This window comes from Mustela erminea, chromosome 2, assembly GCF_009829155.1.
Source record: "Mustela erminea isolate mMusErm1 chromosome 2, mMusErm1.Pri, whole genome shotgun sequence".
Taxonomy (NCBI): Eukaryota; Metazoa; Chordata; class Mammalia; order Carnivora; family Mustelidae; genus Mustela; species Mustela erminea.
This window is the reverse complement of record NC_045615.1, coordinates 54,031,906-54,608,621: the sequence shown is the minus strand read 5'-3', so window position 1 is coordinate 54,608,621 and position 576,716 is coordinate 54,031,906. Positions and strand designations below refer to the sequence as shown.

Genomic DNA, 576,716 nt, shown 5'->3' with positions numbered 1-576,716 from the left:
ATTAAAATACCTATATTATGTGGATATTGCAAACATTAAGTGAGATAATATATGTAAAACGCTAAGCATATTGTCTTGCACTCCAAAGCAGCCTAGCAAAAAAAAAAAAAAAAAAAGTAGCTCTGATCAATAGCTATGTGATCCTGAACTAGCAATCTAGTATTTCTGAGACTACTCTTCTATATATAAGTTTATATTATGTATAATTAAGAAAACTTTATTTTTTACTTATGGCTATTGTTTATGACAGTGAAAAGATACAAATCTAAATCACCAAAGGTAAAAGACACATGGAGAAAATTCTAAGAGAATCTAGGCATAAGCTTCCAGTTATCTCGTCTCAGTGGAATAACATGGGAACATATTATTAAGATAAACTTATCTGGACAAACTAGTACAGCATGGCCCAAGGTCTTAAGCATACAAAAACATTCTTATCAGGCAGAATATTCCAGGGGTTCAGAAGTTATCTCTCAGGAGTATGCACATCTTTCTCTGGGATGTGCAGGTTTTGAGACACTTAGGCCTACTGAAATAACCCTTTCTTTACCACATAGTATTAGGAGATGCTAGTAATAAGGGAAACTAGGTATAAGGCATATGGGAAATCGGTACATTGTTCTCGATTTTTCTGTAACTCTAAAATTGTTCTAAAAATTAAAGTCTATTAAATCAATATCTAATTAGAATAGATTATAGGGGCACCTGGGTGGCTCAGTGGGTTAAAGCCTCTGCCTTCAGCACAGGTCATGATCCCAGGGTCCTGGGATTGAGCCCCATATCGGGCTCTCTGCTCAGCAGGGAGCCTGCTTCCTCCTCTCTCTCTGCCTGCCTCTCTGTGATCTGTCTGTCAAATAAATAAATAAAATCTCAAAAAAAAAAGAATAGATTATAGAAGTTGATAAATATTCAAGCTGAAAATGTTATATGTCTTCAAATTATTTTCTCTAATTGAGATTATAGCATAAGAATTCTGTTGCCTTCGCCTAATGCGTTTAAAATTTCTGTTGTACTTGTCTTTATAAGGAAAGGACGGAACTTTTTCTCATCAACATGAGCTTTTATTATTCATAACAGAAAAGTGGAAAAAATCCAAATGTCCTTCAAATGATGAATGGATCGATAAAATGGAATGTTGTTCAGTCATAAAAAAGAGTATCAATGTATGCTATCGCAACAATTGGAAAACCTTAGGCTCAGTGAAAGCAGACACAAAAGAGCATGTATTTTATGACTTATATAAAACGTGAAGAATACCCAAGTCCAGACACCAAAAGTGGATTATTACTTTCTAATGGATGAAGAGATAGGGAATGAGGAGTAACTGATAATGGGTATGGGTTTTTTTCTTGGGACGATGAAAATATTCTGGAATTAGGTAGTGATAATGGTTACATAATTTTGTGAACATTCTAAAATCACTGGATTGTATACCTTTAAAAGATGGATGGTATGTAACTTATATTTCAATTTTTAAAAGCTACCTCTTTCCCACACATAAATTATCAGGCTGAGTTTCACTAATATCTTCTCTGTTTTTTTGTGCACTAGATTGGCAGGAATATCAAATGCTTAAGTAAATGCAGTTCTTATGTACTAAAGTATTCTCTTCATATATTTTCTTTTCTTTTCTTTTCTTTTTAAGATTTTTTATGTATTTATTTGACAGATCGAGAGAAAGCACAACCAGGGAGAAGGGCAGTGGGAGAGGCAGAAGCAGGCTGTGCTCTGACCAGGAAGCCTGACTCAGGGTTTGATTCCAGAACCCTGGTATTATGACCTGAGCTGAAGCCAGATGCTTAACCAACTAAGCCACCCAGACACCCCTTTATATGTTTTTCTTAACCTCCTTCCTTTCTCATTTTACTCCACAGATATTCACACAATCTTTACCTTTATAGAGTATAATAAAGATGAAGATATTATGAATTATTTCTTCTCCCAGGTATTCTAGTATTGTTGCCACAGTAAAATTTTTCTTATGATCATCATGGCTTATTAGGCCTTCTAATGGATGAAAAAAATAGACTAAGTTTTGTCATATTGTAGATAGGAAATGAAATCTAGCTGCTGCATTTCTACACCTCTCTGATTTATAGCTTGGTAAGTAATTACTATTATTTATTGTTTGACCTAACAGAAAACAAAAGGAATTTTTGTTTTTGTTCTTGGGTTTTTTGGGGGTTATTTTGGATTTTTTTTTTTACATCATTCCAAGATTGTGCACAATCGATGATAAGCTTATAGTTATTAAAAATACACACAAAAGCTTGGGATTTTTTATATAGAAAACATTGTAAATTCCCTGCTTTAATGGAATTTGATAATGTATATTGTGACAAATGTACTTTATAATTTTAGTATAGCAAGATTGGATTTTTTTCCTGAAATGAATTATCTGTGTATCTTGGTTTTGTGATGGATGCATCTCTAACCAATTATTTGCAGCTTAATTTTTACTGGTATTAAAATAATCCATAATATAAGCAAACTTTAAAAATTTCTATATAGTATATAGAGAGAATGTTTTGAAGAACTTATCTTCCACTTATAAGTTTATGGAAACAAATATGTTGAAATAAATAAAGAGTAGAAGAATGATTTGTCTTACAAAATATCTGATTATTTTGACGGTAATATGAGGCCAGCATCACCTTGATCCCAAAACCAGACAAGGATCCCACCAAAAAAGAGAGCTATAGACCGATATCCTTGATGAACACAGATGCGAAAATACTCAACAAAATACTAGCCAATAGGATTCAACAGTACATTAAAAAGATTATTCACCACGACCAAGTGGGATTTATTCCAGGGCTGCAAGGTTGGTTCAACATCCGCAAATCAGTCAATGTGATACAACACATCAATAAAAGAAAGAACAAGAACCATATGATACTCTCAATAGATGCTGAAAAAGCATTTGACAAAGTACAGCATCCCTTCCTGATCAAAACTCTTCAAAGTGTAGGGATAGAGGGCACATACCTCAATATCATCAAAGCCATCTATGAAAAACCCACCACAAATATCATTCTCAATGGAGAAAAACTGAAAGCTTTTCCGCTAAGGTCAGGAACACGGCAGGGATGTCCATTATCACCACTGCTATTCAACATAGTACTAGAGGTCCTAGCCTCAGCAATCAGACAACAAAAGGAAATTAAAGGCATCCAAATCGGCAAAGAAGAAGTCAAATTATCACTCTTCGCAGATGATATGATACTATATGTGGAAAACCCAAAAGACTCCACTCCAAAACTGCTAGAACTTATACAGGAATTCAGTAAAGTGTCAGGATATAAAATCAATGCACAGAAATCAGTTGCATTTCTCTACACCAACAGCAAGACAGAAGAAAGAGAAATTAAGGAGTCAATCCCATTTACAATTGCACCCAAAACCATAAGATACCTAGGAATAAACCTAACCAAAGAGACACAGAATCTATACTCAGAAAACTATAAAGTACTCATGAAAGAAATTGAGGAAGACACAACGAAATGGAAAAATGTTCCATGCTCCTGGATTGGAAGAATAAATATTGTGAAAATGTCTATGCTACCTAAAGCAATCTACACATTTAATGCAATTCCTATCAAAGTACCATCCATCTTTTTCAAAGAAATGGAACAAATAATGCTAAAATTTATATGGAACCAGAAAAGACCTCGAATAGCCAAAGGGATATTGAAAAAGAAAGCCAACGTTGGTGGCATCACAATTCCGGACTTCAAGCTCTATTACAAAGCTGTCGTCATCAAGACAGCATGGTACTGGCACAAAAACAGACACATAGATCAATGGAACAGAATAGAGAGCCCAGAAATAGACCTTCAACTCTATGGTCAACTAATCTTCGACAAAGCAGGAAAGAATGTCCAATGGCAAAAAGACAGCCTCTTCAATAAATGGTGCTGGGAAAATTGGACAGCCACATGCAGAAAAATAAAATTGGACCATTTCCTTACACCACACACAAAAATAGACTCAAAATGGATGAAATACTTGTTTTTAATGGAAAGGATCAAATCAAGATGCCTCTGAATTGAAGCAGCATACACAAAATATATTGGCTGGTAATATTCTTGATGTATAAACAACCAACACTCATCTCTGTTTTCTGAATTTAAAACATTGAGGTTGTCTTGTTTAAACATGGAGATTAAGCCTGCACACATGTGTACATATATTCATACATTCAAGGTCTCTAAGCTTTGATTTTCTTGTAGAGTTCTTAGAAAGTATTTAGCTTTTATTTGTAGAAGTAGGTGTTGTACAGTAAAAAAAAATTTTTTTTAACTTTTTTACAAATTGAGATATAATTGAAATATAGGATGATATTAGTTTCAGGTATACAATAAATGACTGGATATATGTATATAGGAGAGACAAGATGGCGGGGAAGTAGGAGGGGGTGTCGTTTCAACCTGTACCCCAAAGTGGATATATGTATATATTATGAAAGGATCACCACAATAAGTCTACTTAACACCTATCATGATGCATAGCTATTTTTTTTTCTTTGATGTGTTTTAACTTTGAATAGATTCTTTTGATGTTTTCTACAAACTATTTCTTAGATCACAGGCAGAGTCTGATATCTGATTTCAATAAGACTATCTCAGAGAAACAAGATACAGTGAACATCACATTCAATAGGACTTTTGGTCATTACTCAAATCAAACCAAGTAAAAATGCTTTCACATAATCATATCTTGCTAATTGACATGGTACTGGATTATAGAGAAAAGCAAACCTGGATGATCCAGATTAGATTTTCCTTTGAAAAAATGATCTGTGAATGTTCAGTTCTGGCCAAGGCAGCTTTTACTTTCAACTTTTTACTAATTTGAGTATATGTGCCACCAAAGCAAGCACTGAACTTTTTAGTCATATCACTTCTTTGGTTTATCCCTTTTGATATCACCATACCTCTTCATTTTCCAGTCTGAAATTCACCAAGTTCTTTAAAATATGGAGCACATGATAGTACGATTAAAAAATAAGTAGCTTTAACTTGAAGGGTAAAGCAAAATGCGTTTTCCCTTAGATTCTTTTTTTTTCTTTTGGTATGCTAAAAACATTGCACTAAAGTACAACATGAAGAAATCTCCACCCTGCACCTCACCTTGTTGTATATCATGTTTCATTGGGAAATAGTGTTTGCTGGCTTCAGTATCAATATTGAATATGCGTGCATATGTGTGTACAGGCACACTATCATAGTAGGCCACAGTAGGCTAATTCAAGCAAACTATAGTAAATTGCATAGCAGTAGGGAGCCTGATAGCTGGGTGTGGCTTGAAACTCTTTCTGCCTCTTATAGGTTATCTTGCGTAAATAAACCAAAACCTAAGCAAGAGTCAATGCACTCAAATTGAGAAAATGAAACATAAGAATAAAGCAATCACAAACAGGTAGTTAGGTTTTCTTGGCAACAGCTGAGAGTTATAGCCAACAAAATAATTTCCTGGCTTTGCTTCCCTATAAAAATGCCTTCCCTAGCTCCTGTTGCCAGAGCACTTCTAATCATCTTTGGTTTGGCATTGCCTGATTCCAATCCCTGCATGCTCAAACTCTTGAAAATTTTAATGTGCCTCAGTTTACCTTTTAGTAACAGTAAATGATTAACTGTTGAGTTCTTTAAACACAATACTGTACAAGTGAAATATCCCTTGTAATTGAATGTACATTTGTCAATGTTCTCTTTTAATCTCTTTTAATAACCTCTTACTGATCTCTATTTTAATAAAAGTTTACAGGACTTTTATTTAATGGGTTTTATTCCTGCTTAACAAAATTAGTCATGCAGTTTCCCAGAGTGGACCATGAACATTCCTTTGAAGGACTAAAAATAAATTTATAAAGTCTCCCTTTAAGGGAGAGACTTAAACTTGATCCACTGACTTGTACCACGAACTTCAAAAGGTGGATTATCGCAGTAGATGTGATGACCTAATTCCTCCAAAGCTGGTTCAGGATCAGTTGTAGCAAAGTGGACTGCATCGTCAATTTCTTTCCTCACTTCCACATCAATTTCCTTGAATTCTTCAATGGTGGCAAGCTTACTGTCTACCATTCTATTTTTGAGGAGCATAATAGGATCACTCTTACTTCTTACATTCTGAATTTCTTGTCGTGTACGATAACTCACTCCAGGGTCACTCATGCTGTGTCCATGATAACGGTATGTCAGCAGCTCCATCACTATGGGCCCCTTTTCAGATCTGCAGTAGTCAGCTGCAAACCTAGTTGCCTCCCGAACACATAGAACATCCATTCCATCCACCCTTAGTCCAGGGATAAAATTTCCTCTCTTGTAGTAATCAGTGCTGGCTGCTGCTCTCTCGGCAGAGGTGCCCATTCCATAAAGGTTATTCTCACAGATGAAAACACAAGGTAATTTCCACAAAGCGGCCATATTGTAAGCTTCGGCTATCTGGCCCTGATTCGCAGCACCATCCCCGTAGAGAGTCAAACAGACCTCATTTTTGCCCTTATATTTACAGGCCAGGGCGACACCAGCTCCTAGGGGTCCCTGGGCGCCAACGATGCCGTTGCCCCCATAGAAGTTCTTTGCATACATATGCATAGACCCTCCCTTTCCTTTAGCACAGCCTCCCTTCCGTCCTGTGAGCTCTGCGAGAATTGATCGGACAGAAAGTCCGCGAGTATAGCACAAGCCATGAGCCCTGTAGGATGTGATGACATGATCTGTGGGATTTATCCCAGCCTCCAGGCCCACGCAGCAAGCTTCCTGACCATCGCACAAGTGACAGAACCCACGAATGAACTTTTGTTTATACAGCTGATCGGCCTTCAATTCCATTCTGCGAATAGTCTGCATCATCCTGTAGTATTTAAGCCCATCCTCCCGGGTGAGCACTGTTGTGTCAGGGGGACCCTCTTCTAATCGATAAAGGTCACATTTCTTAATTTCAAATGTAGCATCTTTTGAAAAGTTACAGGATGCCACGAGCACTCTGCTAGCGGGCTTCTGGGCCACCCCAGACCACACGCGGGAGACCGCGGCGGTGAGCATCTTCTTCATGGAGTGTGGACCAGGGTGGTGGCTGCGCCTCTCAGCTGCCCAGACACCAAGCTGCGCACGTCCCCTCCGGAGCCTCCTTCTAAGCCAGAACGCTCTCCGCGACACAATGACCGCGCCGGTGACAAAGGCCACGTCACTCCAGGCCGAGTCACGGGGCGGCCAGCCCTGACGGAATGATTTTTACAGCGCCTTCCAACTGTAATTAAGAATAAGGTCGCTTCGTTTCCTGAAAGACTTGGCTGGACAACATCCCAATCCTAAGGAGTGCCATATTCATTGCTAAAACACAATACCCGGAGTCCCTTCTCCCCGCTAAACACTATAGCAATGGTCCTGACCCTGTTAACAATGGAACAGAGGAGCAAAGGCAGTCCCTAAGGCACACAAAGGTTCTGACAGGTTAGGTAAAAGATATTCTTAACAGTATTTGAAGTCTTTTAAATAGGATGCCTGCGTGGTTCAGCTGGTTAAGCGTCTGTAAGGTCCTGGGATCCAGTTGGAATCTGCCTCTGGCTTCCTGCTCTGCGGGGAGTCTGCTTCTCCTTCTTCTCCCCCTCCCCACCCCCACTTATGTTCTCTCTCACTCACTCTGCTCTCCCTCTCAAATAAATCATTTTTAAAAAGTCTTTTATCCTATTCCATAATATACCATCTTTATTTTTATGTAAAAATAAATTTATGCAAATTATTTGTAATTTACATATTTAACTTTTTCTAAGATTTTATTTATTTGAGAGAGAGAGAGAGAGCACAGGCACAAGCGATGAGGAGGGGCAGAGGGAGAGGGACAAGCAGGCTTCCCACTAAGCACCCAGCCTGGGCTGGGACTTAATACCAGGACCCTGAGATCATAACCTGAACCTAGACAGAAGCTTAACCCACTGAGCCACCCAGGCGCCCCCATATTTTTTAAAAACATACACACTTTTTATGGAAAAGCTGGTGCTCCAAAATAATGTGGCACATTTATTCTATGGCTTCTAGCACCTGTTTCACCTGCAGAGGGTAGGAGGAGGAGAAGCAGGTGATGATACATAAACCCCAGCCAGAGAATAACAGTCAAACCAATAAGTTTTGCTGATTATGGTAAGATTGGCGGCAGGGTTGAGATGCAGATGATGGTAACAATAAACAAGTAATTGATATAGTACCTTTCCTTGTTTTATAATCCTGAATCCTTCCCATTTTTTACCCCTATCTTCTAATTTACTTTTTTTTGTCTTTTCCTTGTAATGTCCTCAACAGGTTTCCATAAAAAACTTCAAGATGCAGGTGATTTGCATTTTGCTTTGCATTTTGCTAAATTGAGTTTTGGTCCAGGAAATTGAGAAGCATTTTCTTATAATACCTCATTATAGTAAATATTGGAAAGTGAAACTTCTTATAAAGTGATCCACTAAACAAAATACAGTTTGCCCTGAAAGAGAGCAATAGCATTTGCTTAAGTCACTGGTACCAGTTCAGAAGTCCAAGGCCTATGGTTACAAAGATCACATATCATTTTCCTCTTTCCTGCTTTTGCTGGGAAGGTGATTTTTGTATCCCAATAAGCCACCCATATCCAGGGATCTGGCAATTTACCTCAATGCATCCTCTGTTTTATATTCACTGCCTGTTTATAAATAAACATACAAATAAAATACAAAATCCCTGTTGGTAAATAAAAGCTTACCCAAATTTCCCTATGACATGTTCAAAGCAGCTGGCTTCTCTATGTCTGGTTGCAAGTGTTATTTTGAACACTTCATTTGACATTGGGGCAGGAAGTAGAAAATAGCTCGTTAAAAAGTTACAATCTCCCTTAAAACTTGATCCCCGCCTCCCACCTTCCCAACCCAGCCATTATAATGGGCCTCATCTTTCCGTTCAGCTTAAAATTCTGCTGTTGGAATTCATGGTCTTGCTGTGTTATTTGCTCACTCTTTGATAGTTAGCCTCTCTCTGCTGTTCTCTTTCATTCCTGCAGGTATGGGACATCTCCAGGGAACATTATCTCCATGAGAATGAGAAAAATGACACTGCAGGATGGAACAGTAGTGTTAATGGGTCACTGAGTGACAGCTGAGCCTTCTCTCAGAGGTATTCGCCCAGCTAGCACTGCCAGGAACACAAGAGCTATACCGTACAGTTTGCCAGTTTAATCTTGTCATATGTAGCCTGAGCTGCAAAGATAGAGCTCCCCTTAGAAGCCCAGTGTGACAAAGGCTAAACCTAAGTGATGCCAAAGGAGAACATGCAAAGATGTTAATTGGAAAATACCTATGCTACAGGTCGCCACAGAAGATAGCCACTTATTTATTTATTTATTTATTTGCAACAGGCTGTGGTTAGGATAATAAATAATAAAGTGCGAAACTTCCCAGGGCCTCTTGGACATCATATATAGTTAACCAATATTAACCTAGCTTCAACTTAGAGACAGGCAGATGTGATCATATTTATAGAATATGATATCAAAGTATTTCTGCTAAACCAATTAATCCTGATGATGTTTTGTTGTTGTTGTTGTTGTTCCTAACCTCATCCACTTTTTTAAAATAGAAGTGGTATTTCCAGATAGCAGTGTAAAAATGTAAAACTCACCAAGGAGATCCTGAGCTGCTGAGTTTCCCGAACGTCATCTGCTCCCACCTAGATGGGATTCAGACTACCCATGGACAACAGAACCCAGGGTGGTGTACTTTTCTTCCATAACTTATTTTCCATCCTGTCATTGTTCAATACCATGCTTATTACCAAATAGAACTAATAGTCATCTACACGCTCACCACTGAAATGCTGTTCGCAATTAAAATCCCCATAAATTCTAAGTTTTAATTAACACCAAATCTTACTTTTAATCTATTTGAAATTAAAGGAAAACAGATGAGCACTTTTATAAGGCCAATGGTAGACTTTACCTTTAATTAATAAAAAACCTAATAAAAGAGCAGCCAGTGATTATGGTAGCAGTCGTTCATATCAGGGTGACAGAATTTCACATTTCATGTCTAATGGTTGATACTCCAGGGGTATTTCTGAATTTATCTTAAAAGTGTCACCTTATTGCATCAATAGTATATAAAATATTTTTTAATAAGTAACAAGAAATGTAAAAAAAAGGAAGTATATCTGAAGGATATTTAAATTTCTCTAGCATAATTGCTCTCTTTTGCCAAATGTTAAGTGAAGAAAACTGTTAAAAAGTGAATATGTTCTAGATAAATAATATCAGATTTCATGATATTATTAGTGGCAATGTATTTTTTTTCATAGCTCTAAGATTTGGCAATTAAGAGTGATGAGTAAGAAGTTGGTTAAAAAAGTGTTATATGTTAACTCTGAGAAGAATTTTTCCCATTTGGACTATTACTTTATCTCCCTTGAAGAAAAGGGAAAATGTCAGTACCATATATTCTGCAAAATAATGACAATTAAGCAGTTCTTATTTAATGTTATAATAAGCGAAGTTATTTCAGATAGTATAGAGCCCTGGGCAACCAGTATTTTTTTTTTCTTCTCACCCCCATGATAATTCTGAAGTATTGTTAAATAAAAATTCAGGACAAATCATGAAGAGAACATTTGATTTAAAAGAGGATGTAAAGTGAGAGAGCTCTTCATTCCATCCAGATAATAATGATCTTAAAAAAGGAAATACATTGTAGGTTAATTTTTAATAGCTGATGAAGCCACCGTCTTTCTCCTGCTGGATGAGCAAAATCATCTGAATCGTCATGCCCTCAGTACATAACCCCCTATCCTAAAAGTTTGGGATCAGAGTCTAGAAGATAATGATAAAAGGGATCACAACACAAAACTATAAAAGAAAACTTTTCAAACTTTTAACAAGCTTCCTATAATTAGAGGTGTAATTGAATATGGCCCGGTGAGATAAGAAATAAAAATTCATGTACAACCTGGTGTTAAGATTTAGTATGGCTTAATGTCTAACCAGTAAAGGATTAGAAAATGTGCCCAAAGTTGTGAACTCACTTCTGCTCAGTACTTGGAGTTGTTTTAAAAATCATAGTCCCCATTCAGAATAAAAATCATTGGTTCAATACATATTTCTAACAAATAAAATTAATTCAAGAAGGCCTAAAAGTTAGGTCTATCTGAATTTCCCCCAAAAAGTATTATTTGCACTTTCTGGAGAAGTGTTTTGTTCAGAAAACGTTTATAAAGCCAGAAGATTTTAATTCTCACATAATTAAAAACTTATGTCCCCAATTTTTTTAACATTTAAATAGACAAAAATTTTCCCTAATAACCTTAATTTTAATAGCACTAAAGTATATATTAAGTTTGATAGAAAAAATAAACTCTGTGTTCAAGAATGAAATGAGTGATTATCTCCTATATATAGTTTTTTGTAATCTATTATCTCTTACTGTACCGTTTTTCATGTTTTCTTTATAAATGACCTCCGAGAACCCTTCCTCCCAACAACGTTGCATACACTTTTACCTTTTTCTAATATCAGTATGCAATAAGAAAATTAGCACATTTATTTCTTATCACGTTGCTCCTTTGAAGACTCTCTGAACTAAGTTTAGAGACAAAGGAATATTGGCAAAATTCCAAGGCACTGCTGCCCCCTAGAAGGAAGTTTAAGCAGCACATTTAACCATCACAGGCGAATCGTGGGAAAAAGAGCATTCTGAGGAAGAAGGCAAATCTATCACCCCACTTTAACAACCTCTTGTCGGCCACATCACTGGTTTTCTTTGCTGGGTTCCTATCTAATCTTGGACACAGTGCTGCCTATCACGCCCCCAACTTAGATCCCAACAGATTCCATGGCTCTCTCTCAGGAGATCCCCATGTATAGGTACAGATAAACAAGCAAAATTTCCTTGGCAAATAATATTTAAAAAAAAAAGGTGAAATTTTAAGCTATCATACGCATTAATTTGAGATTTAAGGCACTGTTGTAAATATTACATGGGTAGGTGATAGCTTTGCATATCTTTGCTGGGGATATAAAGTTTGCTTATGTGATCCTCATAGAGACAAGAAAGAGAGACAGTTTCTACCATTCTCAATTTCTGACACAGAGAGTTTAGGTGAAAGGGAAAAATTATAAAGCCAGTAAAAAAAGTGTAATATTCATTCCTCACTTAGTCATCACATAAAGTGCTCTCCTTATGTATGTTCCTTTTGTGTAGTAAGTTGTAGAAGTACAATAATGACATACAATTAGATTTCCCTCTACTTAACCCAGTTCGTATGAAAGTGTTGTGCTGTTAGCTTTCCCAGATTTTCTGGCACTGGGTACAGAAAAGGACACATCATCATTGAATGACAGAGGAAGCGACACATGAGCAGCTGTTAAAGAGGCAATAAAACTAATGTATTGCATTCCAGGCAATGGTTACAATGACAGTTTGTCTTTATTAGGATCAATGATGAACAAATTAAAAATAGAGTACTGTCAAACCGCAACATTCAAAACAGAACACTCTAATTTTGTAAAGTTGTGTTGTCTTCTTTAATTTGGTAATACAGCAGAGCTGAAAAGGCACACTGGGAAATATGAAAATCAGGATCTCATAATTATGCAATACATTATGAATATGAATGCAGTTTCTCCAAGCAACCTAAGACAATGCTGTAGATGTTTTATGGAGCTTTCTATGCGTGAGAATCTTTCTGTTCCCACGGACCCACTGTGCATCTAGATTCTAAGATATTTCCATAGTACCCAACACTGTAAATCTAACAGGCCACCACGGGAGAAGCCTCAGAAAAGTTTTTAAATAAGAAGCCCAATAAACATCATCCTTATTGGTAAACCAAGATAGGGTACAAGAGGAGATTTTAAGCTCAAACATGTGAGGCACTCATCAAAAGCACCATATTCAGAAAGCAAGATTGTTGCAGGATTGTAGAGGAATTTAATAAGCTCCCATCAGGGCCACCAGCTGGCTATGCTGCCTGCAGTCTCTTAGACATGAGCACCATATTGAAGTTTATGATGAGTCTCTCCAAAATCTCTTAACCTTTATCTGCCCTCATCTGGCCCTCTTCTCACTTTATTTTTCAATAAAATTATCATCTGTTTATAAGAATGCATTATGACTTTTAAAGGGATTTTCCATATTTTATATAGCATTTCCATAGAATATGGAAAATTTTATGGAATGCATCATATCCCTATTAACCTGAGGAAAAGCAGACCCAAGGAGGTTAATAAGTCTGGTAAACACTGGGCATGTCCTCAGGTCATACAACTCGCTCATGGAGAGCCCATCTCACTTCCTGATCCAGTGTTTCTTGCCTACACATACTATACCGCTCCCCCCAATGCAGCTGCCTGTCTTCTGGTGAAGTGTATTTATCAGAGAGCTTCCTTCCCACTCAACTCAGCAGAGGAGGAGTTCTCGTCTTATCTAGGAATCTAACTCCTCAGCCCTTTCCGCAGAGCCTGCTGTTCCCTCAAAATAAGACATCCCTCTCACTGTTACTCCCCACCCTGCTGCCCCCCACCAGAGAATCAGTAATTCTGTCTTCTCCTCTGGCCCTCTTTCATGCTCATATTTCCTCAACTCTGAAAGAAGATATCCAAGTGGCCATTGCCTCTTTCAGATCTCATCCTAGAGCCTTCCTTTTATCTAGTCAAGCTCCACAAACATGCATCCCGTCTCCACAGTCTCCATTTACTTTCCTCTAATTGCTTCCATATGCTTCTACAATCTGTGTCATCAACAATGAACTGAAATCTCTCACATCAAGGACTTGGCTAAATTTAATGACAACTTCAGCATTATCATTCTCTGGAACTCTCCACCACATAACATAAGTGTTTCTCCATGGATATTACTATACCATAACCTTAAGGGGAGGAAAAAAAAAAAAAAAAAGGTCATGTTCCTATGTTACTTATACCCCAAACTTCATTTCCTGATATGTCAACCTTGACCCAAAAAAGTAAATGTGGGTCTAAAGTTTAATACTATGAGCTCTATTCTTGCCAGCTTAAATGATTACCCACAGAGTCTCATGTTATTTATTGGCTTAATTCTCACCAGTAGGGAACTGCCAACTATATTTTCAACATTAACTTCCCTTCATTCTCTCTAATCTACCAAGAAAAAAAGTATATTTTTAAAGCTCTGTAGTTATTTAAGCCTGGAAAACTCTAAAAAGGAAGCATTCTTGCCACTAACCCCTTTGAATAAAAATATCTTCCCTTCCTAATTTTCTTCTTATCATTAGAAACCCATTTGGGTTTATAAACTCCACATATACTTTGATTTTAAAGTGATTTTAAAAATTCTATACTGCAAATGCAGAAAAGCACAAAAACAAAATACTTAAATCACCCCAAAATAATTGTTGTTCAGTTTTAATGTATTTCCCTTTCTTTTTTATTTCTAATATAATTAGGATGTGTTAAGCATTTTTATCTCTTGATATATTTCTTGATAATATAATTACTATCAAAATAATCAAAAAGCATTTAAAAGATAATTTCAATGCATACCAAAAAAACTGCCATTACATGGATGTGCCATAATTAAAATGTTTCCCTAAGACTTAACAGTTATTTTATTACTGAGTTCATATGATGTTCCATGCACTATGCGTAAGGGGAGTACTGCTTTTTAAAATTAATTTACAATGTTTTTAACACAAACAAATTTAATGTATTCAATATACCGGTCTCTTCTTTATGGTTCCATTCTTGGCACACAGTGATGTGTTTATATACTATGAATAACTACTTACTGTTTTATTTTAATGGTTTTATACTTTGATATTTAGTCTTTGAGAAATCCAGAAATTACTGGATCCTATAGACAGGTGATATTATAACTCTATTTTGTCCATTCAGTTCTTCCATTGTCATGAACTGTGTACTCCTTACTTTTACTATTTTGGGATGCTGACTTTGTATCTATCTTTCTATATTTGTTTATCTACTTATATTCACCTATATAGATAGATCTATAGATATCTATATAGATAGATATCTATCTATATAGATAGATATCTATATACAGATACCTCCATTAGCAAAAAATTTTGTTTCTAGGCTCTTTTGTTTTATTGTCAGTTGATTCTTATGCTAAGACTTCCCAGGTTTAATTATTAGAGCTTAAGAGAACTACATATTTGATAGACCAAGCCCTTTCTCATTACATTTTTTCCAAAATCCTTCTAGATTTTATAGTCTTCATACTCTTGCAAATGAAAATCAGAGTAATTATATAAAATTTAAAAATAATTTGTAATTAAGAAGTCCATTAACCATATAAGAAAAACTGGAGAGGATGCTGTTTTTACAATATTTAGTTTTGGCATCCAAAAACGTGCATCTCTCAACTTACTCTGAATTTGACACACTGACAATGTGTGTCTTTCTTTGTGAATTCTATCCATTGCTTGTAAGTTCTTTCTCAGCTTAGGTGATGGAGATTTTAGTGGACAATTATTTATTGACCTCTTGTTATGTTCCAGACACTTTGTTAAGTGTATTTCAAGCAATAATTACTTAACTAGCATATCAATTCAATAACAACAACAACAAAAAAATAAAATATCTCATTTTTACTGATAAGAAAACTAAAGTTTTAATAGTCAATGTTTTCAAGGTACCTGGGTGGTTCAGTTGGTTAAGTGTCTGCCTTTAGCTCAGGTCATGATCTCATAGTCTTGGGATCATCACAATGGGCTTCCTGCTCACAAGGAAGTCTGCTCCTCCCTCTCCCTCTGCCTCCCCACCCCCACTCATGCTTTCTCTCTCCCTCTCTCTCAAATAAATAAATGAAATCTTTAAAAAAAAAAAAAAAAAGTAGTAAATGTTTCCAGGAACCAAAAGTCAGAAAGTGATAGAAACTGAGCTCAAATCTAGATTTTTCTAACTCCAAAGCTTCTAATATTTTGTCAATGATTATGCAAACTCTGAAAGGATGATCTGTTGAGAACAAACAATCTGTTGTAAAGATAAACAAAAATGCATATGTTACACATGTCCCCAACTGGGTCAAAAGAATGAAAGTCAGTACTTTCATAGTTCAAGAAATAATTCTGCTAAAAAAAGACCCTTGTCTCTAATTTACTCCATGAAATTTGCCCTTTCTGTAAAATAATAATTAAAAAAAAGCAGAGCTAATAAATACTAGGGAGGAATGTAAGTGAAACAACAATTATTTACTTTTAAAAGAAGACAGTGAGATTCTAAATGGTACTTTGCATTATACTCAATGTCATTTAAACTCAACTCTTATTCGTTCCTGAAAGGTTACTACATTTATCTGCTATTACTAAAAGTTGTTCAAAGATAATAAGTCAACAACAGGCAGTCCATTATGAATGAAGAGGAAGCATTTATGATAAATTTTTAAGGGAAATTGTGTTTACATTTGCTTCAGCAATTCAATATTGTTAATTTCTGGTTGAACCAGAATACATAATTACCTCAAACCTAGATAACAGAAGATTTGAGGCCCAAAATGTGAAAATATAGATGGTTTTATGCCATTAACAATAATGTAAAACAACAACAGACAATAAGCAAAAAAGAGGATGATCGTAAAATAAGAGTAATTTGTAAATGAAAGGGAAGGATATCAAGTGCTGGACATTAGGCGTCTTTCAGACATTGTCAGTATGCTCCGTCAGGGTCTTTGGTAAGTTATGCACTGATTTTGGATTACGAATATAAAATTTTAGTAGCCACAAATATCTTAATCAGGAGGTTAGTAGTAAGCATTCCTTAATCACATGTAAAAATGTGTCTTTCAAACATTTCTCATTCCACTATATAATAGAATAAAAGATTTGTATCTTTGGATCAGTTCCTCCTCATGGTTTTTCAATGGGTAATTCAGTCAAAATTTAAGCATCTTGGATGAGGGGTAGGGGCTTCAGTAAAGAAAAAGAAACACTGCATTTGGGGGCTATTCTATCATTGCTGATCTACCTGGGTGGTGGAGATGGAATAACAAGTCTGGGTTAAGAAGTTCATTTCTTTTTCTCTCAAGCTAGCTTGGGAAGCAGCTCATGGGGGAAAAAGAAACAGAAAAGAGGGGAGAGGAGGGGGGGGAAGGGAAAGAGAAGGGAAGGGGAAGGGAAGGGGGAGGTGAAGGGAAGGAGGAAGGAAAGGAAAGGGGGAGGGGAAGGGAAGGGAAAGGGGAAGGGAAGGGGAAGGGAAGGGGAAGGAGGGGAAGGGAACTATATTAGGAAACACCACAAGAGCTACAAAGTCTTCATTCTGAGCAGAATACCCTATCCTTTGCCTCCCAGTCATTACTGTTTGCTAAAAGATGGAATGTTTGCTAAAACATGGACCATTAACATAAGCAGTTAACTGTGTCACTTAAGGTAAGAGAAGGAGTATATAACTAACGCAAACTAGAGAGACATGTATCATTACCATAAGACCTTACTTCTACTAATCTGCTCTCTTCAGTAGTTCTCAAGTAGGGGTTGCAGAGTTTTAGGTCTGGTTCTCAAGCCTTTGAACTCAGACTGAATTAATACATACTTTCCTGGTTTTTCAGTTCTCAGATGGCAGATGGTGGGACTTCTCAGCCTCCATAACTATGTGAGATATTCCTATAATAAATCTCTTCATTTATGTATCTTGTCTACATCTATACCTATATCCAAATCTATACCTGTACCCATACCAATATCTGTGCATTGATATCTCTATTCATAGCTATACCTATATCTATATCATCTATCCTATTGGTTCTATTTGTCTGGAGAACCCTACTACCCTTGTACATAAAAACTTCCATTTCCTTCACTAGAAGGCCCATCAGGAACCCAGGATTCTTCCAGTTCTCTGCTTCTCTCCCTAATCTTCATTTTTATACTCCTAGATGGCAGCTACATCTCCACCATCTCATCTGCTTTTCAGAGAGCAATATGGAGAAAGAACAAGGCAAACAAAAAAGGAAAAAAAAAAATAAATGAAGGGAACATGCCAAACATCTTCAAAGAAATTCTTCTTGAAATTACACATTTTTTCTGCTTTTATTTCATTGGCCATTAATTAGTGACAAGGCTACATATAATGAATGGTAAGAAAGCTAGGAAATATAGTCTTCCCATAATCATGAATAAAATAATGGGTGCAATTCCTAAAGAAGAGGAGGAGAATGGATTTTGGTATAGGTAATTATCAGTTTGTCACAGAATAAATTAAATAAACACTAAAGGTTACCTGTTACCAGGGCTAAAGTTTTATTCATCCCAAATGATGTCCAGTCACCTATCTCATGCACCTTATCAGATATTTTGCAATGAAATTGAAAGAAAGCAATGAGAAACTCTGATAATAAAAACTAAAATACATACGATGATAAAGCAAAAAACCTTTCCCTGCATTGTGGCCAAAAATACAGAAGCACTTCAAGAGCATCTAAGAAAGGGAGAGTAAGTCCAGAAAAGCCTTTGGGTATAGCCTCATCAGAATGCTAGCTCATAACTTCTATAAGACTCAAGACTTGTAAACTTGAACTAAATTAGGAGCAACCTCTAGCTAGAGCTGAACTTCAGCATGGCACATGTGGTCTCTGGGGTAAGTGGGTTGGTGGAGTCTCCCACATCTACTACAACCTTTCTGAGAGAATTGTTCTTGAGGTTTCAAAGTGGTACAAGACACAGTCACCGAGCCCAACTTTTTTTTTTTTTTTTTTTTTTTTTTTGCTTTTCTCTTAAAGTTAATATCTTCTAAAATCATTTAGTGTCGATTTTCTTTCAAAGTTGAGTCCCCAGCACTTTGTATAGCATTCATGGTGAGGTCTGTCTAATGATATAGTCACCACCATTTCTTGTGAATCAACAATTTAGCACAATGCCCAGTTCCTGCTGCCACTGATTCTCTTTCTGAACCGAAGCTGCTGTTGACACTCTGGGCCTCTGGGGCTGGAAAGAGCAGTTCCACAGGCTTATACTCTTGTTGGTTTTGCCATCTCTCCATTTTTGACCTTCATAAAGTTTGGGGGAATGTTCTATTAGAGCACAGGCAAAGCCAGCAGGCCAAGTTGTAATTGCCAAATCGTTTTGAACCACATCCAGGAATTATTTGAACAATTTCCATTCTTCATGCAATGGATTAAGTGATTTGAAATTAAGAACTGTTCCTCCAGATTTTCTTTCCTGGTCTTAATTAGGAATACAATGTTGGGCAGCTGACCTAATGCTACTTACCTAGGCCTGTCTCTAATAAATTAACCCTGAAGAGCTCTTCGGCACCCAAAGAGCCCAGTTATCTTTGAGATTAAAAATAGAAAGCATAGCTCTTTCCTTGGGGGTTTAAGAGACCTGTGACTGGACAGACTCACTTTCCAATAAATTCGGCTTTGCCTCACTTGTGCCTGCTCAAGAAAAGCTCTGCTTGTAACATCTTGAAGCCTGACGTCCCTTACATTATGAAGAGATAGCTGTTTTGCTGAGGCTCATGCTTTGCCGACTTTCTAAGTTGTGCTAGGGTCTGTGCCTTTGCTGAGTTCCACGTGACCTGAGTTCTACTAGCCAGGCTGTGTATGCCTGCCCTTTGGCCAGTGCCCAAGGATCCCTTTGCAAGATCATGTGGCTGACTGACCACATCTTGTCCAGGCTGCAGCAGTTGAAATCTAACTACATGACTGAAACAATCCAAATCAAAACACTGTTTGTTCATCCCCAAAGGTATGCCCACAACAGGAACCCGATGTTTACATTTGCTTGTATTTTCCTCCCTAAATGTTGACCACTCTGTCTTCTTTCTTAATAAGTAGTCTGGGCCTAAAAATGAAATGATGGGTTTTCATTGTGGGATTAACAAATTAAAAATTTGAAAAGGATACCAGATGGAGGCCGAATGTAATTTTTTTTATATTAAATGTAGAAGATGTAGTTTAGTGAAAAGTAAATGGGCTTGTTGACTGTGCTCTACCCTTAGGCAGACTTAGCCGCCAAGACACAAGCAACACTGTATATTTTCCCACAAGAAAAAGCAGAATTGTGGGCAGCTCATTCCCAAGGGAGGAAATAAACTGAACAGGATCCCTGAGTTATATTTTCCAAACTTCCAAATCTAATGAGCCCTTCCCCTCCTATGAGGTGAAAAGAATCAAGGAGCATTCCAAATGCTGAACGATAGGTCTAGAAGAACACATCAGGAATAAAGATCCTTGACGCTTGCCTAATAATTTTGCTGGGCCTGGCATTCAATAATTAATTCAATTATTTATTTAAAATGTTGATAAATATAGAGATCAGTAATCTAATAGAAATTAAAAAAAAAACTTAATCTACTCTCTAGGTCTGTATTTCTCAATAAGAACATTACTTGCATTTTGAGAGGAGCAATATTTCAAGGTACAAAATGGAACTCACACTGTGGATCCTTTAACATCCTAGTCCCGACCACTAAAAGGCAGCCCCCACTCCGTCTGGCAATTACCACTACACTAAAAAATGCTGCTACATGTTCTTAAATAGCTTCTAAGTGGTGACATCTCCTCCATTTGCTAATTACTGCTTCAGGTATTCCAGAAGAATTCTTAGAGGAGAAAAACTCCACTCTGAAATGTGAGTGAAAGTTGGATTCCTGGAGATGGGAAGATACTGTTTTCCAAGCAGAGGAAATAGCATGTCACATGGCCCCAAGGCCAGGAGCAACATGATATATCAAAGAACTCAAAGAACACCTTCAGGTTTAGAGTCCAGAAAGCGGGGGAAGTGTTGGCATAGTAGGCTGGTGATGCATGCAGGGACCCAAGTGGGCTTAGCGCAAAACTCTACAGTAGTTTAACTGTAGATAACATGTTGAGATTGTTGTTTTAAAGTCAATCATTTTATTGCAAGACTATGATCCGTAATCAGCTAATTTTCAGCTTCTACTCATTGTTTGCACTAACCAGAGCACTTTTCTAATTCCCATGGCTTTTGTCTTTTATGTATATGTATGGGTTTTTGCTTATGTGCTTGTTTTGGGAGTTGGTTTTTTATTTGTTTGTTTTTTCAAATAGAATAAAAGCATTTCATATAAGGGAAAACAAAGCATCTTTTAATTACCCATGCTTTCACTCCTCATTGATTTCCACACCATGTTATTGCATATAAGATGAAAATAAATTCAGTTCTTCCTTACCACACATACCGCATAAGAGTCTCACTCTCACATTGCTTAGTCTTTAAAACTTCAGGAAAGAAAGCTTGATAGATCTGCTGATGAAGGTGTTCAGTTAATTAACAAAGAATAAAGTAATAAAGACTTACTTTAATTGTGCATTTCCATACTCCCACCCTGAGGACAGGTCCTTTTTTATAAAAGAACACAAGTGCTGACAAAAGGGAGAAAAATCATAAAAAATATAATTACTCCCCAAAAATGTGAAGAAATAGACTGGATATTACACATTCCTTCCTTAAAACATTTAATGATGGAAAATCCATTTTATTTTTAAGACAAGAGATGGTGATTAGCAAAGTAACAATATACACCTTTATACAACGAATATAGAAAAGTCCTAGTTAATGCCACTAATAGAATGAAGTCATTATGTTCAATGGGGAGACTATAATTTCAGTCTATCTGGTATACCACAGAAAGCTCAAGGTTAATTTTTTCTCCTCCATTTAACTAAATCCATTCTAATTGTCTGTAATATTCCTCTCAGAGTTTCAGAATTCATCCTTTTAAGTGATTAGATAGAATAAAGAAATTTCCCAAAGCATATAAAACTACTTTCAAATAAATACCAGACACGGCCTTTAGTATTCATTATATCAGTTTCTAGAAAACCAAACATATAATTTTGCAGTAAATTTAGGGACTAAACTTAACATAAAATACTTTAATTCCTAACATATGCTTTCTCCATAGCAATTACATAGCACATAGGAACTTTACAAACCATGTATTTTGAAACTTTTATTTCTAGATAGTTTCTAAATTACAAAGGAAATACCTAAGACTGCTTCATGCTAACTAGATTTTTCAAACAAGCAGCAAATGAGACCCATGAAGAATATAAACTGTAATTGTTTTATCTAAGGAATGTTTCAGTTCGTTTCTATGATTTGCCTTCCTGAGAATGAAATAAGGTGAGTGAAGTTAAGGACTTGATTTTAGACCTGCTAAGTTTGAAATGTTGTGAAGCAGACTGTTCAGTGGGGTATCATGTCTCAGGAGAAAGATTTGAGCTGGAAATATCGATGTGAGTTTTAGTATCATGGGCATGGCAATGAGCTAAACTGGAAATATACATGAGATTAATTGCGTGGGCAATGAGGCTACAGGGAAAATGACGTTGCTTATTAAAAGTGTATGCCAGGGACGCCTGGGTGGCTCAGTGAGTTAAGCCTCTGCCTTCAGCTCAGGTCATGATACCAGGGTCCTGGGATTGAGCCCCGAACCCCACATCGGGCTCTCTGCTCAGCACAGAACCTGCTTCCCTCTCTCTCTCTCTGCCTGCCTCTCTGCCTACTGGTGATCTCTGTCAAATAAATACATGAAATATATATATATATATTTTAAAGTGTATGCCATAAGAAAGGGAAGAAAGTTGAAGCTAGATATCTGGGATAACTAATATTAAACAGACAGGAAAGGTAAGGGAATCCTGCAGAGAAGATAAACATAAATAAAAAGCAAAACATGAAGGGGGAAAACAACAGGAGAATATGTTGCTTTGCTTTACAAGGTAAAGAGACTATCGCTAAGGAGGACAAAGATGACCACAGTCACATGCTATAGGGAGAACAGGCAGGACAGGGTCGCTTTTTTTTTTTAAAGGAGAATCTTGTATTTACAACTAAAGTTATCATTCCAGGAGCCAGCAATCTTGTTTTTGCATTTTTTTTTATTCTACAGAATACCTAGTATATTATATATGTATTTAAAAGCATAAGTGTAATACAATCTGTACCTTTCCAAGGCAAATTTTTTAACACTTTAATTAATAATATATATTTTATATATATATATAGTTATATAAGGCATAAATACATTAATTTTTTTCTGACCCTTAAATCTGAAAATTACGTATTTGTATATACTTTAAAACATAATATTATAGAATATATGTGTATATCTATTTGTTCTTAAACATGGAAAACATGGAAAAAAATATATGTATATAGATATATTTATATTTATGACAAAGCTGGTTAGTTACATTTATCTCTATAATAATAACAAGCTTTCTTGGTAGTCACAGGTATCCTCATTAATATACTGAGGATGATTTATCATATTTACTCCTTATATTCATATAAGTCCAGCTAAAACTTCACTAGCATTTTTAAACTAAGTGCTAGTATTATGTTTATGAAATATGTAAACTTGCAAGGATTATTCCTGTTGGTAACTATTGTTAACAGGATTGAAAGTGACTGTCTCCCTTTCAGATTTGTTTTTTTCTCAACAGTGCTGCTCTTGATTAGGGTGAAGGAGATTCAGAAAACATTTCAAGTCAGAGGTTGCAATCAGGTTTTGTAGTCTCAAACGCTCAGAGGGGCTATTTATAAGAGCATAACTAGTGGGTGGTTAATGCTTGGATTAGACTAGTGTACCAGGAGCTTATGTCTAGCTGAAGAAGGTGCTTCTCAGCTGCAGGCAACATTTGTTTTTCCCATGCTAGGTTTTAAAAATGATGCATATAGAATACAGTCCTTATGGTCACCACGGAGAATAGGATTATGTCTTTGGGGTATAATTCATATTTATACACAACATCAAGTATTAGACATGCTGTTTTGTCTTTAGTACCATCTTCTACCTTTTGTACTTATGATAGGCTTGATTTTCCACATGGATTGTGGCACTTGGTATTTTAATTCAATAATGCCTTTCTTCATTCTGTTCTAACATGAGCAAAGTTTGACTGTAATTGCGGGGTTCCATTTTATTTTCATTGTTTAGATTACCGCTTCATTTTAATTGTATGTCTTCAGAAAGAATTCTAGGAAAAAGTCTGAGATGGTTATAATTATAGTGGCACTTAGGTTAAATAGTGGAGAACATAGTTTCCAAGTCTAAAGGCACATTCAGTTCTCTAAGGGCGGCAGATTCAGAGTATTGAGCTGAAATGGGTGTTGCGCTGTTTGATTTGTTTTTCCTTTATGTTTGCTCAACATTTTAACAAGGATCAAGTAAGTTGTATCACTGAAAGAAACTTTTTTGAAAATATAAGCTTAAGCATTTTAATATGGAAAGCTAGGATCTGGAATATAGGTAATCTCTAAGAGAATCCTCTGACCTCAAAATGTCTGGTACTTATCAGGAGTTCATTCCTGTAAGTATCCCTCAGCTGCCTGGTAAAGAATAAAGGGGGGGAAAAAAAAACCAAACTCTTGTCTATATTCTTCAGTCTGTTGCCGAGTCTAATGGGAGAAAGGTCTGCTTCTGAGTTCCCAAGATGGGTGTGGAATTGTCTGCTAGGAATGTGAAATGTGGGGAGAAGGATACTTGTTCTATCATCAAGCTCCTTTTCTGGATTGGAGTTAAAACTGAGAAGCTGTGCTTCCGTCAGAAAAAATGGTGCTTTTAGGGATTTCTTTCCCCCAGGGCATTTCAAAGTTCAGTGTTAAAGAACTTGGTTTGGGATTTGTGTGGACTGAGGTTCTTTTCCATACTTTTCATTATGAAATATAGCAAACGTGTCCTTGGGTCCCTCTTACTATTTTTTTTTTTACACTTTCCTGTGATATGTCCTGTCTCTTCCTGCTTTTCCATGACCTGCTTAACTCTAGGTATTAGAAAACTTCATTCACTCAATCTGTTTCAACTTCACCCTCTGTCCTTCTCAATTTTCGAAAATAATCCTATTCATGCTTAGGCACTAGAGTAATCTCACAAGCCCAGGCTGCTCCAAACCCCTCAACCGTCAGACTTTTCCTTATGCACTGTCTCCTCTCCCATCCTCTCGGTCATGAGGACTTGGCCAGAGAAGTGGGTTTCTTCCATTTACTTATTTGTATTTCAAGTCACCTGCTGGGATAAGAACCTTCTTATGAAGATTAGGCTTTGGCTTTGGGCTATCCTTTTCATAACTACTGCCCCACTTTTTCTATAGGGATTGTTTTTGAACCCATAGTCAAAGAATAAACCCATAGTTTATTCTTTGAACAAGAACAAACTTCCTGGGATTAAAAAAAAAAAAAAAAGAATGTACCTGCTGCTTGATGCTTAATTAAGTGTGAGATACTCTTGTTCCAGGACCTGCATCACAAAGTTCCACCCTCCATCTCTTGCCACCCCCCAGATTAGATACCATAGTTAATGACATAGCCTGGGTAATTTCCAGTCTGCTCGGCCTTACCAGCCATTATTTGGATTGCTAACACCCCCACCCCTATGCCAGAGCTAGGGTGGGGGTGTAGACCCTTCACCACTGACCCACCTGTGCTCCTAGTTAATTTTATGCATGTCTTCTCCTAAAAGTATACTACACTATTGGCTAAGGATTCACTGGCTATGTCCTTGTCAGCAACCTGAGTTTTTAATAAGAGATGAGAGACTAGCTAAAAGAGCAGAGTAACAGAACACATGAATAAGGGTTCCATCAATAGCCAGAAGTTGAAACTTCTGAAATATACATAATTTCAACTCCAGAGCTGGTCAGTGTTACATTAGAATAATAACTTATTTTAATGACTATAATAATAACTTATTATAATGAATAAATGAATATATTGGATATAAATAAATACGTATGTGTATATATATATATATACACACACACATATATACACATGCATACACACACATATGTTTATTTATTTGTATCCCTTATACAAATATATAAACTCCCAGAGGGTTCCTCGGAATCTCCTTCTGTCACTAATCTGAAGTCGTTCACTTCTTCACATGCCTCATACACATACTGCTGTTGTTTTTCTCCTATCACAAAGCTCAGCTGTCCAAACACTGGACGTGATAAAGCCTAGAATCTTCTTTAGAGGGTTTGTCTTTTATAAATAAGTATGTGTGCATAGAAACGGACTGGCCAGCTTAGCGATTGCAACCTTAGCTACTAAATTCTATTCAGGTATATTCCATTTCATATGGCAGCATGTTTACAAATGCAATGATGAACAGAACTGAAGGGAACCCTGCTTTATCTAGTAGAGAAAATATAAATAAAACAATGACAATATATGACTTGGAAATATCTATGTGTATATCCCCACCTGCATTTATATATCTCTACACCTATTTATATCTCTCTACTATATTTGTATATCTGCCTGTACGGATATAAATTTAGATTTCAGAAATTCCTAGAGGAATATAGAGCTTCTGCTCATTATTAGAAATAATGGTCTACCAGTCAATGATCCCTGCCAAACTCACAGAGTCCAGAGGATGGAATAAAGTAATTAGTTACTGATCCCAGTGGGTTATTAGTGTCTGGACTAAAGCCAACTTGAATGGGATCCTGAAAGCACTTTCTCCCTTGGTCTCCGTTCGCCTTCCTTTAACTACTCCTCTACTCTGGTTTCTGTGTCATAATTCCAGCACACTGCAGTCCTTTGAATCAAGGCTAAAATGATAAATTTATGGTTCTAACCTAATATAGCACAATGAATTCCTACATTCTTTAGATTGGAACAAATGCAAGAAAACTAATAAACCACTCCCTAGAAAACAAATGAACAAACAAAAACTCAACAAAAAAAAATTTTCTCCTAAGTTCTTATTTATCAACTACTTCAGACAGCATCACATCAACCATCTTTGTTCTAAAACACTCCCCCTTAGTGGAAGCAAGGGAGAGAAGATGCAAAAAGAGTGAATTGGACAAAGGATTCGGTCTTGTTCATTTATGCTCTCTCTCTCTCTGTCTCTGTATCTCTTATTACTCTTATCACTTTCTTTTTCTGTGTTTGTGTATGTAAACAATACATTTAGCATGAAACATGGATTCCGATAAAATTGCATTTCTTTTTTTGTTTTCTAGTATCCTTTTATATTCAGTGGTGGTAACCTTCCCCTACATTCTGATGAGAATTCCAGCATGTCAATTTACCTTTCTAGGCACTTACAGAGCATGCTCTAGTGGTAATTCAAGAACAGTGTCTCAATTTGGAAATTAATATGTCCATTTCAAGACATGAATCAAAAATCTGACCTTAGTTTATCATCAATCTTCTCTCCAAGCTCTCTGTTAGCCAATATCATGCCTGTGAAAATTAGAAAAAGGTGCCCCTTTCTTTGAGCATAAGGGGGAAGGCTGGATGGATAGAACACTGGTGGAATTTCAGCCCCATCTCACCTGTTCAGTGGATTCAGAATACGCTAAGATCAATGCTGAGGGTATACCTTCTATGATCATATAACCACAATTCATCTCTGCTCCTGTCCCAGAGTGAGAAGGTAAGGCACGGTTCTTTTGCTAGACCCTCTCTTCCTTGTTTCCTCTCCCCTCAACGAACTAGCCGCTGCCAACCCAAAATCATAAATGTGAAGGAAGGAGAAGAATAAAGGTGAAAACAGTTCTTATTGAACAGGACAACTCTGCTCTCTGACCACACTGATGGCTAAAAGCTGGCTCAGTTTTATAAGGTACATTCAAGGGATGTTAACAGGTATTATGTTGAGCCCCTTCTAAAGTTTCTTCAATCTTGGCAATGTCCTCTCAACACATTTTTTCTTCCTGGTGGCTCACTGTTGTGCCCCAAACATACAAATGCACTTCTTGCTCAGAGAAACTGTAGGACTTCAGACCAGCAGATCCCCTTAAAATGGTACTCTCTTCACTTAGCCATCGAAAAGTTTTTTCTTGTCCCTTTAATTTCAAGAGCAAAAGTCAGATGCCAATCCAACTGTCACAGATACGATTCAGGCTTCAAACTTTTGTGCCTCCCAAGTTCAAGGAATATATTTCAAGGTTCTCCAGTGTCCTGTCTTGAAGCTCTTTAATTAGAATTAACACTAGAAAGTTTCTATACTTCTACCTCCTCCTCCAAAACTGTGAGATCAAGTAAGAAATCATAGAAGGCAACTGCTGTCTCCAGTAAAACCCTTTACTGATCACAGAATCATCCTTCCATAAAAACAATCTTTTAGATTCTCCTATAGGAATCATGACGTAAAAGTATGAAGCAGATTCTAGCTAATGCCTTTGAGGTGCTGTACAAGTCACTTTGTTGCAATTGGTCTCAAATTGGCACTATGTTCAAAAATCAGACATGAAAATCTCATACATAAATACTGTTGAACATAGTCAGCATGTGTATCCATTAGGAAAGGTTAAAAAAATAATCCTCAAATCTCAGTGGCTTAAAGAAACAAAGGTTTATACCTTACTCCTGTTTTAGGATCATTGGCTGGGGCTTTACTCTGCATTGCCATTGTCTTCACTCTGTGAGTTGACAATTCAACCATTATCTAGAACACTGACAACTTCAGTGGCAGAGGGAACTAGGAAAGTAGCACAGCACCCACGAGTCTCATGTATCTGACCAAAAAAGAAAAGAAAAAAGAAGAAGAAGAAAAAGAAGAAGTTACAAAGAAGTAATGCATGTACTTAAATTTAACAGGTAGAGAAGCATAATTCTCTTGCAGGGAGAATATTAAATGTTTGGGTATACCTAATTATACACTCTATCACACCACATTCGCCACTCCTGTCTTGGAGGGAAAGTAGAAGGAAGGTATTGAGTGATCTAGTCACTGGTTACTTAAGAGATTGAATGTCAAACGTCAAATATGAATGAGGAAAGAAAATTCCATTTACCAGTACTGACTTGGGCCTTACCTATTTGATAGAGTGGACATTCTCGGTTCTTTTACAAAATTTTCCTTGTTTCATATATTGTATATATACTTCCTTCAGTGGTTATCACCTTCAGCACTTAATGAGATGAGGAAAGAACATACAGGCTAGGACATAAAAATATATAAATATAAAATGATATATAAAAATACAAGTACATAAAACACCTATTATGTGTTTAGTCATGGTCATAGTCACTTCACATAATAGAGTTAATTCTTCTGGTGAAGTAGTAATTATCATCCCTGTTTACATCTGAGGAAACTAAGGTTTAGAGAGATTAGCTAGTTGCTAAAGAGCAGCTGCTCGGTTAGGACAGAGCCAAGATTCAAACCCAGTTCTTAATCCAAAGCCTTTTGTCCCTCCATTAGACGATTCATGATTGTTTAACTGGGACATGCTTTCTTTTTCACTATTCTAATATTGTTCCTAGAGGATTCCTGATAAGAAGTCAATAAGTCAACTTAAATACAGCAGGGGAATTTTTGTTTTGGTGGGAGTGGTTGTTTTGTTTTTAAACATTGGTTCGGTCTAATTTATGAACTAGCTGATGAGCATTTTATTATTCAAAAAGCTACTTATTCCATTTCAGAATATGCAGGACCGTCATATACCCTACTTTCCAAAAAAGGAATTATTGAAGGGAATAGAAATTAGTAGGAGGCTGGGAAAGAGAAAATACCAGCTGACTCTACCCCTCCTTTCTCAGATGCTTACTTTGAGAGCCATATGTCCAGCTGAAGAATAAAATCATTAAATTTTAGAATTAGAAGGGAACTTGAGCTCATATGGTAAAATCTCTGTATTTGACAGGTGAGGATAATGAAAAGTTAAAAGCCCAAAGGCAGCCAACCTCCAGAATGACCAGCAATGATCCTCATCACCTGGTATTTATGTCCTTATGTAAACCCTGCCTCACACTGAATCAAGGCTAACCTGTGTAGTCAGTGAAATATAGTACATGTGACAGTAGTATTCAAAGCTAGGTCATAAAGGCATTGAACCTTTGGGTTGATACTTTAAATGACTTGCTCCAGGTGAATCCAGTCACCATGTGGTAGGGATACTCAAGAAGCCCCATGGAGAAGCCCACATGGAAAGGATTTATGTTTTCAGCATCAGCTTTTCAGCCATGTAAGTGAACATCCTTAGAAATGGATCCTAAAAACCCAGTCAAGACTTCAGATGACTAAAGACCCAGTTGACATTTGACTACATGTCATGAAGACCCTGAGCCAGAGCTGTCCAACCCAGCTTCTTGTACATTTCTGGACTGTATATCCCATCCTTGTGAAATAGTAGATAACCACTGTTGTTTTAATAGTAGATAACCACTGTTGTCATTAGGTTTGGGGTTGATTCATTAAGCAGCAGTAGATAACTAATATTGAAACTTGCTCTAGGGAAGAGGAGTCTTTGGGGGGAGGTACACAAATTGACTCCAATCAACTTCTGAACTCCAACACACTAGGATTTGATGTTAGAGTATTGTGCTTTTTCTATGGCCAATACCACCATTATCATGTACTTACATATGCTCTTTTTCATCCTAATATTTCCTTCTCTCCAGAATATTTCTCACAGCATAAAATTATCCAAACACCTTTTCCTACTTAAAAATGGAAACTATTTTTCCTTTTACCCAATATTTTTCTCCAGCTAGACACCCATTTCTAGGACCCACTTGACAGATACTGGTGAGGATGCAAAGAAAGGGGAATCCTCTTACACTATTGGGGGAAAGGCAAGCTCAAGTGACCACTCTGGAGAACAGCAAGGAAATTCCTCAAAAAGTTAAATATATACAGATAGATAGATATTTATCTATCTATATATAGATATACCCATGTAGATAATGGAATACTACATAACCACCAAAAAGAATGAAATCTTGCCGTTTTCAATGACATGGATAGAGCTAGAGTATTATGCTAAGTGAAATATATCAGTCAGAGAAAGAAAAATACCATACAGTCTCATTCATATGTGGAACTTAATGAAAACAGATGAGCATATGGGAAGGAGGAAAAGAAAAGAAGGATAGGGGGAAACAAAACATAGGAGACCCTTAATGACGAGAACAAACTGAGCGTTGATGGAGGGAGATGGGTGGGGGATGGGCTAGATAGCTATTAAAGAGAGCCCTTGCTATGATGAGCACTGGGTGTTGCCTGTAAGTGAATCACCGAATACTACTCCAGAAACCAATATTGCACTAGAAAAACACTTCAATAGAGTTACCTATATTAGCTGTGTCTGCTTTCTCATTCTAATTCTCTCTTAAACCCACCCCACTCCTTCGATTATCCATTCTTTCTGAAAACATTTACAACAAGATGACCAGTGACCTTCCACACTGCCAAACCCAAAGAACAATTCTCAAGACGTACTCAACTTTTCCACAGCCTTGACAGAGTTGATGATCAACTCCTCCTAGAACTACTTTCTAGGGGTCCGAGGCACCGTCTGTTCCTGAGTTTGTTTCTGCTTCATTATTTCATTTTATTTTCACTTTTCACATTTTATTTCACTTACTCTTCCTTTTATTGCTGACCTCTAAATGTCAGAAGGCCCAACACTCAATTTGAAATTTTCTCCTTTATGAACATTCACTCATTTGGTGATCTCAGCCAAGCTTGTAATGACTCTCAAAGGTAGATTTCTAGCACTCTGATGCTCCAGATCCAGATCCAACAACCCACCTGATAGCTGCACTGAGTGGTCTAGCAGGCCTCAAAAATTAAATGTGAACAAATCCAAACTCTCAATTTTCCTGCCGTAGCCTGTTTGCTCTGAATCTTTTTAACTTTGACAAGTACAGTCAGCAAATCTGGCCCATTACAGTGTTCTCCACTTGGAGAAGTCATAACTCTGTTACCTCTTTCATACATGATCCTACCCCTGAAATCACCACATATGTAATATCTGCCTTTTAAATATATCTTGAAAAAGACTTCTTGTAAATTTTAGCCACTGTCCTACCTAAGCCACCTTCATATCTTCCTTGGACCAGTCAGTGTATTAAATTCCCATTGGCCCTTATGCATCCTTTCTCATTTCACTATGGTTTATTTTCTGCATATCACTTAGAAATCCTTAAACTCTCCAGTGGCTTCCCATTATAATCAGAATAAAATTTGTGCCATGATCTACAGATTCCAAATACCCTGGTTTATCTGGCTCTAACTGTAATCTCATTTCTTCCATCAGTCCCCTCTGAGTTCACTGGCTTTCCTGAATGTGAAGCATACAAAACTAATCCCTACCCCACAACTTCACACTTCATATGCCCTCTGCTAGAAATGGTCTTCCTCATGTACTCACATGCTTCACTAAGCCATATCCATCAAATTCTTCTCAAAGAACACCTCCTCGAAACAGGTCTTCCCCAATCACCTTGATAAAAATCCATCCTTCTCTCACCCTCTTAACCTTATCCTCGTTTGATATTTTTCATCAAATTTATAACCTCTGTCATATTATAGCACTCATTTATTTTATTGTCTGTTTTTCCTGGCAGAATATATGTTCTGTGGGACAGGGACTTGTTTTTTTTCTTATTACCATATCACCAGTGCCTAAACAAGCTCCAGACACATAGTATATGTCTTATAAATTATATTTTTGAATGAATGACTGAGTTAATGATGACTTGAGTACTCAAGAATCCACTTCAGCAACTGGATTTTGAATGTCCATCACCGTGCTGCTAGCACTGAGTCCTTGACAGATAATGGGCACTCCATAAATACTTAACTAATAAGTACATGGAAATATGATCATGGAAGCAGTCATAAATCCAGAGTAACTGGGAAACCCATGCTTTGCCCGATGCTCCAATGCCATTGTTCTCTCTGGACACGATGCTTAATTCATAGCAATCCCTGGAGAGTACATGTTGAGGAAGTGAGTGCATGCCCTAATGAAATATGTTAATAAGAAAGAAGTGATTGTAACCAATCCCACATATAACATTATATTCAGAGTATAAAAAGTGAGGTAAAGGATTGGAATTGGTCATTAGAAAATGATTTTTCCAAAAGAAAAAATTAATAAAATGGTTAGGGCAGAAAACAGCTCACGTAAGATTAAATGAGTTAAAACATAGTAGTTTAAACATAGTGGTTTAAAATCAGACAAAATTTAAAAGAAGATGGAAGAAAATGAAGCATAAAAGGAGAGTAAGTTAAATGGGCAGAAGAGTCATTTAACCTTATTTTACAATCAGGATGGATAGTTTCTAGGCATGTTTCTATGCAAAAGTGATAATGCCAGTATTTTGAAATGACTATCTTTTCTTGTTTTCAGGGTCTTTGGCAACAGATTGAGGATATCTAACAAAAGCAAAATGCCTTTCTAGGGAAAAAGTGTGATCTAAAATCATCAGAGATTTGTCCTCTCTAATCTCTCTCAGGCTTTGTTATGTTTAAACCATAAATTAATTGTTGGTAATAATTAAGGATTACAACTTAAATAGAACATCCTAGTCTTTTTAGAAGTAACTGATGCTAAGCAACGTAAATTTAACATATAAGACATAATAGTTTGTGGTATGTAATTTATGTAACTTATATTTTCTGACCTATAGTGGTTTAAAAACGTTAACTTGCTAATTCTTATAATACCTCCTCAATATTAATTGTATCTCCCATGAAATAATTTAGTTTAAGATATTTTTCTTATGTTGTTCCTTGAACAATTTAAATTTTTAAAGCTCAGAGTAATGCAAAAAGTTGTCAGAAATCAGGTTGCATATCATGCCCAAGGTACAATATTTACTATGTGGTAGAAGGTGATTTTTATGATTATTTTTAATTTGGGGGAAAGGGCAATGTTCTTTCAAAATCTTCAGTTCTAATGTCTTCTTAGAAATAAATGATCAATTCAGTTAACAATGAAACATACGCTCTTTGTTATTATACACGTAAACTTTATTGAAATTTTTATTTAAAACAATTATTGATACATATGTATTATAAAATGATATTGACAAGTTGTGGGATACAACATCTAGATGTAGAAGCTAAGCACTGGGTAAAAATCAGTACGACCATAAGCATCTTAGTTTGTGTGTAACCCAAACTGTGAGTATTTTTTATATTTTTAATTTTAGTATTTTAGAACTTTATTTTTTAGGTACTTTAAGGGAATGCTATATTTGCCAGATATTTTAGGGTAGATAGATATATCTTGTATACATTTATTGAATAAATAATCAAAAGTTTCTATCAAATGTAGCTTCAGGATTATTATTAATTATGTATTATATACAATGAAATTACATCCTTACAGTAATATTCATATTGAATTATAGTGGCAAAACAAACCTCTTGCCTTTATTATTTTGAAATCTTAAATAAATCTATAAATTTTTGTGTTAGCAAAGAAAGATTAAATTAGAGTAGTTAGCTGAGCACAAGGCAAATTTAAATGATCAAAGAAACACATATTAATATTGAGGTCCTGAGAGATTAAGATTCTACCTAGAGCATGATTCTAAGAAAGTAGAAGATACACTAATTTTATTTCATAAAAAGCACACTGAAATCTGTTCATCTGAAATATTCAAATAAAATCCAAATCTGTTCTTTCTGAAATATTCAGATAAAACCCAAACTTTTTTTTCCCTTATTACATGTATAGTTAGATGTTTCAGTTATTGGTTTGTTTGCTAGTTGATATTTGATCATTTTGTGGAAATTCAGATTTGTTGATCCCATATATTTCCTATCTCGTTTGTTCCTTAGCCAGGTAGGAACTGCCTCCTCACTTTACACATGGAGCAACTAAAAAGTGAGTTCCTCAAAGATACATACTTGGCAATAGGCAGAGGCAGAATCACACTTCAGCTTGTGATTAGATCCAAAGCTCTTCACCCAGCCCTCCAGTTGTTTCTGATGATCCCACCACTAACCCAGCTGGAATTAACAGAAAAACGCAAAACAGTAATGGCTTAATCAAACAGAAATGTCTTTGTCTCTCTTCTGGAAGGTGCTCTGCTCTAGAATCTCTGAATGACAGGGTCACTGGTTTCAGTTCCAGAAGCAGCAATAATTTTGTAGCTCTGCCTGTGTGTGTAGACAAGTCATCTTATTTTGTGTGACCTTGTGTCAAGCTAAAGGTATATAAGCAAAGGTTACTAGGATGGGAAACCTGCAATCTCTGACATGTCTGACACAAAGAACTATAGACATATATACACACAGACATATACTTATATATATAAATGTATATACAGTTACATATGTATTTATAATTTTATATATATATAAAGTTTTTTTATTTGTGTTAGGGAATGCATCACTTATATTATGTTATATCCAATATAGATAGATAGATAGATAGATAGATAGATAGATTCCGTGTCATGTGTATCTACATATATGTATACGTAGCTACATGAATAACTTGGAAGTTCTCCACTTCCAAGCTTTAAAATTTGTTGTTAGGGCCCAGAGGAGCATGTAGGGATAAGAAATTAACAATCATCATACTTAAAAGACAGTATATCTTTCCAAGTCCACAATATGTTTTTCCTTCCCAGTACCATCTGCTTTTTCTTTCATTTATGCAGTGGAACTCAACAAGCCATTCCTGGTACAATTAGAGCAATTTCTAATTGTGGGATTGTGTTGCCTTTTTGCAACACTTAACCTTTTATCTTAAAAACCAGTCTTTATAACATTACTGACTGGCAGTGGGAAATAGATTAAAACAAAAGAAAGTAAGTAGCAATAACATTGATTATATTTAATACCTGATCATAGTCTCTGTTAGGCATCCTAACAAAGGATTCATTCTATGCAGCCATGAAAATAATGTGGTCAAACAAATTTTGTGCTAACTTCCATGTGTCACATGGAAGCTTTAATTAACCTGTCTTGTGAGTCACTGAGCTTTTATGAATTCCATTTATATTGCATTGTGGGAATATGACATTTACTTCTTCACACCATTTTGACTCTTTTCAATTATTGCCATGAAAAAATTTATTGAGCAAATGTCACTGCAAAAGAAGCCATGGTCTATCAGTGGCCATTCCTCCAGGTGGCTGGTATCGACTGCTAAAAAATAGCAATATAAAGAAAAGGCCTGGAGTTTCCCACCGTGACCTTTAATACCTGGAAACAGTATCCTGATCTTGTTCATTAAGTGGCTTGAAAACATACACAGCAAATGCAAAGGAAAAAGCCAGCTTGGTCATTTGTAAAAGTCTGAGAATTATTTTTGCCTTTGAATTCTCTATAGAACATAGAGTTATTTTCATCCATTAAAGACCAAATCTACACTTACTTGATTTTGATATTCAGAGCACAAAAGATGTCAAGCCTGCACTTGATCTCTCCTAGGTACAATAATGCATGTCAGTGACCAGTAAAGTTCCTGCGTCAAAGCCATCTGCACAGTTCCAATTCCCTTAGCACCTGATACAGAGCAGGTTATTCTTTGTATATCCAGAGCCTGACAATCTTTCAGTAATTAGGGCAACTTTTCACTGCTTTGCAGATGCAGAAAAAAGAAAAATGAGTGTTTAATGAAATGCACCATGATCTTGCACTAAAATGATCATATTTTCTTATCAGATAGAAAGAAAAGGCAAATAGATCTTAGAGATGTGATATAAGGGCAGATCTCAAAGCAATGCACAAAGTAAACATCAGGTGAAATACAAAAGCTGGAAGAATTGATTATGCCACTTGGTTGCTCTCCTGAGGAAGGTAAAAGAAGCAGGGACATGCTCTGTTACTCCTTGCATATAGAAGCCAGGCTTGGAAACAATATACTGACATCTCTGCCATGCAGCTAATGCCAAGAAGCTAATATGCTGAATCAGCTAGTATCATTTAGGAACTTTCTGGACCTACTGATTGACAGCTACAGAATGTATCTTAATGGTATTCTCTTTGCAAGCCAGTTTTAATGAATAGAAAGAAAATTACATGGGAAAGAAAGAAGATCAAAGGCAAAGAAGAAAACAGAGCAAAAAATGTTAAAATATCAAAATTGTTTCACCAAAGGTGCAAATAGCAAGTGAAATTACTCTAGTACTAGTTAGATAATGAAAGAAACCTATGACCACTATCCTTTGTTTAGACACTTCACCAGAAATACTGACAGAGTACTTGTAATATTAGGTGTTCACCAGTGTTTTTTGACAGCTTCAATTAATAGATTCTTATCACTGGATTCTGCCTTAATGATCACAACCATCCTCTTGGCCCTGATGTGAACACCATGCATTAGGTAACCAAGCTCTCCGACATCTGACTGAATAATTAGTAATTCTCAGCATACGTTATTGGAAGAGCACTGGTTAACAATTTTATTTGCATTTTACATCCACTATTGCTACAATTTCAAACTCATAATCTCTTTAACTCTGTAAGGAAAGCAAATATTCTGTCAAGCATATTCTTCTCTAGACTCCAAAGACATTTTGTACCCCAACCCGTAATAAGCACTAATATCTTTATAAAAACTCTGTTAAAGGTTATCCATATTTATGCATTTTAAGGAAAGTTCCAAGCACAGCAGAATCTCCAATTTTCTGGAGACTTTTAACTTGTTAATACTTTTCTTTGAGTAATTTCAACTATTAATTTTAATCACAACATAGAGCATTTGGGGAGTCTTGATGAAAGAGGAGTTGATGGATTTACTTTAATGTTGGTCTATCAAGAAGACAAATATAAGAAGTAATATTGATAATATTATTAATTTATAATTTATGTCCCACCTACTTTGTTTTTCTTGAGATTTCATTCATTTATTTGAGAGACAGAGAGATTGAGAGAACAAGTGCGAGGAGGGGCAAAGGGAGAAACAGGCTCCCCAGTGAGTGGGGAGCCGGATGTGGGACTTAATCCCAGGACCCTGGCATCATGACCTGAGTCAAAAGCAGACATTTAACCGACTGAGCCACCCAGGCACCCTGCCCCATCTACTTCCATTAATAATTTAAGGTGATCTCAAGAAGTAAGGTCAGTGGCACTATCTATAGGAGCAAAATATACTTTCAGAAGTCCACAGAAGACAACTAAGGATATGGATACCTGACGAAGGTTAATAATTTGACATGCCTTGAGAGTGGTGGTATGTTGTTGTGTTTTTTTTTTTTAATATTTATTAAACATTTACTAAGAACCAAGGCTCAGCACTTTGTGAGAAAAAAAGGTTTTAGTTGCAGTGGTTCTATCTCTATTGTTGTCCTTAAAAATTAAATTCGGGTACAAATTCACATGTCCCCTGCAAGCCAAGCAAAGATCAGCAGTTAACAGGACCTACGCACCTTAGAAGACAGTTCACCATCTGTGAGGTAATAAAAATATGTGTGTTGTGTGTGTGTGTGTGTGTGTGAGAGAGAGAGAGAGTGTGTGTGTGTGTGTGTGTTCCAGGTTCCTGTCACAGAACTCCTAAGACCCTTGTAAATTTCCAAGTGGTAAGAGGACTAAGATCATCTTTTGTTTTAATGAGTGACTCTGATTGGGTTTCTGGATGGCTTCGGGGTGGGGGCAGGTCACCAGAAAGACTAAGCCATGATTAGAAGCTTGAAATTTTCAGCTCTACCTCCTCCAAGCCCCATTTTTTCAGAGGAGGGAGAGGAGCTGGACATGGAGTTAATAATCTCAATAATATGGAGTTTGGAGGGTTTCCAGACTGCTGAACACATCCACACTGGGAGGGTGATACACCCCAAACTGCACAGGGACAGAAGATCCTACACTCAGGGCCCTTGCAGAACTTAATCTGTGTATCTCTTTACCTAGGTCTCCATCTGGATCCTTTATCATATGCTTTAAAAACCTACTAAATATAAGTAACTGTTTTCTTGAATTCTGTGAGGAGGTCTAGCAAATTAATTAAACCCAAATCAGGGGTCATGGGAAACTTTCAAAGCAGTAGATGTTCAGGTGAGAACCCAGGGTTTTGATTAGCATCTGAAGTTGGAAGGACAGTCTTGAGGGACTGAACTCTTACCCTGTGAGATTTGGTGCTGTCTCCAGGTAGATAGTGTCAGAATTGAGTTAAACTGTAGGACACCCAACTGCTGTTGCAGAAAATTGCTTGGTAGAGGAAACCACCCTCCACCCTGCCCACCACACAAAGACATGTTTGGTAATGAGAATTATCAGAAGTGTTGAAAGTATGACAGCTGTGTTAAAGGAGAGACACAACAGGAAAACTGAAGTTTGTTTGTTTGTTTGTTTGTTTTGTAACACAATGTCTATTGTTGACAGTCTTCTTTGGTTATCTCATTCACTCAAACCCCAGACCCCTTATTCTTACAAACATATATTCAACTCATCTGATTCACCATGAGTTGAATTATTGTTAATATTACTTTTGTACCCAAGTGATACTTTGGCATTTAGATTGTCTCCTTTGCAATTGGTCTGTGCCAACTTCTTTAATATAGTTCTATGGTCCAAACTACAAGACTGGCCACCCACAGAGAGAGCCCTGGTCCTCAAAAGAAATGCCAGGCAAAATCTTTACTGATGACTTTACTCTTCAGTGAATTCTTAACCCAGGCTCTCCAACATTTACATATACGATATGGGTAAATTTCTTTGTCCTATCCGGCATTCCATTACTTTTTAAAATTTTATTTCACTTTTTGCCTTGAACAACCTTTAGCCAGTAGTTTATAATTCCTATTGGTTGTATCCACAATGGTCTCTAAGAAGGAGCAAATACTGAGATGAGAAGAGATGACACAGAGCTAAATTTATATGAGGGTACTACCATGTCCCTCAAGACAAACACTCAGAAGCAGCATGAGCCTCCTGAGATGTGTGGGGAAAGAAAAAGATAGAAGCATTTATTTCCCACAGCGCATAAGGCCAGGCAGCAGGGATGGTAGTGGGCCAAGAAAGATATTCAACGATAGCATGATCTTTGTATCACCTTTAGGGTGGGTACATTTTTCAAAGCTGCTTTTAGCCTGAATAAAAAAATAAAAATAGAAAGACGTTCAACTCAGATATTCTATCAAAACAAAATACATTTGAAGAAGAATACTTATTAAAAAAGAAATTATACACGACGATGGATAGGAAGACATTACCCAAGGAAAAACCAAAACCACAACAAAAACAATCTGCAAAGAAAGGAGCACAGAAGAAACATGCATTTTAAAATGCCAGTAAAGAAAAATAATTATAATGTGTAAAGTTAAAAGAAGAGGAATAAATGTGACTTAGCTTATTGTCTAGAAAAATGAAAAAGTTATTAAAATAATACATGTGTTAAAATATAAATTAGGTAGAGAAATTAAATAAGTACATTGAAATTAACCCCAGACTAGTAGAATGACTGAAGTTTTGATTCAACTTTTTCCAAAAGCAGACCCTGAGCCGAGGATTCAGGGCCAGTGGTTCACTGGAAGGCTTAAAGGAACACCCAGAGGAGAATGAGGAGGGGAAACAAAGATGAGAAAACAAACAGTGAATGGCTCTATTATCCAGCCAGCCAGGAATACCAGTAACTGAAGTTAAATCCTCATAATGACATTTGGGAGTGAAGGCATACACATAACCTCAGAGCTCATCTCTCCAAGAAGCAGGGGAGGAAGGGTAATTGTGTATTAGTGCTAGTTGGTCCCTGGAGTCTAGTCTTCATTGGAGCACTACTCCTAGGGTGGTGGGTTGCTCTGCAAAAACAGCATGCCAAACAAGAAACAATGTCGGCTATAGATGCAAGAAAGAGCCATCAGCAAAGCAATGTTGCCTGACTAAGTGGTAAGGGCATAGGAAATTGAGAGACTGAAGTCATCCTCCACAAAGGCCTTATGGGGCCTAATCAACACATACAAAAAGTCTATGAAATGTTGGAAGAGTATTAATGTATTAAACCCTGGAATTTGTATGTATTAAATGTGTTAAATGCTGGAATTTAAATCTATAAAATGGAAAGATTAATTAGTCACACCCCCACCAGGGATGTTACTACTCTATACCACCAAAACCACATTCTTTATTTTTAATATAATTATATTAAAACATAATTTAATATATAATAATAAAATATAATTGAATATATAATAAAATAATTTACTATAATTATATTAAATACATATTTAATAAAACATCTTTAATATTCAGTGGAATAAAAATATATGCCTCATCAGAAAACATATAACATGTTTCATGCCCCATAATAAAGGACAGGAGGACTTCATAAGGTTGAGATAAGAGACCCTTTAACTCAAATTCCCCATCACAATTGGGGAAGGAAAATGCATATAGGTAAACTAGCCCTTTATTCCTCAGCCCTTAAGCAGATAAACGTGTTGAAAATTAATCAGGGGCCTAATGTTAGTACCTGGGGGATCAGAAGTCCTTAAATGCTCACATAAATGTCTATTCTGGAAGCCCCAGTGGAAAGCCACAGTGGGGGAATCCCCCAGAGAAGAACAGTTGCACAAGATGTTCAGAGACAGGACGGTGTGGAGGAGAGTGATTCACACCCCCAGTGTGACATCTGTTCTCAGCCTAAAAACAGAACTGTACCTACCACTTCTGTCCATCTGGTACCTGCAACAGGATTTAATTCATCTCAAAATGAGATGCACGGACTCACATTATGGAAACAATTAGAAAAATAATTAGAGAAAAACAAGTTTGTTCAATATGATTACATATTTCTAAAAGAGATTTTTGGAGGCTAATACATATAAACGTATCAAAGTAAAAGATCAGATGATGAGCTCAGTGAAATTATTGAACTTAAAGGAAAATCTTATGTAGAATATATGATGAGATCTGACATTTTGTCAAAACATTCACTGTAGTTCATAATAATAATAACCTCAAAATCATTTCAGTTGTAGTAAATTTTGCATGTACTTTAAGCAAACTAAAGAATACCTGGCTTGGTTTCTTTGTTTGCTTGTTTGTTCAAGAAGCTACATCTTTTAGAAAATCCATTGTTTGGACACTATCAGAACAGAGTTATCAATGCCATTCTAAAGCCACATAAAAATCAAAGTGTCCTCAAAATCTATTTGTAGCCATGGCTGGGAGTCATGGCTGCCCGGTTACCACATGTATTACCTATTATCTATTGCCACTTACCGAATTACTCCAAACTTTCAATGGTTTGCAACAATAGTAATCAGTTACTACCCCTCATGATTTCTTTTGATTAGATGGAAGTTAGGGAAAACATGATGCCTGGGGCTGAAATATTCAAAGTCGGGAGAGTGGAGTCATCAAAAACTTTTATTCACTCATTTGTCTGATAGTCGCTGTTAGGTCTCAGCTGGAGACCAATTTGGTGTGGTCAGCCAGAACACCCACATGTGGACTGTCCATGTGGCCTGGGCTGTTTCACAACATAGTATCAAGTGTCTCAAGAAGGAGGCCAAGCCAAGTCGGAGCTGTGTTGCTTTTTAAGATATAGCCTTAGAAGTTGGTAGCATCATTTCTGCTTCAGTTCTATTTATTTATTGCGGAAGTTAGAAAGGCCTGCTTCATTTCAAGAGAGAGAACAGAGACTCTGCCTCTGAGTAAAGGAGCATCTAGGCCACACTGAAAAAAATAGGATGTGGGATGGGTTATATATTGATGTAGCCATTTTTGGAAAAGGGAATGTGCTACCCCACAACATATGGTCCATCGATCCTATCTATACCAGAGGGATCTTTTCCCCCATAGGCAGACTGTGCCTAGAATCTATCTTTTATAATGACTAGTTATTATGTTAAATAAGTGGGGAAGACTTTGGAGGATTTTCATTGGAATTCATTCCTTTTAAATATTTGAGGGCTAAAGAAAGCAAAGAAACAAAGCAAATGGAAGGTAGTAATTTTAATTAAATTATGTCTTCTACCATATTTACCTCTCCAGAGTATTATAGTTTCTAATAACATCTCATCATCCCTTCAAAAATATTGCGAAATCCAAATAACTGTGAATTACTGTTTTTCATATATGTTTTATTTAAGCTATAAAGGAAACAATATAGAGAATCACATCAGAAATCTTTAAGAAGAGGTCAATATTTATTTTTATTATTTGTTTATTTATTTATTTATTTATTTCCTATACACCAAAAAAAAGAAAAAAAGAAAAAAATCTTTCAGAAGAAAAATTTCTTTCTGTGAATTTCTATTAATGAGTAAATTTTTTCTCCTTAGGCAGTGGACAGTCCACCTATACCTTTCTAGTATGATCTGTGGTTCATTATAGCAATTCGATCTTTTTTTTTTTTCCTTTTCATGATTTCCTTTCCTACAAAAGCTAGTTTTAAGATATTTTACAGTTAAACTCCAGCCATGTTTTTGATTCTTAAGTGAATTTAATGGTGTTGCTATAGGTCTAGAAAACTCAAAATTAAAATTTAGTTTATGATTATCACTGATTGTAAATGATACTAAATATGGTTGTTTTATTTTTAATATTTTCTTATTTGATATTTCAAAATAGTAAATCTCCCTCAAATATAATCAATTTTAATGGAACAGAGTTACATTTTAAAGACAATAAAATGCTAAATATTGAAGAAAGTTTCATTAAAAATATAATAGTTTTAAACTATTGAAAACACTGGGCGCCTGGGTGGCTCAGTGGGTTAAGCCGCTGCCTTCGACTCAGGTCATGATCTCAGGGTCCTGGGATCGAGTCCCGCATCGGGCTCTCTGCTCCGCAGGGAGCCTGTTTCCTCCTCTCTCTCTCTCTGCCTGCCTCTCTGCCTATTTGTGATCTCTCTCTGTCAAATAAATAAATAAAATCTTAAAAAAAAACAACTGCATCTATAAACTATTGAAAACAGGGCAGTCGTTAATATTCATGTTAAAAGGAATAGTTAACCAAATTATTAATAGGTAAGAAAATAAAGAACAATTTAGTCAGTAGGTTCATTAAAAATTTACTATATCTAAATGGAATACAAAGAAATTGTATTTGTGACAGACCCAGAAGCAATGTACCCGACTCAGAGAAAAGGTGCTGTATAGAAATTTGCTGATTTTTCACACCTAATTTCATTTCTGAAACTACATTCTGACTATTCCCAATTGCTTCTGATTCTCCAGGCAGATTGTCCCCAGTCTCTTCATTCTCTATATTTCACTCTCATTCCTTGAATCAAAATTGCTTTGGATATTTCATATTGCTTCTTAAACCCTTCCTCACCCATTGAAATTAAAACTGCTAGTACCACCCTAAAAGCCATTATTCTTGGTAATCATGAATGTCCCCAAGTCTGGGTTTCTTTTCTTCATTTTCTCATTGCATAAAATTACCCAAACATGCTCAAACCATTCTGTGATCCCCTAGAGGTGATTACTAAATGCTTTCTGTTTCATACTTCCTTTCTTACTTTCTGAGTGAATGAGTCTTAGAGCATGGGCCTCTGTGTTATTCTGGATAAATGTTGGGTTGCAGTAAGAGACCCCAAAATAAAGAGTTCATAAATCTAGGTGAGTGGTCTAACACTTCCCTGGCATCCTGATGGTTCTGAAGATACAGTGATCTTCCAACTTAGTGCTCTGCATCCTTAACCTACCACCTTTGATCTTGAGGCCAAGTGGGCTGTGAAGGCTCCCTCCTCCATAACCACATTCCAGACAGGGGAAAGAGAGAAGAAACTTGTGGAGAGCACTTTTCTTTTTACAGCTATGACACAGAAGTTGTGCTGCTATGTCCACTAAGTAGCAGTAAGTCTATGACTTGTTTTTGTAGCAAAGAAAGTTGTCATATAGCCACTCATATAACTCTTCCACCAATAGAAGAGGAGGTCAGATAATGGGAAGCAATCAATATTCTCTGCAAGAAATTTACAATCAGCTGGATTTGAGCCTTCATCCCTGCTCTGTACTTTGTTAGCTACTAGGTGATATGAAGGTCTAAAAGCTTAAGTATCCTGGTTTCATCTGACTTATTTTAAAGAAATATTGAGAAAATGGCATCCAAAATGACTATAAAGGGTTTCACCTTATTTTGAGAATATAATATGTTCTCAATAAGTGAGAGCTAGTAGAGACAGAAAAGCAGTAGTAACAAAAAGATATAATACAGAAGACTTTAAGTTGGGTAGGAATTATGCTCACTGGATACTTGCAGGCAGGAACTCTGGTTGGTTGGCAGCCTAGGATGGAGGGATAAAGGCAGATAAGAAAGATCTTAATTGTTTACAGTATACATGAATATGCCAAGAACATAGAATAAAGCAGAGTGAAATATTAGAAACAAACTCAAGATTGAAATATATCCCTCCTTTCTTCATTGATTTTTGTTTCTTCTAGTCATTTGTAAATGGTCATAAGAGGTCAACATTTTTTCCACTTACATATATATTAAATCCAACACTCCACATTAATCATGATTTTCTTATTCTGATAATGTGGTATTTGCCAACCAAGTTCACCAAGCTCAAAGAAGAATCAAACCTCAGAATTGTTATTCTCTTCCTTTCTTAGCTACTAACTTTTGTTGAAAACTGATCTAAACCTTCATCAACAGGGATATTAAAGAATATATAGAGGGCGACTGAGTGGCTCAGTGGGTTAAGCCACTGCCTTTGGCTCAGGTCATGATCTCAGGGTCCTGGGATTGAGCCCTGCATCGGGCTCTCTGCTCAGCAGGGGGCCTGCTTCCCTTCCTCTCTCTCTGCCTGCTTCTCTGCCAACTTGTGATCTCTCTCTGTCAAATAAATAAATAAAATCTTTAAAAAAATAAAAAATAAATTTAAAAAATAAAAAATATATAGAGATATATAGAAACACATCATATATGCAGGATTGGTGGCAAGTAGGAGTTTTCTCTAGAGTTCTTAGCATGAGGCCCAGGGAAAATTTTAGGAAAAGGGGAAAAGCCAAGTAGTCATGACTGTCTCATCCCTTCAAGAAGAACAATTTTGTTTTAACATATTGGAGTCCTCTTTTGCTTTTGTTTGTTTTGAGTTAAAGGCCTATTCTCCTTTTAGAAAATAATGTGAAAATTTATCTGTCACAAAACTCCAGTTTTAAATGCAACATGGATTCACATCAGTTATTTCTTAGCTCTTTATTTGTAAATTATTTGTTGGCATTAGCTACGAGTATTTTCTTCTACCAGAAACTTTTTCATCCACTGTTCACTCATTTCTTCCCAAATTATCAATTCCTCTTTTGTTAGAACTAACACTCTACTTGGTATATAAAAATCTCAATACGTTTTGCTGAACAATTAAATTCAAGAATGAATGAACATTAACTTTCACTGACCAAACAAACCACTCTCAGAGGAATCTCATTACAGATTATGTCATCACTAAAATAATTTAGCATTATGGAGTAGAGAGAACGCTGTGTTTGAAGTTAAACATAAAAAAAGTGTTGGTTAAATCTCTCATTTCTAAAACTCATGAGTTCTGCCACTAAAGACAAATTCTTGTCAAACTTTTAACAACACTGAGGCTCACTGTCTTTTCTGTAAAATGGAAATGACATTGCCTAGAAAAACCCAAGTGAGATAATATACATAAGAACACTTAGTAAGTTGTAAATTGCAAAGCAAAACTAAGACATTGTTATTAATCCAAATTGGAATCAATTTCTATTGGGTTTGCACAGATCTTATGCTGACGCAATGTAATGAAATGAATTTTCCTTTACAAAAAGCCCATTTGTAGTTCTCAGCACTGGGACAAGATTGTGATAATATTTCCAACCACAATTAATTTTTAATTTCCACACTGATTTTTATTTGTGAGAAACTGGTGCTTATACAATTAGACACATGAGTATTGACCCAATACAGCCAGTTGAAGAATTGGGGAAGAAGGGATTATTTTACACTTTAAGTCATTGTTTCACATTTCTGAAGCTCCCAGTGGGCTCTAAACAGAGATGTTCTTCCTTCTCTGTATTGCCCATTGTTCTTTTCCATAATGAGTTCCTTTGGTTATCAACGTGGCGTATATGAAGTTCTCTGGGGTAAAGTTGATCTTCATAGTAAATTTTTATTTATCCGGTTCAGTTCTAAGCAAAATTTCTTTTTTTTAAAGATTGTATTTATTTGAGAGAAAATGAGCAGGAGTGGGTAGAGAAGTGGAGAGAGAGGGAGGAACAGACTCCCTGTTGAGCAAGAAGCCTGAGGTGGGGCTCGATTCCAGGACCCTGACCTGAGCCTAAGTCAGATGCTTAGCCTACTGAATCACCTAGGCGGCCCCTAAGCAAAAATCTCTATTGCTAAAATAAGATCAGTAGGGGCATAAACAAAAATTTTAAAAAATTCTTCCATTAAGATCTCAATTATGGTTTGCTTATGGGATGTGATAAAACACTTAATGTTTTCCTAATACATTCCTACTGCAACCTCTTTCTCTTCCTGATTGTAATGAGAATCCCTGTGACTTCGGCATCAAATGGATATGTTGATTCTATCAAATACCAGTTTCAGAATCTTGAATGTGTCGGTTACATTTCAGAAATTATGTTTCTTCATCTGTGAAATGATTATCATCCCTATGCCATGATATCTTAGTAAAGATTAAGCAAAATAATTAGTACTTAAAAATCAATCAATATAAAGTAGCAATTACAATTATGCTCTGTAATAGTGGAACAAAGCCAAAGTAAAAGCTGTATGGTAACAAAACTATGGCATTACAGTAAAAAGTGGTAAATCCCCAAAACACGGTTTTAACGACTTTATCAGAATGATGATACCACCAGACCAGAAGGAAATTGAATTGATTATCTTTGGTTATAATATAGATGCTTTTGCTCAGGATATGATATTATTTTATCCCCAAAGAAACCTCCTATGATCCATAAAATGGATATCATAGATCATCAGTGTACTTATCCATACTTTAGTTAGCTTAATTTGGGCAGAGCCTTTGTATTAAATCCCTCATTAAGTTTCTCTTCTTTGACCTAAAGGCAATAGTTGCCTATTGATAAATAATTTTATGACTATTAAAAGTTATGAGACATAGATACGGCAATTTTAAAAATTTTAAAACACAACTTCAAATGGATAAATATAACTAGTTAATCTAAATTAGTTCACCTCAAGTGTCAGATTAATTCCCACTTTTATAAACTCAGACTGGCAGAGCCATCACATGTCTTACCTTCTCTATCAACAAATAATTCGGTTTATTTATATATTTATATATTAGAGCCTGTAGTGATCCCCCAATTTTCACAGATTTAAGCAGCTCATTGCTGTTACCGTAATTTCTACTTCCAGGTTTATTATTAATTAAAATTAATGTTATTTTTAAATTTTTAAATTTTTTATTATGTTGTTAGTCACCATATAGCACATCATAAGTTTTTGATAGTGTTCCATGATTCATTGTTTGCGTATAACACCCAGTGCTCCATGCAATTCGTGCCCTCCTTAATACCTTTAAATACCACATCTAGGAATGGCATGTCCAAAATGCAAGAAGTCGTTCAGATTTCATACGAAAATATTTGTACCTCATAACAGTACTCTTTTTTCTTCTTCTTCTTCTAAACTTTAGGACAACTTCTTCAATAAGAAACCTCAACATTTTATAAGTTTGTATCTGCACAGATCAAAATTCTTTCCTAGCATAGAGATATATGTTACTTTTAAAGTCAGGATATTCTGTGCTGATGAAAATTTTACTCCCGACTACTAGTCTCAAGTTTGGGCTAGACACATTTCTGCATTAGTCAGAAGAAATATCAGACTATCCGCCTCAAACTCAGAATTTAGCTGACATATACTATGTGTGTTCCATTACAAACGTATGAGTAAATCTGTAAGGATGAATAATTTCGTATGCAAAATACAAAGTGAAGACCTTTGTATCTCCACTAAATAAACATACCAGATGTTTTTCTTCATATCAGGTCCTCTCCATTGAGGAGTGGGTGGGGTGAAATAAAATGGAGGCATAAAATGCATGAAATAAGATTTCTTTTCTCATGTAGAAGAAAACAGACTCTCTTTGAAGTATTTACTGTCATCAGCAAGTTTGGTAGCAACTCCTCAAATATTTAATATTAAATCAATGTTCAAAGACAGTATAAGCAGAAGATACCCTACTTTTAAAGGCAAAACTAAATGCTAATCTACACATTGGGAAAGAAGTTATATCGTTTGAAGATTTCACTTATTAAAGAAAGAGGATTTAGTTTGTTGGTCTAGGAATTCTCTTTGCTTAAAATAGCTGCTAAAATCTCTTTGTATTTATATCACATTAAATTTACTTCCTTGGTGTAAGCCAAACAAACATCAGGTCTTCATAAAATACATTATCTGAAAGATTGTTAGAAGGAGCAGAAAAGTAGAGATTTTCAGATAAGAATGGACAACAGGGCATGTTGAAAACTGCTGAACTTGTCTCTACTCAGGACTCACATAACATCTCTGCTCCACAAAAGCCATTAACCACCGTGTGTTCATTGATTTTTCAGCTAAAGAAGAAATAGCCATATGACAATTTGGACCAGAGGAAAACAGCTAATTCTTTATATTTTTATCCATCTTATGACTGGTCAGTTTTCAAAGAAATATTACCAAAGCTTTGTTTTTCACGTAGTAGCTACACTAATTTTTTTTTTTTTTTAAGTAAGACAAATTGACATAGTCTAAATGAGTTCTTTGATTTGAAATATGACTCTGAGGAATTAGGCAATTCTCCCCAACCCACAACCCCCAACCCTTACTGGGTGGTTTTGACTAAGGAGAAAGAAATGCTTGTAAACTGTTCTGAGCTTTGTTTCCAGAACAATGGGACAGCTTATTACTACATTTTCCACAAAGAGTGCTTTGTGGTCATAGAGCACAATAGATACTATATTTTTGTTAGCTAAGTAGATATCTAAAGCCAAATTGCACAAACCACTTCACCCAGTGAGAAAAGTGAGGCCAACTAATGTCTTTTCCTTTCTCCTTCTTCTGTGACCACAAGGCAATAGGCCTCTTTCCTGTTTCTCCCCATTCTCTTCTACCCACTCCTTTAAGCAGAGCAGCTTCCGCAAGTCCAGGTTATTGCCTAGTCTCACAACTGGGCCAATTTTCTTAAAAATTCAATGACAGAAATCTGCTTTGTAGGTTACTAGAAACTAGAAATGTCCTATTTTTCTTGAGATTGAGGGCATCCTGCAGACTTGATACAGGAGAATGAGGGGAAAGAGAGAAACTGGTAAAGTTCTTTTTGGGCTTGGTGACTGCAATTTTGCCTTTTCTAAAGATCTTTTCAGAGATTAATATCTATTCATCTATTCAACAGCTAGATACTGCCTTCCTAGGGTATGAAATATATAAATTATATTCATATGATTTAAAAAGTGACATATAAATTCTCTGCTTTCTTAAATCATATTAAATTTACACAGACAACACACACAAACATATGGAAACTTATGTCAAGAATTAACTTATATTGTTAATTTCATTTTGCACATAAAATAAGCTATATTTCAATAAATAAATAAATAAATAAAATAAGCTATATTTCTAACATGATAAACCTTAACCATATGCGTATTTTGTCATATGCAATATTTTTAAAGTTAAACATATTATGAATTTTCTCCTTGTTTGCTATGTTAAATGATAGAAAAATTGAGTGGGCTCTCCAGGAAGTTCTTTCAAGAATATTGATAATATAAAACAAACAGAAAAGGCAAATCAATAGTGAGATAACATACAACATAGATATTGATTAGAACTAAGAATTCTAATAATGGAAAATTATCAGTCTTTGCAGGTGGCCTCTAGTCTCATTTTTCAATCTGTGGACTAATATATAAATATTAAAAGTCATAAATATTTTATCATGGCTTTTAAGAAGAAACCAACCACATGCTGTAGTAAAATGCATATATAAGATCATTATATTCACAGTTTAGGGTCATTTAGAAAGTTTTAAATAGAACTAAGACTCTTCTGGTTCTCAACAAGCATTTCTAAATTCCTGTGTTCCTAGCAAGATTAAAAGCTCTTAGGATGAAAGAGTCTGTTCTGTGCTAATTCTATTCTCCCACTCTGCCTTGCACTGTTCTCACTACGCTCAAGAAATGACATCAACATGTATTTGTCAAGCACCTCTTACCTCTCTTCTCAGTTCATAGGAGGCACTGAATAAAATAGTATTTTGTCTGCCAGAAATTTACAGTATTTCAGGGATATTAGTTGTTTCCTTACTTCTTCTGAGCTGATCAGTTCACAGAAAACCAGGGACAGACCTGTCCAAAAAGAGATGAATTGAAGCAAGCTCAAGTTTTATGTTGTCATTATTTTGCCTGGCTTAGGACATCCAAGCTGTACTTCCTGCAACTCATCAATCAAAGAATAGTCTTTTGTTTCACAAAATTGCAAAAATATGTAACATACATTGTATCGTAAATATGACAGTTCTCATTCCCTAGGACTTTAAGTGTAGAATTGTGCTCCTACTTGCTAAATTACACTACTTTGGGATGCCACTCAAATAAAATGTCAGTATCCTTCCTTTAATAGTAATGAAAATTATTGCCCTTGATTTGTAAAAGACTGTATAACTTAAATTTTGGGACCTCCTTTCCCAGATCCTGCCCCTAGTTCCCAAAATTCTAGACATTCAGAAGAGTTACCAGTGCCTTAACCTAGGATCTTTCCCTTTTTAAATTCTGATGAAAAATTATTCCAAGAACTTCTAAGAATTCGTCTTTCGTGTGGCTGTATGTAGATGCTAGGTTCTGGAGATGCAAAATCAAATAAAATGGGACTTCTACTCTGATTTAGAATAAACTTGGCTTGATATCAAATTACAAGAGGATAAAGGGTTAGCTGTGAATCCTAGAGTCTATGCCACATAAATACGCAAATGCAGAAGTGAGCCAAGGATAAGACTTGGGCTCAGGAGTCTGACTATAGAGCCTGTGCTCATGAGAGCACTGGGAACATCAAAATAAAAGAACTAGAAAGAGAGATGTTTTTTATCATTGTGAAATGCTGAACTTTTTTTAAATTTCAAAGCTAAAAAAATTCAAAGTATGACAACATATTAATTATGAAGATTAATATGGTACAAAGAAGATTCATTTATTTGGAACGTTGAATTGACTCATAAATCTCACTGTCCAAATTCACCCAATTTCCACATACCCAGAATGTAGACAGGTTATGGCTTTGTTCCAGATGTCTGTCTTCTGATACGCTTTCTGGTATTTTATGCCAAATTTGCTGATTGGGAGTAATCCTTAGTATTTTCTTTCCTATTTCTCCCAATTACCTCTCTCAAAACCTCATTAAATTATGTGACCTCAATATACTTGGAATCACTCCTGTTACCCTCCAAACCTCATTATCTAGTTTTTGAGGCTGGTTGGCTTCATTCTAGGTAACTCCCACACAAACACACATTAGCCTGTCTTTCTGCCTATAAACTTCTGTTCAGGTTGTGATTTTTATTATAGTTCAAAAATTTTAAGTAATTTTCCTTACAGTTACAAATCACAGTCCATATTTGTTGAGGAAAGAAAGAGAGAAGAAATCACTTTCTTAGGCATGACCAAGGGTCGGAAAATGTATAATAATATCTCACCAATCTCTACCCTAGCATGTATCAATATACAGCTGTGTCAGTGACTAATGATGAAATGAAATAATCACAAGCACACTTTCTCTTTTTGGCCATTCATACACTTTAGAAAAGCAAATAAACAAAAGTGGATTATGGAAAATTATCTTGGGAAAGAAAAATAAAAAATGAATAGTGGTCAGAGTAGAGGTTTGGATATCCTGTAAAATAACAAATGTAATATATCAGGGCAGGCTAGACTAAGCCACAGTAAGAAAAACCCTGAATATCAATGACCTATATAATAAAAATTAAAATTTCTTACTTATGTGTATACATTTATACAAGTTACACGCTCTCAGATTTGTGACTCTTCTCATTGTATGTCTTTACCATGTCAAAGTCACTTATTTCTAACCATAATGATCAGGTCAAGAAGATAGCGCTGAAAGCTTATGTCCAAGCCAGAAAATGGAATATGTATCTACTATCTAAAGTCCATTGGCCAGAACTGATCACATGCGAAACTGAGAAAGATAGTTGTTTATTTTTTTTCTTTCGTATGAGAAGGAAGAGAAAACAGATTATAGAAAATTTTTACAGTCTCCACCACATGTAACATTTTTTTAAAAAATCACTGAATGTTACAAAAACTTAGAAGTTCAAGACTTTATACAGACACTCTGAGCTACTATGCAGTATCTGTGCTTTTATTTTTAATAGCTTCACTGAAGTATCATTTACATACTATACAATTTTCCCTCTTTAAGTGTCCAGTACAATGGGGTTTTTTGAAACTTAGAGTTGTACATTCATGACCATGATTCATATTACTACATTTCCATCAACCCAATAAGATCCCTAATGCCCATTTGGAATTAACCCCATTCCCAATCCTGGTCACAAACAACAATTAATTTTTTTCTCTCTTTATAGATTTTCCCTTTATTAGACAGTTCTTATAAGTGTATTCATATATGTGAGCTTTTAGCTCTTGCTTCATTTAATTAGCACCATGTATATGAGATTTACCCTTGTGGCAGCATGTGTCAGTAGTCAACTCCTTTTTATTGCTGAACAGTATTCGTTTGCATGGATATGCTACTTTTATCTATTCACTTTTTTTTTTAAGATTTTATTTATTTATTTGACAGAGAGATAGAGAGCAGAAGTAGGCAGAGTAGCAGGAAGAGGGAGAGGGAGAAGTGGGCCCCCGCTGAGCAGGGAGCCCCATGCGGGGCTCAATCCCAGGACCCTGGGATCATGACCTGAGCTGAAGGCCACTGCTTAATCCACTGAGCCGCCCAGGCGCCCCTATTCACATTTTGATGGACATTGGATTCTTTCTACTTTGGGCTATGACTGATCATGTTATCAGGAAATATTGCATACAGGCATTCAGTAACTATAGATTTCCTTTCATTCAGGTAGATACTTACAAATGGAATTGACAGGTCAGGTCATATGATAAATCTATGGTTCACCTCTTCATTTCATGTATACCAGGGCTCTGTTGATAGATATGAATGTGTTTGAAATTGTTGTGTACTTTTTATGATCCTTTTTGTCTCTAGAAATGATTTTTCTTTAAAGTCTATTTTGTGTGATGCTTCCCTAGCCACTCCAGTTTTCATATTGTTATAATTTAAATGGCTTATCATTCTCCATCATTTTCATTCAGCCTATTTGTGTCTTCTGATTTAAATTATGCCTCTTGTAGACAGCATACACTGGGATCCCTTTTTCCTATCCAAAATTACAATCACTGCCTTTTGGTGGAGATGTTTAATCTGTTTGCTTTAATGTAATTATTGATAGGTTTGGATATACGTCTTCTATTCTACAATTTGATTTTAGTATATGCTACTTGTTACTCTGTTTCTTTTCATGCCTTCTAAAAATACCTTTAAAATTACAGTAAAATACAAAAACTTTGCTCTAATATGGTTCCAGTCCCTTCCCCTTCTCTTTGGAGAGTCATTGTCATATACATTCCATCTTCATATGTTATAATACAAGCCCAGCAATACAGTTTTATAACCATTATTTTAGGCAGCTATCTTTTAATTCAGTAAAGAGAAAAGGAGAAAGTACAAATTATTACATTCTTTTTTATACTCACCAACATACAAAACTATAGAAGTGCTCTTTATTTCTTTCGTTGGATTGAAGTCACCATTTAAAGCCATTTCTTTTCACCTAAAAACAAACAAACAAACAAACAAACAAAAAAACAACCAACCTGTAAAGCAGGTCTGCTAGCAACAAATTCTCTCAGTCTATTTATCTGGAAATGTTTTTATCTTACTCTCAGCTTTTGTAGGATAGTTTTTGCTGAATGTAGAATTCTTGGTTGATAGTTTTTTCTTTAGCCCTTTGAATTGTCATCCCATTTCTTTCTAGCATCTATTATTTCTGATAAGAAGTCAGCAATAGTCTCATTACAATTTCCTCGTGTGTAAAATGTCATTTTTCTCTTGCTGATTTCCAGAATTTAATTTTGTCTTTGTCTTTCAACAGTGTGACTGTGATATGTCTAGGTATGGATCTCTTTGTGTTATTTTGTGTAGAGTTTCACTGAGTTTCTTGGATATGTCAATTAATATTTTTCATCAAATTTGGAATAGTTTCAGCTAATATTTCTTCAATATTTAGTGACTTCTTTCTGTTTCCTCATTCTGGGACTCTCATTACATGTGCATTGGTATAGTTAGTGGTTTCCAATATCTCTGAGAATTTGATTTTATTTATTTTTCTATTACTCAGATTTAATAACCTCAGTTAGTTTACCTTTAAGTGTGCCAATTTTGATCTCTCCTGAGCATGTGTGTAGCCTTCCTGAAAACCAAGGATATACAAGATTATATCAAGTCCTTCTACAGCTGTTTTATTCTAAGCATCCCCCTGTTAAATTTCTGGATTATATGCTGACATATTACATGCTCCAGGAGTATCATGATCAAGTATCTGCAGTGTTAGTCTTCCCTGAGTTTTGCCACCAAGATAAAAGTTTTTTTTGACAGAGGCACCTGGGTGGCTCATTTGGTTAAGCATCTGCCTTCTGCTCAGGTCATGATCCCAGGGTTTTGGGATTGAGCCTGGCATCGGGCTCTCTGTTCGGTGAGAAATCTGCTTCTCCCACTCTCCCTGATTGTGCATGCTCTCAATCTGTCAAATAAACAAATAAAATCTTTTTAAAAAAATGTTTTTGACAACATTACAAGAGTTAGTTTTTTCTGTTCTGCTCCCAATCAAGTCATCCTTCTCTAGCATTAAGGATACTGATCGTCATTGTGTTTCCTGTCCTGTTAGAACCAGAATCCACAGATCTCAAATGGGAAGTGGCCATCCTCAAGCTAAAGTGCCACAGATTCATTGTGCTTAACTGTGAGTTAGTTATTTATCTTTAATGCTTCTTCACTTACCTTGGTATGCATTTGGTCAATATTCAGAATCTTGAAGTGGTTTGTTTTTAAAACCTTTATCAAATTTAACATTGTTTTTCACGAAAAAACTTTGTGGAGCTCCTCACACAGACATAATGGAGGTTCCCATCCTGACTACCAAGCTTTAATAAAAACTTTGAACATGGAGGTTCCAATCCTGACTACCAAGCTTTAATAAAAACTTTGAACATGGGAGTTGGTCTTTTTTCAATGTCTCATCAGTGAGGTAAACTTTCCATCCAGTTTTCTCACTGACATTTATGATTATCACTTCTAGGAATGTGTAAAGTTCTCTCTGGGTTGTTTATTCTCTCTAGATCTTCCATTAAAGATCTACATTGTAGATCTATGAGGTTTCACTGGGACTTCTGGAGAATTAGTTTTCCTACCTTGTGGGGAAGTGGCTGTCTAAAAATGAACTAACATTAGAGAAATTAGGACCTAGGAATGGAGACTGAGGAGCCAACACATAACACACTGTTTAAGGCTAGATCTAAACACATCTGAAGCCAGACATAATGCAGACTTTTTATGTAACTTAACTGATGAACTTCTTTATGTCATGAACTAGGATGATCTGGATTTCTGTCACTTGAAAAAATATCCTGAAAAATTGTGTGTGTGTGTGTGTGTGTGTGTGTGTGTGTGTTTATTTTACCATGCTCTCATGTACTCATGAGAGTTTTAGTACTGGATGTATACAGATTATAGCTTTTCTTCTTCCAAATAGTAAGCTATAAGAAAAAAATGATTATTTGTTTTGTTGAACATTTCTATTTCTATAGGATATGGTCATGTCTTGTCTTTCAGTAACCCCTAGTCCAGAGAATGCCCCACTGCTCCACTGCAGGAGTCTTATGGGACTCCTGGTGCTCTTCAGAAACTAGATAGGGCCAAGGCAAAGTCTCCTACCTGCTGTTCTTTGAATATCAAGGTGAAATGTGTAACCTAGATTTGTCCAACAAGATGCTTATATTCTCATCTTTGAATGTTGATTTGGTGACACAGAGGCAAAGGGAGAATTAGAATCTATTTTATACCATCAGCAATGATATCCTTACGGAGTTTTAACACCACCATGGCCAAAATTTTATTGTGTCTATGTAACTTATCGAGCAACATTGGATATTAATTATCTTTGAGTCCCAGTTCTGCAACTCCAAGGTTTATTTTTTGTTATCTTGATACAGTTCTAGAAAAAAATTTTTTTTGCCTGAGACAAACAAAATTTTCTCCAAATAATTCTCACTGGCATATCAGTGAAACTTTCATGATTAATATAGAATAGATGATCAATAATTATTGAAAAAATAAATTTCTAGAGTTAAAGATTTGGAGAAGAAGATATTGTTTCTGTTTGGATAGGTTTTCTTCTTTTAATTGTCTTAAGCTCATAAATATGTATGGAAATCCACTATAATAAGCTATCTCATGACAATAGTCATCATAAGGTCAGAGTTAACTTTCCCTAGAATTCCATTTTTGCCAGAATTATTAATAACTAAACATCTTAAACTTGAAAGTATTCATTCACTTAAAAATATTTACCAAGGGGCACCTGGATGGCTTAGTGGGTTTAAACCTCTCCCTTCAGCTCAGGTCATGATCTCAGGGTCCTGGGATCGAGACCCACATCAGGATCTCTGCTCAGCGGGGAGCCTGCTTCCCCCCAACTGCCTGTCTCTCTGCCTACTTGTGATCTCTATCAAATAAATAAATAAAATCTTAAAAAATATATATTTACCAAAATTTCCTACATGTGTTAAAGATGAGGCACAATATAAGACACATCTGTGTGCTAATAGGACATAAGTTCTATTCAAATAGTTCACTTATTTACCAGAGAGAACATTTAAATATATTTAAAAATTTCACTTTTATATGTTAAAGTATCAAAAGTACTTTAAGTGACAAATGACAAACTTGAGAAAACATTTGCAATAGTTTTGAGTGATAAAAATTAAACTTTATAAAGAGAACTTACAGAGATTCACAAAAATAGACGCAAATTTTCAAACTTTTTAAAAATGAACATTGCTCATAAATAATTCACAGAACAGCAAATTACAAAGATATACATGAAATTTTACTAGTAATCAAATAAACATAGCAAAAAAAGAGGTGATTTTTGCTTACCTAATTTGCAATAACTTTTAGGTAGCGATGCTAAATACTAATTAATGAGTGTATACTTAGGCACTCTCAGATACTATGTTGGCAAGAACTGTGTTGTTAAGAAAAACGTTCTATATGTTGCATAGAAAATTGTTGTCTAAGTTCCAGAATATTTTCTTTTCTCAGATTCCCACAGGTTCAGTTCCTTTCTTCTGTCCTCATTTTATCTAACATTATGGGCCCATATTTCGGTATGGGTCAACAAGCATTCTTACACTGAAAATGACTTACATTCTAACTTATATGTTAGTTATCAAATCAAAGGCCTTCTTCCTTTTTCTAAAATGTTAAAATTCTTTCCAAACACTGCACACTCCTTTTGAATGGATTTTCTAATATCTTGTTATTCGAATCCAAAGTAAAGAGAGTACACAGATATTTTCAAAAAGTATTGTAAAAGACACCAGAGTTCAATGTCATGAATACATTACCCTTCACTTATCCTTATTTGGCAACAATCAAAGTCATCAATTAAGTTTTATTAACATATCTCATTAGTGAACTGTTACCACTATGTAATCAGAAAAAAAGGTTAAAAGGCCCTTTCCCTTAAAATGGACTATTTCTGAGAAAGCACAGTAATGATTCTAATAGTTATAAAGATTTGTAAGGCATAAAAATCCTTATTTCTTCCTTTTCTTCATGGAAAATGGCATTTTGTTCTCTTTATGTGAAAATAAAATGTTAATAAGAAATAATTATGTGCACAATAATATAAAATGTAGGAACATTTTTTATTCATTATGTATAAAGGGAGAGACAGGAAATGTAAAGTCAGGGAATAAAAAAGTAACAGGAAATCTAAGGTCAGCTGCATCAAGGGATATTTCTCACAGTAAAGTGCCTTTATTAAGAATTCTTGATCCATTCAACCATGGTACAATGGAAAGGTTGCTTGAAGTAAATAACATTCTTATTCACTTTACAATTCAAAAGTCACAAAATTACTCAGAGTTCTAGCTGTGCCACAAAACAAAGGCTTTTATTCCTTTCTTCTTATTTTTTATAATGTAGTGGTACCAGTACTCACGAGGAGTCTGGCTGTCCAATGTTCAGATGAGGAGTACTGGGGTGTGTGCGTGAAGCAAAGTCCCAGAAGTTGCAGCCCATCCCCCCATCAATCTCCTATGATTTATTCTGGATCCCTTTTTCTTTTCCTTTTGGCTACTGTCCTTTTAGCATGTGATGGGCCAGGCAGTTTACAAATATTGTTATCTTCTTTGATTGACTCACCTTAGAGGAATGGCTATTGGATAAAGTATATCCAAAATCATATAGGTAATAATACATAGGTTTCTCCAATTCAAATTTCTACCCCTTCAGTGTCACCAGAAGGAAATCATTTTCATGCTTGTTTCCGTTGGCTTATTTGGGGGCTTAGTTCCACTGAATTGACGTTAGAATGAACTTTTAATTGCAAATAAACCAGTCTGGTATATTTTTCCTTAGATTATGTTTTGTGGACTTTGAAAGCACAAACACATATCAGGATTCAGAGAAATATCACACGGATTGCAAATACTGGACACTGAATAAAGCAAATCTGTTGTCGAGTTCAGGCCTGAGGAAATTAATATCCACTTAAGATCTCTATTAATGAGATTAAGCTGGATAGAGCTTGATTCTAATATGTATTCAGTAGAATGTTTATTCAAAGAAAAACCACCTCAAATACAGAAGGATTCTGACAATGATGAACAGAGAATAATCAGGCTTGGGAGAATTGCTCTGCATCTGGAAACACACCTTGCTTAGTTGTTTGTTTGCAAATAGAATAAACTTTCTGAACTAAAGGCTTCTGTAATTAAAACACTTGTTATTTAAAATATATTATTTTTAATTTACAAAACACATCTAAAATATTTGACTATAAATATGGATTAACAAGGCACAATATTTGAACATCATATTGTCCCCCTTTTCACCTAAGTTTTAAATTCAGGACTTGCTGGAAAGGCATGTAGAGGGGGGCATAAAATCTGTCCCACACTGGTAACAAAGTGTTCTTTCTCGATGTGTGAAGCAAAACCAGGTTCTCAGACTGTGTTGTATAAGACTTACCTATAAACCTTACAAAAGGCAATAAGCCGCAAATTCCTGGATTCCCCCTAGGGAGATTCAGATCCACTAGAACTTCGAGGCCAATGAGGCTGCAGTCTAACAAATGTCCTGGGTGATTCTGTTGAAAATGGTACTAGAACATATTTTCTAGAACTCCCCTTTATAAAACACTGACTGCTTCATGAAATATTAACCTATGTGGCTTTCTTATTCTTGGCACCCTTGGCAGCCCTTCAATGTCATACTAATCTTTTTAGTGGAAGTTTCATGTAGTGGCCAAATTTTCAATTAAACACAATTCTACTCAAATTTAAATCACACACACCATTTATCACAGCTGCTAAACCTGCTGGCTAACTATCTTTTATGTTCCACTCCAGAGGTGCCTCATTTCAATGATGAATTAACAGATCCCTCCAAAGTCGCCTATCTACCTATTCCTAGCTTTAGAGTGTGTAAGGAGTATCCAATTCTCAGGTGCTGGTGTTGGAAGAGAAAGCACAGACAGAGGTGCCAGGGAAGGCCAACCAGCTGGATAGGTAGGCCAAGCAAGGCTGCATTCCATCGGAAGGTAGTCACTTGATGTCTGGTTCTCATATTTTCAGGTTAAAGAGTTCAACTTTGTCAGACTGGCCCAAATTCAGGATGGAGATAGGAAATGATCCAGTAACAGCAATGGCAATGCTAATATCAACAACACATCTCTAAAATGAATGACTACTTATACAGGCATTTTGCTAATTTGCAGCCTATGCATTTTATCACTTATTTGAATTCCAAGACTATCGTATGAGGTAGGTAAAAATATCACACATATTTGTCAAAAAAGAAAACTAGGTTAACTCAATGCCCAAGAAACTAGTGAGTAGACCAGAATGCAAATCTGCAAGTGTACCATGAGAACTATAACCAGCAAAGCACCCTGGAGTATTCTCTTTCCACTAAAAAATCTACGTGGGAAATAAAATTAATCAGAGCAAGGAGAGTTAGTTGAATGAACCTAATAGTTAATGACATCAAGCCGTAATAGCCTGAGGCATCCATGGAAAGTGCTAGGGAAATGCTGACAAATTACTCTTCTCAGAGTCTCCTCTCTTCATGCTTTGGCTGATTACGCTATCTTCAAGAATATTAATGTCATTGATCCACCTGTTTTTCCTTCCATATCAATCCCATTCCAGTTATGTACTCCTGAATTTACTCTCCAAACACATGGATTAGGTGGAACTCTCTCAAATCTCCTCCAGGATAAACTAAGAGACCATTTCACAGGATGAGTTACTTCCTTGGATGACTAACCTATTACATTACTTAATGATTCATACTAGTAAGGTTTTTTGGAGATTAGTATTTCCGTATTTTAAAAGGTGTCTTATTTATGCCCATCTACTTATTACACAAGAAACAGAACAAAGTAATAAGTACCTTAAGTCAAGGTGAAAAATAATTTGCAATCTTATTCAGTCAATTGATAAATATTTATTGAGGACTTACTTTATACAAGGCAATGTGCTGAGTGCTCTCTCACTCACTCCATGCTATAACATTCCTTTCTAATTCTAGAATGTGCTGAACAATGGAAACTGGAAATTGTAAAGAGTTTATGCTGTAAAAATTTAAAGAAAAAAAAGCAAAAACCTTTTATCTTATAAAAAAAGGTTTGGTTTGGACTGCAAAGACCTTTACTAATCTCCTTGATATTTTTTCTGATTTTTCTCATAAACTCTTTACTTTAGATTAGTTTCATTTTTAGAGAAAAGTTTCAAAGGTAGCACAGAGAGTTCCCATGTTCTCCTCACTCAGTTAACTCTATGGTTAACATCCTTTACAAATATGAAACATTTGTTTTAACTAAGAGCCTTGAGCCAATCTTGGTAAATAATTATTACCTAAACTCCACACTTTATTTGGAATTTACTGGGTTTTTTGTCTCTTCTTTTTTCTATTCCAGGACCCCATTCAGGATACCACATTTAGTCATCGTTTTTTTTCTGGTGTGTGACAGTTCGCCGTATTTTCCTTGCCTTTGATGATCTTGACAGTTTTGAGTAGTATAGGTCGGATACTTTGAAGAATTCCTCAACTGGGGTTTGTCTGGTATTTTTCTTATTTTTAGAATAGGATTATATATTTTTGAGGGGAAAACCACATATGTGAAGTGCTACTCTTACAATACCCTATCAAGGACACATAACTTATCACTCGTGGCATTCACCTTGATCAACCTGTGCAAGGTAGTATTTGCTCGCTTACTCCATGTAAAATTATTCTGTTTCCCAATGCTTTCAGACAGTTCTCTTTGGAAGGAAGTTGCTAACTAGAGTCCATTCTGGAGCAGGAAAAGGAGGGACGGAATGTCAAGTCTCATCTCTTGGAAAGGGATGGGTAATCAATCTGGTTAAATTATTTGGAATTCTTCTGTACAGATCTGTCTCTTCTCCATTTCTTTGTTTAATCACTGATTAGTATAGATATTGTTTTTATGGATGTTTATTCTTTATGTTGGGCATAACAATAGTATGTTTTTTGTTTGTTTATTTGTTTGTTTGCTGTTGTTTTTGCTGGAGTTATTCCACCTTGGCCATTAGAAGTTCTTTTACATCAGCTCCCTCATCCCTTCAACATGACATTAACTTTTTGTTTTCTGCAATCTCCATGTTTTTGTTTCTGAATTGTTCTCTAAACTTAAACAAGTCACTTTATTCCTGCATTCATTGACATTACTCTATTAAATTAAATTCTTATTTGTTGTATTAATGGAAATTACAATACAGTATATCTTTAAAAAAAAAAAAAAAAAGCTAAATGATTCATTTAAAATTTTTTGCTCATGCAAGGAAAACACTGCCCATGGGAAAGGAGCTTCTTTCCTGAAAAATAAAGTTGCAAGATTATATAAAATGAAAAAAGCATAGAATTTAGATTAAATTTAAATGTAGCAAAGCATGGCTATTTGCTCATTGAATGGGTCCTCTGATCAAATAAGCTAGCTGATTGCGGGGCACTCAGTGCAAAACTGAATATTTTTGCAGCTTCTTACATAGATGTGATTCATGTCCTTCAGGCTATACTTCATCTACATCCCCCTGCCCCCAGTAAAAGCATGGGTCATGATTTCTGGAAACATTGATGTTTTACTGGCAGTTTCCCTGTTTGGCCTTCTTTGGTAGATATAAAAAAGAAAAAAAAAAGCTACAAGATATGGACCTGATCCCTATACTGTCTGTCTTATTTCCTTTTAGGAAATGAGATAATGTTTTGATGCTTTTATTCCATTTCCATTCATGACCATCTATTGTATCATGTGACAAGACAAGAGCTATGTAACAGCTTATATTACTGTAATATAAGTAAGTGTTAACAGTCGATAGGAGACGCCTGGAAAGTTTCTGGAGTCATAATACCAGATTTCTCACATAAAAACAGAAAAAATAGGTCTGATTCTTCATCAGATTCTTTGTAGCCAAGTGGAGTACCAACAATAACACCAGGTTTTAAAAATCATGTTGGCTCTTTCTCTGTTTTTAGTGTGATATTAAAACTTCTAAGAGATCTCTAAAGAAATAGGTAGAATATATTTCTTTTAATATAGAACATATTCCTGTTGTGAGGCAAGTATACTAGAGAAGTGAGTGATGCCAAACGCTACTTGTTCAATCTCAGTGAATTAGTGGTGCTAACATGGGGACAATCTGTCAAATCTTGTGAACAGCATGATACGTAGCAAGATAGAAGCAAAAGATAGATGATGTGTTTTTTAAAAGAATAATGGAATTAGAGTTCCTTGCATACCTGTTGAGTTTGTCATGCAAGAAATAATGGAATTTTTTGTTTATTTATATTCACCTCAAAATTAAAATCAAGAAAATGAATGAGTTTTTGTTTATTACGTATGGTAACATAATGTAATAGACAGATCTAAGTACAGATTCTGATGCCACCATTTACTAGTTGTTTCATCTCATGCAAGTAACCTCTTTCACTCTCTCTTTACTTGGCTGTAAAATGATTTTCGGGTTAATACAAGGACTAAAGTGAAATACATGTAAAATACCCAGCATAATTTCTGCTGGATAACTGAAGTTCAATCAATGGTGATCATTATAACAATTATCAGTCAATAAATATTCACTGGTTACCTTGCAAATACCCCTTTCAGTATTAGGTCTGGCTGAGACAAAGATCTATAAATATATACTCGCTGGACCTGAGAGTGTTATCAGTATGGGTCTTACAGGAAACAGATTTTCACCCGGATGATTTAACTAGAAAACACTTAAGTAAAGCAATATTTAAAAGAATAGACTGAAAGGAATTAACAAAAAATGACTAGGCATTTAGGTGAGTCAATTCCTTAAAATCTCTCTCTCTTCTCTCTCTCTCTCTCTTTCTGTATGTATTCTACCGGTTCTGTTGCTCTGGAGACCCATGACTGACACCAAGCTCAAATTGTATGGGAATTTATTTTTCACCCCCTGGCATGCATGAATCCTTCTAAGGTATCTAGGTTACTTAATAATATCTGGTGCAATTAGCACAATGTCATTAATGTCATAATGTAAAGATATTCCATGTTGCCATCATCGAGATTCCTGCAGACTCCATAGCAACAGATTTCAGGATATTGCTGCCACTTCTGGGTTAATTCACAATAGTTTTTGTTTTTATAAGATGGAATTGAGAAAAAGCATGTGCCCTGCCATTACACACCAGGTGTCAGGAACAGAGGTAAGCTTCTCTGAAAGACAGACACCTTATAGTTGAGATCACTATCAATAGCATCTGATTAAGTTTATGATTATTCAGTCTTTCTAGAAAACTCAGATAGCTTTTTCATAGGTCAGATGCATTAAGAGGTAATATTGTAGGAATCGCCATATCTGTATCTTCGAAGTTTTTATGGTGAAACTAATGTCTAAAATCCCCCCCTAAGAAACAGGACTAAGACCGGTTCACTAATTTGATGTGTTGGTGAGAGGAGGTAGCTCCAGGAACTCATACTTGGCTCTTCCTTCCATTATAATCACTACTTCTTATGTAGGAGATCACTGTGGAGATCTTGTTAAATTATCTGTTCTGAATATTATACATAAGGAACTAGAAAAAAAAAACAGGATAAAATATTTTTAGGTCTGCTGTACCCATTTTACAACAAAAGTGGGTCAAGATTCCATTTGTCACCATATTACCATAATTCACCATAGATTATGGTAGAATTTTGAAACTGCAGAAAATAGCATCACCTCAGAACTGTGTTTCTACTAAATCCTGAAAGGTCTGGGTGTTTCCCTTCCTCCAATATACTGTTACCTTAATCAGTGGCCTTTCTCGTGAAGGTCTGGAGGAATTTACAAAATGCACTTGGCAAAATTATGGGATTCTTCTGCAAAGGGATTCAATCCCTCCTTAATTGAGGGCTTCAGTGTCTGTAAATAGGCTTAATTCTATGACTTTGGGGAAAGGCCTTAAATTTCTACACTAGTGACGCTAGTCAGGGTTGCTAGCCACCAGACCTCAGACCTAGATTTTCTTCCATTATAAAAAAGTCCAAGCAATACTGTGATGGTTAGTTTTCTGTTAACTTATCTAAGCTATAGTACTCAGTTATTGAAATAAATACCAAGCTAAGTGTTGCTGTGAAGGTATTTTGTACATGTGGTTAATGTCTGCATAATGTTAATCATTTACAATCCTTTAAATGAAGATTACCCTTGATGATGTGGGTGGGCTTTATCTAATCAGTTGAGAGCCTTTAGAGTAAAAACTTAAATTATTCTGAGAAAAGGAAATTCTACCTTAATACTATAGCATCATCTCCTATCTGACTTTCTAGCCTGCCAACCTGCCCTACAGATTTTGAATTTGCCATCCTACAATTACATAAGCCAATTCCTTGAATCTCTCTCTCTCTCACTCTGTGCCTCTCTCTTTATGTCTGTCTCTCTGTTTCTGTCTTTCTCTCTGTATATGCATCTCATTGACTGAATTCCCAACCCTAAGCTAGGCAAGGGATTCATCTCTTCTTCCCTGAGATACCTGATAGATGCCTGGAAAAAAAAGAAAATTGAAGTTCTGCTAGTAAGGAGAAAGTGGGAATGGCCTTTGCAAGCAGCCAATGGTGTCTTGTAAAAGTACCATAAGATACACAGTTCACAATTTTATCACATGATAATATCAATAAACACAAAAGACATTAATTATTAAAACCTGCTAAATATCCTCTCTATTCCTATAACAAAATGATTTTTTAAAGTTTAATGTATGTGCTTTAGAATACTCTAGTGGTAGAGAGGAAGATTTTGGAATTGGTGTTTTATATTGAAAATATAAATAAATAAAAGCCAGTAAAAAAATACCCAAAAGGCTTTCTCAGGCTTTATCTAACAACAAAGGTTATAAGTATATACACACATACACACACACACACACACACGTTTACATATACATACATATGTAAACTGAAGATCAAAATTTGACTTCATAACAGTAGTAAATATGATATATTCATTTATAAAAAAGCACTGACTTGTTTTTCCAGGCCTCTGAAAGGAACAAATTCAAGTTTTGAAAATAAAAGTAAGAAAAGCAAGTGTTTTAAGGGATATATTTGTTAGAATTTTAGACTATTTTAAGAATGCTTAAAGTTTCCTGGAAAAAATCTCTCTGAAATAAGAACTTTCTCACATATGTTTGGGGGGAAAATTTGGGGGGAAAGTATTATCCTTCTATAAACACCAATTCACATGATTTGTTCCCGGAATAAATATGAAATCCTTTCATAAGTTGTTCTATCTAAAGTGAAATATGCAGATCGTCTTAGAGTCTCACATAACGAAGAGCTCTGTTGTATAACAGAGAGCCTTCTTAAACATCTCTTGACACTTAGCAGACCCTCATTAGTGGCCTTATCACCATGACCATCATTTACATCTTTCTGGTCAATTCTTTATCTCCTCTCTTCAATGCTTGGCTCATGGAGTACTCAGTAAGTCTTTAGGGATGGAGAAGAAAAGGAAGGGAAGGAATGTTACAATATTTAGCCACATTTCTAAGAATGCTAACCAGCCCACACACTTGATGGGACTAAGCTGTTGTACTCCTTCTCTTCATTTTTTTCTCCCTCACAGGGATGTGGTTTGGGGAAGACATATTTACAAACACCTACACATACTTAAGTACATATTTCTTTTCCTCATGAATTACAATGAGCGGTTGGAACAGTTGGGGTCCATCAATATTAGAAGCATTCATTAATTCATCACTGATAGTTTCCACAAAGAAATGTGACATTCTTTACAAGGCAAAATTGAGCAATACTTTAAGGAGATACCCTTGTAAGATGTTTTGTTCAAGACATGAAAATCTGGCAGCTACTATTGAGCAACTTGGTGAAGGAGGGAGACATTGCTTAAATGTCCCCATCAGTTCTCATAGGCCTTCTCGACCCAGTCTAATAGTTCCCTAATGAGACTACTGATAACATTGCAGTTTGTTTTCAAATGTGCCAAAGCGCCTAGTAGCCCCCTCAGCTCCAAAACGCATGATTCTCTAGTTTGTCTTCTTGAGTCTCTTCACTCCAGCTTCTGTTCCCCCAAACAACCCTGCCTAATTAACCTTGAAAGAAGTAATTATGTCCTCACTATTGATTAGGAAAGATCTATATTTAATTATGTGTAACATGTTCCACTATCAAACTTTCAGCTTGGTTCACCAACGCCTAGTGAGTCCTGCTGCTATGTGCTTATCTGAGCATTTGGTTATGAGCTTCTGTATAAGATGTTGAATTTTCCCCAGTCCCTGTATTTCATGAATAATGGTTTCATATCTTAAAGTCATGGTTGGACCCTTTCATGAAGCCAGCCTCGAAGAACGTTTCCTTAATGCAAAAGGAATCATTACTGTGCACAATTTGCATGTTTTTGCAGCAGCCGAGTCATTCATATGTACCATCAGGTAAAATCCTGAGATCACAGTGCTTAAAGTTCAAATACGCGCTGGAGTCAGAGTCAATTGCAAAGTAACTGATTCTGCCAAATCATGAATACAGTTAGTTTATTCAGAAGAAAACTGCTTCCTGCCCACTACCTTTTAAATGAAAATAATATGTCTGCTAATGCTTCCAACAACTGAATTAAATTTCAGTTTTCTTTACCTCGAGAATTTTAATTCTAAATGTTACCAGTCTCTTTTGATAAAAGCTTGCTATGAACTACTCATAGTGGCTGAGCTATAATTAATACATAAAAATGTTCAAACAATATAAGATGTCCTGCATTTACAGAGTTTCTATGGTATCGACAGCATCATATAACTCTATTCCTGCCAAATAATGATTTTCCTCTGATGTTGATTAAATTATTTTTCAATGCAATGGACATTGAAGATGTCCAAAATATTGTATGGGTGGGTTAATATACAGGAAATCATAATGCTTATAAACAAGTGATCTCATCAGATCATCTCAGATATTTAAATATCATTAATTAAATTTAAATAACATTAAATATCATCTCAGATATTTAAAATTCTGAGAGTAAGTTTCAAACTAATCAGTCCAATAAGATCAGTTGTTATTTAAGACTAACATAAACACAGGAAAGAAATAATAAAAAAAAATAGGCAAAACTTTGATAAAAATTCTATGCTCTATCAGTATAATCATTAAAGATATACCATTACCCATAAAAACTCATTATGAAACTATTCAATATTGTGATTGTATTAATCAAAGCTAATTATCCACAGAGACCCCTTAAAGGCTACTTTATACTTACACTAATGTTACAGAGTCCAGGCTCACAATGGATTATATTCCTAACTTTTTCTGAGAATTCATTGTGAACCATTTGACTACAGATTAGGCTGGAAAAATTAATTCACCTTGAAGAGATGAGCTCTTCACACAAGTTGTGTTTTTATATAATATAAACTGCAAATATGCTAATATTCCAACTAATTTGATCAATTTGGACAATCAAAATTTTGTTATAGATCCATGCTGTTTAACTGTCTATACTCTCCTGATCCGATAAACATTTGTCAAATAAGAGTTGACCACCATGAATATAATAAAATTTCGTGTTCAAATTTAGGAAGTTCAATTGCTGAAACCACTTGGATAACATTTAACATCACCTTTCCATATCATCAATTTTCATAAAAGTTTAAATCTTTATTAGCAAGTTTTACAAAATGTTCAAGCTTCACAAAAATTATCTTTGATCTTTAGAACATCATAAATTTCCTTCCCTAATGCTCTTTCAGTATGGATCTATCTATGAATTTTATAGTTCTGAAACCTGAAACATTCTCCTCTTTATCTCTCTCCTTTCTTCTCTATACATAAATCTCAAAAAGTCTTCCAAAGCTCAAAAAAATAATAGTACTGTGGTCAGTGCACCAAGCAGATCTTGTAATCCCCAGACACTAGCCACCATTACTGTGGACTCTTGATTTTTCTACCACCACTGTGAATAACATCTGAATGTCCCTCAGGAATCAAAATCCCTGGTAGAAATATCCAGTTGGCTGAGCCACATGTCCTTACCTTGAATGCCAGACAGCAAGGAGAGGTATTATCTGTTCCATTTCAGCCAGCATGGCTGGAGATGAGATACTGCTTATATTACTTGTGACTCTACATTAAACTATTTAGCTCTGCATTGACAAAAGCAACAAACAACCCTTCTCTGCTAAAATGCTCAGTCCCCCTATTCCTTACTTAAAATTAATCCCCAAGTTATATATGGTGTTCAAAGTTACAAATCACCTGTGAGAAGATCATTTTTCTACCTTTATTTTTTACCTTCCAATTTTCCCTAATCCTCTACCTCATGGTGTAGTCTGATTAATTATTTGCACTTTTCCCACTTCCCTATGATCTTTAATGTGAATCACTATGCCCAAAGCATCTGGGCAATTCATCCCTGTCCACTTTATTCCTGTTTTCCATACCAACTTCAACTGTGAGTATCCTTCAAACCCAGAACTGTTGATTACATCCCATTCTTTTATGTAGATTAACCCTTTTATTCTTTTTCTTGTCATTTTTATAATAGAATTGTTGGCTTTTTTCATATGCTTTCTAGTTCCTTTCTAGTTCATATTATACTCTAACGTTAGTCAGAATGACTTCTTCTTTGATAAAGCAAAATCATCCTTCTATCTTTTCTCACCATCCTTGTTTACAATGCCATTGCTAAGGCTTCAAGATTTCACATATGAAGGATTCACTCAGTAAACAAATATTCTTTGTCTGCTTCTTTGTGCTAAGCTGTTCCAAGCACAGGGGATTGAAAAAATGAACAAGATAACGTACTTATGCCGAAGGAATCTATATTCCTATGTGAAAGAGAAGAAGAAAACAAAACTAGCAAATAACAATATGACACAATGCTAAAGAGTGAGAATACTACGAATAAAAGTAAGTATGGTAGGGGAACATAGACTGACATGGAAAGAGACCTGAGTAAATAAGGTGGTCATGAGAGAATATGCAAAGGGTGTTATATATAAACAGAGACAGAATAAAATGAGCAAGAAAAACATGCTGACATCTGGGAGAAGAGCATCCTAGTTAGAGGAAACCATAAATGCCAGCTTCTGAAGAAAAGCAAACTTGATCTATTAAACATCAAGAAGATCCCTGTGGTTAAAGCAATAGAAGTATAAGTATAGAGCATATTGCTATGAGATATAGGAGACCCTGAAAGCCTTAGTAAATCTTTGGGTTTTATTTTAAGTATGATAGCTGCTGGAGGATTTTGAACACCAGAGTTGCATTTTCTGCTCTATATTCCTAGAGATCACTAAGGATAGCAATGGAAAATTTATTGTATGGGGCAAGATTAGAGGGAGGAAGATCAGTTAGGAGACTACTGTGACTGTTTAGGCAATAGGTGATGTTAACAACATGAACTAGAATGACAGCCATGGAATTGGTGAAAAGATGCCAGATTCTGGATGTACCTTAAGAAAAGTTCCAGTGGGTTGGTGATGGATCAACCATGAAATATTGGTCCCTTTCTAAACATAAACATTTAAAATTCCCTCTAGATATAAAATGAGAAATTTTGAGAGGCTACTTCAACACACAGGTGTAAAGTAAAAGGAAAAGAAAGGGGTCTGAAGATAGATATATGTCTAATATTATTAATGATTATTTAAAGCTACACAGACTAAGTATAGAAAGAGAAGAAAGGTAAAAAAGAAAAGGTTAAGGTTCTGGAGGATTCAGTTAAGTAGAAGAAAGAACAACATACAGAGCACAAAAAAAATATATAGTTTCTTTCTTTATTTTTTAACTTATTATCTTTATTTGCACATCTATTTCTTTTTAATTTTTAATTCACACCACTAATCTAATAGGAAAAATAGGTACTTGAGGCCTTCCGTTTCCTTTTAAATAGATAATTTCATAAAAACATGGTATTTCAGTGGTAGTTTTTATTTTCCACCTTTTTTTAAGTTTTTTAAATTTATTTTGGGGTTCCTGGATGCCATAGTCAGTTAAGCATGTGACTCTTGGTTTCGGCTTAGGTTGTGATCTCAGGGTCGTGAAATCCAGCCCTTCATGAGCTCTTTGCTCAGCAGGGAGTCTGCTTAAGAATCTCTCTCCCTCTACTTCTGCTTCTCTCCTCCACTCCCCTGCCGCCACACAAAAGCTCACATGCTTTCTCCCTTTCAAATAGATAAATAAATAAATCTTTTTAAATGTTTTCTTTATTTTATCACAGTAAATATATTTAACATCCATCACCATACACAATTATAGAATTTTATTTTCTTGTGACAAGAACTTTTAAGATTTACTTTCTTGGAAACTTTGAAATATGCAATACAGTGTTATTAACTATAGTTGCCTTGCTGTACATTCCATTCCTAGGATTTTATTTATTTTATAACTGGAAATTTATACCTTTTGACTCCCTTTACCTTTTTAACCCACCTCCAGCCCCATGCTTCTGACAATCACCAATCTTTTCTCTGTATCTATGAGCGTGTTTTTTGTTTTAGATTCAGCATATAAGTGACATCATATGTTATTTACCTTTTCTTGTCTGATTTATTTCACTCAGTGCCCTCAAGAGCCATTCATGTTGTCACAAATGGCAAGATTTCATTATTTTTATGGTTGAATAGTATTCCATTGTATATATTTACCATATTTTGTATCTATTCATTTGTTGATGGACACTTAGTTTGTTTCCATATACTGGTTATTGTAAATAATGCTGTAGTGAATACAGGGTGCTTGTATCTTTTCAAATAGTATTTTTGCGTTCTTTGGGTAAATACCCTAAAGTGGAATTACACAATCATATGGTAATTCTATTTTTAATTTTTTGAAGAGCCTCCATAATGTTTTCCATAGTGGTTGCCCCAATTTATATTCCCACCAACAGTGTACAAGGATTCCCTTTCCTCTACATCCTCGCCAATTCTGGTCTTTTAGGTAATAGCCAATCTGACATTTGTAATGTGATATTGTGGTTTTGATTTGTAATTCCCTGACCGGTAGTGATGTTGATTATCTTCTCATAACTCTATTGGCCATCTGTATGTCTTCTTTGAAAAAACATCTATTCATATCCTTTGCTCATTATTTAGTTGGATTGCTTGGAATTTTATTTAATTGTATCTGTTCTTCATATATCTTAGATATTAATTCCTTAGATAATATAATTTGCAAATATTTTCCCCCATTTTATACATTGCCTTTTCTCTTTGTTGATGGTTTCTTTTGTTGTGTGGAAGATTTTAGTTTGATGTCCCACTTGCTTATTTTTGGTTTTGTTGCTTTTTCTTTTCGTGTCAAGTCCAAAAAAATCATCACCAAAACTGACATCAAGGAGCTTAGTGCTCATGTCTTCTTCTAAGACTTTTATAGCTACAGGCCTTACATTCGATTCCTTAATCTATTTTGAGTTACTTTGATCATGTGGTGTAAGATAGTAGTCCATTGTCATTATTTTACATGTAACTCTCCAGTTTTCCCAGCCCCATTTATTGAAAAGACTGTCTTTTCCCCATCATGTGTTCTTGCCTCCTCTATCATAAATTAATTAACATTATATGAATGAATTTATTTCTGAGCTCTTTATTCTGTTCCATTAATTCTTTTGTTTGATTTTATGCCAGTACTATACTGCTTTGATTACTATAGCTTTGTGATATAGTTTGAAGTCAAAATGAGTGATGTCTCTGGGCTTTTTCTTTCTCTCTCAAGATTTTTTTGACTCTTCAGTGTCTTTTGTGGTTCCATACAAATTTTAAGTTATTTTTTTTCTATGAAAAAGTTCATTGGAATTTTGATAGGGATTGCATTGAATTTTTAAACTGGGTTGGATAGTATCCTATCATCTGCAAATAGTGACTTTTCTTTTTTTCTAATTTGAATGCCTTTTACTTATTTTTCTTACTTAATTGTTCTGGCTAGGACTCCTAATACCGTGTTGAATAAAAGTGGTGAGAATAGGCGTCTTTGTCTGATTACTGGTCTTAAAGGCAAAGCTTTCCCCTTTTAACCACTGAGTATGATGTTAGCTATGGGCTTATCAGATATGGCTTTTGTTATGCTGAGGTCCATTCTCTCTATTCCCACTTTGTTGAGAGTTTTTATCATGAGTAGATGTTGAATTTTGTCACATGCTTTTTCTGCATGCATTGAGATGATTTTATGATTTTTATCCTTCATTATATTAATGGAGTATAAATGGAAGAAAAAATTGGAGGACTCAAATAAATAAAATCAGAAGTGAAAGAAGAGACATTATAAGTGATAGGACAGAAATGCAATGGATCCTCAGAGACTACTATGAACAATTACATATCAACGAATTGCACAACCTGAAGAAATCAATTATTTACCAAAAACATACAACCTCTTAAGACTGAATCATAAAGTAATAGAAAATGTAAATAGCCCAATTACTAGAGGATAGAATTTGTAATCAAAAACCTCCCAACAAACAAAAGTTCAGGACCAGATGCTTCACTGGTGAACTCTATCAAGTATTTAAAGAAGAATTAATAGCCATACTTATCAAACTTTTCCAAAAACCAGATAGGAGGAATCACTTCCAAGCTCATTTTATAAGGCCAGCATTACCAAAACCAGACAGGATATAATGAGAAAAGAAAAGAAAAGAAAATATGACCGATGAACAAAGACACAAAATTTTCAACAAAATATTAGCAAACGGAATTCAATAATGTATTGAAAGGATTATATATACCATAACCAGGGTGGATTTATTCCAAGTTTGCAAGGATGGTTCTCGTCATCCACAAATCAATCAATGTGCTATATCACATTAATAAAATGAAAGGTGGTTTCTTAAAAACCACGAATATTCAGTGTTTCAGAATGGGTGATCATTTTTTTCACATGCTGCTGAGATGTACTTTGAGCAATAGCAATTTGGAAAGCCAAAGATCCTTGGTAACCTTGACATGAGGCTTTAGGAACAAAGACTGTTAGAAGTAGACTGAAAAGAGAAAGAGAGGTTAAGATCAATGCATCAGTCTTTAACAGGTCTCTTTTCTTCAATTTCAATTCTTAATATTCATAGGCCATCAGCATATTCTTTGTATATGTAAAATAGATTGTGCGGTTCTGTTGCTTGAGGCTAGATACTTCTTTTATCTATAGCAACAATTTTCAAATCTTAATGTTTATAAAAACAGCCTAAGTGTGCCTATTAAAAATGCAAATTCTTGCTTTCTGCTATCACCGATTGTGATTGACTTGGCATGGGACAAGGCACAGATACTTCATTTTAAACAAACTCTCCAAATGATTATATTGTGATTATACAAGATTCTCATGTAATGGTTGAACTCTGTATTACTTCTTTACCCTCCTTCCCTCCTCTTTCCTTTGTCCCAAATTCTGATATGTATTAGTATTTCTTTCTTTTTCTTTTTTTTAAGATTTTATTTATTTCTTTTAGAAAGAGAGAGCCCACGCACTGCGAGAGAGAGAATGAAAGAATCTCAAGGACACTCTGCACTAAAACAGAGCTCAATGTGGTGGTTCAATCTCATAACCCAGAGGTCATTATCTAACCCAAAATTGTGAGAGGAGTGCTTAATCAACTGAGCCATCCAGGCACCCCAATGATATAGCCTCATACTTCTAGAAAACTCCTATCTATTCTTCAAAACTCTGGGTTTACTTCCTCTTTTAAGCCACACTTGCCAACCATAGAGGTCAGCAAATATTTACTGAGTAAATGGAGTAGCTATAATTATTTTTCTTTTACTATTTTGTTAAATCCCCAGATGGTTTATAAGTTTTTGCATCTCTCAAGTGTCTACATAATTCATTAAACTTAATTTGATTTATATGTATCATATTAGCACATTTCCCCAAATGAGTGTGATTAACTTTCTTCACCCAACCAAGACAAACCCAAGACTGTTAAATGAGGCTGTTTTTAAATAATTCTAAACATCTCTCTGTATTTCTGAAGGAAATGTCAAAAAGTTTGCCCTGGGTTGCATTAATGAACAGAGCATCCGATCAGACTGGTATCATGAGTGCATCAAGGGACACTTCCCTTAATACTGGCCTATTTGAAAAATGGCTTCCTTCCATTCTCATTTAAGAATGTAGAAGTCCTGTTGTTTAACTGTGCTCCAGCCTGAAGTCGGCTTCTTTGAGATGATTAAAAAAAGATGAAATTACCTAACTTAGATTTAGTTACACTTTTGTGGAGCAAGTTTATTTTTTTCTTCCTCAGCTTCTTTTTGTTGTTCTTCTTTTAGATCAAAACTTCAAAGGAAAGGACTGTTGGATCAGCCATTCACTTACTGGAGCTGAATTTTTGCTTGCCACTAGCTTTTCTACCCCAATGCTCCTTTGATTTCTATTCTATCTGCCTCTTTTATGTCTTTAGTTCATGCATGTGGAGAAAATTATACTGTAGTCTTGCTCAAAAAAAAATCATGTTTCATCATATCCCAAAATGTTAGAAAATTTAAAATATTTTCCAAGTCTGCAAGTGTTTTAGACAGAAGCCTCAGATGCAGAAATTAATAAATAAGTCTTTATAGTATTCTAAATAGTGGAACTTTTCAGTAGCTAAGCTTCAGAACAAACAGGAGTCAACTTCACAAGAGATATCTCAGACAAAACATCAACTGTGATGTACAGTTCCATTTTCTTACTGTCTGACTTACACAAATACTCAAAAATAATAAGAACAGTAATAATAATAATAATAGTAAGTTAAGGCAGATTGGGCAAGAAGCAGTACAGTTCAAGATCTTGGATGTGGTAATAGATAAACAAAACCCTATTTTTGCCAATTCTAGCTATAGACTTTTTGTCAGTCTCCTTATTCTTTTGTCAAATGGAATAATAATATGGCTTATATCTTGTATTTATATTGAAGTATATAAGACAGTTTGCTAATTTACCACAGTCTTTCCTCATAATATTTAACAAATAGTAAGTATTATTGTTGCTATTAGGCTTTTGCTGAAACTGTGCATGGTCATGTTGGATTGCTATAGCAAGGGCTACAACAAAATCGGTAGCTGCTGCCAAGGCCATCAAGAATGTCTACCGTGCTGCCATTAGACCTCAAGATATGAGTCACAGAAGGACTGAGGAAAAGCTATACTACCTTTATCATGCCTTTGCAGAGGCAGTAGATGACAAAATACCCAGCACTGATGTTCTCCAGATGCCATAATATGTTGCATATGTCTATGGTACACATCATATATGTTATTAGATTCTAGAGCTACTGTTGTGAATTCCACTTGACAAACTGATTAAGTCTCTTTGAGCTAGAAACCAGCCCAGCAAGGCAGCTATCAGGGTGTGATTATCCTCATATTTCCTTTATGGCATCTTTTCTCATACCTTATATTTAGAAGTAATAAAGTAGAATTTATACAGAACTCCAGGATATGAGTTAGCTCCCAAGTTAGTTCTTTCATGCTCAATAGTTATTACTATTATTAATAATAATACATAACAGTAATCATATTCAAAATCAAGAGTTTCGGTCTTGTTTATAGATTATGTGGTTCTAATGGGGGCAATGATCATGAATAGACATGGGTCTTAGCAGCTGTTACCAAAGAAATTTAAACCATGAGTACACACAGTTCCAGCTCATGCATACACTCTACATGTATTATCAATAATGGCAAAACAAAGATGCAATGAGGGGGTGCCACCAAAATTTGGGAAAAATTAGAAATGTAAATGTCAACATGATCTCTGAGGTAGATATAGAAGACGAGAGTAATACAACATATGTTTAAAAAATAATTCAGGAGGGGCGCCTGGGTGACTCAGTGGATTAAGCCACTGCCTTCAGCTCAGGTCATGATCTCAGGGTCCTGGGATCGAGCCCCGCGTCTGGCTCTCTGCTCGGCAGGGAGCCTGCTTCCCCCTCTGTCTCTGCCTACCTCTCTGCCTATTTGTGATCTCGCTCTCTGTCAAATAAAAAATAAATAAAATCTTAAAAAAAAATAATAATTCAGGAAAGGTAACTTCTATATCTTATGATCTTCTTTCTCTATCCTTATTCAAATAGTAGATTTTGCTAGATTATCAATTATTGAGCCATAACTATGAATCTGGCACTGCTAGCACTTTGCTTCCCAATTTCTAATTCTCACATGCCCAGTGATCCTCATTATACATAAATCATATATTTAATATATGAAGTATTTGGAATGTCAGGCTCTTGCCCAAGACTTAATAGCTTGATGAGCAGAGACTGAAAGTGAACCATTTTGATCTAGATCTAAAAATCATTATAAGAAGTTTCAATAGCCTGTAACTATAAGAATTAATTTCATTATGACAGGTGATTTGCATGGCTGACCTGGTCTATATTCGTTGATAAAAATAGACTTCCGGTCTGTATACTAAATGTTACTGGAAAAGCCATTTGGTCCCTCTTCATTTCAGTTTTGGGTGTTTTTCCCACTTGTTCAATAAAGAGGTTAGATTCAACTCGAGTTTTTTTCCTGTTAGTTTAAAAGTGATTTCATCATTGATTGGTGGCCTCTTCAGATATAATGATTGGTATAAGGAAAGCAGGAGGGGAATGTCTGTTGGTTTATATCACATAAAGAATTAAGGTTTGTCATAAACTTACACTGATTTCAATTAGGCTGTCATTAGGTTAACCCATGCAAGTGATGAATGAAAATATTTGCACAAAATACTTATGTGTTATTTTGAATTATTGAAGAGTAGTTCTTTCCTTTGTAAATTTCAAATTTTGAAGAAAATGATGTTCTTTTAAAATGTTTCCTTCAACCCTCCCTGTCCTCATAAATTTCATCCTTAGAAATCCTCAGTGTATGTTTAGCCAACATCTTTCTACTCCACTATAAATCATGTTTGCTTGCACATTTAGTTTAAAAGCCTGGGATATGTGAAGGTTAGGTGAGCATTATAATTAGATGAGCATTATATTTCTTTTCAAAGAAACTAACTTTAAAACCTAGGCTTAATTTGAAATTGACGTTAAATTTGCATATCCCTTTGACTATCAGCATCATAAAAAGACTGGATATTATACATTTTTATAAAAGATTATCACTAATAAAGAAGTTTCCTGGATTTAAATGACATCAGTAAACAGTTCCGTCTTCCCATAACTGCTTGAGCAAAAACATACATAGGAACAACCATTATGGCCCAAGTGTTTTCAATGAAACTTTAGTCATTTGCAAAAATAACAAAAAGAAAAGAACTATACCTATCCATTTATATGCAATGATTCAACAAGAAACCAAAATATCATAATCCAAAAATGCCACACATATACTCACAAATTTAAAATTAATGTCCAGTGGTAATGTGGCACCCAGTTGCCAAGTTAATTTCAAAATCTTCTAAATATTTATTCAATAGTCAAAATAACCAAGATTCTCATAGGTTAGATTTATAGCCATGTAAGAGATATAGAGTGGAAGAGATCAGTGGAAATTTCTGTAGAAAACAATTAGATTTTTGCAGATGGTAAAAGCATAAGAGTATTAAAGTAAATAACAAAGAGTACTATTTGGTACATTTATCCATAGACCTACACAGATTAATTATTTCACCCACACTTATTTATGTATTGCTTAGAGATACATTCATGCTTCAAAAACATTATAAAATACACAATTGTAATGCTAATTAGCAGAAAATTCTTGTTTACAAAATATGCATTTGCTTGTTTTTTCTTTCATGATTGCAAATAGAGTAATTTAACTTACTCATATAATTTGTATACTGTTGACAATGTTACCAAGAACAAATACTCAGTATAAAAAATGTGCTAATAATATTATATATAAGATATTAATATATGACCATGGTAGTCTGAGGCTACAGTGTGTTCTGTATGGTTATTTCAGTGGTGAAAGTATTGTTTCTATCAGCAAATGATGGTTACAATAGCTAGCATTTTTCATTTAAATATACTCTGAACTGCCAATTTTCAAATTATAAAAAGAATCTCGAATGTCAGGCTCAATGCAATGAAGAATAGTTTTCTCCTATAAAACAGCTTAATGGCACAGAGCTAGCATGAGTCATACATATCCAGACCTTGAACTCACTGGTGCATTCAGAAGAAGCCAAAGATTAATGTTTAATAAAGAGCAGGTCAGCTCTGGCCATTTTAATTGCAGGATGATGGTTTGCGATCATTTGGTACCTTAGGCCACTGTGGAATTCTTGACTATTCCACAAAAGAAATCAATCTTGCTTTTCTAAACTGCTCTTATAATCAGGGGTAGAGGACTAGATTTTTGACTAAATTAGAAATTATCATTCAATATGATGTCATGTCATGCATTTGCAAATGTTTCTTTTCAACCGTAAACACTGAGCGATAAATCCTAGGAATAAATCATTGTTAACTTGTTCTGTGTTTTCAAAGTAATTAAAAATGATACTGAAGCCACATGGCTAATAATTATAGTAGCTTTTACTGAGCATGTATTATATGCCAGTAACTCCTGTAGCAACTTTAACATTTATTCATTTACTTAATCTTAATGACATTTTTTTAGATAAGTATGACTATGTAACACAGGTTGGTTAAATAATTTCCTGACTTAATAGGACATGAAATCAAGATTCCAATCAGGTTGTCGGACTTTAGAAACCCCATTCTTCATGTAAGCTATGCATTTGATATATGATCATAGCAAAACATGTCCTTGCTAAGCATACTTTTCTTTTCTAGAAAATGTGGATCATTACATCGCACTGGGTTATTTTGAGGACTCATTATTTTTCCCTTAATGGTAAAAAGGCCTTTTGTATTTGTCTGGGATTTTTTTTATTGCAAACAACAGGCATGTATAGCTCAGGTAGTTGTGGCCATCTAGGTGCAAACATAAATCATTTTATATATTCAAATCAGATGGAAATTAAGTCAACTTTCCTGCCCAGGAGTAGAAAAGGCTGAAAAGGTGAAGTGCATGGTGAAGCAAACCAAGTATATGCAACAGTAGAGAACAGCTGTCACGGCCAGGCTGGAGGGCCAGAAGAGGCTGGCAGGGCTGCCTGACCTCAGCCAGGAGGAAAAGGAAGTAAGAGCTGGAGCCACACTACAGCTGCTGCTGAGGGCTCCACCAATGCAAAGAGAGAAGGAAAGAGCTCCCAGGTTTCCCCTCTTCTCGGCCTCCTTCAGTCTCTCCCTACAAGTCAGTTGACACGGAGCACTGGAGAACACAACATTCAGAGGCCAGCCCTTGCCCCCAGAGATCAGAGTGAAGTGGCTGAAGGGTACAGAAATGGATGTGAACAGGAAGTCCAGGGGAAATTCATAATAAAATTTTCAATCTTAATATTTACCATATTGTAAGTCTAATTTTTTTGCATTATGTTTTAATCTTGATTCTGGACACTTTCTTAGTATTAAGGACACTCTTCTATCTCTAGTCATCTAAATTGCCACATTTTACACTAAATTTGTGTGAATTCCATCTTAATAAAGTAGGGAAATTATGGTATAGAGTAACCATATTTTGAAGGTTATTGTAATTGGTATATAATGTGATAGCTTTAACTTTATATGCAAACAAACTTCATATTTAGTATTAAGGATTCGGTGTTTTGTGTTTTGGTTTGGCTTTTTTCCTGATGATCCCCCCGCCCCCCAGAAAACAGCAAATTTGCCCCATGATCTGGATTAGAAGTGTGAACCAAATCAATATATAAGTAAATAAACTTATTCACTTCTAATTCTGGATAAAGATTTTGTGATCAAAATTTTATTTATATGGGACAGAAAGAATATAATGAACTAGATCTATAATAACAGCTTTTGTAGTAAGTGAAAAAGGCTGTATGTTACATCAATTGTTGGTGAAAATCAAGAGCATGATCTTAAACTCTATTTAAATTCCTAAGTCTTCAACTGAAGCCAATTTCTAAGGACACAATTGAGAGATGACAGCCAACCCTCGCAGCAGATGAAGGAATGAGAACCTTAGTCCTTAATATGAGGAAACGTGGTAACTTAGGCATCCATATTGCAACAACAATATTCAGTATTCAGTAGGTACTAAATACTATAAGGAAGATGATAAGCTAAACTCATTAATTATGATAAATAGTGATTTACATTTTATATCAGGTCTTTGGCTGCTATTTTCTCAATATTGGTAGACAGTCTTCTAAGGTGCTCCCACATTCTGATACTCATACTCTTACGTAATCTCCTTTAGAGCTTGGACTGGATCTCACCGAGCAAATACCACAAAAATATGGGATGTCTTTTTCAAGATTAGGTTATAAAAGGCTATGACTTCCTAAAGGCCCTCTCTGACTTTGTCTTGATCACTGCAATGCAGTCTGTTCCCATATTGTGAGCTGCCCTATGGGAAGGCTCACTAAGCCAAGACTGGAGAAGAGAATAGACTGTAGCCAGTGATCATCAGGAAAACTAAAGACTTCAGTCCAAAACCTCTCAAGGAACTAAATCCCACCAAGAGGTACTGGGGAGCTTGGAAGCATGTTCTGCCTTAGTTGAACCTTGAGATAACTGCAAACTTAGTCAACACCTTGAGCATAGCTTTATCAGAAACCCTGAATGGAGGACACAGCTACCCCATGCTTGGAATCCTGAACCACAGAAACTCATAGATAATAAAAGTCTTCTCAAGCCAGTATGTTTGGGAGTCATTTTTTTTTTAAGGTTTTATTTATTTGAGAGACAGAGATCACAAGTAGGCAGAGAGGCAGGCAGAGAGAGGAAGAAGCAGGCCCCCGCGGAGCAGAGAGCCCGATGCGGGGCTCCATCCCAGGACCCTGAGATCATGACCTGAGCTGAAGGCAGAGGCTTTAACCCACTGAGCCACCAAGGTGCCCCTGGGAGTCATTTCTTAATGCATTCACAGATAACAGTCAAGAATCATACTCCTTTAATCATTCTCCTTTCTAATTTCTCCTAAGAAATTAGAAACCTAATTTCTTTCAGTGTCTTGCATGGTATTGTATCAAAGCCTTGTTAAAGTGAATGTCATTCTTACCTCAGATTTTACTTATTTTATGTGTAGTGATATTGAGAAAATAAAATTCAAGAAATTCCTTTCTGGGAATAATTTCCTGGGGAAAAACACCAAGTTAAATACTCATGGTGGAAGGGTACTATCCCAAGGGCTCACTCAAATGGTAGAATAATCAAAACATTGTCCTGTGTGACAGAGAGAAGAGAAATTTGAAATCCTGAAGAAAGCCTGTAAGAAGAAAAATAGTTAAGACTTGATGTTATTTGAGGAACAGAAAACCCTTGTCATGGCCAAAAACAGATAATGTTAGTGGAATTCTGTGTACAGCATTATCTTATCCCTTCAGCAACTTCACACATTTTTAGTTAAGACTACAAAAATCAAAAAATGCTTGGTGGAAAAACATTTCTTGAAAGCTGTTAAAAGGGCCTGGTCTTGCATCAGAATCATGGAGAGTTTAAACCACAAGTAAAGACAAGGCTGCATGAGTCCCATGCATATTTATTATTTAGTGCTACCATGGATCTTCATAGTGTGGTGTCATGTCAGTATCTACTTTATGAAGGACTTTATGAAAGTTATTGTCCAGGATTTTGTAAGTTTTGTGAGTCTGCAAGCTGGAGATTTACCCAAATGATACAATAAAGTTGTAATCAAAATTCATTATTTAGTATACTAATGGCCCTAATAGTAACAATAGCCTGTGTCAGTATCCACAAATGACTTGTCACTATGCCCAGATAGATGATGAAGACTTCTCCCAGAACAGGGAAGAAAATCACAGTATTAAAAAAAAAAAAACAACAACAACAACAACTCTAAGAACCTCAGCTAATGCAGCTGGGGCACACATTTCAATTGTAAACAGAGATATTTTCTGAAAATTGTATAGCTCTATTCCATTTTACATGAAACTTGAAGTATAATATTTAGTTCAACTAAATATATACTCCCAACATAATTTGTCACTTATGAACTGAAAAGAAGAAAAAATTAGAAAGCTAACCCATATGATGTACTGGTTCTTTCCATTCCCAGTGGGCCTCTATTGTATTTTCCTATGACCCGCAATTTTATCCTTGACTCCGTTTTTTTATGTGCACTGTTGAAGATTGTATCAAAACCTTTCAATGTGCATTGATGTAGGAAAAAAAGAATTCTGAAATAGTGAACATAAACATAAATTATTAAGGTAATATCTTATACAGCAAGCCATGAAATCATACCTGATGTGGGAGACAATCTAACTGGAATATAACAGAAGGGCCAATTTTTCAGGAATGAACACATTGGATCTCTGAAATTCTGACTACAAGTGTTATATCTTCAATAGAAGCTCAACCTGAAAAGTCAAGGTTTTGATTTAATTCAATAACTATCTCACAAAGTACCTTTTGTCCACACTTGCTACATATGGTAAGGGATAGAGATCTTGAGAAGAGTTGGCTCTCGCCCTCAGGAACCCCGAACCACAGAACTATATGGGGATTTCTGAATGTCAAGAGCTGAGAGATTTCCAAAATAAGACTTTTTTTTAAATTGCAATGAGAACAATTTATTTGACAAATAATTGTTTTTAGTAATGAGAATAGCTTACCCAAATCACAGAGCACGACCTAACAGGAAGCAGGGTGTTGTAAAGTGAAACCATGCAAACAATTTGGTAGAGACAACAAGCTGAATATGATGTACTAGGATGCTCTTATAATTACAGACTCTCCTGATAGATATGAAGGTAACGATCATCTTAAATGACTTTAACGTAGTAGAAATAAGGCAGAACTTGAAACAGCAACATAAAATGGAGTTAAAGAAAACTTGGGTTGACAATCTTGGAAATCTCTGTACATCGACATGTCAGCCTCTGGAATGCTCTTTCAAAGGCTGGGAAGTCCTTGTGACTAAGGGATTTAACCATGAAGTGGCAAAAGATTGGAAAATACACTGTAGGGACCAATTTCTCTTCAGCAAGGGAATACATTTGAGGACTTAATTATCTCTGTGCTACTGCTGCTGTTACAATCTCAGTATAGTAGCGTAATGAAACACAAAGAAAATTGTGACAAATCCAAGGATGTATGAAAGTATGTACTTCTGTGACTGCATACATATGTATATAATAACCACCCCTTCTCTACCATTTCACTTGCTTCAGATACCTGAGGTCAATCACCAGACTGCAATAGATGATCCTTCTTTGGATGTACAGTGAGAAGGTCACTTGTAGCCTAAGATAACATGACAATGCCTATGTTGTCTGCCACAGTTGCTCTCATCACAGAGGCATTTTATCACTTCACATCATCACAAAAAGAAGGGTGACTGAAGTACAACAAGATTTTTTTTTCAACATTTTTAAAAAATTTTACGTATTTATTTGACAGAGAGAAATCACAAGTAGGCAGAGAAGCAGGCAGAGAGAGAGAGGAGTAAGCAGGCTCCCCGCCAAGCAGAGAGCCCAATGCGGGACTCCATCCCAGGACCCTGAGATCATGACCTGAACCGAAGGCAGAGAGGCCTAACCTACTGAGCCACCCAGGCGCCCCTACAACAAGATATTTTGAGAGAGAGAGAGAAACTGTAGTCACATGACCTTTATTATGGTATATTATATTTGTTCTATTTTATTATTAGTCATCATTGTAAATCTCTTACTGTGTCTAACTTATAACTGAAACTTTAGCGTAAGTATATATGTATGTATGTACAGGAAAAAACAAAGCATTATAAGGTTCAGTACTATCTGTAGTTTAGATACCCAGTGTAGATCTTGGAACATATCCCTCACAGATAAGGGGAGGACTACTATACATGTCTATATGGCATATATATAATTAAGTGTATATGTATGTATGCATATAATTTTCTCTTTCTTAACTCATTTTATAATTGGAAAATGAATAGCTCAGGGAAGAAGTGCTTTTCTTGTGATTAGTGTTTCCAGAAAAACATATTATGAATGTAGTATTTTGATGGTTTTTTTCTGCTGAATTTAAAGAGAAATGTAATCCCTTTCCTCGTCTATTTTTCTGAATATCACTAAGGTCTGTCCAGCAGAGTTAATTTAAGTCAGTGCCTTAAAGAGTTTTGTTGCCTTCCATTTGTTACTCTTCAAGCAGTGATAAAAAGAAGAATGGTACTTTTTTGTGATTTCCCTTTAAAAAGTCTTAAAAGCAGCAGTAGCTGTTCATTTTAAGTTAAAGGAAAGGATTCATAGAGACAAGGAGTCAGATAACACCCTACTGTACATGTAGTCTAGGGAGCAGCCTATACAGAAGCTAATGGGACCATTTTTCTGTTAAGTGCTACACTCAGCCTTTCTTTAGGGCTTAATCTGAATTATTTCTTTCCTCTCTTCTTCACATACTTCAAGCTGAAAGCTGTTTCCTATGGTAGAAACACAGCATAAGAGATGACATCTTTAATAGAGATATAATGTCACTCACACTTCAAATCTGTGTCAGTGATGAGGTCCAGCTTTCATCTTGATCTAACAATGAGTTGTAACTTATAAATTAAAAAGATAGAACCAAAAGGTCATCCTTATTTAATCTTATATATTTTTAATAAATATTATTAGAGAACAATTATAATGTGTGAGAAGAGTTGGCTGCCACCTCCAAGAAAGGAAGGAAGGAATGAAGGAAGAAAGGAAAGAGCGAGGGAGGGAGGAAGGAAGGAAAGAAAAAAAGAGGGAAGAGAAAAAGATAAAAAAGGAAGGGAGGGAGGGAAGGAAGGAAGGAAGGAAGGAAGGCAGGCAGGGAAATGGGAGGACAGAGCCTGAGGGAGATTCTATATCACTTATGTCATTGAATCTGCTGCACTTAAATTTGCAGTCAAATATATGCATAATAATTTTATTATTGGTATAAAAATGTACATCCTTAATTGTAGTGAGACCAGAGCTGGAAAAAATAATATAGCATTCCTATGTCAGGATCTAACATGTCACTAATGGTCAAGTTCATTTAAAACATAACTTAATTTTCCAAGGATGAAATTTGAGCACCCTCCCCCCGCAAAAAAAATCAGCAAATGTTAGGATTTTGCTGTTTTTCTCCTTTGTGAATTTTATAGAAAATTAATGTGATAAGTTGAGAATTCAATTTATTTGTTAGCTAAAATATAAACTTTCACAGATTTGGAGTTATACAGACAAATGCTTCCAGTTATGAAAAAAGTTTTTAAACAGTTGGAGCTGTGTCTCTTAGTCCTTGACACCATTATTAAGTTCTAATAATACACTATTCTCCATTTGTATGATTCTGCACTGATCCTTTTAAAACAAAGTCCATTTTAAGAGCATCTAGATCTGATGTCAGGGTGTCAACACACCCTAAACAATTCTTACAAAAATTGAGATTAGTGTTATAATCTTTGAGAGTAGTTATGATCTTAGAGATGAGTGTTCCCACTTACTCAAGTATAATGATTCACCTAGGATTACATAATAATCAGGGGCACTTAATTTTTTTATATATTCTTAATACTTAGCAGTTCAAAAAGAGGTTATCATCACCTCATACGTTCATAATGATAATCCAGGAGATGAGGTGTTTTTCTAGACACTGGCAGGACTTTCATTAAAGTTTTTTCTGTGCTAGGATAACATTTCCAGGAGAAGAAGAAGCAGGCATTTGCTTCTCTGAGTTCATTGCTCCACTATACCAAAATGGCTAGAGAGGAACGGAGTCTGGGATAGAACCTGATTTTGACATTTCATCCTATATCCCAGGAATGGGGGAATGGTGATGATAAGGAGGAAGGAGAGTACAGAGTACACTGTAGTGGCAAAGTCGGTGGAGGACCCATCCTGCTGCCATCTTTCTAATGCCTCATTTCTGTAAGAGCTGATGTTGTATATTGTAAATTCCACTGCATAGAGGAGAACAGTTGTAATTTGTCTAGGGTGGGTTTAAAAATGGTAATAATTTGTTTTCTTATTGGTTGTGCTATTCTACCAACCCAGAAAATAGTGTATAGAGCCTAGTTGATGTTCAATAATGACTCAATAAAGGAATGAATGATCTCACAAATGAAGTATGTTCCACTTAAAGATAATTATTTTAGCTTCATGGGCTGCAAGAGTGTATGCTCTTTGAAACTATGGACAATTTCTGTTATTCTTTTTTGAAAAACTAATGCCTAATATAGTATCTTGGCATAGTGAAATGAGAAAATGAAGGGTTGGATGAAAATTAATACTCATGTGATGCAAAATAATATATATATATATATATATTATTTTCATGAGTCAGCATTATTTCCCTCACATTAAAATGTGAATAGTTTCAAAATGCTGTTAAAATAATTTTAGTATATAAAAGAACAGATGTGTTCTTATTTTAAAGTTATGTGTGTGTGTGTGTGTGTGTGTGTGTGTGTGTGTGAAATTTGTGTGTATAAAATATTGCATGTCATTCTGGTTTTTCTTACTCAAATGTTCATAAAAAATTATATCAAAATTAGAATATAATTTCACTATTTACTATAACCATTAAAACATGTGGTAAAAATGGTATGAATTTGTCATCATTTATCTTATGAATTTACTCTTACACATGAGATATGACTAAATCTGATATAACAGATTTTAAACACAATACATAAAAATTATCTCAGAAAAAATAATGATCATGTGAATAAAATAATATCAGTTATAACAGATATAAATAATTGACTTTGAAACTGTCTTATCACAAAAAAGTGAAAGAAAACTGAGTTGTGTGGGAGAGAACCAGATGATGACAGGGCACACTAAGGGCAGGGCAAGCAAGCCAGAGGAGGATCTAAAATCAAAGAGCAAGGCTGCCTGGGTGGCTCAGTGGGTAAAGCAGTTGACTTCATCTCAGGTCATAATCCCTGGGTCCTGTGCTCAAGCCCCACCTTGGGCTGCCTGCTAATGGTGGAGCCTGCTTCTCCCTCTCCTCCCCACTTGTGCACTCTTGCTATCTCTGTCTCTCTCTCTCTTTCTCTCTCTCTCAAATAAATAAAAATAAATAAATAAATAAAATCAAAGAACAGATTCAGAAGTTGGGCTTTAGTAAATGGGTCATTGGCTAATGGAGCCTGCTTGGAGCCTGCTTCTCCCTCTCCTCCCCACTTGTGCACTCTTGCTATCTCTGTCTTTCTCTGTCTCTCCCTCTCAAATAAATAAAAAAAATCAAAGAACAGATTCAGAAGTTGGGCTTTAGTAAATGGGTCATTGGCAGCCCTCACTGAGATGCAAATTTGGCTGATACAATGGTTCCAATGCATTACTGAAACCATTGGTGAAATCAGCAGGAAAGGAGCACAGACTCAGTCCAACCTCCAGAAACAGTTTCACAAAAATGAAGCTGGAGAATAGGGAACAAGTTGGTTTCAAAAACCAAGGATGCCCCTGTGAAATCTAAGCATCCCCCCCCGCCAAACTAAACAGGGGAATCAACCTCCTATAGTTATTTAGGGATCTGCATTTGATAATGTAGATGAAACACTAAGTGGTCAAGTAAATTTTCAAACATTTCAGCTTAAACTAAGAATTGTTTTCTAGACACCACTAACTAGTGGAGTGAAGGTGTGTATGTATGTGTGTGTGTGTGTGTGCACATAAATAATAGTGAAAACTTATAACATGATGGACCAGTAATCGCATATCAGGTGTGTCATAACCTCTATGTAGAAATAACCTCACTTATTCCCTACAGCAAATGTATTAGGAGACATCATCATTACCATTTTATTAATAAAGAAACCGAGGTTTAGAGAGTTTGAGGAAACTGTAAATTTTCCAAGGGCATACATCTAATTAGTAGCACAATTGGCCTTCCAATCTAGGTCTGCCTGACAACATGGGTTACACTAATAATTGTCAGGCTTTATTTCAGCCTGTGTTCAGGACACTCCAGGGGAAGGTGGGGCTGTCTACTGGTGGCAGAATAATCACTGTACACAGTGGGAACTTGGGAGAAGTAGATAGCAAGTCACACTGTGAACTCTGATATTATCTACATTTAGTTAATATTGTTTTTTACAAAGATTAATATTACTGATGATTAGTCCTTATATATTCTTATTTTTTTACTGGTTTGCTACTAAAAATATAACTTGTACTCCTTTAGTTTCCTAAACTTTATTACAAGCCCATGAATGCATACACACCCAGAATACAGATCATCCAAAAAAAGATGAGCCTGAAAGTACGCTCTTAGAAACCTGTAACACAGAACTGAAGAGGAATTTATTTATAGGACTGATTCAACATGTCGGAATTTTCCACCTCCGTACATTTTCATTTGGACCATCTGTAAGTCTATTTCTAGAACACTTAATTGCATTTTTTTGTTTGTACAAACTGAGAGGAAATTATTCATTTATGAAACATGAAATTGTAATAATCCCTTTAGTGTATGTTTATTTTATTTACTTTAGGTTATAGTAGTGTGTATCCAAATATTGTAGGTACCTTTAATCCTAAAAGCATTAGTAAATGACTATCTTCTCTTACTTGAATAATGTCAAAAAGCTGGATAAAAACTGAGAATTACAGATAATCCTTTAGAATTCTTTGTACTTGATGCCAAAATACATCCTTGGATGTATACGTACCAGGAAATTTGATAATTTCCAACTATAGTAGAGATGGCTGGATATACACCAGGACCCATTCTCCTCTTTTCCTGGGCACATAGCTCAAGTATATTTGCCAGCCTACTTTGCAATTGGATTGAGTCAAGTGACTGAGTTTTAGCCAATGGAAAGCGATTTCAAGGCCTTGGCTATTTCAAGGCCTTGGCCATGAAAATCTCCCATATACACATGTCTCCATATTTTCCTCTTCTAGCTAACTAGGCTGGTGACCTCAACCCCTACCTAGGGAAAATTTGGAAGCCACATATTTAGGATTGTAGGGTTACTGTCACTCTATTTCTCATTATCTATGTGGAGCAGAGGACAGCAATCTCTTCATCCATTCTCCCATTTCTTATCACTAAACTGCCTCTTGAGCAATAAAAGCTTCGCTTGTGCCCAGCCTTTACATGGCAAGTTTGATTCATCTTCACAGCCTAGTCTGCCCTAACCTATATTCTAGGTGACTGGATTTTTTTCTATTCTTATACAGATATTTACATTTGATTTTCTTTCAAGGATTGAATTCTGTATCTGTTCTTGGGTCACTTGAACATCTCTGGGGTCCATGAGAATGTGCCTCCCAGATTTCCCCCTTCACAGAGTGGCATTATTCAGGACCTCAGACTGTATTTGGAAGTCCATCACCACATTTAAGCTGAGTACATGCCTCTCTCAGCTGCTCACGATTAGTAGAAGAATATGATAGAGATACTAAAGCTAACCTTTCCATCTTCCTTTCACTCAGATTCAGACTTACATGGTGATCAGATGGCTCTCCTAGCCTTACACAGCTATCCCAGCTTACCTAGCTCCTTCCCTTTTTTTTCTTTCATGGAAGCAATTCTCCCACTAAAACATCTTGCACATTTAAGCCCTTCTTGACACTTGTTTCTCAGAGGTCCTCAACTAATGCAGACTCTATCTACAATACTTGGTACTTAGTTTTTACTCATTTCCAAGGGCTACTATATCTAAGTATCACCAACTATGTGCCCTAAACAATAGAAATTTATTATCTCACAGTTATGGAAGCTAGAAACCCAAGATCAGAGTGTTGGCAGGGTTGATGACTTCTGAGGACTGATGCTTCTGGGGGTTGGCTGGCAATCTTTGGTATTGCTTGGATTACAGATACATCACCCCATTCTGTCTTCATCTTCACATGGCATTCTCCTGTGCACATCTCTCTCCCAATTTGTCCTTTTTAAAGGATACTAGTCATATTGGACTAGATCCCACCCTATTGATCTCAATAAGGTCACATGCCGAGGTGTTGCATGATAGTATTACAACATATCTTTTGGTGGGGGAAGGCAATTCAACCTATGGCACAAGTAATTATCAATCACAGGATTATATTTCTCATATGCTTAAGAAATAGCAGGCGACACACTGATGGAACTACCTTTTTGTAGCAGATATCTCAACATGATAAACTATAGATTACATTAGAGATTACTCCATAGAAATTACTCTATAGAAACATTGTCTTATTTCTTTCAAAGTATTAAAATCCTGTGGAAATATCTCTAAACAGTTCACCAGCCTAATAAAATTCTTTTCATAATACAATTTTCACAACACAATCCAAATGTCAACCTAAGAGCCAAAATCTCACAAGTAGATCGATTTGATGAAGAACTATTTAGGGGCTAACAATTTTTAATTTGATAGAAATTTTGATGGAATTTTTATTATATACAATAACTTGGATGTTTAGTGGAAATTTAATATGCTAAAAGTGATTTGTGCCTCACTTTTTAAAATGAATACATATCATTTAACAAGACCATCCTGGGAACACTTGGGTGGCTCAGTCAGTTAAGCATCTGCCTTTGGCTCAGGTCATGATCCCAGGGACCTGGGATCAAGCCCCATGTTGTGCACCCTGCTCAGCCGGGGTCTGCTTCTCCCTCTCCTCCCACATCATGCTCTCTCTTGCTATCTCTTGTCTCTCTTTCGAATCAAGAAATCAATCAATCAATCTTTAAAACAAAAACAAAAACAAGCAACCCTGTTTAGTGGGAGCTACAGGTGACCTGCTATATGTAAAAGGCTGACTCATCCCTGTCCTTTTTCCTCAGGACTTAATCATCTGAAACGGACAAAACAGAACAAATGGCTGTGTGTATTGTCTTTTTTTTTTTTTAATTTCCATAATCAAAGTTTATAAGCATACTATAAATCATCACATTATTCCAGGCAAACTAGAAATTCCATGCATTCACTCAAAACACCTTGGAATAGCTTGTAAACCCCTGTCTCTGGGCCAGACACAAAAGATAAAGAGATTACTGAAACAGGTTCTCTCAATGAGCTCACAGTTTCAATGGAGAAGAAAAGCATTAACTGTATTATCTGGTAAATGTCATGTTCTTGAATTACACATGGACCCATGGGGACAATTAAACAAAAAGAAGAAAACAGTATCAGCTCCTGCTATTTTAAAATTGCATTTGGTTGCTGTCTCTCTCCAAACTTTGCGCTAAAAGAACAAATGAAAGCACACACAAAAAGCTCACATGAATAGTGAAGACTAAGACCAATGGTTAATATTCCACCAGAAATAATGGAGAACTTTTATAACCTTCAAAGTCATTGAAGGCCCATCAGAATTCTGTACCTACAAACATAGACTACTTACTACACATAGCTAAAAGTCAAACTTCAGTAATTTGTTAATTTTTTTGTCATTTCATAATTTTTAATAAAATATGTTTTCCACCTTGAAAAGTAAACATTCTTCTGAGAATTGAAATATTTTGCAGAAAATAGTTACTTTTCTTTTTTTAATCTAGAACTTCTACTAACATTCTCAAATATCCATAAGTATTTGTTGCCTTATTTCAGTCATGTTTTCCACACTTGTGTGTGTATATGTTTTATTTATGGGGGCTTTATGTCAATATTATTAATTTCTATATACTTATTTTTATTGATATTTTTTTTTGTGATTTCTTCAAAAACCCGTGATTACTTCTGAAAGAGTTAACTTCTTTTTATTTTTTTTCCAACAGTAAAATATATTAAAAAGTATCATGTTTGGGTGGCTCATTTAAGTTAGTTAAGCGTTTGCCTTCAGTTCAGGTCATAATCCAGGTATCCTGGGATCAAGCCCCACAGTGGATTCCCTGCTCAGCAGGGAGTCTGCTTCTCCCTCTCTCTCTACTGCTCCCCCTTCTTGTGCTATCTCTCCCTCTCTCTGACAAATAAATTAATTAATTAATTAATTAAATCTTTTTTTAAAAAAAGAACCATGCTTCTTAACCATGTATTGTGCCCCAACTATATTTCAGGTATTGAATTAGAAAGAATGATGATAACATTTGCAAAATATAATCCTAGCCCTGAAGAAGTTTAAAGTCATGTGTCTGAAACAGACAAGACCAGCATTAATAACAGTCATTAAACCTTCAAAAATAATAAACTTACAGAAGTCTACCTTAATTTAGAAGTGATCCTGTAATTTTAGGGAATGATGTTAGTGTTTCAGAAATGCCACTTCAGGTATGGAGGGTAAAATACTTTAGTGAAAGCTGGTGGGATAAGTGTCAATCTAGGAATTAGGCAGATGAAGATTGAGAACAAAGGCCATTATTTCAGAGAAGATATAACTTTCACAAGGGAGGAAGAAAGGAAAGAGACAGAGACAGAAATGGAGAGGGGAGGAGGGAAGAGGGAGGAGAGGTAAGCAGGAAAGGAAAGAGAAGAAAAGAAAAATATGGTGAAACCAGAAAGCTGGAAACGTTTCCTGGACTGAAGAATGATACATAGAGAGGTGAGAAGGGCCTATGATGAAACTAGAAAGAAAGAATGAGTCTGGGTGGTGATGGGCCTTGCATGCCATGCTAAGGAAGGATGTGTTAATCATGAAGGTAGTGGGGAACTATGGACTGCTCTAATGCCAGAAAATGATATGGATGATTTATAAATGTCCTCCAGCAAATGAATCATGTGGAGAATCCAGAAGCAGGTAGATCAAGAAGGGACCATTATGATAAGCTAGGTGAGAAACAGTAATGCCTGAGCCAATGCAACAAGAGCAGAGAAAGAAGATATAGATTCAAGAGTATTAAAAACATAAAACTGACAGCTTTACTAACTGATTAAATACATGTGGGGGTAAGAGAAAAGTGCGAACGATATTTAGAATCCTAACATGGGCAGATTGTGGAAGTGTTTAGTACAACAAGAAAGAAAAACAGATCTCTGTGAGGAAATAATTTATTTTGTTGGTTCTTACTCAACTACATTAGTTTTTCTGAAAATAAAAAGGTTTCTTTGCTTTATTATTTTATTTATCATAGTGGTCTTGTTTATTTTCATTACCATTAGAATAGGGAAGTATTTATGCTTTTATTGTTGTGAGTGTTCATACCTAAGTAGGAAAAAAGGTTTTTGTGTAAAGAACAACAAAATTTTACTAACAGACCTCAGAAGTCCTTGTTACATTTTAAACAAATTCTCAATGCTAATTTGACATAGGTGGTTCCATAGTATGCTTTTTCCAGAATATATACCAACATACCTCAGACTACTTATTACAGAAGCCAAATGCCAAATTTCATTAATTTGATAATTTTTTGTCATTTCATAATTTTTAATAAAATATGTTTTTCTCCTCAAAAAGTAAAAATTCTTCTGATAATGAAAATGTTTTGCAGAAAACAGATACTTTTTTTTTTTTAAGCTAGAACGTCTACTAGCACATTCAGACTGGTTCGTTTAATGCTCAACAAAGAGCAAGAGTGTTTTCAAGGCTGTTAATATAATAATGATAAACAGGTTATACGTCAGAATAAAATAACTACCTATACAGTGGGGAACACATGAAATGCATATAATATGCCATATGCTTAGGGTTTATTCATCTATAATCTTGAAGCAGGAGAACTTAAAACATCTAAAGTATTATTTTCCACCTGTAACAGAAAAAGTTCAACAAAAAAACTGGTAATTATGTAGGACAATAAAACATTCTTGAGAGGAAAAAAGACAAACTTCAAACTCTGTCATACAGAGAGAGGGACTGGGTGCATTGCAATCATTACTTTACATTAATCTTGAATGAGTGCACAGTGTACCTTTTAAAAACATTAGGTATTTAGTACAGGTAAAACGGCAAATTTTTCTCCAGAGAATACTTCTTCAGCAGACCAAGTGGTGCTTATAGGAACTTAGAGCTAAAATGACGTTTCCTTAGCTGTTATCAAATTGCACTTCTATGACTAAAATGTGTTCCTCTAAAGACCAGGTACAACTAGTAGAGTTTCTAATATATATACTTGAAAGTTTCTGTATTGGAAAGCAAAATTGCCTCAGTTTATGTGGAAAGTCTCTCCTTATTGAATCTTAAACTTTCAGAAGAACAGTCAATAAGTTTTAAAAATAAATAAATATACCATGAAATGAAAGCTTAGAAGTAAAAGCTTCCCTATTGCTCCTAGTGCCAGAAAAAATTGTTAAGTCACTGTGAGTCCTGGTCTATGCAGAAGAAGAAGAATGGGCATGCAGTCAGCAATTATCATTGTCATCACCATCAGACTAACAACCAGGTGCGGTATCAACAGAGGCAGACAGATTGACAGAGAGGTCAGAGAAAGCGATAGTCAAAGAGAGCCTTGGAAACCACTGTCATCACAAAGACATTGCTCACAAGCCCAGCACTGTTCCTTCTGAGGGGTAACATCAAAGGCTACACACTACAGGGAGAATAGACTTCATCTAATAATCCAACCAAATCACTAAATAAATAAAAAATGGAAACAAATCCCTGAAAGGGGAGGGTGATAATTATCTACAGTTACTACAATATAGTATATTAAAAAGCCCAGTTTACAAAAAAGGCAATTACAAGATAGACAAAGAACAATGTAAGACTCATACAAAGCGAAGAATTAGCAAACAATAGAAACTACCTCTTGGGGGCGCCTGGGTGGCTCAGTGGGTTAAGCCTCCACCTTCCCCTCAGGTCATGATCTCAGGGTCCTGGGATTGAGCCCGGCATCTCATAGGCTCTCTGCTCAGCGGGGAGCCTGCTTCCCTTTCTCTTTCTGCCTGCTTTCACCCACCTCACTCTGCCTGCCTCTCTGCCTACTTGTGGTCTCTCTCTCTGTGTCATATAAATAAATAAAATCTTAAAAGAAAAAGAAAAAACTACCTCTGAAGAGGCCCATTGGTGGACTTAGCAGACAAAGACTTCAAAGCAATTACACATAGGTTCAAAAACTAAAGGAAACCATGTTTAAAGATGTTATGGAAGTCTGATGACAATGTTTCATCAAGTAAGGAGTACTAGTGAAAAGATAGAAATTATTTTAAAAAGGAACAAATGGGAATTCTGGAATTTGAAAATTATAATAACAGAAATAAAAATTCATTACAAGAATTCAAAAGTATATCGGATCTGGAAGAAGAAAGAATCACTGAATTTAAAGATATATCAATAGAGGGCGCCTGGGTGGCTCAGTGGGTTAAGCCGCTGCCTTCGGCTCAGGTCATGATCTCAGAGTCCTGGGATCGAGTCCCGCATCGGGCTCTCTGCTCAGCGGAGAGCCTGCTTCCCTCTCTCTCTCTCTCTGGCTGCCTCTCCGTCTACTTGTGATTTCTCTCTGTCAAATTAATAAATAAAATCTTTAAAAAAAAAAAAAAAAAGATATATCAATAGAAATTATGCAATTTGAAGAACAGAGAGAATACGAAACTAAAGAAAAGTGAACAGAGCTTCAGAAAATGTGAGACACCATTAAGTATGCTCACATATGTATAATGAGAGTACCAGGAGGGGAAGAGAAGGAGAAAGAAGAAAAATACTTAAAGAATTGCTAAAAATTTCCCAGATTAGATTAAAAACAATCCACACATCCAAGAAGCTCAATGAATTCCAAATAACATGAATTGATTTACGCCCAGATATATCAAGGTAAAATTGCTGAAGTCCAAAGACTAAGAGAAAATCTTGAAAGCAGCAAGATTGTTCACTGCCTCCCAAAGAAACCCAATGCTATCAGGAACAGTGAGACCACAAGGTTGTAGGATGATGTATTCAAAAAGCGTGAAGGGAGGGAAGCATCTGTGAATTGGAGACCTTATACCTAGAAAACTATCTTTCGAAATAGGAGACAAAATAAAGACTTTTTCAGATAAACAAAAATGAAGAGAATGTTTTGCTAGTAGACGTTCCTTAAAGAAAAATTAAAAGTATACTGCAGTCTGAAAGAAAGCAATTTCAGATATTAATTCAAATCTGCATGAAAAATTAAAGGTGCTAATAAAGGTAATTATGTAATTATAAAAGACAGTGTACACACATCTTCTCCTTGCTTCTTTTAACTGATTTGAAAAGTAATTGTATAAAACAATATTCATACAATTTTTGTGGGACCTATAAATATAGAAATATAATCCTTGACAAAAATAGGATAAAAATGGAGGTAGAAAGAAATACTATTGTAGTAAAGAAATGCCACCAGATGGCCATTTAAATCCACAGGAAAATAAGAACGAAGATTGGTAAATAATAAAGTAAATGCAACAAAATCTTTAAATACATGTTTATTCTCCTTTCTTCTATCAGCTTCTGTGAAAGACATGCAATTATACATATAAATAATTATATCAATGCATTTAGGGGCTTGTGACATATATAATTATTATATAGATATTAAGTTATTATATGTACATTAAACAGATATCATATATTACACATATATAGCAATCATAACACAAAAGGGAAAGGAGAAGTAAAACCATATAAGAGTAATATTTCTCTATCTCACTGGAATCAAGTTAGGGTAAATCTAAAGTAGATTCTGATGAGTGAAGATACATACAATAAGCCTTAGTTCAACCACTAAGAAAATAACTCCCAGCAATGCAGGTAAAAAAGAAATCATTAAAGGAATTAAAATACTATACTATAAAATACTTAATGCAAAGCAAAGCAATAAAGTTGAAACAGAGGAGCAAAAAATACACAAGACATAGAAAAAAGTAAAATGGCAAACATGAATTCAATTTTATCAATGATAACACTAATGCAAATGAATTAATCCAGCCAAAAAAACAATTGTCAGACAATAAAAAAAAAAATAATCAAGATCCAACTATGTGTCATATAGGAAACACACTTTAGATTTAAAGTTACAAATGGGCTAGAAATAACAGATAGAAAAATTATATCATGAAAACAGCAATCATAGGAAAGCCAAAGTAGCTAAAAAAATTAATAGAAGTAAACACGGATCATAGATCTATATGTAAGAGGTAAAAAATGAGTCTATAATAATAGATATTAATACCTGTTACCTTGTACAAGACAACGCCTTCTTAGATATGACAACAAAAGAATAAGTAATGAAATAAAAAATAAACTAGACTTAATTAAAATTAAAACTTTGGGGCTCCTAAGAAAATAATCAAGAGAGTGAAAAGACAATCTATAGAATGGGAGAAAATATTTGCAAATTATCTAGCTTATGACAACTGAGAACTGGAAATATAGATATAATTTAATAACAAAAGGCAAGTAAGCCAATTAAAAATGGACAAAGGTTTTGAATAGACAGTTCTCCAAAGATATTAAAATGGCCAGTAAGAACATGAAAAGATGTTCAATTTCATTAGCCATCAGGGAAAAGTAAATCAAAACCACAATGCCATTTCACACCCAAGAAGACTACATATATATAGTTTTAAAAGTATATATAGACTTTTTAAATTAAAATTTAATTGAAATCAAAAGTATATAAAAGTATATATATAGTTTTTGAATTGAAATTAACAAGTGTTGGAGAGAATATGGAGAAATTTGATCCCTCATATCTTGCTGGTGGAAATGCAAAGTCGTGCAGCTCTTTCCAAAAATTTGCCCACAGTTCCTCAAAATGTTAATCCTAGAGTTACCATAAGGCACAGCAATTCCACGCCTAGGTATATTCCCAAGGGAAATGAAAGTGTATTTTCATGCAAAACTTTGTACATAAATGTTCAACATTATTAACAGTAGCAAAAAAAGGAAACAATTCAAACATCCATCAACTAGAGAATAAATAAATAAAGTTGGTATATCCATAAAACAGAATATTATTTGGTAAAATAAGGGAATAAAGTATTGATAAATGCCACAACACGCATGAATCTTAAAAACATATATACATTCATATTTATATGTATTTAGAATTCAATTTATAATATTTATATGCATATAGGGGTAGACTTTATATTAAATGTCCACAATAGAAAAACATGTAGTGACAAAAATTAGATTGGAGTGAGGGGATAAGAAGATTGCCTGGTGATAGCTAAAGGACATAGAATTTCCTACTGAGGTGATAAAAATAGTCTAAAATTAGATGGTGTTGATGGTTGTATAACTCTATTAATACAATAAAAACTTTGAGTTGTACACTCTATAAAATGGTGAATTATGCCTCAGTAAAACTGTTAAAATAAAGATGAAGACAGGAAAAAAAGCAATGAACAGTTTGAGCTTTGATATTACTTGCAAGCTAAAACATAAGCCTGTCAATCTCAAGGATGCTGGAAAAGATGGGAACTTCCTGGGTCAAAGAACTGTACTATTCACAGTGAAATATCATATTTACCTGGATTCTTTTTGCCCCTGAGTGCCATGAGGCGACACAGAAAGGCCTAGATGGGTACCTTTGAATGTGAATTGCCTTACATGAGTGGAATCCTGAGCTCAGGAAACCTGAATTTTTTCTGGTGGATACTAAACCTGTCTGCTTTGCTCTTTGCTTTGAAAGAAGACACTATCTCTGTATCCCCAGGCAGTAAGCAAACTTGCCCTCTGTTTTGAAGGAAGACACTATAGCTTCCGAGGAGATTTACTGTATAAACCTAGGTAGAAAGACAGTCCAAAACACAAAGTAATCGGTGCAACGTTCACAAGACATACAGAAACATAAAAGACCTATGGGAAATTGTTGCTAAATAGATGGTTACTCCAGAATTCTCCTTGTCAAGAGAGTAAGTTAAACTTTGAATCTGTAGGGATACCTAGAGCAAAAACCCAAGAGAGCCTTAGTGTTTCATTAAACTGATCCATAAGGAAGAGGAATGGCTGAGTGGTAAGAAGCGGGACACAGTGAAGAACTGTGAGAGCAGGAGAGAAGAATAAAGAGAGAGAATCAAGCAGAAAACAGAGTGGGTCAGGTGTCGCGGCCAGCACGACCAATCAACCAAAAAACGTGAGGGTAAGAGGATGGTGAAAAGAAATTAAGAGACAAAGAGATGGGGGCAGGAGGAGCACTGAGGATGTCCAACAGTGCCGATATTATTCCACATCTTACAAGCATTTATAAGTCAGACCAAAATAGGAGGAGTAATACATCAGTATCTAGTCAGATGACCGCAAGTTCCTATAACAAGTTTATATTAACTACAAGCAAATCTCGTGATGCCAGGTAGTCACGGCTAATGCCATTAGCAAGACAATCAACCAGGGAGTGGGTTATGGGAGGTACAGGAACAACAAGGACCAACTAAGAATTCATGACCCTGAACACATTGTTCCTTTCTGTAGGGAGAGGGTGTGGGAAGTCACGTAGGTGAGCGCAGGACACATAGCACAGACCCTTTCTCAGTGTTACTCAACTTTCCCATCCTTAACCCCTTGTCAAGGTGTCCTGACTTTAGAGGAGACACAAGTCAGGGCCTGGTTTGGTCCTTGACTCCAACTGTGCCGTGGCCTCCAACAGTCAGGATATCGGTTTGTTTGTCATTCTTTACATCATCCACTGTATTCTTTGGAAAACTCAGAGCATAGCCCTGGGCAGTGCTTTTTGGGAACCAAAGCCCAAGTAACTGGTTACTCAGGGTGCAGTCACTTCTCTCTTGCTCCTAAGCTGTAGTTCTGACCTTATCATTCCCTGCATCATTAATCTCAAACTTCTTATTAACCCTTAAGGTCTTTCCTTATTTCATGGAGCACCTTCTTAAAATAAAGGCCATCCTTCATATCATAAAGCCATCACTCACTCATGCAGAGAAGAAATTTATATTTAGTGTCAAATTTATTTGTCCAAAGTTGTCAATATATTCTGAAGTTTCTGAGGCCTAATCAACATTCAGCTAACAAAGATTACAAAAGCAGGAATGAATTAAGTGAAATTCTAGTGTTACACTTCCTTTGAACACATTAAACGTGGCCTAATCTTGGCCAGTCTGCCAACTAGTTACACTGTCAAGACAAAAGAATATTGAGGACAAATGAGAAAAGGTAGTAGGGGAAATAGTTGAATAGAATTATTTTGGTTTACTTCTGTTTTACTCCTGTACTCATAAATTACAAATGTAGTTTGTAATTCCTGTGGGTAGAATTTACATTTCTATGTGCAGAATATTGTTAGGCTATCTAGCCACATTTCTGGTTTCCCTCCACCTATAATGAAGGCCTAAATCAATTTATCATCAGCCTGATTTCTATTAGTCCAAGGGCTTCACTCCTCTTATATTACAGCCTAAAAGCTCTTCTTTAAAAACAGAAAAAAATCTAATGATGAAATTAAGCCTCTGTCCAATCAGTTATATGCATTGAGCTTAGTTTCATCTTCATAAGGGGGGAGGAAGAAGTTTTGATTCAGAAAAATTGAAAGTCTAAAAAATTGGCCATAACCAGTGAAAGTATCCAACAAGAACTTGTTCTTCAATTTCACTAAATCCTACTCCTATATATTCTCTGAAAGCAATTCGGGTCTCCTTCACAATATTGACAACAGGGAAGACATTCTCCACTTATAATGAACCAAAGAGCTAAAGAAAGTTTCTTTAATTTAGATTGCTTCCTAACCAAGTCTTATGTTCTATTTCACTATTCCCCACATGCTGGATGTCATATTTCCTCTGAATATACGTTAGAAACAAGAGTACAATAAACATTGTCCCCATTATCAGAAATTATTTTTCATCTAATGGTCAATCACCATGCATTCCAAGTAGCTTCTAATATACAGTGGCAGTATAGTTTAAAACAGCATTTCCCATTCTCCCTTGTGTTAGGAACCTCAATATAATTTGGGTACTGCCAGTCAAATCATATACAGATTTTAACTCAAATTGACAAAGATAGAATTATGGTTCACTGACAACAAGGAGCTTCTAACTTCAGTATCTTCTGTCTGAAGGAATGGAGGAGTGAAAGTAGCAAGGCTCTAAGCAGCCATGTGTAGTGGAAGCTTCTGTTTTTAAACTTACTGAAGGTGACCAAAGCAATTGCAACTTCAGTGGCTTAATTCTGTGGTATGGTTTTGGTTTTTGTTTTTCTTTTAAAGACTTTATTTATTTATTTGACAGACAGAGATCACAAGTAGGCAGAGAGCAGGCAGAGAGAGAGAGTGGGAAGCAGGCTCCCTGCTGAGCAGAGAGCCCAATGTGGGGCTCGATCCCAGGACCCTGGGATCATGACCTGAGCTGAAGGCAGAGGCTTTAACCCACTGAGCCACCCAGGCACCCCCTGTGGTATGGTTTTGAGCGTTTATCACTGGCATTCTCAGAATGCCACTCCTGGATTCTTTCTTGATATGCAAAGTCATGGGCAGCCATTAGGTTAATTGAAGTAAATAAAAGCATTTTTTAGGGGCACCTGGGTGCTCATTTAAATGTCTGACTCTTGATTTCAGTTCTAGTCATGATCCCGAGGTCCTGGGCTCTGCTTAGAGCCCAGTGCCAGGTTCCACACTCAGCTGGGAGTCTGCTTCTCTCTCTCTCTCTCTCCCCCCCTATTTCTCTCCCTCTGCCCTTCCCCCACTCTCTTTCTGTTTAAATAAATAAAATATTTTTTTAAAAAGGATTTTTAAATATCAATTATAATTGCTAAATCTCATAACATACAGTAGTTCTGGAATAATAAAATAAAAACAAAATAATCAAGGGTGTCATCAAATAAAAACACCATCCTTAAACATTTAGAATACTTCCTCTAGTCTATTCTTTATTCAAAAGTGTCTATTTTACAGTTCTGATTATATTGTAAAAACTATTTTATAAACTGCATTTTTCATAGGACAGTAAGACTTTTTCATGTCATTGAAATGCTTCAAAACTTACATTTAATTGCTGTGTAATATTTTATAAGAGGAAACACTTCATTCCACTTGTAATATTTTATGCATTAAGTGGAACAATTTTCCAAAAGACTCATGTCATTTTGAAACACACCTTGGCTTCCCCATGGAGACAAAACAAATTACCTGGCTCATTCCCTCATTTATTCATATCATCATTGCTTTGGTCATGAGATTTTTTTAAGGATCTGTACAAGAACTATTTCAAGTGCTGAGGAGAGAGCAATGAAGAAAACAAGAAAAACTCCTAGCCTGATGTTTGCAGGCATTTGGAGTAGGGTTTGTGGGTAGCAGGGCAAATATACACACACACACACACACACACAATAAATAAGTAGAATACGGTAAGTTAGATTATGTCAAGTGCTAAGGTGAAAAAAGCCCATTAAGGCGACAGAGAATTCCAACAATTGTAATTTCAAAGAGGGCAGCTTTATTTGTTTCCTAGGGCTGCTGTAACAAAACGCCACAAACCAGATGGCTTAAAACAACAGAAATTGTCTCACAGTTAATGAAACTAGAAGTCTAAATCAGGGTGTCAGCCGGGTCATGTTCCTTCTGAAACCTCTAAGGGAAACCTTCCTTGCCTCCTCTTTAGCTTCTGGTGGGTTGGCAGCCATCTTTGGCATTCCTTTGCTTGTACCTGCGAAGCTCCAGCCATGTCTTCATGGTTGTATGCTGTTGTCTCTCTGTCTCTCTGTGTTACATGGTCTCCTTATGAGGACACCAGTCATATTGGATTAGGTACCCAGTCTACTCCAGTATGAGCTCACCTCAATTAATTCCATCTATAATGATCCTATTTCCAAATTAGATTGCCGTCTGAGGTCCTAGATATTAGGACGTCCACTCCTCCCCCCACCCCCAGAGGACACCCTTCAACCCACAACAGCAGCGTGAGAGGTCATGTAGAAAACTGGCATTTGAATAATGGTCAGAAAAAAAAAAGTAAGAGGATAAGCCATTGGGGATATCTTGGAGAAGAGCATTTCAGGCAGAGAAAACAGGAAATGCCAAAGTCCTAAAGCAAAAGTGTTCTAGCATGTTCAGAAAGCAACAAGGTAGTCCAGAATGACTGAAGAAGAATGAGAAAGAAGGAGAGTAGTAGGATACAGAGTCCGGGAGCTAACCAGGACGCAGAACTCCGATGGTCTGCCTTGCAGATTCTAACAGAACCACTATGGTGGGAAGGGACTGAAAAGGGCAGGAGGGATGAAGAGAACCCGGTTAGGAAGTAATAGCAATATGGGAGGTGAGACATGATTGTGCCCAGATCAGGACACTTGCTGGGGAGGAGACGTTTAATCCATTTCCTGACATTACACCATCCTGACATTCCTGAGATTCTCCCAGATCACACATGATAATGAGCAAAGTTAAAAAAGCACAAAGTTCATGTAATCAGACTTCTATGAAAAGCTGCTTCCACACTTAGGCACTGCACTATTTTCAGAAACAGCTTAACGGGTATTTGCAATTCTATGTTCATGAATACTGTTTCACAGGTTGGGTGTGTAAGCACAAAATTTTAAAAGTGTACTAAGGAGTTACATTGAAAAGGCTTGTCACAAAAATGGAGGGGTTACATGCTCTTAACATCATTTTTAGGCATGGTTTTTTGACAAACATCTAAAAGTTATCTATTTACAACAATAAGGGAAATCAAAGTAGTAAACAGAATGGGTCAAATAAATGCTGTGAACAAAACAACTGAATGACTCATTTATTCATTTTCTTATTCTGTTTAAATTCTTCTATAAGAAAATGCATGTGAATGTGTTTTTTTAAAAATGAGGGTTTCTTTTTATTTCAGCATTCTCTAACATACGTAAAGAAAAACTTTTCTTGTTCTAAATTACATAGATACAATGATTACTCCCTTTAATATTTTTTCATCTACATAATTTAAGAAGGCTAATTGTAATTCCTCAAAGATGAGTAAACAAAATGATCATGAACAAAAACAACTAATGTCATTGAGTCCTATTTCATGAGAAATTTGGGTTTCTTCTCAGAAAATAGTTGCCACGTTGATTTATCTAATTTTTCTATACTGTTCAAATAACAGAGTTTAATAATACTGGGGGTAAGGGGGGATTTAGATTTTTCTTAGTGTGTACCTAGTCAGCAGGCCCCAAATATACTTATCTCTAACTTAAAAAGCCATATGTCATGCCAGCATTTCCAATTTTTTATTTTGAAGTTACTAAATCCAGCAAATTTAAAATATTAATATAATTAACACTTACATGCAGATACATTAATCAAACTGTGAACATTTTGCCATGTTTACTTATCTCTCCTTTTTTTTTTCTTTTTTCCTGGTGATGAACCATTTGATGGGAAGTTGCAAACATTGTGACATTCAAGTCCTAATTCAACATACATATCCTAAGAATAAGATAATCACCTATATTATCGCAATACCATTATTATACTGGAAAAGTCAATATCCGTGCACTACTACACAAAATTCTCCATACTTTTGTATTTTCCTCAAAAGAAGTATTTTATCATCTCTTTTTTTTTCCCCTACCCAAGAAGAATCAGTCATTGCCTTTGTTATTATTTCTTTCAAGTGAGAACTGTGCTTTCTACTTCTAGTTTTGGATTTTTTTTTTTTAAGATTTTATTTATTTGGCAGAAAAAGAGAGACAGCAAGAGAGGGAACACAAGCAGGGGAAGTGGGAGAGGGACCTCAAAGCAGACCTCCCACTGGGCAGGAAGCCCAACGTGGGGCTCTATCCCAGGACCCTAGGATCATGACTTGAGCTACCCAGGCGCCCAAGTTTTTGGAATTTTTGTTTTGTTTAGGTTTTCATGACATTGTGGATTTTTTTGTTTCACTTTGTTTTTTGGTTTCGGGTTTTGTGCAACATTCAGGCCCAATTGTTTGTAAAGTGCTCTAAATTCTGGATTTGTCTCCTTGCATCTTCATGACTAAATTTGGTTTAAGTATTTTGGCATAAATATTACATTAGTGATGCTTTATACTCGTTATTGTACCATATTAAGAAGCATTATCAGTTACGATGCTAAGTTTAATTACTATTTGGGGCTCTGATCTATAGATATATTCAACAAAACACTGTACCTTGTATTTAGTAAATTACCTCCTGGAAGATACTTTGGCATTTCACCCCATGGTTTCAGCACCCACTGGTCTCCTTTACCTGAGTCAGTTATTATAGACATGACTATGTTAGTACAATAAAAATAATTTTTTTAATATCTAGGAACAACCTCTGTACTGTAATTATAGCTTTCTTTATAGTGCCCCTTTACTCATCACAAAGCTAATTACATGGTGACCCACAAACTGATTCACATCAGTACCATAAACAAACAGATGTTTTGAAGTATTTTTTTTAATATTTTGCTATTCTTTTAATTGTGAATTTTCTTATGGGTTTCTCTGAGCATAGTGAACTTTGTATGAACAGCTATGACATGCTAATAATGATTTTCCCTCAAACTATGGCAAAGACGAGTAAATAAAATGGTATATACTCTTTTCCTTCCAAGTTCTTCTCCTACCTTAGAGAAAACATTTCTCCCTTCCTATCTGAGGGTCTTCATCCAGGCCACCATTGTTTACATGACTCTTTCATTACACCAATTACCGCAAAGTGATCCCAATTTCTTCGTTATTATCCTTTACTTGGTGGTGCTCAGAATTTACATCCACTTGACAATTAAAGCTCCAAAACAGTTACTAAAGTCTTTTATATCTGGTTTTCATTAGTTCATATTAAACGATTCATTGGCTTGATTTTCACTTCAGTGAGCCCTCTCGTAAAATCTGGTTAGACATGATGGTGATAGAGCACGTGGAAGGAAATGAATTAATACATCAGCAAAAACACTGCCAAGCAGACTATTTTAACACATTTTATTATCTCATGTACATACTTGTCATTCATAGAAGAGATATATCAAAATGAGAAGAGTCAGGTCTCTAAGCAGTTTTCAGGTTGAAGGGATGAAATGAAGCACAAGTTCTGCTTTCACTGACTGAAGCAGGTGTGTAGTCAGCAAGTCTCTCTGGAGAGGCATTATTCAGTGGACAGTTTCCTCGCATTATAGAAGTGCCCATTAATGCCCCTGCAATTAAGGTTTTTATAGCATTTACTATTTGAAGCCATAATTTCAGAATGGTACATAAGGCATGTATGTGTGTGTGTGTGTGTGTGATTTATTTTAACTAACAGAAAATACTGATTGCTAACTCAGCTTTCTTGTGGAATAGGAATATGCCTGTATGCACAACACATGAATGTGTGTATACATGAATGTGTGTATACATGTATGTGTGTTACCCAGTTACGTGCCTTTTTATATTTGAAATCATAAACATAAATAATTTGGAAACTCAGTAATCTTAAGGAATATTAAACAAGAGTTAAACAAGAGTATTCTTGTTTAATTCACAAGAGTCTAGAGAGCATATCCAAAACTGTATTTGTTCAAAGAAATTGTAAAGGAGAAAATAGAGTATCTTGATTATTTAAATCTAAGTAAATCATTTCTCATAAATAAAGATAGTTAATCATGAAGATGGTTTAAATACTTTTGCTCATATTTATTTCTATCTGAAAATATGGATAAGATGGAAAGCAGTTCGAACACAGAAACACAAGTCCAAAAAACAGCATTCTATAATATACAGCAACAACATTCATTATACTCTAATTAAAAAAAAAAAAATTCTGCTTTAGGATTGCAGGTCTTCATGTCATCAAAAATGCACCAAGGCAAATTCCATATATCCTAATAGATACGGTTTTTTGTAAACCCCCAAAGCTGTGAACTTTTATAAGAATATAGATACCCCGGGCTGTACATTAACTCATCAAAGGTAAATTGCTTTCACATTTTCCAATCAAGAACACAAGAGTGGTTTTTATGCCTGTAAATTGAATTCAGCATTACAGCAAAAATAAGAGATGCAACTCTATTTTATAGTGAAGTAAAGGCATGTCTCCCTCCCTGTAACTATATGTAGTGTGTGGTCATAAGTACTAGGAAATCAAACCAGTCCCCTCATTAATGACTGTTTAAAATCTTCAGCCTGTTTCTTTAACATCTCTGGAACATAAGCTTCTTGATGGAGACCATTTTGCCTATTTTTCATACTCTTTATCCCAGGGTGGTAAATGGTGGGTATTCAATAAATAGCTGTTAAATGAACATTTGTTGCTTTATCCCTGTTATAGATCCTCCTCTGGTTGCTTAAAGCATTGAAAGAGAATGTTCATGTGAACTTTCTGGCTTCTCTTCTCTCTCTAATATCTCTTCATTAATATTCCTATCAACTCCTACAACTTCCCCCAGTTTCTCTTTAGACACAGGTCCAAAAGACCCATCTCCCACCTTAACTTCTCCCATAAGTTCTAATTTCTCTACTTATTAGCTAACTCATTTTACCTCCATACCTTTCATGGATTTAAAACTTGGGATGACCATAAAGAGCCCTAGGCCTGGAATTGGAAAATTTGGTGCTAATTTGTGGCCTTGCTAGCTACAAACTCTGTGCTGTGACTAAATTACATTATCCATCCTAGTCTTTGAGGTTTAGTTTCCTCTTCTACAAAACAGAGATAAAAAGTAACTCCTTAAACTTATGATAACAAAATTAAATCTGTATAAAATGCTTTTTATCGACTTCAGAGCGTTGTACCCAAACAAGGGTATTATCACTGTTATCATTGTTCCTTATGCCAAGGCTGCACCAATTTTTCCATTGGTTAACAAGACCAGGCCTCTTATCTGACTCCCTCCTTGACCGGAAGAAATAGGAGACTGCAATCATCTAATTCATACTCTGTGCCTGCTGTCTTTCTAATTTCAGCTGCTGCAGATTACTGTCCCTCAGGTACAACTCAGGTCACATCACTCCTTTATGGAAAATCCTTTCATGGCTGCCCTTTATCTATTCCAAAGTCCAACCTGTTTCACTTTGCATTTAAGACCACAACCTACTTTCCTTGTCTTACTCCTTTGCTCCTGCTTTCCTATTCATTTTGTTCTTGTCAGATTTTGTTCTGCATGTGAGTCATCAAGCTTTCCCTCTTTCACAGTTCTTTTCATTCTATCACTTTGAATGCCATTCCTCTTCAAGGTGTTCCAATTCTCTTTTCTAAGGCCCAATACATGTGCTGTGTTGTGTCTGTTCTATCCCTCCAAGAAACACACTAGAAGATGCAATTAGATATGCAAGGTTTCTTTTTTTCAGGAAGGCCTGTGAAAGCTAAAGATGAGATAGAAGAAGACAAACACATGCAAGTCCGAAACACATGAAGACAAGGTAAAAGGAATCACATTGGAAGAGAATCTAACTACAACACAGTTCAGTGAAAAGTTTCAGCCAAACCAGTATGAAATACTCAATACAGAATCTTCCTGTCGAGGATTTGAACATCTCAAAAGAAAGGGCTAGAATAAGTACCTCTATCATGCTCAGTCATTGGCTGGTGAGAGCCAATGAAAACACTAGTCTGGCTCCAACACAGCTAGGGGTTCTAAGGGTCAACTGCTAGAACTCAGGCTCAACCATTCTCTCCACAGCAGGAAATCTGAGTGGTGCATTTTCATGACCATCTCACATGGCAACCTGTGACGTTTTCACTCTTCTTTCAAACTTCTTTGTACTTTACCTTTCAAGCTCTCAGGAAATTTCACTTTCAACCTCAAATTTAGTTATGTAGCCATAGGTTTCTTACTAGATTATAAGTCTACCTTTAGGAAATAAGTCATTTCTTTTGCATTTGTGCTTTTTTTTTTCCCCCTAAAGCACAGATTACATTTTGAAATACAGCTGTAAACATGGTAACCAGGGCATAGATACTCTGAGGAACTAAAATCAAGCTATGGGGAAAACAACAACAACTAGGAACTACCATGTTTTGCTTATCTATTCATGTGTAACAAACTGTTCTAAAACTCAGTGGGCTGAAATAACAGAAATTCATCATTAGTCATGATTCTAGGGATTGATGGGTTGACCGTGAATTGCCACTGCTTCATGTTGAAGGAGATCAAGACACACCACCCTGAAATATGCCACTTTGGCATACTGATCATTTTGAGCTGAGGGAACTTTGAATAAACAGCAGCTGAGCTCCCACTTTGCTGGCTCAAACAGGCCATAAAGTTTCTCACTGAAAAGTCCCCTTTCTGTACCAGGAAGACAAGAACATCCTTATCACTAGGAACTTGGAATTGACATTGAAATGGGTCTATACAAACAAACTTGCTAAAATATCTCTGATCTTCCACTAATTTTACTCCACAACCATACCATATATCCCCCTCATATATTATCGCAGAATTTACTGTCCCTAACCCAAAATGCTTTGTCTTTTTATTCTTTCACAAATGTTTTGTTTCTTTGCCTAAAAGGTATAAAAGTTTTCTGCTCCAGTCACTTGTTCAGGAGAGAATTTTTCCTCCCCTACAAAGTGGTATCAGGTAGGCCCCTGGGTAAAATAAGAGATCCAAATGGTTTCATTTGCATAACTGACAGCTGAGACTGCCAGCCAGGGGCTCCTGTTCTCCATGTGGATCACCCCATATGGCTACTTGACATTCCTCATATATCTTGGTATCTGGAATCCAATAAAAATATTCCAAGAGGAGAGATTAATGCCTAATGTTAGTGTTGCATTGACCAAAGATAGTCACATGTCCATCCCTGGAGTTATTATGGGGGGAACTCACAAGGGTCATGTGAGGGTCACTCACGAGGGTCATGTGTTCTGGGGCCTCCCAAAATTCAACATCCTACATACCACTAAAATAATATATGGGAAGTGGTTCATCAAAATATTGCAAAGGTACAATAAAGTGATAGGTGAATTAGGAATACAGATACAAGATTTTGAAAAAAATTTGAAAATAGAGGATGAGTAAATGATTTTGAAGGTTACTATATTTTATTATATATAACACTTTTTTATTAATGAATTTTGCATTACAGTGACATAAATCTCAGTAAAGAGGCTTAAACAAACAATTTTTAAGGAAATGTTCAGAATAAAGATAGAGTTTTGTCAAATACCTTTAACACACACAGCCCACATATAGTCTGATCCTTGACAATCTCATATTATAATAATATCATGCACACAATCCCTATGTAGATTAGATTTTTTTTTAAAGTAAGAAATAGGAATTGTATTTAAAAATCTATAGTACAGAGACACCTGAGTGTCTCAGTTGGTTAAGCATCTGCCTTCAGCTCAGGTGATGATTCCAGAGTCTTGGGATCGAGTCCTGCATCATGTTCTCAGGTCAGGAGGGAGCCTGCTTTTCCCTCTGCCTGCTACTCCTCCCACTGTGCTTGCTCTCTCTGACAAATAAATAAAATCTTAATTAATTAATTAATTAATATTATAGAATGAAATGAAAACCTGAATCCACAATACAATGAAAAATAGGAAGGGAAAATATAAGACCGTTATTAACAGAAGGAATTTTAGAGTCGTCATGCCTTTGTCCAGTTACATTCCCAGGAGGCCTTAGCCAAATACAGCAATGAAACAGCTAACAAAATAGAGTAAAAAACAGATCAGGATAAACTTTTGTCAAACGATAAAAATGTTTAAAATCAACAGAGTTCCAAGCTACAAAGCAATTGACTCAAAGGGATACTCTGTTACCTTAGGTGCCTGGAGTGACTAATGAAAGGCCATTGGGCTATTTTCAAAATTTAGAAACATAAGTATACAAGATAAGGAATTAAGCCAAATCATCAAGATATTTTGCTTTTGTTTAGTGTTATATAAAATCAGTATACTAAGCATGATTTTTATTCAGTAATCAGAAACTCAGAAATTTGCTTTGTCTTCCATTACCATGAAATGGGGAAATATTTTTAGCTTTAGGAAAAGAAATGTGTCTACAGGACCCAGAAAAGTGCTTGATTTATGGCAGATAATCAACATTATTTGTTTAATAAATAAATGTCTGCAAATTAATCTGGCAATTTGCTAGAGAAAAATCTTCAAACACAGGATTCATGAGAAAAAAATACGAATGAAGTCTCTATTGTTTCTAAAGGAGTTTTATATCATCTAGATACTGAAATACCCCATGCACTGTCAATAGATATGTGACTAAATATGTATCAAAGGTAAAATTAAATGGCATTCTTCAATAGTTCTAAAAGGATGACCCACTATACACTCCCAAACAAATGACTTAGTGTCTGGTGATAGACTCCACATGTTCATTTGGGTATCCCTGGACAGTGAACAGCTGTAGCTCTTATATGAGACAAGACTTTAGGAAACATTTTTGATGGACTGATGTCTTGTAAGTTGAGGCAGATGCTCCCTGCACTGCAACTTCTGCATTAACCAAGGCCTGGGACTGACCTATGCCCCACCTCATTATTGCTACACACATAGAGTTGCACAGTTCCTGCTCCATACATGGTCACTGAATCACTGAAGAGTATTTTAGGTGTGAGAGTATATATTTCCATTTCCTCCAAGAATTCCAAATTACTTAAGAAACTAAATCCTTGTATTTTAAAATACCTATTTTTAAGGCATTCATAATGTATCTGAGGCAACAATATCTCCTAATATCTTTGGAAGTGAGAAGTCACATACTAGTGTCCTCCTATAGCTCTAAAGAACCATCTAATGACTTCACAGTAAGTCAGTCATGGAACTGAGTTGAGAACATAGCTTGCAAGTCACAATTCTGAACCACCTCTTCTAGCACAACTATCAAAACCTCAGAGTATTTCAAGTACTGAAAAGCATGGCATATATATACATATGTATGTATATATATATACACACATACATACATATATATATACACATACATACATATATATATAAATTTTTTACTCATTTTAACTAGTGTTATGAATTGAAAATGTATGCATTTGAAATATTACATCAGACAATTTGTGTAGGCAAGCAAAATGTAACCAAAATATTTCTTCTGATACCTAATATGATTATAAAGGATATAATTGCTTAAGTACATTTTGATATTTATCCTATATTTACATGAAGACCTGGAACAGCTCTCTCAGGCATATAATAGTACCTATACTATATAATACAATAAATTAAAAATATATATTTATATACATTACCAGAGGGAAAATGCTATGCATAGAATACCTTTCAAAAGTCTACCTTATAATGTATTAGTCTGTGTCTTAAGTATGTGAAAACATATTACACCTTTTTTAATTTTATGTGCAATTTTTAAAAGATATGTAAAAATCATAAAAATATATAAGTGCTTCATAGACATATGCTCAAAACATCTTTAACATCTTTGTAACAGTGTGAAAATGCTTACAGGATCAGGCATAAACTCTTCTGATAAACAAATCCATTCATTCAACATGTAATAATAACTCTAGTAAAACATGATTAAACATCATTAGATCCTCTTAACCACATAATCCCTGAATAATCCCTGTCACATCTTTCAAATTGTTAAAGTATTCGAAAGATTAAATATTGTAATGAATTGCTTTCAAGTTTTGAATCTTATTTTTAGTATTAAGACTTTAAATATTATTGAGTAGGAAAACTAATTAAATGAAAATCACTCCTTATCTGGGAAAAATAGTTACCAAATTGATAAAACTGAGTTTTACTGTGAAGGATAATTATTCTATGTCAACTAAGATTCTTTAACTTGATTAGATATTAGAGTACAAATTTTTTTAAATAAATATGTATACTTACTGAAAATACAACATTTGCAAACATTAATATATTTGTAAATTATTTTGAAATCAGTTATTAAAGGCTCTGATAACATCATTGAAGTTAAATGTGGTTTCTACAAAAAGAGTTCCAGTTCCAGAGAAAATGGAATAGACTTCTTTCATCACATTTCTTCCCCTAAGTTCAAGTAAAACTCTGGACATAATGCAACAAATATTATAAGAAAGGATAAAAGGTGAAAAGAAGAAGACATGTCTTGGAATTTGAGGAATGGCAGGGTTCTCTGGGTCATCTTTTTGCTTTTCCTATATTCCAGACTAGAGGCTAGAGAAGCTGTCAACCCAGAAATGTCAATAGACATAGACAAAACAAAAAACAGCCCAAGAAAAGACTGGTCTCTCCAGCCAAAGAACCAGTAACTTTCCTCAGCCAACACCACAAAAAAAAACATGCTCTAACCACTTCACCATCACCACCTCCCCCTTCTCTTTTTCCTCTTTCCCCTTCCCTGGCAATGTCATCAGAAGCCAAGTGGAGAGCCTGGGCTTGCATGGAAGCCAAAGGGTAAACCACCATCTTGCACCAGCAGGAGGAACTCCCTCCCATCCTAACTAGAGTGCTGAGAGAGAGAGAGCTAGTGAAAGGGATTCCTTAAACCTGTATGAGATGTCCTAGGCTGACTTCTGAGTAACCCATATGAAAAACTGACCAGATGTGGCATTACAAAATATTTGAGAGCTGGACAATTGTTCGGAAAAGCACTGACATTTTCTGACTAGCCTCTAAGTACCTCACAAAGCAGATCAGAGTAGCACTGCAAAGATGGAAAATTAAATCACCATTGAACCACAAAGGTAGGCCAGAACTTGTACACTGAGCCTAGATGAGGTTACTGCCTGATAAAATAGAAGTTTTAAATATGACCCAGAGTCTAATACCATAATACCCCAAATCTCCAGGGTATAATAGAAAATCACTTGTCATTATAATAACCAGGAAAATCACAACTGGAATATTAAAAATACAATTAACAGATAACAACTCCAAGGCAAATTAGTTATCAGAATTACCTGACACGAATTTCAATGCAACCACCTAAAAATATTTCAGTGAACAATTACAAATACTATTGAAATAGGGTGAAAAGATAGAAAATTTCAACAAAACAGTAGAAGGTTAGGAGAAGAATAAATGAAACAAGATGGGATTGGGAGGGAGACAAACCATAAGTGACTTTTAATCTCACAAAACAAACTGAGGGTTGCTGGGGGGAGGGGGTTTGGGAGAAGGAGGTGGGATTATGGACATTGGGGAGGGTATGTGCTTTGGTGAGTGCTGTGAAGTGTGTAAACCTGGTGATTCACAGACCTGTACCCCTGGGGATAGAGTATTATGCCTCCATCAGAAAGGATGAATACCCAACTTTTGTAGCAACATGGACGGGACTGGAAGAGATTATGCTGAGTGAAATAAGTCAAGCAGAGAGAGTCAATTATCATATGGTTTCACTTATTTGTGGAGCATAACAAATAGCATGGAGGACATGGGGACTTAGATTGGAGAAGGGAGTTGGGGGAAATTGGAAGGGGAGGTGAACCATGAGAGACTATGGACTCTGAAAAACAATCAGGGTTTTGAAGGGACGGGGGGTGGGAGGTTGGGGTACCAGGTGGTGGGTATTATAGAGGGCACGGATTGCATGGAGCACGGGGTGTGGTGCAAAAATAATGAATACTGTTATGCTGGAAATAAAAAAAAAAAATTTTATTTAATAAAATATTTATTAAATTAAAAAAAATAATAAAAATTAAAAAAAATAAAAAACAAGAACAAAATGAAAATTATGGATTAAGGTTGAAAAAAACCCACAAAAACCAATATAAAAATTTCACTGGATATGGTCTCTAGCAGAACAGAGATGACAAAAGAAAGAATCAATAAATTTGAAGACCAATCAATAAAAGTCACCCAATCTGAGCAACAGAAAGAAAATACATTGAAAATAAAAAATGAACAAAGCTTCAGGGACATTTATACAATAAAGAAGATCTAAAACTTATGTTGTTGAAGTTTCAGAAGAAGAGAAAAATGTCAGCCTCAAAAAATATTTGAAGTAGTAACTAAAAATTTCCCAAATTTGGCAAGAGGTACAAGCTTTCATATTCAAGAAGATTAATAAATTTTAAGAACTAGAAAACCACACCAAAAGACATCATAATCTGATTTCTGAAAACTAAAAATAAAGAAAAATAATCTTGAAAACAGCTAGTACAATATGACACATTACCTGCAAAGGAACAACGAATCAGATGATAATGAACTTCTCATCTGAAACCATGAAGGCCAGAAGGAATTGGCAAAACATTTTTCAAGTGCTGAAAGGAAAGAACTTCAACCCAGAAAAAATTTCTATATACTTCAGGAATGAATGGGAAGTAAAGACATTTTTCAGATGAAGATAAATAAGAGAATTTATTGCCAACACACCAGACTAACCATATAGCTCTTGGAAGTTCTTTGGTCAGAAAGGAAATGACAAAGGGAAACATAATATCAGGGAAGGCAACAGGGCTATAGAATGTTCTTTGTTTAATAGAATGTAAAAATAGGTGTATGTGTAAGAGACTATTCTCATTTTGAGTATTTAAAATTAAAGTCTTTTAAAGACTTAGAACGGCTCTGTCCAGTATACACACTGGTCATATGTTTCTATCAAGCTCTTGAACTACTCACTTCTGAGTGGAAATGTGCTACATATATAAAATATACCTTAAATTTCAAAGGTCTAGTACAAAAAGTATAAAATATTCAATTAATGCTTTTGTTAGTTATATGTTGAAATGATAATTTTTTGGATATATAGGGTTAAATAAAATAAGTTATTAAAATCAAAATTAATTTTCTTTCTTTCTTTTTTTTTTTTTAGTGTGGATACTACAAAATTTCAAACTACATGTGTGGGTTCCATTGGAGATTTGTGTTGTATTTTTTTATTGGACATTGCTAATCTAAAGGGCTTGACAGTCATATTCTTTCATGAATAACTACTAGAAAATGCCCTTCAGTGACACAAATTTTAGACTAGCAGAAACCAATAAACCACAATCCTTTGTTCAAACATATTGATTTATTTAAATAACGTTTGGTACAAAATCTTGGAAGAGTGTAATTTCAGTCCTTTATAAAAGGACTATTCACTAGGCATGTAAATTATCTTTTTTATTTAAATTCAATTAACATACAGTGTATTATTAGTTTCAGAGGTAGAGTTCAGTGATCCATCAGTCTTATATAATACCCAGTACTGATTACAATCATATGCCTTCCTTAATGTCCATCACCCAGCTCCCCAACCTCCCATACCTCTCCCCTCCAGTATCCCTCAGTTGTTTCCTATGATTAAGAGTCTCTCATGGTTTGTCTCCCTCTCTGATTTCATCTTTTTTTTTCCCTTTCTTCCCCCATGATCCTCTGTTTTATTTCTTAAATTCCACATACTAGTGGGATCACATGATAATTGTATTTCTCTGATTGACTTGTTTCATTTAGCATAGTACCCTCTAGTTCCATCCACATCATTATGAAAGGAAAGATTTCATTTTTTTGATGGCTGAGTAGTATTTCATTGTGTACATATACAACATTTTCCTTATCCAATCATCTGTCAGTGGGCATCTGGGCTCTTTCCATACTTTGGCTATTGTAGACATTGCTGCTATAAACTTTGGGGTGTGGATGCTCCTCCAGATCAGTTATTTGTATCTTTGGGATAATACCTATTAGTGCAATTGCTAGGTTTAGGGTAGCTCTATTTTCAACTTTTTGAGGAATGTCCATACTGTTTTCCAGAGTAGCTGCAGCAGCTTGCATTCATACCAACAGTGTAAGAGGGCTCCTCTTTCTCACATCCTTGCCAACATCTTTTTTTTTTTTCCTGACTTGTTAATTTTAGCTATTCTGACTGATGAGTGGTATATCATTGTGGTTTTCATTTGTATTTCTCTGATGTCAAGTGATATAGAGCATGTGTCTTTTTGCGATTCACGTATCTTCTTTGGAGAAATGTCTGTTCATGTCTTCTGACCCTTTTTTGATTGGATTATTTGTTCTTTGGGTGTTGAGTTTGATAACTTCTTTATAGATTTTGGATATTAGCCCTTTATCTAATAAGACATTTGAAAGTATTTTTTCCCATTCTGTCTGTTATCTTGTGGTTTTGTTGACTGTTTCCTTTGCTGTGCAAAAGCTTTTTATCTTGATGAAGTCCCAACAGTTTGTTTATGCCTTTGTTTCCCTCGCCTTAGGAGAAATGTTTAGCAAGAAGATGCTGTGGCTAAGATCGAAGAGCTAACTGCCTGTGCTCTCCTCCAGGATTTCGATGGATTCCTGTCTCACATTTTGGTCTTTCATCCATTTTGAATCTATTTTTCTGTATGGTATAAAGAAATGGTCCAGTTTCATTCTTTTACATGTAGCTGTCCAATTTTCCCAACACCATTTGTTGAAGAGACTGTCTTTTCTCCATTGGATATTCTTTCCCACTTTGCTGAAGATTTGTGTGTTTACATGTATAATTTTTAATCCTCTAGTAACTACAGTAAAAACATTAAAAAGAAACAGTTGAAATTAATTGTAATAATATATTTTATTTAACTCAAAACATTCAAAATATTACAATTTAAATATGCAATCTGTTAGGGCCTACTTAGCCAGAGCGAGCTATTTTGTTGTTTATGCAGTAAACGTAGATTGATCCTGCCCCTTCCCCCCAAGAGGAAAGCGCTTAGAAACAGAACTGGTGAAATACTGCCAAATAGCCCCAATAACAAAGCACAGACACCAAGACATGTCAGGCTGGGCAAAAATAATAGAGCCTAGATACAAGGACATGTCCGGCCAGGTGGAAATGTCCAATCAGTAAAAGCGCATGTAGTACCTCCCTACCGGCCAAGGATGTGTTCGGTCAGGTGGAGATGTCCAATCAAGTAAAAGTGCACGTGTTACCTGCCAGGGAGTGTGAGCCCCCGCCTTTTGGGTGCAAGACAAAGGCGCCAATTCTAGCCAAGGTCATAGGCTGAATTAGATGACTATCATGGGGTAGAATGTAATTCAGTTGGCCACCTGTGTGAGACCAGGCTCAACCACATGGCCTTTACTCTATAAAAGTTAGTCTGTGAGGCTGGGAGGGGTCGCCTCTTTGCAAGAGACGGCCCTGGCCGGTCAGTTTGATTCTGGATGCTTGGTGTGAAATAAAATTTTGCTTGACCTTTGCTTTGTATCAGTCTCGTCCTTTTATCTACGGACCCTTTCAGAATCAATATAAAAAATATTTTTTTCCTGCTTCATCAAAGATTAGTTGACCATAGAGTTGAAGGTCCATTTCTGGATTCTCTGTTGTGTTCCAATGACCTATGTGTTTACTTTTGTGCCAGGACCATACTATCTTGATTATTACAGCATTGTATTATAGCTTGAAAGCCAGAATGTGTGACATCACCAGCTTTGGTTTTCTTTTTCCACATTCCTTGGGCTATTTGGGGTCTTTTCTGGTTCCATACAAGTTTTTGGATGGTGTGTTCCAGCTGTGTGAAAAATGCTGATGGTATTTTAGTAAGGATTATATCGAATGTGTAGATCGCTTTGGGTAGCAGAGACATTCTAACAATATATGAGCAATCCATGAGCATAGAATGTTTTTCCATTTCTTTGTGGAATATTTTTCCATTTATTTGTGGAATTTCTTTTATAAGCGTTTTATAATTTTCCGAGTACAGATCCTTTGCCTCTTTAGTTAGTTTTATTCCTAGGTATCTTATGGTTTTGGGTGCAAATGTAAATGAGGTCAACTCCTTAATTTCTCTTTCTTCTATTTCATTTCTAGTGTATAGCAATGTAACTGATTTCTGTGCATTGGCTTTACATCCTGCCACTATATCCTGCTGAATTCATGTGTGAGTTCTAGTTGTTTGGGGTGTAGTCTTCTGGGTTTTCCATATAAAGTATCATGTCATCTGCAAAGAGTGAATCTTCTTTGCCAATGCAGATGCCTTTTATTTCTTTTTGTTGTCTAATTGCTGATTGCTGAGGCTAGGACTTCTAGAACTATGTTGAACAAGATAGTGAGAGTGGACATCCCAACTATATTCCTGACCTTAGGAGAAAATTTCTCAGCTTTTCCCCATTGAGAATGATATATGCTGTGGGTTTTTTGTAGTTGGCTTTTATGATATTGAGGTTTGTTCCTTCTATCCCTACACTGTGAAGAGTTTTAATCAAGAAAGGATGTTCTACTTTGTCAAATGCTTTTTCTGCATCTAACAAGAGGATTACATGGTTCTTGTCCTTTCTTTTATTAATGTAGAGTATCACATTGATTGATTTGTAGATGTTGAACCACCTTTGCAGCCCAGGAATAAATCCCACTTTGTCAGGGTGAAAAATAATTTTAATGTTCTATTGGCTGATATCTTGGTGAGAATTTTTGCGACCATGTTTATCCGGGATATTGGTCTATAATTCTACATTTGGGTGGGGTCTTTGTCTAGTTTTGTGACCAAGTAAATGCTGACCTCATAGAAAGAGATCGGAAGTTTTTCTTCCATTTCTATTTCTTGAAACAACTTCAGAGAATAGGTAATTCTTCTTTAAATGTTTGGTAGAATTCCCCTGGGAAGCCACTCAGTCCTGGACTCTTGTTTATTGGGAGATTTTTTATTACCGCTTCAATTTCCTTGCTGGTTATGTGTCTGTTCAGGTTTTCTATTTCTTTCTGTTTCAGCTTTGGTAGTTTATACATTTCTAGGATTGCATCCATTTCTTTTAGGTTGCCTATTTGCTGGCATATAGTTGCTCATTTGCTTACAAATGTTTATATTTCATTAGTGTTGGTTGTGAGCTCTCCTCTTTTATTCATGATTTTATTTATTGGGGTCCTTTCCCTTTCCTTTTTGATAAATCTGCCAGGGGGCAATCAATCATATTAATTCATTCAAAGAACTAGGTCCTAGTTTCATTGATCTGTTCTACTGTTCTTTTGGTTTCTATTTCAATGATTTCTGATCTAATCGTCATTTCTCTTCTCCTGCTGGGATTAGGCTTTATTTGCTGTTCTTTCTTTAACTACTTTAGGTGTAAGATTAAGTTGTGTATTTGAGATCTTTCTTGTTTCTTGAGGAAGGTTTGTATCGCTATACACTTCCCGCTTAGGTCCATCATTTCTGCATCCCAAAGATTTTGAACAGTTACGCTTCATTTTCATTTGTTTCCATGATTTTTTTAAAAATTCTTCTTTAATTTCTTGGTCGACCCACTTATTCTTTAATAGGATGCTGTCTAACCTCAATGTTTTTGAGTTCCTACCAAATTTCCTCTTGTGCTTGAGTTCAAGTTTCAAAACATTGTAGTCTGAAAATATGCAAGGAATGATCTCAGTCTTTTGATACCAATTGAGACCGGATTTGTGACTCAGTATGTGTTCTATTCTGGAGAATGTTCCATGTGCACTAGAGAAGAATGTGTATCCCATTGCTTTGGGATGAAGTACTCTGAATATATCTGTAAAGTCCATCTGGTCCAGTGTGTCATTCAAAGCCCTTGTTTCCTTATTGATCTTCTACTTAGATGATTTGTCCATTGCTGTGAGGGGGGTGTGTTAAAGTCTCCTACTAGTATTGTATTATTATCAATGTATTTCTTTAATTTTCTTCTTAATTGGCTTATATAATTGTCTAGTCCCTTGTTAGGGGCATAAATATTTACAACTGTTAGAACTTCTTATTAGATAGACCCTTTAATTAATTAACCTTGATCTTTTATTACAGTCTTTGGTTTAAATTCTGATTTGTCTGATATATGGATTGATACCCCAACTTTCTTTTGATGTCTATTATCATGGTAAATGGACATTTTCTATCTGGAGGGGACTTTGGATATAAAATGAAATTCTTGCAGACAGCACAGCAATGGGTCTTCCTTTTTATCCAATCTAATACCTTGTGCCTTTTGATTAGAGCACTTAGCTCATTTATATTCAGAGCAACTATTGAAAGATTCGACCTTAGTGCCATTGAAAAAATATGGAACACTTCACAAATTTGTGTGTCATCCTTGCACAGGGACCTTGCTAATAATCTTCTCTGTATTGTTCCAATTTTAGTATATGTGTGGCTGAAGTGAGCACTAGGCATGTAAATCATCTTAAGTTAGGTGTCTTACACAGGAGAAAGAGTTGCTGACTAAATACAGGCCTTGTTTTAAAAAACTTTTTGGTCAAGATTTTATATTGGGATAACCTCTAAAAGCACCATTGCAGTCTATAGCTTAAAACTGTCAAGGAGAAAAACTTTTTTCTCCTGAAAAGTTTTCAGGAGAAAACTGTCAAGGGGAAATACAGAGAGCTTTCTCAAACCAAAAGAAGTAAAAGATAAATAGAAAATAAAGGAAAAGGATTACGAACAAATTGCAGAATGACATGATGAAAGTGAATATAATTATAAAAGTGACAGAAAAATGAACCCACCTACTAAGAGACAGAGCATATCAAATAGGGGGAAAAAACCAATAATCACGCAAAAGCATTTCAAATTCACTTAAATAAATGCAAATGGAAAAATCAATGAAATACCATTTTTACATATTAAATTGAAAAAATGTGGTCAGGGTTATCAAGGTTATCAAAAGTGAACTTGCTTAAACAGTACTGGTGAGAATTGAAATCGTTATACCCTTTTAGAAGGGAAATTTGATAAAAGCCTGTCATTACAATGTAATATATAATACTAAAAATCAGATTTTACATGAATGTCCAACAATGGAAAATTATTGAATAATTGATTGTACATCTGTGCTGTTAAATATTAGACAGCCATTAAAATCAAGTTTTCAAATAACATGTACTAAGATGAAAAGTGCTTAGAACTTAAGAGAATAAAGTATGATCTGCAATTGAATCACAAGACTGTTAAGAAAACAATATATTTAGGAGCACCTGGGTGGCTCAGTTAGTTTAGTGTCTGCCTTCAGCTCAGGTCATGATCTCAGGGTCCTGAGATCAAGCCCCACATCAGGCTCCACGCTCAGCGGGAACTCTGCTTCTTCTTCTGCTTCTCCCCCAACTCATGTGAATACTCTTTCTTTCTCTCTCTCTCAAACAAATAAATAAAATCTTTTAGAAAAAAGAAAACTATGCATTTAATTAATATACATAAGTGTGTTCACCTTTTAAAGCTAGTGTAATACAATATTAAAATAAAAATATCTTAATTTATTTTCTGCCAACAATCAAGAAAAGAGATATTTACATTCTAAAATGAAATGTAAGACCATCGTGTGGAACTTACAAAAGGAAGCTGTGGAAAACCATTTGTTTTCAACCCTCTCATTCACAACAAGAAGGGAAGTAGAAGATTGAAAGTGTTGGCTAGAGTGTTTGGTGTGCTGCTATGCATGGCATCCATTCACTCACCACCCCAAGGAGGGAGAATGGGTGAAATTCTCCCTTCACCTGAACTAAAGAGAGAGGACAATGAGAAAACAAGTCATTAAGGTTAGTATTTGTTGCCTGCCGTTGGTGTACATGGTGGACAAATGTCTGAATGAGCTTGACAAATTTAAGGATTAGTAATTCCCTGACAGTTTCATCTCCTATGGGAAAAAGAGGTGTTTTTGCACTGGGATCTGCTTCTTTCCCAAGGTCCTCTTGACAAAATATACCTGGGGAACCAGATGTGGGTATCATTTGATAGATAGCCTAGTGGGCTTGCACTGATGTTACCTGGGATTGCCCACCAGAGGGGCAATGTAATACCAACAGTGAGGGAGATCTTATGCAGCAGTAAAACACTAAAAACCAGGGAGAAAAAGAAAACAAGGAGAGGTCATTCACTTGCATGTGAAGACTCCCTTTGGGCAAAAGGGGCATGAAAAACAGTCTCCAAAGAACTATCTGAAGTATCTGATGATACTTTAGAAAGTATCTGATGAAGGAATACTTTTAAACATTTCCATACCCAATGAACACATCTAGTTCAGAACAGTATTAGTCAAATAAAAGAGTGTCTGATTCCATATGAGAATAAATGTACTTTATGATTATATCCCACAAGACATACTTTATCCACATGGCAGTTACATTGGAAAGAAAGAAGAAAGACAAGAAAGATACCTATCTCTATTAGAAGTAGTATTTGGGGATATAACAATGAGATTACTAATGGCTTTTCTTTTAATAAAAAGATTTTTGTAAAATCAACAGATGTTTCTTATCCTGTAACCAAATAGGATTTGTAGTGCAAGGTTCCCTGTTCCCAGATCATAATGAAATTTCTCTGTTTAGCTACTACTTAAGTTTCTCTTTAAAAAGATAGGATGGTGGGGCTTCTGGGTGGCTCAATTGATTAAGCATCAGACTCTTGCTCTTGCCTTAGGTCAAGATCTCCCAGTTGTGAGTTTGAGCTCTGCATTAGGCTCTGCACTTGGCACAGAATCTGCTTGATATTCTCTCTCTCTCCCTCTCTATCTGCCCCTCCCCTTCTCACCCTCTCACTCTTTCAATATCTCTCTCAAATAAATAAGTAAATAAAATTTTTAAAAAGAGAGAGAGAGAGAGGGAATGGTTTTCTCTGAAGACCTACTGTAGTCTTTCTACAATAATACTAATGTGTATTCAAACTATGGTTTATTCCTTAATATCTCAATGTAATACATTAAACAATTTTTGCTCCTATATATTATTTTAAATTTTAAGTTACACTAACCAAAAAAACAGTGTATTAAAGAGGTTTATCTTTTTTTCATCTGTAGTTAATATAGTTGGGTCAGAAAACAGGGTTAGGCACTGGGGAGGGGAGTCTATCATATATGCACAGAACTATTGCTGCATAGGGTTCATTTAGATTCTCTAAATACACTTAAAATTATGAGCACATGAACATTTAGACACAATATTTTATATATTCTGTAACTTCTTTTTACTCATAAAATTATCAAGTATTTTTAGAAATTTACTATAAAAATGTATTTTATAATATTATTGTTATCCTTTAGTGAAAAAATTTTGGCAATTTTTCCTGTAAGAAATCTTCAATTTGGGAGGCATGCATTCCTGGACAATAATAAAGACTTGTTTTAAGACTTTTGCTGTAATTTTTCTAATTTATAAAAGTGCCCAATCTCCTTCATAAGAGTATTAGAATGTAATTAATTATTTGACTCATTGAGAATATAAAGTGCTAGATCAATGTGAAAATTTTTCAGTCATAGTTTTTTCTTTCACCAGAAACGTGGATCTATGCATTAAATTTTACTTAACTCTCATAGATTAAAGAGATTTTTATATAAATATTAAAAACTATGATCTGAATTGCTAGTGTCACCAGTGGTGTCATTTTGGTGATGGGGAGTATATAATTGACTGTCATAAGAGAAGGGATGCACAGAGAAATTCTCTTTAAATTCTTCATAGTGTTTTCATAAATCAGATGAGATCCAGTAGTTAAAATATAAATATTATGACTGACCTAGTAAAAAAACAATTAAAAAAACAAATATAAGAAGATGAGATGTTCAAGATGACATATGTTGATAATATAAAACAAGTGTATGTGTCTGAGTGTGTTTGTGCTTGTGTGTCTGTGGGGAGAAAGAGAGATACCTAAAGTGTGGTAGACAAAATTCCAAAATGGCCCCCAAGATTCCTGTCCCATGGTGTATTTACCCTGTATATGTAATTCCTGAGTGTAGGTAGAACTTATGAGTATGAGGGGATAATCACTTCCATGATTTGGTTACATTATATAAGGCATTTATAAAGCCCACTTGAAAGATTCTCATGCTGACTTTGAAGGGTTAAGTTGTCAAGGCTCTGAGGAGAATCAGTCTCCTACCTTTTCCCAGTTTTTAGAGGCCACCTAATTCTTTAGCTTGTGACCCTTTTCTCCACCTTCAAAAGCAGAGTGAGTCAAGTCCTTCTTACATAGAATCACTCTTACCTCCTATTTTCACTCTTACTCCACATTTAAAAACCTTGTGATTACTAGACACAGTCAAATAATCCATAAAAGCTCTCTATTTTAAGGTCAGCTGATTAACAACTTTAATTCTATTTGTGACTACTTTTCCTTCACCAAGTTATGTAACACACTCGAAAATTCCAATGATTAAGGTGTGGATATCCCCAGGAATTATTGTTTTGGTTATCTAATATCTCAACAACAACAACAAAAAAACGGGTATTAAGATCATGAAAGAATGATAACACAAACACTTCAAATTGGGGGATTTATTCTAAAATCTTAATCACACTGCTAGGATAAACTGTTTTAAGATTTTATTTATTCATTTGAGAGAAAGAGAGAGCATAAGCAGGGGGAAGAAGAGTGGCAGAGGCAGACTCCCCACGGAGCAGGGAGCCTGACTTGATATGGGGCTTGATCCCAAGACCCTGGGATCATGACCTGAGCTGAAGTCAGATGCTTGACTGACTGAGCCACCCGGGTGCCCCTAGGATAAATGTGAAGAAAATTTGTAAGTTACTGAAACATCAAAACTAAACTTCCTTTTTTCCTTTTTTTTTTTTTTTAAGTATTCTTACAAGGTTTCTTTCTTTTTTTTTTTTTTTATATTTTATTTATTTATTTGACAGACAGAAATCACAAGTAGGCAGGGAGGCAGGCACAGAGAGAAGAGGAAGCAGGATCCCTGCCAAGCAGAGAGTCTGATGTGGGGCTCGAGTTTAGGACCCCAGGATCATGACCTGAGCCGAAGGCAGAGGTTTTAACCCACTGAGTCAACCAGGGGCCCCAAAACTAAACTTTTTTTAAATCTATATTGATTCTCCTACAATGTACAGTTTTTAATAAGTTAAATCAATATTATAGGTAAAAAATGTTAATGTAAACTTTAATAGAGATGAAATATATTTAAAATTCAACTACTATTTATTCAATTTTATTATCTTCCAGTTGATTGTATACGTTAGTAATATAACCAAAGGCTCTCTTTATTGCTCAGGATAATCAGGAATATTGACAGGGTCATGTTTTATTAAAATCTTCCCTTTTTTCATTGAAAATGTTACTAAGATATAACAAAATTATCACTAAGCTATCTAAATGAAAAGCCAAATAAACCATTAATCTTCATTCTTTAAAATAAAGATAAAATACTGATAGTAAAAGAGTAGGAATAAAATATATAGTGTCACTTTATTATCCCAAAAAACCCTCTCCAATAAAAAAGTCAATTCTGCTTTAAATTACCATTAATGATATTCATCATTTTGTAAAACTATCAATCTATAATTTGCAGGACCTGGTAGAAAATTTTTGTTTAGTCAACTTTATCAAATACATATTCATGATCTCTTAAAACTTGGTTTGTATATCTCTGTCCACTAATTTAACTATATTCATCATACATCACGGGCAACAACAGATCTAGTTCAAAGAATATTCCATGATAAACATGCCCATGAAATAAGCAAACAAATCCCTTGGTGAAAACAAATTGTACAATGGGATTTCTGCTCTAGAAAGGGTAAAGTATGTGTTATCTAAAGGAAAGAAATGCATACAATCAACTCAAGAAATCCCAGTGGTCCTAGCCATAGGCCAGTAAGAATTATCTATCAATCTTTGGATATATCTAGCCATAGGCAAATAAGAATTATCTATCAACCTTTGGATATATATAATATCTAAAATATTACCTAACAAATGAAACTTAATTCAGATTGTACACTCCAGACTAGGTGGGGGGAGAGAAGAAATGTTATGAGATCATTATAACTTAAAATATACAAGTACTATCTCAGAGGAAAACAGATCTATACACTAAGACTGAGATCATTATAATGAATGCTCTTCGTTTATAATTTCTGATGAATGTAGCATGGATTTTTGTTTGTATGTTTGTTTGCCTTTTTATTTTCAATATTGCATTATGCCTCTTTGCTGTATTAATGCAGATTTGTAATTTTAAAATAACTTTAGACATTACATCAAAGGCACTTTAAATCTACAGCTTGGCCAGACTAAACAATTGTGTAGAGTTACAGTTCTCAGAGCAATTACTACTATAGCCTCTTCTGTGTTCAACAAGTATCAGGTTTTGAGCAATGTACTGATGATTGCAGGATTAGCAAGCAAGTTTCCCTGCTGCTACTCCCTTTTCAGAATGAATGGGTTTATCATGGCAATTATATATATATTTTTTCTCTTAAGATCTTCCTGTGTATAAATAGGTATGCAGTTCTGTAAATTAAAGATAGTTGGCAAATCCTGAATCAGGTAATCCTTTCCAGAGCTTCTAAGAAATTGAATTATCCAGAAATTCAAAGTGTTATTCTAGTCCTCTGTAAGTCCCAAACTAATATAATAGCATCCCAACAAACAAGTAAGTTCCTTGGTTTAGAGTTTTCAATAAACCCCTGGGATAAAATAAAATAAAATAAAATGCTTTATTACATTTTACTTATTGTGTTCCCACAAGTAGAAGTGATTTCCTAAGGACAATTTTTAATCCCACTTAAATTTATAGAGTAATACTAGTTTATTATGTGCATTAAATGAGAGTGTACACCAAAAAACACCTAGCTTGTAGCTGTTATAAATAATAGATACTGAATAAATGCTGTGAATTTAAACCAAATCTACCACATATCTGATGATGTATGTTAAATAAATATGTACATCTTAGGCAACACCAGATCTAATTCAAAGAATGTTCCAAAATAAACATGTCCATGAAATAAGCAAAGAATTTAGCATATTTCACAATGACATGTGTTTGGGTTAAAAATGTTTAGCCACAGAATCCTTGACATAAAATATCAACACTATTACATAAAATATGCTTAATGTTTGCTGTGGATTGAACTATGTTCTCTCAAAATTCAAATATTGAAGCCTTAACTGCCATTGTTACTGTATTTAGAAACTGGACCTGGAAGGAGTTAAGTGAGATTAAATCAGTCATAGGGGTAGAGGTCCTGATCCAATGGTATTAGTGTCCTGATAGGAAGATACTCCAGAACACTCTCTCTCTTTCAGTCTCTCTCTCATATTGTGCACACTTAGAGGAATGACCATGTGAAGATCCAGCAAGAAGGCAGCTATCTGCAAGCCAAGAAAAGAGCTCTCACCAGAAACTGAGGCCTGCTAAACCTTAAACTAGGACATCTAGTCTCCAGAAACAGTAGAAATAAATTTCTGTTGTTTAAGCCACACGGTCTGTGCTATCTTGTTATGGCAGCTCAAGATAACTAATCCAGATTGCAAGTCACTACTTGATTCTTGAAATCACACACACACACACACACACAACTATCTCAAATTTTGCCTCATTTATAATCTTTCTATATGGCTTAAGTCATTTTTAATTCCATTTAAAACACAATTTTCTTAGTAATATTTTATGGGCTTTTTCTTACCTTCATCTTGGGATTTCCCATTTTCTGTTCAAGCTCTGTGGGTGGTATTACTGTGTTGTTGTTGTTGTTGTTGTTGTTGTTGTTGTTGTTGTTTTCCCTCTACCCAAAGCAGCCCTACAGCTTATTCCAACAATGTCAAATGCTTTTAGAGAAAATTCTTTTTGTTTTTTAAGATTTTATTTATTTATTTGAGAGAGAAAGACACAGAAAGAGAAAAAACACAAGCAGGGGGTGGGAGTGGAGAAGACTACTCCTCCCACTGAGCCAGTAGCCTGATGTGGGGATCCATCCCAGGACCTTGGGATCACAGCCTGAGCTGAAGGCAGACGCTTAACAACTGAACCATCCAGGCGCTCCTCTAGAGAAAATTCTTATAAAATTTCTTTGACTTAGCCACAGACATCTTCAGTCTTCTCAGAAACTAAGTCACATCCACGAACTATTTCTTTGTGATATTCCCTATAATTTCCCAGTGCCTACTAAGCATAGCAGATCTTACATGTTTTTGGTTAAATCAGTGAACAAAGAAGTATACTTCTTCAGCTTCTTTTGCTATCTCACCACCAATGTGCTAAGCCTGATTGACTGTGACCATGTACTTTCCTGGCCCATTATGCTTAAGCCCTGAGACCTCAAAACTTCATGGCACAGGTAATATCAACTGGATATGGTTTCCAAAGACAGCAAAAGTCAAGTTTCCTGCATAGCCTTCAGTGTTGGATATAGAATCTCTAGATGGACAACAATGTTCTGTGGTGTGTCCTACAGATGTAGGTGTGTCCACTAGATGTCCTAGTGGTGTGTGGGGGGCATTGTTCTGGATTTCATAGCCTCCAACTGTAATTCTCTCACCCCCACCCAAAGTTTCAGAGAATTACTTCAATCCTTTGGTAAATCATATTTCTGTGTGAGCCACCCAGAGTTGATTTTAGTTACTTTCAGTGAAGACCACTGATTGACATTCAGCTTTACCTAAGCAGAGTTGTCACCACTTTCAATAGATACTAGACAGGATCCAATAACGGGTAAGAACTACAATTTACAGGAAAATAACTCTCTTGAGAAAATTGTGGTTGAAATTTCTTCCAATTAAATTGGGCTTTAAAATTCTAAATGTGAAACATTTAAGAAAAGAGCCTATAGAGACATAATGTCAGCCTATAGTAAAAAGATTAATACTGATATATCGTTTTTTTTTTAATTTTTACCAAATGCTTTATTCTTTTAAACATGTAGAATTAAAAGTGTGAATAATTTTGTTTTACGTTAACTTTCTTATTCACCATGGAACTTTTGCCTCTGCTGTATAATGAATGCCTTGATTTCATTTGAACCTGAGTGGAGTTTAGAGTCCTATGTATAATGCAAACAAAAAATGCCAATACACTTGAAGTGTTGAATTTATAATATAATATAAATATATATTTATAATATAAATTACAGAATGAAATAAATTCTTGATTTTTACATTTTTGGTCATTTACAAATGAGTTAAACCAAGTGATAATATCTTTCTCTGAAGAACTTTGGAAACTTGACAGGCATTATCTAGTTTATGTACTAACTAATCTTGGTATGATATTATCATCTCATTTTAATGTTGGTGTAACTGAGGGACAAAAAGTTAAACATTAGTCCAAAGGCACACACACACCAAATTTTAGTCCAAATGAACACACACGTGCCAAAAATTATGTCTACTGCTTGGGCTGCCTGGGTGGCTCAGTCGGTTAAGTATCTGACTCTTGATTTTGGCTCAAGTCATGATCTCAGGGTTTTGGTATCTAGCCCTGCCTTGGGCTCCACACTGGGCATGAAGCCTGTGTAAGACTCTCTCACTTCTTCTTCCTCTCTCCCTCTCCTACCCAATGTGTACCTGTGCTCTGACACTTTTCCCTCAAAAAAATAATTATGTCTATTTCTCTTAAATCCAACCTCGTGAGGAAGAAAAAACATGTAAAAAATGAATCCTTTCTTCAACATCTTCACTTAGTATGAGTATACATACTGTAGAAGTGAAAATTATCTACTCTAAAGACCTAAATTTTATTCTGTTAAAGTTTCATCTTTCTGACTAAATTACGAAATTACTCAGAACATGTCTACCTTGCAGCTATTTTTAAGCTTCTTTAAAGCTTTAAAGTTTGTTCTTGTTAAAGAACAAAACTTAATGGGTTTTCTTATCAGCTTGTTCCATAATATCTCTTCCATTCATCCAAGAATAGAAATTAACAGATAGACTAATAGCATTCAGAGATTCTGATCTGATCTTCTTGATTATCCTAAAGCATGTGACAGCCAGCCCACATGGCTAAGTCTGCTTTAAGCATATATAAATGTGTATGGCACAGTGATTTGCATGCAGTTAGATTTTCTTTCTTTTCTTTAAATCGACAACCACATCTAGCAATTAGCTCTTCTTTTTGTCCTAATTTGGTCTATCCCAAATAAAAAGATCAAAGTATCCCATCTTGCACTACATAAGAATAAAAATAAGAGAAGAAAATACATGTTTGTTTTTTAAAGTCCTGATGCTTTAATTAATAACTGAAGCAAACTCGGGAAGTTCAGAAGGAAATCTCAGGAGGGTCCTGTGTGGTTGAAGGAGTTGGGCTGCAGGATGAAAAGTGAAAAGGAGAGAAAAGGAAAGGCAATGATGGGAGGAATGTTTTAAGGCTTAGATCTCTTCTGACAGTTTTCATTCCACTCAGAAGTCAAAAGGAAGTTCTGGATAAGGAGGACAAGGTCATTTCAACAATTTTAGCTTAAACTTCAAGAAGGAGTAAAGGGAGCTGCCTTGGTTCCAGAATTGGACAGAGTCCCCCCTTGTCTGCTAAATGTGACAGATGAGCAAACCTCTTGCAGCAGAGGGAATCAGAAAGAACAAACCAGGAATAATTACCTGCACCCCAGGTCTGAGGATCATGGGCGGTAGCAGGGCAGCAGGGAGTGTGGAAGAGGGCAGGACATGACAGTAGTTTCCATATTTAACAAATTTTAAAAGCAGAAACCAAAAGAAGTCATCATTCCATTCAAGGAAGCTCTCTGCAGTAAGTGGACCTGGTAAATTTTACAACATTTACACTATAATAATACAAATATAGGTATGAATTAATCTTTCCCAATTTCACATAGTTAATTTTTGAATTATTAGTGTTTATTTCTTCTTCAGAAATAGTCAACATACAATCCTGCGAGAAGGAATTCAGGACAGATTGAAAGAACAAAATTGTGATATGCAGATGACAGCAGGACTTTAGGAAATTGTAGTCAATGTTCTATTCCTAAGGAGGTATGGAAAAGTCATGTCAACTAACGTATTGTAAAAACCTAATTTACCACAGCTCTCTATCTCCTGAAGCAGTTACATTCCCTAACTATCTCAAAGAGCCACTGGCTTCCACTGATATCAACAGAAGGATCTCATTTATCATTTCCTAATCCAAACCATAATTCATCTTTTCAGTGCTATACCCTCTTCCTAGACTCATCCTCTTGGACAAAAGACTTCTTTCCTTGAGGCTATTCCATTTAGTGATCACTCCCACATCACTTGTGACTCCCATAATCAATCATATCAGGAATGGAGAAGTCACTCATCACTAAGCTCTTTATGTTTCTGCTCATGATTGCATGTGGAAGTTTTATGCATGGTGCAAGGCTTTGCAAGTCAACATCAATTACTTGGTCTTTGAAAGGCCCTGTAGCCATTTTGGCATGGTGTAATCTGGCAACCTTTGACCAGAGAATCACATATTAATAATTAGAAAGGGGTATAAGCATACCAACCACTTAAACCTACAGAAATGCAAAGTCAGTTCTCTGCTTTTACCACATTTTTTTATTCACTCCTTTTCTTTTTCACACACAGGTGCCTGGATTTCTCCACGCAGACAGAATGAGCTGAGTCCAGTCCAGTCACTTCAGATGTTCCTCAATTTACTCTCATTAAAATGGGAGATATGTGGGTTCTTCACATGGGATGATAAATGTAGTTGAAAATACTTGATGTCTAATCCTGAAGTGAGACACAGAGCTACACAGAACAAAGAAACAGAGCTTTGAAATGTTATAAACCTAGCTTGAATCTTTGCTCTGCCCTTTTTTTCCTCCATGACTATGGACAAGCTCTTCAGCTCTCTGAGCCTCACACTCTTTAATTTGGAGATTATAATACTGAGATTAATTTAGGGATTATAGTACTGATAATCCTGTGAGACAATATATATGAAGTATCTGTCCTATATTTTTTAGTTTTAAAGTTGCATATTTCAGAGTTCATTGATTCTTAATGTGACATTCTAAAACTTCAGGGTTCCCAGGCCCAGTGTCTCATTAAAAGGATAGTAGTTAGGGGCGCCTGGGTGGCTCAGTGGGTTAAAGCCTCTGCCTTCAGCTCAGGTCATGGTCTCAGGGTCCTGGGATCGAGCCCCGCATCAGACTCTCTGCTCAGCGGGGAGCCTGCTTCCTCCTCTCTCTCTGCCTACCTCTCTGCCTACTTGTGATCTCTCTCTCTGTCAAATAAATAAATAAAATCTTTAAAAAAAAAAAAAAAAAAAAAAAAAGGATAGTAGTTATATCACAAGAGAACTTATTTTTATATATACATAACACATACATGAATGAATGAGTAAATGTATATGATATATATAAATATAAATTCTATACATGTGTAAATATGTATAGAATATTTTATATAAGTATATCGATAGGCATACATGTACATGCTCATGTATATATATATATATAGAGAGAGAGAGAGAGACCTAATGGAATCACTCATTCCTTACAGCCACAAAACCAAACCTGAATATAAGACCCAACATTTAATTGTTCAGTGGAAAAAGTATAGTATAAATTGAACTTACAGATTTCTAACTAAAAGTTAGAGCTCTGATTGGGAAAGATTGGAACACTGTGATTTGGAATAGAAACACATGAGTGAACTGAATAATGCTGAGCATCCTGAACCCCCCAGTTTTTCTAAGTCTTTTTTACCAGTGAGTGTTTCCCATGTTTAAGGAACTAGCCTTGCTTGAAGACCATTTAATAAACTTACTGAAGCAGTAACATGTAAAAAAAAATACTGTGTACTGCAAGACCCACCCAAACTACCCTTTATTGCCTCTAGATTTATACATCATGTCAGATTTAGTAGGCTTGAAGGAAATAAGAGTTGTCTAACTAAAAAGAAGATAGTTTATACTTATAATGATTGCAATGTTTTGTTAATTTATATCACCTAAAACTTTAGGAAATATATGTAGGTGGTAATGAATTCTAAGAGTGTTAAACCACAGAGAACAAAATGTAACTTTGATCATACCAAGTGAATGATACGGATGCACATCTTATCACAGATTGGATTTAATATGGTGGTTCCAGCGATAAAAGCAGCTCTAGCAAACTGCTTTAAACTAAAACATGGATTTGAGAGTAGCCTATATTCAACAAAGTTGATTTTCTTTGGTATAATGTGAAGGGAGGAATCAGAAGGCTTAAGAAGACACATGTGGAAGTAGATCTATTATGTGTAACTGCACACTAAACACTCCATTCTTTAAGAGGACCCAAAGGATGTACCCTTTAAGAAACTATTGAGAAATACATTAGACATGGTAGTTGGTTTCTCCCCATCAGTGATTCAAAAGATGAAGGTGGAAGCCACAATGTCTTTTATGACCTATCCTTAGAAGTCACACATCATCACTTTCTACGTATGTTATTGGTCATACTGATTAGCCTTAGGGAACTATGCAAGGGCATCAATACCAGGAGGCAAAGATGTTTGAGGGCCATTTTGGAGATTAATTACTACATTTTGTTTGTAAATTTGACCTTAAAATAATGAAAATAATTTAAATAATTGTGATGGAAAGTTTAAATAACATAGAAAAATGTCTTGAAATATAAGGCTATATTTTAAATATTTATATATTCTAAATATTTAGTCTGCTCTTGGCATAACCAAAGAGGGGAACTATTTCAAATGATTCAATACACAATTTGCCTGCATATTCCTAAGTGACAAATATCCTAAACACACACACACAAAAAACTGAAAACAGTAATTTCAAACTTTTTTGTGTGATCAAATTATTGGTGGCACTGTTGACAGTGTTTTTTCTGATAATACTGATAGTGTTGTACACTTATTGTAGAATAAAGTCAAAGAGTAATTATATTGGAGTCATTGAGAAAGTGGATTTCTAGAACTGGTTGATAAGAGATGTAGACCCAAAATCAATGAAGTTACACATATAATTCTAATTCAGTTGGCCCTAAATTTGTATTAAAAGAGTCTGAATGAAGTCATTAAGTATTATCTGTTAGCTCTCCCACTGAAAAGGCCTAGAAACTATGATGAACTTACTTGCATGATGTTACCAGTGCTAGGACTATAGCATCTAATATAATTTCCCATACAAAAATGCCTATTCCAGTTCTAGGGAAGAATATGTATGAGTCTGTCATATTTTGCCAACCAGAAAGCAAAAGAAAGCATCGATGGCTACTGGTATTTAAATAAAAGGACTAAAAAGCCAATTTGAAGGATCTTCCACTGACCAATGAATTAAATACAACAAATATGATTAAACCCATGGGTCATTAAGGTTCTTTAAAAAAAAAAAAAAAAAGTAGAAGAAGAAGAAACAATAGAAAGGTGGGAGAGAAAGAAAAGTTATTGTTCACTAAGGGAAGACCCAACATCTCCAATTCAATATTTCGAAAGCTATCTAATACAGAATGATAAATTTATCCACCTTTCCTATACCAACTGAATCCCAGGGTAACCAAATATGTGTTGAGAAGTTTCTCTTTATAATTATGTTCTAGCTTGTTAACAAGTGAAAGAGATATAATTAGAATATCACCATTTTGCAGTCCTTAATGAATTGGTGGATTTAGATAATTAATACATTTTAGGGAGACATCAGTGCTTCCTGATGGAAATAGGCAAAACTATCTCTGAAGTATTTTTGCAAGAAAATCTAACCTAAATATGATCAAGTCCATAGATCTAACTTCCAAGTTTCAGGAAATACAAGACTCAGAGAAATGTGTTATATGGTTCCACATCAATATTCAAGCTGTCATGAATTCAAATAAATTACTGTTTCTTCAAAATATAAATTGCAAAGGGAAAACAAGAATTAATCATTAAAAATTGAGACACACAAAAATATATCCACCAATTACAGTGTTGGAACTTTTTTTTTGGCTCTTGCTTTGAACACTTATGAGTTTATTGGCTATATTTAAACACAGACTGTGGAGTTTGCTGATATAAAGAAGTATTATTTTTTTAGTGTGGTAATGGTATTACTGATTTTTTAAGACTTTATCTTTTAGGTATATGTACTGACTATTTGTAGATAAAATTATATGCTGACCAGAATTTGCTTCAAAATGAAATCTAAAAAGAAAAGTATGGATATAAATGAAACAAAATTGTCCTTAAATACATAATTGTTGAGTCTGGGCTAATAGGCATATGGCACTAAATGATATACTTCTCTTTTATATATATAAATGTATTATATATAAAAGAATATATATAATAAGAATATAATATATATATGGGACACCTGGGTGGCTCAGTGGGTTAAAGCCTCTGCCTTCAGCTCAGGTCATGATCCCAGGGTCCTGGGATCAAGCCCCACATTGGGCTCTCTGCTTAGCAGGGAGCCTGCTACCTCCTCTCTCTCTCTGCCTGCTTCTCTACCTACTTGTGATCTCTGTCAAATAAATAAATGAAATCTTTAAAAACAAAAAAGAATATAACATATATAAAAGAAATGTAGTATATATATTCTTATAATCAGTAATATATCATTATAATTTTATATATAACATATTTGTATTATATAGAAAATCTTTATAATAAAAAAGTTTAATTAAAATATGAATCTATGTGTTTTAGATCTTTTTCTACAAGGTCATTAAATGTATGACATTTAGTATAGATAGTTATACAATCATATCTCATGGAGTCCCATATTTGTATATATTTTCTTTCTGGCAATTCCTATGATTAAAGTATCTTCCATTTGATCTGTTTTCTTCCCACACATTTCAGACACCAACAATCTTACAGATATGCACATGGCTTTGTGCCCAGGCTTTAGGACATGAGGCTAGAGCCAACAATAAAAGTAATGACTAAGCACTGTCTATTATTATTTAGATGCTCTAAGAGCTTTGAATTCAACAATTAACAAAATTATACTTGGCTGCAGATAGTCACTTAATTTTATAACCTATTGACTTTGATAGTCATAAGAGAGCATAGATTGTAAAGAGAAAATTGACAAGGATTGTACACATAAAGATAAAGTGATTGAGTTAATGCCTTATTATCCTTGCATCTCCAGTTCTCTGCATAGTGCTTAGCACACAGCATATGACAAATAAATTTTGATTTATTACTGAAGGAAGGAAGAATGAATGAAGGACAGAGAAAGGGAGGAAGACAGAATGGAAAGAGGCTATACGATTTCTCTATTGCTGCTATAATGCCATATAAAAAGAACAGCAAGGGGCGCCTGGGTAGCTTACAGGCTTGAGCTTTGGACTCTTGATTTAGGCTCAGATCATGATTTCAGGGCTGGGATGGAGTCCTGAATCCGGCTCTGCACTCAGCAAGGAGTCCGCGTGGGATTTTCTCCTCTCCCTCTGCCCCTCCCCGCCCTCACCTCTCTCTCTCTCTCTGTTTCTCAAGTAAATAAGTAAATTTTTAAAAAAGATTTTATCTATGTATTTGACAGAGAGAGAGACAGTGAGAGAGGGAATACAAGCAGGGGAAGCGCGAGAGGTAGAAGCAGGCTTTCTGCCAAGCAGGGAGCCCCATGTGGGCTCGATCCCATGACGCGGGGATCATGACCCAAGCCAAGATAGATGCTCAACCACTAAGCCACCCAGGCACCCCTAAATAAGTAAATCTCAAAAAAAAAAAAAATAAAACAACACACACACACACACACATCCTTAGTAGCAAACAACAATGAACTTTCAATGCCTAGGTTCCAGGGTTGCTTTCTGGTTGGATCTGCTGAATTTTGTTGCACTCACTTTATTGACATTGCACTTACTTAGGCGGCCTCTGGTGGGACAATTGGAATATTTGACTCTACTACATATTTCTTAGACTCTAGCATGTTCTAGACGAGGCATGGTGATGGCAGCAATGCAAGAGACATCAAGCTTGTTCATTCAAGCACTTTTCCAGCTTCTGTTTCATCATGTTTCTATAACCTACTGACCGAAAAAGCCATATCATCAACTCCAGAACACTGTAAAATTAGATGACAAAGACTGCATACATAAAGCAGGGAAGAACTGAGCCCATTTTTTTGCCCTCTACCACAAAAGAAACAAAGATATTAAACACATGATAGGGCAAATTGGAGCTCTAAATAGTGCTTGTTTTCTTTTTCTCTTTCCAACACCTAAACAAAGATAATTGGAATCAGTACCAATTAGCTCAATTAACTTTTGACTTTGATTTTTATACTCACTTGGAACTTTTATTTCATTCTTTTATTAATTAAATAATTACTACTTGAGCTCAACCTCTTTGCAAATATCTATATAAAGCATTATTCTTTGCTCAAGACAAGTACTTGATAAACATTGATTAAAATAGCAATTTTGGTCACAGAGTCATTGTTTACCTTGTACCATTCTTTATTTGGCTCCGTTATCCCATATCCAAGAGGTGTTTTAGGGGGAGCAAGGGTTAGCCTGTTTATCCACTAATGGTGTTTCCTTGCATGTAGAAGGAGTCTTCACTGGCTAATATTCTCACGCTCTCTATCCATATTCTGACTCCGTCTCAGGTGGAATAATTTTCTAACATGTAAGCATGGAAGGTGAAACTGAGTACTTACAATTCCATCCGTCTGTTTCTCCTTCTCATAGGGGTACAAATGCATATCAAAAATATTTTCACTCCACTCAGCTTCTCTAAGAAGTTTCTATGGGAAGAATCCCATTTACTTTGGGGTTAAATATTAAGAAGTCCTCTTGCCTTCAAATATAAGCCAAGTCTTCCTATATTCACTGTATCAATAAATGATGTATTTTGGTTTTTATCTGCCCGATTCTGGTTCAGAAATTGTATGTGGAAAATGTGTGCTATGTAGGCTCTCTGCCTCCAAAAACACCTCCAACAAGTTATATTACATTATTCTCCATTGATACGTTGTATTTGTTATTAGAAGGTTGGTAGTTATGTGGATTTGATGTAATTCAATTGAAAACATGGCCAAACCACATAGTTAGTGGCCTCAGCACAGGATTATCCAGGATAGCAAGCCATGCACAAACCAATCATTTGACAGCAAGTGAAAAGTATAATTAGTTATCTGATCCATAAAATGCTTAGTTTCCAGAACTTGAAAATATTAAAATGACTCCCTTCTTTGTGTTTCTTACAATGTCAAGTTTTATCTGTAGAGCTTAATTCAGTCACATTCAGATGGAAAATTTCAATAACCTCCATTTCTAATAACATGTTTCTTTTTATTTCCCAAGTGATCAACTAACTTTAGTTTTGTATAATGTATTTTTACAAGTATTTTCCCAAGCCAGTTGTATAATATATATTAAAAAAAAATCAAAGATGGCTAGTTAATGTTGCAAATAAAGATGCTGGATATAAAGTGACATTAAGTGACATTAGCTCTGCACCATGCTTAAAAACAAATAGTTCATTTCTGTTGTTCAATATGATTTACATTTGTTTGCTAACAACTGCTATTAAAGCTTGTTTTTAACTGTCAAAAAAGTATTTCCCAGTATATAATACAATGGTTTGTTTAAGGTTAATAAAATTATCATGATTGGCTTCAAGGATTATTTTTTTGGTGCCACACAGAATGTTGAGTACCAGTAAAGTGAATTAAACATTATCAGTTGTGCTATGTGTTTTCATGACCTAGGGCACCTTCAAGTGGTAAGCAAGGTCATAAGAAAGATAAGATCTATCGTATGTTATGCTTCACAAACTATGTCCATAGAAATACAGAGTTCATTTTCTTTCCTGGTCAAAAAGTGTTTGGTTAAGGTTCACTTCTGATTTGAAATTTAAATAAAACTTTTCTCATGAATGAGAGGATTTTGTTAGTCATGCATGTACTGTCTTTTTTTTCAGATATGACCTCTGTTTTCAAATGAACGATTTACTCCTCTTCAAAAGCTGATGGATTTTGTTAGGAGGAAAAAAGCTACTACGGCTTGAAAGACAACTATTTGCCTTAAGTGCTTATTTCAGTATTTTTTGATGCAAAAGCTAAGATGCATCAAAAACAATTTTCCTGCCTTTATTTGTATCCAGTTTACCATTTTGGAAATGCACTAGGTATAGAAATGTAATGGTAGAATTGTAGCTTTTTATGCAATCCTAAACCTGGCTCTTAATTTATTTTAAATATACTAAAAGATGTGAGAGTGTGAGATAAAAAGTAACATCATTTTGCCTGTCTAATACTATATAGTAGCACACATTTGTCCTACATGGCTGAGTAGGAAAATAAATATATAGAGTACTTATCTTGTATTCTTTTCATACAACCTCTTTTACAGAATAAAATTGATCAATGTATTTGATTAAGACAAGGCTTATTTTACTCTATTTAAAAATGCTTTGAATTGCAAATTCCAATCCAATATGTAAATAGCTGTTACCTAGGTACTAGGGATGCCTTTCATTGTCATCAGAATTAAAACCTTCCTGCAGCACAAGGAAATAGACTCTTTTATTTTGTAAAATAATGCTCTTTCTCACCACCTAGGGAGGCTTGAGGTTAACAAAAATAACTGTAGATTTAATGTTAACATTTATTTTCGTTCATAGAAACTTTACTGAGTTAAAGATTTAACATTTTAATCAGTGTTGTTAATAAGATTGGTTTTGTTTTCAATTCACGGTTGCTACTGTGCTCAGATTATTTTATAGCTCAGATATTTCAAAAAAGAAGCATAAATTTAAAAGGCTTAACAAAGGTTTACCATGAAAAAGTTCTGTTTATGTGCAATGGGTAAGACTGTAAAACAAAAGCCAATTCTTAGAAAATTATTTATTGCTCTTTATGTAATTATTGAACACAACTAAGCACCAACTCATCATATGTTGGCTGCTACGTTGTCATAAGAGACAAACAAACAAACAAATGTATAAGCACATTTAGCCTTTATACTTATTTGAGGACACAGGTGTGGGTTATAATCTCAATTTTATAGATGAACACATTCAAGTTTAACAATGGTAAGTAATTTTCCCGGACTACAAAACCAGAAAGTATAGACAATGAATCTGGACTCATACTTTTGGCATTACATCATAGACACCTCTTTTATTTACTGCCTGCTTTTTTGTTCATCTCCTCTACTTGACTCCAGTCTTGAATTTTGAGTCTATGTTTCTACATTTTTCCTTCTCTTGTAAATGCCTTCTGGTGACATTTTCTGACACTCATGAAACATGGTACTCACAATAAATGCTTGGCCACTCTCGTTTACAAAATCATTTTAGCAGTGGGACTTTCCTGATCATCCTATTTAAAATTACACCTCTACCTCCCACCCGGTTTTCCCTAAATTTCGACCCTGATTATTTTCCTCATTCTGCTTGTGACTATTCAACACGTGTATATTTTACTGGTTTATTATTGTCTTTCTTTCTTCACTAGAATGAAACTTCCATGAAGTAAAGTGTTTTCCACTGCTTTGTTCATTTCTGTATCTGCTGAGACAAAATAGTGCTTGGAACAGACACTCTAGATATTTAATAAATATTTGTTGAATGAATGAATGAATGAACAAATGAGCAACCTATTCTTGGAATACAGAATAGACACCACAAATGCCAACCGAAGCCAATTCAAAAGTCTAGGTGCTTAGTTTCACAAATAAAGTGGCGGTAATGAAAAGAAAAGAATAAATAATTAATCTAAGAAATATTTAATTGGATAGGAAAGGTTGGTCTTGTTTACCTAGCAGATTATATATTAGACATCTTTCTTTTAAATGTGCAAATTTAATGTGACTTTAGATGAATGCATGGGATCTTAAAGTCAGGGAAGCTTAGAAGGCAAAGTCATCTCATTTATCCCTTTAATGTACAGAAGAAGAAGCTGAGGGTTTCGTTGGTTAAGTAACATATACAGGGTATACCAGTCCAAGAATTCTCCCTATATGACCTGGTTCTATGGTAGACAGCAGCAAATAGATTTTTAACATACCTACTATAATTTTTATAATATAACTACTTAATATATTTACTTTAATTTTTAATTTAATGTAATCTACTGTAATGTAATAGATTTATAATATATCTACTATAATATTTACTTGTAAAATTTAATTGGAAGCTTTGGTTAATTTTGGAGTACATCAAAATCAGCTGTGAACTAATGACTCTTGATTAAATCTTATGTTACTAACCATTCAACAATGCCTCCCTAATCCAAATATCAATATGTTGAAAATGGAACCATGGAATAACAAAGTCTAACCTTGAACAACATTCTTACTGGGTAATGAGAAAATAAAACTATAGGCTATAAAATGCAGGGAAATTCTACATCCAGATTTTGATGAGAATATGCCTTTTATACTTGAAATACATCTATTAAATATTACAGATTGATCTTTAAAGCCCACTGAGTATGAAGATTTTTCTAATACTTACAAATGTTATAAGAGGAAAAAGTCTCATTTTAACATGAGTGCAAATGAAATGCAAAGGTCATAAAGAGTACAAATTTAAAACATAATACAGTAGAAACTCTAGCATTTTTAAAAATTCCTTCTTGTTCATAAAATTTACTTGAAGAAATGATTGTAACACCATGGTCTTCCAATTCTCAAGTCATTTCACTTTAAATATAAAGCCACAGTGAAGATAAGTAAGTCTCTACAAAATATTTGCAGATAAAAATAAGCATACATTTAATTTCTATATCCATATCTTAAGAAAATAAAGTAACAATGAAATGGTGAGTTTAACTAGGATTCATTTTATGTATTTTCCAAAATATAATCTTGGAAATTGTTTGGAAATATAATTTAGAAATTAATTTTGCAAATCATTGGGCAAACTATTAACTTGAGTTCCAGAGAGATGATTGGACTGGGTCTGGAGAGATTAACTGTAAAAACCAATTAAAGGAAGATGATTCATGGAAATGCTAAAATCTCACTCTGTCACCCCAAATTCTTTTACTTTACAGGATTTGTTACTCCATTAAAATAATACAGGAAATGCAAGGCATGAAAAGTAATCAATTGCTCACCACTTTCATATTTTTCCCAATTCTCTTCACACTGCTGCCTTGCCCTCATGTTCATTCCCCTTATAGAAAAAAGACACTAAATTTGAGTGACTTCCAAGTTTTGGGAGGGTTAGAGAATCAACAACCATTCCAGGACTAGAGATGTCACCCTGAGGCCTTTCAAAATTGGCATAGGGTTATTTTCTATTAAATGGAGAAATAAAATTACATCTAAGTGCTCTTTTTTGCCCAGCCTAGTTCATTCTGTAACATTATCTGCACCTGAAACTTAATGGTGGTCTGATCCTTTATGATAGGTGTAACACCTTTGGGCTTCTGCTCTATCTACACTACTTGTCAAAATATAGCCCCATAAGCACCTACCATGGCCTCGCTCCTGACCTGGTTCCAGTTCCCAACCTGGACTTTACCTAGCTCACATTCATTCCACAATCACTCTTTGAGCCTGCAGTATTTTCTCTCCTATCCTCTCTTGGTTGATGACCTCGGTTCCTATTTCACTGAGAAAACAGAAGCACTCAGAAGAGTTTCCACCCACTCTTACCAGTGCATTTCATAGTCTAGCTACATTTCTCCTATTATTATGGAGATGCTCTCCATGCACCTCTCAAAAGCCATTCCCTCCTGTTTCTGGGCACCACACATTCAAAGACATCTTTCCAGTCACTGTCCCCTTTCTCTTCCACTTTTTAAGATATTTCCTTTACTATTCATTCCCATCAGCATCCAAATACTAAAATACCTTTCTTTAAAAGTGTTTCCCTTGAAGATATTTTCCTTCTAGCTGTTATCCATGTTCTCTTACTTTCTCATAAAATTCCTTTAAAGAGTAATTTACTCAGGAGAGTAATTGGCACCATATTCTCTTTTCCAACTCTCCATTAAACCCACTACATCTGCCCCCCAACTCCCACCAAAGCTTAACATTGGCCACTACATTGCTAAATGCAATTTTCATTTTATTCCATATTAATAGAACTTGACAGAATTGACCATAGCTGTTCTCTTCACATAGGTTCTTCACCCACATCTCTCTTAGTGTCCCCTTTACCGGCTGCTCCTTCTCAGTCTCTCCTGCTTCTTCCTCTACATCCTGAACATATGCAACCCAGAGGTTGTTTCTCAGACATATGTTTGTCTCTAAAGATGCTGAGTCACTGGGGGAACTCATTCCATGCCATGCTATTAAGTATAAACTATAAAATGACAACCCCTAAATAGATATCTCTATCCCAGACCTTGTACATCCATCTGTGTCCTCCACAACTCCACTTACATGTCCAATAGGTATTGCAAACTTTTTATTTACCCCACCCAACCTGTTTCTTCCACATTTTTCCTCATCTCAGCAAATGTCAACTTCATCATTCCGTTTGTTCTGGACAAAATCTTTGATGTCATTGTTGACCCTTTCTTTCTCTCATAACTTGCATCCAATCCATCAAAAAAACATTTAAATTATGACTTCAAAATATGGTCCATTCCTAATCATTCCTTACTAGCTTGACTGCCACCATGCTGGGTCAGAATTTCATCATTTCTGGTATTACCGGAAATTTAACTAAAATCCCAGTGGCCCAGATCTATTCTCCACAGAGATAAGTCTCCACCATCCTTTTCAGGTCTAAATTAGATCATTTCATTCTCATGCTAAAAGCCCCCAATCACTTCCTTTGTCATTCAGAATAAAAGGCCATAAGGTCCTTCAGATCTGGTTTCCTGCCTCCTCTCTGACCTTGTCTTCTCCACTTACCTCTTCTCCCTCTACTCAGTGGCACTGACCTCCTTTCTATTCTTTGAAGAGACCAACCTTACCACTTCTGTGTCTTGGCTTTTGCATTTTCTTCTGCATGAAATCTTTGTCCCATTATCAACTCTCACACTTCCTTCTCTCTGCTCTCCTGTCATCTCATTAGCCAGGCTTTTCTTAAACTGTCTCGGTAAAAAAGCAACACTTCCTTTTTGACTCCTCTGATCTCCCTTAGCCTGTTTTGTTTACCTTCACAACATTTTCTGCCACCTGACACATGCCAGTCTCCCATGCTAAAAGAACCCGACAAGATGAAAGCATTATTTTATTCTCTGTTTCATTTCCATTATCTAGAACAGTGCCTGGTCAACAGTAGATGTTCAATAAATATTTGTTAAATGGGTGGAGGTGACTGACTACTCTTCGCAGCCAGAAGGATACTTCTATACTAATCAAAAGGCAGTCAACTCCTTTTTCAGGCATTTTTAGCAAAACATCTGAAAATTAAGTGGAGTTCTACACAGTTTTGTATTTCTGATGAATGTGCCATGGGAAATTGGCTTTCTTGGTTTTATAATCCTCTTGGCGTTCCACCTGGGCCCACTCTTCTCCTATTTGCTAACATGAATTTAGAAACTCAGCTTACTATTATATTATTAATTATCTTTTATAAACTCCCTAGTAATCTGTGAATAATTGCCACTAGCGTCTAAGAGGCAGAGAGCTTGTGACCAAGCACTGTACTATCAAGTCCAAAGAAGGCCTCAAATGGTTTGCTCTGACTAGAAGAACAGAAAAAATGCAGAGTAGGGTTTGCTTACTCTTTGTGAAGTGGCAAGTAAAACTTAGTCCCCAGATTTATTTAAGGAAGCCACTTTGAAAGATGAAATTCCTGTAACAGAAGCCAGAATGGTAGTGCTACTTCCTCCTATAATTAAGGAAATGAGTTTCTTTGAAGGTTAGCTGCCTATATCAGTGCAGCGTTTTGGCTGATAGCAAGCAGATCGGTACATGTCAGCACCCCTGGAGTTGGCTGGATGTATTCTAAAGCATGGTTCAGTGATCTTTGCCTGCCAAGGGCCAGACAGCAAATATTTTAGGCTGGCCATATGCCCTATCTATTCTATATTCCTTTTTAAAAAACCAATCCTTTTTAAAAGTGTGAAATCCAGGGGTCCTTGGGTGGATCAGTTGGTCAAGCATCCAACTCTTGACTTTAGCTCAGGGTATGATATCAGGGTAAAGAGATGGAGAGTTATATTGGGCTCCACCCTAGGCTTGGAGCCTGCTTAAGATTCTCTCTCCTCTCCCTCTGCCCCTCCTCCTTCTCTCAGGGGCTCCCTTCTCTCAAAAAAAAAAAAAAAAAAAAAAAGTGAAATCCAATCTTAGCCCCAGAAGTATACAAAATAGGCCACATGCTGATTTAATCCATTGCCCATAATTTGCTGACTCTGTTTTAGAGTTTAACATCCTTTTCTAACAAGTGAAATGAGTCCAGTATAGCATACCCAGAGAGAGGGAAGTCCTACACAGATAGTGTATTTAATAAGGGACACAATTAATAAGCAACTGGAGGAATGCCCTAACCAACTAACAATCATAAGCATACAAGGCAATAGAAATTATAAGTGTAGACCATAAGATGTTATAGGAAATGTTATTTCAAGTGGTCTTATCAGAGGCAGTGGATGAAGATCTAGGTAGGTAGAATATGGATATACAATTTCTTTTTAAGATTTTATTTATTCATTTGACAGAGAGAGAGCACAAGCAGGGGCAGCAGCAGAGAGAGAGAGAGAAGCAGTAGGGAGTCTGAGGTGGGTCCCAGGACCCTAGGATCATGACCCAAGCCGAAGGCAGATGCTTAACCAACTGAGCCATGCAGGCACCCATGGATACTTCTGATGTAAGATATACATCAGAAAAATGAAGAAGACTTAAGAACTGGTTTTGAAGGTTTGAATCTCATTTCTCCCCTTATGAAAAGCACGGTGCACACAAATTTGCCTACTGAGAAGAGCCCAGATGAAGCAGTTGCCATTCATGCAGGATGTAGCTGCCATTCATTCAGTGTTCATATTTTTATTCAAGATCTAGTGTACGCCAGATACTTTCCTAGCTACTGCAGGTATAGCAGTAGATAGAGCAGGCAAGGTCATGTAGCTTGAATGAAGTAGCTTGCATTCAAATCAGAAATAGAGGCAGTAAACAAGACCACCAAACAAATAAGATAATTTCAAATAGTGGTTAAGTTCTTAGGGTCCAATAATCAAGTATGGAGTTGGTCAACTAGGACAATGAGCCAAAATGAGAATAACAGTCAGATCTTTATTCACTTACTGTAATAGTGTAAGCAAAAGGCAAAAAGAAGTACCAGTTTGCCACTGTTGTACTTTCCCCCATAGAACTATATAAGGCAGATGGATAAAGCATAGATGGGGTAACCATCTTCACTCAAAAGGCACCCCTTTTTGAGGAGGGAGAAGGGGAAGGACTGGGAGGACAAAGGTGTTGAGTGAAAGTATATGTGCTTCAGTCAAGGTCCCCAGTGAAGAAGTTTCCAAATGGAGGAGACTGAACTAGGGATGCAGAGGTCTGTAGGAGAGCATGAGCGTGGTTGGCCCTGGAGCCAGAACGGGAACTAAGTCTTGACTGCAACTCCCTCTAGAAGACTGCAGTGTATTGGGTGTAGTATGCAGAAGGCAATCCTCTGCCTCTACTTTGTGAAGCCTGACAGATAATGTATTATAATTTTTTATAAAAAGTATAAAAAAAAATTATGTTTGGGCCTGAAGGATCATGCAGAGGGTTTGGGCCTAGAGCAGACTCCTCACTGAGAAGGAAGCTATTTATATATAAAGATAACTGAGAAGGCTTCATCAAAGAGGTTGACTGTGAAGCTGGTACTCAAATAACAAGAAGGCCACCATATGAAGAGCTGTGGGCCCAGCATTCTAGAAAAGAAAAGAGCCCGTGTAAAATGATGCAGGAAGGAGCTTGAAAGAAGCCAGGGAAAGGGGGAAGGACTTGGGGGGGGGGGGGGGCGGCGCTGTGAACAAGAAAGGTGAGCACATGCCAGATTCTAGGCATTTTGCTGGGAGCAGCAGATACTGCCTGAAAGAAGTCAGGGCCTCTGCCACCAGCACGCACACATCTGGACTCAGGTACAGTCATTGCCAATGAAAAGAGAAGGTCACAAACAACAAACGTTTAGTGAGCTTCAGTCTGTCAGGGACTGTGTCAGGAGCACTGTCATGTCAGGTCCTCAAAGCAAGTTTGTACACCAGGTTTTATAAAACGTGTTTTCACCTACAAAACAAGTAAGTCTCAGAGAGATTAGGACAATTGTCAAGTACTGAATCTCTAACCCCTTTTCTTCCTTCTATACCACAAGTGACTGGAAGTTTTTGAGACTGATCACTGTGAGCAAGGACTCAAAGCCAGAGAAGCCCCCAGGTTTCAAACAGCTTGCTGTTGAGCACGTACTGCTTCCCTTGGGACTCTTTATTTACTTCTGTCTAAGGAGTGATTTATGTGAGAGTCTTAGGTGACGCTGAACGTATAGCTACAGTCTAAGTGGCAGATATTACAAATGCCAGAAGCCTCTGGCACAAGTTGGTAAACAGATCATAATGGCAATGAAACTTCACAGGACCCCACCAACAGCCCACTTGCTTTGCCCCAGGATACCCTGGGACCAAATGCCTCTCATGGTACCACAAACAACTTGACGTCCCAGAAACACTGCTCTAGCTAACATACTGAACTGGAACACAGTCCTTTTACAAGAATTCCTGGGTTATTAAAAAAAAACAAAGCAGTAGGATAATGACAGTTAAAATAAAAACCTGAGCCTGAAGGGCTCAAAAATATAAGCCGGGCTCAGAAATTAATTCCTTCTGTGTATTCCTTGATGATTTGTTTCATTATCTCTTTAATTTTAGTTCTATTTTACTATGATTATTAATGCATCAAGTTATAATAAAGAGAAATGCGGGTCTCAGTGTTTTTATCTTTGAAATGGGAATACTATATACTTACATTAGAGAATCTGAAACAAAGGAGATGTGTGTTGCGTAAGAATGGAGGAGTCTGACTATACATTTATTAAAGGCCTTTTCTGATTCCAGTATTTTTCCCCATTGCTTAGAACATTTCCCAAGGCTCTAGTGGAATATCCCGATTATCACCTGCATTCGTGTTAATGTGTCTTCACTTGCATCCCAGCATCCAGGTCTATAAAGAGAATGATTAAAATTTGAAAGCAGAGGCAGAGTGTTGTCATGGACTGTCATCCTAACCAGGGCATTTTAATGCAATTGTGCAATGAGACTGGAGTGGAGACCTCAGGTTAATGTCTACTGTCTTTCACTTTCAATTTAAACAGTAGATTAAAGATGATTTGCTCTTTTTGAACATGACAGAGACCTTTAGAGATGAAATGTCTTTAAGCCAATTTGGTTGCTGAAGTTGTTGGGCCCAAATCCCCGAGGGTAAATATTATGGAGACTGCTGAGAAATAGCTCTCAGGTTCTTAGCAATGACTGCTTTTCAACTGCACCAAAGACAGGAGCACCAGACAGCACTCAGTATCAGTTCTTCCTTCACCAATTTATCTGTTCATATCCAGAGAACATTTTCCATAGTAAAAAATAATAATAATAATAAGAGTTGCTCTCCATGTCTTTTTTCCCCCTTTTCTTGGTTGGTGCACCAATGATTCCTTTTTCTTTCCTGAGAATATGATACACACCCTTATCCACCATGGTTTTTAAAGTCTGTATCCCCCAACTCTTAGTGTGTTTTCTATTCAATTCAGCACTACCACATGCTGTCAAGCATTTCTGATTCAAATGTAAGCAATTAACCCCTCTTTTGTGCTGTGTTTTTCCCAGTTCTTTCAGTTAAATGAACCAACAGAAACTTAAAAAAAAAAAAAAAAAAAGTATACTGTGAAGTGGATACATTTTGTCCTGGAAAACTATAGAAAAAAATCATTATTCTAGCTATTCATATGTAGATTGCTTTTTTCCCCTACTGTTGCAGATATTTGTACATACTAAGTGCTCAAAAATTATTACATTTTGCTTTATTTCATTTGTTTTGAAGGAGCAGGAATGAATGATGCTTTTTATCATAATATTTCTCTGGCCTCATTTTAATAAATCTAAGTATACATATTTGCCAGAAAGAAATGTGAGGTTTTAGTTATTATAAATACAACCCATTCATTGACTAAGTCAGTTACATTTCATGATTTTAAATCCTTTTAGGAGTCTAAAGTTTTATGACATTCTCATTACAAATCAGCCTTCAAACACAAATATTGACAGTGTTTAAAACAGCAGAAAAGAGAGTACAACATTAGAGAAAGTACTCTAAAGAATCAGAGGAGGGAAAAACTAAATCCACCTAATATCTAAGACTAAGATAATCTCTTCTAATCTTCTCCAATTTGCAGAGTAAGAAATGAGAAAGTTCAGCAGAACTTGAAGAAACAAAACAGAAGAACAATAGGAAAGAGAAGGGAAGGAAAAATAAAATAAGATGAAGACAGAGAGGGAGGCAAAACATAGGACACTCTTAATTCTAGGAAACAAACTGAGGGTTGCTGGAGAGGAGGTGAGTAGGGGGATGGGCATCAAGAAAGGGTGTGGGGTATTAGGGATGGAATAAATGGGTGATGGGTATTAAGGAGGGCACGTGATATAATGAGCACTGGGTGTTTTATACAACTGATCAATCACTCAATTCTACCCCTGAAGCTAATAATTATATGTTAACTAAATTGAATTAAAATAAAAAATTTTAAAAAACACTTGATTACAAAAGATTCGGTAAGAACAGGAAAATTGTAGTATGCATTTGCATTCTTTCTTAATTTCCTTCTTGTAATAAGTTTAACAGATTGCTAATTGAATTGTAAACGCATCAGATAAAGTAAATTTTATAATTGTTTTTATACTTTTTGAATTTTAATTTTTAAAGATGATTTATTTTAGAGAAAGAAGCATGGATTAAGAGCTTGTTTTAGAGGAAAGCTAGACAAATTACAAAAGGTTAAGGCTTAAATAAGGTCCTGGTCTTTTTAAAGCAATAGATGACATCATTTCTCTGAAGTCCTTCACATAGTCAATCGGATGTCCATCCTTTTCTCCTCCTGCTTCTAGTTCCAGAAGCGTTAACTTATAACTCTACAAAGGATGCTTTGTAGTGCAGCTTTCATCAGGAGAGGGAACCTGGGCTTCTCCTTGACCACCTCTGCTGGACATACCTCTCCTGGCGCTTGACTCTATCCCAGTGACAGAAATGTCACTGTGACCTTTGTCATCCAGTCTCTTTGTGACTGGAAAAGTAGGAAGTTCAGAGAAACAATCTCTGGACCTCAAAATCCCATACTTCAACTTGATCTGGAAGGGTTGTTTATTTGAAAAGAAGCTGATAGAGACTGGTATGGCCTTGCAATATACAGTATTGTACAGAACAATACTTAAGGGCAGAAAAAAAAGTCTGAATTATCTATGCTGAGACTATTTCTTCTCCATTCATTCTCTTTCCCCCTCCCTTTTTTCCTCCTCCAGTCACCTCTCCTGATCTCTTGATGATTGAATTCCTGAAGGATGCAGAAGATACACACAGCTGGGCCTAAGAAAGTTGTATGCATATATGGGTTCTGAGTGTTAAACTGTTTACACTGGTGTGTAGGAGGAAGGGGAAGATTTTGTTGCCTGATAAAGAGCAAGGATAGCACAGGAATGGGAATTGAGAATAATAAACATTAAGTGCCTCACCAGCTGACGTTTAAAATGTTTACAAACCACAAAATTTCCATTAACATAAGCAGTGTTATTATAAAGCAATAAGACACAGCATAAAGAGACACACACACACAAAATAATCTCTGCATTTCCTGCATTAGAACAAATGATACTAGATGACCTCTAAGTTTATGGGATGACACTACCTCTAGGCCTGGTTCATATGTAGTGTAGATACAGGAAGAGTTCAGAAAAAACATAAAGTATGAGGATATTTTTTAAATTACAACTAATTTCTTCCCCAGAACATTACGCTCCAGTGTTCCTTAATGGCACAGTCAACCCCTATAAAGTATCTATTTATATTAAAAAATTAAGCTCTAATAACGTGTTTCATATTTTTTTCTTAGTTCTCAACAAAGTATATTAGTTCAATGCAGACTCCTTGATTTTTCTAATCATGTTTGCTAATCTCCAAAACTCAGTAATTTGCAATGGATCTCCCAGTCATTAGTGTCAATTAGCGAGGCCCTCCCTTGTACCAGATGGTACTGAGGGAACAGAACAAGAGTGGGAATAAAATGTGTTTTCTAAAACCCTCCTACACACCACTTTAAACAAAAACTGTGATTTTTAAGAAAAAATATAGTGAGAGTTGTGAACATAACGCCTTGTACTTATGGAGCATCTTAAACCCAGGGAATCCACCAAAAAAAAAAAAAAAAAAAAAAAAAAAGGAGGAAAAGAAAGAAAGAAAGAAAAAAGAATTCTCTAATGACAGCCTTATGAGCTGGGTGTAGAACGTCCGTCTGGCAATGATTTCCCTTTGCATTTGAAACAAAAATGGTAATCCCTGCAGCTCGGGCCCTGTTTTAGCTCTGCCCTGGTCTTATTTTTAAAAACTTTACTCACTTATATATGAGGAATGAGCAAATCTTCCTTATTCTATCCTGTCAATTAAGGGTGTGGTTCCTAGGACAGGAAGAAAAAAATTTGGATATAGCCTCAGCCTTTAAAAGGCCTGATCTTTCATTAACTGTACACTCCCCACAAATGGAAGCCAACTATTATTCATCATTACAAGTCTACCTTCATTAGGGGCACACTGCAGGCTCTCCCCAAGTAGATGATGAGTGAATGAATAAGTGAATGGATGAAAAAGTGAACAAATGAATATGGTTTACATTTAACCATAACTTACTCTCTGATCATCCATTATGGTCTCTCTGATCATCCAGTAACAACAATGCTTCTGCATCCTTCCATTACTCCCTGACTTGGGTTCAAGTCCCTCCAGTAGTAGAACAAAAAATAATTATTTGAGTAGAATAGTTCACTTGGGAAGTGATCCCAGGAAGCATGAGAAATGAGATGAAGGCATGAGGCAGGAAAGGAGGTTTGTACAGAGTGTGTCAATGAGTAGATTATCACAGGGTGATGCACAGCTAGGCCTCAGTCCTGTCATAGACTTCTCATAAGATTAAGTAAAGGAAGCTTCACAGTCCTCCCACCCAAGAGGCAAGGACACTGGGGTTTTGATCCATCAATTCTTGTCCATCATTGGTTAAGGTCTACTCCTAGAAATGTTAACAACCAGGCACTTCCATCGAGCCCCACAAAAAGCCGAGAAACCAAAGCCACCAGTGCTTAGGGTCAGAATCCTTTAGCAAAATACAACTGGTGAGTGCTGAGGAAATATGGCAAGGTATCCATAGTAACTGGTAAACTCCCACAGGTCAACAGATTTTGCAGTCTTTTCCCACTGCTCTGTCACAAAAATGGCATAGACCTACATTGTGGAAATGCAAACCAATTGCAATTTTACTGTCATTTTGAGACAAATTACTTACACAGGTACAAATATGCATGCAAGTAAATGCAGCGTTCTTTTTTTTGCCTTAGCAAGCAAACAGCTTAAATTTATAACTCTCTTAATTTGTTTTTCATGAAGATAAACTGAACCAAGACCCATGGGTACATGTCAAGATGTGTTCATATCAAAACAAGTCAAAAATAAAAAGGAAAGGTCATTCATTTTTGCCATCAGTCCTGTTAAAATCTGTAGAGTCTATGATAAAATGGGTTTCATGTTACAACTCATGCAGGAAGACCACAATCCTAGAATCATCCAATACCAGTAACAATTTCCCAACTCTTTTTAATTCTACCATTCCAGACACCCCCAGCCAGGATTTAGGACCCATCATCCTGAAAGACCTCCATAAAATGTTTAATTAGTATTCAAAAGTGAGAAGTTAACTCCACCTTGGCATACAACTGACCAGGGCTTTCTGTCCCCATCAGAGTTGTTTACTAGAATAGCATCTGTAATAACTTGATTTCCTCCCAAATTATCCCACATATCCTCATATTTTACCTTCCTATTGAGAAAGTTAGAGCACTCAGCATGAAATGACTTATGTGCTGTGGTTTGAAGGAGGAATATGCACCAAGTAGGAGTTTTTGGATGGAAGAAATACTCCGAGAAGGTTCCTTAGGATGCTACTCTACTTAAAGTCCACAGGCCCATATGGCCCCAACAATCTGTGTCTCTGCCCACATAAGAGCTCCTGATGTGCTTCTGAATGTAGTCAAATGTTCCCCCAAAACACACACATATTTAGGGCATTCGTTAAAGTCTAAATAGTAAGAACAACCACAGAAGGGGTAATTAGTGTAGTCACTGATGGATATAACAGCTTTTTTCAGTTACAAAAGCTGCTGCTGAATCTTAAATCTCACCAAAATCCATGTCACTACTTCAAAACCCACTCCTTTTGCTAATTTTCATTGAGGTTATTGCTATGGTCACTTTTCTTTTAAAGATTTTTCTAGTCCCCACTGTCCAGTCAAGATATAGTTGATGATTCCCTGTTTCTTATTTTTCTTTATCTCTTGCCCTATTCAAAATTCAAAACTGTATTTTACAGATTAGAAAATGCTAAGACTTAAAAACAGTCATCAAGTTTTCCCAGGACACACATCTAGGAAATGACAAAATCAGGATGTTCATCTATGACTGACTGCCAGAGCTCAAGGTATTGTCACCACGCAGTTCTGGCTCCTGTGTCATGTTTGCAGCAGTGACATGACCATGCCCAACAGAGATGAAGGAGAAGATTTGTGAGTGGAAGTAATAAGAAAGTAAGAGGGCACTCATCAAGAACTGGGAGTAAAGGAAAGAATCACAAAGAAAAAGATAATAAAGAAAAAAGGGAGTTGTAGTAATATTTTGCATGTAAACAGTAGTATTTTTGCCTATGTCTTCAAAGCATTTTGTACATGTAAATTATCCAACACTCATACCATATTTATTAGCACCTATTATATTACTGGCACTATTGTGCGTACTACAAATACCAGAACAAAGTCCAAGGCTCCATAGCTTGTCCATTGTACTGCAGCTGGGAAAAAAACAGACAAACAAATGGATAAGTTACATAACATCAGGTAGTGAAGGACGGATGGTGGAGAAGAAGAAACTTTTGAATCATGCAAACTGTTGAATTAATTATTTATTTGGTGTTGAATTAAATAACTCAATTCATGCATCTAGCTCTCTATTTTAATTCCATTTCCAGTTTAAGCATCTAGTTCATGTATCCAGTCCAGCAATCTAGTTTAAGCATCTGGATCTTTGTTGAATTAATGAAATTGACACTACTTCAGATAGGCAGTCTTCACTGAAGAAATAACCTTTGAGTATCACTTGGTTGTTACTGTTATCTGCTTCTGGGAGCCAGGGTATTTTCACTTTCCTAGAAGGAATTGAAGTCCCAGATGGCTAAAATGACTTGCCTCCTCTGTCATTATAAATCCTGGAATGAAATAAAGAAGTTCAGAGCTTCAATTCACTGTTAAAAATTATTGTGTTTGCTCTTAGTATTATTTCATGTGCCCCACTGGCTAGATGAGGTTTATATTATCATTGCAATTTCTTTTTTAGCTCAGGATGAGAAAACTGAGGGAAAGGGTTATTATTAGAACTTACCTCAAAGTCAGAGATAGAAAAGTCTGAGTCCAAGTAGAATTTAGTCTTCACATCTCTGTTCCTGTATTCTTACAACATGTCCCGTAACTTCCAACAGAGCAGTAAGTTTCTAGTGAATATTGACTCCAATTTTCTCCTATAGTAATTTAAAGTAGTGCATATATTTCGACACGTCTCACCCTCTCACCCACTCAGGCTTCTTAAAAAGAGTAGTGCTATATTTAAAAGAAATATATATGAGCACATTTCTTACTAGTTTGTCATGTTTGTCATTCATGAATATTTATTGATTTTTCAAGAGTTTTAGATGTTTAGAAATCACAGATCCTTGTAAAAATCTAATAAAAGCTATGAACACTTCCTCTAAATAAATGCATAAAATTTTAAGGTGATCACAAACACTTTGAAGCACATTCATGAACTCACTGGGGTCAATGGACCAACAGACACCAAGTGAAGAAGCTTTGATAAGGACTAATGTTATTATGCACCCATGCCACCCATACAAGCAAACGAATTAGCCAGATCTTTTCAGTTATATCTCCCAGGTTTTTAAATAAATGTGATGCTCATCAAGACAAACGTCCATCAGTATTAAGAGGACTGCAGGCAGACATGTACATAATCCAGAGCAGGGTAACAGAGGACCTGAGCCACACAGACTTGACATGATTCTGTGAGCTTTATTTTTTGGAAATGATGCTTAATATCTTTGAACTTAGCTTCTCCATCAATGAAATGTGAAAATAATCACATTTAAAATCATTTTAAATTAAATAATATGTGTCAGGTACCCAGATCTCTGCCTGCTCTTCTATAAATACTACATAATTGATCATTATTTAGTTTACTGCTATTGTTACCATGGTGTTAGAACTGTGAGTGGGTATCACATCAAGCTGTTACTGTACTTCAATGTGATAGAATTTTGGATACAAAAGCTCTTATCTGAGATGAGACGTTATTACTAAACAGAAAGTTCCAAATCTGGCCAAAAGGAAAAACAATAGACATTTTCAAAAGATTAACTTCTATACATTGCACAAATATTTTGTAAGTATAGAATGCTATTTAATTGGAACATGGTATAATGAAACATAAAGCTGATATATTTGTATTTCCTCTTTTTAAAAATATTTTCAAAATGTGATTTGTGAGTAAAGCACATTTCTATAGATGAGATTCAACTTGGACACATTTTCCATTAGCAGGATTGTATCTCCAAATTTTGAAACATTATACAATGATAAAAAGGATTAGCAAAAAGGAAAAAAAAAAACCCAAAGTGCTTTCCACTGCATCTAGGGATATGCTAAATAACATCTGAACAAAGTTAGCTGACTTTTCACCGCCCCCATTGATACATTTGGATTTATCTACAAGAAAGATGAGACAGCCAGTATTTGTGTATTTGGTTATATTTGTCTTAAATATTTACACTGCACAAACTGCTTAAGCATTTTAAGGATGTTTTGTGAATTCCTCACAAAGTTTCAGTTGAAATGAAGTTTGTTGAAAATGTCAGCATAAGTGAAACCATTTGTTGACCAGAATGAGTCTTGTGTTATCCGGGTGATGGGAAGTAAAAAACCATGTAGACACAGATAGTCATTTTACTGACCTCTTTTTTATTTTCACTCATGAAATGAGACATAGCAGAGCTCATCTAATCAGAACTGAGTGCTCAGGACTTCTAAAAGGTGGTTCAGATTTGTCCCACTGGAACCACAATGCAGAGACTGCTAATCGTCTAAACCCAAACACAACCTCATTCTATCCTTCTTTCTTGAGAACAGAACCCCAATTTCCAGGGGGAAACCATAGTGTTAGCCCCTTGGAAACTAGCTATGACCACTTAATGTATGGCCAACAAGATGTACAAAGCAATATTTTGTGGAATTTCTGGAAAATCTTTTTCAAGAGAGGGAATGTGCCCTTTTCCTCCCATTCTATTTCTCTACCTCCTGGAGGTGCAGACCTATTGGCAGAATTTGTGTGGCTATCTTAGTTCAGACAGTACCATTCGTAAGAAAGTGGGGCATTAAAATATATGGCATCTAGGAATCTGATGAGTGTGGAAATGGTATACTAGTCTAGGGCCACCTACCTCGAGATGTGAAGGTAACAAATTTTGATCTTTTATTTTTCTTTCATTTACAACTGTGTTAATTTCCAACTTTCATTATTTTTCATTACTAAGTTTTTAAACAGAGTCTCTTTCTTCAAACTTGATATCTGGCTTTTCTATCATTGACTGTCATTCTTTTATTCACTTATCCAACACCTTTAAGAAGAATCTACTGTGTGCCAGTCACTGGGCTAGCAGCTGGTGATTGATCAAAGGACAGAACAGGTATGATAATGGGGCTTATAGTCTAGCAGGGGATCCAATTAGTAAACATATAAGCAAATAAATAAATATATAATTTAAAATTGTAGTAAAAAAAAGGAAATGATGTGATGAGAGTTAAAACAAGGTCTTGATTCAGATTGAGATTCAAAGCAGAATTCTTCAGAAATGATATTCACTGAAACCAAAGGAGGTGCAAGATTACTAGAAAGAGTTGGGGGAGAAATGAAAATACCATTATCAAGGAAAGAGTATAATTCATTTTAGGAACTGGAAGAAAGTCAGTATGACTGAAGACTAAAAATAAGGAGAGGCATGTGCTGCCACTGGAAAGGCATGCAAAGGAGCATATAACAGTTTGTTGTTAATATTGATTTGAGATTTTGTTCTAAGGACAATGAAGAGTTATTGAAGGAATAAAGTGGAACATGAACTTCCTTTTGTTTTAGAAATATTATTTTTGCTGTAATGGAAAGGGTGTGTTGGAAGAGATAAGAATGGAAGATGAAAAGTTTAGGGTCAATTGCAGGGATCAGAGGAGCAGGGTCGGTGATGACTTGGACTACAAGTGATGACAGGTGAGACAAAAAGAAGTATGCATAATTCAAATCTGTTTCACTAGAAGTATTGGCAAAATAGAAAAAAAAAGATTAAATATAAAGGGATAATTAGAACAAGGGAATCATGGCAAGACCACTTAGGGGACAAGAAAGCACCACTTCAGGGAATAGAGAAGACAAGAAGAAAGTATCTGAAAGTAAGTCCAAATTTTACCCTTAAACTGGTTTTACATGTCTGTGAGACATGCAAGGGAGAATGTCAGGTAGGAAGTTGGATAAATAAGCATGGAGACTTGTAAGAGTAACTTATAAAAATGCCGGTATGGGCAGGCTGAGATGACATAAGGTCCTAGGAGTTCAGTTAGTTGTCAAACCATTCCAAACACCTACAAATCCAATAGGAGATTGAAGAGAAGAGAAGAAATTCTAGAAACAGAAAATTGATCACTTTCTGAAAGGTAGGAAGTGTGGAGAAGTGAATCTGAAGCCACAGGAAGACAGACCACAGGGGGAGGGGCCAACTTCCAGCAAGCAGTGGAGCATGGAGCACAAAATCAGAACTTTTAAAAGTCTACTCCACTGGGGGACATTAGTCTAGAGGCTAAGCAGGGGTGCACCCCTCATGGGGACAGTGTGATCTCAGGTCCCTCAGGATCACAGAAGGACCGGGGGTGCCTGAGTGTAGCAGAGCTCACAGGTGTTAGAGCAGGGAAGTCAGCTACAGAGAGAACAAAGGAGTGAGGTCTCAGCTCGGGGTTACCTTATACTGTGATCCATGGCAGAGTGGGGCCACTGTTCTTTGAGCAGGGACCCCACATGTGGCAGATCCACGTAAACCCCCCCAGAAGAGCAGAGGAGCAGGGATCTGCTGGGTTTGGAGACTCTAAGCAGGGCTGTGTGCCAGAGATAGAAACCTTCAGTCACAGGCTTGGTGAGCTCAGAGCGTGACTGGGGACCAGGGAGATGGGAGTGATTGAGCACATTTCTCCGAGGGCACACTAAGGAGTGGGGCCCTGAGCTCTTGGGTCTTCCGGGCTAGAGATTGGTAGGCCATCATTTGCATTCCCATCCTCCAGAACTCTACGGAAAATGTTCAGGGAACAAAAGCTCCTGAGAGTGGACCCGAGCAGATTTCTTAGCCCAGCCCCTGGCAAGGGCAGTGCAATTCAGTCTTGGGCAAAGACACTTGAGAAACACTACAACAGGACCCTTCCCCTGAAGATCAGGAAGAACATCCAACCAAGACCAAGCTCATTGATCAAGGAGAATAGCAGAATTCCAGAGGAGGGGAAAGCAAAGCATGGAATTTGTGGTTTTCTCCCCATGATTCTTTAGTCTTGCAAAGTTAATTAATTAATTTTATTTTTTTCTATCCTAATTTTTTAAACTTTTACTCCTTCCTTTTTAAAAAATTTTTAACTAGTTTATCTTAAGAATACCTTCCTTTAAAAAAAATCTTTTTGAACCTTCATTATTATAGTCATATTTTATCCTTCATTGTATCTAACTTTATTTTTTGTATAAATATACGGATTTTTATTCTAAAATATTTTGGGATACAACTTCTTCTAATAGATCAAAATATACCCTAAATATAGCACAGGGCTTTGTTCTAGTCTCCAGCCTGAGCAAATTCTCTCCAGTTTCTTTTTCTTTTTTCTCCCAACCAATTTATCAAGTACTTTTTTAGAATTTTTTAATAATTTTCATCTTTACAGACATATTCCATCTCTTCATCGTGTTTACCATTATTTTTGTGTATATATATATATGCATATATTTATACATATTTATGCATATTACATATATATATATATATATGTTTTTCTTTCTTTAAAATTTAGGGAGGTAGTTTCTTCTAAGAGACCAAAATACACCCAAAATCAAGTGGGCGGCTCTGTTATATTCACCAGTCAAATTTATATGTATATATTTGCATTTATTTAATTTAAAAACATTTATTTATTTATTTATTTATTGAACTTCTTTTTACCCCCCTTTCTTCTCCCCATGATTTGGGGTCTCTTCTGCTTTGGTCAATACACACTTTTCTGGGGTCTTTGCCACCCTTTTAGTATTTTATTCTCTCATTCATATATTCTTATCTGGATAAATTGACAAGGCAGGAAAACTCACCACAAAAAAAAGGAACAAGAGGCAATAACAAAGGCTAGGGACCTAATCAATACAGACATTGGTAATATTTCAGAACTAGAGTTCAGAATGATGATTCTCAAGGTGCTATCCAGGCTCAAAAAAGGCATGGAAGATATTAGAGAAATGCTGTCTGGATAAATAAAAGCCCATTTCAGAGAAATAAAAGAACTAAAATCTAACCAAGCTGAAATTTTAAAAAGCTATAAATGAGGTGCAATAAAATATTGAGGCTCTTAGTGCTACGATAAATGAGGCAGAAGAGAGAACTAGTAATATGAAAGACCAAATGATGGAGAATAAAGAAGCTGAGCAAAAGAGAGACAAACAACTACTGGAACACAAGGGGAGAATTCGAGAGTTAAATGATACCATAAGATGAAACAATATTAGAATAATTGGGATTCCAGAAGAAGAGAGAGAAGAAGGTATATTGGAGCTAAGTATTGTAGAGAATTTCCCTTATATGGCAATGGGAACAAACATAAAAATCCAGAAGGTGCAGAGAGCTCCCCTCAAAATCAATAAGAATAGGTCCACACCTGGTCATCTAATAGTAAAACTTACAAATCTTAGTGACAAAGAGAAAATCCTGAAAGCTGCCTGGGACAAAAAGTCTGTAACATACAATGGTAAAAATATTAGATTGGCAGCAGACTTATCCACAGAGACCTGGCAGGCCAGAAAGAACTAGCATGATATATTCAGAGCACTAAATGAGATAAACATGCAGCCAAGAATACTATATCCAGCTAGGCTATCACTGAAAATAGAAGAGATAAAAAGCTTCCAGGACAAACAAAAGCTGAAAGAATTTGTAAACACCAAACTAGTTCTACAGGAAATATTGAAAGCGGTCCTCTAAGCAAAGAGAGAGCCTAAAAGTAGTAGATCAGAAAGGAACAGAGACAATATACAGTAACAGTCACTTTATATTATGGGCAACACAATGGCACTAAATTCATATCTCTCAATAGTTACCCTGAATGTAAATGGGCTAAATGCCCCAATCAAAAAACACAGGGTATCAGAATGGATTAAAAAAAATAATAATAAAAATGGTGTATACAAGAAACTCATTCTAGACCTAAAGACACCTCCACATTTAAAGTGAAGGGGTGAAAAACAATTTACCATGCTAATGGACATGAAAAGAAAGCTGGAGTGACAAACTTAATGTTAGATAAATTAGATTTTAAGCCAAAGACTATAATAAGAATGAACAAGGACACTATATCATACTCAAAGGGTCTGTCCAACAAGAAGATCTAACAATTTTAAATATATATGCCCTAACATGGGAGTAGCCAACTATATAGACTAATTAATAACAAAATCAAAGAAGCACATAGACAATAATACAATAATAGTAGGGGACTTTAACAACCCCCTCACTGAAATGGACAGATCATCCAAGCAAAACATCAACAAGGAAATAAAGGCTTTAAATGACACACTGGACCAGATGGACATCACAGATATATTCAGAACATTCCATCCCAAAGCAACAGAATAACATTCTTCTCTAGTGCACATAGAACAGTCTTCAGAATAGACCACATCCTGGGTCACAAATCAGGTCTCAACGAGTACCAAAATATTGGGATCATTCCCTGCATATTTTCAAACCACAATGCTCTGATGCTAGAACTCAATCACAAGAGGAAAATTGGAAAGAACCCAAATACATGGAGGCTACTGAAGAATGAATGGGTCAATTAAGAAATTAAAGAAGAATTGAAAAAAATTCATGGAAACAAATGAAAATGAAAATACAACTGTTCAATATCTGTGGGTCACAGCAAAGGCAGTCCTGAGAGGAAAATATAAAGCGATACAATCCTTTCTCAAGAAACAAGAAAGGTCTCCAGTACACAACCTAACCCTATCCCTAAAGGAGCTGGAGAAAGAACAGCAAAAAAGAAAAAGCCTAAACCCAGCAGAAGAGAACTCATAAAGATCAGAGCAGAGGGGCGCCTGGGTGGCTCAGTGGGTTAAAGCCTCTGCCTTCAGCTCAGGTCATGATCCCAGGGGCCTGTGATCGAGCTCCACGTCAGGCTCTCTGCTCAGCAGGGAGCCTGCTTCCTTTCCTCTCTCTCTTCCTACCTCTCTGCCTACTTGTGGTCTCTGTCTGTCAAATAAATAAATAAAATCTTTTTTAAAAAAAAGATCAGAGCAGAAATCAATGAAATAGAAACAAAAAACAAACAAACAAACAGAACAAAAACAACCAAACAAACAATAGAACAAATCAATGAAACTAGGAGGTGGTTCTTCAAAAGAATTAATAAGAGTGATAAACCCCTGGCCAGACTTATCAAAAAGAAAAGAGAAAGGACCTAAATAAGTAAAATCATAAATTTAAGAGGAGAGATCAAAACCACCAACAAAGAAATAAAAACAATTATAAGAACATATTATGAGCATTATACACCAGCAAATTTGACAATCTGGAAGAAATTAATACATGCCTAGAGATGTAAAAACTACCAGAACTGAACCAAGAAATAGAAAACCTGAACAGACCCATTACCAGTAAGGAGACTGAAACAGTCATCAAAAATCTCCCAACAAACAAGAGCCCAGGGCCAGATGGCTTCCTGGGGGAATTCTACTAAACATTTAAAGAAGAATTAATTCATATTCTCCTGAAACTGTTTCAAAAAATTGAAATGGAAGGAAAACTTCCAAACTCATATTATGAGGCCAGCATTACCTTGATCTCAAAACCAGACAAAGACCCCATCAAAAAGGAGAATTACAGACCAATATCCTTGATGAACACAGATGTGAAAATTCTCACCAAAATTCTAGCCAATAGAATCCCACAGTACATTAAAAGGATTATTCACCGTGACCAAGTGGGATTTATTCCTCGGCTGCAAGTTTGGTTCAACATCCGTAAATCAATCAGTATGATCCAATATATTAATAAAAGAAAGAATAAGAACCATGTGATACCCTCAATAGATGCTGAAAAGGCATTTGACAACATACAGCATCATTTCTTGATCAAAAATTTTCAAAGTGTAGGGATAGAGGGTACATACCTCAATATCATCAAAGCCATCTATGAAAAAACCCAACTGAGATGTTTTCCATTAAGATCAGGAACACAGCAGGGATGTCCATTATCACCACTGCTATTCAACACAGTACTAGAAGTCCTAGCCTCAGCAATCAGACAACAAAAAGAAATTAAAGGCATCCAGAATGGCAAAGAAGTCAAACTATCACTCTTTGCAGATGATATGATACTTAATGTGGAAAAAACAAAAGACTGCACTCCAAATCTGCTAGAACTTGTACAGGAATTTGGTAAAGTGTCAGGATATAAAATCAATGCAAAGAAATCAGTTGCATTTCTATATGCCAACAACAAGAAGAAGAAAGAGAAATTAAGGAGTCAATCCCATTTACAATTGCACCCCAAACCATAAGATACCTAGGAATAAACCTAACCAAAGAGGTAAGGAATCTGTACTCAGAAAACTATAGAGTACTCATGAAAGAAATTGAGGAAGACACAAAGAAATGGAAAAATGCTCATGGATTGGAAGAACAAATATTGTGAAAATGTCTATGCTCCCTAAAGCAATCTATACACTTAATGCAATCCCTATCAAATACCATCCATTTTTTTTTCAAAGAAATGGAATAAATAATCCTAAAATTTTATGGAATTGCAAAAGACCTCAAATAGCCAGAGGAATGTTGACAAATCCAAAGTTGGTGGCATCACATTTCTAGACTTCAAGCTCTATTACAAAGCTGTCATCATCAAGACAGTATGGTACTGGCACAAAAACAGACACATAGATCAATGGAACAGAACAGAGAGCCCAGAAATAGACCCTCAACTCTATAGTCAACTAATCTTCAACAAAGCAGGAAAGAATGCCCAATGGAAAAAAAGACGTCTCTTCAACAAATGGTGTTAGGAAAATTGGATAGTCACATGCAGAAGAATGAAACTGGACCATTTCCTTACACCACACACAAAAATAGACTCAAAATGGATGAAGGACCTCAATGTGAGACAGGAATCCATCAAAATCCTTGAGAAGAACACAGGAATCAACCTCTTTGACCTCAGCTGCAGCAACTTCTTCCTAGAAGCATCACCAAAGGCAAGGGAAGCAAGGGCAAAAATGAACTATTGGGACTTCATCAAGATCAAAAGCTTTTGCACAACAAACAAACAGCAAGAAAACCAAAAGACAACTGACAGAATGGGAGAATGTATTTGCAAACGACATATCAGGTAAAGGGCTAGTATCCAAAATCTATAAAGAGCTTAGCAAACTCAACATCCAAAGAATAAATAATCCAATCAAGAAATGGGCAGAGGACATGAACAGACATTTCTGCAAACAAGACATCCAGATGGCCAATAAACACATGAAAAATTGCTCATTCAGCATCAGGGTAATACAAATCAAAACCACAATGAGATACCACCTCACACCAGTTAGAGTGACTAAAACTAACAAGTCAGAAAATGACAGATACTGGCAAGGATGCAAAGAAAGGGAAAACCTCTTACACCATTGGTGGGAATCCAAGCTGGTGGAACCACTCTGGAAAACAGCATGGAGTTTCCTCAAAAAGTTGAAAAAAGAGCTACCCTATGATCCAGCAAACCCACCACTGGGTATTTAAACTAAAGATAAAAATGTAGTGATCTGAAAGGGCATGTGTGTCCAAATGTTTATGGCAGCAATGTCCACATTACATAGCCAAACTATGGAAAGAACTTAGATGTCCATCAACAGATGAATGGATAAAGAAGATGTGGTATGTATATACAATGAAATACTATGTAGCCAACAAAAGAAATGAAATCTTGCCTTTTGCAATCACAAGGATGAAACTAGAGGGTATTATGCTGAGTGAAATAAGTGAATCAGAGAAAGACAATTATCATATGATCTCCATGATATGAAGAATTTGAGAGGCAATGTGGGGGGATTGGAGGGTAGGGAAGGAAAAAATGAACCAAGATGGGATCAGGAGGAAGACAAACCATAAGAAACACTTAATCTCACAAAACAAACTGAGGGTTGCTGGGGGGAAGGGGGAAGGAGAGGGTGGTTGGGTTATGGACATTGGGGAAGGTATGTGCTATGGTGAGTGCTGTGAAGTGTGTAAACCTGGTGATTTATAGACCTGTACCCCTGGGGCTAATCATACATTATAAGTTAATAAAAAATAATTTTTTAAAAAAATGCCAATATGTATATCTCTTTCCTACTCAAAACTCTTCAATAACCTCTTACCTGTCTCTTACCTCATACCTGTCTACAGGTATGAAAACATCCAAACTCATAAGAATGGCATTCTTTTTCATTTATAATTAACCACTGATCTACTTTTCTCATTATATGTTCTGCTATACCTTCCAAAACTCAGATGCTCCAGTCACAACAGTCCCCTGAATACACCAGTGAATTTCACAACCATGTGACTTCTTTGTTCATATTGTCTGCAGCAGGTGTATGGTTTTCACCCCTACCTCTCTCCCGTATTTTTAGTTTAATGATACTCATGTTTCAAGGTTCAACTCAGAACCCAAGTCCTCTGAAAAGTTTTCCCTAATTTCTCAATATAGTCTTCCTTCTTTACTATGATTTTGTTAGTCTACTTACCTGGATGTTCAAGAGCTATTTAACTGTTTTATATTTTCCAAACTGAACTTGTTTCTATTTCAAGCCTCTCTTCTCCATAATGACAGATTAATTTAGTCAACTCTGGTTTTTTCCAAGCAGTTTCTCAAACTTAATAGATTTAACTCAATTACCAAGATGTTCTCAGTCAGTTCAAGATTCTACACCTTTTCCTTTTTTCTCTAAAGGGAAATACTTCATTTCCTAAGATATTTACATGTAATTCACAAGTTATTTACATGTACTTGTTATCCTGTGATCTGCACCATACTGACTGTTATTTTTTTTTACTTCTTCTGACATCCGTTATCACCACCTATCTTTCATGGTCCCTCTAGCTGATGCCCGTTCATTCTGAATTCTCTTTATCCTTGAGTCTATTCCAGAGTTAAATTCCTAACTTCAACAGACTCTGTGACAGCACCGGAAATAATAGTGTTCCTTCCCATTGACACAGGCTTAGAAAATGTGTTAACATTTGCCTCAGACCCTCTAGGTTTCTATGGAGCCATATTCACTCTAGATACCCATTTCATATATACTCCCATTCTATGAGGATCTTCCGAGAAGCTGACAACACCTAGAGTTCCACCCCTTCCCCCCACCAAAAAAAATTAACTCCCATTTCCACTATTCTCCAGTTCTGTAGAAGAATTATCTGGAACTTAGTTCTTCCCTCCCACAAGATTTTCTGACCCAGGAGAATACGTCATAGATCCCTTTTCTAACTCTCTTGCTTTCCATCAGACTCTTCTTCCCTGTCAAGACTAACTCCTGAGTAAAGGATAAACTTGTTCTTTATATCTGCCCTTTAAAATCTAGTAGGAACATGAACTCCATTTCAATATTCTCAGGAGCTTAACCATTTGAAATTCAAAACCTTGCTTCTTACATACTAAATATCTCCAGTTCAAAAGTCTAATTACCGTGTTATGAGTTTTCAAAGTCAATTTAGATATTCAACAGCCAAAGATGTAACTCATTGTTCTTTGTATTCTGTGTAATTGTTGCCTTGAAGCAATGTTTTCCTCTTAGGAGTGAAGGGGTAGAGAGTGAAGAAATTACCAGGTTAGTTAAATTTCAAAACTTACACTTCATTATACTTATAAATTGCTATATAAATTTGCCCACTCTTTGAGAGAGGTAGTCTTATGAGGTAGTTAAGAGCTCCTCAGCTTTTGTGTCAAATGGCCTGGGTTTAAATCTCAGGTCCACCAATTACCAATAAAAGCCTTTGGGCACTTTAATTAGCCTTTGAAGTGTCAGTGTCTTAATCTGTGATAGTAAGGGGACAAAAATTCAAAAGGTTATTGTGAGGATTAAATTTCATTATCTATGTGAAGAATTTATAATAGTCCATTGAAATGTAACTGGGAAGAGCTCAAAAAAGGTTAGTTTTAATTATTTTTGGCCCCCCCCAAAAGTATCCCCTTGAGTTTCGGAGCCAAAGCAACCATTTAGATCATTTAATCCACTACTATCATTCTTCAGAGGAGGAAAACAAGTTTGCAAAGGACACAAGGCCTGGATGCACTCAGTCTCCTGACGTGGTACCTCTACTTTGTTTTCCGCTTTATCTATTACACCTTACTAATCCCTGCACTTAGTTGAGTGATCATAAAGTTGATTCTATTTGAAAGATTATATTCTATTTTTAGTGACAATCACAACCTAAGATATACTAAAAGGTCATTTTCATACTGAACATGATAATAGAAACATATAAAAAACACTTAACTAGATCCTAAATATGCAAATCCATGATCATTCCTCTTTCTCTATATCCAAGAGGAAGAGAAACTCAAAGGACACCCAGGGCAAATAGATGCAAATTTATTACTGACCAAGCTTCGGAGTTAATCCCCCACCCTCTCTTTACGTAGAAATGTTTCCAAAACTCTAGTTTTAGATTCAAGAATCTTTAAATTTTAAATATATTTTCTTTTGATGATAATCTAAGAATTAATGTAAATGTGTTTTGGGTCAATCTGATATCTTCCTTATAACAGAGCAAAGCTTCCATTTACAATTTGTGTATCTGGTGCATAGAAAAAAGTTGGTTCCGTGAGATTACATCAAGTGACTTTGTTAATGCATATGTGTTGGTAATATGTTTAATTTTAATGCGTCTGAAGTAAAATTCAAATTATTGAAAATAGCAAGTAATCATCCATCTATCATCATGTGTATGTTGTTTGTTTAAGATTAAAATATTATATTATGTTTGCATGCTAATGGGCATAATTCCTTAATAGGAAATATTTGATGATGCAAGAAAGAGGTAGTATATTTATAGGAGCCAAAGTCCTTAAATAGAAGAAAATGAATGGGATCAAACACATGAGTATAGTGCCCTCAAAAAGAGTCAAGCTCCTGGATAGCCTGTAGCAGGAAGAAGACAGATGATATAGATACACATGTCTATGGCTGGTCAATTTGGTGGTAGAAAGATAAATATATTTTCTTCTCACCGCTTGCTTATAATCAGTGAAATAAAAAACAAAGTCATCAGCTCCGTAAGAGTGAATTGACTGAGAAATACAGTAGATTTTGCCTGGGAGTGCTGAGAACACATTTGGAAATTTATCCTGATCCACAGAAACGTTCCTATAATAAATGGAAGTACTCATTGAAGGAAAAGAGAGAATATGGATAAAAATGGAAATGGCCTGTTGGCACTAACATATACAATGTTGGGAGAAATAATTTTCATATTTTTATATAATAATGTCATAAAGAATGGCTGCAGAACAGCAAAAACACCCAGAATGACACTAGCCCTGCAAAGGTTGTCTGTTGCAAGTTGATGATGTACTTGAGAAAAATGGGGACAGTAAAGTAATCCACGAAATGGCTCAGACAGCTGACAAGTATAGGAAGTGGCAGAAATGCCAAACCAGAAAATACAGACAAATGCTTCTAGACATATACTGGAGGCATAAAAGCAAAATCAATGTTTGAAATAGTTGGCAGCAAGTGAAGATCTTGATGTAATTGATACCTGTGACGTTTACTCTATTTCAGAAAAGAGAATTAAAAAAAAAACCTGTTAAGCATTTATTAGGAGAAAAATAGTCGTTCTAAAGAAAATTTTACAAAAAATAAAGAATAGCAAGATGGGAGTGAACATTTGGACGCCTGTAGTTTCTACTTACCATGTGGTTCATGAGAAAAATATTCTCCAAATAAATATAAAGCTGGGATCACTGGGGCCATTTCATCTTTATGGTACCAAATTTATGCTCAAGAATGACAAGGAAATAGCAGAGTTTATAAACTCTGTTTTGGTATTTATTGAAAAGAATTTACAGAGCACTCCAATCTCAAATAATCTTTTAACAGACAAGAAGTTAAGGAAAATGGATAGAGACACTGGTTCTTTAACAGTTGACGAACTAGATATAAGTAAAGCATAAAAACTGCATCTCCACCTAAAATTTTGGAAAAACCATAAGTAAATGTTATTTAAAACAAGATTGACTTTCAAAAAAAAAAGAAAAAAAAACAGGATTGATATTCATAACTTTGATCGTATAAGTAACAGTTTTCAAAGAAACAGAGGCTTGCCAAGATTTGCCCCAACTCTCAGAAAGCTTCCAGAAAAAGCGACAGATCACATGCAATTAAATTAAGTTTTATCTCTATGTCAAGGAAGTTACAGACATAGTGTTATTGTCAGAAATGCAATCTATTGAGATCAAGGCGACATTAGTTCTCACTAATCTATCAGAGTTCTTTGGGAAGGACAAATAAACATTTGAAAAAAGGGAAACTTGCTGAAAGTCATTTTTGGCAGGAAAAATTTTCAAGATGTTATTAAGCCTATAATAGAATAGATTATATAATTGAATCAAATTTTGTTGCCAAGGCAAGAAAGAGATTTTTAAAAAATATTCTGTGAAATATCCAGTTGAACCCAGAATTCTAATTTACCTTAACTCCAGCACATTTTAGCTCCCAAAGGAAATTATCAATAAAGTAAAAAATCAGGACTCAGCACTTGAAAATGTCACCCATATCCCCTCTCTACAAAAAGAAAATAATGAGAAATAACTATAATATATAGTGCATTTGGGTCCCAAATTTGTCCTTTGCTGGAGAACACAAGGAAGCAAGTAGAGATTTTTGATTCTTATAATTTGAAAATATAAGAGCTGGAGTTGAGAGAAGGCTCTAATGCAAATTGGATGCCCTCTTCTTGGCTCATTCTCCCTGCTGAAATTCCACAGCAGTGTGCTGGACAGACAAGTTCTCTACCACCTCAACAAGTGGAAGGACAGCAGAGCAATAAATGTGAGGACAGTTAACTTGTGTCTGACATGAGAGTGAAAAAAACATCAGCAAGGAGACCCAGATATCATCGTGCCATACATTTGTAAAAAAGGACAGGCCAGATGGAAAACAAGTAGACATATTTTGTCTTTCAGGTAAAAATTTATCAAACATGAAGTCTCTTGGAATTACACACCCAGACAATGTTCCCATCCCAATGCATTCTGGCTCTAGGATCTCTCAATAATGACTAGTATATAAGCTTACATAGACTAGCCCTTCAGATAATATTAATAGTAATAATAATTTTTTAAAAACTTGCATAAACACGCATTCAGAACACACGCACACACACAGAAACTGCATAAATGACAGTATCTTATCCTTATTCAAGAGAGATCACAGAAGGGGAAGCAGGTTTGGGTGCAATGTCAGTGGAGTTAGTTCTGCATGGACTGAGTTTCAAGTGCCTTGGAAACACTGGAGGAAAGTTTTCAGTTGGTACATATGGTAAGCTACCTCTGAAACGGCCCAGGGCTTCACTTCCTGGTATTTTCAGGGCCTTCAGCAATCCCCTCACTGGAGGGGAACTGGACCAAATGACTCACTTCTAATGAAGAGAATATGGCAAAAGTGACGAGTTGACATTTCTAAGATTAGAAATGCCTGGCTTCTTGCCCGCCCTCCTTTCACTCCCCCACTCTGAGGGAAGCCAGCTGCCAAATAGTGAGCTGCCCAGTGGAGAGGCTTATGGGGCAAGAAACTGAGAGAGGCCTCAGACCAACAGCTTGCAAGGAAGTGAACCATACAAATAACCATGACAGCGCTCTTGCAAACAAATCCTCCTCCTTTAGATGAGACCATCGCCAAGGCTTACACCTGGATCGCAACCCTGCGAGAGACCTTGGACCACAAGACCCAGCAATGCTGGGCCCAGATTCCTGACCTACAGAAAATATGAGGTAAAATATATCTGCCGTTCTATGTTGTTAAGTTTGGATGTAATATGTTACAAACAGTAGATAAGTAATATAGTAAAGTAATTAGATAGGGCAGTTTGGAGCTGAAGATAGAGCATGATTTAAAAACTTGATTGGAATTTTAAGAATATCAGTATGTAGTCAAAGCCATGGTTAACAATGGAATAACCCAGGAACAAACTCAAGAGTGGGAAGAGGACCAATGATAGAAATTTCCTTGCTAAAGCTTGTCAACACACCTCCTAATTGACTCAAAAAAGGTCTTTGACTTTCTGTGAGATTTTCTTGTTTTAAAACCAATTTGCCCCATATGTGAATACTGTGATAAATCATCTCATTCAAATTCCACATGATTAGTGACTTTCTGTTTTCTCGAGGGCAAACTTTAAGAAAAAAATTTCATATGTGTGTCAAGAACACAAATATCATCCTGGCTGTTTTTTCTTAGGGCCAATTATAAAATACAAAATTATTAACTTACTGACATATATTTATTCTAGGTCAGAGTGCTCACCAAAAATTTCTTTCAGTTAGCTCTAGTCAAGGCTGCTTTCTGAGAAAAGGCAAATGTCAGTCACAGCCAGTTAAACAGAATTTCTAGTTTTATTTTGTGGTTTTAGACCATATATTACATCGTTTAGGGAAAACAATGAAGATTAGCTGGGGAAACCATTACAGTTAAAAGTAAATCATTTAACTTTTCCTCAATGGTAATAGGAAAAATAAACCTTCTACTGCGATGAGACTTTATCAGCATCTCCATGCCAGCACCAGCAGCCCATGCCTGCTTAAGCCTGCCATAACTATTGACATTTAACTTCCAAAAATAGCATAGAAATGATCTGTATGTGATAGACAAAAGCCATTTGTATAATGTATTTGTCACTACCATGTCAACAAACTGATTATATTGTGATCATAATTTGAGGAAAATCGTAAGCCATGCTAAACATCTAAATGTTTGTTGCAAAAACTTAATTTTTCCAAATTTGTTGTTTTTTCTAGATTATGAAATAGACTGATATAATATACTTTCAACATGTTCACATCTGCAATGAATACCTCTGTTCTACACAATTTACCAAGATTTATAGAAATTGATATTTCCCAGGAGTTTCTATTTTGATTCCTACCCATTGTCTAATGCTTCAGGTGATCATGTAAATAGAATATAAAGGAAGTGCAGAGCCAGCCCTCCTTATCTTATTCAGATGTTATCCTATCCTTTCTCCTGTGAACCAATACATAAATAAGTCAGAGTTCTGTGTTTTCTCATCAAATACCATTTTCACTCTTCATAGCAACCCCCAAAAGTTCTGCACATTTCTCAATGTTGAATTTAAAACTTGGTGCTTTCAGTGTCTCTAGCTGGCATTTAGAAACCTCAAACTGTGCTATGAACTGCAATGTAAAAATCTCTCTCATACAAAATGTAAAATGCCAAAGTGATATTTACAGAACTGTAAATATCTTCCTCATTGAATTTAGAGCTGTTATATGTAAGGGCAAGAAGTTGACTCCTTAGTAGTACTGAGAAAAATTAAAACAAAGTCTAATAGGTAAATTTTCAGTCACAGGTCAATCTCACCACTGCAAATGTCTCTGTGGTAAAAAGACAAATAAGAAACAAGTGTCATGTCAAGACCTAAGATTTTGCTTTTGGTATATGGAAACTTGGCCTTGAGATTTACCAGAATTTACCAGAATTTTGTCAAAGTGGAATTCAGAACACCAGTGGCTTTTAGACATTCTGGTCCTCTTTATCTGTAAATGAAATTAATGCTACCACCCATACTCTCAAGAAGATACGATGCCTGTTTCATGGGAGTCCTCATTAAGTGTTCTTTTCTCTATCACCACTTAACACCATTAATACCAGATAAGACATGTCCACACAAAACAAATTAAGTAGACTGTATTATATTTCATAAAGGACATGTTAGAAAGGAGATAATGGTGTCAGATACTGTACTTCAGTCGGACTAGGTCATGGAGAAAGGCATCGAGACAGGGAGTAGAATTCAAAATCATGTGACATTTTTAAAAGAACAAGGTATGTTTAAGAAATAAGAATAGTTCAGCTTACCAACAGAGTAGTCTACTTTTTAAAAAAAAAGAAAAAAGAAAAGGGACGCCTGGGTGGCTCAGTTGGTTGGATGACTGCCTTCGGCTCAGGTCATGATCCCGGAGTCCCGGGATCGAGTCCCGGGATCGAGTTCCGCATCGGGCTCCCAGCTCCACGGGGAGTCTGCTTCTCTCTCTGACCTTCTCCTCGCTCATGTTCTCTCTCACTGTCTCTCTCTCAAGTAAATAAATAAAATCTTTAAAAAAAAAAAAAGAAAGAAAGAAAGAAAAAGAAACTTATGGAAGACTAGCCTGAAAGGGAAAGAGTAGCCTGCATGGAATTATGAATGATCTTGACCATTAAGAAGAGGCCTCTTAAAATATTGATCTAAAGTTAGCAAGTAACAGAACTTGATAGTTCTAGTAGATTGCTTTTGTTGTTTTGTAATTTTATCTGAATGATTAGAGATTGACTTTAGGAAAATCCATCTGGAAGTTTTCTATAGAAGCCAGCAGGTAAGGGAAATCAGTCAAGAGCTGCCGAGGATACCCTAGGTAATGATGTTATGAGCCCAAACAGATAGGACTAAAAAGTGGAGGAGAAGTAGGAAATGTAATGGGGCAGCTATAAAGGAGGGTTCACAACTGGCTGAATATTAGCCTTAAAGAAGAACAAGTAAAAAACATTTCTTAGGCTTCAAATTCAAGTTGTTTGGAAAATAACAGTATCCTAACCAGAAGAAGGAGTCATTTATAAGGAAAGATAAGTAGTTTAGGTTCTGATATAATGAATTTGAAGTCTGAAGACATTAAGATGATTCTATTCAGTAGGTATTTGAAAATAAAATTAAACCTAATTACAAGGAGCGCCCTCAAGACCAGAGATCGAAATTTAATAATCAATAAAGATGAACCTGAAGACATAGATGTAGATGAGATCACAAGACAGAAGTGAAAGGATTAAGGGCAGGGATTTTAGGAAATGTCTATCATTAGCAGGTAAAAGAAAAGCTATTTGAAGAGTTTATGGGAGCAGGAAGAAAACCAGAATATAATCTCATATTATGAGATAACACTGCATAACACTGAAGAAATGAGAGAGATTAGCGTTCCTGTCCCTGCTGTTTCCTGATCTGGATCACAGCAATAGTAATGCTACATACACACAAATTTGTATGAGATTGAATCCAGTAACTCAAGATAAGCATTTAGTGGCACAGTTAATATTCAATAAATGTATAAACAAAGCAATAATTAAAGAATAGATTTTCAAAAAATAAAAATACAAAACTAGTAAGTGTCGTTACAGTCCCCATTTTACAGACTTGAAAAAGAAGGCAGCGATGCTCAAAAAGCCATAAAGGGTCCCTCCAGGCTCTAACCTAGATCTGTCTTGCTCCAGAATACTTTTTTACCTGTACTAATTGTTCTTCAGTAAAACAATTTGGATTCAAATTCCTTGGAAAATTATTCTTAATTAAATCTATTGAAGAATGTATATTCCAGCTTGCTTTCTGAAACTTCCATTTTTGTTTACACAAACTGAATTTTACTCAGAAGTCTGTAAACAGAAACTTAAATTAGTATTTATAGTCAAACATAAGTGTTTGTATTATTAATACATACACTTGGCTTCTAGCGCTCACACATTTTGCCTCTAAATGTTGCTAAGATAGCTTAAATTTGTTTCATTATACTGTTCCAGGAGTTACAGGAAAGCACTAGAAATTGTGTTGCTTCAAGTTTGTGAAACATTTCTATTCAGGACTTACATTTTGAGATTAAATTGGGAAGTGAATTAACTAAATTAATACCATTAAGTCTCCGGTGATTAGATACCTGCTTTGCTGAAATATAAAAGTTTTCTCAGCAAAGGCTACTACATCAACCTCCAAGAGTAAAGAATAAAGAACAACCAAATGAATAAGGCCTTTTTATCATGTTGTCTAGTGACCACTTAAGCTAACATAGGCCTGAGTAGAAAACCAAAGATAAATATATGTAAATCAACACACAGTCATATCTATACATCAATATATTGATTAAACCTCTATTCTGATATTCTTTAAAAGAGAAAAATATCTTTTTCAAAATCTAATAAATACCAGCCAATATGTTCTTCATAAGAAACACACCAAGGTCATAAGTAAAAGTACAGAAAAAGATATATATATATATGCAAACACTAGTCAGAAAGAAGTTGATATATCTCTATTAATATCAAATAAAAGAGAGTTTAAGGTAAAAAATGCTTCAGGAGATATTGATCACTATATGAAAATAAAACTTTCAAATCAGTAGGACTATAATTCTAAATGTATATGTCTTTAATAACACGGCTTCCAAAATTAAAAATCAACCATTATAAGAAGAGATTTAAATATGCTGCTCCCAGTGGCTGAAAGATGAGGCAAACAAAAAGAAAATCAGCAATAACTATAAAGTAATGTTATTTGCATGAAAATGTATAGATTTCACAACCACAATGATGGGTAAAAAGCAAGTCACACAGAATGTGGACTAGTGACTGCATAGGGCTAAGGGCTCTGAGGAGGTACAAGGAGTTCCTGCTTGTGGGTACAGGTTTCTTGGGGGAGTGATTAAAATGTTGTAAAATTAGATTGTGTTCATGGTTGCACAATTCCAACTCCACTAAAAATCATTGAATTGTATAATTTAAATAGATGAATTTCATAGTATGGAAATTATATCATAATAAAGTCATTTTTTTAAGTCACTGAAGATTGTTCATAGGGTGGTATCATTTCTATACATTTAAAAAATATATTATTTATGGCAATAAATACATACACAAAATGATGCTAAGCATTAAATCAAAATTGTGCTACCTCGTCCTCCAGCTATAAGCCTGCAGAGTGAAGATGGGGACACAGGAAGCTGCAGGAGTAACGTTCTATTTTGGGGGTTGAGTGCTCACATAATTTTATTATGATTATTTAAAACTTTATATGTGGTTATATTATGCCCTTCTGTGTCTGTACACTATAATCTTAAAAAATAACTGGTTTCATATCATTTCCAGTAGTTTTTCTACTTGAGATGAAATATGACGGATGTTGATATTTTCATCACACACATTACCTGACTATCCTCACAACTAACTGAACTGAGGACTCAAGCATCAGTCCATTTTACAAACGAGGAAACAAAATAAAAACTCACTTTGATTGATTGATTTTTTAGAGTCATTAAATGAACCTGTAAATTCTTGCTGGCGTCAAAACTAGCACTCATGTCTTTTGACTTTAGTTCAGTACATTTTCAAATACAGCTGACATTATGTTGGTGTTGTTTGCTTTTCTTTCATTTTCCTACCCAGAAAAACTCTGTAGAGACAGCAAAAATAATTACAGTGATAGTAACTACCACTCATTGAGTCATTACTCTGCACCAGGACCTCTGCTCACATTATTGTATTTAATCCTTAACCAACCCTGTGATGATGGTCCTGGTTCCTGAATTTAAAAGTGAGGAAATGAAAAAATAAAGAAATTTTTATTTACTCAAGATTATAAAAGGAGTAATTAGTAAAGATGCTATTCTAAAACCCAGGTTTTCATTGCATTAAAAACAAAATTTTTAATCACTTTAATGTATCATCTGTTAAAATTCAATGTTGAAGTCTTTACTACAACTTAAAAGGGGGCAGAGAAGTTATATGATTTCTTTAAAGAATACATGATATGGGGTGCCTGGGTGGCTCAGTGCGTTAAAGCCTCCTGGGATCGAGCCCCACATCTGGCTTTCTGCTCAGCAGGGAGCCTGCTTCCCCTCCTCAATCTCTGCCTACCTCTCTGCCTACTTGTGATCTCTGTCTGTTAAATAAATAAATAAAATCTTTAAAAAAATACATGATATGCACATAGTTGATAATACATAATGATAATAGAGGAATTGTTATACTAGAATCTGAAAGTTTTAACTGTATTCTGTTTACCTGTTTTTAAGTGAATAATTTAGGCCTTAAATAGAACACTACCTATAGTCATACCTGATACAAATAAGTGCAGTTCCCAATGTTGAATTTTACGTATCTTTTTTAACAGATCAACTTCCTAAACATCCGTCACAGTCATGTCATCTCCAATGTCTGGAATAAATTAATGCTTCAGTTTGAGGTTTAAAGTGATTAATTTTTAAGTTGTAGATTAATTATTGTCCTCAAAGACGAGTCATGAGTTAAAGCCTATGGGAGTGGACAAAGGACAGATGACAGCTTCCAAGATGAGATGGAACCATTGGCTGAAGATCGCAAGTGTGAAGCAAGGAGACCTTGAGGGGTTAAGCAGAGGAGACCTCTGCTTAAGCCACAGAATTTGTAAAACACATTTAAAAAATAATGTGTTTGATTTTGAGCCATGAAAGCATTCTTTTTGATGTATAGGTTATTTGGATATAATAGGCAACTTCTCCTTAGGGTTTACTATCAATGAAAGAATGTATTACCTGTTATTTCCAAGGTGTAGGCACTATTATCCTTGTCAGATGCCTGAGTATCAAGTCCAAACTCAGGCAAATTTTACTTGAATATTTGAGACTTTTTTTTTTAAGATTTTATTTATTTATTTGACAGACAGAACACAAGTAGGCAGAGAGGCAGGCAGAGAGAGAGGAGGAAGCAGGCTCCCCGCTGAGCAGAAAGCCCCATGCAGGGCTTGATCCAGGACCCTGTAAATCAGTGATTTACAACTGTAATGAGAGATATTGATGAAAGGGAAAATTCCATTTTCAAGTGATGTGTATTCCATGCCCCTTAAATTCCTGCACAAGGAATTTGACTGCTGCATCCACCTTGAAAATAGAGCGACACACGACAGTCTGTTACACATGTGAGTGGTATTTTATCAACAAAATATTAAAAAAAAAATACTTCACAATTATTCTGTGAAGATTTTAAGCTGGCTTCAAAATAGTCAGGCTTATTTAACCATTTGACTTACTCAAACAAGGAAGAGAATATATGACTACACAAAAATTCAAGGGAAACAAAAGCTCAAATATTGTGTGTGTTTTTAAAGATATTTATTTATTCATTCATTCATTCATTAATTTATTCATATTATTTTTCTTAGAGAGACTGCACACACACACAAATGGTCCTGGGAAGAGAGGCAAATGGAGAGGGAGAGGGAGAGAATCCCAGACTCTACACTGAGTGCGGGGTCCAGCTCAGGGATCCATCTCACAACTCTGAGATCGTGACTCAAGGCTGGAAATCAAGAGTTGGTCACTTAACTGACTGAGTCACCCAGACACCCTATCAAATATTGTTTGTTTGTTTGTTTGTTTTTAATAAAAACTGTTGGAAATATCATTACATTCTATTCCAGTGGCCTATTACATAAATAAAGATGCTAAATTTTCCTTTGGATTTTATTTTATTAAGATCTGCATCACTCCAAAAAACAATGACTTTGGTAAAATGCCTGGAAAGTATGGGTGTTTGCTTTGTCTAATGTGTGTGCTCAGCTTTGTATTATTGTTTTCTAATATATTTAACCTAGTATGATCTTCTTATTAATTAATGCATCTTAATTCTATTTGATTAGCCCAGAATATGAAATGTAGACATATCAGAGGATTCATGATGAATAGGTATTAATCCTGGAGTTAGTACACAATAAGAAAGAGGATAATATATTAAAGTTTGAAAATAGAAATTATATTATGTTATTTTAAATATTTTAACGTAAGATAAACATTTTTATGGAAAATAATTCTAGGACTGCAAAAATGTAGGAGCCGGAGAGCTCTGGCATGAAGTCTTACTTCACAACAAACACATGGGAATGCCTAAAACAGAAAGCACTGTAACACAACAAGATTTTACTAATCAGGCCATACTCTCTGCCAGGATGTTTTGCCTGAGGAATGGAGAAGAAACTCAGTTATGCAGAAAAACTCCAGAATTATATTTTGGCCCATATATATATATATATATATATATATATATATATTTAAGTATTTAAGTATATTTAAGATATTTAAGTATCAGGGAATCCTGTGTGGTTTTTGTTGCAAAAGGCCTCCATAATGTGGAATAAAGAGAATAGAAGCCTTCTGTACTGATTCACGTTATCTTCAGAGGCCACATGGCACAGAAAGCTTGAACTGTGGAGGACAGATTCAGAAGCAAGCAACTATGGCAGAAGCAAGCAACTATGATGTGATGACAGCTATGAATTCCAGTTTTCATAACTTTAGGAGTAGTCTTTGAATTCTTTGGCACAGGCAAAAGGACCTTGGGGGCTCCTGGTGAATCCTTAAAATTATCTACTCTACTTAAGGTCAATATCAAAAAGAATATAATTATACTTGAGGTTTTCAAGTTTGTGACTCATGGAGCAAACTGACCAATTGAAATAGAGACCCTGGAGGAAGAAATAGATTCCAGTAAATATATACCAAGTGTATTGCAAAGTGAGCTTTGGAATTGTGAAAATTGCAAATAAGTCATATGCTCGCTTGAAAAAAATGGGTCGGCAAAAGCTGACTGGAAGACTGGAATGAAGGGGACCTCAAAAGACACCTAGCGGTAGTAATGTCATGGGAATGTGAAAAAAATAAAACCCTCTGGAAAAGAGAAAGAGTTAAATTCAAAAAGAAAAAAGAGTTTGGAAAAGAGAATTGATGTTTGGCAAATAAAAGGGAAAAATCAAATCAAGTCCAAGAAAAGATTTTTAAAAAGATTATGAAGTCTTAAAAATAATATCTAGTAAACACTGAAGTATCTCTTTACACTAAAGGTGACCTGTAATGTCTTTGGGTCCCAGGCAAACACCACATACTGCAATGATGAGTTTATTGCAAGATTTTCAGTGTAAGCTTGGTAACTCAGGACTATGGAAGCAATGAGTTCCAAGTTGCTCACAGATTTTTTATGGGATAAATATGGAAGGTACTGGGCTTTTTTTTTTTTTTTTTTTTAAGGTAATGGGCTGCCTAGGCATCTTTTTGTATCAGGGTAGCTAAGTCAGGAAAATAAAGGTGTTCAAAGATGGCTTGAACAGACTTCGCATTTGGGGATTGCCTTGTGTCCTCTTCTGACTTTTTAGAAAACCTATACATTACTGTAAGTTTGGATTAAATTTCCCTTATGTGTCTGCGTTGACTAGCTCCATTTTGTCACTGGTGTAAGAAAATTTATTTTAGTTTGGGTCTACAGATTGATTCTGGAATGTGAAATAAACAACAATAACAACAACAAAGAGGAAATTGAAATCAATGGCCACTGCCAAGATGCAAAACCATTGCCAGAGAGATGGTGACAGGAGGAGGAAGTAAAACCATAAGGGAATCTAACCCTTCTGCTTTTCTTGCTTTCCAGTCTTCCTCTAGTTCCCCCAGTTGGAAGAGACTAACAGGGAACCAGCTGGAAAGAAGTAATTGGGTTTGCCAAGTCCTACTCCCAGTATAACACTGTAGTGTAGACCAGGGTGTTTTTGAAACAGAGAACCAAAAACTTAGTAACCTACATAGTATTTGCCCTCTGGCTACTCCATATCTATCTTCTGCATAGATTTGAACTCCCATGCAACAATAAGAGAATTTCCGACCAATATCCCTGCAAAATACATCTCTTTCTTAAACAAAATCTCACTTTCCTCTAAATGGTGAGACATATATGCGAACAGTCATTGTTTCTCTGTGTATGTACTATGGTGTGCTCTGTGACAATTATAATATCCATTTCTGGGAACTATGAATACCTCCTTGAAAACCAGTCACATTTCTACCTGAATATTCTCTATCTTAAAGACTAGGCTGCAAAATTAAACACCAACCAACTTTATATAAAACAATAAAGTGACAACCACACATAAAAATTGAGGGATAATATGCCTAGAGTTTAAATCCCTCATTTCAGTAATTAGGCTACAGTTATCCTTCTTTCACTATCCATTGTATATTACCTTTGTTCCAAGCCAAAATCTGAATACTCAGTATTTCTACCTCTTTTTTTCCCTTCGCGTAATTTTTCATTGATTTTACTATTTGATATGGAAATAAAAAAAGATATTTCAGGGAATTCACAGGGTTCCTGACATAGTCCACCATGCCCTCTTTAAAGAAGAATATCAATTTCTTCTTGATCATTACCACATCCACATCCATTAGAGTGACAGCCATCCAAGTTTTCTTTTCCTTTGTTTCAAAGCCATGAAAAGTCCAGAATAGATACATAATAGTCAATTCAATAGACCTCTCCTTATGGCCCCTGGTGGAGGCATCCCTCTTTTGGAAACTAAGAGCTCCAAGTTGCAGGGAATAAAAGTAAAGAAATTCTGAGTGGGTTGTAAGATTTAATAATGAGAAGAGCCATTTTCATATATACCTTTGATTCCAAGATTCATTATTCTCGATAGAGGAGTAAATAGCATAATAAATCACTGGTTCAAGCATAAACTGAACCCTCTAGGATAGAACTTCATCGTTTCAGGGTACTGTCTCCCAATTGCTACAATCAAGTACTATTGAGAAAGCAACTAAATAACCAACAAATATATGGGGTGTAAATTCACTTTATTGACATTTTATGTTTAATATACATTTTTGCAAAATATATTTGACTTTGAACTCTTTAAATGCAATTATGCTTTATTTTTTAAACCCGTAGATCATTGTGATTTGATTACACATCAGGATCATGATAAAAATAGAGGATATGTAGATAGAGCTCCGCAAATAAAGATGTTAAAAAGAGAAAAACAGGAAATTTTCAGAGTTAGGTAGCTTAAATTTTTTTTAATTGCTAACAATAAAAATGAATATACTACTGTCAAATATGATGTATGAAATCCACAAATGGAATATTACTAAATATTTAAAGATGGCTTAGTTACTAATCAAAATAATAAAAATAAGCATTATTAAATTATAAAAACTTATTACTAATCATCTAACTTTCAATCTGAATAGGTCAAATGAAATCAGATATATTATTTACTGGATGATGTAATTAATGGTTAAAACAATGAGAAAGAAAAAGAGAATTACTCATACCAAATTTATGATTCAGAACCTACAAATGCAGCTCTGGATTGCCAGTTAGAATATGAAAAAAAAATTATAATGAAGATGGTAATTAGGCAAGAAAAAAAACAAAGCTTTTTTTTTTTTTTTTAATCATTTGCTATGGTTATTGGATGATAATTCTGGAAAAGAGTAATCACATTCATTCTGAGAACATGATAATATTTCTAACAAAACATAGTCCTTTTTGAATTTATTATCACAATTTTCCTTTTTCTTATGTTAGCAGAACACTTTTTAAAAATTTTTTATTATGTTACGTTAGTCATCCTACAGTACATCATTATTTTTGTTGTAGTGTTCCATGATTCATTGTTTGTGTATAACACCCAGTGCTCCATGCAATATGTGCCCTCCTTAATACCCATCACTGGGCTACCCCATCCCTCCACCCCTCTAAGTTTGTTTCCTAGAATCCATAGTCTCTCATGGTTTGTCTTCCCTTCCCTTCCAACTCCCCCCTTTCATTTTTCCCTTCATTCTCCTAATGTCCTCCATGCTATTCCTTACGCTCTACAAATAAGTGAAATCATATGATAATTGACTTTCCCCACTCGACCTATTTCACATATACTTCAGTCCCACCATGTTTATGCAAAAGTTGGGTATTCATCCTATCTGATCGCTGAGTAATATTCCATTGTGTATATGGACCACATCTTTATCCATTCATCTGTTGAAGGGCACAACAGATGAATGGCTCTGTACTGGCAGAGTACTTAGATTTAACTTTACAGAAAAATTATTTCAAGTGAAAAAAGAAACTGAAGAAATTAGATTTTAAACATTGCGGTAAAATACATATAACATAAAGTTTACCATTTTAGTGTATTTTGAAATGGATAGCTCATTGGCATTAAAAATGCTTACATCATTGCGCAACCATCATCACTATCCATCTCCAAAACTTTTTAATCACCCCAAACTGAAACTCTGCACCTAATAAACAATAGCCCCCATTTCTCTCTCTTTCCAGAGAAATAGGTTTTCTTAGAATAAGAAGTTTAGAATAAATTCCAAGTCAAAATATTTTGTTTGTACTACAAACTTTTTCACAGTCATTTGGAAGATCATCTTTGGAATTCATCTATGATTAGAAACATTTAAATCGACAAAAGATTATAACAGGAAATCTCACTTGCACAGAAATACACGAATACAAGCAATTACCAGAATCCAGGGGGGAAAAGGGTGAATAACCAGTAAGAAATCAATAGCATTCAACACAAACCAGTAATGGCTGATATAGAACATGGCAATGTTGTTCTTAAAAGATTAATAACATTTCTACAAGATTTAGCTAAGCGCAATAATCCTTTTGTGGTGATAGCAGTACAGTATTTTTAGAAAACACTGGAAAACAACTAACTTTAATAGAAATGATTGAGAAATACAGTAGAAGAATGACCAAATATGAAGAAAGCTGAAAATATTAAAACAGATGATTATTATCTAGAAGAAATAATTCAGAATGTTATTATTACTAAAAAGGGCATGAAGATGAGAGAATGTATTATACCTAAAATAGAAAAGTAGTAGTACACAGTTCAATTAGTTGGTAAAGAAAAAAAAATGTTGAACTATTTGTATTTACCAATAGATAGTACAGTGCCAGATAAAAATAGAGAAGTAAAAATTAAAGAGATTCCCACTGGTTTTCTAACTGATGAAAGAGGATATGTTTTGGATGAAATAAACTGAGGACACATCTTTTAGTTTTAGGCTTTGATTTTAACGATAATTGCACAACCATTCAAAAGAAAGGAACAATAAACCAGAATAGATACTGTCTCTATGCCAAACATGGTTTATAGTTGAAATTGTCACAGGGAAACACAGTCTTAATTGTGCCAATAGTAATAATCCTGTTTGGAACAATTCAAGATTATATATTTTCCAGATCTGCCTAAAGGTGGAAGAACTTAATGAAACATGTATCTTATTTGATCTCACAGTGACTCTCAGACACATTAGGGAATGCTGACTAAATTTTATTACTACCATTAGAATTAATTCAGAAGAGATAAAATATATTAACAAAATAAAGGAAATATACTGATAATCTCAAATCAAGATTAAATCATATTTTCTGATAGAAATGAAATTTTAATTTGAGTTGCATGCAGTTATTTAGTATGAACTACTAATAATGTAAATCAGTAGTAATAGCTTACATAAGCTAATTTAAACTTGATTTTACTTTTTAAATTTTATTAAGATAAAGGCAAGAGCATAAATTTTTGGAATAAATATATAAAATATATGAAATTTGCCAAACTTCTTGCTTTTCCAGACTTTGCCAGCCTATCAACAGCCACCAAATAATCAATAAGTAAAATGCAATTGTCTTTGTGATTTTACTAACTTCTCATTATTTTTTTAATAGCTCTACATTTGTTAACAATTTTGTCATTTTGAATTTATGTTTGCCAAAGCTGAGGGAAAAACAGAAGCCACTCCAAAAATCTTCAGATAACATTGGAAAATAATTACAACAAATTTGCTAGAACCTCAGATTTCCTCCATCTCACTCACCACACTCTTTTATCACTCAGGGAACAGGTAGTGGACCAATGCCATTGGACCACATATAAAACACACAGGCCATTGAGTCTGATTTAAGGGCATGGAGCATTCTCACAGCTTTCAGATTATTAAAAGCACTGAAGCCAGCAGATACACATGGAATGGCTGATGCTAGTCCCTTTCCAGAACTCCACCAGGAAGCAAACTCATTTGGCCCAGGAAAAGCCCAAGGCCAGGAGCTGGGAAACACTCAGAACACATCCCTAGAAGAATACTGCAGTAAGTAATTGATGGAGATAATTAAAATTTTAAATTACTAAGAAGTGTAAGAAAGAAAAATGAAAGAAGCAATGTTACATTGTCATAGGTAAGGTTAATTTGATATAGTTCAGTCTGTGTAATGGTCACAGCTCCATAAAGAAGTGCAAAATGGGGTCACCATCCTCTTAGCTCTTAGTAGAAATCAGGGAGTCTTTAACCCACAAGGCCATAAATTTGTCTCCTGAGGCCAGAATACATTGGCGAAATAAACACATACCTGGGCTTCTGGGCTTCACTTCTGTACTAGAAGTACTGTACTCACATCCAGGTATCAACATCCATTCCTAAATGTTTCCCTAAATCATGTCCTAGAAAAATTTCATGTGTTTAATCTCTTTTGTAAAAGCTGTTTCTTCAAGTTAAAATAAACTCCCATTTAGAGTCTCAGTGGTTTGCCTAAGAAACTATTAAGGAAATCAGCCAGTATTCAGAAACTGCAGAGTTAACAAAATAAAAAGAAGCTTTCTTTCTGAAACAGAGAGTTCCACTGTTAAATTTGTGAAAGCCTTTGTCCTATGAGCGTGTGGTTTGTAACAATTATGTGTTCTGGCTGGCCCTCCAAGTGCTCACCCATGTTTATTCTCCATTTCTCCCTTTTGCTAGGACCAAGGATATACATTCAACAATGAAATAGTCCAAATGCAACTTGAGGATGCTTGGTATTCAGATTTGCTGGAGAAATATCTGATCTTCGCATCACTAAACCAAAGCTAGTTAACTCACATGCTTTTTTTCCTACATAAAGTATAATTTTCTGTCTGGTTGGAGAATTTTTTTTTTTTTTTAACATTAACACATGTGTTCTCTTTTGTTAATACTGGGGGAAATAAACCTTTTAACATGTCAGTAAAAAAAATTTTCCTTGTATTTTTTAGGAGGATGGGGCATTCTTTTTGCTTTTGAGGAATAATTTCTGCTTCCATTTCATGGAAGAAGGCTGTTAGCATCAAAAGCAGGCCCTGGTGACCCAGGGGGGTGGATGTCAACCACAGATAAAAAGACAAGTATATTTAAAAGGCCATGAGCCTTCATTGAGTTATTAGGTGAAAGATTTTTGCCTTTGGATTTTTTCCCTGAAGACATTATCTCCTAATCTGAGAGATAAAAAAGAGAGAGAGAGCGCGAGAAAGGAACATCAATTCTCCTGTTTTAGAGAATGCTAAATATAAAGCAATTTTTAGAATTTATTATATTCTTAAAGGTTGCAGAGCTATATAGCATAAAGAACTGAGAAATGTACCACTCCTTAGTTCAAAGTTTCTCACATGATTCTACCTAAGGTAAACTTTTCTTTTTTTTTTTTTTAAAAGATTTTATTTATTTATTTGACAGAGAGAGATCACAGGTAGGTAGAGAGGCTGGCAGAGAGAGAGAGAGAGAGGGAAGCATGTGGGACTCAATTCCAGGACCCTGAGATCATGACCTGAGCCAAAGGCAGCAGCTTAACCCACTGAGCCACCCAGGCACCCCGAGGTAAACTTTTCTGAGGTGAGAATGTGATTCAGCTCTGTGTACTGTGTAACTAATACCAAACTCAAAGTCTCAAGTAGTAATGTGGCTTTTTCCCTAGGTGAAAAAGAAAAGCTGGATGGTCCCACTGAAATACACAGTGCCTGTCATATAATTTGCTTTGAACACCTAGGAAAGATGAGAGGGAGGAAGGCAGGCAGGCAGGCAGGCAAGCCGGAAGGAAGAAAGGGAGAGAGGGAGGGAGGGAGGAATTATATGTAAGAACCGGAGTTGGAGTTCTTTGTAATGGGATTACAATACTGTAGTACAAAGAAAGGTATAACATAATTAGGAATCTGGCAATTTGATTTTTTTGTGGCACTAGGTGACATTTAAAACCTTATAGGACTGTTGCTTCATGTGAATATTTTGGATGAGTGTTTCTATTTTCTAACTTCGGACACATTCCTTTCCCAGAAATTCCTAATGTGCCTTTAATTTTGTCCTCTACATGTCTCTAAGCAACTGAGGTTCAATGCAAGTGTCATTGGGAAAAATCTCAATAACTCAAATACTTTGGTCACTCACCTGGAAAAATTAGCTTAACTTTGTATGAAACAAAGTTTGCTTAGGATCTGCTTTGCCTAATAAGATTTGATGCTTTAGACAGGAGCAGAAAACCTTTTAATTTTTTTTGACTCCATAAGCAAACTATACACCTTTATACTATTTGGGAAAAAATGGCACAGACACAGGCATAAGAAAAATTGAAAGGATCTTACCAGGAAAAAGCATGGGAAGAGAGTGGTTTCATAGCAATGCTAAAAGATAAAAGGTTTTTAAGATAGAGAAATAAGCATCTCTAAACAACCCATGAAAAAAGGAAGAAAGACAATCTTAACACAGATGATAAAATAACACAAGTGCAAAAAGTAGGGGCTCTTTCATCACTCTGGGGACTTAGGTCCTATAGTCGAGGATCAAGTTGGGAGTTTCTTCCTTTTTTCAGAGAGCTTGAACTTGACTCCGGTAGGGCTGACAGGAAAGATCATGAAAACCTTCTGGGCTATCTTCCAGATATATAACTGAAGGTCAAGAAAAAGAGAAGAAGGAACAAGAAAAAGGAGAAAGCGCTTTTTCCACATTATTCCCATGAAGGCTCTAGTCATGATTTGTAAATCATATTAATCCTCAAAAAGTCAATAATAGGATGACTAATACAAAAGAGATGGTCCTTTAGGCATAAGTGAGTGATACCTAAAACTCTGGACAGCACCATAATTTAAATATATGGACTGAAAAGTAGCTTCTAGCATTAAAATGTTTAATTTGCAGGATAATTTATATATGTGTGGTACTTTAATCGATCAATCATTTTGAAACAACAGTAAAACAGAAAGTACAGAGTTTTGTGCAGGTAATTTGGAAACATCAACTCGAGTTCATCTTATTAAGTAATTTTCATTTCTTTTCTTCCCTGTCTACCAACACAGCCAGACTGCTCTGTGTGATCTCACCCAATCACCGATATGTTGTGTCTCAAGTGGCTAGCTATGCCCAGATTTTGTTTCACCTATACCCTGCTCTTCCTTCTCTGCACTATTCTCCATTACAATTAATCAGGTCTTCCAGGAGAGTTTTTGAAATCAGATTTGGAGGCAGTAAATAAGCAAGAAAAGAGCAGAACATTCTTCTTGCTTTCGGACATATGAAGAAAAAAAAATAAATAAATAAATAAACATGGATCCCAGCTAGTATAAGTCTCCTGGCAAGACGGTGATATATTAGGAATTAAAATAATAATAATACAGTTATTTTAAATCTGTAATTAGCTGAAATTGAAACATAATCATTATTGCAGTGTTTAGGAATACATTGAGTCTATCAGAAGAGATATGTGCATGCACTCACACATACACACACTCTCACACACTTGTGTATAGGTTTTCTGGTATATACATGATTTTCAGTGTTTTTATTCAAAAGTTTGTATTTTGATCAAAGCAATATTGTTTTTCTGTTAAGTGCCAAGCAATGTTCTCCTGGCAATACAACAATAGACAAGCAGCCCTAAAATCCCAGCCCTTATCAAGCCAATACTTCATTGTGCATTTTAGCATTGATCTGGTCAACAGTTATCATCCAAATTAAGGTTGATAAATAAAGAGAAATAAAGTTAAGAAGTCATCCTTAAAACTCATATGGATATAATATAGTCTAGTCATTTTAAGTTGAGGACATGGTGCATAAATAGCAGGATACATGAGGATCATTTGATATTGACACCACCGAGCTTCAGTCTCTGACGCCATCAGAATGGTTCCAAGCAGTAATAACTTGCAGATAACTGGCAATGTCAAAATCTCTTATGTTAAGAGTTTTGAAGAGAATAGCCTTGGTAGAGCTGACCAGAAAGCTCAGGGGTTGTACAAGTTGACTTTTGCTCTATGCACAAGTTCACCTCACTCCAATGCCCAAAGGTTCACTGCCAACCTAACTACAGCTCTCACCTTTAGAACCAGTTCACTTAACATTATGTGTACAGGAAGACAATAATCAAAGGAAGAAATCCAATCCTATAACCTAAATACAAACTAAATCTTGAGTTGGAAAACTAAATAAGATTCAGCACAAATCAATTTTTGATTGTTGACCAGAGAGAAAAAACCTAAACAACTCACTTAGCTGTCTGCCTGCCTTGATTCTACGAAAGCATGGATGGGACTTGGTGGTACCATTTAAGGATGGGGTGATATAAAAAGAGGAGGCAACAAGACATGAATTTTATGGCAACCTTTTGATTCATAAGTAGGAATTGGGCACCGATCACAGATGTGAATCCGAAGAAGTAATTCCATGAGGATTTCTACACTGGATTTTGTGAGCTTCAACTCTTTCTTCACTTGTCTACCTTCTGTCAAGCAAGGCCACCATGGAGTACACATAGAGAACCTCAGACTTCCCAAAGGTCAAAGGCTTAGATAACTCATTAACACAAAGTTAGGAAACCTCTGGATTCTCCAAACTCAAGCCCCGTGGGGCAATTACTTAATGCTGTGGATATAAGGCAGTGAGAAAAGGAAAGTCAGTGAAACCAGAGCTGCAAAATTTAACAAAAAGAATATGACAAATCACTTCCCCCAAAATGTATTAAAATATTCCAGCCAGATAATAAATTCCATTTCTAATAATATACATATAGAGAAGCAAATTTTTATAACATTCAGATTTTGTCTTTAATACTTCTCTTATAATTTTTCTCCTTCTACTTTCATTGGAGATGATAAGTTGGTTACTGTACTATATATAATGAATACATATTTTATAGCATAATATATATATACACATACATTTCCATACAAAACTTGTATGTAATGATTATTGTCATTATTGAGCTTTATTTTTTTTTTCACTTCAAATAAACTCAGTTTCTCTTTCTTATACTCTTTGAAGCATTTTTATGACTCACCTTATCAACAAGTAAGTCATTAAAATTTGTTGGACAATACTTAATTCTGATACAAAAATTCTCCAAAGAGAAAATGCATTTCATAAATGAGTTAAAATATGCCCTAAGCTCAATGTCACAAAAAATAAATCTGTTCCATTTCACCTTAATTTTTTCATCTTTTTTATTTGCTTAATATTGATTGCACTTCAATCCCACCTGCTACTCAAACTGAAAACCTCAGGGTTTTCAAGATGGCACCTTGCTTCTGTATCTTCCTACCTTTCCATTCTATTGTGCCCAAACCTCCATCTGTATTTATTAAATTTTAGGGGAAATCTTCCTCCCCTCTAAATTCCTCCCCAAACTTTATTCTGATTCCTGTCAATTGGGACTTTTGTAATGTGATTTGCATGTCTTGCTAGTCCCCTTATCTCTGCACTGTTCTATGACATTGCTTGTTTCTGAGGCAGGATTTAGTTTTTTAATTCAATTTGCATATCCTTTCCTGCAGCAAAATTCCCAAGCCATCCCTACATACTTTACATCTCAAAGGTAGGTTTCAGATCCTCTGATAAGAATTAAACAGGAAACATTTGAGCTTGACCCTCAAGTAACATAACAAGTCCTACCAGTTTCTTCTGTTTAATGTTCAGTCATGTTCCCCAGTACACCCTTCCAATGGTTATACCCCCAGCATGTGCTGACCGCACCTTTAGAAGCTCGTTTGGCTCTGGAATGAGATTGTCTGGGTTGGAAATCCTGGATTTGGTATCCCAGGTCTGATGCTTACTAGATGCATAACCCTGGGCGAGGCAGTCAGCCTCAGTTCCTGTGCCTCAGTTCCCTCACCTGCGAAAAGGAACCAAGAGCAGCACCTCCCTTGTATAGTTGCTGTGAGGACAGAGTTAGTACGAAGTTCTTAGAACAGTGTCTGGCATCTAGAAAGCACTAAACAAATATTAGCCCTTATTTCATTTGGAGGATAGATGAAATAGAAACACCTCCATGTTATATTTCAGTGAGGACTTCAGTTCCTCTTTAGTGCCCCGTGTGCCTCTCCTTTCCCTCTCATACTCTTAATCTCAAGTACTACTTATCGCTTTGACATATTGCAACACAATTTCTCCCAGAAATCTTTCTGTACATGTCTAGTCTTCCTCTTACTACTTTGTTATTCTTAGTCATTTCAAAATATGGATACATTTCATTGCAGAATTTTGAACATGCATTGAAACTGTCCTGAAATCAGTTTTATATCGGTATTTGTGTCTCCTCAATTAGATTTTAAATTCTATCCACTTTTCTTTTGTATGCAGTGCAGGATTCTGTCCCTGGTAATAGCATAAGAATCCATTCTAAAACCTTGTCCTTATATGTGCCAGATACTATCACATGGGATACCACTCAATCTTTCCGATGACCCAAAAGGTGAATATAATTATCCCCATCTTGATGAGCAAGTGGAAACACAGAGACTTAAAGTAACTTGCACAGGCAGGACTTAAACCTGAGATCTCCACGTCCTTAATCATTTCATCTTCTGTAGAGAGTTTACTCCAGGCACTTATAAAGCACTTCCAGACTAAACGAGTGACTAATCTGAACACTGCCACGAAGTAACATGAATTTCTCTTGGATGAAGTCTGGAGAATTAAATTTAGAAGTGTGTGTACTGGTAGCGAGGCAGGCAGGCTGAGTCTGAGAACCCAGGGGAGGGTTCCACAGGACCAGCCAAGAGGGTCCTTGGTCTCAGGCTGGAGAAAGTTATAAACAAGGTTATTGACTCTGGTAAGTAACAGACAGAGAATAGCATATAGAGTGTCTGGGAGACTCAGAAAGGAAAGAAGAATGAATGAGTGTCATTGTTTGTAGCTGGGAGTTTATATTGGGAAACGGTCTGGGTACATGTTTCTTCAGGACTCCATAGCAGGGTCCACATAAAGGCAAGTATCAGGTGAACAATAGGGGTCATTACATAAATTATTGAAGGTAGGGGTGTTGAAGCTAGCGTTAGCCGAGGTATGTTTGAACCAAATGTCCTGGAGCATATTTTGGAACTGGCTCTGCTTAGGTGTTAGGGCCTAGGACAAAACTCAGAGAATGATTAACTTTCTTCCTTCCCCCTTGAAGTGGGGACATAGCTTCTTTGGCATATTAAGAGCCAAAATATGGAACATGAGTAAATTGGGGCCTAGCCAAAAATCAGCAGAGATTGAGCTTTTATAAAATGGAGCCCTTCCAGCTTTCCTACTTCAGTAGAAGTTTTAGAGTCTGATTGACTTGAGGTCAGGCTGGCTTCAACAACTTCTGATGCTTGGGTTTGGGCAAGTCATCTAATCTCACTAAGTCCCAATTTCCCCATTTACAAAACAGGATATTATCAACCTCCCAGTGTTTTTGAGGCAGTAAATAGATTAACTTTTATAAAACATATAGCATGGTGCTTGGTTCTTAAAGAGGGCTCAAAGCATGTGTGGAAAAGAAATTCCATGAAAGACCTAAAGGTGAATTGATGTTTGTAATGAACAATAAAAACAAGCAGCATTTGGAGGGGTGGAAGAGTAAAGTCTAGGAGTCTAGGGAATGGCTGTGGAGGATGACTAGGGGACATGGGAGAATTTAACAAAATTAAGTCTCTACCTCAAAAGTCCATTTTTACTTCTGTATTTAAAAAAAAAAAGGACACTAACATAATCTAGCATTTGTTTAGATATCCTCAAGGAAACCTAATGATTCGTCATGTAATTTTGGTCCTGTAGAGTTGTCATAGAAATGATCTGTTTGGTTTTTGTTCCTTATTTATATATTCTTCCTCTCAATATTCACAGATCACTGTACTTACATCTAGAAGGCAACCAGCTTTACAAGTCAGACCCATAGATCTCTCACTTCCTGGAATTACATATTACTGAGCTTTGATTGCAATACGATGGGTCTTACTATAGTAAGAAGACCAAAATACCAAATTTAAACTCATCGGGGAAGCAAAGAAATCTGAGCTTCTAAGCAAGTATAAGCTTACTTCTGGATTTCCTCCAATGAAGTTTTTTTTACTGAATTCATTCTATGAGTCACTGATGTGGTAAAATACAAACAAATTTCATAACCACGTACTCATGATCGTTCTCTGCCAGACTTGTTTTCTGTTTCTTAATTGTTTCTCTATACAATATACACTGCAGAGGGATGACATGATTTGATAATCCAAAGATGGCATCACGCCAGGGCGTTCCCACAGAATTAGGGAAGTGAACATCCCCTTGTTCCTATTTGTCAGGAAAAGAACTTTATGTATGAGTGAAGGTAACAGTAAACTGGCTGACACTGATAACTTTTAATGTGTTTATTTCAATCAAGAACAAAATGGTTACATAGTTTTCTGTCACAGTGGAGAGCTTGGGCCTCCTAGAATAGGGTCCTAGGTTCTATGCATCTTCACTTTTGCAAGAGTCTTGAGCATCTCCAAATAGAAAAAGAAATTACTTTTGGTAGGTGTAATACGTAATATTCAAAAAAAGCATGTTGGAAACAAGTTGTTCGTTACTTAAAATTACATATTAAATCTGGCTCTCATCAAAATAAATATTAATACTGTGTCACCAAACAAAATGGTCTTTAAGTCCCACAAAGGGAAATTCCTTGTTTCCTTTGTTTTTCAACCCACAGTAGCAACACTGCTATTCTTAAAAATGTTGTTAAGTTTGTAATATAATATTCTTATCTCCTTTTATTATATTGCAATATACTTTTTTCATGTGGATAAGACTTGCAGGATTATAACTTCTCTCTCTTTGTTGTGCTATTTAGGAAAAGGGCATTTTGATAGATGTCAATACTCTAAAATTTAGTGCAGTTGTCAAATTTAATTAAAAAAAAACATAAAAATAAAAGTTGTAGAAAATAGGCCTGAATATATATATATGTATACATATATATGTATGTATATTGACCTTGGATCTCATTTTAGAAATATTGTTTTTAACTTAAAATAGGGGTGCAGGTATCTAATTTTCTCATATCTATCCATTTTTCTGTGATTTTTCTCCTGAAAAATCAACATTCATAAAAATCTGATCAATTGAGTCTATTTTCATTGAATGTATTCATGTGTGTATATATATATGCATGTATTTGACATATGTCATGCAGGTAGGTTAGGACAGTATCTGACATATAGGAATGGCTTAGTAATTTTAAATAATTTGAATTTGACTTTTTAGAATATGTGGAGGGGCATTAATAATGTTTTTATATAATAAGAATATTTGATAATACAGCTAAATTAGGTCATTAAAGAGCTATTAAAATTTCTACCTGATTGGCAAGACATATTTTTTCAATATTATTTAAGTAAAAAAATTTGGGAAAAAAGTTTTATGCAACTCAAATATTTAGACAAATTTATGGAATGAAGTCTAATTAAATATAGCCTAGTGAATATTTTTATATAAAGCCTGGTACAATACATGTGTGTGTGTGTGTTTGTTGCTTTTATTTTTCCATGGCTTGCTAACCGAGCTCATGCTCTTATTAGATAAACATTAGTAATCCAGGACATCCTGTGTTATAAATAGATTTTATAAAGCCTAATATTCAGGTGATACATATTTTATCCTTTAGGCATTTGGGATTATTTAAACATGACTTTAATGGTCAAGGCAAAAAATACACATTTGTCTAGCACATGGTTTCATCTCACAAATTAATGCTCTTTGGGTTCTCACCTAACTTAACCCCTGTAAGACAATAGTGGTACTAGACAGGTTTCACAACTCATACTACCCCTTTAACCCTCAAATCTTCTTTATTAATATCACCTCATTACCAACAACTGACGTATGACCTGTTTCACAAAAGATTGGGAATTGTCAGGAATTAACTACTTCAAATCAATATATTTCCTAAAGCCTCCTTCTGTAAGTCTTTTATTCTCCCTCTCCCCATCCCCCCCCCTTTTTAAAGTTAAATAGATCAGGATATCCCACTTAATTGAAGTTTTTGTATGGTCAGTGATTCTTCTAAAGTACTTGTATTATTTGGTAGAACATTCTTTGAAATTCGATTTGCATTTTAAGTAATATTTTTATTGGCTTCTTTTCTTTGCATGGTCATTGGAACAACCAGAACAAAAATAATACAATTTGACTTATTGGTTCACTGCAGATTTAATTTTCTTTGGGTCCCTGCTTTTACATTTGGTTAAGGTTTAAGAGCTCAAAGTATTATTCCTGACGACATGTTAAATGTTTGAGGTATGGGGTGCATAATGAAATAATGCAACAAATGTGTCTCTATTGGTTTTGTAGATGAATCTGCTTGGAAGAATCTAGCACCCAGGCTTAGTATCACTTAACTATGGTAACTTTTCAGTTTTTTAAAAGAGTTGGCACCTCCATACTGAGATATAGTCCCTAGCAGAGGGAGAATTGATCCCCATCTTCCCATGCTGTAGTCATTTCAAGGAATCAGGCTTTCAAGGGTGTGCTTCCAGGAAAGCTAGCCAGTGCCAACAAGCTGAGACGCAAGCTGACGTTTTCTACAGTGTCTGGCATTATTTTCTAGAAGAAAGTGTTCCTCATGAATTAAGGAATTACTGGTGCACGTGATTCTGAGACATGTGACAAACAGGAAGCAGTATTTCATAACTTAACATTAGTCTTATTAATATGATATTTTTGGTGATACTCTGATACCCTTTGGAGATGTGGATAAACTATTGTAATCCATTGATTCTGTATTCAATGAAGGTAGCTGAAAGACCAAGAAAATGTGGAAAACCAAGGAAGGTATTTAGCATGCACGATTGATGCTTCGGGAATAGTGTGACTAGAGAGAAAGACTTTGAAGGGAACGAGAGAGTAAAGGAAGACAGGGGAATGGTATCTTTCAGGGTCCTCTTTATTTCTCCCATCCAAGTACTAACCAGGCCCGACCCTGCTTAGCTTCCGAGATCAGACGAGATCGGGCGCGTTCAGGGTGGTATGGCCGTAGACGGGTCCTCTTTATTTCTAAATCCCTGTATTTAAGCCTGTATTCTTAACATCTATTAAAGTGAGTAGCTCCCCAAAAGGTCCTTTACGCCTGTTCAAATCTCAAAACAGATGTTCGAGTCCTTTTATGTATCTTCCATTTACCTACGTTTTGACAGAAAGGAAAGAAAGGAAGAAGAGAGGAAAGAAAAAAGGAGGAAGGAGGGAGAAGGGGAAAAAAGGAAGGGAGGGCGGAGGAGGGGAGGGAGGGAGGAGAAACCAGTCTTCAGTGAGAAATTCTGATGAAAACTTTAAAACCTCCAATTACGTTTTGTGGTGGTTTTGCTGTGGATTCCCTACCTTTTCATTTCTGTCTTTTCCTGGCCCCTTTTCTGATCGAGGAGCAATTTTCCAGAATAAAACAAGCAAAAATAACAAACAGCAGAGGTGTACTCTTTTTATTTTGAATGTATTTCCCTTTATCTAATTCCTTCATTGAGGATACGTACGTGATTTTAAGTTCGTCGGTCAAGAGACGATGGTAGAAATTATTTGGGAGAATTGTAACATCTTCTACTCATGTTGCATGCTCAATTTAGCAAAACTGCTTTCATCATCCTGAGCTCGAGTTCCCTGACTTCTATCCCTGTGTAGAGCCATATTTTGCTTTTCTGTGCTCATTTTCTTGTTAACACCTTTATTCCTTTATCCATACATTCAACAAAATTGTCTTGAGGGTCTGTTGTTTGTTGTGTGCCCACACTTGTCCAGCCCCTGAGACTTTAGCAGTGAACTTAAGAGACTGATCCACTGGCATGGAGTCATTTAAGACATAAATACCCAATTTACATGAAATCTTTTCAATAACTTGCCTAAATCATTGGGCAGTTAATCACATATACTGTGCTCTCCTTAAAGAACCATTAAGTAAGCAATTTAGAAAAATAATCCTGTCACTCTCACGAAATAGAAAAAAACCTGATTTTTACAAATTTCTAAACTTCACTTTTAATCCAAATAAATTTTTGTTTGTTTGCTTTTCATTTTTCTACTTGGTAAAATGTCTGTAATGTTAATTGGGCCATTTGTCAATTGTCAGTGTATTAGTTTTTGCAAATTTAAATTCTGTTCTCAGCATTCATTTTTCATATCATTTAATATTACAGAGTGCACCCTTTTAAACTGTGTGCCCTACATACAAAGCCATCTAGCATAAATAATACCTGAAATCTGGAGTAACATTAAATTCTCTAATAGGATTGAGCCCTCTGAAAACAAATAAGCCAGGGCAAACAAGTTTGTTTGGGCCAATCCTGAATCAAATAAAAAACTTCTTATGCTACAAAAATTATCCATATCATCTGCAGTGGAAAATGACAAAAACTTTTTAAAATTAGTATGTCCCCTTGGTCTAAATGTTATTGGGTTAAGTGGCATTTAAGGAAAAAAAAAAAAATATATATATATATATATATATATATATATAATATCCCTTTCATACTATCTCACAACTGATAACAGGTTTTAAACTATCAAGTGACCCAAAGAAAAAGCATTACAACTATGAAGGACTCAAAAGCAATTTGGTAAAATGTTATTTGAAGTCTCTGAGGCTGCTAAAGGCCAAATACATGGAAGTTTATTTTCCATTTTTACTGACTGTAGTTTTATCCAGACCAATGGTCCTTTCATTTCATGGTATTTTCTCAATCCATTGCTCTAAATTCTCAGCTCTCACCACAATCAGGTTGACGGAAGAAATCAGAGCTACAGTTTCCACTGTGAGATCCTATCTGGCAGTAGCCTCAACTGACACAGCGACATTCCACCCAGCTATAAATGCATTCAGCTGCCTTTGCCCTTTTTCCTAATCTCAGTGAGCTACAAAGGAGAAACTCTCACCGAGCTGTTATTTTTCCCCTAAGATCCATAACTTGGAAAGCTTTCAAACTGAGATATCCTGATCATAAGATTATAATCGCAATCTAGCGCCCCCAGAAATTTCCTAGAGATTTTCAGGTTGCTACTTCTACATTTTTTTTTGAGTAGTTACAAAACACTAGTTAGCAGTTATTTCTTAGCAGAAATCATATTCTAGCTAGTGAAGTTTATCTGATGTAACATAAATCCGTGGTTGTACTGCTTATATTTGCTGAATAAGGAAGTATATTGAAAATAATTGGGGTGAGGAAAAGTTTCTGTGTTTTCCTTTTTATGTTCAATTTTTACTATACTTTGTTGCACTTTGTGGATATACTACCTCATATTGTTTCATTTATGTTGTCTCTCTAGGTGGACTATGAATTCCTCAGACTAGTGAAGAGGTTTCCTAATTTGTAAAAACCTTTCATGCCTGACACTGAGTAAAATGTGATGAATAAAGGCTTTCTGAAATTACCAATTGGTTAATGAATGACCACTGCTTGGAAAAAAGTAAATTTTATTGCAGTTTTCTATAAAATCTTAACTTTAGCTTCCAAAATATTGAAACTAATTTTGAACAGATTCATTAATAATTTCAAGATAAAATATTAGTTTATATCCTTCCATGGAGTACAGTGTACGGTCTACTGATGTTACCACATATAACACCCATGCACACTATACATACGTAATAGCTATGTGTATAAAATATACGTGTATAAATATATATGTACGAGTATACTGTGAGCTAAGTTATGAAATCATAGGACATGAAATGAACCAAGACCACTATAAACTGTAAATATAAAATAGTACATGTTTTTGTGAAAGGGCCATGTTTTATATGCTCTTCTATCTAATCTTACATTTCTAGGAATTATTAGAAACAACACTGAAAAATCTGTAAGAATACAGTTGTGTATCCAGTGAAATAATGACTTCATCAAAGCCTCTAAATAATGGCTTAATTTTTTAGGTAGAGTACAAATTAGCAGGAATCATTGTTTATTCTCCCTTGAGGGCAAGTCTCTTTGACTGTTTTGTTTGCTTGTGTAATCCAAATACCTAGAATAATACTTGGTGCATAATAAGGGTTTAATAAATATTTGTTGAGTAGATGACTTATGATTATGTATTAAGAAGGCAACATATGAGTTTCTGTTTGATGGATTAATCTAGGTGAAGAATCAATGAAGAACTTAGTAGGGAGAAAGAATAGCAAGTACCAAGACCCTGTGGCAGAAAATAATGAGTCATGGTCTGAAAATCCTCAGAGTGGCTGCAATATAGAAAATGGGGAAAATAATTTCATATAGCCTTAGAGATAGAAATGGGCCATAGTATAAAATCTTTTTCAGGCTAGGTTAAGAATGGTGGTGTTTATCTTTATAGCAATCAGAAGCATCACAGGGATTCGGGCAGGGTGGAGGCATGATCTGATTTGCATTTTGAGGAAATGATTGTTATTGTTATTGTTATTGTTGCATTTTGAGGAAATTGTACTTGTGGTCTGAATAAGATTTAGAGGGCAGCACTAGTGGGGGCATGGGACCCAGTTAGTAGTCTGTGTGGTACTCCAGGTAAAAAAAAATTACATAGACTATATTAGATAGTAATGGTGAAATGGAAAGAAGCTTACAGCTTTTTTTATATAAGGTCACAAAGTACTGGACACTTTCTTCACACCACTTATCAAAGTTTGTAATTGCCATTGGTTTAATCTGACTATAGAGCAATGTCTGCCCCTACTAATCTCTGACCTCTGTAAGACTGACACCGTCTAGTTTGGCTCTTCACTCTACCTCTGGACTTAACACCACATCTGGCACAAAGTAACTGTTTCCTAAGCATTTGTTGATTGAATGAATGAAAGTGCCTTCAAAATTAAAACTGTCTTGTAACCATATAAAAGCAAAGAGAGATTTGCTAATCCATGAATGGATAATAATCCATGTGTGAAACACTGAATTTTAAATTTTTTAAAGAAATTTCAAAATACTATGCAAACCCTAAATACACAGACATTCTAGTTTACAATGTTTGTATGATATGATGGTTTACAATGTTTCTATGAGATGATGGTTTTAGGAAGCTCCACCATGAGTAACCCACTATCACATAAGGTAGTTTATTCCATTCCAAAGAAAAGACTCTTTTCTTTTCCATGATGAATCCTAGTTCTGAATCATGGAGAAATATAGGAAAAAAAAACAAAACAAACAAACAAAAAAGACCTAACCCCTTCGTTATTTCGAAGTCGTTTAAATATTTAAAGATGGCTCTGTTGAGTCTACTCTCAAGTACTCTCAGTTGCTTTCACATGACACACTCTGTAGACTTTTTACAATCCTAAATGTCTTCTCTTGGAGGCATTCTAGCTTGCTAATGTTCATAAAATATATGCCTACATTTGGGGAGCACCACATTGTATAGATACACAAACATACTTTTTTTTTTTAATGTATGAGGCAAAGGGTCAACACAATGTCAGAGTTGTGATTTTACCACAATTATGTGCAGTGGATTTATTGTTTCCCATGATCTGAGCATCACCTTTAAACAATTTAAAAAACTAAAACTGACTGGGATAAGTGACATGTCTAAATTGGTTCTCCTCATTTACAACATGTGCTTCTACCTGCATGAATGTTTCCCACCCGGTGTGAACCTCAAGATTTTCACACTAAAAAAAAATGATGAAGGGAAAAATAAAGGACCTTGCCATATTATAATCCCATTGATAAAAACCAACAATTATAAATTTCTAATTTCCAGGCAGGATCACAAAGCATTTAATTTAAATTCAAATACTTTTAGTCTGGTTTTCATATGGAAGCATAGACAATGTTGTAATTGAACGTCAAGTCCTCTTTATAGAAAATATGGCCCAGCCAACAAATGCACATCTGTTTTCTGAAAAATAATTTTAAATTGAGAACTTTGTCAATTTTAATTAGGATAATAATACAAACCACACTAGTATGGCTATTTTTTCTCACTTCATAAGCACTTCAGTAAAAAAATCTAAAAATGTATTTAAAACAAATAAACCAAAATCACATCCAATTATTAAGGGCAGCTGCTATTTTCATCTGCTTATATTTTTTCAACCCTGATATAAATAATTTGCTTTAGCCATTATATCTGATGTACTAAAGTCTAATTACTATGGGATAATTGAGTAGGTTGTTAATTATAGAATCTAAATGAATCAGAACCATTATAAACTATAATATCTATTATTAAATGATAATTAGTGCTACAAATATTAACTCTGGCATAATAAATATAATTTGAGAAAATGTTAGGAAATTTTTAATTTTGAGGTGTATTACTTTACATCTTCTCTTATTGGATCGTCTAATGATAGATGAAATGAATTTTCAAAAGGGAGTGATAGGGATAAACAGAGAAACTATACCTGCATAGGGAGAATATACATCATATCATGAAACTAACATTTATTTTACATCATTAATTTTTACTGAGTACCTACTATATAAAAGTAATATATTATGCTAGCAAGAAATTTAACATCAATTGTATATATGTATTGTATAATTTAATAACTAACAGTAAAGTTTAAAAATATGCATGTACTATAATAATAGCATGCAATAATACACAAATGCCAGATACAAATATATAATATATGTATGTTTTCATAGATGTATATTTTTTTGAATTGGAACACTTGTGGATAATTATATTTATTCTTTATTCATTTTCCTATAGGATGAGCAGTTATTAGGTTTTCAATAGATAAATACTGAATGTAATTAAATTCAGATTCATATGCACAGCAGGTTCTTTCCACATCACAAGTCCATGTGGTAGAACAATTATTAGTTTGTACAATAAATAAGTCTCAGCTCATAAAATTCAAGAAAAAGCATACCATCTGCACAGCCACCTAAAAACTGGACCAGATGATGATTTGATGTTATATCCATTTATATTAATCTTCATTTCTGGGTTATAATTTTTATTAGTTGAGTAAATTTTCCTTTTATTGTGGATAAGAAGCATCCTATAAATACACCGGAACTAGTATAACAGCATTCAAACTTGTGCTTTAATACTTAAGTAGTAGGAACACTGAAAGCTTAGATACTCCTTCACACAATTTTTACTTGATGTTTAATTTCTTCCTAAAAGCTTAACTAGTTGCAATTTGTATATTTTCTAACATGTTGCAACTACTGAAATTAAAGGAAAGTCTTTTGTCATTTTAAAATGGAACAAGTGGAACCCAAGTATCATAGCAATTTTACACTTGCTTTTATTCACGATTAAAAAATATTTGGAAGGTTTTTCAACGGTCAGAAACTTAACATCATGATTTTTCTCTTGAATTCATATATCCCTTCCATTTACCCAGAAAATATTATTAAGATGTAATAAATTATTAGGTTTAGTTTTTTACTGATCCCACATCATACTTCTTTATGATAAAATAGTATATAAATTAAAATTAAATTTTAAAAAATTTTCTGTGACTATAAGGCTTTCAAGTGTTAAAAATTTTATTTTTGAGTTACAATTATTCATAGTACAAACATGAGTAATAAAACATGAATATATTACATGTTTTATAACAATTATTATACATAAAGAGCAAATTTCCATTAGAAATGCATCTCTTAATGAGATGAATCCAGTTTTATTCCTTAATTAATATGTGTATCCAGGAATAAACATTATTTATTGGTAGAATAGATAGGGTTCACTATCAATTCTAATCTACTTGATCTATCATCAAATAGCAAATCAATTAGGTACTCTTTCAATTTTGTTGAAAGCAAAGAATTAGAAACCATATGGTTTGCAAATGGATTTGGTACTGTTATTAGATTCATTTATTTCCTCTGTATTTGTCAGTGTCATTTTATTTAGTGCTGGGAGTGACGCTTCTACGCTAAGATGATTCGAAAGTGGCTGCAACACAGAATGGAAGAGAAGTTTAACTTTCTTTTGTGAAGTAAAACGACATTTGTTTAAAAAAGGGGTGGGGTTGGGAGAGTGTTGTAAAGAACCAGATTAGATACAAGTATGCTTACTCGAGCTAATCTTTATTTTTGGTACTTATGAAAAATTTGAAGACCTTGATATAGTCCAGTTCCACCAGCAAAATAAACCATTCTAAAACAATCTTGAGAAATACTAGTAGCTATTTCTATTAATGTCTTCCATGTCTTAGACACTCAATCAATGTTTTAATGTCCAAGATACTCTCATGCTGAGAGTGTAATGTCCAAGATACTTTATGTTGAGAGGCAGGAGTGTGGGGAAAGAGATTCTTATGCCGCTCGCTGGTACCCAAACTTTCCCCTCAGCTGTTCTACATTTCCAGGTCCTCTGTTCTGGAGAGCAATTGTTCTGGAGTAGTGTAATTAAGCACAATGATAACATGTGCCACACCATTCTGAGGACTCTCTGCCTCAATTGATTTTAACCAGAATCTAACATTCTGGAGTAGTCTATAATTTTTTTAAAATATTTTATTTATTTATATGACAGAGAGAGATCACAAGTAGGCAGAGAGGCAGACAGATAGAGCGGGAAGCTGGCTCCCTTGCTGAGTAGAGAGCCCAATGCGGGGCTTGATCCCAGGAGCCAAAGGCAGAGGCTTAACCTACTGAGCCACCCAGGTGCCCCGGAGTAGTCTGTAATTTTAAGGCAAGACTCCACCTCTCCCATCCCTGAACACAGACCCTTATCATTCCGTGTCAGAAGGATCCAATTCTTCAATCACTGGAGATTAAACATTGGTTGAATTGATTTTGTTTTACTAATAACATGGATCATAGTTATTCCATTTAGTTACTGTATGAGTCAGCATTTTAACATCTTGTCCAAACCCATATCAGAGAAAAATAGATCCTTGAGCTAATCCAGAAAACAACTGTCCAAAAAGAAAAAGGTGTTGATTAAATGTAAAGTTTTCTTAAAGTCTCATATTAGTTACTAGTGAAACTTAACTTATGAAAAAGCTCACAAATTATTTGACCTAGAATTTTTCCATGGGTTTATATAAGTTTATTAAAACAAAATATATAGAATATATCCATTTTGTTTTCTGGAAAGTACTGTTTTCTTCCAGCCTTATGCCATCTAATCATCATGAGAGTTTATGGATTTTTATGTGTATATACATTGTTCTCTGCCTTAGGATTTAATTTGTCTTCACATAGGCATTGCTATTGTAAGGCATCTAGATGATTTATCATCTGTCTTGATTTTAATTTCTTTTAAAATATATACTTTTCTATTATCTCTCCTTTGAAGATATCTTTATTACAGAAAATAAGGAAGCAAAATATTAATTTTATTAAATAAATGAGAATGTCTTATCTCCTGATACTGATTACAATATTAGAACTTTCTTATTTTTATCAATTTGAACAACAATATATTTGAATATGGCATTTTAAATATTGGGCAACATCCACTTAAGCAGACACTCAAGCATGGATGATTAATGTGTGGAGTGCAACACTCCATTTATATCAGCATTTAAGCCACTGGTATGTATTCTGCTAAATGTATTCCACTGAGCCTGCTATTGTCCATGTACATAATTTCCCTGAGGGCAGTTCTCACTCTAATATGGTCCTTATCACAACAATTACAGTCGAATTTTTTTTCCTTCTGCTTATCTTTGCTTGATATCTGTTATCAAAACTCAGTCACATCTTAAAATATCTTCAATGAGATCTTTTTAAAAATAGTATTCACCAAGGGAAGCTGCTATTTGACTCTAATAATTTTTGTATTGAAAGGAAATATAAAATTATTATCAATATCCTGATATTTAGTAATTCTAAATATTTCATAATTCAGGATAGATGAGAAAATGGGAATTTTAAATTCCAGATTCTTAAGAAGTAACATTTCTTTCATTTAGTTATTTAGGTATTGAGTATCTATTATGTGTCAGGCACTGTGAGAGGCCCTATGAAGTCAGTGGAGAGGAAGATAAAGATTCTTGCCTTCATGGAGTTTTCATTTGGAGAAGAGAGAGAAATCTGGTGGTGAGGAGTGAGGTAAAGAGTAGAGATGGTGGCAGGGCCTCTCTTCAGGTAGCGGATTATGGAACACTTCTGAGACTAGGAGCAAGAAGTTGTGGTGAAATGAAAGGTACCCGCCAAGCCTTTGATATCTTTGATCTACAAGGCTATTACCCTTTTCATTGACTTGGTCTATTTTTATAAATTGTCCTGCCTCGCCCTTTTTAAGGAAGAGGCAAACCATTTCTTCTCAATGTCCTCCTGTGTTATCTGTTCTTTCTTCAGCCAGATCCTCCATTTTATCCCTGAGTAATATGGAGAAATACAGTCTTGTAACTCAAGATTTATCTTGGAAGATTATAGAAATGGGAAGTCTGGCAAAAATCAGAACTGATAAAATATAGGTAGCATTGACTAGTACGTCTGATATGAAAAATTTCCATGGTTGAGGAAAAGCTCCCATAACAGAACTGCAGGTTTTATAAGGAAAGTGCCTGACAGTTGAAAGGCTAGAGTGAACACCAGATCCAGGTGATCTAAAAAAGCAAAACTACACAAGAAGAGAGGAGGAGTTGGAGCATGTGATCCTTCTGTTGCTATATGTGTGCAGGTCTCAAATGACTGGATGTCAAGATTGGTAGATGTGTAGGCCACTGTATAAACCCAGTACTATAGTATTTTGGGGGATCCTACTCTGGCAAGAACTGTGTTATCATCTGGGGTACAAAGGTCAAAATCAAGAAAGCTGTCCTCAGGGTCTTCACACTAATGAAGTGGGCATAGATATGCAAATAAAAAATATGCCCAGGGAAGGGAGTGACTCTCTCTTTCTCTCCTTCCCCCACACTCTAGCCCAGGGGCTGATAATTATTTCAGAGATGATAACTAAGCTGATTTAGCAGATGAATAGTAATTGAACAAGAAACTCCACAACAAATGGACATTAACAATTTCACTTCTGCTCACATTAAGTTAAATGACCGGTATCTTAAGAAGTAAATCAGAAAAGGATGCAGGGTGAGGCCAAACAGACCATCTGAAAAAGGAGATGAGGTCATACATTGCTTCCCCCTCCACAGTCTAGCCAGTAACTGCAGGAGGCATAGTTTGGGGACTGGAGGTTTGTATGGAGTTAGATGGTATAAAGCCGTTGGGTTGCAGTATTCTATATTTCACCTTGAAGGGAAAGAGATGTCTGGGTGTCCTCATACACAGCAGGAGGAAAGATGGCATCCAGTGACTACATCAGAGACCTGGGAGGGCATGGAGTCAAAGTCAAAGCAGCACTATCCAGAAGGGATAGAAACCTGTAATTTTGCAACATGACTATTTATCTGCTCTTTATATTATATTTTGTACTTCCTTATAGAGTAAGCAAAGCTGCTTTTGAAATGTCATCTGGTCTCAACTGTTTTGAGGGAAATAGGCTGCCGTCTATGCTTAGGTCAAAATGTTAAGCCTAGGAGAGGATATAGATGGTAGCCTGAGGGAGAAACTCCAAGATGAAGTGGTCTCAAGCTCTGCGTGGAGGCTGGGAGTGTGGAGAGGAAGACTCAGGAGTAAGTGGTTAGAAATGTCCCCCAAATGTCTTCCTTCCTCTGCTTTTAAATTTAAAAGAGTCCTTATAGAGAACTGACTAGACCTTAGTAACTTGGCCTTTCTCTGAGGTAAACAAAATGAGGAGGGGTTGGAGAGGGAGCTGGTTCTAAGATATTCGGAGAACCTGCTCTTTCAGAGTTTTATGCAGAAAGGCCAAGAAGTGGATCACCAGCTGTAGGATGCTGATTCTTGCACAGAAACCCTTGCTCTCCACCCTGCTCAGACAGGGAAGTGAGGACTTGTATTTTCATGCAATCATGCATGCCTCTCTACATTTTATGAATATTCACTCGCTACCACTTGAGCTCTTTGCTGTCTGCCAACGGCCAGAGAATGGCAGAACTGTGGGGATGGTGCTAGAGGTGAAGGTCAAGTACTGTAGGGGCTTTCAAGACTCCCAGCCCTTGGAGAAGGGTGAGCTGCTGCAGCTCGGGGTTACTTCAGCATCCGGTGGGCAGAAGAACCCTACAAGGCAGGCTGGTCTACGACATTCCATCTGCCAAACTTCAGACAACCAGGGCGGGTAGGAAGGAAACTGCTCTCTCATTCAACATGTCACTAACAGATTTGGAAAATTTTCTCCAGCTTCTGAATTCTGAGCATATACGTTAGAATGAGAGAAAAACCAGTGAAACAATGCCAAAACAGAGTACTTTTGCAGAAGAGAAAAGAGTGAAGTAAAGCGATTTTGCAAGATCATGTGACATAAAAGAAAAACATTCAACTTGGTAGGAAAATAAGATTTATTGGGCACTGACCTATATATCATATAGGTCATCTTATATCCATTCACATAATGATGCTTCATTACAACTCTATTCAGGTTTTATCATTCCTTATTGAAAGATGAGTAAACTAAAGTTTACTTACTAGGATTAGGCAACTTGCCCCAAATCCTACAGCTAGTAAATATCAAAAGTAGAAGTTATATCACAATATTTCCTATTCCAGATTTTTTCCAATATGACCAGAAATTAGAAGACATGGTTATTGGTATTGAGCCCATTATTAAACTGTCTCTATCTGGACAGGTTAGTTTGACATTCTGGAACTTAGTTTTCTTATTTGTAAAATTATATTCCTGAAGGTATAGTTCTAATCACTATTGGAAACTCAGTCATGCTTTGGCTCTTTGAAAAAGATAGTTGAAAAAGATGGAGGGGAGGTGGATGTGGAAATAAGAAGACTGAACTAGTAAGAAAAATGGGCAGTAGAAGGACCCAGTATAAGAGATTAAAAATGTGAGAAGGGAATTGAAATTGGGAGTCCCAGGCTGCAAGGAGGAAGGAGGTGTGTGTGTGTGTGTTCATGCGTGCATGCATGCATGTGCTAAACTAACAACAAAGAAATAAGTGACTGAATCCCAGAAGAATGAGCTGGTTGACATACCCTCTACATACACATACACCCCCCCCCCCCACAACTCACCACCACTTCCCACAATCACCGCACACCAACTACTAACCTTGAAAATCAGGACAAGTTGTCTCAGAAGGCAAACACAAAATGCAGAGATCATTGCGAGCCAAGTGGCACTTGACCTCTTGGCAGGCCTGCCCTCGGAGATAAGCTAGATTTTCTATGGCCCAGGACTCTCATGGATTCTGGCACTGTTCTCAGTTTCTTCAACTTTTTCGCTCTTTACATATACAGTCCCCATCCAGAGAATAGACAGAACTGGTAAGACGGGATCTAGGATCCATTGCCTTATCAAAACACAATTCAAACACAACTTTTTCTCTAGGCGACTCATCCAGTTCTGAGAGTTTCGTTTCTTTAGGTCTTCCAACTTCGTCTGATTTTGACATGATCTGAACAAAGGAAATGGAGTTATCTTTCCACCCTCCCAAGAATAGGAAACGTTAGGGTTTCTGGGGCCCACAGGCAACTCCTTTTGGCTGTAGTAAAGATGGAAATCAAGGCAACTTTCAGGCACTTCTCTTTCGCATTTATCGTTACTTTGGATTCAATAACTACCTGAAGGTCATAATAGTTTAAATGCTGAGACTAAATGTAGACTTTTTCCTCCTTTCCCTTAGGAGTTTAACCAGAAAATCTTAAATTTTAGCAAGCATAAGAATTACTGAGCAAATTTGTATACATAAAACATATAGTATTCTTCATGATTGACTTAAGGTTTTTTCTTTTTCTTTTTCTTTTTATTTTTTTTTTTAAAGATTTTATTTATTTATTTGACACAGAGAGATTACAAGTAGGCAGAGAGGCAGGCAGAGAGAGAGAGGAGGAAGCAGACTCCCTGCTGAGCAGAGAGCCCGATGTGGGACTCGATCCCAGGACCCTGAGATCATGACCTGAGCCGAAGGCAGCGGCTTAACCCACTGAGCCACCCAGGCGCCCAACTTAAGGTTTTTTCAAAGGTAATTTTAGCTACAATTATTTTAATTATTCTAAATCTCAAACTTTACTTAAATTTACTTAAATTACTTCCAGTAATAATACTCCTGAATGTCATTGCTTACATTATAATGCCAAAGATGTGTGATGTGTTTTTATTGTGACCTATATATATATATATATATATATATATATATACACACACACACACACATATATATATATCCATATATATACACATACACTCACACACACACACACACACACACACACATAGAAACCTACCCAAAATAGAAATGGTCTTTGAATGACCATGTGGGACTTGCTATTTAGCACCATCATACAAATGGAAATAATGTGGTATTTGCACTAATCAGAAGTTTTAAAATGATTCAATCTTAAGATATTGTTGGGAGGTTCAGGCTTTGAAAATTATGACATAAAACGCAAAGAAATGCAATCAGACAAGTTTCTACCAGAAAATGAAAAGAGTTCATTTTTTACTCTGCAGCTCAAATCAGCGTTAACATGACATTTATGTATCTTTAAGCTTTAAATCAGTGCTGCACAGTGGGGGCGAGGTGGGAGGCTATCAGAATCACCCAGGAAGCCTTTTCAAACTATACCAGTCCTCCTCCCCCCGCAGCCCCTCCTCCCCCTGAGATTCTGTCTAAGATGTGTCTCTGAACTTGAGCAACACCATCTGTTCACTTCCAAATAGGCATTTTTATCTCCAAAAGGGCAGGTTTCTGCACATGAGCCTCTAACATGTATAGAAGGGTGGGGTTGGGGGGGGGGAGTCTGAAACATACATCAGTGACAATCTTTCAACTGAATGCTGACATGTTAAAAAATGGATATGTCTATATTTCCTGAGTGATATATTCACTCGGTTAGTCCCTTGTACTAATGAGATGAAAATTACTGCTTTAAATACTCATATAGGTCAGTAAGCTCTGTTACAGGAGTTTTTCGTAAACTTGAGCTTCACACAGTGAGATTTTCATAGATGCATGCATTCATAGAAGTAAAAGGGGAGCCGACTCAGTTCAAATCAACTACTCTATTAGAAAAGCATGGTGGGTGAGTAACAACCACTTTATATCATAAGGAAAACTAAAAGCCATTTTTATGATACGCACGTTTCCCATTCCTTAAATTCCTATGACAACTGTGTCACATTCCCCAGAGTGTATTTTTTCCCTTTAAAAAACATTGTGAAAATTTGTAGATATTGTTCTATTCTCTACAGAACTGACCTTTGAGGACTCTTTTGCTGCAAGCGTTATCTTGACTTTGTGAACATAAGGTACAAACATAAACACATACGCTGCTCACATTTTTATGTTATAATCACATAATTGAAACATTTTATTCTAGTATGCTTTTGCCAAATTTCTGGAATCTGGAAGATGTTGAGCTTTTAAACTAAATATTCATAAATTACATTGTTTCATTTTTGAAAGTAAAAATATGCGTATGAATGGAGATAACACATTACAGTATTTATGGAATTAAAATATTCAAAATGTTGGAAAGATTTTTGATACACAAGTGTTATTTCTGTGAAATGACAACACTGAAGCTTCTTTGACAGAAATAAATGTTTATTTACTGAAATGTAATTATAATAATTATTAATGTAGCTAACATTAATGTTTCCATCCTATACATGATTATTAATGCTCTACGTGAATTAACTGGTTCACTCCTTTCAACATTATAAGATAGGTACTACTAATATCCCAATTCACAGGTAAGAGTGCCGATGAAATTATTAGGCAAGTTTCCAGGGTCACAAAGTTAGTGAGAGGCAGTGCAGGAATCAGAACCCAGCACTTTCGTGATAGAGCATGTGCCTGAAACATCTGATGACTGTCACCAGGATGCTTGGTGGCTCATCCCCCTGCCGTCATGCTAGCCCTGCAGAACACTGATGACTCTCACCAAGATGCTTGGTGGCTCATTCCCCTGCTGTCATACTAGCCCTGCAGAACACTGATTTCCACCCTTGCCTGGGGCCTCCCAGAGTGGTATCACTGAATCCATTGTATCTCTCAAATCAGTGCTACCCTGTGTGTCTTTTTTCATTAAAGATATCCCGAATGTCTCCCTCATACAAAAGTGCCTTCAGAATGCAGTTTTTCTTTTTTACATCCTTTTCCACTGAGTCACACTACGTTGACAGAAGATGATCGTGCCTTCTCCTCCTCTCAGCCCGTCGGGTTTCTATACTCTCCTCCTTCGTATGTAGACTGCATGGAAAGTGAAAGAACAAAACAATACCAAACAAAACACCTGACTTCCTTCCTCTTCATTTCTGTTTTTTGCTGCAATACGTGGAGACAGACAAAGTGAGAGTCGGTCTTCTGGGTTTTTCACTTCCCCATGTTGAATCTTCTAAATCAAGTTTAATAGCCTCTGTCTTGATTAGAAGTGACATCTTCTTGGGCCTCCTGGGTGGCTCAGTCAGTTAAGCATCTGCCTTTGGCTCAGGTCACGATCCTAGGATCATGTCCTGCATCAGGATCTCTGCTGAGCAGGGAGCTCCTTCCCCTTCTCTCTCTGCCTGCTTCTCTGCCTACTTGTGCTTTTTATCTCTCCTGTTGAATAAATAATAAAAAATAAAATAAAATAAAAATTAATAAAAAAAAAGAAGTGACATCTTCTCTATACTACAGAAGCTACTTTTTAAATTCATTGTTTGGCCTCAGACATAGAAATTCTATCTGGAGTTCAAAAAATAAACATGAACTCTTTTTCATATGTACTTTCTGCTTTAACTGTTGGTGTTCCCACTTCCTTCACCTTTCCTTCCTTCCCTTGTTAGGTGAATGCCTTGAGATGACTAGAAATCTCTTTGTTCTTTGAAAGGCAAAAGAAAAGAGTTTAAAAATATTCTAAAAATTTAAATATATTTAAATATTTAATTAATTAGTTAAATTTAATTAAATATCTAATATTTAAATATTTAAATATTAAATATTTTAAAAATATTCAAATTTTTAAAATATTATCCACTTAACTACATGTGGACTAAAAGATTAGCTGTTGTTAAAGAATCCAAGGTGTCCCAGATCCAAATTCAAATCATATGCTCCATATAAATTAATAGAAAGAAACTATACATTTATAGAGATATCACTAGAAGGTTACATACAACATGTGGACATTAGAGAAGGGCTGAGCACTTCCAGCTATAGGGTTCAGGGAAACTTTATACCTGGATTAGCATTTGGATTGGGCTTTAAAGAATGGTTAGTTTACTCGTAAGAAAGGATATTGCAGGTAAAGATCATGAGCAATGCCAAGAGACTTGTTGAAGATAACAATTTCCCAGGTAATGGGCTGTGACCAGGCAAAAGATTAAATTCTTGGGAGAAAGAAGTTGGCTATGCCAAGGGCATGGAGGCAGAGGTGAAGTTCCAACAGGAGTCTCTACACGTCAACGCCCCTCTTCAGATAACTTACTTTACATATTCTTGGGAGATTTCAGCTTTCTCAGGTATTCAAGTAAATTCTCCTCAAGTTATTTGGCCCTCTTTCCTATAATCACAAATTTCTTCAATAGGCTCCTCCTATACGATAAACAGTGTAGTTTTTAGCCTTTGAATGGAGTGGTCAATAAAATGAAAAGTAAACCATCACCTGTAAATGTGTCCTTGTATTTTTAAAAAGCAACATGTGTGCAGACAAAACAAAAACAAACAAGCAAACAAATAATAATGGTACCTGAAGGATGAGGTCCTCTTTGACCTCACTAGTGTCAGAAATCTAAGGGAAAATTTATCTTGAAACTAGTGATTGTCAAGTGGTTTTCCTGGTCTTGACAAGAAATAAAATAGCAAAATACAATAAAAAACAACATTGATTAAATTTAAATACAGGGCGCCTGGGTGGCTCAGTGGGTTAAGTCTCTGCTTTTGGCTCAGGTCATGATCTCAGGGTCCAGGGATGGAGCCCCATATCCGGCTCTATGCTCAGCGGGGAGCCTTCTTTCCCCCACCTCTCTTCCGGCTACTCTGCCTACTTGTGATCTCTCCCTCTCTCTCTGTGTCAAATAAATAAATAAATCTTTAAAAAAATAATTTAAAATACATTTTTATTACATACATTTATTATATCATTTACTCATTTGTTGTTCATTTTTTCATTATGCAGTCACTCTCAGGGTCCTCTATAAGTTAGGCATTGGGGTCAGTCATGCTGATGATTCAAATGCTACAGTGGAGTAAAACCTGAGAAGTTCAAAGTCTAGACAAGGAACACACGTGAACAAGGAGGAAAATAATTTTAAACTCTTTGTTCTTAAGCGTACCTGACTTGTAATATTCCCATAAATCTTAATGCTTGGTTGTCCACTGATATTACTGTATAATACAAAGCTGTTCTAGCCCATGGGGCCATCTGGTGGACCACATGGGAGATAATCTTAGCCATTATTACTTCCTCACTATTAACTTCATCTCTTTCTTGTTAATTTTTGTTTCACAAGGTTCGGTTTAAAATATTCCTGGGATATACTCACTTAAATTGCTTTATTCCTTTCATTGCCTATATTTTTCATTTATTTTTCTCAATTTTATCAGAAAAAAAAAAAGGATTTCCTTTTCTGTCTGTCTTCTTTCTTCCCTTCAGTTCAATACATTAATAAAACAAACCAAACAAAAAACAATCACAATCAAAATAAGATGAGTTAGCACTAGTACAAATATTTGTTAAAGAAAATAAAATCTTCCTGTTTCCGATTGAAACTAGACATGAAGTAGAAGGAATGGTTTCGTTGCTGAAAATTGTTGGAAACATCATGAGAATAACTTAGAAAATCTCAATAATATTTTATATTTTCCTTCTTTTTCTCCATTATTTATACCATAAGTACAAATGTCATGTTTTTCTTGATTTAATTATAAATTGATTTTTTTATTGAATCATATGTATTCTGTAATATTGTTTTCCTTATACTTATATGTGATTAATAGGATTTTATAGGTTGAATCCTATACCATAATTATGACATGTTTTTATAAAATAAAGCACTACACATTTCTAACAATGACCTTAAGCTAAATTCAGGAAAAAACAGAAAGTAAAAGATTTCTAACAGGTAATAACTAATTTAGGTTACATATTATGAGAGTTTATTAAACGTTATTTGTTTGTTTTTAAAATGTTTGTTAACAACCCTTCCTATGCCAGACACAGTGTTAGGGACTATGGAAAATATAAATATGGATCTATAATCAATATGTTGGTGAATCATTACAATATTGATTGAACAAACCATTTCAAGTTCTAATGAACACAAGTAATCCTAAGAAATTAATGGGTCCCTCTCATGCTTTAAATCTTATTTCTAATTCATTAATGCCTTTAATTAAGTTGAAGGTAGTTTACTACTGCAAGTAGCTTTGCAGGGTTATGTAGTTTATTCTTAATCATGTTATGAATATTTAATGATACAAATTTTTCTTTCTGTGTTTTGGAATTAGGAACCATCATCCTACCTAAACATTGTGTATATATCCTCTTCATTTGCTATCTGTCTACTACTAGTTACATTCAGGTTCTCAGTGTTTCTCATCTTGATTATTGGAATAAATTTTGTGATTTTTCTTCCTACTTTAATCCTTTTTACACATTCATTCAAGATATTGTCATTATATCATATCATTGCCTAAAGTCCTTTGGTAGATTTCTGGTATACGCATAATGTAGGCTAGTCCACATAACAAACTATGGCCTTTCCAAATTTACCCCTACCTTCCTTTTGAAATTTACCCCATGGTATTTGTCTGCATCTACATAAATTTGAATTCAGATCCCAATCTGACACTAATTTAGCTAGCAAGTTACTTAACTCAGCCTTGATTTCCTTACTTGTGCTTAAAATGAGTTAATAAAAATACCTACTTCATGTATAGTATTATTATATTAACCTGACCAGTGAGTGTTCAAAATGTTGACAGAATTTTTAAAAATTATAATTAGTAACAGCATAAGTATAATGCTATAATGCTGTCTGTGCTCCAAAATAAGTCACTCATTACATATTCTATACTTCCCTGCTTTTGCCCCAGTTGTTTCTTCTTCCTGGAATGCCATCCTCTCCAACTCAGCAAACATAAATTCTGTTTCCCCTTCCAGGTCCAGGCCTAATGTAATACCATTTAAGACTTCATCTATCATTTCAATTTGAAGGAAGTACCCTTTCCTCTTAGCTCCAACATCCACGTAGCCGCACCTCTCTGGCTGCACTTCTCAGACACATTCTGTAGTTCTCTGGTCTGTCTTATTTTCTACTAGCTCATTAGCACTATGGGGGAGATTATCATCTGATTTATCTTGAACTTCATCTGAGGACATGATTTCTTACACTATGCGTATCAGACACTTCTTGCTGTGATAATGCAGCATAAAAAAATCTCCCCAGATCTCAGCAGCTGAAGAAACAAGCTTTTTTTTTTTTTTTTTTTTTTTACTCTCTCATGTGTCATTGGGTCTGCTATAACTTCGTTAAGCAGGCACCAGGCTCCAAGCTGTACATCTCTCTAAGAGTCTCATAGCCACCTTGAATGGATGGCTGCCTAGGAAATGTTCTTCTCGAGACTAGAGGCAGGAACACATGAAAACAAGTAGAAGTATGCAGTGGAAGGTGCTGGCACACTGTAACTTCTGCCCACATTCGCGGGCAAAAATCAGTCATGGCTAAGCCACCACTGGTGAAGCAGGCAAATCCATCCCACTTACGGTAAGAAGGAGAGCAAAGGCAAAAGCTAATTGTATTGTTTTATTTTTTCCCTCGGTTCTCCTGGAGGGAGAAAAATAATGAGAGACTCTTAATCTCAGGAAACAAACTGAGGGTTGCGGGGAGGGGTGGGCGGGTAGGGAGGTATGGATAGGGTGGCTGGGTTATGGACATTGGGGAGGGTATGTGCTATGGTGAGTGCTGTGAATTGTTGATTCACAGACCTGTACCCCTGAAGCAAATAATACATTATAAGTTAATTTTAAAAAGTTAATTGTATTAGGGGCGCCTAGGTGGCTCAGTGGTTTAAGCCTCTGCCTTCAGCCTTGGTCATGATCTCAGGGTCCTGGGATCGAGCCCTGCATCAGGCTCTCTGCTCGGCAGGGAGCCTGCTTCCCCCCCTCTCTCTGCCTGCCTCTCTGCCTACTTGTGATCTCTCTCTCTCTCTCTCTGTCAAATAAATAAAATAAAAAATAAATAAAAATAAAAATAAAAAGTTAATTGTATTAATAGGAAAAGAGTAAAGAAATTATGCAATCTAGCAACTATGTTTACTCCAGAACTCCTTTTTTTAAGGACAGAAGTGGACTTTGTCAGAAATAGACATTAAAGTCCATAATGGACTTTGGGAAAGAGGGCCAAAGACAATAAGGAATTCATGAACAGGTTTTTAGGACAGTAAGATGACAGTATGTGCAATTTAGAAGGTCATCTGGTGGTGTGTGGAGAACATGGATTGAATGTGAGGGCAGAACTACTAAGGAAGTAATTACCAGAGACCATGGGAACATGCCAATACATTGTGTGTCTGTGGGGCTGGAGGTAATGGAATAGATTCTGGAGACCTTTAAACAGTAAAATTGGATGGATTTTGTAATTGAATAGGTAATGTGGGCAAAAGGGAGTGAGATACTGAAAACAACTCTGACTTTACACTAGGGTGATATAACTCATTACAGAGACCAACATCACTAATGCCATTCTTTAGATGATTATGCAAATTAAGTATAATGGACAATGCCAAACATATTTTATCACAGTAATGTCCACAGACACATTACAAAGTACTTTTACATGCATTTCATCTTTGGGGCAAATTTATGTATTTCATGTTGTTCCCATTTTATATAACAAAGAAACTAAAGTAGAAAGAAGTTACAGGACTATTGGAGCAAATATGTTAGCTAAATAGAGACTTAAATGGATGCTTCCTGATTCAGAATCTTCCCACCATTCCATAAAGTATCTTTTTTCTTCAACCTGTAACACAAAAGAAACCACCATGGTCCAATTTGGCAGATAAATTTAAATAAAATGAGGTATTTGAAAGGCTCTAGCAAGCAATGATTAAAATCTCTATCCTTACCAATCTCCCTTCTAAATTAAGTATCCTATTATTTTCCATATAATTTTTATTGAGCCATTCATTGTTTTCTCCTTCTTATAGCAACTACAGTATGCTATGCAAAGGCAGAAATCACACTGGACTTTCTTTTCTTCTCTTCCTTTATTTCTTCTTTGCTCCTCTTTCTTCTTTTCCTTTTCCCTTCCTTCTTTCTTTTGTTCTTTGTGTCCTTATTCCTTCCTCCCTCTTTCTTTTATCCCTTCTTTGTCTTTCATTTCTTTATTTTGGGGGGGGGCTTTATTCTTTTCTTATAAATGTTATCTCTATACACAAACTAAAAGCTCCTTGAGGAGAAGATGCTATCTCAGAGCTACACACTTCTCAAAGTTCAGCAAATATACTCTAGTGGACTGAAAATAGTCTGCTAGGCACAATTACATAAACACTCTGTTTCCTCGTATATAAATTGGAGATAGTGATACAAGTATACACAGTGTTATTGTGCTTCACTTTATTGTGCTTTGCAGGTATTGCATTTTTTCTTTTACAAATTGAAGATTTGTGGCAATCCTCTATCAAGCAAGTCTACTGGCACCATTTTTCTAACAGCATTTGCTCATTTCATGTCTCTGCGTCACATTTATGTACTTATAGTTCAAATTTTTCATTATTATTATACTTGCTATGATGATCTGTGATCAGTGATTATGACTCACTAAAGGCTCAGATGATGGTTAACATTTCTTGGCAATAAAGTATTTTTTAAATTAAGGTATGTGCATTTTTTTGGACATAATACTATTGCACACATAAGATAGAGTAGAACATAACGTAACTTTTATATGCTCTAGGAAACCAAAAACTTCATTCAACTCCCTTTATTTCTTTTTGTTTTTTAAAGAATTTATTTATTTAAGAGAGAGAGCACATGTGAGCATGAGCGAGGGAGGGACAGAAGGAGAGGGAGAAGCAGACTTCCCCCTGAGCAGAGAGCCTGACAGGGGGCCCCGATCCCAGGACCTCGATCCAAGGACCATGGAATCATGACATGAGCTGAAGGAAGATGCTTAACCAACTGCACCCCCCAGGCACCCCCCAACTCACTTTATTTCAATATTTACTTTATTGCAGTGGTCTGGAACCAAACCCACAATATCTCCAAGATATTCCTGTATTACTTTTTAAATTTAATTTAAGTTAATTTTTATTTTTAAAAATTTTTTATGATTTATTTATTTATAAGAGGAGGGGAGCTGAGGGAGAGGGGAGAGAGAATCCCAAGCAGACTCCACGCTGAGTATAGAACTTAATGTGGGGCTCTTTCCACAACCCAGAGATCAGGACCCCAAGATAATGACCTGGGCCAAAACCAAGAATCTGTTGCTCAACAGACTGGGCCACCCAGGTGCCCCTGCCTATCTTACTTTAATTTAATCCTCGTCTTGAGGGTTAAACTAGATAGCATATATAAAAAGCTTAGAAATGAATCAGATACACTGTGTGATCATTAAGTGTTAGTCACTATTAATATTATCCATGGCTTTTAAATTATATAAAGTAATGACTTCTCCTTTTTGCTTAAGTTGGTTTAAATTGGGTTTCTATCACTCAAAACCAAAAGGGTCTTATCTAATACAATTAACATAAAGTATAAAGTCCCAGAATATATGGTTTATGGCAGGCCAAATTCTTTTCTGTAGGCTGAGGCAGAGAAGGATTGAATCAACTGAATCTGGGCCATCTGGTTCCTTTTAGTTATGTCATCAGTAATTTTACCTGAGTAATTTTTCTGACTCATAGTTAGGAAAAGTTTTCTTATCACCACCTTATTTATATTCACTAAAATCCTCCTCCTTCTATATTGACAGTTAATAATATCCCTGGTACAACTGTTTTTAAAAATATATAAAAATACAGAAAGTGGGGAACCACACATTAAAGAGAGAAAATGAAAGAAATATTTCTATAATTAAAATACATTTTCTATTGATTTTTAGGTCCTAAGCCTTAAGCTGGAAACTTTTTACATAGTAGTTTAGAGTAAATAATATTATAACTAAGCAGTCTACATGCTAAATAGCATACTTTCTTGGTGTAGATTTCTGGAGGGATATGCAAGGGATTTGCATGTTTAATTCCCATTAGCACCTGTCACTGGGATTTATTATCCCAGAGTTAATTCTCCACTCATTGCAGCCAAGAAAAAGGAAGCCCTTGTACATGGATTTAAATGAAGCTTTTTATTTTTCAAAATGAAATGAATTTCCTGTTTGTTCCTCAAACACCTGCAGTATTCCAACCCTGAAAAAGTCATATTTAAATTCATTTTTGGTGAAAATTTGCCCAAGCTTGACTTTATTCAATAACTAGAAAAGCCTGTTCATAATGTGAAATTTTGTGTTTGAGAAAATAAAGAAGTTTCAGTCAAGGACTTCACTCAGTTTTAAAGTTCATTCTTCCATTCAGTATTCAATAAACGTTTATTGACCACTTACTATGTGCCAGGCCGTTTTCTAGGTTCTGGATACAGAGTGGTGAAAGCACTAGGAAAAAAAAATTCCTCCCATTGAGGAACCTCCATTCTATTGGAGAGTATATATTCATACATACACATTAACACATAGATACACATACACACACACACACACACACACATACACATGCACATGAATATGCATACAGATACATATACACATACATATATGTAGACATATGTGTGTGTGTGTATAATAACATTTATATAAAAGAAGTGCTATATGGAAAAAGCAAATGAATGTTATTGAGGGCTAGGTATATTCTATTTTGGGTTGTTGGTCAGAGAAGGTCTCTCTAAGCAAGGACATTTGAGTCCAGATCTAAGCGAAGTCAGTTAAAATCCTATGCTCGGAAGCCTATGCAGCACTTCACTATTTCATAAAAAAAAAAAAAAAAAAAAATAGAGGCAGAATGTTGGTACACAAGGCAAGTTTCATCTGCAACCATGGATTGTAGGAAACTCTCCTGCTTAAAAAAGCCGGTCCATTTGCTGGTACTTTTCCTGTCCTTGTTCTTGTGCTCTCACTCTTCCCTCTGTTTTCTACCTAATTTCTACATGTCATTTCTCAAACCATTCTCCTGCCCTCTTTAGGCTGAATTTCAGTATTGTACTACTTTTTCCTTCTTGTCTCCTCCTCTTTCTTTCAAAGGATTAATTTCATGCAATATCTACCTTTGAGCACTTCAATGTCCCAAACAAGATTATGTAACAATTTGATTGTATTTAACTAACTAGACTTTGAGGATTCTTTCCTATTGAGAATTTCTGACAATCAACCAACATTGATTGAGCACTGACTATATATTGAGCTCTGTCTTTAAGAGCTGGGATGAAATGAGTAACAAGGCAAAGTCTCTGCCCTAAGAAGAGCAAAATTCTGGCTAGAGAAGATAAGGAGTAAAATTGTAAATGAGTAAACAAAAAACTTTTAGATGTTGCTACTATGATAGTGAATATATGTGAGGATTTCTTAGTAATTAAGCTGCTGTCCTTCCTGGAAAAATTTTAAAAACAGATACGAAATATAATCATAACTCCTTCTGGTGGTATAAGCCTCAGAATAAATGTCGGGTATGAGCCGCCTAGCTGCACTCTCCATCATAGTGACCATTAGCTGTCTGTCTATTAAAATTAAATTAATTAATTACATTAAAATACTCATTTCATACTAGCCACATTGCAAGTGTTCGGTAGCCACACGTGTCTGATGACTACCATTTTGGAGAGCATATGAACATGTTCCTCATTGCAGAAAGTTCTGTTGAGCAGCACTAGTCTAGATAGCATGCAGAGGATGAAATGACAAGAACAGCAGCAAACAGTTTTGTGTCAGGCACTTCTCACATCTTTAACTCATTTCTTACAGAGTCCTATAAGATAATTACTGGTACTAGACCTATCTTACAGATTAAGAAACTGAGACACCTAGCTTTACTGTTCAATATCTGTCAGCTAGTCGTAAGACATGCTGAGACCTGAACCCAGACCGTCTGGAGCCAGAAGCCACAGTTTTACCAAAAGATTGTGATACCTGTATATGGGTAGGGGAAAGTGAAGAGAGAAAAGAAGAGACTTTAACATGACAGGCAGCACCTCCACAGGAAAAAGAAATGGTCAGATTTGCCAATGTCTTCACCAAGTATGACCTTTTCAGATCTACTAGACTCATCCAAGATAGGTCTTATTGGCTAGAGGTTCAGATGGAGCTTGGAAGGAAGAATCGTGGAATGCTAGCACTGAAAAGAGCTTTAAAGCCATCTAGTGAAATATTTCACAAATGAAGAAACTGAGACATGTAGTGTACCTGACCTGTCTGGGATAACAGAGTGAGATCACAAGCCTCCCGCGCGTGTGTGTGTTTGACATTGTCCCCTTGGCACCAAGAGCTTAAAATTTCCCTGGTACATTATTTATTATTATTATTATTATTAATTTAGAAATGTACTAATCTCAGGAAGTGGTTTTCTTCTTCCCAGAATGTTGGACTGCCGATGTGTATCGACCTTTTTAATCCATCCACTTTTCCTTTTGTCTAGACTGTCATTTTATCCACCCATTCTTACATTACGCCTTCATCATTACAACAGAGATCCACAACCTAGCCACTCAGACTAAGTATGCTTTCCTTAAAAAAAAAAAAAAAAAAAACGTAAAAAATTCTTGGCAGTTTGAGTCCCTACTTACACTGTTAGGAATTTGGAAAGCATGTCACAGGTTCTACCGTCACTTTAAATGAATGTCTACAAATTTTGTTTTTGTTGTGCATTGTTTCTGGGAGTTCCCTTACCAGGTATCATCATCTCACCACCCTTTACATACTCAACATTGCCAGCCACCAGGATGCACGCAAATAAAGCTCTTTTGAAGAATGAGTTTTCCTTTAGCTTTTAGTTTCTGTTCCACTACGGAGGAGGGAGAAGTCAGGCGCACCCAGAACACAGAGCAGTTTGAGCGGCGCTGACAATCCCGAGATTGCAGCGGGTTGGGGACACTGCAAAAGCTTCTTGCCTTCATCCCCACCACGCCGGACTTCATCTCGAGTCCGCACCCAGTTTAATCAATCGCAAGACCCCAAGTCGTAGAGCGAGTCCAGTCCTGGGGAGTCTGGCTCAGGCTTTGCTGGCGCCGTGGAGAAGCTGGCAGGCGGCAGGCTGAGCTCCAGTGGATTCAGCCAAGAGGCTCGGGGCGCGCCCGCTGCGCTCTTGGAGTCCGAGTCTGGCGCACCGCGGGAGGCAGGCGCGCTCCCACTCTCCGCAGCCGCCTCTGCCCTCAGGTTTCTTTCGCCCAGGCTTCCGCTGGTAAACCAACAGCCCGTCTCCACCTCCGGCGCTGGGCGCGCATCTCCCTCCAATCCTTGCTTACATAACGCGGGCGGGCGCGCTCCCGCCGCCGCTTACCCCCCAGCAGAGTTGGGCTGCGCCCTCCACGCCTCCACCGCGAGTGTCTCCGCGCACCCGTGCGCCCCAATGCTAGGAGGTGACCCTTTTTGGCCACCCAGCAGCGGCAGCCTGGACGTCTCTCCGCTGGCGTGAGCACACTGAGATTGGAGACCAGAGAGCCCCACTGTGCCCAACTCCCTCCCTCTGCTTCCACCTCCTCCCACTTCTCGCTTCCTCTCCCTCCACCGCCTCACCGCCCCCCCCCCCACTCCCCTTGCCTGTGTGTGTTCCGCACAGAAGAGGGGACCAGGAGAGCAGTCCAGGCTCGGCGCGCGGCGGAGCTGCGGCTCTTCCTGTGGCTGGGGGGAGCGCCGAGGTGGCCGCCTTGCGCCTCCTCGGACTTCCCAAGTGGGGGCAGAGCAACCGCTCACCGAGCCGCCAGTTAGAAGGCACAGGGAAAGAGGGACGGCCAAACTCCTCCTCAGCATCTCCTCTCCACCCCCTTTTGGCTCCTGCCCTTCGAGAAAGTGGAGTGTGGCTCTTGGTTATCCTTATTTCTTCGGACTGCTTCGTGGTGCACGGATTCAGCGGCTTCCCAGTGGGGTTTTCCGCTGTTGGCGCGTCTCTCTGTGTGGTTCCGCCCGGCACACCTCTGTCGACGATGAGGAAAGGTCTACGGGCGACAGCGGCCCGCTGCGGACTGGGACTGGGATACGTGTTGCAAATGCTCGTGCTACCTGCCCTGGCCCTCCTCAGTGCCAGCGGTACCGGCTCGGCCGCTCAAGGTAAGAGAGTCCGCCAAGCTCCGCGGCCACCTCCCTTCGCTTCTCTCTCCCCTCCTCCTTCCTCTCCTCCTGCCCAGTTCTGGCTTCCTTAATTCGCCTCGTTGCTTTTAACTGGAAATCAGTTCACGTTCCACTTTCCCAACTAGTCAAGAAGCTCTGGTGGTTATTTTTAATCCATCTTCCGAGATGGGCACGGATGGTCAAGGGACGCACGGGGTGTGGACCGACATCTATCTGTCTCCGGGCATCTGAGCGCCTTGGGTGTCTTTTGCACTTTCTGCTCCACACTCATGTTGTTGCGCATTGTACACACAGAGGTTTGCAGAGTCTCTCGGTGCGGGTGGCTGTGTGGCGTACCATAGGTACCCCCTGATACGCAGAGGCTCCCCGCGCTGAGCCACATCTGGGGTTGCGGGATCTTCAGGGCGTCTCTGAGCACGTTAGACGCCGAAGGGCTCTCAGCTAAGGAAATGTGTCCATTACTGCCGAGGACCCACCAGCGCCGGTGCCACTCTGCTGCTTGGGGCGCTGTGGAGATGCACAGCCCACCCGGACCCGCCACCCAGCCTGCGGCAGGCCCCGCGGTGTGCACGCCTCCACACTCTTACCCTTTCCGAGTCTTCCTCCCAGTAAGCCACGGAGAAACTTAAAACCCCAGAGCTCTGGGGAAACGGACTGGTTGTTCAAACCAAATACGAAACTCCCCCGCGTAATGGGCCAGTTGATAACTCTGACATTTTAATTTAACGCGTCTGAGCTTTAAAATAAGTGACCGGGGCCGTGGGCAAAACAGGGGTGTGGAGAGGAGCGGTCCGGAGTTGAGGACAGATAAGGAGCGAGGGGAAGCACGGGGACTGCCTGCCTTCTTGTCCTCCGAGTTTGAAGTGGCAACGGCAGCTTTCAGTCTTCTGAGCCCAGGAAGCTGAGCGGAAGGGAGAAGGACAGGAAAGAGCCAACGCTGCCCCACTGGGGTCTGTTTCGGGTCACCTGGGCCCCCAACCTTTTGGTCCACCTCGGTCTTTTCGACCAGTTCTGTGGTGTCGCTGGCTTAGGGGAAGCAGCCGTTTTTCATAGGGCGGGGGGTGAAGGAAGCTTATGCAGCATTCGGAGGTAATTCAGGGATCCCATCATCATCCCGGTTACACTTCTTTCCAAATTTGGAGAGCAGAGGAGGTGCGGCGATGGCCTCGAACTCCCCAGGCGTTGCTCGGACACTCTGGAGGTACCCGACTGCATTCCCTCGGATCTGCGAAGGCTCTAGGAAGAGAGGGTATTATTGAAGGTGGAGGGGAGCGCTGAGCGTTAGCTAGTGTGGTCCGAATGAGGGGGGAAGTGATTAGCAAGGCTTTGTGAATTAGCGATTGCTACTTCGGGAGTAAATTTTCCTGCTGCCTAGCTAAGTAGCCACGCTCATAAATCCTTCCTTCCCCTCTTACCAGATGCCTCCCATCCTCGAAGTTCTGCCCTGATTTTCTTAGGCGTCCTTCCAGAACTCATCTGTCCATTTTGCAAAGGATCATATGCACTTGTAGATTTCTCGAAATTGCTAAGAAGTTCTCTGAGTAGCAGCCACGGGTGTTTAGAGAGAAGTGTTTGGAAGTTTAAGCGAACAACCTGATGAATAGTCGTGAAATCAATCGCGTGAGTCCCGGTGGGATTCGTCTACCGTTACTGGGCGCACAAAGGACCCAGCCCTGGGGTGGGCTTCAGGTGGGGGTGGGTCAGGGGAGGACTGGGCGGTGATAGGACTGTTTGGGAAAAGGACAAGGTAAAGTCCCCAAAGATGCCAAACAGGAGCTACAGGATTCTTGCCGAGAGCTTACTTACAGCCACGTTAAAAAGACTGGAGTCAGGGGAAAAAAAAAAAAAATCAATAAAGACAATCAAACAAGAGGTTGTAAGTGGATTAATATTGAAAGAAGGGAGGAGAGATTAAAAGAAAAAGACGCTGAAGACTGAGTGAGCGAGCTGTGCCACTTGCACTTTTCTTATACACCAGGCAGTCCAAATATTGGGGATTGAACCTGCTCCTCTGGTCTTAAATGGAAAAATAAAATGTATCCTGTAGGTTATATGCATTTCAGTGGTGTTCCTCTCCAAATCGTTTGTTTAGTTATTTCAGTTTCTGAAGAATAAACTATGTTTGAATCTTGTAGTCTTGAAAGACACTATAATACCACTTTTATCTTTGTTAGTCTCCATGATTCAGGACACCAGCTCTTCCGGTGTTGCCTGTTAGGTATTAAAAATGTAGAAAGCACCAAACTCAGCCCCTATCACCATCACTCTAACCCATTTTCTGGCCTGTTTACTACTGAGCCACTAATACACTTTCTTATCAGAATCACACTTTTATATCAGTCTGGCATTCAGACCTCCTTTTCCTTTAAATTTCTTCTCCTTTCTCCTCTCTCTTTAAACTAGAACACTAGGGAAACCAAAGATACTATTGCTCCCTCAAGGTATGATTTCCAAGTGTTGAACATTTAAAGATGGAAATGAACTATTTTTATGAATGGAACTACATATGCAATTAAGATGAGAAAGTTAATTTGAGTACTTGACAATATGGATGCGATTTATTTATTCTGTTGTTAGAGAAGTACTAGAAAAATTAGCAGATTTAGAAAATATGTATGTCTTCAGAAGTAGCAAAAAAAACAACAGATGTTTAAGATGAAAAAAGAAGCATAATAGGTCTTATTTGTGAGTGTACTATATTTTGTAACTGTAGTTTAAATGAAGACAGCAGTCATTTTATTCAGGTCCTTGGGAGATTCTCCAGGCTTTAGGCAACAACTTTCTCCTTTCTGGCTATGCATTAATTGTTTTATTCAGTATTGCCTGAAACTCCTAGCTCCGGGGGAAAAAAAATAGTGTTGCTTCTGACTTCTAAGAATGAAAGATTTTACTAGGTAAAGAGAGAGAGAAAGAGAGTATTTGATCAGTGTGCCTCAGAGTTAGTACCTCCTGTTTTAGAAATGCTTTCATTTCTGGATTACGCAGCATTGATATTCTGCTTATCTAGCACCAACTAGTGTTCTGAGTGTTAACATCACCGAAGTCAGAAGAGAAAATAAGTGAAAACCCTAGTCATATTGGGACTATTTGCTACTACCATAAGTTAATGTATAATGTATTTTTTAAACAAATAGTATACATCCTACAAAAGAGTCAAATTACTTTCATGCATTTGTGCATATTGCTGTGGTACAAATAGACAGTTGGCATGAAGGATTACTGAATTTCATTACATCACATACTTTCTCCATTTTAGGAGCAGAGTAAATTTATAAAATCACATTTGGCATTTGCAGTCAGGAAAAGTAGGTTAGTTTCCTTTTGTTTAGAAAAAATAATTCCATGTAATCTAGCTTAAGGAATGCTTAAAATGCCTTAAGAGGACAAACTTTTGAAATACTTGCAAAGAAGGAAGAACTATTGGATTGTTAACATGCACTGATTTCTTAGTCTTCTGTACTCTGGATAGTGGGGATTCAGCATTCAGCAATGCAAGTTCTTAGACTATCCCATTTTAGTCTGGGACCTGGATGTCCTGATCAGAATTCATACTGATCTTTTTTAAGCAACCTCCCCAAAGACATAAAGGAGGCATGAGCTCTCCCAAAGCAAGCCCTCCTAGCCTATTTAGAATTATTGTTGAGACTTAAAAATAACTGTTTTTCTAATGTATGCTACTTTCTCCAATTAGTGCCAATAGCCAGGGTGTGCTCTATTAGGCCTGAACTGCATTTAGCACTTTTCTGATTTAGGTCATGGCTTTGCTGGAGCAGCAGAGGGAGTCACTCTCAGAAGAAACATTAAAATTACAGGCTGCAACCACTTCAGGAAGATAATAAGGGAGAGGAGTGGGGGTGGGGATTGAGCTAGAGTCCTTGCCTTGTGATTTTTAATCCACTTTTTTTTTTTTTTTTTGGCTTTTGTATTTGTGGCAGTTAAAAACAAACCTGTTCACATTCCCCACAGATTAGAAACCCATTAGCTCATCTGGATAGTGAATGATATTAGAAGTAAAATTCTAAACAAACAATTGCCATGCACTTATTATGTCTCAGACTGCTCGCTATTTGTCAGGGACACAAAGTTAAAAGGGGCAGTTTCAGCCCTCAAGGAAGACAGACTTAGAAGCATATAATTATAACTCACTTTCTGAAAAATGACAATCAGCATAGGTATAGTACTTTCTGAATTCAAGTATGAAAGATAGTGAACATAGGTCAAGCTAAGGTTCTATTGGGAATGGTGGTGGGGTTTCCAGAATTTCTACACTGAAGAACTTAAGGATGGCAATTTGATTTGAAGTGGGGTGTTCCAATGCCAAATTTGCATTGCAACTGTCTAACTTACATTAAATCTTAATTAAATTTAATGTATATTTACTCTGGCTTTGAGGAGGCACAAGCTAAATGTAGTTGTGGTATGTGCCCATTCTGCCCATTGGCTTAGTATTTATCAGTGTCTCCTAATCTTGCTTCTGCCATCTCCTAATGTGTGGCCATGGGTGAGTTATTAAGCTTCAGTTTCCACAGAGGTAAAGTGAAGATCCTTTCAGTCCTGTTATGCTTGAATGAATACATGTAAAATGTTTACGGCCATACCTGGCCCATAGGAAGTAAACATTATTCTTTGGCTTCTAACTCTGTAAACCACTGGCAAAGAATCTAGAAGTTAAAGAAACTAAAGGTCAATAACTATGAACTCAGGCTGGGAATTACTGCAGACTCTCCTTCCCCAAAAGCACCAAATGAAGCTATCTGAGGAGATGTTCCGAAATAGATCACTGCAGACTCCTGGACAGTGACCTGCATGGTTCCTTGAAGAGTCAGTCTGGGGGAAGCTCTCTCCCTTCATAACCCCATTTCTTCCTTTCTGCTCACTCTGGGAAAATAAACCTAATGCCAGTTCTAAAAATGCCATGTTGAGTCACTGCTGGTTAAGTCCTGGCTGCAAGCTCTACCCTTGACTTTCTATCTTTACAATGAGTATTGAAAGGAAACTTTCCGTAAATCCATAAACTTTTTTGAGTGGGGCAGGAACATGCCAAGTGCCAGGCTTTCAGGCAAAATTTTAAGGAAAAATAACCCTTTATGTAAATGTCAATAGTTTTCCTTTAAAAAAATGGCAAAGATGTATTGTCTAATACATCTAAACATAATTGTGTGAGGCGAACGTGATAACCGCTACACTACGGAAACTAAAGAACATAATTGTGAATGGCATGTTGAAACAACACGGAGAAACATAGAAAAATAGGTGGATTTGAAGGCAAAGCAGATTCACCAGGACTTTTCATATATTTGAATTAAATTTCCAATAAAGAGTTTTAGTATCATAATTTAGAACAATGTGGATAATCTAGATAACATATTTTGACACTTTCACATTTAATTGGTTCTTGTTGTTTAATGGTTATTTCTATTTTGGTTCATGATCAGTGGGAATGTTGTTTTCTAGCTAACCTGTATGATAACACTAGGGATTTGTGGAGTATTTTATGTTACTTAGAGTTAAGACAGATCTTTTTCTTACAGTATTTTCATTCTGGCTTTAATTTTTGATTGCTTGTTCTACTCTCACAGATGCCCAGTTTTCTCACTTGCTTTCTTTGTTATCCTAACTTCGGAAAGTTATTTATGCACTTTTCATTGATTTCACATTCTGTTTGGATTTGGTATTGCTTATGTATTCGTGGAGGAGGGCTACATGAAACTGAGACCTTGGGCATTGTCCCAGTATTGCTTAGTCCAAGGATATTTAAACTAGAATGAGACTCACTGAAACTCAGTGCTATTTTTTATGTGACTTTTTTAAAGTGAAGTAAGTTTGCCTTGAGTAATACTAAAATACTACTGTCTCCTTTTTTCTAGATCTTAAAAATAAATCCAATAATTGAAAAATTTATAGTTTTTCTTATTTTAAATATTTGTCTTCTCCACATTTATGGAGATTTTAATAAAAGATTTTAATATAATAGTTTTATGAGCTAACAAGACCAGAGATAGTAAACTTTTTTATTCTCTCTACCTGATTAGAGCTCTCAGAAGAATTTTTGCCTTTTCATGAAAACCTGATACATATATTATGTTGACAATATTTTGATTCTTCAGAAGCAAAATGTTAGAAAATACTGTTCTATAATTTCAGGTTTTAAAGAAGAGTTTGTGTTTAAGTTGTAATGTGTTTTCTCGTCTTGAGCGTTCCTGCCTCCACAAAAGTTGCTACTTTGGGATTATATAGTGAGGTATTGAAATACACAAAGAATATTTCCACATTTTCAAGGTACCAAAAACATATCTAGCTTTTTACGTGGAGTTTTTAGTGTTAAAGTTATGGTAACATCGATTAAATCGAAGTTATAATTTGGAAAACGAGCTATAGCTTTGAAAGTGCCAAATACGCAGATAATTGTCCTTAATGTCATTATACTTTTTATTAGCAGAGAGCAAAAATGCTTTGTGTGGCAAAAGTGAAGTCTAATATCTGAAAACTCCAATGTTTGGGGAATACCCTCTTTTAATTAAATAACAAACCCTATCTCCATGCAGCCTGGTAGGAGAATGTGAGAGCCAGGGGAACCAGGTGAGACTTCATTATATTGGTATGCGGTGTTAGAGTTCTCTTTCTAAATATGGAGGCTCAAAATAATCATGTTAACAGATGATATTGACTAATCAAATTTAATGCCACAGTAACCACCCTTATTTATTTTAAAATGTGTGAAGATAGGACTTTTATCTTCATTAATCATTGTCATTTGGGTCCTGTGGCTAGTTTCATCTCTCAGCAATTATGAAAGCCATAAAAATGGTTCATGTAGATAAACATGTATTCTCTTCTCTCCCAACTAAGGAGATTAAACAACGGAAACTCCCTCAGCACATTTAACAAGTTTATTGATGAATGCTAACATCTCTCAGTTTTAGTCAATGTCTTAATTGATTATTTAATCATGAACTGCCTGAACTCAACTATATTTTTGGTCTTTTCTGTTTTTTGTTTGTTTTTGTTTGTTTGTTTTGTTTAGTTTTCCTGTTCAGAAGAAAACCCTTATATATGAACATTCCTTTTCAACAACAACAACAACAAAAACAGATTAGCACTGGCATATCAGTGCCTGTTTCAAGATACTTGTATCAAAATACTTTTGCAGCCCAGTTATAAGGGCAGATATGTTCATGAATGGAAATGCAGGTGTTTCTAAAACTCCAAGAATATTAGTGTGTATAAATTATAAAAGAGTAGCATAGAAACAAAGTAAGCTGTTTGCATAGAAATGTAATCACTTTAAATTAATTCATAATGTGTTTTCTGTTAGACCATGGAAGTTTTGTGCAACATGATAAGGGGTGTGGTGTGATGATATCCATCCTTATATACTTACATAAGTATATAAGTATACTTATATACATACTTATGTAAGTATATATATAAGATATAAGTATATATAAGTATATACTTATATTCATCCTTATATACTTATATCCTTATATACTTTCATCCTTATATACTTTAAGCACAATGAATTACATTTATGTATAAAAGTAAAGAGAGCAATTTTGAACAATTCTAATCTCTGAATTTGCAAGTTTGTTCCTTGTAATCAAATTGCATATTTTAAATCATTCTCCTATCTTTCTAGATTTCAGAAATCTAAAAAAGTCCTTTCTACAACCAGATCAAAGAGTACTCTCTTTAGCAAGTGGTATTCTCTAACTTTTGCAGGAACTGAAAATCATCATCAGTGAAAAAAGCTCTGCTGTTTTATTACATGTTATTTCCAGAGTCCTGTATTATATCTAACCCAAACCAGGCAAATAACCAAAATTACCAACACAACAGAAACTTTATGATTGGGAAGATAGAGTAAATAGTGGTCATTTCACTTTGAGCATTATGTCTGTGTGAAATATGTTGACATTTAAATTTCACTTTTGATAAGGGGAAAATGATATATTTTCTCTTCCCCTGAATAAAGAATTTGCCAAATATACACATTGTAGCCACCCAGTGGAAATGCTCCAGTTTAGCAAGCAGCAATCTTGAAGTCATCCTAAATAAAACAGTAATTATGCCTGTCGTTTTCTTTAGCAACTTTTCCTTCTTCCTCTGGATCTTCATAAGATGACGAAAGAATATAAGCTTTAAAAATGTATTAGGGATCACTTTCAAGGTTTGGAAGAGCCTAAGACATTTCCCTCCCAGGCTGCCACCCCCATCACCAACCGAGCATGCAGCTTGGTGGAAAACAGAAGCCCATTTCAGTAACTGCTCTCAGAAGCTGAGGAAAAACAGGCATGTTCAAATGATTTATTATTTTTGGTATCCAGAATAGAGACCTCAGATCAGCATTTCATCATAATATTATTCAACAAGCTCTCTGACTTGCAACTTTTATCTAAATAATGGTGTTGGTCTGCGCCAATTTAAGTTTACACAGCAGAAGAACTTGGAAAGTACTTAAAAGGTGTATACTTGAAAAAAATTATGTTTGGATTTTATTTGGACCTGTTTGAGCAGGATGTGCTTGTTTGAGAAATCTAGACTTAATTAGTGGGATCCTGATATATGGTGTCTGAGTCTATTTCACTAGTAATAGAATATATAATTAATCCTCCAGTGGTCATTATAAAATGCACTCTCATTTCCTGAACTACTCTGTTAAATATTGTCATTAATAAGAATATGAACATCGTAGTTTAAATCTCATGTACATAAGAAATCCAGTCGCATTTTTAGAATTATGTAGGTGGGGTTTTTTTAATTTAAATTCAATTAATTAACATATAATGTATTATTACTTTCAGAGGTAGAGGTCAGTGTCATCAGTCTTATGTAACACCCAGGGCTCATTACATCATGTGCCCTCCTTAATGTCCATCAACCAGTTTATGTAGGCGTTCTTAAGGTCGGTTCTTCAACAGAAATATTGCCTAAATGGAATTTTATCTTTATGAAAGTATCATCGATGTCTTTATATCTTGACCTCTATATATTGATCAAAATATTTATTTTTGTTTAGATTTACATACACATGCATATATTTATGTAGAATTAGAAGGACCACAGTGAAGAGACGTATAGTTTATTTACTATAACATAATAAAAAAATAAAAAGGATGGCTAGGAAAAGTTTTAACAATAGATAATATTTTCCCATAGGAGTGGGAGTAATCAGTTTATTGGATTTATTAGAAATGATGATAACGTGAAGGGTACATGTCATTTTTTATTGAATTAAATAACTATAGAATTATTTCCTATGGGGTATTTCCAGGCAGAGTCTTAATGAAATGAAGACTTACAAGGAATAGACAAATATAGTTCATAATTCCCTGGGAGCATATATATGCTGGCACAAATTGTGTCTGTGTGTGTGTGCTTGTATGTAACTATTTTTGCTTTAGGAGAGTTTTTTCGAAGCACCTTGGCAACATACTTAGAAAAAAAAAAACACCTATCAAAAAATGAAAATAAAACTTACTTATAAAACAAATTCATAAAGGTAGTCATTGAAAGAGGAAGCAGATTTCATCACTGCTTTCTAACTGAAAAATTATACTCTACATTTCTGCAAAATGTGCCTCGGTCTCCTCCAGGTGCTAAGTCATTTGCATAATATGACACCAGTAGAAACACCTCTGTCCCTTGGCAAAATGGCTTATCTATAGAAACAAGTTTTATCTTCCATGTGAGAGAAACTAAGGGACCCCCACTTTTACTGGCTTATTTCAACATGTGGAGAAATTCCCGTTGTTTCCTACTTGGTCAACTATAATTTGTTGGCCAAGGGAGAATAACTTCCATGCGTGGAGAGGCAAAATCTTCAATCACATGCACGAGTCCCTCGCCAGGTACTCTCTGGAAGAAAGATTTCCCTGGTAAACACCCTGCCTGATGTGATCTCTTTTGTGCCCTGATGGAAGGAGAGGTCAGTTGTGTGGTTCTTCCCTGAATTCTGTGATGATTTGTTTCAATTTCTTAATCAAGTATGGAGTTATGTTTCCAGACTGCAGAATATTTGGTTTTCTTGGACTCCCTTAGATCCTGTATCTCTATCACATCCATTGAAAGCTTTATTTAAACAAACAAAGATACAAAGTTAACTGAGGAGGGGAAAAGGTTATTACTAATGAAAGAAGATTCAGAATTTCATTCCAGATAGAGGAGTAATATACTTCCTTGCTTATGTTCAAAATTGTGTTAAATGCAGGTTAATATATAAATATTTATATGATACATCAATATGTGATGTATCATATAATTCTTGTATCATGTGTATCATATTAATTAACATTAATTATGTATACATATTAGTATGTATCATATTAATTCTTACCTTACATTGTCACATCACTTGGCGTTTCTGAACTAGAATTTTAAAAGGTGCAAAGAAATGCTAGTGTTCAGAATACTGTCATGTATGTTCTCTTATCATACGTGCCATACATTCTTGGATGATATGGGGTTCTCCTAACAAAATGTGTAGGACTCTGTTAAGAATGGCAAAATAAATAATAGTGCCTCACAAAGTTTTGTGATTACAAGCCTAAATGCTAATGAGGGTGGTTGCCTGTTTAATGCTGAATTGCAAGGTTAAAAAGAGGGTCTTAAAGATAACAACCCATTCCAGAGTCCTTGAGTTTGTTTTGCATTCAGTGACAGTCACTAAATTAGGGAAAGGAATGTTCAAACAACACACTTGAGGAAAAGTGATTTTTTTCTAGAAAGGAGCCATTTCTGCTAATAGCCAGTAACTGCATGTAACCCCTCTGACATTAAAAGTCCATTAGCTAAGCCCAGTTTAAATAGCAGCTGATGCGGTGTCAGCTAAATGTACATTGGAATTTTTTCATATAATGCAGTAAGAGCAGTTCTATAATTTTTCTCTAAAACTACATACATTAAGTAAAACAAATGCCATCTGATCGTAGTGGCAGGGCTGCTAATAAACAGGCAAAGATTTGTGATGAAGCAAAAGTAACAGTCTATATAACAAGAAGATAATAAATGGCAGTGATGGTTTTAAAAGGAAGTCTGAGAAAAATCATATGGAGAAGCTTAAGCTGACATCCTGAAAGAGTTGTTTCCTTCGAAGCACATAATAAAGTGCACTGCTTTGAGATACTCATTTTAAGTGATGTGATTTTTTTTTTTCTTCTGTAAGCCTCAATGTTCAGTTTGCCAGTGCACTTTGAAACAACAGGAAGGCCCTGGGATGTGTGTAAATGAGGGTAAATGAGGGTAAATGTGTGTAAATGAGGGGGACACAAGGTGACTGAGAAAAGAGAACAAGGGAGAAAGTGAAAACAGAGGTATGATTTCATATATGTTAATATTTTAAGATAATGACTATGGTACTATTTTTAAAAGCAATATGATGTTGCCTGCAATGAAATAAAAAATTAAAATGTTCATTTTATACCCTCCCCTCCCCTTTCTTTCCCATCTTTTGGATATTTTCTAATCTCCATTTAATCATCTGAAAGATAACCTGTTTTACTACAAATTGTATTAGAATCCAAGAGTCTTTAATAAGTCTCATCTTAAAGAATTCTCAAAGACAGCATTCTGTAACTATAGGCCATTGTGGAAACAAAATGTGAGGGTTACTTAGTAATCTCGTGTGTGAGCTGAGAACAGGGCAGTAATTATCAGTGGCTGTCGTGCTTAGACAACGATAAAAGTATTACAAGAACCTCCGTGCCGACCCCCCATTATCAGACCATTAGTGAAACGCTGTACAAGGCAACAGTGGGGAGCCCTGCTAAAGCTTATAACTTCAATCATTTGGGCATAAGCTTTGCGTATGTTTTCACATGGCCATTTGGACTCTCATCACGCTTTTAAGCATGCAGAATTATTTATCAATTCATTTCTAAATTTGAGAATTTATTCATAAATTTAAATCTACCCCAAGATATTTATTTATAAATTTAGTCAAACCTGAGACATCATTTTTTTTCTTATTTTTTAATGTCAATTTTTTATATGATTAAAAAAAATAAAAACACCTCACATAAACCTGCCTTGCTTGACAATGAAAAGAAAAGAAACAAATGAAAAGAAAAGACAAAAAAGGAAGAGAAGAACTATTATTTAATCCTAATGAGGTGGCAGGGATCTCCTTTTTATTCAGATTTTCATGCAAGCATTTCTTAATAAAATCAAGAAGTATTTTTTTGGTGTTGTTAACTGTTTTAATTCAGTTCTAGCCATGGTAAATGCTTGTTTTGAAAGAATTGGAGGTTACATGGGCAGAGCTTATGCAATTAAATGACTAACCAAAATCCCATTTACTACCATACTTCATGCGGGCTTGATAACTATTCTCATTGTTAGTGTGTAACTCAGACATTAATAACAAATGGAAATGTGCCTCATTTCAACCAATGGGCTTTGGCTTTTAATTCTAAACCCACTTTATTTTTTTCAGATTACATCTGCTAAAAGTGACAATTTTCCATATGTTTTTCTTTTGCTATTGCATAAAACTTAATTCTGTTGCAAGATGATAAAGAATATCAGGATACTTGGCCACACAAAAAGTTTGTACACATCTGTGAACCAGTATTATGAAATTGAATTATGTTGGACAGAAGGTGAATCTGGATGATTGAAATAGGACAATTATTATATTAGAATTTGGGATAGATTTTAGAAAAAATTACCCTTCAATCCCTCAATGTCAATGCACCATTGCTTTCTTGGGTATTTGTACAAATGTATCTTTTTTTTTGGCATGAAAAATTACATTAAAAACATTTTGAGTGTATATAATAAATAGTATAACTTGGTGCTCAATTGAATTTATTTATGCTTAGAAAATAAAAATAATCTTTGGGGCGCTTGGGTGGCTCAGTCAGTTAAGCGTCTGCCTTGGGCTCAGGTCATGATCCCAGGGTCCTGGGATCCAGTCCCATATAGGGCTCCCTGCTCAGTGGGGAATCTGCTTCTCCCTCTCCCACTGCCCTCCCCCCTGGTCATGCTCTCTTTCTCTTTATCAAACAAATAAATAAAATCTCAAAAAAAATCTTTGATGATGCCTATTCTTCAGTGTGATTATCATGACTATTTAGAATGGTGAATGATGGGGGTCCCTGGATGGCTTAGTCAAGCTCTCTGCTTAGCAGGGAGCCTGCTTCTCCCTCCCCTTCTGTCTGCCACTCGCCCTGCTTGTGCTCTCTCTCTGTCAAAATAAGATAAAATAAAATAAAATAAATCTTTAAAAAAAAAAAAAAGAATGGTGAATGGTTTCAGCTTTCTCTCTTTTTTCCGTTTTGTAGTTTTACATTTCCTTTTCTTAACTATCAGGGACTTAAACATACTCAATCTATGCATATGTGTGGACTCAGTAATCTCCTGACATAGGAAATTAATCCGAATTCATTGAAAAAATATGGATGCCCACTTCCAAGAGTGTTCATGTGGTAACTGGGCTAGGGCAATACTAATAGCAGCTTTTAAGTCCATCTTGTGGTGAAGGGAAATAAACTGCAAAACTTAAATAAAAGCTTGAAAATTGCATCCAAGTTAAAAATCTCTTAGTTTCACTCCACATTTGCAAGTAGAATATCAGAATAGTAATAGTATTTTCACTGTAGAGTTGTGAGGATGAACAGTTACCAACAGTGAGTAACCAAGAACAGCACCTGGGACCAGATAAGCATCTAATATGCATTAGCATTTGCTGTTGCTGCTTCTCTCGCATTCTCATTACATAGGTCTATGCTATACAACGATTGTCATTTGGCACAGCTATGAAAATAATTAAATATATCACAGGAAAGAGAGGATTGCACTCATCTGGTGGAAAAATGCCAGATGAAGGGACGAAAACATACTTTGTTGCAGGTAAAATTCCTACAAGAAGTTGGTAGATTTTAAAATCACATTTTTATCCTTGGTTATGAAAAGTTAATGGTACAAGTAAAAAAAATTTGGAAAGTCAGCACGTTTGTTTCAGTTTTATGGACAATCAAGTTAGCGTATTTTTTGTGTGTGTGTTCCAAATTCTGACTCTAGAATATATTCTATTAAGACTAGGATCAAGAGGTGCCTAGGTGGCTCAGTAGGTTAGGCACCGGACTCTTGATTTCAGCTCAGATCTCAGGGTCATGGGAGGGACCCTGTCTCAGGCCCTGGCTCCTCGCACTCAGTGTGGAGACTCCTTGTCCCTTTCCCTCTGCTTCTGCCTCCACCCCGCCTACAGCATGCCCTCTCTTTCTCCCAAATAAATAAATAAAACCTAAAAAAAAAAAAAAGCTAGTATTAAACAAACTTCAAAGAAAAAAGCCAGTTCATATTTTCCTCCACTATAATTAACTTTATTTGTAAAGACAAATATAGGTAAAAAGGCTAGGAAAAAGAAGAAAAAAAGCAAATTCTTTACTTTTTGCTAACACTTAAATTCTTTCTGGAGGCAGAGAAACAATTAAATTTCTTCACTTATATCAGAAAATTGTACACACCAAAGCATTTACTGATATTAAGGTAGAAGCAAAATTTGTTAAACAAATTTCTGAGCAAGGCCAAAGGTTTTACGTGTGCAAGTGTCTTATTATAATACAGGCCAAAAAGAGAAAGTAATTAGATACCAAACTATTAAATATATATATTATGACTGACATTTACTAATTATGTTAAATGCTGCTTTTAATAAGGTATTTTTCTAATGGATTAGTTCATGAACAAACTGTAGCTGAATTCTATAGTTTCTCAATGGTATACATGTATTATTTATGATTTATAAAGAGGCAGAGGGGACAGAATTCACAAAACAGTTCTGTTTGAAAAAAGCTTTCCAGCATCTATTAAAAGAATGAAAGTTGCTTAAGTAACAACCCTATTTTGAAAAAAGTACCGATGTAGAAAATGCTTTTAACTACAAACAAATTCAGTATTACATTTTTTAGTTCACAGACATTAAACAATCCCTTTTGTTCTTTTGTTTTATAGTGTCTAAAATGCTTCATTGTAAGATTAAAATAAGACAAAACATAAAAACCTTCTTTATCAAGATGTGTCAAATTTGATAGGAAGAACAGAACCCAAACATTAATAACCCAAAACAATGCAGCCGTATACCCTTAACAAGTAGAATGTAATACAAGCATTATTAACTAAATAAACAAATAGGGTAACTCATTCACGGCACCAAAATGGTATGCACACAGGAAACACTAAATAGCCATGTAGAACACTGATTCCTTTGTCATTTTCTCTGACCGAAAGGCAGAGTTTAACATTTTTATTTTTAACACTAACCTTCCTTTCTCACTTTCGCAAGTGCAATGTTGTAGGAAACATCCAGGTTCTTCCAGGGAGAAATAATGAGAATTCTGGGAGCAAAGTGTGGTTTAGTCCCAACATAATTATAAAAATCTCTTGTATTTATAGGTTCTTATTCCATTTGAAGAACCCAACAGAAGCAGCCTAGAAAGTTTTTAATGATTGATTATTTGATGTTGTTTGGTTTTGCTGTATTAAACATTTGGTTTGTAGTATTTTCTTTTAAAGATTTCCGGGGGCGGGGGGTGGATTGCAACCACTAAAAAGGTGAGACCGTTTTTTATAACCCTTCTTCTAGGCTATACCTGTTTTGTTGTTGTTTGTTTTTTAATAAACACAAGCTTCTCAAAACTCTAATTTTCTGAACATTAAACTATCTTAGGAAGTTCTGTTGTGTGATTAATGAGGGTTGTTTAAAAAAAATATGATATGAACAATATCTGTTTTGTGCCAGAATGTGTATTCATTTGCTACTGTTTTGTTGCAGGGTGGTGGGGAAGGGAGCAATTCAGAAAACCAAGGTTGGTTTTTTTTGTTTTTGTTTTTGTTATTTTTTAAGATTTTATTTATTTATTTGTCAGAAAGAGAGAAAGAAAGCACACAAGCAGGCAGAGGGGCAGGCAGAGGCGGAGAGAGAGGCAGGCTCCCCGCCGAGCAAGGAGCCTGATGTGGGACTCAATCCCAGGACCCCGGGATCATGACCTGAGCCGAAGGCAGAGGCTTAACCCACTGAGCCACCCAGGCATCCCAAAAACCAAGTTGTTTTAGCAAACAAATAAAAATTAAATTATTTCATAGAGTCAAATATATTTAGGGATTTTATATATTTATATTTGCAATCATTTAAACATGTCCAACCCCCTTCCTTTTTTAAAAAAGATTACTTATTTATTTGAGAGTGAGAAAATGTGTGCATGCTCATGCCTTCGCAAGTGGGGTGAGAAGCAGAGGGAGAGGGGGAGAGAGAATCCTCAAGCAGAATCCCTGCCGAACTCAGAGCTGGAGGCAGGGTTTGATCCCATGACCTCGAGATCATGACCTGAGCCAAAATCAAGAGTGAGAGGCTTAAAGGGTTGAGCCACCCCCAAACATGCTCAACCCTTTAATGATGTTTTATTACAAAAGATGATATATATTACCTAAACGTGCTTCACATATGTCCGTTTCTCCTAGCTGGATCACTGAAGAAGGTTCTTCCTGCTTCTTGTCCTGCCCTGCTCTCATCTGTCCTCCTCACACGTGTCAGGCACATTCTGACCAGTGTCATCAGTAGAGCAACCTTTCGGTGGCTTTCCACTGTATCTAGAATCAGATCTGGAGTCAGATCTGAAGTTCTTAATGCTGCTGACAGAGATATTTGTTCTTACCCTTCTAACTTTGTTACTGGAGCTGTGTTAGAGCCTCCTGAGACCATTCACCTCCCCCAGATCTGGCACAGGGTGTTCCAGTGCAGCTCTAGGAGGGAACATCCTTCAGAGATTTTTTAGCAAGCTGGCAGTGAGTGAGCATGGTGGCTTATCCTCTTTGCTGTGAACAAGTGTTCACGCCTCATGTTCCATCCCTTCCTCTTGGCTGACTTCTATTCCATCTTCTTGCCTTAGTTTAGATTTTTATTCCCTCATGAAGCTACCTTTCACATGCAATTATAGCAATCTTCTTTCCCCTTCATCCCAGCTAGCTTGACAGCATGAGGAGGACAGGAGCCATGTTCTTCATGGAATCTCCAGCATGCGACATGGTGCTCAACACAGACAGGGGGCATGCGATGTAGATCTTTTGGATGATGTTGGATGAATACATATTTTGTTTCTGCATAAATGGTACACCTTGGAGGGGCTTTGGTGACCACTTATGGTGGTGGAGTTAGTGGGGAACTTTCCAGGTTTTCTTCATCATCCACTTTTGAAAGCTACTGGATAGTGAGCTGAATACGCAGTTGTTAGGTAGAAAGTGAAGATAGTCTAAAGACTATCTATCACTCTATCTGAAGATAGAGTGAAAGTTCACCGTCCCTTAGAGCCTACCTGAAGGGCCAAACTCCTTACCCTTCCTTCAGAAATTCATTCCTAACTTCGTATGGTCTGCCCTGTAATTCAGGGCTGTTAAGTAGTGAAGAACTTGGTTGAAGAAAATAAACCTCAGACATTTGATGAGTAAGCAGTGTGACTACAGTTGGACTCTAACTGGTCTGATCAAGTTGCCAAAACACAGAATGGGGAGTTAAAAAAGGTTTACAAGTCAGATAGCAACCCAGAATCCCTGAGAAGCTTTCTGATTAATTACAGAATTTTGTCATATGGAATACTGCTAAATAAATTCATTTTTGTATCATGTGATAAAATGGTGTTATGTTCAGATTGTTGTTGTTTGGAAAATTGCCTTATAGAGTATTTCTTCTTATTTCTTTCCACTATAAAGTAAACAAGCCTCTCGCATGTATCCTAGTCTCTTAAGGCTGTTACAAGAAAATACGACAGACTGGGTGATTTAAACAAAACAGAAATTTATTTATCACCATTGTGGGGGCTGGCAGTCCATGATCAAGGCACCATCATGGTCATGTGGGTAAGGATCTACTTCCTGGTTCACAGATGGCCGTCTTCTCTGTGTCCTCTCATGGTGGAAGGGGTGAAGGATCTCTGAGGGATCTCTTTTATAAGAACACTAATCCTGGGGTGCCTGGGAGGCTCAGTTGGCTAAGCATCTGACTTTGTCTCAGGTCATGATTTCAGGGTCCTGGGATAGAACTGCCTCTACCCCTCCTTCCCCCTCCCTTGCCTCTGAGCCCAGCAGGAAGTCTGCTTGTCATTTTCTTCTCCCTCTGCCTCTCGCCTGCTCCTGCGTGCTCCAGAGTGTGGTGTCTCTCTCAAATAAATAAATAAAAATATTTTTTAAAAAGAACACTATTCCCATTCATGAACACACCACTCCCATAACCTAAGTATCTCTCCGAGCCCTACCTCTGAATACCATCATCTTTGAGAGTTAGGATTTCAACATAAGAATTTGAGGTGGGAGACGCGAATATTCAGACAAAGCTGTACGATAGTGTGGGTATGAGGTGGTGGGGAGGCGTTTTTGTGTGGGGGGAGTCCAGTGGCCCAGACTCAAGAAAATTAAGGCTGTTTTGGAGTACATATTAAACCTAGCTGTTTCCCTGTAGTTGACTATGATCTCACAGTTCTTTGGGTGGGACCACAAGCTATTATCTTTGGCTTTTTATTTTGGTTTTTAGACTAGAAAATAGTATAGTGAAATGTATGATTATATAAAGCATTATCGAATCAGATATTCTCGTAGACACTTTTAGGGTGACCAAAATATGTTATGGATTATGCTACATTGCCAGCAAAGAGGAAATTGTAACAAGTAACTGCTTCTTTTTCGTTAAGACTTCGGTAAACACAGACCAAACTTGTCCTGAATAATTACCACAGAGAGCTGTGCAGTGGTCTTTAACTGATAGTTGTTTGCAATCAAGCAGCCTGAGCCTTGCCTTGACATAAAGCAGAGGAAGTGGCTAGAAGACAGACCTGTAATTACCAGCAGCAGGTGCCCATAATGGAATGCCACGGAGATGTTTAAAGAGGCAAATATGGCTTTAGGAAAGACTTCAAGACTGTCGATTTAGACCAAACAACATCTAAATAAAAAACGGCTCAAAACCAGTATGAAAAGAATATTATTTTGGAAACAAAAGGAAAATGAAATAAATTCTTTTCCTGAAGAATATCCTCTTCTTTCATATGCCTAAATACTATTAAAATATGAATCTAAACAAAACTTGGTGACATCTTCAGAAAAGGGATGATTTAACAACAGTAGACATTTTTCAGTTATTTAAAGGTTTATTTAAGATATAAAAAAAGCTTTGCTCTTGTTCTCTATTTTAATTTTTAAAGATTTACTTATTTGACAGAGAGAGACACAGCGAGAGAGAGAGAACAGAAGCAGGGGGAGTGGGAGAGGGAGAAGCAGACTTCCCGCTGAGCAGGGAGCCCTATGGGGGCTCATTCTCAGGACCTTGGGATCATGACCTAAACTGAAGGCAGACATTTAATCAACTGAGCCACCCAGGTGCCCCCTTGTTTTCTGTTTTAATAAGTAGCACATACGTATTATAATTTGTCACATAATAAATTAAATGAATAAAAAATGAGATTCTTTTTAAAATAAATTTTTATGACTTCAAAGGACATCAAATCATTAATTTCATAAAAACATATAACCAATGATTTTTATTTCAGTTACATAAGTTAACGATCTTCTCCATTGTCATTTGTAAGTTGGAGAATTAAATCCAAAGAAACTTTACGTAATGGATCCCAAACTTTCAAATACATTTAAAATTTTACTAGTTTACTATATATTAATTTATTAGACATTTGTTAATTGATACACAAAATTTCACCTTTCAATGATAACATTTTTTAATTTACACCTTTTTCTAAAAGAAATAAAATATCCTCATCTTTTCTAAGTGGGACTTAGACTAATGACCTATGCAATAAAGTATATACAATAAAAACTTCAAATCAAGCTATGAAAAAATATTAAATGTAGATTTAGAAAGCCAGCTTCCCTTCAAGACATGCTGTAACTAAGCTGCTTTGATAGTGCACAGTATATTCTTCCATCTAAAACTATGGCGTATATTGACTTACAGGAATTCTATTACGGAAGGCATGGATAGACTAAAGAAACCCCCGATAAATATAATTGCCATGGTAGAGCTTTACATTTTTAAGTATAGAATTTTCTTTCCAAGTAAGCATATACTTGCTGGGTTTTTTTGTTGTTGTTGTAGTGGGAGTGAACCAAACACCTTCTGATGAAAAAAGGAATCATGATATATCTTAGGGGCCCCATTCATTCTCACGTGTGCTTAGCACATATTTCTGGGAATATTTGTTTTCCTGCCCAGTGTCACCATATATTCATCACTATAAAAGCAAGTGGGTAAGTCCGTCATTCACTGCTCTTGCCTGAAATGCCTTCAACTTTCCGCAATAGTTGTATGTCAAGATCCTGGCCTACTTAAAAGTAAGGTATAAGATGTATTCTTGAAATTTACCAGGACAGACCAGTCCTCAAAAAATGTGAAGGAAAAGATCTCTGTAGCTAAATTGAAATAAACTTAAGTCACATTTGATGCATTATGCTTAAGATAGCTCCATCTAAAAATATGTATGCGAGTTCTGAGGGTCTTAGTTCGTCTTCAGAATGGACACCAAATATGGAAGAGAGATTCAAGAATTACCAAGAAACAGATGGATTAAAAGAAAGGGGACAATATTTTTATGATTTGAAATTTATCCACATATTTAGACTTATTTGGAGTTTTCTTCAGATTGTCAAGTAAATTAAACTGGGCCTGACATGGGACCTACACATGCCATAGGTGTAATGATGCATCCAAATATTTGCCTATGTTCTCACTAGTGAAATTTAAAATTGACATGGAGAGAAACATGTGACAAGAACTGGTAGAGTGGGAAGTTAGAATATACTTCTATTTTAACATGTAGTGTATTCTCTCATATCACAGTTGAGTTTAGATTTTTTATGGAGAAAAAAATGCAGTACAGCTGAGAATAATTCAGTTTAGGGAACAATAATTGCTCTATCCCATAGAGATAAATGGGTCAGACTAATATAACATATGGTACCTGTCTTTAAGAAACTTAGACTCCTGTTAAGAAGATAAAATGCTGCAGATAAAATATATAAAACTGCAAGTTGGAAAACTGATGTAACAATATTTTGATAGAAAAGGAGATAAATGTGATTTGGTGCTAGAACTTTCTGCCGGGATAAACGTAGCTAATTTTGAGATAGGAATAAAGCAATGTCTCTTAATCCCTTTAAAGTGCTGCTCTCACTTAACTTAGAGGCCACTGAAAATGCTTTGTTACAGCTGTGCAAGATCCTATTTTCTCTTCCCCTCTTCCAGTTTTCTTCCCCTTTCAATTTTGAGAGCTCTTCCCTCCGGCTGCTCCTGTTAATAGCACTTGTCTTTGTCTTGAAGTGAGGAGCTACGGAGGCCTGGACTTTGATTTCTCTGGTTCCTCTCTGCCTTTGCTCTCTCAGGCTGCATTACATTTTTATAGTGCAAAATGGCTCTCCAATCCAAATTTAGCTGTTTTATTACATACTCTGTAGCTAAGCTACTTTAGGCCAGACATTACCGCATCTCTCAGCTACAGAGTTTGAGTTTGTCCAGTTGTGCAGGTTTGTTGTCTCCTTTTCAATACGGTTTTACATGTTTCCAAACTTGTTTGGATATTGAGTAATGGTCTCCTTGGTGCCCTGATGTTTATGAAATGATGTCACTGCTTGAACGTAGAGGTAGAGGATTGCTGTGTTAGATCTTTCCCCTTCTCTGTACGCGCTATGTGAAGGGGAGGGGGACCTGCCGCATGGATCTCTCTGGGTGAGCCAATGGGTAGAAGGCAGCAGAAGCAACCTGTAGAACTACTTCAGAGATAGTTGTAGACACGTCTGTGATTAACTAAAATCCGTCGGGTAGCTTTAAATTGAAAGGACCGGAGGGATTTATATGAATGATAAGGAGACTTAAATTTGAAATTCAAGACATCAGAATGCTTTGCTTAATTAACATCTTTCACAAATAAGTTTAAAACTATAATTGGATAATTGATAGATATTGATTTAAACTTTGATAGTGTCATAAGTTTTAGAGTTGCAGTGTTCTTACTTTGTCATTCTCCCTTTGACACAGGCTTTTTAACTTTTTCTTATGCCTGCCGTCCTTTGGAGAGATGAGGAGCATGACTAGGGTCAACCGTATATGCAATGCCAGTGAATATTTCTGAAGCTCTGGTATTTTCCAGTTTTAGATATGTGAAAACAAAAAGGTGGGAAGAATGTGTGAGAAGAGTATAAATTGATTCTGTAGGATAGTATCACAGCCATGTGTGTGGTAGGATCTTATTAAAGTTTCTGAAATGGTTGAACTAAAATACATATAAGGAAGCATCAGATTAGATTGTGGGAAAATCACTCCATATTTTCTCAAATAAAGTCTTCTTAATATTTAGCAAATGGCTCTTCTTCTTATTTGACATACTGATTTTAAGTCTATGAAAATAATTCATTTTCCTAAAATATATGAAAATAATGTTCACTATAATAATCTAATGTATGTTTTACTTTATTAGGTGTATATACATAAAATATATATTAAAATTGATATCTCTATAGAATGCCTTGAAGACCATGAAAAAAAAAAGAATTAAAGGGTGAGAGGTACTCCAATGTTTTAAAAAATCTAAGGTTGTACAGCTTAAGAGATAAAAATCAAGGGTCCTTCTTTGATTTAAATTTATTAACTCAATTTGGTAACACTGATCAGAAGCTCTATGTGCAATTATTATCTTGGTGATTAAAAATCAGTTATTATTTCTCAATATATACAATTTATTAAGCAGAATAAAACAATGCAAAGACAGGGAAAAATATGAAAAGCCCTAAGTGGTGTAAAATTTCAAAAATACTGTTATATTTTATATATTAATGTGAGTGTGATCTGTGTTTGTCTCTAGTTATTAAAATATTTGCAGTTGAAATTTTTCAAAATTGCTAGAGTTGAGTTCAGTCAGTTTTTGCCATTTGGTTTTATTTATTTGAGTTTGTAATTTTAATTGATTTTTTTAACGTTGTCATTTGATTTAAAATTTTATCCTAAAAAGCTATGATTTTATGTCTATATTAAAGATATGTTATGGTTCCTATTATTGGTTTTATGTCAGTAGTATGTTTTCTTAAAAACAAACAAAAAACCCTCAGAAACTTTTATTCATGAAGGAATTAAAGCAAAAATTTATTTTTTTGTGTTTTATTGTGAGTTTGTAATGTTGGTAATATAACTAACTTATCTCATTTTCCAATTCCTATTGGAAGTTTAAGAGAAGCTAACGCAATGCAAAATTGACATATTGTGACAATATTCACTTTTGGAAAATGAGAGGCCTAGCTGGGCTCAGTGATGTTTTTTTCGTTAGTGGTGATTATTTACATAGTTCGGGCTTTAATTTTGATTTCAGCCCACAAATTTAAAACATCATAGATAGTGTAACACATTGGTTCTAGTATCACTTACTAGTTTTTTTTTTAGCTGTTTCTCACCATTCTTCATTAAAATTTTTTTCATTATTTAACAAGCCCAAATTTAAAGTGTATCTTGACTAACATTTGTATACAATTGTATCTATTTATATTTAGTAGTAGAAACTCTTTTGTTTGAGCATTTTCTTAATTAGATTCAGTCTTCTCATTGAACCTACTTGTGTGTTGAATAGAAGATTAGATGCATTACAACCCAGAGATAGGGAGGCCACATAATTATTGCCTAAATTGGGTCCTTTTTGTGAGTGAATGGGAAAGCTATTAAGAAGTGTGCCTGGACAGCAAGCATAAACGGTGTTTGTGCTGAGGAAGAGGGATGAATAATCACCCTACCAGGAGGATGGCAAGATCCTGCAATACCTTTTAATCACTAGAGGAAAATGTTAGTTCATATTCACAGTGGTTTTAGAATTAAGTATACTTTTCTTTATGTCTTTGGAACATTATAACCCTCTGGTGAAGTTGAATACTTGAGTAGCCAGAAGAGCTCCTTTGTTGCCCTGTTGAATAACAGGATGTCCCTTCCCTGTGCACTTTTTTCATGAAACCTATTTGTATTTTTAATTAAAGGTACTGTAGAAAGTGAAATGGTTAGCTTCCAATAGAACATTAATTCTTTTTCAAGGTGGAAGTCAAGATTTGTTTTCAAAATCCTAGAATACATTTTCCCAGGTTGATTTCGCCCTGTTTTCTCCCATTCTCACTCCTTGTCATTTTTCCTACTGGGAATTGCCGCCAACTGGTCATCCCCTTCGAGAGGCTCTGTCCACAGGTTCATTTGGGGAAGCTCTATAGTTACACAACAAAGAACAAGAACACCTTGACAGTAACCTTCTGTAAGTTGATTTGCTTATCTCGGTTGGTTTCTACTTCAGAGCATATAGAAATTCAACTGGACGGACTGAAATGGAATTTTGGACTGAAAAGGAATCATCTTTCCAAACAAGTATTTTGGACATTGGCAAGATGCATTTGCCACATATGTCTTTGTCATTGTAAGTGGTCTTAGCTCACTGATAGGATCATTACATAAGGTTATTATTTTTTTTTAAAGTGCTTATTTTGGGTGATAATTTTGGTGAAACCCTTTGAGCTCCAGGTATTTCACAAGTTTTTATCTTGGGGAATTTACAGAGGTCATTTTATTAAAATTTTCCAGGACAAAAAACACAAAAAGGAATGAATGATTGAAGACTCGTAGCTATTGAGTTTCAAAGTGTAGTTCTGCAAAATCACAAGAGAATAAGGTTGGAAATTTGCCTAAGAAGAATAAAGTAGCTCGAATTTACTATAGTACTCAAACCTGCATTAGTATTTTAGCTGGAATAAACTTGGGGAAACAATTAGTTATATTTACTCAGTTAGAACTAATGCACAAGGCCAGCAACACAGGGGAGGGCATTCTCAAAATTTGCTGCTATTATGTATATTATACTTCCTTTTGGCATTTGAGCTTCCAAATGTATTCCATCAACTCTGTGTGCAGTGTTTCTCTTTTTGACAGGGGCATGTGGAGAGAGGGCTTTCTCTAATTCCGCCAGGCTTCAGTGACCCACTAATTTGGCATCATTTTTTAAAAAGAACACATGAGAAGCTGAAACCCAGATGGGGAACTGCCTTGCCTTGTGTTTAGAAACTTGACCTACCCAGAACATATATTTTACAGATGAGGAAACAGACCCCTATAGAGCCCGGAGTTCACACAGGTGTTAATGCAGAACTGGGACTACAGCTCATGTCCCCTGGCTCCCAGATCCAGCTGCTTTCCACCACACAGTCCTGCGTCTTCAGCTGCCCCCATGCAGATTTATATTTCATGCCTCTGAGTCTTATCCTTCCTTGGCAGACCCAACAGTCACTAGCCCCAGCGCCTAATGGGATCAGTGAGGTTATGTAAGTATGGGGGCTGAGTGGAGAGTGACACAGACTGTTGGGGACTGTGGCAAACCAACAGCAGGCATTCTGCCTCACATAGAAGGCTCCAGGTCCTGACTGCAGGAGGATGGGCTTGGTATGGTAAAGAACTTTCAACGTGTCAAGAAAAGCCGGAACACACACACACACACTCTCTCTCTCTCTCTCTTTTTAAGATTTCTCAGGCAGGGCAGGCCAAAGAAAACTTAAGCACAGGTGAACATTTACTAGCTGCCTACTAGAGTGCAACCTCCACTCAATTGTTATCCCCTCTAATCTTCCAAACTGTAGCAGGAAAAACAGGCCTGTTGCTTAAAGCATGCAAGGCATCAGTTGTGCTTTCTCTTCTTTTGTCCTCTCAACAAGCCAGAGAAGTACCTAAGATAAGCAAACTGAGTCTCTGCTTGTTTGAAATAATTTGCCAAAGCCCAACAGCTAAATGCAGAGCTAGGGTCGAAGCCTAGACCCTTCTGATCTGTAGCTTTTCACTCTCTTCGGCCTCTGTGGTCATCCAGCCATCCCTGGTTCAAGTAAAGCTACTGGTGAATCTTTAGTAAGAGTTCGCCAAAGTCCATGGCAATTCAGCTTTTAAATGTGTATTGAATTCCCCTATGTGAAAAGCAGCGTGTACTCTGAAGATGTGAGGTTAACATTGGATGAAGCTTGATAAAGCCAAGAATATAAACTAACAATTATTTTAAACATGGAGTGTGATAATTTCTAGAATTTAAGTCAGATCTGTGGTATAATGATTTCTTTCTTTCTTCTTTCTTTTTTTTTTTTTTTAAGATTTTATTTATTAGAGAGAGAGGGAGCACAAGCAGGGCAGGTAGAGGGAGAGGGAGAAGCAGGTTCCCAGCTGAGCAGGAACCCCCATGCTGGACTGGATTCCAGGACCCTGAGATAATGACCTGAGCCAAAGGCAGCCGCTTAACTGACTGAGCCACCCAAGTGTCCCTGTGGTATATTGAATTTTTTTAAAAGCTTTTATTTATTTATTTGACACCGAGAAAGCGAGCCAGAGAGACAGAGAGCAAGCACAAACAGGGGAATAGTAGGCAGGGGAGCAAGGAGACTGATGTGGGGCTGGATCCCAGAACCCCGGGATCATGACCTGAGCTGAAGGCAGCTGCTTAACTGACTGAGACACCCAGGCACCCCAAGTGGTACAATGAATTTTTAACTACTTATTTATTTGGCTCCTAGCTGGGTTGACATATATTTCTTCTTATTTTTCTTCTGGAAATAAAAATCATTAATTATTTGCATACCTGCTATAGAGATTATATGAAGGCTTAAAAAAAAAAAACTTATTAGGGGACTGACACTTTTAGACAGTTATTCCTAAAGGTAGCATTGTTTCAATCTGATATATTATGTATTTGGAATTGGAACTCTAATTGACTATAGGTGTCCACTTGTTTTTTATTTAAACTACATCCTTTTAACTGCAATTATTAAATTTAATTATTTTGTGGGGTGTCTAGGTGGCTTAGTTGGTTAAGCAACTGCCTTCGGCTCAGGCCATGATCCAGGGATCCTGGGATCGAGCCCTGCTCCTTAGGGAGCCTGCTTCTCCCTCTCCCTTTGCCTGCTGTTCCCCCTGCTTGTGCTCTCTCATTCTGTCTCTCTCTATCAACTAAATAAATAAATAATCTTTAAAATAAATAAATAATCTTTAAAATAATCTTTAAAAGTAATCTTTGTTACTATTTTGTTCCTTTAAATTTGAATACAGGACCATCTTTGTCAGTTTAGTGAAACTAAGTGGGATCATCTTTAACAATTAATTTCTTAGGGGTGCCTGGGTGTCTCAGTGGGTTAAAGCCTCTGCCATTGGCTCAGGTCAGGATCCCAGGGTCCTGGGGTTGAGCCCTGCATAGGGCTCTCTGCTCAGCAGGGAGCCTGCTTCCTCCTCTCTCTCTGCCTGCTTCTCTGTCTACTTGTGATCTCTGTCAAATAAATAAATAAAAATCTTTAAAAAAATTAATTTCTTAGGTTTTTATTATTATTCTCTGCCTCTCTCTCTACAGTGTAGCTAAGCATTCTTTCACAAGGTATACCCCAATCCATTGCACATGCATACTCAGTTCCAACTACAATCACAGCTATTGGTCTTTCCTAACATCTCTTTCTGCTACATGTGGAGAGAATCAGTTATGTCAAGTGAGAGGGTGTAGGGATCTCTAAGGAAGGGGCACCACAGTGGATGCTCTTGGGTCTCTGTCTTGATCTCCTTTACTGACCCAGTATAGGCATCCTCCAACTGCTGTGATGTTGGTGCTTAAAGGCTCAAAGATTCCCCCTAGAATTGCCTTTGGTAGAACCAGGAGCTGCCTTGCCTGGTAGGTTTCCTTGAGGTGGGAACAGAACTGTGGGGTAGTTCATCCCTGTCTAAGAGGCTGCAACCTGACGACAGCTGAGAGCACATTTTTTTGCTTAGCTCCTCCTCTGCCCTGTTCTGCTCCTGTCACTTGCATAGGATCCTAATCTGGGTATTGAGCTCATCTTTGAAGGAATCCAGGCAAAGACAGATATTGGAGTACCCGTCAGTGTTGTTGAAATACTGTAATTTGCTAGAAAATTAGCCTACAAGTCAGGAAGCCCTTTTATTTCTTGCTGCTTGCTTTCGTTCCTGGGGGTTTTCAAAACCAGAAACTATAGAAGACTTTGGGGTCTTTGAATAGAGCAGTTATGAGAACATAGAGCTAAGAATACAGGATATTCTCCCCAGAAGTCTCTAATGTAGATACAGATTCACTATTAAGAGAAAAAGAAAGAAGAGGTTAAGATGAAAACACCGTAGTGATTTTAAGAATCCTGCTGGGGATGGTAATAACCCTTTGTATTGAAGGTTAATGGTGATAACAGGGTCCACTGAGATTTTGGAGGTTGACTCAACTCTGAACTTTAAAAAAAACTAATTGAAAATGCAGGACACTTTCTATTCTCCATGGGCTGAAAAAAATTATTTTTTTAGTGTGTGGTTTTTCATGTTAATAACTTCTTCATAAGGATTAAATTGTTAGAATTTTAATAAAGCCTCCCTTTCTCTTCCTTCTCCCTTATCCTCATTTGGTCTCTCTCACACTCCCTTTCTCCCTCCCTCATACATATATAACGATGCTTTTGCTCTCACTCTCTTACCTTCATTCAGAGTGGCTTTCATCCAGCCTTTTTTATTGAAAGAAATATTAGCAGTGTACTTTAAAAATGATTATTTAAAGCCCTTGGCCATTTGTAGGGTACCAATATAAAACAATTGAGATTTGGGGGATGTTTTTGGTTTTAATTCTTTTATAGAAAAGATATTTTCCAAATATTGTTTTACAAATTACTTAGAATCTGGAAATCAAAAATGAAAACTATACTTTTATAAAATGATTAAATACTATCTTTTTTCATGTGAAACTGCTCAGCTACAAATAGACATATTTGTAGATGATCTGGCAAAATTGAATATGATATAGTATATAATATTAAATTAATCCAGAAACAAATTACTGGAAAGAATTTGGTCATTTTTTTCCTGAGGAAAAAAATGCACATTTTTGACATTTATTTTCAGTTTGAGATTCATTAAGTTGAATTACACAATTTGTAACTGCCAGTTTTCTTATTCACCACACCAAGACCAACTTGAATGATAAAATTAAATAGAGAACTATGTTTGCTTTTTCATAATTTTACTCATTTTGTTTTCTCTTATATTTTGGGAAAAAATGGATAGGAACTTTAAAAATATATCTGACTGTTTCTGGGGCATCTAGGTGGTTCAGCTGGTTAAGCATCTGCTTTCAGCTCAGGTCATGATCCCAGGGTCCCGGGATAGATCCCTCCATGGGGCTTCCTGCTCAACCAGGAGTTCACTTCTCCCTCTCCCTCTGCTCCTGCCCTCCGCTAGTGCTCTCTTTTGCTCTCTCTCTCTCTCTCACTCACTTTCTCTCAAAGAAATAAGTAAAATATTTAAAAAATATGACTATTTCTTTCTAGAGTCCATGTTTTTTATGAAGTATTTTGGAAAATTTATGATGATCTCAGTACCTTTCCTCACATTTTCCCCCCGATGTTTCTACTAGGGGTACAAAGATGGAGGGTGGAATCATTAATTTATAAGGCTACATAGTTGCATGAGGTACCCAAATTACCAAAAAGGAGCATATACTTCAAAATCGTCCTGAAAAAGTGTGTTAAATGCAGCTTCCATGTTGACTCCAGAAATCTGTTTCATGTTGTTCCATTTTTAGTCATTTATCCAAAGAGACAATGAATATCCCTTCAAATAAAATATAACAAAGTTTGGGTATGAACTTCTACCATCTTTTCACCATTCTGGATTTTGGAGTTTGTTAGAGTAACTAATATAACTTCCATGAATATAGTGAGTCAATCATAAGAAATGAAAAAGGTAAGACTTAAATTTTACTCTTGGTTCAGTTTTAAATCTTGAGATAACTCCCATAACTCTTTTTGTCTTATATTAAGGCAAGTATCTTAGAAAAGTGGTATAACAAAACAGTGTTACATCTATACATGAGCTTCTCATTTTGTATGTGGTTGTGGTGTGATATGAAAAGAGTTCTAAACATCTCTTTTTAGTTTGGGTTATCTAGAGACCTAAGAAGCTCTGTGACTTTGGGAAAGTCATTTTCCCTTTCTGGGGCTTCAGTTTCTTTATCAGTCTCAACAATTTGGGAGTTGATAGAGATCTCTGTATACTTCAGCTTATTTGAAAGGCTAAGAATCCATCTTGGCATTGCTCAAAGAACAGTTATGTGTGATTCCCAGTGGTCTGGGCACCAGTGATGTCTGGGTTAATGAGTCCTCTGGGAGTAGAGTTTCTTCATTATGAAGTCAGCATTTTCCAAAACCTCTTTATAAATCATTTCTATTAAAGATGCAGGCATCCACAGCTATGCAAGACAAAAATACCTTCAGCTATGTTTGCAATTTAGGTTTGAAGGTAAGTAGGGCAGACAGTGGAATAAATGGGAATTCATAAAAAGTCTCCTCTTTCTGTTCCCTTAAGCAGTTTCTTTCTGTTCCCTATACATTACAGACAATTAAAATATTTAATGAATGTTCACACAGCTAATTCTATCACTCGTATTGACGTTGGAAAACATTTGGTGTGTAGTTAGGTCGGTAAGTTGATTGTATTTCATTCCTGTGAATTTCAGTCAACACATAAAGGAGGAAAGCCTCAAAAAAAAAAAAAAAAAAAAAAAAAAAGGAAGTTGTCAGGGGAAAGTATTTATGTTTGCTTTGCTGTTGAAGTTTCCTGAATTAGTAAGTGCAGCAATATTTTGGGTCATCGGGTCTAAGTAGTGATGATGAAATAATGTTAAGTCTATTCTATGGTCTATAAAGGAAGGGAATCATTTAATCACCCTGGAATAATAGGGTGGTGTGATAGCCTGAAGGGAGATCTCTGATTTCTGGCTCCAAATGGATTCTTACTCCTCTGGGGGATTCAAACCCATGCTGTCCTTGCTCTAAATCCAAAAGCCCAGTTCCACTTGTGAGTGGGTTCAGGTGTCAATTACCACTCTCCGAGAATTTTTTTTCTTAACCAGCTGCTTGCAGCTTAACAATGAACACAAGCATCATCATAAAATTTTCTTTAACTCCTTTTCCTCTGTGTCCTGAAGCAACATTTCCCAAATGTCGATTTAACTTCGAAGCGATGTTTCCTGAAGTGCAATCCCTGGAAAATAGGAACTGTTTCTCTAATCAAATTCTTTCTCTCTGCCTATTTCTCCCTCTCATCTTCAAAATGAATTTCAAATAAGAAACTTCTGAAAATAATGCTATCAACCAGTCTCTAATTCTTTAGCACTAAGCCACTCAAACCATTATTTTTTTGTTGCAAATATATTTTTAAATATTAAATTATATTTCTCACTAGCGCCTCATTCTTGCCTTCTTTAAGAAATCACAGAAGTTGGGAGCCTGGGTGGCTCAGTTATTAAGCATCTGCCTTTGGCTCAGGTCATGATCCCAGGACCCTGGGATCTAGACCCACATCGGACTCCCTGCTGGGCAGGAAGCCTCCAAACCTCTCCTGCTCCCACCCTCCCTGCTGTGTTCCCTCTCTCACTGTGTCTCTTTCTGTTAAATAAATAAAATCTCTTTAAAAAAAAAAAAGAAATCATGAAAGTTTACTTGTAAGAACTTCTATCTTAGGCAAACAGCCTTTTTATCAAAGAGATAGTCATACTTTACTCAATTATTCTTAACTCAGTTACCAAGTAAACACTACACACAAAAATTAGATATTTGACTACTTTCTTATAAATGAAATAGAAATATAATTCTTAAAGACTGAATGGCCAAAAAGACATTTGAAAGTGAACTGATCATGCTGCATATTGAATATGACAAAACAAAGCTCTTCCAAGGTGAACTACTGTTGTTGGAATTCATTTCCTAGGCCTTTCCCCATATTTATATACCTGATATTGGACATTCATATAGTTTTCTCTATAAATATGCATATTTTAAGATATTTTAATTATATTTTGTAGCATACGTACCAAACCGGGTTTTCCCATGTATGTTACAGTTTGCAGAGTTTAAATCTTATCACTGTATATGAAGTCTTGTCTTCTGTCTTCTTCAGGTTAGTCAATTAACAAATAAATGGTGTGCTGCTGGAAGAAAGGGGAAAGGATCCTCTTCTTGTTCAATGTAAATATTGGGGGCTGGATAGCCTGTGATTTATTTGGAGTGAGAAAACGGGCCTTGTTTTTCCAGACACTGTCACCAGTGACACATAAGCCAAACATAAAGGAGATTGTGTAGACTTCGTTCTGGAAATCTGGAGGGGCAAGGCCTTCTCTCCGGTACTTTATCAGTTCTGGGACAAGGACTTCAGGGTTATGTTGAGTAACACATTCACTATCTCAGTCTCTTCTCCTCATTAGGGGGAAAAAATTCTGCCATAATGTGATCCATGATTAGAGTTAATGCAGTCTCTAACGTCTCCCAGATGTTTTAACGTCACTCACGTCACTTGCAGAGTTTATAAATGTGATTTGCCTACTGGTTTATTCTTTTTTGGAGCAGACATTATCTTTCTGCTTGAGGAAAAAAAGCTAAATCAGAGACTCAATGACTTACTTAACATAATTTACAGTATGTTTAGAAACAGTGCTAAAATGCTGAGTATGTAATCAATGGCACATTCTCATAAAGAATGTATTTGCACTCTGTAACAGAAATATGATCATGCCAAAATGACCAGATGTCTCTTCTTAATGGTATCCCTTTTTTTTTTCCCTCCTGTGCCTCAATTCCAACTTCTCATGACCATAAAATATTTTCCTTTTCATGGATGGAACATGGACGGTAAAGCGATGGAAATAGAATAATCCCAACCTGGGAGAGTGTATCTTCGTAGTATTGAGTTAATAGTTTCATTCTCAAAATTGTTGTCTTTATCCTGAGATTTTTAGGAGCACTTTGTCATGGCTCTCCTTTTTTTTTTTTTTGTTTTATTTCATGTGTCTGCATCATTTCAGTATTTTAGATGTGTGTGTGCGTGAGTGTGTTCTAGCCCCCCTCCCTCAGGCAAACAAACATTTATATGGAGTATGTGTGACTTCAACAGAAGGTCATAAAGGACGTAGAAACCCTCTAATTCATAGGTTAAAACGTAAAGGAACAACAGCTTTCAAAGAAGTAAGCATTATATTTGGTGGAAGGAAGAACTGTCTGAGTTAGGTATACGGAAGAAGATAAATAGTACCTTGCGTTTGAATAATAGTTTTTGTATTTTTATTATTAATCTTTGTTTGTATCTAGCTCCCCAGTATATAAAGACATTTATTTGTTATTGTATTTAACCTTCATAATGAGTCCTTGAGTAAGGAGAAGTGGCTCTTATCCCCCAATTTGCAGAAGAGAGAGCTGAGCAGTGAGTGACTGAGCTGTGAATACACCCTCCCCCTTCTTAGGCTCTTCGGTGACTTCACGCTGCCTCCAAACCTCTACCCTGGGCACTTCAGTTCTTGGTTCGTAGCACTCTCCATGTGTATGTTCCGCGGGGAACACAGTAACTTGGCATGCACTGAGGTCCTTCAGGGCGTACAGGGAGTGTCATTCCAAGAAGAGATTTTTAAAATGCATGGCTGAAATGAAGCCTTCTGTTGCTTGGCTCTCCAAGATGATAAACACCAGATGCAGCCACTGAAGTAACAACGATTATCCAGGCTGATGAGCGTGTTACTTTGATTACGGGGGCATAGGACTCAGACGCAGTACTTGGGACGGTCTGGGGACAGGGAGGGATCCTGCAAATCCAATACTCTCGGCACTCCAAGGGTCCACGTGCCTGCTCTGAACAGGGTAGCTGACCACCACCGGGTGTTCATACATATTTGTCTCCAGACTTTCACTACCCACCAGCCAGTGGTCTTGGAAAAAAAGGCATATGATCTCCATAATCTGAAATATTGGCCCAAGTTCCAGCAGTCTCACTAAAACCGAGGGCCATGTGTGTCTTTACTCTTTATCACATACTCAGCACTCCGTATGTTTTGGTTGAATGAATGAAGGATAGAATTTTCTGATCCCGTTAGTATTTGTTTTCATTTGCTTCACATTTAGAACATGCAGTCCAGGATTCACATTTGAGAATTTTCTGTGAGGAGCTCTGTTTTGGGGTCAATTCAAGAAGTCATATCTTAGTCAAGGATCAAATATGTCTCATTTTAATTATATTTTTATTCTAATTCTAAATTAAAGGACTGTAATGGAATTACTTTTAAGGATTTGGTTTGAAAATATAAGTAAACGTTACCACTATAGTACTGGAAGAAAATAAGGATGATTTTCCTGCATGGCTGAGCCAGCAAAAGCATATGTATAGTTACAGTTACCTCATTTTTCATTTGAGTTGTCCTATGTAGACACAGTTTACAAATTGTAACATAAAATGTAACATGTGCATACACACATGTACTTTCAGAATTAATATGGATACATGCACAAAACCACATCATTTACAGATTGTTTGGTTAATGTTTATAAAAATTTTGCAACATCTATATATACTGTTTAGGCTGCCAAGTTTTACTTGGCTGAAGTCACCATATAGCAGTAGAACACGAAAATGTGATCTTTAAAAGTAAGAATTGCTGAAATTGATTTTTTTGAGTGAAAATTGACCTTCATTTCAAGGTGCATTATTTAAAAAAAAAAATCCTATTAGATGTGTTAGTTTTTTTTTTTTCTCCTTAGATCTATGTCAAACATCTGTTGACTATTGGCTATGCATAGTAGATGATTAGAGCTACTTAACTACATTATTCATGCTTAACATTCATTTATTTCTCTATCATAAAGGAAAATTGTAGATGCTTTCAATTATTCCTTTTATTAGGCTAACAAAAACTTTGGCTCACCAAGGAAAACCTAAAGACACTAAGCTCAAATATCTTATTTTAAGAGGCAAGCTATAGAATACCCTTAAAATTCTGTCATCGGGATTTTGTTCAGAATATACGTCTGTGCAATTTCCATTCTGTCAGTGTCACCTACCAAATGTTTAAATTTGGACAGGACCCTTAACCTTAATGTACTGAGACGATGTATGTGGAAGCAGTGTGTTCTATGAACACCTTATAATTAAGGGTTGAATTACAGTTAGTAAATTAATTGCATGTATACTAGAATACAGATTGCACAAGAAGTGAGATTTTTGATGCTATTTTTAAATCATTGTTAGTTTTCCATTTTACTTATGTAAAGCATTTGGCTTCTTTTTGTCTATATATTATAAATTATCTTTAGTCTTTCTATGCAAATTGAAGGAATACTGCAAATTGTTAGAACCATACGGTTTTTATGTATGAATTGTTTGCTTCAGAAATAAGAAATTAGATACATTTCAAAATTCTGTGTTATTAAAATGGGGAAATATTAATGAATAAATCACCATTCATATATTTATTCATTTTATAAATATTTATTAAATCCTTACTGTTTTCCTGGCACCTTTTTTTAAACTACATTTTTTAAAGATTTTATTTATTAGAGAGAGAGAGAGCACGAGCAGGGGGAGCAGCAGTGGGAGAGGGAGAAGCAGACTCCTGGCTGAGCAGGGAACCCCATGTGGGGCTCCATTCCAGGACCCTGGGATCATGACTGCGCCACCCAGACACCTCATCCTGGCACCTTTCTTCTCTCTGAAGGTATAGTGTAAGTAAAACTGCTGCATGATTCTTGCCCTCATGGAACACACAGGCTAGTGTAAGAGATAAACGGAGAAGAATGATATAGAAAACTATTTGATTGCAATTGTGGTGAGTGCCATGAAGAAAAGGTAAAGTTAATTATAGACCTATTTCAACTTGTGGAGACTCTCAAGGAAGACTTCTTAGAGGAAGTTATTCGACACCTAGAAGACTCTCTAAGAATTAACTTAGCATAAAAAGAATTCCCATCCACTGCAAGGACCAATAGAACTAAAACTTCAGGAATTTGGTCAAAGCATGTTAAGGTCACACATATTTTTTTAAGTGTCTGGGTTTAATCTCTGTTTGTACTTAATTAAGAATACAGATTTTTTCTCTTCTTCCCTTAATATAAATTTCCTTTAAATATAAATTCATATTTTGTTAGCTGAATTACTTCTTAACTAATCAAACTTATCTGTAACAGATTTGATCTTGAGTTATTGAACAATTATATAATACTCTCCTGAGGAAGAAACCACAGAAAAATGAGGGAAAATGTATTGAGCCTGCCAAAAGCAGTTCCTCTCATAAGACTGCTTTGAGAAACAGGGAGGAACAAGTTAAGTGGTTTGTGATGATGACTGGCAATACGTGAGCATTCAAGAAGAACATATTAGGCTTGGATTTTTCAAACTCCCAGAATATTCCAAAGGGATTTGCTGACCCATTCTAAAGCTGTTGCCTTAGTACCCCTCACCCAACATTGCCTGTTCTTGTTCTAAATTTTGTGTGATCTAATATATTCAGCTATAAAAATAAAGAATTTTAGGGGCACCTGGGTGGCTCAGTGGGTTAAGCCGCTGCCTTCGGCTCAGGTCATGATCTCAGGGTCCTGGGATCGAGTCCCGCATCGGGCTCTCTGCTCAGCAGGGGGCCTGCTTCCCTCTCTCTCTGCCTGCCTCTCCATCTACTTGTGATCTCTGTCTGTCAAATAAATAAATAAATAATCTTAAAAAAAAAATAAAAATAAAGAATTTTAGGAGGTGTACATTTTCATAATTTTAGTTCATGTGTCTCGACAATATATATGAAGTTTGAACTTTGTGAGGAAGTTAACATGAATTACTATTAAAATTCAACATAATTTGTCTACTTGTGAGGGAAAAGAAAAACTGGTGTTTACACTGAGTGCTGGCAGATCTCGCAATATCTAAAAGATGTCTATAGCCTCAGATGGTGTACCAGCCAGGGGAGTTTATGAGCAAAAACACCCCCCCGACTCAGTGGATCACAGTGTATTTGTTGCACTGACGGTTGCCTTCTTATCACATTATGAATGGAGGCACCACTTAGCACACCAGACCTGCGTGCGCCTGGCATTCTGAACCTTAATCTGACTAATGCCCCCATTGCAAGATGTAAATAGATTACAGAGAGAAATTCAATATTTTCGCCCTTCTCCCACCAGAGGCAGCCCACATTAGTTGTTTCCTGCCATATAATTGCATTACATGCCAGGATGTGATCCATGGTTAATGGCAGTCACAGTCAACTGTCACTTTGCTTTTAGCCTCGGTCATTCAGCGTGATTTACATATTTACACCATGACAAGAACTAGGTTTGTCAAACCACTTGTGGAGGAATGGTGCTAACCTCTATCAAGAAAATAGTTTGTTTTTCTTTCTTTCTTTTTTTTTTTTCCCCTTCTTTTTTTCTGGAGAGACACCTTTGCTGAGGGTAAAGAACATACGCATTTGTAAGGTAAATTAATTTGTCAAGGATTTTTATGTCTTTAAAAATAATGACTTATTACTGAGTCAACACTTCCGAGAAATAATTTTTATTACCTGAAAAATGACTTTTTGCTTTGGTTTCTTACTAGTTAACCTAATTTTAAAAAACAGAAATTACTTTCAAGTAGTAGTAGCAAATCTCTGAGCTTGTTCCAGGAACCTGGCATTGAAAAAGTTGAAAATCTAATTTATCATAGTCATTAACAAAACGAATATAATTAGGGTAGAGAATCTTTGGGCCCTATCAAAGTGTGAAAAATGGACAATTTTAGATTTTATTGTTGTATGTAAGCAGGTATCAATTTAATTGTATTTACATTATTCAGTTATTTCTATGAAAATCTTCTCCCAGGGATGACTTGAATGCCAACGGATTTTGAGTATGTAAGGTGAAATTCTCTCATTGCCTTATTTTATACATGAACTCTTTTCAGAACCATGCCCAGTTTCCCTTACTCTATAATTTTGCAAGGGGTGGATAAAACGGTTGCTGTCTGTGCGTGAGAAATTTTCCATCCTTGTCTTCCAGTTTCTCTGTTTACATCCTAATGTGTAAGTGGAGGAAGAACTGCCTGACCCCAATTTTCCATCCAGTCTTCCAGTTTCTCTGTTTACATCCTAATGTGTAAGTGGAGGAAGAACTGCCTGACCCCAATCCGTCCTTTATACCTTCATCAGAGTATTTTTATGCGTGGGAAGTGCAAAAGTAACAATTTTTTCATATTTTTAACATTTTTTCACATATTTTTCACATGTTCCCTTGTCAACTTCAAACTTGTCTCTCTGCTTAAAATCTTTAAGTGGTCCGTTATCACCAACTATATTATGTCACGGTTCCCTGTGAGCAAGGCGCACATGCTAAGCCTTCCACATTGGGGTCCTGCCTCCTTTACCAGCCTCCTCTTTTTGAAATTAAATATTAATTTACCTTTCGCAAAGAAGAATGCACAGCAGATATCAAAATTTTAGAGCACCAAGCACAATCCCAGCAGCACCCGGTCCTTCCAAATAAAAGCATACTGTAACCTCCTCATCTGAAGTCACAATTCTCAAACTGAGGGAACGCTCGGTCAGAAATGACAGGATCCCTGTCTTCCTGAGTCTTGGTTTCCCCATTTGCAAAGAGAGGGGATTAGTTAATTTAGCAAGTATTTGAAAAGGCTGTGGGTAATGCCTGGGGCCAGTGTTGCATTGAATGACCTCTAAGGTTCCTTTCAGCTCTGAAAATCTTAGAACTCCTACAGTCCTACTTGATAGACATTCTTTTGGCTCTTACGGGGAAGTTTGTCCAGCCTTATTTTAATTTCCGTACTCCACCTGTGTTGCTGTCCTTTTCAACCACTCGGTGCCCAGTACCCGGGATGCTCCTTCACAGTTGTCCAACAGATATTCTTCCCTCATCCTTTAAGTTTCTTCCAAAACAAGATGGTCTTGACAAAGCAATCTTCTTCCCTCTCATCTTCTTCCCGTCAGTGCCCAGGGTGTTCCCCTGCTCCCAGCTCTTTAGAAGAAAACTTCCACCTCTGCACCTCCACAGTCATCGATACCTGGTTTCTAGTTCTATCAGTTTTCCTGTTGCATAGTGTCTGAATCCTCATGGCTGTCTTCTACATGTGAGAGGAAACCTTCAGAGAAAGGGAACCTCGGCCCAACTTTATAGCTTTGCATCGAGAGGGTACAGCGCAGTTTCTCTGGCTAGAGTGTGGACGTGAGAACAGATCAGGATACGGCTGTATCCAAGGAGCCTGAGTAGGAAGTCTGTAAATACCTTCTGAAGAAATGAATCAGTATAAATACTAAGTGAAGAAACCGCTCGTTAAACAGATACACATTGTTGCCTATTGGCCAAACGTTTCTCTATCAATTTCTATATCATTTTTTTCCTCCTATGTAATTTAATGAAGGTGAACATTTAACACCCGTAACATTAGTTCTCTGTGCCTTAATTTTGGCATGTGGAAGAGAAGCATTTTCCCTTTTCCTTACTCATTTGGTGGAATGTGCCGGGTATGTCTAGCTTGCCACCAAAAGTGTTGAGGTTAGGAAACATTTTGACCCTGAGATGAACAACGATTAAAAGCAACACCGTGTTAGAGAAAACACATGCATGCAAAAGCACTTAAACTACGTGAGTATTGCTAAAGTCTCTTGTAGCATTTGGGTTTGGCTACTGCAGTGGAACTCATAGCTCCTGCTAATTTGACGAGGTCAGTTGTGGCACTATCTGTCTTGCAATTATCAAAGGTTGTAAGAGTTTTTCTCTTGGGTGAATCACAAAATCATTAACTTCTGGATCACTGAAAGAGCTTCCCAGCTCTTCTTTCTGTCTTTCTGGATCAATATCCCCAGGGTATCAGTGTCCTTTTATATTCAACAGAAATTATGAAATCATTCAGCTTGTTTCTCAGGGCTCTGGCTAATGGGGACCTGGATTAGACTTTAATTGTCTCTGACAACTGCTCTACCACTTTTCTCTTTGTAGAACAATGCGGGGCCATCTAATAAAAGAAGGGAGAAACCGAGTTAGGAAAATGCTGAGTCAAATTTTGGACAGTGTTGTAGAACCATTCTACAAGCTGTAGAGTCTATTTATTAATATACTTTATAGCCAGAGCTGCTTTCTGATTTTCAGTATTGGAGATATTTAAGTTACTCTCCTACAACTGTCTTGTACAGTTTGGATATCTGATTTTGCTACAGCACACTGTATTTATGATAAAATTCTAAAGATAAGAAATTATGAAGGGAAGAAAAAATAAATATAAATGATTTTTCAAATATATTTGCATATGTGTGGATGGAAAAAGAGAGACCCAGGGGGAGAGAGAGAGAGAGAGAGCGAGCCATATTTGGTTGCTTTAATTCTGGATTCTGTGTCTGGCATACAGTAAGCACTGGAAAAAATAGTTACTGAATGAAAGAGTAAAGGAAGGAAAGAGATAAGAATGGATGTTGGATATACCTAGTTTTTTAAGAAGATAATCCGTTTACTTTTTTATAACTGAGATCAAAGTGTTGCTTGCCCTCTAGTGGTCTGTTTCAATGGAATAGGAAAATTAAACTTCAACCTAGCTTTTAAGAGATGAATATTTACATGATAATATGAAGTACTATAAATGGATGATGGGAGATTTTCATTTTTAATAAGTATATGTCTAATGGAGTTTCTTTCATTCATGCTAAAACTTTTGCAGTGAAACACGTCCAGGAGAATTCGGGAAACCAAATATAAAAGCACTTTACCCTTTAGAAAGATGCAGATATTTTATGTGTGACAGTGGTATCTTGAACCTGATATGATTATAAAAATATAATTGGCAGGGGTACTTACAATTTGCTGTTCCTTAAATAAAATATAGGTAGAGTTTAAATGGTCTTCTAAGAATCGAATATTTCACAGGTGGAAAACCAAATCTGTCTGACAGAGCATAGTAATTATAGACATTAAATGCAAACACACTCTTCTTTGGAATATTCTGATTACATCTACTAGAAGACAGTGGACAATTTAGATACTATTGTGGATGATTAATATTTACTTAGGGTTTTGTTTTTTTTTTATCTTATTACTCCTATTGTTCATGTTTGGTTACTATTATGCAAATAATTATTTGGGGGGGGGAATGGCCTGCTAGTCTAGTAACCTAAATGAGAATAAAAATAAATGAACATTGATTAAAAACTTACATTTTGAGGAATGTTTTTATTTTTCTTAACAACTAATTGTCTCATAATAGTCTTTAGCCTACATGATTGCAATTATTTTTTAATTTAAATTAATAACAAGTTACATACATTTTTAGTAAGCAGCACTGATTGTATGAGTTGTTATACAAGATTGGATGCCAATCTTCAAATTTTTATTAAATCTCTCCCTCTTATTTGTATCTGATATTTCAGCATCTTCTTTCCTTTCTCTGCTTCAGTTTATAGTGTATATAATAAAAAAAGATAGAATTTTTCTAGCTACAAGGCAAGGCCTAGACATTAGGAGTTGGAGGCTGAAATGTCTGGAAAAGAGCATAGAATTATAGACTAAGAGTCTGTAAGAAATCATTCCATGGATAAGGAAGCTTAAAATAAAACTTTAATCAACATTGGATTATACTTCTTTGACTAACTGCCATCAGATACAACGCTATAATTACACTGAAAAATGTGGGTAGATATTTTTATGATTACTAAAAAAGCTTTTAAAAAAATCTGTCTCTGGGTTTCCAAAGTTTTTAACTGATATACTGCTGTTAAGTCCAAAGTAAACTTAATTTGACATTATTAAACATTTTTATTGTTGTTAATCCAGGGGTATCATATGTTGATTCTTTCACTTGATTGAAAATTACGTTTTCTACACCCTTAACTCTCCAGTATTTACTTGAACTGCCTTTTGAAATTTATAATAATAGTAAGGTATTGTGGATATAACACAGTTTAAGAATTAAAAGAGTTTCAGTTCTTTTCCTGATTCTGAAATATTCATGTTCAGATTTCTGATAGTTTCTAGAAGGAAAAAAAAATGGCTCAGTTTCAAGTAAAATTTGGGACACTTTTAAAAAGTTGTTTATCATAGGACTTCTCATGGCCCTTTAAATATTAATGTGCATTTATAATCCCCAAGTTGGGTTATAACACAATGCTCTGTCCAAGTTTGAGGAATCTTTTTTTTTTTTTTTTTTTTTAGAAACCTTGCGTTGCAAAAAATTCTGTCCGGTCTATCCTCTTAGAGAACACTGAAGAATGAACAACACAGTGAAGGTGGAGGGAAAGGCAACACAGTAAGGGAGGAGAGAGGAACAGCATGAGTCAGTCACAGAAAGAAAGAAAACATAATTTCAAAGTGTGTTTTATTAGTTCACCTTGACAGAACTGGAGAAGTCATATCAGAAAATATTATCCATTTAACCTGGGCCATTAATATAGGGCCAGACTGGACAGAACCTAATTGCCATGGTTAAGAGATCTGGGCTTTTTCACACAGTGTATAGGGATGTGTATACTGTATAAATGCTGTATACTGTATTAAGTGTATATATAATGTGTATACTGTTAAAATCTTTTAATGAGAAAGATGATAATGGCACCAATAACAGGGGCCATCACTTTTAGATCACATGTCTTAGGGACATTTTTAAGTACATTACTTGTGTTAACCCATTGATTTCTCTCAACAACCCCATGTAGTAGGTAAGAAATAAGGCCACAAAATGTTAAGTAACTTTTACAAGTTTGGTAACCTGGTGAAAGTTGGAGCGGGAATGCATAATTTGCAAGTGTGATTCCAGAACCTTTGCCCTTAAACTCTGTTCTGTGGGCAGCATTGTACGGAGATGCTAACTAGGAATCATTGAAGGGGTGGATCCAAGGAGAAGGAGACTGAAAGAAAACTGTATTGGTCAGGAGGTTCTTAAAGTAAACCAAGTGTGAGATCCTAACATCTTTAATGTGACGGCAATGACAGGAAAGGGTGAAATTTAGAGGGTCTAGAAGGAAACATTAATGCTAAACATTTCGACTAAATTGATGGCTTCACATCGATCCAGGGAAGTAAAGGAGTCCCTGTACCAGTTCTAGCCGGTTGTGGCATTTTAAACCAGAGGACAGGAATGTCTGATACCATTGACAAAACTGAGAAACTCATTCAGGAGAAACCGTCGTAAGGGAACATCACGAGCCTGATGTGGGAAGACTTTTGGTTGGCAATGATGTCAGCATCCTAGAATTATGTGATTGCTCATGAGGAGGGAAAAGTGGCTATCCAGAGAGAATTGGAATCATCAGCACCATCGTGAGAGTTGAGATCTGGAGAAGGTATGAGGTTTTAAGGCCAAGTACGAGATAAGAAATGTTGAGGTTAGATGAAGGGGTCTTGGGATATGCTCAGTATCGCTTGTCTGTGAAAGAAAAAAAAAATCAGAGAAGGAAATTAAGAATTTGTAGAAAATGGAAACTCTAATGTGACAGAGGCCACATAGAAAAAGACATGTGATGAACCCCAACATTGTTAAAGCAAAGAAAATAAATAAATAAAAAGAGATAACCGGAATGAGAGAGGAAGGGTTAAGTCATTTCATTGGGCTGCTCTATTTGGCTGTCATTAGGAAGCTCTCACTCATTTCAGAGTTACCAGCTGTCCTTTATCTATCCTCATTATCTATGGGTGTATCATTAGCTCATTTTCTTTAGTCAGCCTAAATAGGTAATAACTTTCCTTTGTATCTGTCAATCAATTTGCTCAGTATGACATTATATTGAAGAAGAAGTGAAAATGATTATTCTCCACTGTTTTTTAGTATGTTTGATTATTTCAAATTCATGAGAGTAAAAACTTAAAAATGCATCCCATTTATTATGTCATCAAATATTTATTAAGTTCTTACCCTGAACCTCAAAATAAAATTATAATGATGCTCAGTCCATTCAGCGTGCAGTTTCTAATAATCTAGCTTATTATGTGTACTTTGTGTATACATTTACCATTTCTTGTTTAAGTCACTCATACTATATCCTGCTTGTATTACATTTAATCATACACTTACCCTCAAAGAGTGAAACCATTAGAAGACTATAATTATGGAAGAAAATCAGATGTATCTTGGATATCATCGTTGACATATATGTAAGCAAGCACTCTATTCAATTTAAAAACTCAGATTGGTTGTGTTGTTTTTGATTAATTTTTCCTAGATTTACCATCTGTCTAGGCCGACTGTATAGTCATTTTGCTAGGTCTTCTTTCCCTCTGTGGCAAGTAGCCTTACTCAACATGCTGGATTTTTTTTAAAAATGTAAAGTAACATGTAATATATTATTACATCGAAAACCATTCAAAATAGCAACTTTAAAGTGTGTGAGTGACAGGATAAATTACTACTGAGTATTATGGTTAACATCACTATCACCTAGGGGCAAAAACCATCATGCAATGTTGGTGGTTTGGTGACATATTTTGACTGGAATGTGCTGTACTATTGGGCATCAGTCAAATGTAGTAATTTATGGTAATTACTAATCTGAGACAGATAAAAACAGCATCCTAAGTACAAATAGTCTCATAGCACTGTTGTTCTGAACTTACTGCCCCAGAGTTGAATATCCTTCAACCACCAAGTCATTTTACTTCCAAGTCGTTTTTTATTATTTTCATGTAACAGAATCTTGTCTACTTTGAATATATTTTCTAGGAAAGTCACAAAAATAAATTTAGCCACTTATTAAGTTAGGATGAATTTACAATGAAGACAAAATTAGACGAAGTCAATAAGTGAAACATGTTCTTCATCTTTTTCTTTTTGCTAGGTATTCAGAAAAAGGACAAATGTACAAATGAGCACATGCCCTAGTCTTCTGGTAGCATTCCTCTGGGAAGGGTACTTTAGATTTACTCTCTTTACCCTTGAAATGACTTATGTACTTCCTCAGAGTCAGGGACCAAATCAAAGTTGAGAACTTAGTACTTCTTTTCAAAAGGTATAATCTCTCACTCTTTGCAGAAACTGTGGTATTGCCTTTCTGACACCCCTCCCCCCTTATTTCAAATTGGAGGCCAGAAGTTTTACTTTCAGAAGTAAAATTATGCAGACACCTATTTTTCCCCAGTAGCACAGTAAGTGATAAATTCATCTGGAGATCACCGAAGTTTCTAGCCCACAAATGCCGTGTGCTTCCATCACCTAAAATTGGACATGTGTTGAGGAAGAGCTTTTCATAATAATGACCAAACCAATTTGCTTTACTTGCTTAAAATATTATGTCACCCAATGACAGAACAACAACAACAAAAAAAGTGTTTATAAGACATACTGCATAATTAGGAAGTAAATTCCTGAGATATATGGCTAATACAGCAGGGTCTGAATAGCACCATTTCTAAAGCTGAATCATGGTCTTTGATGAGAGGGGGCTATAACAATGTAGGCTTTGAGAGCCTTGCAAAATCTCAATTAAGTTGCTGAAATGTTTCCACAGTTTATTTTTCTAGGATCTTTTCCATGACTGCTTGCTCATAAAGACCTGGCTGTGGAAGGAAATTGGGCAGGAACTCTTGAATTGGCCTCTTGTTTGCCTAGTTCTATTGACCTGTACCAGGGTGGTAACACTTTGGGGGCCTTAAGTTGCTCATTTGCTACTGTTCTTAATCGATAAATTGTTCTGTGTTAATGAATAATTAACATAAAATTCTGACAATGGACCGATTGAAGCAGGAAGCTAAATTCTGAAATTAAGAAGTGAATATTTATTGCTTTTTCTCTTTGATTTCCTCCATATCTAGCATTGTTATTTTTGTTTTTTAAGAGAGTATCAGGAATATTTGGATAAATAGGTTAAACCTCTGAGTTTTAGACTAGTTGAATTTGAATAATTCAAATAAGATAGAAACTATTGGAAGTAATTGTGAAAAAGGTAAAAATTAAATAATATCATAAGATCATACAAAGACCACCCCCAAATTTAAACTGAAATGTATGATGTCATAAGGCAAAGCCATTAGCCAGTGATTCATATAAGGGAAGGTTTTGCCCACATATACGCACATATAATATCTTTGCAAAAAAACATTTTTTAAAGAGCTGTTAATTTGATTTTGGCAGAAGGATTGATTTTTCACTCCCTATTCTACTGTGTCAGTATCTTTTTTGAAATCACAGCTCAGTTTTTTTTACTATGTTTGTAGACTGGAAGTGATGTATGTTTTTCTCCCATTATTTTTTTTTCTTTTCATCTCTAAATAACAGACAAAATCAGTAATGAAGTATACCCTAAATTACCAGTGTCATGGCCATGATTATAATTCCTGCTAGTCTTTTTTTTTTTTTTTTAAAGATTTTATTTATTTATTTGACAGAGAGAGATCACAAGTAGGCAGAGAGGCAGACAGAGAAAGGGGGGAAAGCAGGCTCCCTGCCAAGCAGAGAGCCCGATGTGGGGCTCGATCCCAGGACCCTGGGACAATGACCTGAGCCGAAGGCAGAGGCTTTAACCCACTGAGCCACCCAGGCGCCCCAATTCCTGCTAGTCTTTTCAAGAACACTACTAAGAATTGGAGTTCACAAAGATGTGATTCACGTAACAAGTTCATAGACTTTATATATATTTGCCACAGTCTTAGGGTCAAGAAGAAATGATGGGTGCCCCGAATGGACAACTTGGGATTTAAACAGAGGAGGTGAAAGAAATGCTAAAAGTTTTAAGTTTATTTTGTGCTAGATTTGGAACTGAGTGGTAGGTGAACTTGCTCAGAGAGGAATGGTGTTCAGTAAGAAAGAGGAGGAAGTCCATGTGTATAAAGGCAGAGGAAAAAGGAGAACCTTTCTCAGGAGCTGAGAACCAGAAAGTGCCATTTTCTGTCACCATCCACTGAATGCTCATTATTTCATAGAACACGTCAGTGGGACTCCAAGAACAGAACTCTTATCTTCCTGTATAACGTGATTGGAGTTAAGATAAAATTGCACGTGGTAAAAACTGTAGGAAATAAATTTTCAGGATTTTTAACGATATTAGGTAGTGGTGATTGATTGATGACATTAATTTGAGGTTCCTCTTAGGGTGATATGAAGTGATGGTTAGGGACTGAGAGAAAGAAGAAAATGCCACAGGTCTCTGAAACCGAAGTTGCTTTGTTACATCGAGGATAGCAGTGAAAAGTTTCCACTGACTATAAGCAACATGAAATGGCAGAGGAAATAAGCAGTGTTAAGTGTCTAGCAACACTACGGAATTTAGAGGGTAGGGGGGATGCTGTCTTATGTTTTTTTAAAGAGTTGGTTGTATGACTTTTGCATATTCTTCAAGTAAAAAAGAGCAGAAATAAAAAGCACATAAATCATATGGCTACAATGCTACTATTTTAGCGCTCTTAATAAATTTGCCGACGTTTTTATTTCATTTGGTTTCTAGTCTTCAATAAGTTTCAAAAGGTTGTGTCCTCATAGCAGCCAAACAATAGTAGAGAAAAGAAGCTGGATTTATTGCATTAGGAGAAGAATTATGTCAGATGACTCGAAGAGGCTGTAAATTAATCAAAATGAATGTCAACCCACTAATGTTAAGAAAGGGAAAAATTAGATACATTGTCCAATAATTATGTATTTGAGGATAATTGAAGACCTATGAATTAAACCTTGTTCCTCAGTAGGAAGTTAAGATATGGCATTTATTTGGGGAATATTAATAAAAGTCAGAAGATTTTTAAGAAAAAGAGAATAAAGATAGCCATAATCTTGGATGACGTCCTTTGCAGATCTGAGATGGGAGACGTGTAGAAGTCTTGGCAGGGCAGAAACTTTAAGGATTCTGGTAATATTGTCTATCACTGAATATTCAAAATGACTTAACTAAAATCAGTGTTGTGCCCTGAAAGGCAGTTATAGGAAACAACTTTATTAAGAATTCCATGCAGGGCGCCAGGATGGCTCAGTGGGTTAAAGCTTCTGCCTTCGGCTCAGGTCATGATCCCAGAGTCCTGGGATTGAGCTCTGCATCGGGCTCTCTGCTCCGCGGGGAGCCTGCTTCCTCCCCTCTCTCTCTCTTAATGCCTGCCTCTCTGCCTACTTGTGATCTCTCTCTCTCTCTCTCTCTGTGTCAAATAAATAAAATCTTAAAAAAAAAAAAAGAATTCCATAAAATATAAATGGCCACTTGTATTGTGAATAATGTTAAAAATGGTGATGGACATTTACTGAGTGCTATCTCCAGGTTGTCAGGCCTGTGTTGAACATTAGGCCTTGTCACGCAACTGTTCTGTAGTTTGGCCATGTAACTGTAATTAGGTATAAGTTTTAGAAAATGTTTATATGAGAATATTTTCATTACATTTCTAACAAAGTTAGAATCCAGAGTTTTTATAAGGTGATCGGAGCTTACTCAAATCCAGTGTAATAAAACAAACTAGGAAGAATAGTATTTGGTAAATATCAAGTGTAAATGCTCATTAATTTGTGTCCAAACTAGTGATGAAGTATGACTACAACACCACGGTAAAAATATCAAAAAGTATTCTTCAAACTAATAAACCACATTTTTGGATTTTTTTTTTAAAGGCCACTTCTTAGAAGCCTGATTTATCAGTATAAGGGTAGTATTCATTTGTAGTATTTACTTGACATTTTTTATAAATTGAGGGAAAATAAATCTCTCTCTTTTTACAGTAGCATTTATCTGTGGCTGCATCACCACAGGCTTCCAATAAAGAAATAAACATTTTCAATATAAGAGGAAAGAAGCTTTGGCAAATATACATATATTTCAAAACCTGTTTTACATGGAAGAGGTCATTCATCACTGTGAGACTATTTTCAAAGGTGGAATCAGATGTGAAATTCAAAACTACCTCAAAGCTGAATCCCGAAAAAGGGCTTATAATAGACAAAAGGATCCTCGGTCCTGTGCAAGTTCTTAGGATTCCTATTTGCCTATGTAATATTTGTATAAGGTATAGGTTGTTATTTTTAAAGCTATCTCACTCCAAATTATTTTATTTTAGCCATGTATGTTTCAAGGCACTTACTAATTTCACAACAGTAACTGAGCTCTCCACATTCTTTAGTGTGTGATAAGACTAATATTTGATAGACTGGAAATGACTTTCAGCTATGAAAGAAAAGGTTTAACCTAGTTAGTGATTAAAAAATACATCACAAATGCGGATGGTTAGCCTTCTTAGAAAGCAAACTCCTTTCAGGTTTTCTTAAATAGTAAAATTATATGTAAATACTGTATATATGGAATGACTGATACTAGTTGCTGACAACAAGAGCTCTAAATAAAGGTCTGGAGAGTTCTGAGTCGGTGAAATATGCCTCCAGCTAATCCTTCTTTTAAAGAGAGGCCCGTACAAAACAGAGGAGTAACTGCATATTTATCTTTAAAAACTAAAATGCAATTGTACTGTCATCTATGTTGGTATGTCAAATACCAAATGCTTTCCAAGAACTAAGATAAGTAGATTAATTTGTACCTGTGTCAGGGCGGAATTAGAATCACATCTCTTTTAATGCCTAGGTACGTAAATTCTACAAATATTTATTAACACATTGGAAATAGTATTATTCTAAGAGTTTAGTTGCTAGTGGTAGGTCATGTAATACCATTTATAATAGCTGTTAATGTCAGAAAGCTGGAACATTTATTATTCCATGTTATAGCACACAGCTTGCCCAAGGGAAGGAATGTACCACACTTGTACCTGAACTCCATGTAGGAGATATCCGTGGGACTGAATTTTCCCTCCTTCAATAACCAGTAAATGAAAATTGCTCTCTAGTATTTCAAAGAAGAAAGTGCTAAACACTATTAGCTAAAAGAGCTTTCTGCCTGACTGCATTAATTTCCTATTCATTTCATTAAAGGGAAAGTTTTGATAGGGCTTATAAATTACAGCATGTTCCTCGTAGACTAATAGCTTGAGGAAAAAACATGTAATGGCTCTCCTTAATCAAAATAAGAGCAAGTTGTTGTTTATCCAGCTGAGGAACCTTGGATCAAGGGTATTCATTACATTATTTCGATGCCAAATCAAAAGTAACCCATAGAAACATGACCAATGAAATGAGTATACAAAGTTTGGCAGGGGAAAAAACTTTAATGTGGTTGTGATAGGCACAGCTTCTTGGGAACTCATCTGTTCATCAACCAGCTTCTTTATTTAGGACTTCCTATGAGCCAGTTATTGTGCTGTAGGCACTAGAGCTGTCATGGTAAGTGAAGCACTTATGGGTCCTGTCCTCACAAGATTTATTGCCTGGGAGGAAACTAAATGGATAGGATAGGGCTTATAGCAGCTCCTACCTCTTTTGCAACTGGAGAACCTTCACAAATACTCTTCGTGGAATGACAAGGTGCTAAGGATGCAACTAAAAAGGAAATTAAATTTATTTTTTACTAAAAAGAAAATACTGTAGCGGTTCCATGAGCTAGGTTTTCAAGGATTGACTGCTCAAAAAAAAGGAAAAAGAAAAATAAATCGCTAAAGATTTTATCATTTATATGAAGTCTCCACGTCAGCTGGCTCTACAAGACTACTGTTAGAGTGCTTCAGCTACCAATGAGTCAGACACTAAAGGTGTGGCAATTGTTCGAAGGACGGAGGGGTTCATCCTCATGTGCCTTCTGTTTTCTGAAATCCACGTCTGCATTTAATGGCCTAGGATGTCTCCAGTTAACCTTTCTGCAACATGGCCTTGTCTTGTCCTGTTAATCACAGTGAACGACTGTCCTTTTACTCCTGTTTTTTCCTCCTCAATGCTTCCACCTTCCATATGTGCACACTTGTACCACCAAATTCTAACTCGACATCAGTGTAGACTAGACCTACCTTAATGGCTTTGGCAAATGTCTATGGCTGAGCGGAGGGAGCCCACTGGACTGGGTTTAGTCTCTTCTTAAGACTTAAAGGAGTTTAGGCTTCTTGTGATTGAGTGGGGTGCTCTTGCCTTCATCTCCCCACAGCTCCACTTCCCTGCCCCAGATCAATGTCAGATGTTAAGTGAATCAGTTATTTGAAAGCTGTCTGTTGACCTTTCCATCGTGATTGATTGCATGGAAAGTGCACAGGAGTGAGATTTCCAGGGAAGAAAACCTTCCTGCTGCCCGCTTTTGCAAGCACTCCCAGAGATCACTAGGATTTCCCACAAAGGCAGAGACCACTTGTGCAGAAGTAAGGACCTAAGAACACTTCAAGAAACCATAATGAAGCTGAAAGCTACATAGAGCCTTCGTCCATAGTATGTGGGAATTATTTATAAAGAGAAGACAGCAGTTGAGTGTTTTGTTGGCTTTTGAAACATTTCTGAAGGGGACAGTGGCCAGGTCCTCAGTTGCCCAAGGGTGTCGAGCTGACTTTTCAGCCTCCATTTAGTGTTTCCAGGATATTCCTACCACCTTGAACTCTGAGAATCACTGGGATTTGTTTATTTTTCAAGTTGAAAATAACATAACAAATGGGATATGACCTAGAATAAGAAGTATATCTTAAAGCTGTATGCCTGAAAATATTTTACTCACCCAAGTGCATTTCACCGGGTCCTTGATAAACTGTCCTTTTTTTGATTTCCATGAGAGGAAACAGGTTTCATTATCAAAACACTCTACTCATAGAGAACGTTGTAAGTGTGCATTTTTTTTTCTTCTCTAAGCATAAAGAAATGCATTTTTACTTGAGTAGAACAATGATTTACTGCAGGAAAAGATAGCAAAGTATCAGGAGTTAAATAATTCTCCATGTCTTTCCCCACCTTAGAGACTTCATGAAGTGTTACATAACATTTCATATAAATCAACTCCAAAATAAAACATTTAAAGGTAAAATCTGAACTCCGTTAAAATGATACATGACCTCCAAAAAATGCATTTCCCAATTTAAAAACATTTTGGAAGGAATATCTGATACATCAGAAGGGATTTTCCACTGTTTTTTCCCCTTGCACATGGAAGAGATGGCCTCAAAAGTTGAGCTACAACCAATCAATGAATAAAAAATCTTATAACTAAATGATAGTAGCTCACATTTGTGTACATATTTAAATAAATATCTCATATGATTTTTTAGAATAGAATGCTCTTCTTCTTATGTAATACTTGTCACCTAGCTGAACTTAAAAACAAGCTAGTTTTTCCCTTTTTTGCTTATGGCTCCCTGAATAATTTTTCCTTTTTGTCAAAGTAACTACTATAATATACTCCTGATTTGAGGTTAGAAAATAAGAAATTTAGGGATTATCCTAAGTAGGTAGGCAGAGTTGTGGGTGAAACTGAAGAAAACAATCTAAAAGAAATAATTATTTGAAATATTGTAATATAATTCTATAATATTTGGGGAATAATAAGCAGTAGCTGCTGTTTCTTCATTCTCTATTGAGTTTTAGTGTTTGTTAGAAGCGCTTTATAAAGTGTAAGTCTCTGATTGAAAAGTTTGAAAGGTCTACATTATCATTCCCATGTTACAGACAAGAACACAGGCGAGTAAAATGGTGGTAGAACAATAATCTAAATCTTGGCCCAGGTTTGTGAGATTTGAAAGACTGTGGTCTTTACACTATGTATGGCATGATTATGATCTGTGCACGGAATGGGATATGATGTGCCTACTTTATCATAAAATTATGGGAGATTATGTAAAAATGCTTATGAGAGTGTAAATACAAATGTAGAAAACAATAAAATACGTATATTTTAAATGACTGGGGAAAAAACATGAAACACAAAAATAGTTTTTAAATTATTTTTTTTCCCTTGCTGTTCTTTCTGTACTTTCCACAATACCATTATAATTATATTACTCATAGATACTGTCTTTAAATAATAAATGAATAAAATGGTTGAGTGATAAATGAATGTGGGGAATATTAATTATTATTTGTGTTGCACGTGTGCCTTTTGTACAATGAGTTTATACTTACTACATTAAGTCTTACAGTTTGTTTACAGCTCTAGGAAACCATTAGTGATTTCTATAGGAGTCCAGGATCCAGCATAGCGATTGGCCCACAGTGTTCACTAAATAAACCCCTGGTGAATGGTTGTTGAATAAATAAGGCTTTTCTTAAAGCCCATTAATAATACACAGTTTGTGGAGTAAGCATAAGATTAATGAATATTATTTTTCATAAGTGCCTTACATGATTGTATCAATATGGATTTATATCTCAAAATATATTTTTAAATATTATTTCTTGTACTAAGTCTCAGTGCCTATTGTCATTAGTTCCTGATATTTATGTCACTTGATCAAATTAGGGTTCTCCTAGATATGAGTAATATCCCTTTTAAACCCAGGTTGGGCTAAAATGATTCTTCTGTTAGTAGCACGCATTAAAATATTTTAAATCTTACAAATGGATTGAGGATGGACAATTAATAATTACCTAATTAAAATAAATACAATCTAGAATTTTTTTCTCATTCCATATTTCTCAGATACTTAACACACCATAATATTCAGGTATGGTACAGTTCAAAATATAGTCAGCACTTTTAATTTCTTACCAGGTACTAAAATACCTCTTCTTGGCCAATCTAGGTCATTCATTAGTTTGAAAGAAAACAAAAACTAAGCCATTTGGCACTTTTGGTTAAACCCTTATTTCTGAGGTTTGAAAGATCAGGAAAGAGTTAAAATATGTAGCAATTAAAGTGAGTAGTATGAATGCCACTCTGCTGCTAAATTGATAAGCAAGAATTTATGCAGAATGGCCAATGCTATATTTCTCCAGAATAGTATAATCTCCTAGTACTTGGATTTTCATTTTTCTAGTTGTAGTCCTTCCCATTTAAAATAATTATTTAGCTAGAATTTATGGAATTGGTTTTTGTGCAATATAAATAGGATAAATGCCTTGTAAAGTGTGACATCCTATACAAATGAAAGCGTTGTTGATAATATTATATCCCTGAATAATTGGTGATTTCTTCATATGAGTAGAGTATTGCCTGGAATCTGGATCCTTTGCCATGCATTTGAACTTGATAGATCTTCAGATTAAAGCTTCTCCTCCTTTTTGGCCCTTTATGTTGTGGTCAACAAAGAGATTTCCACGAAATTCATAATTTATAAGTGAAGTGACTGAGTTGGCCACCAAAAGAATCAGAGATTTAGAGCCAAAATTCCGGATTTTAAATTCTAGATGTGTCGTGTAATAGCGGTTTAACCTTGGTTCGTCGTTTATTCTGCTGGATACTCAGCTTCTTGTCCATAAAATATGGATGATAACCTGTGTCCTAATTTACTGAGATGATTGTGCAAGTCCAGAGCAACAGTATATGTGAAGCTAATGTGGTCTTCATGATATGTACATATCAATTATTCTGTCTTTATTATAAATATGTGGCTCACAACGCCAAATAATATTCACATTTTTCTTCAAAGGTTCCATGAGTGCCAAAGAAAGGTCAGCACTTAATTTCACCTTGGAATTGATAAAACTCTTCCCATCTGGTATGAGACAACAGTTTTGTCAATTTCAGGGCAGCCTTTATAGACCAACAGAACCTGATCTTTATACTGGCACAAATTGTCTGTCTTATATCCAGCGAAGTTTACAGATGATTAAAAAGAATATCCTACTGTTAAGAACATCCCTGGGAGAGGGAAGTAGGAAATGTGTTACAGTCTTCCATTCACTGAGGCTTAGAAAATAAGGTTTTATGCAGAAAAATTGAGAGGAATAATTTCTCCTCTGAAAAAGGAAAATGCAAATGGATATGGGACATTGGGGGTAAAGAGAAAAACTTCCCAGCTACATGACTAGCTGACTTCCATTAAAAATAATTAGAAATGCCTGCATAAATGATATGCACGAGTGTACATTATTGGGTCATGTTCATTACATTTGGAGAAATTCCTGCATAAGTCCAATTTCCAAATATCTCTATATAACCATAAAATATTCCAGTTTATAATGAAGTCATTTTCCCAATTAGTTTTTCCAATCAAATTTAAGGAAAGTCAATAATTCCAGGTGCTAACATTAATGAAGACATTCATAATTGGTATTGACTTAAAAAAATTGTATAAGTTCTACACTTTGAGAGCATATGAATAAATACATCATATGAACATCTTCGTTTTGAATTGGATTTTCAAATAAGTTTTAATGTTAGCTAAGATTTAGTTTAGTGAGTTTTAATTTTAACATCGCATCTTAGAAATAGAAAACACCCTCCTTCTTCCACCAAATTTGCTTGCACCAAAATTTTACCTCTCTAATTTTGAGAATTTCATTAAATGTGGGAAGGTCTTCGGAACAGAGGTACATCTTTGGGGGACATTTTCTTTGATAAAAGCACTGAATTCGGTTAGCTATACTTAAAGGGAGGTGGCAACAAGATCTGAAAGAACCTCTGAAGACCTAAGCAAATTGTGGGACTTCCTCAATCTAGTTTTTAACCGCTGAAAAATCTTATCAGTAAGTAATGTTTTTAAAGTTTATTAAATCTTTGAATCAGTCACAAGATGTAATTCTTACTATGTTCGTTGAATATCTGAACATATAGACTCTCCCTTGACATTGTCATTAAATTATAAATGCTTCCTCTTTTGTAAAATGTAAATGGGTTTAAATATCATTTGATTTGTGCTTCTGCATTCCCCAAATAGCACTACTCCTTAAGCCAATGACTTAACTATACAGTCAGCCAGTCCTTTCTTTTTTTTACTCACTGATGGTGTAACTGATTTTTCTTCCTTGCCCTTTTTAATCTGGGGAACATTTTTAAAAACCCTAGAGTGAATTAACTGACTCTTACAGTGTTATATCTCTTTATTGAATTTTGGTATCATAGTTTTGGTTTAATCATAAAATGTACTATATATATGGCATTTGAGGCACATTTAATTTTTTAAGACTAAAAAAAAATGGCATTGTAATTGAAAAAAAGTATTACCTGGGACTAGCAGAGGAGATTTACTATCTATCATTTCCCTTCAGATTGTTTATTAATACGAAGATTGGCCTTTGTATTGGAATATTGTTGATCGGCCAGCCATCCTTAACTTTGGGTTAACAAATCAATGATTCACAAAGCTATCTGAAATAAGCAGGAATGTGCAGCAAGCTTATGTCAACATTTTATAAATTCTTGAACCAGTTACTGGATGCCTTAAAAACCTAGACAATTTTTGTCCTACAGCACATTGTTGTAAATGAATAATAGCTAAGCCCAATTTAAAAATTTAAAAGAAGAATTTATTGAAAAACCTGCACTGTGTTTTTCACCTTCTGGAGAACTATTGATTTTTCTCACAGATTAAAAAAATGGTTAAAGTTGAACAAAGTTCACTATCTATTGTTTCCATCTACTGGCTTAAAAAATATATTGCTGGATAAAGATATTTAGAGACCCATGTTTAAAAATAGTGTACATGATAATACCTTCGTTTGAAATTCAGTGTTTAATGGTGTATTTCTAACTTATATTTCTACCATGTTTCCAACCATGAATATTGCATTACAACTGAATTGTTGTTCTCACAGTTTTCCAAAGAGGTCTTGTGGTTAACTCCTTTAAAGGTATGCCCTTACTCTTGGTTTGGAATTCCATATACCTTTTTAGCTCCCCATAGTCTGAGATTCTAGTTCTGGACACATCTCATCCCTAACAACTCCAGCCCATGGCCATTTCATATTTACCCAAACTGATACTGCAACTATTATCTTTATTCTAATTTGAGGTTTAGCTTATATTACTTTCTAACAATGTTGGCTAATTTAAAACTGCCCCTCAATATGTCAAATACTCTATAATTTCTCTATGACATATATCCAAACATGTAATAGAAGCTGAATAATGATTTTTCAGCTATTCCATAATTGAAGAGTGGCCTGAACTGATCAAAATCAGGATTATTTATTAATTGAAAATAAATGTAGGAGTCCCTGGGTGGTTCAGTGAGTTAAAGCCTCTGCCTTGGGTTTAGGTCGTGATCCCAGGGTCCTGGGATTGAGCCATCAGGCTCTCTGCTCGCTGGGGAGCCTATTTCCTCCTCTCTCTCTCTGCCTGCCTCTCTGCCTACTCGTGATCTCTATCTGTCAAGTGGATAAATTTAAAAAAAAAAAAAATCTTAAAAAAAAATGAAAAAGAAAAGAAATGTAGTTATTCACTACTAAAAAATATGACTCAGGAGCCAAATACTACCAAAAAGAGGTCCTTAGACAACTGCATTAATACATACATGAGAATGAGTTAAAATACACATAAAAAACCCATCTCCATTTGTTGAAAAGTTCGTCCTGTTAGTAAACATTGCATCTGTAAAAATTTACTTTGTTGATCTCATTAGGTAATGCATTTATGTCAGAGCAATTGTAGACATCCCCACAGTCATTCCAGTAGTGGCCTCATCTCCATTAAAGGTGAAGTTGGGATACTCTGTGTGTGTGTGTGTGTGTGTGTGAAACAAAGATAAATGATTAAATTTTAGATTTTTTTTTCAAAGGTTTTTTTGAATCTTAAATCAGGTTGAGAGTGTTTAATGTGCAAGGAAACATGAAGACAAAATCTTTAAGCTATCTGCTATATGTCCTGAGAGAGAGTATCATGAAAATGAAGGGGAGAAGATTCAGGTTTGTAACATTGCAAGAGAATAGTTCAGTAACTATGCATGGTATCTGATAAACTGCTAAATTGATTACATATTAAATTTAACAGCAGGGGGCCTGGGTGGTGCAGTTGGTTGAGCTTCCAGCTATGATTTCAGCTCAGGTCATGATCTCAGCCCCCAGGGCTCCGTGCTCAGCAGGGAGTCTGCTTGAGATTCTCTCCCTCTCCCTCTCTCTTTGCCCCTCCACCCCTAAAATAAATAAATAAATCTTTAAAAATTTTTAACAGGAAATGAAAACAACTTTTTAAATTATATAGCAACGTGTGGAAAATTAGCCTTTTTTTTTTTTTTTAATCAGCAGTAAATGGTAGAAACATGATGGAAACATACATAAAGTGTCTTCAACTGTCATAATCTTGGCTATTCAGATAGTGCAAAAAAGGAGTACTTTATTAGTGTGCCTAAGCATAAAAGTATAATCCATCCAAAAAAAAAAAAGAAAGAAAGAAAAAACCCACAAAACTATGCATTCCTGTTTGAACAGCATAGGAAATATATCCCATTTTACATTAGATATTTATATCTACCATCCATTTCCATTCTTTCACAGCTACACACTCTCCTTCACACGTACACAGCCCAGAATCCTATAAAACTTTGCACAATAAATAGTAACGAGATAACTAATGTACTAATTTTAAGGGTTTGGGCATATATTTTTTTATCTTAAAGGTAGCTTTTGCTATAAGCCAGAATTTTCTGGCTAATCATGATGTTCCCTAAACAATGCCGGTGACAATCCCATTTCGGTGTTTGGACAATATAGATATTCAAATAGAAATTTGCGTTCTGGAGTAGAACAAATCAGTAAATGTCTCAGGAATGTCTTAGTAAAAAAATGGAAGAAAACAAAATGCAGAAATAAAATCATCTTATTTGAAACACAGCATTAACACATTTCAATATTTATGATTTTTAGTGTGCTTTCAAATAAAAGACCTCATTTGATCTCTGGAGCTATCTATGTGGTAATTATTATCATTTCTAACCCTACAGCTTGGTAAACAGATTCACTAATGAGCGAATGAATCAGAATTTGGGTACACATTCTTGTACCTGTCCTGTGGTCTTCTCTATCACAGCTTCACAGTGAACAGAATGAAGCGTCCCAAAAATAGAATGACATTTTTGCTGATTTGTCCATTTACAGGTAGGCAGCTGTCCATATGTAGATCTTTAAAATGTTCATTAAAATAGCATATAATAGGCGTCTTTGCCTGGCTCTGTTTCTTTTCCTGAATTCTGCCTTCGTTTTCTATTACTGAGTGAATATGATCACTTACACAAAATCCTGTCCTTTTTCTGTCTTTAAAATGGCAAATCAGTACTAAACTGAAGAGATTTGCCATTTGTACCTGTGATTATTTTGTCAGTCTCCAGTTAAGTAATTTACATGTTTACATTTCCTTCCATGTTTCCTGAAAATGATTAAGACACCAACCCACACTCCCATACCCCCCACATGCAGACATACGTACATCCATGCATACATACATATATGCTTTCTGGGCCAGTCTTTGAAAATGTTTTACTTGCCATATTAGAACCTTAGAAAGGAGGGACTTTGCATGTTCCCCAACTATTGTGCTACCACCTGCCCTGTCATTTGTTCATCCACCGGATATGCATTAAGTTCCTCCTTTATTCCATGAGCGAGGCATGGGGGAATTAAAAGAACTCAGTCCCTGCCCGGAGGATCCTTTCATCTAGTGGGAGAAACAGAAAACATATAAAAATTACGAGACACAAATTATATTCTATTGTTGATCTCGTGCAGTGAAACGAGACATGCCTGCATATATAATAATTCAGTAAGGGTTCAATTTAAAGCACTTTGTATTTATAGAATATTTTTACCTTTAAAGTGTTTTGTTATTTATCCTTTAGCAGAAATTAAAAACTTCAGACACTTAATGGATTATCTCCTAGGTGTTCTCTTAATATGACTAATGGATAAATGTATTCAGAAATGAAAATTTCCCTTTGGTAGGAAGATTATTGAAAATTACCAAATGGTAATTTTCTTTTCCGTTTATATCTGTGGTGATGCTGACATTTCAGTAAGGTTTTATTGAAGCAATAAGGTCACTCACTAAAACACAGATGATGAATCTAATATGAGTGTTAATTATGCTTTATTTCATAGACATAGACATGCAGAATCTGAGTCATAGTCAAAATGTTAATTATTTTATAATGATTAGAATAAATTAATATAGGGGCTCCTTTTATATACTAATTAAAAGTTCACAATGGCATCAGCAGTTCAGAAAAGCAATAAAATGTGGGTTGAATACTTATTTTGCTATGAACTTTGGGAGGTTTATTGCCCGAAATACCTTGAAAAGTTCAGAATTGTAGCGCTGTCACGTTTTTAATGCCTTTTCCTTTTAGTTACTTCTGCGAGAATTATTGGTAGCTTGCTGTATTTGAATTTGACCCAGACAACCCTTTCCGTGCTCTGAAGCTGTTTCTTTTGACGGACGTCCTATCTCCCCTCCTCCTTGTTCACCGCGGAACTCATCTTCTCCAGAACTCATCTTCTCCGTCCCATCAGCATTCCTCATCGTCTCACTGTGGACTTTTCACCGCCTCATAACGGAGCTCTGCTTGCCTTCCTTCGGTCCCTTGATTCTTCTGCTTGAAATGTACTGTCGCCAGAAATTTGATGAGCTCTGCTTTCTTAGCTGCTGTGTCTTTTGCATCACTATTATCATTTCCCAGGTCTGGAAAAGTAGAGTTATTATTTCTCCTGTCCTTCCCTTCCTTCCTTTTTACCCTGAGTTCTTTCATTTTTATTACATTGTTCTATCATCATTCCCTTTGAGCATGACACAGTTGAACATGGCGGAGAATAAATAAGTATGGGCCAGACTGCATGGTTTAGGCCAATTCTCCTTTCTCCCACTGATCCTTCCTTTTCTGAGGATGCCTTTGAAAGCTGGAGAGCGTGCCTGTCCACCTGAGAATGAGCTACTACTTTCTCTAACGTTATGGTTATCTAAAGTTATCTAAATATTTGAAATATTCTGTGCTAACAACTCTTGCCTTCTCCTGAGACTGTGAATAGAATTATTTCCAGATGGCCCTGAAGTTTCAGAATATTGCTACAGTTAACAAAAAGCTTTTGTAAATGTTATATTAACCACTAAGGGGCATGTGCTACCATTAATTTGTGTTATGAGTTCCTGTTGTAAATGGTAGAATTTGCCTGTACACGCAGTTTTCTCCTTAAATCATATATAATAATTAGAGTATCAGTTGCTATGAATCACAGATACCAAAGCACTGACATTAAAGCACTTAAAAACATGTTAGGTGTGCCTCTTAACAAAGAACTAACTTTTAAAAGCTATGAAAGTAGTGCACTGTTTGATCTTAAATAAAACTTCTTTAAAATCTGCTAAAACAGCTCAGAAGACCTAGATTATTGCTGTTAGGGAATGTATAAAGCATAATCGATCTGTCTGGTTTTTTTCTTGTATTTATGTGAAGTAAATTAATGCCAAATTCTCTTTAGAATGTTATATTTCTGTTTAATTGTTACTATGAATAATCATGCTAGGAATAAAAGTGGGAGTATATTGCACTCAGTAGTACACTGTTTTCAAAGTTCTTTATTTATGTTTACAGAAATTACATTTAAGAACTGAGTTTAGCATCAATATTTCTTTTAATGACTTAATGGTTGTTTCCAGAACATTTCCAAAACAGAGTGTAAAGTCAATTGAGCTCATTGTAGTTTGACTGAAGGAGGCTAAGGATTGCTTTATTGATTGGACCAGTGTATTAACCAAAGAAAAAAGAAAGGTCATCACTCTTGTTAGGCCTCATACAAAACATCTGAAAAGTTTTGAAGAAAATGGCATGGGATTTACTAAAATTCTCTTCAACCCACTTGTAAACAGTTGACTTAAATGGAAAAGAAAAACCTAAAATTATACCCTAGCCCAGGAGGAAGGAGTTAACCAAAAACGAACTCAAGGTCATAAAGTGTACTTCCTTTTTTTTTTTTTTTTTTTTTTTAAACAAGGAACCTAAGGCTATAGTTCTTTTGCTGCTTGCCAACTTATATGTGGTTACCAGGGAAACTTCCTGTTCTAAATTATGCTGTGTGGAACTTATATATATTCTCTTAATTTAGACCCCAAATTTAGATTCCATTTAAAATAACTAGGATGTGGTAGGAGGGAGTTCTCTAATATATCACTTAACATTTGTAGTTTCTTTCTTAAAACGAAAAACTTCGGTGGAATGTAAGTATTTGCAATAGTGTAAATCAATACATAGCACGTTTAACCATGTCATAAATCTAACCAGTCTGGTTTCTTTGTCTAAGTAGAATAAATTAGACAAAAGGCAATGTTTTACTTTGAGTGATTTTATGTATGAATATTAAAAAGTATACCACAGAGTTTAATGTTTATATAGCATTTCCTTTTTGTATCTCTTGTGATAAAATATGTGCTAGAGATTTATGGGCATATTTTCAAATGGGAATAAATATTTATAGAGTCTTGGAGAATATGCTACCTCAGTACTTTAATGAAACCTTGCATTCAGGTATTAGAGGTGCCTATTCATTCATTCCTTTGTTTATTCAACAGGCACACACTGCTCACCATTAGGTATAAAGCAATGTACTAAACACAAATGATCCCATATCAAATGCTTTACTTACTTTCAAGGAGCCTGGAGGGAAATATGGCAATAAATCAATCATCATAGTACATAGCAATAAATTCTATGAAACAGAAATGCTCTGGGGGGCCAGGGTCATGGTGAAGGAACATCCAAATCAGATGGTAGGATCCAGGACATCTGGATTCTTCAGGATCTGGAAGAAGAAATCCATTAAAGACTTTTTTAAGCCAAGGACTAAGTCAAACGATTAAATTTGTGAATAACTTTGAGAGCAATGTCAAGGCATTGAATCCAGACTGAAGCTAAGAACACCGTATACTTGGGAGACCACTGTGTTATTCAAATATAGGATGATGAGAACCTGAATGTCGGCAGTAGCCCTGTGAAGAAGGAATGCCAAGAGTGTTGACAGGACAATGATTGGGAGTCAAAGAATGCTGGAGAGGAAAGGGACTGTGGTTGATGAATGCTTGTATTTTAGGTTAGGAAATGATAGCTCAGAAAATGAAACTTACATATAGTCTAAAACTTAGACAAAGGTGATATTGTCAGCAGTGAGTATGCAGTGTTTTCAGGAACATTTTCTACATTAAGGTTAAAATAATAAAAAGCTTCTGTAATGGCTATAAGCTCTGACATTATACATTTTACTTTTTATGCGTCTTTGACATATTGAACTTGAACAAATCAGAAACCAAAAAGGTAAGCCTGAATTTTTTAAATAAAAGCTGATTAAATCAGTGAAAGTATTCCAGCAAAAGCTTGCCCCTTGAATAACCTGATGTTAGAAAAATATTTTTAATTTGTTTCCAACATAAATTTATAAAATTCTCTAATGCTATCTAACATTCTCTTAACTATCACAATATCTGTAATGGAAAAGATGTTAGATTTAGTAAGAGATGTTATTCTCTTACTGGTATTACTCATAGTATTACCCATCTGGATATAGCAGTAATATGGCTTAAAGAACACTACCTGATATCATAGCTGAGATTTAATATCACAATAAATTGTAGGAGAAAATAACAAACTTTGATCAAAATAGTATCTCCTTTATCATTACCCATTTAAGACTAACTAAAATCAAGATTATTACATATCTGGCCTATATGATATAGGGCCACTTATAATCATCAACATGATAATCACTCAGTTTTCAAGTACTTGTGCTTTGAAATACACAGAGCAAATATGAAGTACTTCACTGATTTGTGAGGAGGGAGTCTACATTATATAATACTGTGACTGTTAATTTACTTTAGGACTGTATGAGTGTCCGTATACATGGTGTTTTTAAAAACACTACAAAATGGATTACTTGGGGCCCTAGGCATTAGGCATTGATCTTAGGAAAATCTGTAATTTTTTTATTTCATCATGATGCAAGTACCTAGGTAAGTTGTCACACATCATTGTTTTATTACTACATGTTTATTAATAAGTAGATTATAGCATTTAATTTTATGCATATCTTTAACTCAGGTACAGTTTTAAGCACACCTCATTTAGTATCACTCTAATAGACATTGCCATATTCTGTCTTAGCATGATTCCTAGTAATTCACAATGCGGTTGATAGTGCAGTGAGGGTTTTTTTTTAATAATATGTCTTTTTATTGGAAATTATTGGCAAAACAGATCATTAATAACATACCCTATTCCACTACAGAAATTTACAATTTTCTCAAAATATATGGTAATACCAAAGACAGGAAGGCAGAATATAAATGTCAGATATTCACCCTGCATTCGTTTTAAGGCCATTTATAGTGATTATGTTACATGTTATATTGGCCCAAAGAGATTATATATGCTTAGAAGGGTTATATTTGTCATTTGTTAAACAAATTATAACCAAGGACAAAAGTTTGGCAAGTGTTTTGAGGTTTAAAAGTAATTTGTCATAAAGATAACAAGAATTTATTAAATGATTTGGTTTTACCAGAATCTCACCTTCACCCCTTGGTCCATGCTGTCATCCCTGACTGAGTTCCTGTAATGGCCTCCTAACTAGTTGTTTCCTCAGACTGAACTAGGCTTTTGTGCAGCAGCTCTCAATTCTTCAAACCTCAGTGGTTTATCAATTGGTATGTCTTGTTCATAAATGCCTACTTTATGTTGGCAAGTTTAAAGGGTCTGGAGGGAGCCTCTGATGTCACTCAGAGATCCAGGCTGCCAGAAGCTGTGCCATTCACGATGTTGCTCCCCGACAAAAGGGGAAGGCGAGAGACAGGAGAATCCTGAAGCCTCCACATGGAAATGACACACATCACTCCTGGTCGCCTTTTATCAACCAACCCCAGTCCTGTGGCACCATCTAACTACAGAGCGGGCTGGGAAATAGACCCCTTCGTATGCTCAGGAAGAAAAAGGAACCAGAAACTTCTGAGCACTAATGGTATGTCTCATACTAGTTTGAAATATTCACACCGTTCCTCTGTACAAGACAGTCTCAATAGAGCAGCAGAAATCACTGTGGTACTGTGTCTGATCATGTTCCTTCTCTTCTGGGAATCACTGGATGGCTCCTTATTTCAGTCAGAGGAAAAACCTACATCCTTACTCTGAATCACAAAGCTGAACATATACCTGCCTGCGTATATACCTTCCTGTATGTCTCTTTACCAGAGAGCCTGTTTTATCATCGTCCACAGCACTTACCATTCTTTAATATACTAATAAATATACTTGGTTATTGGTTTTGTCCATTTATTGTCTCCTCTTACAAGAATGTAAGCTTACAAAAGGGCAAGGACTGTTTACTCTGCCATTTTAACCCCAATGCCTGCAATGATGCTTGACATGTTAGAACCTGAATGAATGAATGAATGAATGAACAGGATGCCCCAAGAACTGTATTAGGATTCTCATTTCTGCTATATAGTTAACTTGTTTCTCGTGTATTAAGCTTCAAAAACCCTGTTCTTTTTATTTTCCTTTCTTTCTTTCCGTGTTTCTGAGGGTGTCACTGAGGGTGTCCCTAAAATTAGTCTTACAGGGACTAGCCACATGTTTAATGAGGTCCAGGTTGAAAAAAGTCAAAATGAGAGATTGCAGCCAAAGCTGAGATACAGTTACTTTATTGAGAGATTGCATCAAGGACAGGGAACCTGTAGGTTAGCAGAGGCCTGATTTGGGGTGATTGTTAAGAGTGCCTTCTGAGGGGCGCCCGGGTGGCTCAGTGGGTTAAAGCCTCTGCCTTTGGCTCGGGTCATGATCCCAGGGTCCTGGGATCAAGCTCCACATCGGGTTCTCTGCTCAGCAGGGAGCCTGCTTCCCTTCCTCTCTCTCTCTGCCTACCTGTGATCTCTGTCTGTCAAATAAATAAAATCTTAAAAAAAAAAAAAAAAAGAGTGCCTTCTGACTACACTGAATTGAAAAATAGAATATAGAGCCATAAGTGGTTTTGCTTTTCAGTTTTATTTTATTCATTCTTAGAATAAGACTGTATCTCATTGCTAAAGTGAGAAAAGCTTATAGGGCTACCATTTTTTATAATAAAGTCATATTCTAGCATTATAATTATGTTGAAGATTTCTAGTGGATGGCTGCCTTACCAATATGATGAGCAGAGAAAACGACACATACATATCCATGTTTATAACAGTCGAGTTAAAGAGTGAATATTTATAAAATAAAGAGAAAGAGTTAATAACTTAGTGTGAAAATGGTGATCTGACTTTAATAGTTGCAAACTGAAGAATATCCAGAGCCTTTTTAGTTTGCTTGACAGGAGATGAACTATCAACGAAGGAAAGACAGAAAGGAATCTGGGTGAATCATTTGCTGGTATGAGGCAGATGATTTATTATGCCTGAACGGAACTTGAGTTCTTTGCGAGTGGACAGTCTAATATACCAGAACCAAAACCCAAGCATTTGCTGTTAGCAGGAGGTCTTGAAAATAAGGTAGTGATGGGCTGGTTTGTGGTAACTGCTAGAACTCCCTGCTGCTGTTCCACTGTGGTCATTCTAACATTCTCCCTCTCCCCCTTTTTTTTCAATCTGAGGCATAACAAGCAGGCTGTGTGCAATGGCAGAAAATAACAAGGCGTGGTCTTTGAGAAAATTTGCAGCCTGATTCCATCATATGTGCATGCAAATGATAGCATTTCTTGCTAATTTTTGAGGACATGGAAACTAGTGTTTTTAGGCAACTTGTTTCCTATGGCAAGAGGTATTTCAGAAATAATCAACTGAAGCCCCACTGTATCTCAGTGTTCCTCAGAGAAACAGAACCAGTATATATAAAGATTTATTATAAAGATTTGGCTCACGTGATTATGGAGGCTGAGAAGTTCCCAGATTGGCAGTCAGCAAGCTGGAGGCCCAGGAGAGCTGATAGTAAGATTCCAGTATGAATCTGAAGGTTTGAAAAACGGAGAAGTCAATGGTGTAAGTTCCAGTCCAAGTCTGAGTGTAAGGCAAAAGAAGAGCCTGATGTCCCAGCTGGAAGATAGGCAGAGACAGTGAATTTTCCCTGTTTCAGCCTTTTTATTCTATTCAAGCCTTCAAAAGATTGGATGAGGCCCACTGGCATTGAGGAAGGCAATCTGCTTTACTCAGTTTACCATTCAAATGTTAATCTCATCCAGAAACAACCTCCAAGACAAACCCAGAAAAATGTTTAACCAAATTCCTTGGCCCAATCAAGCTGATACATAAAATTAACCATCACACCTGTGAAAAGGAAATAACTTTCTTTTTTTTTTTTTAGTGTGGGAGGGCTCCTGGAGGAAAAATACTTTCACTTTCTTGGATCCCTTATAAATTAAATTAACCCTTATAGATATAAGGACTTCTGTGTCTGTTAAAAAGAGTTCATTTGGCATTTCACACCTTCCATTGGGTATTGTAGTTAAGTTCCGAACCTCTCTGTTGTTTTCTTTTTTTTTTTTTTAAAGGTTTTATTTATTTGACAGAGAGGCAGGCAGAGAGGGAGGGGAAAGCAGGCTCCCCCCTGAGCAGAGAGCCCGATGTGGGGCTCTATCCCAAGACCCTGAGATCATGACCTGCGCCAAAGGCAGAGGCTTAACCCACTGAGCCACCTAGGCACTCCTCTCTGTTGTTTTAAATACGCATTTAGGTAACTGAGGGGGAAGAAACTGTTCACTCAAGTGGTAACACAGTCTCTCTCCTCCTCTGCGATTTACACTGCAGGATCTCCTTCCTGACAGCACATTCCCTTCAGCTAGGGGAGGTGCGTACTCATCCTAGGGCTGCCATCCAGAACAATTGAATCTGGATTCACTGGGGTGGAGCCTAGCATCTGTGTTTGGTAAAAGCCCTCCAGGTGATTGTAAGGGGCAGCCATGATTGAAAACCCCTGATTCCTTAAAGCAGAGTTGATGGGGCAGCCCTTTACTATGAGTTGCCTTCTGCTTACGAACTGCTCTGCGCTGCCTGATACCGTCTGGAGGTCCCATCTACCTCCTTAGATTATAATGTTCGCACTTTGTCGAATAAATGACGGTTCCTGGGTCTCTCTGCTGCTGCTGTGGGGTATATTGATGAGTACTTCTAACTTTCTGACCTCTACCATTGTTTCACAAAGTCCTTTGGTGGTTGACTGTTCCCTAAGCACTCCCTAGCCTGTGATAGGTTGGACAACTCAGGGATTCTCTAAATTTATCACTTAGGAATTCAGATTAGGCTTGAAATTCTATTCCCTCCTGAAAGATAATTTAAACTCTAGTGTTGCATGACAACTTTAGGAATCAGAAAGCAGTTTGTTTAAAGGAGTTTGCTCCAAACTTACAGAGTTGTATTAGGAAAACAAGCCTGAGAAGTGTCTCTGCAAAACCTTAATTTCATTGTCCTATGCCTTAATATAAGGCTTAACAGTCGCTCATTTTAGGGATAACTGACTGTCTTTCCTGTATCTAAATACAAAACATATCTCTTGCTTGTGGCATGACCTTTAATAACACACCAAAGATCTACCCAGTGCTCTAAAATTCCCTGTCACAGAAGCCTACACAAGGACAGTGATCATCGTTTTTTAACCAAAAATAGAGATGCATGACAAGAATGTACACAGACAGCTAACGGGAAATCAAGTTGAAATCAAGAATGACACGCATATCGTGAGAGAGAGGTTTAAGTTCCCAATTTAGTAACAGTATTTATACATGTAAAGCAAAGGATAAATAAGCCGTTGCTGAATCTTCATGACAAATTGCAGTTAAGTTTTACTGTTCTTATTTTGTGAACCGGGATGTGAGAAAGTTGCCCGAGTTCCCACAGCAAGGAAGAGCCTGGTTCTACAACTCCACCTTTCTCATTATATCCGCTACTTTCAGCCTGTGCGATCTTTATTTCATATATAGGTGGTTTTTGTGTGGGGTTTTTTGTTGTTGTTGTTGTTGTTGTTTTGTTTTTTTGTATTTTGGTTAATGTGAGATGTATGGTTCTTAAAAGCATATGAAGAAACCATAACATTTTTGAAACCAAATCAAAATATGAGTTTGTTTTTCAGCTTAGAAAAGGAGTAGAGTTAGAGGAAATGGTCTCTGACAAAGCTAATGCCATCCCCAGTTCCTTGGCTATGTGAGATTTAATGTAATTTGTGTAATGTTTTACTGCACTTTACCGTCATCTTCAGGGGAAAAGGAAATCACCCACTGTCTGTCATCTCCAAACTGTGACATTCCTTTTTACAATTGCAAAGTACCCTGTGGAGTTGGTAGATACCAGGCCTTTTAAGACTTTACAAAGAGTGGAGGCCAGCAGCTTTCAAACAGAAATATTTACTGAGGAGCTAATCCATATATCAGAGATCTGAAGAAAGAGAGCATGACTAACAGCTGAAAATAGGGCTCATTACTGGAGCAATCTGCAAGGAGCCCAGAGGGAAGTTCTCTAATTCTAGAAAGGATGTGTTTAAAAGGCAAGGCCAAGAAATGGAATCAGATGGAATGATATATTTGAAGTAAAAAGTTGGACATACTGACTCAAGTTACCGAGTTTTAGTAAGTTATAATAGTGCCTCATACAGTCTTCATTCAGAAGTATTTGCCTACCTGACTACGAACCTTGGCCAGTACTTGACGGTATATGGCAATGTAGGGAAACAATGTGTACTTGGCATAATTATGCAAACTTTTAAAGACACTTTTTATTCCTCTGCGAAATGTACTAGGGACTTTCTTGTTATCATTAGAGATATTGTTGCCTATCAGGGAACAAAGAAGCTGGTAATAGTTTTGTTTCAACATTAAGCAAGAAAGCAAAAATTTATTTAAAAAAAAAATTTTTTAAAAAATTTGTTTTGCTTAAAGTGAAGAAAAGCTGACACAAGATGGCTAACAGTAAGTTCTCAGATCTCCCCTCTGGGTAGCCCTTTGCTTTAGAATGGGAGAACTGATTTTTAAAACCCTTTTGTGCGCCTGGGTGGCTCAGTCGGTTAAACATCTGCCGTCAGCTCAGGTCATGATCTCAGGATCTTGGGATTGAGTCCCGCATCAGGCTCCTTGCTCAGCAGGGAACCTGCTTCTCCCTCTCCCTCTGCCTGCTGCTCCCCTGCTTATGTACTCTCTGTCAAATAAATAAATAAAATCTTTAAAAAAATTAAAAATTAAAATAAAATTCTTTTGTGAGTTTAAAGAAACCATAAACTTAGTTACCTTGGCCATGAAAAATGCCTTTTATTCTGGGTCCCTACTGACCATATTTTTGGAAATATTTTGATATCAATGAACATGAAAAGGCAAATAAAACAAATGAGACATAGAATTGAAAAGATAACTTAATCACATAAAAAATTAATAATGACTACAGAGGTTTCCTAGGAGCAAAATGTACTGCATTATATATATATATATGTATATATATATATATATATATATATGTATATATACATACATATATTTTTTTTCTGAATGTCACAGGATAGAAATGAAGAGAAAAAGCCTACCATACAAAAATGCATCAACGCCCCTGTTGTATGTGTCCTAGATGCCATCACGGAGTTCTCGCACCAGTACATTAAACTGGGTGTCAGTAACACTTTCTCTTTGTAGATAGGGAGATTGGAGCCAAGATGTGGCAATAAATAAAGCAAAACCCCAAGTGGGTCTCTGATTCAGAGCCCATGTACTCATGTGTTTGTTCCCTTCAATCGTGGATCCTTCATGGGGTCCCTGGATAGGGTTTCTCATCCTCTTTAAGTCAGTTTTCAGAGGACAGAGCATAAAGATACTTCTTAACTTAAAATTAGATTATGCCTTTTATGGACATTGGGGAGGGTATGTGCTTTGGTGAGTGCTGTGAAGTGTGTAAACCGGGTGATTCACAGACCTGTACCCCTGGGGATAAAAATATATGTTTATAAAAAATAAAAAATTTAAAAAAAATTAGATTATGCCTTCATCTTCAGGAAAGTGAGACGTTTGACCTAAGTTACCAGTGCACAGAGCGGGAGGTAGAAGCCCAAGATGACTCCCAGATGGGGCTTCTTGTGAAAGAGAAAAGCAGGCTGTGGCAGAAACGCTTTCATCAGGAATGTGTTCAGCCAGATAGATACACCAACATTTATTAAATATTGAGGCATTGGAAAACAAACAAAATGTTCAAAACCAGGAAAAACTCATCAGTGGTGTTAGAAGTCAGAATAGCAGTTACCCTTGTGGGAGGTGCATAGTGCCTGGGAAACAGCATAAGGGAGCTTCTGAGATTCTGGCCAAGTTTTCTTTCTTGATCTAGTGCTGGATTGGCAGATAGTTCAATTTGTCAAATTTATGAGCTCTGCATTAAAATCCTTATATTTTCCCAGTATTTTCTTATGATACATTATTTGTATTTTATTCTTTTGTTTATCATACATTTCTATTTGTGCATTTTCTGGTCTTTAGGCTTTAGTTTCTTTCTAGTTGTTCCATGTCTTCTTTTAACTCTGTGTACAAAATGTATGTGTGTGTATGCATGTGTGCATGTGTGTGTGTGTGAGAAAGAGAGAGAGAGAGAGAGAAGCCCAGTTTGATTGCATCTCACCTTTGTGACGGAGGCCCGGTCACAGAAGGCAAATCAGCTCTGAGGAACGCAAGCACATTTTGTACAATGTAAACAAAGTGGGGAAGAAAATAACACTAATGGTTTCTGAATGAAAGGAAAATATCAAGTACAGAATCATTGAAGGAAGAATTTATCAGTGAAGATTTAGGCGACCTAAGCAAGGAATTTGATTATTTGAAATATCACTGTCTTCAACACAGAGAAAATTGAAGGTGAGGAAAAATGTGTGATTGTAGCCTACCAGGGTTGAAAAGCCCTGTGATCTACGTAAGGGAGTTGGACCTTGAAAAGAAACAGATTGTCAGGTGGGAGCTATTATCCGAACAAACATTTCCCCTCCAGAATTCTGCCATTCTGAGACTCTGTGCTGACCTCACCCTCTCATAATTAAGTCTTTTATGGCTACTGTCTTCCCCATTTGGAAGTTTTCAATGCAAATGATATTAGACTTGGAATATGCCATAGAGGAGTGGAGATACAGTATTTCTTAAGTAATTTCAGCATAGGTCACTGCCTTTGAAAATCTGTCTGCATGTGACCATCTTAATAAGACTTCATCTTTTGATAGCTTTTTTGAAAATGAATACTTAACAAAGGGTCATCTCAATTTAATGTGAAGTTACACCTGTATCAGGAGAACATGAAAGAAAATTAAACTATTGTTAAAGAACAGATGGATTCTAAATGGAATTTGCTCTTCTTACAAAATCTGAAGATAAACGCAGGGAGAACGCTACAACACATTGTTCGTAAAGCACAAGGAAGAATCAAGCTCTCAAGAGACAGAAAGGGCATGTATCGCTCAGCTATGTAATGAGAACTACAGTATTCACAGATGAACTTCTCATTCACGGGTGTAAAAGTAAAACAGGACCCCACGTTCGCACAGATGGAGATAGGGCAGAAATCTTAAGCAGGTATATTTTTATTAAAACCAGGTTACAGATATTTGCAATGCAGTAGGTCTTCCAAGGGGAAGTTTTAAGGCAACTTGTGAGTAGAAAGTCAAAACACAAAAACGAAGGATTAGAACAAATTACCATCAGGTGAGGCTATCATCAGATTATATTTCCAGGAACATATTAAGAGTTAAATTCCAAATGCTCTGTTCTGAAGGCAGCAAAATATAGGATATTTGAGTAACAGTTTTGTTATTAACCAATTTATGATCTCTTTATTTCAGTGAAGCATACGGGACATGATAAGAATTTGCTGCAAGTAAATGACAGCTTTGTTGAATAGGAACGTATTTTTTTCCTAGATTTTACAACAATAGAATGGGCCAAATATCCTTGTAAATTACATTAATGAGATAGATTGCTACTTTTAATGGAGGCTCTGTGCTCTATGCTCTGCCTTATGCAGATTTGCTAGTTAATAAGCCTGAACAGTGTTTCTGTTCGTGGAAAATGAATCTGAAACGATTGTCAGATTATCTGTTTGGCATGCCTGGCTGGTGTCTGGAATGGCACTTTGCTAATGTGCTATTACTCAGTGTCATTAACCCACACAAATGATTGAAAGGTGAATTTATATGTGTATCATGGGGCTCCACACAGGGGACAGGCTGCAGTGAAATCATGCTCCAAAGGATAAAATGAACCACTGCTTTTGGATTTCCACTCTTTAGTTTTCGTGTCCTTACCCAGAGACATAGGATATTTAAATAGATGGAGAATACTGAGTCAAAACTATTACCTAAAAAACACAACTTTGCTTTGCGTCAGTGGCTTCAAAGTAATATAGTTGACACATGAATAGTCATTTATCCCTCACGATCCTCATATCAGGAGGATCTTGGCAAAAGACAGGCAGATACATTAAATACTTTAGAACTTCGTATAAGAATATTTTGGAAATTTTAATTAGAAAAGTAAACTCATGATGGAAATGAGAAATGAAAGGCTTTTCGCTCCATCATAGGAATTTAATTTACACTTTTGTGGATTAATTAAAATATATTAGCGTGCAAAGTATCTTTTTCTTTAAATAACACATTTATGACAGACTATTACAGCAAAGCCATTAAATGGAAGCTACAAGATATTTTCCATTTGGGTCTATTTATTAAGTTTTGTTTGGTATTCCTTCAGCAGATATTTTGATGTACACTAAAGTTTTCAAATTCCAAAGGTGTTTTGAAATTGGAAGTTTTGAGTAGGTCTGTAAAATAATGAAATGTATTCCTATTCTTAAGGAAATAGAGAATATGCAAAATATATTCTGTGATTTCTATTTTCTGCAAAGCTAGATTTTATTTTAGATTTAACAGACACGTGGGGCCTTTATTTATAGTCATATTTGTATTATTTTTAGACATCCAGTTTTAAACCAACATCACCATTTGCAAGGGAAATCTTTTTTTCTGCTTTTAATTCCAGCCTCCGCACTACTGGTTTACTGTGTGTCCTTCTCCTACTCCCAGCCTTCATAATAACCAGTTTTAAGTTTCAGTCATTCTTTCTATATTTAAATTTAAGAAGCTGAATGAAGGGTATTTTTAAATTTTCTAATTTGTGCTTATTTCACTGGGATAATGGTTTTTATCTTTATATCTTATCTTTGATAAGGATAAAAAAATTGTAGTGTTTCCTGACATTCACTACAGATAGAACTTTTTAAGCACTATTTATCTTGTTGAGAGTTTAAATATTTCATACTTCTTTTTTTCTTTTCTAACAGTGAAGGTCCTTGCAATTTAAGCAGAATAATTAGTAATTTCTGCCTTGCTAAGCAAATAGATCATAACGGTAATTTGGACTTGCTGGAAATAGGTTTTCCTCAGCACCTTCTTAAAATATTTAGCAAACCAGAAGGTTCTTATTTTCCTACTGTGGTAATAAATGTTTGTTAAGCATAAAATTTGATAAATATCTAATTCACCTCAAAACCTATTATGAAATAGCCTTACTTTGTTTTGAGTACTCACTCATCATGACTTGAGTATCCTCATAGGACAGCTGGCTTCCACAGAACAGGTGATCACACAGATGGCAAAAGGGCAAGCAGGAAGCCTTACTGCCCTTTACAGCCCACTCTCTAAAGTTCCATACCTTCTCATGCACCATATTCTGTTCATTGACATGAGTCACTGGATCCAGTCCACAATTAAAATGCTCCAAAGAACTTGCAGATATATCTTAAAACCATCATGTTAATAAGACAGAAAATATCTCTGCCACTGAAATGAACACAACAATGAGATTTATTGATAGTTTTTACAAGTACAATAGTAGGAGTTTCCATGGAGGGTTGAGTTTTTTCTTTTTTTAATCTCGTTTACCCTTGTATCCATAGTTCGACCCAAACATAGATTTTGGCAGACACTAGTAGGTGCTGAAAAACTGTTCAAGGTCTCCAAAGGCTGGGATGTGTTTCCCAAACATTTAAAGTTTAAGTGCCAGGGGTGCCTGGGTGGCTCAGCGGGTTAAAGCCTCTGCCTTCGGCTCAGGTCATGATCCCAGGGTCCTGGGATCGAGCCCCCAATCGGGCTCTCTGCTCAGCAGGGAGCCTGCTTCCTCCTCTCTCTCTGCCTGCCTCTCTGCCTACTTGTGATCTCTCTCTCTCTCTGTCAAATAAATAAATAAAATCTTTAAAAAAAATAAATAAAGTTTAAGTGCCAATATTTTGTTCTTCTTGTTCTGCTTCCAATAATGTTAACCTAGGGGAAAATTGAATTAAATGAATTTATTTCTTTTAACTTTAAAGATTAGTTATAAAAGTTATAAGTCCCCCAATTGATCTCCTAATTACTCATCCAATGTATGTGACATTTATGGGGAATATATGTCGATTACCTATTATCACATATTTATTGTGCATATTTACTTAGATTTTAATCTCCATAAAAGCCAAGATTTTTGCCTGTTTTGTTCAAGGCAGGATCCCCACTTGGGTATCCTTCAGCATTGCATAGGTACTCAATGAATGTTTATTCAGTGAATTAATAAAAATATTCACTGAGGGGGGAAAAATATTCACTGAGCTAAGAATGTCAAAACTGCAGCTTGTCATTTGCAAAAATTCTGGTTAGACATGGTTATACTTATTTGGAGATCTTCAAAATATCTCTCCTTGTGTCCAAGGTGAAGTTTTCAGTTTATATCTAAAAATCTATTTTTGAAGTGTACACTTAACAGATGCTGCCCAGATACAGACCCATGGCACTTGATTAGCTTCTTGACACCTAGGAGAAGGTAGGGTGCGGTATGGGGAAGTCCAATTTTAAGTGAAAATATGGTGGAGAGAAGCCTTGATGTTTTGTGAAGAGGAACAAAGAGGAGGAAGTCTGCACGTTCCCTGTAAAATGGGAGAAATCACTCCTTTGTAGTTCTGGTCCTGAAATTAGAAAGGAAATAAAATGTGCAAATCCAAACTGCTGGGTTTGTGTGTGTGTGTGTGTGTGTGTGTGTTTGTTTGTTTTTTAAAATACTGGGTGCTTTGGATCCATTTATATGTATTTGTCACCATTAGGTTTTCTAATTTCCAGGATATAAACTGCTGTAGATCTTAAAATACACTACTGAATATTCTTTATTCATTTTTATCCATCCCACATGTTACCCAAAATGATGGTGCAGATCTACCTTAAAGAACCACTAAATCTGTTCAGAAAGGATGGGAGTAAGAGAAAGACTATTTGGCTTCCTTCTTACACAGAAGAAATGACAGTATGTACAGAGGAACTAGAACTTTTTGTGTGAACCCCACACAATGATTCATATGGCTTCAGAGTTTAGAGCTGCTGCAGAGACCAAGTATTCTAATCTCCTGTTATCACATCAGGGGATTTGGATAGTTATCTACTTTAAAGTGTGTCAGCATGAAAGTTTTCAGTTAAACGTCTTCATTCCTTCATTTTGGGGGAGATGGTAGTTACGGACTACAGTGACGCATGAGAAGCTATCGCCTGACAGGAATGGTTGACACAGGGACTCTCTTCAAAATGACTTACCCACTTCTACTCCTCCGTGTTCCTAAATCTTTGTTGCTGTTCATTTTAAATTTTTTATCATTTACTTAACATAGCCTGCTGGTGACCCGTACAGTTTTCGCTTGGAACTGTGTGCCTTCATTGTAGGATGTCAGGCGGCTACTTGGTTCTCACTACCGCTAGGGACATACTTACTCTCTGCCTGGATTATCTCCCTGTGAGAAGCTCCGAAAGAATTTCTTTTTTCATTATTTAACACCCAATTATGGTATTTCATTTGAACATTAAAACTCTTCAGGTTCACTTACTTTGCCCAAGGTTAGTATGTAGCACTTAACCTCATTCAGGAAACCAGTAATTTTTCTAAGTTCTGAAAATGAGTCTTTTATTTATTTATTTATTTGTTTTCACAACTTATACAAAAGCTAGGATAGGAAGACCCCCAATAGACTCAGGTTGAAACAAAGTCTATTTGGAATTGTTTTCATGCTTGTGGTGAAAAAGTAAGATAGTGATATGTGAGAGAAATTCAAACAAATAAATTCCACAAATTATCTCAACTGCAAAATGGTGTGAGTTGTTTGTAACTAAGAAATGTGTCTTTGACATTGGGAAGTATTATTAGTGAAATGTTACCCTGTATTTAATTTTACTTTCTTGTGGATAATATATGAGCCCATGTGATTATGTTCATAAGTTAAAGAATTTAAAGTAGTATTATTTTAGATTCTCTCACATTCCTGGCTTAAAAAAGCCTTTCCCATACCATACAGAATGTTGTCAAATGACAATTCCTAACGCTTGGAAAGAAACTTCTCTAATCAGACTCTTCTTAATGATGCTGTGCTCAATACTTGTCCTTTTTACCTGTCTTTGACTAATTCTCGTGTCTTAAAGAAAGATGGAATGGCTCTCAAATGCTAAGATTAAAATGCCAGATGCAGCACATGAATCAATTGTAAATGACAAAAACGAACAGTAACAGTTTCATTTCCTTAGGAACCAATTCATTAGTATGCAGCCCGCCTCTGATGCCCCCTTGTTCCAGCTCCTCCCAGCAGACCCACTTAGCTTTTACCAAATATTTTTTTCCTTAAAAGTAAGCCAATACAGAGCTTTTCAGACGAGCCTTATGTTGTAGTTCAGTATTAATACTTTCCAACTAGAGTTGATTGGGTCACTAAAATGAGATATTTCTTGTTATCCACAGATCCAACACTTCTTGTCGATTTGATAAAAATGGCATTTGCAAATACCAAGTTGTATTGCTCTCTATGTAAACTCTTATTTTCAGCTTCTAGAAAAGGATTTATATTAATATATTTCATCTTGCACTTCCCGAGAAAGTTCATTTACAGGAAGGATTAGCAATCACTTTATTAAAAGGCTCCTTAATCTATTATTAACTGAATATTAATAATTTAATAATATAGTTGTAGAGTTTAAAAATACTTAGGACAGAGACCTCCATTTCATTCACATATCTTTTTCCATCCCCTGCACTCTCCCCAGTGGGCAGCGTTTGCTTCTTACTCATCTTCATGTACGGAGCACCCAACACGGGTTTGAAAATAGAGTCAACGTAAGTCTACTGAGGAAATGGATTCCTGGTTAATGTGTGTCAGTGCAGCTACAAGGCATAGGCATATATCTGCATTTGCAGTACTCGGAATCTCCCCAATTTCCATCAGTCTCTTTGTCTCCCCAGTCATGGACATGACGCAGGTTATCTGTTTTTACTGGGTTGGGTGGGGGCGTAGTGGTTTCAGTCCTTTGGCTTCTTAGGCTCATGGTCCTGTCCTTTGCTCTATGTTTCACTTTCCTGTTTCCCGTTCGAATGGGTGCATGCATCTTTCTGCCTCATAGATCTATTTTGAGGGTTTGTTGAGGGAGCTTCAGCCTCTGTGGGTGCCTTATTCTATGGTCCCCACAGTTGGGCTTCTTGCCTTTTAAATCAGGAGAGCCTGGTGTCTTCTGCTGCTGAGACCTCTCCTGACTGTCCTCCTTCCTGAGCACCATTCCTCTTGGCAACAGAAGCCTCTTGTTCTCACTTGTTAGCAATTAATGCTTCTGCACATTTAGCAGCTCCACCATCCCTGGGACCACTTGTCCCCATGCAAAGGTGGCAGTTTGATCCCACAATCCCTGACCTTTCCCATCAGCTCTTTCTTTCGCCTCGATGTGACTGGAAGCCTGGTTTTTCTCCAACATGAAAGCCCAGAGTTTAGCCTGTGGGAGAGCACAGCATGCTGGAGGGGGCAGCTGGAGGGCTACCTGCCCCACCAGAAACACATCAAATGATCATCTGAGATCTTTCCGGGTTTCCTTGTTTAAAAGGCAGACAGATCAAAGACCCTGCCACCCTCAAAGATTTGAAGACTAGCAGAGCAGCCTCAAGGCCTTCACCCCTTCATGACCCTTAACTGTTTACCAACTGTGTGTTATTTCACGTTCAAGTGCCTGAGTGTGAGGTGACTTCACAGTATGTGATTCGTCTCCCTTAACCAAGCAATCTGGAAAATCAAAGAGTACACTCACATATACGCTTTTAAATTTCTTGCCTATGCCTGTCAACAAGAGGAGGGCCATTCATTAATTATTTGAATACACTGGAAGAAAATCCTCTGTATAAGTTGTTTTTAAATTTGTCACATAAACCCAGGATACATGTTAATAATAATTGTAGTTTTTCTGGGAAAGTTTTAAAGTACTACAGATCTTGCCCCTTCTCATTTCATCTGGAAAGCTTTCTCTGACTTTCCCTTAAGAAAGAATTACCTCCTGTGTGTTTCTATATTATAGAAACTTACCCTTAAACTAGGAATTACTCCTGAGGATTTCGTTTTTATATTCAAGGTTAGCATCACTGCGTTCTCCACTCTGATACTTTTAGACTAAAAAGGGCCTTTCTGAGCAGGGAATGAGTCTTGCTTATGATTTGATCCCTAATGCCTGATATAGTACCTGGAACATACTTATCTCTCAATGAATATTTCTTGAATTTATAAATAAATTCATAGTTACACTGTACTAGTATCCTATGGCTGGTTTGAATGTTCCATGTTTCCATTTTTTGTTGTTTAAATTTACAGTTATTGGGTGCCTGGGTGGCTCAGTGGGTTAAGCCACTGCCTTCGGCTCAGGTCGTGATCCCAGGGTCCTGGGATGGAGTCCCGCATCGGGCTCTCTGCTCAGCGGGGAGCCTGCTTCCCCCACTCTCTCTGCCTGCCTCTCTGCCTGCTTGTGATCTCTCTGTCAAATAAATAAATTAAATCTTTTTAAAAAATTTACAGTTATTTACTGTGTGTCCACTTTAGTATAATCAGTATATACTACATATGTCAAACAAGTTATTTATGTAGAGGGGGAGGGAGGAGGGGGAGGGAGAGAGGGAGAAGTATACTCCCTTGCTGAACAGAGAACCCATCCCAGGGCTCCGCCCCAGGACCCTGAGATCCCAGGACCCTGAGATCATGTCTTCAGGTAAAGGGAGATGATTAACTGACTGAGCCACCCAGATACCCCAACAGCTATTTTTGAATGTGGTTTTCTTTATGGTCTCATAGCATATCCTTTTTTCCCTCTATTCCCTCACCTAAAAAACCCCAAAGTTCTATCGAGTTGATTGAGGAAAGATTGTGGGAATCAGTAAACAAGTAAAAAATCAATAAATACTTCCAACTGTCAGTCATATAACCACAAGATAAAAATGAGAAAATCAAAAGAAGTGAAGGGTTTCTTCATATTCGGCCACATTTGCGTGAAGGGGAGGCTATGGTGAGCCAGGTAGGAAGGAGCTGTGATTTCACCAGCAGCATTACAGGTTTGGTCAGGATTCTCTGCCTGCACCTCATCTGTCCTCTCAGATTGATGTCCTCTTTGGTGGCAGCACCGGGTCACAAAAGGGAGGAGAAAAACACCGGGTTTGAGCTGTGCCACAGTGTGCCGAAGGTGGACCTGCCCCACAAAAGACCCAGAGGTGTTGCTGGTGATTTCTTTTTTATAGAAACTGACTAAAGATACTATGGCAGAAACCAACTCAAGTGACCAGAAAATAGGATGTATCATTTTTAACACTACTGTGAATCTCATTTATCACCTTGAGATAATCTTTTTCAGGTAAAATCAAAGTGATCTTTAGATGAATAGGAATCCCCCATTCTCTCTTTTTAATTGTGTTTTGAATGAGTCAACAATTTCTAATTTTACTTAGAGGAAAAATTTTATACCTACATTTGAGTATAATGTGTTTATAATACAGTATTTTATTCTCCAAGAGGGCAATGACTTCTTTCTCTGATTTTCCTCTTTTGACATCAGTTTAACTCATTCTTGCCTTCTGCTCTACATTGGAAAAGGACTGTACTGCCTCTTAACTTTATGAGAAGAATGAGTCTAACATATGTAGGTATTACAAATTCATGCCTTATGCTATCCTTGGAGGAAGAGATGTTTTGCATTAAGAAGTCTTTCCTCCAAGTCCTTCTGAAAGAATAAACAGAGAACCCGTTTATATTATCAGAGAGTATTTAACTAAGTGAGTAGATATCCCTGTCAATAACTGAAAGTTAAAAACTATGAATATTTTCTGTAATAATGAAATATGGTTTTTCAGAATGTGATATTCCAGAGTACCAGAAAATACCTGAAATATTTAAACTGTCCATTGGGCTTATGTAGAAAATACCATGTGTTTATAATTTTTGTAAATAACAGGCATCTTTCATCTACACGAAAGATAGGGAGAATTCTAAGATGACCGTAGGAATACTTCCTCCCAGGGTGAGCACCCTGAAGAATCTTCTCCCCTTGAGTATGGGTAGACCCATGAATATGATGGGATATAACTGCTGTCACCGTTACATGATTTGGCAAAAGGGTTTGTAGTTCTAATTAAGATCCATAAACAGTTGACACCTAGTTGACCAAAAAAGAGAAACAGTCACGTGTGCTGTTGAACTTATTCCACAGAGAAAAAGTATTATTATAAAGTTATTAAATGTTAATGTATAAAATATGTTTATATATTATATGTTAATATGTGTATAAATATATATTATCTTTATAAATGTTTACTATTATAAAACTATAATTGCTTTATTTTTTTTTTAAAGATTTTATTTTTTTATTTGACAGACAGAGATCATAACCAGGCAGAGAGGCAGGCAGAGAGAGAGAGGAGGAAGCAGGCTCCCTGCTGAGCAGAGAGCCCGATTGGGGGCTCCATCCCAGGACCCTGGTACCATGACCTGAGCCTAAGGCAGAAGCTTTAACCCACTGAGCCACCCAGGTGCCCCATCTTCCTCCTTTTTTAAAAGCACAATTTTCTCATACTTGAACCAAAGAAAAATTCATTTTCACAAGAAATAATGAAGTCTGAATTAGTACCTGTCTTAGTATTTTTTTTACTCATTGGCTATTATGAAAAATAACTTCAGTTGCCATTTAAAATCATCAGTAAGGTGCTTAATGTTATGTAAATTATAGGTCATACAAGTTCCAAATCCACAAGTAAGTAATAAATATGCTACATCTGTAGAAGATTATTGAAAAATACTCGAAGATATTTCTAAGAGGGCTAATTGAATGCAAAATTGAGAACAGTGTTATTTAAAGAAATGAATGTGTTTACCACACTGTATTGCAATGAATACCATCACAATAAATTATTGCTTTTCTATATTGAGTCCTTTAGGGGAATTCTTTAAGGTCATCCTGGGATCACATGGTCCACCATCAGTGAAATATGATGAGTTCATGCCACATTCAAGTCCCTCATTTACTTCAGATGGAGTTGGAGCCCACATTAACTGCTCTGCCTCCAATTCTATTATTATTATTGATAAAACTGTGGGCAGAGTCATTCACAAGGTTGTTAGAATATTTAAAATTTACAAAGAAGCTTATCAAATCCATTGCATTGAACTGTGTTGTAATTATAGTCTATTTGTATACATTTTTTGTATTTTGTCCATTTACATTGTGACTCATGGGTCTCATATATTCTCAATCAATGCCATGTGCATAATCATTATTGAACCAAAATACACAATAGCAGGTTTGGAGCCAGGATAGTCTGATGCCTTAATGGGCCTTTAAGGACTTTTACTACACACTGATACTGGAATGATACAATGTCAATCTAGTGAATGACTTTGTATTTTTTTTTTTTTTTAAATCTTCAGATACAAACCAAAGTCAGTTCTTAAAGAAAACAACAATTACAATGACTATGAAAGGACTTAAATGGAATTCCAGGTATATTTTTCTATATTAAATATAGGAAAATACTATGGATTTGAAAGGAAATTGAAGAGATGGGAGGAACAGGAGAAACACTGAACCCATGTAATATTTTTGCCTTTAATCTAAGAAACACTTTCTAATAGGACACAGGTTTCTTTTTAACTTCCTATTTTTTTTTTAAAGATTTATTTATTTATTTGACAGACAGAGATCACAAGTAGGCAGAGAGGCAGACAGAGAGAGAGGAGGAAGCAGGCTCCCTGCTGAGCAGAGAGCCCGATGTGGGGCTCGATCCCAGGACCCTGGGATCATGACCTGAGCCGAAAGCAGAGGCTTTAACCCACTGAGCCACCCAGGCACCCCCTATTTTTTTCTTAAAATAGATGTAGTGAGTAAACAACCTAGGGAAATTCCTGTATGGTTTGCTGGAATATAAATCAAAAGGTGCTGGGAATGTCCATGTAACTTCTCTGTAACTGTAAGAGAATTCAGAAATCTTTTTATTGCAAACCAAAGGAAATTATAATTTTAGAATTCATTTATTTACATATTAGTTGATAAAATCTTAGGATAAAAATTAAATTGATGGTTATAAATTCCCACTGTATCATTTACATTTGGGACCTACTATGAACTTCAGTATTCTATTGAATAATAGTAACCTAGCACTTACTGAATCATTTTGAGGATTTGAGGAATTAACATGTGTAAAACTGTATAGGAAGGACTCAATAAAAATTAAATTGTTATTATTTATTTTATTTAAATCAAAACTACTTGTTGAAAAAGAAGATATATTTTTACAATCAACCTACTCTGAAAAAAATGAGAGTGTTAACTTTGAAAGTCTTTAGAAAAGATCTCACTGAAGTTTTTCTGTCTTCAGTTAGCTCTGGTAAGGAGCTATATATCTTGAGGTTGAGAGGGAAAAAATGAGAGACAAATTTTGTAATTTTATTTTTATTTTATTTTATTTTATGTTAAAAAAATTATTTGAAAGTGAGAGCGAGAGAGAGAGAGCAAGAGAGAGCATGAGCTGGGGGCAGGGAGTTAGGGAAAAGCCAGCTCCCCGTGAGCAGGGAGTCCAATGCAAGACTCGATCCCAGGACACTGGGATCATGACCTGAGCTGAAGGCAGATGCTTAACTGACTGAACCACCCAGACACCCACCAAATTTTGTAATTTTAGAAAGAAAAAGGAAGAAATGGAAAAGGCAGACTGAAACTATATGTAAAAAGAGAAAAAGATAATGTAAAAGAAATGGCAGAAATATCTGTTTTCATGTTTATTTTTCACCTGACTGAAAAATCACACCCAGGAAAAAATGCTATTGGTAGAAAGATGCGGTATAAACTTCCTCTCAATCATCTTTTTTATTTCAGTGGTCTCTTTTTCATGGCCAAAACAGAAGCAGAAATGTAATCTGTCATGTAATAAATATTATGGTAGTATTTTCAAATGTAATACTATGGGGCAGGCCTGTTCATACTAGGTCTTACTTTTGTTAGTTTGAAACTCCTAAACCTCTAAAAAAAACCAAACCAACCAAACAAACAAACAAAACTGGCCTAGATTAATAATGGGCAGTTTGGAGCCTCCTCTTCTTGTCAGTATTGAAATAATGTCATAAAAAATTTTTAAATGAGGGGGTAAAATGCACCCACCCCCCAATGTGTTCAAGCAGAAACAAATACATGGTTGAAAACACAAAGATATCTTTATCATAACTAAATATTCTTAGACATTAGATGCTATACCATATGTGCTATTCACTTTTTTCCTCCTATTCCCTATGAAACAAATAAATTGGTCTTAGACTGGGGATAAACTCCTACTTTAGCACCATAAAGAAAGCTGTTCACATTTCTGAGTTCTGTAGGATAGTACTCTGGCACTGGGTTAGCAAGTTTCTCTGTTTAGTCTCCTCAGGCTTATCAAGGTGTCAGTCTGTGCTATAATGCCGTCTGGGGCTCAAGCCCACGTCCAGGGTCTTTGGTTACTGGCAGAATTCATCTCCTTCAGCTGTAGGACTGATGTCCCCGTTTTCTTGTTGACTGTCAGTTCTTACAAAGTGTATCTGTCTCTGTCTCTCTCACTGTAAATTGCAGTTTTTCTCTTTCTCTTCAAAGTTTGTGACTAAGGATTCAGAATTAAACAGACAAAAATGTCTGTTTTATCCTATTACCACTTGTGCTGAAATATTAACAGCATTAAATGCACACATAGGCAATGTGAGTGCAGACCGGAAGACTTTAAGCAGTGTGCTGTTGTCTTTTTGGTTTCTTAGAGTACTTTCTCTTGTGCTTTCCCAGCAAATGAAAAGTGACAGAAGTGAAAGGAATGGTTGCTGTGGTCTGAGCTCCTGGGTGACTCCATTGGCTAAGCCTCCAATCCTTGGTTTCAGTTCAGGTCATGATCTCAGTATCCATAGATCCAGCCCTGCATCAGGCTTCCTGCTCAGTAGGGAATATAATTCTCCTCTTCCTCTGCCCCTCTCACCTTTCTCTATAAAACGAATAAATAATTCTTTAGAAAAAAAGAAAGGTTGTTTGATATGTTCACCACAATTCTTTGACAGCAGATGGATAAAGAGAATAAGGGAAAGTTCTCTTGTTCATGTTTGTTTATTTTAAGAAACACATTTTTTTTTTCAGAGTATATCACAAATGTGTGCTTTCTATGGAATGTGGTTCCTTTCTCTATTTATAAAAATATTTATGTACAATTCATGTACATAGCAGGTCTGAAGAAGTGAAATAACAGAAAATGAGTGTATTCCAATGCCTCTGAATTCAGACTGAATGAACTCGAAAAACATCATCAAGAAGCATGACTTATTTTTAAATGTGTATATAAACATGTAAGTGAAGGTATTTTTAAATTATATCGACTGATTTGGAATTCATTCAAAAGTATCATGTATGTAAACTGCATAGTATTTTCTGGAAACATTAAAGTTAGAGGTAAACATAGTATTTTATTGCTTATATTACTCATATTAAATATTTTAGGTTTTAAGTACTTATGGGCTTAGAAAATACTCTCATTTGCTTTTAATTTTATTTTTTTAAATTTTTAAGATTTTTTAAAATTTTATTTATTTATTTATTTATTTGACAGTCTTTGAATATTTATAATTTCCTTAATATATCTTGGTTCCAAGATTTTTTTTTTTTAATCGGGCAGTATCTTGTATCTAAAAATCAAACCTAAAAAAACCATTTACTTCACTTTAAGGGTTTGCATTGAACATCAGAACCAAATTAATCTTTTGCATTCAAAAATTAAGAAAACTCTAATGACACTGTCCATGACAATACTCAGACTTACACAGTTGAGTTTATCTAAGCAAGTTAGTCTCTTTCCACCATTGCTATGGTTAAGTTCCCTCAACTCAGTCAGCTCTCTATCCTTGAAACTGATTTTCCTGCAATCCTCTTATTCTACTCGTACACCTTTTCATATCTAGAAAATTTAAATGTAAAATTAACTTATGTTACAATTTTTTTAACTCGAGTAGATTTTCTCTTTAATTCTGTGCTTTTTATCTCTCTTAGATAGTTGGTGGTCTGTTCCATTTGTTAATATTATATTCCAAATTAATGTTTAATTGCCTTGTTATCATCATTACCCACATATGACAATTAAAGCTGAGGTGAAATGGTACCACTGTGTGCATTCCCTCAACAATATAGGGGCTAGATGTTGTTCCTCTGGGATAAAACCCACAACCATCACCCACAAGCCTCATGGGGCAGTGGTCATTCTCTTGCAAATAAACTAACATCTAGGGCCTGGCCCTAACACTTTTGATTTCAGATACCAGTGGATTCAGTCATCTCTCATGGGCTTACTGAGATATCAAACCAAAATTCCAATTTAAAATGAGAACTATGAACATTACATGGAGTGGAATACTGTCCTGGACCATGATGGCGTATTATCTTCCCTTGGTCTAGATTCATGGGAAACCAAATCATATGGAAGGCCAAGTTATTCTTGTACAGTAAGAACTAATATCTCAGGGACAAGAGTGTCATTGTCTGTATGACAAAAACACTTTCTCTTTGTGGGCATATATGCATGGAAATATAAGTAATACATGTTGTTTGGAATTAGGACAAGGAGAATTAGATAAATTGTATGGCTTTGGGCCATTTCAGATAAATACCAAATGTGGTTGAAAAGTTCTTGGTAATGGAAAGAGGACAGTATAAGCCCCTGCATCTATCTCCAGCCTAGACAGATTTTGCCAATGGTAAGAAATTCTTGAAGTAGTTTATTGCCCAAAGTTCATACTCCCCTGAACAATGTTTGAAAGATTTTTTGAGTATTGATCTCTATGACTCCCCTTTCCATGTAATCCCCTGAGTGATTAATGGTCCTTTGCCTTCTCCAGGGATTGAGAAACTGTTTTTCATACATATATATGTTTTGCTACCCCTTTCTTGTTCCACTGCATTTCCATTTAACATTAAGAAGGCAATATAATTTCTTATTATTTCCAGGTTTATAAGGAATATCTCTTTCTGGTCTACAAATATTAATAAGTATATATTTCTTAATGTCATTCCCATAGACTTAATCATAAAATTAAATATAAATGGTTAGCAGATATTTGGATACTGATACATTGAAATCATTAGAAAATGAATTTTATAGATGTGGACATTTAAAAATGTATGTATAGGTCACTAATGACAATTACAATCAGAAGGTGATGAATTCTAAGTCCCATTCTAGATTCAAGAACACCTAGGTATATTCTGCCAGGTTAAAAATTCAGTCAAGTATATACACAGCTAATTACATGGTACTTCTAATTTACCTCCTCTTCAATACGTCATTTCTCCTCCTCCACATTCCCCTTGCTTATTTTCTTACAAAGCTGCCAAGAAACTGTGAACAAATGTAACGTCTGAATAACTGCTTGCTCTCTTAATGACCTTGAAAAATTACTTGCATCGTTAAAAATTCATAGAGAAGAAAGTTTTTGAGAAGACTGGCATATGTAATCATAGTACCTTCTGTTATGCTACTGTATTATTACAATCTTAAGAACTTGAAAAAGTATCTCAAAGATGTTAACTTTGTTATAGTTACTCTATTTTATCAAATTTTTCTGATTTTTTTTTTGAAGAGAATCATACACTTTCCTGTATATAGAGAGTAAGAAAGAGGAAGCCAGAGAGAAGGGACTGAATGATCCTGTACATTCTTGGTAATACTTCACAGTAACTATTTCAAACTGCCACAGATTTCCAAATGAAATATTTCACTTTTTTTAAAATTTGAGATGAAGTATGCGTAGCATACAATTAACCATTTTACACTAAAGAATTTGGTGGCTCTTATATGCTTCACAGTGCATCTCCAGTTTCAAAACTCTTCCTCACCCTGGAAGAAGGCTCTGTACCCTTCAAGAAATGGCTCTCCATTCTTTCCCTCCCACTCCCCTGAACTGCCAATATGCTTCCTGTGTCTGTAGTTCTACTTATTCTGGATTTCAGTGCTTTTCATTATAAGTATGTATACATTTAAAATTGTTTGTGCCTTGATTTTATACCCCATTTTTCTTGTGGAAAGAGATATGGACGGGAAGGAGGTAAAACCCTAAGAATAAATCCTGAAAACTAAAAAGCTGGCAAAGTGCCATCCAAAGAAGCCCTCTCCTACCTCTCCCTCAGCAAGTTCCACACTGTGTTGTATGATCTGCTTGCTGTCTGTCTTCTCCTGAAGGCTGGAGTCTCTATAGTCTTAATGCTTAGCACAATGCCCTCATAACCTTTGTGGGCTTGCTGCTTTTTGAAGAGAGGAGGAAGGGAGAAGAGAAGAGGTGCAGCTCACAGATAGTATTTTACCTGCATTAATGAATAGGGAAATAATTATACTGGGTTCTTTTTTCTTCTTTCTTCATTTCTTTTTCTCCACCTTTGTGTGTACGCGTTCGTGTGTGTGTGTGTGTGTGTGTGTGTGTGTGTGGTTTTTGAGGTGTTTCTTTCCCGAACTTACTTTGAGAATACAGAATTGACTTTGAAGTGTATTTATAGAATTAAATTGACCTTAGTTTGAGTTATCCAACATTTAGCTTTATTAGCATATAAGCAGTGATTACGTATGTGTGTGTATATATCCATACACATTATTTTCTATTGCCATATGTTATTGTCTAATAATGTGTGTTTTATCTGTTTGTCTATATATGTATATTGTCCATGTTGTCTATATACACTTATTGTCTATATATGTGTGTATTACTACTGTCTAATATGTAAAAGAGCTACATTTAATTATATGGGCAAAGCAACCTAATTTTATTTTGTCTCTTTTCTCTGTCTAGGCGTTCTTTCCTCTTGGCACAACCTGTCTTCTGCCTGTAGCCCCAACACTTTGCCCAAAGCATCAGTACTCAGATGTGTTCAAGGAATACTCACCTCGTACTAGAATAAGACCTATCATTAGAATAATACCTATGGAAGGGGGAGCAAAACTATATCCAAATCACTTCCTCCTGTATATCTTCTCTAAAATTTGATTTTTTTTTTTAATTTTGCATGGCATAGTGGGAACTCTAATCATTTAAAAACTCAGTGTCAACTCCATTCAGTTTCCTCCAAGACAGTTCTCTTCTCATAGACAAATTACGCACCACTTGGGGCTCCTGGGTGGCTCAGTGGGTTAAAGCCTCTGCCTTCTGCTCTGGTCATGATCCCAGGGTTCTGGGATCCAGCCCCTCATGGGGCTTTCTGCTCAGCGGGGGGCCTGCTTCCCCTTCTCTCTCTGCCTGCCTCTCTGCCTACTTGTGATCTCTGTCTGTCAAATAAATACATAAAATATTAAAACAAAAACAAATTACGCACCACAGAAGAGTGGTGGGTATCATTTCAGTAATGAATAAGATAAACATTTTCCCTTTACCTCACCCTTTTTTTTCACTTCATGCTGGATGATAATTCTGCTAATCCTTGCAGGTCTTTTTGGGGTGAAAAAGTCAATGGGAAAGAACAGCTTTTCCATAATTCTTTAAATGTCAGTGTCCATGAGCATTCATTCTGTGTTGGTTTACACAGACAATTCCCTTACAGGTGGGATGTTGGGAGAGTATTTTAATCTTGTGTATCCAAGATTCTGTGAAGATAGTGCTACACATTTGATTTGTGAGCAAGAACAGGTCATTGTTGATTTTATTGAATTCCTAAGGAAATTGTTTTCTGCTCATTTTGAATTTCCTCTGGGTAACACATCACATTATCTTGTATGGGGGTGTCTGTGGCTTGCTGCTCGGTGCCATTAACATACATCTGGGCCACCCTTTGTGTGGAACTGTCCCCTGGTGAAACCCTCAGTTGTCTGGGATGGAGAAAGACTGCAATTTACAGAGTCCATTATCACCTCTGGACGTGTAGAATGATAATGGAAGTGACAGAGGTGCAGCTGAAAATTGGCTCTTAATATTTTATGTGTTCAAGCAGAGGATTGGAAATCTCATGCTGCTCTTTAGGGAAAATGAAATATGTAGGGTTTTTTTTTTTTTTTTCCTATTAGAAAGTTATATGCAAAGAGTTGACTGCATGATTTCAAAGAAAGTATTACAGCACATTCATTTTGTGTTAACCAATACTTCTCATTAGAGGTTCAAAGGAAAAAGATTCTTCTAGGTGAAAAACTAAAATATAGTAACAAAGTATATCCATCACTGAAGCAAAGTTTTAGAACTGACAGTTATAAAATAATTCACCATATACCTTACCGCTTTGTCTTAACCAATGTACTATGTCTAAAGAATCACAAATGTTTGCCTAAATATAGTATTGCCAAATTTGGGGGGTGATTTTTCTTATTTTCCCTTCAACACATTTTTTTTCTGACTTACGACTTAGAATAATGTTTCAAGAGCTATTATTGTCACATTGATTTTGAAAATGTGATTCTCTGTCAAAAAATTTTAAGTGTTTAAGACATATGTGATAGAAAATAAATACAGCTTGTAAAATAGTTTTAGTTAATATTTACCTCAGTATATTACAATGATTATAATAACACTAATGAGATGCTTGTTGAAAGAATTATTTCTTGAAAAATTCTAGTTTGAAAATCTAGCTTGACTAAGATGAGAAATAAAGCAGTGCCCTTTTTATGAGTATTTTATTACTTGTCATCCATCTTATTTCAGACAAAAGTAGTAAAATATTTTCTTAATAATGAAAGACTAAATGTTATTGAAAGTTAGCAGATGTGTGTATTTTCTTGACATATATTTATGATATCAAGAATTTCTAATTTTTCTATTTTACCATTAGAAAACATTAGGGACATTAGTGTTTCATTTTTGCCTAATCATGGATGTGTCTCCGTTTTACACTTTGAAAGATTCAGAGATGATGGGATAAGCTTGGTGGTTTGTTTGTTTCTTTCTTTCAGTTACTTTTCAGAAATGACATTGCTTTTGTCAGTGTTTCTTTTCTGGAAATGAACATCACTTTACTCAGCTGTAAGTAGGGAAAGTTTCAAGTTGCTATGGTGGATTTCAAGCCTCATTTAAATCAGCAATGCCTGCCATTTTGAATAAGGTCTCTGTAGATCAATTTATTTAGATGTGTCATTTAATTCAGTTGCCACTGGCAGGATCAAAGTAACAAGACTTCCAGATTGAGATTTAAGGAGAAATCTAAATGCTACAAACACCCTGTCAGAGATGCCTGACTAACTGCTTGGATTATAAATTTCTCATACTTTTATGATTCAGATGTAGTCTTCATATTATATGAACTCAATATTAATACCATTAAGTCTCATCACTATATATTTATTGTGTCAAACCAAATTTGGGGCACTTTTACATATGGTTTTTATACTACATTAGTTTGGGGGGCCTCCCAAGTTTATGAGGAAAAATATGCTTGTCTTAGCCACTGTTAGCCCCTGATCTAATCCAGTTTCTGGAAATTAATAGGAATTCCGTAAGTATTTATTGAATGAAGAAAGGAATTACTTCAATTCTAGACATGATAATTAAAATAGCTGTCTAGACAATTTAAGAGATGGTTTTATAACCATCCTGGTGTTGGTGAAAGGACAATGCTTTTCTCTTTGCTTCTGGGACATACAATGTAAATAAATAGAATTCCAGAGATAAAAACCTGGTCAAGGTGAGGTGGGGGAGCTTAATTGATTTGCTATTTACAGGTAGACCCGGTCACAGTGGTTTTTCCTTTTGTCACCAGAAACAGTTTCTCCCTCGGGGCCCTGCCAGGTCTAAAGTGTCAATGTTTAAAATGACTATTTTCCTTTTAAATAATATAAATCATAAATGTTAAAATGTTAATCTCAACAGTTTTTCTATGTAAGAGTGTGTGTCCCAGGTGTTATTACATACCATACTTCCATGTTAAAAATCTGCAGGTATTGTTGGTAGTTGTAGTTTATCAAAGGAAATATGCAGAAAATTCCATTGCTTCACACTTTCTAACACTGTTGAGCATTATGAACACATGTAACAGATCTGCATCTGTTGCCACCACTTTCTGTCAGCTCCACGCTGAATTAAAGCTGTTCTCTGCACTGTGTATCTGGTAATGCTAGGCCAGGAAAGCAGGATATGGAGACATTTTTGACAGTCTTTCCTTAAATAGCTCCATTATATACTATTATTAGAATTTGAAATTAAATTCATATATATGTAATTTAATTTGTTCTTCAAATAATCTCAAGGGGTAGATAGGACAAATAATGTTACTGTACTTCTTTCACAGATGAGGGAACTAAGGCCCAACTGGGTTGTATGGTTTGTCCTTGGTGATGAGATTTTCCAAGGTTCCATATGGACCTACAATCCTAGTTCAGTGTTCTTCCCACAGAGGTCATAATACAGTGTCCAGAAATCAGGTTTAGGTCTCTTTTTTGAGTTGGCAAATCCTGACCATAGGAGAAATCACACTCACAAGTCTACATTAGCTACAAGAGTGCTGGCATAAAAGTGGTTGCTTCCTCTCCTGGCACAGTCCCTCCCACCTTAATTTATCAGAGTTGTGTCTACCCTAGAAGGGCTGGTTCCATGTCCCTTCTTCCTGAAAGATCCTTTTCCCTGCAGATTCCTTTACCTCTAGTACAATATTCTTTACCATATGTCTTGTGGTAGACTTTCTGTTTTCTATCATAGTCTTAATGAACTTAGAGTTAAGTAGACTTGAATTCTAATCTCAGTCCTTCCATATAACTGTGTCATTAAGCAAATGGTTAAATTTTCTAGTAGAGCTTTCTTTGTCTACAAATAGGTCACCTACCTCATAGGGGAGTTTTCAAGCTTAAAATATATAAGTAGCTCTGCAACATATATAACATATACTAAATGCTCAATAAATAGTGACTATTATTATTTCTGGCCTTTGAGTCTCACTGGAGTTTAATTCAGATATTCCTCTTTTTAAGAATCAAGCACAGTAGTTGGACACTGAATTTTATGTGAGTACCTGTTATCTCTCTATCTTTCAATCATCTCTCTCTGTCTAATCTAATCTAATCTAATCTCTAACTACTCAGCTATTACAGGACAAGCTAGATTCAGAGTAATCTAAAAGAATGTTTCTAGATAAAATACAACATTTTCAACATGCTAGAGAGGAGCTATTTTTTTTTATCTTGCTTCCATGGTTCAAGGTACTATGAATATATTTTAAAAATGATTTTTATGTGGAGTCAATTCTTGACTGAGTCAGAGAAACAAATAAGTACAAGTGATGGTAAGCTTCTCCCAGTCTATGTAACTGTGTGCAGAGGGAATAATAGAGCAAGCAATGCAGTGAGGACCATTGAGTGAAAATTGGTAGCCAAGATAGAGCAGTTGCACCCAAGTCTTACTCCATCAATGGACATATTTAAGGTTCCACCATTTATACACGAGAAAATGAACTGATTTTTTTAAATTGTGGTATAATTTACATAGAATAAAAATTATCTTTTTCAGTTTACATTTCTATGCGGTTTGACAAATGCATTCCATTATATAACCACCACAGTTGTATAGCTGACACAGTCAATATATACAACATTTATCATTGTCAGTGAATCTGGAATTAGGCAAGCCTAAATTTAAACTTGGATCTTCCACTCTCAGCCAGAATGTCATTGAATATTTCCCTCACACCCAAAATATTCTTCATGTCCACTTTTTGTCAGTTAATTCCCTTATTCCCAACTTCTGGTAACACTTAGCTATTTCCTGCTCTATAGTTTTTCCTTTTCCAGAATGTCATATAAAAATAAAAATAATATATGTGGCTTCTTTCTTTTGCATCTTTCATTTAGCATAATTACCTGAGATTCAGCCATGTTTTTCTATGTGTCAATAGATAATTCCTTTCATTCCTAAGTAGTAGTCCATTTTATAGATATAGCATGGTTCATTTATCTACTCACCAGTCGGAGGTTGCCTACAACTCTGGGTAATTATGAATAAAATCACTGTATGCATTTATGTACAGGTTTTTGTGTGAACATAAATTTTCATTTCCTTTGGGTAATAGCTAGGAGTGGATTGCTGGGTCATATGGTATGTGTTTTGAACTATTATGCAAAATATAATGAATGACATGTCATACTGACATTTTAATTTAGTAATTCTAGATTTACTCTGACTTCTGATATTATCATGAAAGATTTTCTTAAATAGTCATCATTTTGAGCATAGCTTAACTACTCAAGTATTGAGTAACTACTCTATATAAGAATTTTAATATTATACTATGAGTATTGAGTAACTACTCTATATAATAATTTTAATATTATACTATGCAGTCCCTCAGAGTGTACCACCATATGGCCTGCTTATTTTCTCTGAATGGATTGAGACAATGATTTTTTGGATTCTCATCTACTATTTTGTAGATTTTTTTTCTTCTGTCTTCAAAATTTGCCAGATTTCCCTCTGGCTACTTCTTCCTGCACTTTTCTCTTCTTATTTACTGTATTTTATCTATTATATCAAAGTAAATTAATGTAAATAGCTTGTTAGTTAAATTGTTGGTTACTTAAGAACAGAGAGGCTCTGAATGAGGGCACCTCTCTTAGGTACTCTCATGAGAAGTGTATCCTTCCTTCATTTTAGATCCTTTATAAGATCTACTTTTCTAAAAACCAACCCATAAAATAAAAAACCCATATTTGCAGGTTCTTTTGTTATCATCCAGAAACTTAATATTCCTTTTTTTTTTAAGATGAATTTTAAAAAAAAGATTTTATTTGTTTGAGAGAGAGAGAATGAGAAAGCAGGAGATGGGGGAGGGTCAGAGGAAGAAGCAGACGGGAGCCTGATGCGGTCTAGATCCTAGGACTTGGAGATCATGACTGAAGGCAGTGGCTTACAACTGAGCCACCCCAGCACCCCAGAAACTTGATATTTCTGATAAGTAATTTCTTTGGTATTATCTTAATGGTAAAATGCACCCTGTCCTCCACTCTAGCAGTGAATACCCCAACCTGCACTACCTAAGACTTATTTCCTCTCTCTTCAAGAATGTTTTTGGGGTGCCTGGGTGGCTCATTTGGTGAAATGTCTAACTCTTGGTTTTGGCTCAGGTCATGATCTCATGGATTGTGAGATCCAGTCCTGGTCAGGCTCCATGCTCAGCAGTGAGTCCCTCTGAAGGGTCTCTCCCTCTGCCCCTCCCCCTACTCACAGGAACGCTCTCTCACTTTCTCTCTAAAATAAATATTTTAAAAAGAGAATGTATTCTTGTGTCTAACTCAGATTGCTCAGAAAACCCAATCATTGCTTTATATGCTCTGTCTTACAACGTTTTTAAGCTTATCTTAGCAACAAAATTGTCAAAAGCTTGATACACTCTCCCCATAAGTACTTCCCCTTGTATTAGATATATTATTGCCAAACCAGTAAATATCTACAGATCGACTGCTTGATTAGACGTTATAAAGCAGCATTACTAAGAGTATCATTTTAGTGAATTTGCATACTTGGTGTTCTGAGTCTACCACAGGGTATCATTAACAACCAAACCAAACAAAGCAAAACCCTACATGCTGACTGTTGCTATCACAGAGTGATAGAGAAAAGCCCTATTTGATCCCAGATGGTGTAGAACAAAACCTAAACTTCATTCAGCAGTTCCCCTTCTTTTTTTTCACTGTTACTCACCTAAAAAAAAAAAAAAAAAAAAGAAGAAGAAGAAGAAGTTTCATCCCTATAATCCATATATCTAAGAAAGGAGGAAGGGTGGCATATGGAATGAAGCAGAGAAAAGTAAGGATGAAAATGATATATCCTTTTAGGTAAGGAGGGAAAACATAAACCTTAGTAAGTTAAGTTTGTAAAGCATTCTCTGAAATTTGAGATGTACACGATATATGGATTGCCTCTAAACCTTCTCCTTTGCAAAAATAGAAAAAGCAAAAGGCAACTAATAATGAAAATAAGTTGAGTGAGGTGACAGCTTTGTCATTTTTTAGATTGGATTCCCTCCCTCCTTCCCTTCCCGGATGACGCACCCAAGGCTCTGCCTCCACAGCTGTCAGTTACCTCCAACATTATTAAACCCTGCAGCACAGGTTCCATTAGAATAAATCTACCAAGAGTCGCTATTTATATGCTTCTCTGCACATTTCTAAATATAATTGAAGACTGCATCAATATAATATTTCAGTTAATTTTTTAATGGAGCACAATCTTGGATTTGCAGAGTGGTGATAATCCCCTTAAGACTCACGAGGAGGAGAGCTAGAAGCTGAGCTCCAGCAGTCGGTGGAGGAGAGAATTATTAGTCCACTGCCCCTGTTCTGAGACCCTTCTCCTTAAACTTGTCACATGTGTAATGTCCTCTTGGCTAATTGTACTGGTTCCTAAAGGACTTCATAAGGCAGTCCATTACACCTACCTGTTGTCAGGCAAGTGTCCGCATTTTGTAAATGAGATTGCTGAGGCCTCCAGTGGACTCCCCAGGATTGCACAGTGACTAAGGGAAAGGGGGTTAATAGGAAGCAGGTCTCCCTCTAACCAGTGCTCTTTTCACCGTAGAACTCCATGTTGACGAGGTTAACCCCAACTTGGTTGCTGATCTCTCTATTTCCAATATTTTGTTCTATCACACTTTAGTAGATTATCAGCATATATGGAGATGTACTATTCTAATAGCCATCACCATGAATGAAGACTAAGGAATTCATTCTGTCCCTATTTAAAAAGGGTCTTAATGGATTAAATACAGTTACATATAAAATAAAAATTTATGATTTAATTAAACATTTTGTAAAGTTAGCTTGATTTAATCTTTAGTAAAAAATAGGGTATTTATATCATACAGTAAGGAACAGATCAAATACTATCATCCCTTAGACTTAAAATTCAATAATCCCACAGAAACCCCTAAAGAATAATATTAAATAGAGACAACAAATAAATAGCTCAAATAAACTTTGCTACACTTTTTTTTAAGTTGGTAGAATTCTATTTAGAGATGTCAATTTCCAAGTTGTATCTCTAAAAATGTATAAGCTGAAAATTGAAGAATAAGATAACAAAAGGGCAATATTGTTGAATATAAAATTTTCAGTGAGTTCCAAAAGGAGGAATTTATTAAATTCTTAAAGATTCTGGATTTTTACAGAAGCCTGAGGAAGAAAGATGAATGGCCAATAACTTTGATTGTTCTTATAAAATCAAAGTGTATTTAGGCAAGTAGGTAGTTATCATTAGGTTATCCAAAGGAATCTCTTGAGAGTAGTTAAAACACTAATTCATACTGTGAGCAGTAAAAATAAATAGCTTATTACCCTCTAGTAACTTCAATTAAATTTGAAAAATAAGGACAGAAATAAGCAAAGGCCTCTGAGGCCCTCCCTGGTCTCCCGGTGGCCCCTCTAATCTGGTCATGTGCCAGTCTCTTCTTGCCAGGGTTACACTGGCCTCCTTGCTGTCTCTTGGCCTCTCCAGCCTGATTCCGAGCTCAAGTCTCCTGCATTAGCTGTTCCTTTCCTAGAAAAATGTTTCCTTATTCTTATCATCTAGTCCTTTCCTGACCAGTCTCACTGAAGTATTATCAGTTTCCTACTCACTCTGTCTCCAACAAGCATATTTCTTTACATGTTCTCTCCACTGGAATGTAAACTCTTTGAGGGAAGGAACGATCTGGTTCATCATTATGTCCTCTTAATCTAGGGAACACTTGCCAGACTTATCAGTATAGTAAATATTACGAGAAGAAGCTACATGTACTATATATTTTGTATGAGTGTGTGTGTGTGCACGCATGTGTGCACACGCTGTTGCGTGTATACTCATGCTTGGGATGTCTAAGAGAAAAATAAAGGACACCTCTGCACATATTTGTTATTTAGCACACTGTTATTTAGCAAACTATTAAAATACATTGCTAATTATTCTTTGTAACCTCATTATTATTTTTCCTAACCAAAATTTTCCTAACTGCGAGTAACAGGGGCAGAAGGAAATGAATCTATGTTGTTAAAAATAGTAGGGACTTAGATGACTTTCTAATTCCCTCTCTTTTTGGGAAAGTCGTGCAGTTGTCCAGTTGAGGTAAATGAGATGCAAAAAGGTGATACAGTACACAGGGGCACATGTCTAGTAGACTATATAAGCCATTCACCAAACTGGGCTTTTCAATGGACTGACCCAGGCTGCCTTTCTTTCCTCTGTGTTGGGTTGTCCATTTATCTACTTGCCTGATATCTGTTGGTCTAAATGTTTCCTGTACTATTTGACTTCATGTAAGTGACATTCTGAAGCAGTGTGTAAGAGCCCATGTTCCTGTAGAAGACTGGTTTGGATCCTGACTATACCATTCACTGTATCACTAGGTATATCAACATAGGTAGGATGACTGCCTCAGTTACTTCATCCATAAAACGGTGATAACACTACTTATTTTTTTTCTGTGATCTTTAAATAAAATAATATATATGTGTGTGTATGTATACATAAATATGTAGAACAGAGGGGCACCTGGGTGCCTCAGTCTGTTAAGCGTCTGCTTTCATCTCAGGTCATGATCCCAGGGTCCTGGGATCGAGCCTGGCATTGGGGCTCTGTGCAGAGCCTGCTTTTCCTTCTCCCTCTGCTGTTCCCCCTGCTTGTGCTCTCTCTCTCTCTCTCTCACACACATTCACTCTGCCTCTCTGTCAAATAAATAAAGAAAGAAAATCTTTTTAAAAATATATACTTGATCTTAGCCAAAAGGCCGAGAAGGAATTACACCTATTTTTATAAGATTTTAAAACATTGGTTTGCAGTTATTGAGGATAAACAAAAACTGAGTAGTAACATATTAAGCAAACACCTAGCCAGAGTAACTTAGAAATGTCTTTATTAGTTAAAAATTGATTTAAGGAAAAAAAAAACCCGCCTTGGATAAATTTCTTACCACTAACCAAGGAGTTCTCCTTCAACTATTAATTAAATGTAAAACAATTTCAGTATTATCTTTGAAACATACAATTTTAAAAGTTAAATTTACTGCAAGGAGAGTAATAAATTCATTTGAAGTCCATTATGAATGATTTTTATATTATGTCTTGGTTTAGCAGTGCCATTGCTTCCTTTCATTAAGCCGGATAATGATGAAATGGCCATATTTGACTTTTCGGAAGTGCATAGAAATGAGATGCAAAAATGAAATCTGGTGGCTTTAAATTGAAGTTAACTCTCTGTATCCATTTTTGAACCAGTTTCTCAAACATTCTTGAGTTTAAACGGCCTTCATGAAGGAATGTTTTTGTTTGGTCAAAATCAAATTTAGAGATCGGGTATTCTAAATTCTAATGTTATACAAGTCTATTTCCAATGGCCTCACCAGTTTTTCTTAGTGTTTTTGTTCCTCTTCTATTTTTAAAAATCAGTGGAGTATGGCTAAAATTTAATATTTGTGAAGTTCTTTTAAATTCTTGAGATGAGTGACTGTATAAATGCAAAATATCATCGTTAATCCTCAGGAGTGCTAAAAAATTACTTTACTGTTTGTGAAGTTCCCTGAAGATGAAAATCATGATGTAGGCACTAAGTGTAAGTTTATTAAAGAAAACCATGTTAGAGCTGTTGGCTGATGAGCACTTTGAAAATTTCATTTCACTGAACTCCTTTCAAAAGTTCACTGAGGCACGGTGAAATGTTATTCAAGCACTCCAGGAATCTTTCCCTTATTATTTCTTCTTCTTCTCCTTCTCCTCCTCCTCCTCCTCTTCCTCCTCTTCCTCCTCCTCTTCCTCCTCCTCTTCCTCCTCCTCTTCCTCCTCCTCCTTCTTCTTCTTAATCTTTTTAATGTCAAGTCTTAGGAATTCTAGTTTTCTTTTTTTAACCATCACCATTACTACCATTTTGAAACCTATATAAAATACCTTAAATTGCATATAAACGAGCCTCATATAGATGCACTATTGTCTTTTTATTCTAAAGAAATAAGTAGAGCTTTCTACTCATACTTACTTAATTAATTATTTATCAATCAAAATCAAACCAATATTTGAAATAATTGTGAGAATACTGAATAGCTGGAGAGAATCTAACATCCCCCTTCATGGTAAGTGATATGAATTATCTCTACTAACTGACTATTAATGAAGGTTATTAAAAAAAAGTAGTCTTGTTTGAATTCTTCATGTTTAGAGAGTGAAGTACTTTTTTCAATGTGACTGAATTCACCTGGACTATCTCTTTTTCATTACCATTCCCTACCTAGCACTAACTCACAGGGAAAAAAATTAAAAAGCCAATAAACACACAGATAAGTCTTCTCTCACTGAAAATAATTTGGGGCTTCCCTTGATCCCATTACGTATCTTTCTGGCATCTCTATGCATGTAGAACAGCGGGAAGCCTATCTGGGATTTTTAAATGTCTGTATAGTAATACCAGCAAAAGTAGCTAGCTACCTTGCCAAACAGAATAGAAGCGGCCGAACTGCCAATCAAAAACAATAGCAACAGTTGGCCAAATTGTGGCCACAGAGAGCTGGGAGACTGGAGAGAAATATGAATAAGCGAAAGCAATCAGTATTATGGGAATGTATGCTCTTGACTCCTCCTCCTTCCTGCACACTCCCTCCTTTTCTCTAGCTTTCTCCCATTTCAGCCTCTAGTAAGGAGTTGGTGAAGGAGTAGTGACATTCCACTTTTGGTGCTTGTGGGTCACTACACACTCTGACATATGGGTTTATGTTTCCCATCCAATTAGCCAGTCAGAATGAAAATGTTCATTGTTTAAGGAAAATCCACAGTGACATCAGCATCTCCTAAATTTATCTGACCAAAGAATACATTTTTTTCTGAAATACCATTAACATCCTACTTGTAAAACCAGTGTTCCATAGAATGCATTTTGAGTAATGATGCTTTAAAAAAAAAATCAAACAAAGTTCAATTACATTTTCAGCATACCACATCAACAAGGAAATACATAATAGTTTTTTCCCCAAGTTTTCCTTCAAAAATAGTTCAAATAAAAATTACTTTGTTTCTGAAAGTATTACTCCTTCATCTATCAGAAACACATGTATGATGCTAACCATATCAGAGAACTAAGGGACTATTCATGTGTTGTTAAATAAACTTTGTCTTAAAACACAGAAAGGAAAAGAGAAAGAAAGAAAATAAAAACTCACACTAACACTTCTTTTTGCTAAATGATTCAGATTTTTCCTTTTGAGTTTATGGTTCTAATGGCCTCTGAACCCTTCATGTCATTCTTGCCAGCCATGCTTATAAATCTTTTACATTCTAGAAGCTTAGGATGTTTCATTATTTATCTGTATTCGTTGGGGCTAGCCTTGATGAAGAAGACTATTTATAATGGACTGCTTATTGCAAGGGCCTGTAAAAGAAAAATAAACTGATCATGGCCTGTGAACTTGGAAATGCACCAGAGGTGTAACTTTTCTAGCTACATGACAGGGCAGAAGGAGACTGAAATCTGAATTTTTGAGGATTTAGGGATTACAAACATAGCTACCTTGTGCCCTCTTCCCATGGTGAGAAGGAAGGACGCAGCATTTAGAGATAATACTAGTACCACAGGTCCCCAGTTTACTGCTGATTCACTTCACTGTATAGGGATAACATGGAAAGAAGAAGATATCTGTAGCTCATTTCTAGAAAACTAGGTATCTTCAGAAACCAGGGCTACTGTTCTTAAATTTTAAAATAAATCCAGCTGTTTTGGAAGCTCTGCACAAGGTAAGCATTTTCTGTTCCAGCACACCTCAGATAATGTGTGCTTGGTTGGGTTCCTTGGAGGCAAAATGCAGATAATAAATATACCTATCTTTTTAAGGATGTTGGAGTGATAACTGTGTTTTTGCTATCATTATTTATCAGTGAAAAGTTAAAAGCACTTTCTGAAAATTGTCTTTTGTTTCGAGAAGTGTATCTGTGCTTCCAATACTTTTAAATATATTTTTATGATTTCATTTACAGATGTTTTCTAAAAGAGACTTTTACATGGTTGAATTATTAAGAGGGTACCTGTTCCCAGGAAATCATCTTGACTCCAAAGCCCTGGAATTCATTCTTCTAATCTGCACAATTATATAGTGATATTGGTTATTTGGGAGCTTTGCTTTAATAGAGGAAGAAGACATACAGTTTTTGATTTTCACTTGTATTACTTTGAAGTGGTTATGGAATCTCCAAGTTCAGGTCCAGGACTATCTTTATGAGAAATGTCTTGTTAAAAATAGAGTGATCTCTGGAAGAACAAATTTGATATTTGATTATGTTGCCAGACTTCTCTATAACTTTGATCTGCTAGAACATTGCCAATATCTGTAAATGGAGCTCCTTTCCTGCAAAGTTTATTTTACAACGGATTGTGTTGCAGTGATAGAGAAGAAAATCCTTACAGATTACTAATGAATTTAGAAGCATGCATGTGCAAAGTTGACTGGCAGCTCTGCCTTTATCTCTACACCGAAATAAACTATAGCTAAATTGTGAAATTAATCACACTGAAGTCTTGGGCTCTGATAAGGAGGCTGCCATTCTATTTTATTTCTTTTGATGCTGCAAAAAACAATTTAGCCAAGTTTTCTTAGTTGGGATTTTGCTTTTATTACAGAATCATATGGCATCACATGAGATCTTATCATTAATGCTGTATCATTCTAGTGATCCAGTAACATCTCTGTGAAATTGCAGTGTTACAGGAAAACTCATTGTGGTTCTGCCTTAGATAGGCCCTTACCATCTACTATACCCACTGCAAAATATGGTGATCTATGCTAATCATAATTTTTCAGTATTTTATTTTATAGTTTATTGTTTTATCGTCTCTATATAGGAGAAAAGTGCTATATCCTTTATTGCCAATTATTTAACCTTTCTAATAAAATTCTAGATTTTTCTTCCCTTGTGCTACAGGTACCAGTACAATATGCCACAGCATAAAGACAGGCTTTGATCTCCTCACTTATATAGTATTGTGATTTGTGAATTTTTAATAAATAAAAATTCTGACCCCACTAATTTAAAATCTCTTGCATTTTTGAATCCTTGAGAATTTCAGATTATAACGAAAGAACTATGATAATGTGAAGCCACTAGTTCCAGTATTCAGAGCCACCTAAATATGAATTTTTAATAATATTTTAATAAAATATAACGAATGTATTAGAATTGACATGATACACTTATGTAAATTTAACAATTAGAGCTGCATAATTTATTCACATCAATATTAGACCTATATTTGATGTTCAGCTATGCTTTTATTCACTTTAAAATGGTTTCTGTTCTGCTTAATTGGTTTGGATTTGCTCTGTCAGGTTTTTTCCCCTTTATTTCCTTAGTGAGAAAGTTGCAGACCTGCTGTTTTATATTAAGTCTCTATTTTTTTTTACAAGAAAGAAAAAGGCAAGCAAAAATCTAAGTCTGATTAAAGTCAGTTTATTCAGAGTTTATGAGCATTTCAAAAAAATGTTTCCTGCTTTCACTGAAGCATTATGAAAATCCCATGATACATCTTTCATAGAAAGTAGACACTAGAAAATACATAAGCCATGAAATTGCATTAAAGATCATTATTTCCAAAATCATAATATTGACTGTGTTCTGGAAAAATTGAGCATTATGTCCGGGGGACAGCAGCCCCACACCCTTCCTTAATTGGTTTGCTATCTCTTTGTATAGTTCTTTTGGTTACAGAGCAATTAGCACTATTCCAGGGTATACTGGTAGAATATTCTGTTATATTAGTGGCTTGAAATTGTCCTTTTAGCTCTTAAGTTATTTCTAGAGTTAGTTAATAGGGACAGCCTAGGACCTTTTGTCATGAGTCACCCATCTTCACATTTTCAGTAAGATGGCTGACTCAGTATGCCAGAACAAGAGCTAGACCACTCTTCCCTAATAGTCTCTGTGATTAGTTGTGTATCTTTGCACTATTCAGTGTAATCGTTGAACAATCACTGTGGTTGCAATTCGCCTTTAATTTCATGACTGTGGTTTTCTTCCTGCTCTCTCATACTGAGGATTCTTTCCTAGCTTCAAAGAAGTTTAATAGTCTACCTCCAAGAAAATAATTCGTGGACTTTCTGAAGATACTATTATGCAATAGAGAGGCATTTTCTCAATTTTGGAGAAACAGATTATGGGTTATTATTTTTAATCTAGTAGTTAATGATGGCTCCAGTTAGTTTTCTTCTTAGAAATCTTTTTCATCGAACAAGTTACAATATCTTATATCCCTAGTTATTATCAATCTCGTAAATGGATAATCACAGGAAATTATTAGAATAAAAATTATTTTAGGTTAAATATGTATTTAATGTCATAGGACCCTTTTAAATTATAGGGGCACCTGGGTGGCTCAGTGGGTTAAAGCCTCTGCCTTCGGCTCAGGTCATGATCTCAGGTCCTGGGATCGAGCCCCACGTCGGGCTCTCTGCTCAGCAGGGAGCCTACTTTCCTCTCTCTCTCTGCCTGCCTCTCTGCCTACTTGTGATCTCTGTCTGTCAAATAAATAAATAAAATCTTTAAAAAAAATGTTTAAATTATAGAGAGGTACTTCATGAAAATCAGACTTAGCCATGAGTAATTGTACAATAGTTTCTGCTACAACACAGCGTATGGTCCTAAAACTCACGCCACAATGCAAAATCATGAAATAAAAATCAAAAGTACTTATTGGAAAAATGGGGTTGGGGCATAGCACTCAAGCTTTGAATTAGGCATAAGCCCTGATAAAGATGGAAAATAAGAGTGTAGTTTTAAACACGCACGTGTTAAGGTTAAGAAATACATAAATGCTGCAATAAATATGGATTTTACCGTGGAAGAGACCTGACGTTTATTTACAGAAGAGTTGTAGCTTGGAAGTTAGTGTGAGGAGGTGGAAGGAGAGTTATCTGAAATCTGACAGGAAGCTGGAACACCAGACTTAGCCATGACCGTTAATGCATGTGGTAAACTGAAGTAGCTGGTAGGTATGTGAGGGGTGTGTGTGTGTATGTGGGTGTGTACGTGTGCACGCATAGACGCACATGGATTTTTGTGCATTCCTATGTTGCAGGTTCAGATAGGTACGATTTTCTGTGTTCATCTCTTGTTTCTCACATACAAAATAACGTACAATCAAGTGGGAAATTTACGTCATGCTCAAATTATTCCCTGTTGGACATTTGCATTTGCAAAACAAGACTTATGGTGGAGGGGCACCTGGGTGGCTCAGTGGGTTAAAGCGTCTGCCTTCTGCTCAGGTTATGATCTCAGGGTCCTGGGATTGAGCTCCGCCTCAGGCTCTCTGCTCAGCAGGGAGCCTGCTTCCTCCTCTCTCTGCCGGTTTCTCTGCCTACTTGCGATCTCTGCCTGTCAAATAAATAAATAAAATCTTTAAAAAAAAAAAAAAAAAACAACTTATGGTGGAACTGACTCTGCATTTGAGAAATGGGCACACTAACTTTCTCACTGAAGATCAGGAGTGCCATGACAGTTCAATTTTGTCACTAACAGTGGTACAATTGATATACAACGTCTTGATTTTTCCATCTACTGTTAAGCACAAGTGAACTTCACCTCTCTGTCCAACTTGATTCATTCACTGGAATTTGTTTTGCCTTCAGAAATAATATCTTTCCTAGAAGGGATATCAGAATCAGAAAGACCGCTGAGTATTCATGTAATATTTAAAACTCTTTCGTTTGTCTGCTTTTTTGTTCTCTGTCTCTGGAATTTGTGCTTACCAAACCAGTCAGGACAAACACGCATGTGATTCTCTATTCATTTAACGAATGAGTGGATTTAAAGGAGTAAGTGAAAATGTGGAACACGCAAAATGTACTCAACCTATCCTATTTCCTGTTGTGTTTTTCGGCAAGACAAAAATCTGCTGTGATGTGTTGCTGTATGCTGAGAAAAGTTAACAAATATTGGAGAGGAATGGGCTTTCACAGACTTCAGTGCTTCTGTGGCCCTTGAAATGTGCTTTCATATTCTGGAGCTAGACTCCAGTGCACAGAGTAGAAAAATAATAAGTCCTTTGAGCTGAAACTTCATAGTCACTGTGGGATATTCAAGAAGAAGGCCATTGGGGAGAAAGATAATATAGTCATAGCTTTGAACTTGTCCTGGATTTTACTTGCCAGAAACCAAGTGAGAGTCACTCTGACACCTTATTATTACTAGCTCTTTCTCCGAGTTGGGAAAAGTGCTCCACAGTCCATGTTGATAAAAGTGAAGGGAGTTCACACATAAGAGAGAAGGTGGTCTTGAATTTTAGTGTAAAAAAGAAGTACAGCAAGACTAAGCAAGACTAAGATCTACTCCAAGCCTCAACTTGGAGGCTACTTTCAATAGTTAAGTCTTTCCTTCCCTTCTGATCCAAGTTGGGTGTCTCTTCTCACATTGCCGAAGCACTTTTCAGGCTGCATTGTATTTCTCTGTTTTCTGTTTCCTGTTGTGGGGTGAGGACAGAAACATTTCTGTCTCATTCCCTATTAAGTGCCCCAGTGTTTAATTATGTCTGGTGTATACTGGTGCTTAATAAACATATATGAGTGAGTGAATAAAAATTAGAACTCAAAAACTTACTGTCTACAGGATGAGATAAAAGGTAAACATACAAATGGGCTAAGAAATAATAAGGCACGTTACCGTAGCATGAACAAGTACTGTTGAAGAAAGAAACACACAGATGGACTTTAATTCATTCAGTCAACAGCCGTCTGCTGTATACCTACTGTGTTGTGTTGTGTTAGAGGGCGTAGTGATTTAGAAATATAGAGTTCCAGCCATCAGGAGGTCAGAGTCTAGTAAAGTACACAGAATTACATAAGGAAAACATAAGGTATGATTCAAGGTTCGATAAGGATGATTATGGAGCACAATTGGGTAGACATACTCCACAAGGGCAAGCAGTAAGGGCATTTGTTTTTATTATGTTCAATTAGCCAGCGTATAAATACATCATAAGTTTTTGTTGTAGTGTTCATGGATGGAACTGGGGAGGATTATGCTAAGTAAGGGAATTTTTACGAAGGTGATATTTAAAAGAGGCAATTGAAGAATGAGGAGGGGCAGGAAGAAAAGGATTAACCGGTGCTTGGCTGTGAAGACCACAGGGGCTCAGTTGTATGAGCGCAAGAAAGAAGGCTGGTTCCACTGGAGATGAGTGGGCCAGGTGTGAGGGACTGGGGGGGCAGTTTGAGAAATAGGCTGAAGCCAGATCATGCTTGGCAGAAAGTTCAGATTTCAGTCAGGGTGAGTTTGTGTGCATTTGTAAAAATTTAGTGAAGTTGAACTTAATATTTATGAATTCTAATTTGTGTAAATATTACATTAAAAAACTAAACAAAATAGGGAACTCTGGTTAATGATATTCATCCTTAAATATTTAGGGGAAAGTATACTAGGGTCTGTAATTTACTTTCAAATACATGCAAAATGTGATAAAACAAGTAAAGGTACTAATAAAATGTAGGTGGTAGATACGTAGATGCTCACTTTAAAATTCCTTCAACTTTGCCGTATGTTTGTATTAGTGTTCATAATAAACCTTTGGGAAAAATAAGTAAATGCTCAAAAATGTTAATGAGGAAAGATCTAAAAATCATGCAAAATCCCACAACCAAAAGGATTATTCTAGCACTTTCCCATGTGATTCTTTTTCTATGAATTTTTATTTTACTGGAATTGGTACCTGCTTTTAAGATAGTATATCCCGTAGCTTTAAAAACATGGCAGATTATTTGCATGTTTTCACATCACTGAGACTATCAGATCTTCTGCTGAGGGACTTCTGTAAGGAAGTATAAAAACAAATCTATTAGTCGAGATCTCATCAATCCTTGACAGTCCAGTGGCCCCATCAGTGTAGCAGAAAGGAAATCAACACACATGAGTCTATTAGTGTGATCGGCTATCAGCCAAAGACACTGCATAATTTTTTTTTTCCAGGTTTGCAGTTGACTTAAATAACATAAAAGAAAGAACTATTGTTTCTTTGAAATTTAGGTAAATTTCAGGAGTCTCCGTGTACTCAGTAGCTTGGCTTGTAACCTGACTGTAAAAATTTAAGTAGCATAGTCTGAAGGCTGTGGAACAGAGATCTCTTTTCCTTGATGAGTTGTTCCCCACCATGCCCATTTCACTGATAAATTAGTGCATCACAGAATCACACTGGAAACCCTGTGCTTGATCTCCCTATGTTTTCAATGAAAACATTTCCCTTTTATTGATGTTTGTTCTTATTGACCCTCTGAGGTCAGAAGACAGAGTTTCTTTATTAAATCAGTAAATCAGGGGTATTTAATTGGCTCTAGAAACTTCTGAGTGGTCTTGGCCTATTCCAGCCCCAAACAGGGTTCTGACCAACCACTGTGAATTCTGCTTTTTCAAGAAGGTAGGGGGTGAGGGATTATAACAAGCTCTGTGTAAGAGTCGGTCACTCATTGCCTTCAAAGCACTGATTTTCTTGGTGTAGGCAACATGCCAAAATCAATGTTTTTGACTCACATAAAGAAATAGTTTCACATTTAGAAAACTGTATGGTTATTTCCCTTTTTCTGAAAAGCCAGCAGACATTAAAAAAATAATAATAAAATACATCGTAGGTTTTTACAGAAGAACTTATTTTTATCTCTGTGTTACATAGAAAATAATTAGATGATTGCTGGCATTAGCAACTGTGCTAAGATCAGTGATAAGGCAGAAACGAGGAAAGCAGACTTTCATAATGAGAGTAAATGGCCTGGAGTTCTACGAGAAATTGCTGAGAATCCTCTTAGGGTGGCACCACTGCTAATTAAAACCTGAGAAACAACACCAAAATTGTTCAGGAAACATGGATACTCATTGCAGAACCAACCTTGAGGGTCATTCCAATTTCTGAACTATCTTCATTGGAATTTGAGTGTTAAAAAAACGTCTCCAGAGCTGCACAACCTCATTTATATTCATTTCCTTTTATATCTTCTTCAGTTGGTTCCCTCGGTTTTCTCTTCTTGAGCTTAACGTCATTATTACTTGTTCTGGGGCAGTGAGAAGTGAGGGAAGCAGTTGTGGAGAAATCGTGCCTGTGGCAAGTGTTTCTAGACCGGAGAGCGCAGCCTCATTTATCACCATCATTATCACTAAAAAGCTATGGGTCAGGAGTGTCTTAAGTCCCCTGTGTTTCAGCATTGTCTACTAAACTGGGGTTAATTAAAATGTCTCTTTTAAAAGTACTTCTCTTGAATACACACACACACACACACACACACACACACACACACACACACATTTTTGTTCCTGTCTTTTTAAAAGGAGTCATTATTCTATGTCTTGCAGGAGGGAATGGAATTGACATGATATGTCATGGCTTCATTTTTCTAGACTAGAAAAGGAAAAAAAAATCAACTAAGAAACTGTGACTTTCAGACATGTAGATGTTTCTACCCTCATGCGAAGGTTATATTCCATTTAAAAAGTATCATTATGTTGTACCCTTCTTTATTCTCTTGATTTTTTTTTTTAAAAGCAGGCTCCGCACCCAGCATGGAACCAAATATGGGGCTCAAACTCATGACTTGTGACATCAAGACCTGAGCTGAGATCAAGCGTCCGACACTTAACGGACTGAGCCACGAAGGTGGCTCCTCTCTTGCTACTTTTTAAAAGGCGAAAGTACCCTCAATCTCCATTTTCACTCTTCCAAATAATATATTTCCCTCCCTTGTGGTTCTCAAGCTAAGAAATAGATAGGTATTGCTTAGGAAGTGTATTTTAAGATTTCTCAGGTCCATCACCAGAGATTTTGATTCAGTAGGACCATGGTGGGACCCAAAAGTCTGTTTTTTAACAATTCTCAGAGGAGGGATGCCTGGGTTGCTCAGTGGGTTAAACCTTTGGCTCAAGTCGTGATCTCAGGGTCCTGGGATCAAGTCCCACATTGGGCTACCTGCTTAGGAGGGAAACTGCTCTCTCTTGGCCTGTTGTTCCCCCTATTATGCTCTCTCTCTCTCTCAATGTCTCTGTGCAAATAAGTAAAATATTAAAAAAAAATTTCTCAGAGGAGAGTCTAATGCATGTGAACCTTGGACATATTTTGAACAACTCTCTTTTCTTCCACCATTGCAGAGTATTATGGAGGTGAGCAAGGGGTACTATGAAACTGCACAGGATTCAATAGAGAACTGGGATTCAGTCCCTGTACTGAAGATTGAGTGGGATTTACCCAGTCAGGCTGAGACTAATGGGGATGGGAGGATTTAGGTAGAAGTAAATTCAAGTGCAAACCTTTGGAGACTATAGGGAAGACCGTTCTTTCTGAGGTCTACAAGTAGATCTATCTGGATAAGAATGACATGTGGTCGAGGACGTATGACAGAAAGGTTGAAGAAGGAAGTTGATAGTAGAGTGCAGAGACCTTGTAGCCAGGTTAAAGATTTATGGTAACATCCTATAAACCACCAGCAGAATTCCTGTAAACTCTTTGCCCGTAGGACCACTCCGGGCTCTTTCATGTTCTTGGGATCCATATAACCTTGGGTCCTTCATCGTCTTAAAAAGGTAGCTGCTTTCAATTCAGTTGCTATTTCCACTGCAACTTCCAAGGTGAAAACTTTACAGAAATAACAGGTAATGATGTAATGTGCATGAGGAATGGCTTTTTGAATATACTTTATTTGATGATAACTGCTACCTAATCATTCAGACTGTTCTCTTCATTGACTTTGTCTCATAAATACTAGGAAGAGAAAAGTCCCGCTGTGGTAAAAGAATGCCATGTGACAAAGATAAAAGGAAAAACACTGGTCTAAACCTCTGCTATTTGGGTCCCGTGGCTCATATTTTTAGTTGTATTTCTTTTCTACTTGGTAACTGAAGGCAAACCAAGTTTTTTTTTTTTTTTTTTAAGATTTGTATTTATTTATTTATTTGAGGGGGAGAGAGAGACAGAGACAGAGAGAGAGAGTAGGTAGAGGAGCAGAGGGAGAGGGACAAGCAGACTCCAGCCCTGAACACAGAGCCCAACACACAGGGCTCCATCTCACAACCCTGAGCTCATCCCTGAGCCAAAATCAAGAGTTGGACGTTTCACCGACCAAGCCACCTGGGCACCCTTAAGCCGAACTTTTTTTTTTTTTAATCATTCACTTTGAATATATTTTATCATGACATGTAAATAAGTAAGTGAATATCACCATTCTGTTCCTAAATTAATCTTAAGATATACATTGATCTTCCGACTAGAGAAATACCATATTTCTATCTTTTGGCCATTCGTTTTTCATTAAGCTACTCATACTTATTTTCTCTTTCTGGTTAAGGATCTGTGTGTATTTGAAGGTGTGCTTATATAAGTGTCAAGAATTGCCCGTTGAGAAATGGCGAGAAAATATGCCCTGAAATGTAAGAAAATAGCTAACTTAAGCTTTAATGAGATGTGTTGACTCCACCGCTGTGAATGTGACTTCTTTGGCCTCACTCTGATCATATCAGTGTACAAACACCTTTAAATGGAAAGCTTAGAGCCTGCCAGGAAGCGTTTTTTCCCCTTTCCTTTTTCTCCATTTAACTTCGAAAACGGGAGGATTTGATTTTTTGATCTGCCAAGTACCTGTCAACACAGAGCAACTAGATTTTATTTCCTCGTGTTTCATTTTTTGATCTGGATTAAAACTTGAACAAGAAAGCAACTACCCACCTAAAGGAGTATTGGGGCAAGAAAAGTCTTTTACTCCCTGAGGGCTCCATAGAATGCAGAGGCAAACTCCAGTCCATATAAGACAGGGAACTCCAGTCAGGGTAGGTTTGGTTTGTTTTTTAAACAATCACTAACTGTTATTTAAAGGAAAATGCAAAGTGCTTCTTCAAGTAATCAAATTCTGAAGATAGTCTTTAAAGACAGCTTTCGGATGAAGCATTTATGTGACTTTTAAAGTGCCCCCTAAAGAACTAGAGGAGGCCTTTCCTGAGCAAGTTTACTAGCATTTGGTCGAGGAAGTAGTGAAAGGCTTGTTTAGGGTGGGCTCTGCTTTTTCAGATTGCCCTCCTTAAACAAACAGAGCAAGGAAAGAAAGCTTTTAGATGTATAACATGAACCATTACAAGAAGCTGAAAGTCAACCCCTGAAAGAAAGGAGCTGTTTAGTGGGTTTCCAGTTAAGGATCTGGGTGGTGCTGGAAACAGAATGGAAGATAATAGACTCCTAGTGATGGGGCTGTCAGGGGACAGAAAACTGTAGCAGCTTTGTGGGAAAATAGAATTGCTGGGTTTGCCCACTTGACCTTTACTCTGAATAGATAGGCTTAAGAAGATCACAAAGGGCTTTGCAAAAAGTGGTCTGCTCAGTTCTTTTGGTGCCTGAAACTCCTCTTTTATTCTGGGGAGTTTTGTTTCTTGGTATCCTTAAAGGGATTTCTTGAAATTCCTATTATCATACCATAGGTGTGTGTTTTCGGTGAAGGCATTGCTCACTCTCTGGCCACCCGGTTCCCTATGCAGCGGGAAGACGGAATGTGTGGATGAGGAAGGATTGCAGAATAGAGACCCCAGCATCTTTTACTCCACATTATCAGTCTTACCAAAGGCAGTCATTGAGTCCCCCTTCTGTTTCTGGGTAATTGCATTTAAATCAGAAACACAATCACCATTTGAAAGCACAATGTATATCAAATGCATATATGCTGCTATGCAGATGAAAGCCTGGTAGATTAATGGCCAGCATTTTCAGAAAACAGGGCTTGACAGCACTGGTTCCTGTGAAAAAGATCTGGGAGATTTTTGTTAAGTACCAGTTGAATACATGCCAAGGATATGATGTGGTAGCCAAGACCCCATTTATTCTTAGCTACATTTATGGAATTATAATTTCCTGCCCTAAGATGCATGGACAGTGATTGCACATTTAAGAAAAACAAAAACAAAAACAAAAACACAAAAACCTGTGCCATTACACATTTCCCAAACAAAATTGGCAAATTTGAAAACATACAGAAGAGACTACTTCTCAAACCTTTTTGAATAAAGAAGTTGATCAAATTTAACGTAGAAAAGACTTGTCATTAGATTGGAAGAGAAATGATGGTCATGATCACAGATTTCAAATACCTAAGCCCGTTATGTAGAATATTGTGAGGCTCCACAAAATTGATAATTCCTTAAGCTATAAAATATATGCCAGAATAAAGGATATTTTAGGTAGATTAAAGAAATAACAGAAATATTAAAAAATATAAAATTTACACAAAGAGATAGAAGCAAATATTTAACTTCTTTTGGTGTTGAAATGGATGATACCAAATGAAGAAACCGTAAAGGAAACATTGATAGTTATAAGATCGAATATCTAAATTATTTAAAACTTCTTAAAAGTTATAATAAAAATTAAAAATATAGGGACGCCTGGGTGGCTCAGTTGGATAAGCAGCTGCCTTCGGCTCAGGTCATGATCCCAGCGTCCTGGGATCGAGTCCCACATCGGACTCCTTGCTCCGCAGGGAGCCTGCTTCTCCCTCTGCCTCTGCCTGCCATTCTGTCTGCCTGTGTTCGCTCTCTCCCCTCTCTCCCTCTGATAAATAAATAAAATCTTTAAAAAAAAAAAAAAACTTTTGAAAATTAAACATATAAAGGAACTGAAGACACTTTAAAAATTATATTCACCAAAAACAGTTAATGGCATGGATAAGTGCTCACATTATAATGCTGAGTAAAAGATCACTATATGGGAACACATAGCTAGCTCAGTCAGTAGAGCATGTGATTCTTGTCTCAGAGTCATCAGTTCAAGCCCCACATTAGGCCTAGAGCCTACTTGGAAAAAAAAAATACTAGATCATAGTTTAATTTTTTAAGTTAAAATATATATTAAAATAACAGCTAAGAAATCCTTTTTAGTGGATTTTTGGGGTAGGTGAATTATAGTTTTTTTTAAATTTTTTTGAGGTGTTCCTGTGTGTTTTCAAAAACTTTATAAAGTATGCCTGTTTTTATGTCTATAGAGAGTTATATAAAAAGCGAAGGATTAAAAAAAAAAGAAAAGTGAGTTAATATTTAGACCATATGGTTAGATAAAGTTAACAAAAAGAAGATATTTCTGAAAGTCAGGAAACGACAGATGTTGGCGAGGATGCAGAGAAAGGGGAACCCTCCTACACTGTTGGTGGGAATGCGAGCTGGTACAACCACTCTGGAAAACAACATGGAGGTTCCTCAAAAAGGTGAAAATAGAACTACCCTATGACCCACCAATCGCATTACTGGTATTTACTCCAAAGATACAAATGTTGTGATCCGAAGGGGCACATGCACCCCAGTGTTTGCAGCAGCAATGTCCACAATAATCAAACTATGGAGAGAGCCTAGGTGTCCATCAACAAATGAATGGATAAAGAAGAGATGGTATATATATATATATATACAATGGAATACTATGCAGCCATCAAGAAATGAAATCTTGCCATTTGCAATGATGTGGCTGGAACTAGAAGGTATTACACTAAACAAAATAAGTCAATCAGAGGAAGACAATTGTCATATGATCTTACTGACATGTGGAATTTGAGAAATAAGACAGAGGATCATAGGGGAAGAGAAGAAAAAATGGAACAAAATGAAATCAGAGAGGGAGACAAACCATTAGAGACTCTTAATCTCAGGAAACAAACTGAGGGTTTGTTTCCTGAGGGGAGGTGGATGGAAGGGATGGTGTGGCTAGGTGATGGAAATTGGGGAGTGTATGCGCTATGGTAAGTGCTGTGAATCATGTAAGATTGAATCACAGACCTGTACTCCTGGAACAAATAATACATTATGTTTATTAAAAAATAACAAAAATGTCTATATATCTATATAAATTGGGGTATTTTAACTTTGGCTTCTATAGACAGGCATATATGTATGGGATGAGTGGGGAAGAGGTAACTTAATGGCTATTCTAGTTTATTTACTTATTTATTTTAATCATATCTTACTACCTGCAGAAGTCACTCACCAGCTTTCTCATCTCCCAGTGCGATTTATTAACAACTTCATAAATCACAGAAAAAAAGAAAACCCTTTATAACTGTTCTGTCATGTAAGGGATGACAGTTTTTTACATGTGAATTAATGTTGGCCTTTTTACTTAGTATTTAATATTTGTGGAAACTAATTTTGTTATACAGTTAAACTGTTTTAAAACCTTCTAGCTTAGACCATGAACATAATTCTGTTTATTCTACAATGACTATACAGAAATGCTTGCTTTACTGTCATGGGTGTCTTTAACTTTAGAAGATTATAGCGGTGTGAGGGAATATTTACTTTAAAATCACTGGAGCCTGGCTCTTAATCACACTAATACGAATGATCCTGTGTACACATTACATCTTCTAAGGCATAAAGGAACGGGCACAGAGTTTTCAGTTTGTTTTTGTTATTGTTTTCATTACATAAAACTTTAATTTACATACATCTTTTTAAAAAAATTAACATATAATATATTATTAGCCCCAGGGATACAGGTCTGTGAATCAGCTGATTTACACATTTCATAGCATTCACCATAGCACGTACCTCCCCAATGTCCATAACCCAACCACCCTCTCACTACCCACCTCCCCTCAGCAACCCTCAGTTTGTTTTGTGAGATTAAGAGTCTCTTATGGTTTGTCTCCCTCCTGATCCCATCTTGTTTCATTTTTTCCTTCCCTACCCTCCAAACCTTCTCAAATTCTTCATATCAGGGAAATCATATGATAATTGTCTTTCTCTGATTGACTTATTTCACTCAGCACAATACCCTCTAGTTCCATCCATGTCGTTGCAAAAGGCAAGATTTCATTTCTTTTGATGGCTGCATAGTATTCCATTATATATATATATATATATATATATATCTCACATCTTCTTTATCCATTCATCTGTTGATAGACATCTAGGTTCCTTCCATAGTTTGGCTATTGTGACATTGCTGTTATACACATTCATGTGCACGTGCCCCTTTGGATCACTACATTCATATCTTTAGGGTAAATACCGGTAGTGCAATTGCTGGGTCATAGCGTAGGTCTATTTTCAGCTTTTTGAGGAAACTCCATGCTGTTTTCCAGAGTGGTTGCCCCAGCTTGCATTCCCACCAATAGTGCAAGAGGGTTTCCCCTTCTCTGCATCCTCGCCAGCATCTGTCATTTCCTGACTTGTTAATTTTAGCCATTCTGACTGGTGTGAGCTGGTATCTCATTGTGGTTTTGATTTGTATTTCCCTGATGCTGAGTGATGTGGAGCACTTTTTCATGAGTCTATTGGCCATCTGGATGTCTTCTTTGCAGAAATGTCTGTTCATGACCTCTGCCCATTTCTCGATTGGATTATTTGTACTTTGGGTGTTGAGTTTGATAAGTTCTTTATGGATTTTGGATACTAGCCCTTTATCTGATATGTCGTTTGCAAATACCTTCTCCCATTCTTTCAGTTGTCTTTTGGTTTTGTTAACTGTTTGCTTTGCTTTGTGAAAGCTTTTCATCTTAATGAAGTCCCAATAGTTCATTTTTGCCCTTGCTTCCTTTGCCTTTGGTGATGTTTCTAGGAAGAAGTTGCCGCGGCTGAGGTTGTAGAGGTTGCTGCCTCTGTTCTCCTCAAGGAGTTTGATGGATTCCTGTCTCACATTGAGGTCCTTCATACATTTTGAGCCTATTTTTGTGTGTGGTATAAGGAAATTGTCCAGTTTCATTCTTCTGAATGCGGCTGTCCAATTTTCCCAACACCATTTGTTGAAGAGACTGTTTTTTTTTTTCCATTGGACATTCTTTGCTGCTTTTTCAAAGATTAGTTGACCATAGAGTTGAGGGTCTATTTCTGGGCTCTCTATTCTGTGCATTGATCTATGTTAATTTACATACATTCTTTACACGGTGAAAGTCTTGACAAGTTTGCAGTACATTAAGTTACTGTGGAGATTCTGCTCTGAACATGTATTAACAGCTTTTAACATTCTGCATTTGTGTGGTTGGGACAGGTGTCCCTCTCCCTGTGCCTTCTGGGACTTTCCCTGGTTTCCTGAAGATGCACAACAGCTGTCCCAGCTCTTGCCCCTGACCCATGGTAGGGGTTTTCACATTTTAAAGGAAAAGTTGGAGAATACTTATGCTTTGGATGTGTACTCTTCATTTTAAAGGCATGTCTCTCTTAAAATATTTTCGGAATATAGCTGCTTCATAAAATATCTTTTGTTTGTCATTTATCTTCCCCAATTTCCAAACATTTTGCATTTTGGAAACAAAGACAGAAGAAAACTCAAATGTGTTTGTTTGAATAGATGAGAATGCTATAAACAGTCTTTTATGTCTTATGAATGTATTTTATTGTGAAGCCTTTTTCAAATCTTGTAGTGGTCCAGAGATGAAACCTCTTCCATACAATTTCATGACCTCATAATTAATTCCATGCTACTTAAAGCTGTTTTAAAAATTTTTTTTAAATATTTCATTTATTTATTTATTTGACAGACAGAGGTCATAAGTAGGCAGAGAGGCAGGCAGAGAGAGAGGAAGGGAAGCAGGCTCCCTACTGAGCAGAGAGTCCAATGTGGGGCTCGATCCCAGGACCCTGAGACCATGACTGTTTTAAAGTGGTGGCAGAGGCTTCAACCCACTGAGCCACCCAGGCGCCCCAAAGCTGTTTAAAATTTTAAAGTACAACTCCACTGGGAAAGGCGAGCCAAGACCAGTCACCTTAGTTCTTTCTGCCATACAAAAACACCCACTGGAATCAGCTGCCAGTGCCCATGGGTAGAGGTGGTACCCGTGTAGTCTGTCTTTAGCATCACAGAGGTCCAAACTGCAGTTTTGTTTCTATTCTATTTCTATTGAGATATTTAAATGATTTCCAACTCAGAAAATTCTCTCTAGCAGAAAATATAATTCTTTATACAGAAAGTTTGATCATTCCAGTGGGGCTTGTCAAAGGATTTGTCTGCATTTGTAAAGGTATTCCTTAGAGGGTAGGAGGGAGAAGATTCATTGAGCTGAGACCACCACCACTTTATGTATATCGAATAATAATAATGTTCCTGAGGATTGAAAATCAACAAATTCAGAATTCTGAAGTTGCAGGTTGATATTTCTGTGTTATAGCCATGATTCCTGTAATCATCCTTGGGGTTTCATTTTCAAGAATCTCATTCTCAGTGACTCCCTCATAGGTTTTGTTGTTGTTGGTTTTGTATGCAGGAAAGAAAATTCACCTAACCACACATATGTGTTAAACACACGTACAAGTACAGCAGATTATCCACCCGCATTCATTATCTGTAAAACTAATTAAAGCAAATAGCATATTAACATGCACACAGTAAAACAAACTCCATTTTCTCTAGAGTAGTCTCTCATTGAGATACAAGAACTTTATCTCTGGCACAGTGGGTCTGAACTAATTGAGATGTCATTAAAACAAAAGAAGTCAGTTAAGAAGGTTAGGGGAGAGGGATGTTGTTGCAAAATTGTCGCTTCCCAAGAAGTCATTCTTTAGTAAAAATACAGCCCCCAGTTGCAGATCTAATCAGTGACAGGAATGGGGGTGGGGTCGGGAGAGCAGAGAGAGAAAACGTGTGTCTTAAAGAGAGAGAAAAAAAAAAAAAGAGCAGGACCCTAATTGAAATGGGAAGCACTCTCATTTTAGAAAATGTTTTCTTAACAGATTGCTCTAGCCCTGTGCCTCAAGGTTTTTGATTAAATTAATGATGGTAGTGATAAGCTCCATTAGTGTTGCTGTTTCCAGAGGGACATTTTCTACAGCCTTCTCTTTTCCTTCCTTCCCCAAATCTCAGGTATGACAATAGAATTGCTAATTGAGGCCAGAACAGGCCAAGAAGATGAACTTATTATTACTATGCAAATGCAGACAATCCAGGAAATTAATCTTTCATGTGTGCTACCTAAAGGAGTAATGTTTCCATTATGGGCTTCATGTCACTCAGTTGGGAAGCTGTTGCTGCAGCTTGTTGTCGTCAGTGAGGTCTTGAACTTCTCTTTTTTGTCGCATGTTGCCTGCTGTCTTGGGACCAGTCAGCACATCTGACATGTTGTGCTCAGTTGGCCCTTGCTGTTACCACAGATCTTCTACCCGAACCAGTAGATGAACTTGTTATGATCCATGCGACATTAGCAACTTGATTTCCTGTCTTGGCAGAAAAGGAAAAGGCAGCCAAATCCTACATAATAAAGAAGAGAAGAAGTGTTTCAGTAAAACGAGCCTTAAAATCCCTACTAGGGGATGTGATGGGGACTCTCCCAGGCAGCGTGATTAGCTTAATGACAGCTTTAGAAAACACAATAAAAAGAGTTACTTTGGGGGCCTGAAATAGTTGCATTAAATTATTCATAAACATTATATTTTATATTGTGATGAAAACTGTTATGTTAACAACATTGCGTATGTGTATGAAAAAGAGAGTGCGTAAGAGAAGTGAGTACGAAGTAATTTCAGTTTTAACTTTCTGATTCTTATGTTGGGTCAAATATCAAATAATAGATGCATTACATAAGAGGAGAAACCAAAAGAACTTGGTTTTTTTTTGCTCAACCATAGTACCTGAAATGGTACTAAACATTCAAATAGATGTCCAATAAATATGTCAAATTTAATTTATTTGTACTTCCCTAACCTTATTGAAAATAGATAAATTCCAGAAATGGAGGATGGGGGTGAGTGACTGAGAAAGGGAAGCTTGTTGAGGTGTCCAGTCGTCTGTCTCATTCTGCCTGTCTGCTAAGCTGTTGATTCAGATATTATCCTAACTAGTTTACTAGGTCTTTATCTTTATGAAGAGTACACTACAGTTTTAAAGTGGTTTTAGAGAGTAAAGAGACTTTTAGGGTAAGTGGAGATGGGAGAATCTGTTCTAAAGAGATCATGGGCAAGTTTTGGGCATTAGAGTGATTTGTTTAGATAGCAACAAATGGGAAATATATACCTGATCATCGAGAGAGGGAAGTGTCGGTTACATTTACCTGGATGGAGTAAGAGACTGAGCTAGAACATTACTGAGGTGGAGGATAATTAATCTCTCAGAGAACTGGCCCCAAATCTCAGCATCTAAAAGATGGTGGACCTGAAAAATCAATCCTGGGATTTGGTTTGCTAATATAAGTGTGAATTATATAATTTTATAGAATTTCATCTAGGTAGCTTTTGTTCTTCTCTAGTGGAGAGTTTTCTTCATTTAAGCTCTTTTAAAAACATGACCTGAATTATTTAAATTTCCCCTTTCTGGTCCTGCCTTAGGTCTTATGTATCTTCTTTATGTTACTCCTAATGACAGTATATAGAAGCCTCTGTGGAAGAGTAGTGTGTCTTCTACTATGTGTGTAGGAGCTTTGTATGGAAGCCAGTGTTCTCTTGCATTTTCTTGGTATTGCAGCTCACTGTAATAAAATCTAAAAGAGACTCACTTATCTAAAAGAAAGGAAAGCAAAATGAGCAAGTTTAAAGCAATTTGAAACTCTAAAAACTACTTTGTATACTTTTGCATATGTGTCAATAAAATATAGCTACATCAAGTTTTATTGGGAAATATTTATCAGTCCTCTCCTAAAAGATATAAGTATGCAAGTGCTAGTAGCGAGAACAAATTAAATTTGTTGACTCTCTAGACTTATGAAAGTATTGATTTTTTTTTTGTTATTTGCCCCCTTTGACACAAATACATCCGACATTCTCAATGAAACTGCTTATAAAATAGCCTGAGTCTGCCTGGATTTTATATCAAAAAGCTCCATTGTATATAACAACACAGAATAACTGGAAGGGGAGCCTCCAAGTTCTGTCTTCGTCCCTGTTTAGTGGGTTCTTACCCTGTTTCGGAGGGTATAGATTTAAATACTTCTCAAATAAAACTCATCATTTAAATGGATCCATAATTTTTCAGACACACAGTAAGTACAGAACAAATTAACAAATTCTGTTTGCTAAGGCTTTGTTTTTATATCTGATGATTTGTAATTATTCTCAGGACCTCTCAAGCAGAAATGTTGAAAATGCCACTTCTTCATCAGAAATTATGGAGATACTGTGTTGCATAACAACACCTTTTCATTTATAACCTCTTGCCAATAAGAGCCATCCATACTCCCCATATCTATAAGAACTTATTGGGCTTATTCTGAGCTGCCATTTTAGAAATTAAGTCCTAAAGGCAAGAATCCTTTGTTTGGGGTTTTTCATATCTTTCAGTATATCCAGGATAGCATCAGGAGTAGTTAGGATTTCATAAATGTTCAGCATGTACCAGAAAAGCACCACACAAGGAATGACTTCCCGGGGAGCAGAGCTCTGAAGGCAGAAAATGTGAGGGTCTTTAGGGTAGAGAGGTGGTGGCTGTGTTACCACGTTACTGCAATACTCTGTCTTCTGTGCAGTGGTGCTCAATAAATATCCGTTTACTTTAATTGAGTGGGCCTAAATAGCATTTCCCAGAAATCCTTTGCCGGCAGCCGGCTGCATTAAGGCTGCCGAGAACCATAGCATATTCTCCCTGGAATTGGAGGGAATTCAACCTCCTCTTGTTAGTATCCACCATTGCTCAAAGGAGAAACTCAAGCTGTAAGACGTATTATGATTGCATTATGATCAGTGATAAAATGGCTTAGTAGAAAAGAAATCTCATATTATCATAGTCTACAGGCAAAAAGGCCAATGGAGTAAAATACAAGGTTTTTAGATAATTATGTAAGTTCTTCATGATTTTCATAACTGTAAAGAAATTAAGAATTGCTCTCTCTCTCTCTCTCAGTGTGTTTATATCATAGTAAGTTACTTTGTCATCTGAATTTCCCTGATACAAAACTGGGTGAGCCTGAGGGACTATTTAGAAACCAACCAATAAACCAGAGGGATATGGTTTACTCTATTGCCATCAATCATTTTTCACAAATTTGATATCTTAATGTTTCAGCTGTCAGCATTGACTTTAAGAAAATCTGTATTTTGTTTATATTATCTCAATCCCAAATAGTGCTCTTTGAGGGAAAAAAAGTTAAAGGATGTCCAGAATATTGAGATTATTTTGTCTCGCCTAAGGAAATGGATACTTCCAAAATAAACTAAAGGCCGTGATACAGAGTGTGAAAGCCCTAAAACATTCTGAAGTCATAGAAGGCAGGGGTTGGGGGAAGGAGTGGAGTCAGTCTCAGATACTCACCTGGTGCTGGTCTGTGATTGTGAGGAGCAGGGATTGTTTTGTAATCATTGCTCATCTTTCTATAGAAGGTTAGATTTCTCTTATTAGCGTGGAACTATTCTTTCTCCTTAATGCTGGCATTATTTGATACTGCCTTTTCTCTTTATACATAGTCAGGAGTCAGAGTCCTGGGCAGCAGGTGCTTGTCCAGTCAGGGATATACCCATTGTTGTACTAGAAGACAAGCGTCAGGTTGCTAGGCTTACTTCCCATCAGGCAGCCTGCTACCCCTACTCAGATACATATTTTGGATCACGGCATGATGAATTATGTAATGCATTTTCTTTTCATCCTTTCTTTCTTCATTTTGTGTTCCTTGAAATTCCTAACTAGGTTTATGTATTTATTTATTTATTTTTAAAGATTTTATTTATTTATTTGACACAAGAGACAGAGAACACAAATAGGCAGAGAGAGAAGGGGTAGCAGGCTCCCCGCTGAGCAGAGAGCAGGATGCGGGGCTCAATCCCAGGACCCTGAGATCATGACCTGAGCTGAAAGCAGAGGCTTCACCTCCTGAGCCACCCAGGCACCCCCTAACGAGGTTTATTCTAAAAATGGCTTAAATAGTCACATAAAACTCTTCCTTGCTTGGGTGGCTCAGTCAGTTAAGCATCTCCCTTAGGCTCAGGTCATGATCCTGGGTCCTGGGATGGAGCCCTGCATCAGGCTCCCTGCTCAGTGGGGAGCCTGCTTCTCCATCTTCTGTTCTCCCTGCTTGTGCTCTCTCTTTCTGTCAGATAAATAAATAAAAATCTTAAAAAACAAAACAAAACAAAAAAAAAACACACAGAACTCTTCCTGGCCTCAAAAACTGTCAACAAGCTGAAGTGAAAACCTCTTGTCGTGGCATTTCTGGTCCCACTTGTAGAGTTCTAGAATTGAATTTTGAAAAGGGACAGTAACCCCAGACTCATATTTCAAAGGAGGATGCAGTTGTTTTGAAGCCGGTAAATCATTCACTACAGCAAGACTGAAGCTGTAAGACAATCCATTTCCAAGCATGGGCGGGTGGGTTGGGTCCTCACTGCTCCAGCCCCTCACTAGAAGAACTGGCATGACATGGTTTTGGAGAATTCAGCCCATTCAGAACACAGTTCTCGGGCAACTTCTTGCTTATTCCTAAATTACCACTTCTCCACACTAAAGAAGGAATACGAACAAAGTTTCTAGTCACTTTGCATGATCATTAAATGCCAGCAAATTATTTTCTTTGGGAGAAGAAGCCACCAGAGGCTACTAGGCACGTGGAGGGAGTGATGGCCTCAAAGGAAGAGTGACGTTGCAGGCAGGAAAGCACAGGAGGACAAATTAACTTTCCCCAAGAATTGACCCCATCATAAGAATGTAAGTGCATTTCGTGTAATTCTAAGATTTGGAAACATTCTAAGAAGTTTGGAGGAGAGGGAGATGCATTTAAATCAAGTAAAGTGAAATACGAGGCTAAGTAGAAGATTATAATTCTTGGGGAGATAAAGCTAAACATATAGACTTGTAAAGCCTTTAGCTAACTTCAGAGACAAACCCTGGTTATTTATGTAGGGCATGCTTGGAGGTATATCCCTAATGTTTTGCAGTCAGTGTTATGGAAGACAAAACAGGTTTTGTTCATTCTAACATGTTCACCATATGCAGAGTTCTTTACATAAAATTGATAGAGCATGCTTGGATTTTTAAGGACTCTCTCTCTCATTCACTTTGCATTTCCTGTGTTCATATATAGTTGGTTTATTTATTTATTTTTTATTTTTTTAAAGATTTTATTTATTTGAGGGAGACAGAGATAGCGACCGAGAGCAGGAGCCAGGAGGGGAGAGAGAAGGGGGCTCCCCGCTGAGCTACGAGTGAGATGCAGGATGCAATCCCAGGATCCTGGGATCATTACCTGAACCACAGGCAGGCACTTAACCAACTGAGTCACCCAGCTGCCCCCATATATAGTTGTTTTAGTTGTGCTTGGTAACAGTTTAGGGGAAAAGAAATAACTGGTGTGGCCGCTGGGACAACATGGCAGATATCTTTTTTTTTTTTTTTTTTTTTTTGGACTTGTCATGACGCCAGAAACATACACTCAGTCCTATGTATGCACATTCACCTACTCATTCCCTTTATGCTGTCCCCCATTTCCTTCCTGCGTTGGCTCTACTTTGTGAATAATCACCGTATAAGTGATGAAATACAACTAAGAAATGTTATGTCAATTATAGAGACTTCATATGATGCTAATTAGCTTAGGAACTGAGGATGCTTACCTCCTTTTTCCTCTAAATTAGTTTTAATCAATCTGAACAACATCCCAAGGAAGCATTTTGAGGGAGAATTGCAAAATGGTCATCAAGAGGATGATTTTTTTCCTGCTCACTAAATGTGAAAATCACTATGCAACAAGTACATGATGTCAAACATTGGGAGTGTATTAATAATGAAAATAGCAGAATATAGGTCAAAGAGCTGTGTGTGGTGGGAGAGACATTTAAAAGAAATGATTCAACTTTATGCACATTCAGGACTCACAGTGCTAATTTATGTAAAACAATGTATTAAATCTCTACCTGGCAAGTAATTTTCATATACAGTTTCTTTTTCTGTGTGCCACTAGAGCCCTGGTTTCTTTATACTACCAAGGTCCCGACAGGGCTCATTCTGAAATGTATAAAGAATGATAGAGCAGGGACACCTGGGTAGCTTAGTAGGTTAAGTCTCTGTTGGGTTCAGGTCATGATCCCAGGGTCCTGGGATTGAGCCCTGAATCCTCCTTGCTCCGTGGGGAATCTGCGTCTCACCCTCTCTCTCTCCTCCTCTCTCTCTCTCTTTCAAATCAACAAATAAAATTTTAAAAAAAGAAAAAAACAATATATTAGAGAAGAAGGACTGTGTGGAGATCACTCAGCTCAGACTTAACAGTGGTAAGTGCCTGGTTTCTGGCATTAAACAGACTCCGTTTAATTCTTGTTTCTAGCACTTACCTTGGGCAAGTTGCTTGGCCTCAGTTCGTTACCAGTAAGAGAGGTGTCATAGAAGCTACATCACAGGGCTCTTCTAAGAAATGAAACAACAGATGAAATACTCTTTAAGTTGCCAGAGCAGGAATATGAGCTAACATAACACTCATGTAGTTCTCATAAGTGTGCCCCATACAAATGTATTGAGTGTTTACCTTGGGGCACGTACTCTGCTAGGTTTTGGGTCCTTTTAAACAGCTTGACATTGCACACACTACTAATACTCACTTTTTCAAGAAGCAAAAGCTGTTTAATTTTGTCAGATATTTTTCTCTGTTGCCCCGTGACTTGGACATGGCATGTGGACATTTTGATACTAATGTCATAGAATTTTAAAAATGAAAGTACATTTTTGAAATGCTGATATTTAATCATTTTAAGCATATTTAAGCATACTGGACTTACTATTTTTATTGCCAGAAAAATCCCATTTATCCTGAATAGAATTACATCTCTTTTTAGTTTTGTGCATTTTCTTTCTATCCTCTACAGTCAGAAAATTTGATAGCATTTTTACATGACAACAGAGAATTTGCATCATATCTGCACCCTTCTCCACTCATTTTTTTGCTTGTCCCTGAAATAGTCTCTAATTAATTTGGTGTTCCACTTGGTTCTTAAAGGCATACACAGTTCAGGGATGGGCAGATGACTGGATTTTTTAAAAATTAAACTTAGAAAGTTTAGAAATTAGAAATTGTTTAGGGAAGATACAGTACGCACCACCATTTCAAGTGATGGTGTGTTTTAGCCTCTAAGATGGTTTTAGAGGGTGATTCCTCCCTCTAAAAACTCATAGTTAGCCTCAGATCTTTCAAAACCTGAGGTCTGAGCGCTGCCTCCAGAAACACTGACAGATGGTTCTCTTCCCCGCTGACGAGCCAGTCCACTCCATAAAATAAGTGCTTAGAGGTTCTTCCTTACATTGACTTAAATCTTTCTAACTTCCGCTCTAATTCTGCCCTCTGGACATTCACAAATGAATTTATTCCAACGGCCCCTTTGTCTCACTTGATTTATCCTATTTCAGTCTTCACACGTCCATTACAGGAAGGTTTTTACATAGTCTGATGAAGTTGAAGTTAGGGACAGGATGGAAATGGGACGTTATTATCTTTCAGTGACTGCCGGAGGAAAATGCAAGAATTTTAGAGTGATATTTGAAGCACTTGAAAAGTGGGCTCCAAGGGTCTCTTTTCAGAGTGTTAGCATCACACTTAGGGTTGCCTTGTAGCACCTGCACTGCCTGAACTCAAGCAATAAACCCCCACTTCTTATCCTGTGCTTTCTGATTTGTTGTTCATCATCGAGGTTGTTTTGGAAGTAAGTTATGATCCATGTAAAAAGCCCAATTTTAAAAATGATCTGTTTTGCCTTAAGGAACATGAGACACTGACCTTACTAAAACCAGGCAATTGATCTTATACACAGTGTGTAAATAATGTCCAGGGACTGGAAAAGTGACCTGCACATTAGAGACCGTTAATAAATCTCAACTCAATTGATGAATAATCAGTTTGGCATATTTATTCTGTTTTCCATTGGCTTGCTTTTTTGGGGTGTTTGCTTTTCTTAGAAATCTGTACTCAGGGTGTTTGTTATAAATCATCTGTGTTCTCAGTCCCATCTGAGGTTTGGCTTCTGAAAGACGAGTTAAGACTGGAAGCTTCAGGTTTGACAATTTCAGTGATTTCTTTTGTCACATAATTTGGGGATCATCATCTAAATGTATTTGGGAACTTTGAATGAAAAAGTTGTGATTTGAAAAAGGAAGTAGGGGATAAGGATGGGGTGACCAGCCCAAGACAAATATTAATGTCTAATAAAACCTCCATGTTCCTTGTATCTTAAATCAATTTTTTAGTTGTTTCCTTTACATTTGTGTTCCTGGCACAACCTTTAAGAGTTAATGTGATCTTGTCACAGCTCAGGCTAAAGTAACAGAAAAATAAGAAAAGAGGAATTCTTAGCTGTGGTGGCCAGGGCTCAAATGGGTTTATAATCAAGGGAGAGGCTTAAGGTTATATGAATTTAATATGATGAGTAAATATTATTGTACTGAAGATTTGGGCTTTATTTTATTTCCCACTTGCAAAAGAAAGGTCACAATAATCCCCAAAATTCTTTTCTTTATATTTTCAGCATAATTATCCAGATCATTTTTTCTCCTTCACTGCACTATATAACCTCCTCAAAGAAAATGTGCTCAAGTTCAAAAGCATTTTACTGAACCTGAAAAAAACTACTTTAACATATTAGGTCAGGAATTTCTACCTGCCTATGTCATTATGTAGATAAGGTGGTAGGCATTCATATTTTCATACAGAGGGTTATTAAATTATCTTTTACATGTTATATTTTATTAGGATAGAATGTAGACTTGGGATTAGAAAAAACTAACATCTCCGAAGTATTTGTAATCACATGGTATACAATAATGGGATCTACATTCATGTTTAATACAAAAACAGTTGGATCTAAGCACCTTAGTTGCTTATTTGCCATCATCTGCCAGTAAATTCAAGTAATTCTGCCTCACAGAATTCAAATCACTGCTGACAGTCTTCATGGCAAAGCCGGTTGAGTTCCATAGTTGGCTTGCGTTTTGGGACACCTGTGAGTAGTCATGGAGGTGTTGGAGACATAGGGTCAACTTTGCAGGTAGGGTAGACGTTTGGATACTTGCCTGATTTCTTTGCATGACCCTCTATTGTTTCATCTTATCTCTCTCTCCTTTTGGTAGCTTTCCCTCTCCAAAAGGGCCTATATTCTGAAAAAAAAAGGGGGGGGGGCATAAACTGAAACAGGAAATTTGAGAGAGTTCTGAAGAACTGAAAGAAGCATCTTTCCTTAATTTCAGAATTCTTACCAACCATATGAGCTCTTCAGTGAGTTAACTTGGTGTGTTCCTTGTGATGGCAGGCCTGATCAAAAGAAATAGGCATTTGTCTAATGTGCCTCCATTATTTGATAAGGAATAGAGAAATTTGACAGTGCATTTGGATCTAATGCAAATTAAAAAACAACTTTCTTCTGAGGGCAAGGACTCATCCTTCCCATTTTCAGGGTATGTCTCTTGTATTAAAAGGACAATCAGGGAGCCATTCTGTCATTCATCAAATGCTTATATATATATATATGCAGGATTTGCGGTGGGGTGCTCTGGAGTTGAACGACTCAGGGACAGGATATTTATTATTTTCTGCTTCCTTGGCTGTTCCATAGACTCACAAGTAGGCTAGGAGGAAAAGTTTTCAACTCTTAGGAAGAAAGATGTTTTTAATGCAGAAATTATCATTGCTATAAGAGCGAAAATGAAGTGTATGACAGGGTTAGAAGACACTTTCCCCAAGACCTCAGTAACCTCCTCGGGAGGGTGAGTTCAGATGTGACGATTCTGGATCTCATCGTCTTCAATAAAGTGGAAAGGTAACAAGACCCTCCACACAAATGTGGTGTAATCAGAATAATTAGATGTTTGATCTAATCTGAATGATGAAGTTGATAAGTAGCAATTCTGGAAAGGAATGGAGCCCTCTGTGGGAAAATATTGGAGGCCAGGCTCCATCGTGGGTGGCCCTTGAGAGAGAAGTGCTGACAAGGTATGCAGGGAAATAAAGGACAGAAGCAAAAGCCCACTTAGGTAGCATAAGTGGTGTTATGAGAAATGTGGGAAGCATAAGAGAGACCATACAACAAACAAACAAACAAACAGGAGATGCCTTGGGTATATTAAAATAAATAGTAACTCCAAAAAAATCAAGGAAGAGTAAGACAAGGAGGCTACAGTATGGTGAAGGGCATTGGGATATCACTTGGGGAACTGAGTGTGTGGAAAAGGAAAATGGGTTTAGCAGAGGGTCACATGGGATTCTTCCACTCTGTACCAAGATCTACTGTACTCATGATAGAAAAATTGTCCATTCACTTGTGTTCAATTCCCATAAGTGAAAGAAACAGAAGGAAAGTGAGAATTGGTGCCAAGGAAAATTATGAAGTCGATAAATTTACTTTTGTTCCTTCCCTCTGCTACCTGTGCAACCTGGCCTCACACTTTTGCCATCTGCCTGTTTTCTTGCCACCTGTATTTTGTAGACTTGCGCTCTCAGTTCTGTCTGGTAGCAGTGGGAACCTAAAAACCTAGTCAAGGTCAGGAGTTGGTGACTCGTTGTGCTAATTCTCACATGAGTATTTACATTTTAATAGTCTCCCAGAAATAAGGCAATAAATCATTTATGGAATAAATCACGAATAGTAGATTTTCAGGCATGGGTCTATGTGTGTATAGATATTTGACTCTCCAGTGTTTCTCATATTATACCAAATATGGTGACTTTGAACTCAATATTCTCTTAGTACATTCACTTATACGATAAACATTTGTCAAGCATCTTCTAATGCATGCCAGGCACAACTCTTGGGACTTGAAAAACAACTGCAAGATAAAGGTCAGTCCCTTCAAGGAGCTTCCAGTCCAGAAAAGGGGTGGGGGAAAGCTAACCTAAGATTACAATAAAGTGTGAGGAAAGAAAAGCAGATCCCATTGAGACCTCCTGATGAGATAGCTGAGTTGAATAGCATATAAAGTGATGTCAACCCAGTGAGAGGATTGAGAAGACCAGTCTTTAGAAGTGGGAGATTATGAATAGAAAGAGGCTTAAAACAGCACAGTCCATGTGAAGAATTGCAAGTCACTTGGCATGACTTAACCATGAGCTGCTGGAAGAGAGAAGGGCAGCAAGAGATGAGACACAAGAAACTCCCGTGGGACCCTACACCAATCTGTGCAGCTGACATCTGCATTCTGAAGGCAACGAGGAAACAGTGAAGGCATGATTACAGGGGTGCCTGGGTGGCTCCATCGGTTGGGCATCTGCCAGGGCACCAGCTCCGGTCATGATCTCGGGATCCTGAGATCAAGTCCCATGTCCAGCTCCCTGCTCAGCAGAGAGTCTGCTTCTCGCTCCCTCCATCCCTCACTCTCTTTCTGTCTCTCTCTCTCTTTCAAATAAATAAATAAATAAATAAAATCTTCTTAAAAATCTTAAAAAAAAAAAAAAAAGACATTATTAGAGTTGTGCTTTGGATAAGAACATTCCACAGCAGGATGGAGAACTGCTGGGAGGGACTGGGAACTGGAGGCCAGGCGAAGCCAGTTAGGAGGGTCTTGAAGTTGTTAAGCAAAGAGTGGTAAAGCCCTGAATGAAGGCAGTACCAGTGGATATAAGCAGAAAGCGACCAGTTGGAGGGAAAATAATGACTGGTCGAGGATCCATGATTGCCTTGCTGAAAGCCATCAGAAAAGGTCCAACTTAATAACCAGCTGTATTCTCCTAGACATCACTTAGCAAGCTAGAAGGATTTAAAACCTATGAATAGAGAGAAGAGATTGAGATCCAATTTAATTGTGACTTTTTCATTTGCCTGATTTCCCTCGGTGTAATACAAGTTCTCACGCATTATGTGAATTATTTAAAATATATGTATTTTCTCTATTGTGCAGATTTATGGGTGGATATGAGGGAGCCTGATGTTAAATAGATGTGTGATTAATTTTTGAAAATCAGAAAACTAGAAGCATTACTTTCTCCTGCAAGAACTCTTAACAGAACCAAACAAAAAAAGTAATGTGCCAGAAAGCTCAAGGGAATATATAAATGTAAACTATGAGGAAGAGAAACCTGACCACTCAAAGGAAGATAACTTCCTCTTTAAAATTCTGCCCTATACGGCCCTAATCAGATAGGCTGAGTGACTGACACAGGACCTTTTATGGACATCCAAGGTTTTTTTTGCCCCCTAAACCAAAAGCATAAATCTTGTTTCTCTAATAAAGACATTTAAGGCAGAAAGTTATGATAGTATCCTCAATATCTTAAAGTTAGATGTGTCAGGACATTGGAAGACATCCATCTTCCCTGTCTAGCAATTCTCTGGCTTATCCCAAGGGGCTGTGGCATGTGTTTTCCTTGAAATTTTCAATAAAAGATAAGAAAATAATTTCTTTTGGATCATCAGTTTTCCCAGCTGAACTCCTGCAAGGTTGACTTGTAGAGACAATTAAACCAAGCATTTGCTCAGTTTACGTGGACATTGTTATTGCCGCATTTGTCCCTTTCCTGACAAATTGCATTATTCCTCTGCCCTCTGAACCATTAGATGGTCCAGAGGGAACCAGGTGGCGATAAGGAGGGGCTGATCTCACATTTGTCAACCCCGAGGCAGAGCTGGGCAGAACTGAGAGCTCCCTTTGATTCTTCACACTGGGTAAAAGAGGTGGGGGCTGATTTCGGGTGGGACACACATTTGAATGCTGTCATTTGCCTCTGAGCAGAAGGCCATCATCTCTTTAGTGTTCAGAGGGAATGTGATGCCCCCAGATTTGTTCCATAATTGCCCTGATTTCTGCCTGAGGCTTGACTTTCTTCTAGCTAAACGTTGTGTCCCCTAACACTGTCCCCTATTACTAACAAAGTGGCTCTTTCATGTGCACAGGGCGGTGGCAGCCTCCTTCTGCCTTGTGTCTGAGCTCTGAGGCTGATTCAGGATCACAGACTTCCTTTGTGAACATCTCGCCTCTCTTCTCTCTTCTTTCCCCTCCTCCAGAAGTTGAAAATATAATAGGGGATTTTCGTTAATGCTGTAACATCTGTTGAATCTTAAAGAAGAAGTAGAGCTTTTAACAAATGCACCAACGTAGGGAAGCACAGGTAGCCCTTCAGATGGAATCTGTGGGTCTTCTCTTTTTTATTAATGAGGCTGTGACCTAGTATAGGCTGTCATGCCTTTGGAGTGATACCAGGGAGTACAACCCGCTGGATTAGGACAGTTTTCAGGCACATGCATAAAGCGTTAAGAGCTACATGGGCACCTGTTGGTGTGGCCCGGGGTCTGGTGCCCGCCTCCTCTGAGAATCAGTTGTGTTTCTGCAAAGTTGAGGTGACAGTACCCTACTTACAGATGAAGAAGCAAATACAAAATGTGGGTAAGGAACTGACATGATGTGCTAGAGTCCAAACCCATCAACAGCAGTCACCATTTTCACTGGCAGAGTTGTTGTTGTTTTTTGTTTTGTTTTGTGGGGGGGGGGGGTATTTTTTGTTTTTAATTTATGCTGTGATTCTCTGCTCTCAGAGGGTAGAGCCATAAGCCAGATGAGTGTAGCAACATTCCCTACATATGAAATCCCCAGAGCTGGATGAGGTCCCTCTTTTGTTCCAGGCCAACACTAGGCATACACCACAGTGTATCAGTACATAAGAGGGACACTGGCTCTGTCCCTAGGGACTACACCCTCTTGTGGCAAGTGAGAAGTGGATGAGAGCTGCCTCCACCACAAGTCAAAAGATAAAGGGAATGCTTCAGAGTATGGAAGTGCAATGAAGGGAAAAGGGGGCTGAGATAGAGAAAAGACTGGGCAGAGTGGGGACTTAGTTTAGTTCAACTGATCAGGGAGGGTGTCTCTGAGAACATGGTGAGAGAAAGGGGGCTTTCCAAATTTATTCATACCTGTTTGACATGATCCGTGGAATAAGTCATTGTACTTTCAATTTCCATTGACTTGAGAATACACAAAGATAAAAGGCTATTGTGAATGCAGTAAAAAAGCTTTTACATAAATGTATGTTTTATTTACCAGAGTGACACCAATGCACATTTGAAAACTAGAAGTACATGGATATGTAGGACATGCTGTTGATTCCTCTGAAGTAACAGGTTTGCATTTGGACCTAAGGATTTAGACACTTTAATATTATTCTGAATCCCTTAGGAATTTTGAGACCAGCAAGTTGGGAATCACAGATGGAGTGAAAAATTAAGCAAACAAACAAACAATAGGGGAAAAGGAAGGAGACCTGAGCCCTATTTTCTCTTTTTTCAAAAACTAAACAAAGAGCAAAGAAGCCACTTTTCTTTTTTTTTTTTTTCAAAGATTTTATTTATTTATTTGACAGAGATAGATCACAAGTAGGCAGAGAGGCAGGCAGAGAGAGAAAGGAGGAAGCAGGCTCCCTGCTGAGCAGAGAGCCCAATGTGGGGCTCAATCCCGGGACCCTGAGATCATGACCTGAGCCAAAGCAGCGGCTTAACCCACTGAGCCACCCAGGTGCCCCTAGAAGCCACTTTTCTTGAGTCTGTTTCCTCATTATTGGAATGAGGATAATAACATCTGTCATTTAACCTCTTAATGATTGTGTGAGGTTGAACTAATCTGACAGATAGGAAAGTTCTTGCAAAGCATTTCGAACTATGTAAAGATACAAGTATTAGCAATGGCTTGAAATAAGGAATTCTGATAATCTAGAATACAATTCAGTTGTTTTGTAAAGTAATTTGTCAAACTAACCACTTTACCTGCCTTTTCCGGGATTAATATCTTGAGAAACTTTGCTGGCATCAGTTACTTTAGCCTGTGTCCATTTCTCTGAATGATGTGAATGTGGGTGAAGTCCCAGGCTTGAAAAGGAAAGGGATTATTACCCTCAACCCCACAATCTTTAGGGGTTATATGGTGTAGCAACTTAAATATTATGAAAGAAGGTTTCCCATTTCTCATATCTGAAGTAGCTAGAAAAATGTTTCTTTTTCTTTTTCTTCTCCTTTATGCATGCCCTTATATATCTTGGAACCTCCGGAGATATTTCCAGACAATTTTTTGTATAGGGACTACCTCAGTGTGCTAAGCAGTGATGTTTCACTGTGTTAAATAGCCAAGCTTGATTCCCCTTTTTATTAAATAGTTCAGTGTTAAGTTAGTGTATTTCAAATGAAATAGACTTTGCTTCTTTTTATGTTTGGTAACAAATGGTTTGTTACTGAGAGAGGCAAGATTTCCTTTAGAATTCTAGCTTACAGAAAATCAGCAATTCAAAGAAGTTCTTATAGTTTATCCTGTCTTTAATATTTTCAGTTGAGAATGAGTCACTCCAACTGCAAAAGCAGTAGTGAAAACAGGCTGAATATATTTGTTTAGTAAAGAACAGAGAAGGAAGATTACAGGTGAAAATCCTTGATATCTTGTATACAGAATATTATCCAGACAACAAGAAACATTTTTGTTCTTGCGAGGCCTCAGAAACACCTTAAACCATTTAAAACAGAAATTAGGGGTGCCTGGGTGGCTAAGATGGTTAAATGTCTGCCTTCAGCACTGGTCATGAGGGGCTCCTGGCTCAGTGGGGAGCCTTCTTCTCCCTCTCCCTCTCCCTCTGCCTCTCCCCCTTGCTCATTATCTCTCTCTCCCTCCTCTCTCTCTATCTCTCTCTCTCTCAAATGAATAAATAAAATCTTTAAAAAAACAGATATTAGAAGAAAATGCATATTTAGAAGAATATGAATATTCCATGACTGAAATATTCTTACCATAGTTTTGCATTCAGTGGTATAAAGTATCTGCTTTGAGATATTTATAGAAATTAACAGTTTGTTTAATAATAAACGTGTTGAAGAATTGATTTAACATAAAAAAATTATTTAACAATGTATAAAGTATTTATTTTAATTTTCAGATGAATTAAATATGTAATACATTTTTATAGTGATAGTCAAATGTGACATTAAAAGTCAAATGATTCCTTATCCATTCCTCTCAAACCCTTGAGCCAACCCCTTTAGACTCCTTTAAATATTTCTTTTGGTTTTTACATATTTATTTATGAGCTATTTATTCTATTATTTCATAACATCTTTAGCCCCTGTGATTGATAGAACTATTGCAAATTGCAATTTAGCTCTATTATAACTCCTTTTCTTCCTCATATGCTCCTCTACCTTGTGTCTCCAATAAAGTAATAGAACACTAGGGTTAAATTAATATTGTTTATAGCCTCATGATTTGTAAATATCGTCATATGAATCTATTTTCTTATACAATTTTCTATTTTTATTGAAATTAATGTTTACCTCTCTTCACCTCTCTCCATCTCTAGGTTTTTATTCCTCTGTCTCCTTAGATTTCCAAGTACTAACATTATCCTATGCTCAGATGCTTCTACCAAATTCTAAAATTGCTCCTAGCAAAGCCAAATGCATTATGTAATCTACCTGTTGTCCCTTGGACTCGACTGTTCTGGAGCCCTCTGTCCTCTGCCCAAGCGCCAACTTTCTTCGTCCCGACCAGGCTTGCCTTACAGCGGTCTACCTGAGATTTCCTTGCCTACTGCCCTGGAAATAGCTCTCTGTCTCTCACCTTTGCTGGATACTCTGACTTTAGAAAATACTTCACATCCTCTTGTATGGTTTACCCTGCAGTGTTGGTGAAATGCATATTCTAGTACCTTTCTAAGAACATAAAAGTGTGAAAGATGTAATTGTAGTGCCCTCTGTACATCTGAAAATAACTTTTTTCTCTTCAGATAGTGAATTGATACTGTGTTGCATATAGAATTCTGGATAAGAACTTCATTATCTAAAACCTTAGCTTTTAATAATTCATCATCCTATTTCTGCATTTTATTTCTTTTTTTACAGACTTCATCTTCTATTGTCTACTCTCCCATTCTCTTTGTTCTTGCATGTTTGTAGCCTTTGTCTTTCTTTACTGGAATTGGGAGTTTCAGGAACAAGGTACAGTCATTCACATATAAATATGTGTACCTCCTTCATGAAACCCCCAAAATATGCCCATTTAACATAATTTTTGTTAAATTTGCCCTCTATAATCATTGAATTATTTTAATTTTAAAAGGAAATGTTTATGTTTTTGAATGGGCATATTTTTGCTGAAAATATAGTTTGGAGTGAAACAGCTTTTGAGCAATATATAAATTATTTTACTTAAAAATTTGAAGCATTAAGGTTTGAATTTTACTTTCATTCTCTAGGAGCTTATCATTTCATTTCTCAGTGTTCGAGTTGCTTTATAAATTATACTCAGAAATTTAAAATGGAAATGAGAAATGATAAACTTTATTAATGAAGTAGGGTGGCTGAAAGAAGTAAAAGTAAAAGAAGTCAGAGGTCATGACCTATTTTCTTGTTATGTAACCTATTTTGTTTTTGCCACATTCTGAAAATTTGGCCTATGAATCAAGTGTCTTCTAGTTGCATCACGTAAAACCCTGGCCTAAACTAGAGTTGTCAAGTGTCACTTTCAAGAATGAGATCACGTTGACCCTAACGGAATCAAACAATAACTTTTCAGGTGATTTCAAGATCTTTGAGAGCCTGACACAGTTCTGGGGATCACGGCATTGCCTCTAAGAAGCTTGTGCTAGATAATGCAATAGTTTAACTAGAGGCAAGCAAGTTATTGTCCAACTTAACATTGATATGCGTGATGTATTCCTACTGATAGGAAGCAGAGCATTGGAAACTAGAGAAATAGGAAGTAGAACCAACAAATTGTTCATGCAGGCTCTGAGTTGGAAGTCAAGATATCGGGAAGGCAGGTAATCTTGGAATCCTACCTTGATCTAGCATGAAAGTAAAGTTGGTTTTGTTTTTCAGACCTCATTCAATAGGGCTGAGAGTCAGTTTTTGGCTGGTTGGCTGACTTAACCCTAACATTTGCTAATCCACATCTTTAACAAGGAGAGACTGCCTTTGGCTCCAGGCATATGGCAAGTACAAGTATCTAACTAAATGATGAAGCATTGCTTTGTGTTCTTTTTACATCTTATGGTAACTCTCTGTTGATGACAGTTCATAACTGGTTTCTGTTTACTGTGATGATAGGCAGATTCCTTTTGTAGTAAATATACTTCAGTAAAAACATAAATTGATTTCAGTAAAAAATTCACAGATAATAAATAGTGAGAAAATATATCAAATTGTGAACATGGAGCACATGCAAAGAGGGTTAGCAAACTCTGGCACAGGGCCAGACCAAGGGAAGTGGACTTTGTTCCTACCCACAGCAAATGTACGACAAGGGCGAGTCATCTAACTTCTCCAAGTAAAATGAGAATCTGGACCAGGTATCCTACTGTTGAATCCCTCGTATTTCTTAAATTTTGAGATCTCAAGGGTTTTTTTCCCTACTGGGAAAATTAGCAGACATTATAAACCACTTCAGAATTGTAAACAGTTGCATTATTAATTTGTTTTTCTAGTTGGTGATGTCGAATAAAAGCTGTTCTTAAAAATGGAGAAGGGGAATGTTTATGTGCTGGGGTTTTTCATTTGTTTTTTCCTCCCAGTCCTTTAGAGTCTATTGACTGTTCATCAATTTAATTATTGTGTTATATATGTCTAATGTACTCGCCACAAAGGAGGCTAAGTAGTTTCCTTCCCCCAAGGTAGCTTTCTATGTCTGGAAAGCGATCCGTCTGTGAGCCATGCCGGCTTCTTTGGAAATATGCTCCTATTGATTACAAGAAAGAACTTTAAAAGATGACTCAAGAAATACCACTGACGAAAAATACCAGTGTTTCCTTCTTTAATTATGACCTAAAGCAAATTACTAAAACCAAGGATCTACAGAGCAGCAAAGAACAGAACAGTACAGTGACGTAGAGATTGAGGGAAATGGAAGGACAGGGACTTGGACCAGAAGAAAGGGACTTAGGAAAGAGTGACCGATCTACAGCTGACCATGCATACGGAAAATGTATATTTATTTTGTTTCCACAATAGAAGTAGTGTGCCTAAAATATTCACAAGGGCTCCTGAAGGGAAACCAGGCTTTGCAAGGTAGTAGAAATTAAAAAAAAAAAAAAAAAAAAATCTTGGTACATAGTTACTGAGCACTGTTGACTTGGCTGCACAGAAGCTTTCAATGGCTTCCCGCAAATTAAATGCCTTCTCTTCATCTCCACACTGAGCTTCTCCCTGCACGGGGGCTGTATTTCAGCTAAGCTGACGTGTTCAAGAACAGATTCAGTGTTGCTCTACCAGCACATTGTGCTGGGGCTGTTTCCTCAGGTGTTCTCTTTCCAGCTGACTCTAGTCTCTGCCTTTGGATTTTATTTATACTGACAGGCTTATTTCAAGGCCTTTTTCTGAGAAGCCTTACCTAATGCCCCCAACCAGAGGCAAACTTTTGCTCTTCTTTGACCCTTCATGCCTACTGCACTTACTCCTGTTCCACTTAGTAATAATTGCCCCAGTTGTCTACAACTTCCTCTTTCATCCTCCAAGACTGTGAAGTTCTTGACATGCTCCTCTGCAAAGAAGGAATTTATCCTCACCAAGTTGAAAACTTACATTAAATGCCTTCCCATGTATTTTGTTTTTTAAATTTTAAATTTTTTAAAAATATTTTATTTATATATTTGAAAGACAGAGAGAGTGTGAGAGAGAGCACAAGCAGTGGGGGGGAGGGGAAGAGGGGAGAATGGGAAGCAAGCAGACTCCCCGCTGAGCAGGGCGCCCGATGCGGGACTCAATCCTAGGACCCTGGGATCGTGACCTCATGACCGCTTAGCCAGCTGAGCCACCCAGACACCCCTTACAGTGTATTTTAATACATGATAAAAGTAAAGAGCCCAAATGTAATCAGTGTTAGGATCACAGAAGAAATGTCTCAAAGAGATTTTAAATTTGTTTCTAACTTTGGAAGAAAGGAGAAATCTCTGTAGTCTGAGGAATTCTAGAGGCTCTGCTGCCAAGAAGCCAGAATTTTAAATAGGTTTAGAAAGATTTAGCTAAGTGGAGTTAATAAGCTAAACAAGTAGCCTCACTGAACTGGAGAGTAGGAAAACATAGGGTACAGTCATGAATTAGTAAATATTTGTTACGCTATAGTTATATGGTGATAGAGGGTTTTTATGGCTTGCAAATCATTTTGTATATATTATCTTTGTCCTTAAAACCACCCTGGAACAGTTAGGTACTATGACCCTTTAAGACCCTCTGAGATTATCTATTTATTCCTCTCCCCTCCTGGACTTTTGTGATCAAAACAGGAAGAACCATTTGCATGCACTTTTATTCCCCTTAAGGCTAAGCAGCTCTTCAAGAAATAAACAAATGGAGAATGATTATGCCCATTATACAAAATAAGTCCCCGAGAGAAGTGTGCTTGATCACAGGGCTCAGACTTAAACACAGGTCTTCTTTGTCCATACCCAGAGCTCTTCCTTCCACATTGAGGCCTCCAGGGTGCTAGGACAGCAGGCTCAGCAGAAGACAGAAACCTGGAAACGCACATCTGACAGATGTTATACAGGGGTAGGAGTCATTTAAAAATTATAACCAGCTTAGTGAAACATAGATGATCTCTTTAACTGGCATAATGGTATTGATTAGAAAGCATTCTGGAACAAAATTACAAGTACATGGAAATGAAATTAAATGAAGATATTGCATTAGTAGCATTACATGTCACAAAATGAATAAAACTGCAAGTGATACATTTTTAGAAACAAGTTTTGGGAAAAGGCTAGATAAATCATACCTGAACTTGCAGAAAGACAGGTGAAGAGCTTTCCTCCATTCTCTGCTAATAATCGCAGTTGTCTACATCTTTAAGAACCAACATAAGACCACTTTCAAGACATGTCCTGGACATGTGGATCATATTATTTGATATCTTTTGGGCTTTAAATTAAAAATTAGTATTCCTTGAATGTCATCTGTTCATCTGGGGAATGTACAGGTGAACAAAATACTGTTTCTGGACTCATATGGGAGTAGAGAGTATCAGACACCGTAAGTGCTCAGGTCCAATCAACCTCACTATTCTTGGACCCTTCCTGCTTATTCTGTCCTTGAGCCCAGCAGTGACTCCACCCCAGCCTCTGAGGGATGAGGCTGGAATAAAAACATCATGAAGAGGCACTGAATGTGTATGTTGAGTTCTTTGTATTATTATTTGGTCCATATTATATTGTTGGACTTTATGTTTTACCCAATAGCTTCAACGCCCCCCCCCAAAATCATACACCAAATTACACATCCTGCAGTGCACATGGTAGGCACTTAGTTTATGAACAAATTAAAACTCTTTAGGTATGTCAAAAAGGGAAAAAAAAAAACCTTCTAAAATTCACTCTTAACGGGGGAGACGATTTTTTTTGTTTTTTGTTTTTTGTTTTTAGTGAGTAAAGTCATTAAACAAAAAAAAAAGAAAGAAAAAGAAGAAGAAGGAAAATAAAACACTCTACCATCCAAAATTCAGTTGATGAAATCAGAATAAAAAAGAAGAAAAAGGCATTTGATGGCAATTTGGCTTTGGAGGTGACCCAGTTTAGCAGTTGGGTTAGTTTTCTATTGCTATATAACAAATTACTGCATAATTAGCTGCTTAAAAAAGCACCCTTGTATTATCTTGCGGTCAAATCGTGGCTTACCTGGATTTTCTGCTCAGGGTTTCACCAGACTGCAGTCCAGGTGTGTGTTCTCATCAGAAGCTCAATGGGGTCAGTGCCAGAGGTGGGGAGAGTGGGGAAAGATCCACTTGGCTCCATCAGGCGGTAGGAATAATTCATTTGCTTATGGCTGTAGCACTAAGGGCCACATTTTCTTGCTGCTGTTGGTGAAGTCTGTCCTGAATTCTTCCAGTCTCCCTATAGCCACTTGCTGTATGCCCCTCTCAGACCATGGCAGCCGGTTTCATCGAAGCCAATGTAGGGAGTCTCTACCTGCTAAGACAGAGTCTTAAATCATGTAACCTAATCATGGGAATGACATTCCATCCCCTTCACCATATGCTATCAGATAGAAGCAAGTCACAGCTTTCTTCTGTACTCAAGGATACAACTCACTGGGATTCGCTTGGGGTATGCTTCCTATTTTGTCTATTACAGTCTATTTATATGTAAAAGATTGGTTACTTTTATCATAGCAATGTTAGGAACCAAGACCAATGACTGAAAAGTTAACTTTTATTTTGGGAAATATATGTGAATATATGGAGACATCATGCTGCAGATAGACAATGGAGACAGAGGATCTATAGTGGAGGAATATATACCTAATAGGGAAGGCTAATATATTAAAGACAAACAAAAATCCTACTCCCATATATAATTGTAGTTCCTAAGAAGTACTGTGAAGGAGGAGGGTTAAGAAAAAAGTTTAATGAAGGAAACCCACTTGGGTGTTAGAGAGGATAACAACAAAAATGTACTCTAGATTTGATATGCATCTTTCCCTAAAGAAGTGTCATTTGACCACCTAGAGGATGCCTCATAGCTATCTGGGAAGGAAGAAAGGAAATTTTAGGTATGGAAAATGTAAGTTCAAAGGCCCTGTGGCAGGAAAGACTAAGCCTGTCTGAGAGACTGGAAGAAGTCTAGTGTACCTGTAGGAGATGCAGTGTTGGCAGATGAAGATGGAGAGGTAGAATGGAGCTACAGACCATGCTGAAGATTTTACATTTATCCTAAATGCAGTGGGAATCCACGGAGGGATTTTCAGCAGGGAAGTGGCATGATCTGATTTGAAAACACTAATGGAGAAAAAATATTTTGCATTTTTTTCTTTTTAATCCTCAGTAGCTTGGAAGGGTTCTCACCTGCTGTATGCACCCCAGTACTTTTTTGTGAAATTGTTGACAAGGTTTCCTTGGTAGTCTCTGGGTAAGGCCCTGCTTAAGTCAAAGTAATTGGTACTTAATCATGTCTCAGTTAACATTTTTAGAATATTGTTTTTGGCCCGGTAATTTCTGTGTCTTGGGTTGCTTTTTCTTTCTTATTTTTTAGTGGTAACATTTTTATTTTAGGAACATAACATGGCAGGTAATACACTTCTTTTCATATTTGTTATCCTAATTTTGTCTAGGATACTAAAGAGACCTTTGATATAAATAGTATGTTAAAAGTAAATTGACCTTATTTTGGAAAATTCCAGTGAAGCACTCTATTTTTCCTGTGTTATTCAGGGAATTCATGGAGTAAAATAGCATTTTAAGTTTCTGCACAAGTAATAACCAGTATTTTTCCAGTGATTTTTATCTAATTAGTTCTAAAGCTGCATTTATATCTGAAAGCCTTTTGCAGCAACCTCATTCCCACATTGAATTCACTGTTGGCAGAAAAAGGACACGCTGCTGAAGTTTTTTGCTACCAATTAAATAGCAAAAACCATCCCACTGAGAAAGCACAGACTAAACTTTATCTCATTAAGACAAAGTCCAGATGCCTTGTTTACTTGTGGTTGAAAATCAATACCCTATTGTCTTCTAGAAGTACGTAATATGCAACAGAAACAAGAAACAGGAGGTGCGTATTTATTGCTTTGTCTAAACTAGTAATTAAAATGCAAGCTTTTATTTTCAGATGGACAGTTCTAACAAGTCAACAATAGTTAGAGTGATCCAAATACTCAATAGGGGGAATTCTCTGCTCCGGTAGAACATTATGGATTGCCTGTTGCTTAGCTGACACTCAAATAATTGCTGAATGAATGAATAACGAGTGATTAAATGAAGTTAGACTTCTGAATTGCAGCTATTATTCTCACTAATTTAGTGGACAGTTTGCAGAGAATGGCGACCAGAATTGGGCAGGTCTGGTGTCACTCTTGGGGATGATGGTTTCTTGGTTGCAACTAGAGTAAAATGCAGAATAGATCCAATTACTCAGAAGTACAGAATACCTTTCATTAAAATTCTGGGGAAATAATTTCTTTTGATTACCCATGTCATTTTGATGACCCAGGCAAATGGTTTTGATTATAGTCATGAAACTCTTTGTTTCAATTTGCATCTGGTTACTGATCTAAATTTTCTTCCTGCCCTCTGAGAGCAAGGATGTATGTTATCCTCTGTAGCATTTTACATAGGAAGCAAAAAGGGAAAAAAAAAAAAAAGTTACATTTGGCTAGTTCTTATTGGGAAATTGTGTCCCAAGGGTACAATAAAGATGCCAATTTTATGAAACAGATGTAGAAGTGGACACAGTGAATTATGAAGATGGAGCGGGATGCAGACAATTAATAATACTGTGGCTCTAAAATATAGATGAGAGTTTTAAGGAAATGTTTTTGATAGTCGTCTTGATGTTGTACAATGAGATGATCTCTATTCTGCTTTGCACAGCTAATTTAAATGTACTTTATTCCCTGAGGTCTATGTCTAAAATTTTGAAAGGCAGTAAAAACTCATACATTATTTCTTCCATATATGGACATTTGTCCAAGGAACTGAGTTTTAAGGATGATACTGGCCCCACTGGGTACATTTATGTCCTGGGCAACTAGTAACACAGACAAAATACATCAAAAGGGCTACTTAACTTTCTATTCACAGTATATTCTGCCCAAAATACTTTTTTTTTTTTCTATTTGGGAAGGATATACTTGGTATTTATTTGAAAACTAATTGTTATTATAATATCTAAGAAAAGATCAGGGATATAAAGAAACAGGTTCTTCATCTAGGGTATAATTAATTAATTCCTATAGGTGCTTAAGTGTTTTCTTATTAACCTTTCTCTAATGTTACTATTTAAAAATCATTTGGTGGAAGAAAAACAAATGTGAGTTCTCATATCCATGCTTGCTTAGTTGAAAATATATAACAGATTGACAAAGGTGTAAATGCATCATTTTATTAACCTTGGAATTGGTTAAACTTTCTCATTTTGCGTAAAGCACGTGTTTCTCAGAAACATGAATGGAATCTATTTTGTGTTCAGGATAATTCTTCTTACTTTCTCCATGTCAAACTCCTACTTTTCCTTTCTGTATCCTATTCTGTCTTGGGGCTCCCAGACAACACACACACGACTTTGTGCCTTTGTTTTCTCTCTTGTCCTTCTCTGGTGCTCAGGCTCCTGGCTTCCTAAGCCTGATGCATTGATCCCATGTGCTCTGCCATAGATCCTAGCACATGGTAGACGCTTTAGTACATATCAATGTCTTTAAGCCTTTTGGACCTCAACTCCCTTACCTATATAATAAGCATAATTTTAGTCCCTATTTCATAAAGTGTTCAGGAAAATTAGATGAGCTAAATGTAAGCTAAATTAGTCAAGTGTAATATGTAAAGTACTTAAACAGAGCTTAGCATATCGTGCCATGGCCATCATCATCATCACCATCACCATCATCATCATCCTTCTAGAAAATTTAAATGCCCATTAAAAATAGAGATGTTTCCCTCTTTGAGAAAAGAAAATATAGGCCATCTCTGTTTTTTCTCATCGCAGAGATTTAGTAAATATTCCTGGGACCCTTGGGGTCATGTATCCAGCACTTTGATTTTACAAGTGAGAAAAAGGAGATCCAGAGAGCGGGAATAACTTACACAAGACCACATAGCTGGTTAATGAGCACCAGACCCTGAACCCAAGTGTTCTGGTCGGGGCAGCACATGTTTTCTATGCAGTAGAAGGCTCCTCTGAAGCTTCCCGAGGTCCTAAAGGCACAGACCCCAAGATTAATATTGTGTGGGTTTATCCTACGTTGAAATTCCTTGTCCTGGTTATCAGTTATCTATCATAGTCTGCATGTTATTTCCTATGTCTCATACCTCAGGGGCTGATTATTAAAAAGATAGAGAGGTTCCTTCATGATGAAGTCAGAGAAACTCCTGCTCTCCAATTGCCACCATGCTTCAGCGCAGAGGAAGCAGAGACAGTGATTCCTAGGTGTGCACCAGGAGGCCCTGTGGCCCTTGGGAGGCCCCGGACTTAGTTTAATGTGCTGCTGCCGCTTTCTTGATATTTTTAATATTTTTTGAACAAGGTTATTCCACATTTTACGGTCTTGGCCTTCCAAATTATCTTGTCAGTCTCTCATAGAAGCAGTGGATCTTTATGGTAAATCCCTGGGCCCTCAGGAAACTTCTGATTTGCTTTGCATAGGACTAAGTGAGATGTTTTGAAGAGCAAAACTAGGACTGTAACCTTCAGTCAGTACAATGAGAACTGTGTTTTCTTTAGACCAGCATGCTGCATTTTATTTAAGAAGGGAGTTGCTTAGCTTTGCAATGCCAGCAGAAGAGAGAAGGCGTGCTTTGGGAGAGCTATATCCTTGGGCTATATCCTTGGGTCTTAGAGGAAACCAAGATAGCTGCACCATGATGAAGACCAGCATTTAACCACCCAACTGAATTAATGGCTTTATTGGAAAAGGAAGGTAAAAAACATTAAAACACACATACACACACACACACACACACACACACACACACACACACACAGAAGAACATTGCTAAAGGGCAAATAACTTTGGCTCTAATTAGCAGTCTCTTAGCATTTCAAAGGAGACAATTTACAGAGCTCAAACTAATAGTCTACAAGCCAAGGGGGCACTTTTTATTTTATTTTTAAATTCCAGTATAGTTAACATACAGTGTTATATTAGTTATAGGTTTACAATGCAGTGATTCAACAATTCTATATATTACTCAGTGCTCATTTCCATGATAAGTGAGAGTTCCTAATTCCCTTTACCATTTCACTCATTCCCCCATCCCCCTCCCCTCTGGTAACCATCTGTTTGTTCTCTAGAGTTAAGAGTCAAAGGGGCCACTTTTATACTGATGCAAAGAAAGACCTGGCCTAAAGACCTGCCCATCGTGGAGGGCTCCTTCAAACTGTTTACCTCTTGGCCAGGGAGGAGGGCTAAAGAAGCAGACTGGTGGGAAATAGGGGGCTCACTGTGAGTCTTTGCCCTTTGAATTAATTCTAGTTGACCTACTTGAGCAATGATTGAGGAATTTTTGATTCAGTTTGCTCTGATCTATCCCCTGGTGAGCATAAGCTTGTTATTTTTTAATGAAACCATTTTCACAGCCTGTTGTTTTAGGTGTCAGTAATAGAAGAGAGCAAGGTGGTGGTGTTGTTTTTTTTCTCCTCAATTCCTATTCCATTTTTTCGTCAATTCTTCTAGGGCTGCTCTTGCTGCTGAATTGCTATGAAATGAGCATCTTGCTGCAGAGCGTACTTTCTGGCAAACAGTGGGATAACCCTAACAAAGGATAAAAATAATCCCAGATAATGACAGATGAGGAAATATATATATATATGTGCGTATATATCATAAGCAAATACCTTCTCAAAATTATGACTGTATTTTTTTTAATGTAAAACATAAAATTGATTTATGTAAACAAATCCTTGGGGAGGCATTTGTCCCACCATTGAACTTTTCAGTCCTAACTCCTCACCTGTCTCTGGAAGGCAACAGAAAAAAATACAGGTTACTTTATCGTTTGCTGCTAAAGTGAACTCTGTTTCCTTACATTATTTATTTTTTTAATGTAACTTACCATTTTCATCCTTTGGCAGTCAGGGTAGGTCAATCCCTATTCCACCACGAGGGGTTTTCCGACTAGAGACATTTTTTTCACAGTACAACGAGGGGCAAATGGCACTGTTAGCTCCCCCAGTCTGTGGGATTTCATTACTGCCTTTCAAAAATTGCTTTAGTAGGATTGAAGTTGCCTTCACAAATTATTCATGAAGCTTCAGTAGGGGAAACGAGTCTCGTTAGATAGCTAGAAAGCAGCTGGGTACAGAAGTCAAGCTTGGCTCACTCTTAAAATAACACAAATGGAGTAGCAATACTGCAGAAAATAGTAGATTTATTTTGTGGTATCGGAGTATGAATTTCTGTACATCAAAAGCACGATGAAGGGCAGTGCATTAATAGTACTCAGTGCAGGTTTGTAGATAAGATGTCCTTAGCTACCCAGGCAGACATCTTCATTTGTTTTTCTGTTTCTTAATAAAACTATCAGACATAGGTTTTCAAAGCTAGGCACCATTATCATAACTTTGGTCTTCTTTTTTTCTTTAAAGAATTTATTTATTTATTTGACAGACAGAGATCACAAGTAGGCAGAGAGGCAGGCAGAGAGAGAGAGAGAGAAAGGAGGAGGAAGCAGGCTCCCTGCACAGCAGAGAGCCCGATGCAGGGCTCGATCCCAGGACCCTGAGGTCAGGACCTGAGTCGAAGGCAGAGACTTTAACCCACTGAGCCACCCAGGCACCCAATAACTTTAGTCTTATTTACATTCAAAACTGTCTTCGAGGGTTGATGCCTAAAGGAGAGACATAGAGTAAGCTCTCTTGAAAAAAGCAGATAGTGTAAGAATTGCTTTTTGAATTCTGTTTTTAAAACAAGCAACTCTGTAATTTATGGAATAGCTGGCTATAATAAAATATGCCCATTCTTGGTTTTTAATTTCAAATGAATAAATGGTCACAGGAAGGAAATATCAGCATGCTGAATATTCTCCACATAAACCTGGTAAAACTACACCCATGTCCATATTTCAGAGGTGAAAGTTTGGTAATTAGACTGTGGAAATAATATCCTCATTCGATATTTAGAAGAAAAAAATTAAATATTTGGAAATGTTAATGGTACTCAGTAGAACTTCTGATCAAGCCCAGAGAGTCAGTTTGGATGATTCTAATTTAGAAAATACTCCAGGAGAACCTTAAAATAGACTAAAAGCCTTGTGGATTATCAATCCAGCCCAGGTAGCATGTGCTCTATGAGCATTTTGCAGTAGTCTCTTACCTCCTTTCTTGTTATTTACCCATTGATTCCTTCAACAGAGCTCTACAGCCAGCTAGGATGATCTGGTCACAAAGGTTCCAGCTTGGACAATTCAAATTACTTACATTTACTCAACCTTTTGCATTTTACCCTATGACCTCTTTAAAAGAAGAACTTCTAACACACTTGGGGGCAAGGTCACGTTGCAGTCCACAGACGTGACGTTGAGATTCCCTCTGCGGCATCTCACTTCTCCATCCGTCCTACCCCCACCTTGCACTGGATCATGAAGTGACACATAGCAGAACAGAACACAGTAAATTTAAGCCAATGGCTACGATTTTCCCCCAAGGGTAGAAATCCCTTCTGTTTCTTTTCTCTTTTGTGTCCAGGTTAAAGGGTGCATTTGTGGACATCTAATACTGCGCATGCTGATCTGAAGGAATTTCCCTGAGGGAATGTATGCTGTATATTTCTTATTTATAGTCTCCTGGGAGATTTTTACTTTTAGATAGTCACAGTTAAATCAATATGGCCTCACTTCTGTCCTTCTGAACCGGTAATATATGTTTAGCTGAATTGGTTTATCAAACATCTGATAAATTAAAATTCTCTTATTTTCCATCTTGTGACACTTTAAATCATTTTGCGCTGCCAAGAATTCTACAGTAGTCTTTTAGTAAAGTGTTTATATAATTCACTTTTTAAAATTGCTTTGCCAATTGTTTAAATTATGCCAAAAAATTGTAACATTTTAGACTAATTAATGACTAATCATTTTAACTGGAATGTTTTCTCTTGGCCTTAAAGTGTTATCTGTTATGTAATTGTTTTCTACTGACTCACAGAAGAAATAACTATTAATTACTCAATAATGAACCAAGTTTCTGGGAGGAAAGAGTTCTTGGTTGAGAATTGAGTAAATTTTTAAGCTATTTAGTTCTTTTAGGCCTCAAAGATATATTTCTGTTAAAAAAATCCTAATTTATTTTTCAATCTACATTAAAAAATAATGAGAATCTATCCAAAAATACCTATTTCCCCACAAAAAGAACATGGCTCATTTCATAATTTGTACAGTGTCATAGCTGAAAAAAGTTAAGAGATTTATCATCAAAATAGCTATGACGCTATCCAGTAAATACATTTTGTCTCTCTTTAATAGAATTCTCACCAAGTTCCAAGAGTTTACATTTAAAATTACTGAATTGGCAGGGAAAGAAAAAGAAAAAGTGCTAGATATATTAGACATGAGTCTAATGAGTCTAAAAAGTGCTAGATATATTAGACAAGAAATGACAGTTGTCTGTCTAGCCCATCTTTTGTAAATGATTTAATATATGAAAATTGTTCAGCATAATTTCTGCAACTGTCAGAAAATGACAATCAGTATAATATACGGGAAAATAATTTACATTAGTTGTAGTCCCAGGCTACTGTGTTTCTAAATTTGTGTCAATTTGGAGGCCTTTTAGCCTCTTTTCATCTCAGATTTCTCCTTGATTAAAGGGAGTAAGGTCCAGAGGGAGGTAGGGACCTTCTCTCTGTCACATAGGACTTGATCCTCAATTCAGATTTCTGGACACACTTAGCCATCTTATTTGTTTACTTGTATGTTTATTTGTTTGTTTTAGGTTTATTTAGTTTTAGAGGGTAATCCAAAGAATAAATACCACTGGGATCAGTAAGAAGCTTAAGGTGGTAACTATCTCGTTTGAAAATTTGGAAGCCAAGAATGAGAATGCTGTATATTTCTTTAGTTGCAAACTCCCCTGTTTAGAAGTTCTGGAGAGTGTGCCTGTTTTGGAATCTGTTAGAAGTGTACCTTGCATAAATCATCTGGCCAGTTTTCAGCTAGTCATTTACCAAATCCTGGTTTTAACCCACCAGTGGTATCTAGAGAAATGGAATGAGTAAGCACCCCAAAGAATCTCTGTGTCCCTTTTGAGTGATTTATCTTTTGCTGAGTCTACTTAATAAAGAATCAGAATGTTACTTCTTATTGTCCAAGAACAGGAATGGAAATTATGACTAAGAGATAATATTGTCATTTTCATAAGTTTTGGGGTATACTTTTAAACTATTTTCAAGACAAGCAGTGAACTTTCAAATTCTAAAACAATGAAACTATCTAGAATTATATCGAATAGAGCTATAATGGGCACTGCATATGTAATTTTAAATTTTGTTATAACTACACTTCAAAAAAAAAGCATCAGGTAAAATTAATCTTCACATTATTTTCAACTCAGTACATTTAAAATATTTTAACATGTAATCAATATTTTAAAACTATTAATGAGATATTTAACATTCTCTTCTTTAATGTTTTTGAAACCCAGTGTGTATTTTATATTCACAGCACATCTCAACTCAGATGCTAAATTTTCATTGGAAATACATGATCAGTATTTGATTTCATAGAATTTGCATTTGAAAAAGTAAATTTATTTACCTGAATTATACTAAAGATACTTAAAAATTTTTAAGTAACTGAACTGAATATCAACCAGTTTTTTAAATTTAAATGAATTAATAGAAATACAAATTTAAAATTCACTTCATCAATTGTTTAGCCAGATTTCAAGGGCCTAATAGCCTCATGTGGCTAGCGGCTATTGTGTAGGACAGCACAGTTCTAGAAGACGGTGTAAGCTCATCTTTTAGCTTATCCCTACGTACGTGGGAGAAAAGGGGGGCAAAAATCCATCTAACAATCTGCTTTATCTCATTTCATTGACTAATGCTTTATTTTATTATGCAAACATCTTTCATATACCTTCTGTAGTAAATACTTGGATTTTTCTTTTCAAACCAAATAGTAAAACATCCATTGTAAGAACTGATGGGAAGATAAATGTTGGGAAATTGCCTTAACTGTGGTTTTTAGTATTTGAATTGACCAGATTTCCTTTCCAACAGCTTTGAATGCTTTGTGGGTTTGTATCACCGTGTGCCCAGCTTTATAAGTACTTTCAGTGTAACCTGCTTTGTTTCACTTGATTGCTCTAGTATGGTTAAGGACAAGTGTGTTTGAATAATAACAGGCCTATCAAATTGCCAACTGGGAGATCTGTGGAATATGCTTAGGGCAGCTTTTTGCAACATTTCCTTTACCTGGCAAAACATTTTTAGAAAAAAAAAATGTTCAGTTGCGTGATGGAGTCTTAACTGGCAGATTCTAGAAAATACTTCTTTATCTAACATACATGCTTATTTGTTACCATTAATTAAAAAAAAAAAAAGAGAAGTGTCCTGGGCCATAGAGAGAGATAGTATAGCAGAGAAATTGAAAGCATGGTTCAGGAGACTGTCTATATTTATATCATGTTTTCACCACTTATAAATTACATGAATTTATGCAAAATTACTTTACCTTTTCAAATCTGTTTCCTCATTCTAGAATAGAGCTAGGAATAAGACCTACTTAATAGAGATGTTAAAGAATTAAATGAGAATATATCCTCATCCTCAGCCCTATGCCTGGCACAGAGTCAGTACTCAGAATATGAATTGTTCTTATACAAGAGTGTTAGAACTGTAGGCATTGCCATACTTTAATTCCATCTCCAAAAGTTAAGAAAAGAAAAAGCAAATGCCCTACATGACTATGGTGAAGTAAAGTCAAAGTGTAGAAACCTGAACAGTGGGGAGTCAGAGGCCCCAAGTCCAGTTTCATTTTTTGTTTATTGCTTGTTTCTTTTTTTTGTTAAGTTTATTTATTTATTTTTTAGTAAACGCTACCCCCAACGTGGGGCTTGAACTCACGACCTGGAGATCAAGAATCACAAGCTTCTGACTGAGCCAGCCAGGTTCCCTATTTCTTTTTCTTTTAATTAGTGTGCAGGGTCTTTCTGTGAAGAAGCAAAAGGAATTGTTGATCAGTTGTATGAGAATTGTGCTTTTCCTACCTGTTCCAAGATAACTAATTTGCATCTGTTTTGCAATGATACTTTATAAAAAACGATTCTGTGAATAATAGATCAGACTTGTAATCAAGGTATGGTTTTATGTTCTGAAAATTATAGCAAAGATAAACATCATAAAGTACATTTGCTACTTTTATGTAGTGCCAGATTGGTAAATTACTATACTTTTTTGCTGTCTTATAATTGTTGTTGTTGGTTGTTTTTTTAATTTACATTATTCTTCATGTTCCTGGACTCCAATTTCTCAGATCCCTTTTCTGTGTGATTGTTATTAATGTGACATGTGTAATGTTTATAGAGTTTGCATAAAAATAGATCATCTCTGGTAGGTAATTTTCAGTATTAAAGCAAATGTGGTTACTCATTGAATGTGAAAGATATCCCTCTGGAACAAACGTAGAACTATCCATCTCTTGAACACAGTTCTTATGGGCCTTTCTTATCTACCTAACTGCCTTGGAAATATGGCTTGGAAATCTTTAGCATACTTTTGGGAAGCAGTCTGTCATTTAGACAGTATCCACTAAACAGCAAACTCCATGACATAATCTGGTTGTTATAAGTAGAAATATTTTAGGAAGGAGATCTTTGTCAGCTAAGTAAAAACCTACACTGAACTGATGTTTAAGATGCATTATCACAGCCTCCACCCCCACCCCCCAAAAAAATCTTACTTTGTCCTTTAACAAAGCTAGTTACAGAGGTTTGTATTTGGGTCAACCATGACAGAAACACAGGATTTTAAAAATACTTGACATTACTTTTAAAACCATTAATATTGAGTTGTTAGCACTGCATGTGGATGGAATTTCAGAGCACTTCCTTTTTTTACATTTTAAAAGTAGAACTAGGTCAGAAATTGGCACAAAATTAGAAATGTCAGGATATTTTATTTGAGGTATGGCTGTTTATTCTTAAATGTATTGAATTCAAACAAATAGGACACAGGGTCATAAAACATAAATACATTTTTAAACTATTATTTATGAGCTAATACACATATTTTTTCATCCAGATTCGAATTTATATATCTTTTAAATCTCGTATTTTATTTATGTGAGGAAGGAAAGAGTAGCATATGTAGAAAACCAAAGTTTATACTTGTGTAAGCATTGCCATACATGTACCCTGTATTTTGTTGACATCTTGTATAGGTTTCTAATCTTGTATTATAAGCCATATGACCATCCATAAAGACCCACAAGAAGATCCTCCTAGAGAAAAAAGAAAAAAAAGTACTTGACCATATTAAATTAAGCACAAGTGGAGCACAAGACAAGGGCCTTTTTGGTAGAGAGTGAGAACAGGTCCAGCATCTTTCCTTCCCAGCAAGACAAGGATGTGGCCACGATATCTCAGACCGTCAACATCTTATCCTCAAGACAGACTAGCAAATCACAAGTCTGCAGAATTTTGTCTGTATTTTCTAGGGAGAACATCAGCATCAGGGAGACTGAGAAATCATCTGCATCTCAAAGGATAAGCAGGCAGTAGATAGAGAAGCACAGTGGACTTCAGAAAAATCAAAGGCACAGATGTCCAAACCATGCAGCTGTGCTGTTGTAGTAAAGAAGATAAGACTGAAAAAATGTGTACCTGTGAATGTGTAGCTAAGAGTATCTGCAGAAACTGTATGGAGGCATAAGAGTGGTGTGAGAGACCAGCTAGAAATTCGTTGTAATAATACAAGAGTGAGCTGCGTGGAGGGGGAGGGGATGGTTGAAGAAATACGTGGGAGAAACATTAGAGAAATTATAGGAAGACACACTGCAGGTTCTGATGGAGGTTCTGATGGATAATCAGAATGAGTCAAGACAGATTTCAGAATAGGTACCAGCAAAAACAGTGACACCATAATCAGAAGCTTTATAGAGAGAGATGTTGTTTAGAGAGGACTGAGGATTTTTTGGTGTTTTAACTTTGTATCAGTGTGCTTTAGCTCTGAGAAACTTTTAGATTTCAGCTTTTGCAACAATGGTCATCCTATTAGAGCTTATTTTTTTTTCTCAGCTCATTAGCAAAAGATAGCCAAATAAAAGAATTCTGAACCTATCAGAGCTCAAAAAGATAAGTAGAAAACAAAACTGAGGAGGTGCATCTCTTAACATGGGTAATTTGAGGTTCAACGAGGACATCCGGGAAGGCTGCCTAGTGGAAGTTGTCATCATGGGGCTGGACTGTCAGCCAGTGGCCAGCACTGGAGGTCAAGTGTGGCTAGCCATCAGCTGAATAATGACTTTGTTGTAATTCAAAGATTTGCAAGCTAATGAGGACATTTTTGTTTCCTCATTTAAGTGTAAGAGCCATCAACTCCATTCAGTGCTATCAATAAAAGTTGAAACTTCGGACACGTTTAATTGCAGAAACCTAGAATATGATACCCCGTGCTATTATAAACCTTCTATGTTTTATAGTTCTATGAAATATCATTAAAAATCCTTTGGCTTTAGTTCTTACTTGTTTAGCGATGATAAAAATGAATTTTAATGAAAATATAAATTCTTTACAAGAATAAAATGAAAATGAGCAGTCCAGCATTGAATGTTCTCTTTACAAATTGCAATCTGCCATTTTTTATAATATGAGCGATTCAACATATCTGTACAATAGAGAAAAAAATCATTAAAAAGCCCAGTTGTATTTCCAAAGCATGTTTGAAATAAAATGAGGGCTTTATGAGGAGGAAAGTTCTTTTTATCTCTAATTACAAAGCACTGAGGGAATAGATGATATAAATAGGGAATCGGTACTTGTTCCAGCGGTTGAAGACATGTCACCTCACTCTGGGAGATCTCCCACTGCCGGTGCCAAAACGGCTCCGGTCCTCCATCTGGGCATAGATGTAACATGAGGGAAATCCTCCTCCTTCTCCCCCTTTTTAAACTCTTTTATTGGTTGCACCAGTCAGCCAAGTCAGATGCTTCATTCTTAACTAATCCTTCTCCTCAGTTACCCATACCCAACCAAAGACCTCACCTTCTCAATTGAGCCTTGAAGGGTCTTTTACATTTTCTTTCTCATCTTTTCTAAATCCAGAGTTTGGGTACAGGCGCTGTAATATCACCAGATTTGCAATGTTCTTGTGTCTACTCATCTCCTTTTCTGCCTTTACCTCTTCAAATTCCTTTTCCACACAGCTACGGGAGTAATTATTTTTATTTTTATTTTTTGCTCAATGGATACATTTTATTTTTAAACCTTTTTTATTCAAATTCAATTGATGAACATATAATGTATTTTTGGTTTCTGAGACAGAGGTCAGTGATTCATCAGGCTTATATAACACACAGTGCTCATCACATCACATGCCATCCTTAATGTCCATCACCCAGTTACCCATCCTTCTACTCCCTCCCCTCTAGAAATCCTCAGTTTGTTTCCTATGATTAAGAGACTTTTACTGTTTGTCTCCCTCTCTGATGTTGTCCTGTTTTATATTTTCCTCTCTTCCCCTATTATCCTCTGCTTTGTTTCTTAAATTCCACATATCAGTGAGATCATACGATAATTTTGTTTCCCTTATTGACTTATTTCTCTCAGCATAATACCCTCTGGTTCTAGCCATGTCTTTGCAAGTGGCAAGATTTCATTTTTTGATGGCTGTATAATATTCCTATGTGTGTATACATACATTTTACACACACACACACACACACACATATCATATCTTCTTTTTTGTTTTTTTTTTAAGATTTTATTTATTTTATTTGACAGACAGAGATCACAAGTAGGCAGAGAGGCAGGCAGAGAGAGAGGGAGGAGGACACCCCGTATCTTCTTATCCACTCGTCTACCTATGGACATCTGAGCTCTTTTCATAGTTTAGCTATTGTGGACATTGCTGCTATAAATATTGGGGTGCAGATGCCCCTTCAGATCACTACATTTGTATCATTGGGGTAAATACCTAGTAGTGCAATTGCTGGGGTGTAGGGTATGGAGTAATCATTTTTACATGGAAATTGGGACCTGTTACTATTTCCTGAGAAACTCTTTAATGGCTTCTTGCTAGGATTCATTCAAGTTTCTTGCTTCTACCTGCCAGGCCCTTACCATCTCTCCACCCTTTATCCATACTCATATACATGTGACCTGTGTTCCCGTTCTACCATACTTCCTCTGCTTCTTCACAGCTGCTCTCTTGTGTCTTGCTTCTGTAACATGGCAAGTGTATAACGTGCCCTTTACCCACTTGCCCACCTAACCAGGTTGTCTGTCAAAATTCTGCTAAAATATACTCTCTTCTGACCTCTTCCCTTGCAGGCACAATTTATTCTCTTTGCTTTATACTTCTATCTATTATTCCTGTATTTGTAATCATTTTTCTTTATTATTTATTTCTTTATTATTATTTTCTTTATTTCTTTCTTCATTTTGCTTTATTATACAGTGAATCTTTAAGGACAGAGACTATTTATATGCACACTGTATTTGCAAGCCCAAGCACAGAACCTAGTACATCCTTATTCAAGAAATATTTCCTACATGAAGTTGAAGAGCAGGCAGAGATGAGCTTAAAGTTAGGACAAAAATCAGTTCTCTTCCTAGCCCTACCACTGACAAACTTTCATATAAAGCCTGTTGAAGAACACATAGATTTCAACTGTATATATTTCCACATGTGCATATATATGTTAGATATATATTTGAGATATATATATATATAATTAGTTGTATTTATGTATAATAAAATATTTGGGTTTGAAACAGACTGTTCTAGTTACTTTCTTTTAGAACAAATCATTTTTTCACTCTCTGCTACTAATTTAATAAATGACCCTTTATGGCATAGATCAGTGAATGCTATTGATGAAAGTGTTTAGTGTACTAGAGTGGACTAATGTTCTGAAAGAATAGAATCCTCTTTTTTAAGTGAAAGATGACAGAGACAAATCTGAGTATCCTGATGGGAAGAGGCAGTGAGTGGGTCTTCTTGAGAAGATGAAAGGGTGACAAGTGCCCTTATTTGCTGGTGTAATGAGAACGTCCCTGTCTCAGCTTATTAAAACTTGGGAAGTTTATATTAAAGCTGGTTGTCATGCTTCAATTAAGTTAGCAAATATGGATGTCAATATTATCACCAATGCAATATTAGAACTGATGTTTGGTCCTGTCTTGAATACGATGATTAAATTAAGTCTAGTATTCAGCTCCCTCCTATTGAATAAGGAGTAAAGAGCTCGGCATTTTGCTCATCACAGAAATCTCCTTGTTATGCTGTTGTTTGGTATTTATATAAATACGCTGGTAGAAAGGTAAACAGGCTCATCATTAAGTTGCTGTATTGAATCAGTAAAGCAATAAGTGGGTCATAACATTCCCAAACAGAAATCTTGAGGATGACTAAAATATGGGAATAGTTTTTACAAGGAGAAAACACTAAATCACCAAAAGAGATCTGTTTATAACATTCCATTCTTTTTATGTATTTAACAACAATAAAGAAAGTCCATGCACATAACGTTTGGAGTACTTGTCCCTTTAAAGCTGTTCATTGGTTTGGAAAAGATATCTGGTAAAAGTTTTATTTATATACACACACACACACACACACACACACATACACACATACACACACACATATATAAACATATATATGTACACACATGTATATATATAACATATGTATATAAGTTACTTTTAATATACTCTATTTTAATATATTTCCAATATATTGTATTATGCTAGGTAATATATCTCAGACGATTTATATCGTCTTCTTTTTTGGAAGAAGAAAAATATGAAAACATACTGATGATTTAGCTTCTTTTTCTTCATCCTCTACTCTTCTTTTATTTGTTATTTTCATGCTTATCTTTGGCTTTGATACTGCATGCAGCTTTGGCACCCTTGCTTACTGTTTATCCTAGCAATCCTTTTGTCTAGGCCCTCTATTATCATATCCTGCTAACAATACAGTAAATGGAAATTTGGGGAAAGCAACGGTGGGAACTGCTGTGTATCTATCTGCAGTAAGTTAATCAGATTTTGATCCCCCAAAACTAACACAGCCCACAAGACTGATAGCCCTATGCTACAGTAAATTGTTTCTTAGCAGGAAATCTACAGTAGCGGTGTAATTTGGACAATGGAGCATTTGACAGCTAACCCATCAAAAGCAGTGCACCCTGAGGAAGTCGCTCACTTCCAGCTTTACATTCACCCAAGCATTGATAAAGCAGTGGCTAAGTGGGAGAATCAATTTAGAATCAAATGATGGCAAGACTATTTATCCCATTGCCAAAAGGGGACACAGGCAGATAGGAAATCACTCCACCTGTGGACTCTATACTAGGTACTTATCTGAATTTAGAGATGGGTCACCTATGCCTTATGAATTCATTTTGAGTGCCGGTTTGCTCATATATTCATAAACAAGACTGAAAGCTAAGGTATATTCTGTTCTAAAAAGATTGATTTATACAAATTGGCACAAGATATTTGAACATTTTCTCTCATGCAGTGTACTAGAAGTAATCAAATATGAAAGATGATGTTTGTGACTTCAAAGAAAAAAAAATCTTTGGAGAACATGTACATTAGGTTTATGTATGGAAGTTTATCTTGTATAGTGGGCCAGAAAGTGTTAAAAGATTAAAAAGGAAAAGAGATCTTACAATTCCCAAATTAGGAGAATACTTCTTTGAATGTGAACTTTTTAGTGTTTGTTTTTGTTGTTGTTGTTGTTTTTAATTTAAGCAAAGGACACAGAATTATTTCCCATACCCTACAGTTCTCACCTATTCTTTTCTGCCTAAAAAAAATTTTTAGATTCAAGATCCCCACCCCATATCACAGGTTGCTGTAAAGAAAGATCAGAGACGCCAGTGATAGTAGAGCCAAGAGAGTTAGTAAAGCTGTGATAGGGAGAAGCCAGTGGTGGCGGTGGAACCACACCCATCATCATATCTGCTGGGTCATATGACCAGGGGAAGAGTGATTCATTCTAACAGGTGTACTAACCAGACCAGCACTGGTATGCCATCCACAGCAGAGCCAAGCACCTGTGCTGAGAAGTAAGAAGCTAAAGGGAAACAGCATTGAAAAATGTTTCAAAGACCAACATGGCAACAGACTTCAAGCTTGCAATTATAGGCCCTTATTATAACCCAGGGAAATGAGATAAGTCAGACAAATACATACTAAATGCAAGACCTTTGTCACCTGGAGAGCCATAAAGAGTGGGAAGCAGAATAAATGCAAAGAGGAAAAAGGACAAACACACACACACACTATGGAAGTGTGACAAGCAGTTGAGAGAAAAAAAAAAAAAAGGTTACCTTTCTGGATTTTATGATGTTTGTAATACTTGTCTTTTTTTTTCAGATTTTTAATTTTTTATGACTTCTTTTCTCATTTTAAATAAAATAATTTGCACTTAACTTTTTATATATGGTTTTGGATTATTCTTCTTAACATAGCCTCCCAAACTTTTTAAGCTTCAGGTCCCACAGAATCTGGACATACTCATGGAGGTCAGGGAAGATGATGTTGGTAAAGAGGATTTTAAGTCTGCCAGGTCCAGATGCTGGACTGGGAAACAGGCCAGCTGTGACTTGAACCAACTCATTAGTGTCGCTTCTGCAGAATGGCTGGGAAACCTGGACATCAGAGCCTCACTTAGTTTCATCTTGGGCTCCTGAGCTTGCAGGCAGCCATTTTAGTGACCCTAGCAGTGGGCTTTGCTCTTTCTTCTAGTAACAGCTGCTACTGACCAGGGACCCTCACACACGTACATTCTTACCTGCATTGCAGCACTGTGGACAGCAGCCAGCGCTGTTAAACTGATTCGATGTGGCACAAGAAGCCCCCATTGTCTGAAAATCCAAGAAGTCTTGGAAGTCTATGATTTGCATCTAATGTTTTAGCACTGTTTCTGTTTTGTTTTCATGTCTAGTCACTTAGGTTGCCGTTTAGGTCATTGGTAAATGTATATGTAATATTTCGTACAATATTCCCAAACCTCCATTATTGATAAAACACTTAAACATGGAAGTAACATACCAAATAATTAAGTTGTACAATTTAATTTGGCATCCTAATATCTAAACTTTAGACATATTCAAAATTTAATAATTTTTGTTAAAGTTAACACTACTCAAAGTTACTGTCTCATAGATAGGCAGATATGATGGTGGTGTTTTCCTTTTGGGGAAAGCCAGAGAAGAAATGTTTATTTGAAAAATGAAATAAGAAAATAGAAGAATAGGGATAGTTCTTTTACATTCCTCTGATTTCCTTTTTTCTGTCAGTGCCATGGCACCTACTCTCAGACACATCCTTTGTTTTCACAGCAAATCTGCTGTGAACTTCACGCACCTTCATGAATAACTTCACAGAAATATACAATCAACACATCCTGCTCCATGATGTCGATCTTCAAAGTGGTTCTCTTAGAATCACTGTGGATGTTCAATAATGATGAGTTGTCATATTCAGAAGCAAAGCATATGTCTCATTCTGTGCCAGTAAGAAATTCACATTGTTTCCTGTGGTTTGATGATAGTGCAGTAAAGTTTTTCCAAAAATGTAGGACTCTAAAATGAAAAGTTCATTAAGAATCTATTTATAAACAATAAGAATGTTAGGGACTAGAGTTTTAAAATATTTGAATTCTAAATATCTTGGTTCCTTTTCTTGTAAACTGAATAAAAATCCTCTTCAGTCCACATTGCATACTTAACAAATATTCATTATAATGAAGGTTAAAAATTGGTATGGTAAAATTGAACAAAATACGAACTTTCACATTTTACTGGTCACGTGGTCCCCAGGAGAGAGAGCCTTTCCTTAATGAGGTTAAGTTAATTAAAGTGGTCTCAGTTCTATTAGCTACATGCAAAATCTGAAGCTAAATGCTTAATCATAGAAATTAGAGATGATTGTTTAATGAATTCTGAATAAATAGTGTGGTTTTACTCCAGAATATTCACAAAAGGGAGTTGTTTGTCACCATAGAAAAAAAGATGAGAAAAATAGCATCATCACAGCAAATCTGGTGATCTGGTGTACAAGGTTTTGTTTTTTAAATTAATGACTAATTTTAAGAAGTTATGTTAAAGATGGTCACATAAGGAATATAGAAGTCTTCGATATCAGGAAAAACAGTAATTTGTATTTACAATTATTCTAGTGATGTTAAGTGTTCTTTATAATGTGTTATTTACAATGCACCCAAATTTGACCATGGTAATGAGACATAAAAAGCAAATTGATGACCTTGATTTTTATTTTTAAATAAATTTCAATGATCTATATTATTTTAAACATTAAAATCAAAATATTTGTAAGGACACATTTAAAGTACATTGAAAGAAATTAAATATGAGAATGTAGCTAAAATAAAAATAGGAGCATAAGAAAATGGGGTCAAATATGATTGCGTTACATCAAAGAGTGTTAGGTCAATGTAGTGGTCATTAAAATAAAGTAAAGAACAAAGAAGAATTTGAAAACAGATGCTTTAAAGAAGCTGTTTGGGAAGGCTTTCTGATGGAGAATGAGCAAAGAGACAAAGGCAACAAATGCAGTAGTAACAACTAGCGTCTTTATGTCTTCAAGGCACAAGTCTTCCAGGGACTATTTGCTGCTCTTACCCATTTCCTAGCCCAGTCTCCAACAGCCCTTCCCCAGGAGTAGTTGTCAGAGCCCACAAAGGCATGAGGTGTCACGGCCATCTTGTCACTTCCTTATCTTAGGCCTGTCCCCTCCCAAGGTTCCTTATCCTGCTTCACAAGTGCCAAGTGGTTGTTATTCTGAGGGCTGCTGAGCACTGATCTACCACCATGTGAAACTAAATCATGTGAAACTAAATCCAAAATTCCACAAGGAATGGGGTCAACCTATCAGTGAAAATAATAGCCCATTTGAGCGCTTCTTCTTTTTCTGACCGGAAGGCAAGCTCTCCAGAGTCCACTGGGGATATTTCCTAAAAACACTTTGAAAGCTCACACATGTGTGCTGTGATTTTTAGAAAGCAGGATACCCCGCTTGGGGAATAGGAAGGCCTCCATGACAATGAAAAATGATAGAATCGAGAAAGATCCATGAGCAGGTTCAGAGGATTCTGCATAATTTAATGTTGTTGATGTTTCTAAAGCTTAGATGATTGCTTATTAAAGACTTCAGCAAGTGTATAGAAATAACACTCACTACATGCTAGTCACTATTTGGCACAAACCTATTTTATAAGGAAATTTTCCAATAGTGCACAGCATGCATCTGTGACTGAGATAAAAATCAATGCTTATGGATTTAGTCTTGTAATCCTATCACTTGTTCGGTGAGCTATGATTTGAAATGTAAAGTACGTTAAGACTTAAGTGAACTTGGAGGCATGGCGTCTCTGGGGTGTTTCTTAGTATCCTATTTATTATTGATCAGACTGTATTTCCTTATTGTCTCTCTACTCCTTGCCCCAGTTATCCTTTCTCCCCTAGTCACCAACAGTCTTTAAATTATGTGTATTAAAACCAAAAAATTACCTTCAGTATGAATATTTGTTCCTACTTTCAAACAAGTAATGATTTTAAAGTTCTTAAGCCAAGAACACAATTATATGGCCAATCGGGTTAGGTCTTAAAATACTGGTAAAATATTAGGAGAACATTCTATGTTTTATGAAAAAAAAAAAATTCACCGTTTACTCTAGAAATACAGTGCAAAGTCAGTGAGTCACCTATGTCTAAGTAACCTTAAATAACCAAAAATTATCATGTTTAGTACCTATAGGAAGTCAGTAAAGTAAAATTTTACACATTGTGGTTGTTAATCTAACTTAATTAAGATTTTAAAATCAGGTGTGTGTTTTCAAATGTACTATGGAAGGAAAATTAGATTAGATGAAGTTTGAAATCGTCAGAGCTACCTGGAGTCATTCATTCAGTCATTCAAGAAATATCTGTTTGAGACCAATGGGGGTGCTAATCCCTGACAGGCATTGGGACAAAGTCCTGACTCCACACCACTCACATTTCAGTGATCCCTCTTAAACTCTCTGCAGGAAGCTCTTAATAACTGGAATTTACATAAACCATGTTTGTTTGGACATGCAAAAAAATGTGACTTTTTTTTTTAGCTGCTGAAATGATCATCACCCCTTTAATAGCCTTAGGATACCATAAAAATAGTTACAGTGAAGTGGGCTTTTATTCAGCACTTTAATCCAGCCTGATTTGAGATAAAATTCTGCCCCGTTTAGTAGATGTTCCTCCCATTAATAGATTAATCTCTGAGAATCTGATTCTTAGCCCCTATCTGAAAGTGGGTTATACTTTACATTTACTGTACACTTTTTAGACGATTCAGTTGCCAACTAATCTGAATTCTAAAAGTGTATTTCCTTTCAAGTCGTTATGCTCTACACCTTAAATATATATAGTGCTATATGTCAATTATAGTTCAATAAAACCTACGATTTTCATTCCCATTAACATAGTCTTAATTTGTGGAAGAAAGAGACCTGCCAGTGAAAGTTAGGACACTCACTCTATAAACTACCAAATCTTGTGTTTCTGTAAACTATGTGGCTTTTAGACATGGGTGAAAGTAGTGTGTGACTCTGCGTGTAAAAGTAGTTATGGGGGGAGGTGCAGAGATCTGTTCCCACCAGTGTGAGCACTCCTTGCTTGGATGCATATCTCTATTTTTAAAGCTTGTCACTTGTTGGGAAGGAATCCTTCTGAATACTCTGAACACTGTGGATAGTATCTGCTTACCCAGGCCGTCTGAGTCTTTTAAAAGTTATTTTGTCTTTAAAAAAGCAAATCCACAGAATGACCTTCAGCTACTATTAATCCATCTAAATGTAGGGCGTGAATGCAGCACACATCTGCCATCTGTCAGCTGAGAATTCCCCTGCCACTGCCCCCGACCCCCACTCCCCGCAGAGTCCTCTTGGGGGCTGAGATAACTTAGGAAGAAGTCTTTCTTTGCTGGCAAGGAAGGAGTGCATTTAGACTAATCATTAAAATCCATTACCTAACAAAGTGCATGTTCTTAAAGAACATAGTGATACTTGCCAATGAATTAATCAGCAAAACAGACTATGAGAAGGTGAGATTATCTGTCTCAGAAAAGATCAGAATCAACGAGATGCCAAAGTAGTTTCTAGTGCCATAAATCTTAGCCCAATTAGAGGGATTTTCTCTTAACAGTTGAGAATTTTATCTGGATTTGGTCTCTTTGTTGCTCTACACTGTGTTATATCTGGAGCTGGAACAACGACCAAGACTTTTCTTGGAGCTTGATAGGGAGAATCATTTATTTAAATAATTGATCATTCAATTAGTAGAGCAAATGTTGAACAGTTGGACAGCTCTTTTTATCAGTGTTGATGGGAAGTAATTGGCTGTAGTTCATTATAAAGCAGAAAATTAAAAAGTGTGATTTTAAAATAATAATGTTAAAGAGAGCCTCCCCCCCACCCCCTGCCCCCCACACACAATAAAGCCTTACTTACTTTTTGTCATAGCTGTTCGATTGACTTTTTTCCCTGGGTGCTGTTACATTCCAAAATATAATCAAGCAACTGATTATTACGCGTTGTGATTTGCTTATACAAAGTCTGTGTAATGTTAAAGAACCCTCCAGAGCTGAAGCCTGAGTAGGGAATGGTATTAGTACTTAACCTGGTTTAGCCTAAAACACCAGTGAAGGGTGAGGCCACCAAAACTGTTGTCCAGGGGCACTCGGCATGCCCTCTGTTTTTGCTGACTCTTCCTTTAATTTGTAAAAAGCAACTGTAGTTTTGAGTAAACTTCTGACTTAAATGATCAAATTTGAATTTCTAGCAATAAAATAACAGATGTATGGTGTTTATAGACGATAACATTAATTTATTCGAAAAGTAACCTGAAAATACTTAATCGAGGGAAAAAGAAAAAGTTGGAAAAGTGAATCAGGGAGTTGTAGCCTACACTTATTTCATGTTAAGTTTAATCTGTCAAGGACTCTAATTTGTTTCAGAATGATACACTCATAATTTAGTTATCATAATAAAAATAGAGAAAACCCATTTTATTTATTTATTTATTTTAATTTTTTATTTTTTATAAACATATATTTTTATCCCCAGGGGTACAGGTCTGTGAATCACCAGGTTTACACACTTCACAGCACTCACCAAAGCACATACCCTCCCCAATGTCCATAATCCCACCCCCTTCTCCCAACACCCCTCCCCCCAGCAACCCTCAGTTTGTTTTTTGAGATTAAGAGTCACTTATGGTTTGTCTCCCTCCCAATCCCATCTTGTTTCATTTATTCTTCTCCTACCCACTTAAGCCTGGAGGTTCCTCAAAATGTTGAAAATAGAACTGCCCTATGACCCAGCAATTGCACTATTGGGTATTTACCCTAAAGATACAAACGTAGTGATCCAAAGGGGCACATGCACCCGAATGTTTAAACCCATTTTATTTTTAAAAAATAAAACTTTCAAAATATAATAGATTACTGATTTTCAAGCTGACCCTATTTTAAACCAACATAAATATTGCTATACCTATATGTCTTCTTTCTTATGTAGAACATAGGAACAATTTCAGTATTTGCAAGCAATCCATTTCCTTTTATTCTCTAATATCAGATAACTTGTTTCATAGACTAGAAAATATGAATCACCTTATCGGTCAACAATGCAAGATGGAGAGCTAACATCTTACACTGAAAAAGTGTGTGTGTGTATGTGTGTGTGTGTGTGTGTGTGTACATGCACCATATTTATGACATGTATCTATACCTCAAAGACAGATTCTTTAAAAAAGATTCATCTAAATCTCAAGGGCATTCATAAAAATAACTAAATGAATCAAATATCCTTTATGTTTCTTGCCTTTATTTTCAACTTATTTTGTTTCTGGATTTAAAGGTAGTCACTTAAGGAGCTTGCCACTGAGAACATTGCCTTTCATGGTAAAATAGGTACTTTATTATTAGAAAATTGTCCTCCTGATCTAATTTTTGGTGGTTTTCTTAAGACTGAGTGTTAAAAGTTATCAAATATATTTTTGGCTCGAATTAATTATATGATGTTTTGGTTGTTGTTCAGATAAGCACATTATATTAACACATTCTCTTGATAACAATCACCTTTGCATTCCTATATTGTATTGTTCTCATTCTTCTTCATTGCAGAAAAAATATCTATACATTTCTTGAAACGGTTTCATTTAAAATCATCTATTGGTTTTTTCACCCTGTGTGGCAGTATGGAGAATTTATTTTTCTCTGCGATTAAATAATCTTAAGAGAAGGTACTTTGATAATGGTTTCTTCGTATTAATTTTAGCAATGTTTAAAATATTTTCTTCAATTATGTCTCTAATAACTAATTCTCATTTATTTTTATGTTGATTCAGAGCACTGATTATTTACTTTCTACGTCTGTCAACTTCTCTCATATTTTTTTAATTTAATTTTTTATTTGTTCTCCCACTTCTTACCCAAATGTTAATTGAGGGTCAACCACACGACAAGCCACCAGACAAGGTAGGTGAAAGAAAGACAAATAGGATAAAATGTTCACTTCTTAGTCTCTTTTAAGTATTTCCAGTGTATGTTACTCCAGTCTATGTTATTTGCCTCGTCATTTTTACTCTTTAATGATTGAAGTGCTGATTTAAATATTTAATACTATAATTCAATCTATTGTATTACTTACTATAATTAAGCTCTCAAGACATTTTTAACCACCTGAGAATTAGTCATGTGATTTTTTTACCCTGAACTTTGTATTTACTTTATATGAGCCATGTACTGTTTGACCCATACTTCTCTCCTTCCTTCTTTTCCTATTTTGTAGAAAAACTCTGGTACAGACCGTATACCACCCATAAACCTGCTTTAGAAGTTTGCCGTTCTGGGCCTTGCACTCTAGAGACTCCCCACTGTGCCTTCTCTTTCCCCTCCTCCCCCACCTCCCAGTCTAGGTTTGCAGTGAGTACCCAGGACTTCAAAATTTTCTGCTCAAATGGCTCTTGCTTGATTCCAAGGCATGCATATACTATGTCCCTGGGTCTGTCCTTTCAAAGGCAAACCTTGCCATCTGTGTATAAATTCCTAGGTCTAAGGGGTGGCCAAGGCACAACTGTCTCTAAGGATTGTGGACAGAGCTTCTGCACTATACCGGGATGGCCTCATGGGTGCCTGCAAGGCAGCGCATGGCAACTAAGGGATCTAGGGGTAGACAGAGAATGCTTCCACTCCGCCCAAGCCCCCATGGGCCTTAACATGGAACTCAGAGCCCTTAAAGAATGATAATGTAGAATTTAGCCATAGAGTAAAACCCTGGAAAGTATATTTGTCAAGATTAGAGGATAACAAGTGTTTTATTTAACAGTTTGTTAGCTTGGCTTGTATCCTTGAAATATTTAGACATATAGTAAGTATATGGGCCTCCATTTGCACTCTTGTTGTGAGTCCTGGAAATATTGTGGGAAGGTCTGTGTTGAAATGTTACGTTGTTTTCTTGAGTTAATTTCCTAATTCACTCAGAGAAGTCCTCAAGGGATGTTGCTTTGACATTTTCTTTCTCTTATCTTAACATTAGAGTGCACACTCCCCAAATTTGTGTTGAGGTGTAAACCTGCTTATAATATAGTTGAAGGGCTAATTCAAATCCATTCTTTAGATTTACCAAATGATGACAATTGGAGACCAACCAGAGATCAGATCTTATCTATGGTGATTGGATTAGAGATTGTCATTGAAACAGCTTTATTATATTTAGAATTGCTTCAGAACCCAAGAGGAAATAAGGTACTTACTCTCATTTTCTTATTTTGAAGCCTAACATAGTTTAATACCCAAAGGGGAATTAATGGAAGTACTCCACCCTTTTTCCACATTTGTAAAAACAGTATCTTTCATTCCTAGCCTATGGACTAACAGCAAAGCCATATATTTCCTAGAAACTGGAGGTCCATTCACTTATTCAGTAGTCGTCTGTTGAATACCCGCTATGTACCTGTCACTGTGCTAATGCTGTGGATACAGCAGTGAAATAAACTCTTTCAGGAGAGTTGGAAGGAGGAATCGGATAAGAAGCATACTAACAAATCAACATAGGCCGTAATATTGGGTGAAGGTAAAGTCCACAACGAAGGATGAAGCAGTAAATAAGGAGACAGAGCATGGAGACAACAGGCTTCTGGGGAAGTGACCGTAGGGAGGGGTCCTGCGTGAGCTGCGAGAGCATAGTGGAAGGACAGGTGCCCCAGCAGTTTCCGTCAGGAACCACAAATGATCCGGAAGCCAGAGATGGTTGACAGGGGTTCAGAGGGACACCAAAAAAGCCTGAGTAGCTGGAACAGAGTGAGGAGGGGGAGTGTGGTAGGCAGGATGGGCAGCTAGTATCACGTGGTGTAAATATAAAGCCTTCTGGGCCGTAGTCAAAGCCAAAAGGAGGGTGTGAGCTGTATCGTGGCATGTGTCCATTTATATTTTTAAGACATCACTCTGGTCTGAGAGGATGGTCATATTTAAGAGTTTTGAGTCAAAGCAAGGGAGAGCTTTAAGGAGGATATTGTGGTAGTAAGGGACAGAAGTCATGGTGGCTTGCCTTTTATTGGTAGCAGAGGATGCTGCAGGAACTAGTTGATGTGGGGTATATGCACTTTTGCAGAAAGCAGCTCTTAGCAACTCCTCACTTAAAAGGAGTGCTGGCAGAATCCCACGACCCTTTTCTTACTCCCTCTCCTCTTCCTAAGGGCCAAGAGTCCGGTGCCATCTCTTCCACTCAACTGTACAGAAATCTAGATTGTACTCTTTTATTACGTTTATATCCTCTGAACACTATAGCATGGTTTCTGAATACTTTGCTTAGAAGCCAAGTAAGATGTCTCTCTTGTGTTCATGAACCACCAGCCACACATTAGTTCCAGCTTTATTTTGAGTGCTGTGTTTTATATCTCTTTTTATTGTAAGGTCACTCGGATCTGTTTTTCTATACAGCATGAATACTTTAAGTAAAAAATGGAGTAGCACCCAAACAGGGCTGAAGAAATTGAAAATCAGGCTGTTTGACCTCGTAAAATAGTTTTGACTGTTTCTGAATTTTGTAGACTAAGAAAGGCAGAGGAAAGATTACGAAATCTCTGTGGCATCAAAGGTACCTGGTCAAGCAAAACTTTCCTGTTTGAAAATTGCATTTGTGTATGTGGCTGGGGAGGGAGGGACCGAATTTGACATCTGAAATATCATGGAGACCATTGTCTGCCCTTGTGTCTGTTGGGGGTTCACCTAATTTAGGCCTCAAGTGCAAGATGCCAAATGCTTACAAAGCAGCTGTTCTTCTAAATGTATTAAGCAATTTACTTTAGGTAATGTAGCCTATAAAATTTTAATTTTGGATTAAATAAACCATATCCTTCAGCGTGCCTATTGCACCTTGATACTCAAGAGATGAAATATGAGGCATATTTAGTGAATTTCTTCTCAGGATGCTCCACTGGAGGAGGGTCAATAGTTTTCTAATGAAAGTAGTCAATAGCAATTCTTCCCAGAAAGCTCAAGGAAATTAATGTTAAACAACAGGCATGGGTATCTTGGGTTTTATACAATTATGTGATACGGTTGTTACATGTTGTAGGAAATGGCTTCAGGAGGCATTGCATTGAAGAGGTAATTGATTAAAAACGGGGTAATCATCCAGGTCTAGTGCTTGTTTCATTGTAATCTAGAAACCAGAAAGACGCATACCTTGAAAACCTTTCCCCAGAAATGCAGAACATGGTGTTTATAAATAAATTGTCAAAGGTTAGTAAAGGTTATTGCATTTTCATGTTTTATTTGGAAGAGAACAGATGCTTTGCTGGGTGAAAATTCGAATTAAATACCCATTTGATTTACAACTTTTCAAGTGTCTGTATGCTCAATGCTGTGAGATTTTGAGCTTGCTTCCTTCCATGAAAAACTATTTTATTAACAAGAACTATATAGCCCCTGTGTTCCCAGTGCTTTATACATATTAACTCACTTAACTTACATAACAGTGCTTTAAAGTTGGCGATAAAATGATCCCCAATTCTCAAATGAAACAAGAGAGGAACAGAGAGGTTAAGTAAACTGCTCCAATTCACACAAACATTAAATAGTGAACTCAGGCAGTGTGGAGACTGACACATGGCTCTGAATTTACAGATCATGCTGCAGCTTCCTATTCTTTAGAATAACCAAAGGACTTGATTTTCCCCAAGTCTAATCCCAATCCCATTCAATTTCACCACCAAAAAAAAAAAAAAAAAAATCTTAACTATTTTTCTTTCTTTTAACTATAGGCTCAGCAAATGTTGAAGCATAATGACAAGTCTGTCTTATACACAGTGTGTTTGCATATTTTTTAAAGTAGTCTGGATTTTCTCATTTTTTACAGTTCCTAGTGATTTTATGACACTATGTCTGTCAAGTTATAACCCATGCGAAAAAACCTTACCAAATGGCATTATAGTGAGGAGCCTATTGTACCCGGGAAAAAGCTGCTTAACCAAAGCACTACTGAAAACAGACAGGCTTTCAATTCACCTCTGAAGGCACTCACATTTCCCTGTTAAAACAAGGAAATTGGTTATAAATACCAAGCCAAGAAAGTTTATCTGTTTGCTCTATAGCATTTTAATAAATAAAAAGTGAAAAGAAAATCAATGCTTGCCTATTTTCTCATGCCAGCTCTGGTTTATTTCATTGTCTAATTAACATTTGACATACCATGTAGTGTCTTCACACAGAACTCACTAGTGGCCTAAAGCAAATTCCTCTGCTCTGATTTTGTTAGCTCTTTTAAGCTAAGCTTTGATAGACAAAGGGAGTTGGAAAAAAACACTAAGGACTATTTTAATGCTCTAGAAGTCTTGCTTACATAGATGGCATTTGTCCTTTTAGGTCTATCTAAAATTAATGTCAGCTGCTCTAAAGGTATTAGATGATAATGAGTCTCCAAAGTTCCTGTTATTGGCTCAATGCTGATCATTCAATCTCTCCTAGTTCTTTCTGACTGAAGAGTCAGTACAGCTTTAAGAAATTATACCTTGTCTTCCTTTGTTTTGGATGTTTTCCAATTAAAATAGTAGCCTTACTATAACTCCAGTTGACAAACCCGTGTTTTATTTTCTCAGTTTATGTCTCATCTACAGCTGTGTTTAAACGATCTGTTTATTGAACATGTATTAAGCTCCTACCGTTTGCAAGGCTGGAGAACAAGACACATTGTTCTCATTTTGCTAATACAGAGATAGAAAATCATAACCCAAATTAGACTAGGTTAAGTGCTGTGGAGTCGTAGAATGAGTATTGATTAATATACCTAAGGAATCAAGAAAATCCTCAAAAAGTAGGCAATATTAGACCTATGAGTTTACAGATGGCGGAGATTTTTGCCGGCTGAAAGGTGAATAATGAGGCAAGGGACATGGATGCCTTAGAAACAGAAGATAGAATGAACAATGTCTTTCAGGGAATTTATTCTTTCATTCAGCAGATATTTATTGAATACTCACTAGATTTAGAAACTGCTTTAGTCATATTCAATGATAAATACATAGATAAGCAAAACAAACAAAAACCCCTGTTCTGGTGGGGCCTAAATTCCAGTGAGACAGAAATTAATAGTAAACAGAAAAATGAGTAACTGTTAGAAGGAAGAGATGTTGTAGGGGGGGAAATGTGTAAGAGGAACTGGAAGTGCTGGATGGAGAGGGAAGGTTACACTTGTATGTTCAGTGAAGTCTAAAGATAAGAATGAGAGGCTAAGAATTAAAGATTAAGGCCAAGAATAGAAGACCTATATGATCAGAATAGGGTACGGAGATGTCAGATGAGGCTAGAAAAGTAGACCACAGCTATATCATAAAGGCCTTTGAAGACAGATTAAAAAAAAATAATAATCGACTTTAATGTGGAGATAAAGGAGAAACGTGAAAATATTTTGAAGAAAGTTGGAAATGTGATTAGATTGCATTTTAGAGAAACAAATAAATAATATGGTGGGCTTTTGTTTTGTTTTGTTTTGTTTTTTGTTGTTGTTTTGTTTTGTTTTTTTCCCCTAGCAAGAACAGATAGGTGGTTCAGGGTGAGGCTGGTGAAGATCCTATTAAAAGCTGGTGGGAAAGGACTATAGGGGGGAATTCATAAACATGGCAGAGGTCCTGCTGATATGACTTGAAAATGAAGTGTTAGGAGGCAGAGGGAAGAATTAAACTTGTTTCTTAGGTTTCTAATTTAAGAGAAAATTTATACTTAATTTTCTGTATTTGAGTTAGGGAACATAGGAGGACAGTCAGAATGGTGGTCATGAGATAAAACTTAAATGGATGTAAATCACCTTGCTCATAGTAGGGGCAGAAAAACGCCAGCTTTCTTAACCTCCTCCCTTCTCTCCACCTTGGACGTGTTGAATTTGAAAATTCAACTTACATATATTTATGTGAAGATGTCTAGCAAGATGGAAACTTGCTCTTGACCCATAAAATTCTAGAGATACAGATTTATGAGTTATGGACCTAAAGTCAAAGAAGAGAATAAGACTATGCAGGGAAAGAAAGGAAGAATAAGTCAAATAATCATAAGAATTGTAATGTTGACTTAAATTTCAAGTCTTTGATTTGATTAAAGAAATAGCATTTCTTTTCAAACCTTTTCAATAATTTTCCTTGACAGCTTGTTACAGTGTATACCAAACATAGAAGAAATCTTCAGTTTTCTACTTTGGATCCTTGTCACAGTTCTGAGCATTTAACATTCTCTCATTATGAAACTTTTTTTTTAAATTTCTTCTTTTCCAGTTCATCCATGGTCTGTTCAAATCAATAACTGAAACAGAGAGATAAATTACAAACATTCACTCTTTCCCTTATCTTAACTTCGTGATCTGTATGGATGCATACAGAACTATGAATTATGAGAGGAATTACCGCATTTCCTTTAGAAGGATATAAAGTTGGAGAAGTCTACATTTAGATAGAAGGTTACTCACTGAGTTGTTTTTCAATTTTTTTTTTGTTCAGTTTGTTATCAGATAGAAGACTAAAGGGATGGCAAAGTTAATGTCTGCCATATGCCATTTCTTGCCTGATTCAAAGATTGTTCTGTGGCATAATTAGGAAAACCTATTTGCAAATTGCTTAAAATTAGTGTTAACAGTTGGGAGAGTGAGTTATGAATAAAAATTTTGTTGCTTTAGTAAATGTTACTAAAATATAGAACTGTTGTGCTCTATATGACTGAAAACGTGTGGTAGTTTCCTTATTGGTTCTTTCTTTACCCATCCATACTTAGGACATTATTTAAACAAAGGGTAATGCCAAGGATCGCTTCTCGGCCTTTTGGCTAAGATCAAGTGTAGAAATTAAAGACTTAGTTGTTTATTGATAAACAGTTACTATAAACATTATCCAGTCTAAAAATTTCAGATCATGGGTGCCTGGGTGGCTCAGTAGGTTAAAGCCCCTGCCTTCAGCTCAGGTCATGATCTCAGGGTCCTGGGATCGAGTCCTGCGACGGGATCTCTGCTCAGCGGGGAGCTTCTTCCCCCTCTCTCTGCCTACTTGTGATTTCTCTCTCTCTCTGTGTCAAATAAATAAATAAAATCTTTTTTTTTTCTTAAAAGAACTAACTAAATAAATAAATATAAATTTCAGCTCACTAAAATTTATCTTAAGTTTAATTGAGATGCTATCTAAAGCAATTAAAAAAAATCATAATATCACAGGAAAATCCAGCCTCAGCAGTCACTCATGGATAATTGCCACAGTCATGCTAGTCAGTAAGTCACCCAACTTTAACTCAGGTGGATCTTTTCCAACATAAAGACAGTCTGGCTGTTAGCTCAGTACAAATAAGTGATAGAAATGAGCAATGTTAGGTTTTGTGGTGGAAGTTAGAAGATTAAAACCTTAGGTAAATCTTGGAATCATATCTATGATTCATCATCTTATAAATTCTGGAAACAAAGACTGAGAAATAGACTTTTGTCTATCACCAGAGAGAGATTTTACATTATTTTCTATCACCAGGAAACCATTATGAGGACTTCTGTAGGCAGAATTTCTGATTTAATACTTGTCTGTTGGTAATGAGTGGTAACATAACTCTAAAATTTCATATTTATTGTTGCATAACTCCGTTCATGATAGTGGTGTAGCTTAATGGAAAACCTCAGGCTATGTGGTCAGGCAGAACAGCATTCAGTTTTCTGTAGAACCATAGACAAGTCATGTGACCTCAGGGACCCTGCCCTCACTTACTCAGCGTTTCCTCATCTATCCGTGAAACTTATACTCGATCTGATTGTAAACATTCAGGAGGCCATGTTGGTTAAGTGCCAAGTACAGTACCTGAACTCAGTAGACTCTCAACAAACATAATATTATTTAATTCAGAGTCTCAGAAATTTTTTCATAGAAAGGAGTGACAGCTAAATGAATGAAAGGCAGTAGATATTGACCATAACAACATAGAATTAATGTCAAATATGTAATTATGTCAACTCTATATTACTGAAGCCATAGATTAATTGACAAGTGTTAGGCATTGTCCGTCCTCTGAGTGTATTCCTTCTTTTCCCATCCACCTCTAGCAGCACTTGTTAATTTTTTTTTAGAAAAACAAGTCTATCAAAATTCTGTGCCTTTGGTATTCTGTTCCCAAGAGTATGCCTCTTCTATTTATAATTGAGATTTCAGGTAAATAATTCCAAGAGAAAATGGCAGATACTATGTAATTAATATCCTAGCTTGGCTCACCTAGAAATTCACTGAAATTAGTAATTAGAAAAGGAATTATTTCTTAAAACTAGAGAATGTGTTGTTATATGAATTTGAAATACACATAGATACCCACATGGGGTACTAAGTCAATGTTTACATAAACTGCCATTCCACTTCTCAGTCTGTCAGCAAAATGAACATTTAAAAAGGTGAATTATATTAGCTATTTTTCCATTTTCAGTCATGTAAGCAACCTTATTAACCCCTTAAAAGGAAGTGCTGAACTTGATGGACCTGTAGTAGGCAATCATTCTGGATAACTCAGTCCTTTTATGTTTCCTGTTGAAAGTCTGTGCTTTTAAATGGTGTTATTAAATGGTGTGTTTTAATGAGGTTTGACTATTGCGTATTCTAAGGGCTCTCTTTGGGGGATCCTTAGAGGCACGTTACATTACTACAGTGTTACAAGGCAATATAGAAGTCTGCTCCTCCTTTTATGAACCATGCAAGAGTGTGTTGTATCACAGCCCTAGAGCTATAGGCAAAATGTTTTTCGGGGTCAAGCACAGGGAGTTTGTGAGTAGAAGCAGCCTTTCTCTAGAAGTGAAGGTGTCAGGGAAATTCACAAAGGACAGTGGGCATCAGACACGGGATCACCATCTCAGCAAAAGGAGCAAGCACCCTTTGTGTCCCTTTGCGCTGAGCCGTTATTGACAACCCCAAGTGCTAAGACACAATGCTGAGGCCAGGTAGGGTTGAGTCACTTATGCCAGGAAGGTCCTGAGAAGCTTGATGTGACAATGCCACTTTACAGGTTCTCCAAACTGAAGTTTCCAGATCCCCTGCAGTACGTGTACAACCCAAGCAACACAGATCCAAGTGATTCTTAGCATCTCTTGGTGTAACACCACGAAGGCTGTTTTTCTGCCCTTCTTGCCACCAAGAGTGTATCAGACGGAACAGGTAGCAGCAGAGGTCCAACAGCTTCCCAACTTCCTGGACCACCTCAGGGCTGTTGAGCCGTACATACGAGAACCAGATAGACAGGGTAAAGACCAAGACACATAAAACTATAGCTTTCCTTCCACAGACTGCCTGCCTATTAATAAAATGAATGCCCACTTGGAATTGCACATTCTTTTGAATTACATACTCTTTTGAACAACATGGTGATTATTTTATTCATATAATTATTCATGTAGTGCTTTTCTTATAATGCCTCTGTCCTACTGTGATAAAAATGTAAAACTGCATGTAGTAATTGCATGCAGTTGCCCACAATAGGTGGTGTAGTTTGCTACTTTTGCAACTCCTAAAGAATGAAAAGCACAAATCAAGCTGCCAAACATAAGTGAGCAAAAACAGGTTAACAGAACAAAACAGCAATTAGCTGAAAATGAGAACAGATAAACCCTGCTTTTCAGGGAGGCCCTCGAGTCCACCCTAAGTTTGCTTGCAAAAGCCAGCGACAGGAAACCAGGTCATAAGCCCCACTGTGGCCAAGAATATGCAGCTTTTTCTTGGCAGCATACTGGTAAAGAGGAACTCTGAAAATCAGAAATCACATGCTCAGAGTATACCGAAAACCAAGCGATGCAGCCTCAGCGGTCAGCTCTGTGATGCAAGCAAATGCAAGGTCTCTTTCCAGACGGTGTTGTCCATTAAAAATAATGTGACCACACATGAAATTTTAAATTTCTAGTAGCTATATTAAAAAAAATTAAAAAGAGGGGTGTCTGGGTGGCTCAGTCAGTTGAGGGTCTGCCTTCAGCCCAGGTCATGGTCTTGGGGGTGTCCTGGGATGGAGGTCCTGCTCAGGGGGGATGTCTGCTTATCTCCCTCTTCCTCAGCCCCTCCCCCTGCTCATACTAATGTGCGTGCGTTCTGTCTCTCAAATAAATAAAAAAAAAATCTTTTAAAAAAATAAATAAATAAAAAGAAACAAGAAAAGTTAACTTTAATAACTATATAATCTTATATAATCTAATACATCTTAAATGGTCGTAACAGGTATTCAGTCTTAAAACATTTTATTTTATTTTTTTTTAATTTATTTATTTGACAGACAGAGATCACAAGTAGGCAGAGAAGCAGGCAGAGAGAGAGAGAGGAGGAAGCAGGCTCCCCGCTGAGCAGAGAGCCCGATGCGGGACTCGATCCCAGGACCCCGAGATCATGACCTTAGCCGAAGGCAGCGGCTTAACCCACTGAGCCACCCAGGCGCCCCTTAAAACATTTTAGAAAGACATTTACCTTTATTTGTGCTAAGTCTTTAAAATCCAAAATGGATTTTATACTTATTGGACCAGCCATGTTTCAAGGGCCCAGTAGCCATATATGGCTAGTGCCCAATGCATTGGCTAGTTGAACTCCAGACTAAAATGTTTCTTACTGATAGAAAGGATTCGAAATGGATGCTCTTGAGCACCATTCTAACCTTAAAACTGTGTCCTGTATCATCTCGTGGTCAGCAAATAAACAGATGTCAAGATTGTTCTGGAAACAAACAAAGAAATGACAGAATAATATTGGAAACAATTTCTTTTTAAATTAAGATTACAAAAAGCAGCTTTTTTTAAAAATGATTTTTATTTATTTATTTATTTGACAGACAGAGATCACAAGTAGGCAGAGATGCAGGCAGAGAGAGAGGAAGAGGGAAGCAGGCTCCCTGCCAAGCAGAGAGCCCAATGCAGGGCTCGATCCCAGGACCCTGGGATCATGACCTGAGCTGAAGGCAGAGGCTTTAACCCACTGAGCCACCCAGGCACCCACAAAAAGCAGCTTTATCCATACTTACCATTCTCTTTATTTTCTTCCTCTAGTATACCATCCTCACTTTCTCTTACACCTATTGCTGTAGTTAAAAAGTTGTTTTGTTGAATTTGTTTAGATTTGTGCTATTTAATACATAATTCCTGCTACATTGAATGATCAAGGACTTAAGACTTTGCTAGTATGACTGAGGAATTGAACTTTTCATTTTATTTCATTTTCATTAATTTAAATTTAAAACATACTGAGTCAGTTATTAGAAAATATTTAAGTACGTTTGGAATGTTTTTGATGCTTGACTCTACCCATAGCTATTGAACTATATCTCAAATTCAAACCAAGTAATTCCAGTGAAAATTCTGTCAGGTAAACTAGCTGTTGCTAAACTATAAATAAGATATATACTGGATTTCATAGACTTAGTAAAAAAAAAGAATGTGAAATATCTGTAAATTTTTATGTTGAATAAATGTTACAGTGACAATATTTTTAATATACTGGGTTAAATAAAATATATTATTAAAATTAATCCCATTTGTTTCTTTTTACTTTTTGTAATGTGGCTACTAGAAGATTTTAAATTCCTATATGTTTTGCCTTTATTTGTATTAGGTAGTTCTGGCTTAGGTCCTTACACTTACCTGGGCTTTGGAAATGTCTCAGACACCTGGTTTGGAGAAAAATGGCTGAGAATTGAAAACATTCCTAAGACCTACAAATCATAACTGGTTTACAGGTGGCCCTTGGAAAAGTCAAAGGGTTTAATGAAGTGCATCATAAATAAACATTAGCAGTGATCAGAGCTGGCCTACTTTCAACGGATTGCTTCTGTGAAATGTTTTTGCCTGTTTTGTTTCTGGTTTGTTTTTTTTAAATTTCACATATTTGTATTTTAAGTCAATTCATAACTCTTACCATGCCATAAAGTGACCTGAAATGTAGTAGTAAGACTATAAATTGTAAAGAGTTTTGAAATTGACAGTTTAAAAAAAAGATACTGTAAAAACACAAGTTGTTTTCCTTAGATTCCATAGGTATAGGGAGAAAAACATAGACTTATTATCTTATTGAATTTGCTTTTCCAAATATCTCAGTGTTCAATTGAACTACTCAGTTATGATATATTATAATTTCAGACATCACAGGTAACCAAATTTAGTGTTATTTTAGACGTCAAAATGTTTTTAAATCATGAAAGGGGTATTCATAGACTATGCTGCACAGGCTGTCAGCACACCAGAGGCTAATTTAGACTGTGTCTGGGTTATTTTCATGGGCTCTAATGTTCCTGTGAAAGCATCTATTCACTGCACCATATCTGTCTTTCATCAGAATGAATCTGTCAGCCATATCTAGAGATGATAATGTAAAACAATTTTCTGAATATCCTGTTTGTATTCCGTTGCTAACACAATCTATTAAGTTCTCCTTAAGCAGAAGCTGGTCAATTCAAAAAGAATTTCTTAAACCCCTACTATGGGCTAAGTATGGTAGACCATGTAATCCATTTCCCTGAAACAACTAAAATCTACAGGAATCAGCCAAATTAACCTATGTGAAAAGTTTAAACATCAGAACAAAGAAAGATACATTAGTATAATAAAGAATAATGTTTAAGCGTCTGGATATAATCAGGAAAAACATAATGAATCCTAATATATTCCAGGAGGAACCAATAAGGTTTGTGAGGTGAGGGGATAAAGATGTAGAGAGAAAGTGTAGATATTTAGTATGTAGAATGTTTAAAAAAAATCTAACATCTAAATTCAAATAAGGTGGCATAAGTCATGCTGTTAAAACACAGGAAAAGAAATGAGAAGACCCGGTTTCTAGTTCTGACCTCACATTGGCCTAAGGTACAGTTTGGGGAGATGTCATTTGGCTTTCTGAGCCTCAGTATTATAGTATGTAAAACAGGGATTAATAAACCCTTCCCTGCTTGATCTACAAGGTCTTAGTGAAGATAGATGAGGTAGATTTTTGAAGGGTTTTCTGAACTTTAAATGACTAGTCAAATGCAAGACATTAATATGAACTTAACTTCCTAAATTCCTTTGAAGTCTTGTAATATTTCTCTGCTTTCTTCAGCTGTTATAGACCTGATATTGCAAATGATACTTGCACACCACTAAAAACGTTTTGGCATAAACTGCCTCACACAGAGAAGTTACTATTATTTTCAAATAACAAACTCAGTGCTCAGCCCTGCTGTTTAATGTGACAAAGATAAGTTTAATAATTAAAAAATACAGTTAGGTTCTCCTGGACTTCATCAGATGATCACAGAGGGTTCTAATATGGAATTCCTTTGCAAATTATTTTACAATTAGGTTTCCAGCTAGCATTTTATATTAACAAAGTTCATGCCAGTATTAGCTCCTTGTTACATTTTACAATGAATTGTATGACTAGTTTAGCATTTGATTTTTTGTTTTAATGGGAGATTTTAGGCTCTGAAGTGATTTTGCGAGATTTAAAAGAATCCAGGGGAAAAACCAGGGCTTTAATTATGTCGTCTTTGTTATTGTTGGACACTCGGATAGTTTAGATTCCTTAAGAGGCTTAAGATGAAAAGAAATAGTGACTCATCTCTTATAATAAATTTTGGTTCAGATGTAATTTGAAAGTTGATCAGTGTTATCAACATTGCATATATTTGCTTAATATAAAAGAATGCTTATTACCTTAACTTCATTTCTTAGAAATTATAAACTCATACTTTTCTCCTTTGAAAAGCAGGTAATTCCTGGTCTATTTTGTGATAGGACCAGATAGTGGATTTGCAGCACCTTTGCTCCACAATATTCCACAGAACAAATTTTATTTCTTTTCAAATGAAAAAATACATATGTTAATACTTACAGTTTGGATATTAAAAAACAAAAAACAAAAAACAAAAAAAACAACCTGCTTCTCAGATAATTCTTGAGATTGGAGAAATTCCAGGGGAAGAGTTGCTTGGATAAGAGTTAAATCCTGGATAACAAGGAAGATATTGCTCTGTGGATGAGTGCCAGAGCTCAAATCTCTAAAAATGACCAATTATCCCAGGCAGCCTGGGTCTCATATCCCACTTGCCTGTTATGTTGTTTATTCTCAATAACTTTTCATATGCATTGATATTTAAGGCATATGTAGTTTTAACTCTACATGTATTAGAAATTGATCTTTTTGAAAAGATCATTTGACATTCCAACATTTATCTGAGTGTTGAGAAGAACACTTTTAAATATGGTATGAGCCATTAGAAGTAGTGTTATGAAATAAAATCTTTAAGCAGTATTATGAAATAAAATTGCAGTGAGGATGTGCTAATAAAAGCAAAGCAGACTACTATTTCTGCTAGGAAATTAGAAGAATAAATTATTTATATTGTTTGTTTTGTTTATACTGAGCTCTGCTTGATAAAGAATTTGGCAATGCCTAGAAAAGTACATAAGCTACAATGAACAAGATAAATCACTGAGGAAATTGGTAGGGCAGGAAAATTATCAATGCAATGATGATAATGAACTTAGGATAATGATGGCATGTTTATTTGGTGTCTACTTCATGCCAGGCACTGCTGTGAACACTTTTCATGTAGAAACTCATTTCATCCCCACAGTAACCCTAGTTGTTGGAACAGCTTACAGAGGAAGAAAAAGTGCTACGATACAAGTCCCATGTCATAGAGTTAGAGAGGTAGAACCCGTGTTTGAAATCTGCAGCCCGCCCTTCGAGGTCTCTGGGCTCTACTGCCTTCTCTGTAGAACGAGCATGTGCAATAACATAGCCCTTAGAGGCTCCCAAGGTTTGGTTCCAAGCCTTTTAGCAGCTAAACCAATGCTGCAAATACAGTCATGGTGTCTCTAGGTGAAAAAAGTCAATCATCCAGGAAAATTAAAAAATGAAATACTTGACAGACATACTTGAAACTGCCTCATTGCGCTACATACTGAATCATACCGAGACTTAAATCATGCCTCTGTATCAGTAATGCAGTATAACTCTTTCAAGTGTCCACGCCTCCCAACATCAGCAAGCTAGTGAGAGCCAGCCAGGCAAGCATGGTGGCACTTTGCCCACTCAGCTGAGAACTCAACATGTCAGCCTCCGGACATTTGGTGTTTTGCGACACAGAGGCCACACGGTACTTCAGGAAGTTTCAAACCCACCGGGGGTTCATGGTGGGGTACGGTGGAGTTGGGTAATTTCGAACATGCAGTCAAGTTAGCGGCAGAGCTTAATATGTTGATAAATACGGTTGTGGATGTATATGGATTTGGCATCGTGGCACTTGATTGAAAGAGTTTGGCCAGCACGATTCAAATGCCTGATGACAGTTGCTTCTTCCAGCAGAGTGAGGTTCAGTATCTAAGTACAAGTAAAGCAGTCCACCCAAGCGCAGGGCCTGAGGCCATCTTGGCCTGTGAAGGAGAGGCATCCTGCTCTGAGTCTGAGCCAAGAAAAGAAAAGGAGGGAAAGGAAGGGAAGGGGAGGGAAGGGGAAAGGGAAGGAGAAGAGAAGAGGAAAGGAGAGGGAAAAAAAGGGGAGGGGAGGATCAAAGAGGAGGGGAGAGGCGGTCAGCGTCTCCCCGAAGGTCTTCCAGATTTGTTGTGCTTGGTGGTGGTGGTGGTGGTGTCCTTGTAACTTAACAATGAACTACCTTGGCACTGCTTCTGAAGGGGCATTATATCAAAGAACTATTTTCTCTCTCTCTTGTAACCGAGAGCGAGAGAGAAGCAAAACCTCTTCTATTCAGTGCATATTAATCACTATCAAAACATGCAGCTGTTGGATTAATTTGGATACTAATTTACTTCTAGTTTGATTTTGCCACTTAAAATGAAGTGTTGTCGCTGAGGCAACAGTGTGAAAGTATGTTGTTGTAAACGACGTTCGAGTCATGAAAGCTCCATTTGTTTTGCCAAATAATTAATCTGATATTCACCGAATCTCCCCCTGCCCAGAGACCTTTGTCATCCTGAGATGCAGCATTTAATGTTTACAGATGCTTGATTTAGTGGGGCCTCTGCCAGCTGATGGCTAAAGAATGATAGCACAGCCAAGGAGGGCCGATGGGATTTGCATCTGGTTTGTGTAATGGTAAACCTGGGGTACCAGCTGTCTATCACAAACTCTTCTCAAAAACTCAAGAAGAGAGGCCAATAATCAGTTCATTCAAAAATGCAACAGCCAAAGACTCTCACGAAGATTGTGATTATCTGTTGGTGCAAGTGCTTGGCTGGCCCAGGGTACCAGCTGACAGAGGTGTGGTTGAGCTAGGGCTGCTGTGCATTACTCCAGGGGAGGATATTACGGAAACCGTGGTGTGACTGGCGCCCCCTAGCATTGTGTGACGTGGTAGCTCTGCATTTTTTTTTATAGCCCTGAGTTTTTACTTTTTTTATAATAGCCTAGTATCATTTAACACGTTTGTGTACCTGCTTGCCTCTGAACTACCACAGAACTAGTTTTATTTTCTCATAGTGTTGCCGAACTATGGCGGAGTGCCCACGGTCTAGGAAACTTTTTTTTTTTTTTAAGCTTTTTCCTTTAATCGAATAAAAGTGAAAGCATATTTTGTAAAGCCAAGAATTTTAGCTTTTGTGTTTAAACACATAAGAACTTCTTACAAGTGTTATTCAAATTGGTATGTCAGTTCGGTCTTCACATGCTAATTGTTAAGAATCTTCAGTAGACAAGTGAAAGAAGACCAAGTGAAACATGCTTAAGGTCAAAAGAAAAAAACTGAATTTAGTGGTTCACATAACAGACATCCCAGAGTCAGATCCATCTGACTTCAATCCAGATCCACTGACCCGAAAGACGACCTCAGGGCTTTCTCTCTACATCTCTCAGCTCTGCCTTTCTCTGTGTGGTCTTCGTTCACGCTTGCTTTTTCCATCCCTCATTATGATGGCCACTAGCAGCCTAGCAGCGCCATACTAGCAGACGGCCCTTTCCGTAGACTTTTCCTTTCTGTACAGCAAAACCCCAGATTCCGTTTTGATGGCACTACCTTGGGACACGTGCTCACGAGGGCGGGGGGCCAGTAATTGTGGTCCCAGGAATAGAATCTCTGAGGGGGTGGAGGGGAAGTGAATGCGAAATGGAATCACTTGGCCTGAGAGTGTAGGAAAACTTTCTGTCACAAAACAAGAAGAAGTGGGCGATGGGCAAAGAGAAGTGTGTTTCCGTGACATCATCCTCCATTTAACAGGTGATGAAACTAAGGCTTAGAGACAATATTGTGTGGGCAACCTGGGTCTCCTGGCACTGAGTGCAGTATGTTTTGTTCGTTATCTCTCACTTACGCAGTTGTTCCTGTCACATACCAGGTGACTAGGGAATCAATAGTAAGGACTTTTTTTTTATCGACCCATAGCATGGGACTGAGAATACTGAAGAACTGGAAGCAGTGAATGGGTAAAGTGAAATATTTTTTTGAGTCTTTGTTTCAGTGGGATTCAACTTGATTTCCCAATTAATGAAAAAGGCAGCTTGATTTTCCTGAAAGATCACACGTGTGGAAGTTTTCCTGAAGTACTGGCAGTGATCTCAACAAAAACAGCCAAGTTCAGATAGCTTCCTCATTCTTCTGTTCTCCTGGTTATTTGAAGGATTTTATTTGCTTTGATTTGGATGTGGTTCTGGTTTTGGTGAGAGTGAAGCGGCACTTGGGCCTGAGGGACGTGTGTGGGTTCTAGAGAATCATAGGCATTGGCTCTGCACAGCCCACAGTGCCTTGGAGACATTTTCACAAATACCGCATGATTCTGCATCCACGTTTGCATAAAACAGCATATCTTTGATGCCCATATTTATGTTAGTTTAGTTTTATTTACTTTTTGATTCACTTTTTGTAGCAGTCAGTCTGGAAGGTATGACAGGGATAATGATTTCACAAGAACTCGAGTTGAACCCGTTCAGAGGAAAAGGGAATTAGGGGTCTGCCTTGAAATCAACCTGCTTATTTAAGTAGATTTAAAGAAAGACAGAGCATGAAAACAACAAATCAGCCTGACTTATCTAAGAGGAGTAGGTAAAATAGTCCCTGCAGGAGGAAACATGTAACCCAATCAAGTAGTTTATCACATCTTCATGAAACCTTGAAATAGCTCTATGAATTGATATTGTTTCCAAAAGCTATGTGAGCCGTGCTGTCTTGCCCTGCCCCACTGTGAACCCTGAAATCAATCCATTGCTCTCTCAAACTTTGGGAAAATGATATGCTGCTAATGTCAATGAGCTAGCTGCTTTCACAGAATGGTTTTTCACTCCCTGAGTTTACTGAAGTGGAAGACAGAGAGGCTATGCCTTTCTGAAAATAACCACATGTGCTCAGAGACCTAGATTTTCCAGGCATGAGTGCATTTCTGATAAAACACCTCCTTAACATGAGAAAACCTTGTTATTCTTCCTTTCCACAAATCGTTTGCCTCCCTTGTATTTGTAAAGATTGTCAACTCTTATTTCTTTTTTAGAGGTTAGATAAAACAGAGGCCCCGGAGAAAAGGAAATGGATACCGTTCAAAGAAATCCACCTCCTGTAACGGAAGAGGCCACAGCTGTATCCTAGTGCCCCTCAGCTGTACCCTACCTTTCCTCAAATAACCCTCCTTTGCCTCAGTTTCCATTCGTTCATAATCACTATTTATATTATAGATATTCTGAGGAAGCCTTTAGAGGTGGAGAAAGTGCAACTTAAGATGTTTCTGGCTCAAGAGTAACTACTAGGAGTTGTTTTATTTTGCAGAGGAGTTGCACTATATATCTTCGAGTAATTTCCTTACATCTTTCTACAGATTGTCTTGACTTGTTATTACTTACTTGACAATAATTTTAACAGTGCTCATACCTCATTTTGTGTGACAGTTAACAACTTTCAAATTGCTTACACATACTCTGTGCCTATTGTGTTGCATTATTCTACTCCATATTGTGGACAATGATTTGCTAAGTCTGTTTCCTTTAACTTAGACATTAGCTTTTCTAGGTGATTTAAAGCAGTTATTATGACTATGTTGGCTGAATAAATTAAAAAGTAAACCAAATAAAAGAGCAGTAAGAACACACCATTGTGATCTCTAAAAAGACTAGCAGATGCACCATGTATAAAACGATATTAAAAAGTTACCATTTGTATATTTCCCATTTTGACCTGTAACTAATAAACAGAAGTTGGTGCCTCCTTGAGAAGCTCCACAGAGATGATTCTACATCAGTATGTTGTCTGTTCATCTCCAAGTCTGTATGTTGAACGTTCATCAAAGGAAATTACTGCTACTTAGGAGCTGGGTGGACTTTGAGCAAGCTAGTTGGCTTCTTTGTATCCCTGCTTTTTCATCTTTACAGTAACAGAGATAACAATATCACCCATGGTGTTGTGAGACCTACAAGAGGGAATAAATCTAAAGTACTTAGTGGGATGCCTGGCCTTTGTAAGTGCTTTGTATTTATTATTTTTATAGTTGTTTTGATGTTGTCCCTAACAATAATACTGAAAGAGAATCATGGACAGTGATTTGACGAATCGAAGTTTTCACGTTATGGGAGGCAGCATCACTCAGTCTTAACAAACTAGGAGTACCTGGATTCCTTTCCCAGCTCTTCCATTCGTCGGATGGACAGTCTTGGGAAACACACTCAAACTTTCAAAACCCGAGTTTTCATCTATGAACATAAGGAGCTTACTATGAAATTTACATCCATAAGATAACTAAGAAATGAGATGGCAATAGGACATCATTAATTCATTTTTAAAAAATGGTATCATAAAGAAAACTTCCTTCACATCTTCTTAAACACAGTCGCTAGCTTTATGCAAGTGATGATGGAGCCCATCATTAAATTTCATTCAGTCTTTTGCCCTAAAGCTGAGTACCCTGGATCAACAACAAATGGTATGTGTCTGATCTTTACATTTTTAAACAAAATAAAAGTAATAATATCTGTTTATTTGTAAAATGTAGAAGTAGGTTTAAAGTAGTTGGCAGCATGGCAAATTTTAATTTGATCTTAGTAGAGAAAATACCTTAGGAGTGCTGTGTTTCTAGTCTTATTTCCTTATTTCCTTTGATCTTCACTTTTGGTTTCTTCTGGCATGTATTAATGTGCCCTTAATTCTGAGGTCCAATATGGACAAATTTATTGGGAATAAGTTCAACTGCACTGGTTAGTTAATCCTTTTCCATTGTTGTCAAAGAATCTAGTTATAGACCCCAAGAAAAGTACTTCCAAATATAATAGTCTTTTTTTTTTTTTTTTGAGTTTAACTGTCTTTAAATGAGACCAGAGTCTTTGGAACTTTTTGTTTATTTGAAAACTTCTAACAATGTTGAAGCTTTTGTCATATTTTAGCATCTAGTATTTATTTGAAACATCAAGGTAAACTTAGGTCTTGAAAGAGTTTTTATTTTATAAAAATAGCTTACCTCTTTCAACTTCATGTAAAGATGGCAGGCTAGGCTAAAGTGACAAAGAATGCCTTAAGGGGAACTTTGAATGAATAACTTTGAAGGAAAACTATTTTCACCAAAGACTTGTCCAGATTTAATTAGTTACGGGGGTTAACGGCAGAAAGAAAAGGCCAGGAGCCTAGAGGGATTTTAGGAGTAAAGTGTCAAGGAGAAGTGAGGTCTCACATGGAGAAGGAAGTGCTACTACTTTAAGGTTTAATAATTTTATGACCCAGTGTCAAGTGTTGTGATTTCCAGTGGCAAGGGAGGTGAAAATGTAAAACATTAACCAACCCTGTACCTTGCTGGAGGTGATTCATACCCTTATTATCTTCTTCAGGATCCTGGGTATATTATCTTCCAAAACAGTAAATTTTGGAAGAATGTCATTTGTTCCATCAAAAGGGATAAAAAGTGGGGGTATTGGCTCATAATCAATACCCTCCCACAATCAGTGAATTAATCTTTTCTTGGCAAAGTCGTGAATTGTGAATTTATATCACATGCCACTTGGAAGCTATAATTTTAAATAAGACACATGGATCCAGAATTCAATTACTAGAGCTAAAGATAACAATGATATTGTTTTTTTCTGTTTTAAAACCTGTGCAGAAATTTTGGTGTCCTGTAAACATTACCAAAACTATAAATGTACAGGGGTTTTTAGTTGTTGATGTTTTCAGTTTTAACATTGGATATTAGCTTACCCTAAACATTGTAGGACAGTGTTTAGAACATAGTAGGCATATGATAACGCCGACTTTGGCAAGTGGTGGATCAAGTGAGGCAGAGAATTTACTGTGAAAAGCAGTAATCAATACAAAACATATGCATATATATTTCCTTTTATTTTTTTCCATTTTATTTTATTTTATTTTATTTTATTTTATTTCTTTTCAGTGTTCCAAAATTCATTGTTTATGCCCCACACCCAGTGCTCCATGCCATACGTGCCCTCCACAATACCCACCACAAGGCTCATGCATCCCCTCACCCCCTCCCCTCCAAAACCTTCAGTTTGTTTCTCAGAGCCCACAGTCTCTCGTGGTTTATCTCCACATTTTACATTTTATTGCTATATCTGTATCCACACACATTGGCACATACATAAATAACTGCAGAGAGAAAGGTCCAGAACAAAACATACTAGTGTCAAAAGTTGGTAGGATGGGGAATGGAAGGGAGTTTGAGGGTTGAATTTCCATTTTTGTTATTTGTTTCTTTATTATACAATTTAACAACTAGAATAAATACAATTTAAAATACATAATTTTAAAAAAACCCTAACAGCATTAAAAAGGCAATAGTTTATGGGTAGCTCAAAAATAAGAAGATAAAATAAATTATCAAGTGAATTAGAAGAGGGTATTGAAATGGTGCCACAGAACTTATGTAATCAGAAAATATATACCAGAGCCAGGAAATCTTGAGATTGGCCTGACACATCTACTCCTGTCACTTAATAGTCACACAATCTCAGACAAGTCATTCAGACTGTCTGGGACTCAGTTTCCTTTTCTATAAGATGAGAAAATTGAATCAAAGTTCTATGTAGATATATAACTATACATCACATTAGTTCTCTGCAGCCACAAGCAACACTCACCCATGTTTTCCACATCCTATGTTCCCGTACAAGCACCCCGCCAGGGAGACAGGGCACAAAGAGATAAAACAATTCTCTGAGCCCTTTTTCCCCACCTTTGGACCCCTGGCCTCCCTCCCGAAGTCTTGAGCACGGTCATGATGGAAGCAAAGACTTCCTGACTAGAGGACTTCTAGAGTGCTCTCAAGTTCTAGAAGCTCTGCTCTTTCTGTGTATGGTATACTCACACCTTGGGTTTTGGTTCATACCATATAGATCTACTTATCAGCCTACCTACCTACCGAAGCACACTTACAAAAACAATAGATTGTTGGGAGCATGAGGAGGGCCAGCACCGGGCTTCTGACTCACCAGCAGAGTCCCTCTCACCACCTGCTCCCGGCTCCTCCAAACCAGTCCCTGACAGTAAACCTATTTTGAGAAGTGATAAGGTGAGTGGTGGTGTTGTGTAGGGAGATTACTAATGAGAAAACAAATCCTGACGTTTTATTTATAAATTATGTCCAAAATTTAAAAGGAGAATACTGTAGTGGGACAAAACTATTTTCTATACCCCCAAGAAAGAATGAGGACTCATAAGAGGACACTAATACGAAATCGAAAGTTTTATTTTTTACAAAGTAGGAAAATAAGAAGTATTCATGTCTCTAGATTTGAAAAAAATCTAGAAACTTACAGTTTGAGGAATTTATGTATCTTTTCATCAGTTTACTCAACAAATATTGTCCTTTGGTCCTGCTACATACCAAATATGGCTGCATGTTACAGACTCATGAATGAATTACACATAATTGCATTGAAATAAGCTCTCTGTGTAGTGGGGCACAGAAAAGTTCAATGTGACCTATTACTGTGTTAAATGTGATGACATAGCAATGCATATTGTGTGGTGTTAACACAGAGAGAAGACAACAAATCCATGCTCAAAGAGTCTAGAATGAATTCCTGGAGGGGATGAAATTTAAGATGAGCTTGGAAAGAAGAATAGGAATTTACTAGGCACTGGTCAGAAAGGATACTTTGGGAAGACAGATTAAAGACTTCCTAGTGCTCAAGGGTGTTTTAGAAAATGAGAGAGGGTTAGTATCCACAACAGCAATACAACAAGAAAACAATAAAATAGTTACCATATGTGAAGATCTTATCTGTGGTCAGCTTTACGCTGAATCATTCCTATTGCTTTACTTCACATACCCCAAACGCTATCACTACCTTGCTTTGTCTCCCCATTTTATTTTATTTTTTCAAAAGATTTTATTTCTTTATTTGAGAGTGAGAGACAGCACCCGTAGGGGAAGCAGCAGAAGGAGAGGAAGATGGCCTGTGGCCTGATCCCAGGACACTGGGATCATGACCTGGGCCAAAGGCAGATGCTTAACTGACTGAGCCACCCAGGCACCCTGCTTAGCCATTTTATAGTCATGGAAACTGAGATTCGGTGAAATGTCAAAAGTCACGCACAGTAAAAAGTGGTGCTGAGATGCAAATCCAAGTCTGTGGGGTCCCAGAGTCGATTTTCTTTTTTTTTTTTTTTTTTTTTAAAGATTTTTTATTTATTTATTTGACAGAGAGAAATCACAAGTATATGGAGAGGCAGGCAGAGAGAGAGAGAGAGAGGGAAGCAGGCTCCCTGCCGAGTGGAGAGCCCGATGCGGGACTCGATCTCAGGACCCCGAGATCATGACCTGAGCCGAAGGCAGCGGCTTAACCCACTGAGCCACCCAGGCGCCCCCAGAGTCGATTTTCATAGCAATTACCCAATTCAGACCCAAAGTCTGTGGTCTCCCCTGGATACAGAAAGCCCTGCACCCATTTATTCAAAAAGTATATAATCAGTTCTAAAGATTATAATAAGAGTCAGTTAGTTCACTACAAAGTTATTACAAAAGGCAGTGCTAGAAGTATTTTTAAGCCTCTAACAAAGCAATCACTGGGGCAAGGGGAGAGGTAGGTTCTAGGCTGGCAGAGGTAGGAAAGGAAGAGAAAAGTGCCTGGAAGAAATGATGGACTGAGGCAGAGTTTAGAGGATGAGGAGGAACAGTGAGATAGGAGAGGAGGGACACAGAAGCAGAAGGTGTAGAAACTGCAGGTTGTGTCCAGAAGACAGAAGATGGACTGTGTTGTTGGAACGTAGAGGACAGGGAATGGAGTGGTGAGAAAGGAAAGTGCGAAGGTACACACACATGAGATCATGGAGGGGCATGTGCACCGTGTTGATGAGCTTGCATTGATCTTATGGGAAAGGAGGTTTAGGATTTTCAACAGAGAAGTGACTTAGAACTTGCTTTTAATCAGGAGGCAAGGGATACTACTCCTGAGGCTTTGAAAATGGTGAGAAATGATGATGGCAGTGGAATCAGAAACAGAAAAAGAGGCAGATTTAAGAAACAGGACGGCTATAAAATTAGTAGCACTGTTGATTGTTTTTATGTTGGAAGTGAGAAAGAGGAAAAAGTTGAAGACAATTCTTGAAAGATCAAGATTTTGTAACCTTGAAGTTTCCTTTATTCATGAACTTCGTTATGGATCCATAGAGTAGTGTATATTTTAGGTGTATTTTTAATTATTTCATTAAATGTAAGGGATGATTTCTTCACTCCAAAGTCACTAAAAAGAGTTTCTAATTTGCATGTGAAATCTGAGATGACAGTTTTTTAACAGTCACATTTTAAAAATATAAACTGTATGTTCTTATCATTGATCATTATTGTTTTGGGGTCTTAATTTTACAGCTAAACATTGTACATATATTACCATAGATTTTATTTCCATTGCTTCCAATATTTTGAATTTAATTTTTATTCTTAATTTGGTGACATTTGTCTCCTTTGCTATCTCATCCTAGCACTCTGATATGTTCAGTTCCCTTTACATGTGAATGTTGAAATTCCCAGAAGCTCAGTTATGGGTGTTCAGGTTCATTGTTTTATCATTTTTCACATACTTGAAAATTTCCATCAAAGTTAAAAAAAAAAAAGTACAGATTTTTTGATAAGGATATGGATAGAAAGATTATATTCAGGTAATTTGAATTATCATAATACATTACTATGGGGAAGTAATAAATATTTTTCATAGCTCTTGGAGCAAGTAATCAATTTTAGATGTGTTCACTTTGATTGAATAAAAGTTTTAGAACCTACTAAGTATATGGTGGAGCTGGACTATAGTAAGGAATACAAAAATGACTGGGCCTCTCGAACTGCATCAGAGGATTTCACAGTCGAACAGTAAGGAGCAGTTATCTCTGCGAGGATTAGGACTAGATTTCTCAGTGACTTTGAAATAGGCAGTGAAGAGTCCATAAGAAATAAAGCATCACGTGCACAGCTAACAAGCGTCTGGGAAAACATTGAAAAAGCTACCTTAGTATGGAATATGGTACCACCAATTTTGGTTTTGGTGGAACAGTGGTAAATAAGCTGAAAATTGAGTAAATTTTTGGCCATGTTCTATTGAACACAATGTTTCCAGCAGAAGGTGTTATGATTCTGTCTTCCACTTAGACGTGGGATGGCTGGGATTGAGAGAGGAAAATCAGGAGGAAGTCTGCAACAAAGCCAGTGGTAGCATGACTCCTGTAATAATCCATTTGCAAGTGGTCCGAGCTTCATTTTGAGCAACAGAAAAGAGAATAGGAATTAATGGTGAGAGAGACAATATGGAGCTGATCTTCACTGTACACATAGATCAGTTGGACCTGATGGAGAGACGGGACTTCAAGCTTCTGACTGTGAGAATGATACTACAATCAGAAATAAGGAGCTGAGTGAAAAAGAGAAGCTACTTTTAGAGGGAAGATGTTCATCTAATGTTAATGCTGAGATTAGACTGTTGAACAAAATAAAGTCGTCTAATCCCATAATGTTTTGAGTTTTGTGGGAGGGGAAAAGAAAAGAGACAACTAACTTAGTAAACAAACTGATCTGAGAGGGGTAGGTGATATGAAGAAATCAAGTAGAATGATGTGTTCTTGAAGAAACACATCGAGAGATTGAGACTGGGTGATCAAGAATCTCTTTGTATAGGAGACATTAGCTGAAACCTAAATGGCAAGGAGAGAGATCTTTTCTATAGGAATGAAGAGTTTGTACAAATGCCCTAGGGTAGGCCTGCTTTGGGTGTGTTCAAAGATACAAACACCAGTCTGTCTGTCTTGAGAATGGTGAAAGGCCATGAGGACATAAGGGTAGGAAATGAAACATAGAGGCCAGCAGCAATCAGATCAAGTGGATCCTCACTGGCCTTGGTAGAGAATCTGATTTTGTTGCTGGTCAATGCAAAGGCATCAAAGGATTTTAAGAAGAAAGGAGGTGCAACGGAAGACTGTGTATGTGGCACAATCTGGTAATTGAGCCAGTGTTGTGGATGAGATGCTCAAGGGAGAGACTAAAGGAGAGAAACTTGGTAAGAATATGACTGTACTCAAACAGCAGAAAACAAAGAGAAAGGTCAAAAAGATAGTATGGGAAGCAATTGAGTGCTAATGCACAGTTCCCAAGGGAGGAGAAAGTTTCAAAAAGGAGCGAGTGGTACAATGAAGTCAAGCCTTAAATGAGGCCAAGAGGTTGAGGAGACACGGTCATTAGATGTATCATATTATTTTCCACACACAAAATGTTTTAGATTCAACTTTGATTATTTATTGAGGGAATATATTTAGTCCAAGGCTATTACATTTCATGATACATGACATTAATATTTGCATAGAAGATAGATAAAATTTTTTTTCATGTGGGGACAGGATCTGTCCTTATAAATGCTGAAGGACTACCTTTTAGATATAAATATATTTCTGTTTTATTTTGCATAAGGATTTCTTCTCATTATTTCTGTTGCTAGAGTAATTCCTACGTACGTCTTATCATATAGGAACTTCTTTAGGAACAACAATTCAAGTGTTCAACAATTCAAGAAAAGAAAAAAAAAAAAAAACAGAAAGAAAGAAAACCCTGCCATACTTTCCATGCACTGGACTAGGTATCTGTTATGCAGGAATGAATTAAGACAAGCACTGTTCCTAAAGCTCTGAACTTGCCTTCTAGTGGGGAAGAAATAATAAACAAGAAGAGTAGAGAGCAATGGGAGATGAGACCAGGGGCTGAGGTCCAGGATTTGGAGGTGAGGGGGCCTTCAGAAGAAGGGATGTCTGATATCTGAAGAATGAGTAGGAGTTATGAAACAGGGTGATGATGTTGTGGGGAGTGTAATGGCCTGTTTGATTTGTTATCCTGGTAGGGCTACAGTCCCTGGTTGTTCAAGCACTCATCTAGGTGTGGCATGCTCGTTCTTTCTCCCTCCCACCCTTTTTCTTTTTCCTTCCTTCCTTCCTTTCCTTTTTTGCCTTTCTTTCCTTTCTTTTCTTTTCCTCCCTCCCTCCTTCTCTTTTTTTTTTCTTTCTTCCTTCCTTCCTTTCTTTCTTTCTCTTTCTCAAATGTGGCATTATTCTATGCAAATTAGTCAAAAATTTGCTTCATTTACTTAGTTGCCTAATGGATGCCCTTCTGATTTAATACAAACGATTCTGCTCCTTGGTTTTATTGACAAAACAGTATTCTCTTGAAAGGACATATCATAAATAATTACCTAACCATTCCTCAGTTGACTGTTAGTTGTTCTCATTCAAACAGTTAATTCCATCTACCTTTTCTTGATATATTTTATGTATTTTTAAATAAACAGTGCTGTAGTAAACATCTTTGTGTGTGTATGTATATATATATACACATACATATATATGTATGTGTACTGTATATACATACATATACACATGTACTTATATACACATATACTTTATATATACACATATATACACATATGTATACACACATATACACATGAGATATATACCTCATATACATATACACACATATATAAATATATATAATATTATATTTATATACACACACATACACCTATAAATGCCATTATGTCTGTAAGATGTGTTCCAAGAAATGGGATGATGTATTTGGAGATATGCAGAGATTTAATTTTTAATTTTACTGTCAACTTTTCTCTACTGTGATACCAACTTACGCTATACCCAGTATATGCAAAGAGTCGCATTTCCTCAACTCCTCATCAATCATACAATATATTTTAGCTAATCTGATGAGCAAAAATAAACTTAGCTTCTTGGTTTACATTGTGTTTATTAAGTTAATCGAGAAAGAGAGTAAATATATTTTTGAAAACATTTTTCTAAAAGCACAGTATAGACTATGTGGTAGAGGTAAAGACTACAGGCAGGAAAACATTTAGGAGGACTTTATAGTAATAAAATTCAGAGATCATAAAGACTTAACTGGGGCAGAAGAAGGTGCCTCTCTTTCACAAGTAAGTGCATCCCCAATAGCATGTTGACTCTATGTCACCATTAATCATGTCTAAGCATGATTTCAAAAGTATTTATTGAAAAGAAGAAGAAAAAAAGTTTTTTTTTCTTTTGGAGTTGTAACCATGCAGTACTTCCAAATCGTGTAATACTGTTAAGGCATTATATATTCAGCTACTTAAATTTAAATGATGAATCCATTAATATGTTGCTTGAAATATAGACCATAGTCTTTGTCTTCCAAAGGATATTTTAATCAAAATATTAAAAATAAGCTAGAGTCTCATTCAAATAGTTAATTTCAGCTGCCTTTGTTGTAATATATCATGAATTATCTCTCTGATGGATGGGCAGCCAAATGCAGATAAAATTAGCTTTGCAGTCATTCATTTTAAATTGCTCTTGAATCATTTGGAAGTAAATTCCATTTCAGAAGAATACGCTTCAGGTCTCAGACAAAGAGATAATAGTCCTATATTTTATGATATAAGCAATAATAGTTTAAGCCTTATGATTCAGAAATATAGAAACTTATGTATTAAGTTGATGAAAATTAAGCCTTGATACATAGCAATAAAACCAGCAATGTAAGCTTCCTAGATTGATGTTCATAGCATAATATTTTTCTGTCAAGATTTAGGTGGAATGAAAGTCTATAAGAATAATACATGGTGCAAAGCTTTCCCTTCTTGTATATAAATGAAAAAACAAAGTCTATATGAGACAACAGAAAAGGAAATATTGAGATTTACCTGATATCAAGATGAAGATGGTGATATCAATATTGACTAATGGTAGAAAGTGGAAAATTAAGTCAAATGTTAGAGGAGAATAAGATGAATAATAATATTACAACAAAATTGAAAAGCAGTAATAGTTTTAAGCTAATTGTGATTTCAATGTACAGAATAAAGCCAACTTTGGAAATTTTACTTTGTTAATTTGAATGAACTACATGCAGAAAACTTGTTTAGCAAGTTTATTAATCGAGTGGTATGGCCCCATTAGCATAATGCCATCTGTATGAGCATCTGGGGTGTGTCTTTATACAATATATAATAATTTGGAATAACTGTGGCACTTTGCCAGAAATAAGTTCATTGTCTGAAGTTGCTGTTCACAAATTGAGTTGCCATTATCTCCCTGAACACTTCAGGTCTCTTTAGATATTTATATTAAGAAATAAAGTATTAATAGGATGCATTCACTGATCTCCCTGCTGAAAAAACAAATTTTTCTTTTATAGCTTCAAGTTTTGTAGCATGACTTTAATAGTATCAGAAAGCTGGTTTATTTGGGTAGTAAAATGAATTTAAAATGAATTTGAGTCTACCAACTCAAGGTAGAATCTCAAACCTTGTTATCTCCATGTATTGAACTTTAAAATCTTAGACTGTAGTATATCCATGTATTAAGGAGTCTGCTAGTGCCCCCAAAAGATTTAGCTTTCGTGTTGCAGGGAGTTTACTTGTTTTTGGTCAGACACGTGCATGAGCACTGGAGTACATCCAAAGGGAAAGCCATGAACAAGTAAAATCGCACACTTTCCCTTGCACACCGTTGCAAACACACTTACTTAGAGACTTATTTGGAGGCTGAGTTTCTCTCTCTGGAAAGCCATGATTCTTCTAGAAAACATCTAATCACCATGAGAAGCTGGGAAATAGCAAAGAAGTTCCAAAACAAAAATCTACTAATAAAGATATAATTTTAATTCTCAGATTTTTCCTTGAAGTAGAATGCTCAGTTAACTGACACTTGTAGGTAGACAGGACTGACTTCATGGGTATGGGACCTGTGCTGTCACATAGGACTCTTGGTTTAATGCTCATCTGTCACTCTTTCAGAATTCCTAATACAACGAGGATCCCCAAATCTTCACTCTGCACTAGGTCACACAAAGTCTGTAGCCAGTCCAGTTTGGAGATCTTAACTATTGTTACAACCTTTGATATGTAAATTAATTTGAGGCACTATGAACTCTAAAATACCTCATGAACCCTTTTGGAATGATCACAGTTGCCATTTGTAGAATATCCGTGCTTTTATAAGATTCTTACTGACTACCTATAATGTGCCTGGCAGAATGCTAGAATTAATGGAAAATAAAAATGAATATGACAATAATTTCTGCCTCCAAAAGAGCTTTCATTCTAGCATTAGGCATTTGTTATATAGTTCTGGCTTTTGAAAATTGGTAATAGTTGCATAAAACTGGTTGCCAAAACTGAAAAGTAGATTCCTCCATATGTGTGCAAGGCAAGTATACACACAGTGCAGAGGAGCTAAGTGTTCGTGAAGAGGTATTTGTAGATGCTCATCTGCAGACAATCAATTTTTTCCTTAAATGCACATGGTATTTGGAGATGATCACTTTTTCCTTGTTAAATACACATGGTATTTGAAGATGGTCCTTGTTTCCTTATTAAGTACACATGGTATTTGGAGATGGTAACTTCTTCCTTGTTAAATGCACATGGTATTTGGAGATAGTCATGTTTTTCTTGTTAAGTACGTATAGATATAACCATGCTAGATGTTTAAATACTCAGAACTTTTCCTTAATAATTTTGGCTAAAGAGAATTGGCTTGCTTGTTTGATTTTCAAAACATACTCTAGAAAAAAAATTTAAGATGACATTTCATTAAAAGACAATTTCTTAAATTAATGCTGATACTTATCGTTTCTGTCTAGAGCAAAGAAAGTATTGTCTTAACATACGTGACCCGATGGTGGGGGAGTTGTTGTCTGAGCCAGCTGACGTGGTTGCGCGTGGTGTCTAGGCCACCTTCTTGCAAATGAAGAAGGAAAGAATTTCCCAGCAGCACATGAGCCCACTGATAAACAGTCCATTCCCATTTTGTCAAATCTACCCACTTCTTTGTATCTTACTGACTAAAGGTCTTGAAAATTATCTTTAGAAGTACTATTCCCATCCCCTGAATTGAGCACTAGAAGTAATGTGCCATATTGCCTGACATGAATTTATCTAGCCATAGATTTAAACAGTGTATGTGTGTTATAAGAAATTGTAACAAATTAATTTCATGTCATTGATTAAGGCATCTCCCTAGATGCTACTTAAGAGATGGGGTTTATGCAGAAACTAGAATGATATGTAAAAAAAAAACTGTATTTACCGCAAAATGAAAATATTTCAAATGATGGAATCATTCCTTAATAAGTTGCATACTAAGTGTTACTTAACGAACACCTTGAAATATCAACACTTGACGAAGCTTCAGACCAAAATGTAGAATTATTTCTCTTTACTGGTCATGACCCTCTTGTCTTAAAACTCAAAATTAAAGAATACAAAATTAGTTTGTCCATACATTTTTAAAATATGTCATTAAATCATTACTATCTTTTCCAGCACTTAACAGAGCCCCTTTTGAGTTGAAAACATATGTGTGCTTTCCCAGCTTCCATTAGTCTTCACAGTAGTTTACAATAAAATAATCAGAAGGAAGAAATACATGCTTTGGGCCGGAAAGGGTAATCAATTTTTAGTGCCTATCTTTCTGTAGGATGTGAATGCATAAGTACTTTGCTACATGATTGAATAATGTAAGGTAGTAAACAGTCATCTGATATTTTGCAATCATCTCTCCTTCTAAAGGAACAAATCTCACTTTCTAAAACAGTGACTGAAAGGAAAACTTTTTATATTTTGGAAACCTGAATAAATATATTAAAATACATACACATTTTGGTATGTTTAAATATACACCAATAGTTAAAAAAAAAAAAAAATCAACACTCTGCCTTCCTGAGTAATAAAAATTAAAAACAACAGCAAACATTTTACAAAATGTCAGTTTGATATTTTGTGGCACTCTATTGATTATCAGAACTGTCTATCATCACATACAACAATAAGCATATAAGGAGGGATTGTGAATAAGACCTTCAAGATCTCAGCTTTATGTTGATGGATCTGTCAATACCCTAGTCCCCTATTCCTTTGCCTTTCTGAACTATGTTTATTCAAGCAGTTTGGAATGTTCCTGCACAATGAGTAAAGAAGCCGAAATTGATGGAAACAAGATTATTCTTTAGTTAGCTGACAGTTTGGGTCCTTGATGTTCCGCAATGGAAAAACTAGAGATGATGCCCTGCCAGAAGAAAGCAAATTAAGGAAGTAAAGTGAGAAAGAAAGCTAGCTCCAGGAAGCATCATTTACATCCCAGTGTCAGAAATTTATCATTTGGGAGGAGCTTTGAAAGCTAGTTGTGTCTGTGATGCAAGTGAAGCCAATTTTTACTGCAGAACATATTGGCAGAGATCAAACACAGTTGCTGTTTGACAGCTGTCCCATGAGCTAGATGGAAAAAGTGCCAGACCAGGTTTCTTAACAGACAAACGGCCATTTGACAAACGGCCATCTCCCCAAATAGAGCAACGACTGAATGAGTAATAAAATGAGTTTTAAGGTAACGTATGAGCAACCAGACTTTACCTATACCATGTCATGTATTTACTACCAAATGTGTATACTTTTTTTTTTTTAAAGATTTTATTTATTTACTTGAGAGAGAGACAGTGAGAGAGAGCATTAACGAGGAGAAGGTCAGAGAGAGAAGCAGACTTCCCATGGAGCTGGGAGCCTGATGCGGGACTCGATCCCGGGACTCCAGGATCATGACCTGAGCCGAAGCAGTTGTCCAACCAACTGAGCCACCCAGGCGTCCCGAAATGTGTATACTTTTAAAGAATTTTAAAACTTTTAATTTGAGCCTCACACCTTTAACCTTACATATTAGCCTGGGGTGCTTTATCAACGAACAGAATGAACAATAGCTTTGCTCCCCACAATCTGTCACAGGAAGAAAATTATCAGGTCTAACTTAGTTTCAGTGTATTGGAAAGACTTTTTACCTTGACTTTTGTGAAATATGATAATAGGGTTTTTTAGGGCATTTTTAAATTTTCTGTTTTCATTTGGAATCATATAGAACTCAAGTTATGAAAAACATACCTCCAAGTGTATAAGTATCTCAAGTGGTTTTGGAGTTTTGTTTATTCAGTGATGTTGAGGCAGCAAAGTGGGAGCAACATATTTGATAATTTTCAGTACTATAGAAAATGAGACTATTGACTATTGTTGTTCTTGCTAATACTCAGTAATATTCTAATGGGGATGGGTTTGACTAGTCATATCATACATCTGATATTTGAGATACGGTTTCTAAATAAGACCAAACAGCATTGCTAGGCTCTAGGCTCTACTATCAATCTACTGTTGACTGACTCGGTATTATTATCTCTCTTTCTATTGCTGAGAATAATCCTGAGCTCAATAAATACTTTTGGTTGAATGAATGAATAAGTGAATGACAATGTCATGCAGTGGTATCTTTTGAAAATAAAGATAGGTTTGAATATGAACTTCAAGATCATTAATTTCATGTTCCCAGTGTTCCTTCTCAGCTTCGTGCAAAGAACTTATGGTTTACCTATAAGCCTTGTATTTTTCAAACAAATTTTTCTAATGAAACCATTTTTGCTTTTGTCAGCTCTCAACAGGAACACTGTGTAGTGGGAGGTGTAGTACTATACGGGGAAGATCACAGTTTTTGAGTGAGACAAACCTGGGTTCTGGTTCCAGTTGTGCTATTTACTACATGCATGCTTGGGCAAGATATTAACCTTCCCTCGTGTTGAGTTTCACCATGCATAAAAATGAGAATAATAACCAAAAAATTACTTGTACAACCAGCAAGAGACCTAATGCACAGCAGGTGCATAGCAGGCACACACATCCTTAATTAGGCCATTTATGAGTCTTTATTTTTAAGTGAATATCAAATAAATGGCAAGTGGCTACTATGATTTGACTGTTTTCCACTTTCTTCTTGTTTCACCAGACGACGACTTTTTTCATGAACTCCCAGAAACCTTTCCATCCGATCCACCTGAACCTCTACCACATTTTCTTATTGAGCCTGAAGAAGCTTATATTGTGAAGAATAAGCCTGTGAACCTGTATTGTAAAGCCAGTCCCGCCACCCAGATCTACTTCAAGTGCAATAGTGAATGGGTTCATCAGAAGGACCACATAGTAGATGAGAGAGTAGACGAAACCTCCGGTGAGTTTTCTGCTGCATTTGGACTACTGTTGAGTATTCACTAACTCACCACTTTGGCATGATGTCATACTGTTCTTTCAACTGTGAGAATAAAAGTAGAGCGATTATCCTTTGGCAAAAGTTTTGGTTTGGTTTGGGTAGAATTTGGTGGTCTCATTCCACACATTGCAAAGTAAAATGTGATCAATAAATCTTGACTTGATTCCTGATGGACATAGTTCATCCTGAAAAAGATAAATGAGACAAATGAATAGACGGGATGATTGGCAAGTGCCTTAGTCAAAGATGAATTTCACTCATGTGTCAATTCTGTTGTCAGGTCTAAAATCCTGAGATTGGGGAACATGTTCAATTAAGGATAAGTTTGTCATTTTTATTTACAACTATCAATTAGCAATAATCGCGCCTCGGATAAACCTCATTGGCTACGATACTGCCACTGCAACTATCAAATGTCAATTCATGTGCATAATTTCCCCTTGTATTTTTAAACAATTTGTAAACATTGCAGATTCAAAGTATCCTGTGTCCTTGGCTTACATCTGAAAATAAATCCTAATTATCTATCTCTTATGTAAAGTTAAATTGAGAGTGACCGAGAACAGTGATAGTGTGAGGTCCAGGAAGAGGCAAAGGGGTGAGTGTAGCCACCATCTGGGTGGGCCTTGATCAGATTATCTCTGTTCCTGGCATGGTGAAAATGCCTGACTTTCCTACTCTGCAACTATTATCCCTGACAGTAAAATACTAATGGCAGAGAGAGGATAAAATAGATTTTAATAACCTGTGGGATTTAGGTTGGCTAAAAAGGAAACTTTCTTGATAGCATCATTTTATTCCATGATGGGTGACTGAAGATAGTTGTATAATCTCTTACAGTTATTATAAACTGAAAAGATGTGTATCTTTCTACAGTGGTTTAAGTGCTTTTGCTCTCTAATGGTGAGAAGAACAATTGGAACAAATAACAATGGAATTTTCAAATCCATTCCAGATCTATGATTTATAATATTAAGACATATCTTAAATAGTAAGATTTCACTGAACAACATTTCCAAGCTAAATAGGAAGCATTTCAATATCTTTATGTTCTTTATCTCTACCTACCAAGATAGGTATATGCTGTCAAAAGCCAGATTGTAATTCATTCATATTTGAATCCAAATGTTGGATTAACCAAGGTTGAGCAGAGAGCAGCTCTTGAGGGAGATCTATGTTCGCTGCCTCTAACCATGTGAAGGGCACATTGAGGTGATGGGACATAATGAAATGGAACAAACTGTGAGAGGACAGAGAAAAGGCATCTTTTAGAAAAGTGTGTGAAGCATATACTGATAAAACACAAATGGTCTTAGAAAATCAGGTGGCAGCTCTATATAATTGTTTGTCAATCTGTGAATCAATATGCTCACTGCCTGCAATCTGATGGCTGTGGAAATGAACGGGTATCCAACTGTACGGTAGCTTTACTTCAGGGAATCGTCCCACCTCTTGTTCTAATTACTCAGAAAATAACTCCACCAGATGTCTACAAAATCCCGAGTGAATTAGTTTTATTTGTTTCAGCTCATTTACTTGTAAAGATTTCAGACACACAAGTTTTAATGGTAAGAGGCAAAAGAAAGACATCACAAAAGCTAAGATGAAAGTCACAAACATATTTAGGCTTCTCTTTACTGAATTAATGAAAATGTTTATACAGGAAGATTAGGAATAAAACCAAAACTACTCTGATACTGAGCTCCTCTGCCAGCTTCATGCCATGTTGGTAATATATACGTACATATGTGTGAACATAGATACGTCAGTAAGACATTTCCCTTCTTAAAACACTTTATTTTTTTATTATTTCCACATAAAATCAATTAGTATTACATATACCAGTTATTAAAAATACCTCATAAAGCACTTATAAATGGAACTATGTGGCATGTTTCTCCTCAACTTCAGGATGGAACAGATGAGAATTAAGGGAAGAATTGGCAGCCACCAATGCCTGCCCAACGCTCCTCAGGTTCATGGGTGGAGGGGAAAGCAGTGTACCTTTGGGCTGCCTTTCATTTCATCTACAAGTTTACAAGAAAGTCAACATCCAGACAAATGTATTAACCTTTCAAGTTAGAAAAAAACAAAAATGCCCTCAGATATCAGTACTATCTGGTATGTTCTTAACGTACTAGCCTGTGCAATTAGGCAAGACAACTGAAAAATATAAAAATTGTTTTAAAAAGTGGAAAATTGATCATTTTGACAAATAGTATGATTTTATATATCTGGAAAAAGCATTTTTAAATAAAAAAACTGAAAAAACATCAAGAGAATACAGAAAAGTGGCTGAAGAAAAAAGATTCATATAACCCATCAACTTTTCTTTTATAGATGGCCATTCAAATTATAACGGAATAAAAGATGTCATTTGCAATGACTATGTACAACAAAATATGTATGTATAAAGTTAACCAAAAATTGCAGAACTTTAGAAGGAAAAACTTTAAATGCTACTCAGATTATGAAAAATGCTATTTAAACAAATGGAAAAACTTACCGTATTCTTGAATAGAAAAAAAAATATATATATATATATTTTATACAATTCTGGCAACTTAAAAAAATGTCTCTTCTGGATGGTTTCAGAATTGCAGTCTTTGTACAATATGAAAACCCTCAAATGTCGAAATATAATATATTTTAGGTGTTTACTGTTTATAAATGAATTAAAAAGTCCACCAACATTGTATGAAAAGAAATTTGTGAAAACAGCTGGAAGAATTCTGACATAATAGTATAATGAGGGAGCCTCAGCTCCTTGCAAATACATTGCCAAACTAAAAAAGTGAAGTTTTATCTGAGCAGAGAATAAGACATACAGATTAATGGATTTAAGAAAGGACCAGGAAACACTCAGTTAAGGCATTTACAATGTGTTAAGATTGGTTTTCAGTCCACAAAGTAGGCAGTTGGAAATTGAATGCATGAAATAATCTAATGACTAAAGAAATAAATCTTGGATTTTATGTCATTTGTTAGAATAAAATAAATTCTTGATGTCAGGGCTTAACGTCATCATCATTTTCACCACCACCACTGCTATGATCATCACTAACATCACTAGGAGAAAATCTTGGCAATGTGTTGGGTAGTTGGTTGGTTGCTTGTTTTTAGTCATGGGCACAGCCCCTTTAATGAAGACAAAATAAGAAGTCTTATAAGAAGGCATTATTTTAAAAAATTTTTATTCTTTATTAACATATAATGTATTATTTGCCCCAAGGGTACAGGTCATTATCAGGCTTACGCTTTTCACAGCACTCACCATAGCACATACCCTTCCCAATGTCCATAACCCAGCCACCCTATCCCTGTCCCCCCACCCCTCAGCAACACTCTGTTTCATGAGATTAAGAGTTTCTTATGGTTTGTCTCCCTCCTGATCCCATCATGTTTCATTTTTTCCCTCCCTACCCCACTCCCCCCACAACCCCACCCTGCCTCTCAAATTCCTCATATCAGAGAGATCATATGATAATTGTCTTTCTCTGATTGACTTATTTCACATAGCGTAATACCCTCTAGTTCCATCAACAAGTCTTTGCAAATGGCAAGATTTTTTTTTTTGGATGGCTGCATAGTATTCCACTATGTATAAATATACCACACGTTCTTCTTCTTTTTTTTTTTTAAGTATTGAAACTTTTTTAAAAAAATATTTTATTTGACAGAGATCACAAGTAGGCAGAGAGGCAGGCAGATAGAGAGGAGGAAGCAAGCTCCCCGTGGAGCAGAGAGCCTGACCTGGGGCTTGATCCCAGGACCCTGGGATCATGACCTGAGCCGAAGGCAGAGGCCTTAACCCACTGAGCCACCCAGGCACCCCGTACCATACCTTCTTTATCCATTCATCTGTTGAAGGACATCTAGATTCTTTCCATAGTTTGGCTATTGGGAACATTGCTGCTATACACATTCACGTGCATGTGCCCCTTCAGATCACTACATTTGTATCTTTAGAGTAAATACCCAGTAAGTAGTGTGATTGCTGGGACATAGGGTATCTCTATTTTCAACGTTTTGAGGAAACTCCATGCTGTTTTCCAGAGTGGTTGCACCAGATTGCATTCCCACCAACAGTGTAGGAGGGTTCCCCTTTCTCCGCATCCTTGCCAACATCTGTCATTTCCTGACTTGTTAATTTTAGTCATTCTGACTGGTGTGAGCTGGTATCTCATTGTGGTTTTGATTTGTATTTCCCTGATGCCGAATGATGTGGAGCACTTTTTCATGTGTGTCTTGGCCATCTGGATGTCTTCTTTGCAGAAATGTCTGTTCATGTCCTCTGCCCATTTCTTGATTGGATTATTTGTTCTTTGGGTGTTGAGTTTGATAATTCCTTTACGGATTTTGGATACTAGCCCTTTATCTGATATGTCATTTGCAAATACCTTCTCCCATTCTGTCAGTTGTCTTCTGGTTTTGTTAACTGTTTGCTTTGCTGTGTGAAAGCTTTTGATCTTGATGAAGTCCCAATAGTTCATTTTTGCCCTTGCTTCCCTTGCCTTTGGTGATGTTTCTAGGAAGAAGTTGCTGCAGCTGAGGTCGAAGAGGTTGCTGCCTCTGTTTTCCTCAAGGATTTTGATGGATTCCTGTCTCACATTGAGTTTCTTCATCTATTTTGAGTCCATTTTTGTGTGTGGTATAAGAAGTGGTCCAGTTTCATTCTTCTGCATGTGGCTGTCCAATTTTCCCAAGACCATTTGTTGAAGAGACCATTGTTTTTTCCATTGGACTTTCTTTCCTGCTTTGTCAAAGATTACTTGACCATAGAGCTGAGGGTCTATTTCTAGGCTCTCTATTCTGTTGCATTGATCTATTTGTCTGTTTTTGTGCCAATACTATACTATCTGGATAATTACAGCTTTGTTATAGAGCTTGAAGTCTGGATTGGTGATGCTACCAACTTTGGTTTTCTTTTTCAACATTCCTCTGGCTATTCAGGGTCTTTTTTTGGTTCCGTATAAATTTTAGGATTATTTGCCCATTTCTTTGAAAAAAAAAAATGGATGGTATTTGATAGGAATTGCATTAAATGTATAGATTGCTTTAGGTAGCATAGACATATTCACAATACTTGTTCTTCCAATCCATGAGCATAGAACGTTTTTCCATTTCTTTGTGCCTTCCTCACTTTCTTCCATGAGTACTTTATAGTTTTCTGGATACAGATTCTTTCCCTCTTTGGTTAGGTTTATTCCTAGGTATCTTATGGTTTTGGGTGCATTTGTAAATGGGATCAACTCCTTAATTTCTCTTTCTTCTGTCTTGCTGTTGGTGTATAGAAATGGAACTGATTTCTGTGCATTGATTTTATATCCTGACACTTTACTGAATTCCTATATGAGTGCTAGCAGTTTTGGAGTGGAGTCTTTCAGGTTTTCCACATAAAGTATCATATCATCTACAAAGAGTGAGAGTTTGATTTCTTTACCAGTTTGGATGCCTTTTATTTCTTTTTGTTGTCAGATTGCTGAGACTATGACTTCTAGTACTATGTTGAATAACAGTGATGATAGCGGACTTTGCTGCCATGTTCCTAACCTTAGGAGAAATGCTCTCAGTTTTTCTCCATTGAGAATGATATTTGCAATAGGTTTTTCATAGATGGCTTTGATGATATTGAAGTATGTACACTCTATCCCTACATTTTGAAGAGTTTTGATCAAGAAAGGATGCTGTACTTTGCCAAATGCTTTTTTGTTCTTTCTTTTATTAATGTACTGCATCAAATTGATTGATTTACAGATTTTGAACCAACCTTGCAGCCCAGGAATAAATCCCACTTGATCATGGTGAATAATCCTTTTAATGTACTGTTGGATTCTATTGGCTAGTATCTTGGTGAGAATTTTTTCATCCATGTTCATCAAGGACATGGTCTGTATTTCTCATTTTTGATGGGGTCTTTGTCTGGTTTTAGGATCAAGATAATGCTGGCCTCATAAAGTGAGTTTGGAAGTTTTCCTTCCATTTCTATTTTTTGGAACAGTTTCAGGAGAATAGGTATTAATTCTCCTTTAAATGTTTGGTAGAATTCCTCTGGGAGCCATCTGGCCCTGGGCTCTTGTTTGTTGGGAGGTTTTTTTTTTTTTTTCCTTAAAGATTTTTTTATTTATTTGTCAGAGAGAGAGAGAGGGAGAGAGAGCGAACACAGGCAGACAGAATGGCAGGCAGAGGCAGAGGGAGAAGCAGACTCCCTGCCGAGCAAGAAGCCCGATGTGTGACTCGATCCCAGGACGCTGGGATCATGACCTGAGCCGAAGGCAGCTGCTTAACCAACTGAGCCACCCAGGCATCCCTGTTGGGAGATTTTTGATGACTGCTTCAGTCTCCTAATTCTCTCTTCTACCTCATTTATCCTAGCAGTAAGAGTCCTCATTTTTTTAATTGTACCTCATTAATTGCTTTTTTGATTCCAACTTGTTTAGATTTTAGTTCTTTCATTTCTCCAGGAAGGAATTTTATGTCTCCAGAAAGGGATTCTCTAATATCTCCCATGCTTTTTTTGAGTCCAGATAGCACCTTGATAATCATCATTCTGAACTCTAGTTCTGACATACTACTAATATCCATAGAGATTAGGTCCCTAGCCGTCAAGCCACACACTTGATTTTGGGTGTATTTTGGTCTGTTAGAAGAAACTACCTCCCAAAATTTTAAAGAAAGAAAGAAATATATATATATGTGTGTGTATACATATATATATACCTATACATATATGTATACACACCCATATATATGGGTGTGTATACATATATGTATACATGGGTATATATATGGGTAAATATGATGAAGAAATGGAATATGACTATAAAGAAGAAAATTAAAAAAGAGATTCTAGGGGCATCTGGGTGGCTCACTGGGTTAAGCCGCTGCCTTCGGCTCAGGTCATGATCTCAGAGTCCTGGGATCGAGCCCCACATCGGGCTCTGCTCAGCGGGGAGCCTGCTTCCTCCTCTCTCTCTGCCTGCCTCTCTGCCTGCTTGTGATCTCTGTCTGTCAAAAAAAAAAAAAAGAGAGAGAGATTCTAAAAAAAGGAATTGATAAGATAGGAAGTTCATTGGAAAAAGAAAAGAAAAAAAAAAGGAGAAAAGAATTTGATTAGTCTAGAGACTAGAATAGAGCCATGCACTAGATTTAGGGTATATTTTGATCTATTAGAAGAAATTGTATCCCAAAATTTAAAAAAAAAAAAAAAACCTATATGTATAGAAAAAATAAGCTTAAATGAAGGGATAAAATATGACTATAAAAAGGAAAACATAAAAAGATTTTTTAAAAGGTACTGATAAGATAAAATAGTTAAAAATACTAAAATAGGAAAGATGAAAAATTTTAAAAAGAGAGTAAGAAAAAAATAAAACTAAAAAAAATTTAACTTTGGAAAACTAAAGGATCATGGGGAAAAAAAAAACAAACAAACATGAATTCTTTGTGTTGCTTTCCCCTAGCTCTGGAGTTCCACAGTTCTCATTGATTTGTAAACTTGGTCTTGGCTGAATGTTCTTGCTGCTCTTCTGGTGGAAGGGCCTGTTGTGGTGATTCTCAAATGTCTTTGCGCAACGTGAAATTTCACTGACCTTGCCAGGGGCTAGACTAATTAATTTGCTCGGGTTCACTCTTGGTAGCTTTCATTCCCTAAACACTTTCCGCACAGCTTTGGAGGATGGGAATGAAGACGGCAGTCTCCCAGTCTCAAGCCCTGGAGGAGCTGAGAGTTCAGGGCCCCACTCCTCAGTGCAGCCTCAGAGAAAAGCAGTCAATCCCTCCCGTCTCCCTGGTGTGTGGGTGCACTCCATGCTCACCCAGCCTGTGACCCAACATTTCTATCTCTGGCACATGGCTCCATCTGGAGTCTCCAAACCCAGCAGATTCCTGCAGTGCCCTCCTGTGCCACTCCTCCCAGAGGAGGAAGGTGATTCTCCATGGATCTGTTGCTTGTTGGGTCCCTGCCTGAAGGGCAGTGGTCCAACTGTGCCACAGATCATGGTTTAGAGTAACCCCAAGCTGAAAGCTTCCACCTCGGCTCTGTCTCTGCAGCTGACTTCCCTGCCCTGATACGTAGGAGCTTTGCTGCACTCAGGCACCCCTGCTCTTTTTGTAACCCCATGGATCCTGAGACCACACTGTCCTCACGAAGGCCCCACCCCCCACTTAGCCTGTGGAGTGATGTCCCTCAGTGGAACAGACTTCTAAAAGTTCTGATTGTGTTCTGCAGCTCCACTGCTTGTTGGGAGCTCGTCCCTTCTCCCACAGTCTATCTTCCAAAATATTGCCTCGGATTCACTTCTCTGCACGTCCTACCTTCTGGAAAGTGGTTGATTTTCTGTTCCTAGAATTGTTGCTCTTCTTCTCTTCTCTCTCCTGTTGAGTTTGTAGCTGTTCAGAATGGTTTGATAACTATCTAGCTGAACTCCTGGGACCTGATGATATTTAGGTCTCCTTCTTCTCTGCCATCTTGCTCCTCCCCTTGAAGAAAGCATTCATAAATTCGAATATCCAAAGCAAGAAAACCACAAAGCCAGGGGACAAATACACACACACACAGGAATATATCTGTGGACATACATTAATCTAAGGACTAATTTAACTAATATATTACTAGTTCTTAAGGTATATTTAAGGAAAAGTTCAGCAACCCAATGGAAAATTGAGCAGTAGTTGAACATGAAGATACAGAAAAAGAAATGCAAACTGGTAAATAAGCATTTAAGATATCATCAAGATCAAAACAGTTAGTATAGAGTGTTGGTAAAGAAATGAGATGGGGAATATCTCATCCTTGTTGGTGAGATTGCAAATTGGTACAATCTTTCTGAAGGCCAATTTGAAAATACCTACCAATACTTAAAAGTATATATGCTTTCACTCAGTAATTACAAATTTAGGATCTAAAAGTAAAATTCCAAATGAGCACAGATACTGAAATGCAGGGTTGTTGATTGCACCCTTATTGGAGAGGCATATTGAAGACTGTTCATCCCTACGTGGAGTATACTGATGCTTTTTAAAATAATGAGGTTTCTCTATATGCGAGGTTGTTGAAAAATCTCCAACATAAAATTTGAAGTGAAAACCAGGGTACAGAACACTACATGTAATATGTCCTCATTACGTAAAGGATGCAGATACATTTTTCTATGCATTGGAATGTTTTGGAGAAATATATAAGCAGTTGATAGCTCAAATTCTGGGGTGAGAGATTTCTTTTATAATTTTTCCCCCAACCCTGTGAATGTGTTATTTTCATAATAAATAATGAAACCTGAAGAAAAAATCCAAACCATTTCAATTGCATCTCTTTGCCTATTATCATAAATACCCAATCTGAACAAATATTGGGGAAAAATTTGTGGGCTTCTTATATTAGAGCTCTTTGCCTTCCCATGAGGTGAGAAGGATTATAAATGGTATTGAAACTTAAATACTTGGTTTTGGGGATTTTTTTTTCCCTGAAGTTGGATTCACCTGCAAATATGGTTCTCAACTCCTCACTTAATACAGTCTGACTGTAGTCTTATTGGGGGGTTAGTGGTTCTTAACAGCAAGAAACATTAGAACACATTAAGTCTTAAAGTATGTTACAAATTAGAGGAATGTCTTAGCATTTAAAAAATCAGACGGTTTTTGGATGATGCAGGACAGAGAGAAGTCATTGTAAATGAGTTTGTTTTTATAGATAACTCTGCCTTAGAATAATAATATTTGGAAGCATGTTCAGTAGAAATCGGATACATTAAAAAAATTAAATACATTTTCTAAAATCCTCATCAAAGGTAACGTCTCATTTAAAAACTACAAAACCATATCAGAAAAAAAGTTTCTCCTCCAACTCACAAAATTCTTTCTTTTAAATTATGTAGGTGTTAAATAGACTCTCCAGTTCTGAGATATGAAGTAAACAATGATTTCTATTCACTGAGAAAAGCTATACCATTGATGATAAAAATGTGTACTGATTAAAGATCTTTTATTACTATTAATGTTTGCCTTCCACCATTTAAACCACATTGGCATTTCTTGCAAATATGTAATATAAGAAACAGAAAAGGGGAAAGCAGTATATATTAGATGGCTTTGAAAACTTAAATAGTCAGAAGCTCTTGATTTGGTAATATAGTGGTAAGTATCTATGTTCTTTCAGAATTCCATAGAAATCTTGATCTGCTCAAAATTGTATGGTTAAATTTTTAAGAAAAACTCAGGCTTGGCTGCTTGCTTTCTATTTATTTGAAGTCTTTTCAACCCTTGTTTCCATGGTACCTAAGATTTACCATCGAAAAGCAAATATTTCTCCTCTGCAAAAAAGCAGGGAGGTTAGAGAACCTCCGTTGGTTTGAAATTTTAATAATCCCCGAGGTTTTCCCTTCTCCTCTTTAATTATTCTCACATTAGCAAAATATTATCTGTAGGACCAGCTCAACAACAATAAAAAGTTCCAAGCTTTATATTGAATGCCTTATGTGTATTCTGTCATTTAGTTATCATGACAGTCTTATGAGATAATTTCTGGGACTCTCCTTTTGTAAACAAGACGGCCGAGGCTCAGCAAGGTAGAGAAACTAACGTGCCCCAAATCACATAGCTAGGAGGTGGCTGAGCAAGGATATGAACCCAGGGCTCTCTGAATTCTTTGTCTTGGCCCTGTACCCAGTAAGGTCTACCTAAATTCTGCCATAGCTACTGAACACATAACAGTTTGTCTAAAAAAAAAATCTATGAATATATTTTCCCCTTTCCTCGAGAAAATCTGTATCAGCATGTCAACTAAATATTTATCTTTCATTCTTCCACCTGCCTTTCTGTGTCAGATTTTTCTATACCTGAGCCCTTTCTCATTATGGAATAGCTTGAAGCAGTGCTTAGGATTTGATTCTTTTTATCCTTAAAGGTCTTTAATATTTTGCCAAATAGCAAAAGGGTGAGCCTTAACAAAAAAACAAACAGACAACAAACAAACAAAAAAACGATGAAGAGAAGCCAGAACCAGGCACAAATTTAAGTGCATTTGCCTTTACTCCAGGAAGAGCTTTTGCAGACATGCTGTGCTCACTCAGGTTTCTGTTTGTTGCAAGAGTGGCATGACTGAATTTTTCTTTTCTCCTCTTCTATTCCTATTTCAGATACTTCTTCTCTCCATTCTGTCACCAAAAACAGAAACGTCAGCTTAATCCCTTACTCCAACAAAGTGATTATCAGCTACAGACAGTTCTTCTCAGAATTCTCCTAGAAAACATCCTTCTGTTCTTAATTCTTGCTATAAGCCCCCTAGTATATATAGGCCTTTATTATATGCCTCTTAGATGATTTAGCCTCCAACACCTTCTTGGTTTCAGCCTTTTTCCCCAGAAAACCATTCTCCAGGTAGTTACTAGAAAGCCTCCTTCTAGTCGTTTCTCTTCCACCACATGTCCTCAACACTGGGAAAATTTGTTTTTTCCTCTTAAACTGTGCTCGGTGAACTTGTAAGTGCTTGTCTTGTAAGTGCCATTTGGGAAAACAAGTGCTATTTGTCTTATAAGTGCTATTTGGGAAAACAAAAACAGAAAAAGAAGCGAAAGCTTTGTGGTCTAATATTTTAGGAAACACTGTAATAACTATATTCCCCTCTTAGAGAAAAGTATAAAGTATATTTTCCTGTAAAAGTCCCAGGAAAGCTCTGCATTGGAAAACTTTTAACCTCATCATATTTGGCAACTGAACTCCTTTTCACAGAACCTCTATTAAAATATCATGAGACATTAATGTCATTACCAGGACATGATTTAGGAGATGCTGCTCATACATTTTCTTTTTCTTTTTCTTTTTTTTAAGATTTTATTTGTTTATTTGACAGAGAGAGATCACAAGTAGGCAGAGAGGCAGAGAGAGAGGGGGAAGCAGGCTCCCTGCTGAGCAGAGAGCCCGATGCAGGGCTCGATCCCAGGACCCTGAGATCGTGACCTGAGCAGAAGACAGAGGCTTTAAACCATTGAGCCACCCAGGCGCCCCAGCTCATTCATTTCAAAGGGAAACTAGATGAGATTTGTTCAGGTTGTATTAAATGAACGTGAACACTCTTTTCTTTACATTTTGCTGTCTGGAATCATAGAAATTTAAGTTGTGAGACTGTGGCAGGCATTTAAACTCAATGCATTACTGGCATGCTCTTCATTAAGTTGAGTATAATCAACTTTCTGTTATCTGGACTTACTGATCCTACCTAAGTCATAGGGAACTTAGGAGAAAAGGTCTGCTTACTACCTGTCTTTACTAATGTTAGATCCTGGAGAGGGACAGTTATGTTTCCTTTCTCAAATTACCTCTTCCCTTCCATCTAGATATTATAAACTCAAGAGTAAGCTCCATGAAATCAAGGATTATGTCTGTCCTTTTCACTATTTTGGTTCCATCCTTGACTTGGTGTTGGTACTTAGCAGGAGCTCAGTAAGTAGGTATGTATGAATTAATGATCTGTTACCCTGTACTTTGCCTATCCTACTTCTATCAAAATCCTATTCATGCTTAAAGTATCTCAAATGCAATGTTGGGGATGAAACCTTCTATAAAACTCAACTGATAAAGTAACATGTCTACATTTCCCTTATTTGTACTTGCGTTTTTATGATACTCATAAGTGTGAATTGTGTATGTGTGGTGAGTTAAATCACTAAAGAGTATCAATATTCAATCACTTTCGAGGTAAAAAATGACTATTTCTTATAATGTGTTGTTTATGGAGTTATATTCATATATATAAGATATATAATATATAAATATATAATAATATATAATATATATTATATATTATAATTATATATAATAAATATATGAATATATATTTGATATAGACATATAGGTAATATATGTATATAAAATGCATATGTGATAATACATGTTACAAAATACATATATGTAACTATAGATGTGTGTATGTATATTTATATTTGTCTCTTCAACTACATTGTAATGATATCGTGTGGCCTCTGTTTTATAAACTTCTTTCTGTTATGAATTTTGCAACATAAGGCTCTAAGCACGGGAGATAATAAAAGTCTGTTTTGTGGGGTTATAGCTACTCATTCTATTAAATTGGAGTAACTGAAATTTAGTGAAACATGTAGGTGATGTTTTTATTTGAGATGGTTCATGAACAGATGATTTGAGGAATAGATAAAATAGTATAGTCTTCCATAAGACGAGCTATTTTACATATTAAGTACACACATATCAGTCATTTTTCTCTAAGTAAAATAATTACTTTAAACTGTGTTCTTATTAACAGAGTGAACATTTTCAAAAGGAATTATATAAATTCCATGGTCTTTGTTTAAAGTTTAGGAAATGATGCATACAATTTGGAAACTCTATTTGAACTTGATTCCATAATTTTTTAATTAAGTCAGTGGGAGTACTGCTTCTGCAAGAATAGAGCCTTATATCTGTAATCTATTTGCCTGCCAATGAAGATAAATGATTCTGGGATATAAACTAATTATTTATTTGATTTCCTTCAAAGGTACTTATTTCAATACCAGAAACTAACAACTTTTTTTTTTTTTCCAGTATAAGGCTGGCCCCAAAGTAAAAATAGAAAATTGGCAAGGATCCATGTAGGATATGAAGGCTTTTCCACTAAGTCAGTCTGATACCGTGGCGAGAGATAAAGGATATCAATCATCCTGAAGTAGATACTTTTTCTTATTCCTTACTTGTTAGTGCTCACAGTGGATTCGTCCTTATTTCACATTGACTTTAAGTCTTTAAACAACTGAGTTAACATGGCCGACGTCGTCTCAGCTGCAGTGACAAATACGTGCTTGGGTCAGAGTTCCAGAATGTAGATTTTAGTTGTTGCTCTCACTTCACTCAATGAAGATGAGTCTCGGCTGGCTGACTGATCCAGGCTCTCTCACTGTGTAGAAACTTGGGTTTTATTTCCATGCTTTCCCTTCCTTATAAACAGAAGTAAGTACTGGAAAATTTTTAGGCTACCCATTTGGGTTCCTTTTGTTTCTAATCTGTTGCTTTTGTGAAGTTTTTCATGTTGTTGTTTGTTCATTTTTGGCATTTCCAATACTTACATATATCAATATTGTAGACCCAGCACATACATGATAGACCCTGGCTGTGCCATATTTGTGGAACTATGTAGTTTTAATTTAATTCTGCCCCATGGGGAACATTAGTCCTGTTTGAATTACATACTGTATAGAAGATTTTAATAGCATGTATTTTTGAACAGATATAACCCAGAACATGCTTGCAAAGTAGAGCCAATGAAACATTATACCTTTCAGTACAGTTTTAGTGAGCTGTCACTTCATTAGAGGAAAACAGAAATTTTCTAAAATTATATACAACCAGAGTTTTTAATGTAATGAACACAAAGGAATTCCTTCCCATCAATTAACACTTAGGGCAAGGTTACTTATAATGCATTACGCCTTTGTCTTCCCACAGTTAAGATGAAAGCATTGATTCATACAATTTAGTCAAGAATATCTATTTATATATGTATGTAAATATACAAGTATATACTTATGCATATGTGTTTGAGTGTGTTTGTGTATGTGTGTATTTTCCCCAGTTTAGAAAGAGCAAAATCAAATGCTACCCATCGCCAAGCCCACACAGAGGCTGTGATAAGAAGCAGGAGCCCAAGGACCATTCTTCATCTCGATGGCTTGCTACCCAAACAGGGCATTCCAGGAGTGAAACCAGTGATTGTGTTGCTATAGCAATCTTGCCGTGTGCCCAGCAACCGTGCATATGCTGTGGCCTGGAGTTTTAATATGCCCACTTCAAAGTGAGAATAGCACCAGTGTTAAAAGCTGAAGTGTATTTTTTAATTTAACCTTTGGCTATAACATGTGAGAGAGTCTCTTATTCTTTATCTTCATAAGAAGGAACATACTTCACAGAGTTCTGGACTGTTGCATGAAATGAATTAAGTGTTCTGTTTAAGGAAGTTTAAGAAACCATTTCAACTTAAAAGAGAGGATTAGCTTATAAAAAGTATGACTTTCTGTCAAAATTAAGATACACTTTATTGGTATTGTTACCTATCGTGCTAGTATAAGTAAGCCAGGCTGGTAATTGTATGACATAGTGACCCTTTTTTATTCTGGGTTGTCACATGTTGTGATCTGTTCTAGTCAAGTCTCTGTATCCTTAAATCTCACTAGCCAGTATTCTCACAATGATTGGTTCAAAATTCCAATGCTATTTTTTTCTCTCTGCACCCCAGCATTTTTTTTTTTTTACACATTCAAAGACACAACAGAAATGTTTTTGTTTAAAAAATGCTACAATCAGTGAAGGAGCTGATGCTAAGACAGGTGGGGAGAGTGCTTTCCTCACCGTGAACCCTTTGGTCTTCTCTCCCAGATATCATCAATTCAGAGTCATCTCTCAGCAGGGCCTTCTCAGAGCCATCTTGGGGATACCTGTTGAAAACCCCACTCTTTCCAGTTCTTCTGAAAAGCACTATTTGGAGATACAAAATCAGCATGGATAACATGAAATCTACAATTAACAAAATATCATGGTCTGGCAAAAAAGCAAGCACAGCACGTAGGAAGTATAATATCTAGTAATGAGAAACAACTCAGGTTAGGGAAGTCTTGGACTCATTCCTAATTGCATCAAGGGTTTAACCTGATTTTACAAGTCTGGGGAGAAATCTCCAAGACCAGGAAGGCAGGAGCAACAAGAAAGGATGAGGAGGCTAGCTGTCAACCCAGACTGCATTTGCCAATCTCCCCGGGGGGATTTTTGAAAACACCTATGTCCTGGCCCCACCCCAGAGAGAATGATTTAATCGGGACAGGGCATAGCTTATTCTTTGTCTATCGGTTCACTCACTTTAAGCTCTAGCAATGCTACCATACAATCAGGTTGAAGTGGGACAAGAGGAGACACTGCTGGGAAGTACAGCAGAGAGTGGGGGACAGAGACTGACATTCAATTCAAAAACCATGCCCCAGATACTTCTCTCGGTTCTGTAAGTAGAGACACAGCTAGGACCTGATGCACTTAAAGAGATCCCTGTCTGAAAGGGGCAAAAGAGATGAGGGAAAAGAGAGAGAATAAAAAGTATGCTTTACCTTTTGCTCCGGTTCTCCTTCATCATGAGAATAAATTCATGAAACCCCTTGATAGTTGTGTAGTATAGAGTTACACGGTAGAGAGCCCCTGCTTTCTGCAATTTCCTTTCGCCTGTCTCTGCCTATTAAACTTCTCAGACTGAGGGATAGCAGCCTCCTGAGGGAAGAGGGGGGGAACTCTGGGGCTTGAGTGAATTAAAATTTAGCTGGAAAAACCCAGGGGAATGTTCTGTACAAGGCAATTCCAGGAATGGCAGGGAATGAATGACATGCCTCTTTTTATAGCTACAGTCTTGATGATCCTAGACAACGATGCCCTCTGTATGAAATGACGTTAGCGAGTAAAAGGCTTCCTCCCCACACCCATTCCATGGGGCATTTGTGAAACCAGAAAAACACTGCATGGCAGACAGCCTTTCCTCACCTTTTGCTCTGTCATATTCTTGAGTCCACTCCTTGAATGGAGACAGTAAATGCCCTTAGTCACTATATTAGTTTCCTAAGGCTGCCACAATAAATTATCGCAAACTTTGGTGCTTAAGACAACAGAAATTTATTTTCACAGTTTTGAGGAGGCTGGAAGTCTGAAATGCAGCAGAGCAGCGCCCTCTTTGGGCACTCTAAAGGAAGGTCTGTTCCTTGTCTCTGGTGGCTGCCCCACATTCCTGGGCTTGTGGTTTCATCACTCTAATCTCTGCCTTCCTCACATCACCTTCCATTCCATGTCTGTTTTCTCAGTGTGTCTCTTACAAGAGCACTTATCACTGGAATTGGGGTCCACCTGGGGTAATTCAGGATCTTAACATTCTTAATTTAATTGCATCTGCAAAGACTCTTAGCCAAGTAAGGTAATGTTAAACTTTGCTTGGGATTCAAATGCGGGCATAGGTTTTGGGGGGCAACAGTTCAAAAGCACAACAAACCTTAACAGATATCTCACCAAAAGTTGCAATAAACATGTCATCAGAAAAATCCAAATGGAAAGGACTATGAGATACCACTGTCTGTCTATTAGAAGGGCCAAAATTCAGAATACCGACAACAACAGATGTTGATAAGGATTTGGAGCAACAGGAACTCTCATTCGGTTTTGGTCAGAATGCAAAATAATATAGTCACTTGGAAGACATTTTGGCATTTTTTAATCAAAACTAAGCATACTCTTGCCTCATGGTAAAACCATCACAGTCTTTGATATTTACCCAGAAAAGTTGGAAACCTGTGCCCTTGCAAAAACACAGATCTTTACAGCAGTTTTATTCATAATTGCCAAAATTTGGAAACAACCAAGGTGTCCTTCAGTGGGTCAATGGATAAGTAAACTGTGATACATCCAGATAATGGAATATTACTCAGTGCTTTAAAGAAATGAGCTCTCAGGGCACCTGGGTGGCTCAGTTGTTAAGCATCTGCCTTCAGCTCAGGCCATGATCCCAGAGTCCTGGGATTGAGTTTCACATGGGGTTCCCTGCTCCGCAGGAAGTCTGCTTCTCCCTCTCCCACTCGCTTTGCTGTATTCCCTCTCTCGTTGTGTCTCTCTCTGTCAAATAAATAAGTAAAATCTTAAAAAAAAAAATGCTCCCTCATGTCATGAAAAGGTATAGAGGAAACTTAAATGCATATTACTAAGTAAAGGAAGCCAATCTAAAAGGCTATCTACTATATGATTCCAACTATATGACATCTTGGAAAAGGCAAAACTATGGAGATGTTAAAAAGATCAGTGGTTGCCAAGAGGTATGGGGAGAGAGGGTGAATAGGTAGAGCACAGAGAATTTTTAAGTTAGTGAACCTACTTTGTGTGACACTATAAAGGTAGATATGTCATCACATTTCTCCAAATCTGTAGAATGTACGAGAGCAATCCTGAACATAAACTGTGTATTTGGGATGATAATAACAATGTGCCAGTGGAAGCTCATCAGTTATAAAACAAAATGCACTACTCTGGTGGGGGATGTTAATAGTAAGGGAGGCTCTCTTTGTGCAGAAGCCGAACACATAGGGGAAATCTATACCTTCCTCTCACTTTTGCTGGGCACCTCACAGTGCTCTAAAAATAGCTGGTTAAATACCGTGAAGAAAAAAAGTGTCGCGGTGAGGGCGACAGCGAGTAGGGGTGATGGGAGCCAAAACTGACGGCATTTACCTGGCTATTTTCCCTCATTTGGCCAGTATTTCTAAGTTAACTATAAATGTAACAGGCAACGAAAGCCATTCCCTAGCTGTTCTTTACTGGCTCTCTGCAGCCTCCCCCAATCTGTTGTATCGTTCGGTGGGCCAGATACAGGGAGAGCACGGCACAGCTAGGCTCCTGCTTACTGCTCATTTTCCTCATGCCCGTAGCATCCTTCCAAGCCCTACCCTCCAACAGTCCCCCTGTCTCATGGAGACCTGCACGTTCTCATAGCCACATTTCTAATGAAAATTTTTGCCCCACACAGTTGCCAAAACCAAACGAAAACAGCCAATACAATCAAAAGAGTTGCACTTGATAATTCCCTCTGTGACCATGCACATGCACACAAGTGCACACGCGCGTACACACACACACACACACACACTTTTGCTTGGCCTAGCAACACAATGGGAATGTAAACACGTTGTTAATGCAGTTGCTCTCAGTTGGCTTCCCAGATGGCTTAAGTTCAATAGATTTTTCCCCCTGATTTCCTCAGCTTCTACTAGCAAGTGCTAAACAGCCATTATGCCTTTTCCTGCACATTGAGATTCATCTGCAGCTACTAAACTGCCTCCAAAGTGCTTCAATTTTGCATGAGGGCTAAGCTGGGGACTGGGAGACATTACCCGGTGCTGAAGGCCCAGATCATTAGAAAGAGCATGTAAATCCTCTGAACCAGAAATAAGAAGTGCAGAGATTTCCTTTGTAAAGTCCCAACTGCAGCTTTATATAAAACATGAACCTGTAGCAAGATTTTATGTGGCCCCTTTTTCCTTCTAGATTTTATTTTTGATGTTTTTTCTTTTGCATATGTGTTCTATTTTTTTTAAAGCAGAGAGAATTATTTCATAGTCAGGAACGTGTGAAATAATATCCATAAACTGCCATTATTTCTCTTCTTAGAACCCCTGATCCCTCTTCACTTTTAATAGGGAAGGTACTTCAAAGTATTGCTAGAGGATCACCCACATAATAGATTTTAAAAACAAATTTGAAGCCTGCTGAGTAGCACAAAGCTTTGAGGAGGTTGACATTTATGAGATACAGGCAAGGGACAGAAATCTATATTATTTAAGTGAGTATAGATGTAGGATGTGCACACATAGTGGATTATGGAGAGAGGCTGGGGTGGAATCTGAAGGGGACTGTGAAAATCATTGATGAGAAAGAAGTGATTGTATTCTTCTCATTTTTCAATAGAGGCTTCCCCACACATTGTTACCTAAAAGTCTTGTTTGTGTATTTCAAGGTGGACATATTTTTATCTGTACTTGATCTGTGTTTCCATCTCGGCTGTCCTCCCAGTCTGCCTGTCAGGCCACCTTCCCGTAAATTGAAAGCGTGCCCGTGGTCGTCTGGAGCAGGTCCTTCGAGGGGGCGGCGCAGCCGGGCAGGCAATGTGAGCGTCCTGCAGCTCCTCACGCTGTGGGGCTGGGCCCGCGCCCCAAGCCCGTGGAGATGTGACAAAAAGCACTTATGATGAAAAGGTTGACTCCCTATCCTCATTTAGTATTTCCTTTGCAGTGGAATTTTTTGAAGTTGTAACACTTTTTATTTTTTTGTCTGTAGTGTATCCATTCAATAAGAATAAACCAGGCTCCTTTGACATGATTGCTCTATAATTATTTCTCTCTTTCCATATATTTGTGTAATAGGTCAGGCTATCTTTTTGCTCAGGATTCTGAGAGTAAAAATGTACATTTATGATCAGATACAGCAGTTCATTATTTATCTCCAAACACATTTTCAAGGACGTTTATTAACCACTGATTTATTCAACACTGAATATGCAAGTGGGATCTGACAGAAATGTGACTAAATGGGCTTATAATAGAGTATGAAGTAAATGCATTCCAACTTGTAGGTAAAAAAATCCTAGATGAATGATATGCATATAAACTCACACAGTGAAGTTAGGTGCATATGGATACTGTCTATATAACATATACATTTTATGCTGAAACCCAGTTTTGTTTGTCAGCATGTTGTATGTATCTTTCAGACGGGATAGTCCTCCCCATTAATTTCCCTTTACTAAAAACATGGCTAATCATGAAAATGTCATCATCTTTATAGTGTGAGTATTGTCACAAAATATTATTTACTATGATTCCAAAACTCAGGACACTGAACTGTACATATTAAATAGCGAGCTTTCCTGTTTTCTCATAGAGATTGTTTATCCAGTGGGTATGGATCCTTTGAAGGAAACACATTTGTAAAAGAAGGGAAAGAGAACAAAACTTTACCTGGAGATAGGAAAAGATACATGATTGAAGCTCTTTGTTCAGTTGACAGTGTTATATAGTTACATAAATATCTCTCTCAGTGAATTGGAGCTCAGGGTAAGAAACAATCATTTTTTCTTCTTTTTCTTTGTGATGCTAGTACAAAATGGACGTGAATACATTACAAGTCATACACAGTTTACAGAATCAGGTGCCACTGTTCTGTTGTTCAAGATTGGGTTTTTCTAGCTCTTAAGAAAACACCAAAATGAGATTGCTTGTAAAGAAATGATACTGGTAATTAAACATTAAAACCTAGTGTTCCACATCAATTTATTTGTTCAGCATTTATGTTGGAAGTGATACTTTGAAAAAGACTGCAAGTGTACCATTCTGAAAATGAGATTTTTGTTATATAACAAGCAAATTGCTCTGTTTTATAGCACTTTGAGCATAATATTAAAATCACACATTCAGTTATTTGAAAACTCTCAGAATTAATAGAAATTCTCTGTGTATCTAACAGGATGTTGCCAAATAAAAGAGTGTTTTTAACAATTTGAAGCTAAACACTGAATCATAGTAAAAAAAGAAAAGCATTGTGAGATTAATAAGTATTTTCATCATCCATTTATCCAGTAGTCATTTAGAAAAACCCACTGTGAGCCAAGCATATTATTCATAGTGTATATCATTTAAGTGTGCATTATGCTAAGCCTCAGTAACAGACCCCACCAAAGAATAAGCCAAAAGTGATACAGTGGTACATCTGTTTACATATCAGTTCCAGGAAGGTGCCCTTGATTGTAGGGCAGGTCTGTTCCCATTGGTCAGGTATGGATGGACCCAAACTCCTTTCATCTTGTGGTTCTGTCATCCTCTCTGGCCTCATCCTTCTCTGCATCCACCCAGCAGGAAGGGAAAGATAGCAAGGAGGGGACCCACAAGCTTCTTCACCAGCTTGCCTGTGAAAAGGTACGACGACCTTCCACTCCCATTCTGTTGTCCAGAATTGCTTTTGTGGCCACTTCTAAGACAAAGGAAGCTAGAAAATGTGGTCAGATTGTGTTCCCAAAAAGATATAAAGAGCTGGCAGTCCTTGCCCCACAGTTTATCCCTAAAAGAACCTTCTGTTAAAGATTTCTTTTGACCTCACAACAGTCCTGTGAAGTACACTGGCAAAGGGCTACCTATTTTTACTGATTTAAAGTTTAAGAAAATAAGAAATGGAAGGAACTACCCAAAGTTACTCATGATAGTAGTCATTCCAGGACCCCAAATCAGGTTTTCTTCCTCTTGGTCATATAGTCTAATTTGTCTACATTTTGTTCCTTCTGTCAGTGAACACTTTCATACCACAGAAAACAATTATTTATATTCCATTTGACTTGGTAATTTTTAATATTTCAGTGTCATTATGATTTCCTAAAAATTCAATGTCTTGATGTTCCTACTTAAGTAGCTTTATCAGTTATAATGTATAATACTTTGATCCAGTTCTTCTGTTCTTTCTGGGGACAGGGGAGTGCTACAAGTCCTGGTGTCCTGGTGGTTCTGCAGGCCCAGGTGATTACTTCTAGCCAATGAGCTGTGTGAAAGTTACGTTCCTGCTGCTAAGCCAAGGCATTTAAGAGCGGGTGTGTGTTCTCCGTGCTCTCTTCTCCTGGCTCAGTAGGCATGGTTGAGGGGCTATAGGCTCAACAGAGATGCAGGCTGGATCACTAAGAGAGTTAATGTGGGACAGCTGTCCTGAAGACTGTTGTGATGGAAAAATAGACTTTTATTTCACGAAGCCTCTGAAATGAGAGGAGTTGTTTAGAACATAGTATAGCGTAAACCATTCTAGCTTCTGAAATCTTGTTAGTTAGCTCATAGTAAAGGATTACTCTGCAAAGAGCTTTACATGTGTTATCTCATTGAATCCTTAAAAGAACCCATTGAATTAGAAATTTTATCCAATTGTCCTATTGAGGTAAATGACACTTAGGGTAGTAAAGGAATTTTCCTACTGTCATACATCTGGTCACTGAAAAAAACAGAATTTGAACCAGAGCTTCCCTAAAGATTATACCCTCCATTAAGTTAATTGCCAAGGATCAATTAAAAATAAGGTTTTATTGTCAAATAAGGTTTTATTGTCTTCTGGAATTCTACCTATAGCCTTAGATTTATCAAAAATTAAATATACATAACTTGGAATCAACAGAAAACAAAGAGACATACTCCATATGAGAAAGAAAAGAATTAGCTGTTTTGTACTTGGTTTCATTGTTTTTATTAAATCATCCCTCCTTTGAAATGATAGTAGAATGATTTGAGCAAGGATCTCAGAATATATAGAATATTTTGAAGGTTTCTGAAATCTCAGGATGTATAGAAATATTTTGAAAAACTATCAGAACACATAATTATTTTCCAGTCCCTATATAAAGTTAAAATTGAAAATTGGTTTCTCAGCAGTAGTTCAAATACATACTCCTCACTTGAAAATATGAAATGCTAATATTTTATATTTCTACTTGGAATTTCATGAGTTAAATTTTCCTTCTTATTGTAAATTAATGAGTCATTCTTGTGTATTAGAGTTCCTTTAAAAGACAAAGAAAAATTATTTTCATTGGTACTGGACCTGCGTTTACTCAGCTATTAAAAACAATTTTGAAGAATCTAAAAAACATTTTGATAACTCAGCTCCTTCTGCCACCCTATTCTTAGTGTGAATGCCAAGCAGGTTCCAAGTTTAATTCAAAGTTGTGTTTGATGGTGTCTTTCTGACTAGGAAAGGAGGTACAACTTCCATCATGACTAAAAGTTCCTTTCCTTTAAAATAAATTTGGATATGATCACGTATCCTTTTTTTTTTTTTTTTTTTGGATCACATATCTTTTAAATAAGTATTAATAATGTCCTAGAGGAAATATTCTTTCATTAATTCAATAAATATTCATTGTAATGCCACAGAGACAGCATGTAACTGACACAAATCTCTACCCTGATAGAGCTCACATTCTGGTTGGTAAGTGAAGGAAGACCCTAGAAGACAAGATTGTGCTCATCAATTTTAAATCGTCATTAAAATATGGAAGTTTGCTTATTTAGCCCCAAATTAGTTAGAGCTAACCTGTTTAGTAATTTCCATTCAGCTGATTAATGTTCCTGTCTCACCTGTGTAATGGAATATGAATATAAGGAATCTGTAATAGATGAGCTATGCAAGCATTTCAACTACAGGAAAAAGTAGACTCTTCCACTCATCTTGTCAGGGTAACTTCACTTTTTCTACAGTTTAATATAGTGAGAATCCTATAAGACTGGTAAATCTCTTAAAGGTAAATCACTAAAACTCATTCCTGCTGTCAAACTTCATATCATAGACAGATCTGCATTGCCCTGGATGATTGATGTCCCCACCCAGACCTGATTCTCCCAGCTCTGCTGCAAAGTTCCACAACTATCCATGTCTTTCTCAAGTGGGTGTGTGTCTAATATAATTTTTAATCATGGTGCTCCTCCCCTCTCCTGAATCTACGTTAGTAACTCCAGTTCTAATTTTGTGAATAGAGTATCATCGTATTCCCAAAATAATTGTTATTACTATACAGTGTGTGTGTGTGTGTGTGCATGTGTGTGTGTATTTAATTTAGTATATATATTTAATTTAAGAGATTTCAAATACTTTTGTAGCTGTTATTCCATTTCTTTCCTCACAAGCCAAGTTCATATCTTTATTTTGTAACTTAAGAAGCCAAGGCTTGATGAATTTAGAACTTTCCAAAAGTCAGTAAATACAGGACAACAATTTATTTTCTTTTTTTATTTTATTTTATTTATTTATTTCACAAGTAGGCAGAGAGGCAGGCAGAGAAAGGGGAGGAAGCAGGCTCCCTACTGAGCAGAGAGCCCGATGTGGAGCTTGATCCCAGGACCCTGGGATCACGACCTGAGCTGAAGGCAGAGGCTTTAACCCACTGAGCCACCCATACACTCCAAGAATTTCTTTTCTTATCTAAGGAAATTACTAGGTAAGGTTGTGTATTAGGTAGGTATTTATCTAATATCCCAGTTGTAACAATAATTGCCCTGCATAAGTTGCTTTTTTTTTTTCTTTTTTAAATGAGCCTTTCTAGTTTGGTTTAAGTTTCCTTAAGATTATGAAATATAATGCTTTTAAGACAAGCAAGTATCTGTCCCCAATATCCTGTGTGTGAACTTTTATAAGTGGCAGTCCCTCCAGAGGCAGTTGCACTTAATGTTCTTTTCTAAATTACATGAGGTAAATATAAAATGAAAACCCAGGGGTATGAGTATTTTTATTTTGGATATATGTGTTGGTTTCCACCATCAGACAGTGTTTTCAGAGGTTCACCAAGAATATTGCTCTCAAGCTTTTAAGATTAATGACTTGATGTAAGATCAGAAATCTGAAAACAGCTTTTGTAATAATAATTAAAATTAAAATTCCATTAAAAGTAAATCAGATTAGTCTTGTTTACTAGTTGAGAAAGATTAATTTTCCTAAAGTATCTGTCATTGGAAAAAAAACATCATTTTACCAATTTGCCATTTTTACAGATTCCCCACTCCACAGAACAAACTTCTCCAGCTGCCATTCAAGGCTCTCTGTGAGTCTCTCTTCTATCTAATTCCATGGTCTTATTTCTTTACTCCATTCATGTAAACTATTCTCCCCTGTAGTGATCCAGGCTTTTTCATCTCTGCCCTTTGGCTTTGTGCTATTCTATCCTCCTGAAGTGTCTTTGATTCCTCTCTGAGTCTTTAAACCCAAACCATGCTTCAGCATCAAACTCAAATATTCCATTTCCCCAGGTTTACCCTGATCTCTCCATCTGAAGCTATTTCATGATAGCTTTCTTCATGGGATTTTCAGAATTTTCCAAAGAGTAGATTACTTTTATTCAATAAACCAACAGATGGAAAATGCTGAACAAAACCATGTTGAAAGACTCAATGAGATGGGGCTCTGTCTTTACATAGACTGTAGGGTTATATGGTTTAATAAATTGGGGGGAAAGAGTGGCCATCCAAATTAAACATATTTTTTATGGCAGAACTTCTGACCAAAGCCTTCAATTCACTGATCTGCATTCTGAGTTTCTAAGAGGAAGTTATATTAAACAGAAATCCCCAAACCTATTTGACCAAGGAACACCTTTAAAAATATATATATTTATATATTTGACAGAGACAGAGAGAGAGCATGGATCATAAGCTGGGTGGGAGGAACAGAGGGAGAGGGAGAAGCAGGCTCCCCACTGGACAGGGAGCCAGACATGGGGCTCGATTCCAGGACCCCGGGATCGTGGCCTGAGCCAAAGGCAGACGCTTAACAACTGAGCCACCCAGGCACCCCAAGAACATTCTTTGAGACAATTTGAGGAATATTGATATAGTGAAAGGAACAGGAACATTGGATTCAGATAAATATGGCTCTAAGTCCTGATTTTGCTAATCATTGGCTCCATGAAAAATTATTTAAGTTCTGACTCCGCTCTTTACCTATATTATAAAAATACCCATTCCCAAGGATCATTATGCAGAACTGAGACACAAGGTAGATGCTAGTTACTTTCACTCTTCTGAGTTGCAATTCAATTTACTTATATGTGGACTTTAACACTACTTGGTATTATAGCTATAGATGTATAAACCATTCATTCATTTAGCATACATTAACTGGGCAAATATGTGTGCCAGTTACTGTACCGGTGAGTACACAATGCATACAACAGAGCCACTTAGTAAACTCATATTTGTTTTAGTGCTAGATAGTAAACTTCTAAAGAAAGGATCCGTAAGCAACTCATCTCTACGGCTACCTTGGAAATGTTCTTGGTGCTCAAGAACTGTCTCCACAATGAATTGTGAAGGACAGAGACCTTATCTGCCTTCTTTACCACTGTGTCCCCAGCACACAGAACAGTGTGCAGCACATGGCTGAATCTCTATAAGTACCTATTAAATGAGTGGCTGGTAATAATAAGGGTAGAGTAATGATAAGGGTACAGCAATAATAAGATCTGTAATTCACAAGTTCATGGTTAAATCAACCTCCAAGAATAGAGTTTCCCCCCACCCTTATGGACAGAATTTAAAAAAAATTTTTGTTAAAATTCTTTTGAAATTACCAATGTATTTCATGAAATAAAAACAGAAAATAATGCATGTAGTTATGATTTAGATAATCATTAAGAATTATACTTTAAAGAAAATGTTAGAATATGTCTTCAAATATGTATGTAATAAGTTTAATGTTTTGTGAAAAATATTTACATGAGTAACGTATTTGCTATGTCAGTGGAATGTGCTTTATCACATTTTTACAAAATCACTTCATTATATTCCAAAGAAATTGACACATAAGGCAGAAGTTAAATACAGAAAGATTTTAGCTCCTTTTTTGGACATGGAAAGAGTTCTTGGAACAGACATTCAACAGGTTTTTCATCACTAAAGTTTAGAATGCGAATAAATCATGGATCACAACTGGTAGAATTAATCTATTAACTCCTTACCACTATTGGTGTAAGAAAGAGCATTTTGCATACCCTCATACTCCAATTATCATTAATACTTGCAGCTCTAAGTTTGGTGGTGTTTGGAAAGTCAAATCAGAAAAAGAAGGACTGGTTCTCCTGTAACATCTAAAACCTGACACTTCTGCAAAGGCAAGGGAAAAACAGTATTAGTGTTGTCAAAGTATCATTTATAAGTATTTTAATATCATCTTGCAATTAACATTTCAAGTGTTAAGGGGGAAAAACAGCATTTATCTGTGGTCATCATATAGATTCCTAAAACCACTCCCCACTCCAGATATATAATCTAATAAATATTTTCTTCTCATTTCTAGACAAAACAAAAACATAGTGAAGCGAAACACAGATCCTCATTGGACAAGGAATTCCAAACAGAACCAAGTAATTAGAAATTATCACGTAAAACAGGAAGTCAGGTCAATGACCTAGATATGAAATGCTTCCAAGCAACTCCCTTGACCCATTCAGTCCCAGCCATGTTATTCTTTGATTTTTAGGTAAATTCATCTTGATCACAAAGATAAAAAATGTAATTAACAAATTATGCTTATAATAAATCTGATATACCTGTGATTTTTAATGATACAAAGTAATTTTAGTTACTTTGTGATTTACTATTTAGTTTTGTGACTTACTAAAAATCACAATTGTGATTTTTAATGATACAAAGTAATTTTAGTTAGATGGCCTATTTCTATATTAAATATATTAAAAATCCAAGGAAAACATTTCAGGGAAAAGTTGATAAATTATGTGCCAGTGTCTTTTCCTGATGTAGTTTAAAGAGTGTCAGATGACTTCATGTAACATGAAACCACGTCTTGATTGTAAGGTTTGGCTTTCGAGTTACCATATTTTGATTATTTTAGTGAGTAGCTGAAAAACTTTCAGGGTTTTGTTGTCTTGGTGGTGTGTTTTGTTTTTGTTATTACAGCCTTTTAAATAATGCCGCTATTTTGAGTGACTTTAATTTATATTAAGACATCTAGGGGCCCCTGGGTGGCTCAGTTAATCGTCTGCCTTTGTCTCAGGTCATGATCCCCGCGTCCTGGGATTGGCCCTCATCCGGCTCCCTGTCCAGTGGGAAGTCTGCTTCTCCTTCTCCCACTCCCCTTGCTTGTGTTGCCTCTCTTGCTGTGTCTCTCTCTGCCAGATAAATAAACAAAATCTTGGGGAAAAAAGACATCTAGCACTGATACGTACCATGTTTTAGGTCATATTAGTGAAAACTAATAGGATTAAACTCTGGGAGAAAACATAAAAAAGAGACCCTGCTAATTCAATAAAGTGTTGTAACATGTTGCAGATCATCCCTACCTGAGCGTCATTCATTTCCCAGCAACCTCTGTCCTGTGAACATACTATAATGAGATTTGGTCAAGTGACCTCTGCAGCTCTTCTCCCAATAGGGAGAGTGTTGTAGGAGGCCGAATTGGTAGGTCTACACAACGCGATGTCTCAAACCTTCCCTTTGCCTTATGAAAATACAGTCATTAAGAAGAAATACAAGTCTAATGTGAGCTTAATATGCTGTTTAGCGAAATGTACATGGGGTATCAGAAGGCGAGGATTTGACGACCACATTTTATTTTTTTTTTTACTCTTTTCTAAAGATTTTATTTATTTATTTGACAGAGATCACAAATAGTCAGAGAGGCAGGCAGAGAGAGAGAGGAGGGAAGCAGGCTCCCTGCTGAGCAGAGAGCCCGATGCGGGGCTCGATCCCAGGACTCTGAGATCATGACCTGAGCCGAAGGCAGAGGCTTAACCTACTGAGCCACCCAGGTGCCCCTGATGACCACATTTTATAAAATCTTCCGAGATGATGCAGGATTTTGGAGTATCACCTAATAAATGAGACAAAGGAACACAGTGCTAGAGACGATGTTTGGTCCGTCTTTACAATTTCTGGAACTTGACTTAGTTTTTGATATTAGCTGACTCTTAATGTTTGTTGATGTTACTACAGATTATATTTCTCGGGGAATGTAGATATTGCTTTAAATAATTATACAATTGTATTCATCCTGTATTTGGATCATTTTATAACAGTCCATAAGAAAACAATATTTGTGGTGCCTGAACCCTATTAGAAAATTAAAATTTTGCTAAAGATAAGGAATAAATATCATTTTACCAGATTTTATTGCCATATGCATGTATAGCCATACAAAGATCCAATCAGAGGTTTGCATTTGCATCTGGGTTTCTAAAATCATTTGAAACTCCCTATTAGCAAGTGCATATTCATATTCATTATAAGTCTTCTTGATATAGCATGCTAATTACTTGCCTGCACTCTGGCTCCCAAACCACAATGAATCCTATTATAAAAGCAGATCAGTGCAAACTTCAAACAGCATGCATCCTGGAGATGCCACTATTAAAGGAAGAATGCTGATGGAAAATCTTTGATCTTATCAGACGTGATGGAAAATACCCATTTGTATTTGAGTAAATCTGTAGAAGGAAGCATTTCCCCCACCCTTAAGTAACCTGAAACCAATTTCAAGTTCCCAAATGCTCTTCAAAGCCTCCCGCCTTGGAAGTAATGCTGATGGCATTACAAATTTCAAGGCAGCTTCCTTTTTCCATCTGGGGACTTCAAGCAGATTTAAAATTTTACTTTCAAAGAGAAAGGATATTACCTCCTCTTACCCAAACCACTAGCCTCTGGTTTGTTGAGCAGAGTGTCATAGGTAATGAACTTACCTACAGTAATGAAAAGATGGCTTATAACAAAGTATCTCAGAGCTTGACTAATGCAGCTGATTGTAGGGCATTCTAAACTCTCAGTATTGAGACACTTACTGCTTCAGTTCTTTCTGGGTCTAGTGCTATTGATCAAAAGTTGGAATGTAAACTTTGGGTGTGTGGCAGGACAACCCTACCCAACTCATCAATCCATCTCCTCGTGAATGGGGCACCTATGAAGCTGAAGACAAAAGTCGGTGTGTGCTTGACTCCTGCACCCACAGAGAGCCCGAGCCACACAATTCAGAACATTCATACTGTGAATAATCCCTGTAGTAGGAGGGTCGGCCTGTGGCTTCTTAAAAAGCCTCAGATTTGTGGTCAGTGGAAACATCCATGAGCCTCCTTGGGCTGAAGGATACAGTGGCCCTAGTGAAGTTGCCCTAACATTTAATTAGGTTTTCTGTAATTGCTTTAAGTAAACAGGCAGGGAGTGGGGGAGAGGGGATGAGGAATGAAACCTGAGGTTATCATCTTGGGATGCAAAACATTTGTGTGTGGTTTTAATATCCTGAGCCCGTTTGTTGCTGCCCTGCATTTTGGAAGAAACCATTACCGTTCTGAGGAAACACACACTGCAGGTTTATCAGCCCTTTGGTGACTGTAAATTTCCTGCAACAACTTTTAAAAGAAGAGCTTTGTGTCCAGTAACTGAATTTCTGCATGAAGAGAGGGGGTATAAACAAGTAAAACCGGCAGAAGTATGAAATTCCAGAGAGTGGAATAAAAAGAAAAGTGGGAGGCGAGTGGGAAAGCTGGGCTCCATTTTTCCGTGATCATCTAGAGATCAGAAAATGAGAATTATTACAGCAGGACAGGAGAATGAGAAGACCTATGCAGGGATTAAGAAAGTGGAAAAGAGATAGTGTTTTTTGTTAATAAGTCAGGATTTCTGCTGTAGAGATTGTCTTATTATTAGGACATTGATTAAAATAATATAGTAACATTTTCATGGAAGAGTGAGGGATTTAGATATGCCAGTTACTTGAAAATTATTTTTATTTTTATTTTTTAAAAGATTTTATTTACTTATTTGAGAGAAAGAGAGAGACAGCATGAGTGGGTGGAGGGGCAGAGAGAGAGGGAGAAGCAGACTCCCCACTGAGCTGGAGCCCAAGGCAGAGCTTGATCCCAGGACCCCAGGATCATGACCTGAGCCAAAGGCAGCGCTTAACCAACTGAGCCACCCAGTCAACCCTTGAAAATTCTTTTTAAATGATGTAAAAACTTTTTAAATGGTGTAAAACTGTGTAAGCATAAAAGCCTTGTTAATTTTCAAGACTTTAAAATCACTTTAAATATGTTTAATAAACTTTTGGCCATAGAGATGTCGTATTAGGACCTTGCCCTGCTTTGGGCTTACAAAATCCACTTTCCTGGGCTTTATTTCAGTTCAAGGACCCTTGAGTAGATCTGAGGGCAGAGTTGTTTCTATGACTCAAGTCCTCTCAGTTCTCGATAGAAAATATTGCTTATTTTCCCAGGGGGACAGCATCTACTTCTGTTGGGCATTCATTAATTTTCCTGAAGGGTTTTACCCATTTAAGCATGTTGTAGGTTTAAGGGTAAGTTCTGGAATACTCTTTTTTTGGTGTCTTTAGGTGACACCTTCATGTCACCTATACCAAGAAGTCATAGTCAAACAGTTTAGGAAATCATACCTTCTAGGAACTAAGCTCTATATCTTATACATATCATACATACATATGTGTGTGTATACACACACATATATAGATAGATATTAATTCTCATCTGATGATGTCATCTACTTGCTTAAAATACTTTAATGATATCCATGACTTTCAGAAAGAAGTTCTAAATCCTAAACATGGTGTGCAACAGATTCTCAAACTATAGGACACATCTAAATTCTTTAGGTGCATGCTAAACCACAAATCTCCGGGCCCAACTCTCAAAGTTTCTTATTCAATTTGAGTCTGGAGTGGGAGCCAAGAGTTTGCACTTCCAACAAGTTCCCGTGTGATGCTGGTGAAACTGTTCTGGGACCACACTTTGAGAACCACTGGTCTACATCGCTGTGTTTTGACTGATCTTTTTCTTGTCTCTCTTCATCTCATGCCATTCTTGGTGCTCAGCTGTCCTCTGGGTTCCCAATCTCCTCGTTCTCTTTCTCGCTTCTTCTCATATGTTCTGTCCCTCCCCCTTAGATAATTTAACCAACTTAACTCATGTTGAATCCTTCATGCTAATTTGGGTTCACTTGTTATTCACTCTCATTTTTCTGTGTACTTCTCCTTTGTAGCATTGAACACAATTGTAATTAAGTAGTAAATTACATATCTGTAGTTACAATGCACCCCCTTCACAATGATAGAAGTTCTTTGGGGGTAATGATTATCCTACTCACCAGAGATCCACAAGTCCCTGGGGCAATACCTTTTCCATAATGATATGAAATAAATATTTGTTCAATGAATGAATGAATGAATACATGAATAAAAAGTACAAAGCAATATATTTCATCTTTCGTACTGTGCTTATACTTAACCCTAAGGGTCTCCCTGTTAGTTGTCTCAATAGGCATTTCATTCTGAAAGAATGTGCAGGAAAATTGGCAGTTACCCACATACATTGTTCAGATGATCCTTCTTGCTCAGTGCAAAGAGGCACATTGTAGAATAACTCTCTGAAAAAGACTTTGATTTATCAAGATAAATACTCTTCAAATGATAATCCCAGATTCTTAGTTCAATTTTTGTTATTCAAGATTACATAATGCTATAAAGTAAAATCCATTGTTTGAGAATTTTAGCTGGAAGCCACTTTTAACAGGATTTTGGTTACATCACAATTACAAAGAAACATTTGGGCTTTCGAAATATTATGCATGAAAATTTAAAGTCATACATTCTTTGAATAGAATAGCACGGATTTGTTAAATAAGACTGGCATATTTTTTTAAAGAAAACAATTTATTTTAATAACTAAAAATAACTATAAAAATAACTTAGTTTTAGATAAGCACCATATATTTATATAGTACTGGGTCATATTATAATAAAACCTGACATATTATATATAGATATGTTTGATTTTTGTACTTGTGATTACAGTTTTAGGTCATTCGCATTCCTTGCTAAGGAATTGTTAAGAAAGTTACAGTTACTGTAAAACTATATAAAGTGTTGTAAAACTGTATATAGCTGTGTGGTACCAGATGAAACTATAATAAAATGTGATATATGCTTATATACATTAACCAATATATATTAATAATTTACATACTTATAATTATAGTTTTAGCTTATTCTCTGTCATTTCATGTGAGGAGTTAGGAATATTTAATCATTGTAAGGTTATGTATAGCACATGGATATCTTACCCATGACCTATATAATGGGGGCACAATCCTTAGAAGATGTGAAACCCGTGTTCATGTTTGACTATACCAAGCAAGCTAACTCAGCAGAGGGTGAATATTTGTCCAACTCTTTGGAAAAGAGTGTAATTTTGTGCTGTGATAGATCTACTCCACTTTCATCTTCTGATGAAAGCAGAAGATTTGAAATAGCAAATAAGAAAATGAAAAAGTTGGGCATCAAATAATGGGAGCCAAAGGAAGATCACAGGTGGAGAGAGACAATATCTGGGCTGTTGATCGATGGCATCAAGATGGATCACTGGGGGGAAATACATGGTATGATGTTTTGTAGTTTGCCAGTAATAAGGCTTTTCCTGACTTAAATCTCCCTTTCTCTTGGCAGGTCTCATTGTCCGGGAAGTGAGCATTGAGATTTCGCGCCAGCAAGTCGAAGAACTCTTTGGGCCTGAAGATTACTGGTGCCAGTGTGTGGCCTGGAGTTCGGCGGGCACCACAAAGAGCAGAAAGGCCTACGTGCGCATCGCATGTGAGTCATGGCGTACGAACATGCTTCAGAACCTGGGTGGAATGTGGGCAAATGTAGGCTGTCACTGGCTCTAGATTCAAGGAACCCTGGTCAGAACTCCCAGATTTCTGCATTTGAGCTACACGTTCCCCTTACGTCACCAGGATATATTTTTTGTTTCAAGACATGGACAATTTCTCCTTAGGAATATGAAAGAACTAGTGATATTTTTTTAAAGATTCTGAATTTTTGTTTTTTTTTAATCTGGTAAGAATTAGGCTATAGGAAAACCAACTCCATTTCTTGAATGAGTTTATTCTGCCAGTGTGTTAGAACAATGTTGATAAGTTTTACTACTAGAAATAGAAATTACCCATACAAAGCTTCTCTATTTATTTTTTGGAACCACTAGAATGCCTCAAAATACACCACTGTTTTCCAAACTGTGTTAAATTCTGGAGTATTCATGCTTATGAAGAGGTTAACACAGAACAGGGTTCCATAAGCAAATAAATGTGGGAAATATTTTTTTTGGATGAAGTTAAATAGGTTTATTCATTGCAAAATTCTCAGATTTTTTAATATGCTAATCATATTATGCCTAAGAAAGATGTTGCCTGCAGCTCTTCTGCAGACCCCTTTTCCCAAGGAGTGCTATTCACATCTTGAGCAGCATGAATGCTGCTTTACTCTGTCTTAAGGCTCCATACTGAGATATTTTCTCAAGTCTGAGACTGCTGAAATCCATGTGAACTACATTATTTGAACTCTTTTGTATGCGTGCATTTAATCAAATCGTTAGTGATGGATGTCAGTATCACCCACCTGTCACACGTCACTGAGTCCCAAAGAGTCCCGATAGTCTTGGCTCTGAGGCTTCTCCCAGTTCCGTACTCTGCTCTTCCCTTGCCTTCTACTTGATCTAAATCACAGTGGCTGCAAACATATCCCAGTTAGTCTCCATGGCTCCCATTGTTTCGCTTTTCTAGTCCGTCCTCCATACTACCACAAATGCAATCTTTCTGAAACTCAGATCTCTGCACAGAGTGCCTCCCTCCCTGCTGAAATGTTATAGTGGCTTGTGAGATAAAGTAAAGATCCTTTACGGTACCTTGTGCCGTCATGTGAATCTGCTAGGACTGTCAATACATAGTACCACGGACTGGGTGGCTTAACCAGTAGAGAGCTCTTTGCTCACAGTTCTGAAAACTACAAGTGTGAGGTCAAGGTGCCAACAGTGTTGGCTCCTCCCAGAACCTCTCTCCTGGGCCTGTGGATGGTTGATTTCTCCATGTCTTTGCACGTTCTTCCCTCTGTAAGTACAGGCCCAGATTTCTCTTCCTGTAGACACACCGGTCATGTTGGATTAAAGGCACTCTAAAGACCTTATTTTAACTTCGTCACCTCTTTCAAGGCCTTGTCTCCAAATGAAGTCACCTTCTGAGGTCCTGATGTGAGGGCTTCGTCATGTGAACAATTCAGCCCATGACAACCATATTTCATAGTTTACACATTCAACCTATGTTTCCAGCTCCAACCAGAGAGAATGTTTCCATTTTCATCACACTAGATTAGCAACTCTTTGATGTCTGTGCTTTCCAGCTGTTGTTCGCAATGAAGGATTTCACCCTTCTCTTAAATCTGTTCATTATTTGTAAACATTCATTTATTTAACAATATTTAGTAAGCATTTAGTCTGTGCTTGGGACAGTTTTAGGTATTGGGTATGTAGCTCAAATCAAAACAGTTAATGACCTGCCTTTGTGAAGTTTATGTTCAGGTGGGCAAGGGCAAACTCAAAATCAAATAGATGATAATCACGACCAGAGCAGATGGTAAGCGCGATGAAGAGAAGTAAAGCAGGAAAAGAGGGTATGTTGTCCTGGGTGAGGGTGGTCAGGGAACTTCTCTGGGAGATGTTCCCAGTTGAGGAAACATGACGGCAGGAAAGGGGGACTCGGGCAGAGGGAGCTGTACCTGCCACAGGTACCAATATTCAGAAGCAGGCATGCACTGGCCCTCCCAGGCAGTTGGACCAGGACACTGTAGGTCTAACGGCTTTGGTTCTTAGCTTGAGAAGAGAACCTCCGAGTGTTTACAGCAGAACAATTCATGATCTGACTTCTGTGTTAACAGAATCACGACTTGTGTTGAGAATAGATCAAGGGTAGAAGCACAAAGCCCAGTTATGAGGCTGAGTCTATGAGAGATGTTAGACTTGCATGGATTAGGAGCAGCAAAGGGGGTGCATCCTGGCTCCTGGATGCAGCAATTCTCCTTACTTGTGGGGCAGAGGAGAGGGAGATGTTCCAAGGCCCCCGGTGGATGCCTGAAACCACAGATAGGACCAACCCCAATATAGGCTGTTTTTTTCTGTCTATATCTGTAATAAAGTTTAATTTCTAAATTAAGCACAGTAAGAGATTAACAACAATAATGATAAAATAGAACAATTATAACAATATACTGTAAGAAATGTTAGTGCATGTGGTCTCTCTCTCAAAATATCTTACTGTTTTTTACCCCTCCTCTTCTTCTCACGATGCTGTGAGGTGATAAAATGCCTGCATGATGAAGTGAATGGCGCAGGCATTGTGATAATCATAGTGTTAGCCCACCCTTGACTTTTCTGGTGATAAGTCAGGAGGAGGCTCATCTGCTTCTGGACCTTAGCTGACCGTGGCTAACTGAAACCCCCGAAAGCAAAATGGCTGGCAAGAGGGGGACTACTGTATCTTTAAGAGGTAATAGCTTTTGTTGAGAGATTGGATGTGAGATGTGAAAGAGAGAAAAGAAAGAATGATTCAAGAGGCTTGAACTTTTTGAAGAATTTGTTTCAAATGTCCTAAGTGAAGTCATTCCTGCCTCTTTCTGGGTCTCCAGCAAGATAGGCATCCCTTTCTCAATCCTTTCAGAGCAGTGTGTGCATTCTCTTAATGGAGGGCTTGTCTCAGTTGAATTATATTCCCTTGTTGTAATGTCTGTGTTTCATGCCAGCAAGTTCTTTGGAATCAATTTTGCTTAATTCAATTTTGCTTAACTTTATAGCGTTCATGCTTTGCACAATGCCTAGAACATCATAGATGTTTAATAAATTTTATTGAATTAAAACTGTTATAAAAAATTCTCAGTGAAGTTTATTAAAATGCTGTATATATATTAATCTTTCCTCTCAGAGCATATCTAAAGAGATTTTTTCTTTGTCTTATATGGGTTCTCCAGGAAATAGACTCTGAGATGAGGACGTACAGGCAGGCAACATACTGAACATACTCTTAGGAATAATACCCATGCAGGCCATAGGATTTGGCAGGTATGAGAAATTGAGCTGCAGGATAGGTATGACTGAAAATGGCCCCATAGGGAGCTCTGGAGCTTGAATGGCCCTTCAGAGTTGCCCCACATAGACTAATCAATGGATATGGGCCCTTGCTTGACTCTCAGCTCCCACCAGCTTGTGTGAACTGGGTCAAGTCAGCTCTCCTCAACTGAGGGCAATTCCAGGAGAAAGACACAGAGCTCTCTCATAGGCAACACTCTCAAAAGCGGGGTCAGTCCCGAAAAGGGATCTCATTGGCATACCCCTACATTCACTGTAGTCATTTACCACAAATCTTGGAGACTTTATTTTATTAATTATGAAGCCAAACGATATTTTTAAACATTTTGTAAAGAAACAAGAGACCAATTGTTTTGGTCAAATATTTAAATGAGTCAAAAGTTAGCTTCTAACTATAATCAAAAGAGGTACAAGAATATAAGAGTATATCTTTATCTTTCATTGCTCTGTGTTTATTAATATCAATTATAATGAATATTTTAAATCACCAATTTATATTCCATACTAAATTGGCTTGCCTAAAAGCTGAAGTGGAAGGACTGTAGAGTTCCAAATGAAGAACCTCTTATCGTGCCAATTCCATATATATATATGTGTGTGTGTGTATGTATATATATATATAATATCATAGCATATGTATGGTGTGTTTGTATGTATATATGTATGGTGCGTGTGTATGTATGTATAGAGACACTCTATATATGTCTCTATTCTTCACATAAAAACTAAATACATGTAAGAATCCCATCTTTCTTTGTAATGTATTTTATATAAACTTTGCTGAATGTAATTTGATATTTTCAAATAATAAGAAAACAAACTCGGTAAGAGATTAATTTGCCCATAGCCCCTTTTCATCTTCATGCAATAAGATTGAAGAACAGTTTGCCTGTATTTCTATACTTTACTGAACTCATATGTGTCTGTGGCCAAAGAAGGCCGTCCAATATGTAAAGATTTGGCTACATAGATTTATATCATGCTTAATTTAAAAAGAAAAAAAAAAAGAGGTTAAATTTCAGTTCTCTTTGTTAAGACTGATCTCTACCAAACAAGTTCTTGCCAATATTCCACAAAGCTTGACGATTTCCTAGTTTGCCCTGTTTCAAGTAAGCCTGTGGGGCTTTGCCCAGTGATATATGACAGATGGCCATCACATAAACTGCAATTAAAGTTTAAATTTGTCCCAGGCAAAGATAACTATGATGCTAAGGTTAAATAAATGCAATTATGTCTCACCTAATTAGATTTATACTCATGTGTACAGTGGAGGGGCTCAACCTTCTTTCACAAAAAAAGAAAGCTCTATTTTCAGAAGTTGATCAGGCAGGAATGAATACTGGCTGAGTGTTTGCTTATAATACATCATTTATTCAGCTATATAAAATATAAAAATAAGTTTGTGACACAATCAAGGTAGAAGAGCAAACAAGGAAATATGGAAGTTAGAATTTAGCCAGGCCTAGGCTGAGACCATGACGTGCCTGCTTTAGAATGTCACACATTTACTAGAGCATTGTGTTGGCGTCCTGCGTGGGTGCTGTGGATTCCGCTGCAGAACGAGGAGTTGCTTCTGAGAGATCTCAAGTCTATCCCCCAGTAGAGCCTTTATGGCTACCAGTTTCATTGGGTTGTTTCTTCTGGTATCCCTTGTTATAAAGCCAGTAGGAAATTTCCTAGTGTTCAGGTAGGAATCATTCAGGCAAAACGTTAACAAACACTGTCATTCTTCGGGCAATGTCTTACTTTTGATAGGGCTGCTATTTTGATGTTGTCATTCTTGGTGATGTGGTTGTAGTTGTTTGTGGGGAGGGATACAATGTCAGTAGCATAGTGGAATGGTTAGAGCACAGGGTTTGGAGCCAGGCCGACTTATGTCCATATCCTAGTTCCATCACTTACTAATATGACCTTGGTCATGTGGCTTAACCCCTCTGAGCCTTAGTTTCATCAACCGTGAAATGAAAATGATAGGGTTATTTTAAGATTAAATTGGATAAACTTGTAAAGCCTATGGCATAGTGCCAGACACAAAACAAATGCTCAGTGGATGATAATAGGTGTTCATAACAACAGAAATTATGATTTAAACTTTATTTGTACATTTTGAAAACTTATCCATACTGAGTTAACATTTCTTTTCCATTTTTTTATTTCTTTTTTTTTTTTTCTCCCCCTGAGTTAACATTAACAACTTAAAAGGCTCTTCTTGTTTTACAACTTCATGTCCCAGGTCTTGGCTTTCAATCCTAGAAGATGAAATTCTCTGCCAGTTTACATACAATTAGATTGTAATTTCCCCCCCATGCCCGAGGATGGAGCAGCACTCCATATGGTCACCGTTCTCCTATGATTCAGGAGTCAGAGTGGATTTATGTGCACAGGGAATGCATCTTCCTGGGAATGGCAGGATAGTTCCTATGGATTTTTCTTCTTTATTCTGTGTGCAAACCAATAAATCACAAATGCCACCGGCTACAGATTGGAATATGATAGCTCCTGAGAAGAATGGAGGAGGATCAAGGTGGCCTTCTCTGCTCACCTCTCACTGCTCACTCGTCCTTGTCCCTGGGATTAGAACCACCTTGTGACCACCTGTGGGTTTGCACCAAAGCGTATTCACATTTGTGAGTCTGTAGTGTCTCTCTCATACTATCCAGAATAGCAGTGTCTAGAGACACATAATGCCAGCCACCTATGTCATTTAAACTTTTCTAATAGCCAACCTTAAAAAAGGAAAATGAAACAGGCAAAATTAATTTTAGTAATATATTTTTTAATCCAGTGTATCTCAACTATCATTCCAACAAAGTAACCAATATAAACACGTATTAATGAAATATTTTATGTTCTTTTTTTCATGGTTATCTTTGAGATCTGATGTGTTTACACCTACGGTACTTGTCCATTAAGACTAACCACAGCTCGGTTGCCTGATAGCCCATGTGGCCAGTACTGGACTCTAGAATTAATGATTAAAATGGTGGCACTGTTTCAACCACTTCATTTCTCAAATCACGTGGTTACAGTTTTTTTTCCCTTTAATGAAAACACTTAGAAACTACTCTCTCAGCAAATTTCAAGTACATAACACAATGTGATTCACTGTAGTCACCGTCCTGCAGAAAACTATCCCCAGAACTTATCCATTCAGTAGCTGAAAGTTTATACCCTTTGACCAAGACTTACATAGATTAGCTCCTTCATTCTTTGCAACAATTCCATGTGACAGATGCGATAATCACTATTATACAGATGGGAAAATTGACAATAAAGGGAGATTAAAAATCCTGCCTGAGTTTACAGCTGGTATATGGAGAAGCTAGTCTGACCAACAAGAGAGTCCGTGCTTCTAACAAATTCTCTGGATATGAGAGGAGAGGCGGTGTTTGTGTTTATGTCAGGAGGTCATTCACAAAATTATCTTACTTTCCAGAGGCATAATGTTATAAACTCACTATTATTTTGTGCAGAAGTATCAGAAGGCCTTGGGTTCCTGCCTCTCCCCTGTCGCTTGGTCTGCTCCAACCTCACCAGCTTCCTTGTTTCCAGAATGCAGTACACTCATTTCAAATATAGGCTATTTGTAATACGTGTTCCTTCCCACCCAGAATATTCTTTCCCAACTCTTAAATGTGGCTCAGGCTCACTCTCGTCTTTCATTCAGGTTTCTGCTGAAGTGTCACCTCTTCAGCGGGGTCAACCCTGACCGATTTACCTAAAGCGCACTGACCCCAACCCTGTCACTCTCTTAACCCCAAACCTGCTTTCGTTTTTCTTGAGAGCATTTCTCTTCATCATTACTTGTTTCTTTTTATGTTGACTGTCTCTACCACCAGAATATAAGCTTCATAAGATCAGGCACCTTATTTTCTTTATCATGATTCCCTCAGTGCCTAAAAATAGTGGGTTTTGTTTTTGTTTTTGTTTTTTTAAAGATTTTTATTTATTTATTTGACAAAAGAGATCACGAGTAGGCAGAGAGGCAGGTGGAGGCGGGGGGCGGGGCGGGGAGCAGGCTCCCTACTGAGCAGAGAACCCAATGTGGGGCTCGATCCCAGGACCCTAGGATCATGACCTGAGCCAAAGGCAAAGGCTTTAACCCACTGAGCCACCCAGACACCCCTAAAAATGGTGTTTTGCACATGGCTGGTGCTAAGGAACTGAAGACATAAATAAATGGAATGAAACGAAATTAAAGTGAAAGCATATGATGGGACAAAGTGATGATGTTATTCAATGCTAATGATATGTTTTTTAAGTAAAAATGTTTTCTCACCCTAGTAATTCAAGGACGTCAAGTAAAGTGGTTTCTTCTGTGCTCCACCCCGCCTTGAAACCTCCAGTCCATTTTTGTACTTATTTTCTTCATAACACTTATCAACTTCTCACCTACTATGTATTTGCTTATTTATTATGATCGTGAGTTGTAGCCCATCTCCCCCACCCCCTGAGAAAGTGAGATCCACGTGGGCAAAGATTTTTGGGTTTTTTTGTTCAACTGATGAATGCAAAATGTCTACAGTGATGGCTGGTATATGTTGGACCTCAATAAGTCTCTTAAAGGAATTAATTAATTAAATTTCTGTTGTAGGGCAATAGTATCTTCAATTAAATAGATGTAATCTTGTGAATTATTATATATAGAAGTCATTGCTCGTGGCTTTATGTTTCTTTTCCATTCCCTACCTTTCTACGGGGCAGAAAACAAGATTAAATTATACAAAATTACAATGATTTGACCATATAATACATTTATTTAACCAGGTGTTCTGAAAGATTTAAGTTATACCATGACAGAGTGTGGCAGCCTAACACCAAATATCTTGGTAGAGTTTGGCCAGTTTACCAGCACACCGGAATAAATGGCCTGTTTACTAACATGCATTTCTAAGCTATGGTTTGATCCCTTGTGCAACCATTTAAGCCCCTGATAAGCCAATTATAACTTACAGAGGCGAGATTTTGTATTAGATAAGATTAACTGCACAATTGAGATCTTTTTAGATAGTAAGACAGACATCTTTAACCATAACTTTCTTCCTGCTTCATGTAAATCTCAACTGTTATATTAAATAGTTGATTACATGGTTCCTATTTCAAGATTAAAAACCATAAGACATACCTGTTTGCATCAGTCTGTATTTTTCCAAACATATTTTCTATTGTATTTGAACAGAAATTCCTAAGATCCGCAGAGTTCCCACAAATCTATCGATATTTATAGCTCATGTTTATTCTGAGAGGTAGACAACCAATTGATAGAACACTGTCTCATAAGTTATATTTTAGGAGAAATCAGCTATGTGTGTGTTATAAGCATGGCTGCTAACCCACTGGACTAAAATGTGTCATTAAAATAATGTTTTATGCTGGATGAAAAAGGAAGTTTACGGCTAAACTGCTTATTTGCAAAAAAAGCTTGTCTGCAATCATTGCATTCATTTCTTTATACTCCAAGGAAAGAGCCTTAACTTTTTGATATGTCAGGTTCCTCATCTATAAAGTTGGCATGTTTCTTATTATTTTTCCCTAAGACATACCTTAAAAAATATTGTGATGGCATATAATCATTTTTTTCCTAAAACTAAAGATGCAATGTGAATAGAAGAGTGGCTTGTATGGGTTTTTTCTTCCTCTTCTCTGTAATGGATGTCATTTACAGTCCTAGCTCTAAAATATTTATTTTTTTAAAAAACCCTTTAGGAAAACTGAATACAAATATGTTTGTCCTATAAATGCCCCAAAGCCAAGAAATAAAGAATAGCTTTAAATGTGTTTCCTTCTGCAGGGACTTCTTTCACTCAGGATTTCTCCATTTAAATGACCTCTGTGCCATAAGGGATAGCCATCCCTAAGTGAAACTGAAGACTTTGCCAAGATAATCTTTCTGCTGATTTCCTTAAAGATCATTCCAATCTCTATTCCTGGATATAAACTATGATATTATTGGAATTGTCCGCCATAAATTCCTAAGAGTGGTCAAAAACATTACTTTTTAAAAATGTTGAAAGAGGTTGTAAATAAAGCTCCAATATAAACCCTCAATCTTATGAGGTCGATTCTATTATTATCCTTATTTTGCAAACTGAAACAGAAGCAGGAAACTTGGTAACTTAAAAACAGGGAACTTTGGTAACTTGGCCAAGTCACTTGTTTAGGAAATGGTAACGCTGAATTTTAAACAAACTTATGACAATTCTTCACTTTTCAGCCTAATTATAGAGGGAGCTTCATGTAGTTCATTTTTGCTGTTTGGTTCGTTGGGTTTTGTTTGTTTTGTTTTATCTTTTAGAATATTTGAGGAGAAAGAGCAAGTAAAAAAGAGAACCCCATCCAACATTGTGTCCCTTAACATTTAATGATCACTGTAAGAGTTGCTGAATTAAAGAAATAATGATGATTTAAAAAATTCCAGTCAAGATAAGATCATCTATTCCTGGAAAAGGAAACCATAGCAAACTTTTTAGAGTTCTGTGGCATTAAGGTAGGCATTTTTTACTTTTAATAAGTGCCCAAGGTTCAGAAGACTAATCTAGACCTCTCAAAGGATGCCATACTGGTCAGTTCACAGCAGTTATTTCCCATTAAGGGGCAGAGTTGGTGATTTAAGCATAAGTGGTACTCTACTGTGACAACATAATTAGCACTTTTTATCATTATTAGAAGAAAGATACTTCTTTTCCTTCTAAAAATGCAAGTATTGTGACTATATTTTACCATAGAATTGTTTTATTCACCAGAGGAGCGCTTTGAAAATACATTAAGACTAGTTTTTAAAAAGTTTTAAAAAGTGTTCTTCCACCCCTCTGTTCATTGAACAAGTAAAAGAACTAATCAAAAATTTGGAAATATGAAAATGTGAGTCACAGTAAAGCAGTTGTGTTTGTTTGCTGCAAGGGCAGACCCATGTCAGAAAGTCCAGAAGATGGTTAGAAAGCCTAGCAGATAACTGCACCACGAACCTCTTCTAAAGACAGAAATTCCCTAGATCAAAAGCCACATTGTCAAGACCAGCTCAGTTTGGGAGGCAAGAAGCTTAATTCCGATACTTGGAGTGTGGTATCTTGGTAGCAATAAGTAAATGAATAAAGTAATTTATTTATTTAATTAAATCTCAGTACAACCAGGAACTCTGTAAAAGTTCGACAGCTACACGGATTTGGGGCTCGGCAGAGTGGTCTCTGAATGAGGACAGTTACTGAGGGCTTTTAGGTAATAACACTGCCCTCATAAGAGTTTTTATGTGTATTCTTTTATTTGATCTTCACAATAACCCTATGCAATAAATACTGTAATTGTCCTCATTTTAGGGATGAAGAAACAAAAGCCTCCAAACCTCCATAAGTACAAGACCAGGATTAAAGTCAGGCAGGTAGATCCAGGCTCCACACTCATAACCACTGTGCTGCATAATTGTCCCAAAGGCATGAGGGTCCTAATCCCTGGAACCTACAAATCTTACCTTACATAGAAAAAGGGCCTTTCACAGATGTGCTTAACAACCCTGAGATGGAGAGAGACTCTGGTTTACCCAGGTGGCCCCTAAATGTCATCACAAGTGTCCCTATAGAGAAAGACAGAGAGAGATTTGACACACACAGAAGAGGAGGAAGCCATGGGACTAGAGAAGCAGAGATTGGAGGGATAGAGCTACAAGCCAGAGAATGCTGGCCGCCACCAGAATCTAGAAGCAAGAAGCTGTGAATTCTCCCAGAGAATTTATGGAGAGGGTAGGGCCTTACTGACCCCTTGATTCTGTATGGCTCAGTGAAACTGTTGGCCTCCAGACTATGGGAAAATAAATTTCTGGTGTTTTAAGCCATTACATTTCATGAAAATTTCTTTAAGAAACAAATACAACCACTAGGTAGACCCACAAAATGGGGTAGCCTGCTTGTTAATGGCTGATGAACTTGAACAAGTAAGTTAACTCTTGGGGTTTTAGGTGCATTATCTGTAAAGAAAGAGGGCTGACCTGTGCAATTTCAAAGAGTTTTTATAGTTACCACAAGAGAAATTGTTCCCAGACCTTCGGTAAAAGGGCTTGCCAGATTATTTTGGAAATTGATTCTAATTCAGCATTTATTAAAGTTCTCCTGTGTACTAAGCACCAAACAACCCTAAAGAAATTTTAAACTGAAGAAATTTAGCATTCAGTTCACTGGGACTAGTAATACTATCTTTTTAAAGTGACGCTTAGCAGTGATATGATACCCGATAGAAAGCTGGCCGTAACTATGCAGATACAAGACACACGCCATTCCAGAACTCCAGGTTGGGACGCAGATGGATTGTATCTTGAATGCTAACTCCTGCTTAGTTCTAGCCTCCCGGGGCTCTGTGCTGGGGAGGCTGAAAGTGAAGCTAGATCCAGACTCCATAGAAAAGAATTTAATGACTTTCTACTTGGACACATACGCTACAGAGGAAGGCGGTGGTGCCGAATGTTTGCTCTTCCTTCTCTAAAGAACAAGAGCTGAGAAGAAATCATAACACTCTGGACAGGTTCCTTCCTACCTGAAAGAGCTTCAGGGTTTTGTTTACGTAGCAACCGTAGCAATGAAGACACTGGCTCAGAAAAGAATGTGAGGACATATTTATCCTATGTAATCATCAAAAGTTAACGGAAATAATGATGAAGTGTCTTGCCAGCCATCAAGAAAACTTTTGGTTCTCCTGACTCATGTGCTAATAGTTTCCATTTATTTAAAATAGAATCATATCCATGTATTTAATATTCTGAAATCCCAATATTTATTGCCTAACATTCTTGCCTGAAAGTAGGCAAGGGAAGATAAATTAATAATTATAAAATGTGAATTCAGAAAATGTTACATATGCAATCCTACTAACAGAAACAGATTTGCCCACCAAGCTGTCTTTTTCGGTTAAACGTCTGAGAGTCAGACAAGAGCAGAGCTGTGGGGAGAAATACAGAGGGTTTTCTCTGAAGTAAGAGGCCACAAGAAACACTAAGATAACTTTGACACACTCAGCACTGAATTTGCTAGATCAATGTCTCAAGATGGCAATCCACAGGCTTCTTGGTCTAGCCCTCGAAATGCTGGCCCACACAAGAATTCTTGATAAAGTTTTAAGCAGTTAACAACCTACGCAGTTAGAAAAAAAATCACATAATAATTCACATTACCAGCTTCTGTTAGCAATCAGATATGGAGTCTGCAGGCCACTGAGTCTGCATTCTTATAGGACAACATATAGCTTATTGCTGAGCAGCAAGAGGAAAAAAAAAGTATATTGGTTTTGTATTCTTGTCTCTATTAAAACTTAGAAATGAAAAATAGCCCAGGTGGGCATCATGTTTCAAGAAAAAAAATTATGGTGCCTAATTTTCTACCATTTGTGTTACCTAAATGGTCCCTAGATACATGTGAAATTTCAGCAGCTGTGCTAGACAATGTCAGCTGTCAGCCTGTACAAAAACTTTTCTGCTGCCGACACTCTGGAAATACCAGTAGAGGGACCATCAAAAACCAGGGGGTAAGAACCACACTACTGAGAAGCAGGTTTGCTTGGTTCGCACAAGCTCTCAAAACCTCCCTCCTGCTGCCTATAGTATCTAGCCCCGTGCCATGTACAACATGGGTGTTCCATAAATAATCAGTCATTAAGTGGCTTTCAGATTTAAGCACTGTGCATAAAACACACCTGTGGGACGTGTTACAAGCACAGCTTCCCAGGGCCCAATCTGAGTATGAAATCTGCCTTTTTATCACGCACAGCATGATAGTCCTTAGATTTCTCTTTGTGAAACATCCTCTTCAATAATTAGCCCTTCTACATTCACAATTGTTTTGTCTCACTTGATTATGTTTATTTTGACTGGTAACGATAATACCTAATATCTGTATAGTATGATACATTTGCTACCGTGGTAGGGAAAGGTGAGGTGAGTACTATCTGTTGGGCACATATATTCCAGGCATGATGTTAGGATTTTATAGGCACTTCTTCTGATGTAACCCTATAAAATAGTTACTATTAGTGTGCCCATTTTTCAGCTGAAGAAACAAAGGCAGGGAGAAGTTAAACAGTATGCTCAAGGTCACATAGATAGATGAGTGCTAGAGTCAGGCCTGAACCCAGTTATCTCTCTGCAAAGACCCTGCTTTTAGCTACAATGTTATCTTGCCTCCCAGAACTTCCAGATTTTCATAGTGACCTGCAATAAAAAATATATTTGTATCACTTCTTCTTACACATAGAAATACACACAGATATGTGTGTATGTTTGTGTATGTATATATATTATATATAAATATAATCTATATATACACATAGAGATATGTCTACATAGATATATATATCTATATATATACATAGATATACATATATACATGTGTATCAGTGTGTATATTTAATATATAATACACACATATACATATACACACATACATTGTATATATACACTCAATACTCTATATGATCCCTCTTGGCATTTTCTGTTCATTCAATTTCATATTTTTTAATGTTGCTTTTTAACCACTAAATTGATTTCATAATCATCTAAAAGGTCATGACACACAGTTTGAAAAACATAGCAATAAACTTTAACTTCCAAAAGAACAGTAAGGAATATTAGATCCTCTAATTTATAGACCATATGGCCAAAATCTGTAAGAGAATGATATCTGAAAATTGACTCCTGTGTGCAATCATCTTTCATTCCAGAACTCTCTGAGTATTAATAATAGAAATCATTATAATAATTTATTATATGTTTTGTGCTTTATAATCTTTCAAAACCTTTTCAGATCCAACATCTCTTTTAATATTCACCAAGCCTTATGAGAGCTAAAAAAAAAAAAAAAAAAAACCCCAACATTAATAATATAATATGCCTTTTATCTTATTATTCTGTGGAGTTTAAGGATTTTCATTTCCACCAGGACAGCCTATCGAATTGAAGGATACCCACTGGAGAGTTCTTGGCTTCATGGTGTCAGTCTATGACATTGCTAAGATTTGGTCTTTTAAAAAATACTGTATTCTAATAAATCTTTCTGCACAATGAAGTAGCATTGCTGAGGAAATAAACATTTTTAATAAATATAAATCATTCTAGAAAACTCAGAGTAAGAACATATTCGTTATCTTTTTCAAAGAAAAATAATATCAGCAACCTTCCTGCTCAGACACAATAGATCTTCGGCTGATATTTTTTGGGGGGCTTCCATCCATAATCAGTAGGGCTTATAGGTGCTTGGGTGGGAGCCTGATGCATTATACACAAAGCACATATATTCCTCGATTCCAGGCATCCTCGACTTTCCAGTCGTAAGCCACACACACCCTTTTTGGATAGTGTCAGGCAGAGTTGCTAAAGGGATGGAGACCTGATTTTCTGCCCCTTTCATAAACACACACATTGGCAGGATCGGGCTTTCTTACATGCTGCTTTGGGCAGGCATTTCTCTCCCCATCTCTCCATGGAGACAGAAAATTAGTTCTGTCAAAGTTAATCTGAATGCATTTACAATCAGCCAAGCTTTAATTTTAGTCTACTTTTGTGATTGCTTCCTTGGATTTGTATAAAGAATTTTCGGATATTTTTAATACCGAATCTTCTGGGTCGCACTGTTTTCCCTGTTTTCTAACTCTTACCTGTACCTATAGATCCAAGTGTCCAAAAATGCCATGAAAATTGTCCTGAGGGGAAAATGGTAAGTTGGTCTCTTCAACGATATATCAACTCTATTATTTTAAAATGATTTCTTCTAGTATTTCTCATGGACACTGATCCAATTGGTGCAGCTCCTTACAGATCCATCATGACCAAGAAGTATTTTATTCAACACAGGAAAACGTCTTTTCCCCTCAAACATACATTTAAATTGTTAGTCTATTTAGTCATTGGCCCTTATATGTAGCCAAAGAGACCTTTAAGAGCATCCAGACATTTATTTTCATTTTACAAATGAGGAAGGTGAAGGGCACAGTCGTCAGACTCCCAGCTAGCATTCTTTTCTGTTTACCACGCCATCAAAAAGCGAAGTTTATAGAATGCCATGAATTGGTATATTCCACATCATAAACAATATGTGACCACAGTGTCATTATCGTGAAAAAAAAATTCATTGAAAACATCAAAACTCTACAAGAAAAAAATGTGACGTTGTGATGTGTGCCCATGCTTGTAGGTGCCCCGAAAGGCTCTCTTTGATTACTGTGTAAATGGTAAATAGAAATCCATATAGTTTCAAGTCTGATTCTACATCTGCTAATTGGATTTTGCCGTATGGATTTAGTAAGCCAATATTCATGTTCTTAAGTAAACATCTCCCAGAACGCATGCATATGACAAAGCTGATTTTTCTTTCGATTGCTAGAATCAACGACTAAATCAGAGGTAGGCCAAGTTGACTTTGCAAAAGTAATCTCAGTTATAATGAAAGGACTTTAGACTTATTTTAGTATCAGCCTTAGAACGAATGGAAAGAAAACAGAAATGTAGACTCCTAAAGGTCTTCCAAGGGCAGAAATTCATCTCTTTTCCTGACAGGAATACCCACATTATTCTGAACCGTTCTGTTTTACATCTAATTCCTAGCTGACAAGTGTCCGTTTTTCATGCTTATTCATTCGTCACCCTTGTGTTCTCTGTGCCTGCAAGGCATCCAGCCTGCCTTCTATCACATCTCTGCAAATGATAAAGGATATGCTTAAAATGTTACCCACCCTCTTCTCTCAGAGTAATGCGGAGACACTGAAACGAGGAGCTGCCTTGCTGGACAGCCACAATATATCCTATGCTCATTACACAACCTGAAAGCTAGAAAAGAGGTTTTATGGCAGAAATTAAAAGGATTTTTCAGGAAGAAGTATTGCCTCGTGGGGGGGTTCAATGTGAGATCATTTTAGAAATTACATAAAATTTATATGGAGTTTAAAGCCAAGCCATTAAAATGAAATAATTATCGGGCATTTAATGATGGTTCAGTTAATCCGGCCCCTCGAAGCGCGTGCCTCTGAGGTGTGGTCACCATTCTTAGTTAGGAAACAAGTGTTCTCGTGAGATGTGCCTTCATATGGCAGGAATTTGAAATCCATGCCAAAAACTACACTATATCCTGAGAATTAGAGCATGCTGCATTCAGACCCATTGCCCCTTAATGGTACTGCTGACTCCTGTCACCATAACATTTGGCAAAAAAAGCAGTAGGTTCTCATGATGGTCGTATTCCCAATTCCTGTGCACTGCTCAGCACAGCTTGGCTTCCGCTCGCTCTGCAGGCCTAAATTTCCCAAACCAATCTGTGCTTTGTCCCTCTGAGCCTTTCCCTGCCTTTGTCCTGCCTCCCAACTTCTTAAAACGTTTTTCTCCTCTTAGCTCCTCCGACACATGTCTGTTTGGTTCCTCTCTTGCCTCTTGGTTCATGCCATGTCACTTTGCTGGCAGTCTTTTCTCTAGAACATTGTGTCCTTCTTGTTGAACACAGTCTTTCCCCTGGTGATGTCATCTAATCCAGTTCCCATGCTTCAGACATCTCCTAGACAACGAACCACAAATCTCCTATGAGGATGTTTTTTTCTAAGTTCTAAGCCAGTGGTTCTCAACTTGGGGTGGATTTTGCTCACAGGGGACATTAGGCGTCATCTGGAGGCATTTATTTCACGCCAGCTGGGAAGGGTGCTTCTGACTTTTAGTGGGTGGAAGTCCACCTATGCTGGTATCTGGCTGTGGACAGGACAACCTCACAACAGAGAATTCTCCAGCCCCAAATATCAGTAGCACTGCAGCTGAGAAATCATGATCTGAATTTATCGCACTTTCCATCTGAATATCCTACAGACACACCAAACTGAACCTCTACCAAAATACATTGCTATCTTTCCCTTCACTTTCCTGCCTAATTTGGTACTATTTCACCTAGTAATGGTACCATCTTAACAACTGCAATAGAATTACTAAGAATAGACTTTTAGTCTTGCCTCCTGGCACTTTCCAAATACATGGGTCTTCCTGAACGTATGATCTTTTTATTCCTAGACTCTGTCTCTTCCTCTTTCTCCTATTGCTTTCTCCTCCTCACTATGAGTAGCTGAGTTCAGGACCCCATCATCCCTCCTGGTCTACTCAGATGGATCCCTAACTACTGTCTGTCTCTTTACCACCACCTCAATCCATTTATCACAATGCAGGCAATGTGACGTCCAATCGTCTTCCTTTGGTTAAAAGCTTTTGAGGGTTTGTCAGTCTTCAGCATGGCAGGAGGGCCTTGACTGGTAGACCTCTGATTACCTTTCTAGTTTTGTGTCTTTATCTTACACATCATCCTCTTAAGTACCTAATCAAATGTCAACCAAAGCACGTGATTAACAAATATTAAAAGAATTTGTTTTAACTATTCGGAGACATATGTGCCTCCCTCCTACTCTTAGCCCTACGTTTTGTGATATGCCGATTAATTTAACCAAGAGTGAGTTGGTAGGTTCTTTAATTTAAGAACTAATTCCAGTAATTATTTCTTCACCTTACCCCACCCTACATCAGATGGGAGTTTTTCAGAATGATTTTTTTTTTTTTAACAAATGAGGTATATGTTGTCAAGTACATTTTATCCCATAAAAGTTGTTCATTGTCGCTATTCTTTAAATTAGTATTTGGCATTTTGCTGAAATTTTATCTTAATGCAGATCCAAAACAAAGAGGAGTTATGATAGTATATGTGCTGCCAAAGTGGGCCCAAAGAGAAGCTACTATGTAAGAAAAGACAGAGTAGAAAAGTTTGGTTTTTTTAAATTTTATTTAATTGTATTTTTTTCAGTGATCCAAAATTTATTGTTTATGCACCACACCCAGTGCTTCATGCAATAAGTGCCCTCCTTAATACCCACCATTAGGCTCAGCCAACCCACAGCCCCCAACCCCTCCCCTCCAAAACCCTCAGTTTGTTTTTATCGTTTGTGTTGGAAGGACACAGATTTACCAAAAGATGTGTGAAAGGGATGTGTACAATAGCAAAAGATGTACAAATTGGGGCTCAGTGTGTTCTTTTTGTTGTTGCTTTTGATGTGTATACCTATATTACTTACTGCAATAAAAACACTTAGAATGAGGGACCCCTGACTGGCTCAGTAGGTGGAGCTTGGAACTCTTGATCTCAGGGTCTTCAGTTCGAGCCCCACCTGGGGTATAGAGATTACTTAAATAAATAAAGCTTAAAAATATATATTTTTAAGAACCCATTTAGAATGAAGATAGTGACGTGTTAATTTTATGCTTTTGATTGGTGGGTACCATCCTTCATTTATCACTATGGTTATTTTGGTTTTTATTTCACTGGAATGATCCATAATAAAAATAAACCTAACAGGTTTTTATTTTTATTATGGATTATTCTTTCTTTTATTATTTTTTATTATGTTGTTTTAATTACCATACAATATGCCATTAGTTTTTGATGTAGTGTTCCAAGATTCATTGTTTACATATAACACCCAGTGCCCCATGCCATTCGTGCCCTCCTTAATACCCTAATGTAGCTTTGATTATTTTGCTGTAAGGCTTTGAGTAATTTGATAGATCTGTTTCTTATGTGTAAAATAAGGACATGGTTTTGATAACTTATAAGTTCTGATAATTATGTGGATTTATTTATTTAAGTGTTTATTTCTGCAATATACTCAATTTTTCAATAATCAAATTAGAAGTAGCCTTCTGCCAGAAATTCCATCACCATTTAGAGTCTCTTGTCTTACCTCGGATCACACAGATCCATAATTTTCTCACAACCCATAAGCTCTTGAAAGTTTTCTTATGCCAAGAAATTTAATAAATGACAAGTATGTAACAATAGATTTTTCTCTCTGTCCATTCTTCCAGATGGTGCTTTTTGATAGCTCCTTGAAAGACATTAGGAATATGACCTCCAGAGTCTTGGGTTTCCACCCATAGTTCAATAAGCGAAAATGGTACTTTTAGATTCTTATGCCTTTATCAGGGCCATGGAATGAAAGGTTAGAAGCATTAATTTATAATCAAATTCAACTGGGTAAAATTTCAATAATTTTTCATTGGTAGGAGCTGAAACTATACATATATGAAATAAAATATTTGGTATTTTTTAAAAAATTAATGTTGTTTCAAAGCTCTATGGCTGAATCATTTATGTTTTAACTTTGGTGTTTAGAATTACAAACTGATTTCTGATATGTTTGTAGCCACCTATAACAATTTTTAAAAGTCTACTGCCTATAACTACCTTAGCAACTATAATTATATAAATATGTAGTTAGGCCGTTGGTATATTTGGGCAAAAATGACCATTTGATCTTTTAATTAAAGAATGACTACATAATTACATACTGAGATATTTTTAGATTTATACCCATACTTCCCCTTTTTCTTGCTTCCTGTTTGAGACACCGGAAGAAGTTACATACATTCTTTCAGGAATCCAGCATTCTTTTACCCACTCTAGCAGAAGCAGTTAATAACCTCTGAATTTCATGTTTTCCACCACACATGTTATAATAACCCAGATTATGGTACAATACTAACAATGTGTGATTAAAAAAAATAAAAAGATACATAAGATACTAAGCTGGGATATTTTTAAAGCATTTTCCATAAATGACTAAATGTTAATTATTAGTTTTCTCATGTATTTTGTTACCTGTGCTTTCCAGATCTACGGAAGACATTTGAGCAGGAACCCCTGGGAAAGGAAGTATCTTTGGAACAGGAAGTGTTGCTCCAGTGTCGACCACCTGAAGGGATCCCAGTGGCTGAGGTGAGTAACAAAAATTCTTTGCATTTAGCTATTGGCACTAAGTTATTCTAACAGAGGCCTAATCCATGGCTAATGGTGCAGTGAATTAGGGTATGGCATGATGAATGGTTGGTAATGGAGTCCTAACTGCCTGCTGCTGGCAAAATAGATTGATTGGGAACTGATTAATGACTTGGGAGTCAATTAGAATGCCCCACTGGACAAAGCCACAGGCAGCTTGGTTTAATTTTGTCATTCTCTTTCAAGAAATCAGAAACATTGCTTTATTTTATCTGGCATTTATCATATAGCAAAGTGATAAGATAATGATGTACTATCAATTTTATTATTGTCCTTGATGATATGCAAAAAATGTAAAAAGGGTGTGTGTGTGTGTGTCTGTGTGTGTCTGTGAGCCTGTGCACCCCACATATACATTTCTTTTTCCATGATGTAATCTAAAGGCCATATCTACACACCATGAATAAAAACATGCTTGAGAAATAACAAGTGTTTCTTACCATGAGCTTTCCATCAGGCTCCTCATTTTCATTTTTTGTTTTTGCTAAAACAAAGCCTATTGATTGTTAATGAAGCATGACAAATCAGATACATACCATGTTTTTCATTAGCACCAAACCATACAGTGTCCTTTGGAAATGTCTGTCTATGGGGGATTGACCTAGATGGCCACAAGAGAGTACCATGCCCTCCTTGAGCCATTTCCTATCATAAAGCATATTTACTGAGGAAAATCATCTAATACCATGTCTTTCATTTGTTAACAAATAACTCTAAACTCTCAAAAATGTTACCTTTTATGATTATTAGGAGACTTCCTCATAGGCATCAAATACTGTTGTCCTAGCTAATCTGGTATTTTGTGGACCCAGAAACACTTCAATTTGACAAGTGACATCTATTACTGCCAACTTATTGGTCCTTGTAACCTAAAAACTATATTTAGTCCTTTGGAATTTTTACTCTTTATTAAATGTATGGAAAGAGGCATTTTTCAGTTGCTGCAATTTGGGCCTGCATATGGGCCCGCTTAATTTTTTTTTTTTTTTTGTAAAAATAAGCCCTGAATCCTTCCTATCTATGAAATTCCAAACAGATATTATTGACACATCATTGTACAAAAAATGTTTCATAGTTGCACACTTACTATCAGATTTCTCATAGTTTTTCAGTCTTTTGAAGGTTGAAGCAATGGTGGGAGTCAGCTCAAGGAACTGGTCTCACAACAAGAAGATTAATTGCTCTTTCCAAATTATTATTAATAATATGAACTAGAAATTTAGGCAAGGTGCTTGGAAAACAACTGCGTTTTTTTTTTTTTCTCTCACAGGCGTTTATATCTCTCCATTGCCAATGCAAAGACTCAAAGTAGCACTCTTCATGAAACTTTTTGTTTTACTCTGAAAGAGGAGAACTGTTTTTTGCCTGCTAAGTGGCATCCCATGGTACTTTCTAGCAGTGCATTAGAAACTTTGCATGATCATAGCTGTTTTATCCAACCACATCAAGACTTTATTTTCTAACACTGATATATAATATGATTTAGTGTGATGAAAGAGGCAACTCTTCTCTATTCAGTATTTCTTTTCACTTATTAAAATAGTGCACCTGTCTCCCTAATTGTATTTTTTAAAATTCTAAAACAAACCTTCATTAAACTTCTTTAAAGACCAAAATATATTCTGAGTAGGGTGGGTATCCATAACCTCATTTTTACCCAAAATTTTTTACAGATTGCTGATCCCTGCAAAGACTTTCAATGACAAGATCCTAGTAATTTTTTCATTTTTTTAGCCTCTCCAAGAAAGTGGTTCACTTTGTCAAGGAGTAAAGATTCATGACTGAGAACTAATTGGCTGTGAATTTTATTTGTATCATCAGTGGGGAAGAGACCAATTAACACTTGGCAAGCTCAAAATCATATACCCATTTGACATTCAAAGAACTATATTTAATGTGGCTTTTTTTTTTTTTTTTTTTGAGTCAGAAGAGACATCAAACAACCATGCTCAAGAGCAGGCTAATAAACTCCTAGGTAGATTCTATCCAACACCCTTAGAATCACTAAGATCAGAAAGCTAATAAATACCTTAATGGGACACATTACATGGTCAGTTGCTTAAGAGGGGTAAGATCAAGAAAAAAGAAAGGAATGAAATGTTAACCTGGTGAATTAAAAGATTGTAAGATTATTTTAATTTTATGATGAATGCATTCATTAATTAATATTTACATTTTTTGAAGACTCTAGAGCATAAAAATTGCATAGAATGAAATATTGAGCTTACAGATCAATTCTTGAGCTTTCCCATAAATAAAATCAGTGCTTAAGGTATCAGCCATACTGGCAAGAATCCGTGCTTCCTTTGCATCCAAGGCAAATGGTTCTGAAAATCTCCAGTGGTAAATTTCCAATGAATACATGGCTGACCAACTCAGTTGATCTTTGTTTTGTAAGTATGTGTCTAGCTCCATTGAAGAAGTAGTCAGGTACATTATTTGCAGAACACGAGGCGGTAATTATTTTCTTCCTTCCCATACAAGTCAATAAATTTCTAAAGAACTCCACTAATCTTCAATTACAGTGATATCACCTTTGATATAAATAGTGGCAGAGGCATTTCTGAGGTCATAAATAACATTTAACATTTCCCCCTGTTTTGCCTTCAGTCACCACCATAGAATGTTGAGCTAATTTCCTTACAGAACTCTAGGTGTGAACACATGCATCACAATTTTTAACTTTTTGACTTTGGGCAAGAGTATTTCAGTCCTCTGTACATATGTTTTCTGAAATATAAAATAGAGATAATAATAATAATAATAATAATAGTATCTATTAAGAGTGTACTTTGGGAATTTAAATGAGATGGTACATGTGAATCACTTAGAACATGTTGAAAGTTCAAGAAACATCAGCCACTCTTTGTATTATTATTATATTATCACCCATTGATTCACAGAAGACTGAATTCAATCTCTTGAATTCTGAATAGTCCCTGAGCCCATTGTACCTGTGCTGGTGCTGTGTGGGCATGCAGAGAGGAAGCTTCTGTCCTGTGAAGAACCACCACCAACATGCCCTCCTGTATTTTCTAGCCAGGGCTTTGGATAGAGTCCATAAAAGCTACAATGAAGATAGCATTATAAGCTTTAAATCAGGAAAGGCCCTCATTTATATAAATATCTACTTTTTAAGAAAAAATTTATTTATTTATTTGAGAGTTGGGGGGGCAGAGAGAGAGAAAGACTCTCAAGCAGACTCCCCACAGAGCGTGGAGACCCATGTGGGGCTCAATCCCAGGACCCTGAGTTCATGACCTGACCTAAAATCAAGAGTTTTGGTTGCTCAACCAACTGAGCCACCCAGGTGCCCTGTATGTAAATATCCATCTTACAGATGCCTTGTTCATGTAAATCACTACAAGTCCTGACATGCTGCTGTCCTTTTTCTGATTTTTAAAGTTACTATTGTCCACTTAGTCATCACAGTCCCAAGAGCCCACGTATTTTATTTCAAAGAGGCAATTTGGGCTGAGGCTACTGTTGGTAGTTCTCCTTTTCAGGGCCAAAGGAAAGAGAGTGACAAAATTTCAGAGGAGGGAAAGACCAATCCAGATTTCTTGTATTCCCATCTCTACAGGTAATGACTCTTTTGACTAAGAACTCACCTTCATATTTATTGGGGAGGAAAAAAATATTACGCTGTGGGCACTCCAGGATAAAGTACATGGGTTTCAGCATTCTAGGCTTGATGTTCCCCCTCTCTGATCTTCTTGCCAAGCCCTTTCTTTCTTTCTATCAACTTTATTTATTTAAGGTATTTGACAACTATACAAATTCCTTAGCACGGGGGCAGAGTCTGAAGGCCTTGTGCTGTTCCAGGTATAAACCCTTTAGCTGCTGAATCAGAGGGTGGCCCAGGGAGCCCTCCAGTATTGGGAAGGAGAGGGGAAGCATTCAGTTACTTTGAAGCACATACAGAATTAGTTCAGAATTTAACACCTGCTATGGATGACCCAATGGGGCTGGCCCCTATATACAAGGATTTTATATAGCCACAGCCACTACCTTTGTTGAAACATATCTGTTGACTTCTGTGCCTGCCTAAACTGTAAAGAAATAAGGAGCAAAAAGGGGGTTCCTCATGTTTTATCTCTAATACCAGCAGACTGAATCTACTTAGTAGATTCTCTGACTGTATTTAATTAAACAAGAAAAGAGTCCCTGTTGGCTATGACTACAGTTTAAGAAATGGAGATAAAACTTTGATTCCAAATGGGTGTGTTTGTTACCCCTGAAGATACAACCCGATTGACAGAACTCAGTGTAAGGTTAGGTGATCCATCAGTCTGAAGCATAAGAACTAATTTCCAATCTACTAGGATCACAAGGGTGGGGGAGGGAGCTCATGGGAGTTACTTTAGTTCAAGGAATATAGGGCAGATTAGTAATACTCATATTAAAATTAAGAGTAGACTAAATGAGAGAAAGAAAACCAACTCCAAGAAACACTTTAAAATGGTATTGCCCACTATTTTGTTTTTCGCTAAGACCAAGCCAAAACTATAATGTTTTTCTTGCATTTCAATAGACGAGCCTCCCCATCTCCCTAAAAAAGCCAGAAAACTAATGCAGTCATGAATGGGTGCGGGGTCGCTCCAGTGGCATAATAGCAGCACTCCGTGAAATGAATCCCTCTTTGATCATCTTAGTTTATACCTAGAAAATGTTGCCGTCACATGATGAGGCAGAATTATACTCAGAGATACTTTATTTCATGAGAGAGATTCTGTCTTTTGGAAAGTACTGGGATCAAAACATCAATGGATACAAGATTTGTTGGCATGGCAGAAGGAGCAAAACTGAATTTCTCACTAAAACCTGTGATTTGTATCACCTCTAACAAGGGGATAATTGCTTCTCTAATTATAATTGAGCTATTTCTCATAGGAGTTTAATTGGAGGAACAGGGCACAATGTTCAACTTATTGACCCACTTGTGCTTAGAAACCATCATTTTATTTATCAACATTTGCATCTCTAATTAGCAAGTGGAAAAATAGGGGTTGAAGTGCAAAAGAATAGATTATTTTGCTGAGTTTGGTCTTGATAAGGAGGGAACAGATTTTTTTAAAAGCTAATACCGCCAGGGCAAAAAGCTGCTGGCAGCTGGAGGCTCTGCCAAATGTGCAGCATCATCAGGTGGCACTCCGTCTAATTGATTACTAATATGGCCGCTGAACATTTTGTTTCATGAGAGGTGTGCGTGTTTCACTGCCATTCTCTCATAATTGGAAATTCATGTTGATGCATTTCCATGCAGATGCATTGTCTTCCGAGCTGTGCTTTCTATTCTTTGCAGGCGAAAGAGCTTTGGAGAGAAAAGAAGAGCTTGAATACAATTCTGGGGGGAGATACTACTTTCAGTGATCAGTAGAATCTGCTGGAGTTTTCTCCTAGCATGGGCATAGCAACAAGAAGGGTTTTTTCTTACGAGCTGATTGAGAGCCTTGCAAACAGTTCTGCACAAGCATTAGGTTCCCTAATGATTAGCAGTCAGCTTGCAAGCTTTGCATTGGTGCAGTCAACAGTTGTCAGCATCACCTCTTTATCATGGTTACCCCATATGCTTTACTTCCAGTATCTGCCTCTAGTAGTTATACACAGAGATCACCAGAAAGCCAAATAATCGTGTAAACCAAGTTAAAAAGAATAATAAAGTTAAATGATGCCAACATCAGTTTTTCAAAAAACAGTAAGAAATTATAAACCTTTTCTGGACTTACAACACATTTGTGGCTTCACTTGGGCACATACGTAGTGGTTCCTTTGAACTATAGTACAACATGCACTTTTTATTTTTTTAATTATTATTTCCTTGATTCAAGAAATATTTATTGTCTACTCACTGTGTGCTGCATAATTTTCTAGTATCCAGGAGTCACAAGTCAGCCAAAGTCCCTAATGGGTTAAAAGAGAGAAAAAAAGGACTAAACAGGAATAGAAATAAATGGCCAAGATGCCGTCCTATAATTGCCAGTGAAAGAAATAAGACAAGGTCATTTTGAGAGGTTGATGGTTGTTGGGGATGGGAAGTCACTTTAAAGTCAAGGAGAATCTATCCGTAGAGGCACTATCCGACATGAGGTCTGAGTGACAGGAGAGAGCCAGTCATGAAAAGATTTGGGTCAGGACATTCCAGGCAGGGGGAGCAAAACACCCTCAGAAGGAGTGGATGTGGCTGTATGATTTACAAAGAGGCCAGTGGCCCAGACACACAGTGAAGCCATGAGGAGGGCAGGAAGTCCTTTAGTCAGAGGGAAGAGGACAAGTTTGTAGACTAACAGACATGGTAAGTACCTTGGATATATCTGCGAATGCAGGAAGAGCCCCTGGAGATTTTAAGTACAGAATTGTCATGTTGGGATATATTTGTTTTTCAAAAATCATTCTTTCTGCTGTGTGGAAAATTCATTTCTGTAGGGTGAGGATGAAAGCAGGGATCCATCTAGGGGACCTTGCCCTAACACAAGCGAGAGAAAATGGTTGCTTGTCTCAGTGTAAAAGGAAAAGAGATGGAGAGAGATGGAGAAAAGAAATACCTTAATTTCTGTGGGGATAAAAAATTCTGAACATGACTTTTAGATTTTATTTTATTCAATGAATAAAACCTAGAAACTATTTGGTCTTCCAGGGGAAAGGAAAATTTTCCATGCTAAAGTGTAGCACATCCACTAGAGAGAGCTTTTCTTAGATGACCTAAAATCAGTGATCAACAGACCTCAGCTGTTTTCAAATATAATCTCTCTCTCAGTGGCACTTTAGCACCAGGCAGTGACCTAGACTGTGTCTTTAATCACAGGGCGAGATGGTCTTTTATTTCCATGACCTTTATTTCTTGAGAAAAGTATATGTTTCTTCAATAAGTTCTCTTGCTTTGGAATTTCTTTCAGTGATTCCCCCCATTTGCCTAGAGGCACTACTTACTATAAACTCACTGGGGATTAAGAAATGGCAGTGCTAGAGAGCAGAAAGCCAGTATTTTCTAAAGATGACCAGATTTGGTAAGAGTCCCACTTTTACTTGGTAAATAAGAAGAAATGCTAGGAGTTCCTTTTGCTGAAAAGCAAATTTGTAGTGAAGACTGTTTAGGAACTAACAATGGACTTGACTCGTCAATTTATGTTTGCTTTGCCCTAAAAAAATTAGCATTTTAAGAACATTTCAGTGCCATTTGGCTCCCATGGAAGAGATTACTTAATAGAGTCATTCTACCTTGGGCATTTTTGGTGGCTGTCACTATTAGTTAATTCAATAGTTCGTTAGGTCAATGTGCTTTTATCTTCTCATAGTTGAACTTAGGCTTTAGGAATGAAAGTTTTCAGATTTCAAGACAAGTTTGCCTCCGCAGTATGGTGTGTGTACATTCAGCTCTCAAAAGCAAGGAGCCAGACATATGTGCAATTAAGGGAGTGTTTCCTCAATAGGAAAACAAATTCCTTTCTTAGCAAATTCCTTCTCTTTGCAGGAGTTACAACTGAGCAAAATGTCATTACATTTTCCACTTGCTTTTTTTAATTCTTAGCTTTTTTTTTTTTTTTACAATTGTCTAAAGATACAATTTCAACATACTTGAAGACCAACACTTTTTTTTTTAAAAAGCATAAAAACACACTCATAAACCCATTGAAACGTACAGAGTATTTTGGAGAGTAGTCAACACAGAAGTGAATAAGCGTCTTATTTTATTGCAAATCTGATAAGCAAATGGGTACATAAACAAAGTAGCCTCTATTCTGGACAGCAGAGAACACCTGGAACAGTATCTCTACAATAGCTATGCAGGTGGTGGGAGGTAGAGGTAGAAAGCTCGTGTCATTGTGCACACTTTTTTTAGTGGCCTTTTGCTTCTTGTTTTTAAGGCACTTTTTTAGCCACAACTTATGGGTATAGAACATTTGTTTGCCTCCTATCGTGAAGACTTTCTTAGTCCTGCAAGATGGAGAGAAACTGTTGCCACTGTGAGAAATCAAAAGAAAATAATTCTGGGATTTTAAACTCTGGAGCAATTGGAGCCAAACCCTATGTAGTAAAAGTCTCCAGAAGGCTATTAGCTATGGACATCTTTTAGAATTGCCAAGGCCTTACTAGGCAAAGTGTGATGTGTAGATTGTCTGTATAGACATGACCTGGGAACTGCGTAGAAAGGCAGAATCTCAGGCCCCATCCCTCCACCCACCCCAAATCTGTATTTTTAGCAAGAACGTGAGAACTAGTCTGCACGCAGTACTGCTTCTCCAACGAGGATACTATTGGGATCGCCTGGGAATTGGCGGGATGTGCCGTGATTCTTAAATCCAACAAAGTTTGAGAACCGCTGGTCTAAAGGGCAGTGTTAAAACAAATACAGAAAAACCTTCAAACCTGTCACTTCCAAACTGGTCCGTAAACTTGGCAAACTCCCAGCATCTAACGAATGCTCCTTCTAGAAGCTTGGCTTGGCTCAGTGTGCATTTGATAATCACCCCATAATTGCTTTTCCCATTTGTTTGATTAATGTACCTGCATCCGACGACGCTGGGCTGAATCCCCACTCTCTTAGGGGTACACACTCTTCTCAGCTCTGTTGTGACATTCTCATTTTTGGTGTTCTGACCCGAGGGGCTCCAGTTTGAGTTCAACAGAATAACCTTTTCTGATAGATGTGGGTTTTTCTAGCTAATGGTTGCTGGACTCACTTTTCATGTTGGGTGGCATGTGGCAGTTTCTCTCTGTTAATTAGAACAAATGTGCCAATTATGTTAATGTTTCTCCCGATACCAATCAGTGAATAATTAGACACAACACATCTGTCTTTCACAGGGGAGTAGAATAGGAAAGAAAACTGCAAGGTGCTTTGTTCTGTATTATTGACATATATGATTAAACAATTCCTTAACCAATCACATTGTTAACAAGTTCGTGTATCTAAAGGGCAAAGGGCACCAGTAGCTTCTTCAAGGGAAGCTGAGCGCCACTCATTGTTAGCAATTTTATGACCAACTATCTCTAAAAAGATCTCTGTGAAGAATTTAACTGATCCTCCTTCCTTTTTTTTTTTTAAGTTTTGTTGTCGTATCAGTAAATCCAGGTATGTCATTTACCCTGAACGACAAAAAGAAACATGTTCTTAAGTAGAAGTATTTAAAATTCTCAAAAAGGATTCAGCTTTATTGATAGAAAAGATAACACTGAAAAAAATCACAAAACTCAGCCTGTAGGATTATGTTGAAGGTGTTCTAACAATACATGAATCACCAACAGATTTATAATTTGTTATAATTTCTGCTTATGTGTCTCCATGTACCTTAACTTTGGGAGCTTTCTGACTATTAAAAAAATTTATTTTGCTACTGTTACATTGTCATCTGTGGCCCATACATAGCCTGGTTTTATAGAGATGGAGTTTAGCCAAATTATTTCCTAATATAAGTAATGCCTCTACTCTTGTGTTGATTCTGGCAATAGGAAGATGAGACATATGAAACCAACACATGGGTCTTCCTGAAGGTAGTCAGAGCATAGTGTAGGTATGCTTTTCCATAAAGCTTTTTGTGTAAAGTCTATGTATTCTAGCAAATATGGTTCATGTCCCTAATGTTTAATAATATTCAACTATGTACTTTTATCATCTAAACACCATCGTTGTTATAAGGTCTATATTATTGTGGTTTCAAATATTTTGTCTCCATTGTTGTTTTAAAGACAGTTGGTCAGAAAATAAGAATGGAATTATTTTTTACTATGTTCGGTTATCCAGCAAAGTTCTGTTGTAGTGTTCAAGGATTCATTAATACCCAGTGCTCAGAATGGAATTTAGATTGTAAATTATTTTTTCTTACTGTGGCACTGATTTGCTTAAACAAAATGTAAAAATGACTGAAAGCAAACATTTACTATATTTGGAAATAGTTATGATTGCTAATACTACTAAGCGCCAGGAATTCCGAAAGAGCCCCTGATAAATACATTGTCCTGGGACATATTCTTTGTGCCTGAGAGCTGGAATGGATGAGGCAACAAGGAAGAGGGCATGGTTGTTGATTTATTTTTATTTCATCATTTTGTCCAAATATTTGTGTTTTACTTTTTAAAGTAAAACATGAACATAGTTAGGCTTTGCATAATTTTAGTAGCAAACCATGAAACAAATTACTTAAAGATAAATAATGTTTGAAAAATAATTATTTTGTGTATACACAAAATTTCTTTTTATTTTATTTATTATTATTATTTATTTATTTTTATTTTTATTTATTTATTTATTTAGATTTATAAACACAAAATAATTTTGTGTTTACTCTTAACATTAGAAGTTTGGGGTTCTGTTTTAGTTAGGTAGCTTAGCTTTTATGATGCTTAATTAGAAAGAGGGAAGGGGAGTGAATGAAGGTGAGAAAATGAGTGTGGGAAGTAAAGATTAAACTGGAGATTAGAATTTATCCCATATTTAATTATGAGCTACGAATGGATAATCCATTGGGAATGTAATCCACTTTTCTCTGCCTTTGCTGATGATATAAATCAAAAATTAAATTTAAACTGAAGAATAAAGTTTTTAGGGGAGAGAGTTGAAACATGAGGTTGTTGAATACTGAAATGCCTGTTCAGAAAAGGTTTTGCAAGCCTGAGCCGTTGACAAATGATCTCCATGTTTTGCTGCAAAACCTTTTTTTTTTTTCCCTGACAGCACTTATATAGCCAATAGTTCTGAATTTTATAAAATATCAGTAACAGTAAAGCTATAAAACCATGCATCTAGGAGCCATAAAAAAACAGTTGATTCTTAAATCACACCACACACAGGAAGAGATGGCAGTTTTATATATCTTTCCAGGGAACACACAATATGGGGTCACTCTGCCCCAGTCCTGAAACTTATAATCAAATTGGGAATCACTCATCTTCATTAATAAAATCATGTTAGTGTTTTGAGAACTCTCTGCCAGACTGAAAGCATCAATAGAACTGAAAGACCTAACTGTTGGAGGGATTTCTAAACATTTTATCCTCCTAGAAGATTTGGGAACCAATTCTCCTATAGGAAGGCTAGAAATATGACCTCTCTTCTGGTACATACACTAGAAGGGACTGAAGCTGTAAATAAGAGGAAACTTTCCTCACTGGGAGAGTTGTATGAATGAAGACTTGTAAACTAATACCAATAGCCCCATGCAGTGGAAATTAAAAGAATTCTCCCAGTTTTTGTTTTTCCTGATTAGTAGTATGAATATGAAGATACGTACTTCTTAATAGAGACATTAAGGAACACTGAATCATCAACATTTCAAATACATTTATGCAGATACAGCTCTGTTTGGGGTAAACTCAATCTTAGAGAAGAAGCAATTAAATTAAATTTATGGCTTGCCTCCTAATTCCAGGTGCTTTCCCTTCCATATCTCATTAAATCCTCCTACAACGCTAGGTGGGATGGTCCTCCCCTCTGTACATGTGAACATCGTGCTTCTGGGAGCTTCCAGCCTGCTCAAGGCTGCAAACGTAGCAAGTGGGAGGACCTGGCTACAGACCCAAGTCTGGCAACTCCGAAGTCCATATTTTTTCCTATAACAAAAAATAAAATAAAATAAAAGCCTTATGGACTGTATGTTTTGGAAATTCAGTTTATTAAAATTACACAGATTGTGTGTAGCTGTGTTTGATTGATTTTCATGAGCTAATCAGATAGTATCCAGACAAAGATATCTTTGAGGGGAAAGTCATTTATTTAAAAAGTGTTAGATCATCTCATCAGTTTTCCAAAAGTAGGATAAAAATGTTGATTTTTTTTGTTTGTTGTTATTATCTACACACACTTCATTTTAAAAATGAAAATTTTAGAATGTGAAAGAAAAATTAAACTCAACTTCTGGTCCATTTTTTTTTTTAAGAAAAATGTCAATAATTTTTAAACATATTTCATTTGGTGATATTCAGGAAATTTCTTACAAAATATTTTCCTAAAATGAAATTAATTGGTATGTCTCTTTCTACTTTCTCTCATTCTCTCTCTCTCTCTGTCTTTATGTATATATAAACTGAGAGAGAGAGAGATAGATAGCATAAATACACACACACACACTTGCCCAGGTCACATGTTTTTCATTTGCTTGTTTATCATAGTAATGTTTTTAGTTCTGTGACAGGCAGTATTTTGCAGTACCTAGAAGTCATATTTCAGCTTCTAGAAATCAAAATATATGCATTGCTAATCATCGATAGAATCCAACATTGTGATTGTCTAAAACTTTGAAAGTCGTAATTATTAAATATTTTGTCTGATTTTTAGTACCTGCAATAATCCTCAGTGTATAATAGCTGTTCGGGGGTACTCAGTGAGTAAACTAATTTTAGGTAGATCCTGCTGAGTTTTATGCATCCCATGTCTTTGTTTCTTCTCTCTGAATGTGGCTACATATCTCAGTTAAGAGAATGCCTCTTTACATAAACTTGCTGCTTCATAGCAGTAGTTTTATTTTCTGTTTGGGCACTCATTCATGCCTCTGTTCTCATACTCATTCATTCATTCTTTCACCACACTTCAGTCATGGAGGCTTTATTTCTGCTTCTCAAACAATGACTTTTGTCATTGCTCTTCCCTGTACCTGGAATATCTGGCTCATTATGGTTGGTTTTTTCTAGATATTCATGTCCTAGTGCTCAGTCAGCTCTACAGAGAGGCCTTCCCTGTCAACCAAAAGAAGAGTGAGCAAAATATAGCCTGCAGACCAAATACAGCCCACCACCTGTTTTTGTAGACAAAGTTTTATTGGAATACAACTATGCTTATTCATTTACATATTGTCTATCTTACAATTTAGAAATCTTGACATACAAGACCTACAGTATTTAGTATATGACCCTTCACAAAAAATGTTTTCTGACACCTGATCAAAAACACTGTATAACAATTTTTTTAAAAAATTTTCTAGCCCTAGGGACATTGAAATTACCCAGTATATTTATATTGTTTATATATTGCCTTCTGTCTTGGGAATCACTTGGAGGGCAGACTTTGTCTGTTTGGTTTATTGATGCATTACAGGTGCCAGGATTAGTGAGGTCATGTAGTAGATACTCAGCAAATATTCATTGGATAAACAATAAATAACATTTTGAACATCTCTGCTAGGATACTGTGCTAGATACAAAACTAGATACAAAACTAAACATATATATTCAGAGATGTTCAAAATGTATCGTATTGGAGATATCACATACATATAAGCAATCATGCTGTCGTGAACTCCCAGGTACAAATTACACAAATCATTACAGTACAGTATGACAGATGGTTTGATAAGATTGCTTCAGCTGCACATAAAAGGAAAACAGACAAAAAGGGCTTAAGAATGAAAGTGCCTCCTGAGGTGAATATTGAAGAATGGGTAAAATTCTCTCAACAGAAAAGGAGGAGAAAGGCATTCTGGGTAGAGTGACAGAAAATGCAGTGAGTGGCCATGTTAGTGATGATCCCATGCCAAGGAAACTTCAGGAAGCTCATATGTCTAGAGAGTAGTAGTAAGTGATCAAGGTGAAGCTAGAGCAATAATTGAGGGCACTTGTAAGAGATTTCATGTGAAGTTTGGATTTCAACCTAGAAACAGTGACACAATGGAGAACATTTTAACTGAAGTTACTGTATTTAAGATTTGCTTTTTAAGGGCGCCTGGGTGGCTCAGTGGGTTAAAGCCTCTGCCTTCAGCTCAGGTCATTTGCCCAGGGTCCTGGGATGGAGCCCCGCATCGGGCTCTCTGCTCAGCGGGGAAACTGCCTTCCCCCTCTCTCTGCCTGCCTCTCTGCCTACTTGTGACCTCTCTCTCTCTCTGTGTCAAATAAATAAATTAAATCTTTTAAAAAAATTCTTTTTCAGTAAGAATTGTTGGAATTAAAGTAGTATCACAGTACTTAGGAGTAGAGGTAGAGGAGAGGAGCCGGGTTTGAAAAACCATTTTCGGGGCGCCTGGGTGGCTCAGTGGGTTAAGCCGCTGCCTTTGGCTCAGGTCATGATCTCAGGGTCCTGGGATCGAGTCCCGCATTGGGCTCTCTGCTCAGCGGGGAGCCTGCTTCTCTCTCTCTCTCTCTCTCTGCCTGCCTCTCCATCTACTTGTGATCTCTGGCTGTCAAATAAATAAAAAAATCTTTAAAAAAAAAAAAAAAACCATTTTCAGTATCATTCATAACTGAATAAAATAGTTTTTGAAGAAAGGTACAAGAGGATTCCTGTAAGCTCTGAGTGCAGGATTGGGAGGGTAATGACTCCATAATTAAATAGGAAACCAGGAGGACCACGTTTATGGATAATATGAGGAGATGCTGAGATCGATTCAACACATGTTCTGCTTTTCATTTTTGTTGAGCATTCAGATGGAGTTATCAAGAAAGTAATTGAAAATATGAATGGAACTGAACAAACATTGGGACTGGAGTTAAAGATTTTTTAGTGAACAGCCATGAGGGTGAAGGAGATCACCAGCGCATATAGGCCAATGGTTTCAAACCTGGCTCTGCATTAGCGATACCTGAAGAGCTTTTAAAAAACACCAGGGCCGGGACGCCTGGGTGGCTCAGTTGGTTAAGCAGCTGCCTTCGGCTCAGGTCATGATCCCAGCGTCCTGGGATCGAGTCCCACATTGGGCTTCCTGCTCAGCAGGAAACCTGCTTCTCCCTCTGCCTCTGTCTGCCATTCTGTCTGCCTGTGCTCGCTCTCTCCCCCCCTCTCTCTGATAAATAAATAAAATCTTAAAAAAAAAAAAAAACACACACCAGGGCCTGAGCCCTTCATAAGCCCCATTCAGTCAGAACCTCTGTAGGGGGCCGGGGCAGGGGTGGGACAAGAACAGGTCTTAAAACCTCCCTGGGTGATTCTGATGTACCAAGTTGGGAACTACCGCTATAAAATTAAAAGGAGAGAAAATGAAAGAGAGAGCCTTGCATAGGACAATGTGAACCATGCTGGATAAAATGAAGGGACCAAGGGAAGAGGTTTGGAGAAGGACAGTTAATTACGTGACATGAGAGGGATATAGGGAAATATGATGCCATTGGCTTGTTGGGCAGGGCAGCGAGGGAGGCCCCTGGTCACCTCTGCGAGTGTAGTTTGAATGGTGAGCGTGAATCCAGACAGCACTCAATTGAAGCTCAGTGGGCAGAGGAAGAGATGAGGACAGCTTAGCCACCGAGGGACAGAGAGGAGACGGAAATGAGGCTGCGAAGAGCAGGTGTGTCACAGAGTCATTTCCTTGTTGGTTGGTTTTTAGGATGGATAGGAGACATGGGTGTGTGTGTGGGTGACCTGACACAGAAGGAAGAAACAGCTTTGAGAGGAGTTTATACCTTTGGCCTTATTTGGTCTGTTTAAAAAACAAACAAACAAACAAACAAACAAAAAGACGTATGTCATCTGCTTAGATTAAGCAGGATCACAAAAACATCCAGTAAATATGTTGATGACCGGGGACCTCAGGAAGTCAGAGTGGGACAAAGTGAGCAGTGAGTGCAGCTTTTGAGTGTGTGATTGTGTGAGGAGGAGGTGGGAATTGGCCTCGCAAGTGGGGCGAGCGCCTTCTGCAGAAACTGGCTCTTTTTCCCATTTCCTAACATTTTTCACGAGAGGAAGATGACCTTATTTGTGTTTGCATTTTCCTGATTGAACATTGAACAAAGTCTCACAATATGAAGATTGCCCTTTACAGAACGATCTCACATTGCTCAGCACCCTTGCTGCGGAGCACGTTGCCTAAGAAAATAACAGCCCGCAGAGTGTTCAGTTAGATTTAACACAGGTGAGTCATAACATATGGGTATGTGCTCAAGGGAGGGGTTTTTTTTTAGGGATAGAATTTGATGGAACGCTGTTAGTAAAAAATATATACATTAAAAATATTTTTAAGTATCTTTCATTTTGCACTAGATGTTCCTTTCGCTTATTAAACTTAAATTTTACTTTGTAAACGTCTTTGAAACTAGTAAAGACACTAAATCAGATAGTGTTCTATTATCATATATTATGTTCAGGGACCCATTAGTGGCATAGGAGGGCCTCCTTCAATTTTGATGAATGCCAAGAATTGTAATGACCTGATTTGCAGAAGAATTTGTCACCCTGTCATTATAGGCTTTTCCTCTCTCAAATACCACACTAATCTTCTCGATTAGCTTGTCCCCAACTTGGGCCACCCTAGAGGCTTTTATATTCTCATACAAATGTATCTTGGGAACATTGGGATGCAGGAGATGCCTTCATTTTGAAAAGCAGAGGGCACGTTTTCAGGGCAGTTGGTTTTAGGATGAAGTGTATATGAAGTTAAAGATATAAATACAGATTTCCCTTAAATATCTTTTTGTTTCTGCACTCCTTAGAACATTTTTGCATATTGCTGGTTACTTGATTTCCAGCTTGAAATCCACATACCTTCATACTCTTCTTTAAACTGAAAAGAGTTTTCCCTTAGTCGTTTATATGGCAGTGTAATACTTTATATGGTTTAGGTCAAGATGCTATATCTCAGGTCATTTGCATGTAAAGAGAACCCTGTAATGATGGGATTAAAAACTTGCCCCCTCCTAAAGACATTTCAGGTCACTGCCAAAAATTGGGGTGCATCTTCCAAGAGCAAGGATACTTTCCTGATGTCCCTGAAATCAAAGCACACCCAATCAGTTGTAATGTTGGCTCTGAAAGTGAACCTGTGCTGGTCCTGTTAAGATTGAGCTGGGTGGTGGTGATAACAGAGATTGGGGCTGATGGCCCTATCCTAGGGTCACACTGCTTCCTGACAGAGCGCTAGCTAGAGGCTAGCCCAGGTCCATGTCCTGGAGTAACTAACATGTTCTTGGTGTCCCAGCTTCTGCTAGCTACCACCCTGTGATCTGGAGCCCCCTCCATGGGTGCTTATGTCTGTCGCTCTACAGTGGCTTCCAAGAACTCAGGGCTCAGACAGTCCGGCATCCAGATCTGTGCTCCTCCATGAGCTTTGTAAGCCCACACCAGTTACTCTTTCTGAACTTCATTCTCCTCATCTGAAAAATGGGTCTATACATACCTCCCTCACAGAGTAGTCGTGAGGAATAGAGATCATGTATCTAGAGTACCTCGCTTGGTACCTGAAATACTCCATACCAGCCCATTGGTTTCTCTTTTTGCTCTCCGCACCAACACATTTCATTCTGCTCACCCCCTCACTGCCCTCCCAATTTTAGGACAGGGAAAATGTTCTGCTTTTGAACTCTTTCTTAAAGATTCGCACTTGGGACCACAGGGCAGCTGTCACCCTAAAGGATGGCAGTTATCCTATAACCACAGCATGAGCCATAATATCTACCTTTCCTTTCCTATTGGACCAGTCCAGCTGCCCCAGAATCTTCTCTGAGTAGAGAGAAAGAGAAGCAAAGAAGAGAGTTCAGGATAGTCACTCCTGAACTGGGGGCCATAGTGAGAGCAGAGATGACCAGAAGGAAACTCCCTCTTTTGGGAACCTGGATAAATGGTTAAATCCATTAAATCCAAGATGTGTTTGCTGTTTTCTGCAGGCGGGGGGTGGGGGGGTGGGGGGTGGGGGGTGGGAGGGAATTGGATAGAGACCAGTGTCATTAAAAGAACAAGTGATGACTATATATTTTTTTTAAGATTTTGTTTATTTGACACACAGAGATAGAGAGAGAGAGCACAAGCAGGCAGAGTGGCAGGCAGAGGGAGAGAGAGAAGCAGCCTCCCTACCAAGCAAGGAGTCTGATGTGGGACTCGATCCCTAGACCCGAGTGTCCATGAGCATGAGCCGAAGGCAGGTGCTTAACTGACTGAGCCACCTGGGCTCCCCAACTGATGACCATTTTATGTTATCTATTCATCACTTCCCCCCTAGCACACAAATGGGTAGCCTGTGATTTCTAAGAGCATAATCCAATTTGGAGGCTGCATGGGTCCAAATAATAAAAACAAGAAATGGCTTATTACTAAAAAGAGAGGGAGAGGGGGAGATGGCGGATAGACTGGACATCATGGGGTACCAAGAGAGAAAGGAGTGTGTCCAAAAAAACATATTTCATTAAGCAGACAAATGTAAAATTATTTTCATGTTATGAGGGTTAAGTTGTTTATGGAAAATAAGAATATGCTTGAATCATTTATTCCTTAGACTCTTTAAGAATCTTTTCTTTTTTAGAATATTAGTATTGAGGGACAGCTGGGCGGCTCAGTCAGTTAAGCATCTCCCTCTAGGTTTTGACTCAGATCATGATCTTGGGGTCATGGGATCGAGCCATGCATTGGGCTCTGCAGTCTTCGGAGAATCTATTTAAGATTCTCTCCCTCTTGGGGTGCCTGGGTGGCTCAGTGGGTTAAAGCCTCTGCCTTCAGCTCAGGTCATGATCCCAGGGTTCTGGGATCAAGCCCCACATCGGGCTCTCTGCTCAGCGGGGAGCCTGCTTCCCCCCTCTCTGCCTGCTTCTGTGCCTACTTGTGATCTCTGTCTGTCCAATAAATAAATAAAATCTTAACAACAACAACAACAAAAATATTCTCTCTGTCTTTATCTGTCACTCCCCCACTTGTGCTCTCTCTCTCTCTCAGATTAGTAATATCTTTCAAAAAAAGAATATTAATATTTAACATAAAAACTTGAAACCTGACCAAGTGGCTGGTTCTGTATTTGGAGCCAGTTTCATGAAACCAGTTTTAAGCTGTTCTTTTTCTTTTGTCTCTACATATTATATTGAGTTGTAATTATGACTTAAAAACACATAACAAATATTTTGAATGTTAAAAGAAAAAAGAACAAGCAATGATGACTAACTTGAAGTTGCAGGAAAACACAACTGGGAAACTCAGATAAAATGAAAAGTATAAAAATGTGGGTGGTCTGGGTCTAGGTAAAAGTAATAGTAATATATAAATTGCCTCTCGTTTATGCCTGATTATGAAGTACAAGAATAACTTTCTCAAATTAATCTTGCTAAAATTTCTTTTATTAAAAATCTTTCCTACTCATACTTTCAAGAATGAATCTAGTGTGATGATTTGCTTGTAATCTAAAAAAATTAGAAAATAATATTTATGCAGACTGATTAAAATGCCATGTTATACTTTCTCTAAAGCACACACATGCTAATGACACCTCTAGACATGGATTCACAAAATATAAATGGAAATATGTATTTAGGTTTAGCATACAAACTAGATTGGCCAATTTAATACTTAATCATTTATATATTTCTAGTGCAATCTTAAAGAGTTGTAATCTAATGGTGAGTTGATTTTGTCTCAAAAAAAAATGTCAGAGAAAGCTAAAGGAATTCAGATATCAAGATACTTTCCTTTTTGTTTTTATTATTTTTATAAATATATTTATTTATTCATGAGAGACAATGAGGGGCCGGGGGGCAACGGTAGAGGGAGAAGCAGATTCCCCACAGAGCATGGAGCCTGTGCAAGGCTGCATCCCAGGACCCTGGGATCATGACCTGAGCCGAAGGCACTCAGGCGCCCCAAGGCATCATTCCTTAAATGATTTTATTTACTTATTTGAGAGAGTGCACGAGCAGTGGGGAGGGGCGGAAGGAGAGGGAGAAGCAGACTCCCCATTGAGCTGAGAGCCCAATGCTGGACTTGATCCCAAGACCTCAGTATCAGGTCCTGACCCATAGACAGACACTTAACTGACTGAGCCACCCAGGTGCCCCTCCTTTTCGTCTTTAAATTAACACCATTTCTCTGCCATTTTTTAGAGTAGTTTGGGTTTTTTCCTATCTCCTTTAAATGTATCCTTAATGAATACTAAATAATTTAAGCATGTTTACTGTATGTCAGGCACCATATGTAATTTGTATATTAACTCATTTGATCTTTACAAACCTTACAGAATGCATTTGAGGATTATCCCCATTTTATAAATAAGGACCCTGAGGCAAGGCAAAGATGAGGAACTTAACCACGAGAGACACAGAGGTGACAGAGTTCGATTTTGAACCCAGGCAGTCAGGTTCCAGAGCAGCCCTTCAGCTGCTTCTTAAAGGAGGATTTTCCGTTGTACACAGTGGGATTAATCAACAGCAAACATAACAACAGAATATGCAAATAGGACATCCTAACATTGCCCTGTAACTATTTTTATTACCTCTTAATAAATTCCCATTTCTTGATAAACACTTGAGTCAATTATTTCAAATGTGCCCCAAATTATTGAAAAGACTGCAGTTACTGAGTCACAAGGACAGACACGCTACTTTGTCTCACTGCAGTGCTGACAACAAGTTATGGTTTATGGGCAAAGCCTTTTATTGTTTCTGAACTACAACCTATTTTTCTCTCTTCTTGAATGTTTTATACATAGCTAAAAATAACTTCTAACTCAGAAAGACTTCTCCCATGTATAAATCAGATGGTTTGCTAAATGCGAGGGGTGGGAGGAAGCCACATCTCCGGGTGAAATCAACAAACAGCATTGAAATGACCCAAATAAGAACAGAATTCAGAGGCCAGACCAAAGTACTGACTCCTGATGAACCAAGATTAGCTTACAAATAAATAGCAGTGCAACAATACAATTAATTACTATTCCATGCAATAAATTTCTAACACAACAAGAGATTGTTTACTGCTTCTTGGGATTTCACATACAGTTTATGTAAGGAGATTCGCTGTGAAATTACTTCAAATGGAAGAATGTCACTTTATCTGATGCTGTTGGGTTCTGGAGACACTGCATGAAAAGGATTTTTTTTATATAAAAAGATACATTTATAAAGATTTGTGTTGATTTCCCTTGCTGATTTAGACAGCCTCTTACATGATAAACAGAATTATTCTCATGTATTGCAAGCACTTATCTGATTTGCCCCTTTCTCCCCTAGCACTTGACACCATGCCTCACATGTAGATACTCAGTGTTTGTGGAATGAAATTGAAAAAAAACAAGGTGACTGCCTCTTTGTTTATGAAAAATTAAAGTTCTTGGGGAGCTGGATTTTAGGCTCAGATTTACCATGATCACCTAGATTCTGTGTTTACCAGATGAAGTCTGCAATAATTACTCAAACACCCTCTCTTACTTCTCCAAGGGACAAACAGGTATAATGGGGGTTAGAGTGGAATGCCACTTTCAAAGATCCCTTAGTTAAAACGTGCTGTCCACATGACACTTTAGACTCAGAATTGTTACTGAGACATTGGGGGTCTCCGAGCATAATTCTAGAAGTCCCCATTTATCTTATGCTTTAAGTCCAGTGAGTCATTTGAAGGCCCAGCCAGCTCTGAAAGATTTCACCTTGGGCACTAGAGATTTGTGTTTTTAATCTCCAGTAGGACTTAGTTAGAAGAGATGTTTGAAATGGCCTCACTAAATATATTTAATATTATTTTTTTCCAGTGAGAGCAGCAACTTTATAGAGATCTAAAAATGTGTGTAACAGACTTGATCCCACTACATGTCTCGTTTCTATTCATATATTCACCAAATACTAACTAAGCACCTACTATATGCCAGTTTAAAGCCCCAAAGCTCAATGTTATATGATCAAAAAATTGATCAAAATTTGTGGAGCTTAAATTCTGGTGGAGGAGACAACTGCTAAGTGAAGTATAGACTATCTGAGATGGTGAGCAGTGCCACGCCAAAAATACAGAAAAGAGGGTGAGAGATTATGGGCATAGGCAGAGAGAGATGTTGCAATTGTAAAGGTAAATCAGGTAATGACTCACTAAGAAGGTGACAACTCAAGATCCGAAGAAGAGAAAGGAGAAAATCATGCAGATACCTGGGGAAGAGAGAGATGATTTCAGGCAGGGTTACCAGCAGACTCAATATCCGCCAGGCAAGGGCTGCACTGATGTGTGTAAAGACCACCAAAGGTGGCAGCATGCTAAAGAGATGAGAGAAGAGAAAGGGAACAAGGTGATCTCAAGAGAGGTCAGGGTTCCTGGCGATGCTGGGCCTGGTGGGTCCTTATAAGGACTCAGTTTGGGAACAAAGCAAGATAGGGAGCCTTCAGAGGGCTAGAGATAAGATGTGACATGATCCGACTTAGAGTCTGAAGATCACTCTGCTGTGTTGAGAATAGACCATTGATGGCCAAGGAGAAAAGCAAAGATAAGACAGAAAGTTGCCGCCATAATCTAGGAGGGAAAAGATGGTGGTTTGAACCAGGAGAGGGTGGGTGGTGAAGGAACAGGAAATGTTCAAATCCTAACATGCTGCTCTGACTTCCAATGGGCAAAGAGAGAGGTAGAGAGGAGTCAAGGTCAAGTCTGAGGTTTTTGTCTAAGTAACTGGGAGCATAGAGTTGGCATTAACTAAGATGGACAACGCTGTGGGAGGAGCAGGTCTGGAAGTGCAGTGCAGGAGGTCGGTCTTAGACCCCCCAGTGGAGCTGAAAGAAGGCAGTTGGATATATGAGTCTGGAGTTCAGGGGCGGGTCTAGACTGAAGATAAATTTAGTGTGAAAGACCTCTGCATGAGACTGGATGAGCTCACCAAGGAAGTGAATATAGACAGAAAACAGAAAAAAAACAAGAGATGCAGGGACAGCCTCCACAGGGGAACAGACTTCTGCCCCGGGAAGCTGTGGGAGATGGAGTGAAATAAAACAAAATCCAGGTGCCCTGACCAAGAAAGCAGGTGAGGAGGAGGGAGAAACCAGTGTCCAACCTGTGGCTGAGTCCTGTAACTTAAGTACTAACACCTCACCAGTCCATTTCACAAAATGGAAGGGATTGGTGACTTCGGAAAGAGCAGGACAGGTGGAAAGCTGGAGGTGATTGTGCGTTAGGATAGATTCAGCAGAGATGAAGAGGACAGGAAATGGAGGGAATAGCAACAAGTACTCCAAAGCCTTTTGTAAGGTTAGCAAAGAAATTTGGAGGTGACTGCAGGAAGAAATGAGTGGGGAGGGTTTTAAGTTGTGGAAAATACTTGTATGTCTGTATGCTGATGGAAATAATTCCATGTAGAGGGAATATTAATGATTTAAGAGACAGAGAGGAGCCTTGCCCTTGACCAGGCTTGAGGGAGTGGGGTGCAGAATATAAATGAGAGGTGGCAAGTGGGAACATGGAGAGCTGACCAGTAACCAGAGAGAGGGTGAAGGATAAGGGTGGGGAGGGGGATGGTGGGAGTTCTGGAAGATGTCTCGTGATTGTCACTTTTTTCAGTGGAGGAAAAATCGTGGTCATCAGCTGAAAGTGAGGATAGAGAGGGAGGTAGTGTTTAAGGAGAGAGGAGAAGGTGTGAAATAGCTGTCTAGAAGGATAGGACCATGAACAGATGATGAAAATATAGTACAATTTTTTGGCAGAATTAAGGGCCCATTTGTGTTCTGTTATCATGAATTTAAGATGAGTCTACTCGATATGGCTGTGCCCAGCCACGTTCTGCTGCAAATCTCTGAAGGTGGTGTCGGGTAAGAGTGGCCAAGTGAGTGCCTTAGGGAAGGAGAGGGATGGGGGCGCTGAGAATGTGAGGCAAGGGATTGTTGAGAAGATGGCCATGGCCATTGAAAAGTGGTGAATAGAGAAGAGGGAATGTGAGAGGGGTGGGAGAGAAGATTGGGAAGTTTAGTAGATTTATGGGTCCTGGTGAGAGTTAGTCACAACAGAGGTCCTAGACAGGGTAAACCAGAAAAACAGGGAAGGGAAGAAAGGGGTGATAACTGAACTTGGGTTTCAGAGGGGTTGCAATTAATGATAATATGGACAAGAGCTAGACAGGAGATTGTCTAACTTCGATGTGCATATAAATTCCTGAATTTCTTGTTGAGATGCTTATTTTGATTCAGTAAGTATAAGTGGGCAGACCTGAGATTCTGCATTCCTATCAGGCTTCCAGATTACATAGATGCTTCTTGTCCAGGAATCTCATTTAAGAGACAGTTAGAGTGGTACTCCTCAACCCTATCAGTAAGTCACAGCTCCTTGAGGAGTTTAAAAAATACAGAAACTAGACCAGTCTTGACTGGTGAATCAGGGTTTCTGTGGGTTACATTTAATTTCTCTGGATTGGACATAGAATTGATATATTATGAATCTCCAAATTATTCTACAGTGAGGCCATGATTGAAAGTCTTTGGCCTTTGAGTGTGAGTTTCTTAGAGACCAAGATCATAACAGGAAGGAGGGCCATGTAATTGAGAGGCCAAAATGTTGAAAGTGTCATGTTTGTGGTTATTAAAATCATTAGAAATTATGACAGGAAATGTGCTGGATTAAGTGACTATGAGTCCAGAGGTCTGTAGATGACTACAAAAAAAAAAAAAAGAAAGAAAGAAAGAAAGTGGGTGACATAATATGATGGCATGAGATTCAAGGCAAAGCTGTTTGGAGAGAATGGTCTAGAATAGATAGGCCAGAACAAGGAAGACACTTACAGACCTCCCCCCACCGCCAGGATGAGTATATGTTGGATTTGGGAAATCAAACATCCACCACTTGAGAGAACTCCAGAAAAAAACATAGCAGCATCATGAAGGGCTAGATTTTAGTTAAAGAAAAATGAAGAAAACAATCTAAAAAGAGTTTCAAGTTTGGGACTATTTTGCTGCTGCATTCCGAAGCAGCGTGGAAGGCTGCAGAGGCTTCTGCAGGGTGGGAGATGCGGAGGCACAGAGCAGTATGGGGGTCCTAGTGCAGGCAGTGAGTGATGACCTTAGTTTCTTGTGGATATGTGGTCTCAAAGCAGGACATCGCGGCAGCTAGGAGTACTGGCATGAAGGGAACAGGGGGTAGGGGACTTACCAGAAGCTGGCGGAGCCCACGGCTCACCTCTCCATTCCTATGGCTATTTCTCTGTTTCTCTAAACAAAGGCATTACGAATGAGCCTGGTATGAAAACAGCAAAACTGAGCTTCTCTGGTTAATCTCAGAGTTGGGGAGGAGGGCCATGTCCCCTACAGAACCCTGGGGGTCTCCACAGTACTTTTGGGGTTCTTCAGGGGCACTCAGAACTCAGGTCATAATCATTGCTCCAGCACTGGCAAGATATTCAAGAGAAATGCAGAAGGATATTTGAAAGTAAAGATGGTTTACCCAGTAATCATAGAGGTCTTTTTAGATCTTGTCAATTGTGGTGATTCCTTTGATAGCTCAGTTGGTAGAGCGGAGGACTGTAGATCTTGTCAATTGTGTATATTGCTCATTTTCTTCCATGTAATAAGCTTTCAAATAAACAAGTTGTTTGCAATATCCCTTAGGATCTCTTTATGTCACTTATGATCCGGATTATATCACTATTATTAACTGATGTGATTTAAATAGAAGAAACTATAGTTTTCAACAGTCACAGGTTAGGTTGGATTCTCCAGAAGCAAACTATGAGGCCAAGATTTGAATGCAAGAGGTTTTTTATGGAAACATTGCTAGGAGAGAGAACTTTCTAGGTGGGTGGAGCATGCTGGACAGAAAATTAGAAGCCCAGTAGGTGTGGACATGCAGGTGACACCTCATGGAGATAGCTTCATCCTCATCCCGCAGGGGAAGTCTGGAGAATAGCAGTTCAGATTCTGACCCCAGCTAGACACAAAGCATATTTCCATACCCATGAGACAATGGCTAAGGCAGAGGTTGTGAGGCAGGGGAGTTGTGAACCCTTAGGCATTCCGAGACAGAGTCCAGGAGTCTGAGACCCATCTTTCAAAGAGTAGGAATTGTGGATCCTTGAAAGAAAAGTACTATGAGGGGTGCCTGGGTGTCTCAGTGGGTTAAAGCCTCTGCCTTCGGCTCTGGTCATGATCCCCGGATCCTGGGATCTCCTGGGATCGAGCCCCGCGTCAGGCCCTCTGCTCGGCGGGGAGCCTGCTTCCCCGTCTCTGTCTGCCAGCCTCTCTGCCTGCTTGTGATCTCTGCCTGTCAAATAAATAAATAAAATCTTTAAAAAAAAAAGTACTATGAGCACACACATATGCACACACTCAGTGGATCCAAGAACAACTCAGAGAAGCCCAACAGTGACTTCTATAAGTAGAAAGCTTTCTTTAGAATGGCATAGATATGCTATATAAAGATTAGATTTAAAAAATTAATGTCTGCTTTCAATCATTATCAATGATAATTAATTATAATTGTTCATTATTGTCAACATTTCATAGCAGTATGGATTTTGCTACCTTCTCTCTTGTGTTTCTAATGAGATCATACTACTATACACATACGGCCAAATTTCTTAAAATTATTGTTTATTGATTTATTTTGATTTAACTACATAAAATAGCAATCTTAAATCTTAAGTTCAAATGAATACATTAGTTTTTGTTTTTTCCCAGAGTATGTGGAATTAATATATTTTAAGTTTAAAAAGAAACTAAAAAAGAAAGATATTTTCTTCCATATTAAAATATTTTATAATTTCATTGATTTTCAATGCCATGTCATGTTATTTTCTTTTTTTTTTAATTAAATTTAATTTTTTTTCAGTGTTCCAAAATTTAGATTTTGAGACAATCCAAGTCAAGAGAGTATGACTCTCTGATCAGATATATCCAAGCATGGACCTGACTTAAAGTGCTGTCTGTATTTGGAAACAAAAATGCATGTTTTCAAGTTCCGCTGTTTTAAATGGATTCCACTCTGTTTCTCACTACCATAGTGTAAATACCAAGAACCTTTCTCCATTTTTTTATTATTATTATGTTATGTTAGTCACCATTTCGTACATCATTAGTTTTTGATGTAGTGTTTCATGATTCTTTAGTTGCATATAACACCGAGGGCTCATCACAAGTGCCCTCCTTAATACCCATCACCAGGCTCACCCATCCCCCCACCCCCTCCCCTCTAAAACCCTCAGTTTGTTTCCTCGAGTCCACAGTATCTCATGGTTCTTCCCCCCCACATCGAGTTCTCCCCTTTATTTTTCCCTTCCTTCTCCTAATGCCCTCCATACTATTCTTTATGTTTCACAAATAAGTGAAACCATATGATAATTGACCTTCTCTGCTTGATTTATTTCACTCAGCATAATCTCCTCCAGTCCCATCCATGTTGAAGCAAAATTTGGGTATTCATCATTTCTGATGCTTGAGTAATATTCCATTGTGTATATGGATCACATCTTCTTTATCCATTCATCTGGTGAAGGGCATATTGGCGCTTTCCACAGTTTGGCTATTGTGGACATTGCTGCTATGAACATTAGGGAGCATATGACCCTTCCTTTCACTACATCTGTATCTTTGCGGTAAATACCCAGGTGTGCAATTGCTGCATCATAGGGGAGCTCTATTTTTAATTTTTTGAAGAAACAACACACTTTTCCAAAGCGGCTGCACCAACTTGCATTCCCACCAATAGTGTAACAGGGTTCCCCTTTCTCCACAACCTCTCCAACACTTGTTTCTTGCCTTGTTAATTTTTGCCATCCAAGATCAAAAAGAGGTGGTTCCGTGGTGTAATGGTGAGCATTCTGGACTCTGAATTCGACATCTAAAAGAACTTCTCAAACTCAACTCTCAAAAACAGATAATCAAGTCCAAAAATGGGCAGAAGACATGAACAGACACTTCTCAAAACTTCTTTAGTTTTAGCCATATTCAAATGGCTCACAGACACATGAAAAAATGTTCATCATCATTAGCCATCAGGGAAATTCAAATTGAAACTACATTTAATACCACCTTATACCAGTTAGAATGCAAAAATTGATGAGGCTAGAAATGTTTTGCCATTTCAAAATTTATATCACTACAAACAGTTGCCCTTAACTACATCCTCATAGGTTTATTTCAGGATTGTTGCTGGTTTTTGCTTCCCCCTTTAAATTGTGGCTTCTCGTCTAAGGATTAGAGAAGTATTATTTTAGAGTCCCTATGTTGGATGTAATTTAGAGCTGTACCACATCAAACCCACTGACAGATTTAGAGATTAATTTCCAGACCTCTTGTGGTGCCAGCAAAACTCCTTAAGATTTTGAAAATGGCAACATTGTTGACTCTCTACTGCTAAAGATTACTTGTATCCATTATCCCATCACTGCAAAAGAAAAGTTTAAGTGTGGCAAATATAAACGTTCTGCTTTATGGAAAAACCTGTGCATAGGAAAAAAAAAAAAAAAGAGGAAGAAGAAGAATCAATTTATAGGACAAGAAATCGTTTATCCTCCATTAGGACAGCTTATACAGCTGTATCTCCTTCCTTTCAATCCATAAGGATAACATTGCTGTTGCTAAATGTTATTTGCATGAAAAAATAGTTCAGTATTTTTGAACAGTCACATATTAGGTCAGGCTCCCCAGAAGCAAACCAAGCCTAGTGATCCACAAAAAGAGAACTTTGAGAATAATGTATATGCTCTTTGGATTATATTGAAAGTTGATACAAAACCTTTTTTCCTCCAAGTATTTTGGCTTGAAAGCATCTCCAAATATGTGTTTCCTACATTTTAACATAAATGCGTTTTGGGGGAAATTTAATCCATATGTTTCAGCAAGGTTTCATGTAAATCATCCAAATGTTGGTTTATTAGAGCTACATGATGTCTAAGATGCCTTTTGAGCTTTTTTAATAGTCTTTACATTCTTTTGTGAAAAGCCGTGAGTAAGTTGCCAAGAGTAAACAAATCAAATAGCAAAGAGCTTTGAGTTCAGTTTGAAATGCTTAGCCTATTATTTTTGATTGGGTTCTGAACTTGGCAGTGCACATTCCCTGTTCCTGCCCTCAGGGCTAAGTGAAAACAATTCGAATGCTGTATTTCCCAATCGGTTAATTGACATTTGAGAATTAATGGAGTACAGACAGAATCGTGTTTGGCAGGTGAGTGATACTTTACGTGACCTCAGAAAGTTACTTCCTCTGGTTTGCAGAAGCTCAGAGCATGGAGAAATGTTACACAAATTATGAAGCGCGTGTAAGGACAGACAGCCGTTGAGGGATCCATACTGGGGATTTCTCTATTTCTCTTTGCATCTTTAGGTGGAATGGTTGAAAAATGAAGACATAATTGATCCCGTTGAAGATCGGAATTTTTATATTACTATTGATCACAACCTCATCATAAAGCAGGCCCGTCTCTCAGATACTGCAAACTATACTTGTGTGGCCAAAAACATCGTTGCCAAGAGGAAAAGCACGACAGCAACTGTCATAGTCTATGGTGAGTGAGCTGTCCAAGTCTCAATCTAGTTCACGTCAAACTACCGTTTCCCGTTTTAATTTAAAATCTCCAGGAGAGTCCCTTGGCAACCCCCATGGCTACTCTCTCCCAGCCTCGGGCTCCGACAGTGAGACTTACCTGCTTCCCTGACACTCATAGAAAGACTAGGCTTGGAAATTCCTAACCCTTGTCAGTGAGCTTATGGGGAAGATGAAGGAAAGCTGCCTGGGCACTGACACCAGAGCCAGCAGATGTCCCTGCCTCTCTAAGACTCTCTGTACCCCAGACCCCCCAGAGCTAGAGTTGGGAGATGGAGATGCTTGAGTCATCCTGCTCATCCATCTGCGGCTCAGTCAAGTAAAGGAGCTGACCTGTTCCCCCAAACACATCAGATCAACGTTGACTTCCTGGAACTTGCCTCACTCACTCCCTCCAGGGTTCTTAGAGTGAAGGCAAAAACTGCTATGTCTGTGGCCCTCATCCTAACCACGAGGCGAGGTTTAACAGAATGATTTCTTCCAGAAGCTTTCCTTCCACACGCTGCTCCTTTCTAGTCCAGCTCATCTCTGATGGGGCCTCTCCTTTCTCCAGAAATACTCAACAGTTCCGCTCCCAATTTTGCTCTAGCGTGTGATGCTTTTATTTCTCTACACTTTTTAGCACTCACTTGTCTTCCAGGCATTCTATGGGTGGTTTCATTTCCCTAGCTGTGCAGTAAGCTCCATTCTAGATGGAGAGACCACTCTATGCATTTCTCACAGCGTCGGACATACAGAAGGTCCTCATATGCTTGATGATTTATTGTATCAAAGGTCACCTAACAACCCTGGGAAGGATTTTGAGGGTATGCCACCTCTTACATGAGAGGCCTATGTCACACCACCCACTTAGGGAAGCTTCTCATGGCTGCATTAGTGTTAAATGATATTCCAGGGGCCTTCGGATGTGGGTGACTGTGAAGGAAGGGCAGCTATTGGCAAGTATCTGGCTCATGGTACTTACTGCTGATAGTGCCCTTCGGATGGATGTCTCCATTCTGTAAGGGGTTATAAGAAACAGGAGCCACTGTGAGGTTCCAAAGGCTAAATATGGTGACGCTTTAAATCTCTCGTTTTCATTACAAGACAGATACAGACTATTTTTTAATCTTCTGAGTACTCTGAAGCTGAATTTCCTCGTCAAGATAATGGCTGTTAAATTATAAGCTGTTGCCTCTCTTCAGTCACAATGAAATGATTCCTCTTTTTGTCTTTTTCTAAACCGGCTGAAGGACTTGATTAACAATTTGAAGGACAAAAGAGAAACGGAGCGCATCACAGCACGTAGTAATCATAGATAACTAATGAAGACAGACTCTCTGTGTATGCATTATATAGATGTTTAATATATATGCAAATCTCTCTTCCTATGTATAGCATGCTTTCAATATCTATAAATACAAGCTGAACATTGTTGTTAGAAAGAATCAAACACAAGGAACTTGAACATTTTGAGTTCAAAAAATAGCATTGGACTAAGGGTCAGGAGACTTGTGCTCTCAGACTAGCACTCCCTCTGACTGACCCTAAGTGGATCACTTGTCCCGGGTGCTAGGAGCCTGTGTCTCCTTCTCTGTAGAATGGGAGAATAAGTCTGGGATTTTCACATTCCTTTTTTTTTTTTTCTCTAGAAGTTTATGATTATTCATTTCTCATTAAAATCCTACCGGGGCGGGGGGACCTACCAGAGCATTACTATAACCCCAAATATTGGCCTGCCAGTATGCTAGTAAGCAATTTACACTGACAATTCCATGACATCTGGTTTTGTAAAGCTGAGCAGGTTAAGTTGCTTTCTGGAACACTGACTGAAACTCAACCTATCAACCATCTGTTTGTCCTTCTCATGGCCCCATAAAGGAAGTCGTCCCAGGCTCATAGATGAGGCTCACCAGAATTCCACAGCAAAACATATACATCTAATGAGTACTTCATTTTTGAGTCGGCTGTGTGTATTTATTTTTGTTAGTATCATGTTTAGATTGAAAATGCATGTCTGTTATAGAAAATTTGGGAAACACAGAAATGGTCAAAGAAGAAAAGGTCCATAACCCTGTCATCTTGTCATTCAGAAACAACTTTCAAAAAAGATTGATATGCATACTACTGGTATGTTCTATGGATAGATAAGATTTTAAAATAAGGGGTATAAATATATTTTTTACTTAAAACATAATGTTGAAATACTCATATATTATTAAATAGACTTCTCTAGAACCATTTTTAATGGCTGCCTAGGTGTCAGTCACATGAACAGGCATCTACTTTACCATTTTCCTATTGTTGAACATTACAGTTGTTTACAGTTATTTACCTTTATATAGAAAATAACTGTGATGAAAAAGCACTCTTGTCTGAGACTGTATGTACAACACATTTATGATGATTTCCCATTGCATAGGCTTCTAGAAGAGGAGATGCTGGGTGTATGATGTTCACCTGTATGGTGTACCCCAATGTCCACCCCCTTCTTTTTGATCAGGAGGTAGACACTCATCCTCATTGTATCTATTTTTAACTACCAGCAAATAACTTTTTGTTAGCAAATGCTTAACTCACATTGAATCTCAACTCACATTATATAAGTACTAAAATATATCAAAGTATTTTCTAGAGGGAGATCTCCAGAGGTGTATAGTGAACATAGCATTAGAATGTAGGTTTTACAGTCATACCTATATTGAACTCTCCATGAAACATTGTAAGAAGCCTTTGCAAACAGCATGGATGTCCATTTCAATTACATAAGCTAAATGCCAATTCAATCAAATAGCTACTCAATTAGTTTAAAATCTAACAATATTAAGGCTATTTTTTAACCAGGTTCACTGGATTATTGAAACTGACTAAAAGTCCTTAAAAGGTTGTAATGTTTACATATGCTAAAAAAGAAACTAATCAATCATCTGCTATTAAGAAAGAGCAACATGATTTTTTTCAGTTCTCATACTTCAGATCCACCTTCAGCCTTGGCATAAGGATGTAAACATTTATTATTTGAGATAAGCTGTCAAAAATAATTTTTGAAGCTTGAATAAGTAAGGGGAATATATATTTTTAAGAACACTAGCCAAGGAAAATAGAACACAGTTCTATTTGCTTTTCTGAGTAGGTGAGTAAATTTGGGTAATCCATTTTATTTTTCTCTATGCTTAGATTCTTCTGCTCTTTGATAATACTTTGAATGAAATGATGGCCCAGGTCCCTTTTAGCTTTGAATTTTTAAATTTTTTTTATGGTCACTTAGCAAATGAGTTTTTGTTTATGTGTTGTATGTGGTTTGTGTGTCTGTGTGTGCATGAACACACATGTAATTCACATTTTGTATTTACCTCCTTCCAGTCAATGGTGGCTGGTCCACCTGGACAGAGTGGTCTGTGTGTAATAGCCGCTGTGGACGAGGATATCAGAAGCGCACAAGGACCTGCACCAACCCAGCACCACTCAATGGTGGTGCCTTCTGTGAGGGGCAGAGTGTGCAGAAAATAGCCTGTACCACCTTATGCCCAGGTAAATAAACCAGTGTTCTCATTCCAAATGCGTCTTCCCATTCCAGGAATACAAAAACCTGTATTCTTGACCTGAATGTGTGATAAACATTATTCATATCCATCATACCAGTAAATGCTTACATTGTTGAGAAATCAAATCTTTTCCCCCCAAACTGTACTTAACTTTATTACCCAAACATGCAAAATAGAATAAAACAAGAGATTAAACATTTAGGGAAATAATCCCTCTCTATTACTCAATGAAACTGCTGGAGCCAAGATTATAGATTTTGTAATTCAAGGGATTTGGGCAGCACTGAAAGCCACACATTTTAGGAATAACAACCCTTGATCTTCAGACAGCCATGGACATTATTGGGATTAAAATTTAGAAAATGTTTTAGACTGAAATATTTGATATTTGGTGTCCATTTCTGGGCAAGGGCAAATAAAATATTTGGAATGAATTAAAATGAAGGCAAAGCTTTGTGACACATGAGCTAATGGATTTTGAAAATACAATGCAGTCAGCTCTTTATTGTCTGTAGATGTTGGTCACCTGTTTTTGTGAGTTATTTGCAGTGGCACCTATGGCGAGATTGCATCCCTCTGCCGCCGAGCATCTTTTTATCCTGTCTCATATTGTCACCAGCTCTTACCCTAGGCAAATTGAAAGTGCAATTTGCCAAACTCAAAACCAACTAAAATGCTTAATTATATGATATATTAAAAAGTTTAACTAAAATGACTTTGAAATAATCTATAAATTTTGTACACTCCATTGAGCTAGCTGTTATGATATCAATTTCATTTTTTATTTATTTGTATTTTGTTTTTCTGTGATTTCATTATTTAGAAACAGTGTCCTTACTTCCTGTTATTTAGTCTATATTTTGTTTTATCCATCCTCTAATAAATAGTTTATCAGAGATGGGTTGTACAAATGAGCTGGAAAGAAAAATATAATCTATATTTTATATTCCCAAGTGTCCATTTTCAAATATCCAAACAGTATCCCATACTGAAGCATTTGAGAGATTTTATTTGTGTAACAAATTTTGACACTTAGCTAGCTTTAGGATTTCAATATTTTACCTTATACTCTCCTATATTTTATATAGGTATTGATTTCCACAATTAAAATTGCGTTGAACATTCTGACTTGAAATAAAAGTGTGTGTGTGTGTGAGTGTGTGTGTGTGCGTGTGCGCGCGCGTGCGCGTGCGCGCACTTTAGGATGATCTAGGTCAAAGCAAATGTCTTTTCTCCAAATAGCTGGGAGTTGCTTAAATAGCCAACTCTGGATGATTGAAATATTAATGCTTTCATAATTTTTTCATATGAGTATGTTTATATCTCCATACACGTTATACATAATATATTTACACAATAATTTGAATATGAAATCATACAGATTTCCTAAACTATGTAGACCACTAAAATTGATATAATTTCTATGAATATGTAAGTGTAAGATGTTATATATATTAGATGTTCAATAAATGATGTTTGGCATTGTTTTATATTGAATTCTAGGTAATCATAATTATTTATATTATTTCAGGAAAATTTTTAAATTTAACTACTCTTTAATATTTTTGTATTAATTATGTAAGAATTTTTTAAAAAGGCATTATAAGTGTGACTTTAGTGCAATTTAGTGTACTTTTTTCAACTTAGAATTTAAGTTGTGTGTTTTTAAGATAGAAATATATCAGCTCAGTATCACTGAGATTACTACTAACAAGCCAGCAACAAAAATTAAGGAGAAAGTTAGTCAATTCTAAATAACTAAATCACAGCAAAAGAATTAAGAATGCATGTAAATATTATTCGTAAAAAAATAGAAATTTCTATATTATCAAATAATGGAATAGAATTACCAAATCATATATGGAAAAAAATAGTCATTTCAACAAAGCATTGAAGAAGGTCTCAACAGAATCAAGCTGCCTGGATAAAAAAATAAAATGAAAAGAGTATTTAAGACAAGGATGGATGATAGATAGATAATCTATGATGGATGGATGGATCAGATAGATAGATACATAGATACATAAATGATAGGTATGGATGGATGGATGGATAAATAAATGGATAGATAGAGGAATAATTAGATAAGTATAGGTGGATACATGGAAAGTTGAGTCAGTGAGTAGATAAATAGACTTCTTCTCCATATTGCCACACAGGTTTACCTGCACTGCTCACATGACACTATGCATAAAGAAACCTTGGCTCCGGAAAGAGGTCCCCTAATTTTCAATGCAAAATCCAAAAGCTTCCCTTTTAAGAGAAAAAAGAGGTACCATCATGATCTACTTTTATGTACCTCCTGGTCCTCATCAGCTCCTGGTGACAGCACTGGTTTCTGTGCCTTCCTTTAAGCAATTCCTTGCCTTGGTCAGTAAAGATACAGTCACACCCTCAGGAAGAAAATTTCATAGAACCCTGATGATGTATATCTCCCATGCTCACTTCCCAGCAGCAGACATGAATGCAGTCCTCCTTGATGGGGCATTTTCTTCGGTTTTCTGTTTTATTTTATTTGTACATGAGCCCTACTCCTTCTCCCCACAAGTAGCTGCTTCTCCATCTGACCTTCTGCTGGTTTTTGTGTGTGTGCGTGGCAGTGGATGGCAGGTGGACTTCATGGAGCAAGTGGTCTACTTGTGGGACCGAGTGCACGCACTGGCGCAGGAGGGAGTGCACGGCGCCCGCCCCCAAGAACGGAGGCAAGGACTGTGATGGCCTCGTCTTGCAATCCAAGAACTGCACTGATGGGCTTTGCATGCAGAGTAAGTCAATTTGAGTAAACAAAAGACACATGCGAGGCCTGAGGTTTAACCATTTGGATTTCTTGGAAATATTAGAAATTAAGAATTCCAAACAGGGGGAAAAATGCAGTAATATGCCAGAATACTAGCTCTGTGTCAGAATGGAAAGAACTAATCTCCCAGGAACCGGAATGAATAATAACTGTCCAGTTAAGAAATGACATACACACTATTGAGTTCTCATGAGCAAAGAGTGATTCAGTCACATCCATGGGGAACTGTCACTCTTTCCAGACCAGGGAACCATTCCTTAGTTTTATTTGAATGCATAAAAGGGCACCCCAAACTCCTCGGAGTAGAATCACATGACTTTGATAAAGTAAGCTATTTATTCCTAATTCATGGCCATTACTGAACCAATGTCCATGAATGTAAAATACATATAAAGCCCAGGAAATGGTTCTGCAGATAGATTTACCAATTTACAGTGAATACTTAGTGGGAGCATCTCTGTAAGTCCTTAAAAATGCTAGGCTTGTGTTAGTGTTTGTTAAAAGGAAATAATGTTAATAAAACAAAAATTTTAAAAATGGGTATAGAAGATTGACTAAGGAATATAATGAGTGAGGAAGCTAAATAGTCCCCATTTTTCAAGACCTCGTTTCTCAGCTTTTCTTAATAAGACTGTAGTTTGATTTCCATACTTGCAAACTCTTACCCCTTTCATTGAGTTGTCCTTGGATATACAAATTTTACCATCTTACATGACCACGAATTAAGGTAGTAAGAATTGTTCTGATATCACACCTATGGAGATGAATGGATCAGACAACAGACTATCTTTGGATCTTAAATAAGAGTTTCCAGATGTTGACATTCATTATACCGTATTGTGAATTCTTTGCAAAACAGAAGCAACCACATATATTTGTGTAGAAGTATTTATAGTTATCATTTAAGAATAAAGTATTCCACTTTCACCCCTTTTATGAAATTCTGTTGACCTTCCACTGCCTATACACACAAGGACCTTGAAAAAGAACCCCTTACTTAAAATACAAATAAGTAATTACATTGCTGACACAGAATAGAAATCCAACAGGCTTCTTATTTTTCTGTCCACAGTATGTTGCATTCTTTGAGACCTGGCGGCTGCTGAGTGTAAAGCACAGCTTCTGGTTATGATTTTCAGACTGCTACTGTGTATCTCACCAAGTTTGTATTAGAAATGCAAGAATGAAAAGAATACAGCTGTTTTCCTAACCATTAATCCAGAGATACAGGGTTTGTTCCTCTAGGCCTGAGTTTGAGTTGAGGATTAAAATAAAAACATAGCACAACCAAGTTATTCCTTATTTTAACATTTTTTATAATTTAATATTCTTCCTTTAGTGGAGAACAAATTGATTCATATGATCAAAAAGTAGCAATATTTGAAGTCTCTCTTTCACTCTCTCTCTCTCTCTCCCCTTGTTCCTCATCTCTCTTCCTTTCTCTCTCTCTCAATACCGTATTTCAACTTTGGAGGATTTAACACCTACCACTTCTATTGTGCATATTTTAAAATTCCCAAAGCAACCTATTTATCAAGAAATACAATCCGGCAAGATGGAACTTTGGGTCTTTAATTGGTTACACAAAATGACATTTACTAAATTATGGTATTTGTCAAATACAAACATGACATATTCAAATTAAGACTTTCATGACATAGCATCCCCTTGGCATCTAGCTTGTTTCTTATGGCACTAATAGAATTTTTTTTTAACGTACAGATATTTGTCAGTAATGGTGGCATGAAGTGGTTGTATAAATCAGGAAGGAAAACAAGGCTACAAGAGAGTATTTTGTTGTTTCCTTTTGTTTGTTTATTTTTTATCAAGTCTCTTGTTAGGTTGATACATTTGAGTGTTTGGATTAAAATAGTCAGTTAAAAAGCTATTTCCTTTTACAATTCTGATTTGCTGTAGTATCAGCCCTACTAAGTCAATAAACTCTTTCATCTCCCCTCCTATTTCTACTCTAGGGCAACAGAAAATTGTAGTCTTTAATATTGATTTCCTCAGTGATAAAAACCACAGAGATAGTGCTGCACTGTGTAATGATAGTATTTTATAGTGAAAGTTATAGTTTCTACTTACCAGTAAGCTGGGTGTTTCTGGCATAGCATTGCACCAAAGTCTTGCAAAGAAATAATACTGCTCTTGGTCCTTATTCGGGAAACAAAGGCTTTCTAATAATGAAAGTACCCAGCTTGCAAGGACAGGGTCTATATTAAGAAATAGAATGGGGTAGAAAAGAAAGCCAGAAAGTAGCAATTAACAATTAGGGATTATCATTTAACATTTATTTACTTTAGGAGAATTAGGGTCTTTGAGGCATTAACATCTTTCATCAACATTGCAATGTTTGTCTCAAAGTAAAACTAGTTACTATTAAACCAAGTGTACAGTACCTCTGAAATTGTATTCCTAGTTGAAATTATATACAGATGATTCTGATACAAATGTAGACATACTTCTAGGTAGGAGAAATTCAGAGTTTATCATAGAGGTCTGTAGAATTCAGAAACCTAGGTAGTGTAGTGTAGTATATTTTAAAAGCCAGATTGGCACTTAAGAGCAATACAATGTGAAATATATAGAATAGATTACTGTTAATGCCTATTCAGTAATGTGTTCAAAACAGTCATATTCAGTCACATTCCTTCCTTAACCACCACCCTCGATACAAATAACTTTGACTCAAAATATATAGAAATATTGGGTAAAATATTAAAACTTAAAAGATATACATATACATATGTATGGAATGTACATATATATGTGTGTCTGAGAAAAGGAGAGTGAGTCAAGTTTGAAAAAAAGAGAAATCCTCAAATCGTCAAGATAAAACTAGAGAGGTAACTGCATGACATGAGTGGGTATCAGAAAAATCCAGAGGGACATTGGTCATGGATATAGATCCTAGGGATTGGAAGTGAGCCTTTTTTGTTTTAGGACAGAGGTAGAGGCCCAGAATTTGCACAAGCCTGAGGCCAAGAGTTGAAATCTAGAGCTCTTTGAATAAAGCCAGGTCTCATAAGTGGCTACTCCCACTGTGAAAAACAACTAGAAAATTTTTACCCACCAGCCCAGGGAAGCCACAGGATAATTCATGACAGAGAAAATAAAAACAAAATCTTCACTTAAATAAAGCCTATAATAAAACCACAATCCTACATCCAGATCTGCTGTGGAGTCTAAGATACAGTACTAAAAGAATAAAAAACAAAAGATACGTAATTAATGTAATTGGTGAAACTTCCAGGGTACCAGCAGTAGCAAACAACACGCCATTCTCTTGAGTTCTTTCCACAGCCTGAGTGCATTGGTCTCTGACAAAAATAGCCCACTCCTAGAAATGAGATTACAATACAAAGTTTCACATCTCCCAGGGGAACAGTCTGCTGCCAGAAAGAGTGCACAACACAGTAAGTGAGTTACTTAGCACTCTCATAACATGCGCTTAGAGCTGTCTGAGTGAGACTATAAAGTAAATAAAAGTAAAAAGACAAACTGTGTTTTTAAAAAGCATCTAAGCAGAAATGTAAGAATACAATATCGTAAAAAGGATAGACAGATTTGAGGGAAAATCAAATGGAATGCCTAGGATGGTAAACAATTAAAAGCTAAATCTCAGTGGAAGGTTAAAAATCCTATCAGAGACAACTTTGGATACAGCTGAAGGGAAAGTTAGTCAACTGGAATGCAAATCCCATGAAACTTCTCAGAACACAGGGAAGAAAGATAAAGTAAATGATTATAGAGAAGGGAGGTTAAAACACAGGTAGAAAAGAACAAAAAAATCCAAATTTGCTCTAGAGAGCAAAATGTAAAAGATTTTCAGACAATCCAAAGAAAGAGAGCTTATAATTCACAAACTCTCACTGAGTAAATTACTAAAAATATAAAATAAAAATTGATTCTTTAAAAAAGGATAGACCAATGAAGAGGCAGAAAATAAAATGAAAATAAAATGGAGTGAATTTGTTGACAACCTTAACATAGCATGTGGGAAAGTGTGATCTGAGTTAAAATTTTCTAATATCCATATAGTGTTCAGTAAAAACAATAAATAACACTATTTGCATTCAATTCCATTGATGCAAGTTTACCAGTTAAAATATTAAGACTGAATACACACACAAAGGTAGATTTATAAATTCAAAATAAGGTTTTTAAGGACAGAAAAGGAGCAACAACCACGAAAATGAAAACAATAATTAAGATGGTGATAGACCAAGGATCATCATATGTCAGGGGTACCAAGGTAAATGAATTAAATTTATCTGTTAAAGGAGGTTCAAAATTATAGTAAAAAATCCTGTTCTAGGGGCACCTGGGTGGCTCAGTGGGTTAAAGCCTCTGCCTTCGGCTCAGGTCATGATCCCAGGGTCCTGGGATCAAGCCCCACATCCGGCTCTTTGCTCAGCAGGGAGCCTGCTTTCTCCTGTCTCTCTGCCTGCCTCTCTGCCTACTTGTGATCTCTGTCTGTCAAATAAATAAATAAAATCTTAAAAAAAAAATCCTTTTCTATACTGTTTAGGAGAGACATACTTAAATCCATAATTATAGAGAAAGACTGAAAGTTAGGAAGTAAAACAACACTATAGTGCAAACCTTATTTTAAAATAGCTTTGACTACCTAATTAGGCCATTATTAATTCAGTTTCATCTCCCATTATGCCTAAGTAGCACATATCAGACATTGGTTTTGCTCATAGTTTTAATTTAAGTGTTCGTTTCTCTTAGACTCTGTAGTTTCTAGACTATTTAGTTTTCTGAGTAATTAATCAAAAATTTTATAAATTGCTTACCCCCTCTTAGTTTTGTTTTTAAAACACTTTAGAAAATATGTGGTTCCCCAATGCTAAATGAAATTTTTAATCAAAAGTCTTTGAGGGTTTCTTACAAGATAAATGGATGTTTTAAAGGTATATTAATGCTAAATGTTAGCAAATGTGCAAAGTGAAGTCTCTTGTATTTTGCTAACTAGAATACAAATTTTTACAATTATTTGGGGAAGCAATTTGGCAATATGAGTTAAGGGCTTTAAAATTGTTTATACTATTTGGTCCAGTAATCCTACTTTAATGAATAAATTTTAAGATATTAATCTGAATACCTAAGAAGATATATGCCAAATAAGCTTTACATTCTTTGTAACTTATCTGAAAAAAAAAATGTGAAACTTGAAAATCCAGGATTAGAGCAGTGTTTAAGTAATAATATGGCATTTACATACTATGTAAGGTGGAATACTATACAGCCACTAATATATTTATGATGGTTTAACATGGGAAGCAGAATATGGACTTATATATGCATTTAATCATAACTGTGTCAAAGTAAGCTTAGGAAAAAGATGAATGAAACATGCATTTATTTTTGGCCAGTGAAATTGTAAGTAATTTCTTTCTTTTTCAGTATCTTTTTTCTTCACCATGTTCTTTATACTTGGCTGTTCATTATGTTTATAGTTAAGGTGACTCTCCAAAAAAGAGATAATGAGGATCGGCTAGAACAACAGTATGATCCTGGAAGCAGGAATCTTGGAATTTGAGAAATAGCCATATCATCGGCTTGCCCTAGAAGATTGGTCCAGTTGATTCAAATTAGATTTGATTAAAATTTGATTACCAAAAAAAGTATTTGCTTTAAAGACCTACATAAACCCTAGCTGAATAAAAACCCTGGGGGACAAGAGTTAACTTACAGCCAGTAAATCAAGGATACATATAAAAGGATTTTGAAGACATGGGGGTTTGGAACTGATTTATAGTTTTGCATTATTTCCCAGTTGCCTATTATATACATATCACTTTGTCCTTGCAAGCACATTTAAAGTGTTTGATGAATTGGATTCATTATGAGAGGCTGTGTAATTTCATTTGTGAAACAAGGTCATGGTCTTTAAGCAATTTCAGGAGCTCCACTAAATTTTTAGGCCATCCATGCACATTGGTTGATACTAAAGTATAACATGTGTCATGTATATGTTACACTGGATGGATGCTCATTGGCCTGAAAAAGTAGTCCCTAAACTGGAGATTCAAATTAAGAACTTCAAATTAGGGGCTCTTGGGTTAAAGGCTCAGTGGGTTAAAGCCTCTGTTTTCGGCTCAGGTCATGATCCCAGGGTCCTGGGTTCAAGTCCCGCATCGGGCTCTCTGCTCAGCAGGGAGCCTGCTTCCCCTCCTCTCTCTCTGCCTGCCTCTCTGCCTACTTGTGATCTCTGTCAAATAAATAAGTAAAATCTTTAAAAATTTAAAAAAAAAAGAACTTCAGATTAAGAACTTCAAAAAATTGTGCTATTTCACAGGAATGCATTATTAAAGACATCAGAGTCAATTACTGTCCAAGAAAGAAATTGGACCTTTATGGCTTATAGGCACATTGTTAATTTTAAAAAAATAAATAAAAATTAATTTTTTTAAAAAAATGGACACCTTAGGTATGTTAAATGGTATGGGTTGCATACAACAAGAAAGAGTAGATAACTTGGCACATTTTTCACTATTAAAAATAACTACAGGGACGCCTGGGTGGCTCAGTTGGTTAAGCAGCTGCCTTCGGCTCAGGTCATGATCCCAGCATCCTGGGATCGAGTCCCACATCGGGCTCCTTGCTGGGCGGGGAGCCTGCTTCTCCCTCTGCCTCTGCCTGCCATTCTGTCTGCCTGTGCTCACTCTCTCCCCTTTCTCTCTCTGATAAATAAATAAAATCTTAAAAAAAAAATAATAACTACACACACAAGCCTAATATGAGAAACTAAACAGATTTCCCTGTTTTTACTTAACAATACACTGAATAGTATACTTTGTTCAGAAGGTAGTATTGGAAGGTCCATTATACTGTCTGCCCATTTAGGTTTCTTTATATCATTTCTAAAATTATATAAAAGCAGTCCCTGGTTCTACAATACAGTTTTGAAATTAGATTTCCATAAAATGGTTCTAGGCACAGAGAGAGAGAAAGGGGCGGGGGCTAGAGGGAGAGGGAGAGAGAGAGAGTGAGAGAACACTGGACACAGAGAGAAAGAGATACAAAAGAAGAAGAAAGCACTTGAAAGTCCCCCAAAATGCTAAGCCAGTAACCATGTTTACCTTTTATGTTGAAACACAATGATATCACCAAGACCTAAAAACTTCTAACTTTTATCATCTCTATAATGAATTTCTGGTATGATCTCCTTTGTCGTGGTTGGCATATAACGGTTTCATCTGTACTCCCCTCTTCCTTTAGAAAACAGCAATCCAAAACTACATACGTAGCTTGATCCAGAAGTGGTGTTTCATATGTATTTATGAATTTACTCAGATTATTACATGACAGCATCTACTCCTCTAGACTTTAGTTTTTAATCCCATTTGAAGATGAGAGTCCCACATAGGGATATGTCACAGTTCAGATCGGAATTTAGAATTACTTCTTGCTGAAGAGGGTTTATGCCACAGTAGGCAAATTAAAAATAACAGTTTACAAATAAGAACTGCCTGGAATTGTGTCTGCATCAGTGAACTTCCTGACTTTGGGAAATTAAAATGTTATGCAGCCTGCAACTTTAGCACTTTCTACTCATTAAAAAATTTGCATGTCACATAGCACTTCCATTAATTCTCACATACAGAGGAAGTAGCAGAACTCTGTGCAAATTGTGGTGTGGACACACTGCATACCAGGAACCCTGGAATCATAGGTGCCTTTAATGTGGGGAAATAATTTACCTCACAAATAGTCTCTTCTCAACTTGAGAATGATGTGTTTATAACTGTCTGGTGGGCATTTGAGAAGGTGCTAGTCAGTTCCCAGTGAGATTCTTGTCAACACAGCAATTTGATAGGAAAGCGTAATTGTAAGTGTCAGACAGTGAGTGCTTTTATCTACAGTTTGGAAGAAGCTGATGTCATAGCTGTGTTTGTATCATCCTTGATATGCATGGTGTCCCAGCTGGCAAATAAATATTCTGGTCGAGGACTGTGCTCGGCCGCCTCCGGTATAGTAAGTGCGGTTTGCTTTAGCGTCTTTCCCTTCTGGTAAAATATTTTCCTGTTTTTGAAAGCAGGGATGTGGTTAGAAAGTTGAGCCCACAGAAACCTGCTGAACACCTATGGGGCCCCAAGCAGATCCGTGTGAGAGGACGAGGGCAAGGTCTTCAGCTTCTAGGATGGAAAAGGAAGCTCCAAGGGAATCAAGAAGGGTACCAGCTTTTACAACCACAGCAAAGCATAGACTCCTCCAAGGTCACGTCCATGCCCTGCAGGGGCTTTTGCTTAAGTATTCCTTTTTCCTAAAACTCCAGCAGCTAGGATGACGGTATCCAAATCAGCCTCTGCATCAACACTCTTCCTCATTTTACTCTTTAGGTCAGGTTTCTTCACCACCGTGAATTACAGCACCCTCACCTTTGAATTTGATAGTTATTATTCAGGAGCATTGATGAGGTTAGAGGCTATTGCATCAGAAACACTTAGGCAGCCAATCTGCAGATTGATTTGACTCAACCTTTGGGTGAAATTTCAGATGTTCCTTCTTCATCCCTGGTGAGTCACGAGAGAAGACTTCTACATCCTGGGATGTTCATTCCCTGCTGTTCATTTGCAGAGGTCCGTGGTTGTTCCTGTAGGAACAGCGACCTGGATGAATTTTGTGAGGCATGGCCTGCTGTCCTGTGAGGCAGAGGGGTGGGGATTACCTTGGCAATTTAGATAACTGACATCAGTGATAAGCAAATGTTCTTTTCAATTCTTGTTGTCATGTCCTTGGATTTATGTATTCATTTATTTGGAGTTCCTTAAGCCCCTGTCAATAAATAAACCCTCAGAAGAGTGGTAAATTATAATAAATGACCATGAGTGTCTTTGACAGACCTGACCTTTGACATCATTAGTGCAGTCCTGATGGGCTTGCTAGATAAGAACCAACCTGAAAGGAAAAAAGCAAAATCTGGACATGTTTATTTTGAATGGCCCTTGAGATTTTTAATAAGAGCCTTTGCGTGGGAAGAAATGTGAGAAAAATCACATATTTTGGCTGTATGTAAAATCACTGACAAAAAGAAAGATCAAGCAGTCAGGTCAAGGAGAAGGGAAAATCCATGGGGACTAGAGAGTTTTCTAATGCTAGGCTCATAAAAATAAGGATAGATCTTATGAAGTGGTTTGATAAACTTCAGATACATAAATGTGCTTAAACTAACCAGAAACTTGATGATTTAAAAGCGTACACTTTTATAGAATCCACTTAATGTTTTTTTAAATTGCAATTGAGTTATGTCCGTTTTATAACTTACATCCTAGCCCCCAAGTAAGATACAAATTAATTCTCCATTTTATTTAATCCTCACAGTATCATAATATCTATTTATAGGCATTAAGGTCATAGAAGCAGCTTTGTATTGAAATATATGGGGTAAATCTTGAGGGCAAGCAGGAACCCCTTAGAAAACTCCACTCACTTCCATTTTGACTAGAGATTTGATAGCAAATCTGAAGAAGGAGTTTTAATTCCCAGATATGTGTATCTAGACTTTCCTTATAGGCATTCCTTAAATCTGCCTCAGGGGCTCTCAAACTTTGGAGGGCATAAAAATTATTGCTTCATTAAATTAAAAAAAATACTGTGTCATTGTGTTTAACTTAAAGGAATTTCAGAATTAATTTTTAATTTTATTCACATTCCATCTAATTACAGACTTTAAGCCCTGGTATAAGTTGCTTCTGACTCCAGTCTACTGTGATCCGCTGACCAACCTAAAGCAAAATGATTTGTTTCAATATAATTAAAGTCAAAATATACAAAAAATAACCTGATAAGTAGTTGCTAATCCTCCACTAAGAACTCTATTTTGCAAAGAAAGAAACTGAGGCACAGAATTGAAACTTGTGGGCTCGCAAGTTAGCACGAGAGCCAACATAAGAACCCAAATCTGGCTCGTGGTGTAGTAAGCCTTTTTCATGCAGGCTCTTGGATGCTGGAAGCAAGTAGTTGTCAGCTTTTATTGCTCTAAAATATGGTTTTCTTCCGACGTGTAGTGTCCCTGCAATTATTGTTTATTTCTTTTTTTCCTGTTGGCATCTTTTTTGAAAGGAATGATGTTTCTCCTTTAAATATTTACTTATGGTAACGTTTTGTGCCAAATACAATGCAATTATCATACATTTATAGCTACATCATTCCAGCATGGCTTTCCAGTTACTTCAGAGTAGAAACTCCCCACTTCAGTGCCCCTCTTTGCTTGCCCCACACTTGAAACAAAAGATGCTGTTTGGAAGTTGTTTCATTTAAGCAGGAAAATCTCTTATTTTAGCTTTCTCATGAATATCAATGATAAGCTTTCTAATGAAGAGGTGTTTTATGGTTGAAATAATTAGCATTACCTCATTCAATAACTGAATTGCAAATTAATCCATGAACGTATCAGGCCCTTTTCTATTATAGCCTTGTCTCTCCTCATTTAAATATGCTAATTAAATGCCTGCACAGTATCTACATATATTGTTGAGGCTGTAGCTAAAGAACTGGGATCTGACCTCTGCATTCCTGGTTCACCAGCTTTGTGACATTAGGCAAGTCCCTTAACAACTCTGTGCTCCGGATCTTTAGTCTGCAGACAGACAGAAAGGGGTCAGAATAAGAAATTCTAGTCAATGATCTGTTTTAACACCTGGGAGTTTGTGAGTTAGGAAGGGCTTAGCCTTGATTTTAAGGAATATAAACCCATCTGGTGATGCAAAGAGGTTCGGGCATGTATCACATCACCATATTTGCTTGATAATTTTTTCTATTAAAATATTACTGAAGGCATAAAAGCAGTCTGTATTCTTTTAAAAAGCTAGTCATAAGTTCATGATCATTTTGGCTATTGTCTATTATCTGTATTACCTGAAAAGAAAATTTTTTAAAAGACTAGAAAAATCAAAGCCATTTCTATGTATTGGAGAAATGAAGATTTATGTATAGTTTCTGGCTTTGTTTCTGAGAGTTCCCAAATATAAACTTGCCAAATAGACTCTGTTGAGGCATATTATTGCACAATTATGAGCCATGTGCTTGAGGATAACTCGATGTTACTTACTACAGTATAAAACCAAGGAAAGTTTGCTTTCTCTTTTAGGATACATGGGCATGGGTTCTCCTTTTTTATAATAGTGGAATGTCAGGTGAAAAATAGGGGCAACCCCTCCTCTAGTCTCAAGAATGACCTTGTGAAATTAGAAAAATGCACTCCTTCCCCTAGTCACTTTACCACCATCGGCTGGAATATTGTTAGATTAACAATCCACATAGATAGTCCACACAGCTCTGAATGGGACCACCCAGGGTTGGACAATGCGATCTTAATTGAGGGGAGGGTGAAAAACAAATTTTAATCACAACATTTTTGGTTACTTTAAAATATCACTTCTCCCCTTTGGGACTCAGTTTCCTCGCCTGCAAAAGACTGGACTAGATAACTTCTTCAAATGCTGTTTGGAGCAATTGTGTGGTGTTTTCTAGCACAAGGAGCATTTCTGACTAACTCTTTAAGACATCCTCCTCGTGCTTCAGTTTTCAGACTATTTAGGTCTTCACTTCAAGTGGCTCTCCACAATCAGACATCCTCTAGTTCCTTTTCTCTCAGATCAGGAACGTTGTTCCATTGAAAAATATATGTTCTTTAGAATTACTTTACATTTTCTTTTAAAAATTCCTAAAGGAGGTCGTGGGGTATGAGCATTTCCCATAGCAGAAGCCCTGCTGTGGGGTTGGCCTCCCCTAGGGGCGCTTACTGAGACTCCCACAACCAGTGGCACAAGTCTTAGATCATTCCCGGAGCCCTGTGCCTTTACTTCTAGCAATCCGAGAGCCATGGTTTTGGAAGGTGTTACCAGTGGAGGTGCGTTTTGTTCCAGATGGGCCTTCCATTTGCTCCTTCCTGCCATTGCAGGACATTCGGTCTCTTCGGCCCTCGCCCGCTAAGTACCACAAACAACTCCCTCATCATTATGACAACAACAACAACAACAAAAATACCTCCCTTGCCCCAATTCCAAACACCCCCTTTGGAAGTGGCACCACCTCTGGCTGAAAACTGTTGTAGCATCAAGTTGCACTCTGGCCCTGGAAACTTGCTCCTGAAGCATGCTGCTGTATGGTTGCCAGAAGCCGCAAAGGCCGTAAACCTCTTTCAAAGGAAAGCGTGAAGGAGTATACAGTATTTAAAAGAGTGTGTTTTAATACAGTATTTAAAATTAAAATATTTAATACAGTATTTAACACAGTATATAAAAATACTGTATTAAAATACAGTATTAAAATAAATACAGTATTTAAAATACAGTATTAAAGTTCTGAAAAACGGGGCTCTTTGTCTCTGTCGTAAGGAAGCTGAAATTCAAATTTTTTAAAGTCACTCGTTAAATGATGTGCAAAGTTGACTCTACAAAGAAAATCCCTTATGAACCTAGAGTCTTTGAGTACTTGCAATGTGCATCACAATGATATTGATAGAGCTGTCATTTATCGATTGCTTGCCATGGACCGGTCCTTAACACATCTCATTTACCCTTTCCACAGTTCTATGGGAGTGAGGACTCGCATTCCCGTACGTGGATTAGAATGCTTATACGTAGAAAAGGGAAGTAGTCTGGACAGGCGCTCCCAGTTAAGGAAGCAGCAGAGCTAGGATTCAAACTGAAAAATGAAAAACTCGGTGTCCCTGCCTTGGCCAAGAGCCCTGGTGCCTTTTTTGATGGCTTACTTTCAAGTAGTAAGAAAGTTAACTGAAATCCCTAACTTATGAGCCAGGCTGTTGATTGGGACACGAAAAACAATTATTTTGCACCATGTTCGGCCAGAGATGTTATTTTTCATTATGGCCAGGACTGCTCCCAGCAGGGTCACCTCATTAGCTGAGGAAAATGTCCCCTGTGGTTCCGTGAGAGAAGGATCAGATGGAGAAGCCTAAAAACAAACTCTAAAAAGTGATTCTCTGTTCCCCTCGTTTAGGGGATGGAACAATAATCCCCTTCTTTTCCGATTCGCAGGCTCCTAAGTGATGCTTTAGCTCTGTAGTTGCAGAAGTGTTTTGAAAAGGATGGAAAAAGTTTTATAAAGTTGCCTTCCAAAACTCTTTATCAGTGTTTCCATAACAGAGTAAATTGGGCTGTTGAACCATTAGTGAGTATACTTAATACTCTGGTCTGTTTTAAATTTGCCCATGTAAGAAAATAACAGTTTGGCTAGATTGGTCCTCACTGGCTATGAGGAATAACTCATGGGGAGGCTTTCATTTTTTTTTTTTAATTTCTATTTTATTTTTGAACTGCCTTGATGCAAATACTTAATCAACTCTATTGATAGGCCTACTGATAGACATCTCCCAAGCCATGTGTCACAAAAAACATCCATAAAATCTTGTCACCTTTGCTCCCTTTGCTCTCCATTATCTAGAGAAAAACCAAAGCACTCTTTTCAAAATTACATTCGATCACAGGATTTTTATTTCCTTCAGGATAAAATCAAAATGCTTCATCATGGCCCATCAGGCCCACATGTGGCTTCTCCTCACCCCTCGGAGCCTGCCTCCTCCCTCTTGCTCTCACTTGCTCCCTCCCACCATTCCATTTTTATGTCAGGACTTCCGCATTTACTGTCCCTCTCTGGACCATCCTTCCCTCCTGAACTCAGCTTAGCTCATTCTTCCTCACTGTTCACGTTTTAGCTCAAATCCCTTTTCTTTTCTTTTTCTTTTCTTTTTTTTTTTTTTGAAGATTTATTTATTTCTCTGAGAGAGAAAGAGGGACAGGGAGGAGGGGGAGGGGCAGAGTTCCTGCTGAGTGCTGAGCCCCATACACATAGGGCTCTTGATCTCAAGACTCTGAGATAATGACCTGAGCTGAAATCAAGATGCTGACACTTACGGGACTTAGTCACCCAGGCGCCCTCAAATCCCAGTTCAAAAGAATTTATTCCTGGATTTCCTAAGTTGACCATCTCTTTATCTCCAGTCACATTACATTCTTTTGTTCTATTGTTCAAAATAAATTTTTTCAGCATTTGAATCGATCTTATCTATTATTTTTACTTGTTTATTTTCTGTTAAACTAAAGCAAAAGCAGGGACTTTTCCCATCTTGTGAGCCACCCTACCCCATGCCTAGAATAGAACCTAGTATATAATAGGGTTTAAGAGTATTTGTTAGCCGAATGAATGAATGAGTGAATGAATTCCAGATCTGTGCCTAGAATGAAATAGAAGTCTCAGATGAATACCATAAGCCACCAAAATATTTACTGATTTGTGCAGATCGACATAAATATGGAGAAGTTGAGATTAAAATCAAAATTATAACATTCCTTTTGATTATTCCTTGGTCTGCCTGTCAAGAACAGGGATTCTGTTGGGAAAAGGAGGTAGAAGCCAAGGCATGCCCAGAACTGCTTCATATGGAGAAATTTCCAATCGTGTTATGTCTGTCTGGAGGAAGCCTTCTCCTTCTGTAAGACACAGCTCTCCTGCTTACTCCAGCAGGCCCACACTGATTCTTATCAAAATTTTCAAGGTGAACTTCAGACCATCCCCAGATGTCGTCCTTCACACTGGTTTCCAGGCCTTCTAACCTGCAAGAAATGAATCTTTTGACATCCCTCTACTTAACACCTTCCCTGCCAGAGTGACAACATCAGTTACCTTGTCTCCTCTGCTGGCCGTGACCTCATATGGTCTCAAGTCTTTGGGTTTGAAAATAAACCACCTTTCTTCCAGTGCCTGTATCTGTCCCAGATGTCCTTTTATTGAGTTCACAGAATACAAATGGAAAAAGGTTATTACCAGGCAGAAGTGTTTAAAAATGAAAATCAAACCTAATACATGGACTCAGACAACTGGAATAAGGAATATAATATTTATAAAACTGAGTAGGAGGTTGCAATCATTGCTCTAAAATAAAGCATTAAAAATTAATTCAGAGCAAACTTGTCTGTGCTACAGCAAACCTCTCTTTCATTAAGGTAGCACTGCATGTTTCCGCAAAATTAGGTCCCCAAAACAGGTAAATAGCCTGTAAGAACTGAGTGTTCTGCAAACTACAGAGGATCTACCTGAGACATGATTTAAGAGTTACCTTTAGTATGAGAGCACTACGGACCTTTGATTTTTGAACCAATTAATTGTGATTCTTGCAGTTTCTCTACACTTTTTGCCCTTGAGTATTACCAGGAAAGTTTATTCATATGCCTCTTATTCATTTTAATTTGATGAATCCAGTGATACTGTATCATCTAATCAATTCGTGTGTTACAGAATATTAAATATGAGAAAACTTGGGATGCCAGTTTTAAGTTACACTTTGAAATTTTCTATACAGTCTTCATTTCAAAAATTTTGTATTCCGCATTTGTAAATGTTTTCTCCCACTCTTCTTCCTGACGTTATTTTTATCATCATCATCATCATCCTCATCTTTCCTACCTGCCATACATTAAAAAGAAAGAAAAATAAAACTGCTCATGTTATCTCTGCATTTATTGCTGAGATGAAGTTTTCATGTCTCTCAATGTACACTATTCCTCTGATGCCCTAAAATAAATAACCTTATAACCTCTAGGCCCTATTGATTTCTGAATGATTTCTAATAAAAAGCATCCAGTTTCCATTGCATCGACAAACTGCTTAGTCCCAGGGCAAAACCTATTGGATTCCTTTTAAATGGAGGGACAAGAAACAACCAAAAAAATCCAAAAAATGGATTTGAGATGGAGGGAGGAAGGGTGGTCTCTGGTCAGCTCAGTAAATGGGTATTTAACCTTTGACCAACGATGACAGGTCTTCTTTAGTTCTATTAGACCAAGAGCAAGCTGTTATGATTAAATAAAAAAGAAAAAAACTGCTTAGAGCCTTGCTGAATATGTCCTGGGAATTAAAGCATATGGCAGGGATAAGGAAAAAAGATTTTCCTTATGCTAATGACCCTTGATGTCTGAAATAAATTAGATCCATTAGAGTTTATGCTCAATAAAAGAAAGACTTTAAGCACTCCAAAGTTAGTGACTCGAGACCAGTTTTGCTCTGAAATTCAATCTGCCTACTTATTAATTCTTGGTGAGGCTCCAGAACAGACAGGAGATGCGAAATCATAATTCTGTACTGAACCAGAATTTTAAAGGACCACAGGTTTCTTTTCCTTTTCTTTTAATTAAACCATTTTTCATGCTTCTTATTTCGTTTCCCTCATTAATTTGATTTTGTTCCCATTTTTGTTTCATTTTTTGTTCTTTTCAAGGTTTCCTTTATCCTATTTCAACTGAACAGAGAACCCAGAATGAATATGGATTTTCTTGTAAGTTTGATGTTTGGTTTTTATGTTGCTGAATAATCATTTAATGTGATTGCCCCCAGTTCAAGTTTACCTTTCTTTGGATCACAGATGTGCACACAGGAAATAGGCACCTAATATATTCTAACATGAAAAACAAATTAGATTTCCACTGTTGAAGAGAAGAAAGGAGGGTCATTGTAAGCCTCTGCCAGCTTTCACATCTCTCAGTCTGCCAGGCAGTCCCGATAGCTGACAAACCATATCGGGAAATAGGCTGATCTAATAAAGTGCCGGGTTTAGATGCTAAAAAGAAAAGGGTTAAGAAAAGACAGATCTGTTGAGTTAGGAAGGATGCAGGTCGGGGACGTAATTACAGCCTGGTGAAGTAAGACCTTAAGGATTTAGATAGAATATTCTGGCTGGAGTTCAGAATGCTGCGACAGGCCTCGAATTCTGCCCAGCAGTGTAGTGTTGTCTGCACTCAGAAAGCGGGGCTCACACAGTCAGGGGGTTCAGGCTGTCACCGGGATTCTGTAAAGATCTGTCAATATCGACTTGACTGATGCGAAAGTTGATATTCTGGAAACTTTGAGAAAGATAGTAGTAAAAAAAACATATATATATATATATATATATATATATATATATATGTCACATGCTGTGCATTTAAACACAAAATGCCAAAAGAGATGAGCAGTTTCCAACAGTGAATTCCTTTATACTATCCATGTGTCAAAGAAACTGTGACCCCAGAGTTTGGGTGAGCCACTGACAATCTACATGAAGAGTCATTTGCCCTTATCAACTGGGTGGCTATGAGTCTTAGGACAGAGTCCTGACTCCTCAACTCTTAGGAGTCCCTGGGACTTAAATATCTGAAAATTCCCTTTCCTCCAAATCATGGATGTATAAAAGGAGCATAAAAATGCTGTTCTTGACCCCCTAAAACACCAGTTTAATCACCTCTTTTGCAGTGAATGGAAAAACGTTGGTTAACTTTGCTGAAAATGTTTGTGGGTCACGCTAAACTAAAAACAGACTTAAAGGTGCCTGCGGAGTTCTGGAAAGGTTTCATTCTGTTCATTTTGTTTCAATTATCAGCTTCTATTACCGTGCACAGTCTGATCGAAGCGTGTTCTAAAGCGGGTTCTGTGCTACCAAGGCAATATGCAACATTTACAGGAATTTTCCTCTGGCTTTACCCAGAAACAGACCCCCAGCAGACTGCACACTATGTTGGTCCAATGCTTAATGCCTTCGGGGGCAGTCTGACCTTTCTGATCCCTGAACCAGGCCTTTATGTTACTCAGTGCACCATCCAGACGTATTTGATTCAGTAACGAGTAGCTCAGATGTAACTCTCTGACCAGTGGCCATGAGAAGCTCACGGTTCTCAGAAGTGATACCGAATCTGTACCAAAAGCCCGGAGTTATCTGCATTGACCTCTGCTTCCCAGATCCGGGTCTCCTGAAAGCACACCTTTCAAATCCATCATGTTTTCTTCTAATATTTGTTTTGCTTAGTTATGGATACCATTCCCGGCCACCCCTTCCTTGATTTAGGGGAAAGGGAGAAGAGTGTTACGGAAAGTAATTTTATGACTTGGAAGGATATGTAGGAAAATATTCTAGTTCAATAAATACACAGATTCCAAACATGCTGGCTATTTCTAACAGAGTATTTATGTTTATGCTTTTGGAGAGCTATCGGTGAATTCAAATCAGCCTTCCAAACTTTTTCACCTGAAATTAGTAATGAGCTGTGCTTGTTTCCCTGTGGGTTGGGATGGTTTCAGTTCCAGTTTCTTTTTATACCTTCTAATAAATGGTCTGTTATGCTGCCCAATTTAAGATAGATTAGTGGGTGGATAGATGCAGAGTGAGAAAGGAAAAGAAATCAGAGATAATTTTCCACTGAAAGGCCACAGTCGTTTTATATAGCTTTTGAAATAGATTTGAAATTAACCTATAAAAAAAGCAATAAATGTCTGAAAAAAATTACAGCAATATGGTTGTGTATTGTAGGAAATTTCTCTAAGCAGTTGGTCCAATGTTTCCTTGTCCTCCCCAGCTGCTCCTGACTCAGATGATGTTGCTCTGTATGTCGGCATCGTGATAGCTGTGATAGTTTGCCTGGCCATTTCTGTAGTGGTGGCCCTATTTGTGTATCGCAAGAACCATCGCGACTTTGAGTCTGATATTATTGACTCCTCAGCACTCAATGGAGGCTTTCAGCCCGTGAACATCAAGGCAGCGAGACAAGGTCAGTTGACATTGCACTTCACACCTGCGATGTGCGCGTGTCAGCAGCATCCCTGGGTGGTGTCAGAATCAGCGACCCTCAGGTCATGTCATTCAGCTCAAACATAAGCTCCATGAAGACATGGCTTTGGGTCTGTTTTATTCATTATTCTGTTGACCTCATTCCTATAACAAACCACAGGTGGCAAGATGCATAAATCTTTTTTTTTTTTTTCTTAACAGGTTTCTCTGTCATACTTTTAGATGTTCACTTTAAAAAAGCACAGAGATTGGTTGACTGATTTCTTACATCTCCTTTTTTTTTTTTTTTTTTTTTTTTTGCCTCTTGACAAGACACCTTGCATTGACATGAATAAAGTGGTGTACAGATGGATGACCTCAAATCCAGTACAGACAAGGGAAACTATTTACTAAGTCACTGAGTTGGGATCACTATCTTCAAATCCAGTCTGTTGACTTAGGAGCAATGAGTAGACTTGAAAGCAAAATTTAGAATGAACTTGTCTTTTTGTTTGTAGCCAATAATAAACTGGATCATAGTATTCTAATTGCCCTGTTTCCAACAGAACCTTAGAGTCTATCCATCTCTAATATTGACTGAGTTCGTTTGTTTTTGGCTCAGAAGGTCTCAGGGGAGCCTGACTAAATAGAAGTTGCCTGAATGGAGAATGCAAATGGACTTTTTTTCTCTTTCTGACTCAGATCTCCTGGTGGTACCCCCAGACCTCACATCGGCCGCAGCCATGTACAGAGGACCCGTCTATGCTTTGCATGATGTCTCAGACAAAATCCCAATGACTAACTCTCCAATTCTGGATCCACTGCCCAACCTGAAAATCAAAGTCTACAACACCTCAGGTGCAGTCACCCCCCAAGATGACCTCTCTGAGTTCGCATCAAAGCTGTCTCCTCAGATGACCCAGTCCTTGTTGGAGAATGAGGCCCTCAACGTGAAGAATCAGAGTCTAGCGAGGCAGACTGACCCATCCTGTACTGCGTTTGGCACCTTCAACTCTCTGGGGGGTCACCTCATTGTTCCCAATTCAGGTAATTCCTAGATATTTAAGTTACACAGCTCTTGAAAACGTATTTTTATACCCAAATCTTTTTCATTTGTTTGTTCTCACGAGGCATGAAAAGTTAGTTGTAGTCTAATCTAACCCAAATCCACTTTTGATGTAAATCAACAGTACTTCAGACAAAATCAGCCAAACCACTCATCTTTCTCCAACCAACTCTGAAAACACTTCCTCTAGAAATATTATACTCACAACTTTCTGCCAAGGTGTAATTTAGAACTGTCACTGACCTTCTTTTTAATAGAGCTTCAGAAGGCAACGGCAAGCGAGAAGTGCTCACTGTTGTCATCACACTTTAAAAGGACAAATTAATTAGAAAACATATTAGTTGGGTCGCTTCCAATTTACTGTAGGAAGCAGTACTTCAGAATACTAATTTTTAGATCAGAGGACATCATGGTAGACATCAAATCTTTATCTATTAACTCTTTATTACACAGTCTTTAACCTCAAGGTATTTGTAAGGTACCCACGCCCACCTCTGATGGATCTGTCTGGAATCACAACCTTATTATGTGTAGTATATACTTTTTTCAGCTTATCATTTAGTTATCTGCTTCTAGAAAATAAGTCTTATAAAGGTCTTTCAAGGTGAATTTACGTTAGTGACTGATAATCTTTGATTAAATTTAATATTTTTAAATCAGCAAGGAGTTTGTGTCTATTGGTCCTAAGAGGGTTAATGGATTCCTCTGTGAGTCTATCTTAGCTCTTTTGGACAAGACTAAGTATTTTGCAAATACAGCAAAAAGGAACAATTTGATTGACCAAAATCCTCATGTGGCATAAACAAATAATATAATGTGTAAATAGCCATAAGCCAAGTTCTGTATAGAACCAGTGGATCTGCAGATCTGAATATGAACTTGTCTTTGATTCTTTCTCTTATTCAGTCCCCCATTTCAATGCCTTGCCAATTTGTCACACCATCCCTTTAAAAGTATATTTTAATAAATTAAAACCCTTAATGGAATATCATTTTTCCTTTTATCTATACATTTTACATAGCTGAGATCATATATTATATATGTTTTTTCACCTTTTTCTCTTTAATTCTCATGCTAATGTATGCTCTTTGAAATAATGACGTAAAATACATTTTTTTAAAGTTTATCAAATAAATAGATCAAAATATATTCTCTGGTTCCTTTATTGCTTGAACATGATATTACTCTCAAGGCAGGTTTTTTTTTTTTTTTTCATGATATTCACCGGATTCTACATTTCCTTCCCATTTCTACACCTGTCACTTTTTCATATATGAATTATTATAAAGGATTCTTGAGGAAGATAACATGTAGTAAACACTTTCTGTGTACTAGGCAGTGGTAATTTACATATATTATTTTACAGCAAGTTTCCTAACCTGTGTTAGGCCTTACTCTTACTACTTTACATTCACAGTTTTATTTCATTCCTAAAATGTAACGGTACATTTTATTGTTCCCATTAGAAAACATAAAAATACCAAAGGTCGGTAGGCCCATGTGTGGTCTTCCTGCATCCACTCTGTGCCTCAGCAAACAAACTATTCTATACCCTAGATGCCATCCTGCTTCCCATAGCACCACAGCTCTGATGTTAACTTTCCTTCTCAAGAAGGCCAAGACTCAACATTTTCAACCAGTCATACAAAGGCCTTTGAATAACTCTCTTCACACTCCAATCTTTATTCTTGAGACTTTCCAGCACGGTCGGGCAAGTTTCCTTATTGCCCTCTGCTCATTCGGCATATTCCATTTCCTCGCTAATGAAATTATAAGTTACTCAAAGACAGGAACACTGTCTTTTACTTCTTGGCATTCCCCATTCTGCCAAACAGGATACTTGCCATGGTGCTCCATAAATTTTTAATGAGCTGAAAAGAAACCCCATTTATTGGAATAAAATCGTGGAGACGAGTATCTTCAGGTTGCTGCCCACCCTGAATTATTCTTTGCGATGACGCTGCATGAGGCGGGCCTCTTCTTACAGTGTGTCCTCAGATGGCCATCATTGGCGTCTCCTAGCAGCTTACGAGAAGTACAAATTCTCTACGGCCCCTGAGTCAGAAACCCTGAAGGTGAGACCCAGTGATCTGGGTTTGAGCAAGTCTCCAGGTGATTCTGATACAAGCTCAAATTGCCAAGCAGCTGCTCTAGGCCCTGTTAATTTAGAACAAGCTTGACCCCCACCCCCTACAAAATGGTATCAGTTAGCAACTACGTAAAAACTTGCTTGGCCTGCTGTGACTAAAAACTAGCAGTTGTCTGATCATTTCCTAGAGTTGTCCATGATGAAAGGAGTTCTTCACCAGTTATTATTCTGTTATGGCAAAACACTGATGCTAACCAGATATTTCAGAAATCAATGCTTTTTGATATCATGGATGTTACAATTTCCCTGACTTTGAATTTTGCGGGGATTTTTTTCCTTAAATTAGAAATGATGCATCATTACAGCTGTTTGAAATTTGAAGAGCGGTTGTTGGTTTTCCCCTCGTTTTACAAGGAAAACAACAGTGGAACCATCTGTCTATTCCTTAAATAAAACAAGAGTTTAAAAAATGACATCATTCCTTTGAGTAATTCCATAACAGTTCAGAGGGAGCTGTGGTAACAAACAAGGCCAATAAGGAAGGAAGGCAAGGCAGCTTTGAATATTTACATGTCTTTAGAGAAAAAGCAGGCTTGTGGCTACATGGCCACAAACTCTCGTTCCCTTTCACTTGCTTCAAAGGCATTCTGTGAAGTTTCCTTTTGATTCATAGGTCTTATGTGACTGCTTTTCTCTTTTGCTATTCAGGAGTAAGCTTGCTGATTCCCGCTGGGGCCATTCCCCAAGGGAGAGTCTACGAAATGTATGTGACTGTACACAGGAAAGAAAATATGAGGTAAATATGCTTTTTCTGGTGCGCTTGACTTTATCAATGTCTGACCTGGAGGAGAATTGTACAATCGAAAGAATAAACCCAACATATTTTTGTCTTGAGTGCCCTGCTTCCAACATAACCTTTTTTCTCCTAGACCTCTAAAAGGTCAGCTTCTCTTTATCTTTGAAGCTTCAGACACTTTTGCAGATCTTGAGTATGGGCTGAGGGCCAGAGACCTTTTCTCAAGTGGACATGGGGCCATTATAGCTGAAAAAAAAAAGGCCAGAAATGTGATCCATAGATCGTCTACAGAGATACGTGGGTAGACACAGAGACATCAGCTTCATGTGGCCTGGCTCAGGAATCCAGCCCTTTCCCATTATAGGGTCAAAGGCCACAGAGATTAGACAACCCCTTAACCTCTGACCTCCCACCCCCACGTCAGCCTGGTACTTTATCCTCACCTGCGGCTTCTTCTTTTCGTGACTCCCCCTAGCTTACATGTTATCAACCTCCTTCTTGTGTTCAGCACTTACAAATTCCGTATGGAGCCTTTCTAAAGGGATCTAGGGTTGATTAAAGCTAGATTGGATCATAAGGCTTAGTTTTGGATGTGTCCTAATCATAAAGATGAGGTGATTTTAAGTAAAAATAACAAGGAGGTTTAGAAGTCCTAAATGCGATTTTCCGTCTGGCCTCTAACAATCTAACAAATGGTCTCTCTTGGTTAGTTCCCACATAAAACGCGTGCACTAAATAGTGCTTGAAAGGCCTGATGGATTAAGGCTTCTGAAGTACACTGAGATCTTAAAATAAAAGACGTTGTTGAAATGAAGATCCTTACATGTAATTATCATTGTTTTTCCCAAGGAGAAAGGCATCAGCTCTTCGGTCCTGAGCTGCACATACAAAGCCTGAGTGACAAATGTTGAACTGGGTTACCATTATAACGCATTACACCTTCTGCCTTCCCTCTCTCATCCTCAGAAAAACATCCATTTTCAGTCTTGTTCTTCAAAAGCCGAAGAGCTCTTTTATCATGCTCTCGGGTGGAGATATTGGCATTTATAATCTGCAGGACCCAGAACATTTTTTTCCCTCAGGTGGTCTCCTTCCGCCTAGACAAACACTAGCCTGTCTAAGAAAATGGCAGAGTTTCTTGAGCCTTATTCATGTCTTAAATTTGAGCAACAGAAAATTACTATGAGGCTCGTATTTACTCACATCCAATATTCATTTTCTTCATTCCCAAGGCAAAGTAACATTCACAGACCCACAGTGCGCCCTTCTTTTGCCGCAGGAGAAATGAAGAGCGGCCATCTCTAAGATCCCTGTATCTGCATTCTGTCTTCTTCCTCCTGTCCAGAGTCAAGGTTGGCACCACGTTCATCTATCCCCCTCGAGGCCTTTGCCAACATGACACTTTATTGAAACAGAAGTGAGGATTGGCTTGTACTTTATGCTGAGAAGCGGGGGGGCGTTCGCGTCTCTGACCCTCCGTCTGACCACCACCATCAAGCCTGCCGGGGCTGCTCCGGGGGGTGCTGAAGCTTCAGTGTGTGTGCATTCACGCACCTTGTAGGGTTTTCCCTCCCATGACATAGCCAGCACCCTGGCCAGAATAATGGCGCATTTTAAGAGTCTCATGCTCCACCGACTGAGCTAGCCGGGAGCCTATAATGGTGCATTTTAGATGAAAGAAAGAGAAAACAAATAATTAGTAAAGCTAGACACTTCTGCTTTGAGGTTTCTCTGCCTTTGACTCTAAAGAAAAGGAAACTATAAATCACCTCTCACTATCCCCGCCCCCTGAACTTAGGTACAGAGGGAATCACTCTGTTGAACTCAGTGCACATCAGAGAAGTTCTGTTTATAAAAATGAAGCTAGAGAAACCCCTGAAATCTCAAAAAGAAAATACACACAAGAGACCATGAATCGAGGCACAAACACAGGAAGATCCCCGTGACAAATAATGAGAAAGTCCTCTCTTCACTTCTTTTCTTGTTGTGAACAAGATGCATTTTTCTTGTAGAAGCACAGGGACAAGAATGTGTTTTAGGATATCTTAACAGCAGAAGACATAGTTCCATTTATTCACCCTACTTTTAATCTCATTTTTTTCCCCTCACTACAGCTCTGTGAGTTATGCTGAGTTCCAATTTAAAGATCAAAAAACTAGTGCCCCAGGGAAAACGAGTCACGAAGCCGAGCTTTCACAGTTAACAGCTGAGGGAAAGCAGAATTCACAGCCAGGTGACCTCACCACGAGGCTCTTCCGCTCTCTCACAAGCCATCCATCCCTCCTTTGTAGACAGCACCGAGGCACACCGAGCCTCTGCTCCTTCCTTAGGGCATTCTTGAACATACTTTCTTTCTGCTGCTCACTGAGGACCCTTTCTATCCTCACGTGATCTGAGACAGAACTTCTAAGAGAAGATTGGGAGGACATCAGGAGATATGAATGGTGCTTCAACTCACTCGCAGGACAATTTTGGCCATTTTTGTCCATTCTCTTTCTCTCCGATTCCCTTTATTGCATCCCAAACTGGGTGTTTTTCCAGCTGGCTGGTATCCAGCTGGTCATCTGCTGATGTGAACTGTCTAAAGGGAGGCGTGAACTTAATTACATGTGGCAGAGTGGATGTGACAAGGGGGCCTTATCATTACTGAATGTGCTCTAAGAGAGAGCCCTGAATGGCAGACTGAGCAGCCTAAATGAGCTGCAGAGATGGGACAAGCTGTCTCTGACAAGGGGCAAAGCCGCAAGGCCGTGCTTGTGATTTCTACCTCTCCCACTTTACAGATCTCGGGAGAGGCCGTGGAGACTCTGTTTCCCCCGTGGATACAATTTCCATGATGAATGGCACTAATGTGGATCTTTTTGCCTTATATGCAGTAGCAGTTTAAAATAAAAACAAACAAACAAAAAAAGACCAAGTCTGTCTCAGACTGAAATTTTGCTCTTTGTCATTTCTTATTGAAAAATAATCTGAATTCAAAATACCAAGGTTAATTTCCCCTTTCTATGTGTTCTGTCCTTGCTTAGCTTTTTTCTCAAAAGGCCAGGAAATCAACTTAGACATTCCAAATAGAAAGGTAAATAGAATTTTTTTGGTACACTGTGGGGCCCGCCATGAAAGGACTGTGAGCCGCCGAGTGATATGAGAATCACGGTGCATTTTAAAGATTGAACTGGTGAGGAAGGTAGGCTGGATGAGTTGGTGGAGGGAACAGGAAGACTCCCTGGAGGCTGGATGCCTGGCTGAGCTGTGAGGGGGTAGGGGAAGAAGCCAGGCCTGAGCCTGAGTCTGGAGGATGGAAAGGGAAATACAATTCAGGAGGAAAAAAAAAAAAAAAAAAAGATTTCACCACCGGTTAGAAGTGTTGCAGAAAAGTGACGAAATACAATATGAATATGTAGAAGCCTGGGGCACTGGGAAAATTGGGAGTGCAACTGGTTCAAGGAGGAAGGACAAATTCTGAGTTTGATGTGGGTAGTGTGTGCGGATAGGGATCTGTGATTAATGCTGGAGAGACAGTCCGGGAGTCACCAGGGTGTGGAGCCTCTGAGGGGGAAAACGATGCAGAGGCAGAAAGAAGAGAACAGGGGAGAGATCTTTGAGAAACATTCCTATTTAAGGTTTGGGTGTGATGAGCCAAGCTAAACAGAACACATAAGGATAAGGCAGATAAACACGGAGTTTGCATCTGGCATGGTAAGGAATACCGAGCAGCTCCTCAGTGAATGTTTCTGAATGAAAGAATGAATGATTGTAAGTGTTATGGAGAAAAAATCAAAAGTAAAGAGAGTTTCAAGATGGTGAAGTGGTTGACGCGGTTGACACAGGTATCATTAAAAGTAAAATGTAAAGAAAGAGAATAATGCAAGAAATCACTGGAATTGTCGGGGGCCGGACATTGGTGGCCTTTAGAAGTTTTCCAAAGGATGAAATCCAGGTTGAGAAGGGTTCATGGTGTGAGTTAGTGGTGAGACAATGTAAACTGTTATATATAGGTGCCGAGGATAAATAACAAAAAGTATGTTAGGCTAGAGGGCCAAAATTCTGTTACGTAAGTAATTGTATAGCAGAAAGTTTTCATTTCTTTAAGATGTTTTTGGAACTTGGTAAAATAATAGTTGACATTATTATTTCTTGGAGAAACTCAATGATATTCCCCTTTTGAGTCCTCAAGCTCTTATTTCAACATACAGCTGTAGGAAGGCTATAGGTATAGTGGGAAAAGAGTGGAGTCCAGGTAGATTTAAATCTTATTCTCTCACTGTTCTCCACAGTGTTCACATACCGCAGTCCTACTTATAAAGAAATGGTTCAAGGTGATTTATGAAAACACAGTCTTTACAATGAGAGGAAAAAATAGTAAATAAGTGGATGAAAAAAATGAGAAAATGAGAAAAGATAAGATTTGAAAAGATAACAAAGTCAGGTGAGCAGTTAAAAGTATAAAACATATCGTGTGATTCCCAGTATATTTCCTGGTACTAGGTCATGAATTTACTATTCCAAAGTTTTCAAGAGGGGAATGTGATAAGTTTCAAAATCTGTGTGTCCATGAGGAAAAATACGCCCAAAAGAAGTTCATGTATTTCTCCTTTCATTCCACATAAAGAAGACATTTTTTCTTTGTTAATACAATGAACATCAGGGACGCCTGGGTGGCTCAGTTGGTTAAGCGGCTGCCTTCGGCTCAGGTCATGATCCCGGCGTCCTGGGATCGAGTCCCACATCGGGCTCCTTGCTTGGTGGGGAGCCTGCTTCTCCCTCTGCCTCTGCCTGCCACTCTGTCTGCCTGTGCTTGCTCTCGCTTCTCTCTCTATGACAAATGAATAAATAAAATCTTTAAAAAAAAAATACAATGAACAACATCCTTAAAATAAAGACAGCAATGAGTTTTCACAGGGCTCCTTCTGTTAGTGTCCCTCCACGTTTATAGATGGTATAAGGTCCAATATAAATACAGTAAAATAATTCCACAAGGATTCATCAGTTCAGTCAGAGCATAATACTTCGTTGTTCTGGCTTCGTCCAGGGATAGATTCTGGCTTGTTTAGGGAAATGGTGGCAAGCCTTTCAGAGCGGCTTCCATAATTTTTTTTTTTCCTCAATTGAGCTTTTGATAGCCGGTGAGTTAGATATTCCCTGTCAGATACCCAGAGTGCAAATATTTCAAGTTGCCAGTTATACGTGAAACCGTGTGCTTCAAAAGGCAGCTGAGGCTTGGGTGGGATTGTCATCCTGAGGGACCTGACAAAAGACATGTATGTTAATAGAAGGCATCTTGTCTCCACAGAGGTGGAAGGAGACAGATTCTCTTCAAGAAGTAATGTTGAGCTTGCTCTAGCAAATAGGCAAAAAAAAAAAAAAAAAGTCTCAAGGCCCTAAACCCAGATAAACCACCCAAAACACACCACTCTGTGAAAGAAACTAAATCACTTGTGCTTGAAATCTAGCTTTGCCTGTTACTAGTTTGGAGGCCGTAGGCAAGTGTGTTAATATCTCTAGATTTCAGTTTCCTCTTCCTGAAAAAGAAGTAAAATAAATACTTATCCTTCCAGGTGTGCCGTGAGCAGCAAATGCAATTGCTTTTATGAAAGTTTTGTAAATTATGCCCTTCTGTGTAGAAGTTCTCCTCACTTGATAACAGCAAGCAAGGGATGAGAAAAATCTTTCTGACAGGAAACACAAACTCCTCTCTGAGGGGCTTTGTCCCAGAGGCTTCAGAATCCACCCAGCATTTACCATATCATTCTCGCTGGACATTGAAAAGCCTTGAAAACTTTAATTTTTGTTCCTTACTGACTTTTGACTTAATTGCTGCTTCTGCAGCTGATTTTTGCTCCGTGTTCATTTCCATGTCATCTGCAGTTCATTTTGAGAGACTGTTCGCTGAAGTATCTCAGGTAACACGTGCGACATAAGGGGTGGAGCCCACTGCAAAAACATGAGTCAGGCTTCTTTATATGTATTTTCTACTAGTTTTGTTCTGTGTATTTTATTATCCTCTCTTCATGGAAAGAAAGGAACTGTGGACTTAAACGTTCTAACCTTTGGTTTCACACCGTTAAATCTTTAATCTTCCCTAGGTCACTGCTTCCATATATGCTTGGAAATGTTTCCAATTTCAATACTACTTCTTTCATCTTGAAAACAGAAAGATTCTTATCATGATTTCTTCTTTGTTTTTCATTCCCCATCTTGAATTCCGCTTCACCACTTCCCTATTCATTACATTCTTGCACCTCAGTGGGTTAATAAATTCTTTTGACACCTACTGCCCCTTCCTTCCCTTGCTATCCCTCCTCCAAGAATGGTGCCCATCAATATTGCATGCCAGGGGTGTGCTTGGGGAGTACGGGTCTGACAGCTCCCCAACCCAGCAGGGAGGCTGCTCCCTTCTGTTCCAACTCAGTGAGGAGAAGAACCCCTCCTCTTTCTGCCTCAAGCACCGGCTGCTAACAGCAGACTGAGAGACAGATGTTTCCAATCGCCAACTATATTGCAAGGACCACTTGAAATGGATTCCACTTAAATCTCCTTCCTTAAAAGTTTCATGCTCACTTCTCAAGGTACACTTGTAACTGAAAGGTAAGAGTAGTGCTCACAAAAATGTATTTTTTTTTTCCATCATGGTAGAAAAAGTAGAATTAGCAAGAATAAGGCTACTGCTTAGGACAGATAGTATAATATTAACTATGCGACAGTGAGACCAGAACTTCACCCATGTACTAAGAGAATGAATTTCAGAGTAGAAGTAAGGAAGAAAAACTGGGTTAAAGGGAAATGAAAACTAAGGGGTAAAGGGGATGGTAAAGACTTCTTAATAATTGTATTACTCCCAAAAATACATTTATTCCAAAAAATACATTTCTAAGTACTTTGATAAGTTTAGATTTAATAAAACTGTGTCATTATTCATTCAGGATAGAAAGATGGCAAAGACTAAAAGGAGATAAAAAGTATTTTTATTTTCTAATTAGGAAGAAAGAAAAGCCATAAATTGGTGAGATCCTTGCAAAATTTTAGAATGAGAGGTAGCAGTGATAACCAAGTCTTACCAAGGAGAAAATATGTCAAAAGGATAATAATTGTCAAGAGCTAAGGACTCTCAAGGATTTTTCTTTACCATAACTGCCACAGTTCTGTGGATGTTGATAGATGACACAAGACTCCTGGGTCAGAGACAAAGGACAGTTTGTTACTCACAGCAGTAGCACAATCAAGAGTTTTACCATTTTTGTGCCAAGCCCTAACACCTCAGTTCCAAAAGGGAGAAGCAGAGAAAATCACATGATATCTACCTACTCATTGGTTGCATTCCAGGAAGGACCTCTAGCTTAGAGAACTTGAGTTTTTTATAATAGGAAGTAGACATGTTTGCCATTTGCTCTAAAAATAAGTAGTATCTTTATCTTCCAAGGTGATTGCTATATAGTTGTCTTGAAAAGACATACAGAAACTTGAAAGATCCGTGGAGAATTGTATTCCAAGTATATGTGTTCCAAATACACACACACAGATATATATATATATATATATATATATATATATATATATATATATCAGCTGCCATCATTCATTGAGTGTTAAATTAGGGTGAACTATAGATATAAGCTAACTTCTAGATTATTTAGTAATTAATATATTAACCATAAACAAAGAAAAAAATCTTAAAGGAAAATCCTTCTTAAGTGACCATCACAATTATAAGGGAATTTGATATGTCCACTATAATATCCATGTGAATAAAATGGAAAGATGTGAATCGGACAATGTATCTTTTAACTGGTTTATATTTGGCTAAACCAACAAATTCAGATTATTGATGTCAGACTGGAGAGAGTCTTAGAGTATATTTTTGAAAAGGTCTTTTCCATATTTTTGTACTATAATGCTATCAATGATTGGAACGAGACCATAAATGGCAGGCATATTAGATTTACAGTGGCTAAAAGACTGGAATATTTGGCCAATATTTGGAAGAAAGACAGCATTAAGAAATAGATGACCTGAATTTTCTCTGAATCTTAAGGTGAAATTAAATAGCTAAATACAAATTTCTGTACATAGGTTCAAAAACCATCACTGCAACCACAAAACTATAGACTTAGCCTAAGAGCCTTTCATGTTAGGAATACACTGAGTGTTTAGCTTTAACAAATTACTTGATCTTCTTGGGGTTCCATTGCCTCATTTTATAAAGGAGATGCTTAACCATATTATCTCCATCTTCCTATGTAACTGAAGCCTGCAATAATATTTATAAATAATTACTTGACTGAGAATAATCTAAGGCAACAGTTCAGTGAGGCATTTATACAACTACATATTCCAAGTCAAGGAAAATAGTAGCCTACTATGCTGGCTATGTAAGCATAATATTCATTTCCAGATGCACAGCTCGGTGAAGACGTTGGAATACTAACAGACATCTATATAAAAGTGAAGATAGAAATATGGGGAGATATCTGGAAACCATCCTTTTCTAGTTGAAGTTCAAAAATTGAGGCTATTTGGTCTGAAATAAAGAAGAGTTTTCAGAGGCATCATAACAATCTCTAAATATTTGAAAGGCTCTGATGCCAAAGTGGAGAGAAAGCAGGCCAAAGATATGTGAAGAGAAGTGTCAGGAAGGCAAATTGCATTTATCCTAAGAATTTCTGTAGATTTGAATTGGTAATAGATGAGATGTCCCCCAGTAGGAGTGGAGTACAATTTTGAATGTGTTTGAAGCACTATCCATATGTCAGCATATTGTAGAGGGGTTCCTCCTTTGAATGGACGGTGGTGCTTGCTGACCCCAAGGGCCCTGCCTCCTCTGGAACTCTGAGTTCGAGAGTTCTTAGCCACACTGTTCTGACAGAGTAGTTATGAATATTGTTGTTCAGAAGGCATTGGCTTTAGTCCCAGTGCTAGCACTTGTTAGCTGTAAGACTTTGAGCAATCCATTCAATAATTTGGAACTACTGCTCACATATCAACTGATACCTTGTGTTAATCTTTCCTTTTGTTTGTTGATTACACTCATGTTAGGGAAAGGTCTTAAGACAATTTTTAAAAATGTGGAAATAAAGAATTTAGATCTTTGAAGTTTTTTCCACCCAGAGTCTCTGAGTATGAAGTATACAAGTAGATTTCATTTTAAATTCTAGAACTATAGAATACAGTTCTATATTCTCTCTGGTCATATTTGAAAGCATGAATCTGCTCTACTAGCCTAGATTATTCCTGAAAGTCATTTGGAAATTTAGCTCTAGGGTGTCCTTACTCTGAAGTGATTTTTTTTTTTTTTGAAGTATTTCTCAAGTTAGGTCCTAAAAAAATAAAAGTATGTAAAACCCTGTGAGAGCAGTGGCAAGTATTATCAAAAAAGATGGTTATGTAATCTCCCAAGGACTCTGTTCCTTCTTGTTCCATCCTAAAAGTATTGGTACATGAATTCAGAGGAAATTACCAGAGGCAGACCTGTGTCTGGGGGAAGGAGATCAAAGAGATACTGGCTGATTCACTGTTACCATAAATATCTCCAGTCATGAAGATTAAATAAAGTCTTGGTATAAAGGACATTTCTTCCCATTTAATTCTCCCTCTCCCTCCAACAACAACAACAACAACAACAAAAACAAAAACAAAAACAAAAACAAAACCTAAAAAACAAAAAACATTAAAAACTCCCAAGAAACAATTTGTAAAACTTCAGATCTAAAAACCTCAATGAGTACGTAGTAAGTGGATGCTATGCAAATGTCACTGGTGTCAATCTCTGCTTTTCTCCTAGGCCTCCCATGGAAGACACCCAGACACTCTTGACCCCTGTGGTGAGCTGTGGGCCTCCCGGAGCTCTGCTGACCCGCCCTGTCATTCTCACCATGCATCACTGCGCAGATCCCAATACCGAAGACTGGAAGATACAGCTCAAGAACCAGGCAGCACAGGGACAGTGGGAGGTGAGCATCCATTAGGATAAAGACGGAACACAAGAAAAAATCATGCAAACAAACTGGAGTAATTATGGGAAGCTTTTTATTTTGAAAGCAGAACATGAATTGAATTTTAGTTTACCCTCAAAAGAAGAGAGAGAGGGGAAGAGAGTATATGAGAAGAAGGGAAGGAGGGAGAGAGACGGGTTCCTGAATGCTCTATCTACTGATGGGTAGGCACAAAGAAAGTGGTGGTCAAGCATTTGCTAACTCCTAGGGGAAAGTATATTTGAGAGTCTTACACAAGTCCCTGTTGGAACATACATACTATGTTTTAGGATAGGAAACATCTATATACTTTTGAAATTTGCAGGTAGAAAAACATTGCACCTGGGTCAGAAAATGGTAGACATTGTAGACGCATACAGGGAATATAGTTCTTCTGAACTGAACTTGGGAAAACAGAAAGGGTGCCTCTCCTAAGCTCTGCTAGAATGAAGAACACCTGTGGTGTCTTGGCTCTCTGTGGCGATTCCCATCATAACTTCCTAAGGCTTAGTGCCTTAAACAGATCCTGTTCTTCACATCAGAATTCTTCAATTAGCACCTGAAGTTACAAACAAAAGAATTTGTTAGATTTACCATGAAGATTTTATACCCAGTAACTAAAAACAAAACCAGCTTGCATATTTTCAAGTCATCCCTTGAAAAGACAGTATCTGTTGTTTAGGTGGGAAATTGCCCACTTAAACATTACATTTTAGAATATTCCAAAGAAGGCATATTTCAGGAATATGTTCATCAAAAAATGTCTAATAGTTTTGAAAGCTACCCCTGTATTTTCGTGTAATCATTACAAAGCATCCAATCTATATATTATATACTTTGTGATTACTTGTGGTATTTCTCTTTTAGGAAAGAAATTTTTAGAAAAAAATTGTACATGAAGAGTCAAGCCTTTAATATTATAGGAAAAAGTAGTATTACAATTAGAAAGGCATCCCTGGGATTACTATAATTTCCTTCTTAAGGACATGTTCTCTTGGCCACATGAGGGGATCACTCCTTGCCAGAGGACCGAAAATCCAAAACTAAAGTCTAAGTGTATGCTTTATGTTAAATTATGACCAGACTTAGCCAGACCTAACTTCCAGTCCATTTAAGCTTGAAATGATTTATCTCGAAAACATCCCAAAGTCTTAATCTCAAGTGATTCTGAATTGTTTGCACAAGACTCTGCTTGATACCCTATTACCTTATTTCTGGACTTCAGTAATAATAACAGTAACAACAACAACAAAATGAAACAAAGAAATAAGAAGAGTAGAACAGGGCGATGCTTAAGAATGCACTCCTAGACCTGCGGCAGGGACAGGGTGCATCTTTATTCTCTACTATGTCTTACTGGGGGCTTTCTGTGACATGCTTCATGGATTCGTTTCAAGGATTGCCCTCACCCTGCTGGAGGGGAAAAACAAAACAAAACAAAACTTATTTTCAGGTGTCCTTTTGGGCTAAAATAAACTTGAAGGTACTGAGTTTCTTTCTTTGCCGGTGCGGTTTGAGCTTCATCTTTCAGGATAGGCACAGTTGAAGAAATGATTTCGTGGATGGCATTACCCCCCCGACCACTGTCGTTCAGATGATGTTGCAAGGCCTAGCTAATAAACAACCACCTGAGGTGGCAACTTCTTTCATATCTTTGTTCAGCCCCAGAGACTCAATTTATGATGACACATTCATTCATTTTTTTTTTTTTTTTTTGACAAATAGCTATTTGCTCCCCATGAGCCAGGCCCACTGAGCTGCTGTGGGAATCAAAGCAGATGTAGTTCCTGCCTCTGTGGAGAGAAAGTAGCCTAATGGGGAGGCAGAATCAGGCCCACGCATGTATTTTATTTCTCCCACATGGAGTTTTCTTTTAAATTTGAATTAATTAAAAGTTGGAAAATTTCACATGAAAAATGTGAACTACCAGCTTCTCTTGAAAAATTCAGGGTGGTTTTCTCACTGGGTCTTGCATGTCTGCATAGCTGTGATGAGCTGAGCCCAGTAGAGGCTGAGCTCTTTAGACAGGCTTGTGCTCCACTTTGCCCCAGTCTCCCCCACTCCCTATTGTCTTCTGCCCTACCTGCTTCACAAGTTCCTATTACCTGGCTGCCCTGAGATGCATGTGGAATTTTGACCCTTGGTTTATAGGTCCTACACTTGGCCTTTCAGATGATTTTCTTCTCTGGCCTGAGCCATTTGCATAAATCAAAACTTAGTTGAATTTGTAACTATTTTAACAATATTCAGCACTTCCATTTATTTTTATTTCTTGCTAAATATTTTCAAAAGCTGAACGGATAGGCTGTTTTACCAGAGAAAAGCATTGAGCTTGCTATATTGTACTTTCTCTAGGGTCTAGCAGCCCAGATTACTGAGAAAAAGCAGTGTACTGCTTTGAAAAGTAATTGACAGGTGAGTTTGGGAAAACAATGTAGAATGGTGTTGCATAATTCCTTAATTTCTCTAAACCTTTTGAACCCCTAGATTTTTAGGGAAAACTTACTACTCTATAATGACAGTACTTCTAGATTCAGTCAGACCCTTAGAGATTCAAACATTAAATTTTCAGAAATCGGTAATAAACTCAGGTGCACTGAAATTAAGAGGATAATTCATGAATTTCTTTTGGAATTTTATGTTGATTCCAGTAATGTAGACTCGCAGATGGAAAAAAAATGCTAAATAGGGGACATCTAAATAAAAAATATTAGCAATATGAAGGCAAGGGCAAGGGAGACAATGATTAAGAATGGAAATAGGGTATAATAAAGCCGAAGAAAGGAAAAAAAAAAAATACAGGGAAAAGGATGATCACCCTTGCAGAAGAGATGCGGCTGTGTCTGCCTGGCTGCCGGTGGCGGCCCCGGGACCCGCAGTGGCTCAGTCACGGCTCCTTTCATCCTCTCCTTCAGGATGTGGTGGTGGTTGGGGAGGAGAACTTCACCACCCCCTGCTACATTCAGCTGGATGCAGAGGCTTGCCACCTCCTCACGGAGAACCTTAGCACCTATGCCCTGGTCGGGCAGTCCACCACCAAAGCTGCTGTGAAGCGCCTGAAGCTGGCCATCTTCGGGCCACTTTGCTGCTCCTCTCTGGAGTACAGTGTTCGAGTCTACTGTCTGGACGATACGCAGGATGCCCTGAAGGTACGTCCCTCCTGCCAAACCTCCTCCTCTCCCTTCACACCAAAGCCAACATGTGATGTGGTGGAGCACACCCAGAGAAGGGGTGTGTGTGTGTGTGCATGTGTGTATGTGTGTGGGTTCACGCCCAATGCGTGAACCTAAGCGTCTAGCCCCAAAAGATGCAGTGGGGAGTAAAAAAAAAAAAAAAAAGACATTTCTCTTAGGCCATGCTGATAAATGAGTGGTTTCCGTTGTGCTGATTCCTCCCAAGGGCTACTTTTGTTTACCTTCCTTGATTTCCTTTAATGAAAAATTTAGAAGAAGTAGAAGAATTTGGCAACGAGATGTGGATGGTAAATAATGTGCTTCCATGTTTATCTCAGCTGTGTGCTTCCTATAAAAGGAATTGGCGTAATTGCTCACACTGTATGTTCCTCTTGTGTGCCACTTCATTTATATGCTTCCCCATTCTTTTTATGAGGACTGTGAGGAAGAAGGTTAGCATTTGACAACAGGCTGCTGCTTTGCAGAATAAATGAGCTTAATTCCTGGTGCTATTATTGCGATTCATTTTATCCCATTTGAAGCTTTAAAGGATAGAGTGGCTTTGAAGAAGTTATAATCTAGAAGGAGGAATAAAAGAAGTATGCCAAGGACGGGGAGACAAGTCAGAGTCCGATAAATGCTAGAGATGAATGCAAAGTTCTACGGGAGGCAGTTCAGGAGAGGTGGGGGCATAGTATCATTTTTAGGACATGTGGAAAAGAGATGATATTTGAAATTAGCCCAAATGAAAGGGAGGGTTTGACCAGCATCATGAGAAAAAAATACAAAATACCAAGGTGAAGAGAGCAGCGGGAAGAAACACAGAGGGAACAGTAAATACAGACTTCCTATGAGCATACTATTTCCGGGAAGCCCGGAATGATACATAGGAGTTTTATTGAGTGAACCTCAACTGCCAGAGAGAGGAGTTGAGACTCAGCGCCTTGAGTTACTGGAGAGCCAGTGGACAGATTACCACCAGTGAAAGATGTGATTGAAAATATACATTGGAAATATTCGTCTGACATCAGTGAAAAGATAGCATCAAGAAGAAAAGAGAGGTAGATCTGGGCGGAGGATAGAGGAGTGAGAAGGGAATGAGTTGTGGAAGGATCTATAGGAACCCCTGTGGGACCTGGTGACCCACAGTGCATGGGCAGAGCAGAAGATCGGAGGTGCCTCTAAGTAACAGCAAACGCTTCGGGGCAGGTAGCTCTAGGGTGTGGACATGATGACTTTGCTTTGAGAAATATCAAACTAGAGTTTTGCCTGAGACATCAGGACTACGATGCCCAGGGATAGTTAGAAATCCAGGTGTGGCTTTCTGGATAGAGAGCAGATCCTGAAGTAGAGACTCAGGAATGAATGATGTAATATTGAAAATAACAAGCATTACCAAGAACTCCCTATGCGCTGGGCACGATTCTAAATGCTTATTAACTCATTTAATCTTTATGGCAACCCTGTAAGATACCATTAACCCCATTTTTCAGATGTTCAATTCAGGGCAAATAAAAATTAAGTAAATTGTTCTAGGGCACACAACCGTTGAATGGAGAAAGCAGGCTTCAAGCCCAGGCAGCTGGCTGCAGGCTAGATCCTCCCCACTCCCCTCTGTAATGTGAGTTGCTGGAAGAGCCACACCCTAAACACAGGGGACAATGGGGAGCCCTGCCTTTGCAGGGGGTGAGCCAGGGCAGCCAGCAGAGGGAGCTATAGAAGGATAAGAACCCAGAGGAGAAAGAGGAGACATGGAAGAAAAAATGTGTCAAGGAAACCAAGGGAAGAATTTTTTTTCTACACATCAAAGTATTTCCTTCTGGAATTTCCATCCAGAAAGTAGTTCTGGGTCATGAAAGCAGAGTGTGGCAGGTTGGGTCCACGGAGAGGATGAGACACAGGATCTATTTTTGATGGGTGACCTTGTAAGAGTTTGTGATGTTGAATAAATGATAGGAAAGCGCAGCTGTGGTGTCAAGCTTATGGTTCTTTCCTTTACATTCCTTGCAGATGTGCTGCTTCTAAGGCCCTGTCAGGATAGAAATCATCCTAGGCTTAAATTCTGCATAGGGAAAACTGTATTTGTAGTGGAGCTGTGGGATCTGATTAAGGCAAATCTTTTAACCATTCTGAGAAAAATCATTGTAAAAAGCACACTTTGGAGCTCTACATTATATTTGAAATGTTTGATACACGTATTTTATATTCATTCACATAGTTCTCATACTTAGGTACTCTCGACCTTGCTTCCCAAAAGAAACACACAAATCTGTGCAAGAAAAGGTAGTAATTCAATAAAATAATTTTAATTGTTTTAATTGGTGAAAAGAAATGCAAATGGCCAACACCGAGAAAGACTGACAATCAGGTTTAAGCAGTAAACTCAACCCAGGAGCAGTTTGCATCATGGTCAGTGCTTTCCAAATAGACATTTATAAATTCTCAGCATCTGGGGATCCAGCACTTAGCCTGAAACAAATATGAATAATGGATAAGGCTTTCCTGCACCTCATGGCCTTTTAATAATGTAAAAATACCAAAATCCTAGTTATAGGTAAACGGTCTAGCCGACATACTGAAGAGACAATTAGTTCGGTCCCAGAAACGCTGCCTAACATCCGTGCTTGAACTGGAACCTTGGGGCTGATTTTTAGAAAGGCCCTTTCTTACCTGAATTCTGCTATCTTGGCACCCTGCCTGCCAGGGCTCCCCACCAGTCTCTGCCATCTCTCTGCTTCTCTAACACCCATCGCCTATAAATACAACCTTTCCAAACACCTCTTCCTTCTTTGGGCCCACCGGCTCCCCCTCCCCACTCTCATCCTTCCTCAATCAGTAGCTCTCCAGCCCGGCACAGAAGACTCAGTTGGAGAAGCTTCAAAAAAGACTTGCTCAAAAGAAGAAGAAGAAGAAAAAAAAAAAGACTTGCTCCAGGCTCCCAACCCGAAGGTTCTGACCTAATTAGTGTGGGTATTGGGACTTTTCTTTGAGCACTCTCTGGGTTATTCTTTTGTGCATCTAAGATTAAGAACTGTTCTTCTTAACACCTGCACAGATCTTTCTGGAACTTTAATCCTCCTAAGGACAAACTTCCCTACATCCTGAATCGCGCTCTCCACCGTTCCTTCACCTACTCACATTAACCGCACCTGGATCTTCCGAGTAACAGGGTCTCCCTCACAGTCCCTGCTATGAAGACCACTCCCTTGAGCTAATGCCAAGGCCAAGAGGAGGAGTTCTGGTCCGGTCCTTTTCAAGACCACTTCTGGGGCGTTGTTCGATCTGGAGGGCTGGCTTTTTCTACCGCCCTTCTGGTTCTTTTGTTCTGCCATTCGTGATCTATTTCAGTTCCCAGCCCCGAATCCCCCAGTGCCTACCCCCAGCCCAGCAGTACCTGCCTCAGGGTCTTTCTTTCCACTCATTTTATTCCTATCAAACTCTCAGATTCAAAATCACCATGAATCACAGTTCTTTGCCCTGAGTTATTCTGGTAACCTTCACAGCATCCCACGTTATCTTTCGGCCGGTGTAGGTGTGCTCTGGGTTTCACCCTCATTAGCATCTCCACCTGCCAAGATCCCCACCTGTGAAGCTCCCGGTTTCTGACCTTTCATCTCTCACTCACAAAAGGCACACGGGCCACCCTTGGTTCTCAGGGAAGACCTCCCTCAATCTTTCTTGATGTCCTGCCACAAACCCTCCTCTGCTCTCCTCCGCATCTCCAGGGAACTCACTTCTACTCTAAATCTCTTGCCAGCTAGAGCTGCTGCAGGTTTTTCTCACTTCCACAGCTAAAGATGACCGGCCCTGAACAAGCCCTCTGGGTCTACTTCTAGGTTGCTGAGTTGCTCTGAAAATCATAAATGTCTACTTGAGTCTCTTCTACTCTCAAGGTAGCTGCCCTAAATTATGCCTCCCCTGCTTCTCTGAGCTCCTTCCACTTATCCCTTCTCGAAGCCTCAGATCTCACAGAGCGCTTCTTCCGGTTCCCTTCCTCTCTCCCCACATCCCTGTTTATACAGCAGCCCCTCCATGCTGCACAGTGACCTGCCCCCTACTGCCCTCTCAAGGGACCCTCTCTTAGCTCCTGACCTTTACTCTTCAAACCTTTTCTTTCAGCCTCTCCTCAGCCATTCTGGGCTCTGATGCAAAGGAACTCTGCTTCCTTGTTTGGGCTTTAATCCAGCTCCTCTAGCCCTCCATCACCAAGCAGCAAATGGCACAGGACCAAAAGTGGGTCTCCCCAGACCTGATATTTTCTTTTCGTTACCACTGTGTCCTGGGGACTGCTTCGGAATTGTGGAAACCGTCTCAGAAGGTTGGACTGGGGCAGAGGGGGGAGCCCAGGGGGCCACTCATTCTCAGAGGTTCAGAATTACACAATCTGCAGAGCTACTGGAAAAACCTGTGGCCCAGTGTCTGGGAGTGAACGTATCGAGAATATTAATTCCCACTTTTTATCATATGAGCTTACAGAGTCCATGTGGATGGGGAGGGGAAAAAAAAAAAAGAGAGAGACCACCCTATCAGTCTGTCTCAAGCAAACCGGGTGCATCCTTTCATCTTCCCACCCAGCTCTTTGAGTTTGGCAGCCCTGAGGACACTTTCTCTGAGTTTTGTTAAGCCTGCAGGCAAAAATGGTCACCTGAAACTTAAAAGCTGTGTTTAAGAGTCGAGAAGAATTGCTGAGAATTAGGATGCCAGAGGTGAGTTTTAGAATAAAAGTCAAGGCTACTGGGAGACGGGGGTTCTTTCATCCGCCTTTTGGGTGGGTTTTTCTCCCACGCAGGTGCTTGAAGGACCAGCGGGAGCAGTGAGGGGGAGTTCACACAGAAAGATAGAGATGGTAGGGATTGTAAAAACAGTTCAGAGGCCATTCTTGGCTCTCACAGAGAGGTCCCGTCTATTGTAAAGACGGAGTTGGATCAAAGATCAGAGTTTGGGGGATGTCTGCGTGGCTCAGTAGGTTAAGCGTCTGCCTTCACCGCGGGTCATGATCCTGTTGTCCTGGGATTGAACCCCACATCGGGCTCCCTGCTGGTCAGGGAGTGTGCTTCTCCCTCTCCCTCGACTGCTCCCCCACCCATGTTCACACTCTCTCTCGCTCTTCCTCTCTCTCCCACTCACGCTCCCTCTCAAATAAATAAAATCTTTAAAAATCAGTTTTTCTGCTTCCCACCTCTTCAGGCGACTAAAGTAATAATACTGGTGTTCCCTCGTTATTTGCAAAGACTTAAATCCTAATATAAAAAGACCAGAAATTAGCACAGAACAAGATTATATGTCAGTAAGTTTTGAAACACCCAGGGAGAAACAGACATCTATGTGGAAATAAGGCATTTCTGTCCCGCTATCCTGAGGGTACCGTTTCTGAGATTTTCCTTTTGTAATAAATAGGTTTATCATAAACCCTGAGATTCAGAACTTAAAAGAAGAGTTATTTGCATACATTACAGACAGCATGTGATGTTTATTGAATTGCTGACAAATGTACATATGATAGGAACTGAATATGTAAATTAACATAAGCTGGCTCTCTTCGTGTAGTCATTTGGCATGGAGAAGAGCCTTCTTTGGATTTCTTCAGTTTTCACGTACCCTAATTCAGGCTGCAGTCTAGAGTATAGAAATTCCGTGAAAGATCATATTATGTGGAAAAGAAGAGAAAATGAAAGAAATGCTGAAAACGAGAAGAAGTGGGAGGTCTTCTTGAGAGCTGTGCAATACTGTCTCTTGGGCTGCAGCCACAGAAGGTCGCAGGTAGCCTGGAGAAGCTTTTGTCTTCTTCCTGCTGCTAACACTTCCCACTGTCCTTCTGACGCCCCTTGCATGGCAGCTGTGACCCCGCAGAACCCAGCACACCTCCAGCCTGTCTCTTCCAGGTTTGTGAAGGCTGGCTTTCTCTTAAATTGGCCCCATTAGCCTTATCTTTTCTTTCAGTTCCCTCAAATAGCCTCAAAACTAGCTTGACCTGTGTTTTATAATTTCAGGATGCTGGTCTCTGCAATTAAGTTAATATATTTGTACATGTAACACAAGTATTGGACAATACCAAACAGTGTGTTAAAGATTGCAAATATGTTTCCCTTAACCTTCTGCTGAGTGTATGGGAGGAAGTATGGTGTGGTGGGGAAGCTTGGAGTAGGCTGCTTAATGCGATTAGTTCTGCCCCTCCTCAGGTCCGTGGTTCTGGTCATTGAACTTGACCTCTTTGACTAACAGTCCTTTGGTCTACATCAGAGACCCTTAGACGATTCAAGGAGATTAAAGTTATTAAATTTCCTAGCACAAACAGTATTTGATGATGTTCCTTATTCCTAGCTAGACATTTAGATAGAACAGCATTTTGAGGATAATGGCTCAATGAGGATACTAAATCTAGTTGTGATCTAATTGTGAGGTGAGTTTCAGGTTTGTGGGCAGGCTATTTTGTCAGCCATATGGGGACAGGGATCTTCTTGGTGAATCTAAACTTAAACTGAATCTTTATTACCTTCTCATGAGTCTTGGCCCTGACCCTACCATATATTTTGAAAATGACCTGCCATGTTGAGTTTATTTTCTGAGAGAGAAGGAAAAGAGAGGAAAAAGATAAAAGTTGTGGTAGGCAGTATAGAGGCCCCCCAAAATATCGGTACTCAATGTTCAGAACCTCCAAATATATTACCTTACATGGTAAAAGGGATTTTGCCGATAGGATTAAGGGTATGGGCCTTGAGATGAAGAGATTATACTAGATTTTCTGGGTGGGTCTAATGTAATTACATGGTGTGTGAAAGTGGAGAACTTCTCTCAGCTATAGTCCAGGGAGCCATGACCATGGGAGAGAGACCAGAGAGATGCGCCATTGCTGACTTTGAAGATGGAGGAAGGGGACACTGAGCCCAAGAATGTAGTCAACCTCTGGAAGGTGGGAAAGATAGAAAAGCAAATTCTCCCCTAGAGCTTCCAAAAAGGAAGGCAGCCCTAACAACACCTTGACTGTAGCTCGGTGGGACCAGGATCAGACTTTTGATCTACACAACTGAAAGGTAATAAATGTGAGTTGTCTATAGTCATGAAGCTTATGGTAATTTCTTATGGCAAAATTAGAAACTAACGTAGAAATTTAAAAATGGCAAGTTCAGTGGTGAAAAGTAAAACAAGATGGCTCCAGAGGTTCTTGAACAACCTCAAAAGCCCTATTCCTAATTCCAGAGATGTGAGAGATCATCTTTTCTTCAGAAGTATGCTCAGAGGTGGACAGGTGACACAGCTGCTTCCTCGAGTGCCCCCTCCCCTTTGCCATTTTGCTTTAAACATGTCACAAAACACCCTGACCAGGCAGGCCAGACATGGCAGCTCAGACCGAGCATCGGTGGCAGCGGTAGCTGCGGGAGCAGCAGGCAGAACCCTGGAAACCGGGTGACTCGATGGGGAATGTTTGCCCACAGTCCCCAGAGTCCAGCCTTGTTATCATGAGGGATGGAGCACAGCAGACACACTCAGCGAGGAGAGCACAGCACCCCGGTGTGAGCACAGGAAGAAGAGGTAGCAGAGCCAGTGGTGGTGACCCGAGCAGGTGGCAGAGATGACCGAGGGTTGGCCTCTGGGCCCTGTGGCCAGAGGAGGGGAGTCAACTGGCCAGAACGGAGAGTAGCTTGGCTGAAGAGCTGGCAGGGACCAGCAGAGAAGGACAGCCACTCTCTGTGGCCTGTGTTTGGGAAGCATGCAGGCCCACAGCTGTGAGAGCCACAGAGAGCCTTGGCAGCAAAAAGAGAAATTTCTCATCCCCAGTGACAAGGGCAGGTCTCGGCGTGGAATTAGAGAATGAACAGGAGTAAGGCAGGTTCCATAAAGACGGAATGAAGATGCGATTTCTTTTAAACTAAGCCAGCACAACACTTGAGGGCTGGTCTTTTGGAGCATGTGTGGCAGGCTGAATGTCGCCTGGTTTGGGCTCTTGAGACCCCTGGCCCATGTGGTAGAAGCATGGTGAAGGTGCGGCTCAGGGTGTGAATTGTGCAATTCGGTCTCCAGTGTCTGGTCTAGCGCCAGGCTCGGAGCGTGGAGTGTGGGCCCCTCTCTGTCCAGCTGTCCCCAGGCTGAAAAGCTCAGCCTCACAAAGCTTGGGTTCCCAATGCTGGCCCCGGGCTCCTTGGCAGCCCTCAATACGGCCGGCCGAATTGGGGCTACGTGTTTCCGTCAGGAATAAAGAGTGAACAGACAAATCACATCCACACGATGCAGAGAACAAAGCCAGACAACGTAAAAGAAAACCTTGATTTCACCTCCTTCCAGCCTTCTCTTCCAGAAGAAATCTTAATGCTTTATATGAGATTCAAGTTTAATCATTTGTTTCCTCCCTTCTCTAGCTGATTAGAGAAGCTAGTAACCCACAAAAGGCTAAAAGCTAGTAACCCACAAAAGGAATGAGCACTCCTTGGGGAGCTGGAAGCTACAACAAGCTCTCCTTGAGGAGCTGGAAGCTACAACCAAGGAGGCCGTATAGTTCAGAGAAGGGAGGGAAGAGAGAAGGCAGGTTCTTGCACAGAAGGAGGGTGAGCACAGAGCGTGGAGAACAGGCCAGGGGCCCAGCGCTTCACACACTCCCTGGCACAGGGTCCGCTCAGGCAGAGACTTCCTGCATTCTGAAACCTGCGCCCTGAGCATCCCCGCCAGCATCTGTGTTGCTCCGGGGGCTCTCCCGTGCAACTGGGAGACTGGGAGACTGATACTCCAGCGGCCCTGAAGTGGAGGTGGTCTAACCCCTGAAGGAAAGCAGCATGAAAAATTCTGGGGTTAGGAAGACCAGAGTTTGGGAGCTGTAAGGCTCCTGCTGCTCGCCTTGTCCTGGGCTGCCTTCATGAGAGCTGATCCTCTGGGCTAAGAGCCTGGGAGCGATCTGGGTACTGGCCAGTGGTGCTCCGTCTGTACGTTCACACAGGCCTTTAAAACAGTTCAGATTTATTGTGGCTCTTAAGTGGCCCAGGCTAATGGCTTGGCATGGATAATGTCTTGGTTTAATTGGTTATTGTGAAAGCCGGTTGTTTCTACTGTGGAATCTCTTGTCCCTGCCTTTCAAGCGATCCCTCACAGGCCCCCTGAATCAATACAGCCCTCACTCAGGGCCACTGAAGAGCCTGCACTGGGCAGCCACTGGGCTGGGGAAGCAGCCATCCTGCAGGATTGCTCGGGTCCTGGCATCAGACTCACACAGGGGCTTGCTCCTGGTGACTCTGTGACTGGGGACTGGCGTGTGTTCCCACCTCTGCCAATAACTGACTCCTGAGAGTCTTCTCAAGGTTAAGTTACAGGGGTGAAGACCACTGTGACAAAGGAAGTCAGAAAGTGACTCCTTCTCGTAGAAACAGAGCAAGCTCATCAAAGCAGAGTCACCCAGAACCAACAGTCACCCAGGTAGAGTCACCCAGAACCAAACAGGACCCTGATGGGGGAGACCTGCCAAGAGGGAGGTCATCCTTTGCAAAGGAAGGTAACATTTATATTTCTGAGAAAAAAGAGCCTAGATGATCCTAATTCCTACGATGGCATTTCTTTCCAAGATCACTACATTTTTCAGAAGTCTAACTAAATCCTTTGACTTAAATATATTTTGTTCTTATTCTCTCATAATATTCTCTCTCAAGATATTTCCTAACTCTGTGATCCAAAAGCAGCTGTCTGGAAACTGTCTTGGGGCTGAGCGCAATGTTGGGGTCACATGTTTACATGGCAATCTCCCCTCCCTGAGGGGTATGAGGCAGGGTTGAGGGCTCGTACCCCAGAGCTTGACACGGTTTCCAGCAGGCCATGTGCTTTTTACTGATGTTGAATGAATGCTCTCAGGAAGATTAAGGAGACGAAAGTATTTAACTGTAAAGCTATATCTTATTGATTCATACGTTTGTTATTTTTATGTCCTTTTCCTTCTGTGTATCATATGTATAATAAAATGATTTCATGCTGAAGGAATTCAGAAAATCAAGCCTTTTGAAATATAAGTTATGGAATATTTTTAAGTGGGGTCTGTTATAACATGTCTGAGATTAAGACAGTGAAAAACGTAACAATACAGGGCATAAGCCTGACTAGTGTGTCAAGTGGGCTTGCTTCTTCTTTCTTCTGATGTAAGATTTATATAGTTGCCCCTTGAACACTGTGGGAGTTATAGGCACTGAGCCCCCAGGCAGTTGAAAATCTGCATATAACTTTTGACTTCCCAAAAACTTGACTACTAATAGCCTCCTGTGGACTGAAAACCTTACCAATGACATAAATAGCCCATTAACATGTGTTGTATGTTGTATGTTTTTTGCACGGTGTTCTTACCATAAAGAAGGCTAGAGAAAAGAAAATGCTATTAAGAAAATTGTCAGGGGGGCGCCTGGGTGGCTCAGTGGGTTAAGCCTCTGCCTTGGGCTCAGGTCGTGATCCCAGGGTCCTGGGATCGAGCCCCACATCGGGCTTTCTGCTCAGCGGGGAACCTGCTTCCTCCTCTCTCTCTGCCTGCTTCTCTGCCTACTTGTGATCTCTGTCTGCCAAATAAATAAATAAAATCTTTAAAAAAAAAAAAAAGAAAAGAAAATTGTCAGGAAGAGCAAATACATTTGCAGTCATGTCCTATCCTTGTCAGAAAAACCTGGTATGTAAGAGAACACGTGAAGTTCAAACCTGTATGTGGGTTTGCTGTATGTGTCAAGTCATCTCTGACTTGTGTACTTTTAGATGGTTGTAGTTTCCAAGGAGGTATTTTATTTATCACTTACAATATCTTTAATTCACTTTAATATTTTTAATTTGTGGTTTGGCTATGGTCTCCTCCTTTATTTTGTTATGTTTCCTTGAAGTCGAACACCCTGGGTGTGAGATCTGTTGCCACTTCTCAGGAAGAACATTAAATTTAAGTTTGGTAAGGATTCTTCTTACTGAATCACTTACTCGAGGGCTGATTTCTCCCAGAGTTAGCAGTGAAAAGACATCTGCCCAAGTCAGTGTCTTGAAAATGACCTCACACACCCCAGGCCCAATGAACTTTGGGGACCAAAAAGATAATAATACTTTTGTATTTATTCATCTTGGCTCATCCTTTTAACCTTATGTGTATTTTATAATGTAATACAGTAATTTACTGACATGTTACTATATCATTTATAAAGAAGCATAAAATGCATGCTCAATTTTTTGACTGATAGGCATATGCAGTCAGATGTGTTTGGAGAGGACCTCGGCTGTAAGCATGGTACATCCCGATGGACAGTTTATCTTTCACCAGGGTTTGTGTCTAATCAAAGGGGACAAAAAAGTTAGGTTCTCCCAGCTCTGTGCAGCCACTTTGTGTCATTCCTGGTTGATGGAAAAACAGAGAGCTTAAGACTATGGAGATGTGTTCTGTAGCTCCCATATCTTTAAAATAAATGACATCTTACTGTGGTGCCTGGGTGGCTCAGTCAGTTAAGCTTCCAACTCTTGATTTTGGCTCAACTCATGATCTCGGGGTTATGAGATCAAACCCGTTGTCTGGCTCCCTGATCAGCAGGCAGTCTACTTGGGATTCTCTCTCCTTCTGCCCTTCCCCACCCCCACTCTCTTTCTCTAAAATAAATAAGTAAATTTTTAAATCTTTAAAATAAAATAAAATAATATAAAATAAAATAAAATGAAATGGCATTTTACTTGGTACTTTCAAAAAAAGCTCAAGCCAACACCATCTTTCCCCATTAGTGAGAACTCTTAACTATGCCTTTTGAGGTGAATGCCAAAGAAACCAAGGACTGAGTCCTATTCTTGGGCTGACTCCCACCCAGACTCCTCATTCAAATGTGTTATTAGATTTCTTGATTTCAAGGTCATGGCCAATAGGCAGTTTAGGTTTTTTTCACTAGTCCTCCCTGCCAAGAAAACTGATAATGTTCTCCATATCCTCCAGCAATCTATGTTGATTGTAGGAATGGGGTGTGGATTCTACATTGTTGGGTACAATTTTCTCCCAGAATACAATGCATCTTCTTTTAGACATCCCAGGGAGATAATTTGGACATAATGAAGATCTATAGTAATCAGATAATTACTATCGATTGCTCTTTAGACGTCTTGATGAGGTAATTAGGGTGTACTGGAAAGAAGCTAGAACTGATTGATTGGCATGAGTGTAATCTCAAAGATTTCTAATTATGTTTCTTTTCTTCTAATGGCTTATAAACAAACATCATTTTAGCTTTAGAATTTGTCAGGTGCCAGGTTCACTGGGAACATCAGCTTTCTCTATTATGCTAACTAGACACCAAACATGATCAACATAAGCTCATTATGCCTTGCTGCTGAAGCAGAAGAAACTGCAATTAACCCTCGCTTTTCTTATTCATCTTCATTTCCACATGGCCAGATCCTTGTCGAGGAATGGAGTGTGAAGTGTTCCACGAGGAACATGTGCGACTCTGGGTTGGGTAGACCTGTAAGGCTTACTGGGGACCCTCAGAGCCTGCTGAGCTGTAGGCACAGAGAGCCAGGGCAAAACATATGTGTCCTGGTGGCCGACTGGCTGGCTGGGAGTCGGCTGACTGCTCAGACTCCTGTCACAAGTAATAGCTACTCATCAGCCAGCAAGGTTGAATCCTCTCGGTGTAAATATTCTGAAGCAGCTGGACCATGCCAGTCTCTCCGTCAATGTGCTGTTGCCTCATCGCTTCCATTAAACACTAATTAGAGGAATCCATGCCTGAGACCATATTCCACATTACCCTAATATTCCCTACACCTTATAAGACCTTTCAGCAGCTTGCATTGTTCAGAATAGTGGCCTGACTCAAAGATGATGGATGCTCAGAACCACTAAGAAGCAGCTAGAAATGAGCTGTTTACATCTAATCAATGATGTTGGTAAGCTCTGCACTTACTGGGCTACATGTGTGTGGGTTAGAATTCATTCAGCAAATGCAGAGTGGATGTATTTCTGGGTAAAAGCCAATCTGGTCCCCACACTCACAATTCTCTGCTGTGATCCATCTGCATTCAGTACTCTGGTAAGTGCCCAACACGTGCGTGTGGAATGACCTGAATGGGCGCTGCGTTATGGAACCCCCTGCTTCCAGCTGGAAATGTCCCCAAGAAAGAACACCGTGTTTTCCTTTTATATATATTTTTTAAATCCATTATTTTCCTGAACCCTTTAAAAAGGAAAGAAAGGGCACAAATTGCCTACACATGTGTGTCACTGAAACTTTCAGAGCACAGTGAGAGCAGAGTGTGCAGGGATGGTTCTGATGACAAAGGAGACTCAGCATATTTTGTTCATTGATAACTTATGCTTTGCTGCTATTTGGATAATTGCAGCTGTACTTCGAAATGCTTCGTTAACTCCCATTAGCTTGTTTGAGGAATGAAAATCTATTTAGAATTTGTCTTCATGTAACATCTTTATAGTTTAGTGAAGTTATATAGCAAATTTTTTGATCAGCCACAGTTCTTGAGAAATGAGGTATTCTTTTCCATATTTAATCTGAATGACTGTCTAGTTCAGTATTTGCTGCTGACAGAACTTCCTAATCTATATTAGTATATTTTCCTCTAATAGGACAGATAATGAGTATATTTTATTTTAGTTTTTGACAATTGGGAATTGTGCAACCAATAATTCTTAGGCAAAAATGTTATTATTTCTATAGGTAAAGAAACTACAAAAAAAAAAAAATTGAAAGGAAAAACAAGTGCCAAATGCATTCCAAGTCTTTACTTTTTGCCAAGTCCAAGACATGGGTTTGTTTTCTAGTGATTTGCCCTTTTCCCCAAAAGTTCATTGAAAATCTACTTACTTTAACTGCTTATTTCTATTTCTGCCTGTTTTTTCTTTCATTTGGAATTCTTCCCATTTGGGGTTCTGATTGTTATTTTCCAGGATTTGATTAAATCTTCGACTTGTCCATCGGGAAATGCAGACTGTACTGAATTTGCCTCACAACATGTGATGCAGGTTGCTGAGAGAGAGTTGATGGTCAGGAGGACTGAGTCACACACAAGCTGGCAGGGGCTTCAGTTGGAGGGTCTCCAGGCTGCAGAAGTGGGAGTGTGTGCGAGTTAGTTGTCGAGTTGGGGAGGCGCGGTGAGGAACATACTCATTTGTTGAGAGAGCCAGCCAGCAGAAGTCATACGATTCAGAGATTTGCTTTTGACTTTGGGCATGTCGTTGTAGGAAGTACTGCAGCTTGAGAGACAGATAGGAGGACAGCTCCTAGAAGAACCTAAGGCTCTTCATTTTAAAGGCAGCACCCACAACCTGCGCCTGTCGATTCACGATATCGCCCATTCGCTCTGGAAAAGTAAATTGCTGGCGAAATACCAGGTAAGGTTCCCGAGCTGAACCAAAGGATTGGAGACAGCTCCGAGAAAGAGGTCTAAAATTATTTAAACATGAGAATTCCTTTCCTTGAAATTAATTCTGTATCAGTACTTGTTTCTCCAAAATGGTATAGAGTTACTTAGGATTTCCGAAAAATACTTCAGAATATTTGAAAGATTTTTTCTTAATTCTCCTTCAAATAACTGTACTCTCATTGTTTTATTTTTAGTAAAAGGACTTCCAAGCCCATCATTTCATTTCATTTTCAGAATAAATGCAAATTGATTAAAAAAGAACCTCAAAAAAATGCATTCCTAAGGAAAAAGGGAAGAACAGTGTTATTCCCCCCATGCTGTGACACACATTAGACTTCAGCGTTGTTAAGAAAATACCTTTACCTTGAAAACTTGGAAGTAATACCAATTTGGAAATTGAAATGACACCTAAAAATAAAATCTGATCAGGATTTTATTAGATAACAGCATAAAAATACTGGTCTAAAGTCTCACTGCATGGACACATGGGAAAAGCAGAGGCCTCTCCAGGGATTGTCACCAGCCACCCCCCAGCTGCTCTGAGCCTGAGCTCCCAGGAGGCTGCGCAACAGGATCTCTAGCCTCATACCCAATCTCAGGAGATGCAGACTGCGAGTCCATGTCTACACACATGCGAATTCAGTCCCACACCCCAAGGCCGCAACTCCACTGACTGACTTTCTGATAAAAGTCAGAGAATATATTAAGAGTTGAAAGGAAGATTTCCAGCTCATTCTTAATCTTGTAGGGCTGGTACTTACCCATAAGTCGTGGGAAACAAACCTGCTAGCTTGCTAACACTCCGAAGCTTTCATGGGGCTGTCTACCAGACTCTTGGGTGTAACTCAGCACTGAATAGCGGCATCTGGCTTTTGACTTTCTCATTAGATCTCTCCCTTTGCTTTCTTCTCTCCCTTCTTTGCAACTGCCCTAGAGCCCCATAAATCTTTCCCTTTTGTGAGCAATATCCTTTGTGCAACCATAACGGAAAATACTATTTTAATAATAATGATAATCTGACAGTAGTTCAAGCCAAGCCTGCCTGAATTCTTACCATCTGCCAGACACCCGTGCACTTTGATTTACTTCATTTAACCCCAGCAGGTCCATGATTAGGTACTCTTTCCTTACTTTTTCACAGATAAGGAAACCGAGGCATGGGAAAGTTTACTTACCCCACAACACCAAGTAAGCAAAGGGAGAGTGTTCTAATTTATACTGAATTGGGCTCCAGAGCCTCCGTTCTTAACCACCATATTCTCCCCACTTTATTATTATTATTATTATTATTATTATTAATGATGTATCACCCTTTTCTTTCCTTTATGGAAGCAAGATTCTAGGATGGGCTCTGAATGTGGTCCAGACTTTCAGAAAATTTATGTCTGTTAGAGGCTTGGTCCTTTTTAGGCCAAGGATTTTCTGCGGCAGCTCCCCAGGCCCGCAGTGTTCCGCTTGCAGTGAGTTCTGGTTTTCCCCTGTCCTGTGCGGAGGGAGTGCACAGGCATGAAAAGGAACTGGATCAGTGCTCTACCCTTTAGACTTTCTTTGCTTTTCTCCAGAATACCACGGCAGGGATTCCTTTTAATGAGCAATGACTGGAGTGTGTAGGTTTTATTTTGGGAATTCGCTAAACTTTTGAAAAACCACTTACAATGGCTTCTTTTGTAAATGAGGGAGCAGCGGCAGACTGGTTAGGAATATGGATTCTGGAGTCCAACTCCCCTGGGCTCATAGCGCTGCCACTTAGGAGTTGTGGGATGGGGGGAGGGTGGTGTTTAACGTGTCTGGACCTCGTTATTTCTCATCCGAAAAGTGGGTTGGGATGTCCTTATGCAGGGGCCTGTCGCGAGGATTACATGAGGTAACGGGTACTTCCGAGAAAAGTACTCGGCAGGCGGCGTCTGAGCGTTGTTTCCAGTGTTAGTCGCTCATCGGTAGTTAACATGGTTATATCCTTTAGGAAATTCCTTTTTATCATATCTGGAGTGGGTCTCAAAGGAACCTCCACTGCACCTTCACCCTGGAAAGATTTAGCCTGAGCACCGTGGAGCTGGTCTGCAAACTGTGCGTGCGGCAGGTGGAGGGAGAGGGGCAGATCTTCCAGCTCCACTGCGCCGCGTCCGAGGTAAGACGCCCTTGGCGGCCTCCGAGGTCAGGGGAGACCGTGACCGGGGAAGGAAGGAGAGGTGCGGAGGGGGAAGGGGTCTGGACAGGGGCCATGTGGACAGTCCTGAAACGTATCGTATAGGTCCTATTTATTAACACAGTAACATTTTTAATGAACACGCAAGAGCTCGATATATCCAAGAAAAGGATAGGAAATCCCTTTCGAAAAATACGCGTTTTCTATGTCAGGACATGAGTGTAAGGATCCTGTTCTAACCTTTTAGTTAGAATTTCAAGGATAGGGTAGAACGGAGGTGGCGTGCACGTGGAGTCACTTTTCCTGAAGCCTCCCTGGGTGCGCCGTGTTCTCCCCATCCTCCTTTTGAACCGTGGAAACCCTCCACGCTGGAGGAACAAAGGAAAAAGTGTAAGCCACATGGTCAGAAGGCAGCACTTCCCAGGGCCTCGCAGAGCCAAGCTCCGAGCCCCTGACTAAGCCACAAAGAGCAGGACTGTCATATTTTAAAACCACAGGGGGACAGGCGATGATTTAAAAGACTGCTTCTCCCTCACTGTCTCATGCACAGTGACGAATGAAATGTCACTCTGCGCGGTGTGTCTCGCGCTCCATGTTGTATTTAAAGACTGTCTTCCTTGGCAAACCAAGCAGGGGGAAAACATGTCGGGCTCCAGGACACTCCATCCCTCTTTCCCACAGCCTGCCGAGAGCCGTGGCCACCGTTTCCTGCTGTAGTTCCATGAGACTTTTGACTCATAAACAACTTTAGTCACAGACCCCGGTGACATTCATAAGGCATGATCTCGGTGTCAGGGCACCATGGCAACCGCCAGGCCCTCGGAGGCGCAGGCCCTATCTCCCAGGCACACAGCACCACCCCTGCTGGCTCCGGAGGGTGTTTTCACTTTCCAGGCCCAGCAGGTCTGCAAAGTTCAATAACCACCCAGCTCCAGTGACAACAAAGGCTGCGGAATTTTGGAGGGGGGCGAGGACGTCTGCTCCTTTGATGCTTGCCTTCAGTTCAGTGTGAACGTTTGCTGCGTGATGAAAAGCTGGATGAGGCGCGGCGGCCTCAAGTGAAAGGGAGCAGTTCAGCGGCCCCCGCCGGTCCCCCAGCCCCCCGTGACGGCCATTGCTGGGCAAGGGCCGCTTTTTGCAAAGTGTGATCACCATTTCAGGACTTTCATCTTTGTGCCAACGTAGAGGAGAGATGATTTCTTTTGCAGCTTGGTGGCAGTCTGAGAGGCCAACCCTCAGACCCGCCAGAGGCCTTTGGCCACACGTGTGACAGATAAGCACGTTTCTCAGAGGGTGGGGCAAGAAATGACTGGAATCGGATGACTTTGGGGATTATGGGGCACTCTACTGCTTTTACTTCTGGGTCACTGAGTTCCACCACTGTGGTTAGCATTTGAATGCGGGTGCATGCGGCCCACAGAGGGGAGAGGTGTGGGGCTGAGTACTGATGTTGAGGAACAAGGCTCAGCTCTGAACAATTGATTCTGGAGAGCCCTGAGCCCCGGATCCTCATCAAAAGCTTCAAGTAGGGGTACATTGTGACTGACAAACCGTAACCAAACAGAGAAAAGACGCCATTTGTGGTGTCTTTCTCCTGCACGGGCCTCCTTCCTAGGGTCACAGGGCTAGCTGGCAGGTGGGCTGGGGTTGCAGTTCCAAAGTGCTCTCTTCCAAGAATGAGCTGACTTGCCAGGAATGCACTGCACCCTCCCCCCAGCCACCCACCACTCAAGGCACTCACCAGCAGTCATTTATAAAGCCGTGGCCCTTGGCCTCTCTAGTCAGGAAGGACCTGTTGCCCCCCAGGGAGACCAGGCTGTGCTTGACAGAGACCGTGGGGATGTCAAGAGTCGGCCAATTGTTCCTCACTGAGTGCTTTGGCCAGAGATGCCTTAACAAGAGACAAAGCCTTTGGTCTCACAGAGGTGGAGTTTAAGAATTGAAAATGTCTCAAAGAGTAAAAGCAGGGGCATGAGTGCATGCCCGAATGTAAATAATGAAAGGTTTTACTTTTCTTTTCTTTTCTTTTTTTTTAAGAAGGCTGTGGGGGGAGTAATAACAGGGAAGCTACCCATCAACACCCAAGAGAAAAAACAGTGCAGAGAAGTGAGGGAAATTTAAAGTCTTGTCAGGCCTTCTACTTAGTGTTAGCTATACACAAAGACCTATGGTAGGAAATTCGCAAATGGACAGTTCCATGCAGATATGGCAATCACTTCACCCATCTTGCCTCAGGTTTGTCATGCGTAAACTGGTACAATAATAAAGGATGAACTTCTGTGAGAAATGACTGAGTAAATATTAGTGCACTGAGCAGAACTCGGCTCATGGCCCGTGTTCAGCCAGGGTTCATCATTACTGCTGCTCCCGTTGATGCTGGGAGAATTACTGAGTTCTTGAGGAAACTCTGCCTCTGTAGTCTGTGGCATCTGTCATCAAATTAAACTTTAGATTCCCTTTCTATCAAAATAATAAAATAAAACCTCCGTCAGCCACTCTAAAAACAGGAATGAGAAATAAATCTCAGTCAGTAAATGAATCAATATTAGTTCCCAGAGTAAAGAAGATGGCTTATCTTCCCAAGTGGGTTGATCACACCTTGCTTTAGTTCATCACTTTGAAGCCTGGAAAAGGTGGAACTTCACGAGGCAGCATTAGCCATTTGTTTGACTAATGGATTCCCAGATAATAGTAACGATAACAGTTTCCCACTATTTGCTAGACCTTACAGCCGCTTTCCATACACTCTTTATACACGAAGAATAATGCTTCAAATGCGCAAAGTAGCATCTGTCTGCTGAACTTATCCCCTCTACTTACTCTTCAGTTTTCTCTAGCCTGTGTAAACAACCGTTAGGAAGATCTAGTTTGTTGAGGTGACTTCAGGAAGAAGAGTCAGGACACGGGAGTGGAAAGTTGTGTCTCCCACACGGTGCTGAAAATGTGTGCTGTCACCCACAGCAGCTGTTCGGCTAATGTTGAAAAATCATATGTTTAACTGAGGGAATCGTGGCATCAGAGACAGATGGTACCAATATCATAAACGATTATTGTAATAAGCATTCTGTGAGAGTAAACTCTACGCTTACCTGGAAGGAAAGGAAAAACTAATAGCAGCTGAAATTTTTAGATGAAATGTAAATGTATATTTTCCTTTTACCTCCAAGCCTGTTGTCAGCCATCTGATAAGAGAGAGACAAGGAATTATGCCCTGAGAGGCTTGTTTCAGCCACAGAGGAAGAAAGAAAGAGGCACAATAGCAGGGGTTAGTGACTCGGGCCTTGAAGGCCCACATGAAGCGATGAAGGTTTTTACTCACCAAGAAAAGGATGGCGACGTGAATGTGTGGCAGATCCTCTGAGAGGCAGGCCTGCCTTTACCTGGCCTCTACTTCAGGATTTAACGGTGAGAACAGCCGTGTTATTACTCCCATTTAATCGGAAGGACGCTCAACACAGGACTCTGTGGGGTGGGCTTCTCTCAAGAGGCAGCTTTATACTCCTTCTGTACTGGGAAACTTATTTTCTCTCATGTCAACAAATATGACTTGAAGAGCTTCTGTGTGCAGGCCACTGTGCTGAGTATCATAGGGGTTCTGAGAATGACAAAAATACTTCATCTCCAAGAAATTTAAGGAATCAAAAGAGGTAACCCCTAAATACATCCACCATGCCTAGGATAGGTAGAATGCGTGCACCGGAAAAGTGAGGCAGGAGGTCCCCTGTTGGCGGCTTTGGGTGAGTTTTCTCAGGGGAGGCCCTGGGACATGTCTTTGGTCCAGATTTTGAGGGGTTTGCTTGACAGAGATTAAGGGAAAGAAGAATTATCAAAGGTAGAGCCTTAAAAAAAAAAAAAAAAAAAAAAAAGGCTCTAGGAACAGTGAGTGGTCCGGTCTGAGACGAGTTTGAGCCATGTCCAGGCAACCAGAGAAAGGGATGGGTCAAGTCAGGGGAACGGGGCCCCTGCTCCATGTGAGACCCAGCTCTGCACTCCACAGGCCTCAGCTCTGAGGCCTCATACCAGCCAATGAGGTAATTACCACACTGTGTGATTAAAAGTGGGGACTCCATGTGGTAGAAGGAGCATTCAAATCTTCTTAATAAGAGAGAGAAAAGGAGGAACATCAGTATATGACACTTGGGGAAGGTGAGTCTGACAGACTGGGATAGACCACAGGTACGCAGTAAGGAAATACTATGGGCAACAGCGAGAAGAATCTCTGGAAACAGAAGTCAGAGCTCCACAAAGCAGATACGTCCCTGTGCCAACCTGATCTTCACTGCTACCACCGGATGGTCACATCTGGGGATAGGGTGGCTTTCCTTCTAGGCCCTGTCATTACTGTCCACATAAGATGGATCTCAGCATGAGTGATGGCACTAAGTTGTGGAAATATCATGATTTTTCTTCACCCCAACTCTTTATACTTCTTTCTTTCTTTCTTTCTTTTCCTAATACAAGTGATGAAGCACTTTGGTTCAGAAATTCCCAACACAAATCCATTGATAAAACATGACCACCTGCCCCCACGTCACTCTTCTGGGCCCCTACATTGAAGCCCTGTACCCGGGAGGTCAGATACCCTCTCTCCTCGGGGTCCGCTGGAAGGAGCTCTGCCAGGTATGGGGAAAGAGCTGCAGGCCGCATCCCCATTCCGGACTCCAACCTCCATTTCGAGCTGATGTGTTTTATTCATACCAGTCTTTTAACTGGAATGTGCTGGAGTTAACGCAAAGGAGCGCATAGACTCCTCAAAGGCTCAGTTTGCCAATTTGGGGGTATTGAGGCCAAATACCACAATGGCAACCAACACCTGCATGTGTATCACAGCAAAGTTTCGTTCTAATGCACCCTCCAAGCCCCTGGATGGACCCCTCACTGCCTAGCAGTGAGCCTTGGCTGTTGGCCCCAGAATCCAGAGCTTGTTGTCGGTCTACACTGAGACACAGACCACAGTGATCCCCATGGGGCAACCAGGTTCGGGTTGCTCTGGGCAGGGGTGGCGCTGCCCCCACCCCGAGCTGAGCACTCTGCATGGGATCAGAGACTTCATGATAACTCAAACTGTATGTGGCTAGTTTATCCCACAGCTGCTAATTATGTACACCAAGAAGTTACCTACTTTAAAAGAGAGAGAGAGAGAGGTGACATTTAAAGTAGATTAAGTAGATTTTCTTTTATTGCTTTAATAGTTCCCAGACAACATTTGCTTTGGCTTTTCCAACCAGCAGAAGTGATCAGAAAATGATTAGAGTTACTCCTGCAGATGAAATTCAGATTTCGCATTTGTGCTGTTTTATGAGCTGAAACTATTTTAAGAGCCAATTTATGGTTTTCTCTCCTAAAATTAGATTTAACAAAAATAAGGGTGTACAGCAATTGGAGGATGCCATTAGCACTGGCCCTAAGGCAATCTACTGTGTTCACCATTTTCTTTAAAAAATTAGTCTTAATTTGATATCGTTTGGAGGAGGACTGTGTTCCACTTCCTTCAACAAAAGCAGAACCGACCCTACTTCTGCAGAGGTTAGAGAGAGAATTGACTTGGGCATTCCCCTCAGGGTGACACCGTTTCTGGAAGCTCTGCCTTCTAATCTCAGATCTGTTCATTCTCAAAAAACTGCCCTTTTGAACATTTCTCCCCTCTTGAAATCTAAACCTTTAGGAGTATGGAGAGTCTTCTCTCCTCTTTCATCCTGAAAAGGATGAGAGAAAAGGCGTTACTGTATCACACCAGAGGTCCCACCTCACCCAGCCCAGTCCGTAGCAGATACCTGTACGTCCCATGACTGTGCAAAGTCAGCCCGGAACGTCCCTCGTGTCCTCGGCCAGGTCCCAGCTGTCGGCCGGGAAGAAGCCATTCGTACCAGGAAGAAGAATAGCACTCATTCTCTCCTTACTGCTCAAAGCAAGGCAATGTCGATTGGTTCAACAGAACTTGCTTTTGTCTTTGGAAATAACGCTGTGTTGTTCCCGCGCCTGAACTTACAGGAACCCACTGGCATTGATCTGCCTCTGCTGGACCCCGCGAGCACCATCACCACCATGACCGGCCCTGGCGCTTTCAGCATTCCTCCCCCCATCCGGCAGAAGCTCTGCAGCAGCCTGGACGCCCCACAGACCAGAGGGCATGACTGGAGGATGCTGGCCCATAAGCTGAACCTGGACAGGTGGGTGTGGCCAGGTTTTCAGGACGGCTTTCTGGTAGACAGACAGCGCCGGGGCTGCGACCTGTCAGATGGGGGTGGCCTCTGTGGATGGGGTTGCTCTTTCTCCTGTCCATCCATTTACTTTTCATTCTGCAAACCTGTATGAAGCTTCTTTCTTTCTTTCTTTCTTTTTTTTTTTTACTCTTTAATATTTATTGAGTGATTACATTATGCTAGGCACTATGCTAAGTGCTTTACATTAATTTTTTTTAGAATTTCTTTTCAGCATAACAGAATTCATTGTTTTTGCACCACACCCAGTGCTCCATGCAATCCGTGCCCTCTCTAATACCCACCACCTGGTTCCCCCAACCTTCCACCCCCCGCCCCTTCAAAACCCTCAGATTGTTTTTCAGAGCCCATAGTCTCTCATGGTTCACCTCCCCCTCCAATTTCCCTCAACTTTTTTGTAACTTGCGTGCCATGGTCTTGCAACCACCCTGTGGAGAGAGATTCTGGGCTTATCTGACAAGATAAGTATCAGGTTCTGTGATCCACTTTGCAAAGTTGATGGGCTAAATCCCCTGAAATAGTAGATCCCTTCACTTAAAGTAATTGTCTTTCCTCATCTCCTGTTGAGCAAGGCCTACCGCTGGATGCTTACTTAATTAATATGCTAATCACTGCACTGACACTGAGTTATAAAAAGACCTCAGGAGCCTCCTCTTTGTGGAATGTTGCCATCACTACCAAGCACCACAAGACATGGCATGACCTGTCAGAGATGATCAGAGCGTGGGCTGGAAAGAAAACATAAGTGTCTCGATTTCCTGTTTAGGATATGACCCATAGACATCTCGTCTCTTAAATTATCTTACTCAGAGTTGAGGTTAACAAAGTTAAACATCACGTCTCCTGTCTGGGACTGATCTAATTAAGTGTGTGCTAGTTATTTAGGACGGCTCCCGGTAAACCACAGCTCCTCCAGTGGGACCCGGGTACTCACAAGACAAATGGAGAGGCAGGAAGGATTGGGACAAACTGCAGAGGAAGCAGATCTGTACAGCTCATCATTCAGCACACTCTCCCTTTCCCAATTATAGGTACTTGAATTACTTTGCCACCAAATCCAGCCCAACTGGCGTAATCCTGGATCTCTGGGAAGCACAGAACTTCCCAGATGGAAACTTGAGCATGCTGGCGGCCGTCCTGGAAGAAATGGGAAGGCATGAAACAGTAGTATCGTTAGCAGCAGAAGGACAGTACTGACCCACACCACAACTGGAAATGAAGGGCGGGAATGCACCGGGGGTCTGTGGCCGTCCAGGGCTTGGCCGTTGGCAAGGAAATCCAGAATGGACCACAACCGATGAGTTTCACAGGCAAGACTGTAAGCGGGAGAGAAAAGGAAAGCAGACACAACTGCTGGACCGACACGCCCACTTCACCAGGACATCCTCACAGGAGTTAAGAACAATTGTGTAAATTTGTACCTTGACTTTAGAAATCGTCCTAATTTTCCTCTTAGTTGGGCTGTATGCTGTGTGGTACAGGATCTTACAGTTTCCTAGGAAACGCTTTTTATTGCTATCCAGGTATATGGATAAACTTTCTTAACAAACCCAATTTCTACAAACGTTGTTTACAACAAATTGGACAGGGAGGCAGACGCTGTCCATGGCTCGTTCTATTTTTGTTTAAATCATTTGAAGTTGAAGCTGTGGACGGTTTGTTGTGTCTATTTCAGATGAGTAATTCACAGAGAAATCACAGACTTTTGCTACAAACTGTGTACATCAAGTGTCTCAGATAACCCTCCCATCGGTGTTCTGTTTCTAGAACTTGTAGAACCAGTGTTACTGTTTGTATCAGGGAAGTGGAGAATCTAAGTATAAAGGAGAAATAACTAATATTCCTTATTCCTCGAGGGTACCCGTCTGGTCACCCTCTGGGAACAAAGCTGTAGCATTGCAGGGAAGACAGTGATTCATGTTTAACCACACGAACAAGCATTTTTTTCACCACATGTGTGTTTGTAAGATGCAATTTGAAGTGTTTTTTTTTTTATAAAGAAAGGTATCATTATTATTATTATTATCACTATTATTATTGATGAGTATTTACAAGTATTCTAGTAAAAGGATTTTCTTTTAACTTTTGTTTTTGTTAGCAGTATTGTTAGCATTTAGATATTGACTAGACCTGCCTCACCTTCTGATGGAATAAGGTGGACATGGTCACCAGTTTATAACAGGCTTTGCCTCCTTGAGCTATCTTTCTTGCATCCTTCTGCCCCAGAAACATAGTCAATGCTTACTGCCTTTGTCAGTCTCTTCTTTCAGCTGGCTCAGGCAAGGTCTTCCTCCTCCAAGTCTTGTGAGAAGCATTCCCTACTGAAGTTCACTGAACATTGTGGGTCTGTGACCTCCCAGGTACTCTGTCCACTTGAGAGGTTGTGTGCATGGAGGACAGCCTCTGAGCTGGCAACTGGAAAACCGGTTCTCGTTCTGGGTGTGTAACTGGCTAGTTGTGTTCCCCTGGGAAAGTTATTTAACCTCACTGGACCTCAGTTCCCTCAGATGTCAAATGAAGGGGTGGCAGTAGTAGGTCTTCTCAAGGTTCTAAAATGCTGATCTCCTACAGTGATGTCTCTAGCTCCTTCATCAGTCCGAGGACCACCATGGACTCTGACCTCGATCACTGAAGGAGTCAGCTAGTCTCTTGCCCAGGCTACAGTCTGCCTTCCAAACAGTTCCAGCTTGGAAGAGGAGGATTCTAACTTCTAACCTGTTTCTCACACTTTCAAGCCTTGTCTTTGATAGCTTGCCAAGAGATAGCATCCCTTTATTATCATTTTCTTTCCTTTCTTGGGACCACTTGTCCTCCTGACTGATTGCAAATTATGTTCTGTTATTGTCTTAATCAGACTTTTTTAAGTTAAAAAAATTAACTGAGAAGTAAGTAGTCAAAAGACTACTTTGTATAAACTATGGTATTTCCTTAGAAATGTCACGGGCTCTTTGTTTTAACCCAGGGACTCACTTCATTCAGCAAGTGGGAAATAAAGGGTCCGCAGCCCCGTAGCCAAAACACGATTGACTACAAGCGCGGATGTGGGTGAATCAGAACCTTCGGAACATGGCTGTGGTCGACTTTTGGGCTGGAGGTATACACGTTGCTGACTGGAGCTGAATTAGAAATCATTCTGTATATTTTCCTCCTTCTTTACACGTGTATTTCCTCTTCTATTTTGCTGACTTCTTGATATTCCCAAGACTCCTCCATTCCCCTCATTGAGGAACTACTGATAATCTGGTGTGGAGCCTCTGTTCTCACCCCTTCTGTTAAGAAACTTATCTTCTTATCTCCTGTCTCTCTCGGGCCACCCTCTGCATCACACATCCATATATGCTATGCTAATGTGAAAGGAAGCGTTTGCAGTAGTAAGTTCATCGGATAATGTTTGCACCAACGCGTATTTGACCAAAAGATAGTATCACTTTATTCTACATCAAAAGATTTTTAAATACCTATTTTTTTAAAAGGAGGAGGAGGAGGAAAGAGAGCTATTGTCCATTACTTCAATTAGAAATAACTTCTCAAGATTTGTGCATCGCTCCTGGCTTGGGATCTGCCATCTACAGAAATCAAGAATTAGAAATCTGAAGAATGCTCAGAAGAGCTTCCATGCCTTGTGAAAAGGGAAGAGTGTTGATTCCTTCTACGTGAGGTACTCATCTGTCACAGAACCTGTTATGTTCCCCGTCGAGTGAATGGCAACTCCCTTACGTACAACACACCATTTATGTCCAATAATTTTCACTACGAATTCTGATTTCCTTCTCCTTTGGAGTAAAATAATAGCTGTTAGATTGCTCTCAAACTTAGAAGGTCCGGATTCAACAGTTCATTTCATAGAGAGCCGCTTCATCATTCTACGTGACATGTCCTGCCTTTGATTCCTAGGGCTTCCATGTGGCTTATGGGGAAAGACCAGCTTACTTCGGTTGGACCAGATAAAGCCCCACCTATCACTTGTGCATGGTGCCATCTAGTGGTGCACAATGCGATCTACCTTGAGTTTAACAAAAATTCACTAAAAGTTAACAAAGGGAATTAATAGCTAAGAGTCAACGGGACCTTTATGTCAGGTAGCTGTGGGTAAATTTTCACTTCAAACATATAGTTTTCTTATTGTTACACTCTTTTACTTAAAATACCCATACCAAAATTACATCGAGGCTAGTAGGTCATCAACTCCTTCACACAACCACAGGTCTGGAGTTGGTTTTTTGGTAATAGAAACGACAGAACTACATAAATATCTGTATAAAACAGTTTCTGAAGAGTTGTCATTTTGAACATTTACATATTTTCTAAAGATTTTATTTATTTATTTGACAGACAGAGATCACAAGTAGGCAGAGAGGCAGGCTGTGGGGTTTGGGGGAGCAGGCTCCCTCCTGAGCAGAGACCTGCGCCCCTCCACCCCCATGCCGGGCTCAATCCCAGGGTCCTGGGATCATGACCCGAGCCAAAGGCAGAGGCTTTAACCCACTGAGCCACCCAGACGCCCCCTGAACATTTACATTTTTGATTGGGCTTTATATGTTTTAAATCCCCTTACTTTTAGTTCGCTAATATTTATTTTTGGAAATGTAAGAAGCATTCACTTTGAAATGTTTTATATATGCAAAGGAGAGAACTGTGTCTAAGGAAGCCACAGCTGTGATTACTAACGCAGGACCAGAAAGAAGCTTCCTTTCTTCTGAGTTAGGCTGTCTAAAGGCAGAGGTTTCATCGTATTTTCATTTTCTTCTCACCACATTCACTCAGCTTTCCTTAGAGTGATCTGGAAGGATTAGAAATTGGATTCAGAATTGGTAACTGAAAACATGGTGAAAACAGCCACCTAACAGCTATCAGCCTTTTCACAAACTGTGTGGGCACCAACGTGGACACTC

At 37.1% G+C, this 576,716-nt stretch overlaps 2 protein-coding genes, 1 long non-coding RNA gene and 2 other non-coding genes across 6 annotated transcripts; 1 reads left to right on the top strand and 4 right to left on the bottom strand.

Moving 5' to 3' along the window:
• Positions 1–5,774: 5,774 nt before the first annotated feature.
• PDHA2 (pyruvate dehydrogenase E1 subunit alpha 2) lies at positions 5,775–7,142 on the bottom strand. The gene has a single exon (XM_032331289.1). It carries the CDS (start codon positions 7,053–7,055, stop codon positions 5,880–5,882), a length of 1,176 nt encoding a protein of 391 aa, XP_032187180.1. The 5' UTR covers positions 7,056–7,142; the 3' UTR covers positions 5,775–5,879.
• Positions 7,143–44,770: 37,628 nt separating this feature from the next.
• LOC116583236 lies at positions 44,771–61,448 on the bottom strand. Its single transcript, XR_004282661.1, has 5 exons — positions 61,420–61,448; positions 55,034–55,081; positions 54,366–54,442; positions 53,683–53,753; positions 44,771–44,857 (listed from the first exon to the last, which is right to left on the bottom strand). It is a non-coding gene; the product is annotated as an uncharacterized LOC116583236 (long non-coding RNA).
• A 60,442-nt stretch (positions 61,449–121,890) lies between these two features.
• Positions 121,891–122,000, bottom strand: LOC116585387. The gene has a single exon (XR_004283587.1). It is a non-coding gene; the product is annotated as a U6 spliceosomal RNA (small nuclear RNA).
• Positions 122,001–223,500: 101,500 nt separating this feature from the next.
• UNC5C (unc-5 netrin receptor C) lies at positions 223,501–576,173 on the top strand. 2 transcript variants are annotated; one of them, XM_032332944.1, is made up of 17 exons: positions 223,501–224,040; positions 423,967–424,188; positions 457,774–457,917; positions 477,893–477,996; positions 506,930–507,110; positions 510,491–510,658; positions 513,273–513,437; positions 529,722–529,778; positions 531,829–532,020; positions 532,722–533,066; positions 535,883–535,970; positions 545,746–545,914; positions 548,851–549,084; positions 563,276–563,425; positions 565,421–565,585; positions 571,595–571,773; positions 572,856–576,173. In XM_032332944.1, exons 1-17 carry the CDS (start codon positions 223,917–223,919, stop codon positions 573,019–573,021), a joined length of 2,853 nt encoding a protein of 950 aa, XP_032188835.1. In that variant the 5' UTR covers positions 223,501–223,916; the 3' UTR covers positions 573,022–576,173. The 2 variants fall into 2 exon arrangements, with proteins under 2 accessions (XP_032188835.1, XP_032188836.1); XM_032332945.1 differs by lacking the exon at positions 529,722–529,778.
• Positions 424,504–424,637, bottom strand: LOC116585369. The gene has a single exon (XR_004283571.1). It is a non-coding gene; the product is annotated as a U4 spliceosomal RNA (small nuclear RNA).
• Positions 576,174–576,716: the final 543 nt, after the last annotated feature.

Coding starts and splice junctions, on each gene's coding strand:
- PDHA2 (XM_032331289.1), bottom strand. CDS start 7,055: ATGAAGAAGATGCTCACCGCCGCGGTCTCCCGCGTGTGGTCTGGGGTG.
- UNC5C (XM_032332944.1), top strand. CDS start 223,917: ATGAGGAAAGGTCTACGGGCGACAGCGGCCCGCTGCGGACTGGGACTG. Junction 545,915..548,850: donor CAGCACAGGGACAGTGGGAG/GTGAGCATCCAT, acceptor CCTCTCCTTCAG/GATGTGGTGGTGGTTGGGGA. Junction 563,426..565,420: donor AATTGCTGGCGAAATACCAG/GTAAGGTTCCCG, acceptor TATATCCTTTAG/GAAATTCCTTTTTATCATAT.